Source organism: Ochotona curzoniae, unplaced genomic scaffold (assembly GCF_017591425.1).
Source record: "Ochotona curzoniae isolate NIBS_2020 unplaced genomic scaffold, NIBS_Ocur_1.0 scaffold_2453, whole genome shotgun sequence".
NCBI lineage: Eukaryota > Metazoa > Chordata > Mammalia > Lagomorpha > Ochotonidae > Ochotona > Ochotona curzoniae.
This window is the reverse complement of record NW_024467094.1, coordinates 26,214,079-26,790,794: the sequence shown is the minus strand read 5'-3', so window position 1 is coordinate 26,790,794 and position 576,716 is coordinate 26,214,079. Positions and strand designations below refer to the sequence as shown.

The following is a 576,716-nucleotide window of genomic DNA, read 5'->3' as shown; positions in this document are numbered from 1 at the left end:
TTTGTGCTAGAGTCCCATTGGTAGCTTATCAGGATGCTGCCTGTGTGTCAATGTTTTGTCCCTATAATGCAATATCCAACACAAGCAACTGATGCTGGAAATGAGGTTTATGCCTGTTTCCGGGGTGGATGCTCATGGTCCCAGACCGGCAAGCCTTGTTGGTTCAGTGTCTAGGGGTGGTGTTCCTCTGGGTAGAGGGGGTGCAGAGCATCACAACACGGGAAGACAGGTACTGCCTCTGTGTCTCTTGCCATAAAGCCTCCAGGATTTAATCATGGTGCTGCGTCTTGACAACCCATGTAACCACTTCCCAAGGGCTTCATCTCTGAGCACCAGAATTGGATTAAGCTTCCACTTTCTAGTATTCTATTTTCACCTTTCCAGCGTAAGACTTTGGGGACCAAGCCTTTGACATGTGAGTGTCTAGGGGACACCCAAGCTAATATCCACGTCACGTTCCTAGTTCTTCTGGAGTGGAGCCTCGCTCTTCTGGCTTCATTTAACTTACCTCCCTAAAGACCTAACCTCCAAATGGGGTCATGCTGGGGAATTAGGGTTTTGTTACCTGGCTCTTAGGGGAACAGGATTCAGACTTCAACACTTCCTCTTTGCATGGGCTATATATAAGCTGCCTGAGTGTCGGTATGCCATGGCAATTGGTGATCAAATTGTTCCCCAAATATGATCATCTTATGCTCAGATCTTGTCCTGTCACTTACACCCTAGTCCTGTCTTATCACCTCCTCCTCAGAACCCAGACCGTCCTGCATAAACAGTCCGGGACAGGACAGTCACAGGCTCAAGTCTTGAGGAATCTGCCAAGGGGTTTTCCAAAGCTGGCGATGCCATTTGACCCTCTTCCCAATGAGGTCAGAGTGCCTTGGTTTCTCAGCACCAACTCCATCAAGGAGTTGCCTGTCTTTTTTATTTAAGCAGTTTTAGCAAGGATACAGTGCTGTTGCATCATGGTTTTAATTTCCTTGAATATTCCTTGATATTGTTGAGTAGCTCTTCATGTGTTCTTTTTGATTTTTTTTTTTTATTAGAAAGGCAGTTTTACAGAGAAAAGGACACAAAGATCTTCCATTTGCTGGTTCACTTCCCAAATAGCCACAACAGCTGGAGCTGAGCTGAAGGTGGGAGCCAAGAGCCTTCTCTGGGTTTCCCATGTGGGTATGGAGGCCCAAAGACTTAGAACATCCTCCATTCTCCTCCCAGACCACAAGCAGGAACCGAATCAGAAGTGGAACAGCTGACACGTGAACTGACACCCATATGATATGGGATATCAGTCGAGGGATTAGCCAGTGGAGCCATCACTCCAGTCCTTTCACTTATTTCTTAATTCACTTTTATTTTTAAGATTTATTTTTAATGGAAAGTGAGATATACAGAGAGGAGGAGAGACAAAGATCTTCCATCCACTGGTTCACTCTAAGTAGCTGCAATGGCTGGATTTGAGCTGATCCAAAGCTGGGAGCCAGGAGCTGCTGCCAGGTCTCCCACGTGGGTGCAGGGTCCCAAGGAGTTGGGCCACGTTTTACTGCTTTCCCAGGCCACAGGCAGGACGCTGGATGGGAAGTGGAACAGCTGGGACACGAACTCATACCTACATGGGATCCTGGTGTGTGCAAAGCGAGTACTTCAGCCCTAGGCTACCATGCCAGACCCTCCTCTTGGTTATAATTGTGTCGATAAAATTAAATAATTTAATATGAATTTCCCCCGGAGTTAGGTTTAGCTATGTCTCATAGGGTTAAAGCCATCAATAATTTTTCACTTCGAATTATTTTTGTAAAGTTCCTAAATAGCTTGCTGGATCATTTTGAGATTTTTCCAATGCCTAAATTTTCTAGTCTTCTTAATTATTAGCGTATGAATTTATACCAGTATGATGAATGAAGATGATTTGTAAAGTATTAGCTTTTTAGAAAAAACATACAGAGGTAGCCAAGTATATGATCCTTGCTTTACAATTTTCTATTGGTATAAAAATATATTTTCCATTTTGATGTGCCTGGTTCTCTTTCTAAACATGTATGAAATCAGGATTGTACCAATGCTGCCAAAATAACTTGGACACTATCTTTTTTGTCTCTTAAAAATTTGAAGAGAGGTGTTTTAATTTCTTATTTAAAAAAAGGAGTGAATTCTCCTTGTATTTCTTTGAGCTCTTCCTTCATATTTTGTTCAGTGAATAAGTTGTCTTGAATTTAAATTTTTTCAGTGTTCATTTATCATTCAGAATATTTAAGCTAGGGTTTGATCTATATTCTACTTAGAACATTTGATATGTTTATCTTTTTGTTAGATTTATGTCTGATATGTTTGTTCCATAATTTTCTTACCTTCCATGTCATTTTGTATTAGGTTCATCTCCTATAAATAGCTTATAATTGAATTTTTGTTTTTCAAACTCACCCTAAGGGTTCTCACTTCTCCAGAGTGGCACTCAGCCCTCACACATGTATTTGGCAGCAAGGATGTTGGTTTCTTTCCTGCCATTTAATTTGGTGTGTGTCCTGTTGTTTATGCTTTCATTGGTTCTCCCCTTTTCTTCTTAATGCCTATTTGTTAAAATGATGAAGTTCCTCTGTGCCCTGTTCTTCCCCTCCAGTGAATTTGGAATTCTGAGTTCATAGTAGACTAGAGTTTTATAAACATTGAAAAATGCACTCAATACATGTATTTAAACACTTCTCCAGTGGTTACAAAAATGAAAAGGTGATATCCCTCAAGTTTTATTAAAATAATGCGAATGTTAATTTTTACGTTATATATTCTTTTAGAGTAGGCCTCATGTTTCAAGAATCCATTAACACTTATTCTGCAGCTTCAGGTCACGTTTTAGTCATTGACTTAGATTTAAATATTTATCCCATTGAGTTGTATGGGGACATTTCAAATCTTTGTTCATCTGCCTGAAGAAAGGAAGCATTGTAACAGTAAGTTTCCCATCCTCCCCCAAGTCCTTGCATACAGTGACCAATTCACTGATGGCCAACAGAGCATCTCCTAGCTTGGCCTGTGTTGGCCTCATCTCTGCCACTGGTTAGGATGGGAATTTAGCCAATATTACTGCCCATCTGCTGTGTCAACTGTGAGCTGGGAAGACCCAGCAGGTCAGTGATTAATGTCAAGAGGACGAAAGGGGCAAGAATCCCGAGAACTGCTGTGCATGACGGCTGGGTGAACACAGGGCTGGGTGGAAACTCACAAGAAATGGGCTCAATGCGTCTGGCCTCAGATGTATCCTAGAGCTGAAGACCTGTCTCTGGAACTTTCTCTGCCATCTCTTTTTAGCCATGTTTTGCATGCGCTCAGCCTAGGGGAGGCTTGTAGCTAGAGGTAGAGGTGTTGCAGAGAGGAGGGGGCGCTGGGATTCCTCTCAGGTGCAGCCAGGTAGGACCCTGTGCAAGCCCACTCTGCAAACCAGACCTTGCCGTTTGCCAGTGTTCTGCCCAACCTAATAACACCAAGGATTTCTGAAAAGGAGAAGATGGGAGGAGAGTCAAGAAGGACTACGTGATCCCAGGGAAGGGGGTGGGATATGTAGAATGGTCAGGTATAGCAGCAACTCTTGTCTTTCACAGTGTGTGTGTGCACGTGTGCCCGTCTTCATGTTGGCCAAGACTCCGCTCTCCCTGTGATTCTTGGCCTCCCCTGCACACATCTCTAGCTGGCTCTGCAGGAGAAGGGGCCCTACAGCCTGGAGCAGGTGGTTGGTCTGACTCTGCACCCTGAGGAAGTGTCCAGGCCTGACTTGAAGCTTGGAATGGGGCAAATGCCCCTGGGTAACGGGACCTCTGCAGGGCTCTAGTGGGGAAGCAGTGCATATGCTTAGCTCTGGCTGGACACTCACCAGTAGTAGGAGTTTTGGAAATTGATTATTATTATTTTTTTTGGTTGAAAATAAAAGTAATGGGTCTGGCACAGTGGCATAGTGGGTAAAGCCACTGTGGCATGCAGTATTGGCATTCCATATGGGTACCAATTCAAGTTCCCATTATTCCACTTCGTCTAGTTTCCTACTTATGACCTGGGAAATCAGCAGAGGATGGCTCAAGTCCTTGCATACTGGCACCCAAGTGGGAGATGCGGAAGAAACTCCTGGGTCTAAGCACTGGGCATATCTAGCTCTGGACATTGAGTCATTCGGGGAATGACCAAGGAGATGGAAGATTTCTCTTGTTCTTTCTTATCTCCTCCCCTTTCCTTTCTGACTATGCCATTCAAACAAACCAATCAATCAATCATTATAAAAATGGGGGAAGGAGGGAAGGTGAGAACAAATCAATGAATTAATGAATCAAGCATGAGAAATAGAGATGGGGAGCAGGGAGGAGAAAGGAAGGAGGGAGAATTTTTATCTGCTGGTTCACTTTCCAAATGCCTGCAATAGGCAGGGTGGGCCAGGCTGTAGTCCAAGGCCAAGAACTCAATCTGGGTCTCTCACATGGATGGCAGGGACACAAACACTTGAGTCATTATCTGTTTCCTCACATATTATTCATGGTTAGAAAGGCAGAATCAAAAGCAGAGCCAAAAATCAAATTCAGGCCCTGCGATACTGGACGTGGGTATCCCAAGTGGTGTCTTAATTGCTGCACCAAATGCATACCATGCTAAACTTCTTAAAGGTAAATTGTGGCAAGAATAGTTGCTTTGCAGTTTAGACATTTCCAGGAGTGCCGAGAAGTGCAGGCTATGCCACCTAGGGAGCGTCAGGTTCTGGAACAGATAGACTTGTGCCAAATTGGATGTGACGTCTAGTGGCTCTTTTGTTTACCCGTGTCCTTGGGAAACTCTAAAACACTCCTAGCTTCAGTTTCCTTTTCTATCAAATGGAGGATACTAATAACACCAGCCACATAGAATGGCTATAAAAAGCAAAGAAAAAAATGTCTAGTAAATTTTCCATAGACATTGGCCTTGGCTGTGAATGTAGTTGTGAAAGCTTGAATTACCGTTCTGTGTGGGGTTGCCTCTCTCTGGCAGTTGCAGACAACTAAGGAACGGGGCTGAAAATAATGACAATAGGGCCCGGTTATTAAGCACTTACTATTACTCCTAAGTGCTTGCTGTAGCAACTCATTTCTTCCTTACAACTGCCTTCTGTTGTTGGGGACTTGTCATGCCCCACTTGACCAATGAGGAATTGCAGCAGAGAACAGTTAAGAACTTGCTCCAGGAGCCCAGAGGGGCTGGATGTAGTGTGCACGAGAGCAGGCAGGGCAGATAGGTCAGCATGCACACTGTAGAATGTGCGTGCCTTCTCTGTGTGCCTCTCCTGTCTTGAAGGGTTTTGTCGCTGCAGTCTGGGAGGGGGGCACTTCATCAGTAGGTGTGGCCCACATCCCTATCAGTGCTCCTGGCTTTGCTCATGAACCGAGGTTTCATTGGATCTGCTACAAATAGACGGGCAGCTCTAGTTCTTACAGTTTTGGCTGCCTTCCCATTAAATACCTACACTTTGAGGACTGGGAAGGGTAAGCAGGGAAGGAGCTGGAACAGGTTAAAAGAAATCTGTCTTTAGCAAGCAATGCGTTTCCTGGTTATCTTTTCCCACTCAGGCCCACTGTGGTGATACCCCTGGAAGGTGGCACCTTCTCTTGACCTGCCCAGCCTCCAGTGGGAGAAACAGAAGGCAGTGGTTGGAGAGCAAGCACAGGGTCCCAGGGGACCGCTCAACTGAGCACCCATCACGGGGCAGGGAAGTCCATTAGCATCCTGTGCCAATTAGCACGTGCCTGGCTTGTGCCAGATGCATCATGCCTCTTCAGAGCCGAGAGCCACTCTTCCTGACTGCAGCTCTTCAGTTCTGGGAAGGGCACATGGCACCCAGTGGCTTCCCAGTGAATGCTTGTTCCCCCATGTCCCTTCCCAGCAGACAATGCAGAAGACTGGTTACAGTGGTGACTTTGGTTGTCACAGTTCCTTAAACTTGTTTGTTGTGTGACTTCAGGAAAATTAGTAAACCTCTCTGAGCTTCAGTTTCTCATTGGGAAAATAGGAGTGAACATCATGGCTAACCCACGGGGCTGCTGGGGAAGATGGAGGAAGATTGTGTGAGTTGAGCCCTTAGCACTGTGCAGGACATACAGGAACATGTCAATGTAGGCAGCTACTGTATTCATGATTATATAATCAAGGTGGAGACCCTCTGCACACGCACCAGCATGGCTGAGATCCCAGTATCTGTGGGTTTGATTGGAATGGTTAACATGTCAGTAATGTAAGGGTATGGGTTTCACTGGTTAATCAACTGTAAATGATTTTAAAAATCATTTATTTGAAAGGCAGAGGGTAAGAGAAACAACGGATCACCTGTTAATTCATTTTCCAAATGGCCACAATGGCCAAAACGACCAGGAGTGAGCTAAGCCAAAGCCAAGAGCCTGAAACTCCATCCGGGTCTTTCATCTGCATGGCAGGGCCCAAGGGCTCGAGCCATTTTCTACTGCAGGGAGCAGGATGGGAAGTAGAGCAGCCAGGAGTCAAACAGGTGCTCCAGTGTAGGATGCAGGTGCTGTAAATGGCTCCAAGCCACGACACTGACTCACGGGATGATTTACAGTTGAGTGTGAGATTACTTCTGTCATGCTAAGTGCCTTTAAAGCTCCAAAAAAGCAAAACCTGTTGCAGAGGCATGATAGAGGTGCATCTGCTTTGGTGAAGTTGGTATTTCCTGAACTTTTGTTCACAGCTTGTCTCTTCCTGGCTTGACAATTCACCTGTTACATCCATGCATGCTTCCTGCTTCTTGTGGGTGTCTTCAAGACTAAAATGCTGTTCTGAGACGTAGGAGTGATGGGGTAAAAGCAAAAAACATGGGTTTTCTTCCAGAGGAAGAAGTGATTGTAGTGAGTGAAGTTCTTTGCTTTTCTGAGGTTTCCGGTTGGTATTCCCAACCAGAGGGCTAGCTTCCTTGGTGGAGGGGTCTGGTGGCCTGTGCAGGTGCCTGCAGTCTCTCCAGCTCTGGAGCACTGACATTTCCTGCTCTTTCCTGGATCTGCCGCATTCCCTATGCTGAGCACCAGGAGACAGTTTGCCTGCTGGCCCTAATGGAAGGTTTTTGAAACTATTGCTGTTGACGGGATTCCAGATGTGAAATGGGGTGGCTTCTAGAACCGCTCTGACAGAAGTTGAGACCAATCCCACTTGCCGGGAGGTGCTGTGACGCTGCAGATTAAGCCCCAGTGTGTGATGCTAGTATCCTATATGGCTACCAGTTTGGGTCCTGGCTGCTCCACTTTCAGTCCAGTTCCCTGCTAGTGTGCCTAAGAATGCAACAGACGATGAACCAGATTCTTGGGCTCCTGAACCCATGTGGGAAACCTGGGTGGAGTTCTAGGGTCTTAGTTTCATCCTGGCCCATCATGGGCTGTACCAGCCATTTGGCGATTAAACTAGCAGATAGCAGATCTTCATCTCTTCCTTTCTCCATAGCTCTACTTTTCAAATGAATAAATGATTCTTAAATAAACAAGAGGCTTGGTCAGGCCACTGTGGGCCAGTGTAGAATCAGCTGGCTCAGAAATGCCCATCTGTCCTCCTCTATTCTTCTTGGCACCCACACATAGAGATCTTCTCTCCCTTTGCAGCTCCACAGCCGCAATGTTCGTGAGTGCTCACTTCCCTCCACATTTCCAGTTGCTTGTTGGAGTATTGTTAGGCAGTCGGCCATGGGGACCTAGGCATCTGAAGCTTTGAGGAAGCTGCCGGCTTCTGAGACAGGGCTTGGAGAGCTACTGTCAGTTTTGGTGCCTCTGCCTCAGGGCTCTGCCTGTATTGTCACAGCATCTCCTGAGCAGGTCTCACCACACGTTGCAATTACCCTCTGTAGACCTCACACTGTATTTCCCATTTCGTTAGAATTTCTTCATGCCTAGGGGCATACAGCCTCTACCAGGAAGCCCATTGTACTGCTGGGTGGCATCAGGCAGTCTCTTCAGGCTTCTGGCAGGTGGGAGCCAGGCAGGGGTTTCACTCAATGCAAACATTCTTCTAACAAAAATGCCAGCTTTTAAAGGGATCTTGTGTCTAGATGTCTACTGCCAGAGACTCCCCACGCATGCCTGACTCTGACAGTACACTTGTTCCTGCTCTCAAAAGAAGGCTCATCTCAAAGGAGGTTCAGACTGCCTTCCGATTTGTGGGAAATATGCCCAAGGGAACTTCTGAGTTATTATGAAAAAGATTTGGAAATGGGGAATGAATTTTACCTCCTAAACTCCCTGTGACAGGAAACAGAATAGAAGCCTGTTGAAACAGCTGACCCAAATTTTCTGCATAGCAGTAAAATGTCAAGGGTAGGATTAAATGTCCCTACTTTTTTTTTTTTTTAATTTGAAACTCAGATTTACAGAGAGGAGGAGACAGAAAGATCTTTTGCCTGCTGGTTCACTCCGCAAGAGGCTACATTGACCTGAGCTGAGCTGAAGCCAGGAGCTCCTTCTGGGTCTCCCATGTGAGTGCATGGTCCCAAGGCTTTTGGGCCATCCTCAGCTGCTTTCCCAGGCCACAAGCAGGGATCTGGATGGGAAGTGGAGCAGCTGGGATATGAACTGGTATCCATATGCGATCCTGGTGCATGCAAGGTGAGGACTTTAGCCTCTAGGCTGTTGCACCAGGCAATAGCCCATGTCCCTGTCTTTTAAAATATGTTATTTGTGAGGTGGAGAGGGAGAGAGAGAGCACATCAAGCTATCTATGCATGTATCTGCTGGTTCACTCGCCTAGTTCCCACAACATCCGACAGGGCTGGCATTATAGCAGGAGCCAGGAACTTGGTCCAGATCTTCAATCTGGATGGCAGATGCTTGAGCAAAGGTGAGTAACTGTGGCACAGGCATAAAGTCACCTCTTAGGATGACTACATGCTAAATTTGAGTGCCTGAGTTCAGCTCATGACTGCTTCCAACCCACCTTCCTGCTAGGACATAGCTTGACAGCCTCCAGATGATGGTTCCAGTCCCTGATACCCACATGAGAGACCCAGATGGAGTTCTGGGCTCATGGATTTGACTTGTTCCAGGGCAGGCTCTTGTGGGCATTTGAGGAGAGAACCAGAAGAGGAAAGATTCCTTTCTTTCTCTCTGCATGTGAGACAGACGTTGAAAAGGTAATAGAGCACGTCTCTCTGGAGAGATTCTCCTGTTGTATTACCCACATACATCAGTGCTCTGTGCAGAGCTGAGAGACACCACTTCAGCTTTCAGCCACCGTCTCAGCAAGGGCCTACAGGGAAGGAGGGTGAGTGTGGAGTCACACCTAATTTTGTGAATTTTGGCTTGGGTGAATGGAGATGGGAAAGGAATGCCTGGGTTGGGTTTGCTGATGCCAGGCTTTGTGAGACATTCAGAAGGAAGGGCCAAGCAGCACACTGGGAGCTTGGGAGAGGAGGTTGGGTAGGAGGGGCAACCTGAGGGACAGCATCCCAGGGCAAGGTGGGGAAGCCGGGGACGGAGGGGACCCACTGGGGAAATGCTGTGGGTGAGGAGGCTCATGAGGCTAGGGATGTGGTGCTCAGCCTTGGTTCTACTCTTGCATCACATGGAGAGTATAATTACTCCTGACGCAGGGTTAAATACCCAGAAATTTTGATTGGCTTAGAAGACAGCTTGTAGTGTGTGTGGATGCATACTTTAAAAATTCATGTATGTACCAGTATTTTTAAAGCCTGCCAGATAATCATACTGTGTAGCTGAGGTGAAGAAAACTTGATTAAGGGGGTGGAGAGTGACAGAGGAGAGTAAGAGCTGAAGCTGTTTCAGTAAAGTGGCAGGAGTCTGTTTACCCTCCTCCTGTAACACTTGCCGAGTGCCTCATAATACAGCTACTGTTCACTGAAGGCATGGCTGTGTCAGACTGCTGAGTGCTTCGCATACTGTTTCACTCTGAGGGTAGATATTCTTACCCCTTTTTGGAAAGGAGATCAGCATAGGCAAATAATTTAATAACTCATACGTTTAAAACAAAATGGCCTAGTGGGCTAGCCTACTGCTTGGGATGCCTGCATCCCATATTAGAGAGGTTTTGAGTTCTGTCTGCACTTCTGTTCCAGCTTCCAGTGCATCCAGGAAGGTAGCAGGTGATGGTTCCAAGTGCTTGGTCCCTTGTCACCCACACAGGAGACTTGGCTGGAGTTCCTGGCTCCTGACCTGTTGGCTGGAGTTCCTGGCCCGGTACTGGGTATTGTAGCCATTTGAGGAGTAAACCAGCAAGTAGTGTTCTGTTTTTCTTCTCTCTTCCTCTCTATCCCTCTGTCCCTCTCTCCCTGTCTTCCTCTGCAGACCATGGAAGGGTGAGGCAGCAGTGTTTTTTTTGTAGCAGAAACACAGGTGACAAGCTGGTGGTGGAGGATGTGTGTTGGTTTAAGTCACAGCTTATATAGGGTAGAAAGAGGGGGCGGGCAGAAGGGCAGTCCCGACAGTACTTCTATCCAGCAATGACATTGTGACCCTCCAATGAAGTTAAAGGTCAGGAAGCATGGAATGCACAGGAAGCTGTATCTCAGAGTCAACTCATTACCTTCTGAAAAGCAAGATGAATGTTAGCATTTGACTTGTAGAGTTGTTTACCAAGGCAGTCCTAGCACAGTTAAAGAGGAAGAAAAGAGAGACTGGGTGCAGTTCATCTCTGTGGCTGCTTGCCCAGTGAACAGGCCATGTTGGAGTCTATTTTAATTTTAATAATCTTTACGTAGTTGATTAGGACACAAAGGGTCAAGGGCTACAAGAAAGCGGGTAAGACCATTGTTTCCACATTATTTTTTTTTTCTGGATCTGGGGTAAGGGAAGAATAAAGGGAGAAGCCCCACCCAGCCTCCCACCCATCCCAGGTCCCCGAAGTGGGCTTGGCAGGCAGGCAGGGATCCAGGGGTGATCTCTCATTCCACCCTCCCTCCTTCCTTTTGTTCCTCCCTCTCTTTCTTCCCTCTCCTGTCTCCTCTCTCTCTCCTCTCCCTCAAACACAACTAAATGGCACAATCAGGATGTGAGCCTCACATTGACTGTCTTCAAAAGCCTTGGAGTTCAGTCACTGTGATACACTGCCCACTGGACCTGTGCTTAAAATCCCAAGGGGTTTGTGGTCTGATGGGTATAGAACAGTGACATCTAAAGCAAATGCTGTACTGGAAGAAGGCACAATGTGCCTGGAAGGCTTAAGGAAAATTTTGTTCATGTGCTAATGCACAGACAGATTCGATTTATTCCTCCACTCAGAAACAAACTCTGCATCTTCATTGGAGAGTAATGTATGTAAAGGAAGGAAGGAATGGATGGTGCCATCTTGATTGTGAACACTTTGGAGAGGCCTGAGGTCTGTTAGCTTTCTGTTTGCAACTTCAGTTTTTGTGACGATGATGCCATGCCTCTAGTGTGTGGCAACCAGACTTGCTTCCTTCTACTTTGATTTGCCTTAGATCAAGAGCCACCACTCCTGAGAAGGGGGGTATGAGGCTGTATCAGTCTGAAGGATTCTGCATGGCAGAAGAAGCAGCTGGGTCAATAATGGCACCCACGGTCTGCAACAGAAATACCTCTCGATAATGCTTGCCATCTTCTTTGGGAAGAAAGCTCATAACCCAATATGATTTTACTGTATTTGGAGGGAGAAGGGGACATTTAGGGAAGGAGAACGGTGGGCATCCAATGGTTGTCCTCACCATGTATATCATGACAGTGTGCTGATGTCATCCTGCACTACAATGAGTCCTAATAAACTTTAAAATTGTCAGACCAAAGGCTGCTTTAACATCCATGATTTATGGTGGACATCACAAGCTGCTGCATTAACCTCTCCATTTCCCATTTGTGCTTGCATGAAGTTCAAAGGCGGCGAAAGAGAAGCTTAACTCTTGGTTAGATGTGGTCGACAACACTGCCATCTGAGCAGGAACCACTTTGCTTTGTACCTTTTCTGATCTGGTCCTTGGCCTTGGCTCTTGGTCGAGAGAGACACCATTGCGTAAACCACTCTGGCTTCTAGCTCTGATGCATCTCTGGGGCTGCTCCAGGGAGACTGTTTATAAGCAGATTTAAGTTTCCTGAAAAGGAAGGTAGTTGAGAACTCTTTATCTGAGTATAGCTGTGTCAACTTGACACAATTAGTGACCAAATGTACAGCTTTTTACAAGTGGCTCTCACCAAGTTGTGGACTACTTCTATTAAAATTATTATTGGTGAAGATATTTATGGTTAAGATGAGAGATTTTTGACTCCAGGATGGGGCAAAATGGCAAGAGATGTTGATACTTGGTCTTAACCTGTTTGGACTGTGCGAGGGTGTAGATGTTGGATGTTCTCTAATTGCCTGTGTGTTGAAGGCTTGGTCCTCAAGGTGGCGCTATTTGGAGGTGGTGTGACTTTTGGGAGTTGGGGTTTTGGGGAAATCCTTAGATCCTGGGTGTCCTTGGAGGCCGAGTGTGTTGTTCTAAAGGTCTGATCTGGGGGCTCAACCATTCTCTGGTTCCTGGCTTGAGGTGGCAACCCCTTGCTACAACTCCTACTTCTGCTACCCTTACCAGATGCCAAACCAGTGGGGCTGCCCAGCCATTGACTTGAACCTTCAAAACTACGCTTTTATCCTGTTTAAGTAGTGTGTCCTGGGAATCAATTCATAGTAAGTGCAAGCTGATGAATCCAGACTGCTAGTAAATAACAAATAACAAATATTGCCTCATAGTGCGGGGGTGGGGGTGGGAAGTGTGACAGTAAAGGCTCTGCCTTCACTGCTTAATCTTCTCAAAGCCTCCACTTCCTCACGCCATGACCTTGGTGTTTGTGTGTGTGTGTGTGTGGCAGACGCCTTCTGATCATAGCATGTATTCAAGCTGATCAGATATGCACAGTTGTGAAAGTGTAAAAGAGGATAAAACTTGAATAATGTACATGTTAACTGCTTTTCACTAAGTGGTGAGATTTGAAAAAAAGCATTGCTGTTCCGAGAGAATGCCTCATCGTTGATCAGAGGCGGATGTGAGCAAGATAGGCGGTCCCTGCCTTCAGACAGCTTCACGTTTAGAGGAGGAAGGTGGTCATCAAAGGAAGCTCTGAGAGAGGTGGACGATGCCGTGATTGAGAGGTCTCCTCCAATAGTTCGAGCCACCACGGGAATGTTGAGGTTTTAAAGGAAGATAAATACTGGGGACAACTCTTAGGTGGGCCTAGCGTGGTAGCCTAGTGGCTAAAGTCCTTGCCTTGTACATGCCAGAATCCCGTATGGGCACTGCCGGTTCATGTCCCTGCAGCCCTGCTTCCCATCCAGCTGCCTGCTTGTGGCCTGGGAAAGAAGTCGAGAACAGCTCAAAGCCATGGGATCCTGCACCCACGTGGGAGACCTGGAAGAAGGTGCTCATGGGCTAGCTCTCACCCGGCAGCCAGAGACCTTTCAGTGTGTGTCATTTATGTTCTAATGGAAGAAGGCAGCCAGCTTGCCCGTCTCTCAGGCCACAGCATCGACTGCTGGCCCTCCACGGGCTGGTGGTACTTAAGCCAAGGGGTTCACTTTGGATCCAATTAGAAGAACAGACCTTCCCTCTTCCCATTTCCCTTCACTTCTGAAGCGATAACAGAAATCCACTCCTACAGATAAGCTTGAAGTCATCCGTGGTCTCCCTCACAATCTTACTCCTTTTTCCCTCCCCATTCTCTTTTCAGAGACACAGTCGCTATTCTGAACTTATGAACTGTCTCTACGTGAATTTTGAGTCTCTTTGTTCATGAATAATACTTCTTTTAGGATTTTCAATAATGTTCCATAATTTTCCCATGATGTTTTCACACATTTATTCATAAGGCGTATACAGTGTTGCTACTGCGAGTGATATTCTCCCCATTGTGCTTTGCTTCTGGTTCTTATTGATACAAAGGAACTCGACAGATACAAAAATTTTAATTTTGCAATTGGCAGTCCTCACAGGCTCTGTTATTAATTCTCTTAACATGTAGATTTCTTGCATTTTATACATGTAGACCATTTGCAGAGACATCTTTTCAGTTCTCACTATTTTATTTCTTATTTAAATAACTTTATTCAGGCCTGCTTCATAACGCTGAATAGAGTATAGTGAATCACTTGTCTCGTTAACATGGACGCTAATGTTGGTGTGGACTGTAATGAACATTGTCATGGTTTACTCAGTGACTGTAACATTTGCTCTCTTCCTGTTGCGTAGAAAGTTTTAATTGTAACAAACTCCATGAACATGGACTTTTGTACCTCTTGTTCTCAGTAACTGTTTTTTTAAGATTTAATTTTATTTGAAAGAGTTACAGAGAGAGGAGGAGAGGTAAAGAAAGATGTCTCCCTCTGCTGCTCACTCCCCCAGTGGCTGCAGGGATTAGAACTGAGCTGATCTGAAACCATGATCCTCTTCCAGGTCTTACAAATGGGTGTAGCAGTCCAAGGACTTGAGCCGTCTTTTGCTGCTTTCCCCGGCCATCAGCAGGTTGCTGGATGAGAAGTGGAGCAGGCAGAACATGAACTAGTGCCTACATGGGATGCAGGAAATACAGGTGGAGGCTTAGGCTGTTATGCCACAGTGCTGACCCGTCTGTAATTTTCAAGTTAAATAAATCTCACGAAAAAAGATGATCCCAGATTAAAGAACAAGCCAATTTCCTAATTTGTATTAATGAGCATTGCATCCATATTGCTGCAAGAGGTTGTGGATTCGATCTCATTCAATCTCCTTATTCACTGAAGAGGAAATAGAAGCTCAGCAGGCAGAAATGGCCATCTTCAAGTAAAGGAGAGGGAAAAGCCAACCCTGCCAGGACCTTGATCTCAGACTGCTGGTTTTTAAAACTGAGAAAAAATACTCCTGTTTAAGCTCCCCGGTCCGTGGTACCTTGCTGTAGAGGAGAGGTGATATACTCCAGTGAGCTGTGTCAGCCTGGAGGCTGCCAGGGGCTGCGGAGTCGAGGCTTGAATTCTCTGATCCTTTCCAGTGTTCTAACTTCCATACTACGTCTACAAAGAGTACAGTGACCTGTAATCAACCATGGACTGAAATGATCAAATGGAAAGTTTCAGAAGTAAATCATGCAAGTTAAATAGCAATGAGCAGGGCCTACTGCCATAGTGTACTGGTTAGGGTCCTCACCTTGCGTGCCAGAATCCCATATAGGCGCTGGTTCTAATCCCAGCAACCCCACTTCCCATCCAGCTCCCTGCTTGTGTCCTAGGAAGGCAGTTGAGGATGGTCCAAAGCTTTGGGACCCTGCACCCGTGTGGGAGACTGGGAAGAAGCTCCTGGCTCCTGGCTTCAGATTGGCTCAGCTCCGGCCATTGCGGCTGCTTGGGGAGTGAATCATCGGACGGAAGATCTTCCTCTCTGTCTCTCCTCCTCTCTGTATATCTGACTTTCCAATAAAAATAAATAAATCTTTTTTTAAAATAGCAATGAGCAGCATATTATAACCTTTTTATTATTCTTCAATTATTTCATTAGAATTTTTGCTTAACATGTAATACTTGCACATTTTTGTGGGGAATTATATAACATTTCAATATATGTTCATAATATATGTTCAGCACAAATTAAACCAGTCTATTTTTTTCTGGTTTTCTTTTTGTGTTTTGAGTCTACTAGCTCTTTTCTCCTAGTTTTTTTTTTCTTTCTTTTAAAAGCAGATTTACTTCCTCATTTTATAGGTGGAGTGATAGGGTGAGGGAAAGAGAGAGAAAGGTCTTTCATCTGCTGGTTCATTCCCCCAAAGGCTGCAAAGGCCAGGGCTGGGCCATTGTGAAGCCAGGAGCCTGGTCCTCCAGCTGAATCTTTCACACGGGTAGCAGGGCCCAGGTATTTGGGCTGTTTTCTGTTCTTTCCCTAGGCATAACAGCAGAGAAGCTGTATTACACAGTCAGATAGCTGGTGCTTGCTGCAGCCTTCCAACATAATGACATTATAACAACCAGCTCTGTAACATACTTCATGGGGAGCCACACGTGCTAGGGAACACTAGAGCTTGTGACCTCCTTCCACATTTGTTACCCTTTTGTCATCTTCCCTGTGTAGCTTCTGCTAATCCCCTCCCTAATCTCTGGTAATCACTATTCCGAGTTACATAGATCGTTTTGTAAAGTCTTACCCAGAGGAGGGAGAACATACGGTATTTGTCTTTCTGTGTCTGGTTTCTTTAGCTTGACAAAATAATTTCCAGTTCCTTCTATTTTGCTGCAAATGTCAATTTCATTATTCTTCCATGACTGAAGAATATTCCACCACCTATCTTTCAACTGGTCACTTTCTTTATCCATTCATCCATGCATGGACACAAATATTGGTTCTATATCTTAGCTGTTGTGAATGGCAGGACAATGAGTCCACATAATGATTCATTTTGTTTTTATTGTAAAGGCAGATTTAGAGAGAAGGAGAGACAGAGAAAGGCCTTCCATCTACTGGTTTATTCCCCAAGTGGCTGCAATGGCCGGAGCTGAGCCGATTTGAGGCCAGGAGCCAGGACTTCTTCGAGGTCTCTCACGTGGGTGCAGGGCCCAAGGCTTTGGGCCGACCTCCACTGCTTTCCCAGGCCACAAGCAGGGAGCTGGATGGGAAGTGGATCAGCAGGGACACAAATTGGTGTTCATATGGGATTCTGACGCTTACAAGGTGAGGATTTAGCCACGAAGTCATTGTGCTGGGCTCAGGAACCTCTTTCATATACCAACTTTGTTTCTTTAACATACTCAGAAGTGGGCAGCTGGGCCATATGGTAGATCTATCTTTAATTTTCTGAAGAACCTCCATATTGTTCTCCATAACGGGTATACTAATTTGCATTCCCACCAATGGTATATAAGGATTCCATTTTCCTCCATATCCTTGCTAACATTTTTTTGTTACTTTTTGTCTTTAAAAAATAGTTTTTAATTTGAGAAGAGAGGGCTCTTGTTATGTTCATTCCCCAGATCTCTGCAATGGCCCGGGTTGGGTCAGGGCTGAAGTTGGGGGCTGGAAACTGAATCGAGGTGTTCAGCAAAGGTGGTAGGAGTGCAGTTACTTGGGTCATACTTATTGACTCAGAGTCTGTGTTAGAAGTCAGGAACTGAAGTTGGGATTTGAACCCACATACTCTGATATGAGTTGTGCGTACCTTACTTGGCATCTTAACCACTGAGCTAAGTGTATGCTTCTGGTTTTTGTTTTCTTGACAATAGATACTGTGACTTGTGTGAGATGATACTTCATCAAGATTTTTATTTACGTTTCCCTGATGGCTAGTGATGCTGACTATTTCTTAAATATATATATTTTTGGCCATTTGCATTTATTCTGAGAACTGTTTCTTAATTCATTTGCCTGCTTGTAACCATGTTTGTTATTTCAATTCCTTATACAATTTGAATACTAATCCTTTGTAAGGTGCATAGGTTTCAATAGTTTTCCAATTCTGTCAGATGTCTGCTCACTCTGTTGGTTATTTCTTTGGCTATGCAGGGTTTAGTTTAACGTCACTCCATTTGTCTATGCACTTATTGCATGTGCATTTGGGGTTTTAGCCAAAAAATTCTTGCCTGGGACAAGGTCTTGAAATGTTTCCTTTAGGTTTTTTTAGTTTCAGGTTTTACATTTAGGTCTTTGATCCATTTTGAACTGATTTAAATTTTTAAAGTTATTTTTTTAATTTGAGAAGAAGGGAGGTAGGGAGAGAGATCTTCCATCCACTTGGTCATTCCCCAAACATCTGCTGTGGGTAAGAGCAGAACCCAGAGACGGGAACTCGATCCATCTCACATGTGTGGCAGGAATCCAAAGATTTGAGTCATTACCGTTATCTGTCAGGGTCTACATAAGCAGAAATCTGGAATTGGGAGCTGGAGCTAGGAACTGAAGCCAGGTGTTCTGTAGTGGAGTGTGTCTTAACGGCTCTACTAAATGCCTATTCTTCAGTTGCTTGTCCTGTAGGGGGAAAGATGGGAAGTCCAGCTTCAGTTTTCTGCATATGAATATCCAGGTTTCTCAGTACCATTTGTTGAAGAGACTATCCTTTCTGTAATATACGTTTTTGGTATCCTTGTCAGTGACCAGTTGACCACTGTTACTCTCTTACTGTGTCTAATTTGATAATTTCTCTATCATGGGTCTGTGTGTGGGCGGTGACGGGGAACCTCACTGTATACAAGGTCTACTGTTGGCAGTTTCAGACATTCATTGGAGGTCTAGGAACATGTCCGCGGTGGATAAGCTGTGGGGACTATTGTAAAAAGTTCCCAGTGTTCTGTCTACCTTCTTCTGAATCCTGCTCATGCCAAACTGGCTTCTTCCCTCTTGCTGAATACTTTACAAGTTTCTCCGCCTCTAGGCATAGTCTTTTCTTTTGAAAAGAGATTGATTTATTTATTTGAAAGGCAAAGTGATGAAGGCAGAGAGGGAGAGGGAAAAGGGGAGAAGTGGATGATGTATTTATTTGTTCACTCCCCAGACACACACAGCACATTCGAGCCTCTCTGACCTCCATGCACGGCCACATACTTCCTTTCCATACACATAATTACCAGCTCAGGTTTGAGAACTTCCTGGCCTTTTTTTCGCCTTGTTTGTTCTTGAACAAAGCTTTGTATTCTGGATTTTTGCTATCACGTGTCGGCAATGTCCCACTGAGGTATCACTTTTATATAGTGAAAAGCAAGATCTTATGGGCACTGGAGATGCAACCCTGAGATTATGGAAGATATGCCTCTTGCTGCAGGAAGCTCCTGTGGGTCCCATTTGAGGAAGTGCTGGCCCCCCTAAAAGGTGGTTTGATTTTTGCCACCATGGATTAATTGTGTCTCTTCTTCAAATGCGACTTCCCCTCTTTCTTGTCTGTCTTTGTTTACATAGTAATCATGAGATTCAGCCTTACCAGCACTCTTTTTCAGACATGGACATAAATGTATATATATTTTGAAATGGCTAGATATTATTCCCTTGCATGAATACAAGTGTAACCTGGAACTACGTATTTCTACATAGTTATGGCATCAGTGTAGGACAGTTTTCTTGGTGGCCTTTGATGCTGTGTGAGGCTCGGAACTCGTGTCTCTTACAAAACCTGAGGTGGCTGCTTTCCAGGATCCTTGAGCTGGAACCTAAGTGGGGCACCTGCGGTGAAGCTTCCATCCACCCGGGCAGCTTTCTTGCCCCCTTGAAGCAGCAGTAGCTCATGAATCCTGGGCTTCCATTGTTTCTCGGGGTAGTAAACTGGTTCTTCATGCCCGGTGTGTGTGTGCGTGCACGTGTGTCTGTGTCTTGCTTGTCTCATGCAGCGAAACGGTGAATGTTGCTGCAGTGGAAACTAGAGACAGTGGCCCTGATCTATAACCCTTACATTTCTGTTTTGAGAGGGGCGGTTGTGGGGAGAGACACACTTTTTCCTCTTTTATCAGCACAAACATCAGTTTCTCCCTCTGTCACATGATGGTGCTGAACAAAATGCTGCATGAAGGGATCATTGCCTGATTTGTTGTTTCGGAATAACCTGTAGCTGTGGTGTCTGACCTTCTGAATCCCCTGCAGGGATTAAAAGAGCAGGTGCTGGACTTCATGGAGGTTAAGAGTCAGTAGCTCTGGGGAGGAGAGCAAGTCTTTTTTTTTTTTTTCTTCAGGTTTCTTGCAGTAAAAAAAAAAAACCACTGCCTAAGATTCTCCAGCTTTCTTAAGAGCCATCATAAAATTTCAGAAAGAAATCCTCCAACCGCGAGTCTCCTTATTTTATGTTAAAACCACAGCAATGCACAACCTACAGTAAGTAGGCACATAATAACCTGTCAGGTGTTAACAAATCACTAGGAGGAAGGAATGGATCTTTTAAAATCAAACCCGCCCTCTGTGGGGGATTGGCAAAGTCTTAGGTGTGACTCCAGGAGGTGTGGGTCCTGGCTCCAGCTGCGTGCCTTTGGCCAAACTGCTTTTGTTTTCTGGGTCCCAGGTTCCCCACTGTAACTCAGTTTGGGCTGCACAGTTCCCCCGAGGGTGTCTCTCTAAGCTTTTGACTCCACGGCCTCTCCATTCCGAGAGGAAGCCTGCTAAAAGGACTGCACCCAGCGCTCTGCTCTTAATAAGGCTATCGCCCAGGCGAAGGATGTCTCCTTTCTGCTGGATTAGTTCCTTTTGTAAAAGGTCTATGAAGCGAGGGAAAGCCTGTGATTCACACGCATTCTTTGCTAGAAAGTCTCTTGCTTGGAGCTGTAGGAAATAGAAAAACACCACTAAACCCAGGGCACAGGGATTTGTGGTCTCCTCCAGCACTGGCTCAGGGCTCTGTATGTGCAAGCGGGCAGCTAATAATGTTGTCACAGGCGTCAACTGCCCATCCCTCGTAGTCAGCTCTGTGCAGAGATGTGTGCCTAGAACTGTACAGAAGCCAATGCAGTGTCAGGTACAAGGCAGGGGCTCCAGGAGTAGCTGGCAGAAGGATCCACTTGACTTTGTTTTGAGGACCGTCCTGCCTCAATTTGGGGAGAGCAGTAGCTGCCTCTGGTGCTGTCATTGTGCAGTGTATACCCGAGGAGCAGGCTCCACAGCTTGCTGCTGTCACACACAGAGGGTTCAAGGGAAAGAAAGACATGCGTGAGTATAGAGTCGGAGGCAGAATTCATACACAAAGCTCCGTGGGATCCAAACTGCCAATAACCTGAAACAGAGTGGCTACCATGAGGATCTTCTTTTGAATCCACCCCAGCCCATTAGCTTCCATTAAAAACAAATAATATGGGCAAGCTTTGTAGAAGAGCAGGTAATTGTACAGCAGTGGGTGATTTCCTGAGTTCTGACTACTGCTTCCCATCAGGGCATTAGATAATTATCAGCACAAGAGAACTTACACTGTTTTGACAAGTTATGCAAAGAAACTCCCCGGTTAGCTAGAGAGTCCCTTAGGTGGCCAGTCCCTCCTCTTCTAGTTCTTCCTGGGATTATTTGAGATCTTTCTACGTGGCTCTGTAGGAAAGACATTGGTGTTTCAGTGGGAAACAGTGCTGTTTCTTGAGAAAACCGTTTGAAATTTTAGGGATTGTGGGAGGTGGGGGATCTGTATCTGTTCTGAATTGATTGCTCCCTGTCTCCAGATTCATGTGTTGAAGTTCTGACTCTCAGGACCTTAGAATGTGATCTTGTTTGGAAGTCAGATTGCAGATATGATTTGGTAAAATGTTGAACTAAAGAAGAGTGGTCCCTAATGCAACATGACTAGTGTCCTGATAATAAGACAAAATGTAGATGGGCATACACACGAGGCCTGGGCTGCCACATGACACATCAGGGTGATGCCTCTGCCAGTTGAGAGATGCTCAAGATTGGCAGTCAAGCACCATGAACAGGTGAGAGGTACAGATCAGTGTCTCTGGGTGGCAGAAGGAAACTGCCCTGCTGATGCCCTCATTGTGGACTTGTAATCTTCAGGAGCATGAGACAATAGATTTCTGATTGTATCAAAAAGATTTATTTAAGAGAATGGGAGGGAAGGAGAGGACAAGAGAGAGAATATAAGTGTACTTTCATGCCATGGTTCCCTCCTCAAATGCCAGCAATAGCCTGGGCTGGTAGAGCCCAGGAGCCTGGAACCCCTCCTGGGTGTCTCCAGTAGGGTGGCAGCGACCTGGGGACTTGAGCCATCACTGATGCTTGTTGGAATACAGAGCAGCAACAGGAATCCACAGTGGAGTGGAGACTCTAACTCAGGCACTCTGAAATGGGATGCGAGCAGCAGCATCTCAATGGCTGCACCAGACTCTCAGGACCCTTCAGATTTCTGTGTTATCTTTTTAAGCCACATGGTTGGTGGTACTCTGTTAAGAGAATAGAGCATGTCTCATGGTCTTTGAGTGCCTTGACTTCTGTAAGTTGTGGATGAGTGACAAGTGCAGAACTCTTACCTATAGACTTAGATATCCTGTCCACACAGAAGTTTGTTCGGTTCCCTTCTCCACTTTGGCAGAAGCCAATTTTGTGCCCATTTACACACTTATTTAACCATTCTTCTGTAGAATGTGTCTGTTCTTTGAATTAGGGGTAACATCTCATTTGATAGTAAGTTCAATAAAATCTTCAGAACATATTCCTATGAGAATTGTTATTTTACATGTCTTTTAAAAATCCTTTAACTGTTCTCTTATTCTTCCAAGTGTGTGTTTTCTTTTTATATATGCTGTTGATCTAAATTGTTTTCCTGCTTTGTGACACTGCTGCTCTGGAAAGTGCGAGGCGGACAGATCTATACCAGATAGAACAAATGACAGGACAGTTTCACAAACTCCTGAACAGCGGACACCCGAGGAGGGGATGGAGTCATGTCTGTGCTTCCTCTCTGCTAGCTGTCGGCTAGAGAGAGGTTTCAGCACAACAGGAAGATGAATTTACTCATCACCAGAGCTGTCTCGGACAACATGGGCTGCTTTCGGATTGGTAGCTTCTGTGGATGGGGAGGGTGGGATGCCCCTTAGATGGGATGTTGTATCAGGGTTTAAGGATTGAAGTGAGAGCTGGAAATGTTAGGTGCCTCGTAGCATCGTATAATTAAACATGCAGAGAAAGATACTTCCCTATTTCCTTGCTTCTGTCTCTAGTCTCTTGCCTTTGCTGGAAAATCCTTCATTTTTCTAGTCCTGTCTAAACTCGTTGTCACCCTCTCATCTTCCCTTCAGTCTTGCAATGTCCCTTTTGGGGCTGAAGTCCTGCCTTTTCATCATGAGCTTGACTTCACCTGGCTGCCCACCACACTGGGGCAGGATGGAGCGTTTAGTCTTTGTTCTGTGGTCCTGATGGCTCTAGAAGCAACAGGTTGTTTGTGGAAAAAAAAAAACACTGTGGATGGGTGTTCCTGCCTGACACACTGTCTGGAGCTGCAATCTAGCAGAAACTCGGAGGATGTAATTAATGCCATGCGTGTATTGTCTCATGTCACAATAAATCTGCCAGTGATGGCTTCTCACGGACATTTCTTGACTCTTGGAGCTAAGCGTCTTGCATCCTCATCACTGCTTTTCCAGGCATGTCACCATTTTGCAGGTTCTAATTTGCAAAATGAGAGAGACATCTATTAGCATGGAGCCAGTTAAGGTTACACCAGTGACTTCATTATATATCACACCTCTTGCAGCTTTGTAATTATGTAGTTGAAAAAAATAGAGGAAAAAAAAACCTGCTAAAGGCAGTTGCTTGACATAGATATGTAGTTCTAGTCCAGAAGAATTATTGATATTACTTAGGTTGCCTTTTTTTTGAATAAAATGGATACAAATATCAGTGAGTCTTTTCATCTGTGTGCCTGGAAATCCCAATGCAGTTTCAATGCCTGAAGTTTGTAGGTGTAAATGCCACCTTAAATCTTAAAATGTGCTAATCTGGCAGGCATCAAGTCCCTCTGGCTGCAATCAAAGGGGGACCCGCATCTGCTTACGGTTGGGGATCTTTTTCTTCCAAAATGCAGTTGCTGTCAATCATGTTACAGATTCCAAAGATGGTGGTGAGGTCTGGACATGGCCAGGAGTCAGTCGGCAGCTAGTTCTGAGTCCCCACTGGGGACAAGTGTAGGAGTCCTGTTCCCTAAACCTGGCATTGAGTCAGGTGACACAGGACCCAGATCACTGCCATACCCTCAAATCAACTGGGCTGCCAGTCATCCAGCCAGTCCACAGGCGGCCAATCTTTAATTTTATTTTTGATGTCGTTTACGTAGTTAAGAATTCAGGCCCAGGAAGATCACTAAATAGGGTGGGGAGGGTTGAGGAATCAGGGAAGGTAGGTGGGATACATTATTCCAATTTTTCCTTTTCTTCGCTTTTCTCCTGTATGGGAGGATGTGAGGGACAGGGAGGGGACTGCTCCCAGCTGCCAAACTACATCATTAGCTGTGGACGGGGATGTCACTTGATGTCATCTTAGAAACGCTAATGTGGAGAAGAATGTTCCGAGGGTATTGTTTGAGTAGTTTTGACCGTTTCGGGAAGCTGTTAGTGTCGTTGCTCTAAGGTTGAGAAAATCCTTCCAAGGTCCATGGCTGACAGTCTAGCCCAGTGGATCCACTCACCCATACACTTTCTGCCAAAGCTTAGCCAGTAGAGTTGTCCAACCTGCTCTGCTCTTCATCTTCTTATAAGGCACTCAGTGTCCTCTGCAGGCCCCAAAGAGATGGTCATCATGTTCCTCTTAGGTACTTGGAAATGCTGTGTACTGCATAGGCATCAGCAATCGAGAAGGCCCAGTCCCAATACATGCAACAACCCAAGGTTGGACCACAAATCCTATGATTCTTCCTGTAGCTGGAGTTTTCAGTCAAGTGGTCCAGTTAGGGAGTTCCCAAAGAAACTTCATCTGGGATGATCCCAGATGTGACTGTTGCATGTGCCAGTCAGTGCAGGATCTAGCTCAGTGTGTCATACTCATCAGCATATGTACACACTGGTGATTGTAGTTGCCTTGTCAGTTCTGTCCCCATCCCCATGTTCCATGAAAATTGACAGGTGCTGCAGCCCAGTCCAGTGTGCCACAGACCCGGCAATTGTGCACACCAGTGGGAACTGCAGCCTAATTGGGCAAACCCCTAATATTCCCCACAAGGCTCTCTACTAGCCCCAGTTCCTGTGCATGCCAGTATGTGCAACAAACTAGTCTGGTCCATGTTGTATCTCATCAGACCCTGATATACACCTGTGGGTGTTGCAGCTTAGTTCAGCTTATCTGACCCCACGGTCCAGTCTACATACATGCCCACAAGGGCTGCTGCCGTGTACAGTCTGGCTGTATGCCCACCAGTGGGAACTATGACTTAGCAGAGTTGTACCCAGTTTCCTTAGTAGGCCCAGTTCTTGTCCTGGATCTTGCACTTTCCAGGAAGTACTGCAGTCCAGTATGACATGACTTGCACCCTGTCCCAGCACTTGCTAGAGGGAGCAGCAGCAAAGCCCAGCCATTTTGGCACTTATCCTGACTTTTGCATGCACCAGCAGATGCAGTGGCCTGGCCTAGCTTGGCCCTTCCCCAAACCCAGCTCATGTGCAGACCGATGGTTGCTGCAGCCCTGCCCAGCCTGTCTGCCCCCAGTCCCAGCTCTCACTCTCAGCAGAGGGAGCAGTGGCCCATCAGCCGGTAGCCAATTTCTTGCTTCAGCAATGGAGGAAGATCTGTTTTGATGGTGTTCCTGCCTGAGGACCCTCTTCTCTCAGCCAGGGCTCCTGAGGCCACACCAGCCCAACTGAGCTCAGTGACCAGCCTGCTGTCCTGAATCCACAGGGTCAGACTTCCGTCCGTCTCATTCCTGGAAAGCTCACATCTAGCAAGTCCTGGTCTTTGGTTATCCTCTGTTCGCTGTGCATTTCATCCTGTCTTATTGCCTCTTAGTTAAAATTAGGAAACTGTCTCATAGGTTTCCTCTAGGAGATGGATACTAAGTGCTTTTTTGAAACTCTTGGCCAGTCTATCACCTACAGAAGAAATTGCTGGCTCCAAGGGTATTCACACCTTATAACTCGTCCTTTTCTTTTCAGATGAGTCCTGAGCTTCATAAATCACACATACCAAAGAGAATAATTTTCTTACCTTGCAAATTCCACCCAAAATAAAATATTATGTCTCCTCCCCACCCCCCATTTGCAAGTTGAATCTATAATTATCTCCTCAGGAGCCATGATTCCAAAGAACTCAGGGTAAGTGGAATTCTTACCAACTATGTCTCATTTCACCACTAGTTTTATGACCATCCTCGGGCCTAAATCTTAGCTTAATTTCTCTCTGGTGGTCATTTAGTGAGTGTTCCTAAAGACTTGCTCCTAGGTTTCACTGTCAAGTAGTTAATGATCTTCGAACCAGCTCTTTAATTTACTAAATTTGATATTGTCCATGGAAAAACGTTTCAATTGCCAGGGAAGTATTCTGTAATGCAATGGATCGGACCCAATTTCTACCTGATAAATTGACACATCTCTCTTGAATGTCCTTCAATGGAAAATGGGAACAATTGGCTGTAAAGAAATCTGGTTTTAGGCTTTATATTGCTGACAAGTTGGAATAGGTGTCCATGTCCACAGATGTTTGTTGTGTGTCCCAAACTTTGCCTTGTCTGCGCTGCCCAGACTTGACCTAAGAATCCTTGTTAAGGTATCTGAGCATCCACCACTGGAATTACCAGCAATGGAGACTGTGTGCCACTCTAGGGCAAGGCAATTCTTTCATGTGTGACATTCTACTGCTATAAATGTATATGATAAATGTCTCTGTTTTTTAGAGGAAGATGAGTAACCGAGTAATAGAATTTCTATCTGAATGACTGGGTTTCCCAGGTTCAGAACTCTTACTGTGTCTTCATGCACTGCTCTGAAACCTCAGGAACTTGGATCCCAGGGAGCTGCAGGACGTCAAGACTCGATAGGAAGGAGGCTGAGGGCATCCACACAGCTGCAGTCAATGGGACTGACTGACCCTGGGTAGCTTAGGGGAGCCAAGATCAAGTGTTGAGTCGCTTGTGAAATATTTTTTTTTTCCCAGCAGTTGTGGAATTCAGGAATTTAGGTGTTGTGATTAGTGTGGTGAAGTAGGCAGGTAACTCAGTGTCATGAGCTTGGAAGCCACACCCTCCCCACCAGCTAGTTATTCCATCCCGCACACCTGTGACTCTCACCTACCATCACCTGGAACCTGAGAGGGTGGTATTGCCTTGTTGTGTAACCACTCCCCTCACAAGTCCCTATAGAGACTCATGACAAGGAGGGGCTCTCTCTTGGTCATGTATTTCCTTCACTCTAGCACTCTAACTCTTGGCCTCCCCAGTTCCTCTGAGGACAGGTGTCCCCTGAACATGGCGCCTGTGTATCTGTATTCTGCACCATCTGTTCACTGCTAGGGTGGGACAATGAAGATAACAATGCTAAGATGTTTTGTGTTTCTAATTTGTGTATTATTGGGAGTTTCAAGAGAGATGAGGCCCAGCAGTAGTGGAATGCGCAGAGACCAGGGAAAGGTGAATGCGGCTTTGTAAGTGTGCCCAGGTTATTTGTTGCATGTCTCTTAGAACTTATTTTGTTGGAAGCTGGGACATAGGTCTTTAGCTTAATGTATGGACTTGAGGATAATGACCATTTGTTCCTCTTGGGGTTATGATTGATTGGATTGCCATATGAATTTGTGATTTGCTATTTCTGGTGGGCCCTGTTATCACCAAACTTGGTTAATAAAGACTCCTTAATAAGCCTTAGACATATCTGATGTGATCTCGCGTGCACCCTGCAACAATTAGCAACTGGGCATGTAAGAGGATGATCACTATCCAAGAGGGAAAGGTGCCCACCATTTTCCCCATTCACAGCGTGTTCTCCACTAGTGAGCAAAGACACTGAGAACAGGAGATGGAGGTCTGCAAATGCAAGGCAGGCATCTGAATGCCAGTCATCAGGGTGAGGCTAGAGTGGAGATGGACAGCTAGTAAGGAAAATCTGCAATCATGAGTTAGTGCAGGAACCCAAGGCTTTCCTAAGCACACTCAACACCAGTCCTGAGCAAAGACACTCAACTTGCTGTTAGACATCGAAAGAAGAGGCCAAGGTCCAGTACGGTAGCCAGGATCCCATGTGGGCACTGATTCTAACCTTGGCTGCTCCACTTCCCATCTGGGTCCCCGCCTGTGGCCTGGGAAAGCAGTTAAGGATGGCCCAAAGCCTTGGAACCCTGCACCAGCATTGGAGACCCAGAAGGACCTCCAGGTTCCTCACTTTGGATCAGCTCGGCTCTGGCTGATGCAGCTGCTTGGGGAGTGAACCAGCAATTGGAAGATTTGTCTGTATCTCCTTCTCTCTATATGTCTGCTTCCTCCTGACCCCACCCCCCGAAAAACTTTAATAAAAGAGGGCTGGAGAACTCTGGGCTCTCACATGGCTTATCAAGGGTCTTGGTTTTACATCCTACAGTCCTGAGCATGGAGAACTGGCCTGGGAATCTGTACACACAGAATCAAGTGTCTTCTTGTCCTATTAAATGTGTTTTGCACAGGAGCTGACTCAGAGGCAGACTTAGTGTCCAGAGTTTAAATGTTTCTCTGGCCTCTTTAATATTTTTTCTTATCTATAGTTTTCAGAAGTTTAAGTATAATCTGTCTTGGAGTAGCTGCCTTTGAGTGATCCTGTTTGTGGTTTGCTCAGTTTTTTGAATCTGCAGTCCTGTGTTTCTTGTGAAATCTTGGAAGTTTTCAGCAATTATTTTTCCAAATGTTCTTTTGAGCCTGCCGCCTTTTCTCCTTTCAGGCTCCAGTGACACAAGGTGAGGTCTTTTGTTATAATGCTATAGGTTTCTAAAATGCTCTTTGATGGTTTTTTTTTTTCCAGTCTATTTTCTCTGTTGCTCACAGCGTGTAATTTATATTATTCCATCTTCCTGTTCAGGGATTCCTTTCTCTGTCCTTCCATTCTGCCATGGAGCTCATTAAGTTGCTAATTTTGTCGCTGTGTTCTTCAGTGTTGAAATTTCCATTTAGGCCTTCCTTCTAGCTCCTGTTTTCTGAGACCATTTCTTTACTAAAGACTTTACTTTTTTTCCCCTCTGTTTCAAGAATTGACAAATACTTCTTGAAGTAGTTCTAGCATGGCATGGCTGCAGTAAGAACTTTTAGGTTTTTCTGACATGTTGGCATTGGAATTTGCTATTCATTGTCTTTTTCCTCATTCAGTTTAGGATATTCCGGATTCTTACTGTGGCAGGCGATTTTCTCTTGGAATCTAGATACTTTTGTATTGTGTTTCGAAACTCTGAATCTTACGCAAGCCTTCTATTTCAGTTGGATTTTGCTTCTGATATTGTTTTGACAAGGGAAGGGGAAGAATAATTCCAGGTTCCCCAGTTAACAGTCCAGTGTGGGTGAGGGGAGTTTCCTTGTTTTGAGCAGGAGGTGGTATCTGGGCTGTGTGCACTGCTGGCGTGGTGAAGAGAGGCTCATTCCTGGCTTCCTACCTGGGCTTCGTTGCCCTGTCTACCTTGACGGAGGTATTTGTCCGTTGAGTGGCACTCTGTCTAGGTTAGCCATCTAGGCCGTCTACCTGGTCTTCTCTGATGTAGATGTGATGGGGCCACGGCGTTTGTTTTGTTAAAGGAGAACGGTTATTGCCTGTAAGTTTTATGTGTACCACGAAGTCCCTACACTCTTAATTTTTTTTTTTGCTGGGTTTTTGTTGTTAGCATCTGTATCTTTTGCATATGCTACACAGCACGTTAGTGTACTTAGCAGGAGAAACAGGGATTTGCATGACTATTCTCTATGCAAGAGGAAGTTTTGATTTTCCTTCTTTTTGAGGCATAATTTTGCTGTATACAGAATTTGACCTAATCCCTCCCTTCTTCACTTCTCCCTTTCCTTCTTTCCTTGTTCTTTGTACAATACATATTTGTTTAATTTTATTTTTTAGTATATAGAAAGTATACTTTTTTAAAGATTTACTTTTTATTGGAAAGGCAGATACTCAGAGAGGAGGAGAGACAGAGAGGAAGATCCATCGGCTGGTTCAGTCCAAGTAGCTGCTATGGTGGGAACTGAACTGATCCAAAACCAGGAGCCAGGAGCTTCTTCCAGGTCTCCCACATGCTTGTAGAGTCCCAAGGGCTTGGGCTGTCCTCAACTGCTTTCCCAGGCCACATGCAGGGAGCTGGATGGGAAGTGGAGCAGCTGGGACATGAACTGGTGCCCATATGGGATCCCAGCACATGCCAGGTGAGCACTTTAGCTACTAGGCTACCATGCCAGGCCCCTCATGGATATAATTCTCAGGAAACTATGCTTCTCTCACTCCCTCTTTCTCTCCTTCATTCCCCTTTTACATTTTTATACAACTATCATTTCAGTCTCTAAGCGCAGGCTTAGTGTACTATTATCCATGATATTCAGCAAGTAAAAACAATTGGAGAGGTCACATTTCCGCAAGAATGTAAACCAAGACAAAAAGCAACAATCCAGCCACAAGATGCCTCTCATTCCTGTACATTTAAAATATTCTATATTAACTATGGCATATTAGAGAAAACATATTTTTCTTATTGGGCATGTTTTATTTCACCAATCATTAGTTTCCAGTTGCGTCCTTTTTGGTGTTAGACACAGTTGTGGTGTTTTTCATGGCTGAGTAGTATTTCGCAATTTATGTACTTGCCACATTTTCTTTATCTGGTTATCAGTTGATGAAGAACATTTAGGGTACACATTTTATTTAGGGTATGAATAAATATGTCATGTGCTAATTTCAAATATTGTTGAGCTAATTCCCAGGAGTAGGATGGTTGAATTGTATGGTAGATAGATTTTCACATTTCTGAAGAATCTTCATATTGCCATCCATAATGGTTGTACTAATTTTCATTACCACCAAAAGTGTATTAAGGTGCTCCCAGGCCACAAGCAGGGAGCTGGATGGGAAACAGGGACTCTGGAATTAGAACCAGCAACCATATGGGATCCCGGTGCATGCAAGATGAGTTTAGCCACAGACTACCGCACTGGGGCCCAGTGAATATTTTTTAAGTGAGTTGGCAGTAAACCAATGCTACTGTTCAGGAGCAGTGATACATATGAAATAAGAGGCAGCAACAATTGTCTAAAATATACAGTACCAAAGGCTCCGATGGAAAGAACAACTAAATGATGGGCCCAGAAGCATATGTGCCCCACAAATGTTGTGTGTGGGTTTTCTGATTTGATGACCACATTCTATGCAGGCGCATATTTCAAAAGAGGTGAAACGGCAAGATAATGGCTACCACGTTAGACCTTTTACTAGCCATTAGATGTTGCTAAGAGACTTACAGTAACTAGAAACATAGACATGAATCTAAACTAATGTGGCCAAAAACCAGACAAGTTCCAGAAGAGCTGTGTTTCCATGGGGAAGTCTTGGGCACATGTTTGCTAAAATGGTTGCAAGCATGTTGACTGCTCTGGGTGGAGCCAGCAAGGCTAAGTGGGAGAAACACCGTGTGCAGCCCTGAGCTTTCCTATAACGGAGCTGAGTGTTCTCACCAGAGTGTGATATTCTGATTTTTTAACAAGGCAGTTGCTTGCCTCAGTGTTGACTGGAGCGAAAAGGTGGCAGAGGTTTGGCACCGTATTTTAAAAAAAAATTATGGGTGTGATGCTTGTGAAATTGAAGACCATGTTACAATCTCCATTTCCCCATCTACTTGTGTGGCTTGCTTTATCATTATTGCTGGAAATTCTCTTGTATGGAGGAGGGGAGCATGTTCTAAAATGATCTGTCTCGGGCGTCAATTAGGCTAAGCACATTTGCATCAGAGGCAATGGAACTGCCCAGCTTAGGAAAAAACTGAGAAGAGAGATGAGAGCTTATGTAGTTTGGTAGGTTTCTGAGAGTTTTGAGAGTTGAAGTTATGCTCATCATGTTGGAAACTTATGTTTCCCCAGATAACAGTATGTGGTGGTGGTGGTGGTGTGTGTGTGTGTACCTGGCTGGTGGCAAGGCTACAGGGAGTTGTGCGTTTTGAGGTGATAAGGAATACAGCTGTTCAGTTCTTCTTCAGGGAGGATGGGAAGGGTGGGGCGGGGGAAGACAGGCACACACACACGCATAGAGAGAGGAGTTGGGGGAGAAGAGAAAGTGTTCTCCTTCCTCTGATTCAATGCTGAAGTGCCTGCAAAGCGAGGACTGACTGGACTGGGTTGAAGCTGGGAGCCAGAAACGTAATCTGCATCTTCTATGGGGCTCAGGAACCCAGTTCCCGGAGCCACTGCTGCTGCATCCTGGGGTCTGCATTCTCAAGAAGCTGGAACTGGGTGTCACAATTAGGAACTGGACACAGACACGTGTGTGTGTATGTAGGCATCTTAACAACAGGCCAAATGTCTGCTCTTGGCTGTTTATTGTTAAAGAACTTCACATACAAGGGAATAATTAGTAGGTGAAGGGATGATTTAATGGTCATTGTTATTTCAGAGGGACTCTTAGATAAATTACCCAAGCAGTATCATCATGTACATCTTTCTCCTTCAAGAAGAAACAGTTTTTAGAGTGAATTGGCCACTAGGGGACAATCCTACTGACCACGTGGGAGTCTGGACAGTAATCTTGAGCAGGAGTGATGTGAGCAGGGTCCTTGGTGTGGAGACCCAGGGCTGCTCGTCAGATTCGACTACCACATGGCAGAGTGGATCGAGCAGTGCAAGCCTTTGGCTGCTGCCAGTTCATAAAAACCTAATGGGATGGATGGCCGAGATAATTTGGGCTCATCAAGCACAGCAAGGGTCCCTACCATTTGCAACATGTCTACTGTCCCTGTTAGCATGCCAGAAAGTTCAGAAGCTCTTACAGAACTGACTTGTTGCTTTCTCAATGAGAGACTTTTATTCTGGCTGGAAAATGTCCTGAAGCTCTCTTTCAAATTGCCTTTATGGTTTTTATGTAGAATGCATGGTAGACTCCTTCAGACTATAGAGGCTGCCAAACGTGATATCTTGTCCCGAGTGTATCCACTGTTTCTGTTCCCTAGTAAGAACCATTACTTGCTCAGATGTCTTTACTTCTTCTTCATTTCTGTCATCAGCTCTAGCAGCTGACTTCCCTTTGGGAGCTGCTTTGCACACAGATCTTGAGTCAATCCACAAAAGTTACCGTGCACATGATGGCAACGGGGGAGGGACGGCAGCCCAGCGAAATGTAGTCTCTTACTTATTCACTCGCCAAGCTGATGACTTGGCTCAGCCCATTGATGGTGCAGGATGAAAATTTATATCTCAAAGATGCTGCAAAGCAGTGTATTCTACAGTCTTTCAGCGCCATCCAAGCATGATCTACACCGTGAATGCTGAATCCCAAAGGCCTTGTGGATGCCACAGGTACTCGGGACTAAAAAAATGGCGTGGTGGGTGGCTGCACAGGCAGAGGATAAGTAAGAAGCAGCATTTGCCAGGAGCAAGATCAACAAAGGAGCTCCAGACCGATCAGAACACCCTTGAGTCTTCGGAGGTACAGATACAACTGACTCTGCACTGAGCAGGAAACGGAGGACCCTGGGTAAGAAGCCCCAACATCTCCTCTGTCGTTTGTTTTTGTGTTGACAAGTGGAGTAACACAGATGGTGCCCAACTATACAGAGAGAACCAAGGCAGTCCCAGGAATGATGCCTCTCTCACAAGATTTCAAGTTAAAGAAACCTGGTCACAGAATTTGAAGTTCCAGTTTGGTAGGAGGAATACATTTTAGTGATCTACTCTAACAGCAAGGGGACTATAGTCAGTGATGATGTACCGTATTTCCCAAAGTTGCTGACAGTAGATTTTAAGTGCTTGCACTATGGAGAAAGTAAATAGGCAAGGTGATGGGCATGTTAATATTGTGTAACTTGATTTAATCCCCCCACAATATATATGTATATCAAAGGCATGTTGCACCTGCATATATAGATACAATTATTATTCGTCAATGAAAAACATATGAGGAAAAAATCTTCATTGTTTGCAGGTAGGCTAACCACACCAAGGGAAGCTGAAACAATTTTTGTGATCTCGATTCTTATCCCCATGAGGACCAAAAGAGGGCCTCCCCTTCCCCATACAGAAGTTTCGAGAGTGAATGTTCCTCTCCCCTCTTTCCCGTCTGGGTGACGTGCTTACTCCATATACCCTGCCATAGCAGGCTGGGTGTGATAGACATGGGCAGGAATGCCCTGTATTTGTCCACTTGTTGAGGCTTGTTGGAAGGAGGTAAGACACCCAGAGATGTGAGGTCATGCCCCAGCTTAAAATTATGTACATCACAAGAAGATCTTTAAAAATCATACCACAGTATAGTAAAAAAAAATTTTTGGCTTACCCTAAATAATCATTGGTTAAACTGTATTTTGTTTATTTTAAAGGGAGGTAGATAGATCCTATATCTGTTGGTCCACTCCTCAATGCTCACAGGAGCTACAGAGGTGGGCCAGGCCAAAGTCAGAAACCAGGGATGCTAACTGAGTCTTCCATGTAGGTGACAAAGATTCAAGTATTTGGGTTATCACCTGCTGCCTCCCAGGCATGTTGTCAGAATGCTGGCTCATCTGCGTAGCTGAGACAGGAGCCTAGCACTCCAGTTCGGGGTGAGGGCATGCAAAGCTGTGACTTAACCTGCTGTGTGTGGTGACTGCCCACCACTGTCCCCCTCTCACCCGCCCAACAAGCACTACTTGGAACACTCGCTGCCTGGCTCCCAAATTGGTACTCTGGTTTGACATCCCTGTGATTTTGATGCTGTGAAGCCTAGCTCAGCCCCGATGACAGTGACTCTGGCAACCCCTCTCCAGGGACTACCCCCTCCCCCCGCCGGAGTCTGAAGCCCAGGAACCTCGGGGACCCCTTCCTCAAGAGTGAGGCTGGGGGTTCTGCAGGCATTTTCCTCCTCTGTGCCCTGGTGTCTGGGGAATGGCACCACCTTAGCCTGTTTAAGTAGAGATCTCTCACTGTGCTCCTGTGCTGGCCACTGCTTCCTGAGACCCGAGGGCTCACAAGGGTCCTTGCTCCTGGGCATCTTTGGACTTGGCACATACTAACATCTGCATGTCTTGTGGGGTGGAGGTCGGGGGACAGCAAGGAAAGGACTGGGCATAAAGAAAGACGGCGATGAGTCAGATGGTCCAAGAGGAGACAAGAAGGGTCCACTGGGTGAGGTGGGAGGTATGAGCAGAAGAGAGCATTGCTAGCACCCTCTGGGTGTGACACATGCGTCTCCTGCCAGGGAACTGATGACTGTGGGCTCTGCTTCCCAGACACACCAATGGGCAGGTAAAACCAGACTCGCAATCGCAGTAGTGCAGCTGTGCCTGTCCACCTGGTTCTGCCCTCTTCCACTCTGTCGGCCTCCCAGCCTGTGTGACAGCTGTGGGTTTTGGGGACTCTTGATGGCACCTTCAGAAGCTCATGAGTTTGGCCCTCTGAGTTGCTGTGCTTGCCTGCTCTTCTCCTCTGCTTTCTGCTGGGAGGCTTTCTCTGGACCCTGACATTCCGGAATTCTCAAATGTTCTCTTATCCCTTGTCTTGATTGCAGCTATGCTGTTCTAGTCACTTGATCCATCGAGGTTCTTGGCTTCCAAAGGAACAAAAACCTTGCTTAGCAAATTGAAGCACAAAAGGAATTTAAGATCCCTGCTAGCTTAATGAATCATGGAAGTGGCCAGCTCGTTAGGCTTCGAGCAGCACAGCCAGATACACATCCCAGCTACGTGGACTTCTCTCTTTCCCACAGGATGCCGGACCTTGTGGCTCGTGCTGGGGTGATGGCCGTGCAGGTTGACCTGAAGGCCGTTGCCTTCACTGCCTTTGAGAGCTGGTGGTCCTCCCACATGTGCTACTGCTTGGCCACAGGTCATGCTTCCTTTCACGTCAACTCTTACACCTGTGTGCTGGCCGCCAAGAGGGCAGGGAAAGTGAGGGTCTGACTTCTGCCTTGGCAAGGCAGTAGTTTTGTGGTGAAAACTTTCCCATATGCAGGAAGGTTGCTCATACAGTTCTGGGTGCCAGTCATTGGTATTCATTGTTCAGGCGGTTGGGTCTGTTCTGGGCTTCACCGATGACTTTGAAGTGGAGCTAGTGTCTCTCACTCCTCATTAGTGCCTTAGGCCCCCATCTTCTTCCCAGATTTATTGTTATAATTAAAGAAGTGACTGGATGGTAGAAAACGAGCCTACAAAGAAGTCTTCCTTTTAAAAAGAATGTTTGCATTTCTGTGAAAGTACATGCTCACAATTTTAAAAAGTGCTACAATACTTATCTAAACAAACGTTCCCAAGCTTAACAACCCTCCTCCATCTCCAGGAGCTTTGAGCTCCCAGTCTTTTTTCTTCTGATATTTATCTCTTTCTAAATAATATGGCCACACAGCTCCATCTTGATTAATTACTTTTAGACAATGTTTTCTATGGGGAGTCGAGACACTTAAATATTACCATTTCTCACATTCTGTTCTCAATATAATTCGAATAGTACAAGACTGTAGTGAAATCCATAGTTACTTTTTTTGGTGTATTTTATATTGTTCATTTGTGATTGAAAAGTACACTATTTTATTTCCTTCTCAAGCACTTTATTTTTCGTAAAAGTAAGTTACTTCTTCCTCTTTGTGGTCAGAGCATCTCATGTCTTGCCATAGTTATACAAAAGTTCACTCAATTTGGTTTTCTGTATGTACCTTTCAGATAATGTCACTTAGCAGTTCAAAATGTCAACAGTTCAAAAATTAATGTAATATTTATTTGAAAGAGATTTTCTTTCTTTTTTTTCTTTCCTTCCTCCCTCCCTTCCTTCCTTCCTAATTTTCTTCCCTCCCTCCCTCTCTCCATCCCTCCAACCCTCCATCCATCCATCCATTTGTCCACCCATCCATCCATTCATTACCACAACAGCTCAGGGTGGGCCAGACTGAAACAAGGAGCTAGGAACTTTATCCAGGTCTCCTATATGGGTGAGAGGAACTCAAGTGCTTGCACCATTATTGCCTTTCAGGTTGGACATTAGTAGGAAGCTGAGATAGGAAGCAGAGCTTGGATTCAAACCCAGGCACTTCGATAAGGGATGGGGATGCCCCAATCAGGGTCTTACCTTCTCCTCCCTCCTTTAACCTTTTTAATTACTCTCGGACTATTTGTTCTGGTGTACTCCTCTGCTTGCACCGTCATAACTGGTTGTGCTGTGGATGGCTTCCTGGGTGCCTCCTGGGCCTTTGCTTTGCCTTTCTTCTGTTTTAAATAATCTATCTTTTGATTCTTCTGTCCTTTTTTCTTAACTCCGTAACTTTTTCTTTTTTCTTTCTTTCTTTTTTTTTTGGCAAGGTAGATTTACAGAGAGAAGGAGAGACCTAGAGGAAGATCTTCCATTCACTGGTTCTGTTCCTCAGTGGCCACAAGGGCCAGAGCTGAGCTGATCCGGAGCTAGGAGCCATGAGTTTATTCTAGGTCTCCCATGTGGGTGAAGGGTCCCAAGGCTTTGGGCTATTCTCAACTGCATTGCCAGGCCAAAAGCAGGGAACTAGTTGGGAAGTGGAATAGCCAGGACATGAACTGGTGCCCATATGGGATCCTTGTATGTACAAGGCAAGGATTTAGCCACTGAGCTATCATGCCATGCCCAATTCCGTAACTTTTGGAGAGCATGGCTTTTGTGTGGTTTTTGAGGAAAGAAGAGTATAAGAGATACAGGAGGTATTTCAAAGAGTGTATAGAACATAAACATTACTGTCCCCTTTCACAGGTGTGTATTTCATTTGAAAGTATTTTATCATTAATTTTTATTTTCTTCAAAAGACAATGCGTATGTTAAATGGGGTACAGTGCAATATTTCAATACTTATACAAAGTATAAGCCAGTAAAACCAGGAAACTGTAATTCCATGCGTTATCATGATAGAAGTTAATTTGTTTCTATAAATAGGAGACGAGACCCTTAGTGTCATTTTAAAGCTGATGATAACCTTCAGTTTTTGATTGTTTTTTATGAGTGAAAATTCTAAGTGGTGTCTTATAGGTTGATATGTTGGCATTTGTTGTTTCAGATTTTGGAATATAACTTTCCAATCCCTTCTTGGTTTTTCTTAAAATCTGCTATCAGTCCAGTGAGGTTTACTTAAAACTAAGCTGGTTCCTTTCTCTTGGAGATTTTGTTCTCTTTTTATTATACTTTTGAAATTTTGTATCATGGTGAGGTTTTTTTTTCTGGAAATATCCATTTGGGGTCCTCTGGGTTTCCTGTACTTAGGTGTCCATGTCTCTTCAGATTGGGAATGTTTTTAGCTATAATATTTCATTGACTAAGTTTTCTAAATTTTCTTTTTGCCATTTCTTTAGGAATGTTCAAAGCTTGAATATTGGTTTATTTTATGGCATCCCAAAGGTCACAGAGGCTGTTCTTCAGCCTTTTCAACATTCATCCATTGATTAAAAAGGCTGAGCAATAGTGAGAGGGAGGGGGAGATTAGCAGGAGAGATGCATCAATTCTTACCTTCTCGGTACATGGCGACTCTAACTCCTGAGTCTTTGTTGGGATTTTCAGCTCTCTTCCCATCTAACTCTAAGGACACTCTAGTTTTGGTTTACTCTTCATGCTTGCTGTTTCTCTATTTCATTTTGGCATTTATCTATTGTGATTCTGGGTTACAGATGTGTCTTAGTTTCACTAAAATAGTTTGTGGGCTGGCATTTGGTGCCATCACTTGTGATGCTGACAACCCTTATTGGTTTCAACTGGAGTTATGTCTGTTCTACTTCCAATCCAGCTCCCAGATCGTGTGTGGAAAATGGGCTAATGTGCTTGGGACAGCAATGCATGATGGCTCAGGTATGTGGGTCCATGCCATGTATGTGGAGGATATGGGTGAAGTACTAGGCTCCTGGCTTTAGCCTGGTACAGGCTCAGCCCTCCATCTCTGTCGCTCTGTATTTCAAAGAAATAAATGTTCTACAAGCTTTTTAAAATGATGGAATTTGTATTCCTTTACCTTGATCTTACTGTTTTACATTAAGAGGATCTCTTTGTGAACATAGATCATTATGTGTTAGGAAAGGAGTGTGTGTTAGATTTATTTTCACAAGAGTTCCCAGAACTGGGGTGACCAGCATAATTTGTTATCTGATCTAGGACACACCAAGAGAGCTGGAAGAGGGTCACCTGCTGAGACAACAGGTATAAACCAAGACTTTTCTGGGAAAACTGGGACACATGAGTCCATTGCTTGGAATTCAAGCGTTCTTTCAACCTTGGCAGTACCAACTGAATAATACATCATTTTAAAAAAGAAAGATCTCTATTTAAAATTGTTCTATATCACAGTGTGCAATGTCCTTTATCTTGGATTCTGGCATAAATTCACAGGGATTAGATAAGGCGATGAGCTGAAACATGGCCAGCCTTCTATACTCAAAACTGTTCCTTTCCTCCTGACTCAAAATTCTGTGTGGCCCCAACATTTTCACTTCAATGCTTCCTTCCCTTGGGATGGATTATTTCCTAAGGATTCCTTAGTACCTCCTGCAAACTTACTCTTGGAAAACCTCATACCAGGGTTCTACTCATGCCCACCTGTGTTTGATAATGAACACAGTTGTGAATGAATGTTGTCCTGAATGTACCACCTCCTAGAGGTTACTGGAAAAATGGATAGAACCAGTCAAATCCAGAAGTTGTCTTTGGGGAAATTTATACCAGGCAACAGAGACAACTGCAACTTTACTTCCTCCTCCATCCAGGTCCTTATCTTGAGGAATGGAAGCTTTTCTTTTGTGTCTCACCCCCACAGTCCTCTCTTCACTGCTTAGATTCTTGTCCTTTTGCTTATTTCACCTAGCATACACTGCTGCTTACTGCATAGCAGACATCGGTAAGTTGAAGACATGATGACACATTCTTACTCTTGAGAATTTTATGGTCTAGATGTGTCTGGTCAATATTTCTGGGAGACCTTCCTTAGAGGTAGTTTGGAAGAGGAGGTAGTTTAACGTTGGGAATGAAGAATCGAGTGCAGAAAGAATCAAGAAGTGGTAGAGGCATCTAGACAAGGTTTTTGGGGAAACCTAGTGCAGGGAACTTTTCCAGAATTCTTAATCTCAGAGTTAAAGAACATTCTAAGAACTTCAGGGATGCTTCACTTTCACCATGGTGTTGGTTGAAGGAGATGCAGATTAGATATGAATGAGGGAGGTGTCCATGTCACTGAGTCTGACATTCTCCCATGTCCCCAAGGCGTGTGCATGACATGCAGGGAGTCAGAGGTTTTAGGTAGGGGTGTGCAAGTGGTGAAGGAGTGATAGGCTGAGCAGGTCTGATGTTGGGATGGGAAGACCATTGATGTAGAGATGTAACTTTGTTGGGGCCACATTCTTGACAATGGATACTTCTCTTGCTTCCTTCAGTTAAACCTCTTGGGTCCTTTTCTAACACTTGGAGGTCAACAAAATAACCTCTGTTTTCCTCTATCCCTCTCTCTTTTGAAAGATTTATGTGTTTATTTGAAAGGCAGAGTTACATGGGGATGGAAGTGGAGAAAGAGAACTTGCATCTGTAGGTTCCTGACTTCCAAATGGCTGCAATAGCCAAGGTCTTGGCCACGTTGCAGCTAGAAGGCTGGAATTTCATCTGAGTCTCACACATGTGTGTCCCAAGCACTTGAGCCATTCCTGCTGCTTTTCCAGGTGTAGTTGGCAAGAAGCTGAATTGGAAGTGGAGTATTGGGACTCAAACCAGTGCTCACAGGAGGTGCCAGAGTTGCAGGTGTTGGCTTTAATTGCTGTAGCACAGTTCTGGCCCTGATATCTGTTCTCTGTCCTACCCTTTTTAATTCACTAAAGGAAAACTGTGTCTGTATTTTCTCAACCACTTATGTAGAACTAATGGGTTATCTGGCACACCATTTGCCTCCCAAGGTATAGCAGGTGATGGTCTTAATTTTTTCCATGTAATATCACCATCTTCTCACTCTGAAGAGAGCTTGATTATCATGTGTCATGGTGAAGATTGCTTTTGGTCAACCGTTTTGAAAGTTCTGTGCCCCTCCTATATGTTTTCCACTTATTTCTCCAGTTTGGGGAAATTTTCCTTTATTTCATTGGATATATCTTTAAACCCAGCTTCTCTTTCTGTGGCTTCTGGAACTCTCATAACTCTTACATTTGGCCTTTTAATAGCATCTCTTAATTCTCGGATGCTTTTTTTTAGCTTGACCCAACTCTACTTCCAGCTTTTTTATTGTTTTTCCGTTGTGACTTGAAATTTCTTCCAATTCTGAGAGTCTCTCTTCTGCCTAATTCATTTTGTTGTTGCAGCTTTCCACTGAATTTTTAATTTGCCCCATTGAGTCCTTCATGACTAGCAATTTGGATTGGTTTTGTTTCAGTGTTGCTATTTCCTGTGTGACCTATTCCTTAAACTCCTGTATGCGCTTTCTGTTAATAAGAAGCTTTGTAGCAAGTTTTCTGAATTCTGTGTTCCCCATTTCCTTGATGTATGCCTTAGTTAACTCTGAGGTTGGCAAAAGCTTTGCAGGGGGACTCTTCAGTAATATACATTACAGTTGCTTCTTTTGCTCTTGGGCATTGTACTTCTGGTTAGCAGATTCTACTTAGGGCTGGTTCCTGAGCTGTGTTGCACTCTGGTCTACAAGTCAATTTTTACTAATTGGGTTTGTTACCTGGTTCCTTGTATGTACTCACTTGTGCCTCTCCGTCCTGCAAGTTTCAGGCCTGGGCTCTTATGTTAGGCTTCTACCATAGATTCCCTCTGTAGCTCCAGCTGCTGGCTAACCACTCACCACCCCCTGTGATTCTGTGCTGTGGCCACACAGTTGCCTATTTAGCCTTCCTCCCACTTCTGATTTGAGCAGTGGCCAGAATTAGGGAGACAATAGCTGTACTAAATAACTAGGTTGTCGCTGGTGCTGATCTAGCCAGAACCTGCTGACTGTTAAGCCTGAGGGATGACACCTAGACCTATCTTGGGTAAAACCTGAAGGATACTATGTTGGTACTCTCTTCCCTGGTGGACCAGTGCAATGGACTGAGCCTAAAGTGATATTGCTTCCAGCTTAGTGCATTCACGGTTCACTGCTATCCCTGAAGTCACACAGCCTTTGCCACACTACACAAAATGGTGCTCAATGTGGCAGTGGTGTGGGTTGGGCTGTGAAATTCTTCCTGTTACTGCACCATTGCTTGGAGTCTGCTGCTGTGTCCCTGCTTGTGTTGGATCAAACAAATCACAGAATAGGCAGTTGTTTGCCTGTGTTTGTGAGCTCTCAGTGAACTCCCTTTCCCATCTGGCTGCCGCTGGAGCTCTGGCTGCTGTTGGAGCACAGATTGCCACTTGCTAACTGCTGCTGGGTTATCTGGTCACTGCAATGCTGCTCCATTGTTTCTGCTGCTTCCCCGTGTCCAAGGGTCTTTAGGTACCCACCTGCTGTTGGCTTGTCCTCTATTTCCTGAAATCTGCCCTCTGTGCTTCACCTTGGTTAATGACTCTCTATCAGTTTAAACCTGTCTGCACCCTATACTGCCTTCTTACCTTGCCACTCTTAGATATTTTCCTTTCAGCCTGCCTCCTGTTTACTTAGCCAAGTTTAGTTTTTTTTTTTAACTGTCAGTATTTCTCTTGAAGTTACCAACTTGTATGCAAAGATAACACCTTAAATATTGGTGGCTTAATGGAACAGAGCTTTTTCTTTCTCAAAGTAAATATGTGTGTTACCAGACAGCAGACAGCTCTCTCTCTCTGGTAGAAATTCAGTGGTCCAGAGATGCTTTATTCAGGGGCCTTGGAGCCCAGAAAATGGAGAGTGTGGATGGTTGTGACTTGGAGGTGTTCACAGGCCATCCTTGGAAGTAGCACTCCTTCGGATCCCATATGAGTACCTAGAACTCAGTCGCTCCTACTTTCTGGGGAGATCAGACCTCATTGCAAAAAAAGGCTAAGACATGCGATCCAACTTTTCTCTGGAAAGCAGGGGAAATAGGTTTGGTGACAGATAAGCCACTTTTAGCAGAGCATCTCAACTTATTTGCCTTGTGCACATGCTTTAATAGCGTAAGTTAGCATAGATGTTTTTGGAAGCAGACATGTAAAACATTTTGAAAGGCACATCACTTGCCTCTTCCTCTCACATTGGAGGTGGTGAGCAGTGATGCTTCCCAGTTTGGGAAGGATTTAGCTCTCCTTCCTAGGAAGAAGGATTCTTTGCACAAAGGTTTGGTCCCATCCCGGAGGTCATGATCAGACATTGAAAATCTCCTGAGCACCTAACTGCAGGTTAGAGGTTTTCTCCACGAGCAGCCTTCTTCTGGCTCTCCCTGACTCTGTCTCTCCTTGATCCAAGGGTGAAGCTTCAGTCTGTGTCCTGTCATTTTGATGAAGCATTATTTTATCTTTGCTCCTTAGACTCACAATTTATGGACTAGCACTATCCTTCTGCCTCAACTCGCGCAGTATGGAGATTTCACAGGCTCTGGAGTTGCAGGATGACCTCTCTGGGCACTGCCCTTGGCAGACTGTGAACTCTGGGAGAGCTATGGACTGCCAGGTTCTTGTCCCTGGGCATGCTCATCCCCTTCCACATGCCCTGGTGTCCTGTCCCTTGGCCTGGCAGCCCTTGCAGAACTCGGGCTTGCCAGCTGCCTCCTGATGGGCCATCTGTGGGCACATTTGCTTTCTGGCAAACTTGTCTGCACAAGCAGCTTTGAAGCATGACATGTGTGACCCATCCAGGTTTCTGATTTTCGTATAACATTCTGAATATTTACTGTCTCTCTTTGGCTCACTAATTTTTCAATTGCAAAATTGGAGCCCCTTGCTACCTTGTCAATATACTCTTTTGAGCTTTTTACATAGCAGAAACTTGGATTTCAGCATTAATCATTGTGATTAATGTAATTTCACTAATAACCTTTTTCTACTTGGGAAGGCTCCAATTATGGCTATATTTTGTGTTTGGCCTTGGGCCAGGTTCTCTCCCAGTGTTACCGGTTTCATAATTCCTCAGCCTGGGCATTAACCTCTCCTGTATAGATTCCAGCCAAAGCTGGTCCTTCAGACCTCCTCCTGATATACTCTTGGATAAAAAGAGGCTGGCTGCCAGGGGTGGGTTAGGTCTCTTTCACTCTCCTTATGCTTAGACATATGCCTATTAAAGAATTCTTGATGGTTTTCTCGAAGGTGATGTCAAGCCATATTCAAGCTTCATAATTCTTTGGCTTGCCATTCACCCTTATAATTAATATTGGAACCTTGCCAACCACATTTTTTTTTGTAAGAATGTTCTCCAAGGAGAACACTTAGAGTTTCAGTATAAGTTCTGCACAAGCCCCAGACTTTCTTGTTGCATACACAGTAGAGGAAGCAGGCTAGCTCTTGAGAGATACAACAAGGGAGGGAACGTGTTCTTCAGTCATACAGATTTGGTTGCATGCCCTTGGGAAAGTGACTAATTCTGTGAGTCCCACTGCTCATTAATGAGGTGGGAATATGATGATCTGTGAGCAGGGTTGGAATGAGGAGTAAGTCGAACAATGTGTCAAAGCATTTGGTGATTCCATTTTTAGTAATACAGTAGTCAGAGCAGCCTAAGAACTTTGCTGCTAGGAGAGACTTAGAAATGCTAAGTAGAAGACAACAAACACCTGCAGTTTTTTATTTTTGCATCTAATTTATACATAGGTGTAGAAATAAAGACACTTCAGTGGTCTTACCATGAGAACAGATTGATTGACCACAACATCAGATGTGCCTGTAATTTGTAGCTGTAAGACAATTTGCAGCAATGAAAAATGAGGTCATTGACATTGAAATGCAGAGGGCAGTGCAAAGAGTAGACTGACAACAATGGTGAGGACATGAGTGGACTGAAGTGCTTGCGGTCAGTAGCTGCTTGGAGGGTTTTTCTGTGATCTGCTTTGGGGAAGCATTGAGCTGTTCAGGTTTTATGGGAGGAGAAAAGGACTAGAAATTTCTAAGTTCATTTTTAGGTTGGTAGAGAACTTTTTTTCTAACTAAATTTTATTTTTTAGGAAAAGTTTTAAATTCACAGGAAAATTGAGGAGAAAATATAGCCCGTTCTAATATTCCTATAGATTCCATGTGCTGCGCTCCCCAAGCCCCCGCCATTGTCACAGTGTCGCAGCCCAGGGATGTGTTTGTTGCACATCCTTGTAATCCACAGGCTCTGGTTTACATTAGAGTTTATCCCTGATGTTGTGCATTTGTTTGATGTTGCACAATTGATGTTGTACAGAATGATGTGTGTTCACCGTTGTCATACCAGTTGGTTTTATTGCCTCCCAATTCCTCTGCCCTGCCCATCTTTCCTGCCTTCCCTCTAACTCTTGGCGACCACTGCTTCTCTCTCTCTCTCTCAACTGTCTCCATAGTTTTGTATTTGTCAGGTCAAAAGGTTTGGAATCCTATGCCTTGTAGTCTCTTCAGATTGGCTTTTTTTTTCACTTAGAAATCTGACTATAACTTTCTTTTTGTGCCCCATTCCCTGAAGGGCTAGATAATCCTTTGTCTGGATGTACCACAATTTATCCATTCATCTACAAGAGTACCTTTGTTACTTTTTAGTTTTGGCCATTATAAATCAAGATGCTTTAAGTGTCTATGTACAGGGTTTCAAAATGAAGGAGCACAATTGCTGAATCATATGGTAAAAATGTTAAATTGTGTGATAAATGATGAACGTTGAAAAGTGGCTGCACCATTTTGCATTCTCACCAGCAATAAATGAGAGCGCTTGTCATTTTGTATCCTTGTCAGCATTTCATGGTGTCAGAATTTTGCAGTTTGGCCATTATTATTTTTTTTAAGTGTGTAGTATTATTTCATGGTTTAATTTCGGTGAGTCACATTTCTTGGATGTTTGGGCAGCCTGATCACTTGTGTAGTGAGACTTTTCCTGTGGTGGCTGTCTTTCCTTCACTCTGCTGTGACACCAGGAGTTCCTGGGCTTGCGTTGACAGTTCTCTCTTGCCAAAATGCCATCTACACATAGCATGCACAATCTGGAGAACTTTCTGGATTTGGAACTACAAAGTCTGGACTGGTGTAGTCTAGCACCAAAGACGTGTCTGTCAAAGTGGAGACATACTCCTCCTTCCCATTCTGCAGAGCTATAAATAAGTTCACTTAGATCCTATTGTGACAGTGGATTACAGATGATGAAACACTGCAAGTTGCGAAGTTGCTGTTATTGCTCCTTGCTGTTGTGTTATAATACTGAGGATACAACTCTGAGGCTCTTTCTCCCATGTCTGTCTGCTGTTGGTAGGGAGCTTTCTCAGCCAGGTAGCTGATTTCTAACCGTGGGAAGTGCAGGCATTGGTAGGCAACATGACAAGCATCTTACTGAGCCTTGCTTCATACACCTGTAAACACACCAAGTAGACAGTCACTGTTGTTCAATGTTGGGCTTATATTTTTCACAGGTGATTTGAGACAGGCCAAGATGAGAGGGAAATTTTCATGAGATGACGCTGTATATTGGAGTTCGTTCTCTGATGCTAAAGTTGGGCTAAGGGCAGGAGAGTGTTGGCTGCTCTTTTTGTTGCCCAGCACAGCAGAGATGCTCATATCTGAGATTTTTGCATCGGTTTCTTGCTGGGATAGTCCACCCAGGAAGCAGTCAGTGAACAACTTTTTCATCAATATCTATTCTTTGCTGCTTTTTTCCTCTCTTGGATTATTAGTGCTTTTCATATTGATTTTTGTGGGTGCTCTTTATGTATTAAAGACGTTATGTCTTTGTGATAAATTACAAATTTTCCTCTAATTTTTGTTTTTTTCTGAAAAAAAAAAAGTATTTGTTTGACAGGCAGACTGAGACAGATGTGCAGACTGAGAAAGAGAGATCCCACCCACAGGTTCACTCCCGTTGTGCTGCAGTGGCCAGGATGGGGCTGGGCTGAATTCAGAAATCTGGGGCTCCAACTGGATCTGCAATTAGTTGAGCCTTCACTGCTGTCTCCTTGGGTCTGGCATCAGCAGGAAGCTCAAATTGGGAGCCGGAATCAGGCTGTAAACCAGGCACTGTGATGTGGGGGCACAGGTAACACAACTGGCATCTTCACCTCCAGACCAGACACTCACACCTCTAATTTATCTTCCAAGTTGGATGGAACTTCAGAGACTTAAAAAATGTAGTTGATGCTAGAAGTTACAGCTCCCAGGCTTTTTGTCCTTCCTGTTTGCTCACATGCATGCTTGTGAAAAGTGAGGTTTTGTATTGATGTGCTGCATGCAGTACAGTTCCCAAGAGTGCAGCTCTCTGGATGCAGATGGAGTTTTCCATTTCCCCAGGCCTGTGACATCTTCCTCCTTGCATCAGGGACCGTGCAGAGTCTTTGATGGATCCAGCTTTTTTAAAAATATATTTTTAAAATTTATTATTGGAAAGTTAGATATACAGGGAGAAGGAGAGACAGAAGATCTTCCTTCTATTGATTTACTCCCCTAGTGGCTGCAACAGCTGGAGCTGAGCCTATCTGAAACCAGGAACCCGGAGCTTCTTCTGGATCTCCCATGCGGGTACAGAGTCCCAAGGCTTTGGACCATCCTCCACTGCTTTCCCAGGCCACAAGAGGGGAGTTGAACGGGAAGTGGGGCCACTGGGATTAGAACCGGTGCCCATATGGGATCCTGGTGCACGCAAGCTGAAGACTTTAGCTGCTAGACCACAGCGTCGGGCCCTTCATGGATCCAGTTTTAACCTATACAGTTCACACAGGAAATGGTGTATTTTGTTCTTTTATTTGCTGTACTCCTTTGTGAATTAATTCCAACAAATGCCAGGTTTCTCTTTCATTAAATATTTAAATAATTTATTGGTGAGATAAAATGATGAGTACATTCCAAAGCCCCATTTATGAGCTAACTCAAGGCAACTACTGAACTTCTGTATTCACCAGCACATTTGATGCAGAGAGAGGGTGGGATGGTGAAAGAGGGGCAGAGGGTGAATTGTCTCTGCATTGAAGAAGCTTCACCCACAATGATGTAAGTTGTAAAATATGTCCCTGGTGCAAAGTGCAATTGGTCCCTCTTGTGTGTAACTAGCAGAACACTCCTGCTTTTCCCAGGCTGCTGGGAAGTTGGCTAAGTAAGGATGACCTTGCTTCATGGAGGGAACAGGAGGCAAGTGAGTTGGTCCTCTTTGTTTGTTTAAATTTGCCGAAGAAAACACAGAGGAACCCACAGTATCTGGAGGTGGGCAAGACTACTCGAGTCACCTAAGCTTTTCTTATTGCTCCACTCTCTCACTTCCTGGCAGTTTGTGTGTCGTGGTGGTGGCAGAAGTTGGTGCTGTCTGGGGACATCTGCTGGGTGTCTTACCTTTGGCGGGCATCTCACCTCTGATTTCCACGGATGACTCCTCATGTGGGTACAGGTGTGCTGGTCTTGCGCAGCTTGTAGGTGCTGCCAAAACTGGATCATATGTTGTTGCATCTTAGTAGCGCCGTTGCTCCCAACATTCCTTGAGGGCTGAAAAGAACTGTTTTTATTTCTCCAAGTTAAGCTGCTCTGTAAGGAAGGGAGGATTCAGTAGAGACTACAGCTTGGATATTAACAAAGGCATAAAATGGAAGCACAGAGTCTGGCGTGGTAACCTAGCAGCTGAAGTCTTTGCCTTGAATGTACCGGGGTACCATATGGGTACCAGTTCTAATCCCCGCAGCCTGCTTCCCATCCAGATTGGCGCAGCTCTGGCCATTGCAGCCACTTGGGGAGTGAACCGTGAATGGAAGAGCTTCCTCTCTGTCTCTGCTCCTCTCTTCTGTATCTGCCTTTCCAGTAAAAATAAATGAATCTTTTTTTCTAAATGGAAGCAGAGAATTTCAGGGTCATTACAAGGATTGCTTGTAAACTACATTTTACTCGTTAGAAACGTAAGTAAATTACTTGTTTACTCAAGGCCATGGAGCTAATGCCAGGCCCGTAACCTGAACCCAGTTCTTTTGGCTTGACATTGTTCTAAGGATAGATAGATCTTGAAGGCCTAGCCTGTTGGAGTCCGTAAGAATGCCCAACTTCTAAATTGGGTGAAAAGATGACAATGAAGTACTCGCCATCAGATGGTGATGTGTCTGCCAGAAGGTCATGCTTCCAGATCTCTTTGCGAACAGGGATGACCATGTGACATAATTCTGGTTAGTGAAATGGCAGAGTGAGCCACTGGGGGATTTTTGAGAAGGTTCTCTTTCCCAGGGCGTGCACATCTTCTCCCTTCCTGCTTTCCTTCTCCCCCGAATGCAAATGGCAAATTGGAGGTGACACAGTCTTTCGGCTCCCATGAAGGAGACCTGCAGGGCAAGAGAAGCGCAGGGATTTCGGCTTTGGCATCTTTAAGCTACGGAACAGTGTTAACTACTGCGTGCTTTCGGACGTGATTAAACCGCTGCAAGTTGAAATTGCTTGTTTTTTTTTTTTTCCAGAATGATTAGTGTTTAACGGAAATGTATGTTTTGATCCAGGATATCTGCCTGAAGCTGCATTTGTATCTCTTTGGAAGAAAAAATTTATTTGTCTAAAAGGCAGAGATAGAGATGAACACATACACACACACACACACACACACACACACGCACACTATGCAAGGGGTCGAGGGGAGTTTGTGAAGGGGTAGAAGTAGAGAGAGAGAGACAGAGAGAGAGAGAGAACGAGAGAAACCTTCCACCATTGACTCATCTCCTAAATGGTCCCAATGGCCAGGGCAGGTGAGGCCAAAGCCAGGAGCCAGGTGTCTCATCCAGGTCTGCCACAGGGAAGTAGGTGCTCAAGTACTTGGGCCATCTTCTGATACTTCCCCAGGTGTGTTAGTAGGCAGCTGGGTTGGAAGTGGATGAGCTGACACCCATATGGGATGATATTTCTGTTCTTGGTATTCAAATATATTCTTCTGTGCTAAAAATGAAATCTGTATAAAAGAACCTTAATTATCTGGGAAATAGCTTTTTTTAAAAAAAACACTTGCCTATTTTTATTGGAAAGTGAGATATACAGAGAGGAGAGACAAAGATCTTCTATCTGCTGGTTCGCTCCCCAAGTGGCCACAATGGCCAGAGCTAAGTTGATCTGAAGCCTGGAGCCGGGAACCTCTTCGGGTCTCCCACACAGATGCAGGGTCCCTAGGCCTTGGGTCCTCCTCTACTGCTTTCCCAGGCTACAAACAGGGAGCTGGATGGGAAGTGGAGCCGCTAGGACACGAGCTGGTGCCCATATAGGGGTCTGGTGGTTGCCAGGTGAGGATTGAGCCATTAGGCTTCCACACCAGGCCCTGGGAAATAACTTACATTGTAACATAAATCTTAATATCTTAAACAGATTATTAGTGAAATTACTTGCATTACTAGAGGAGTTTTCACATTACAGAAGGATCACAGGATCCTGTTCAATTGCATCTTAGTCTTTTTAATGGATCATTTCATACTTACTGACCAACTAAAAAGGAGTTGCTCCATTCTACAGCTGATCAAGAATCAGTCAGAAACAAAGCAAAAACAAATATGAAAACATAATGATTGAAGACGTTCATATTACTGATTGATTCTTTTTAACTGGGAAGAAAACTCAAACCTGGTTTTTGCCCTCATTCAATGCCAGATACAGGTTACCTAGTAGGGTAGACTTGGACACCTTGTTTGTTTTTTTTTTTTTAGATTTGTTTACTGCAAAGTCAGAGAAAGAGAGAGGAGGAGAGACAGAGGAAGATCTTCTGTCTGTTGATGCACTCCCAGGTGGCTGTAGCGGCCATAACTGATTGGATCCGAAGCCAGGAGCCTGGAGCCTCTTTCAGTTCTCCTACGTGGGTGCAGGGTTGGACCATCCTAAACTGCTTTTCCAGACCACAAACAGGGAGCTGATGGGAAGCGGGGCTACCCAGATTAGAACCAGTGCCCATGTGGGTTCCTGGCATGTGCAAGGTGAGAATTTTAGCCACTAGGCTACTGCACTGGGCCCAGGACACCTTTCTTTTTACCGCATGTCATTTTTTCCCATGAAACTTAGTCTGAGTATTTTCTCCCCATTTCTGTTAAAAGAGCCTTCATCCTCTTGGGCATTCAACTTGAAATTTCTATCGATTTTTCTCCCCATACCCCAATGTTCATCCAGGTGTCAAACTTTGGGTTTGTGGGGGGTCATGAGAAAAGAAGCAAAAATCAGATTTATTCGCTCTCTGGAACCTCAATCATGCATGCTCTTTGGTCTGACCACTCATTAGCTACTTGCATGGGAAATGTCAACGTGCATGATGGTGACATTTGAGGCTCCTGTGATTGCTTTGATGTATTAGTTTTGGAGACCAAACATCCCAATTACGGCCAACAGAACACTTTTAATTGGGACACAGAGGTAAAAGGACTTTCTGTTGCCATAGTTTCAGAGGCACATATGTGGTCAGCTGCCTAATGCTGGATTTATTTTCAGATGTAAGCTATCGCTGACTGTGCTGATGACTCGGGGACATCTGCTGCTCAGGTCGTGAGTACAGTGAGAGCCTGAAGCTGGGCTAAAACCAGGTTTTTGGCAAAACACCTTCTGCAGTGGTGCTGCTTTTAGCGCAGTGATTTTGTTTTCAGGTTTTTAATTTGTAAGTTACTCAAGAGGAAATAGGGACTTACCCTCTAAAGGGTACTTTGCCAAAGAACCGCGGTGCTGGATGTCCAGTGTGGTCTCTGCTTCCACACTGTGCTTGGTTTAGACATCTCAATCAGCAATGCATGGACACACTGCCCAGACCCTGGAGGCCACTCTGGGATGGCAGAGAAGCATGTAAAGACAGACGAAGCCTCTGCTGAGCTATCATGTGGCTTCAGTATACTCCAGCTGCCAAATCTCTGAAATGGTTCGATCTAAACTTCATCCTTCATGTTTTAACAAAATCACACAGGTCAGATTCTACAGATAAAGTACTATTAGATGACAAGTTGTGATTTAACTAGAATAAAAAAGAGAAAATAGGTGAACATATTCACACGAGTAGTTCTTAGGTCAAGGGGGGAAATAAACAGTTGGCAAAACACTTGAAGGACGTAATGTCTAGATAATGACATTGGACACACTAAGATATTAAAACTTGAATGGTGTTGTCAGAATTGTATTCAGAAAACGCATTGTTTTAAATTCCCCCTTTAAGGTTTTTTTTTTTTAATTTATTTTTATTGGAAAGGAAGATTTACAGAGAGAAGGCGAGACAAAGCTCTTTCATCTACTGGTTCACTCCCCAGATGCCCGCAACAGTTGGAGTTGAGGCGATCTGAAGCTAGGTACCAGGAGTCATGAGCTTCTTCCAGGTCTCCCATGTGGATACAGGGTCCCAGGGCTTTGGGCCATCCTCCACTACTTTCCCAGGCCACAAGCAGGCAGCTGGAAGGGAAATGGAGCAGGTGTGACTCGAACTTGTGCTCTCATTGAATCCTGGCACTTGAAGGGGGAGGATTAGCCATCTGAGCCATTGAGCTGGCCCTTCCCCTTTAATGTGTATAATTTGTACTTTAAATTTAGTTTGACAAAAGTAATTGTACAGACGTGTGCAGTGCAATTTAATCTTCTAAATATGTTAAATGTGAGTGGAGAAAGCATCCTTGTTTTGTTACTAATTTTTGGAATTAAGTAGAATAGTAGCTTTGTAATTTGAGGAAGTTCACTGTTATTTCTAGCTCATTTAAAAAAACCATGAAAGGATGTCAAATGGCGTCAAGGGCCTTTTATAAATTGAGGTGCTCATGTGTTTTTCTACTTCATTCTATTTATGTAGCATATTTATTTTTGTATGTTGACCCATTCTTGTATTTTGATGTGTACAATCTTTTCAAAATCCTGCTGCATTCGATTTTCTAGCATTTGGTGGAGACTTTTAGTCAACATTCCTATGGAATATTGCTATCCATTTTTTTTTCTTGCAGTGCTTATGCCTGGATTTGATACCGGAGTATGCAGTCATGGTAACCTTGCAGGAAGAGTTAGGAAGTAGTTTCTCCTAAAATTTTTGGATGCATTTGACAAAGATTGGTATGAATTCTTAAATATTTGGTAGCATTCACTAAGGCCTTTTTTTTTTTGGTCAGGAGGGCTTTTATGACTGAATCTGTACATTGATGACATAGTTACTTATATTTTTGTTTCTTTATAATTCACTCCTGGTAGTCTGTGAGTGTATAGGAATTTACCCATTTCATCTAGACCATCCAACTTGTTCCTGTTAAATTGTTTTTCTATACAATTCTTTTTCTTTCTGTAAGACTGGTAGTAATGTCTCTTTAATTTCTTATTTTATTAGTTTGAACTTTTCTTTTTCTTGGCCAAATGTAGTTAAAGATTGTTTTCAGTTCTGTTATTGTTTTTGAAAGGGCCAGTTCTGTATTTCAGTGGTTTTTTTTCCTGTATTTTCATGTCATTACCTATGACTTTGTTCTCAGCTCAAGGCAAACGCACCTACTTCCTATGCAGTGGAGACTATCAAGCATTCTCTCTGATTTTATAAAGTTAACATAATTCTGCCAGAAGATGAGAAAGACAACATGGTTGTAGACGAGTACAATTTTTGAACGCAGATGTTATAATATTGACAAATAGAATTCAGCAATTTATTGGATTTTTTTTCTGCAGAGAAGTAATAGTGATGCCAAAGGCAATATTCTGCAGAGTAGTGGCCCTCTGACACGTCCCTCGCACATAGCAGAGCGCAATGTGCCAGTGAGTGTAAATCTGCAATGACATCACTAGTTAAGTGGGTATCAGTTCACAGCTTAATCGGATGCTCTCTAATTCTTTCCCTTTTCCTTCTTTTAAGTTCCATTTTAGGAGAACATTGTCTGTTTTTTGCCTTCTACAGGATCTCTATCTTCCAATCTAATAAGTGGCACATGGAAAGCATGAAGTCAATACATATTTGCTGAATGGATGAGTGGAATGTGGAGAGGATGGTGGGGGGTATAAGATGATAAATTAGCTGATAGAACTCGGTTGGAGTAATACCATACTGAGCTACTCACACGGGTCTTAAAATGACCGCTTTTCCCCGGTAAAAGCTTAGGGTTGTCACTGTTGTTGGTGGAGCAAGGGGAAGACCTTTCACTGTCCTCCTTTCTCCAGAAAAGAGCCAGCTATCACCAATGACATCTAAGAGCACAAAAGATGACGTCTAGACCTCATCCCACTAGACATGGCGGCTGAGGTTCCTCATACATTGAGACCTAGGACATGGAACACTGGGCTCCAGCTCTCTATGTAAATTTTGTAATCTCAGTCTCATGATTTTAGCTTTGGGATTTACGAGATGTTTCTTGAATTATTCCTTAAAGACATGCTTCTGTTTTCTTTCTATGTATTTCATTTGTTTCCAAAAAGACACTGCAATAGAATGGAGACAAATCTTTACCTGAAAGCCTTCTGGACTTCAAGAAACATTTCAAAAAATACTTTACTGGGAATTGATGGGCTAACTATTGTGTACCTGCACTGGCTGGACAGGTGCAACCAAGTGGATAGACAGTGGTTTTTGCTGTGTTCATTCTTCACTTACTCCCTGTTTTCCATTTATTCCAAGTTTCCTAGCTTTGGAATAGAGCTAGATATCCAGGACACACTTCATCAACAGCCTCTTAAAATGAGAGGGAATTAAATGAATATGTTTTAAGGATTTATAATGTCAGCTCCTTCTCATGTAACTTAAAGTTGCCTGGACTTTCCCAGCTCTTTGCCTCAACAAGATCTATTCTATTTTAATATTAAAACTCAAGTATTCTAAAATTTATTTTTAAATCTTTGTTTTCAGCTTTTAAAAATTTATTTACTTGCGATAGCGTATTCGCAATTTACATTATAGTCAAAGCTTAATGCTCCAATAAATAGTTTAGAAATTTAGAGGTAAAAAGACCCTAGTTCAGCAAGAATATAGTCAAGAGCTATAAACAGTAATAAAATGAAAAGATGTCAGTTTCACCCACACAGTACAAAAATAATCAGATGATTAAAATGTGATATGTCATTCTTAACAATTTATTAGATACAGATAAAAAACAAAGTTTGACAGAATGACTTGCAATAGCACTGTGGCATGCAAGCATTTATTTTTTGTTTTTGCTTTTAATTTCTTAAAAATTTCAACTCATGTAATGGAAAATATGTGGTGTTTTTTTTTTCTGTGTATAGCTTGTTTCACTATAATAAGCTAGTTGCAACTTTTTGCCACAAGTGATACAATTTCATTGTGTATAGTGGAACCATATACATAGATCATGTACACATCACATGTCATTTATTCATACAGCTAATGATTGGACATGTGGTTGACTCACATTTTGGCTATTGGAAACTATACTGCTACCAGCATGTTGGTACAGTTACCTTTCACACAATGTATTCATGTCTTTCTAGTCTATAGCCAATAGTGGGATTGCTGGATCATACGACAAATTTACTTCTGGTTTTCTTTTTAGGAAATCTCTACTGTTTTCCGCAGTGGCTGCACACTAACTTACATTCCTAGGAACAATGTACAATAGTTCCCCTTCCTCCACAAGCTTGGGAGGCTTTGTGAGTGCCTATCTTATGGATAACAACCATTCTCGGGGGTGAGGTGATGCCTCACTGTGGCTTTCATTTGCATTTTCCTGATGGCTGGTGAGGTTGAACATTTCCCCAACATATTTCTTGGCCACTTGCATTTCCTTTCTTGAACTATTGAGGCCTTCTTCACTTTTTCTTATTGTTGATTTTCTTTTTGAGTTGCTGATATTTTTGGGATATTAATCCTGTATCAGATAAGCAGCTTGCAAGTTTTTTGGGCAAGTATTTTTTCCCATTCTGTTGGCTGTCTCGTTATTGATTTCTTTTGCTGTGCAAAAGCTTCTGAGTTTGATATAATTATATATGTCTATATTTGCTTTTGTTCTCTGTGTTTTGGGGATATTATCCAAAAGTTATTACATATACCAATGTTTTCTCTGTATTTCCTTCTAACATTTTTATTGTTTGTGGTCTTAAATTGAGGTCTTTGATCCATCTTGAGTTGATTTTTATGTATGCTGAAAGTATGGGTCTCATTCTTCTAACTGTATACATCCAGTTTTGTTGAAGAGATTATTCTTTGTCCAAAGGATGATCTGGGTACTTCAGATCAGAATCTGTTTCTGGAGAATGGTGGTATTCTTTCAGAGGTGTCTCACTGCCTTGTCTCTTTGTGTCCCTGTGTTGAAATTAGTACATCAGGGTTAATAGTTCCTTCTTCATGGAATAGGTTTTCTTTGAAGTTTACAGATTCAGGAGAGTGTAGAGTATCCTATGCCTTGTTGCTTTTGCTTTGGTTCTAGGAGCATCCAGAAGTGTAACCTGAGTGATTGTCCTTAATCAGTGTCAGCTCAGACTCTAAGTGAGCCAGGGGCTGCAGCAGTGCATAGATACAGAAGTGGGACATGGTGGGCTTCCTCTTGTTTGTGTTCTTTAGTCCCCAGAGAGTTAGGTGTCAGTTGCACCAGGAATTGTGATAGCCAGGACCTTGGTTTTGGTGCTCAGGAGCGCAAAGAGCGGCCCAGCTCCTTGTCCTGCTGGCAAGTCTGCATGATGCTGGGACTTGTGCGCCAATAGCTGTGGCTGTAGGACTATGTCGTGTGGCTGTAGGATAAGTCCCAGGTCCTTAGGGGAAGGACTGGACCCGGGACTTAAACACAAAAAGCCCTAGTTTCAGGACTAGGTGTTGAACTAAATTCTGCTTCACTCCTACAGGGTGATTACAGGAGGTTCTGCATTGGGAGACGGGGGCAGAGAGAAGTGGAAATAAGGCAGATTCTTCCCTAGGTCCCGTTGGGTAGATTTCAGTGTGCTTCAGGAAATTGGTGCTGATTGTTACAGTCCTAGTATTGCAGAATACAGGGAGTTGTTCGGCAGATCTCCCAGGTGGGAATAAGGTGTTGGGATGATAAAAGTAGCCTGCTGCCTGAAGAAGAGCAATACAGAACACTCCAGATACCACAGGTGAGCATGAGTTACTCCCAGGATTGTGACAGTGACATCAATAGCCTTGGCTCCTTAAGGCACAGAAGGGACTGCTCCCAGCTCTCATGTGGTATGCCATGGTGATGCAGGGGCTTGTTCCTGGGGCCCCCAGCACCCTGGGCTGGGAAGCGCAGAGCGAGCTTCCCAGGCTTTATGGGCTGATGTTGGTACGGACTAGACCCAAGAAGCCAAGAGAACTACCTGTGGATCACCTGGGGTGAGGGAGCACAGCCTTGGGACTTCAGGCCCAGAGCTGTCACAACCATAGAATGCAGGGACCTGCTCTCTGCCCTGCACATGGCCCTGACTCGGGCTCTAGTTACTTTTGATAATTTGCTGTCTGCTACTCAGAGCACAGGTCAACCAGGACTCTGCCACACCCAACTGAGACTGGCACTTTGGGAGGGCAGGGCAAGAGATGCAGGAAATGCAGCTTCCATTTTCAGAGCGAAGTAGCTGCTCAGTGTCCAGTTAGCTCCCCAGGCGCTTCCAGTTCTTTTAAGATCTAAGATTCAGTTGATTGAAAATTCTATTCCACAAGGTATACAGGAAGTCTTAGCATACCCACAAACCTCTGCAAGAGATTTCAGCTCCCCTGGTCTGTTTTGTCAGGGAACATTTTTTCTTCTCAAACTTTTGAGTGTTTAGATCCTCCTATTCCATGTTAGGCACCATATCAACCTAGATGTAGTAGAGTTCTCTTCATGGTGTCTTTCAGTCCTGCATCAATTTATGAAAGGCCTTTGTGGAGGGGATGCAGACTTTACTGAAAATAGTCATCAGAGGCAACCGGACACATGACAGAAATAAGATATAAAGATAAGTATAAATGATTATGAGAAATGGATTCTATAGTAGTGGAGATGGGAAGTCCATGAGGTCCTATCTGTAAGCTGGAGGCCCTGGGAAGACTGGCCATCTGGGACCCCAAGGACCAGAGTGCTGTGGTTTCTAGTTGGAAGCTGGGGGTATGGGAACTGGGATCTGATGGTCCATGAACCAGATCTGCTAGAGCCAGGAGTGCTGGTGGCTCAGAGCAGGGAGAGCTGACGTCACAGCTGAAGCAGCCAATTCACTCTTCTTCCACCTATTCTGTGTGGGGCCTTAAGGGATTGACTAATGTCTACCCACATTGGTGAGGGCAGTCTTCCTTGCCAGCCTGTTGATTTAAATGTGAATGTTTTCCTGAAACACTTTTACAGACACACCCAGAAGTAACGCTTCTTACGTCATTCAAGCTGGCACGGAAAATGAATCATCACAGTTAGGGAGAGAGGAAAGAGTAACAACACATCAGTATAAGTCATCTCAAGTTTATTATTTAATCTTTCTGTTTTATGCCCCCTTTGGCGCCTTTGTTAGTGGCCAAGCTAGCTCAAATGGCGTTCATTCAGCTCACCAGTTCTTTCTGTGTGACTTTAAGTTGTTCTTAGCAATTGTATACGTGCTTGCACTTGAGGCACATCACAATTGAGGCTATTCTGGAGCTCAGAGAGCGTAAATGTTTCAGAGGTCATGCAACTGACTGAGAAACTGCATTTCAGGATAGGATCTAACTCAAGTCCAAGCTCTTGGCTCGTGTGTGTGTGTGTGTGTGTGTGTGTGTGTGTGTGTGTGTGTGTGTGTGTGTAGCTAAATTCTTTTAGATCTGACATCTGCTAATTTTTCCCCCTGCAAGGTCTGGATACAAGGATCCTGGTCTGGTCTTGGCTGGGAAGGCTGGGTGCTCTGTTGTGAGTTGGAGACACTCAGTTCCCTCTTCGGTTGGCTCTAACCTGGTCTCTTCCCTGCTGATGGATTTCTTGTCTCTCTGCTGGAATCCCCTTCCATTTATTTCCCCTTCACTTCTGCTTTCTTTTTGTCCTTCATCTGACAAATGATGGCGAAACAGGCCTGTGGTAGGAATCAGAGTGGCCTGTGGCTGAAGGAGCCCCCACTTAAACTGCGTGCCTGTGGAAGTATTGATTCTGATTTTATTTTCTCCTCTTGGTTAGGAATCTTAATTGAACTGTGGGTAGCCACGATTTCCACCGGCTCACCCCTATTAAGCCCCAAACACACTTTTCTGAAATTTCTACTCAATCAATACTACCTAGTTTCAATGAGAAGAGAAAGGTTACACATTTTATATATAAAAGTGGGTATTGAAAAATTCCTCTGGTCAGCCCTGGGTCAGCATGCAATTCACAGCACTTTATGAGAGTAATTCTTTCAGAGAAAAAAATTTTTTTCAGCCCATGAAGTGACTTTCACGAGATAGAGGAGCCAGCTGGGATGACAGCATGAAAACTCTTCCTTGTATAAAAAGCTGATAGGGATATGAAGAGATGGTCAGGCTGGGGTTGGTGGGAGGAAAAAACTGACAGTAGTGCAGCCCTCTGGACATGCAGGTAGGGATGCCGGATGCCTGGCGGGAACCTGCTCGCTGAGCCCTGCTCTGTTCTCCTTAGTAGTTAGAAGGGGGACAGCCTTCTCTAACTTCCTACTAGTGAATGGCTGCATTGCATGTCATCATCTGATGACTGTTGGTGTCCATTATGAGCCAGGTGAGGGACATCAGTGGTGATTCAGCTATGTCAGGGAGCTTAAATCTAGTTTTTTTTTTTAAACGTTTGTTTCATTTATTTGAAAGGCAGGATGAGAGAGAAAGAGATATCTTCTATCTTGTTCACTTCTAGATGGTTGAAATAGCCAGGGCTGGGTCAAGTCAAAGGTATTCGGGTGGCGGGTCCCGAGTATTTGGGTCATCTTTCTAGGCACATTAGCAGGGAGCTGGAGCAGAAGTAGAACAGCAGGTACTCAGACCTGCGCTCCGACAAGGAGTGTTGGCATTGAAGGTGACAGTTTTAATGTGCTGCACCATACTGCTGACCCTAGGGAGCTTAATTCTTGTAAAATGCCTATATACCACATAAATCTTCTCAAAGACTCGGTTTATTCTCTTACTGTAAAGCTTGCAGGAACATTACTTCTGGATTAAAATGTGCATATCTGGGTTCTTCAAGGCTCCAGGACGAGGCATTTGTGGAACAAATCAACAGGGGAAACCCTGGTGGAGAGACGCGGGAAGGGATCCAGAAAGTGCTGGGAGGACCATTGGCGTGTGCTTCAAGTCTGGCCTCGGAGAGGAGAGGTGGAAGGAAAGCAGGGAGACTGGAAGGGAAGGCAGGAAGTGGGGAGGGATGGGGGAAGGATACGATAGTATAGCTCTAAGGGCCAGTGATGGGTGGTCAGGGGCCAAGTTTACCCACAAGTGTCTTGTATTCCCCTAAACACACCTACATCAGTGTCCCGTCATGCTCAGCCAGGAATCCAGAGAAGCCCTGGGATGTGCGGCTTTGTGTGAAAGGAGTGATGGATTTCAGGGCCATCAACAGGAAGCTGAAATGGAAGTAGAGCAGCCAGGACTCAAACTGACACCTATATTGGAATTCCGGTGCTGTGGGCAGAGGTTTAGGTTGAAACGTCATGGCACCAGCTCTTATGGGGTTCTTTCATATCTTCTTTCTTTTTGAACTCTGTTTATTTTTAAATTGCAGTCATATTCCTGCTTATCAGTTACTGAAGGCAGTAGGTAGGTCAAAATTCATTTCCCTTGGACCTCTGTTGCCAGGCAGCCACCTGGTAACATCTTTGCTTTGTCAGTTTCTTGCTGTCTGGGCCCCTCCCTGGGCTCAGAGTTTCTCTCCCAGTTGTAAGAAATGGCTTTCGGATTGAATCGTGTCATTGCCTGTAGCTCAATGCACACTTAGGACTGTGGCTCACATCCCTTCCCCAGCTACTGCTACTTTGGATTCCTAAGCCACTCATTGGTAGTGTGCCCTGCTAACCATCCTGGGTAACATTTTTCTAGCATTTTAGCAACTCTAACCTCATTCTTTATTTAGCAACTTCATCACTTCAGTCCCAAGCTGTTAACCATTCATCTTCACTAATACCAACATCATTACCGACTTATATGAGTAATGAAGATACAGGCACTATTTAAAGCTACACCTGGAGTCTGAGGAAGGTGTGCCTGGGATGGGAGGCCTTCCAGTCCAGTGAGCCCCTAGGGCCTTCTACTGGAGCAACTTACAATTAGGAGCTAAAAAAATGGATGAGTATACCTAAATGAGAAGAATTGAGAGACTCAGGAGGAATAAGCGACGGCTGAGCTAAAGAACAAACGCACGAGATGGTTCCAGAATTGGAACCATATGAAATAATGAGAAATCCTCAGGGCTGGCTTCTCATGACTTCATAAGTTTTAATTTAGGATCTTTACATTTGGGAACATGCTTCAGTGATTAGGTGAGACCCAAGATGGAAATTAAAATGTTATTACTTACAGATCCTAGAGGCCACACATGAAGTAGTCAGGGAGTAAGAGAGGAGGGACTTATGGACCAAGTGCCATCATTGGGTCTGGAATGTTATTCTGATATGCTTCCTGTGGGGTTTCAATGAGCAGGCTTCAGATGGGTTCAAGGCAGTCACACCGTAACCCACAAGGGGATTCCTGTGACACATCTTCATAGTCCATGGTTGGGCTGAGGATCAATGGGGCCAGTCAAGTAAGGTTTCATGCATCTGTCCCATTGAGATATAATCACCAGGCAGTTTGAGTTAAAAACAATGAATTAGCTACTCTGCCTAGCCTCTGGAGTCCAAATGGTTGAGGTGATTAAAGTCAAGATTAAAAAGGGGAGACTGGATCCAATAGAACTGTTGTCCTTGTAAGAAGGAGAGATGCCAGGATTATGTGTGCTTAGAGAAAGGGGCCAGGTGAGAACACTGTGGGGGGAGGGGCTAGATGCCTGTGAGTCGTGAGGGGAGGCCTTAGGAGAGGCCAGTCCTGCTGGCATTTGACCTTGGGCTTCCAGTCTCCATACTGTATACTGTGAGAGAGATTTCTGTTGGAGTCACATGGTCTGTGGTATTTGTTGTGGCAGCCATAGCAAACGATTATGAAGGGTAAGACAATCTCACCTAGTTCTTGAGGAACCTGGAATATCTATCTATCTATCTATCTATCTATCTATCTATCTATCTATCTATCTCTATCTTCCTTCTTCCCTCCCTCCCTCCATCCGTCCCTCCATCCCTCCCTCTCTCCCTCCATCCATCCCTCACAGAGGGAAACAGCCAGATTTGAACCAGGCTTAAGTCAGAATTCAGTTCAATCCAGTGTATCTCGTGGGTAGCAGGGGCCTAATCACTTGGGCTGGGAGGTACGATGTACAATAGTAGCAACCTGGAATTGGCAACAGAGCTGGGAATTGAACCTGCTGCACCAAATACCTGCCTTTGTCACTTTTTAAAGGTTTTTTTTTTTTATCTATTTGAAAAGCAAGATTACAGAGAGAGGAGAGTCAGACCTATTCCATTTGCTGCTTCATTCCCCAAATGGCTGCAATGGCTACTGCCAAGCCAGGTCAAAGCCAGGAGCCAGAAGCTTTTTCTGTGTCTCCCATGTGAGTGGCAGAGACCCAAGGACTTGGACCATCCTCTGATTCTTTCCTAGAGCATTAGCAAGGAGCTGGATTGGAAGGGGATCAGTTGGGACTTGAACCCATACCTGTATGGGGTGTTGGCATGGCAGGTGGTGACTTAGCATGCTGTGCCACAGTATTAACCCTACCTTGGTCATATCTTAAGATGAAAGAAACCCCCAGAAGGAAGGCTCGAAAGCAGGAAGCCCTACTGCTGTTGAAGTGTATATAAGATGGTACTATGGGTTATCACAAGTAGAGAAAACTCCAGTGTTTTGGCTGCTTTCATAAATAATTATGGCTTCTACTAGCAAAAACACTTTAAAAAGGAGTTTGGAAAAATGCATCAAGATCCTTAAAAATATTCATGCTTTGGGACACAGCAGTTCCATTTATAACAATTTATTCTAAGAAAACAATTTGAAATGCAAAACCCTGCATGCTTAAGATGATATATTTCTTTGCAACTGTATTTATTTTGGTATAAATTTGAAAATTTTCTAAACTCCTCACATTAGAAGAATGTCTAAATAGGTTGTGGTACATTGGCTTGATGGACGATTATGTAATCATTAAAAATATGTGTACAAAATCTATCTTGTTAAAAAGGCAGAATGCAAACAAAATTGGAAGCAAACAAAGCAGAGTGATAGCAGTAGTTGGTACTAGAGTTATTTACTTTCCTTTTCTGCTTTATACTTCTGGTTTTGATAAATTTTCTATAGTGACCGTGTATTTTTGCAGTCGGGAATACAAAGAAATAAAGGTCAAGTAGGAAGATAAGGAGGACAATGTATAGACAACATTCCTCCCCCTTGACTAGCTGCTTGCCTTTATACATCCAGGAAGTGTTGTAAAGTCAAAAAACAAAACCAAAAACCTTAAAAAGCATTTATCCTCTTTGTATATTCCCTCCTCAGCCCATAAGAAAACAAACCTGCTACCCAGACATGACTGGAACGAGGCCCATGTCCCTCTCTCCATTATTCACCTTTTTTCTGGAGGAGTGAGATGCTGGCTTGGCCAGTGAAGCAAGTGAAGCCATTGATGTTCATTAGACTAGATTAGGTGAGATTCTTGGCTCTTTCTGGCCCACCAGAACCCTGGCTTCACACTAGAAACCTCATTGCTTGGTCCCACCTCCAATGATTGAGACTCAACTGGTTTGGGGGCAGGCCTGGGGAAAGTGACTCCTTTAAAGCTTTCAGATGGGGCAGACAATGTGGTCCAGCGGGTTAGGCCATCACCTGCAATGCCAGCATCCCGTATGGTAGTTGGTTTGAATCCTGACCATTCCATTGCACATCCAATTCCCTGTTAACAGCCTAGGAAAGCATCAGAAAATGGCTCAAGTCCCTAGACCTCGATCACACACATAGGAGACCCAGTTGGAGTTCCTAGTTTTGGCCTATCATAGCCCTGGTTGTTGTGACCATCTTGGGATTAAACCAGCAGATGAAAGAGCTCTTTCTCCTCTCTCTCTCTCTCTCCTTTCCCCCCCCCCCCCGCCTTTCATATAGTAAGTAAATCTTTAAGAAGAAATAAAACAACACAGTTTTTAGGTAATTTTTAGTGGGTGCTTCCTCTTTTTCTATGGGTGCTTATTTTTTTCCCCCCAAATTTATTTTTATTTGAAGGGAAGAGTTACAGAGAGGAGAGAGAGAGGTTGAAAGGAAGGAGGGAGGGATATCGTTGATCCACTGCTTCACTCCCCAAATGGCCACAATGGCCAGAGCTGAGCTGATCTGAAGCCAGGAGCCTCCTCCCTCCCTTGCTACCTTTCTTCTCACAGTTAAGGAGAAGGAGGTAGAGAGGGACAAAAGGGATGAAGAGAGAGAGGAGAGAGAGAGATCCATCCTCCTCCTGCTTGTTCATTCCCCAAATAGAAGCAGTTGGCAGGCTGAAGTCAGGAGCCTGGAACATCATTTGGGTATTCTTTGTGGGTAGGGGTTCAAGCTCTGGCCATCTCCCGCTACTTTCTCAAGTGCATCAGAAGGGACCTGGATCAGAAGTGGAACAGCCAGAATTTGAACTTATACCCGTATGTAATGTCAACATTACAGGCAGTGGTTCAACCTGCTGTGTCAGTGCCACATTCAGAAAATAGGGTGTCTGATTGGGAAGGAAAACGAAGGAGTCCCTCTGCTGGGCTTTTGATGGGGCACATGAGTCTGTGTGACAGACGAGGGAGGCTATTTGAGCCAGGGACTGAAAGAGATATGCAAAACCAAGGGCTTTCTGCTTGTTTCTCTCTCAACATTCTGACCTCCCCTCCCCCCAGATTCATGTCAGAGTTTCTACCATACCCAAGCATGTGATTCTTTCCAGGTGCCAACCGAGTGTCCTCTAGTTCTACCTGAAGACAGTCAACGCACGGGTGGAGGGTTCAGTCCCACAAGAGTGTCCCCGCTTCAGATGCCGGTGTCAAGCACCTGTTGTGATCTGTGTTTGTAACTGGTGCACTAAGTCAGGGTTTCCATAACTGTGTCTTTGAGTTTAACTTGTTAGAGTGGGGAAAACTTCTCTTATATTTTACCCATTATTATAAAGCATAGTACAAAGGTTACAGGCTAAGATGGCAGAGGTACCTAGGGTAAGGTACGTGGGAAGGGCTGTGGAGTGTTGTGCCCTCTCTGAGTGTGCCACTCTCCAGGAATGCCCTACTTCCCTACTAAGTTTCAGAAAATCTCCCTGAACCCGATTCTTTGGGTTTTTAATAGAGGCGTTGTACCTGAGAAAACTGTATTAATTCTTCGGTGACTCATGATCAACTCAGTATTCAGTCCCTCTCTGCTCGCAGGGAATTGTGAGCGTTGTGGGATGGAGTGTGGTTGGAGGTAAGGTGGGCCTGAAAGTTCGAGTCCTCTAGTCACGTGGTTGCTTCCCCTGGTAACCAGCTCTCATCCTGAGCTGGTGCAGGAACCAATCAAGAATCACCTTGTTCTTATACTGCCTGGGATCCCACAGTGAACGGATTTACTAGAGCAAGAGAGGCTTTTATTACCTGGGAAAATCAGAATATTTAAAGGCTGTGTGTCATGCATTCCCCGTCACTCAGAAAATTACAGGGGTTTGGGGAACTCTGTGTTAGAAATGAGGTCAAAGACTAAATGCTCAAATGCAGACTCAGGCTAGCATCCACTGACGAGGGTTTTAGGAGTTCTGTGTCAGGAAGCAGCGATGAAGAATGATTTTGACAGTCATTCAAAAATATTTGAGGAAAATGTAATTAAAAGATAATTTGGAATAAGCTTTTTTGACATCCACCTGTTTTCATAATACAATTTTTATGAACTTATTTTAATCAAAATATGTGTGTATATGAAAGAGAAAGAGGGAGGTAGTGAAGAGAGGGGAGAAAGGGCAGGGAGTGGGGGCAAGAACTCTTTTACAGTGTCCTGGGTTCAACAGGAAGCCTTGCAACTCAAGGCAAGATCAAATATTTGGGGGATGTCACATGAGACTGAAAGTGCCAACTGGAGTTGTGAGTGCCGTGACGATGAGTCTGAGCTCTGCCTGGTAGGAGCTTCATAGTCATTAGAACACGGTGTGCAGGGGTCATGGTTATAGTTCAATGGCCAAGGGAAGCATGGATGTCCATGTTTCATGTGAGTTTAAACCTGTTTATTGGGTGACCCCAGGCAGGTGAGAACAGGTGTTTCTCACACAGACGTTCTACTTTTCCCGACTTGAGAATTCCCTTTCATATGTCAGGCTCTCCATCCCCCACTCTTTCTACAGCAATTGAAAAAGTCCATGAGTCCTCCCAAGCAGAGTTCCTTGCAAGGCCAACTGTAGGCAGATCTGTCAAGGGGACATTTCCAGTGGCACCTTTGTTTTCTCCTGTCTTGCTACCCCTGAGAGGCTCCCCTCTCTCCTTCACGGTGTCACTCCACTAACCCCTCCATCAACACCTTCCTTCATGAGCTCCACTAACCCCTCCATCAACACCTTCCTTCATGAGCAAACCAGGTGGCATTTGACTGAGACAAAGGCTGAGTTGCAGTTGAGAGCCTTGCTGCTTCCAGTTGAATATATCTAATATTTTCTAATGACCAGAAAGTAAAAAATAAAAAATGGTTGAAAACCTTGAGTTGCTTTTGAGTGAACTGTTGACCGAGGTAACTAGCCAGAGACAAAGGTGGTAGAAGAATACCGTGGTGTTCCTCAAATCGCAATGCTGAGGCTGCTATGTACCCCATTCTCTGTGGCTGAACGTACGTTACATGAGCAAAGCTCCTACTGTCTTTCCCTCCATGGGCAAAAGCTCTATAGTCAGTCTGGTGCTTACATAGTTCTTTTGCCTCTAGTGTTACAAACAACAGTCATTTCCATAGCTTCATTGACTAGCATCTTTTCTCATACTCTCTTCCTTGAGATTATTCCACACGCTTGTCTTACAGTTCATGCTTTATATACTGAGATTTCTCAATAACCCAAATACTGAAGAATTTGTATATGTTAAAGTATACTCAGTGAAGTTCTGTGGATTTTGATAAGGCGCAATGTTATGTATCTGCCATTACAGTCGTATAGTTTCACCACCCTAACAAACCTTGTCCCTCTCTGAACCCCTGATTGGTACCAACTTTATAATCTAGCTTTTTCCCAGAATGTCACATAAATGAGTGCTTTTCTGATTATGTTTTTCACTTAACAGCGTTGGAGTGAGCTATTCACTCACTGCAGTGACTCAATAGCTAATTTTTCTTACCATTGAGGAGTTTTCCTCGGATGGATGTACCACAGGTTTCTTGCCCATCATGTGATGAAGGAAATCTTGGTTGCTTCTAAATGTTGGTGGCTTTGAAATTGTGATTATGAAATTTTTGTTGTTACTTTAAAAAATTTTTTTAATGTATTTGAAAAGCAGAGTTACAAAGGCAGTGAGGTCTTCAATTTGTTGGTTCACTCACAAAACTGCTGCAATGGATAGGGCTGGGGTGGGCTGAAGCCAGGAGCCAGGAGCTTCATCTGGGCCTCCCACATGGATGCGGGAGCCCCAGGAATTCGACCATTTCTCTGCTGCTTTCCCAGGCCATTAGCGGGAGATGAGTTGGAAATGGAGCAGCTGGGACTCAAACTGGTGCCCATATGGGATGCTGGCATTGCAGGTGGTGGCTTAGCATATTATATCTCAATAACAGCCCCTCTGTTCCTCTGTTGATACTTCTGTCTGTCACCTATTGTCTATTTACATTTGACATTTGGCATTGACCAGCATCCATGACTATGTCTTTTTGGAGAACCACACCCATGCCCTTTGTGTCTTACTCATAGGAGGCACCCTTAACCCACTCAGCTCAAGTTTAGGTATTGGATGCTTTTACTGAATGTTTATGACTCATGTAAGCTGAGGATCAAATTATACCTGTGCCAAGCTAGAAAACAAACTGCCAGTATCACAGACCTCAGGGAATCCTGGAGCTTTGGCTTCTTGGAGGAAGGCACACTGTGGCAGATGGCAGTAAAACCCCAAGAAGTGGTTTTTGACCCCTGTTGTCAGGAAGACACACAGAGTGTGTAGAATGTTCAGGAGGAGCCAGGAGGGAGAGACGAAGCCCCGTGACAGTGGCAAAGAACATTTCTAAGAGACCTCATGGATTGCTTATCTCCTGTTCCTGTTTTTCCTCCTACTTTCCACGGCAGCACTTGCAGAGGGCCTGTGTTCTGATGCTCTTAGAACAGAAACCATTTCCAGGATGAGGTCTGAGGAATAAACCAGGATTACTGATGGGAAAGGAGACACTGACTGAGAGAGCATGAATGCTAGGAACAGTGGCGAACGGCACAGGTGCAGCTCACCACAGAAGTCTTGAACTTTAAGAGCACCAAGCTCTGGTTTTATAGGATGCTGGTTGCATGGTATGCTTGTGTGGGCAGAATGCTCGGGCCAGTATGCTTGCTGTGCAGGCTCAGTGGACACGTTGGGTTTCAAGTACCCTATAAACTGGAAGACTGTATAAAAGTTAGGTGCATGGGTCCTGGCTCTGGCCGATGTGGGCATACCACCTCTCATGCGTGCTAGAGCTGCTCGGTTTTGTTCCCAGTCATAGATCCTGGCTCCCTGCTCTGACAGCCTGGCTGAGGAATCAGTGACACAACAGATAGGAACATAAGTTTTCTCTGCTCTTTCCTTCACAAACACAAGGTCCTGTGTAGTAATAGAAGCTACTATAAACATGCGGGAAATGAAAGCATTCATAATTCCATCCACCAAACAAAACACTTGTAAACTGCTCGGCATATAGCCTTACAGATACGCTCTATGGTGTTTAACTTTTTTGAAGGTAATTTTTCTTTACTGTTTTATGGATCCTGTTCCATACCAATGAATATCTCAAATGATGATTAAAAAAAACACAACTACATTATGTTCCATTGTGTGAACAAACCATAATTTCAAAAAATTTTGCTTCTTGAGTATTGCTGATAATTTGTTCTTGTAAACAATAAATAGTGCTATGATAAATGGCCTTGTTCATGCGTCTTTTAACATTTACCCAGCATATTCCATAGCATACACTGCTAGAAGTGGAGTGGGAGTTGAAGCAGCTATAAACACTTTAAACATGATTCACATTGTTGCATGACCTTCCAGAGGGATTAGTATATTCAGTTCCTCCAGCAGAAGGCCTCTTTTTGAAAACAGTCTAAGATGTTCTGCTGGAAGTAGCCCTCCCACTTCAGTTCCTTTTGACTCGTTGACATTCATGTTGAAGCCTGTTCCTCTTAAGTTTTTGGATTTTCACACTTCCTTGACCCCCACAGTTCTGATGCCCTCTGGATGTCTGTTTCCTATAGTTTGAAAATTACTTTATGGAGGCATACTTTGCATATTATATCGTTGGCCTCATGGAGATGTGCAATTGATTTGTTTTGTTAAATTTACTAGGTTGTGCAACCATCACCATAAATCAATTGTTGTATCCTCTATTCACCTCAGTAAGACGACTCCTCCAAGCGGCAAATGCCTCATTCCCCTTCCCCATCTCCCCTCAGCACAGGAAGCTATTTACCGTCTCTCTAGTTTAGCCCTCTCTGGACACTTCGCAAACATGCAATCATTCCATGTGTTGTCTCTTGTCTTTGGTTTCTTTCCAAAAGCGTAATGTTTCCGAGGTTCACCCGTGCAGTAGCAGGTACTAACAGCCCAGTCCTTTGACATGCAGTAGGAACATATTCCATTATGCGAATAAAAAACATTTTGTGACAGTTTTCCAGTTGATATTTGAGTTGCTCCCAGTTTTTTGATATTGGAAATGTTAAGAGCATTCATGGTGCAGGTCTGTGTGCACATGTGGAAGTGTTGGGTCATACGTCACATTCATATTCACTTTGTAAGATGTGGAAAAAGTGTTTTACAAAGTAATTGTATATTTGTCAGGATTCTTTAGAGAATGACACCGTAAAATTAATCCTCACATTGTGTTTCTTTATAATCTCACCACCCACAAATGTGGATTTCTAGTTTTTCACATCCTCACATTTATTATGCTATGTTATTATTTTTTAAAATATAGCCATGAATGGGTATGCAGTGGTATCTCCTTAAGTTTTTAATTTGTATTTTCCTAATGACTAACGGTGTACATATATATGTGTGTATATATATGTATGTATGTATAGCTATATTTTAAATTAAAGATATTATGGAAAATTAAACATACACAGAAGAACAAGAGGGAAAAAAGGCCGTTTGTTTACACAATCTAAATCTGAACATGGAATGCATGGTGCTGGATGGGAAGTGGAGCAGCTGGGATCGGAAATAGTGTAAATATGGGATCCCAGTGGTTGCAAGGTAAGGATTTAGTCACTAGGCTATTGAGCTGGACCTAAATAAACATATCTTAAAACACACACACACACACACACACACACACACACACACACACACACACACACACACTCTTTATTTAAAAAAAATACCCTTCCAATAAAAATAAATAAATCTTAAAAGAAAAAGAAGCTGGAGCTGGAATTTAACTCAGTACTCTAATGTGGGTCATGGGCCTTCCTAGTGGTTTCTAAACTCTGTAAACACTTGCCCCCGCCCCCACACCTCCCGACTTCGCTTGTTTTTAATGTCTCCCAAACTAGTGTTTGTAAGTTATTCCAACTCTATCACTCTGATGAGCCGAGAACTTGAATGCCTGAGCATTCTGCACTGGTTCTGTGTGCCTGAGTGGCAGATCACGCCAACCTTGAGTGTTCCAGTGCTCATTGGCTCGTGGTTTCTGTGAGTCACCCTTCTGGAAGCAGCAAAGCCGGTGATTGCGGTGCAGTTCCTCTCAAGCAGGTGCAGCTATTGTTAGAGTCTGATGGGTCTGGGGAGCAAGCAGCCTTCAAGCTCTCCCACAGGGCTGCGGGCAGCCTTGGTTTCTTGCTTCCATGGGTCTGAATGTTTTTAACCTGTAAATGCATGTGCTAGAAGATCAACGTCAGGTAGAGTGTGTAGGTCCTGAAGGCTCATGAATGGATTGATGCCGTTAGGTGAAGGGCTTGTGGTGGGGGTGGGTTTGCTCCCATCTGATCCATGGGGATGGGGCATTTCATCCCTCCTCCGAGCACAAAGGACTCAGGTTGCCAGTTGGAAGCAGAGATGAAGATGAGTTGCTAACCTGCCTGATTGGACTTCAGGTTCCTGAACCAGGAAAGATAAATGTCTTTTTGTAAATTAGTCAGTTTATGGTATTCTGCTTCATCAGCACAAAATGCATTAATGCACTTGCTATGTGAACATTTACATAGGCAGCAAGGGAGTAGAATTAAGCCTCACATCTTGAGGGAAGTATTAAAGAATTGTGGACATGTCTTTAAAAAAAATGCCATGGGGGACTGGCACAATTGCCTAGCGGCTAAAGTCCTTGCCTTGCATACCCTGGGATCCCACATGGGTGCCAGTTCAAATCCCAGCAGCCCCGCTTCCCATCCAGCTCTCTGCTTGTGGCCTGGGAAAGCTATTGAGGATGGCCCAAAGCCCTTGGTGTCGCGCCCACGTTCCTATCGACCCGCAATAAGAGGCAGACGCGAGTGAAGTCTTCCGCAGTAGTCTTTATTGTGCACACCAAGATGATGAAGAGGAAGGCCCCGACCCAGCTCGTGCTCTCGCTCTTATCGGGGGTGGCTCCGCCCAAGTGGCGGCTTATTGGTGAGCCTCTAGACCACGCGCCAATCCTGCAGTTCGGATAGGGCAAGAGGCCTGTGCACGCGCTGATCACAACGCTGTTCACGCGTCAGCCCTCAGCGCATGCGCAAGCGCCTGCGCAATACTCTCCAATGTACGTGACAGGAGCTACTCCTGCTGACGTGTTTATTTCCGCCAGGCGCCATCTTTAGGCCACCGCGTGTGGCAATCAACACCTTGGGACTCTACAAGCATGTGGGAGACCTGGAGTAGGCTCCCGGCTCCTGGCTTTGGATCAGAGCAGCTCTGGCCATTGCGGCTGCTTGGGGAGTGAATAAGCAAAGGGAAGATCTTCCTCTCCATCTCTCCTCCTCTCTATTCATCTGACTGTCCAATAAAAATAAAATAGATCTTAAAAACAATGCCACGGTTCTTTCCTATAGTGGGCTGGCAATGAATAAATATTATTAAGCTATTTTTTCTTCAGACGTCGCATGCATAGGAACGTTATTGATTTCTGTGTTTTCATTTTGTAATTAGCCAACTTACTAGACTCTTATTAGATCAAAAAGTTTTCAGTTAATTCTCTCTAGGTTTCAAGGTAGGTAATCATGTTTTTTTTCTTTTAATATTAACACCACTTTTTTTCCCTTCTCATTTTCCAATCACTGGATGAAATTACCCAAATTATAGCAATGAATAATGAAGATAAATAATGGTGGTGAGAATGGACATCCTTGTTTCATTGCTCACTTTAATGGGAATGTCTTTAGTGTTTCACTGATAAGAATGATGTTTTCTGCTCTTGTTTTTTATGTTAAAGCACTTTGTTTTTGCTTTTAAGCTGGGAAGCACCTTTATTGTACTTGTTTTCCAGAAAATTTTAACTCTTCATGAGTTTTAGAGCCTGGTTTTATTGTAAGATTTTTGGCATGTCTACTCTTGAGTTTCCTGCCTTCCAATAGTTATAAATTTACAGAGTCTCAGCACTGGCTAGGCCAGAAGGCATGCCCAAGGGGTCAGGCAAGAAGATTCTGACATTTTGCTTTAAATGTACTGCTACATCCAAGGTTCTTTCTTGTTCCTGTTCTGCCACTTTTCCTTCTTTGTCATATTCTATTTACTGGTCTTAGGAAGAAACAAGGAAAGAAAGACTAAGGCAGATTGGTGTGAACAGGGGACCCCTCTTGATCAGAACACTTAACAGTTGAATTCCATTTGCCTGTTCTCCTCTCTGCCCTGGATGCAGTTGGATAATTCTTGCTGCTATGGTTTAGATGTGTTAATCCCTCAAGAGTTTATTTATTATGGTGTACATATGATGTAGTTGTTAAAATGCCACCTGCAACAGTTGCATCCCATTTTGGAGTTACTAGATTTGAGTCTGTGCTCTTAATTCTAGCATCTCATTAACACATGCTTGGGGAGACCACAGGGGATAGCTTAAGTGGTTGGGCCCCTACCAATGAGAGCGCTAGATTGCGTTCTCAGATGCTGTCTTTGGCCTGACGTACCTATGCCAGTGATGGTGGGCACTTGGTTAGTATGCCAACAGATGGAAGATTTCTGTTTCTCATTTCACTCTCAACTAATGTAAGGAATCTATGACTTGAAATAGAGTCCTCAATATGATGATGATGTTAGTAGGTGATGAAGCCCGTAAGAGGAGGGACTCAGTGGCAGGTCACCATGTCTTAGGGAGTATGGTTTTCGGAAAGCTTTAAGGTAGTTCTCATGGCACTTTAGGTTAGTTCTTCGGAGGAGGTTGTTACCAAAAGAGGGAACACGCCCCCTCCCTTGTTTTGGGTCTCTGTCTCACATGTGATCTCTCTTGCATCATTTCCTACCATTGTGACCCCATCTGTGGTGAGGTTCTTGCCAAGGCCAGCAACACGTTCTTGAACCTCTTTACAAAGTACTCAGCCTCAGCTATTTCATTATGGTAATGGAAAATGGACAGTGCTCCTGCCATTGAGGGAGATGACACCTATTATTGTAAAATGTATGGACTTCAGAATTAGTAGTACAATATTTTGGGACCCTGCACAGGTGAATTTTGCTTCAAATCATTTTCCAAGAAGATTGAATGGGCAGAAGCCTGTTTATTATAACGCACAGCCTACTTTATAAACTGTCAGTGTGCTACCCACTCTGTCAATCTCGCTAACACATTCAACCCTTGCGTTATGGTGACCTCTTCTTTGCTTACTCAGGGAAAAACTGAATTATTATAATAGTTGGGCAAAATGACCTTCATGACTGACTCAATTAAAAGATGATCCTTAGCCTTGTCTCCTGAAGTGCTGACGAACAGTGTCGGGTGATTTTGAGGGGTTTATTGAGAATGCCGTTCTCAGGCCCTGGCCAACCTACAGAATCGAAATGTGCATTTTAATAAGAGCTACAAGTGATTCACACGCACTTAAGGCATGAAAAGTGCTAGTCTGAAGCATCTTGGATGTGTGCTTAATCATTTGGAGAACTTAAAAAATGAGTTTTCAGACCATGTCCTGGTCTGGAAGATTTCTGCTGTTTTGAATTTTTTCCCACTGCTCAATCATCAATGTTTTCCAGTGTTTGGAAACAATTTCAGTTGTCACAACTGAATCGCAGACACTATTGGTATGTAGCAGGGAGAGCCCAGGGCTGATGATAAACTATGTTTAGTGCACAGGACTGGTGCTCAAAAATTATCCTGTCCAAAAGTCAACAATCCCCAAATAGAGCAATTCTGCTCTCAAATTTCTCAGGGCAAGACACAGCCATCATTGTTTTCCTGAGGCTAAGAATTCCATACAGGTAGCTTTTGACTGTGTAGGTTCCCAGGCCCTTCCATAAATGGTTCTGAATCAGTGGGCCCAGGACAGAGTTAGACTTCACAACTTTTATGCGTAGACCTAGGAAATTTAGAAACACTAACTCTGGGCAGGGAGGGTAGGTGCCAGGCTGTGAGTTTAATTGGGAAGTCCATCCCTAATGATGTGCTAATGTTGGAATGTAACTGGGGACCTGCTATGTTCCTGAGTGTCTTTTGGGCAAGAATGGAGACGCTATAATTTTTATCACTTGGACTTCATAAATTACCACAGACTCATGTCAAAAATGAACTCAGACACATGTGGCACATATCAGAGACAAAAGTGATATTGTGCCTAAATGTTCACAACATTTAGCTCAAGGCTTTCCAAGATACTCAAATCACCTGCCTAATTCACTTCAATCCATCCTGGTTTCTGCACTTGCCAGTAGGCAATGGTTTGCTCAGCCCTGCATGGTCTGCCGCCTTCCAAAACCAACTAACACACTTACCAGTGGATGGAGCTAACAGTCCATCCTGCCCAACACCCAGGCCTGGACCATGTGCTTATCAGGAGTTATGACCCACTAGGGGAATTTCCCAGGTTCCCCTGCTCGGGCCACTCCCAGACCAAGATCTCACACATGCCAGTGGGTGCTTGATCCTTACCCAACATGGCCATTCCCATCCGCCCTGGGTTTTGTATGAGCTGGTGCAGCCTGTCCTACCCCATACCATGTTGTTGGATGCTCATGTGGGTGCTACAGCCTGGACCTGTCCTGCTTGTTCCCAGCCTCAGTACTGGGTGAGCATTGGTGAGTTCCATGGTCATGCCTAAATCAGCTTATCACCATCCCAACTCTCAAGGCAACCAGCCCGACTTGTAGTCCCATAGAGTTGGGCCCACATGTTCCCCACAAAATCCACCCCCATACCTGATTCTTGCATTCTGGTTGGTGTCATGGCCCAGTCTAATATGACCCATCCCCTGATCCAATACTGTCAGGTACTGGCATCTAGCCCTGCCAGACAGGCCCTCTACTATAGCTTATGTGCGCGTTGGTGTGTGATGGTCAGTCATGTTCCATGCTAATAAGCCCAACCAAGGACTTCCATGTGGGCTGGTGCAGGAGTCTGACCAATAAACATCTTCAGGTCTCTCCCCTCCAAACCACCAGGTCTTAGTCCTCTTGCTTACCTGTTGTGTATCCCTCAGGATTCATTCCTCATTTATATGTATGGTGTCCTTAACCATGGATGTCCCTAGATAGTAATTCCATACTTCCAAGATGCCAGAACTCACTGCTGGGCAGCCAGTGGGCAGAGCCTGGCAGGGGTTGGCGCTTTGGCCACCCACAAGCCCAGGACCCTCCCCCCTGCCTAGCAGTGATGAATGGGGGGCTAGGATACTCAGCAGAAAGCCTGGGCAGCCACAGCCATATGGCTGGGGGATCCAGACACCCATGCCACTGCTCAGACTTACCTGGACTCCAGGTTGAGACATCTTATAGGATTGCTACACTTACTTCCTGTGATTTTGTGCAGTTTCTAATTTAAGATTCACCAGTTTTCCATTTCTGAGAAAATTGAAGGTTAGAGTGGCCAGTGATAGTTGTGTAAACTACCACCTTTGCACACCAGAATCTGGACTATGGGAAGGTGTTAGTTGTTGATAGAAAAGCAAATCAAAGGGCACTTTCTATACTAGAACTTCTAGAACTTTGATGCTGTTTATATTCTAATGAGCATTCACTCCATCGATTCTCTTATGTTCAGGTTAATCTAGATTAGAAATAGAAATGAATGATTATTGGACTTTCTGATGCCTAGTGATGTTCTTTGGAACATGTCCTTGACTTTTCAATAATGATGAGTAGGAACCAGCATGGTCTTTGGGCACAGGAACTTCACTGCTTGTCTTGAGGACATCCTCAAACATATTTTGGACTTGGATTGACTGGGCTGCTGTCAGGGAAGTTATGAATGGTTCATGACAGCAGTGATCCTGATAAATCAATTTTCTGAGGCTCAGATGATAAATCTCTGGCCATATCTGTCTAGTCAAGGCAATAACGGTTCAGGAAACTTGCTTTCTCCAAGTATAAGTCCTATCTTCCCACGCACCTATACTCTTAGTTCATCTTCTATATTTCAGATTCCATAAGGGAACTCCATAAAAAGAGTAAATGTTCTGGGAGTTAAAAACCCTATTCATTTGTGCTTGTGCTTGAACCAAACCAAAGCCAACTGATTCAGCGTCCAAACTGATGTCTGTAAATTCCATTGTGGGGTAGATATCATGGAAGTCACCTCCTGGTATTAGCTCCTTCTGGGGGTGCCACTGTGGAAGAGACATCTCGTGGCAATTTGCATGTGGGGACTGACGGGGATGGGTAATGGGTAAGGATATTAAGGCCTGGGGCATTGTGGCCTGACATGGGCTTGCTCCTCACCTGCATCACAGTTTGACTGGCTCCTCTGTTCGTTTCTAATTCCACCTCCTTCCCTTTGCAGGTGCTGATCTTTAGTCAACAGTAGATCCCAAATGCATGTCAGCATTAGCTTCAAGGAGTCTTGCCTGTGATAAACTGGGCTAAACTGCTACAGGAAGATGTTTAGCTCAGGGTTTACTTTTAGAGAAAGCTGATTCTGGCACTGATGCTCACTTGCCAAGGTGGTGATGATCCGTTCTGGTGAACCAGGCTGTTTTATAAGGTGAGATATTTTCTTACTATGACAGTGTTCAATGGGAATATTTCCTTGGGTACCCAAGGCAAACCCAGACACCCTTCCTTGGTTACCAATGGGCAAAGTTGGTTTTCTCAATTATTCTTCCAGTTTTAAAAATATTCTAGAATCAAGCTGGTATGTGTTGAGGGTGTCATCATGGTGTTCTTCTATGTTTGGTCCTTTATCTGTTCTTTGAATTTCTCTGTTTCCTTTTTCTTTTGCAAGTTGTGTGTCATTTTAATTTGCAATTTCAACATGGGATAAGGAATTTTCAAGTAAATCTGGGTTTAGTGAGACAAATTAAAATCCAATTAAAGACATAGCAAATGGTGAAGTGTCTAGGAGAGGTTGTTGGAGCTTGGGGTGGGATTGGTTTGAGATAACAAAACAGCTGAAAATTACCCATGGGGGATGAACTCCACTGTGAAGGCTTAGAAGGTAAAGCTGAAAATAGGGGGTAATTGCAGATGAGAGTCTGTGACCTGCTCGATAGAGAAGATGTGAAGAACAGGTTGCAAGGGAAATGTGTTTCATTAAAAAACAGCTTAACCTCTCCAAGAAGCCTGGATTGGAAAAAAAAAAAAAAGACAACTGTAAAGCTGCTATACAACCTCATGTGAGGCATATGAGAGACTGTGAAAGTGAATCTGCTTGTTTGTATATTCTTCTAAAAATTTATTCATGTATCTGAAAGGCCAAGTTGAAGGGGGAAGGTGTTGGCAGGGAGAGACTGAGAGATAGAGACAAACAGAGACATATATTTTGTCTGCTGATTCTCTCCTCGAATGAACTCAACAGCAAGAGCTGGGCTGGTCTGAAGCCAGGAGCTTCTTCTGGGTCTCCCATGTAGGTATGAGGGCCTATGGACTTGGGCCTCTATTCACTGCCTTTTTGGGCATGGACCAGTTGGTACTTGAACCAGCGCCTATATGGGACCAGTGCCATAGACAGTTGCTTTACCTGCTATGTCATGGTGTCAGTCTCTTGTTTGTATATTCCTGCAGAGATGCTTAGTTGAATTACAGTCAGGGTGGCAACACTGCTTGGCACCCTCACCTGCTGCACATGCTGTGCTAGGGCCTGGGGATGCAGACACAAAGGACAAAAGCACAGATCCTGCCCTTACGTGCTTGCAGGCAGGTGGGAGAGATGGCTGGGAGTATGCATGGAGATGCTGTCTGCATCAGTTGCTCTTAAACCACAGTACCATGGATTGGATAGCTGCTAAACAGCAGACATGTATTTCTTGCAATTTGGGAGGCTAGAAATCTGAGATGAGAGCACCAGCACCGTCAGGGTCCAATGACGGGCCTACTCTGCTTGGTTGCTGAGGGCTGCCTTCTTGTTATATCTTGCTATGGTGGGGAACAGGGAATGAGAAGTACAAACAAGCAGCAAGCGCTTCTGACAGAGATACTAATGTCATTCATAAAGGCTCCAATATTAGGCCCTCCTCACTCTTCAAAGGTCCCACCTCCTAGTCTGATCATGCTGGGGTCTAGGATTCCAATATACACATTTGTGTGACTAGAGGCACAACCAATGTAGAAGATGTCTCCATCCCCCTTGTTCCCAAAGGGTTGAGACAGGAGTGGTTCAGGCTGTATTCTCTCATATGAGCGGGTGGTCCTAGGCTTAACTGGTGGGAGAAGTTGTTGCAGGTTTCAGAGGAGATTTGAGGAGAGAGGGAATAAGATTGAGAAACTGGACCAGGACCAGGGTAGATGACAGAGGCCTCTACCCTGGACACCAACATTAAAGGCACACCCTAAATGTTGACATTTTGTTCATTTTTATGGTATGCGTTAATTTTTGATTTGAAAAAAAATTAGATCAAAATATTATCAGCAATGGTTTTTGGAGTGTAGCAGGAGCTGCCAGCATCAAGCTTAGCTAATAAATACCTCCTTACATCCTAAAAAAATTAGTTACTGAGTTTTTGCCATCTTCCTTATGGAGAAGATAGAGGGCATTAGCTTCCTGGTTGGCCGCACACCATTGATTTCAAAGATAATCAAAATAGTTTTGAAACAAAGACCAATACAGGGAACATGAAGATGACAGAATACCAAATTTCAGACACCCGTGTGGTGTGAGCTGAACGGAGTGTGACATCATACGGACCCCAAAAGGCTCAGCAGCTGCAGAGAGCAGCCCTCTTGAAGGACAGCCTTAGATGGAGAATATGAAAAAGCTCTTCCCTCTGCTGCTTTGCTTTCCAAAGGGCTGCAATGCTCTGGGCTAGTCCAGGTCAAACCTGGGGGCTAGCAGCTACATGGATTTCCCATGTGGGTGGCAGGAGCCTAAGCACTTGGCCATTTTCTGCTGCTTCCCAGGGAGCTGGATCAGAAATGGAGCAGCTAAGACTTGAACTTGTGCTCATGTGGGATGTCAACTTTGCAGGTGAAAGCTTGACATGTTGTACCTCGATGTTGGTCCTCGTAGTAGTCATTTTAACACAGAATAGGCATTCAGTGTCCCTTGAATGAAAGAATGACTACAGTAAACTATGGTTAGACCTGCTGGGACCCAGGGAGAGATTTTGAAAAGGTCTTACTAACTGTAAAAACCTCAGATCTCCCAGGCACAAATGTGCAAAAAAATGCTCTTGTACTTAAAAAGCAATTGTGATTAAAAAAAGAAAGACCATGTCATGTAAGGCTAACCATTTTAGCCATTTAAAAATGATTCAGTAATCACCATCACCAGTGCAACCATTGCCACCACCCGTTTCCAGAAAACTTTCGTCTTCTCCGATGGAAACTCATTAAACACTAGCTCTCCGTCCCATCTTCCCCTCAGCAATGGCAATTGCCATTCTACTTTCTTTCTCTGTGAAGAGGACTCTGGAGAATGAATCACATAAACGTTGAGTGAGTGAAATCACATAAACCTTGGCATTTTGTGACAGACTTAGCATACTATCCTCGGGATACTATGGCATTTTGTAATGTACTTACTTATCATAGTTTCCTCGGGATTTGTCCAAATAGCAGTATGTGCTATATATACCTTCCTTTGAAAGGCTTTCCATGTTTGAAACACATGGGTATATGCTTATATGGTTTTTATGTAAATGTGTTTATATACCTGTCCTAGGACACTGGGTTGTTTCCACCTTGCAGCCACTGTATGTTAATGCTGCTCTGAACACACTTTACCACTTCTTGTTGACAGAAAAGGAATGAGGTTTCTGCAGGGCCATATATATGTTGATTATGGGTCATGGTAAAATTTTTACTTAAAATGCATAGTGACTAACAGGGAGGGAGGGAAGGAGGGAAGGAAGAAGGGAGGGAGGGAAGGATGGAGGGAGGGAGAGAGATTCAGAGATTGAGAAGCTTCCATTGAGAAGCTACCGGTTAATTCCAATGCCAAGACAAAGCCAGAAGGTAGAAGTTCAATCTGAGTTTCCCACCTGGCAGTTGCCCAAGTACTTGGGCTATGATCTACCACCTTTCAGGGTGGAAATAGCATGAGGGTATAAGCAGGGCCAGGACTCAGATGCAGGCGTTCCAATAAGGGGTGCAGGTGAACTAAAAGGCAACTTACCCCAGACACAAACTTACCAGCACACTCCTTTTCCATTCCATCCCATCCCATCCCATCCCATATCATCCCAATTCTAATTCTATTCTATTATAATTCTATTCTGTTTTATTCTAATTCTATTCTTTTCCTTCACTGTAGTCTGGACCTTTTTTGATGGAGCCAGTGGCTTCTTTTTAGATGCTTTTAGAACTCAGGTGTTCTAGATAACTGGGTTTAGTGGTTGTAAAAACACTTAAGACATGCCCTGTAAAAATTAAGGCATACCCTTCCTCTAAAACAAATTTGGTATGGAGAGATGGAGATTAGGAAGCTTGAAGAGGCAAAAATTAGCAACTAGGTGACTGAAGCTAGGTTTGGTCAGAGAAGTGATGGCTTCTAGTTACTGTTGTTGAAAGCCTTGAGCAAGTGGGGAGCTCCTCTAAGAGAAGGGTATTTCACTAACTATAAGAAATGTGGACTTAAAGGAGACTCTGGGTCCTTGATCAATATCCTCCTGTGAATTAACAGACTTACTCAAGTTGGGTATTTTCCATACCATGACTCAATAGCTCTTACGTTGTCACTATTGAGTTTAGCCCATTCTGTCTAGGAATTCCTGAGCTGTGGAGGCAAAGGGGCTGCCAAGGAGGGAGCCCCAAGTCTCACTCATAAACACACCTGTGTCTTGTAGGGAGCTGAGCTCCAGAAAGTCCTTGAAACCCGGAGTGTTGGCTGATTTCATGGGACTGTTTCATGGCTGAGAAAAAGCCATTGCCATCCAACCAATTAAAAGTCATATACCCTCTTTAATGTGGATGATAAAACTTTAATTAAAGTGGTGATTAGAAACAGAATAATAATGACCACTAATAAAGCAGTTTATAGGGATCGATTGCTTTACAAAGAGCAGCCCATCCAGTTGCTGGCAGGCTCTGCAGGCAGCCTCAGAGCGTGGGCTCCAGGCAGGGCAGAAGGATTAGGGGAAGGGTTTACTGGAATAGAGAGATAACATAAAAGGCAATTTATAATGTGTGACTCCAAGCGGTGCGCTAGGGAGAATGGAAAGCTGTGCTGCGGATGGAATTTGTTGTACCTTTGCATTATGAATGAGCTTTACAAGATTGCAGGCTATAGCACAGATTTGATTTCTCATGTATAAATGAATGTTATCGGCATTGTTTTTCTTTGTGTTGTGGCCCATGTATCTCAGCAGAAAGAGAGGCAGGACCAAAACAACCACATGTGAGAAAACTTTGAGCAATTGACAGTGATACCCAGACTGGTCACAGTCAGGGCCAGAGTAGCAGTACTACTACTAGGGGTAGTGGTAGCAATGATAAAAAAAAATACCTACTCGGGGCCATACACTTTCATAGTTCATTTTCCCGCTGATGCTTCCTCTAGAGAAATAGCATCACTCTTTACTAGATGATGTAGCAGAGTTAACCACAATAGAAAAGGAAGTTCAGGGAAAATTTGTCTGGAGGATGCTATTTTAATTTAGGATTACAAAGACAGAATGGAGAAGGAGTTTTATAAGGGAAACAATTTAAGGAAAATTTTCGTCACTTTTCCCCATGCTTCGTGACCCAATTCCTAATTCAAGGCAGTAATGGATGTTGGAAGGTATCTGAAAGTGGAGTCAGGTGGAAGTAAGGTCAGACATCGAAGGCACAGAAACTCTTATTATTAACAAAACAGAGCCAATATGTAACTCTCAGGGTTCTTGCGAAGATTTGACTGGAACGGAGTACCAGAATGCTGACCAGGTGACTAGCAGATGAAACGTTCTGGAGGCATATTGGTTTCCCAATCTGACACCTTGGTTGAGCACCAGGCTCATGTTTCAGAGCACCAGACACAGGACCAAGGCCGCTGAACTGTGGTGACTGACACTGTTATGGCTTGAGGAGATAGGGAGCAAGAGTTGAAAGAAGAGAACTGGAAGTGGAGGTGACACAGAGCCTAGAGCCAGTGGTTAACCGTGACAAACACTGATGGGAGTCCAATAATGTGAATGCTGGGAATTTAGTAGAAGGGTCACTGATCCACTTAAAGGGAAATTCCAAGGAGAAGCAGGGGTGGCCAACACATTGAGGAGCAATGGGAAGAAAGTGGAGACTTGGAACTTGAGATGGCATGTAAGGGTGACTGTTTTTTTTAATAAAGTGGAGCAGAGAAACCAGCTGATATTGAGAAGATGATGTGGAGGTCCAGCAGGATGTAGACCTTCTTTCACCTTGTTAAGATGAGTGATAGAATGGCATGGTTGCATGCTGGTGGACACATCCTCACAGGCAGAGCACCATGTGTCATGTAGAGAAAAGGTGATAATTGCTGGACTGAGTCCCTGAAGAAGCAGCGGAGGATGGAGGCAGGAGGAATCAGCTTTGAGTAAAGTCAAGAACATCAACTTGGCAAAACTGACAGGGTGGTTCCGAAAGCCTAATTGCAGAGAAGGGTTATACACAGGAGTTGGATATACAATACATACTTGGGTCTCCTTTGTAAATAATGCCAACTTTTCTTACTCCGGTCATTTCTGCCCCTATCATGTTACTTTGTTGCCTTGATTGCACTTAGCATTTTAGAGTATCTCATGGATTCATTTTTCAATTCCTAGACCTCCCTCCACTAAAATATACTCATTAGAGGCTGTGTCCCAGGTTTTGCCTGTAGTTAACACCTTGAACATAATTAGGGGCACTCTTGATACTGGTAGATAAGTGAAGAGCTTGTTTACCTTAAGATGGAATGTAAGGGTCTGTTCCTTCCTACCTGCTGTCCTGCACTCTCCATGACTTTCATGCCCCCTTTTTATTCACTGAACACAAATTTCATAAAGATTTGGACCACAACACACAAAGGCTTCGGAAGTAGTACTGCATAATCGAGTGATTTTTTAAGAGTCCCCAAGTCCTAATTAGCATGGTTCATGGCAGTGGTGCTAAATGAACTGTAATAGTCTTACCAGGTCAAAAAGCAGCTTTGTAGGGCAGCCCAAAATAGAGGATGTGCTCTTTTTGTCTTTAGCAGGGCAGTTCATGGAGTCTCCAAAGGTATATCAAGGTTTAATAGACAAATAATGTTCTTGGTAGAATTGGGCGATGAGAGAGAGGCTTGCAGGCTCTCTGGGGTGTGGCTTCCGGATATTGAAGCTTCCTTCAGGTGCACTTGGGGCCTGGATGAAGGGTTTCAATTAGAATTCAATTAGTATCAATCAAGACAAACTCCAGGGGCAGCCCATTCATCCCAAGTGCCCCTGCCCCAATATCCTCCCAACCCTCTCCAGTCTGACAGCATTTCTGGAACAAAGCTCTGCAGAACCACAATCATGGAAAGGAAATGCCTCTCAATTCCATGCAGTGTGAGCCAGGAGTCCTTAACCATCAAGGTCACGGCTGTCTGGGGACTCAGTGACCTTGGCCACCCACTTAGCCCTTTGCTGGTCCATTAAGGGTTGGGACTTGTTATGCAGTCAGTGGCACATGAAAGTGCACTTGAGTACTTTCTCACCAGGCACAGTCTCGGTGCTGGCCACCATTTGGAGCAACACATCTCATGGTAACTTGTTGCTGGTTCTCGTGGCTTCTGCCTGAGTTTTATTCAGAAGTTGTCTCTCACTGCCTCTGAGATTTAATATGTCCAGGTTTATCTTTACACAATCTTTCATGCAGAGCCATAGCTGTATCCGTGTGGATCACTGATCAATGTGTGTGGTTTTAAGACAGCGGTTGATCCACTTGCTTGAGTGAGAATTTTGCCTCAGTGGGACATGTTTTCAGGTATGCAGTTTACTTTGGGATTTTAAAAACACCTTACTTGATATGTGATTAATTCATATAGTTTACAATACAGATTTAGCAGCCTAGTGATACCCTAGTGATACTCTGCTCTACCTCCTGCCTGCCTTCCCCACCCACCCTCATCCATCCTTCTTCCTTTTCTTTTTTTTTTTTTTTTTGAATTTTTACAATGGCATACTTTCCATTTGTGAATCTCTTGGGATATTAGATAAATGTACTTAGAAGTCAGTGGTTGAACTGGGAAGCCTAAATCAAGTCTCCCTAGCAAAGAGAAGGGGACAAACCTGGCCTGGAGGAATTTCATGGCTGTGGTTTGACTTTCCCATGAAGTTGGGTCTCCTCTTGTCTCAAGACACAAACTGATGGTTAATAAGGAGAGACTTCAGGTGAGACGGGGTAGTGCTGTGGAGAAATCCTCCAAACAGCCTCACAGGGAAACTTGGCTTGGGTTTTTACAGTAGACACAATAAGGCCCTCTTTCTGGGGGAGTTTGTGAATTTCTCTTAACCCTGATGAGGAGAAGATTCTCTGTCTTCTCTGTGGTCCCGTGGGATTATGGGGAGAACATCTCGGGCCAGTACACTTGTCCTCAGTGGCAACTGGTTACCTTTCAGCAAAACAGAGGGGGCACCTGTAATACAAAGCAGAAGGTTTCTGTAGTCAGGAGGGGATGCTGTCTTCCCAGAACCTGGTAAATGATGACAGCTCTGGGCACCCCTCTGAACTGCATTTCGCTATTTCCTGACTGTAGGTGTCTCAAGCAGGTTTGTCCCTGTAGTTAATGATTTAAGTCCTCCTGCCATCCGTTTGGCTGGGGAAACCTTGGGTCTTCCATAATGCCTGCACAGTTGCAAGTACACAGAAAGACGGTAAACATTAAAAAACATATCAAACACAGCCCATTTAGGTGTGAAATCTACCCCTACTAAACGCTGTATAAAAAATAACGCTCAGTATATGAGAATTCTGGGGATTCTCTCTCCCCATCCCCCGCCCCTACAACTACCCCAATGCCAGTTAGATGACTTTAAAAAATGAATCAGCTCCTGAAAGAGATAAAAAGCAAGGTCTGGCAATTAAGGAGGAAATGTCAAACTGGGTAGGGCAGGCCCAAGGCATCCTGTGTGCGTAGCAGTGGTAATTGTCCAGGTCGCATCCCGCGGCCCGCGGCCCGGCCCAGCTGTTTGGTGGCAGGAAACAGTACTCTTGACCTTCTCGTTCTGCAGCAGTCCTTTACCTGAAGAGCAGGCAGACATAATTCACTCTGTGAACTGAGGCAGGGAGAGCAGCCTCAGGGACTGGCACTTCTTCCTTGAGGTTGTGTGTTTCCATCATGGAGCCATTACAGACTCCTTGTCCATTTACCCTGGGGCTCAGGGCTCAGGATGGCTCATGCCTTGTGCCTTGTACTTAGGCTCATAAACAAATCCTATCAACAGTATTGAGTTACGACTTAGATCTACTCCCTGTCCCACCTACTTCCAAAACACATCTTGGGCAGCTTTCAATAAACAGTAAAGTTGGCTCATGTAAGACAAAGATGAGCGTTGGTTTATTTTTTAATGTATCGATATAAAAAGGGAGATGAGAAGTGTGCACATATGTTTGTGAAACAAAGAAGTGGTAAGAGAGTGGCATCCATGTATGTTGGAGAGCCCAGAAGAGGTTTTGCAGAACCACAGGTTTATGAAGGCATGTGACTGAGACAGGGGAGTCAAGTGCAAGCAGAGGTGGTCAGAGAAATAAGAAGGAAAAGTCGGAGTTGAAAGACATGTGTGTCCCATGACACAGATGTAAAAATCCTGTGTTTGGGAAAGACCCAGTGTCGCAAAGTCAGTCACTGGTTGATTGGATGCTAAAACATCTGCCTGCAATATAGGAGAGTAAGCCAAGGACTGTGAAAGCAGATTGAAAGAATGGAATGGCAGGATCTAGAATGCTGTGCTTGGACATCAGATCGTTAGAGTAAGTTAGGCAGCCTCCAGTGCATGTGTCCAGAGCTTTGGCTTTTATTCTGCAGTCAAGAGGAATCCATGAAACATTTTGAGCCAGAAAGGGATTTTGTCAGTTGAATGTTGGAAAAAATTGGGAGCAAGGAATCTGAAGACCAGAGTCTGTATCTCCTACAAGAGCTGAAGAGGGAATGAGCTGGAGCAGGGGGGTGGAGGTGGAGAGGAGTGGGTAGGTACAAGAGCTGTCATTGCGTAGGATTTTCCCCTCAATTCTGTTTTTTTATGCATCCTCTCCACCTTAGCAAGCAGGAAGCAGGACAATAAAGAGACAAGGTGGGTATAGGAACCAACAAGAATGGGGTTCAAATTCTATCTTACTACTTACTGGTTATGATTTTAAACCGATCACTGCATTTCTTCAGAGTTTCATTCCTAAGATGAGGGCAAGATTATGGGCCTCACAAGGCTGTTTTTAAGATGAGAGAGGATTGTGAAAGATTTCCTGGCTTCCATGAACACACAGCTTCTTGGCTGTGTACTCAATCAGCTTTGACAGATCATCCCACCTGGGACAGGGTACAGTTCTCCAACCACTGGTAGCTGTGACAGTGCACTGATACTGGGGTGACTTGGGTGCCATGGTCAAGTGAGCCATTCTGCTTGGGCTTGTGTCACGGAGCTGCCATATTGGTGTTTTGTGATTCGCTATAAACCAATCACAGATGCACCAAAAACCCTTCGCGTCTGGGGCTCAGGGATTGCAGAGAAGACAGACGGTAATGCCACTGCCGTGGTGGGAATGGCCATCTGCTCCTACCAGCGTGGAGGTGGCTGCTCATGGAGAGGGGAATGAAAACAGCTGCTTTCCAGCTTGCATGCAGTGTGTCTGCAGGGAGCACAAGGTGGTGACAGTGACAATGGCGACAAGAAAAGCTTCATAAAGGGTCCCTCCTTCACCCCTTGGCCCACCACCATAAACTCTTAAAGAATTGCACGGTAACTGTTTAAAAAATGTTCTGCTTCGGGCAGGGTGGGGTGCTAGAGCTTGAGTCAGCTTTGCAGACACATCACACTCACTCCCATACTGTCTTTTTTGATCATCTGAGGATCCATCTTGGATACCAACTTTCCTCTCGGCTGTATTTCTGTAGGATGAATTCTTTCCCAGAATTAGGTTTTTCAGAACCTAATTTCAAAAGCCTTCAGGTCAGTCTTTACTCATTAAATGCCAATGGTAGGCACCCTGTGGGCTCCAGATTCTGACAAAGTTGTATGTAAATTCTTTGAGGTCATACCCTGCAAGGTTTCCACCTGGCATCCTGCAGCCAGTCCAGTGCCCATGGACCTAGATGTCCCCACTTATCTACAGGTCTTATCCCCTCCTAGACTTGGTGACACCCACCCAATAAGCTGAAACTGCCACATCAATGATGCCGTTTCTTCCGCCTTCTGCTTCCTTCTCACCTTTGGCATTCTTTTCCACCTGTTCACAGCCATCACCCTTCCAGGGCGCCTTGCCCTTGTACTCCCCTGCACCTGTCCCTTTTATTTCTCACCAAATAAACCTAACTCTCGCAGGTCACTTTTGTTCAGGGCCAACGTGTTGGTGGAGAAAATGAAAAAAAAAACTACTAGGAGATAAGTTTGTAGTAGCTGGAAGAAGTTACTCCTGAGAGAGAATACAGCTATAGTTCTTATCTCAATGAAATCTTAGATTTCTGCTCTTAGGCTTAGAAATTAGATTTTTAATGGACTATTGTTTATATTTTTAGAATAAGCATGCCACTATCATAATCCATTGAAATTGGTTTGTTCCTAACATTCAGCAGAACAATCAATTTTCTTGCCAATTGCACTCACTTAATTTTAGAGTTTCCTCTGTTTTTAGGAGATTTAAGCAATGGTCTTATTTTTACTCTTGCTTAGTAAAAAAGTCGTCTAGGGTTTCATTTTTGTAATGTGTCTCCAAGAATAGGAAACTTCTGTCTTTTTCCTTGGCAATAGTGGGATCTAAGTGCTTTTATCTATACAATTTTCTGAAAAATATCAATTCATCATCCAGTCCTTGTCCAATTAATATGTACTGACACCATCTATGAGTGAAAATGTGATGGTATTTTGGATAATTGGTCAAACAAATTTTAATTCACATGGACATTATAACAAGACAATGTAAAGAATTAAAACAAGGTGATCTAGTGAGTAGGTGGCTGTCACAGATCGGGTAGTCACTCTAAGAGATTGGCATTTGGGGCTAGAGTTGTGGTGCAGTGGGTTAAACTGCTGCCTGAGATGCCAGTATTGCATATCGGAGTGTCAGTTTGAATCCAGGCTGCTCTGCTTTTAATCCAGCTCCTTGCTAGTGTGCCTGGGAAGGCATTAAGAGGTGAATCAAGTACTTGAATCTCTGCACTCATGTGAGAGACCTAGATGGGGGTCCTAGCTCCTAACTTCAACCCAGCCCAGCTCCTGCTGTTGTGGCCATTTGGGGAGTGAACCACTGGACAGAAGCTGTCTGCTTCTGTCTTTATTCCTCACTCAATCTTAAAAAAAAAAAAAGAAGAAGAAGAAACAAAACCCAAAAAACCATTCATTTAAGTTTGATTGAAAGGCAGAGCTATGGCATAGGGTGGGTCTTCTATCTGCGGGTTCACTCTTGGAGAATTCCTATTTTTGAAAGTAGCTTTTCTGAGGTATAAATTACATATTGCCAAACCTACCCATTTCAAGTGAACAGTTACGTGAGTTTTGGTGATTTTGCAAATACTTGCAGCCATTGTGACATTTGGTTTTAAAGCATCGTCATGATCCCTTGGAAATTCTTCCTGCTCTCTTACTGCCATTCCCCGTTCCAGCCTCTTGACCACTCTTCAGATACGTGCCTCACCACTGAATATTCACATAAAGGAAGCATGTCATACGCTGTGGTTTGCACTTGACTTCTGTGCCTGGCTTCCATTATGGCTCTCTGAGGTTCACCCATGCTGTAGCCTGTATGAGTGTTTTGTTTCCTTTTCTATGAGTATCAGTTTGTAGTCCATATTTTCTTGACTCATTCACCAATTGACAGCTGTTGGGATTGCTTCCAGGTTTTGGTTATTCTAAATATTATATTACAAATCCTAATACTATTACATAAGGGGAATGAGTGACTTGGTCTGTTTGACATAGAAGATGGCTGGGGCTGTTGTGTTGGTGATGGAATGAAGGGAGTCAGCTGAGGCAGCGGGAAGGGAAGATCCTATCACAGGTGCCTAGAAAGTGGGACATTCCTTGGAGCAGGGTGAAGTAGTGGAGGTGATGGGCGAGTGAACCTGAGGTTTGGTTTGGAGGAGTGAGGAGGACGCAACGATGCAGCGGATATGCTGTGTGAAAGAGTTGGGGAACCAGGAAACTTGGTTTCTGTGTGTGCTTTTCTGGGCCCATTGTGAACTCACAGGAAAAAAAAAAACAAGGGTGAACTTTGCAGTCACAGATGATGATGATGATGAGTCATTTTTGTCTCTGTTCACCTCCTCCCCCAATTCTAGAAGGAATAATTTAAAAAAAAGTAAAAAATAGAACTTCATGGTGAAGCAAAAAAAAAAAAATGACTGCAACCTGAAGCTTGTGTGCCTCCAACAGTGCCGTCTAGACCAGAAGGAAAGCCGTGTAGTGGTCCTGCACTTTCCTCTCGGGTCCCCAGGGGGGAGCAGAACCTTGTGGAAGTCACGGCCATTGGAATGCTGGCTTCGTTTTCTTACTGTCCCTCTTAGCGCAGTCTTGCGGAGCTGTCAGTGATAATACTCATGTTACGCTACAAGGTATCTTAGGGGTGTTGATGGCTAGCCCTGCTGCAGGCTCGTGTGCTGATGAAAACCTCACGAGGAGGGTGAAGTTGAGTAAATTAGCAGGACTGAAGTGATTAGAGTTGACCCAACAGCTTTACCAGTGAGCCCTGGTTATCCTTTTGTGCTTAATTAGTAATAGGACTTAGAATCCAACTTCATGAGGTTACTAAGAGTCATGAGATCATAATGAGAAAGAAAAAGGACTTTGAAGACTTAGGTGGGAAAAATTATTTTTTAACCAAGAGTGATTAGAAGGTCATATGAAGCCTTCTCTATTACATCGAGAAAGAAGATAACCTGTTTTTTTTACAGTGATTAATTGCTCTGTTGGATAGCAGGGGCGCACTGGGGTGGCCCCCTTCCGATTACCTCTGACCCTGTGGCTCTGAGCTAACGATTACAGGTTCTGCTATGCTTGAAAACAGGACTGTCCCAGGTAGCATGTCGGGTTCCTTGTCCTGGTTGTTGCAGGGCTTTGAGGAGGGGGTCAGTTGATGCGTGCTACCCCCTCTGGGTGTCTCCACAATAAATAAATGCAAAGTGGTGTACAGGGCTGAATCATGTGATAGACAAGACCATGAGTGAAACAACTGGCAAAATCTGAATGAAGTCTATATATTTATCAGTGTTGTTAAACCAGTGATAATTTCTTCATTTGGATGAATGTATCAAGGATAGGGACCCGCTGGCTGTTGTGCTTCTTCAGCCAGGGTGGCCTTACCAATGCCAGGAAGGTCTGTAGCATGCTCGAGCTAAGCGTGCCATTGGGTATTACATCCGGAATTTCTCTGAAGAAGGACCCACATCTGTACCCTGCTTAGCTCCTCACCTCACCAACGCCTGGTGCTTCCGCCTCGCAGAATATTTCGATCTCAATCCCAGCCATGTTATGTTCAAGCATCTTAAAAACAGTCTGTGTGGTGGCTTCTAGAATCCATGCGTCTGTGCCTTTCTGTTCCATTTCATAAAAAATGGATTCCTCATCAAGTCACATTTGATTTTAGTGAAAACGCCGAGAAGTGATTCCTCATCAGTTCTGAGAAAACCTGCTCTGGCGTTTGTGGGTTGCATTTCCAAACTTTTCTCCTGATCCTCCATCCCACTGCTCCTAGCTTTAAGCCTTCTCTCGGCTCAATCTCCCCCTCCTTTGGTTCTGAATCTCAGCTTCCTTTACATATCTTGCTCGGCCACTAGTGTAAGGTGCTCTGGTGGCTCCGTTGTTGACAGGTTTCCGGAAAATGATCTTGTTGATCTGCCTGCCTGCTTACGAGTCTGCAGTTAAGAGCCCTCGTGTCTGTGGCCTCCACCTTTCTAGCAGTGGGACTGACCTTCCTGAAATAGCTTTAACTCAATTCCTGGCTTCCTTGCTAGAGTAAGAACCTTTATTGAATGGCCACTTTGGGGGCTGATGATTTGAGCCGCACATTCCTTTCTTTGAATATTCCAGGAGATGAGATCATTAGTTCAGGCTTATTAGACCAACAGTCTTCATAGTCTGCACTCTTCACTTGGTAGCCATTTTCCCTCTAGGTTAGAGACTAGTAGGCTGATCATTGGAGGAAATTCAAGTGTGGAGTCGTGGAGCTTTATTGTTTGTCAAATACAGCACCTACCCTTTGGTTTGCCTAATCCATAGAGGCCGGAAAAGCTAAATCCTCACTTTCTCCAATCTCTCCTGGAAGTGGCCCTTCCTCCTGCCCCACTGCTTCTCAAAGGGATGACAGCAGTTGATACTGTCTGTGCCTTTTTCCTTCCTGGAATGCATGGATCAAATCCCTATAGTAGAAGTGGCCAACTTGCAGTCACATGGGAAAGGCTAAGAAGATTACCAAGAAATTGGCTCTTCAGTTCTTCCATTGGTCATTTGCCCTCATACTTATTATGTAAAACAAACAAAACCTGCTTCTTTGTTTAAACTTGGGTTTTGTTTTACATTACCTACAGTCTAGTTTATTCCAAATTGGCAATTGGATATGCCTAATAAGAAAATTTACACAATCACTTGACCCAGAATGGACAGATAAATGCTTCTGCCCCAAGAGAGTCTATAAGAAGAAAACTAGGCATCTTTATTTAAACTTTAGTGGATAGTTTGAGTGTGATCAAGATGAACACTACAGGGCCCAGCGTGGTAGCTTAGTGGCTAAAGTCCTTGCCTTGCATGTGCCCAGATCCCATGTGGGCGCTGGTTCTAATCCTGGCAGTTTTGCTTCCTATCCAGCTCCCTGATTTTGGCCTGGAAAAGCAGTTGATAACAGCCCAAATCCTTGGGACCCTGCACCTGCATGGGAAACCTGGAAGAGGCTCCAGGCTCCTGGCTTCAGATGGGCGTAACTCTGGCCATTGTGGCTGCTTGGGGAGTGAATCAATGGACAGAAGATCTTCCCCTCTCTCTTCCTCTCTGTATATCTGACTTTCCAATTAAAAAAAAAATCTTTAAAGAAAAAAGATCAACACTATAGAGTTGAGCATTTGCTAGGTAGAGAGGGGAAATAATTTTAGACAGAAATGAGGCTGTGAGCAATATAAAGGGATTTCAAAAAGTTCACAGAATTGAAATTAATAAAACAGTTGTTTTTTTCTACAGAGACTTTGAAATACATACAAGAAGTCTTCAAAAAGTTAATGACAAGTATATCTTATAAAAAAAACCTGTAAGAATTTTTTTTTTTGCACCAAAATAAATCCACCTTTAACCCTAACTTCCTTGAGCGTTTTTGAAGTCCTCTTGGATGGCTTCTGTTCAGCTGCAATTGATGAGCTCACGATATCCTTTAATGGTGATAACATTTTGGAGTCTCATTTGACCCTGTTTTATTGATTTCTTCACTGTTCATCTTTTGCCTGATGTTAACCACACGACTCTGTGTTGATAGCTTGGTTTAGTGATTTTTAGTGGAGAAGGGTGATATTTCTTAGCCCACTCAAGGGACAGGTGACAATCTCTAGAAGCATTTTCAGTTGTCATTACTTCAAGGGATATTGTTGGTATCTAGTGGGTAGAAGACAGAGTTGGCAGCATTTACAAGAATTATACATGTCAGGTGATGAGTTGAGGAGCTATCAATTGCTTCACTTTGATTTAAAATCTTGGCCATTTGTTCTCATACATTTGACTTCTGTCTCCAGTAGCTTTTGGTCCCAAGGAATTTACTGGGTATGGTCCTGACCCCAGAGCTCTGCTTCCACCAATAGGTATGGCTTCAGATCCTGAAAACGTGACTCATGGAGAAACTGAGTATGCAGAGCAGTATTTGCCAAGGAAACCCAGAAAGAAGAGGCAAAGGCAGAAGCCATAAAGTATAGGGGAGGATTTTTTTTTTTTTTTTGAGTAGTATAAGAAAAATGAGATCTAGTCTGAGTCCTGTTACGTTGGAAGGGTTGAAAGTGGGTGAATAACTACTAAAACTGAATAATGAAGGGAGGTTCACGTTAAGTAACATGCAGAGAATCAAGGCTTTATAGCAAGTCAAATTAAATTGTGACATTGCTCAAGATGTAAAGTGTCAGTGGAACACAGGTAAGATCCAAGGAGACTGGGAGAGTACAGGTGGCCGACTTGTCCACAGAAGCAAGAGGGTCTTGTTAGTGCCAACCTCAGACAGCTTTTCACACCCTTCTAAAGCAGCAAAGAACAACGACTGGCTGTCCATGGCACAATTAGCCCATGATTTGGATACAAAAGTTCCCATACAGTAGTACCTGGCCATACTTGCAAGATCAGCTGTTTTAAGGGTAAAAGGGAGGTCGTCTTACCCGGTTTGATTTGCTTTACACCATTTTTAAGGAATTAAAAAATTTGTTCATCTATTTTAAAAGATACATTTGAAATTCAGAAATAGAGAGAGGGAGAGACAAAGACAGAAAAAATCTTCCACCTGCTAATTCACTCCCCAAAGGGACACAATGACCAGGGCTGGACCAGGCTGAAGTCAGGAGCCAAAAATTTCGTCTGGGTCTCCTCTGCCATTCCTCCCTTCCTTGCTCCTTTCCTTTCCCTTTCCTTCATTTTCAGTTTATTTTTTGTTGGAAATGCAGATTAGAGTGATGCAGAGAAGAGACAAAAATCGATGCACTGCTTCACTCCCCGAATGGCCACAAGGGCCAGAGCTAATCCAGTCTGAAGCCAGGAACAACTTCTAGGTTTCTCATGTTGGTTTAGGGTCCCAATGCTTTGAGCCATCATCTTCTGCTTGCCTAGGGCATAAGCAGGGATGGATAGTAGAGCAGTTGGGACATGAGCTGGCACCCATCTGGGATCTTGGCACTTGCAAGATGAGGATTTAGACATTGAACTATTGTATCAAACTCTCCTCTGTAGTTTTCAGGGATCCAAATACTTGTGCCATAGTCTGCTGTCCTTCACAGGTCATCAGCAGGGAGCAACTGAGACTTGAATTGGTGCTCATATGGATGCCAGCATCACAGGTGATGGTTTTACTTGCCATGCCACACTACTACCTTGTGGAATTTTAAAATTTATTTTAATTTTATTTGAATGACACTGAATCTTCTACCCATGCATGCACTTCCTAAATGTTGCAACTGTCTGGGTTAGGCCAGGAGCTTAGAACTTAATCCGGGTCTCCCATGTGGATGACAGGGCTCCAAGTACTTAATGTGGCCTCCCAGTATGCACAATGGCAGGAAGCTGGATTGGAAACAGGAGAACCAGGACTTGAATCAGGCGCTTGGTTATTGGGTGTGAATGTTTCAAGTGGTGATTTAACCATTGTGGCAAATACAATGGGAGCTCTTGAAATGGCTACTGTACTCAAACTCTGCGTGGGTAGAGAATGAAACCAAAAAACTCCGAGCACAGGATTACATCTTGCTTGATATATGTTTGGTATATATATAGTGTTGATTTTTGAGGTGAGCAAAAATATGAAATTGACACAAAGTGGAAGAGAGCATGGGATTCGATGCTTTCTTTGCTAGTGGTTCCATGGCTATTTTTTTGGCTCATCTTAAAAAAACATCTCCGTGGTCCTTGCATGTGCTGTTCAGAGTGGAAAAGTTATAGGACTGATGAAGTAGAGTCATGAAAGCACTTGTAACCTTAACTACTTCATTTTATTTAAATATAAGCAGAAAACTACAAGAGAATAGTTCAATAAGCACTATAACCTTTATCCACATTGCCCACTGTTAATGTTACTCTGTTTGTTTTACAGTTTGCTTCCACAATCATCACGTGCATACCCACATGAAGGGAAACAAACGATACATACAATTCATGTTATACAGAATAGAACGACTCTCTAATCACATAGTGTACTTTTCAGTATCACAGAGGGAAGGAAATGGCGGAGAAATGCAAGTTTAGACATTTGAAAGCTACTGTTTAGGATTCTGACACATGCATTACACATTTTGTTTCAGAATCATTTCATATCAGGTTGCATTCACTAAATTCTTTTATGGCTAAATATTTCAATGTACATTTCCTAAGAGAAATATTCCGTTATATGTCAGCCTCTGTAATTTAACATCAATATGATGCTTTTATCTACTCTGCATATTCCAATTTTGTCAAATGTTTCAGAATGTCCTTTTAACGTCTTTTTTTTTTTCCTACACCACAGGAGCAAATGTAGGATCAGGAATTTCGTTTAACTGTTTTATCTCTTTAGTCTCCTTTACTGTGGAACATTTTGCAGCTGTTCTCTGTCACTTGTGACATTGACATTTCTGAAGCTACAGTGTTGTTTTTGTGTGTTGCACAAAGTTCCTCATTTTCAGACTTTTTTTCTGATGTTTCCTCATGGTTAGGCTTAGGTCATGCTTCTTGGCTTGAATACTGTATCAAAGGTCCTATGTCCCCCGTAAGGTATTGCACCTGGAGACACCAATGCGCATTGACCCCTCGGCAATAATTTTCAGCAGCCAGATGTGTCTGATTTCTTCTCTGCAGATGCACTATTGTGATTCATATGCATACAATTTTGATTGACTCTAATTGCAAATACTAGCATCCTCAGTGATTTCAGACCTGTGTTTTCTTTGTAACCTTGGGCAGGAAGAACCATGATGTGTTTTGGTTCCTATGTGTACTACAAGAGAAAGTTTTTATGTTATTTTAATTTTATACTCCATTCCTGGAACTGAATCAACCTCTTTAGATTGCTTTGTTTCTTGAGTAAAGAAGTGGAAAATAAAACCATAACCCAAACAAAGCAAAACAAAAATCCTAGAATAAAGTAAGCCCTGTAAAATTAATATTCTGGTTGCTATATCTTGATGGAAATTGGGCTGAAAGCTCATGAAGGAAATGAAAGAAAACTGGGCTAACATCTCAGCAGTTAAGCAACATGGGAGAAGTGACATTTTGTTCTTAGGAGTTCATGTCACTTTTTCCCTATTGTTTCTGATAAGCAGAATAGTTTTAGAGGAGGGGAGTGCAGATTCCACTCTTGCTGACCATCAATTTTATCCAACACATAAGAGCAAAAATAGTTTTGGCCTGAAGTTCTTTCAAGGCCTAATCCAGAGCCAGAACATGATTGAATAGATTCAACATGATGGACTATTGCAGAAGGAATATCTTGAGCGATTAAAACAACAACAGATGTGTAAAAGTCCTCAGGATTTGGGGTCGTTGTGGTGGTGTGCTGGATGATGCTGCCTCTTGTAATACCAGCATCCCATATAGAAGCTGGTTCATGTCCTGACTCTTCCACTTCTGCTCCAACATGCTGCAAATGCACTTGGGAAGACAGTAGAAGATGGTCAAAGAGCTTGGGTCCCTGTTACCCATGTAGGAGTGTTGGAAAAAGCTCCTGGCTTCAGCCTGGGCCAGGTCTGGCTCTTAAGACCATTTGGAGAGTGAACCAACAGATAAGAGTCTCTCCCTCTTTCCCTCTTTCTCCATATCTCTGCCTTTCAAAGAAATTAATTTTTAAAAATTCCACAGAATTTCTCGTAATAATTCCTGGGCAGAGGTGGGACTCCATTGTTCCAGATGTTCCTAGGAGCTCAGATAATGTCAGCCACACTTGAGTTATTATGGCTCCAGGTTGTGCTATATGCCTTCATTTAATTGTTATAATAGTCTTAAAAAGTAGGTACCATTGTTCCCCTCTTGTAAAGATAAGGACATAGGAGACACAAAGAGGTTAAGAAATTTGTTCAAGGTTAATACAGCAAGTGGTCAAGCTGAGCCCTAAACCTGTGGCTCTTAGTTCCCTATTCTGGCTCCAGGCTTCTTGATTTATATGAGGTCATGAATTCGTTGAGCTGTTTACATAAGCTGTAGATGTACTTCCCTGGGGGAGGGGGTCCACTGATGGGCCTGGATGAGTGTATATGCATGCATGTAAAATAAGAATTTTAATAAGTGGGTTCTATGAATGGAGCCAGAGACTGCTTTCCAAATTAGACCTGAACTCTGTCCTTTTTGCCCCATAGACCCATGATCCAGGAACTGGACTTAGTTACAGTGAAGGGTGACTGGGCCTGTCCAATTTTACCCAGGGGTTAAATCAATCACTAAACTGAAAAAAAAAAAAGTTTAGAAAACACAAACTTGTGTTGACAGAGGAAAACCCTGAGCAAGCCTTTGAATTTTGTGTGGATGTGTAGATCTTGGCATCTGCTTGTAAGATTGACCTGAGTAATGTAATCAAGGCACCTCTGCTGTCCTTTAGCCCTTTGCATCCCACATTCAAAGTCGAAGAAAATTTTTTATCTTGATTGAGAAAAAGTATGAGGCAGAAGGAGACATCCATCAAAAACAACACATGTGCCAGTCTCCAATTAGCAGTGATGTTTTCAACTTGAAAACTTTATGCATTGGAAAAGCTTTAAGAAAGGCTGTTTGATACCTTGTTCTCTAGCCTTTCCTTCTGAGTTCATCTTTAGATGTTTATATTGGAACATAGTATATAGAAAAGCAAGTTTCATTGCACCTTTCCTGACTTCCCTGAACATTTGTCTGTCTTTGATGGTGAGATAATGTTACCTTTGAATGTTTACTTTCAGGCTTCCTGCCCTTCCTATTCTGTTTTTTTCATGTGTGTCCTTTGAGGGTAAAAAAAAAAAACCTGTAAAGCAATGTTTTGTTTCTAAAGAGAGTAATGCAATTATTATTTTTCTAAGCTACCCTGGGAGCTGGTCAACTGTGAATCAATTGATGTAAACTTAGTAGTGGTAGAGGGTTCCAGATCTCAAAACTATAGGTTCATTACCTGCTGTTGTGAAAGTTAAAGGAAACTGTGCAGATTATGAAGAATATGCAGAGTGTAGATACAAAGTTCCACATTAGTCTTCTTGTCCTCTGTACTAAGCCACTGTGGTGGTTAATTAGGAATATCTACCTTACTTATCCAAACTTTTTCTCTTAATTATACATGTGACCGGAAAAGAAAGTAACAACTGCAGTATTTTTGTTGAATCTTTTCCATCTCAAACCTCTGAAAGAAACATTTTAGTTTTATATTTAATGTTCCCCCTTCTTTTCATCCGCGCTCTACCCCTGTCCAGATTCTAGCCAAGATTTGCTTCAGAGAAAAAAAAGCAGGAAAGCAGGGAAGGAAAGCGTGCAAGAGATGCAGAGGTTAGCAGGACTGCTGGGGAGGCGGCTTGCAGGGGTCCTGATGAAAGTGGTCTGAGCATGGCATTTCTGTAGAACTGTCAAAATCTGTGACCTCAAGCTCTGTGTCAAGTTTTGATGTAGTCCGGGGTGTTTAGGTATAATTCCTCTGGATCCAAAGATTTTGTGGGTTGAGAAGGAAAGGAAGGTTTGGATGAGATGACTCCTCCCCATACCATGTTCATATTTTCAGGTTTTCTTTATCCAAAACACATGGGAGCAGAAATGTTTTGGATTCAACTCAGAAACCAGAGCTAGAGATCATTTGTTCATGAAAGACTCAAGATGGTGAAACCAATGCTTCTCAATTTAATTATATATGAGATGGAATCCACAAAGAAATGACCATTAAAAAAAAATTCTGACTTGATACAAAAGAACTTGGAAAGGCAAGATACTTTTGAATAATATGAGGATGGTAGCATACTTATTCAAGATTGACTTTAAAGGATTTAAAAACTCATTGTAGATCTAAATAGCAAATTCATCTGCTTTGTGATCTGGAAACTTGCCCTGGTAAACATCTCTCTTGCCAGGTGGATGAGTGTTCTTTTTTTTTTTGGTAGAAGATACTGGTGAGACACTGCAAGGCATAGCAGGACTACCTGTCTTGGCTGGCGTGCTTTTCATCTTACTCTTAAAGTGTGGCTTTCAACAGCAGATGAGCGATGGAGTGAGGCTCAGCCTCCTGTGTGTGCTGTGAGCAGCTCCCAGCTCAGCAGTCCTGGACTGAAAACTTACAGACCCATGGAGCCCTGGGGAGTCTCCCCACTATCCACAAAGTGTTGGAGCTACATGCTCCACATTGAGGTTTTAATCTCAGTTGGTTTCAAGTTTGAATCCTCCCTCAGGCCTGTGGCTAGTGGCTGCTCCTGGCATTTGCTATTTCTTTCTTTTATTAATCACCTTTTCCTAGTTATTGATTCTTTGTGTATAAAGTTTCCCCTGTGCAAATTTCTGGTGTGACTTCTGACTGAGATGGTGGAACTGACCCAAGGTCATAAAATAGAACAGAATATGGACCAGACCAATAGAACAGAATATGGACCAGTGTCATACATGGATGCCCAATGTGTGACAAAAGGAATCCTGCAGAGAAGTGAGAAATAAAAACCTTCCCAATATATGGATCTGACCTCTGACTGCATCTCTTCCTACCCTTCCCACTGGCGCTCCACTTCAGCCATACTTGCCTCTGCTGGGTTTTGGGTGCAGCAAGTGTGTTCCTGCTTTAGAACTCTGCTTGTTGCTGTTGGTCCGTTCTCTAGAAACCATCATAGGCTTACCTAGCTGTGCGTGTGAACCTCTCTTCCTAAGAAGGACTTTTCTCTAAAAACAAGAAAATAAAAAAGCACCCTTTTCTGTGTAGTCTTTAGTCTGTTGTGCCATTTTACATTTCATCATGGCACTTCTTAGTACTAATGCTGTGTATGCGCCTTTTTATTGCAAGTCTGCTTCTTACAATGTAAGATCTATCAGAAGATACATTTTGTTTTATTACTACTGTATGCCTAGCACTTAGAGTTTTAACCCAATATTTGCTGAATGGGCAAATGGATGAAAGAATTCTACTGACACTGGGCCATGTGGACCTTGGAACCTGACTGAGTTGCAGGCACATAGTCTCTAAAAGATGTTTTAATCCAGGGGAAGTTCTGTCGCTGACTGGCTGCAAATGTTTCTTCCTCTGAAACATCTGCCTTCATGGTGAATACCCAGGATATTGAAGATTTTAAAACCAGAGGTTAAAAATATGAGGATGACTTCATTTCCGTGGCGGAAGCCTAAGGCCGATGCTGTGCAGCGGGTTAAGCTACCACCTGGATTGCTGAAATCTATTGTCAGAATGCCAGTTTGTGTCCTTGTTGCCCTACCTCTGATCCATCTTCACACTAATGTGCCAGGGAAAGCACTGGAGGAGAACCAAGTGCTTGGGCTCCTGCCACCCATGTGGGAAGCCCAGATGGAGTTCCAGGTTCCTGGCTTCTGCCTGACTTAGCACTGGCCATTGTGGCTTCATCTTTTGTCATTCAGTGTGAATACACTTGCTGGAGAGCTCTTTGTTACCGGGGTAGCTCCTCTCTTCCCCACCATCCTTTCTGATTTTCCTATGGCATTCTTGTTACTTTGCAAAGGTGACCTAGAGTATTTATTTACTCTACCTTCTCTAGCAAAACCTTGTTTTATTTGCTAGTATGTTCCTAGTATTCTGTGTCCCTGCCTGATACTTAACAGGTGCTCAATAAATATTTACTGAATAAGTAATATTGTAGCAGTACCATCATTTGAAGGTTACAGTGCTAGCCCATGCTAGCCTTAAGAGGAATACAGATCCAGGTAGGAATAATGTGCACACTTTGGGGAACTTTCTGTTGGCAATAACTTATAGTAAGTTGACTTTCTTCCCACTTACTTATGCTTTCTACAAAAGCCTCTCTTTATTAAGAATGAAGACACATTCTAGTTGCTGCTTATAAAGGATGTATGTTTTGTTTGAAATTCTTCTGTAGAGGAATGTTTCATGATGATCTGTCCTTGGCTGGTTCTTGTACTTTTATAATTGAAGGAAGGCTGATATCTGCCTCCCATCTGCAAGGTCTTGGGACTTCTGGTTTGTCTGCCCCTGGTAGTCTCTACTGCTGTTAAGAGAAGTATTAATCTTTATTTATTTTATGTATAATTTATGCCACAGCTGTTTCTAAAAGCAATTCAGGGCGACTCACTTCTCTTAATTACTTTGCGTTCTTCTCCTTTGAAGTTGCCAACTCCTGTAAGGTTTCTCTGTGGTGTCACTTGGTCTTTGATTTCTTTTTGAAAAGTGCAGTGTTGACCTGGATGATCTCTGAAAACCCTTCACAAAGTAGAGGCACTTGGTGGCCAGCCATGTGGGAGGCTGCAGGCTTACTCACACACTTTGCCCTCCCAAGTGTCTGTCTTCACTGCTTCTAGTTATGTTTTATAGAAGTTTTAGGATGAAACCATGGGTTTTTTTGTTTCATTAAAGTAGGAACTTTTAAATTGTTACAAATGGAAACTACGATACTGTTCATGAAGGATCCATTTTTACCGGACATCTTAGTTACTGTATATTGAATGTATACTGGATTTCTGCAATGTAGCTATTAGCATCCCTAGTCTACAGAAGGCAGCACCCAAGAATCACAACGGGTGAATTACCTGTCAAGATTTTTATGGGACAGGGCCAGCATATGAACCTTGGTCTCTCTGGTCCCTCACCCATTGATAGATTCCCCGGGGAGAGCCTCCACTAATTTAGTCTCCTGTGGCTATAAACTAGAGAAGGGTAGAGACTCGACTCTGGATTTGGGATGGCCCTGGGAAGCTGGAACCATTATGCAGAGAAGCAATGCTTTCTTTGCTTCAGAGTGATACACATTTGCATAGCATCACACATGTGACACACTTATTAAAAGCAACAAATGGTCATTGAAGAAATGGCTAACTAGGGTTCCCTCTGACTGGGGTACCAGAGGTTGCAGTAGAGTGAGAATAGCCAATAGTTTGTGTGAATCTTCTAGGACATGTTATAGACTACAAATAGTTGGATAAAACTAGAATGTAGGATCTATCTACATGTTGAAGAAATGCTTGAAAATGAGGATGGGAAGGCCAGTGAAAGGTAGGATATGAAGAGCCTTTTGTACCTGCTGAATAGCTTGGAATGAGTCCCATAGATGACGGTGAGGCACTGCAGAGGACTGATATGATCCTGTTTTACTTTAGAAAGCTGGCTGTCCTTGTTTATTGTCTCTGACTTTTAGCACTTGACCAGCTATTGTTGGCTAGATGTATGGGAAGGACTCCCTTTGGGAGAATTGCTCCCCTTCTTGGTGAGCCAGGATGCTCCTCATGTCATCTGGTGCTGGAGTATGGAAGATGATGCCTCAAGGACGGGCACTTTCAGAGCCTGGCTAGGGGCTGTGTGGGTGGAGGACTCCATAAATCAGTCTTGAAAGGTATTTCACTATTGCTTTTGAGATAAGAACTGCCTCTGCTTCAAGTACCAAGGTGTTCTGTGGGTAAATTTTCTGCTGGAGGTAAATCAATGCCAATTTGGATTCATCCCATAAACCCTGGAAAACAAAATGAAATTATTGGTTCTATGTCTCCCAGCAGCTAACATGAACTGAAAACTTTGCCTCAGTTCAGATACCTGGAGGGAAGAATGGACAATTTTAGGGGGGTGAAAGACAAGTGAGGAGTGAACTCCTGGAGGCAGAAGACTGGTCTGTAGTTTCTCAGTGCCCAGACAGGACTCTCACACCAAGCAGAAAGACAATGCCTTTAATGTGGAAATGGAACTGACATTTGTAAACTGTAACTTGGAAGAATAGCCTCTCAACACGAAGCCTCTGGTGCCTTGAGCAGTGTTCATCAGCTATGGGAGGCTGGAAATTACCATTAAAAATGTCTTAAATGCTGTGAGTTGAGAGGTAAAAACTAAACTTTAAATTTATTTTTGATTATATAAAGTCAGACTAAAAATTGAAGTGACTGAGCAGCAAAATATTTGTGACACTCTCCCAGTTTGTACAACATGTCAAGTTTTGTTGTCAGAATCATCTGAGATGGGTTGAACCCTTGCCCAGGGCCTTAGAGTGCATAAGAATCAGTCAAACCTGACTAGGAATCCCAAACCCTATACCTGATGACTTTGGAAAGGTAACTTTAGCTTTATAATCTTTAGTCCCTCAGCTCTATCTTGTATAATGGGGTGTATCAGGGAGATTAAAGGACTCAGGATTGTAGTTGGGTTATAATAGTCCATAAAAGGTAGTTGCTGCTCTTTTTTGATATTTAAAAAAAATTTAACTTTTTCCCCAGATTTAACAATCTTAAAATTTTGCCATACTCCATGTTTAAGTATTATATCCCTCCATATACAGACTTTTTTTTTCTTGAAAACAGGATATTAATGTTGAAACCCAGATTTCCCAGAAACAGTTCTGTGTATTCCCAAGTTCTGGCTCCTACCTCTTTGGTCTTGGGTCATATCTTGGTGCTCACCGAGTCCATCTCTTCATCTCTCCTTCTGGTAGACATAATTGCAGTTCTGTGTGACACTGACCCTCTTGGCCAGAGTTCCCAGCATTTCTCTCAGGATAGTGTGTCCTGCTTTCCTGCCGTTGGGACTTGTAGCTCCTCTGGAAATGCCCTTTCCAGCTTCTATCATCTCACCTCTTACTAGATAGATCAGGTCCTGAGACCTCCCTCCTAGGTAGAGGATAATGTCCTCTTCCCACCCCACACCCCATGTCCATGTTCTAATTTCCAGAAACTATGGCTAGGTTAGCCTGTTTGGTAAGGGGAAATTGAGGTTGCCAGTTAGCTGACATTGAGTGGGCTGATTATCTTGGATTATGTAGATAGCCAAATGCAACCACAAGGGTTCATATAAGGGAAAGAGGGGAGCGGGGTCAGTGTGATGTGTGTGTGAAGGACTCAGATGACCACCGCTGCTGTTGAAGATGGAAGGGGCTGTGAGTCAAGAAATGTAGGCAGCCTGTAGAACTTGGAAAAGGCCAGAGGCCAGAATCTCCCCAAAGTCTCTAGGACAACACTATTCTGTCAAAGCTGGAGTTTTTGCCCTGTGAGACCCTTTTTCAGATTTCTGATTTCTAGGATTGTAAGATTTATGTTACTTGAAGCCACTAAATGGGTAGTGATACATAAGAAACCCAATAGACAATCGGTGTTCTTAGCATCCAAACTCAATGCCTTTCTATGGGATAAGCCAGTCTTAGAAAGTTATCATGGGTGGAGCACATGGCCAAAGACTTTTGGTACACAGGTAATTTATGAAAAACGGTATCAATTTAGTGTTCACCTCAGCTGTCCACTCCCATTCTGTATTGAAAAAGAGAAAATGTTTTGTGATTTTTCACCATCCTCCACCAAATATCTTGGTTAATTATGCATATTTTTTCCACTGCCACCTTTTGACTTAATATTAAGCACTGTGTCTTCATCTGACTGAAATGTGTTTATATGTATATAATGTCTGCATATGAAGTGTGTATGAAAAAATTTGTTGGGCCCGGCGCGGTGGCGCAAGTGGTTAAAGGTCCTCGCCTTGCACACCCGGGATCCCATATGGGCGCCGGTTCTAATCCCGGCAGCCCCGCTTCCCTTCCAGCTCCCTGCCTGTGGCCTGGGAAAGCAGTCGAGGACAGCCCAAAGCTTTGGGAACCTGCACCCGCGTGGGAGACCCGGAAGAGGCTCCTGGCTTCGGATCGGCATAGTATCGGCCCGTTGCGCTCACTTGGGGAGTGAATCATCGGACGGAAGACCTTCCTCTCTGTCTCTCCTCTCTGTATATCCGCCTTTCCAATGAAAAAATAATAAAAATAAATCTTAAAAAAAAAAGAAAAAATTTGTTAACTCTAAATATAGGAATATTAAAACATTCTCAAATTATACAGGCATAGAATGTTAATTTTTTATCTATTTTTTTTAATTGGAGAGAGGAGGAGGTACAGAGAGAAAGATCCTCTTTCTATTGGTTCACTCTCCAAGTAAATGCAACAGCTTGAACTGAGCCAATTCAAATCCAGGAGCCAAGTACTTCTGAGTCTGCTAAGACCTTGGGTCATTCTCCGTTGCTATCCCAGGCCACAAGCAGGGAGCCAGATGGGAAGTGGAGTAGCCAGGACATCAGCTAGCATATGGGATCCTGGTGATTGCAAGGCGAGGATTTTAGCTTATTAGGTCACCACACCGGGTCCTGGAATGTTAATATTTTAAATATTTTTCAGTGCCTTAAGTAATAATCTTTTAAAAAATAAATGCTATGTGACTAGGTAAAATATAAAATAGGTAGTGGAAATTGTTCAGGTGGAAATGGATCATTTTTACTTTTTCATAAGGTGATGGACATCCTCAGGTTGGGTGGGTAGCAAAATATTGATCATGCATCAGCTGTTCCCATGATGTCTTCCACTACATCCATTCTGTAGGTGAGTCAGCAGATTCAGACAGGAAAGTGTCTCTTGTTAATAGTCATGATGAAAACCCTCTTCCTTTTGCACTGCCTGGGGACTGTTGACATCAAGTTGAGCACTTTGGTTGAAGAGGGTGAGAGATTCCCATCAGTGGGAATATAAATAGGCAACAGTCTGTGCCTGCTAGACTTGGGAAGAGCACTTTCTCCCAAATCATCAATGAAAAACGACTAGATTTGAAGAATTCTCTTTAGGTCTTTGGACCTATAGGAAGCTGCCAACTTGGGAAACAGTTGACTGAAACCCATAGTTGGTTGATCCCCATATCTGAGGGGAGAAAGAACCATCTCAGACTGGCCAAGTGTTAACAGTCCCTTCTGAGAAGGAAGCATGAGCCAGTATCCAAAGCAATGCCTTCTTAAATACACATGCCCATGATAAATGGTTTATATTCCAGAGAGAAGCTCTGTCCTTCACAAGTCTACCATCAGCATTGTGGTGTCTTACATCAGGACTAACGGGCATACAACTTGGTGGCCAGCTGGTAGATGCCTCTGTTCAGTCTGATGTCAAAAACAGTCTGTAGCTGTTATGAGACATTTTAACTATCATTCCTGTTATACACACTTGTATCAGCCGAGACTCAGGTGCCTAAGGTGAGCCATGCTAGACAAGCTCAATTATTTATAAGATTTCTTCTCTGGAAAATTTATTTTGATACAGATGTACTCACATGTGCCGGGCCCAGGATTGAATTCCTTCCTAGCTGGCTTCTGCCGCTGTGCACTTTTTAGTATGTTGTGTTGCTGCGTCTCAGGTGATGAAAAGCATTTTTCAACATGATGGGTCTCATCTGCATTTTATTAGTCTATTCCTGGAAAAAATACCATTTGTTCGTCATTCTCCTTGCAATCCTGTCTTTATTATTCCTTTTCCCTCTTCACATGGTGGGTCCAGAATTTGATTTTTGTCTTGGCTTAGGTACATTTCTCATCTCTCTCAGAGCAATTTGCCCTCTGTGACAGTCCATCTGTCTCTCCTGTCCCCCTCCCCCTGGGTGCTCTGCCTCTTCCAATCTTCCTTACTTCCTCTTAAATATCATCCACCAAGTCTTTTCTGACCTTTCCCAGCTCCTTGGGCGGCCCCTTGTTGCCTGTTGATGCCATCTGATTGGTTGGGATCCTGTGAATGACCCCAGCAATATTTCTCCTTATTTCATGATTAGTTCCTCTTAACTGTCTCATGGACCTTGGTTTTGTGCTTTTCTCTCATGAAAAAAAGAGGAAAGAAAACTACAAACATGAAATGGATAGCCATCACCTGAATGCCAGCATGTGTGCTGTCCTGCCCCAGTTAGGGTTGGTGTAGGGGGTGCAGTGTGGACTCAGGGCTGCAGGTGTGCCCCTCGGGAACTTGTAGACTAAAGGTCATTGTGGATGTGTGTCCCCGGGAGGGAAGTACCCCTACTCTCAGGGCTCAATACATTTTTTTTTCTGTGCAATGTGCTAGGCGGTGGAGATTTTCAGCATCGCAGGTTACACAGTATCTGCTGCAGCAGTTCAGCTCTGCTGTTGTACTACACAGGCAGCCAGAGACAGAACGGAAAGGGATAGCCATGACTGTGTTCCAGTGAAATGCTCATGACAAAGGGAGACTAAATGTGGCTGGGGACCTTAGTTGGTTGATTTCTGTTTCAGAGTAACCGTACCACCTCCTTCCTCACCGATTTTTTTGAGTGTCTGTGCATTTATTGTTTACTTAAATGTGTGTCTTGAAATTTAGCATTCCATCCTGGAACACTGACAGGTCACCTTGGGAGGGAGGTGAACAGGGAAGGGAATTTGGTGCAGTGTGCCCATTGGCACAGGGTCCTTTGTTCATCCTTGCTAGAGGAAGTTGGCCTTGTTACAGGTTGGGGATAACCTGAGCTGGGAGATAGAGGATTTTCTCTTTGGTTCTTGGATCTCACTGTTCTACTTTTTTGAAGGTTTTTTTTTTTTTGTTATTGCACTGTTTATTATCACATTTGATATCCTATGTTTTATTTTGCTTCTCTGATTATCAGTTACCAGCTGGTTCCAGGGATTTGTGACTTGAGGACATTGTTGCATTTTAAAGAATAATGTTGAGTGGTTTATAACAAAGTCAGCGTATATTAGAAAATCCAAATATTATAGGCGTATGACCCAGGTGCTTATTTTTCTCTCAATCAGTTCAGGGCTCGTATGTAGACTTCCTAATGTCTGCAGGGACTCCAAATCCTGTCTTTCTTAGTGTATGATTTGCATCCTCCACGTTCCTGCACAGTTTCAAAGCAGTTACTGTAGCCCAGCCATCACACTAACAACCCAAATACCAGATCAGAGGGCAGGGCAAAGGCAAAAGAGAAGGCTTTTGAGTAACTTCCCTGGAAACCACACTGAGACTTCCATTCATGTGCCAGTAGATAGCCTTGTGTGTGTGCATGTGTGTGTGTGTTTTAATACAGTGTTTTAACCTGACACATGAAATCTAGGATAAAGGGGGTAGAATGGGTACTAGAAAGGAAAACAACATTTTCCATTATGTGTGCAATTACAGAATGAAATAAAATAGGACTAGATAGATATCCCATCCCATATACATGGAATAGTATTTCCATCTCACTTGGGATAGTTTATCTTCAGCAATAGAATAATTGGAACTTATATAATCCAGGCAGGTTTGTCATCAGCCCTGACCAATTAAAGCAAATGCCAGAGGCACACAAACGTGAACCCCACCTGGTTCTGCTCTGTGCTGGGATAGAGAAATGGGTAAGGGAGGCTGTGGAGAGTGATGGGAGACTCACTCTGGAATAGAGCCATACACGCGTGCTTGTTGGGAATGTCCTGGAAGGACCTCTGAATGCTGATTCTGCCCCTAGTTTCTCCTCTGGAGGGACAGCTGGGAAGTTGCAGTGCTGGCCAGGATGGCTGCTGCTTTCTCAGGTTTGGAAAAAGCCCCTTGGCTTCTCAAACTGCTTTTTTTTTTTAACTGAAAACTATACTATTACCAACTCCACAGACTCAAAGAGAAAATCTGTAAGGATTTCATCACTTTTCTTTTTTATGAGCAAGGCATCATTTTCGTACATGTAACCCAAAAATCGCAAAATGTAGGCTGTGTTCTTATCTCTGACTCTTTCTCATCAGGATGCTCAGGTGGGTGGCCACAGTCCTCACACTGTGCAAGCAGAAGAGTTTGTAACACCTTGAATAGGAAGAAATTCTTGGTGATTGAAGCCTGAGCTTAAACAAGTGGATTTGCAGTTTGGGCAATTGCATTAATAAACCTTCATGCAAAAGAAGTGACTCTGCTTTGAGCATTTAATCATGTTCAGTATTGTGTGGGTGCTATGGTGGAAAAGAGATATTTCCAAAGATTTTTGTGTGTGTGTTTGTATATATATTTGTAGATAGAAAATAAATAATGTAAGAGTACCTTCCAAAGTTCACAAAAAAGAACCCTGCAATTCTGTGTTTTCCCCTCCAATTCTTGCTTGTTTTGCTGTGTGGAGAATCGGGAAAGCAGAGTTTGGGGTTGGACATAAGTGAAGACAATGAGAATATCTGCTAGGGCAGCCCATTGAAGGGTCAGGTGTGGCCAGGAGTGGGAGGAAATGATTCTTTTTAAAATGTTTTATTTGAAAGGCAAAGCTACAGAGAGAGAGAGAGAATCTTGCATCCCCTGGTATATTCCCCAAATGACTGCAATGGTGTTGGATGGGCCAGACTAAAGTCAAGAACTAGCAGCTCTTTGTGGGTTCCCACATGAGTAACAGGGGTCCAAGCACTTTGGCCATCTTCTGATGCTTTTCTAGGTGCATCAGCAGAAAGCTGGTTTGGAAATGGAACAGCAAGGACTCAAACTGGCACTCACATGATTCTAGAGTCGTAGGCAGCAGCTTAACCAGCTGCCTCACAAAGCTGGCCCCAGAAATGATAATTTCCAGTATCTTTCTGCAGGTAGGAGTTGTGGTACAATGAGTTAAGCTTCATTTTGTGACATGGTTATCTCATATCCCATCCCTAGGATAAAGTCCCATCTCTGCTTTTGACCCTCAGCTTCCTGCTAATGCACCTGATGATGGTTCTAGTGGTGATGTTTCTGCTACCCAGGTTGGAGACCTGCATGAAGTACTGGGCTCCTGGCTTTGGCCTGGTCCAGTCCAGGCTGTTACAGACATTTTGTAAATGATGGATAGAAAATCTCTCTCTCCATTTCTCCATTTCTGTCACTTTACCTTTTAGTCAGATTGTATATTTGGACCCTATTTTTCCTTCTAGAGAAATGCAAAGTATGTTTATGACTTTCTGTTGTTCTTTTAGTCTATGATATGTCCCACAAATAAGCTCTGGGGCCCAGTGTGGTAGCCTATTGGCTAAAGTCCTCACCTTGCATATGCTGGGATTCCATATGGGCACCAGTTTGTACCCTGGCTGTTCCACTTCCCATCCAGCTCCCTGCTTGGGGCCTGGGAAAGCAGTAGAGAATGACCCAAAGTCTTGGGACTCTATACTCTATGGGAGACCTGGAGGAAGCTCCTGGCTCCTGGCTTTGGATCAGCTCAGCTCCAGCTATTGTGGTCACTTGGGGAGTGAATGAGAGGATGGAAGATCTTTCTGTCTCTCCTTCTGCCTGCAGATTTGACTTTCTAATAAGAATATTTTTTTAAAAAATATAAGCTCTGGGAGACTCATAAAATATGGGTTATATTTTAATAAAAAGTTAATCTTGCTAAAGAAGCATATCTTATAGAAAAATTCTGGAATGAGATCTCAGTGACATCTTTAAGAAGTGGCTATGTGTATATCATAGCTTCCTTGTTTGGTGAACAGAACTGGGGTAGGTCTTCCTTTAAGAAGGATACGTCAGTGGCCCTGACTTGGTGTCTACAGTCAAACAGTCTAAAATGTGCAGGAGGGCCTTTTATCACCTGAAAGCGGCTATTCCGTGTGGATATTAAATTGTGGTCTGCTTAATTGTCAATCAAAATAATGTATTTGCAGCAAATTAAGAGACCATGGAGAATGTTTTCCAAGACCATGACTCCATAAGCAGGGGAACAAGAGTATTTTATTTCAGGTGGAGGTGAATATGTAAGAGAGGAAATTCTTGACATGGCCTATAGGGTAACATGCTTCAGATACGTGTTCTAACATGGGTTGTATGTTAGGGTAATTAGCTGCTCCAGGAATGGACATGTTAGCATGAAAATGGAGTGAAGATTGACCTTTCACTACTTTTTGACTCATCTGTGCAGGCATTGTGCTGGCAGGAGGGTCTGGACCAGTACAGGATAGCTCAGACTTTCATCTCTTCCTGGAATGTGACTGAAAACCTGAGCCATCAATTTCATGGACCGTCAGGTGCTATTAACTCTAGAGGTATAAATGAGTCACAGAGAGGGCTCTTGAGCAGCTCAGGGCATCAACCAGCAAAAATGGCTGGTGTATTCGAACAGGAGCCAGGGCTCCTATGGGAGGAAAGAATCAAGGCCCAAGTATTTCACATTTGAAGTTCAACGTTACTGGCTACTTGTAGATGTCCTGCAGAGGGCCCAGGGAACTGCAGTGGTTAGGAAGTGTGAGGGCTCCAAAAGACACTCAATGCGAGAGATGGGATTTTGGCTAGTGACTGAGGTTGAAGCAAAGGCCCATTGTGTATGTGAACTAAAGACTCTTAGCTTTGATCATTCATGTGGGCAGTACCCTAGCTGAACTCCTGTGAGGGTGCAGTAAGACATGATCCTTGAGGACATCAGAAGATGCGCTTGGGGCTGGATCTAGGCCAGCAAGAAGGAAGCTTCAAGCTCATCCTTTCAGCTATTTATTTGAAGGTTGGGTGGGGTGTGCTTCGGGGAGAGTGCAAGCATGCTGGCTTTCATCTGGTTGGCTCACTCTTCAGATGCTTCCATGACCAGAATTGGGCAAGGCTGAAGTGTGGAAATTGGAATGGAGTCTAGGTCTCCGATGTGAATAGCAGGAACTTGACCATCTGAACCTAGAGCCTGCATTACCAAGAAGCTGGGACCTGGAGCCAGAGCTTGCGGTTAAGCCCAGCCTGCTGATAGAGGAGGCAGATATCTTAACCTGTGTTTTAACTGCCAGGCTAGACACCTGCCCCAGTGAGCCAGATTGATAAGTGGCAAAGATCATTAAAACAGACCAGTGCTCGTCCATGAACCAGGAGGTTTCTCTACCGTTCTGTTCACCTAGCCTTTGGAAACGGAACTAAGGCCGTTTTGGTAATTGTTGAGCCATTCAGAAAGGAGGTCAAGCCCAAGAGTAAGAAAATGAGCTTTTTGCTAATGTGATAATGTTTGAGTGATTACCTGATATGTTAAGAAGCACAAATGTTGCTTTATTTGTAACCCTAAACTGTCAGGGTATTTGATATGCAATTATGTTAGAAAATACAGATACAAAATGCAGAGAAGGATTAAGTGCTGGAGTTTTATAGCACAGCAGGGTGACTATATGATCAGCAATTTATTGCGTATTTCAAAATAGCTAGAAGAAAGGATTTTAAATGTTCCCAGTACAAAGAAATGATAAATGCTTGAGGTGATGGAATATACTAATTACCTTGATTTGATCAATGCACTTTGTATGCATGTATTGACATTGTGCTGAGTTGCACAAATATGTGCAGCCATTATGTGTCAATTGAAAATGATAGTGCAAAAGGAGAAAATACACAGGCCTTATAATTATTTTCATACTTCTGTGTGTTTTCTTCTATATTTCTTTGTGCAATTTTATGTCTGTCATGGACAAAATATTGTCTTGAAAGGTGTTTTTTTTTCAATTAATCACATTACAGTTTTATTTTTAGAAAGCTATTTGAAAGGCAGAGAGAAAGGGACAGAGAGAGAGATACATCTTTGATCTGCTGGTTTACTTTCCAAATACTTACCAATAGCTGGTGCCAGGACAAGCTGATAGCAGTGAAGGATTTCACAATTTCAGAGGTGGGTGGAGTTTGCGTCGGACCCTGTGTGTCTCTCAGACCTCAGGCCAGCCCCAGGAGAGGCGGTGTCCAGCCGGCATGTCACCAGGGCAACAGAGCCCTGGTGGACCAATGATGCGCTCTGGCTGGCATTTCCGCTCCTAATAACAACCAGAGTGGCACCCACGCCGGTTTCCGTGTCAGGAGGGGAATAAAAGCCTCCTGCATGCTTCTTTGCGTGCCTGTCGCTGCGGTTCCCCACTTTCCCTCTGCCTTTGTTGGCATGGAGAAAAGACCTGAGAATGGACTTGCCCCCAACAAAGGCCTCTTGTCAATTGGCTGAGGTTTTTTTCTTTCCCTGGTAGTCGGCGAACCTTAAAACCTGGAGATCAGATTTCCACCTGGGTCTCCACTGTGGGTGGTAAGAAACCAAGTGCCCGGCCATGACTTCCTGGCTCCCATGGTGCATGTTAACAGAAGCTGGAATTCAACCCAGGCACTCCAGTGTGGGTGTGGGCATCCCAAGTCTGTTCTAACTGTGGTTCCAAACAACTAAGCATCATTTGGAATACCTGAAATTCCTACTGTTACATACCAAAGGTTTTGTTTTTGTTTTTAAGTTTTTATTTGAAAGGCAGATTCAGAGAGAGAGATTATCCATTGGTTGAATCCCCAAAAGGCTACAGTGACAGAGCTGAACTGATCCAAAGATGAGAGCCAGGAGCTTCCTCCAGGTCTCCCGTGTGGGTGCAGGGGCGCAAGGACTTGGGCCATCCTCTGCTGCTCTCCCAGGCCCCAAGCAGGGAGCTGGATGGGAAGCAGCAGAAATGGGACATGGACCAGTGTCCATATGGGATGTCAGCACTGTGGGGTGGAGGATGTTTTATATGCTCAATGTATGGGCATGCATTTTGCACACTCAGCACACTGGCTCTATCCCGCCTACCTGTGGCCTTGGTTTCATTTGGAGGCAGTACAGAATAGAGGTTTAGTGAGGCAGGCTTCAGGTCAGCCAGACCTTAGTGTTATATCTGATCTACCATGAATAAATCATATGATTTGAGGGGATTTCGTTTGAACATTTTACTCCTATTTTACCAGCATTAAAATTTGCATAACTCCAGCTTTGTGTTAGATGATTAAATTATATGAAGTGTGTAATTTTCTTAGCACAGAGCCGAATGCGGAAACCTTATGCAGTCACTGGGAGGCACGGTAGCCGTTCATTCATTAGTGCAGTTATATTTGTTGACTAGCTAAGGAGGTTAAGTCACTATGATCAATGTTTAGGCTGACAAATTAGGATGTGGTTTCATCTCTATTCTTAATAGGCTTATGGATAAGGAAAAACGCAGCTACAGAGGAAGGCAATAAAGTCCTGCCGTATTGAGGGATGTGTATGGGATCAAGGGGGAGGAGGATTCGGCTCCCAGGGTGGTGACGTAGCCTGTAGGTTAGGAAGTACAGAAGTCTTAGACTTACTGTTGGCTTCTAAAGTTGGAGCAGTCTTGTGGCTGGAGTCTTTAACTTGTGGAATCTGTTGTGAACCCCTGGTAGATAGTATCTATAAATTGACTCGTTGGACACCCAGTTAGTGCTCAGAGAGTTGGAGAATTGCTTAATGTGGAAAAAAACCCGCACGTGTTTGATGTAAGAAGTGCTATGTGAGTAGAGAAAGTATTTTCTTAGAGAAGATGACTAGTTTTTTTTTTTTTCCAGCATCACAACTAAGCATATCTGGGCCACCTTCTCAGATATGGGACTAGCAGTGTGCTTCCTACACTCTATTTTTCTCCTGTAGATACACTGCAAGGCAAGGAGAGACTCAACCTTGTGATACCTGGGTCAGCCCACGTTGGGCAAGGGGCCATGAGTGCTCCTCAGATGTAAACTGTTAGAACAGAGCTGTAGGAAGAACCCTTGGAGTGCTTAAGTCTGGGGATGAGGTCTGTTACTCACCTGAGAAAGGCCTGACAAGGAGTGCTTGTCTTCCTTAAGCCATCTGGCTTCTGGCACCTAGGAGGGCTGCGCTATGGGATGGTTGAAGAATTGGAATAACTAGTCTTACACATATGTTGTGAGTAGCTGTGTTGAGGAAGTCTAGTTTGATTAATCCCAGTGTTATGTAAGAAGGACAGAGAAGTGGTGGCTTTATTAGGCAACCAAAGGTCATCTGACCCACCTGGATCAGGAGGGATGTGGGAGACGAGCTAGATGTCATAGGCGGGTACCTTAAAAGCCACTTAAGGAAGGGCCTCCTGACCTTTCATGCAAAGGTCAAGGGTTGGTCAAGAAGCCCGTGGTGTCCTCTCAGTCAAATGTACTGGAAGCGAAAAGCGAAATGTCCTGCCAGGATTCGCACTGTTCCGTTTGTATGCACACTTAGGAGGGGCTCTGAGATATTTATGTAGAGATTGCGATCATGTCTGTTTGGACTGAGCCTTGACTGAGCCTACCCTATGCATGCTTTTTAGCTGATGTGGCACTCAGGTTAACTCCTTTGGGTTCGTTTTGGTTTGTTCCTGTTGGCTCCCCAGAGAACTCCAATGGCATAGATAAATATCGTGTTCAAGCATGCTGGGAGAAAGGCCGTGACTGCCTAGTGAGCTACGGCAGGCACTGGAAGGGGCAGTGCTTGCGTCTTCAGGGTGGGTGCCTATATAGGGAGAGAAGTATTGATAAGTGCTCTTTATATATTAGGAATTAATCTCAGAAATGTCAGAATATTTTCCCATCCAAGCCCTCTGTTTATGAAGCAGAGGAGATGATCAATGAATACATGTAAGAGACGAAGTACTATTCATAATATATGCAGACCTCCAAATTAGTAAGAAGAGCAGTCTATTGGAAAAATGGACAAAGGGCATGAATAGATAATTTACAGAAGAGAAAAATAAAGGCTCCTAATAGAGATTTGGAACATTCTGTATCTTTTCTTGTTATCAAGGAAATAAAAATGCCACAACAAATGAAATAGCATTTAAAAAACTCAACAGAGGAACAAAAATTAATAAGTGATTGGGCCTGGCGCGGTGGCGCAAGTGGTTAAGTCCTCGCCTTGCACGCCCAGGATCCCATATGGGCGCCAGTTCTATCCCGGCAGCCCTACTTCCCTTCCAGCTCCCTGCCTGTGGCCCAGGAAAGCAGTTGAGGACTGCCCAAGGCTTTGGGACCCTGCACCGTGTGGGAGACCCGGAGGAGGCTCCTGGCTTCGTATCGGCATAGCATCGGCCGTTGCGCTCACTTGGGGAGTGAATCATTGGACGGAAGATCTTCCTCTCTGTCTCTCCTCTCTGTATATCCTCCTTTCCAATAAAAAAATAATAAAAATAAATCTTTAAAAAAAACACCATTTGTTTAAAAAAAATAAATAAAAAAATTAATAAGTGATAAAGCCCAGAATTGTGTGGGACTATGAGAAAGTAGGAACATTTTATACTGGAGGTTAAAATATGAATCAGGAGCCTTTATAGGGACAATTCTAATAGATGCTGATGCAGTGGAAAATGAGCATGCTTTTACTCAGAAATTATCATTCCAGATTACTCATGTGTACAAGGCTTGTTTGTAGTTGTGAAAAACAGCTAACAATCTAAATGCCCATCAGACAGAAATTGGTTAGATGCTTTAATTTATTCATACTGTTGAAATTAATTAAGCTATATAGGAAATTGATGCAGAGGCCCACAGATATAACAGGAAAATCTCCCAGATAAAAAGTGAGAAAGTTATTTTCCATATTATATACATGTTTTATAAAATTGAAAATACAAGCAGAATGATGGGCAAAAATGTGCTAATTTTTAAATGGAATATCTAAATTTTACATAGAATTTTTATTTTAAAAAACCCAATATTTTATATGGTGCAGTATATGTGTGTGCGTGTATGTGCTATATATAGATGTAAAGGTATTTTTTGTTTAAAGTTTGTAAAAATAGGTCCTGTATTGCTATGTGGTTGTTTCTGGGAAGGGGAAATGAAATTGAGAATCAGAGGTGGGGGGAAAAAAAGAAAAGGCTATTTTTTTACTCCATTTATTTTTTTTGCTTTTAAAAATTTTAATCCTGGGAAGATGTTCTCAAATTACACTCTAAGCCAAAGTCGGTGTTGGCGAGCATGTCTCATGGCAGAAACCACAACGGGATGGCTGGAGATGTGTTCCAGCGCTAGGTGGTGAGGGCACTGTGTGTCAGGCTCCAATTTAAAGTCACTCTGCAGGCACCGAGGAGCTGTTGAAGGGCCTTGGAAGAGAAGAAAGGGGCCGAGACCTGCATTTCTGCTGGCCGCCGTTAGAGGCTGGGGACTCAACAGGTGCTCACTATGGGTTTATTGAACGCGTGGATGAGTGAATGAATCCTTTCTTGGGGAAAAGCCCGAGTGTGCCACTTAGGAGATGATAAATCGTTTTCTCTCTCTCTTTTTCCAATTGAATTCAGAGAATATGTAAGCCACTTGAAAGTAAGCTTAAAAAATGAAGAAACAGGATTGAACACAATTTGGAGATACAAGTCATCTGCTTAGAAGTATAATTCTCAATAGCTGGATCTTGACTTCTCAGAGCAGTCAGTCACAACCAATTTGTGAACAGTAATGAAGTGGCAGTGTTTGCAAATGAGGGGAGAGGAGCAATATTAGGAGAGCCTCAAGATTAGGTCTGAAAAAGAACCACTGCCTACTCCTGGCATTCAGACTGGACTGAATATTTTGTGATCAATGGCTTATCCTCCAGGCATCCTATTCTCAGGCAGGATTCCTGACATTGACCCCTGACCCTAATGCTCTGGCCACTACTAAGTTGTTCACTGTGCCAACAATTTGCTGGGAAACCAGTTCTCCTGGGAAAAAAAAAAAATGTCTTAATTTGTAGTGCTTGTTAGTTTCCGTGCTGTGAACTCCCACGACGGTTGATTTCAAACCACTGACAACTTCTTATTTTTATTTGAAGGGCAGAATTAGCACCAGCGGGAGAATGTTCCATCTGCTGGTTCAGTACCCCAAATGGCTGCAGTGGCTGGAACTGGGTCGATCTGAAGCCAGAGGCCAGGAGTAGCTTCTAGGTCTCCCATGTGGATGCAAGGGCCCAAGGATTTAAGCCATCCTCCACTGCTCTCTCTGGCCGTAAGCAGGAAGCTGGATTGGAAGTGGAGCCAGAACATAAACCATTGCCCACACAGGATGCGTGTACTGCAGGCAGAGGCTTAACCTACAAGCCGTGGTGCTGGCCTTCCTCACTGATAGCTCAACAATCAGCCTGGGAAAACCTCTGACTTCTACAGTTAGTTTGCTATGGACTTCCAGGAGTTTCCGGGCCCAGCATTAGCCCTTAAGCTAGAAATTCATTCTGAGTGAAACCATAAACATTGAATTCTAGTTTAACCAAAAAAGTGGCTTGTATTTGGTAAATGGATGTTACTAATCCACTTTTCTCACATTTGCTAAAAAATCAGGTGTTGTTTTTTAATGAGGTAATAGCCCAAGTGGCAGTAACTCCATTTTTTGGACAAGGAAGCTATAATCTAGAAAGAAAGTAAATTGATCATGATTCTCTATGAGATAGTATATCTGAATGCAATTTCTGACCGGAAGAAAGGGCTTCCCTACAAGCCAGTGCACCTGTGCCTAGGTGACAGGTCATTGGATCAGCAGGGAAGCTCACGAAAAGACAAGCTTGAGCTAGGTGTTTACTCAGATGTAACTCGCACAACAGCACTTTCATTAAAACATTCAGTGCGTAGGGTTTGTGCAACAAATGTTGGTGCATAACTGTTAATACTGATAATAATGTCATTAATGGTTTCAGTGGCCCTGTGTGCCAGGTAATAGTATCTCCACGCTGTAAATGAAGATGCTGAGGGCATGAGAGATCGATTCAGTTACTTGGGGCCTGGTAGCCAACCAAGAAGGGTTGATCTGAAAGAACAGGTTTGCAGCCGTGTCTTCAAAAGCTCAACCTGTACTATCGCTTCTTGGCATATGGCTTTTTTTCTCTACAGGCTTGTGAGCCCTCTGGGGGCCAAGATCCCACTGCGTCCCAGATGGCTTTTGCTGAATTTTAATCTCCAGGAGGTAGCTTTCCGCGGTGTCTAGGTGAGAGTGTTGATTCCTGCGGTCATCCAACCGATTTTCATACAAACAGATGGAGTTTTGACATCAAATGAACCACTTGGAAATCACAGCCTAGTGAAAATGTGTTGTTTGCTGAGCTCTTGGGATTGGTGGTTATTGACCAGGCTGCTAGAATTTTCTGTAAAAAGCAGAATAGGGGCGTGATTTTTAGGGAGCAGGCTGCACACGGTCCTATCCTTGACAGGTGATGGCTGCCTTCATTTTGTGCTTGCATGATGAAGTGGTTCTCGGCCTCCATCCCCAGCGTCTCAGCTTGACCCGGGCACGCACATTCATTCCTCGCTGTACCCGGTTGTCTTCATTTTCTTGTTACTATTGCCAGGTCTTAGTTCCTGGCTCAGGCTGATCTTGAGCCACCTTCTGGGAACCAGGAGGAAGGCCAGAATGTACTGAGAGGTAGCAGGTAAGTCTAGAGTGTTTTCTAGTATGAATGTCTGTCTTGCAACTCTATTTTATATTCCTCAGGGACAAGAATCATTTTTTTTTTTTTTACCCTGAGAGTTTTCAGTGTAACATAAATATTCATCAAACAAAACCACTAAGATAGGAGGAGAGAGCTGGTGTAGCCTCAGACAAGTCACTTCACTTAAGTCAATGTGGATTTGGTCATCTTGAAGTCTGGACTCTAAAGCAGAATGGTGTAAGTCAGGGTTTGCTGAAGTGTTTCAGTGAAGACCAGAGAGGAACTGCTTCAGGCTTTTCAGTCTATCTGATTTCTACTGCTGTAGCATAGAGGCAGGGGCAGAGCAGTAAGTATGGCTGCGATCCAGTCAAATCTGATTTATAAGAACATGAGGCTGGGGTGGGTGTGGTGGTGTAGCAAGTTGTTCTTCCTACAGTTCCAGCATCCCATATGGGCAACTGTTCTAGTCTTGGCTGCTACTTTTTTCTGAACCAGCTCACTGCTTATAGTCTGGGAAAGTAGTAGAGGTTGAACCAAGTCTAGGGGCCCCTGTACCCACATGGAGACCTGGAAGAGACTCTTGGCTCCTGGCTTCGGATTGGCGCAGCTCTGTTGTTGTAGCTTTTTGGGGACCAGCAGAGGGGAAGCTCTTTCCCTCTTTGTCTGTAACTCTGTCTTTCCAATAAAAAAAAATTTTTTTTTTAAATAGAACATGAGGCAGACTGATGGTATCACAGGGGAAGAGGCTACGAAATTTATGGAAAGCCTTAATTGAGGTTAGATCATTGTGGGCTTATTTAATTTATTTATGTTGACTCTATTTGAAAGGTGGAGGGACAGAGAAAGATCTTCATCCTATGGTCCATTCCTAAAATGCCCACACAGCCATATCTGGGCCTGACTGAAGCCAGGAGGGCAGAGGCCGTCTGGGTTGCCTATAGGTGTCAGGGACCCAAATTCTTCAGTCCATCCTCTGTTGTCTCCCATGACATGTATTTGCGAGGAAGCTGGATTGGAAGTGGAGTAGCAGGGACTTGAGTCAGTAGCAAATTAAGTAGGCACTGTACTAAATGCCCCCCTCCCTTAGCCCCATGCCACGTGGCTCTCACAATCAGCATGGATGCTATTTAACCTTGATCCTGAGTTTGCTGTGTTATGGAAATGAGGATAATAATACCTACAACCTTCACAGAGAGGCTTGTAAGAATCAGACAAATCCATTGAAAGTATTTATTCTAGGGCCTGGTAGTGACTGCAGCTCTCCTGATTAATTTCATTATTCTAACTGTAATATTCAAGGAGCCTGTAAATCTGAGAATCCTGCCGGTATTTTTAGCTTAGGTTTCTCTAGGATTTAGGCTGACAGTTCCTAGGTGTCGTTTCCTCTGAGAAACAGGAAACCATTGGAGTGGATTCCTTAACCAGACGCAGGCCGTGCAGACAGATGAAGAGGAGCCCTGAGGACAGCATTCTAAGTCAGTTGGCGGAAAGTTTGCTGTTTGAGATGCCAGCCTGGGCCTCCTGCTCTGGCACACTTTTTCGGACAGCCTGAGCTCTAGCTGGCCTGTGGTTCCTTTCCCTCTCAGGCTGCTCCTGCCCTGAGTTTTGCAGAGGCCCCCTTAGGTCCCCTCCGTGCACCCTGAGTCAGGTCCTCCTTTCCTTGTGAGGTCCTCCAAGCTGGCCCTCTGAGTCACAGGACATACAGACTTCTTAGGTCTGGAGCATGGCATTGGTTACAAGGGCGCAGATAACGTGTAATTCAAGGCAAGGATAGGATCTGGGGTGCGATGAGGACTCATGGTGACAGGGGAGGCTTCTGTGTAGGAGTTGAGGATAGAACCCTGATGTCAAATTCCCTGCCTATGGATGTTGGCTCGACACTCATTAACCGTGGGGCCTCAGGCAAGAGCTGTTTGCCTACTGTGGAAAAAGGAGATGGCAATCATACTCAATTGCAATTGCCTAAGATGGCAGTAAGGATCAACTGTGGCTGCTGCTTCCAGAGAACCAGCAGCTTGATTCCAGTGACTGCTATGTGGCTGATCTACTCCCTCCTCCCTTCCCTCCCTCCCCCCTCCCTCCCCTCCCTCTCTGCTCCATCCCTCCTTCCCCCTCCCTCTTTCCTCCCTTTCTTCCTCTCTCTCCCTCTCTCTCCCTCCTTCCCTCCTTCCCTCCCCAGAGCAAGATTCCCCCACCACCTTTTTGTAAATCAGCTTGCATAACTCCAAGACCTCACAGCAGCTCAGGAGTCTACCTATTTTATTGAATTAATGAACACTTTGATTTTTAGGTAACTCCTTTTAGCATTCACTCAGAAACATGCATTTGTTCATTCATTTCACACGAATTCGGCCTCTGCTGTGTGCCAGGCATCAAGCTTGGGGTACAGATTACAAATGAGACATGGTGCCTGCTTCCAGAGATGTGCTTGTCCAGTTCATGACAGATAAGAAAACAGTTATAGGACAATACAAAAATGCTATGCACACGCTCCCTATGGAGAAGGGCAGGTAGCTCCAATGTTGATGTCGGGGGAAGGGGGCGAGTTCGGGAATGACATATACTTAAAATCAACTTTTAATAAAGTGAAAGTTGGACAAGTTTGGAAAAGAGATTCGAGCAGATAGAACAGCATATAGCAAATCTTGAAATATTGTGGTTTGCTCAAGTCGTTGGTGTGACTGGAACATAACGTGTAGGGGAGGGAGCCTGGGTTCCTGGATGGCGGAGGTGGGCTCCACTGAGAGCTCTCATGGAGCAGACTAGATGGCATGGAGCTCATCTTCATCCTGAGCAGTGAGGGATCTTGGGAGCCATAAGCAGGGAATGGCAGGCAAGAGTATGTGAGGGACGCAGGGGCTGCTTGCTGAGACCTGGCCAGGGAACTGCAGAGGCGCCTGCTAGAGACTCTGCAACAAGACAGCTCAGTTGCCACAGCAATCAGAAACCCAGAGTGCAAAACATTATTGTTTTGCATTATTTAAAAAAACATTTTTTTTTTTTACAAAAACACAAGAAATGTCATTTACATTCTGAAGAGTGTTTTGCCCAGGGCAGAACTGGCCGTCAGGCCCAACCTGCTGTACAGTGGCAGGTTGCTGTGTGGAGTGAGGTGCTTGATGTGAATAGGCAATTAACAGTTCCAACTGTTTCATGGAAAACTCAGAACTTCAGAACTGAACTCCTTCAGGATGCATTTTTTCCCCCCATTTTCCAGACCTAGTTAATTGCTGCCCGAACTGTGTACCTTCAGTGTTTGGTTTAGGCCTTGATTTATCAGCATCTGTTTTGGCTTCAGGTGCTAAGGATTTGACATCTCCCTTAGCAGATTCGGGGGTCTTTTGCAAGTAGGCACAGGATCTCATGTAGCACATTATAGAGTTGCTTGCAAGGGCAAATGCTTGAATAAAGTGTGTTGTTTTAAATCTGAGAAAATAAATCCTTCTGCATTTTATAGCTGAGAATTTTTTTATATATAGCTGAGAATGTAAGGAGAGAACGGGAGCGGGTGAGGGAGAAGGAAGATAGGAAGGAAGCGAGGGAAGGAGAGAGGGAGAGAGAGAAGGGAGAAAGAAAGGCAGGGAAGTTACTTGATACATACCGAAGGCTCTCGTGGGGCTGGCATGTATATAAACTGTTTAAGTCCTCATCATGGGCACTACTGTGCTTTTGTGAATAAGGAGAATGAAGCTCTGAGATCCCTTGAAACCTGCCCATATTTGTGAAATAAACTATTGGCCCAATTGGGTCTGGGATTTAGGGCTCTTTCTAGCACATTCCGTAGCCTCCTGGGCCTGAATTTGCAGTGAGAACTCCTGGTGCATGGAGTCTTTCAGCTGGGATCCAGATCTTTATTCTGCCTCTGAAGACTTGGTATGAGACAAAGGTGCTTTCCAGGGAAGGCCATCAGCTACCCAAGCAAGATGATCCCAGTCTGCATAATGGAAATGCAATAGCCAAGGAGTGTGGTGGGAGTGTGCAGCATGGCCTAGTGAAACCCATAGGGCAAACAGAGGAGCAGTTGCCCTCTGAGGCCTGTGTCTCCTGGAGAGACTGGCTGCTGGAGCTGTGGCCTTCAGCAGAGAGCCCAGACACGGGTGACCTCCTGCCTGGGAGAGAACTGTTGAGGGAATAAATACCTCTGCTTTGCTGTCCGCACATCCTCCCATCTCCTATGAGTAGCAGCATCCATGCCTGGTCCCACATGGGAGGAAGAGAGTCAGGGATTCTGCTGATGGGTTCACAGTTTAGTTCCCTGGGATGCAGAACAGGATGCAACAAGGTCTAACAGAGCAAGGAGATTCCAACTCAGTGACACCCTGGAAAGAAAGGAACTTTGTCCTGGGACTTGAGGATGGGGAGGGTCCAGGGTTAAGGTGTTGTGCTGAGTTTGTGTTCCTGCAGAGATCTTCATTTTCAGAGGCTGCCTTGGCCTTGGCCTTAGAAGTCCAGGGTGAGTCCAATGACCTTTGCCTAGGGTTGCATGGCCTAGATCTGCCTGGTTCTGAGTGTGCGTTCGGCCCAGTTTCCTTCCAGAATGGTCCTCCTTAGGACCCAGACTAGGCAGAGTTTCTCAAGAGCAGCGTTCACCCTGGCTGGGCTGGTGCTCCAGGAGGCTGGGTGGCCGATGTTTCTACAGGCAGCAGCTAGAATAGGCTAGCATCATTTCCTGGGTCTCCTTCCAGGCTGTATTGGAAGCAATATGACATGCTCATCATATTAGTTTTGTCTTCCACTTGATTATGCAGGAAAATATTTCTAAGTCTTCTGTTAGAGCAGGTTCCACAAGCCTAGATTCTGGCCAATAGACTATGACAGGGAGTGACCCGTGGTGATTCCGGGTTTGGCTATGAAAACCTGTTGTGTCATTGTTCACAAGCTCTCTACTTTTCTCATCTCCTTCAAATGTGATAGTTGTGTCTGTGTGTTTAATGGGACCATATCCTCAGTAAGAGGAACTTGATCCCCATGTTACTTACTGCTTAGAGGAGAGCTACCAAGGGGAGTTGACATTGGTGTTGAACTCTAGTGGAAGAGAGAGATAAATCTTTATTATGTTAAACCATTGTGATTTGGGGGTTGATTATTAGAGCAGCTAGCTTTAATGAAGCTCATTAATTAATGTATCCTCCTCCTCCCGGTTGCTGGCTAGATATTACCTGTCTTTGCCTATCACTGCTATTCCAAATTCATGCTTTATGTGCTGAGCCTTGAAATGAACACATTCAAGGGAAACAATTTGACTAGTGTACTGGGGGAGGTGCCACCTCTAACTTGGCATTCCATTCTGGAAGAAAGATGAAAATGACACCTAGCCTTTGCTTGGTATGCTAGGCATATTCCCGTTAGCTCATTCTGTTCTCTTGTGAGGGTTAGATATTATTTTTGACTCATTATTCCATTTTGTACAAGAGGACAGTGTGATTTAAAGACAGTAAGTGACTCCTAAAATGATTATGGCTTAACTGGGAAGCCATCAAGGTACAAGCTTGAGGAGAGGACCTTGGGATGAAAGAATGCAAGACTTTCAAAATTACATCTGAAGAAGAATTAAAAGCCAAGAAAAGTATCTGTAAGGCAGAGGGTACCCAGAAGAAGCAAGCTGTCAGGATTCAGAAAACTCCCCAAGACTGTTAGATGAGCAAAGTAAGGGGAAGTGCCATATCAAAGTTACCTGGCTGATAGGATGGAGAAGCAGGGTGCAAACTGATGTTCAAAGCCCATTCTCTTCCCATCTAATGATAATTGAAGTTCCTTTAGAAAGTGGCCAGTCTCTTTCCGGAATCATAAATACCCAGGATGTAGTCACATTTTAACCTTAGGGGTGTCAAGGCTGGCCAGCGGACCTCCACTTCTCACAGGCGGAGCCATTGGCATGGAAAAGATTCTCAGTTTAGATGAATTTCTCTGCCTGAACCAGTTCTTACCTTCACTTTGCTTCTGCTAATATTTTTCTGTGATAGGGTTAAGAACTATCAATAACAACCTGTGATCTTAATTCTTTTCCCCATCCAAAGTCATCAATTTTGTAGAATGTGCAAAAGGGGAGCTCAGCTATGTTTTTGACCACAAATGTGAGCATTTCTTAGAGAAAGAAAGATTATTTCTGGAGGTTTCGTGTGACCAAAGTCATCAGATTTCTATTCTTTCACCAATTTCTGCTATCCTCCTAAATTTTCTTTAGTGTTATCAGTTCTCCAACTCTGGCTGCATTTCTGTGAGAGATAAGCTGTCTGAAATTTCTAGACTCGGACTGTTTATACCACTTTCTCTAATCAATACCCAGTTTTTTTTTTTCTTGGAAGGATTTATTATCCACTTTGCATTCTCTGCCTGACTTGATTGTTTGACAGGTCCTCAGTTACTTCCACACTTTGGACACTGTAGGAAGGAGTTTGGGTTCCCTCTGATGTTAACATTTCTGACTGTAATTGGCTTGGTCCTTTGTAATGCAAACTTTCCTGCTGAATAACTCTGCAGCAGGAATCTAGAAGATGCCTTCAGTGGTTTGACAGTTGTCTTAATCCATTGGAAACAAAACAAATTGCACTAAGCTCCAGTGGTGACTTCCTGTTCAGCCCTGATTGGAAATGGTGTGTCTGAGCTGCCCAGTCTGTTCAGGTTCTCAGACAAGGGGCTGCAGTGCAGGCTTCTGGTAGCTGAATGAACTTGCTTTTTTGGCCCAAAGGATGATAAAATGCTGGGATGAAAGTGAATCCCAGTAGTGATTTCCTTGGTCCCAGCATAATGCTAGTGTGAGGATGGAACCTGAAGGTTGAGTGAGAGAGGGATAAATTGATTAAGCTGTGGTATTGAGTACTACAAGACATTTGGTTCCATCACTGAGAGTGGATTATCAGGGATTTTACGTAAATACTCTTAACCTTACTTTGACTCACTGTATTTGGGGACAATGAGGATTTTTAATCACTGAAGACAGAGTGTTGGACAAAATAGTGCCAGGTAGTTGCTGATCAGCAACTGTTTTTATGCTGCCTACCAAGTGATGTGAGAAAACAATTTAAGCAAATTGTGTTGCACAAGGCAGGGGCTAATTATATATTCCCTGCCTCCCTGTAATTCCTTTTTCAAACAGGTGCTTCTATTTCTAATGCATGGCTTATTTTCATCAACATCATTATTTTAAAATTTAGGTGAAATTCACATAGCAAAATTAATCAGTTTGGAGGTTGGTGTTAAGTGGATTATCCTGCTGCCTACAATGCTGACACCCCATGTCACAGTGCCAGTTATAGTTCCAGCTGCTCCTTTTATGATCCAGCTCCATTCTAACACACCTGGGAAAGGCGTGGATGATGGCCTAAACACATGGAGCCCTGCCAACCATGTGGGAGGCTCAGCCGTGAGTTCTGGGTACCTGGTTTCATATTGGCTCTGCCCAGCCCTGACTGTTGTGACTATCTGGGGAATGAAGCAGCAGATAGAAGATGTCTCTTTTTCTGTCTCTTATTCTCCATCACTCTGCCTTTCAAAGAAATAAAATAAATCTTTAAAAATTGCCATTTTAAACTGAGGAATTTGTTAATATTTAGTAAATTCACAGTGTTACACAACTGTTAGTGCTATCTGATTTCAAAATATTTTCATCATCCAAAAAAGAATATCTCATATCTGTTATGAAGTTGCTGTCCACTCCCCTCTTTTCGTAGCCGCTGGTAACCACCAATCTGTGTTGTGTGTCTATGGGTTTATCTATTTGAAATATTTCACATAAATAAAAACAGAACACATGAGATCTTTCATATGCCATTTCATTCCCCAAATGGGCACAATGGCTGAAGCTTGGCTGGTCTGAAGCCAGAATCCAGGAGTCGGGAGCTTCTTCTGGATTTCTGATGTGGGTGCAGAGTCCCAATGACTTGGACCATCCTCCATTGCTTTCCCAGGCACATTAGGAAGAAGGTGGGTAGCTGGAGCAGCCAGGAGTCAAACCAGTGCACCTGTGGGATATTGGTACCATAGGCCATGGCTATACCTGCTTTGCCATGGTGCTGGTCCCAGTTTGTATCCTTTTATGGATCAATAATAGTCCATTGTGGATAGGACATGTTTAATTAATCCATTCAGCCATGTGTGGGCATTTGGGTTGTGGCCATCTTTGACAGTTGCGGATGGTGGTGCTGTGAACACACTTGGACATACACATACTGATGTCACCTATTTTCAATTCCTTTGGAATATATCCTGGTTACTTATTATAATAACTCCATCCATTGTTTCCTTCAGCGCATTTTCTGAGAGCACCTTGACAGGGTGGTGAGACATGGGGGCTTATAGTACCAGTACCAGGCTTTCTTCTGTATCACCTACTAGTTGAACAATACTAACCAAGCGATTGATCTCTTGGTATCTTTGCTCTCCCCTCTGTAAAATGGAGCCCACATGATGGTCCCTTCCTTAAAGGTGGATTTTGATGATTAAATGGATAGCTGTGAAGCGCACACTCGGTGTCAAGAATGCTAGCTTACTGTGGGCTTAGCCTGGAATTTTCCTCTTTAACCCCCTGTTTTAGTATCTCTCAGCTATTTCTTGGAACAACTGGTGGCTCAAGTTTCTTCCTAGACAAGATGGCCGAGCTGTGATTTTTATTTAATATGAAGAGTTTTTGAACCGTAGAGAGATGGAGTCTGCCACAGGAAAGAGCCATCAACTGGTTTTAGGGAAGCTGGGCTCTAAGCATAGCCCCCTCTGGATCTTTAAGTGCCCTCATTTGTCATCCATTTCCCTTCCTCGGCCTCTCTGCTTCAGTGTCAGTGTAGTTCCAGCTCCAGATCCCATATGATGGTCATATTCCTGCTCAAAATTTATAGTGGTTTCCTGTTGTCCTTAGGCTAAGATAACACCTCTAAAACCTTTGATGGGTAGCCCTCTCCCCATTTTATTTCTGTGTACTTGTCTGCAAAAGGACAAGAAAGTTTCATCTCTTTCTAATGGATGAGCCATCTTAATGTCAAAGGTGTAAGTAAGGTCTAGTGTCATCAGCAACAAATGCGAAGCTCTGATCTGCACGTGCAGTCATGCCTAGGAGCACCTGCCTTTTCTGTTTAGCATGCTGCCATCCTCCCATGACCTCCTGGTGTCAAACCCAGCTGATTTTCTGTAGTTCATGTTCATCTGATTTGTATTAAACCAGTGACTTCTCATTATGCTCTGAGCACCTGCCAGGATTACCCTAATCCTAGCACTTAGCCCCAGCTGTTCTGGTTGTCTGCATACATTCCTGCCTCTCCCCTATCCCAGGTCTGCCACCTGGAGGGCCCAGTTCAAATCCCTTTTGCTTCACCTAAAGCTCCCCACTGAGCTTTTCAATCAAGACCTTGTCCTTCATTTCTAAATTTCTTATCATTGTGAAAGTTGCTGCTGTCTGGGCCTCAGCTAGCACAAGCAGTGTCTTTGTGTGACTTGAAGGAAGGCATTCATTTCCTCTGGCTGATGAATTGCAAGCAAATATTCCCAGCCATCCTCTCAGTGGGACAACTTTGCATAGGTGTTGATTGGGCAACTGTTCTTGGTCAGCTTGTCTATCAGCCTACTTTAAACACCATTGTTTTGCTTTGGGTGTAACAGATTGCTGAGCCATGTAGACTGCCAGGGTTCCATGTTCATTTACCGTCTTCCCAAAGTGGAATTTTAGTTTCTTGAGAGGATTGAAGCAAGGACTTTTTCTTTTAGCTTTCTCTGTTATGTCTGGTCCATAAACAGGTGCCAAATTTCTAGTGTCTATCAAATAAATAACGTAGACATTTTTGGTCAGCTATGGGTTCTAAATGGTCTCAGGAAACCTGAGATCTGAATGCCACTTATGAGGTCTCAGCTACACGCTCCTCTTCCGGGATTTGGACCCTCTACCCGCAATCGCATCCCTGAGGCTGCCTCCTCTCTGGAATGGCAGGCTCTCTACTCCTTGCCAGACCTTTCTTTGAGTTTAACAATTCAAAAGCCACTACTCAGGGAAGCCACTATTGGAACCAATTTCCCTTATTGTTTTTTTTAAAAACTTGTTTGAGATGCAGAATAACAGAGAAACACACATATGACACACACACACATACATACACATAGAGAGAAAGAGAGAGACAGACAGACAGACAGAAAAAGAAAAAATCAGCTTTCAGTTTGCTGTTTCAACCCCAGATGGTCACAATGGCCATGTCAGGTTAGGCCAAAGTCAAGAGCCAAGAGCTTCATCTGGGTCTTCCATATGTGTACAGGAGCCCAAATACCTGGCCATCTTCTGCTGCTTTCCTAGACGCATTAGTAAGGAACTGCATAGACAGTGGAGCAGCTGGGATGTGAACAGGGACCTGCGTCATCTTGTGGCAGTTTAACCGGCTATGCCACAATGCTGGCCCCTGAAACAATTCATTTCTGTTACAATTCCTTGGGTAGTTTCTCCCTTTCAATCCACAATTCTTTACCTTTCAAGCATTTCGTAAGATGCAGCTCAAGCTTTTATCTCTAAGATCTGTTGGGATGAAGGCAGTGTATGCCATGGGGGCCACATCTTCCCTTCCATTCGGTTTTTTGAAGGTGGGGCTTCTGTCACAGGCCGCGGAGCCATTGTGCACACGGTCGCTAATTGTGCACATTTTCTGCTGTGCATCTTCATTCCTGAGAGCAGAAACATTTGCATCTCTGTATGAATGTCACCCGACATTTGTTTAACACATTCCCTAAGATTCTTCTCACCTCTTTGATTTGTTTTCACAACCTGTTTACATGGAGGAAAAAGTGATTATACCATTTTACCCAGGAGGCACCTTAAGTCCAGGAGGCAGAAACCTCTTATCTCGTTTGTTGATGGAGTAGGGCTGCCAATCATGGGTGTCACTATTGGGGCACAGCCATGATTTGGCACCAGTTTCCTTCTTCATCTGTGGAATTCCATGAATCTCAGTGTTGAGGTCAAGATGCTGAGGTTGCTGGAGGACTGAGATCCTTGCGTGACTTGGAAATTCTGCTAGTGGACTGATGGCTCAGAGCTTAGCATCCTGGATTCCCAAAGGAATCATTGCTGTCTCGCATCAACTCTTCATTCTACTGCTTTGTATGCGTATCTCTTAAAGGGTCAGGAAGCCTATCAATATTTGTAACTATTTGGCAAATATCTTGGTGTAGAACCGTGAGTTCCTGCTTTGGTTGGCATTGGATTTACCTAAAGAACTTTTAGAAGGAAAATGCCAGCCAGGTAATTCAGTAATCTCCCCAGGGAAGCTCCCATTGCTTGTAGAATAGAATCGCCCTGGCTTTGTGTTTATAAAGTGACCGGAACCTCTGAAGCTGAGCCAATCTGAAGTCAGGAACCAGGTACCGCCTCCAGGTCTCCCATGTGGGTGCAGGATCCCAAAACTTTGGGCCATCTTCAACTGCTTTCCCAGACCACAAGCAAGGAGCTGGATGGGAAGTGGAGCTGCTGGGATTAGAACCAGTGCTCATATGGGATCGCAGCACATTCAAGGTGAAGAATTGAGCCACTAGACCATTGCGCCAGGTCCCTCTTTTTTTTTAAGAGTGAGAGACAGAAATATACGTATATATAAATTATGTATAAAATTACATATAAATATATGAATTCAAATATAAATTATATATTTATGAAATATATACATACACACACACATATATATACATGTAGATTTTATTGGAAAGGCAGGTTTACAGAGAAAAGAGAAAGAGAAAGGTCTTTCATCTGCTGGTTCGCTTTCAAGATAACCACAGTAGTTAGCGTAGAGCTGATCCGGAGCCAGGAGCTTCTTCCTGGTTTAACGGGTGCATGGTCCCAAGGTTTTAGGCTGTGTACTGCTGCCTTCCCAGGCCATAAGCAGGGGGCTGAAAGGGGAGTGGAGCAGCTGGAACACAAAGCAGCACCTATATGGGATCCCAGTGCTTGCAGGAGGATAACTAGCCAGTTGAGCCATCGTGTTAGACCCAAGGTGGGGTCTCTTTTACAAGGACTAAGTCTATGCATGGCAACTCTTCCCTCATAAATGGAGCAGCCCCAACTTCAAGTGTCGTCACCTTGGGAGTTAAAATTTCAGTGTATGAATTTTGAGGAGACATGCTTTCCAACCATAGTAGATATACTGCAAAGACCTGGACTTAGTGACCAAAGTCATGATGGGAGGAGCTTTTTATTCTGGTCTCTACTAACAGCATGTTCACCTGAAATTACTTAAGCATCAACTTGCCTTTACTATAAATTTCTGGCTCTGATTCTTGCCAGTCATGTGATCTTGAATAAAATCTATCTCCATTAAGTTAATTATCAATAAAATAAACCCAAAAACTAATTGACAGAATAAAATAACACATTAGGGCCTGGTGCGATGGTTCAGTGGCTAAATCCTCTCTTTGCAAGCACCAGGATCTCATGTAGGTACCAGTTCACATCCCAGCTGTTCCACTTCCCATCCAGCTCTCTGCTTGTGGCCTGGGAAAGTAAAGGGTGGTCCAAAGCCTTGGGACCCTGCACACACATGAGAGCCCTAGAAAATGCTGCTGGCTTCTGGCTTCAGATTGGCTCAGCTCTGGCCGTTTCAGCCACTTGGGAATGTAAGGGCAGATGGAAGATCCAAAGCCAGCAGATGGAAGATCTTTGTCTCTTTGTGAATCTCCCTTTCCAATAAAAAAAAAATAAATCTTTAAAATAATATATTAAAAATACTGCTTATCTACTTGGTACACAGAGGAGCTCAACAGCTGTGAAGTGAAAAGCATCAAATCCTATCTCCTGCCTCACAAGAAAATTCTATAAACAATATTTTTTAAAAGTTCTTTTATTTGTTATTTATTTAAGATGCTGAGAGAAAAAATAGATCGATCTTCCATCCACTGCTCACTCCCCAAATAACTGCAAGTCAGGGCCAGGCCAGGATCCAGGAACTCCCTCCAGGTCACCTATGTGGATGACAGAAACTCAAGGACTTGAGCCACTACTTGCTGCTTTGCAGGACATTAGCAGGGAGCTGGATTAGGAAAGAGCAGCCTGGACTCAAATCCAACACTCTGATATCTGATGTAGTTATCTTACCCTATATAAGTAGCAGCTTACTCCATTGCACCATGCACTTCCCTCATTGTTTCAGTTATCTATTATTCTTACATAATTGTCATGCGATTTCCCAAATGACATGGATGATTGGGCCCACACTTGTTTTAAAGGATGTATTTAGTTTTATGTGAAGGTCAGATTTACAAGGAGGAGAGATAGAGATCTTCCATCTGCTGTCCAGCTCCCAAACGGCCACAATGACTGGAGCTGAGCTGATCCAAAGCTGGAAGCTAGGAGCTTCTGCCAGGTTTCCACATGGGTGTTGGGGTGCTGAGGGCATCCTCTGCTGTTTTCCCAGACCATAAGCAGGGAGCTTGATGGGTAGTGGAACAGCCAGCACGTGAACTGATGCCCCTATGGGATGCTGGCACTGCAGTGGCAGATTAGCTTGCTGTGTTCTGGGGTCACACTGCGAGAACCAAAAGTTTAGAAGAGTTGCATCTGGCTTACTAGCCATGTGACCACTCATGTGACTTGGTCTGTAAGAAAGCCACTTTCTGCATTTTCACCCTGAGTCAGCTGTGAGGGTGAAATGAGATGATGTTTACCAACTTCTTGGCATAGGATTTGGGCCAGGAATCTTGGCAGATCCGTCCTGAGGTTCCCTGTGTGACCTTAAGATGAGTTCCTGTTCCTGGACGTCTCAGGCTCTAGGGAACAATGAGAAGGGTTTACCCAATTGTTAGGCTTGGTGTGTGTGGTCAGCACTGTGACTGATGGCTGTCTGCCTGCCCTCTACCAGGTCAGGCTCCCACTGTCCTATGTTACAGTCCACACACATTTAGTGCAGTGAGGTGTGGTTGTCCCAGTGTCACCATGGAAACCAAACTACTACCCAAGGAGATGGGAGCAGGTGACTGGGCTGCAGACTTCTCCTCATCCAATTTGCCCAGAACAGTCTTGTGTGTCTATTTCCCTTCCTCCTTGATTTCCCTGAGGAGGGAACTGGGGTTCCGCAGATGTTGCCCTGCAGGTTGTCTCTAGGAGGGAAGGGATCCTTGGGTGTGCCTGAGACCCTCCGGGTGAAACCAGGTGGCTGACAGGCACTGCAGCACCCAGCAGCACCACTGCCTTCATCCTGAGCACCCAAGGGCAACAAAGCACATTACTGTGATCCGGCTCTTTGCTTCTCTCACCAGGCCATGGCCTAGGGGCCATGCCTGAGACCACCAACTTCCTCCTCTTGGTCTTTGCAGAGAGACTACTGTAGTCCATCTTTACTATTGCCATGAAGTAGGAGGGTCTAGTGCCTCTGTTTCCACTTCGGGAAAGCCAGTGGGTGTGGCGAAGGGGCATGTGGGACTGGAATTAGAAGGTGTGTGCTAGGGTGCAGGAGGCTTCGTTTCAAGATTGACTTGGTTAAGGTGAAAGTGTGCCCCCTCCCAGTGACTCCAGGAGAGAGAGCCTGGCGTTGTTGCTTTGTTCTCCTTGGTCTGGAGAACTGAGAGCCACAGCTGGGAAAGGTTGGCTTGGAGAGCCCCCTGGAGGGTATCTGCTTCAACCCATTCCTAAATAAGACCTGAGACCTGCAGAGGGGAGTTGACTTGCCCAAAATGACAGGGGGTTGCAACTTGGAGAAAAGGGACTCCAGACTCAGTTCTCTGCCTGCCTTGCTTGCCTGTTAGCCTTCTTCTCTTCCTTATGCCTCAAGCATTGACCTTGGGCTCTCAGCCTGGTGTCCTCCCCTGAGGTTTGATACTAGCCCGGAGTCCCTCATGGCTGATACTAACCCAGCCCTGTCAAGAGAGGTACAGGGTGATTCAGATAGACTCCTAACGGGTAGGCCACACTCGCACTCCATGGACACTGTTGACTGAACTGTCAGTGTTAGGTATCAAATTAGTTGCTTTTAGTAACTGTGCAAGCTATACCAGGATTCTGCAAAAATGCTTTTGAAAACATGGAGTTAAAATGCAAGCTTGATTATTTGGGACAAAAACTTTTGAAATTAATGCAAAAATGGGTTCCCCAAAAGGCTCATGGGCAATGCATGTTACGTGAAAATGATACATGAATTTCAATTTTTTTTTTGTCAAACATGTCATTTGATTTTCTGTGAATTTTTGAAGTACACTTTGGAAGCACTGAACCCCCTTAAGTCATGGATGTGGTCATTAGGCATCTCCAGTGTACAGAGCGGAGAAGTCGAGCGACTTGCACAGGGTCACACCACAGGCAGGTGGCATAGGGAAGCCAAGTTGCCATCCTTGTGTTTTGGTCACTGTGCTATGCCATGCAGCAAGCCACCCAAAGATGGCCACCTGCCTGCCCTAAGCTTGTTAGTATTTGTTGTTGTTTTAAAAAAAAGCGATTATTCAGAAATCGGTTTATATATCCCATTATAGCTAAGGCTGTCACATAACATGCATTCGAGTAAAAAAGTAGAAAAGAGGGGCCTAGCATGGTAGCATAGTGGCTAAAGTCCTTGCCTTGAACACGCCAGAATCCCATATGGGCGCTGGTTCTAATCCTGGTGGTCTGGCAGCTCTGACCATGTGACTGCTTGGGGAATGAATCATTGGACAGAAGATCTTCCTCTATTTTTCCTCTTCAATGTATATCTGACTTTCCAATAAATATAAAATCTTTTAAAAAAAAATGAAAAAGAGGGGCCCGGCGCCATGGCCTAGTGGCTTAAGTCCTTGCCTTGAGCACACCAGAATCCCATATGGGTGCCAGTTCTAATCCCGGCAGCTCCAATTCCCATCCAGCTCCCTGCTTGTGGCCTGGGAAAGCAGTCGAGGACGGCCCAAAGCCTTGGGATCCTGCACTGGTGTGGGAGACCTGGAGGAAGTTTCTGGCTCCTGGTTCAGGATCGGCGCAGCACTGGCCGTTGCGGTCACTTGGGGAGTGAATCATTGGACAGATGATCTTCCTGTCTCTCCCCTCCTCTGTATATCTGACTCTGTGATAAAAATAAATTTTAAAAAGTGAAAAAGAAAAATCATTTAAATGTGTTATTTCAACTAGGAAATAGCTAGGTATTTGTTATCAGCCATTCTCACCATTTGGCTAAAATTCTCCATACGCCTACAGACATTGCATAGATTTTTTTCATGCCTGTGTTCTCCTTCTTGATGGTACTGAAAGCAGAGAAGAAAGTTATTTTTAATTTGGCCACTGAATGAACATTTAAATCTGCTCTTCCAGACACTAAGCGTCTGTTTTCCCGACAGGATATTAATGACCTGGCTCTCGGTATGAGCAGGTGGATTGTTCTAGAGGTGCTGGCTACCCCATGGACACTTTGTGATTCCTTGTGGACCCAGCAGGGCTCAGAGACTTTAGCAGGAAGCTTCTTCTCAACAAACTCAGACATGGGTCCTGGGTAACTTGTTAAACACATTTATTGATCTTTTTTTTTTTTTTTTGACAGTAACCAAACACAGTGAGTGACCATTATAAACAAGAAAAGAAAGGCATTCATTTGTACTTTGTGAGATCTGGCTGCGCCTGGAGAGAATAGACACCCTATTTCCCAGGAATTTACAAGGCAAAGTGCATTCCTTCAAGGGAGCAGCTCAGGGGGATGGCAGTTTTGAAAGCAAGAAATCTGTCGCCTGCTATCTCAGGTTGACGCTCACCTTGTATGAATGATGGAGCCATGGAATGGAATTAAAGTTAGGCTTGCTTAGCAGATGCATTCCTGGCTGCCACACATCCAGTTCAAATGGGCCGCAAATGAACAAGACATGGAGATGAGGATGCAAATGAAGTGGAAGGTTGCGGTTGCATGGTGGCACGGCTTAGCCTGTGAGGAAGGGGAACAGAGCCGAGCCAGGAAAATGAAATCCACTCGTTCAACACATTTATTGAGCTGTTAACAATAATCAAACACAATGTATGACCTTTGGAAAACAAGAAACAACAAATGGATCAATTCTGATCTTGGCAATCCTACTACAGTTATGTGACAAAGAGGGAAATAATTCCATTTCCGTAGAGTCTGCGGTGATATATACAGTGTGTAGCTCTTCAATGTCCATTTTTAAATTGTTGAGTAAACGGAAGAATCATAATCTAGAAATAAGTGTTCGTGGTCAACTTTGCCCTGGCTTACTCTGCCCCCAGCACCCGCAGAGGATCCTGGGACGCTCTCCGAGATGACTTGATGCAAAGTCCTCTTGGTGGTGTCGCAGCCACACTCTCCTCTCTTGCGTTTGGAAGAATCTTGTATATACAAAGGCTGAAAAGTCTCACTGGGTAGATTGATTAGTTCAGGAAAGCAGTATCAAAATTTTTATCAGGTTAACTGGTTATTTTCTTCTAAGTCTTCTTATGAATGAGCCTTTTGTTTCTGAAATTTCCCATCATGGAGGTTGTATGATATTTGTGTGTGTGTGTGTGTGTGTGTGTGTGTGTGTGTGTGTGATATAAGTTCTTCTGCCATGGTTTTGCAGACACTTTCATGAAGAGAGGGCCAATCTGACGAGTGAATGAGGCTCGGGGGAAGGAAGGAGAAGGAAGAGAGAAGGGGGACATTCAGGGTTACATCAATTCACAGTTGTAGCATTTTCGCTGAGGCGGCATTCCTCTTAGCTCAGTTCCTTACTTGAGGAGCCACTCATTTACTGCAAGACAGAAAGACAGACACACATACACACAAAACAAGGCAACGCTGAATTAATAAGCACTTTTGGAGGCTTTCTCCAAGGGGGAAGGGGTTGTTTCATCAACACATATTTACATGGGTCCAAGCTCCCCCTTCCCCATAACATCTAAACCTGTCCAGTGGGATAACCAATGATCATATGTTACTACTGATAAGTTAATTAAAATCATAAACATTTATTTCAATCCACACATGAGTCTCATTTTGAATGCTGAGCTACCACGTCAGTCTAGCAGCTGCAGTATTGCACAGTGAAGACGTGGAACATTTCCATCATCACAAAGTTCCAGTGGATGGCTTGCTCCTGACCAGGGATGAGGAAACTACAGACACAGGCAGAAATCTCCTACTAAAGATTCACTCATTTATTTGAAAGGCAAGGGGAGAGAGCAGGAAATATCTTGGCTGGGTTTGCACAGAGTGGTAGGACCAGGCCTGGAACTCAGGTATCCTGTCAGTTCACAGCACCCCTAAGGCATTGCCCTGCCTGCATCTTCCTTCCCACACTGAGTATTTAGCACAATGATCAATAAATATTGGCTCAGTTTGTGGAAGGAAAGAGAGGTCACAGAGGGTATAGATCTGAGGGTACAGGAGGTAGATGTTATCAAAAATGACCCTTTTATGAGGAATAATCTCTAGGGCTACATCACCGGACAAAGATCTTTTCACACATGTGACCTTAATGGGTCACGAAGGCCAGGCATCCAGAGCAGTTGCTCACCCATCAGGGGAAAATGGGTCTATCTTGTACATGAGTTAAAGCTCCAGTGCTTTTTGCTATCCTGTTCCTGGGAGAAACAGCCTTTCTGGATTCTTCCACAGAATGACAAAAATGGGTTTTGCTGGAACTGGAAGGGTTTAAAGGTTTCACATATGTGATACAGATTCCCAGAAGCACTGTGCAAATGGGGGTGGGGGGTAGTATTCTCACTGCCATTTGCAGCCATGATTCCCACAATGGGGGGACCACAGAGGACCTTCAAGAACAGGCCTACGCAGAAAGACTGTGCACTGGCCCGGGTCTTTGGCTGTCTGAACCACTGCACTCACCTCTATACTGAAGCTTCTGGGCTCGGTTGTTGGGACAGTCTTTCCCCTGTAAACTGAAGTTGATGTTGGTGCGGATGCAACGGTTATTGAGTGGCTGGACAGGCCTGAAGTTGTCACTCATGCTCAGAAAGATCTGAGATGGCTGATTCTGGCTCAGTAGACGTAAGGAATGCATCTGAAGAGGGAGAAACAGTGTGAGAGTCAAACTATCTTAAATGCACTAGGACAGTAAGACCATGTGGATCAGCTCTTTGTGGATGGGTTCCGTTGAGCCAAAGGTTCACTAATGCCTCCCTTTGTAGAGTGAGCCTAGCTTCTGGGTCCCCAGCTCATCTGTGTCTCTGAACTTGTCCTTTGCCCTCTCTCATCCTTCCATGTGCCATCTGGCAGGGGAGGAAATTGGGCTAGGTGTTCTCTGGGGTTTCCTCTGACACCTTGGGTGTCGCTCCGACCGTGACGATGGGTCCTGCAGTCAGAACTAAGCTGGAGCAATTCAGGTCCTTTGTGGTGACTATCAGGGCCAGGAGGCAGCACCGTAATATTTGCAGTCACCTTCCATCATGGGACTATGAAGTGAAACAGGACAGTCAAAGGGGAGAGGAGCAAATATGTGGTAACAAGGGGAACAAGCACAGGAAGAAAGGGCTTCAGGGTTTGGAGTTCACTGAGTTCCTTGCATGGATTTCTCATCTGCAGTTCCCTAAGCTGCCTCAGTAAATCTTGAGCAAATCCTATCTTTATACTGAATCTCTACAAGGTCATCTAAAAAGATTATCTTATACAGATAGGGCCACGGACTTCACAATATACAAATTGCTGTTGGGCTATAAACAGATATGCTGCAGGGCGACTGGATTCGGCTTGCTTTGCTCATCTTGACATTTTTATAGACTCATAATCACAGCACTTCAGAGCTGGAGTAGACTCATGGTTTCCCCCTACCCCTCATTATAAAGAAGAGGGAGAGTCACTTTACAATGTGTGTGACAGGCCTAAAATGCACAACAGGTCATTCAGCAAGGCTGGCACAAGAAGGGAGATCTGGGTCCATGTAATTCTGAGAAATGGATCACCTGTGGGATGAACTGAAGGGTATTTCACGTGCAAATGCACTTGCGGAGTACCACCTGTCAAGGGGTCCCCTTCTAGTGATGAACTCACGAATTACCACTCTAGGAGATCTCTGAGCAGTCTCTCCATAATTAAGCCAATGTAACTTTTTAAAACCCAGCTTTTTCAAACGCACTGGACCTCATCATCTATTGACCTCATTTGCATATCAAATGCTGGAGTTGCATAGCTTATGTATTGGGAACTAATCTACTGTGTTTTCTCATTCAGGCTTGCTGGGACTTTAGGATACCAAGTACATACCAAGCCTTTTCAGATGTTCAGGCTAAGGTTTGCATTGAGTACCTCCCACATTTTCATGGGTCTTTTATGGGTGTATGGTCCTGTTACCCACACCCCATACCACAGCATGTGCCCTTATTTGGAAACAAGGTCATTGCAGATGCAAATAGCTCAAGCAAGGTGATGCCATCCAGGCAGACTCTAACTCAGTAGGGTTGGTATGCTCATCAAAAGGAGGTATTTGACACTGGGAGAATGCCCCGTGAAGAAGACAAAGCTTGTGGGAGGAGGCTGATATTTCTGCCATCGAGAAAGTGAGGGGAGAAGCCTGGGACAGATTTCTCCCCTTATCATGCCTTTCTAACACCTTGGTCTTAGTCCTCTGGCTGTGAGATAATCCTTGCTGCTGTGTTAGCCACCCATTGTGCTGTATCCTTACAACAGTAGGCCCCCTGCCAACCCAGTTAGGCTTGCCATCACCTTCCCCTTCATCAAGGGCTCCAGAGAAGCTCACCTGCATCCTGGTTATATAGACAGGCTTGTTCATTATTATCCAACTTGCTGTCTCATAGCAGGGGGGGATGGTCATTGACCCATCATAAGTAATGAAACTAGAGGTCTCTGGATATAATTCCTCTATATTTAGTCCCTGTAGTAAATATGCATCGTCTGGAAAAGAAAAAAGAAAAGGTGATTTCAGAATTAGGATTCCTGAGAATTTTTTCCACCTTCTTTTTGGATTCTTCATGATTTTTTTTCTGCAGGATAAACTTGAGTAACAACTAGCTCCCCGCCCTCCTCAAAAGTTCAACGATTTTGAAACAAGAAAGGCTTGTTGCTCATAAGTGCAGCTGACGATTTGGCTCTGTGGCGCTCTTGTCAGTGCCGTGTGGACCTCTGTGAGGGGTGACAGCAGTACGAGCAGGGTAACTCTGAAAGCTCCCATGCCACACACACACCTGCCACTTGTGCTCCCATCTCGGTAGGTAAATACATTTCACAGGCAAGGGTGCCATCAGAAGTGTGATGAAGTAGATCCTCTCCCCAGGAAGGGGCACTGGATCCTGGCAAACTGCAAGGAATGTGGGCTACTGCCATGTTCTTGGTCAGGGTTCCATCAGCGTTCTCATCATCATGAGACAGAGAAGTCAAAGATTTAGGACCTTTTGAAAAGTTGCCTACTCATCGTTCTTCTCACTTAACTGATTATGTAAAGGAAAATTCACACAATATCTCCCCAAAGAAAAATCAGGCCAAATCCCACCATAAACTTCGGTGGTAAAAATTTAACAATTGATTCCATGTTCTATGGATTTCCGCCTTCTGAGGCCCATACATTCTAGGCTTTCCTCCTACAGTTAGTGTATTCATATCCTTATATTGTTTACTATGGAGCATAGTTCTTCAGTGAGAAGTATATACAGACCACTACACAGAAAAAAGAAAGAAGAAATTAAAGCAAGTGAAATCATCATTAGCATCTTAGAGCATTTCTTTATTTTTAAATCCAATGTATTGGTTATATTTTTACGAAATTGCACTGGAATTTTCAAATCGCAAATCACAACAACTCTCTTCCTCCTTTTCCCTTCTCCATATGTTCCTGCTTCACTTCCTTTTGCATAGATGGCTTCCACCTGGCCTCAGAAAGGGAATATTCTTGGTTTTCTGGTCATTTCTTCTGTTGTTGACTCCTGGTTGTCTGCCTGTTTCTCTTACTGTTGGCATTCCCTGAACACCAGCTAGGCCTCTCTTCTTTTCTCTATCTGTTCTCTCATCTTGAGGTAGCCTAACTATATCCATGGTTTGGAATGGTGAAAGTAAAACCATCATTTGCCTGCTCTAGCTGCAACTGCTCCTCCTGGTTCCCAAGTTCCCTGACAGGGAAATGGAAGCCTTTCCTCTGCCCTCCAGAGTTCTGTCCATGAAAAGGCCCCAAGGGAGAAAGCTTAGTCAAGCTGAATTTGGAGACCACCCTATAGGATGGACGTATTTTTTGTCACTTTCCATTGGAATGTTTCTGCCTTTCTATCAAAACTGTAGGGAATCACAATACGCCCAAGAGGAGGGATTGGAATATGACCAGGCTGGGTCTGCACTGGGACCTCTGTGATGTAGTGTTTCCATGAACAAAGCCCATGAGCATGAGCCCAGAGCATGAGTCATGCAAGAGTCCCTTGAAAGTGGAACAGGTGCCAACACCTCAAGTATACATGAAGTGTTCATCCTTAGTCTCTATTTCTTAGGCCCCCGATGTGAATGTGTCAGACACAGAGCCAGGGGTAGGTGAGCAGGATGCGGCAAGGAGTCCCAGAGATGGTAATGGCCATGTGCACTGGCTTGGGGACAGCTGATGATAGTGCCTGGTGAGAACAGGGCATGCGGTGGTGGTGGGATTTTGGAAAGGACGAATTGAGGGCTGACCTGAGCTGCCTCTCAAAGGATAGGATAGGTGGTAATAGACCTGTGGCACTCAACGCAGAGGAGGCAGCGGCAAGAGTGCTGCAGACAGAACCCTGCTAGGAAAACAGCTGAGGGAATGGGGAGTGCCAAGTGCTTGGGGGTGGCTGGAGTGTGGGTGAGAGGCAGGGGGATCTGTGGGCAGGGGAGACAGACTGTGGCACGTGAGGCTGTTGGGGTCAGCAGTTGCAGAAGGAAGGCCCTTTGGGGTGCTGTCGGGAGCCTTGGCTTTGTCCTGGAGGCAATGTGGGGCCCATGGAGGGTTGGAAGCTGGGAGCAGCTGCCAGAACTGAGCTGTACTTAATGAGGCTTGTTCTGACGGTGGTTTGGCCTAAAGATTAACATATTGAATGAGAGGAGGAAGCATTTGGCACATTTTTATTAAAGGTCAATGTGATTTGTTTAACCAAGCTTGCACGAAGAACGCATTGGGTACTCTAGCGTGCTGCTATTATTATATTTCATTTTATTCAGATGGTGGCAAGAGGGGATGAGGAGGCAATAGAAGGAGGGGCCTTCCAGTCAGGAGTGGAGTAAAAAGGCCACTTTTGCTCCCCAAAAGCTATAACCAGCCCCTGGGCTGCAGCCACATTGTTGGAAGCAGCTGGGGCAGGTACAGGCTCCACACTGTCTCTGGACTGAAGCTGATGCTTCCAGCAGCACCAAGAGGGACCTTCGACATGTGAGTGGTGCTGCCCTGCTGGCCTCACTTCCCACAGTCTCCCTCTGCCTTCTCTCTACCTCCCCTTGAGTCTTGCTGTTACTCTAAACACGCCCAAGTAATGTCACTGTGCTTCCGTTGTTGTTTCTCCAGCAAGGCTCTGTCTGCGATACCCTTGACAGTCCACCCTCTGCTTGTAACATCATTTGTCAGATGATGGGGAGTCTGCTCTAAGGCTTCAGCCTATGACCTTAGCTTAGACACATGCTGCTAACCACCACAGTCACAGCCCCAAGGCTTCAAAATGAGACCAGCTGTGCTATTTCTATTTCTTTTCTTTTTTTTAAGATTTATTTATTTTATTGCAAAGTCAGTTATATATAGAGAGGAGGAGAGACTGAGAGAGGAAGATCTTCTGTCCGATGATTGACTCCCCAAGTGACCACAACGGCCAGTGCTGTGCTGATCCAGAGCCAGGAGCCAGGAACTTGGTCAGGGTCTCCCACGTGGGTTCAGGGTCTCAAGGCTTTGAGCACCGGGACCTCTTTTGGGTGCCGGTTCTAATCCTGGCGGCCCTGCTTCCCATCCAGCTCCCTGCTTGTGGCCTGGGAAAGCAGTAGAGGACGACCCAAAGCCTTGGGCCCCTGTACCCGTGTGGGAATCTCGGAAGAGCTCCTGGCTTCAGATCAACACAGCTTTGTGGTCACTTGAGGTGTGAATCAGACAAAGATCTCTCTCTTCCTCTCTCTGTATATCTGACTTTACAATAAAAATAAATTTTCTTAAAAGAATATGGATGTAACCAGAAGTTTTCAGTCTCAGTATCAAGGTACTCAAAAGTATTTTTCATGGCTAATGGGCCAGGAGGTCATTATTGCCCATAGACTATTTTTTTCCATGTGGAAGTCAGTAGAAAACCATTGTCTGATGCAGGTCAGTGTCACTGCTGGCGTTGGAGACAGAAGGCAGGCTGATCATTAATGCTGTGGAAGATAGGTTCTCTTCTCCAGATTTTGAAAACACTATTCCTTAGCATGTCAAAGATCTAGAGATGGTTAGGGTTACTTGTGTATCAAGAGGTGCGAATTTGGAGGGAGGTGCAGAGGCCATAGGGGCAGTGAACGCCTCTGCCTGTTTTGATGATGTTTGTTGAGAGGAATAGATGGCAGAAGTTCAAATAGGTTTTCATGATAGTTTTATACAGAGTCCATCTACGTGTCTGTCCTAAGATTTTCTACCTATCATATGAGAAAATAGTTTTTCTATATAGTTTATATAAAGATACATTTTTAAAAAACATTTATTTTGATTGGAAAGTCAGATATACAGAGAGGAGGAGAGACAGAGAGGAAGATCTTTTGTTGATTCTGTGTCCAAGTGACCATAATGGCTGGAGCTGTGCCTGTCTGAAACCTGGGTCTCCCACGTGGGTGCAGGAACCCAAGGTTTTGAGCTGTCCTCTACTGCTTGCCCAGGCCACAAGCAGGGAGCTGAATGGGAATTGGGGCCGCCAGGATTAGAACCGGCACCTATATGGGATCATGATGTGTGCAAGGCGAGGACTTTAGCCACTGGGGTACCACAGTGGGCCATATATAAAGGTACTTCAAAAAGTTATTGGAAAAATGGATTTAAAAAGATTATTGGCTGGGCCCGGCGCAGTGGCACAAGTGGTTAAAGGTCCTCGCCTTGCACGCCCGGGATCCCATATGGGCGCCGGTTCTAATCCCGGCAGCCCCGCTTCCCTTCCAGCTCCCTGCCTGTGGCCTGGGAAAGCAGTCGAGGACAGCCCAAAGCTTTGGGAACCTGTACCCACGTGGGAGACCCAGAAGAGGCTCCTGGCTTCGGATCGGCATAGTATCGGCCCATTGCGCTCACTTGGGGAGTGAACCATCGGACGGAAGATCTTCCTCTCTGTCTCTCCTCTCTGTATATCCGCCTTTCCAATTAAAAAATAATAAAAATAAAAGATTATTGGGTACAAATATTTTTTGAGGTGCATGCATATTTTTTCATATACTACATTTCAATATACTTATTGAAAATTGCTTTTAGAGGGAAAAACCTTGGCCTTCAAATCAGGAATCTTAAATCAAGTCTAAGTTCTAATTGTGTGTTTTTTATGTTTTTTTTTTTTTCTGATCAATCATGAGGCCTCCTGGGGCATGAGACAATTCTGGGCAATTAACTAAGAGCATTTCAGATAAAAACATCCTGTGGATCCAAAAATCTCCCCCAAGATAAACAAGCCTAGGTAGCTAAATTCATCTTCTTTGGTCAAATTTTTTAGTATAGCGATGTTATAACTTTGGGTACGTACTTAATGCCAAGCAAGATTCTTTGAATGACAAATACATGCAGAATATTTGTGCAGTTCACAGCCCAGGTTTACTCTTTCAAATGACTGCAGAGGTTGACAGCAGTACCTTGCTGAATCTAGGATTTATCTTCTACTGAGTTTTTAGTCACAGTTAAGACTCCCAAGTTGACTTTCACTTTTGGTGATCAAGTGTTAGGGTCGCGCAGGGGCTGTTGCCTAATCTGAGCTCCGGGGGCAGACGCTTTTACTTCCATGGAGCCTTGGAAGAGATCCACGCCGCCTGCTGCCTGCTCCTGGAGTCCCATTTTACGTAAACTCTTCCAATGAGAAACATGCCTGGCAGTTCTGAGATCAATATCGGTCCTGATCAATATGCAGCTAGTTGGCAATTTTCTGATAGGGAATGACATTTCCCCTTGTGATTTGAGGCAAATTCAACTGAAAAGAGCAAAGGCAATTACTAAAGAAAGTAATATATATATATATATATATACACATGCATATATATGTATTTTGTTTTACACAAATAATAAAAAAAAAACCCTCTGAGAATTGGCCTCCTGGGGAAAGCTGCTCCATCCTCCCTGTTTGTTGTAGATGCAGGTGACTTCTTTAGGTGGTGTGCTGCATTTCACATTCCCTGAAAACATTCCCAAAGCTATGCCTTTGAAATGGAAGTACAAGTTCAATTAAGCATAGAGAAAGGCACCGGGAGCAATATGCTTAAACTTCTCCGTGATATTTCATCACCTTTAACGCCGTGTCCCCAGAGGAGCCATGTAGAGAACACTTTCCAAAGAACTGGGAAGTGTATGACAGTTATAACTTGGTCTGTCTTTGCCTCCACATTCATCTTTTAGCAAGGGGAGTGTGTGTGGCTGGGGCCTAAGGCAATGTTATCAACAGGGAAGGCTATTCAAAATATTTGAAGGAATCAGTACCATGTATTTAAAAGCACTGCTCCAAAGGTCTTCGGTGGCGTGCCTTTGCTGCTTCCAAGAAACAGGTTAAGGCAACAACCAGACCTTTCTGAACTTGGAATCTGTGACCCCAGGGACTCCCATGTGTTGAAGGTTAGCACTGTGTTAACTGTCAGACGACTGGGGCACATGACACTGAAGGAGAATGGAGCTGCCAAAAATAACGCATTGTGTGGGACATTGAGAGAAGGTGATCCTTGTTCTTGAGATGACTCCCTCCCACCCATTGAAGATGGCTCTGTGAACCCCATTTGTCACTCATATTGCTACACAAAAATGCCTTATGATCTCTTTAGAAAAATACTGGCTGCATGAAATCAGGTGAATACTGAAATGATAAGAATGTTGCTTTTTATCTAATTATAAATGGTAACTAATTAACACAAGGAAAACTGATATTGGCATTATTCCAATCTACTACATTAAAAAATTAAAATACTTTGAGTAATTCACCAGCATTTCCTCCAGAGAATCCATTTAGAAAATGCATTTTTCAGTGTCATGAGTTCTGTCTTGACCCTCAGCCTGTTGGAGGGGAATCTAACTTTAATAAAATGGGTTTTCTTTAGGAGACTTTCTAAATTCAGCCTGAAATTAATTCAGGTTGGTCTTTTCCATTGTCAGTCTCAGTCAGTGAGGGTATTTTCTAAGTTTTACTGAGACATATGAAATCTAAGCTTTTGAGGAAAGTGGTAGAATCTCATTAAGTCTCTACCATACCACATGGATTCAAACACAGGAACTATACTTAAAGCAAATTTAGTTGCCTTTTATAGTCTGAGGAGTTTTCCAAAAGTTCTTGAAAATATCATCTTTCCTTGAATTTTTGACGCATGTTTTTATTCACCTTTGATATTACTTCATTTGACATACAGTGACCTGTCTACTGCCCTTCAAGAAATTGATCTTGACAGCCATGCAGGTTAATGCACGTTAGCAGTACAGGTTACACGTATGCCTAGTGTACAGTAGTTGGTGTTCAGTCAACTGCATTGACTGTAACAGTCATTACCTGGCTCATTTCTCACTCTCCAACCCTCTTCATACCCTCATCTTGCTGAGGAGGTGGTTAAATTCTGAAGTCAGTTCACAAAGGAAGTGTCAAGGCCAGAATGGGAACCAGGGAGTTCTCAGCTGTGTCTCTCCTCATTTGAACTCTATCCCACGAACATGGTGGCCTTCACCAGCATGGCACCGGGGCTCCAAAATCCCTTTCAGGAGTTGTCTGCTCTTTCTCTTTGATGGATTTCCTGCTATTTTCTTAACTGGATCAAAAGAATGATTCTGCACAACCCCTCTTTTTGCCTGGTCATTCATTCCTTGCCCAGGACCCAGGAAATAAGACCAGTCTCTGTCAGTGTCTGTTTTATCTCACTAGAAGCTTTCATGCTTGCCCTTTGTGAGCCCTTATCCCCTAGGCTAGCTGTGGAACCAGCCCCATGCAAGCCTGGACCAGAGTGGAATTTAAGGACATCTTCAAGAGTGATGTTAATCCTGAGCCATGGTGGCTTGAGCTGCTCTTTGAAAACTGAGGACCTGCCCTGTTTCTCTTCTCTGTTGATCCTCACTCCCATGACTCTGCCCGAGTTTCATGCCATCTGGAGGCTGAAAGTTTCCATATTTAAAACTTCAGTTCACACTCCTGAAATCCAGATTCATCCTTCCAACAGCCTACTCCACACTTCTTCTTGGATGCCTCATGGACATCGCTAGTTCAACATGTTCAAAACTTCTGACTGTCTCCACCCACAGACATGCTCATGCTTCATTCACAGTCATCCCCATCTAAGTTCATAGATGTGTCTTCCTTCTGGTTGCTGAGCCTAAAAACCCTACAGTCTTGCTTCACTCCTGTCTTTCTTTCACATCACACATACACTTCAGAGCATCAAGAAATCATTTAGCTTTTCCCTCGAAACATACTCAATCATGTCTCGCCCTCTCTTCGTCTTCAGTGTGGTCATGGACAATGCCATTCCTCACCATTTAGATTGTTACAATCATCTCCTAAGTTCACCCTTGCTCCTGTGTAATCTATTCCCAAATATCAAATGTCCAGAGTAATACTTTCAGCAGCAGATGTTGTCACTTTGCTCAAGATACTAGATTGGTTTGTTTCATAGGGGAAAGACTTGCAAAACACTAATCCCATTTGGAACCAAACAGTCCTTCTTGGACCAATCTCTGTGCCTTCCCTGGTCACTCCGTATGGCCATAATGGCAGTGCCACTGTGTGCTGCTGCATGACATTGATGTCCCCTGCAGGTCTCATGACAAGGGAAGTCAAGAGTTGCAACCAGTTTAGGCAGAGATGAGCCTGAGTTGCAATTCTGAATAAAATATGCTATCAAGAATCATATAATGGATAAAGCATGAGCATGATAAGTAGTTTTAACATCTCAGAATTAAGTTTTTTTTTCTCCATAGAGAAGAAACATAATAGGAAGAAAAGACATTGAACAAAGTACTCGACTCTTTGCTCATCTATTACAGAGCCTTCTGGAAATGTTCATTTTGTCCCCCCCCCCACTCATCTCCATGGGAAGAGTTTGGCATTGGAGTTGGCTAGACCACTTATTGGCTTAGTAGAAAGTAGACAGAAATGTGTGTGTTTCCAGATGAAGTGTTAGGTAACATCAAGTGTTTCTGGCCTCTGACATAAGGAATCCTTACCCTGGACGTCCTCCTAAGTGCTGGAAAAAATGAATTATGCGGTGGAGCTGAGCTGCCTCAGATACCTGCAGATTTGCAGTGGGCAGCAGGTGGAGCTATCCTGACACACAGATGCAGCAAGCAGCAAGCATTAGGATTTGTTGAGTTGCTGGATTATGCAATCGATCACTTCCTACATGCGTGTTCTTGATCAGGAGACTAGACTTCTTAAAAGTCTTGCTTTTCTCTTCTGGAGACTTTTGGCTTTCTGAGGGGGCTAGCAATTTTGAAGGACCCTGTGAGGAGTCCTTGATCACACGCTGTGTATTACACAGACCTTGGAGCGTGACAAGTGTTCACTGAGCATTACTCAGCTCATTGGTGGAGTGTACGCTGCAGCTCAGTGAGCAGGGCCACCTGGAGCTACGCTGGGGTGAATTTCCTGGGGAGCAGCAACAGAGTGGGGAGCAGTGTAGATTCTACGTTCTCCAGTAGTGTAGCTGTGAGGAGGCAGACGGGGGTTGATTTCTTTTTATTTCGCTAAGAAGTATGGATACAAGTCATCCCTGATAAATGCCTCTGAGCAGGTGGCACTGACTTCATCTGGACGGGAAGTCTCTGACCAATGCCAGCACAACCTGCTGCCTTTTGTAGAGCCTCAGGAGAGGCTCAGTGACCGTACACAGGGAAATGACACCTGTTCCAGGGCCCCCTACTTGTGATACCGGACCTCTGGCAGGCTGGTCGCCTCAGGGAATTTAGCCAGAGGGAAGACTGCTATGGGTTCCTGCTGAGCAAATCAAGCCTTTTGGCGACAGTATCTAGGGCATAGTGGTACCTGGGCCATTCCCTTGTATCATTATCCCCATGGTGTTACTCTCCTCGGTTATGTGATAAAGGTCGCCATGGGAAACACCTCTTTCATCCCCTGCTAGAGGGTAAGAGTACAAAATACCTGTTATTAGGGGCTGATGGCAGTTGCTCTCTCTGCAGACCAGGGTCTCTATATCTAGCTTTGCCTGCCTGCTTGCCTTTTCTATGTCTCCGACTGGCAGAGAGGATGCAGGACACCCTTCTGTTTGCATTCCTAGAGTGTGACTTCTGAGACACAAGGGTACCTGCCTTCAGTATTCACTCCTTAAGTCAGCATGGAGATCTGGCTCCAGAGAATCTTTCCGGCCACTCCCTTGGCCTCAGTTGCTGGTACTGCAGCGGGCTGTTCATCCCCCCCATTGACCCAGGCCTTCTCCAGTACTTGGATACCTTTTGACAGGTCACTGATGGCAATGGCTGATGAAGTCAGCGCGTTTCCCTTTGGACTCTTCATGGCCCCTTTCCTGCCCTCAAGGTTTTGTGCATGCTGCTAAGGTTGTCTGTCCATCTACTTCCCCCTTCCTCCTCTCTTCCCCTCCATCCCATCCTCTCTTCCTCTCCATCTTATCCCCTCCCCTGCTTTCTTTCCCTCCCCTCACTTCTCTCCTCCTGCAGCACAGCTGCATCACTTAATATTAATCGGGCAAGTTCTGGGAACGGGGTGGGGAGGAAAGTGCCATTAATGATTGCCTCTGCAACTGGCAATCTGTCCGATTGTGTGTTGGGACATAATATGTGATTTCATGGCTCTTCACGGTCTCTAAACTGCAAATTCAAGATTATTTGAAAACATTTTATTTAATTTTCATGCTTTTTTAATCAAAAAATGAAAAGAATAATCATCTTTTATGGGCAGTTATAAATGTTCTATTTACACGCAAGACAGAAATCTCTCCCCTAGCTGAGCAATCTGCGTGTGTGCTTACAGAAGATGTTGCAAGAATACTGATGAGGAGGGAGGAGGAACGTGCATGGAGACGGCCTAATTCATTCTTCTAGGCAATGTTTGTCTGGGTGGAATGATTGTCCAGGGTCATTTGGCACCCCATCAGCCCCCAAACCCAGCCTGTTCCTGTGGGAGGGGCACGGCAGCGTACCTGCCTTGTGGGTAGGGCTGGTGTCTGGGCTATCTTTACAATCCAGGAGCCTCGCTTGGTGCCTGTCAGGGGGTATGCATGCATGAAATATTGTTCAAATGAATAATAGATGGAGGAGGAAAGCATTCTCTCTCTTCTGCCTCCAGCAATCTGAGGTGAGACCTGTCAATAGTCGCTCTGTCTTTGCCACATCACCATTGCAGAGAGGCGTCCCAGACACAGCTGAGCTCCTCGCTGGGTGAAGGACGTGCCAAAGGGGTGTTCAGGGTGTTAGAGTGCCTCACCTAGTGCTAGAAGACCTTGAGGAACCTTGGGCTCAGTGTTTGCCTTTCCAAGATGAGGAAACGGTCCAAGTGACTAACTTCTTGATGGACAAAAGGCCTGCATCCCAGTTTCCTGCTGACTGCTAATTAGGTCACAACTGTTTTTTCCCCTATACTGATACTGGTTTGTTTCAGTTTTGGTGTGGGCTGTGTCATCGAAGCTTTCACAAATCCCGGCATTCTGGGGTTTCAGTGGACACAACCATGGTTCCCTATTTTCTTCCTTTATCTTTTCACTGTTCTCTTTTCTGCGTGAGTTGTCTAGGGTAAGACAGTCTGAAAAATAAAAGAAACTGGGTAGAACCCTCTAGACCCACACACTACACATGGGAGTGAAGAAGGATGCCAGCCATTGTGCCTGTGACTGAGAGGGGAACCCAGCCATGTGAAGGAGACCTGAGCAAGCTGAAGGTTTCTGTAACAGTTGAGGGTGAAGCCAAGGTTCCTAGTGGATGTTTGTTTCAACCATGTAATTGGCAAAGCCCAGCTACGGACAGCTGACATCGCAGAGTCTGTCAGCTGGCAGAGGCCCCAGTTCATTTCCAATCTGTGTGCTAATGATGGTCACCATCACCCGGATCATCATCGTCTTAGACATGGATGACAAAGGCACACCGGGGACCTCTGTTTCAAATGAGCTGCTTCTTAGCCAACCCTGGACTCTCTAGAGCGACTTTCTACAAAATTAAAGGATTATGAAGCTGAAAGGGGCCCACGGAGATCATCAGTTCTGGCTTCTTGCCTTCTGATGGAACTTAACCCTTATAAAAATAGTTACAGTAGAGGAAATTGTGCCAAACTTACTTTTATATGTTATTCTTGTGATGGTATCTCTGTTGAGCATTCGATTAAGAAACGGGTTTGATGAATCAGCAACCTAGGGGAGAAAAGAAAGTATTTATGGAGGGGAAGCACTCTCCCAGAAAAACATCACCCTGATGCATTCACTTACTTATTTGTATTCCTTGGTTCCTTCCATGGGTCACCAAAACCAGTCTCATGACGAGAATGGTCAACGTTGTTCTAATATTGTGTGAAAAAGTCTATGACCGAGTCATAGGTGTCAGGGTATTAGAGAAAGGCCACCCAGCACCTGAGGAACCTGGGGAGGCAAGGCACAAGCTGATGGAGAGTGGTAAGGGAGGCAAGGACAGGCCAAATGTTTCATACAGAGCGTCTGTACTTGAACAAGCATGGGGTGGTGAGAACTAGACATGATCATCCAAGTATTTCAGTGTAAGTGTAGTTGGAGCTGAGGGTGTGGGGCAAGATGGGAGATGGAGCCAGAGGGGCAGGCAGGCATTAGTTCATAGGCAGCACTTAGTATCGTGTTCTATCTTTTAAATATTATTCTGTAGGACTGAGGAATCATCCCAAGGTCTTGACTTGGGGAAGAGAGTGACATGTTAGGGAGTGGATGTTTATCTAATGCAGGATAGAATGAGGAAGTGAAATGGAAGGCAGGGAGGAAGGAGGCATTTAGAATAGAGGAATTAAGACATGGAAAACACTTTAATATATAATCTTGTTGTACCACTGCTCATTATTGCAGGAATTGACTATATCACAACCGGTGTCATTTTGTCAATCAGTCTTTAATCCTTACGTCTATCCACTCACCCAACTTCTCCATCTATCGCTCCACCCATCGATCCACCCAGTAAATATTTACTGATGGCCTGTTACGGAACGAGCATTGCACTGCATGTCCAGGGCTCAGCCTCCATTTCTTGCCTACTCTGTTACATCTCTAAATTCTCCTTTTAGGCAAAGAATCCAAACCCGAAGGAACATCAACCACAAAACCACCCCTTGTGAGCCTGTAATGTGGCCCCACTTGACTATATACACTGTTTTCTTAACATCCCCCTTTTACTCAGCCTTTTCCAAGCAGCATTGTTCATCCTTGTCATTTATCTCCTACCGCGCTCCGCTCTGCTCTGTAATTTATGCCTCGCCTGCTAATCGGATGTTGTGACACATCAACATCTTGAATCTGATTTATTCTGAGGGTTGGAAAAATTGCAGCCGGTGATGATTATTATTAGGTAAGCAACAGGTAATTTTAGTTCGGGGAAAGCACACTGTTTATTTTCCCTCCATCTGTCTCTCTCTCTTCACAGTTTTTTGGGTGTGTGATGGTAAGATGCACAGCAAAGGAACTTGCTCAATGTTTGAAGGAGGCAAAAGCCCACCCCCACATGGAGAAAAGTCCCAAACTGAACACAGTTGCTGCCAATGTGAGTGCCAAATTCAACTACTATTCTGACACCTCTTCAGTTTTTAAAAGATAGCCTGAAGCCTTCTGTCTGTGCTGATAGACCTTTATGAAAGAAGGACCCAAAATATATGTATATTTTTTGCAGCTGGAAAGGCACCTCACCATGCCTCTTAATGACTGGGAACCTGGTACTTAGTGAATCGAGGCAGCACTAGCCTTAGGACCAGGGCCTTTGGGTTGATTAAAAGTAATTGGAAAATTTCCAGTTACACCCAGATGATGTGTGGGCTCTGCTGTGTCGGTTGTGTGGGTGAGAGGATAAAATATGTACTTGGCATAAGTGAGCTTAAGTGGGAAGTTAATGGTGTGTGATGGAGCAGCATTTACAGCCAAATCTCAGTTCTCTGTGATCATGGGCAGGATTAGGGCTAGGGGAGGACAGAGATAAATAAAACCTACAGATGAACAAGCTCTCATTTTAGCCAATAATTTTGATCCTTCAATGGCTTCGTTTATATTCAGAGTGACATCTCTAGAGCTAGACTGCCTGAGTATGGAACTTCTAGTCTCCTATTCTTGCCTACCCTGTAGGAAAGCTAGGATGGGGAACTAGGTCACAAGGAGAGAAGGATGTTTATCCTTAGGGACCAAGTGTTCAACTCTCTTCTGGATACCAGGGCCCAACAGAGAGCTGGCATGAATTCTATGCCCAATCTGTACTTTGAGGTGAGTGAATGAAGAAATACAACCTGGGGAAGTTGCCATAGAGTTGATTATCTGGAGCTGACTGTGTGGGACAGATAAATATGCCCTGACTTATTCTGAGAGGTAGTCAGAAAGCTTCAGGTTTGCTCAGTGAAAGAATGGGAGCATCTCCAGGGGCTAAACTGTCCTGGGAAGATGCTGGAGCCGATTGCCTCCCCTTGCTTGACTTCAGTTTTGGGACCTAAAACTGCCCACAGGGAAGCAGCCTGGACTTGCCAGATCAGACAGTTGTCATCCTGGTGGAGCGAGTGTTTCTGCAAACACCTGTGAAACCTGCCAGTGGTTTGCTGATGCTGGAAGGTGGCTTCCATCACTCCATAATGTGCCCAGGCCTTGAGGGTGAGAGGAGCTGTATGCCCAGTGATGCAGAGTGAGAGCTGAGACCAAGACACTTCCCTGGTACAGGATTGTTGACCTGAGGGAATTACTCATGGGCAAGGTGGCTACAGGAAGGATGCAGGAGGAAGGGTATGAGTGAGCTCTTGGACACATGTGACAATACTGAGATATTGGGATACTTCTTAAATATCACAGAAAATGTGGACTGCCGAACAAACTATACATTGATTTAAAATTCTTTGCATCAAAATGAACTTTGGAAAGTACTCTATCACCTGCAGATTTTACAACAATGTAGAGAAGGCAGCTCAGGCTATAAACAGCAGTTTGTTACCAGTGTCATACTTGGGACTGGGCAAGGCATCCAGTGTGTGTCCCCTGTTCTTGTGAGTAGCAAGGGAAGGTCCATGTGTAGGACAGATGGGATTAGATGCTGCTTTCTTTCAGCTGCTCTGTTAGGGAGGCACAGAATGGGAATGATATCAATATTGTTCAAGTAAGGCAAGACCTGGATTCCTCCCCTGGTGGACGTATTATGAGCTATCTGAACTTGCACAGAATGCCAAAGATTCTTGGAACCACTTTCCTCATCTCTAAAGTAAGGAATCTAATATCCAAACCTTAGGTAATTGTTAGTGTTATGTAAATGACAGTATAGATGCAAACTACAAAGCAGAGTGCCTGAAATTCTGGAATTTACTCTTTACAATTCTAAGACAATATAGAAAGGGATCTGGCAGCAATTGAGCTGGAACTGATTTCCTTTGAGGTGTCAGGCCACAAACACCTGAAAAGAGAACTTCCCTGGGTAAATGCCTTTTTCTCCCTGTGTGAATGTGTTCGGGGCAGTCATATTATGGAGATGCACCTGTCCTACACACAACTCTGCCCTGCCCTGACCCTGGAGAGTGAGGAAGCTAGCAGGAGGCATGGGTTTGGAGAGGGTGGCCAGATGGGGTGAAGTGCCTGTTGTACACCAGGTGTTCTGAGGGGAAGAAGGGGCAGTGTTCTCTGGGGTCCTAGTGCCACTTCTTCTGAATAGCAAGAGCTCTGTTAAACTGCTGTGATGAATGCTGATCCATCGTCACCAGATTCCAAGTTCAAGTCAGGTCACCTTCTCCAACGGTCTGGCCAAAATTTCCCCAGAGGCTAACATAGTGAATAACAACTTTTTGCAGCCACCACACATTATATATATATATATATATAACATATATATATATATATGTTATATAAATAAATAAATAAAATCTCCATTTGGAAAGGTAACTTTTAATTGAAAAAATTTGTCTTCATTAGACATCTGCTAACATCCTGAAGATCATACTTTAAATGACGGCAGTTTTCTTGGGTGGAGATTTTATGTTGTTGACAGCTAATGGAGAAGTGGAGCCTCTCTACAATGCCATAAAGCCAGGGTGGATGACTGATCTTTGCCTCATTTTACCCCACAATGCTTATGAGGGGGCACGAAGGTAAGGGTGGAAAATGATACTCAGAACAGTGCTAGAGCAGCTGGGAGGAGATGTTCATGTTTATTTAGAGGCAGAGAGACAGCGGGTCCTCCCAGCTGCTTGTTTGCTTTTCAAATGCCCACAGCAGCCCGGGCTGGAGCAGGCTTAAAAACAGCTTAGTACTTAATTGATATCTCCCATGTAAGCGGCTCGGTTACCTAGGTTGCCTCTCCCTTCCTCTCAAGGTTCACCTTAGCAGGAGGCTAGAGTTGAGAGCACAAGCAGGGCTTGAACCCAGCACTCAGATATGGGGTCTGGGCATCCCAAGTGGTGCCTTACCTGCTGCACTAAATGCCCACTGCAGTGACAGGTTGAGAGCAGGGCTTAAGGGGAAAGGAAAGTTGGTATTTCCCTTGCTTTTCACAGACGCTGGTGCAACTGACTGATGGAAGTTCTTTACTCCTATTGGACTTCAGTACTACCGCCATCCCTCTATTGCACCCTCTGATTGTATCATATTAGGCATGACCTGAAATGTACCCCTGCATCCAGCTGCCTGAAGCCCCAGGTTCTGGTGTTATGAAACGAATCCCCATCGCTTCTCATTGTAGGAGACCTCACTCTCCATAGTCTCGTGAACATAAAGGCCACCACCCTTCAGCTTTTGTTGGCATGGAAGTCAGAGGCCATTGCCCCTTGGAATACTTCACATTGAGAGACTATAAACTGATACGGGGGGTAGGTCGGGATGCGAGAAGCGGAGGATGAAGGCTTAAGAGAGACTTACTTTTATAAATATAGAAACTACCACCAATCCATTTGGGCTCTTTGCAGCTTCTGTGACATTTGTATATAACTCATGGTTATAGTGGATGAGCTGCACCTGGAAGGAGAGAAAAACAGGAATAAGAACAATCCAGCATTAAAATGTGAGAGACACAGCATATGCCCCTGTAGAAAGGTCAAGTGCAAAGTACAGGACACAGAAGAATCATCAACAAGACAGTCTTCTAATGGAAGAGATTTCAGAGGGGTGTGTGTGTGTGTGTGTGAGTGAAATGCATGCAGACAGATGCACACCCTTACACTAATACCTCACATATGTGCAAGGGTTTGTGATAATCAGTGTGTTTTTAATAAACTTCATGTCCATCTGGCATTGGCTATCTGCAGGGCATTTTCCCTAACATGCATAGAAAGAGAATTTTTCTCATTTGGAATGGAACTGCCATGCAGAGGCAGCCGTGCTCGCCCCACTGCACCAACAACTGACACTGGCCGTGAGTAAATCTTCCAGGCAGCCTTCAGGCAACCGGGGAGCTGTTAGGTCCTGAGTCAGCCCAGGGATGCTGAGAGGAGACTACCTAACTGTGTGTAGGGGGGTTGTGCTTCTGGCGTGCAGAGTGCTGAAGGCTCCAGCTCTCTGGGCACCAGCCTGCTCAGGACACCGGGCTGTGCCTCCACGCTTCAGCCCGGATCAGCAATCCGCTGGCAGAGTTCATGTAACACAGTGTGGGGGAACAGAAGGGGTTCTGGGTTCAGGCGCCAGTCAATTGGGTGTCCCTTCTGTTACTTAAAACATATTGTTCAAATTCCACTGATTTTTTTTTTTTCGGCTACATGATCAAGTTATTCCACATCACTGAAACCCAATTGCTTCCTCTGAAAAATGGGCAGAATATTCTCTCTCCTTGGCGATAGCTTTAAAATATCTTTTTGGAAAGCATGAAAGTATAATTTGTATACCAAATTAAAAATATAAAGTTATAGGTTTCCTCTCGCTTCTGTCTTAACACAGCCCCAGTGATAACATCTTGTATTTGAATATTTGTCTAGGTTTTTTTTTTGTGTGTGTGTGCTTAGAGATCAGATAGTTTAAAAACAAAAGCGCAATAATTTATAATAATGATTTTGTTTTTAAAAAATACAGTAGTTTGGCTGTCTTTTGAAATTAATATGTATAGTTCTCCCTGAGTTATTCTTGGAGCTGTAGAATTCTCCATGGCAAGAATGCCCCATCACATATCTGAACATTCCTTCACTGGCTTTCAAGCTATTTTCATTACATTGCACCGTAGAAACAACATCACAGCAAGTACATCATCCATATTCTGCTAATACTATCAGCATTTCCACAGGCTGATCTAAGAATTTAGTAAGCGTGTGTGTAAGAATAGTTTGTGATTCTGAAAGCATGAGAGCATTATTGCCAACATCCTGTCTTACATTAGAAAAAGAGGCGAGGTTTTATAAGTTGAGAATGTCAGTGGTCAAGTCTTGCAACCTTCACTGTCCAAGACCACCAATGCTTGTTTTGATTTAACTCACCAGACACTAGTGTTTGTTGCAGTCTGTGCTAGAGGGCGGTGGGAGTTGAGAAGTGGTGGGAACAGTCAGCATCAGCAGTCTATCCTGGCCCCTGCAGTGGATGGCATCTGGATGTGAGACTATTCATAATCTTATGAGTGAGTGGAGATTCTCATGGAGCGCATGTTGACTGCTGCTCAGGAGACATTTCATCTGGTGATTTCTTTTTGACTTGTCAGTTTTGCCAGTGGAGACAGATGTTGGACAACAGCAACTCCACCGTTGGAAGGGTGACCACAGGCAGGACACTATCAAGCCTGGACTTGTTGATGCCCCTTCCTTTGCCACTCTTCTCCACTCTCAGTAACAGGAAGGGCTCCTGGCAGGTGTCACCATGGGGAAGAAGCAGGAGCCATGGTAACCTCACTCGCCCAACATGTTTCTTTCCCTGTGTTGAATAAGCTTCTTCAAGGGGACAAGGCGCAGGTGGAAGGGACTGCAGAGATGAACACTCTTGGCTTGTGTGGTATGCCGCTCCTGTATGTTTACCTGGTGAGGAGGCACTAAGAAATTCCCTTGGCTGTCTAACCTCCAGGAGCACCTGAGGAGTAGGAGCTAGGAAGTGGCCAGGCGCCTTGCTCCCACCTGTGAGAACCTAATTCGAGCATCATAAAGTGAGACGGAAGAATAACCTGGGGCTGGCAGCAGTTAATGCACTCACAGCAAGATCTGACTTAAAGAAGAACATGGGTTCCCTTCTACCCCTTCCAGGTCTGTAGTGGCAATTACAGTTCCTGCAGTTACTGCCTTTAGTTTCTTCCTAGCCAGACAGAATGGTGTCAATCCAATATCCACTAACCACTCATAACATGCATAACTTAATTGCAGAGCAAGAGAGTGGTTATTTCCACTTGCGTGAGGCTCAGAGTGACAGGTGCCACAACCAGGGCATTTTCTGTGTCCAAGCCTTCCCAGGCCCGCTGTGACGAATACTACCTTGAGTCTTGTGTTCTCACCCCAGAAATACTGCCTCATCTTGGTCCTTTACAGGAGCCTGGAATTCATTTGTTCCAAAAATCTTGGAGGGCCAAATATGTGTCAAGAATGGTTGGAATGAAGACAAATAATGCCTCCCTTTCAGAGAGAGGCAAGCACATTAAGGAGAACAAAAGATTTTAGTTTACAAAGTGAAAGGTGGTCTTGAAGAGAATGGGTGATGGTGCAAAAGTGGGGTGAACATTTGGTGAAGGCCGCTCTGGAGAGGTGATGTGTGAGTTGTGCCAGGTGTGGGAAGACAGGAAAGAGGGACAGCTGGTGTGAAGGGCCTGAGGTGGGAAAACACAGCTGAGAATAGTTGGGGAAAGGGGGGAAATGGCTGTGGTTGGAAACAGCTACACAGGATTTCCAAAGCATGGTGAGCAGACATTTTTCTGTCCCAAGTACAACAGCCAGCAACTGGTGAAAAGGAAGAAATGGACTCATCTGATGTGCATTTTTAAGAAATCTCTGGTAGTGAGGAGGAAAAGACAGTGGAGCCTTGCCTAACCTTCATTTTGTTTTAAAAGATTTTTTTTTTGTTTCTTTTGCAAGGGTGAAAAGCACAGGCGGGGGAGGAGGAGGAGAGAAAGAAGTTTTTGCTTTTATTATGTTTTTAAATTTTTTAAAATGAAAAGATAATAGAAATTTTTGCTTTCATTGTGTTTTTAAATTTTTTAAAATGAAAAGATAATAGATTTTCATAGACAAAATTATAAGAAAATGGGTGTGCCGGGCTCTCACTCCTTGCCCTCTCTCAACACCCCTCCTTCTTACTTTTTAAAAAAATGTTTGCAAAGACATGTTTTCGATTTTTTTCAGTAACTAAAATGTAGGAAGACCACAGTTCCACAGGCCTATAAAAAGGACTAAAAATAATCATATCACAAAATGTCCCTTTCGTTCTTGTATATTTTTTTGTGTTCTATATTAATTGCCACATATCAGAAAATATACAATATTTATTCTGGGGGGGTATTTGGCTTATTTCACTAAGCATAATGGTTTCTAGATACATCCTTTTTATTGCAGAAGACAGAATTTCATTCATTTTATGGCTGAGTAACTTTCCATGGTGTGTATATACACACATATTGTGTGTATAAACACAGTTTGTTTATGCAGTCATCCAGTTGATAGAAATTTGGATGGATTCCACCAATTTCTAAGATCTTACTTGTTTTTATTTGAAAGAGATTTACAGAAAGAAGGACAGACAGACAGCTTTTCCATCCACTGATTCACTCTCCAAATGGCCACTATGGCTGGAGCTGAGCTGATCTGAAGCCAGGAGCCTCTGCAAGGTCTTTTACATGGCTTCAGAGATCCAAGAACTTAAACCATCCTCTACTGCCCTTCTAGTCCATACCTGGGAGTTGGATCAGAAGTGGAATAACGGACTTATCCCTTTGATAAAATCTCCTAGCTTTGCACACTGCAGCTTCCTCTATTCATCTCGTCAAGATGACTCCTCCTCCATGTTAGTTGCCAGGAACATTGCCCACCCCACCAACCCTTGTGCACATTGGTGCCCCCAGAGAGACTCAAAGTCATTGCAATCTTCCAGTTGTCCCTCAGGCAACATCAACAGTGTTACCAGCTTCCTTGGACTCCTCTCACCTCACTCCAAGAAGAGAACATCTACTCCAGTCCCTGGCTGTGGGAGTTGGGTGGTGTCTCTGCTTAATGCTGCTGTGTTGGCACTGTCCACATAGCTCCATGGTGTCTTTCCTCTTTCTGTAGAATTTCCAATTCTGCAAACATTTCTCCAATCTCCCGTGGGAAAATTTCCTCTCCTTTTCTTCCCATGGTTCCAAAATTAGCACATCTTTTTCCTTTTTAGCCATCTTGGATCTTAAAAACATATTTCCATTTGCTGGCTCATTGCCCAGATAGCCACAATGGCCAGTGGCCAGAGCTGGGCCATAACAAAGCCATATGTCAGTGATGCTACCCTGGTATCCTACATGGAAGACAGAATCTAAGTATTGGGACCTTCTTTTGCCTTGCAGTAGCATTGGCAGGAAGCCTGACTGTAAGAGGAGCAGCTGGCTGGGTTCAAACTCTAATACAGGATGCCAGCATGGCCTGCAGCAGCTCAACTGTTTGCAGCACAGTACCAGTTCCTGGCTTCTGTTTGGGTCTCTTGGAGAGATGGGTGTCTGTCTCAATTGGACTAAAGGCAAGCCTTCTCATATGCCCCACCATCAAAGCAAACATCATGGAAATCACTGGCTAGTAGTGACAAGTAGCTCAGCTTGGATGCTAATGGCTAAGCACTCATCTGAATGAGCAGAACTGCTGCCAGCAAGGATGTCATTGGTTAAACTGGAAGTGGTCTCTGTTGTGCAGGCATTAGAGAGCTTTTCCTTTGTGGGGTGAGGTGACTCACCAGGTATGACTGGTGTTGCCCCTTACTGGGTAAGCAATGGAGGATAACCCAAAACCTTGGGACCCTGTACCTATGTGGGAGACCCGGAAGAAGCTCCAGACTCCTGCTTTGGATCAACTCAGCCCGGCCATTTGTGGAGGTAAAATAGTGGATGGAAGATCTTTCTGTTTCTCCTCTCTGTAAATTTGACTTTCCAGTGCAAACCAAATCTAAAAAAAAAAAAAGTGTGGATTTTATTTCCCTTCCAAATTCCCCGAGGTGCCCATGTCTGTATTCCTGTGTCTGAGGAGCTCATTGGCATTACACCACTTATTCCTGACACGGAGGATGACATGAAGACGCAGGTGAAGTAACTGCTGAGGTCACCCAGCCAAACGGCGACAGGGACCGCAGCTGTCTGCACCTTTGACTGAACAAACACCTTCTTGTGCTGAGCAAGGGAGGATGTTTTGTGTTTGAGGGGCACTCACCTTTCAGCAGCAGTTGCTGGGACAACAATACGCTGGAGCATATTTATAGAAAGTCGTTAGCACGTTTGTCTTTGTGCGTGAGAGCACACACACAGGCAGAGATGGGCACAGTGGGGTGTTTACCACCAGCATATTCTCACCCTGAGTTTTGGCAGTTAACCTTGGTCTGCCTAGTGATGGTGATTACTTGAAGTTTGAGACATGGGATGCAATTATGGCTAAAAATAATTTTCAAGGAAAGTACCCATAATTTCATGGACTGAAGTGCTAATGTATTATTAGTGAATAGAGAGTATTTTCTTAAAATAATTTATTTTGACCAAGTGTGGTTTCTGCCCAAAATCAAGGGTGGGTCCACACAGAAGAAGGTTTCCAGTGTAATATGGCACATCAGTTATATATGTAGGGAAAAATGCTATGACCAGCTCCACAGAGGGGATGAATAATCAGTTACATCTATGCCAAAGAAGTACCCATTATTGATGGAATTAGTTCTCTTTAGTAGAAAAATCTGGTTTTGATAGCTGGCTCATGTGAGGTGACAATGGCAGTAAATCGATTTTGCATTTCTTAGAAACAATAAAAACTATTACTGTGTTGCTTCTGCTTCTGTGTTATTTCCCAGGCTAATGATGAGGTGAATTCTGAACCGTCCTGAAAATCAGAAAGAATCCAGTGCTTCCACCTGATGCCTTGGGTACCTTCTGCCTGAGCCCTGACAGCGAACAGGAACACAGCATTCAGGTGACCACATGATAATCCAGGCCAAGGCATGTCCATGAAGGCTGAGACAGGCTCAGAAAACCTCTGCAGGACAGTGCCATTGTGCAGTGGGAACGCCATTACAGCAGACTGCCATGTAAGGTATTATTCTCTGAGAGGTTTTTTTTTTTTTTTTTTTTTTTTTTTTTAAATACTAGGACTTCGCCATTGTAGATAGAAGTACACTACACACAAATGGGATTTGTTGACTGTCCCAGGGCATGGATGTGCATTAGAGGCACTCAAACACCAATTGTGCTCTCTCAGACCCATGCAGACACTGGATTGTCATCGTGGTTGTGTCGGAAGGTAGGGTCTTTAGGAGGCTGTTAGGTCATTAGCAAGAATTGAGGTGTTTGCTGAGACAGTGAGTCAGTTGTTGCAAGAGTGGTGTTGGGAAGTGAGGCCATCCCTTCTGACACTGGTTGGAGGCCCTTGCCATATGTGGCCACTGGATCTGACTTATCCAGGCTCCAGAACCATGAGCCAATAAATCAATCTCATTCCTTTATAAATCATCCAGCCTTAGTGAGTGTGTTACAGCAATAGAAAACGGACCAAGGTACTGCCTGAATTTCTATGAAGGTCAATTAAACTACAAAAATTGAAACCAAATGTTTAAGGTGAAGAGTCAATAGGCCATCTGTTTGGGTCCGCATAGTCCATGGGGGATGCTGGAGCCAGGCGGACTGTGTAACAGAGAAGGCAGCTGAACAGGGACCGTGGTGACAAACATATGTGTGCAGGCAAAGAACAGTTGCAGGGACACTTGGCTGCCAATTTGTGACCCCTGGTTTCTCTATTTGATAGTGTTTACAGCAAATTAGACCAAGCTACTCCTCCCTCCCCCAACCAAAGCAGCCTAAAACTTGAAAATGACCATAAAGCCTTCATGCCTTCATCTATTTCTTCTGAAGTACACTCATTTGATGTCTCCTATATGCCAGGTACTGTGGTGACATTTAGGACATGGAAAAAAAATCTGAGAGGCAGAGGGAGGCCCAAGGGCAAAGACCCTGTGATATCAAGATGACCATGTGCAAGAGGGAAAGAGAAGGCAAGGAGGAACAGGAAGGAGAGAGGCAAGCCAGGCCTAGACATGGAGACTTTGGTAAGAACATCACCTTCATCCCGAGAACAGTGGGAAGTCGTTCATTAGAAGTTTAAGGATGGAGAGAGGGCATATGTGGAGGCAAAGGGGAAAGCCATGACAATAGGAAATTGCAGACAGAAGCTAACCTTTGCTGAACTCGTATTCTCACAGTAGTGTGTGACTCTTATAGAAGCCACATCACCAACTTCCTGCTGGCTTTTCCATATTCTTGCCCTTCTAGAAACTACCTGGCCTCTTCATGAGTCATGAATTCCAAACTCTGGAATCATGTTACTGAATTCCGTTACATGTCTCGTGTCATGGCTCATGATGAGTTAAAAGTAATTTGCAGGTCTGTGTAGGTATTTTAATTCTGAAGGGTACTATAATGCGTTTTTCTTAATAAACAAAAAAGGAACAATGTATCAATATGTATTGTGGGGAATGGCAGACCCCCTCAAAGAGCTTTCTGAAAAAATACAAAAATGTATGCAAGATTATAAAAGATGAGTAATGCGAACAAAACAACTTTTGGCAATTACCAGAAAAGCATTTGCTTATTCCAAGAAATAAGATGCAGGTCATCCAATTATTGGATAATAAATGGTAAAAAAAAAAAAAAATCAGGCAACTCCCCATAGTTACAAGGAAAAGTACAAAAGCAACAGTCCAGGAGATAATTTGAGTGTGCCAAGGATTTTCATGTGGATTCCAATCCATCAGTGGAAGTTGAAAGGATGCCAGGTGTCAGAGGGCAATGAGACCTGTTTATAAGGTTTTTAAATCCCACATAGAAGGAGGGAGACACCTATACACCCCACTGGAAGAGAATGAAGGAAGTTTTAAAAAAGATTTATTTATTTGGTTTTATCACAAAGTCAGATATACAGAGGAGGAGAGACAGAGAGGAAGATCTTTTGTCCATTGATTCACTCCCAAAGTGGCTGCAATGGCTGGAGCTGTGCCGATCTGAAGCCAGGAGCCTGAAGCCTCTTCCTGGTGTCCCATGTGGGTGCAGAGTCCCAAGGCTTTCAGCTGTCCTTGACTGCTTTCTCAGGCCACAAGCAGAGAGCTGGATAGGAAGCAGGGATGCTGGGATATGAACTAGCACCCATATGGGATCCCAGCACATGTAAGGCGAGGACTTGGCCACTGAGCTACCGTGCCGGGCCCGAAAAGGAAGGGATACTGAAGAATCAATTGATGGGTCAAGTTAAGAGAATCACGGATCCACTCTTCCCATCACTCCCCAGAGTGCTTTATACCAGGGAGCTGTAAACAGGTGAGTCCGGATAACTCTTCATTGTGTGTGACTACTATGCAATGGCCTTCATGGCTTTTGTGCCTCTCTCAGCAATAGTGTGCAATTAAAGTCTCCGATTCCACCCTCATCTGGCAGTGCCAAATACCTTGTGTGTATTTTTAAGCAATGCTTGTGGGAAGTGGGGGTGGGAAAGTCTGGGTAGGTTAATGACATGGCCAAGACTAGGGGTCATGGCAAGGAAAGCCAGTTTCCTGGTGGGGAATGGTAGAATTCCTGTGCTATGCCTCCATGCTCTGGATAGTCATGAAGGTTGCTGTCTTAGAATCCAGCAAAAATGAGTTTGGGTTGCAGCTTTCTTCTCTGCACCTCGTGTGCTCTGATTATCATTCAGGGCCAATTTAGTGCAGGACATGGCTAGTTTCTGCTGGACTTGGTCTTACAGAAGCATCCTTTGGTCCTCTTACTGAGTAGTAAGTCAGGTAAAGGAGACGGGGAAGGATAGCCAAAATACTCCGACTGTACTGCAGGGGAGCCCAGATGGTGCCCTTGTCCTAGGCTCCCAAAATATATTCTGGAAGTGGAAGAGAGAGAGCATTTTGCTGACAGCATTTGGGAACAGGCATGTGGGCAGTCTATATTAAGACTTTAGCATCCATCCGAAGCATATCATGTAACAACACCATGGCTTTGCTGGGAAACCACGGGGCCCAGCCTCTCTGAGGGCAAATCATGGTTTTCATTCTTCCTTTCTTATCCCAGTCATTCAGGTTCAGCCATTCAGCAAAGGGCTTACCCCATATATCACAGCTCCTTCTGGGATCTCTGTCATTTGCCAGGAAAAAGGCTGCTTCCAACAGAATTTGGTCAGCAGGAGGGGAAGGTCTCTAGGCATGTTGAGTGGGTGACAAAGAGCAGAGGGGACAGTTGGTTTCCCTCCGCAGGAAAGCTGCACTGGGACAGACAAATGGCATCTCTAAGATGGAGAACCTCTGGTTGTCCTCAAGCAGGAAGGGAGAAACCCAGCCCAAGGCACCTTCATATCTACTTCCTCTTTGTCTCCCCAGAGATCTTCTGTGAATTAATCCAGGAAGCTTTGGACCCATTTCAGACAGGAGGAGCTGTAAGTAACACAATCTGGACTGGACTCCAGGGCTCTAGTCTATTTTTCATCACTAGACTTTGGATCAAGCTGATGCTTTCATTGATGTATCTTTCCTACTTTTATCCATTCATTCTATCTCTGCTGATCTTCAGGTTCAGATGAAAATGACGGTGGCAGGCAGATACTGAAAATTTTGCCAAGGCCATCAGTCCTGATGTCTAGGCAGGGATTGCTAACTGTACTTCACAGTGTGGAAAGAGACGCTAGAAATGCTGTTTGACTTGCTTCAAGTAACTTCTGTTTTACAAGGCAGAAGTGTCAAACCTGCACTGCCCAGTGACTGAACCAAGATCTTGAGAGCTTCGTCTTGGTCATTCTGGGCTGCACTCTCTCCCCGCTGGATGCTCAGGTTGCTGTGTGAACCCTGCGGAAATCATCTTCCCTTCTCTGGTCTGAATGAGGTCTTCAGTGAACGTTCTGTGTTCTGTCCATACCATCCCACCTCCGTTTCCACGTATCTCACATCCACACTTAGTAATAACAGCAACAACTATGACAATACAACAATCACACCTTAATGAATATTATTGAGACAGTGGTGTAATCCAGGGATAAGTGAGTCTTTCAGTCCTCAGGGATAACAGCCTGATGACGCCCAAATTACAGAGAAGGAAACTGAGGCACAGAGAAGAGATGCTCAGCCGTGTTCCTAGGTCACACAGTTACCAGTAGAACAAGGAAAGGTTTATGGTGTGCATTAAACCCAAGGTGTCAACTCCTGAGTCACACAGCCTCCAAACACATCAAATGCTTTAGTTCCTGGAGGTATCCATTGGAGCTGAGGGCTCATGGAATGCATCTCTATGGAAAGCCAGCCTTCTGCACTGGTGTTTTCCTTAGTGTCAGCTGTGGATAGAGACTGGAGCAGGGTGCTTCTCACCTCTGCTTCCAGCCTTAGCTCCGACTGCTGCCAGTCCCCTTCTTCAAGGCTGGAGGGAGCTGGCCCCATCAGGAGCTGAGGCCCAAGTTTCTGTTGATGCCTGCCCTGGGTGGAGCTACTCCAGACACCCGACTCACTCTTACTTGTGGGTGGAGGCAAGGGGGCATCCCCCTGCCTTTTTCTGACTGCTGATATTGTCTCTTTCCTGCCTCCAAACCTCTCAGCACTGGGCTGGTCCTCAAGGCCCTCCACACCTGTCTCTTGGCCAGCTTCTCAACAGCATACAACCCATCACTGAATGAACTCTTGTTGCTTCCTGTATGTGTCTCCTAATTACATATATTTTGCTCTTGTTTGTCTCCACCTGAAACCTTTTCAAATGATTTCTTAGCTGTAATTTGCACACATTGAAAATAACCTTCTTCATTCTGGTCTTCCACATTTCTTCCCTTCTCCTTCATTCTGAATTTGCTTTCTTTCTATTACTAAACTCTAGACTGCATTCTGCTTTGAATTATAACATTTCTGAGCAGGTAGCAATTTCCATAATCTGTAAGTCATAGAAGCAATTAGAAACCTGGCCCCCGTCCTGCCTCTTAATATCTCTGTGACTTAGAATGTTGAGTTAACCTCTCTGGCCTTGAGTTTCTTCCCTGGTAACATGAAGCTAATACCTCTGACTTCCACTGGTTGTTGTAAGGCTATCGTAAGTCAGTGCATATAAAGCAGCCAGCACACACCAGACGGGGGTAGCTACCCATGAACCTCAGTGTGTACTTAGTCCTACTTATTGCCTCTTTCAAATACACATACCCCCTTACATCATACCACCACTGCTGACACCACCACCAGAGGACAGACCAACGCACAGGAGATCCTAGCGCCCCAGTTGGAATGGCTCTCAGACAGCCCATCGTTTATTCATTTTACAAAACAGCAGCTTGCTCTTGGATAGGGTCCATTGCTTCAAGTTGGTGTGATGATATTGCTAATGTTTATCAGGGCCCTCCTCACTGTGAAATTTTTCTAGGAAAATATGAAATCTTATGTTCCCCTATTTTTGCCTCCTTTGGAAAGATGAGTTCCTTCTGGCCTTTTTGGCCTAAGAATAGCAGCTGGGCTGTTAGACGGAGCCCCTTTTGGAATGTGAACTGTCAAATTAAAAAGGGCCAGGAAGTCCCATTGAGGGAATGCAAAGGGCCCGCTTTCCTCATACCCTATCTGCGACCAGATCACAAAGTGTCAACCCCATCTCTGGATTTTTATCATGAAGCAGCACTGGGAAAAGTCTGAAATTTCAGCTAATCATGGGAATGGGAAGAGGAAGCTGCCAATTACACCTGCTGGTAGCTTTTTTGATCTGAGCAAGTTAGGATTAGAATTCGGGCTTTGGTTACTAACTGCTTTCTAGGATTTTATTATTATTATTTTTTAGTCCCTCTAAAAATTGTGCTTGAAAGATACTAGTTCCATTATTTTCTTGGGTCTTTCTCTCTTGAAATCTGCCTTTCTGCTGCAGCAAGAGGTTCCCATCTTTAATATAGTTGATAAATCTTGCCTGCTTATTGAATTTGTCTGCATGAGCCAAGAGTTGGAGGTCACCTTTGTCTTTTCATGTGAAATTCCTCACAACAATGTGAGGAGTCAGACAGGAAAATAGGCGGTTAGGGTCTCTGGTCCCTGGTGAAGTTACCTTATAAAATATAAAATTGTGCTTCTTCCCATTTCTTACCTTTCCAAGAGCACATTCTCCCCTTGAGGGAGAACAAGGGACAGAATCAACATACCAATTCTTATTTCTTAGAGTTGTTGTCATGATGAAAGCAAGGAGTCTTAGCCCATACTAATCCCATCTCCGGGTTACTTCATAGAGATAGTGCCTGAGTTTTCAGTTTATCATCAGAATGGGAGGAGGAAGCCATCAGTCCCACCCTTCTGTTGCCCGTTAGTTCTGGACAAGGAAATAGACATCGCTGCCTGTTGAAAATGATGTTCATTCTTTCTTCCTCTCTCTCTCCTTCTCCCTTCCTCCTCCTCTCCCTTCGTTCCTTCTTTCCTGTCTGTCTTCCCATTGAGTGACTCACTTGAACTCCCTCCTTGAGATGGTGCGTAAGACACTATTTCCTCGGGTCTTTCCTCCCTTGGAGCCCCCGTTGTCAATACGACAGGAGCCCTCTTTCTCCCTTTCCTAAGTAAATCCTGCTTTGCAAGCTAGAGTTGTCTGCATAAATTTTTTTTTTCCTGTGAGACAAGAAATGAGGTTGCTGCAGTGTTTCCCATCAAATTCCCCACAACAATGCTATATGCCAAGTGTTGCACTTGGAGCTTTATCAGCATACCCTGACTGGTACTTCCAGTGAGTCTCCTTTGAGGTTAGGTACTACTAACATGATTCCTAGTTTAGAGAGGGAGGACCAAGGCTTGAGGAAGGTAGGTCGTTTGTTCGATATCTCATTTTTTCCTCAGGTTGAAGAGCTAGAACTTGAACCCCAGGAACCTAATTCTAGAAGCTGATTCCTACTCAGAAGCCAAGATGAAAGTGAGTCCCAGGTATCCTGCATTATGTGTAGAGTCTTTTTCATTGGCTTCAGAAATTTACAAAACAGCCCATTTTTTGATTCCTTTGCCAGGACTGTTTGTCCAGGTCTATTCCGTGGAGCTGACTGGGGCAGAAATGAATTCTGCCAAGCCATACCCCTCACGTCTGCCCGTTTTCCCTCAGTAGGTCAAATAATTTCCCAAAGGCTTGGATGCTTGCTGGTGGGGAGTTCCAGCAGGTGTTGGAGGAGGGGGTATCCAGAAGGAGAACTCTGGTAAATTGGCATATTCCAAGGCATGCCCAGGAGACAGAGCCTCCTGGCTCTGTGCTGGGTTGAGATGCAGCACAAGCCCCCACCACCCTGGGTCTTTCTGAGTGAGCAGTCTGTAGCCATAAGGCCCATGGGGTTGAGTGGGTATCAGAAAGGGTTCTTTATTGCTTTCTAGATCAACGGGGGAGAGCTGAATTGAACAGGGAGAAGAAAACAAACCTCTTGGTTTTGGCCCTGGAGACTCTCTCATATTCATTCTCCTCTGGCACTTGATAGTATACCCTTGATGACCAAGATGGCAGAGATACAGGACTAGCCCAAGGCAGTCCCTCACAACTACCCCCACTGGGTGTGAAGAATCTTTGTGTATGGGCATCAAGGACTTAGTCACACTCACAGGGAAGTTTATACTCCAGATCTTTGTCTATCCCAAGCGTTGTCCATGGTCCTGTACCCCAAACTCCAGTCCTGGTCTGTTCTACCTCCTCTATTCTGACTAACACCAGCATCTTCCCAGTGAAGGTGCTCACAGGTGACTCTGTGCTGCCATCATGTCTGACACAGCTGCGAGGGCCTCATGCTTCCTGCTCCGGCGATGTGCTCCCAAGCACAGCTCCCCTGTGGGATGCGAGCTGCCTTGGGAGGACCATGGCTCACAGAAGTGGTGTCTCCGGGCCCTAGCACAGCCCTTGTGACTCCACAGACCCCTAGCACTTGGTGGTGGTGATATGGATGGTTTCCCTGATCCGATCAAGCTGCTGCTTTTCACAAAGTGCAAAGCACTACAGGGAAGAGAAATTGCTCCCTTAGGAAAAAAAGGACATGTGTTGATACTGTAAACCCCTCAGTTTATTCTTTGGCCATCCCCTTTGCTTTCTTATTATGTGGCTGTGGTCTGGATAACGTTGCCTGTTATATTCATTTCCAACTCTGATTCTTATCAAAGGGGGATGGGATGAAACTACAAACACTCCTTTGTTGCCTTTTCCTTTCTTGAGACATAGACAGAGCAACCTGGGAAGAAGTATTAATATTGGGGAAGATGCTATTATCTGCATCTTATTAATTAATCCATACATCTACCTGTCACTCTTTCGTTGCTAGAACCTTCCTCACAGCAGTGGCGCACACTTCTGTTGGTAAATTGGCACAATAAATCTGTCGGGACCACCTCTATTTCCAGCAGTTCACTTAACATTTTATCACGCGGCTGTGGTCTCAGGATTGAAGTCGGTTAAAAAGATTAATACCATTTAATACCACCCAGAAGGAAGATGCCAGACATCTGTTTAAGGTTCTGTTATTCATGTCTTCATTTCCTTTGTGCGTGCATTGTGATAAGCGTTGCCATCCTCTTAGGCCGCTGCTAATAACTACTTAAAATGATGAAGGTAACTAGTTATTTCCTGTAAGAAAATTGCTCTGCTGTCATTAACACAGAATTAACACGGCTCCAGTTTCGTCTTCAGCTCGCAGCCTTTTGCCCTCGGTTGCCTTAAATAAACCGAACGCTATCTCCTCCAGGAGGCTGTGCGCTCCTTCATAAAAGATGAGCTCTGATGGGGCTGGGAGGCAGGGAAGCAGGGCTTGCCAGGCGGAGCTGTGGGTGGGAGTGGTCACTGGGAGAGGAATCCTGGTTCTCTTCCCACCATGGCAGGCACAGCCTCCCTGTACCCTCCAGTGGAGTCAGCTCCACTGTCGTTAATCTGCATGGATTGAGCACAGGGTGAGTGGGGCCATGACTGTTGAAATTGCTTAATTTTCTCTCACCTAGTCCATATCTAGGAGTGGAATTGCTGGGTCATAGATGACTCTTCTGTCTATCACATTTCTGGGAACTGCTACACTGTTTTGTGTTTTTAAATCAGGCATTCACCTGAGCCAGGTATAAGCAGTACTCCTGAATGAGCTAGACATCTAGGGTCAGAGAAGAGCAGAGGGTCCTCCATCTTTGGGAATCTGTCACTGCTTGCCCACTCTCTTTACACAGCCTTAACCATGAGTGGCTGCACTAGCCTGGGCATCACAGAGGAGCTTGTTAATAATGCAGAAGCAAATCCCTGCACGCTCAGACCTGCTGTCTAACGAGGCCCTGGAATATGTGAGGAATCCTGCAGGTGATTCTGATGCCCACTCCCAGCTCTCAGGTGGACAGCATTGCAGCTACACTCTTCCCTCTCACGTGGGAAAACACATCTGATGCAAGGTGAGCAAGATACTGCTTTGTGCTTGGTTGGCATTTGCCTTGACTCATACCAAGCAGCCCCCTGTACGCTCCTCAGGTTCAGGATGTAGTGTGCACCCCTCTTCACTGATACAGTGCCCCACCTGTCCGGGCAGCGCTTCGCAGCAGCCACCTGAATTAGTTCAGCCCCCCGATCTCCTCCTGTCTCCACATGTTCACTGTCCATGAGCCCTGTCATGGGTACTCTTTAACTCGGTACTTGGTATAGGAATGTGCTCACTTACTGCAACATGGGGAAATGACTCGGTGAGTCCTCATAGTTAACCAGAGTTAACAGGTAGCCCAGCAATTGCACTTCAACATGGGCACCGAAGAATTGCACACGCACATTTGTAGCAGCACTAGTCACAACAGTCAGAAGGTGCCAGCAGCCTAAGTATGCTAGTGGAAAGGCTGCCGTGAGGCGCACTCGGCACTGCATGCTGTGCTCACGCAATGCAGTATTATTCTGCCACAAAAGAAAGGAGCCATCCTGCACATTGCAGTGTGGATGAACTTTAAAAACATTAAGTGAAAAAAGCTGGACACACAAGTCACCTAGTATGAGTCCATTTATATCAACTACCCATTATATGTAAATCCATAGAGAGAAAGAAGCCACTGGTTGCCGGGGGTTCAGGAGGTGGAGAGGGGCAAATGAAAAGTAACTCTTGAATGGATTAGTTTCTTTATGGAGTGAGGAGATTGTTTTTTTAAGGATTTATTATTTATTTGAAAGAGTTACACAGAGAGGGAGAGTGAGTCAGAAATCTTGCATTTATGAATTCACTCCCAGATGACTGCAACGGCCAGAGCTGGGCCTGGGAGAGGGCAGGCTGATGCCAGGAGCTCCATCTGAAGCTCCTATGTAGGCGAAGGACTTGGTCTATTCCCATTGCAGTCCCAGCCGCATGATTGGGGAGCTGGATCAGAATTGGAGCATCTGGCACTCAAACTAACACCCCTATGGGATGCCAGCATGGGGTGGTGGTGGTTAAAGTGAAATTATTTTAAACTAGAGAAAGGTCATAGTTGCATAACACTGTGACTATAGTAAGTGCAATGAGATTGCTCACTTTAAAACAGTCAATTGAATGTTATTAAAGAGCTAATTTTAAAATGTGCATGTTTTAAGAATAAAGGATGAAAGGTTGAACTTTATTGACTGGCTGTTGAGGTATTCCTAAAAAGCAAAACCCTCTAAAAAGACCTTTGATCTCTCGTACTTTCTCTCTCTCTTCCCCAGTCCCTGCAGGAACATGGAGCCTGGAGTAGGAGCAGCAGCCTTCCAGAAGGGGCATGTGGTCATCAACAGGGACTTCCCAGCCCTGGGATTTCAGGGAAGCTCAGGAACGATGCGAGGTTTGAATCACTGTGCTACTTCTGAGACAGGTGGACGTCTAAGTCTGGCTTAGTGCAGTCAGGGAGGAACATGTGAAGGAAAAGGATCCAGGCAAGTCCTCTAGAGAGACAGATTCAGAAGCATAACATTGGCAGTTCTTCTCCATTGAACAATTTAGAACCATCTCAAGTCTCCTCCAAGTTCCTGTCTCTCTCTATCTTAATTAGCAATGCAAAGTCTCTGGTGTGGTAAGCCCTCTTGTTCCCTAACATATTAGCCAGAAAATGGGAAACAAAGCTTTGGAGAAAGTCTAATAATATAGTGAAGGGAAGAGGGAGAAGGGTTGCCTGTGGACCGAGTTGCTTCTTGACAGGTGAATTAAGAAGCTTTTTTCCAATTCATTAATTCATTTCTCTGTTCCTTCACTGCCATATGTATTTGTATTCTCCTTCTGGCATGCTTTAAGGAATCAAAAGTGCATGTAACACAGTCATTCTCTACCCTCAAAGAATCGTTTGTTAAGGGGGAAAGACAAGAACACAAGTAATTTTATTTTTTTTTAAAGATTTATTTTTATTATTTTTTCATTGGAAAGGCGGATATACAGAGAGGAGAGACAGAGAGGAAGATCTTCCGTCCGATGATTCACTCCCCAAGTGAGCGCAACGGGCCGATACTATGCTGATCCGAAGCCAGGAGCCTCTTCCGGGTCTCCCACACGGGTGCAGGGTCCCAAAGCTTTGGGCCGTCCTCGACTGCTTTCCCAGGCCACAGGCAGGGAGCTGGAAGGGAAGCGGGGCTGCCGGGATTAGAACCGGCGCCCATATGGGATCCCGGGCGTGCAAGGCGAGGACCTTTAACCACTTGCGCCACCGCGCCGGGCCAAGAACACAAGTAATTTTAAAAGCTTGAGTGTCTGTATTGTACAAATCCTTTGGCAATTTAGGGAAAAGGCAGATTCAGTGTGGCTGGGGAAGATCCTGGTTTTCTGAAAGTTTGAAGATGCCCATGATGCTTGGTGTAGCGAGGACCTAGGATGCGATCATCACAATCTTGGAATGATGGGTGGGCATTGTGGCAGTTAGTTAAGCCATCGCATGAGCTGGTCACTTCCTGAATCAGGGTGCCATGTGTATCACTGCGATTCCACATCCAACCCAGCTCCTTGTTGATGTGCCTGAGAAGCAGATGACAGCCCAAGTACTCGCTCCCTGCTACCCATGTGGGAGACATGGATGGAGTTCCAGGCTCCTGACTGCAGCGTGGCCCAGCCGTGGCATTGGGGGAGAGAACCTGTAGACAGAATATGTCTGTCAGTCTCTCTCGCCCATTTCCCCCCAAGCTCCATCACTCTATCTTTGAAATAGAGTATTGCTGTTAAGCAAATCCAGTGGATAACAGCCTTCAGGCCATGTTTCTAAGTTTCTAAGTGTGAGGAAAAGCTCCAGAACTAAGCAAAAGACAAATGCTATTTAATGACAACTGAACATTATATAAACGCCAATTTCAGCGCCTGTCAACACTGTTTCCTGGGAAAAAATCATTCAGATTTGTTTGCATATTGGGCATGGCTATAAAGTCAAAGTTGTGTTGTTCCACCTGAGACCTCTTGGATTTCAAGGCCTGGTATATTTACTATATGGACCTTTATAGGACAACATGTGTTTTTTTATCCTTAGTATAAAGCAATTATGAACTTCCTGAGAGTGGGAGAGAATACTTCCTGATAAGGCAATCAGAGGAAACTTCGAGGAGGAGAGGGAACCCTGGTGTCTAGAGCAATTATTGAGATTTGAATAGCAACCTCTGAGGAGGCATGGAATCCAGCAGCTTAGTAGAGGCAGATGCAGGCGATACCACTGGATTCTGACAGGTGGGGACAAAGGGGAGTGTGTTGATGCTGAACTTGGCATTCAGGCTGAGAGACTGCTCTTCCTGTCCCACTCAATTCCAAATTCCAAGAGAGCTAAGATACCAGGGTCAGTTATAAACTTCAAGAGGGTTTATGTTTTACATGAAATTTATACAATTTTGAAGGTAGGAGTGGCATCGTGGGTGAAGGGAAGTTGCTACTATTTACTCACAACCTTTCAGCCTTGATCTGCACAGGGCCTATTTGATTGGCTTTGGAATCCCAAAGAACTGTGTATGACTTCAGCCTTTTCTCTTCCTATTTGGGTAGCCTTGGGGAAGTTACTTAGCTTTTCCTAACTCTTAACTCCCTGATAAGTAAGGGTTGATTGGATCATCAAGCAGAACTGAGATAATCTGAGGCCCACAGTAGTTCCCAGTAAATGTGCTTCTTTTTCTTGTTGTCTCAGCATAAGCTGATTTCTGCTGTCAATGCTGCTATCATAAATTGAGTTTTGGAACATTAGAGGGGAGTCCACGTTAGCCAAGCACGGCATGGACTTTTATAAGGTGGTGCGTCTCCACATTTGGACTGGATAATTCTGGGTTGGATGCTATCCCGTGCACTGTAAGTAGAATCTCTGGAATCTAACTGCCCACCATGATCCAGGATCACTGAGCCCCACTCTGGATCAGGCCAACTCAAATGATCTCTAGACATGTCCTGGGGGAGGGTAGGACCACCTTTGATTGAGAAGTCTCATTTTAAAGTAAGTTCTGGCTATTCCGGATGAAAAGAGAAATATGGGACTATTACTTTTTTCTGTCTAAGCAGAAATTCAGAGCACAAATACACAACATTTGTGGCCTAAAAATAGCACAACATATGGTTTCATGCAGTGCCAGGCACCATACTAGGTCCTGGGAATGGATAGGAAGGAGACCTGGACCATGACTTCCAGGATAACATGCTTTTTATGGCAGAATTCCACCTGGGGAAGGAGGTGCTTGAGAGTCTGGCCACCAAGCAGTCATTTGTTTTCCAGGCAGGGCTGCCATGGGGTGCCTGGGAAACATGTGGTTGGGCAGCAGACTTGATAAGATGGGAGGGTGGGGGGGATTTATGTGGTGCTTGTACTGAGGGCCGGTCAACACAAGCTGGACCCACTGGCACAGTGAAAGTTCTCTTTGCCACCACGGGGAAGCTGGATTTATCCCGGGTTGTGGTTTATTTGACAAGACTGATTATATGGGGTGTGCTGTTTATACGCGTGTACTCTGCCCAGAGCTCAGGGCAGGAAGTGGGTTTTATAAATCAATAGATAAGTAAAATAAATGCCTTGGGCCAGATATTCCTGTTCCTTGGATAGAGGTGAAAAGGGGGATGGTGAAATACTGAGTGCATGAAAATAAAGGGATTTCAATAAGCACAGTGGACTCTCCCTTAGCCAATCACTTATTACCAGCACCCAAAAATTGTTATCTCCTATTTTTACCCCTCAAGGTTTTAGCAAACTGCAGCCTATGCAATGCTCGTCTTCTTAACACCAATGATCAAAAGTAAAGAAATGGAAGGCCAGGATACTCCTTGGTGAAGCCAGGGAGAGGAAGAGAAACATCATGTCTTTTAATCCACTAAAACATTTTGTGCATTGTTCTTTCCCAATTTTGGCTGTGTCTGGGAATCAGGGGCACGCTAATGATACATCCAGGGCTCTCCCTTGCCCTGGGATCCAGTAAACCCAAGTGTCTGGGTAAATGAGAAAATTCATGTTTTTATCCATCACCTTAGGGATTTCTAGTGGCAAGTTTGGAAAACAATTCATTAGATGTTAATTCATTATGTTTAAGTTAAAGATAGGGACTCGGGACTTTGCTTGACCCCCTGATTCTAAGTTCTTTTCATGGTTTCAGGCTGCATCCTTGGACATGGCAGGTCCAATTTAAACTCAGGGCAGGCTTGATATTCATGTCTGGTTGCATGTCGTTTCCATAGAGGTTTGAGAGCCAGTGTGGCAGAGGGGATGAAACTGCTGGACTAGAGTCCAAGAACTTGAGTTATACTTGGGTTTATTACCTCTGTGACCTTGAATGAGCAGCTAACGTTTTAGACCCAATTTTCTCACCTGTGAAATGATGACTAAAATGGCATTTGCCTCCACAGATCCCAGATTTACTGTGTGGACCACATGAGCTAATGGATGTGCAAGCTGTGTGATTGGTGAAGACATCGTGAGGTTCTAATATGACTGAGTCCTGATGAAGTCGATGCCCAGTGATCTGCACTTGTTCTGCGTGGTACGTAAAGCTCTGAACTTTGCTTCTCACTTTCGAGATAGTGCTCATCGTGTAGCTTCTCTGAGAACAAGATATTCAGATTTGTCAACAGAGTCAATAAAATGCACTCACTGTAAGAAACTCTAGGGGCAAGCAGGCCACAGTCCCAACCCATCTAACTGTGTGTACTGAAATTTCTGCTATGTGACAGCAAGTGTGCCCAATTGTATTAATTTGAATGAGTATTAACCAGGTGCCCAAATCTTGTGAGGGCACCTTCCAGTGGCTGATAATGCCATTGCACTTTTAGCACCTTAAACATGTTGGATTCTAGGGTAATGATCTGAGAAGTGTCCCCATTTCAACTGCTGTTCCTGTGAATACGCCATCCTATACAGAAAAAGGAACTTTGCAGATGTGGTTAAAGATCTTCAAATGAGGAGATTATTCTGGATTGTCCCTATACATGAGAGAAGGAGAGGAGAATAGATATGTTAGAGGCAGAGTTTGGAGCTACGCACCATGAGGCCAGTCTCAGCTGACCATTCCTAACCCCTTAGGAAAGAGTGAATCTTTGCTCATGCCTTGATTTGTGGCTCAGTGAAACCCATTGTGGACTTTAGACTTCCTGAACTGCAAGATAATTTACACATGTTGCTTTTAATCAATAAGTCTGTACTAATATATTAGAACAGGTGCAGCATACCAATGTGCCCTTCTTTCTTTCTTTTTTTTTTTTCTTTAAAGATTTATTTATTTATTGGAAAGTCAGATATACAGAGAGGACGAGAGACAGAGAGGAAGATCTTCCATCCGATGATTCACTCCCCAAGTGAGCTCAATGGCTGATGCTATGCCGATTCGAAGCCATGATCCAGGAACTTCTTCCGGGTATCCCACAAGGGTGCAGGGTCCCAAGGCTTTGGGCCATCCTCAACTGCTTTCCCAGGCCACAAGCAGGGAGCTGGATGGGAAATGGAGCTGCTGGGATTAGAACTGGCGCCCTTATGGGATCCTGGTGTGTTCAAGGCAAGGACTTTAGCCGCTAGGCCATGCCGCCGGGCCCCAATGTGCCCTTCTTTCTGTGCTAGTCATGGGATGCTTTTGGCATTGTGGGGAAGGCTGACTCAGCCATATAAGCTGTGATTTTCAGTCTGGCAGTGTCACCCAAGTGGGACACTTGGGAGGATGTATGCATGCTCTGGAGGGTTACAGTGACCTGGGATGTGGGCTGGCATCCAGTGCCTGCAGGACACTAAATGAGTGTCAGAGCAGTGACAGAGCATGAAGACATGGGCTTAAGAAAGGCAGGATTAAAAAAAATTGAAGCTCAGTGGTTCTCTTTAATATTAATTTGCTCACCATGAAACTGGGAACTCATTTGTTGCCTACATGTCTCCTACACCTCAGGGTCCAGAGCCTCAACCCGGAGTTGGTACTCTTTGTAAAGAAAGCATATTGACCCTTCAATTAATTATTTCTCAGGCCTCCAAGAAGGATATGTAATGCCTTCAAATATTAAAGAGTATAAGCTGAGGCTAATGAAATGAAACCGAGAAGCAGAGAAAGAGCTATCCCGTCCCCTGACATTGACTGGTGATTATTTCTGAGTTCCAACTTTGGCTTTGAATTCCTGTTTGCAAAAGTTAGCCAAGTAACACCTGCTTAAACATTCCCTTGGGTCTCACTCATGGGTCAAAGATAAATCTTAGGGTGTTGAACCTGACAAATTGTTTACTAGATGAGGCTGCCTGGGTATTTGCGGCCTGAAGATACAAATGGATGTTTGTTCTCCAGATACGTCTCATATAATTAGGCCAAAGATGACTGGGACACATACCCAGCTTGAGTAAGGATAGCCAGAGGCATGGTATGTGAGTGGCTTATTAAATAATTGAGATTAAATTATTGAGATCGGTGAGGATGGTATGAAGACTTGGTATTGGAGTCTGCAAAGTAAGATGCTCTCAGCGTCAACGGCAGAGCAGGATGGGGAATCCCGGGTGAGGGGGAAGAGGAGTGTGCATGAGGGTGTCCCTGTCATCTGGATCAAGGAAACAAACACGACCTCCTTGGTCTGTCCCTGCCTCTGCAGAGCCACCAGGTACAGCTGTGCTATGTTGTGATGCTAATGACCCGCGTAATGGCCCTGTGAGAAGGATTTCAAATCTGCTAGTGACAGCTTTTGCAGGCACCACAAATCAGTGAGCCTTGCAGTGGAATGTACAGGGGCCCAAATCATTGAAGGACTTGGGATAATGGATGATAAAATGCAGTTTAATGTGAACAAATGTGGAATAATATGTCTTGGACCAAACAATCAGAAGGAGGAACAGCTGCTAAATGAATTGGTTTGCATTGCATCAACCAGGGAATAGAAGCAGCCCTGCATAGCAGCCAAAGAGTAGACAGAGGGAAAGTGGATGAAAAAGAGCCCCAGGAAGTGAGAGAGAAGAGAAAGCCAGTGAGCGCTTGCCTGTGGTTCCCACTGCTGTTGGTTCTATCAGTTGACCTGCATTTTGAATTCTCAGGGTCAAGATTTTCTACATGTTAGGATCACCTGTGCACACACACACACACGTGTGTATATATATATTACACACACACATACATACACGCCACAGTGGGTGGGACCAAGCATCCATATTCACCCTACTAGACATTCCAACATTGCGAATTACTGCTTGAGACTACTACACTCCAGAGCCCTAAGCTTACCTCATGGGTGTGTGATTGGCATCTCAAATGTAACCTAGGCAAAGGAACCCATTTCTTACCACCACTCCACTCCTGGTTCTCCCCAGTCTTCCCAACACACTGATCATGCAAATCTCAAATCTATGTTTGATTCTAGGCTTTTGCTCCTTTCGTTATCTACATTGAAAGCACCAGCAAATTCTTCAGCTGTAAGTTGACAACGTCCGACCCTGTCCTGCTCTCAAGTCTACCCTGGAACACTGCACACCTAATCAGTCCTTGCTCTCATTTGGTGTCTCTCTAATCTTCTCTCCCTCTGGTATCCAGAATGATTTGAAAATTAAAACCAGGTCGTGCTATTCTCATAGCTAAAAATCTCCATGGCTGTGAACCCTTGGAGAATAAAATCCAAGTTCATTATCTTGACTCCTGAAGCCCTTTATGACCCTCTCCAGCCTACCTTTTTAGCTTCAATTTTGATCACGTTCCCCTTTTCCATCAGGCCTTGCTGGAATGTTCTAGGCTTCAGGTGCATTGGGCTCCTTGATTTTATAAAATTATAATTGATAATACATAATTTGGGGGGTATTTTTAACTTCCTTGACAAAATAAAAATTGTAACAATTCAATTATGCTCCTGATTTAAAAGTGAATTGTAGGGCCCAGCACGGTAGCCTAGTGTCTAAAGTCCTTGTGTTGCATGTGCCGGCATCCCATATGGGGGCTGGTTTTAATCCCAGCAGCCCTGCTTCCCATCCAGTTCCCTGCCTGTGGCCTGGGAAGGCAGTCAAGGATGGCCCAAAGCTTTGGGGCCTAGCACCCACATGGGAGTTCTAGAAAAACCCCCTGGCTGCTGGCTTTGGATTGGCTCAGCTTTGGTGTTGTAGCCACATGGGGAGTGAATCAGTGGATGGAAGATCTTCCTCTCTGTCTCTCCTCCTCTCAGTATATCTGACTTTACAAAAAAAAATTTGTTTTAAAAAGGGAATGGTGTTTTATTCGTATTCCCAGGGTACCTTCCACGACCCTCCCTTTTTGATGCTCACACTCCTGGAGAATTCCTTCTTGTGCTAAATATGGTTGAGCTGTGAGGCAGCATGCTATTCAGTCAGTAACTGTGCTTTCCAAGGCTACATTACGAAGTATCACAACTTGTTCTTTTTGTTCTTTTGGAGACAGCATAAGGGAAGTCAGGAAGATGCTGCTGTACCTCTGTGAGCACCCTCCAGCAGCCCTGTGCAGAGGCACATGTGGGGACAACTGACAGCTCCAGCTGCCAGCCAGTTCCACCCACCATCCACGTGAGTGAGACACTTTGGAAGTGGACCTTCAACTCCGGTCAAGTCTTCAGATGCCCGTAACCTCAGGTGACATCTAACCACAGCCTCAAGCATGATCCCCAGCCGGATACTTCAGGTAAGCTGCTTTCAGATTCCTGACCCTTGGAAATGGCGTGAAATAATGAATTCTTACCGTTTGAAGTCACAAAGGTTTGTGGTAATATTGTGCAGTAGTGCTTAGCTAATGCATGCATTCATAATAGTGCAAGAGCCTACAGGCGCCTGGGTTGCTTTAATCTGTTCTGAATCACAGCTTTAAACACCTTCCAATTTATCCATGAAACCTCTCCAAGGATTCTAAGCGCCATGAAATGGGAACAATATTCATTGCTGCTTTGTGGATTTCTGCAAGGATTACATGAAGGGATACCTCCATTTGGAATTACTTTTAGTTTTAAGACATAGTTATTTTCATTGTCCTTACTTTATACCATTCTTATGGGAAGTTTCAGGACTTTGAAGAATGATTTTTTTTTTCTGAGTTGGTTTCTTTTCCTATCTTCCAGAATTGCTCCTTCTTTCAGACCTGGTACAAGGCTCTTTGCCCCATGGGTTGCCTGTCCTGATCAGCCTGGAAAAGTGGATACTTTGGCGTTGTTTCTGTAGTCTCGTCTCTATCACAGCAGTTATCTCTGTGTATTACAGTCATGAATACATCCACCCTCTGCCAGACATGGCAAAAGCCTTACGGTGAGCCCGACTCATGGACTTCCTCTCATTACCCTGGAAGATACGAGCTATCACTGTCTCTGGGAACTGTAGCAGAGAGAGTGTAATGTGGCAGAACTGGGATTGAAACCCAGATAGTGCAGCTCTGGAGACTGAGCACTTAAACCACCATTATATCCCTTCCAAGTAGAGAGAGTTCCTTGTGGACCGGGATCCTGGCTCACCTGTGTTGGCCTCTTGGGTGTACCCACCAGGGATTCTGGAATACCTAATATGCTGTATAACATAGTGTGCGGGGGATTTGCAAAGCAGGGATTCTTAAGAGTCTGATTATGTCTGAGAAACTCCATGCAAGGCCTGTGGTGGTGGCAGAGCTGCCCCAATTCTAGTCCAGGGTCATTGGTTCTAATGGCCATTCTCTTCATGGCATCATGAATGAATGAAGGAGCATGTGATGAAATATTGTCATATACATCACAGAGAAAGGTGGCTCACCATGTGAACTCACTGCTACTTTGAGATAAATATAAAATAATGGGGTTATTGAGACATGATGAGATGATGTCATAACAAAGAGTATTTTGGCTTTGTGCTGGATAACTTAATTTGTGTGACCTGCTGCTTGGCAGTCAAAGTTTCCAACAGGTTGATACCCTGTACAGTTGCACCTGTACCCTCCCTTCCGATGCTCTTTGGTGTTTAGGAAACAGGCCTGTTCTTTCCTCCCTTCTTTCTTACATTATCTTACTTGTACCTATTTTTACTTAAAAATAAAATTACATGTGCAAGTGCACATCAAAGATGTTCGTAGTACATAGAATGAGAAGAAAGTTTACTTTGGTGAAGAACTTTTGACATAAGTGCAGATTTTTCATAATTTTTTTTTCTGTGAAATGTCTGAAGGCTCCATGTATATATTGTGAAATGCCTCAAACAGATGCTAATTCAAATACTATTTTTTTTTGTGGTGAGAACTGTTCAAATCTACTTTATTAATTTTCAAGAATATAACATCTTGTTATTACTTATAGTCATCATAATGTACGATAGTTCTAAGTTATTTCTCCTTACTAAAAATCTTTATTTTTTTTTAATTGGAAAGTCAGAATTACAGAGAGAAGGTTCTTCCATCTGTAGGTTTGTTCTCCAAGAGGCTGCAACAGCCGGAGCTGAGCTGATCTGGAGCCAAGAGCTTCTTCTGGGTCGCCCACATGGATGCAGGATCCCAAAGCTTTAGGTCATCCTCTACTGCTTTTGCAGGCCACAAGCTGGGAGTTGGATGGGAAGTGCAACAGCTGGGATACAAACTGGTCCCATATGGGATCCCAGCATGTACAAAGCAAGGACTTTAGCCACAAGGCTACCACACCAGGCCCCTATCTAAAATACTGTATACAATAGCCAACATCTTTCCACTCTTCCTCCAACTTTTGGAAAGTCCACGTTTCTCTGCTTCTATGAATTTAACTTTAGTTCCACAGGTAATTAAGTGAATAAAAGTAAATTAAAGAAAGAAAAATATCAAACACTCTTAACATAATGAGCTATATATTCATCTATGTTGTTGCAATGATGGAATTTCCTTCTTTTTAAAGGTTGAACATTAGTCAGTTGTGTGTGTATGACAGTTCTTGATCTATCATCCATCCCTCAATGGACATCTAAGTTGATTTTGTATCTCAACTATTGTGAATAGTGCTATGGTGAACTTGACAATATAGGTGTCTCTTCAATATCCTTTATTTCCTTTAGATGCTTACCCACAAGTGAAATGGTTGGATCCTAAATGGTTCTATTTTTAATTTTTGAGGAATTTTCATACTGATTTCCATAATGGCTGTACTAATTTATATTCCCACTAACACTGTGTCAGGGTTTCTTTTTGTCATCACATATTTTCATATTTTTGATAATAGCCTTTCCTAACAGGTGTGGGGTGTTGTCTCGCTATGGCTTTAATTTGCATCTCTCTGATGATCAGTAATGTTGAGCTTTGATTTCATGCATTTATTGTCTGTGTACTCACATGTCGTATTCACAGACTTGAATAGATTGTTTTGAACAATCTATTCAAGTCTGTTGCCTACGTTAAAATAGAGCCCTATAGGTTCTTGCCATTGAGTTTGTTACATTACTTACATATTTTGAATATCAGTGTATAATTTGGAAATATTTTTTTTCCCCTAGGCTATCCCCTTGCAATGTGTTGCTTCCTGGTCTATACAGTAAGTTTCAAGTTTGGTATAATCCCATTGAGTTATTTTTGCTTTTACTTGCTGTGCTTCTAGGTTCATATCCAAAAACATTATTACCCTCACCAATGTCTTGGAGCTTTTTTCTACTAGAAATTTCATACTTTGAGGACTTAAAGCATAAGCCTTCAATGCACTATGAGTTGATATCTGTATATAGAAGGAGAAAAGGATCCTATTTTTCACATGTATATATCCTGTTGTCACAACACAAGTCATTGAAAAGATTGTTCTTATCCCATTGGGTCTTACTGGTTTCTTTTATCACCCTCTCATCCTGATCACATTTAGAAGTTGCTGAGGAAGTAATCACAGGCAAGAGAGGCATTTAAATGTGTTTTCAAAAACTTGTTGTAAATGTGCGTGTACTTGTGTGTGTGTGTTCATGGCAAGAGGTAAAAGTTTACTGAATGATGTGATGTTTTTAACCTATGCACATGGGTGGCCATTTGTTAGGAGCCCTGTAATGAATAATAATAATGCAGCGCAATGGAAGAAGTATCATGATTGAGATGAACTGTCCCCATACCTATGTGCTGTATTCATCTGGACAAATTACCTAACCTGTCTGCACTTCCATCTTATGTGTAAGATGAGGAGAGTATCATCTACTTCAGACTCATGGAAGGGGTTAGAGAATATCTTCTGGGGTGTGGGCCAGCCATTCTTTTCTGAATTTGTATTTGATGAAAGCCTCTCCACTGCTCATTCCTCTCTCTGGTTTCCTCACCATTCTTCAGATTCATCACCCCAGAGCCTTGCACCAGCTACACCCTTTGCTTTAAACATTTCCTCCCCACGTACCCAGTGACTCACCCCTTTGTCTTGTTGTTCATCTCCTTCATGAGGTCTGTCCTGGCTCTGCTAATTCTGTACCCTTCTCCTGAATCCCCTGCTCTGCATTGTTTTTTCTTCTTTCTAAAGCAATTATTATATCCTTGTATGCAAGACTTTCCATTTATTTGCTATCTGTTGATAGCATGTAAGCCACATGAAAGCCAGGACTTTTGTGTCTTACACACTTATAGATCCCCAGCAATCAGAGAGGATCCCATTGATATTAATTAATTAATAAATGCATGAATGGAATCAGTCAATATGATGCTTGATATATTTCCAGTACTTAGTAAATGCAGCTATGACTGTGATAACCTGGCTATCCCAAGGCGTTATCATCTTGGGGTTGAATAATTTCAGTACCCCAATTTCACCACTTGTAATCACTGACCATCTGAAGAATGACGCCCTCTTTCCTCTTCCTTCCACTGTCATGTCTTCAGTCCTTTTAAAAGCCCCACAGGGGGCCAGAGCACCTACTTTTTCTCCACCAGCTTTAGGTACCTGGTGGCATCAGGTACCCATGGTCTGCCCTCCTCTGTGATGGGCTGCTGGTTCACTGCCCTGCCACTGTTCAGCTTCCCTATCCAGCTCAGGTAACGGCCCTTCACAAACCCATGGTCCCCACAGCTCTGCTGCCCAGTGTGAACTCTTGGTCTCTCAAGGTCCCTGGCCTGAATGATCTCCCTGAGCTTTACTTAGGATCAGTGTCTGACAAAGATGCCACCTGTGTTCTATTTAAACTTCTTCCTTCCTTCTATTTATATTTTTTTTCCTTTGAGTTTTACTGTGGCATAATCTGGACATAGCAATTACAGATATTTAAGGTGCGAAACTGGATGTTTTGATACTGGCCTGCACTGTGAAATAATCACTACAATTAAGCTAACAGCAGTTTCTGTTGTAGAACGCACTATGATTTTGTCTCCCAGCACATCTCAAGTGCACAATACAATATTGTCAAGTATAAATGCATTGCTGTTTATTCAATCTCCACTACTTACTCCTAACTGAAACTTGGGATCCTGTGATCATCTCATCTGTGCCTCCCCACAGCTGCTCGTAGACAATGTGTACACTTTGCCTTCTGGAGCTTGACTACTGTGAATTCTAGATATCAATGAGATCATGCAGTATTAGTCTTTCTGATCACTTATCATCATCTTGCCCTTCAGGTTCAACTAGTTTGTTGAAAACAGCAAGATTTCCTGAAGCCTAAACACAATTTCTTCATCTTATCGACTTGGAAGACATTTAGCTATATCCATTGTGAATAATAAATAAAACTAACTTGAGAATGCAAGTATCACTTTCAGATGCTGATTTCATTCCTTTTGATTATATAACTAGAAATGGGGTTACTGAACTATAAGGTGGTCCCAATTTTAATTTTTTGAGGAGCCTCTGTTATATTTCAGCTTCTTTTAGACCAACCTTGTCCTTCTCATTTCAGTCGGGGACATGCACGGCCTCCCAGGACTACCAAGTCTGGCAAATGCCAGTAGGTGTCCTCTGGCTTTCCACACCTCATCTTTGCTGAGCTATAAGCTAAGACATCCTTTCCAAACATGGGGGAAAAAAAGCAGTCATTATTTAAAGAAAAGCAAAAGCATTGTGGAAGGAAGCAATGCCTTAATGTATGGTATGCTGATTGAATGCTGTTTCCTTTAAAGGCCTGGTTCTGCATGACAAGTTGCTTGTATTTCCCAGCAGATGGCCCATGGTAACAGGGCATAGCTTGTCTTGTTACCATAAAATCTATTAAATGAAAAATTCTCTGCAGCAGATGTATGTGCCAGTTTCATCCCCACATGGGGATCAATCTCTTCATGAGGCATTATTGTGGTGGTATTTATGGGTTCATAGTTGTAGGGTGAAGAGAGGGGTGACTGTTATTAGTATTAATTATGATCGCTTGCATTTATCAAGTACTTTAAGCTTTTCAAAACCTCTTTCACAGATGTTCCCTTATTCTGTTCTTGGCAACATTTCTCTGAGGTAGACATTAGAGTTGAGGGCAAAGAAACCCAGGATAGAATGCAAACTGCTTCCTTCTTTTTTTCAGATCAGAATAAATCTGCATCAACTCTGTGGCTAGATGCTTGCAGGCTGTGTGGTAACTGAAAATCCTAGCTCTGCCAGGTATCCGTGGAAAACTGGTGAGTGTACCTGCCCATGCTGCTTCCATCTGTCCTCAATGCAGCAGCCAAACAAAGATGCTGATCATGTCTTTGCACTGCTAAGTACTCTCACAGAGCTCCCAACCCACTCAGAGTGCCAGTGACACTCTAGAGTTGTCCCCGCCCCCTCTGGGGCTGGTTCTGTCTGATCCTATCTCCCACTTGCTCACAATCCAGACACACTGGCTTTCGTGGTGCTCTGTGGACATTACACCTGCTTTCTTTGCCTGCCCAGTTCCCTCCCCATCTCTGCTTGGCTCACTTCCCTCAGGCTTTACATATCCTACCTACTCAATGCAGCCTCTTTGTGATTCCCAGACACCTGCCATGCCTCCTCAGCATTCTCTCTCTCCTCTTGCACTGCTTTTCTCTATAGTATTTCCTGTCCTTTAACACATGACTCTCATGTGTATTAGATCCCATGAACACAAATTGGATGGTTGAGAACATCAGGAATATGTTGTTTCATAGATCTGCTGGGCAAAAGTCTAGAATCAGAGTATTAGCAGGCAATGGTTCTTCTAAGAGAGAAACTGTCCCTTGCCTTGTGTTTGCCAGCAATCCTTAGTGTTTGCTGACTGGTGACAATATCCCTCTCTGCTTCTAAATTTCTGCGCCAATGGTTGGATTAGAGCCCTCTGTTATCTAGGATGACTCCATCTTAACTTGAGTACATCTGTAAAGACATTGTTTCTAGAGAAGGCCACATTCATAGGTCCTGGAAGGTAGCACCCAAATATCTTTGTGGAGGATACAATTCTGCTGTTACTACCTAATTTATTTAAATAATTCTGGTTTTTTCATTTCCTTTTTCTGAATAAATTATGAAGTCTGGGACCTTTGTTTTATGGATCATATGGATTCTAAGCCACTCGACACATCAGCTTCTTTCCCAGTAGGTTCTTAATCCTTAAGCTATTATTTCTATCCCCAAATTAAAGTCTCCTAATAGCTATTTTTCTGTCATTTACCCATACTTGGGAATTGGCCAAGAAAGTAATTTCACAGTCATTTCTACTGTATTGCCAGAATAATTCTACTTTAACACCTTAGACATTCTAAGACTATTTCTAGCTTGCATTCAAATTCTACTGGCATAGAGACTACCCCAGCCTATGGATGTTTATGTGACCCAAGACAGAATTCTTAGGTCAGAGTTCTCTGCCCAGAACCTGTCCTTTGGGCTTTAGTCACTGCATCTTTTGTTGCCATTCCTACTGCTCTGGGTCTCACCCTCAGGTATCTTGCCAAAATGTTATAAATTGTCCCTTGGGAATCTGCCAACCACAGTAGACCTTAGAGTCAGGGGGATCCTAGAAATCTCTGATTACTAATTTTATGACGTATTTCTTGAATATCTACTATATTCCAGGCATACAAACTTTACCTTCTAATCCCAGGGCACTCTCTGAGGTAGACAGCATGGCCTCTTCATTCTAGATCAGGGCCGTGAGAGGTGTAGATTTACCCATAGTTACCCAGGCTGTAGATCGAGAGTCTTTAAATGCCGCTGCTCATCTGAGTGTAAAGAGAAGAGAAGTAACTCTACTTGGCCTCTTCCCATAGCTCATGCTCAACCTCTCTTGGTGGCACACCGAGGAGCCTGGAGAGGGCTGCTGGCCTGTAACACTTGTTTGTGGGTTAGTGGATCACTTGGGGGGACTTGAGTGATTTTCTCTGTTTACAGAGCACCATCACCTTTATGGGATCATTTTCATAAGGTCAATTTCATGCAGGGAGAGCAGGTGCCATGTGATAGTGGCTTCCACTGACTCCTCCAGACTCCCTTTCCACTCATCTCCGCTGTTTAGGGAGACTCGTTGTATGGCTTGACGGGCTGTTGTGCCCTCTGGCTCACATAGGGTTCTGCCATTGATCACCCTGGGAGGACTGGAGGAACAGGGCTTTTGTGTACCCGTCAATGTGCAGTTGTTTCAGGCTGCCTGTATTTCTAAAGTCACAAGGATACCAACTCTACAAGAATCTCACTCCATTTGGCTAGTGGTACTCTTCGCTGCTGTGTGTCCCTTCTCTGTCCCCAGGAACCAGACTGTTACTTTCTCTGGGTTAGTGCATTACCCTGATGCTCTCTTACACCCATGTCTTTGTGACTGCTTCTTGTATAATACACTCTTCTCAAATTGTCCCATTTTGAGCATTCCATATGGATCCTGTTGGTAATTTGCAATATACAAATTACTGTGCTCATCTGGCAGAGGAGGAGACTAAGGCTCAGGGGGGTCAGGTGTCTTAGAAAGGTGATGGCAAAGTGGGATGGGGCAGAGGGGGTTTGAATGAAGTCCTTAGTCTTCTAGGAACCAAGAGGAATGCGCAATTAGTCAAGATAAACCTCTGATAAGATACCCTGTGTATGGTAGGAATCAGTAAATGGTAGCTGATAACTGAACTTTCTGTGCTCACTAGTTGCAATGGTCACATTCCAAATACCTTCAACTAGGAAGTCAGCCTATTTGGAATATCATTAGCAGGGAAGGAAAACCAGGAATGTTCCCAGGATATATGAAATGAAAAAAAATGTTGGCCTTGAGATGAGTGAACTACTTAGATTATATAGCCTTATTCTCCTTATTTATAAAGCTGGAACCAGGTCTCTTTCCCCCATATTGTTATCCGGAGTAAATTAAAGGAGATCTGTCAAGGGTGAATTTTGGCAATAGTGCCCGAGCTGTTTTCCGAATTCTCTATGTTTGTTGTCATTTAAGATGATATTTCATCAGCTTCTTGTTCGTAGTCCTCCCTTAATGGGTTGTGGGATGAGCAGGAGTAGTGGGGTGGCGACAAAATGAGCTCCTGAGGAAACACTTAGGAAACTGGGCTTTCTGCCACTAAAAGAGGCAAATTTTGATGGTGACCTAATTAAAGTTTTTAAAATTCAATTTGGACAGTTAGCAGGTTAGGCTTCTTTCCAGGAGGAATGAGGGGTTGGTGCATGACCTGACTGATGCTGGGCTGCCTGCCATTCCAAACAACTGCAGTGGATTTATCAGCTTCTTTCAGGAACAGAGGCTGTCCGGGCATGGACCTGCGTAAGGAAGGCTGCTTCTGGGCTCCTGTTCCTATCGTGACATAGGGGTGGTTGCCATGACTAGAGGGCACGTTTTTTTGAGGAGAAAGATCATGGAGTCTGGGTCTCATTAAGGGAAAATGACTTTCAGTTCTTCTTTAGTGAAGACATTATATCCCCCAAATTAAGCCTAAATTTACATTAGGAGTTGGGGAGAATGGAAGAAAGAATATCCTTCAATATCTACCCACTTCTCCCTCCATCTTTCCCTGCATCTACTCATCAATGAATCCATTCCTCCAATATTCCCTCCATTCCTCATCAATCAACTCATTTTTCTATTCACGTATTCCACTTAAGTATCTATTCTTGCCAAACGTTAAAGACAATACTAAGGATTGAACAAAAGAGTTCAGTCTTCATGCAAATTCAGGTAACTGAAATAGTGGCTACAAGTACAATAATTTTAAAAGACCTGACTTTAAACATTGGCTGCATAATTTAAGTGACCAAGATTAGAGGAATGTGCTCCAAGATACCTTCCAGGTCAGACATGCTCAGGCAAAGTGAGTATGAAGTAAGATGATCTTGTGAGTGTCAAAAGTGGAATAATCGCAAGGTGGTCTCCTGTGTAGCCAGAATCCCCCTTTCAGAAGCACAACTGTCACTTTTGTTTTTACCTGGTCTCCTACTGACTTTTCTTTATGGTAAGGGTCAACGTTCTTAAAGTTCACAACCCTTCTCAACTGTCCATCTTATTTTGTATCAAGTCTTGGCTTCCTGTCTTAGTTGTTAAAATGCCTCTCCCTGTCTTCCATCCCAGCATAATTACTCATCTTTTAGATGGCAGAATGCACCCCACTTCCTTCTCTCAGTTGCCAGAAGGCCTGACTCCTTTGTCTCATACACATATACAATTATATTTCTTCCTCTTAAAAACACAACTTCTTACCTTGGCCCTAACAAAGAGGTCTCTTAGTTCAATGGCTTGCTGCCCCACCAATCTATCTACCCTGTAAGAGCAAGAATGGGCATAATTTCTTCACTACTGCATGCTCTAAAACACACTGGGTACTCTATTTTTATGAAGAAATATGGGCAATATGGTTAGTCTTATAGACTCAAGAAGGTGAATTTCTCATACCTGGAATTACAAGGTCAGGAAGTGGCTAATTCACCTGAAAAATTTCCTTCAAAAGGAAATTTTAAGCAAATTATAAGCAAAGCTCTCTAGCCCCATCAGGTGGTACAGGTGTCTCTCAAAAGGAAGGACTCTGAATGAAAATGGAATCCTCTGTGGTTTCCAGTCAGCAATCTATTCCAGCCATGAAGCCCCTGCTGTTGGCTGTCAGGGAAGTCAGGTGACAGGCCAGGGAGGATGCAAACAGGAAGGTCCAAGATCGGAATCTGAAAAAGGGGTCTCTGCCGCTCTAACACACAGGGTAATTCTCGGTCCAGGAAATTTGTTGACTAGCTTAAGAGGGGAGAATAACTAGTGAATTATTAAAGTTTTTGGTGGTGAGTTTAGGTAGTATGGTGGTTGGAAACCTAAATCTGGGGACTGGGGAGGTCTGGCTGAAGCCTGGTTCTAAGACAGAGTAACTGGGCAGCGTTGGACAAACTTCTCTACTTCAAGACCCAATTTCCTCATCTCTCAGGACAATGACTCATTGACCATTTGGCTGTGGGAAGAGGAAATGGAGTTGTGTGTGCCCATTGCTCACACTGGGCCCTGGCATGTTCTTGGTGCACCATAAAGGAAGCTCTTCCCCGGGAGATGAGTTACTGTCTTTGTGGTGACTCTGCTCATGCAAGGATCCATCTGGTCTGCATTTGCATCCTGAGTGGACCCAATTGCCAGAGCTGGATCCTTCCATCTGTGGTCCCAAATATTGACTTCTCTTTGTCTCCACAGCATACCAAGTGAGCCAGCCACTAGAGATGTTCTCCTTTCAAAAGGGATCCAGGAACTAGATCTTCTCTGCTCCTATCCTGATCGAAGCCACCACCCAATATTGCCCAGATGGCCGCAGTGACTTCCTAGCTTCCTAATTGGCCTTTGCCCTTGACAGCTTTCTTCCAGCATAGTAGTCAGAATAAGACCCTGAAAGCCTTGGTCAGATTTCCCACCCAGGGCCTCCATCACACAGAGTAAAATTCAAACACAGAGCTTTAGGATCCCCTTTGCTTTCTGATCCCACACAAGGAGATTGCAGCTGAGACAGTCTCCTTCCCATGCAGTGGGCACACTGCCACCTAAAAACCTGCATGCCAACCTCTTTACCTCCTCTAGGGCTGACTCACATGTCACGTGATGAGAGCCCTTTCCCAGCTGTCTCATCTGACACAGCAGTCCCCTTCCACATTGTACACTTTTCCCAAGAGTTCATCTGTTAAATGTGTAAACAGTTGTGAGGAAAATGTTTATCTATTATCTGTCTCTATTAAATTCTGTTAAGAAGGAGTTTTGCAAGATCCCCCACCTTTCACCTTATACAAAATCAGCTCTACATGGATCAAGGACCTAAATCTGCAACCAGACACCATCAGATTACTAGAGGAAAATATAGGGTACACTCTATAAGACTTAGGCTTAAGCAAGATTTCTTAGAAAAATATCATCAAGAGCACAGCCAGCTAAAGCCCAAATAAACAAGTGACTATACATCAAACTAGAAAACTCCTGTACAGCAAAGGACAGGGTCAGCAAACTGAAGATGCGACAAATGGAATGAGAGAAAATACTTTGCACACTACAGAGCAGTTATGAAACTAACAGTCCTATTAAGAAATGGGCAAAGGACAGAAGTAAGTGTTTCTCAAAGAAATTCAAATGGCTGATAGACACATGGAAAAAGTTCAGGCTCCCAGACTTATGACTCTTTATGAAGAACCATACTATTGTAATAATATAGTGGCACTAAGTAGGGGGGAGGGGTTTCAAGGAGGGAGCAAGGGAAATCCCAGGGCCTGGGGACTGTATCAAAGTAATAATAATAAAAAATGAAAAATCGCAACAAAATGGTCTCAACTGCAAACCATTGCTCTCAGTGAAATAAGCCAACCTCCGAAAGTCAAATATATGTTCTCTCTAATAGAAGGCAACCTTCATGTAAAATAAGATATATTATAAAATACATATACATATATTCTTATAAACTGTATAATGGAAAATAGCACACTGGGAATTGAAGATATGTTGCAGTATGAATCTCCCAAATAAAAGAACTCTTAATAAAACTGTTCAATATACTTTGACTATACTAGATTTTCTACCATTGCCTATACCTACAATGCCATGATATACTTACATAGCAGAAGGTTGGACTTGTGGCTATAGCTGAAGGAAGGACTATACTATTGTAATAATATGGGGGAACATGCAGGGGGAGAATTTAGATATTTATAAAATATCATTGGAAATAAAGGTCGTTTTAGATGGGATAGTCAGACTGCTTCTCCGGGAAGGAATATTGGAGCTGAGATCTGCATCCTGCCCAAATACAAGCGTATCTAAATTCATGAATCACAACTGTTGGAGAGCATTGTTCTAGTTTGGGTACCAATAAAAAAGTTGATCCCCAGAGTCTGTGAATGGACTAAGGATGAAACCTAATCCAGAATTTATGTGTGAGAGTATGGCCTCTGTAAAGTGATTGGCTTTGATGACGTTGCTGGGGTAATGTCCGCATGACAAAGTGGCCATAGAGGATGAGTGGATTTGTTTGTTTCTGCTCCCTGGCTAACCACAGGATCCTACCTCTGCAGGCATTCATCAGATGCCCGACCAAGAGGCCTCCAAATAGTGTATCATGTTCTTCTGTGAGCTGAAATAAACCTCTTTCTTCACAAAGTAGCTTTTCTCAGGTATTTTATAGTTGTAGTAAGGCAAAGATGATTAATAGATGCCTTGGAATCATCTGTGAGATTAAAACAAAAACACTAACAGTGAACTCTGCCCCTGGAGCTTGTAATTGAATTGATCTAACAGTGTTTAACAATGCATCTAGACAAGAAACTGGACCATACCAGCTAGAAGAGCATGAGCAAAGGCCTGCAAGTAGAGAAAAATCCCAGGGCATTCCTGAGGCAATGGGAAGGTGCGGTGTGCCTGGAGAGGAGTGACTGAGGTGGTGGGAAGACACACATTTGGGGAGGGGGTCTGGAATCCTATTGGCTGAGTTGAGCTGCCGAGATTGCCATGGATTTAGGACTAAGTCCTTGAAGTGTTTAGGACACTGCTCCTAGCTGCGTGCAGAGACGTTGTCTCCTAAGCATCCAGGGAGGAGGCGTGGGTGGTAGGGAAAAATCCCCGCAGCTTTCACTTCTTTGGTGTCATCTTATAGCAAACTAATCTCCACTGTGGAATTTCTGTAGTGATCAGCTGCCTGTTTTCCTGGGGTGATCAATCTATGAAAAGTTTCCAAATTGTGTGAAAACAGCCAGTTTCTCGGCAAACAGCAGAGTGTACTTTCCAGGGAGAGAAGTTCAATAATTAAAATGAGTCAGCACTGAAGAACTGGAGGGCGGTTTGATCTAGTTTAGCAGCTGACATTTTCTTAGCAGAAAAAATGCAATATCCATAATACATTATCTTATGCCAAATAGATGTCAACCAGTGCAGAATTTTCTCAGGAGACACCCAAAGCATCATGCCAGAAAACCCTTCTGAAGGCCACAGGGACCCTGGTCTTCAAAAGGTACACTTGGGGAGTGGTCCTGTAGCCGTGTCTCAGATGCCTCCAGGTTGGAGGCACTGCTGAGCTGTTCTGGTATGAGCTCTCAACTGCTTTCTCTTGTGGGCAGATAAATACCATGCACAGGCTGTCTAAACACCTGGTGTCCAGAGCCTGGCTTCTGCCCTCAGCACCTGCAGGAACCTCCTCCGTGCTGGGCAGCTGCTGTTCCAGGGCTTAGGTGTGCATTTGCCCAGCATATTACTAAAGGAGGTGGGAGTGGCATGACCGTTTTTCTGAGACAAGAGAAAATCACTTTCTCTGGGTGGCAAATGTCTCTAAAAAAAAAAAAAACACATTTCCCCTCCTTCCCTGAGCTCTGTGAAGAGTGAAAACTACCAAACCTGAAAGTGTCTTGGCTTGAAGTCCAAGTGCCTGCAAGAGGTTGTAAGAACCCTCCCTCTAGGAACCTCCTGCATGGGCTCCTTCCTGGGGTTGGCTCTTCAACTTCAAAGGAAACACAAATTGGCTCCATTACGGCCTCCTGAAGTTCATGCAATTATGAGCCCTACTGAATTTGTGTTAGATTATGCCAAAGACTAAACAGTATTTTGCATTTTTTTTTGAAATACATTTTTTGCTTCATTGACAATAGACCAAGAGAGGAAGCCTTCAATTAGAGTAGCACAAAATGCTGATTAGAATCAATCAACACCTCTGGAAGTTTAAACACTTAAGTTAATTAAATGGTTCAGTAAACTTCAAGCAAAACTTGCAAACAGAAATATCAATGTATAAAAGGATGCTTGGATTAAAAGAAAAAAAACAGATAATTATCCAACAGGCGCAACCTTCACCTTACCAAAGCCTCTGTACCAATGATTAGGCAGGTGGTGCATTAATTTTCAATGCAGCTCACATTTAGGTTAACATTATTCATAAGCAATAACTCATGACTTGTATTAGTGGATATGATGTTTTCATTCTCAAAAATACTCGTTTAGAGAGAATATTGAGAAACTGGCAAAGATCAAATGGTGTTTTAATAATTTTTGAATATTTTAAGAGATCACTATTTTCTTATTCTGAACACAAACAGATGTATGCAAATAAACAGCTCCTGCTGATTTTAATTTTAGGAGAAGTCCCAGTTAAAGTGAATGAAATGATAATATGCAGATTCTTTTCATAGAATTACATTTTATATCTCGTCTGTTTTAAAACAGACAAGATGCCTTCAGTTACCTAGACAAAGCCATAGATGGGGAATCTGATTCAGATGATTTAGTGAGAATGAGTTCCCCAGAGAAGCAGAGGAAGAAATCAGGAATAAATACGAGCTTCCCACACAGCTTCAGGTTGCTTTGCTCTGATTGTTTAGGCAAGGGTCAGCCTTTGAATGACACATGACAGTCACCCATGGAAGCAAGATTTGTCCTGGTGTTGCCCTTGCTTTGTACATAATAGTTGTTCAAAGGGGTTTTTATAGAGGCAGCGTCTGAGCATGGGGTAACAGATTCCAGGATCATCAATGAAGAAAAATTCCCTGGAAAAATGGGCAGTTGTGGAGTACACAATGACCTCCCCGGGGGTGGCAGCTCGCTCTGGGAATGGTTGCTGTCTGTAAAGAGAGGATGTGAGGGCAGAGAGCTGATTCCTTGTCCCCGCAGATTATGGGAAGCCTGTGACTGTGTGATGGGGAAGGGGAGTATTGCTGGGTCTTTGGGTGAGCACTGGGTGTAGCACCAATTCCTTAAGTGCTGGGGTCGCGACCGAGTGCTCTGCATCCGCAGGAAGGAGCACACATTTTACACGGTTGGTGTTCCTGAGCGGGCCAGGTGTGCAGCATCGTACATTGACCTTGGGCAGTTGGTTCCCCTTGGGAGACAGCAGCTGAAGTTGTGGACACACAAGCTGGTTCAATCGCACTCTCCCCTGCTGATGATGGAGCTCTACCACAAGAATCATGGCTGTCACCCTTGGTATTTGAACCACCCTGGAGCACTTGCCAGAGCTTGCCGGCCCTACCATGCTCACGTTTCTGAATATACACTGAAGCAATAGGTATTCTACTAAGTCACAGAGGCACGATAAAAAGAATAAAACCCCCAGAGGGAAAAGAAATGAGTGTTTCCATAAATGTCTAAAAATAAACTAGAAGTACAAGAAACATGAGAAAGGAAAAAAATACTTCAATATTAGAAATGCAAAGATAGAGATTGATGCAATGCCTGAAAAAGGAATTCGAAAGAATGATCATAAGATTACTCAGAAACACGGAGAATCAAATACACGAGTTAAAAAATTCATACATGCTATGGATGAGTGCTTCTGCCACAAGATAGACATATTAAAGACAAACAATACTGAAAATTAGAAATGAAGAATTCAAAATGCCAAATAAAAATACAGAAGAAAGCCTTAACCACAGACTCAGTGAGGCAGAAGAAAATATACCTAAACTAGAAAATCTTTGGAATGATTTCAATCAGACAAAAAAAAAATAGCTTTACTATCAAATGACCAAATATACAGTTCCTGAAGGTATGGACAGACAGAATGGCTTACAAGACCTATGTAGTGGAGTAATAGCAGAGAATTTTCCCAATTTGGAGAAAAATGTGAACATCCAAGTATAAAAACAAGATAAAAGTTGTCCTAATAAACATTATCAGAAAAGATTTCAGCACAACAGATTATAGTCAAACTTCAAAAAAATAAAGGAAAAAACCCGTAAGGTGTGCAAGAGAGAAACATCAGATTATATCTTGAAAGGCTCTCCAGTCTTACAGTTGATTTTTCATCACAAACCCTATGATAGGAGTGAATGAGATATAGTCCACATCCCTAAAAAATTGAAAAAATAAAATTGTCAACACAGATAACTGTGCCCAGTGAAGCTCTCGTTTGTAAGTGAAGTTGAAATGCTTTCTGAAACAGAAGTTGAATTTATCACCACTGTCCATCCTTATAAATGATTCTTAAGTATGCGCTAGAAACAGAGAAGGATAGCAGCATGAGAGAATGTGTAGGAAGAAATTACCCCAGTAAAAGTGCAAAGTAAATCCAAAGCAAGCAGTAGGAATTCTAGAAAAATTGCAGGACCAAGTCTATAATAACATTGAATGTAAATGCCCTAAACTGGTAGTGTGACAGAACCATAAAGACCATAGTTAGCTCAATAGATGCAGAGAAAGCATTTGATAAAATACAACATCTTTGCATGATAAAAGTCTTAAGCCAACTGGATATAGAAGGAACATACCTCAACATCATCAAGGCAATAGCTAACAGACCCACTGCCAACGTCTTACTGAGTGGGAAAAAACCAGGAGCAGCATTTAGATTAAGATCCGGATCCAGATGAGGATGCCAACTCTCACCCCTACTATTTATTATATAGTTCTTTAGATTTTAGCCAGAACCATGAGGTAAGAAAAAGAAAGGTATACACGTTGAAAAGGAGGAAGTCAAATAATCCCTGTTTGCATATGACATGATCCTTTGTGTAGAGAAACCTTACTAAGAGTTATTTTAACTGCTACAAGTTTGGAAAAGTTGTAGAATATAAAATCAACACTTAAAAATGAATAACACTTGCATATTGAAATAATGTCATGATTTAGAAGGAAGTTGTAGGGTCGGTTCCATTCACGATAGCTGTTGAAAATTTAAATACCTTGGAACAACTTTAACCAATAATTTGAAAGAGCTCTACAATCAAAATTATAAAATGCAATGTAAATAAATGGAAGAAGACACAAAACAATGGGAGAATCTCCCGTGTTCATGGATTGCAGGAAATACTACCATCCAAGTGTTCCTATTACCCAGAGCAATTTACAGATCTAACGTGATTTCTGTCAAAATATCAAGGATATTCTTCACAGAAGCAGAAAAAGACTACTCTTAAATTCACATGGAAACTCAACAGATACTGAAAAACTAAAGCAATCTCAAACAAAAATAAAACTTCAGGCATCACAATACCGTGTTTTAAGACAAGTTCTAGAAAAGTCATAGTCAAAACAGTCTAATGTGACACAAAAATAGCCAAGCAGGAAAATGGAACAGATTAGCAACTCCAGAAATTAATGCACTATTACCAACTAATTTTTGATAAATAAGCTAAAATCACTTCCTAGAGAAAGAACAATTTTTTTTCAAAAAACAGGTGATAAGAAAATTGGATCTCTGAAGGCAGTGATAAAATGAGATTCCTGTACATCCTATACCAAAATCAATGCACAATTGATCAAGGATCAAAACCTAAGACTTCGCACTATCAATTACTAGAGGAACCGACATTGGCACGGGCATGGATTTCTTGGATAAGACCCCAGAAGCACAGGCAAAGAAAGCAAAAATGGGTAAATGAAATTACATCAAGCTGAGCAGCTTTTGTATGGCAAAGGAAACACTTGACAAAGTGTACAGCTTCTGTCCAGTGAAGGAAAATCTCAACCAAAAGTGAGAAAGCACTTGAAAACTACACACCTCATAAAGTATCAATATCTACATTATAGGAGAAGCTCAAGAAACTCAGCAACAGCAAAACAACAAATCAGTTAATAAATGAGCTAAGGATTTGGATAGGGAATGTCCTAAGAATGAGTACAAGTGGCCAATAGATGTTCAGAATCATTAGTCATTGTGAAATACAAATAAAACAACAGTGCTGTTTTACCCACCCAGTTAGAATGGCTATCATCCAAATATCCAAAAATAACAAATACTAGCAATGATGTAGAGAAAAAGTTACCTTAATACACTCTTGGTGGAAATGTAAACTAGCACAGTATTATGAACAATGCTACGAAGATTGCCCAGAAATCTGAAAATTGGTCTACCATATGACTCAGCCATTTCACTGCTGGAAATTTACCCAAAATATATGAAGCTAGCCCATGATAATTTATCTTTACCCCACATTTATAGGCTGTTCAAGTCACAATAGTTAAGATATGGGATCAACCCAAATGACAGGGGTGCTGCTTTCTTGTCCTGGATCCATTATATTGGGCCATTCCTGAGTTGGACCCTTTTACAACAAAACTCTAAGTGCACAAATGAGTTTCTCTGAGTTCTTTGACTCATTTTATCCAATTACTGAATGTGAAAAAGAGTCATAGAAATCCATGATTTATAGATAGCCAGTCAAAAATATAGGAGCTTCTGATTCGTGATTGGCATCTGAAAGAAGGACAGACATGGGACCGGTCCCTGTAATTTGTCAGCTATGATCTATTTCCAGGTAGATACTGTCTGAATTAAATTGTAGGACACAAAGCTGGTGTCTACAGAATTGGAGAATTTTTGACGCTGGAAAACATTTAATGATAAGTTCCTCCTTTAGGGTATGATTTCAAAGAGTGAGATAAATTCTGGATGGATCCATAATGTCAGGGATGCGATAAGCACTATATAAGAATGCCTATTTCTACTCGTGCCCCCTTCAATCCCTTCAATGATCTGCCCTGATTCCAGTGTTCCAACTCTTGTTCCTGCATCAAGGTCCATTCCAACCTTACTACGTTATTCCCCTCATAAGTGTCTTTTTCACAGGATAGAAAAAGTTCCTCTGTTAATCCAGTAATGTGTTGTGTGCTTTGAAAAAGTTCATTAACTGAAGAAATGAGAAGGAGGATGCATTTCCATCAGTCACAGCTCACATAAGTAACTCTACTAAGCAGCAGGCTCCGTGATGGTTTCAGGGCCTCCCGTCCCCATATTCCCTTACTGAAATTAACAATGTGCCATGGACTTTTATACATTTTCCTATTTGACACTCACAATAGCCCAGGGAGAAAATTTGGACTAGACTTCGCTAATTTCCAAATGAGAAAATGGAATCTCGGCAGACTTGTAATAAAGGAATCAAAGCATATTAAACCTGGAGGGTGTTTTGGAGGTCATGTGGCACAATATTTTCATTTTATGAATGGAAAATACAATGAAATCTAGATCACAAAGTGACTTGCCCAAGGCCACATGATCATTGGTGGAGTTGGGATGGAAACCCATTTGTCTTGATTCTTAGTTTAGTGCTTTCTCTTTTGGTTAGATCATTTAGTCCTCAAATGCAGATTTGCTTTACAAAAAAAAAAACCCCAAAAATAAAAAACAAACAAAACAAAACAAAAAAAACAAACCCTAGGGTCCCTCTACCCGCCTCCATTCTAATATTGCTAACTATGAAGCAGAAACTCCTGCTACTGAGGCTAAGAGTGCCTTGTTGTTTGGAAAAAGGTAATTATTCTAATTATACCTTTAAGAATTTTATCAATGAGCCTTTGAAAAAGATGCTTGGTAACCACCTAGAGCTGTGTCGAATGGAAATGTTGCCCAGGAGATAGCCTAGAGGGAAAAGACAAAGGGATAAGACAGGAATCAAATCAAGCCAGCCTAGCACAGATATTTGGGGGAAAACCTATACTTCTCAAGGCTGTTGTTAAAAAATTAGTGATGAATGTCAGGTCCAAGAGGAGGAGGCTAGAGATGAATTTGGAAGATGAATTTAGAAGTTCAAGTACAGGATGAATTCAGAGTGAGGAACAGTAGCTTTGAATCAAAGTTGTGAACAGCCAGTAGGTGCTATAGTATCTGAGCTGTGGCATGGAGACAGGTGTAATGCTTGCAGGTGCCATGGACAACCGGATATATTATTTACTGAATGAACCTGCTGGTATCTTAGATTTTTTGGGAAGTAACATCTTACAATTTCAAAGAATTACATGCTTTTTTATAAAACTTTTATTTCTTTATAAGTCTCTGGGAAAGTTTTCTGAAACTCAGTCAGTTCATCTTTGCTTTGATGTGAGAAAAACCAAATCGCACTGAAATCTTTTTTAACCTACTTGCCATTCATATAGGGTGCTTGCTGACCCTTTTATCTTTGCCAAAATCAGAATCCTTTATGTCTGATGAGTGTGCTGGTGCAATGCTGTCTGGGCTTCAATGTGAAGCTGTTTTCTCTCTCTGCCCTCTTCCCCATCTGTCCTCTTATTTCTGAGCACAGATAAAAAGCCTGGCACTCATTAACTGGGCACCATTGCAGCCAGCCTGCCTATGTTTACTGAGTACCCACAGGGTGCATGGCATTGCCCTGGGCACCTGCAAGAGAAGCCAACGGCTCCAACACCTCCTGCCCTGAGTCCTGGCTCCCAACAGTTCTGCAGGGATGTGTGGGCCTGGGGCAGAGTGGCAGCAGACGGACAGGCTTGTGGAATAGTAATCAGGAGTATGCTGTGGTTTGGAAGCTTGGAATTTTGAGAGAGCTAGAGAAGAATGAGGTATTGGAGGCAATGAGAAAGAGATTTTGTAAATTACTCTAAATGAAAGAAAGGGTTTCCAGGAATGGCAGTGTATATTGTCCTTACACAGCATCAGATAACCTATTCTCACAAACTCTGCCATCGGTACTATGGGGAAGAACACTACATAATAATAATATGATACTCTGTATGGAAGATGTGTTGAGGTTTTTTTTCTTTTTTTGCTGCCACTTATTTTCTACATATGGAAATTGTTTTTCATATATATACTTGGATGTGGGAGGACTTAGTTCAGATGCATACATTGTTTAAAAATATTTTCATTTGACAGAGCGAGCTAGTGAGAGTGAATTCTCACATCTGCTTGTTTACTGCATAAAGGCCCTCAACAGTTGGGGCTGCATCAGGCTGAAGCCAGGACCTGGGGGCTCAACCCAGTCCTGCAAATGGATGGTAAGGATGCAACCACTTGAGCCAAAGTCAACCTGCTGCCTTCCAGGGCAGGCATGGGAGGCAGCTGGGACCAGGCTCAGAGCCAGGCCTTGAACCTAGCACTTTGACCTTGGATATGGGCATCCCAACTGGCTTCCTAACCGATATGTTAAATGCCCACCCTGGCACATGTCTTTTTAAACAGCATGATTGTTAGGACTGAGGTTTTCTCTGTAATATTGGCCCTTGCCAATACAAGTATAGCATAGGCTAGCTCTCATCTATTCTGTTTTGGATGAAATTAAAGAGGCCCAACTGTGTCTGAACTGAAATATCTTTCCTCACATCTGTCTTTGACTAATGAAACAGCATTTTGTCTGAACTTGGGAAATCAAAAACCATTTGATTTGGTAGGGTAGTGGATTGTGGACAATTTTTTTTCCCTATATTTTATCTTGCTTTCTTAGAATGTTATTCTGCTGTCTGTGTCATGCAGAAAAACTACTGCTGTTTCTCTAGAGGAATGGATGTTTGCCACTGAAAACAAAGTTAGAAACTAACTTGGGAAGAAAAGCAACTTCCCAGAAGACCCAGGAGAAATTTCAGCTCCTCCATGAGATTTTCCTAAGCATCTCTGTGCCTTTTCAAGGGTGTGAGCCTACTGGCCGCTCGCAGAATACTTGCTGAAGATAAAGGAATGGCGATAGTTGTCAATAGTGATGACATTGTCACTGGTAAGCTTCTACAGGAGTCAGCTCTGGTGGCATCCACTCAAATCAACTCTCGAACCACTATTCATCATCATCTCTTGTTCTTAAGAACAGTAAAGTGGAAATGACATCCCATTTTACAAATGGTGGGGAAGTCTAAGCCCACACAATTGCATGTGGCAGAACTGGAAACTGGCTGGTTACTTCATTTCCAAAACCCTGCTCTAGACTAAGTTCTCAGTGGTTTCTGCATAGGACAGAAGGAGCCATGCTATGCTTGGCTAGTGTGTTCTGGTCTATTCCTACATGGACAGGGCACAGATTCTCAAGCATGCCAGAGCTCCTTGGCATAACTGCACAAGAAAAGACCATGGAGTAAGGCTGGCTTCTTGGTTTTCCCATTGTTCTAGCTTTGACTTTAGTAGAAAACACAAATTCCTTGGCTTAACTTCCAGTTCTTCAAAGGTCTTCTCCTTGGTTTTGGCAAGTTTTCTTCTAGTAACAATAAGATGTGGAGTAAGAGGGGCATCCCATTCATTTTTAATGAATCAGATTAGTAAGACATCACCAACATGACTTGTGTATTTTTTAGCTTATCAATGTCTCAGTGCTTTTGATTCAGGAGATCTTTATGAGCAGAGCTGGATGCAGATCAGTGTTCCCAGGAATGACTTCCTCACATGCAGTGGCTAGTACAGGTCCTGGTTAAGGCATCACCTTTGGCAGCTAGATCTTAGGGCAGTCATTTCCCCACTTAAAGAGTCAATGTGGGAGGCCGATGCTGTGGCATAGCACATAAAACCACTGCCTATGACACCATTGCCAGCATCCCTACGGATACGTTGAAGTCCCAGCTGCTCCACTTTCCTTCTAGTTCCCTATTAATGTGCTCTGGTAAACAGCAGCAGAAGATCCGACTTTTTGCAACCCTGCTCCATTGTGGGATCCTCAAGAGGCTCTCTTGGCTCCTGGATCATGTCCAGCTCAGCCCTGGCCATTGCAGCCATCGGGGTAGTGAACCAGTAGACAGAAGATTGCTTTGTTGCTTTCTCTCTTTCTCATTCTCTCTGTAACTATGCTTTTCCAATAAATTTTGTTTTTCATTAAATGTCAAAGCAGGATAGTAAAGTCTCTTATTTTTTTTATTTACTAAGACTTATTTATTTTTATTACAAATTCGATATACAGAGAGAAGAGATAGAGAGGAAGATCTTCCATCCGATGATTCACTCCCCAAGTGACCACAATGGCTAGTGCTGCGCCGATCCGAAGCCAGGATCCAGGAACTTCCTTCCGGGTCTCCCACATGGGTGCAGGGTCCCAAAGCTTTGGGCTGTCCTCGACTACTTTCCCAGGCCACAAGCAGGGAGCTGGATGGGAAGTGGAGCTGCCCAGGATAGAACCAGCACCCATTATGGGATTCTGGCATGTTAAAGGCAAGGACCTTAGCCGCTAGGCCACGCTGCTGGGCCCAATAAAAGTCTTTTATATGATGGTACTTTAAAAAAGTTTGTGGAAAAATGAAATCCAAATGTAAGCTTATTTTGTTATAACATTTTGAATTCCATATATCTTTATGTTCTTAAAATTTGTAATCGGCATTTTCCATGAATTCTTTGAAGGCTCATTTCTATGCATAGATTTACATTTTTTTGACCAATATAAATTTATCTTTTAAATTCCATTTTTTTTACCTCAAACTTTTTACACTTGATCTTAGCCAAAAGGCTGAGAAGCATTACCACAAACCTGTTTTTTTTTTTTTTAAGATTTATTCATTTTTAATGGAAAGGCAGATATACAGAGAGGAGGAGAAACAGGAAGATCCTCCATCTGCTGATTCACTCCCCAAGTGGCAGCCATGGCTAGAGCTGTGCCTCTTGTGGGTCTCCCATGTGGGTACAGGGTCCCAAGGCTTTGGGCTGTCCTCGACTGCTTTCCCAGGTCACAAGCAGGGAGCTGATGGGAAGCAGGGTTACCAGGATTAGAACTGGTGCTCATATGGGATCCTGGCGTGTGTAAAGTGAGGACTTTAGCTGCTAGTCTACCATGCCAGGCCCCACAAACTTTTTCAAGTATTTGTAAATAATCTTATGAAAAGTACTTTGCACTTGCAAAAAATGTCTTAAGTGTTTCATTAATTTTTAAGATGTTATTATTGAGTTTACTGGGTACACATCCCATTTATTTGTGGAGTATTTATGAAGCCACAATTGCCATTGTAAATGTTAGGGGCACCATGGTGAACAAGAAAATAACAGCTCCAATAGTTCAGAGCTTGACTTAAAAATAATTACCAAAATAATTTTAGCTTTACAGAGGAGATGCTAAGATAGCATGAGTGTGGGGAATTTGAACATACCTTTCAGATATCTTTCCTAATGTTACTAATCTTGTGGTGCTTTTACTGATGCATTTATTGAATATTGCTATAACAATATTAGATTCCGCTAGAGATGCACCAACTTTCACCTCTGTTGTTTTCTGTTCAAGCATCCAACCCAGGTTTTCCCATTCATTTTGTTGTTATCTTTCCTCAGTGGCTGACTCTATGTGATGGATCTTCAGCCACTCCTTGTGTTTAATGAGCTTAACACATTTGAAGAGTACTAGGGTATTTTGTAGAAAGTCCCTGAATTTGTGTTTGCTTGATGTTCTTTCATAGTTTTGCTGCGTTTATGGGTTTTTGTACATATACCTTCAAGCCCAGGGGTCCCTATCATTACATCATTCCAGCGGCATGTGCTTAGCCACTTGGCTTTGCTGGTGGTGTTTCGCGTTATCTCTTGGTCTGCACGGTATGCCAGCCTTCTCCTCTGTAAACTTCTCATTCTCTGTTCTTTGGAAAGGAGTCACTAAACCATGCTCTCATTCAAGAGGAGGGAAATTAATGGAGCTTACATTTTCATAAGAGGTGAACAGGAAAAAATGAAATAGGTGGGCAAATAAACAAAGAAAAGCAATCAAGGAGTGACTATTGCTGAACAGAATTAAGACAGTATGACGTGAGTATGAATGATGGGGTAGTTAGGGGTGATTTCACTCGAGAACTGTGACAATAAGATGTCAGCCATGGAGAGACCAGGACATTATCAGATCGTGTCACCACTCTGTTCAGAGCCCTCTGGGGATGCTGTCCCCATTCAAGGGAAAACCCAAGCCAGAACTAGCCTGCCAGAGAACTGCTAACATCTCATCTGTCAGGTTCCACTGACCTCCTTGCTGTTACTAGCTTTCATTCTTAGGCCTTGGCATTAACTGCCCCCAGGGAATCTGTTCACTCAGCAACCTTCACAGCCAAGCTCTTTCACTCCCTTTAAGCAAGTTTTGTTCAACTGTTCCTCCCTTTTCAGTGAAAATTGTGTTGGCTGTCTTGTTAAAACTAGCAGCACACCCTGCTCCCCTGTACCTCCCAGCTCCTCACCACCACACACCTAACAAGAATAGGCAGGTGTGAAGTCACTAGGAATACTAGCACCTCAGTAAGAGGGACATCCATTGCTTGTAATACCTTGGGCACTTTCTTTAGCTAATTAGGTCTACTTGAGTATCCATAAGCAATTCCTACTGTTTAATGGGTGCCTTCTTATTTCTGCCAAGTATACAGGCGGCCAATTCCTTCTTTCCTTGCAAACATCCTATATTTCAGACATTAGTGAATTCTGTAGCTTGCTTTCTATTTGCTGGTGATGGAATGGGCTCCTACCAGTTGGCCTGTGTCCCACTGTATCAGATAATTTCTGGTGCATCTGACAAATCTCTAATGATGTGGATATTATTTCTTTTCTGAAGACAAGAGGTGAGTCAAATCACATACTCAGGTAAACAGAAGTAAAGTCCTGAGCAAAACTTTCAGGTGGTTGACAGATCAGAGAGAATTAATTTGGTGCGATTATTAGCATTTGACAGATGAGGAAACTGAGGCAGGGAGAGGTAAATAGTGTTCCTGAGGCTTTCTCCCAGCGGTAGGGCCAAGAGTTCTGTGTGCGCAGCCTGTGCTCAGAGCCCTTGCCAGAGGCTCTGGTGCAGAAAATGGCATTTCCTCTGCACTTTCACAGCAGACATTGCCTCCTCCTAGAAAGGCACTTGGCAGAAAAGGCTGTTAATGTCCCCTCCTAGTATGGAAGCTCCAGAGGACATGGATTATGAGTTATTCATGTCTGAATCTAGAAGCTGGCAAAATAACTCACACAGTATGAGCTCCAATATCTATCTGTACAGAATAAATATTCATTACACAGAGTTTTGGGGTTATTTGTTATTTTGGATTAGACGTTTTTCTGTTCTCTTGATGAGGAAGGTATTAGATACACCGCTGTGACTTTGTCAAACTCTGGGATGCAAGAATCTATTTTTCTGTGTTATATTCTTTTATGAATATCTTTGGCTACTACTTCCTGGTAGAGATGTTTTGTACATCTGGCCAGAAAATCAATAAGGACTTAAGGCAGGTTAGAAGGATTAGCATCTATTCATAATAAAGTGAATCATATATAGCTAAGTAAGTAACAGTGTTGGCAAATTTAACCATGATGTAGAGCTTTTAACTCAAGAAAGCTAGCTTACTTTCCCTTGGAAAGAAAATCAAATATATGCCAGTATTAAAAAAAATACATCTTCAATATCAAAGGTCCACTGTAACTGAACTTTTCTTTTAATTAAAATGAGCACCAAAACTAAATAATAGAACCAGCAACTTTGATTAAGTTCAGCCTCTGCCCAAGAAAGCCATGTATTTCTAACCTGTTGGCATTTGTCTAAACATTAATAATGGAAAAACTATCCCATTGGGCATATCCTGGAGTTCGGCATTTAAAATCTTTCAGAAAATGTCCTGTAGCTGGGACTCTTAAAAAGGCAAGCCAACACACGGGACGATGATAATTCCTTGGGTTGTTCCCATGTCTTAGCAGTGATAGAGGCTAGCTACAGTTACCACAGGCTGATCACCTGCTCCCAGGTAAGATGGGCCCTCACTGAGGTAGGCAACACGGGGCTGGGATACACAGAACAGCTCAACTCAACAGGCTTCATACCAGGGAAGGGAAATGAGCAGTAGTCAATGTGTAAGTGGGAACAGTACAAACAACTTTTTCTTTTTTTTGCTCTGCGTTCTAGAAACTGTCAGTGAGACCGAGGTGAGGACTCGTGTGAAGAGGCTATTTTCCCAACATGGTGTGTATCTTTTGGGTGTATACATGGCTTACAGTACTTGCCTTCTCTAGACAACTGCTCTTCCTACTCTAGGAGCAGATCGCCGAAACCTATTCATTTGTATGATCTCAGCGTACATGTGTATCTGTTTGGAACAGAGATGCTAAATTCATGTTAGGAAAATTCTACCTATTCTTGATATATTTGAAATTGGGATGAGGAGACAGTCAGTGAGTCAGTCCAGGACATTCGTGGTCCATAGGGACATAAATTTGAGAGTTGAAGTGGGGCCAATATTGTCCTGTATATATACAGATGTATAGATGGGAAGGAAAAGAATAAAGAGTTATGCAGATGGGAAATGGAATCAGAGTAGTCCTGTGGTTATAGCCTTGTTTTAGTTCAGCTCCCAGATTCTCCCTTGGCATAGTGGTCCAGAGTTCCATGGCACATCCTGGGAGCCTTCCACTGAATTCCTATGGTTTAACCTGGTTGGAATCTCGCCTACCAGCGCCTCAAAGCCCTTTCCTAAGTGCTCTAATGAATGAAGCTCTGCAAAAATGGTGACTGGGTTTGTTCACTGGCACATTCTTAGGCTGGTATGAATCTTGGCTCAGGGCCTAAATATTTATCACACCGCCATGACAGAATACAGCTTTTCTACCAAAGGGAGAGAGGTAACAGAATCTTGCTTTCCCTTGGTTGCCACATGCTCCAGAAAACTGAATGACTTGAAGCCAAGGACTTTTGGTTCCCTTGAAATACGCACCTTGGAAACCCTTGAGGTTATAGGAGCAAAATTGGCAGCTTCTTCAAAGCACAGGCAGCTTTCCATGGAAGGATTGAAGGTGATAGCATCTTCTTGCTGGTCTGGGTCCCCAAAAATGAAACAAAGTGGCTGATGATGATAATGGGTTTCTTCCTAGGGGTGCTCAGCATATCATTTACATTGTAATTAAAATATATATAATGCAACATGACCCAAGGGGGTGGGTCATAGTTTCTAATTCTTATTAACTATAGGGGACATTTTTTTTTTTCCTGAAAGGGCTGAATGATTGGGCCAAATGACTGAATGGCCCAAGGTTTGGCTTAAAGATGGTATGAGGGCTGACTGCTAAGAAAGTATATACTCATTTCTCCCATACAATAATGATCTCACCACACAGCAGTGTTTCTAACTCTCCAGCTAGCCCCAGAAATACTGCATCAATGTTTACAAGTGATGATCCAACTAAGCAAGACAGTTTTACAACCAAGAGCATGTTAGTGCTGGAAGGACCTGAATTGAGCTACTCTAGCATTTCTATTTGTGGATGAGGAAAATAGATCCGGAAGGAGAGGTGGTTTATCTAGGGTCATTGTGACTTAGAGTGATCATTTGGGTCATTACACAATGAAAATGAAAGCAGATACTATTAGAATTATACCAGAACTAACTGGCATTTACCAAGACTGAAACTAGCAAACCAGGACAAGTGATCATTCAACTAGACAGCTCAAGGCTTTGTCTCAGATTTCACAGGGAGCAGGGATGCACTCAGAATGAGAGGCCCTTTAAGTACTGGGAAGGGCACCACCCAGAGGACAGGAAGGGGAGGGTACTTTTCTTGACTGACCTCAACTAGATGAGGTTTCCCTCTAGTTCCAAGCTGGACTTAGCAAAGGCTCAACTGAGTAAATGACCTAGCCTACTTGTGCTGCTGCAGCAAAACACTCAAGGCGAGGTCATTCATAAAGGGCGATGATTTATGTTGCACAGTTCCAAAGCCTGAGAATTCCAAGGTTCAGGTGCCAGCAGGTTCACCTGCCAGCTAAGGGCAATGCTTTTGTCAGCCAGAGGGGGAATGCTGCATCCGCACATCAAAAAAGGCAGAAGGGCAGATGGGCAAAATTAAATAAGAAAAGCCTCTTTAAGTCAGTTGGGGGGTGGGAATTTGGTGTGTGTGTGTGGGGGGGGGTCGCAGACCTTACATCATTGTACCATAAAATTAAAAACAATCATCTTAGGGTCAATCAGAAAGGAATAGCCCTCATGGCTTACTATGCTCTCAATGACGGAGACCTCTCAATACCATCCCTCTGGCAATATCCACAGCTTGAAAGGGACACATTTAAACTATAGAAGTGAGTATTGGGTGAAGGGAGAGCTCAGCCAAGGGAAGGACACTTCTGTAAAGGCGGAGGTTCTTCTTCTTTTAAGCAGCCCTACTGCAGGAAACATTGACACCAGGAAGAAAATGGCAATCAGAAATGGGTCTTGGACATTCAACACAATGGTTAAGACATCACTAGGGGCACCTGCATCTCATGTCACACTGCCTGGAATCATGCTCAGCCCTGCCGCTGATGGTGGTTTCTTGCTAATGTGCACCATGGAAGACAAGTGATGGCTTCGATATTTGGGGTCCTGCAACCCATGGGGCATTTTTGCTTTGGCTTGTCTCAGTTCCAGTTGTATAATAGGCATTTGGGGAAAGAACCAACAGATGAAAGGAAAAGAAGAACAAAGGGTATTCAAGATTTTTGGAATCAATCTCCAATGACTGATGTCATTTTAAGAATTTAAGCTGGATTGCTGATAGATGGGGATAGATGGTGACAGTGTTGACCCTGCAAGATGGACTCTGAGCAAACATGCTATTGCTGATAGAAGCTACCATTTGTTAAACACTCATTGTGTGCCGAGGTCCTGTTCTGAGCACTTTATAAATCTTTGTATCTTGGTCACCCTGACGTCTTTGCATCCATCTACTTTAGGGTGACAGTATTCTGAGTCTGCCAGTGATGATAGTTGTCTGCATTAATCTATTTGTGAAAATTCAGGAAACTGTACTCCATAGGGAGAAATGTTTATTTTACTCTATGCTAACCTAAATCAGAAAGTTAAAAAAGCCAACATTACACACTGTCAGAATCCACTGATGGAACGGTGAGAGAAGTAAAACTATCATGATAGAAGATAAGCAGTGGTTAGGGGTCGGGGTGGGGGATGGAATTTCAGAAAGACACAAGGGGAATTCTGGGGAGGTGGGCGTTTTCTGGACGATTGTGGTGCTGGTGACATGACTACATATTTATGAAATGCACTATGTTGTACAGTTATTAATGCTGATTGTTTTTGTGTGTAAACTAAACTATAAAGCCAGTAGGGACCTATCCTATAAAAATGGGGCATCACTAGTTGTATCATCTTGTTAAACGGAGAAAGTGAGACAAGCCAAAATAGAGGCAGGATTCAAAGGTAAGAATAAGTAACTGTCACTCTTCACCTCTGTAATGAACAGCTGATGATGTAAGTAGGTCGCAAGGCCTGGGAGCACCTGAGCTCTTAGCAAGACAGATGAACAGGTAGGAAATGTTCAACCCAAAAGAAAACCTCATAGAAATAGCAGCTGTTCAGCAGCGGCTACTGGGTCTGCACACTGTTAGTGTCAGGACGCAACGACTTGCTTTGAAAAACCAGTTCAGGGCACTAAGTCTTGACGCAGTTATCTCTGGTCCTGGAGCCTGTCTCCTTTGCCTGGCCAGGAATGTGATTTAACACCTCCTGGCTGAGCTCATTTTGCCAAATAGCTCCTGCAGGATTCATTTTCAAGACAGATTCTGGAAATTTCTAACTCAGCAAATAGATTCGAAGCAAGAAAATATATTCACCTAAGCTACATCTGAGATGAAGGAATATGGTTTCTCAGGTTTTGAAGATGGAAATAGATGTGTTTACATACACACTTACAGTTATACAATACCTTGCTTATTTTTCACAGAAGAGAGGGAGTGGGTGCAAGAATGAGAGAGAGAATCACTGTGCATCTTTATGCAACTTTGCAGGTGCTGTCCTTCCAGCAGGGAAAGGGGAAGCCATGGTCTCAGCAGGAAGAGGATGATAATGTGTCGTATTTCTCACCACTATCATGCTGCTGGAAGAAATTGGCTCCTGTCTTATTTTATAGCCAGAGAAAACACAGACTGTTTTTTGAGGCAGCATGAGAGGAACTTAGCGATCACTTTAGGAAACAAAATGGGGCACCCATGATTAAAGAGCCTGGTCTTGACCATGACCAGAGGCAGAGAGGTGTGTGGGCAGGTCTAAAGTCACGCAGTGCCAAGCTTGAGGTAGAGCTTTGGTTTCAGACTCTAGCTCATCCCCATATCAATCATGTGACTAAAGGCAGGTTCTTTAACTTCTTACAGTTCTTTTCCTTGTATGTGCAATGGTGACCTGAGTGTTGGCTCGCAAGTTTGTGATGAAGACCGGATGTGATGAGGTAAGACCTTGACACAATGCCTGGGATAGAGTACATGTTCAGTAAGTGACAGCTGATGGTAGAAGCTCTACTACTCCATGGTGATTATGTTAACATAGCCTCGAGGGATTGGGACTGGATGACTTGTAAGGTTTAGGCTGGGTAATAACTGACTTAATAACTTGCTTTTAAAAAAAGTTTGGAAATAAGAATTTTTCTTTGTACAATTACATAATCAGCTGTAAATGCACAATTACATATAGAACTAACTATAATAGTTTGATACAATTTTGAAAGCCTCAAAAAGGTAACATGATTTATCCATTTTCCCTTAACCAGGATCACACAGCTAGTAAGTGAAAGAGCAGTATGTTGGAAAGTCAAGTGTTCTAAGCTGAAATTTTTCCCTCTGTTGATACAAGTGTTGGAGTCTTAGCCCAGTGCCATTTCCCCCTAGTATGTGTGTCTCAGCTTCCCCACAGATCATTCTCACAGGCCAAGGCAACCACTGAGTGCTCCTGGAGAGAGCCTTTAACACACAGCCCCAATGAATAATTATGAGAGTAATCCTACTGATGCCCTTTAACTGCTGAGATGAGCATGGATTTATAGAGGCTGGCTTTGGCTGGTATTTGGGAACAGGTAATTATCTTCAGTTAGGCTATTCTAGGCTGCTTCAGCTAAATATTTAGTGCCGAGAATTCTGCCCTTTCCAACCAATTCTGAACATGAGCAGGCCATGGCATCTGAGTGACATAATTCATTTGGGGGCAGCCATAAATACGAGGCTTCCACCAGAAATGCTGCAAAAAAATTAATGAAACATGAAATCAAGTAAATGGAATTGAATATAGTAATTAGTTCACATTTTAATCCTCAGGTCTGTTTATTCTCTGTCAACCGGCAAGCAATTAAACCAGCACCATTGAGATGATTAGCATTGTTTCAGCAAAAGTTTATCAATACATCAGAGCAAATGAACAGTTTTTTTTAAATTGTATAGCAGCACATCCATGGAACAGCTAGACACCTAATGATTTAATTTTGCAATATTATTATCTAGATTACATACACTTAATATTACTGGAGCTGTTTTGGAGGGTTATTGGGAAGCATTCACACTGCATGAACACACTGATTATCTTCTTAGGATTGGAATTCATTTGTTAGACTTGCCTTTTCATACCGAGACCAAGAAAGGAATGCTAAGGCATTAATCTTTCTATTTTAGTCTCCCCAGATTTAATCTGCCCATTTCTTATACTCAAGCACCACTATGACTTGCTCTCATACTTGAGGGTTTTTGTCTAGGTAGTGATTTGGTGACTTCTAGATCCATTCCCTCATGGACATTCATCAATTCCTGGGTTTGCTAGCAACTCTGCCGATGTTTCTTCCTTTTTGAGGCTGACTCTATAAATGCTCTTGTGATGACATGAAGTCTGTTCACACACACAGGAAAATTGATTCTTGAGCTGACCTGGCTTCACTAAACACTTAAACCAGATGACCTCAGAGGACCTCTCAAATCCTTGGATTTGATAAAATTTCAAATTGTATTTGCAAAATTTAAAATCCAAAATAGAACCCTTGGGCTCTGATCCCACTTCTTTGCTAAATCACAGTAAGCTTGAGCAGGTCTGTTGCCCTGCTTAGTATTCAGGTTCATTTTCGTAACTATAGTAAGTGCATTTGAAGAAATTATCTCAAAATACTATATAAATTACACTGGAAGGAAGCTTTGGGTAGATGCTGCTCTTTCCAAGTCCAGGTCTATATTTTGAAGTAGGAGAATAATCTCATAGAAGCTCCAGAAGTTTCCATGAGCTTTTGGCAGTGGTCAGAATAACAAGGTAATAGGACACCATTACTCAATACCCTTTATTGCAACTGAGTCTAGCCCTGTGAGTTTGGAAATTAGTGAGAAGAAGCCCAGCTGGGTCATGGAAACCACCTTGCTAAATATAGCATCACTGGTTAACAAAGAGATGGGGATCTCATTCAATACCTGTAAGTGATAACAGTGAAGGCCTCCACAGTGACAGGTCTGAGGACAAAGCCTATCAGCTTCCTATTAATGCCTGTCATTAGATGAAACATGGAATGGAAGGAAGATCAGAGTTCAGCATAAGGAAGATGGTGGCTGTCCATGCCATTCTGGCAGGACCAGGGTAGAGTTGTGATGCAGATAGGATGGAGTCAACAGGATGGTATGTTGACATCAACAGAGTATCTTTGCCTTATTTTCTTTCTGAGGCTGTCCAATTGTGTCTAGCAAAACTCACAATTCAGGAAGCTGTTGATTTGCCTTTTTCTGGGGGTAATTATAAACATGTCCACAGGGATTTCCTGTCCTTAGAGCAGAGTTATCTACTTGCTGGGATTATTGACACACTGAGCCCTACCATCACCTGGACTTCTTCCTTACAGCTGTTTTGCTTTCTTAAGGTCAGTCCTAACTGTGGGGACTGGCTTCTGGAGCCTGGAACTTTGGCTTCTGCCATCATCAGTGAAGACAAGCTCCCTAGTCTGATGTAGGAAGGCAGGGATTCCAGGGTTGAAGTGAGGAATTTAAATGATGTTTTTCAGAATACTAGATCACAATTGTGTTGTTGTTTCTGCCAAGTACTTTGGAGAATTCACTTACTTGGAATTTGTGAATAATATAACATGGAAATTCTGGAACTCCTAATAATATTGATGTTAAATTGATTATATTTGCAACCATGAACATATAATTTAATTCCTGATATACTGGGCATAATGTAGATAGTTTGAAAGTGATGGGTTTTTAAACTATTTTCATTTGTTCATTCAATCATTATTCAATACCCACCATGTATTATGCACAAAGGGAGCACTGAAAAGCACAGCCTACTCTGTGACTGCAGGGAGTTAACAAGCTGATCGAGAAGACAGGATTCTCTACCGAATCACAGGCAGGCCTGTAATACTTTACCAGTGTTTGAACTCCCCCCAATGGACTACAGCCAGAGAAGGAAAATAATCATTACTCTGAAGTTTATGGATTAACCTTGACACACATTCTATTGTGAATCAGAAATCTGGGTTAAGCTCAACCTTGGTCTTGCACAGTCTAGAGGATCTTAACTTTAGTTCCCACAGACAAGAGGGCAGTAACATTAAGAGAACACTCCCTGAGCCAGTGTGTATTGATTAAATGGGAAGATGTACCACAGTATGCTTTGGATTTGCTCAGGCTAAAAGCTGAAGTCCCCCTGCCGCCAGTCCCTCCAGATGCCCCATGTGATTGGCAGAGGCCCTGGACCTGCTCACTCTCTTCATGTCTCATGCCCTTTGCTTGAATGGCTGTTCATGCTGCTCCGCTCCTGTGTGCGTCCAGCTCTCCTATCGGAAGCCATGTTAGGTACCACTCTCCTGCCTCTGCCTGGAATGTCTGACATAGCCTCCCTTGGAAGTCCCTTGGCAACTCCACAAATGTTGTCCTTTCACTGAGGTCCATGCTGACTATCTTACTTAAACTTGTTCCAACCGGCAAGTCTTCCTCCTCTGCCTTTCCTTACTCTGCTGTTTCTGCCCTCGTAGCATTCATTACATTCTCCATTACTTACAAATCTACTCATTTGTTATGTTTCTCTATCTACCCACACTAGACTGTGGGCTCTTTTAGTCTACAAGTTTTCATCTTATTAGCTGTAGGATATGATAGGTGACCCATCAATATTTGAGAACTGGAAAGTGGATGAAAGTATTTTGGAAAATCTGGAAGCAGTGTCTGGGTGTTGGTGAGAGGATTCTGCAGTCACGCATGAGCATGACTGAGCAAGTTCTGGGTCGTGCTGCATGGCAATTAGTTCAAGTGTGTGCTTTGTCCATTTAGTGAGTCTGAAGTCCCTCCAGGGTACCACTTATTTGTGCAATCCTTTTATGTCCTCTGCCCACACTTAGGATAGTGCTAAGTAGGGGGCCTCATAAATACATTTTGAATTTCTCAAAGCAGACTCTTCCCAGAGACATCTGAGAACACCAGATTGGTTAACGGAAGCTGTGAATGAAACCACCTCATTTCCAGTTTGTGAGGGAATATGATGCTCTGGGTACCTTTAGTAATAAAGCATCCTGTCTTCAATTTAAAGAGGGTTGTGCATTTCTGTAGAGTCCATGAATGAAAAGCATCTTAAGAGTTCAGGAAAAGAATCCTCTCAAGTCTTGGTTTCTGGAACAGTAGTAATTGACTGAGTTGTTGATTCAGCGACTGAATAACTCATTCCACAAACCTCACGTAAGCATGTATTAGGTGCAAAGATGAACAGCTGTTGTCCTTAAGAGGTCTACCAAGATCATTTATTCCTTCTCTCAGTAAGCATTCATTGACTGCCCACATATGCCAGATAGTGCACAAGATGCTAGGAACACTGCACTGATCAAGATAAAACTCCCATCGGTAAAGAAGTATGGTCCTGACAGAAGCAAGAGTAAACAGTTGCAAACTCCACAGTGATGGGTAACATAACCCATGGCGATCAGGCCAGGGAGGAAATATTTTGACCTTGACAGGCCACATATAGCTTCTGTTCTTCCTCTTCCCCCTCCTCATCTCGTTTTTTTTTTTTTTTTTTTGCTAGAATCTTTCAAAAAGCTAACCCGTTCCCAGCACTTGGACTGGAATTGGCCCTTTGTATATGGTGCACACATTCCTGTGATGAGTGCATTACAGAATTTCCTGGCAATCAGGAGGAGACGGCACCTTACTGACTAAAAGGAGGATAGGAGGACTGGGGAGCTCTAATAAGGGGACTGAAGTGGATGTGGGGTGGGGGGGGGCTGGAGCTGGCATTCACTGCAGAGGAAGCAGCTTGACCACAGCACACAAGTAGCACTTCTGTATGTGTAGCCCACGTACCTGTTAATCTTAAGCAGCTCAATTCTCATTCCCTCTCAATCTCCAATTATGCCAATGTAACATCTCTACAAGGAGATGCTAGCCAAATTGCCCTGTGCTAATTAGGTCACCTGATACCTTCCCCCAGACCCAACAGTTTGGTGCCAATGGGCCTTTGGTTCTGCCTTACTTAATGCTTCTCAGCACTTTTCATGCCCTAGCACATTTCAGGACAACTGGGTGTTAATTGCTTATTCCTACAAATTTGTGTTGTTTTAGTGAAACCAGTCTCAAGGATGCAAATAATTGGTTTCTTGAAGAGGACAAGGCTGGCATTTTCTGAGGCTCAGTCTCAGTTCTTGGTTCTGGGATAATTGTTTTTTCTTCCTTTGGTTCAGAACGCCCTCCAAAATCGGAAAACAAATACCCACATGTTGTCTATGACTTCAATTCCTACCTTTTAATGAAACAATCTAGTCTATGTTACCATAGCAACAGCTATCTAGCTATGGACTTTCCCCTCCCTCAAATGCATTTTGAGCAGGATCGGGGACCCCAGAGGCTGAGATCTAGAAAGGTCAACATGTTTCTACTTCACCTTCAGAGGGAGAAGCAAGCAGGTCAGTCTGCACAGCTGCTCAGCCTTCTCTCCTTAATATGATGTTCAGGGCTATCTCACAGTTCCCTTCTGGAATAGACCTCAAATATCACCCACATTATATTGTATTACCAATACAAACATCCTTCAATGGACTTTATGTTTCTTTGGCCAGAAGCTGGAGTCTGGCTCGTGCCTGGCTCAGAGAAGCGCAGCTGTGTAAAAGGGGATAAAATCAGTAAGAGGCTCTGGCTACTGGTATCCTGTGCAGTATGAGGTGCAACTCTTCATGCACCTCTTTAAAAAGAAGAGTTTAAGAAAGGATGTCAAAGCAGTCCATTCTTTTCCAAAGCAGAAAGATTCTAACGCGGCCCCACTAATGCAACGAATCCACTAGCATGACTCCAAATATTATCCTTTGCCAGGATAATGTAGTTGTTTCTTTTTTGAACACCCTACTTTATATTGGATATTAATCTAAGCACTTAAACATGATTAGCAAGCTAAGGGTCTTACTTATTAAAAACAATTAATTTTCCATTCTTGAAAAAACCAAGACACTTGAGTCCCTGAATATGCTCATTTATCAACTACCCCCAACAAGGCATCCAGTAGTTGTCCATGTAGGACGTGAATAATTTTTTTTTTATAAAAACACAGTTGCTGATTGTGTTGTACATCCACACAGCTTTATAAAACAAAGAAAATTATTATCATCAATTACAATAACTGCACTAGACAAGACTGCAATTAATCTACAGCTCTTCAGATAACGACTGTTGCACTGTGCCAACAAAAATGCCTGGCATTAATTGACTTATCACAATCAGCAATGATAGATGGGGCAGATGGCAACATGATTACTCACTGTCAACAAAATAAACACATGCTTTGTTGCTAGAAAGAAGTGTGTACTTGGGTCCTTTCAAAGGATAATCAAAAGTAGAGACCAAAGGTGGCTTTGGAAGTAGCACAGGAGTAAAACAGCAAGTTAAGCCTATAGGAGGACTCAGTCAGTTTTACTGAGGCTAACCCTCAGTAGACTCTAGCTGGAGAAATATGAATTACTTTTGTGATGTTACCAAATTCTGTTCAGTGCTTAATAATTCCAAATGTGAGAATTCACTGCAAGGCATTTTATAGATGGAGAACGTCATTGCTAAGCTTGTAGCTGACTGAACTCCATCTTCCTCTAGTTTCCACCCATTGGTGCTAGGTCTCTTCCATCACACTTCATAGGAGATACTGAACTCTTCTTGTTCACTAGAGCCCTTTGAATATCCCTGATGCCAACTCCCTGTCCAACTGCCTCCTCCATGACATTACGTTAGAGCTTCCAAAATTTGAGGCTCTTTCTCTGATGCTCATACCAATTTGTCTCATGTGGGAAGGAATGTGGTACAAATAATGAAGTCTAGGGCAACGGTACTTATACTGAATTTAATGATCAAATCTGCCTTGGAGTAGTGTGTCTGTGTGCATGACTCTTTCCAAATATGCGCGCGCGCACGCGCACACACACACACACACGAGAGAGAGAGAGAGAGAGAGAGAGAGAGAGAGAGAGAGAGAGAGACCCAGTTCTGTAATCTACTGGCTCACTTTTGGAATGACTGCAACAGCTAGGTTGGGCTCAGCCTAAATCAGGAGCTAGGAACTCACTTCAGGTCTCTCGGGAGGTGATAAGAACCCAGAGCTTTGAGCTATCACTGTTGCCTGCAGGATAAACTGAAGTCAGGAATCAAAGTCAAGAGTTAAACCCAAATGCCACTCTGATTTGGCACTGGAGCATCTTAAACATTAGGCTGATTGCATGCCTCACTGCCCCAACTTCCATTTTTTTTTTTTCAAACTCAGCATGGTTTGGTTAATAAAGCTATCATTGTTTAGGAAAATGGGATAACTTAGGAAAATCTTGACCTGAAACTTTTTAGTGGTTGCTGACCACTTGGCCTAGTATTGCAAAAACATGTAACTTGATGGCACTCCCTGATCCTGATTCAATTAGTTTTAGTAAGGATTGAAAATTCAGATTTTGACAGTACTTCCCAGTTAATTCTGGTTTACAAATCTTTTTTAAACAATTTTTTCACTGAGGACACTTAATCATGTACTATCAAGAGAGAGCTCTATAAACATCATTCCCAGGCTGTCATGGGAACTTTTGAAATGCAGACTCGTTGGAGCACCTAACACCTGTAGCCTGCGATGGGTCTAGGAAATCATGAAAAAATCAAATTAGCGTATATTTTTCTTAGAGATTTTAGAAAAACTTACGTACTCGAAAAATAAGGTTTGTTTACAGGTTATTATATATGTGAGAAATAAGTGACACTAAAAAATAATGCAGAGATTTTAGCTCAGCAGTAATCTTTGTTTTTTCACTTACTTATTTAACAATATTTTTACCCTGAGGCAGTTTGTATCAGTGACTAGAATGTTAGAGTTCAGTGAGGAAGAAAACTGAAACTAACAGGAAACAAATAAATGTGCTGACATAATCACATATCTTAAATTAATCTATATTATTAAAAGGAAAAGTTTAATTTGGATATTCTTTAATTCACATGGTCTCTAGTTACTCTGAGTTTCTGTCCTGCCTTCATTACGTTCTCTACTATACTCTACTTTGGAGTCTGTAATTCCTAGGAGCTTCCCATTACAATGCCTGTGGCAGGTATCCCTAATCAGTTTTAGCATTTTTCCTCCTTCCAGATGCAAGAGGGAGACTCACACTCCTGCTCAACCTCATTGCTTATGCAGCCATTACTAATAGATCACAGACAAGTTGCTTGAGAAATCTACACACAGCTCCTCCAACACTTGGTTCCTTGACATGCCTTGGGGCCTCTGCTCACACTATCCCTTATTTCTTGCTTTATCTTTTATATATATATATTTTTATCTATCAGCCATTGGGTACTTCCAGTGCTCCCTACATTTGGGAATCCCACTTACTTTTTAAAACAACTGTGAGGGCCTTTTTAACTGTGACTTGCAAGGATGAAGCCATATCCCAAGATGGCATAGTTGGTATGTCTCATAGCTGGAGCTGTGAACTCAGGTTTTTTGACTCCAAAGCTGATGCTCTTAAAGCTGTTCTTCATTGCCTCTCTTCAGAGCACAGTTCCAAGGGCACCTCCTCTGCGAATCTTCTCCTAACTCCTTCAAGGAGAGCCTGTCGCTTCTTTGGGTTTCCCAGTGCACTTGTATCTCCCCATTACAGTGTGACATGATACCTTAATGATTTGAATACTGAACTTTTTGAGCTTTTGTGTAGTGGAAGCACTTTTGTTAAAAATGCCTCTAAATCCCTGTAAGTAGAAGGCGTGCCTAGAAAGGCTTGTAGTTACTATACTTTAAATACACATTAAAATTTGGCTAGTGGACTCATTAATGCTGTGAGTTGGTGTCTCAGTGTGTCGCCTCACCACGTTAACAACAATGTTAGGCTTCAGAATGACCTTGATTTTAAAGACATAAAAAACACCCTATCTGAGACATCCTTCTGTAATGTAAAAGTCTTCCTGCCATCAGTTAATGACTCCTGAGTGGAAAATTAGTCATAGGGTCTTTAGCCTGCAAGGACCCTCATCTCTGGTAGATAACCATACTCAAGTGAAATGGAGGCAAAAGAAGCCAAATTATCCCCTGCTTGTCAAGTGTCACCTCACAGATGTTTAACTGCAGTTAAATATTCAGACTTGCTGTTGCAGTCTGAGTTCTGTCTGGGAGGCTAGCGGCCTGTAGTGACACAATACATGGTGGTACACAAACAATGACATTTCCATCTGGCAAAAACTCAGGCAAATAATTTGGTCGTCTGAGCTTCATTTGCCACTATGTCATGGTTTTGAACAAGACTCAGTCTACCAGAAGGGAGAACTACTCTACATTGCCCAGGAGAAGCTGATGACCAAGGAAGGAAGGAATGAAAATACACATGAAGATGAGGAGTTGGAACTAGAAAAAGCTCTTGAACTATCTTAAGGAATGAGTGTTGAGAGAGCTGCCCCAATCTTAGAAGGAAATAGCTAGTTGTACGGTTGCCTTCCCTGGAAAATGCTGTATTGGCATTAGAAGTTTCATCTGCAAAAGACAGAGGGATAAAGGCACAGACCTCCTCAATCCTTAGATTCGTTGTTATCATACCATGAGCAGGCACCAAGTCTTCTATGTTGTCCTTTAGCTTTAGTACTTGAGAGACCCACATACCTCTCCAGAGAAGGCCTGTCCATTGAGGAGGTGCTCTGATCCTTGGCTGTCCTCACTTCCAAAATGTAACCGGATCTCCTCCAGCCGGTGGCTGTATGTCATGGGCCCTCCTGAAATGTTGACCAAGTGCTCCTTGTCCAGGCGAAGGGACACGTGCCTTCCAGTGTTGTACATGGTCCCGCTGACCTGCAAGACAATGGACAACAGTTCAGTCAAGCCTTTACATCCCCTAACCTGGCATGGTGTTCAGACCAGTGCTTTTTGCTTTTTTCTTTATGAGAAACTATTAGGCTAAATGCACATGTGAAGTACGTAATGGTATAACAGATTTTCACACCTATTTGTGTGTATGCATATATATATGTGTGTGTGTTTTCACATTTGCTATTTCACTCACTTATTTCCTTGTCTTATTATGTAATATCATATTGAAATAACTGCATATGCTGGGAAGATGTGATGCAGTATGCATCTCTACTCCTGGATAAAAGGAAGATACCTTGACAATCTGATGCTAGATTTTCTACCATTGCCTATACTTACAATTCCATGATGCACTTAAACAGCAGAAATGTTGGACTTGTGACTGTTGCTGAAGGATAGCCTTTTGTAATAATATGGGGGAAAATAGTTTGGAGGGGGAAGAAAGTAAAAGCAGAGGGGGAATCTCTCTACCTACAAAACTGTATCATGGAAAATATTAACAAAAAAGAAATGGGGGCCTGCTGTGATGGCTCGATTGGCTAATCTTCCCCTCCAAGTACTGAGTTCCCTAATAAGTGCCAGTTTGTGTCCCAGCTGCTCCATTTCCCATTCAGCTCTGTTCTTGTGGCCTGGGAAAGTAGCAAAAGATGGGCCAAAATATTGGGCCCCTGCTCTCACATGGGAGACCCAGAAGGAGCTCCTGGCTCCTGGCTTCAGATCAGCTGGCCGGCTATTGCAGCCACTTGGTGGGTAAACCAGAGGATGGAAGATGTTTCTGTCTCTCCTTTTTTTTTTTTTTTTAAATCTGCCTTGGAAACAAAAAATAAAATAAATCTTTTAAAAAAAGCAATGACTGAATATTTTATTATAAAAATAGGTTATAGAATGTTTAGATTTATTACTCCTTATCATCACACTAGTACTAAAAACAGTGTGATAAACATCCTTATGGCTATATCTTTTTACTAACCCAGGGATATTTTGTTAGGAAAATTTTGGATTAACTAGTGTGCTCACTGTTGCAAAATTTTCTATGCATTGTCAAATCCATCTGCTATGATGTGTGCAAGGGATAGATCCCAGAGCAGAGCTGGAGCTCTGGAACTCTCTTCAAAGGACACTAAGCACAGAGCCATGGGATTCAATATGGTGATGCCTGAGCAGTAATGGAGGAGTGATGCAGCACCAGAGCAAGAGTGGGGCAGCTCCAAAGGAGTGGGGCAGCACCAGAGGAGTGGGGCAGCTCCGGAGGAGTGATGCAGCACCGGAAGAGTGGGGCAGCACCAGAAGAGTGGGGCAGCACCAGGGAAGTGGGGCAGCACCAGAGGAGTGGGCAGCACCAGAAGAGTGGGGCAGCACCAGGGAAGTGGGGCAGCACCAGAAGAGTGGGGCAGCACCAGGGAAGTGGGGCAGCACCAGAAGAGTGGGGCAGCATCGGAAGAGTGGGGCAGCACCAGAGGAGTGGGGCAGCACCAGAGGAGTGGGGCAGTACCAGGGAAGTGGGGCAGCATCGGAAGAGTAGGGCAGCATTGGAAGAGTGGGGCAGCACCAGAGGAGTGGGGCAGCTCCGGAGGAGTGATGCAGCACCAGAGGAGTGGGGCAGCACTGGAAGAGTGGGGCAGCATCGGAAGAGTGGGGCAGCACCAGAAGAGTGGGGCAGCACCAGGGAAGTGGGGCAGCACCAGAGGAGTGAGGCAGCACCAGAAGAGTGACTCTGAGTTCTTGTATCTTGAATACTTCACACCATTGGGAAAATATCTTGGATTTCCCTGTACTTCCAGAAATTCTTTATTCTGTGTCTGCCTAATGTTCCAGAAAACAATTACAACAACAAACACCACCTGCTGCCCATTGGAGCAAAGCAGAATACATTATACTATGCTTGTCCGTGTTTCTCCTGTGCTTACAAAATATTGGCAATTAGCAGGTAGAGAGAGCAAGTTTGAAATCGGATGATTCTCCAGTCTGGAGTCAATAGCTTACTGAAGTCTTGGAGGTCTTTAACTATAATACCAAGTAAAAAAAATTCCCATGAAAATGACTGACAAAAAAGTCTAGAAGACATTTTGAAAACAAATAGTGAACTGGCAGAAATCCCTCCTTATCATTGATTAATATAAATATAAATGGAATCCCCACACATGAGATTTTGAAAGTAGTCAGAATCAGATGGACAAAACAAGAGTGACTGGCTAGGAACAGGAAGGAATGATCTGGAGTCTGGTGATAGGGATGGCTTCACCACAACAGAAACTGAAGAAAAACTCCATGAGGTAAAGTGGTGAGAACAGTAAGATATGATATGTTTGGCCCTACATACAAGAGTGAAATATTTTCTTTTTCTTCCTTCCCTTCCTTTTAGAATATTGCAAGGGTATCTGGCCAGTGTGGAAGATTTCTTCATTTATCTTCCTTCCCTACAACTTTCCTGCTTGATAGAGTTTGGTGAATCAAGTGCTTGCTAAGTGTTATAATGAAGAACTTTACCTGACTTCTGCATTAATATGATTCACTTGCTTTTCCTTTCAGATTTTAAGGCAATACTTGTGGGGAGCATCCAATATTACTTCAAAAGCCATGAAGAAAACACAAAGGAATCAGGAATAAACTAGAAGAATTAAGAATAAACCCTTGTTCCTTTGGGCTGCACTGCCCTCCCGCCCTCCCCGAGCCCGGCTGTACTTCCAGACCCCTTCTGTGTGCCCAGTTCTGTCTCCAGCCATTCCCTCATTTATTCAGTGCCTCTGATTACACGCTGGGAGCTGGGAATATCATGGTGAGAGAACAGGCTCAATCTCTTACTTATTGAAACTCACAATCCATTTTGTGGAGACCCAAATGGGGGCAGGAAGTTAATGGGGGGGTCTTAACTTTTACCATTTGTCTGTGTGTTCTTACAATTAGATGCAACACCCCCTTTCCCCACTCTTTCCCTAGACACTGAAATAACATTAATTTGTATTAATCATAAAAAGCTGTGTAGCCTGGGTATGGTTTGTTGCACTTTAATTTAAAAATAAAGGCTTGACAACATTATGTATGATATCTAAATCTAACAGTACATCTGCACTATAGTAATTAACATTGCAGCAGTGTCATTTTATCTGTAATGCTAATTGCTGTATTTCCAGTGGATTACTTTGGTGCACAGCATGCTGGAAAAAGTTGTGTTGTGCAGGCCAGAAGCAAAGCTGAATGGGGAAACTGAAGCTGTAGGTGACAGGTTGCCTCTGGCTGCCCCATGGTTCTACATTTTGTTTTATCTTAATTTACTGCAAAATGAGGTGAGGGAAGTGTGTGATGCTCACGTTGTCAATAAGGGAAAGAAGGGGGTTCTGGTGAAGAGTCAGTAACTTCTTCAGAATCGCACAGTTGTCAGGAGGTAAACCCAGGTCTTCTAAGACCAAGAGCCTCAATGTGAGCAAATCCAACTATCTTAGCATATTTCAGATGAAAAACGTGTTGAGGATTTTCCTTTGTTCTCCATTCTGCAGAGACAAGTGTTAGCTCCAAAGGCATCAAGTTTCTTTTCTAGAAACAGAAAGGCATTAAGCTGCTGAAGTGTATTCCAGGAAGATGAACAGAGAAACGTAAAGGTGAGAGAAGACTCTTGGTTGCCCTGCCTGCAAGTATTTATTGTGGATTGAGACAGACTTTAACTACAGGTATTATGGGAAGCAGGTCATAGGCTCCCCAGAGATATGCTTGTTCAGGCTCTGTGTTAGCCAGCATTATCTCAATAACTATGTTATTGAGTCTGTGTGAAAAGCAGTCTATGTGAAAGCAGCTGGTTCTTTAAACCAATGATTGCCTCCATGTATTCCTTTTGTAAAGTTCAATGTTGTCTTATAGTAAACTGCTTTTCAGTGACACTCAATGTTTCAGAGCCTCATGATAATGGGTCCATCTTCTTTTCTGCTCTGAACTACTGTGTTAGGGAGACGTAAAGCTGGCTGGTATATACTTTTTGAGATTTATTTTATTGTTTTTATTGCAAAGTCAGATATACAGAGAGGAGGAGGGAGAGAGAGGAAGATCCTCTGTCGTTTGACACACTCCCCAAGTGGCTGTAATGGCTGGAGCGGAGCTGAGCTGATCTGATCTGAAGCCAGGAGCTTAGAGCCTCCTTTGGATTCCTCACACATGTGCAGAGTCCCAAGGCTTTGAGCTGTCCTTGACTGCTTTTCCCAGGCCACAAGCAGGGAGCTGGATGGGAAGTGGGGCTGCCGGGATTAGGACCAGTGGCCATTTGAGATCCCAATGTGTGCAAGGTGTGGACTCCAGCCACTAGGCTACCATGCTGGGCCTCTGGCTGGTATATTTTTAAGGTAAAGGGAATTTGCATACTTTGAAAGCCAGCCATGATTCTGTGCACACAATACATGCATCTTAGTTTGGTGTCAGAGGAAGTGCTAACCTCTCAACCCGCACTTTCTCCATTAATCCTCATATGATGTTCCTCACCCAGCTAAGCCCTATGTGGAGTGAAGGCTGTCCACAGGAGAGGCTAGGAGGCTTCTGTGGAGCTTTTCTGCTCTGACATAAACAACATGTGCTTTTAATGACAGGAAATTTTTGGAAAACTCAACAATGCAATAGTACTCTTCCTTCTTCAAGAGGCTGCTTGATAGTGTAGGAACCCCTCAGCAGTTGGGAACTTAGGATGTTTAGGTTTATGTGTTGTATTAGGGTTCTCCAGTGACACAAAAATCAACATGGTAGTGTTAGCTCCAACACACATGTATACAAGAAAAGGATTGGTTTTAAGAAATTGGCTTGTATGACTATATAGATGCTGACAAAATTAAAAATCTGCAGGATCAGACCGAGAGAAAGGCCCTAATGAACCCTAATGAAGTTCCCAATCTGGCTGGATATCCGGGAGAGAGCCCATGTTGCAGCTCAGAGAACGTGGAGTTTTCCCTCGTCCAGAGTTGCCCACTGTGTTTGTTCCATTTAGGAACAACTGCTTGTTCAACTGCTTGGGTGAAGCCCACCAGTTGGATCCAGGGCCATCTGCTCACATTCTACTAATTTATTTATCTCATCCCAAAATACTCACAGCAAAACATCTAGAATAATGCTTAGCCAAATATATGGCCCAGCCAAGATAATACATAAAACTATTTACCTCCAAATCCATTTCCTTTCTTTATTTCATGTTTCTAAATAGTGCTTAATGAAACACTTTTGCTAATACTACATATAATAGGGTGATATATGTAATATGTTTGTACATATATACAATATATATCCACATTATATATACATACATAATATATAATGCATGCATCGACATGGAGGTATTACCTATTTTACACTTCTTTTACATAATTTAAAATTCCAGTTAAACTATTCTTTAATCCTCCATCGTGTTGAATGACAGTCAGTTCGAAATGTACGTTTGAACAATACAAGACTTGTAAACAGACAATTAAAATTTTCTTGTCAAAGGCATTGTGTATAAAAAGGTAGATTTACCCTTGAGTATCCATAGGACCCCAGACATAAATTCCTTCTAATATGGGATCTTGGATGTTATCTGATTTCATATTTCCAGGTAGAAAATGAAAAGGATGAAACATCTTTCATAAAAGACGCAATCCACAAAATAAACATGTTGAAGATCTTTTGGCTTAATGGAGATAGTACCTGTAGAAGTGATGTTTATTGCAGGAAGCTAAACTCGGGTACCCCTTGCCTTCAGAAATTTGAAAATCCAATAGTTATCTGCTTGATGTGATACAAAGCTTATGTGAGATTTTCATTAGAGTTCCTCTCAAGGCAGCCTAATGTAAGCTTCCTCTAATATACTAAAGAAGTAATTTTCTATAGCTTAAATGCGAACATAACTCCATACATGTAGGAGCTGAATGGAAATAGAATTTCAGTAGGCTAGAAGGTATGATTATCTGCCAGCATAGGAGCTGCCTGCAACCTTAATATAGTTGGTTGGGAAATGGGGATAGGACTTCTACAAAGGTAGAAGATTTAACTACGAGTCAGGTGCTGTGCCATTTTTCAGATTAAGAACCAAGTACTTTGAGGCCAAGGACTCCTCACAAAGATATAAAGGAATAGGAGAGGGGACGTGAACTCACGTCTTCATGACCCAGATCTCAGAGACCTTCCAGTGACTCAGGGAGTAGATACAAACTGCTGTGAAGAATTTCACAGCATTTCTCAATGACCTGTGTATTCGAACATTTAACAATGGTCTTTTTATTTATAGTCATGTATCACTAATGATAAGGTAGCTTCCAAGAAACATATTGTTAGATGGTTATTATCATTGCACAAACCTCATAAAGTTACACAGACTTAAAAGGAAGAAGACAATCTGAACATAATTTCTTGTTGACATCATGAGATATGGGAAATTTGAGATGTATGAGGCTACTACATAGCATGGCATGATATTGTAAAGTACATTTCTTAGGTAGAGTATGGATTCTAAGACAATGATTCAAAGTATGGTAAACAGATAACAGATTAACCAGTTGTAGCCATTTATCGTCAAGTAACAAGTACTATGTGTAATTTAGGTGCTCTATTTTTATGTGATTGGCGGTCAGTAGGCTTATGCATCCACAATTGCCACATTTGTGAGGGAGCTGTAGCACTATGAAGTTACAAAACCTGTGATATCATAAAATTAGAGGATGTTTCTGCTCCATGTAATATTAGGGTCACAGCATTGTCTGTGTGGTCTCTTGTGGACCAAAATGTGACTATGCAGCACATGGCCATTTATTCTTCTATAATGAGTCAATATATGACTCTGCTCACTGGTAACAGGAATGCTGGCTTTCCTGCCTTTAGGGCATGGTATCATTCAGCAGATTGCTCTTTTGTGTAACTATAAAAACATTTAACTGTCCACACACTGGCAGGGTTGTGTGCCACAACATGCAGCAGTGACCATGAACATAGCATATTCATTTCATCCTTACAGTGTCTTCATTAAAAAATCACTATCATCTATATTCTAGAGTGAGGAAATGGGACTCAGCATGGTCAAATGATATTCCTGTTTGATCCTGTATTCTACAATTCTCAAAACAGAAGTCAGAAGTTGGTATAAAGGGACCAGCATTGTGGTGCAGCAGGTTAAGCTACCCCTGGCATCCTGTATCAGAGGTCTGGCTCAAGTCCTGTCAGCTTTGTTACTGACCCAGATCCCTGTTCATGAGCCTGGGCAGTGGAAGGGCAGCAGCAGCAGATGATTCAAGTACCTGAGCTTCTGCAACCCACTTGAGAGACCCAGATGGAACCTCAGGTTCCTTGCCTTGGCCTGGCTCAGATTTGGCTATTGCTACCATGTAGAGAGAGAGTAAGTAGAAGGTTATGCCTCTCATTCTCTCTCTGCCTTCCAGATAAACAAATCTTTGGAAACAAACATTGTCAGAAAGAGTGTTGATGAAACCATGTAATTTATAGTTTCTGGAGTTAGTGATCAAATCCTAGTTAAAATCTGGTGTCTACCGGTTAGAGATCATTTGACCATTTTCCAAGTGTGTCTGGACCCAGAAAAGTGGGGGACAGTCCAGCCTGAGAGACTGCTATCTGCCTTTTTTTTTTTTAGTGTTGGTTTATCAACGGGGTGACTGAGCCTGTAATATGTAAGGCTTCTCAGTGCCAAGAGGGGTTAGTGAAGAAGGTCTGGCAGTTATGTCATGAACTATGTGTCTCTTATTTGCAACTCAGGTTAGGAATGCTGAAGTGTGTGATAGGTCTTCTTTGCCATGTAATTAGTGAACCTAAGAGAGTTAAGGACACTGTTTTGTCGGATTTCCTGCCGAGTCGCTCCAGATGCCAAGGGGCTGATTTGTAAAGACTGAATATAAAAAAGCCTGATCTGCTTACAAGCATCTGGATTCAGCAAAAGATCTTTTATAATTTAACATTTTTCATTACTAATAATATTACATATGCATAGGCTACATACCATTGATCATCATTACAGTATTGATTCCAAAATGCTTTTTTAACATTTTTATTACTAATAATTTTACATATGCATAGGCTATAGTGTGACATTTCAACACACATATGAAATCAGGAGCGATCAAACCAAGATCACCAAAATTTCTCCTTTCTTATTGCAGGATTGGGACTTCTTTCCTGTACTTGTTCATGTACTATCTACTAGGTTATTGTGAATATTAGTGTCTCAATATGCTGTATAACACAGGTCTTTTATAAATCCAACTCTGATTTAATACTTATTACATTATGCTTCAATATGCTTTTCATGTATACTACATATTTTGTATCAATAATCTGATTTAATACTTGTCTATAAATCAAGCTTCTATTAATCATTCTTAGCAACTCCACTCCTCCAAGCCTCTAATACTCATCATTCTTGTTCACATAGATCATTTTTGACTCTATAACTCCAACTGATTAATACTTATTATGCAAACTCCCACTCCTCCAAGCCTCTAATACTCATCATTCTTGTTCACATAGATCATTTTTGTAGCTTGTACATATGAGAGAAAACTTGTTGTATTTATTTTTGCATAAGATAAAGTTTAATTTCTGAAATAGGCATAATAAGAGATTATTAGTAGCAAAAGGGAGGTATAACAATATATTCTAATAAAATTTTGAGCAATAAATATATTATTAAGAAAAGTCTTTTGAAACAATAATGTAAAGGTGATTGCATTTACCTTTTGTTATTCTTGCTGTATGCCCAGCATCTTGAGCATGCTTGGTTTCTACTTGTGGAATAAAAATGGGCAAAATTTTGCTCTGTGCCTCATCTGGGGGCCTGGCCCAAGCCTTACTCCCACAATTCCACTATGTTCCACTTCTAGGCTTCCCCGGATGGTCATTTAAACTAAGTCTGACAGATTTTTAGTGCTGGGATGGGGTACAGCAATACAGAGCAATTTTCTTTATCCTTTCCCCATTTTCCCTGTAAACCTCAAGGAACTTCTTTGACAATTATGAAGATAGAGCACTGAAGCACTTTCTAAATATACATAGGGGGCTACGCATTGATTCATCTTCAGGCCACTGCTTTCCCTAAACTATAAAAATTCAAGGTTAGCCTGTTTTAATTAACACAGTAAAACTTGCCATAGAGAGGTTATTTCTAGCTTAATGTCATTTAATTCAATCTCTGATTCACAGAGCTGTAGGCAACTAACTCCCAACCTCCAGCTATTTCATCTCTAAAGAGGAAAACCCCTTTGAAGGGGAAGCTGAGCACTCCAGTGGCACACAGGTGGAATCAGATTGAATAGCTTACTGTCTCAGTGCAGGGCTAGTGCCATCCCATGCAGAGGTGTTAGAATCCTTGACACAGCAAATGGAGAGTGGGGGTAATTAGATAGAAGCCCCTGCTTATTCATCACTTCATGGTATACATGTTAATTATTTAACATTTATCTTCCACAGTGTCCTTGTCCCTATGGATTCATGGTCACCAAGAGCTACCAGTTCTTCCAAGTACTCAGATGCTCTCAGGGTTTACTGGGTCACATAAATAAGCTAAAAAGGACAGCTTTGTGACAACAGCAGGTGACGGAGACCTTGAGGGGTTAGGGGGCACGATCTCCCCATCTTTGGAGGTGTCTGGAGTACAGGAAATGAAGAGATGCCTACCGGGTAGGGCAAAGGAAGACCTACTTTCCGTGTTGTTCTGACTTTAAAATGAAATCGTCTTTAGAATGAAATGAGATATTCTGTAGACAATTGCATCTGATGGTAAAACCTAGACTTGGTTTAATGATTCTATCTGATAGACATAGAAGATAAACCGTAGCTGCAATTTCAAATGTTCTAGTAACCACATTTAAAAAAAAAACCTCAAAATAAATATTTTCACTTAACTGAAACATTACTTCCACCTGTAATTGATAGAGATTTTTCATGGAATAGTTCACTGTTTAAATAACTCTTAGATATCTTATTAGTATTCTACAATAAAAATAATCCAGCTGGTCAATTGGATTGACCATGTTTGAAGGGATCAACAGCCATATGTGACTACTGGCCTCCGTACTGGACAGTGCAGCCAGGTCTGTCCTTGTTTCTGATCTGTTCTCCCTCAGTTATTCCACGGAGTGGACCAGCTGGGAAGCTGCTGAGGATACAATAATTCAAGGAACATTAGACACATGTGGACAAAATTAGGAATGCATTGCCTGAAGCTTAGAGTTATTCCCAACCTACACTTTGGCCTTGTTGACATCTAACCCTCTGTTTATAATTTTCCTTTTTATGATTAATATCATACATTTTACAGGGTACGCAAATATGGGAGAAGCCAAATGACAGTACCTGGCTTCACAGTTTGAGTCTACTCATGTTGAAATCTAACAATGTATGGCCTATTACCATTGTCTAGGAAAATCATGTATCCTACTATCCAAATCATGGCCCTCTCAATATTCCTCTGGGGAATTCCGATTGGCTAAATCTGAAAATCATTAAATAAATTAAAAAAAAAAAGATCAAGCACATAAAAGTGGGAGAGAGGTATATTTGTTGGGAGATTTTGGAAGAATTCGACCCTATTATTTTCTCCTTTCCAGATTACACAGCCCCCGTTCCCACTAGAAGGTCAGTCATTTGTTTTATACTCATCAGAGCTCTTCATCTTGCCAGTTGGTGATTATTTACGTGGTAGTTCACAGTTCCGTCAAGTTTTCATGAACTTCACGTTTCTCAGTGGCTGTGCAAGTGTAATGATCATTTCCTGTGCCCTGGTAGCAGGGCTTAGAGTCTTGGCCTGATAAACAAATAGCACCTATAATCAAAATCCAAACAGGATTCTACTCTGGTGCACTGGCTCTTAGATTTATCAGTGATACCACTTACTCCTGTAGTCCCTAACGAGCGAGGTGTGATCATGGAGAAAAGACACTGATTTCTAGAAACAGCATGCGTCCTGTCTAGAAGCAACCATGAAGGAAATTGCGTGTCTGAAAGGAGGTCACATCTAGAGATACCACTACTACTAATTTGACAGCCTCACTACCATCTGCAGAACTCTGTCTACCACCGTGCATGCATTAGCAATTTGATCCTTGCCACTGCCCCAGGAAGCAGATATTTTTATTATCACCCTTTGATGAAGAGACTGAGTCTCAGCAAGGGTAAATGGGTCCTAGAGCTCTAAGATGTCAGAAATAATATATACGAGGAGCCCGTGTGGACTGCATACTGAGCTGCTATATTGGTTCTATGGACTTCTGTTCAGGGAATCAGGGGCGTGTCTCAGAGGACTGGGCATTTGAAGTGGGTCTTGGAGAATGAGTAAGATGTAGGCATCCAGAAGTACTAACAATACATAATGGCACTGATGAAGACCTGGGGATGTGAAAAACAAATAAGTGTGCAAAAGGAATGGCAGCAGCAGTCAGTTCGTCCTGCCTGGAGTAACTGGAAAATGAGCAGCTGAAGGTAGGAGAGTTTCGCACAGGTTATCTGCGATAGGAGCTGTGAGGCCGCTGCTCTCAAAGCCAGGAGGCCAGCAGTGACCTGTGGGTTACAAATACGGAAAAGCGGGCTCTAAGGGGTTAAATAATTTGCCTCAGTCACATACTCGGCAAGAAAGCAGTGTAGGTCTGAATGTAAATTTGGCCAAGCCTTCCCTCTATAATGAGAAATAAGTCACATTAGAAAAGAATACTTTTCCTAGGACATAATTTCCTACAGCTCTCTCTGCCCTATGATACTGATCCTTCAAAAAAATAATTCTACATTTCTATAACTGAACAAACTCCAGTATAACTTGTGCCTCCTCTGTAAGACCCACCCTTGTCAACCCTCTTCTCTGATTTTCTAAGTCTTTGGCTAATAAGAATATGATCTGAGAAATCAATTGAGAAAAGTGCAATGATGAGAGGAAGTTGTTGACAATTGTACCTTAGGGGTGCAAAGACACATCCTGCATTGACCACTATTGCAGAACCACATGGTTCCCTTTTATGCAATAGGTACTCATGTCATGGCTTCAAAGCAATGGTTCCTTGAGCTCATTGGCCTCTTTACCAGAGAACCATGCCTGCGAGAGAAGGATTTGACATGCGCGCTGTGGTGGGGAGGATTTGTCATTACTCTCCAGTGAGCGTCAAGTTCACTCTCTGGACATCCTGTGTGGGATGGCAAAGGGTGCCTTTCAATCTCCTCCATGAAAAAAGTACCGAGTGACTCTGAAGTTATTTGTACAGTTGGTCTGGCTGATAGCAGGGGAGCATGTTTACCAGATAAATTGGAGCCAATTAAAGGCAAAGCGATGCTCCAATTTTCTGTAAGCAAAAGATAATCATAAGCCCAGAGGGTCAGTAAGAAATCATCCAGTTCATTTTCACGTGCTGTCCCTCCTATCCACTTCCGGCCCATTGAAAACCTCCGTTTTCTACTCCAAGAGTTGATTTCAAGGCGCCTCTGTTATCATCAGGCATAAAATACACACAGCCCAGGCTTTCCTTAATGCATCCTTCCAGTTCTACAGTTGCACACAAACTGACACACACCTACACTCAGCCACACACTCACATTCAGACACATGCAAACTCACATCGTCTGCTCTTCCCCTTCACTTCGGACACATAATAATTGTACAGTTTTAAACATTCTACTTCCTGAAAACTTCTCAGCCACCACTTTTTATCCTTCTCTTCTCCCCACTCTTCCCCCAGGTATAGCCTGATTTCAGCCCTTATTTCCACAGATCTCAGATGCCACAGATGATGAAACACACCATGGTTTCATGTCCCAGAGTGAAAAGAAAAAAAATATGACAAATAAAATGATGGCATGCCATCATTCATAAGAAGCATTCCAAGAAGATATAACAACATGTGTCTTAAAAGTTGGCAACACAGCCACATCTCCACAAGCGATTCTAACTGCGCATGCCCTCATTCCTTGTCTGGCCACGTACAAGCTTCTCTCTATAGCTTCTTTTCCTGTGCTTGCAAATCGTGTCTCATCCTCCAAGACCCACCCCCCACCAAAGGCCTTCTCTGTGCTCCAGTGGCATTTGGAACTTTCCCAGGTAGATTAATACCAACACATATGCTTGGCATCACAATCATCGCTTACAGGTTTTTTTCCTGTTAAAGGACCTTGAGGAGTTGTTTACGTCACTAACCCCCATGTCTAACATCCCACAGGTCCTGAGTGAGCTTGCTTTGCATGATCCAGCTTTCGAGAACAGACACTAGAGGGCAGTGTGGAACCATCCCGTGGCCCAGACTGCAGACACCAGAATCTAGGCAGCTGTCCTCCTGTGGGCAAACCGCCTGGGGGCCAGAGAAACTGCGTGGCACCAACAGTGCAGTGCCACTCCACAGAATTAGCTTGGAGGATGCTCTGTGCATCTCCGTGTCCTTCGCTGGCCTGACCACTAGTAGGTGCTTTGGGGTGACTGCCTCAGCACATTACTTGATTAAGAGCCAAACATTCTTTCCAGGTTTTGACCATAGGCAGAAGGCCTGGAGGCCACAGACAGGCAAAGAAAGGCCTCTGAACATTCCCATTCTAGTTTCTAATAAAGGCAGGCCCACCGTGAAGGGCTTGCAATATAATTGCTCCACTTTGAAGAACAACAGGTAGCAGCATCAATATTTGATTTTTAAAAGGTTGTGTGAACAGTTTTAAATATTAAAGATAAAGGCAAAGACTCAGATCAGCTTTTCATCTCAGCAGTTGGAGCTTTTTAACCCAAAAGCTGGTGCTAATGAGCAGAGCAAGAGTGTTTGCCTAGCCAATGGTATCTGGTCGCAATGCAGCCAGATCATTTTGGGATGGGGATGCGACAAGCAAGAGCTGCACCAGAGAAGTTTTCTGTTCATTATCCCTGTAATTAGCAAAAAATAAAGCTACTCTGCCAGAACAACTTTCTTCCGTCTCATTGTGGGCTGTTTCACTCCCTCAATGAGTGGTCTGGGACAGGTTCGAAGAAACCTCATAAATTAACTATCCCACTTCCTGGCTAATGAGCCCAATATGTCAATTTCCAGTGATCAAAATGATGCAATTCAATAAAGCACAGTTCATTTTGTAAGAAAATATACTCCTAATAGGGAGGACGGCAGGGTCATGGTCCTCCTGAGATAATTGGGGGCCAGAGGTAATGCAGGCATGGGCCGTGCTCACTGTTGGGAGAGATATCCCATGGGGCTTCTGTGGCAGATATTGTCTTTCAGGGCCAATAAATTCCTTCATTATATTTCCATTACTGCCTTAATGCAGCCTTCTCAGATTTACTTGTAACCAAGAGCACTGGTTATGCTTAGAACTTGGCATTTCATGCTAATGATAGCCCGTAAGGCAGGCATGCATATGTGTGTGTGTGTGTGTGTGTGTGTGTTTGTGTGTGTGTGTTTGGGTGCGTGGGTGGGTGTAGTTTGGGAACTGATAACGTAGCAGAAAACTCAGAAACTTGGAATGGCACTAGAGTGGTAAAGTCCATAGGGATGAGGTGGCTAGGCAGATAAAGGATACCAGAGAAGTCAAGAGTAGGTTGCCTAAAAGCCAAGAGTAAATGACAGACAAAAATAAAAGCCAAGACTACCAAACAATGCATCCGGAGAGGCAAACACGACTCAGCTGAAAAACAGGAGTTTTGGACAGCACACGTTTCCGGCTCAGGAGCAAGAAAGGGACAGGAACACATATGCATTCAGGACTGGCTGTGTGGGGCGAGCCAGCACTGGGCAGGGTGGGCCAGTGGTGTAGCCCACTCTGCTCATGCAGCTGGTCCCTCCAAGAATCCCCACATGCTTTAGGAATAAGAGTTCCACAGTCACTCTTTGCTTAGTTGCTTCTTTCTGTGATCTGTACCCAAGAACAAAAACCTATTTGGTTGAATTGAATTTGAAAGAGGGGTGTGCGCTGAGAGGTAGAGAGAGGTCTTTTCATTAGTCCATCACATTAATTAGCCTGTTCACCAAATGCCCACAATAACTAGGGCTGAGCCAAGATGAAGCCAGGAGTTAGGTGCTCCACCTAGTTGTATCACATGGGTGAAGGACCTAAGTGCTTGAGCAGACACCTGCTGCTCCCCAGGGTATGCATAATCAGGGAACTGGAAATACAGAGCTGAGACTCCAACCCAGGTACTGTGATGTGGGATGCATGCATCCTAACTAACCAGGGCACCCAGCACTTGGTCCTGCCTGTTGGGCTTTAAAGACATAAATAGAGAGAAATGAATTTCACAGGCCTTTCTGTGGGAGCTGATGTGTTTCTAGTTGATGCTTAAATATGCTGGGGAGCCCGGACATGGAGTAAAACCAGGTGGGAAGGAACCTGGTTCCCCCAGTATTTTTCAACTTGACTCTGATGCAATGAGGCAGAAACAGCAGGAGGAAAGATGGCTCCTACAGTCAGAGGCAAGTTCTGCTTTCCTTTTAGCTGCATCGCGTTGAGCAGACTGCTCAGCATCTCTGAGCTGTAGTTCCTCCAACCGACATTTACATTTCTGGGTCCATCTATGTTCAGGGTGGTAGGGAGATAAAGGAATAAGTCAATTTGCTTATGTTTCCTTATTTTTAAAAAATTATTTCTCCAACACTCGAGAGAAGAGAGAAAACAAACAAGGAATAAGCACAATCAGGATTCTTCCCTTGCAGCCATTCTTATCTATGTTGGATTTCCCTAGGAAAGTAAGGTTGCTGTTAAATTGAATGGCTTGGAAATACATTTGTGGAAATGAAGTTTTTCCACGAATGAGAAGGCTAGAGATAATAATAATAGGTTAATTGGGAAGTGCTTACATAAGGTGAAAAATGGGGTTGTGCGTTTCCATCTCCTGCCTGAGACCCTTCACAGGTAGTGACTGGCAATGCTAACAGCCTGTCTCATCCTTGACATGAGATTCCTGATGCCCGGAAGTCACCAGAGGTGCAGGAATTTTCCACTTGACCAAATTCACTTTTGTGCAATGAGCATATGCGAGCAGCATGTCCATTTTAAAGTCGGCCTTGTTTTGTCTCTAGAATCATTGCCCAAGGAGGAGTTGCTTAGGTCTGCGTTAGGGCTGAGAGCGCTGATGCTCAGAGAAGTTCAGAACCTAGTCCCCAGACAGTGGACGAGCAAAGTGCGAGCTCCGTGCTCACAGTGCTCAGGATGCCACAGTGAGTGGAAGCTGCACCAACCCCTCAGTGACTTCTGGATAAAACAGACTACTTTATATTCTGGAATCCTCACAGGGTCACAGAAAAATTGCAAAGGTAGTACAGTACAGTATGTGTTGGCCTATTCTTTCCTAGCTTCCCTGACTGTTGACATTTTACATAATCATTGCACATTTGTCACGACTAAGAAATTAACACCGATACTATGCTATCAACTATACTGTAGATTTTAATTGGATTTCATCAGTTTTCCACCTTTTCTATTCCAGGATCCAAGCCAGGACACAACACTGCATTTCTGTGACTCTCACTTTTAACCTGATTAATTACTACAATTTCTTGAGAAAAGTTTGAGGAAGGGATGCTGTTCAATGGCTAGCTTTTTTTTTTTTTTTTTTTTTTTTTTGTAGTTTGGACTCAAGTAAAGATGTGCTATTTTTTGTGTGTTCATTTTTGATTTCATGCTTGGTAGAAGCAGTTCTTAAAACTCATTGCACGTGATACTTTCATTTCAGCTAGTATCCTGGCTTACTCATATGATGGCTGCGAGGGTTTGGAATTGAACTTCAGCTTTCAAAAGCAGCGCTCCATCATTGTCTTCTTTCAAGGACAGGAAATTTCAAATCAGCTTTGGGCTTTAGTGTTCATCTCGCCAAACATTCCTGAGGTTTCCACGATTGCCAATAAATAAGACATTCCATCATCTTTAAGACATCAAATCTTCTGATAAATTGAATTTCATAAAATATTGCTCTATTGATCTTAGTGCTCAATTTTCAATAAGGCATACCCACCAGAATTGCTGGCTGGGAGGTTTTTTTTCTTTTTTTTTTTTCCTGAAAGGAGGATGTCAGGCGCTTATATGGGGAGGGACAATTATGAAGTTATGGTCCCCGATTTTAAATTTCAGTTTCTGGCACTGTAATGAACTCTAACCAATCAGTGACCTTTTCTCTATTGCTACTATCTTCACTTTATAGTAAAATTTCATTGATGCTTCGTAAAGAACATGCAGAAAACCCCAGTAATCCACATGGTAAGTCATGGGTGTTAGTCGTGGGTAGATGGCAGGTGTGCAGTTGTGTTCTTGTTCCCTCTCCCCTTAGAATGAAAGGAAATGATGCTCATCTCGGAAGTCAGCTGTGAGAGTTCATCACTTTCTCAGGCAGGAAAGGGAACGGTGAGGAATCTGATGACACGGCACCACTGAAGAGGGTAAAGTCACGGTACAATATTTCCTTTCTAGACCAACTTTCCTGGGGCTCATCTCAAAATACTCTGTAGTGATGCTCAGTTCTTTTTTTTTTTAAAAAAAACTTTTAAAAACAAATAAAATTTTTACACTTTTATAATGACAACATATCTTGTATGCCATCTGTTCTTGTCATTTGTGAAGGCAACTCAATGAGAAAATAGTGTTCAGATGACTAATATTTAGTTGGCTTATAGTTTTAAAAATAGGTGGGCAGCTCTGCTTGGGATAACATGCCAGGGCCTATGAAAAGCCAGTGGGAGAGAAGAGCTAGGGTAGGCTTTTGCCACCCCTGGGCGGATTGGATCATTTGTCAATATTTCTTAAGTAACCTCAATGTGCCAGGTGGTATGCTGAAACTAGAAATAGCAAGGTGAAAGAGCTGTGGGCTGGTGGGGACTGAGTAGGAAATCGGAAATTTTATAGTAAATGTCAAGTGCTGTGACACACATTTTCCAAGAATGCAGTGGAATATATAGAGAAAGTGTGTATTTGGGGGATAGTGACAGTAGGGATTTAGGGGTGCTTGGGATAGTTTCCTAGAAGGAGATAAAACCCAAGCTCAGATGAACAGTATTAGTTGACATCATCCATATATAAAAGGTGGTGGTGGGGGGAGTGACCACTGCAAATTCGAATGGATCTGTGAAGTAAATGTGTTTCATCAAGGATATGTACTCAATCTTCCTTTGGTTACAACTGGGCCAGAGAAGAGAAATAGTGACTACGACTAATATTAAAACAAACAAACAATTTCCTGGATATTCCCTGGTGCATTCAAAAAAGTTGACCAACAAGAACTCATTGCTCAGCCCCAGACAAAGTGGGGGTACGGCATGGTCTAACTGGGGGAAGGCAGCCACAACGTGCTCACAGGTTATAACTGAATGTGAGACCATACGTGATATGTGGGTCTACTTGTGCTAAAGACATAGCTGAATCCCTATGTTAGTTTGAGATCATGAAATTCTTCAGCTATTGGTCTGGTACAAAAAGGCTCAACAACAGAGAAAATGTTTCCTTCCAAATCCAAGAATTCATATCTCCATGTTCTGTTGAGTGAGGTTGAACTCTTTAAAATAGCCCTTGTAGTTTTATGTTTTTCTCCTAGAGCTACTTGGGAGTACTTGTCTGTTTTTAATGCATATAAATGCATGAGATACTCACACTGTAAAATGCATTTCTCCCCCCAGAAATAAAAAGCTTCCAAGGCACAACTTCCATGTTATGCTCTAAATCACAGTTATCTGTGGTGACAGCAAGTTATCAAGGGCAGTTGTAACATCCTGAGTTTTCTGCCTACACTAAGGAAGGAACAAGTTTAAAAACATAAAAAGCAAAAAAGGCATAAAGACCTCAGCACTGTGCACAGCTTGGAGGGTCACAGAATCATGCAAACATTTTAACTCATTTTGTTAAACTGTAGTGAATGCTTTGGGCCACATCCTGCCCTGAAAGTACAGTGTCTTGTGACTCATCAACACAACCCTACAAGCCAGTGCTAAGGTAACATTGACTTCACAAATGCGAAAATCAAGAGTCAGAGACACTAACTGGCCTTTCCAGGATCACAGAGCTAGGAAGGGATGAGATCAGGTCACTGAACTTGCCCAGTCTTCTCTCTATGCGATCCCTGCCCAGAACCAAGTAAAGGGAATTTCTCAGCCCATACCTGGGGGTTCCTACTCTCTGGGTACCTTTGGTTTTCCATGAAACATGATAATCACTTACTTTGGAAGTTGTGGAAATGCCTCTTATTCCCCTTTTGTCATTAATGACTGTCCTACCTTGTTCCAGTCTTGTCACTTATTCTTTCCAAATTCAAGAAAGGGAATGTCAGCTGGCCCAGGCTCTATCTTGCTTCATTTAGCAAGCATGGGTTGGACATATACTGTACATTGTTTTCCTAGTTCTGGCTGTGGGGAGGGGTGAGCAGAGAAGGGTATGTCCAATACCCAGCTGGTGAACACCACCATCCAAGGAGACTGTCCAAACACCTGCTCACTTGTGCTCCTAGGATGACATCTTTGAAGCAGAAACAGGTATCTCATCTCATGAAAGATGATGATGCCTCTTAGAGTTCAAGTACTTTGTGTACAACTACATCACCTGCAGAACTAGGACATGGTACTGCCGCTGAAGTGCTACCCCTTCTCTCCCACCTTGCTTCTTTCTCAGTCTCAGACATAACTGAGCCTTCCTGTATCAGACCTGCAAAACTGGGAGAGGAGCCAGCATCTAATGTTCTGTTGTGAAAATTAACAACATTGTGCCTGATGCATAGCAATGAACGCACATTAGATATTACTAGTTACTACTGATATTTAATTGTTTTTGTTATGGTTACTACTACATTCACGGTGTCCACGTGACAAATAATAGTTATAAACAAGAACACACATGCAAATGAGTGCAAGTGCATTTTGTTACTATTTTGTAATAAATACTGAGTGATACTGGGGTAAAATGTAACACATGTCAAACTTGGTGATGTTTGATACATATCTCTAAGATGTCATGGCTTAATAATCAGGATCATGAGGAGTCCTGGGGTATAAACTATATTCTCAAGAAATTCACAAGGGGGAAAGATGGAGTCACACAGAGACAGGTGAGGAAGTTAAAATGCCACAGGATAGGGAGGAGCGCAGTGGGGAAGAATCATGTAATCTAATTCTCTTATCACGTAGATATGTAAACTTATCTCCAAATTATAAGTGAAGAAATTGAAACTAAAGTTTAAGCAATCTGAGGAAGTCACAAAATGGAACGGAATTGTAACACTGGTATCATACTCCAAAACATGCTTTCCTATTGTACTGGCAACAATAGAACAATCTGCGAACTGTCTCAGGAGGGGAGCTCGTGATTCTACCTCCCTCAGCATCCCTGTAATTTCCATATATTCACCCACAGCATGTGCTGCTTTAGCTGCCCACTGGGATGGTCTCTGTCACCAGGCAGAGATGCTTGGAAGGCAGGGTCAATGCCTGGGATTCATTTATATGTCCCACCTGTGCGATACAGCGAGCATCTTCTGGATGATTTGGTGAGGGAAGAGACCGTCTTGTTCAAAATAAAGGAGAAGGAAAGTTCTTCCACAAACAAAGGCTGCTCAGTGTGAAGAACTCTGGGAGAAAGAGTGGTGCTATCTGTTCCCTGCTCTAGTCACAGGTGATTCACTCTGCTCTGGATCCCTTACTGAGGCATGACTGTACACTTACTAACAAAGGTGTGGTTTCCTGGTTTGATGAAAGGAACATGAACATCGGTAGCTATGGGATGACAGTCTTCATCTGTTTGGGAAGCATAGAGAGTGAAACAGAGAGATGAAAACTCAATGCCTAGAAGAGAAATCACTAGATTTCCATAGCATGGAGGCTTGTGGACAGAGCCCCCATTGGTCTAAAAAGCCCAATTACTTGGGTCCAAATTGGCATGTCCATGAGAAAAATGAAGATGATATAACTTCCCTGAATTTTCCTTGCCATGTGTGTCTGTGCTGAGGAATGGATAACACACCTCAGTGGATTGTAGCTGTCATTTGAAATCTTGTGCCTCCACTTCATCCTTCTGGGTTTTTCATCTCTATGTTTTAGGTATCACGGTTATTTTTTCCTCTCACATTTTGGAATTCTTGGAGGCCCAATTGCTGCTTGCAACACAAAGCAAATCAAAGTCTGTTGGATGGCCAGTGGAGAAACCTATACTTTGAGCAGCTGCTGCCAGAACCTATTTGTCAGCTACTGGCTAGAAACACACACCTGTCTTTTAATAAGTGACACCCTAGGCTCCAGCCCAGTTCAAAACACAGACTTTCCTCTCCTATGGACAAACAGCTTCGCCGGTTTATTTGGTGTGAATCTTGGGGGCTTCTTCTTAATTGATACAGGGTCTGGGAAATAAGAATGCCTTTCCCTTGTCAAGAATATTCTCTGAAGTCATGAATAGTAAAGTTGCCATGTCTAATGACTTAAAATACAAAAGATGCAACTTAATGCAAGTTTTAAAGTTACTTTTATGAAAGAGTTCAACCAATGAAGCTGTCAGATTGTAAGAATGCAAGCACCAATTAGAACCTTAGCTGTGACTTATACGAATTTTCAATGGATTTTAGCACATTTTAAATTGGACGCCCCCTCTACACAGTCTACAGATCAATCTGTTTGATTATTACGTGCCTTGAGTAGTGTGACATAAAAATTCTGGGTTGGTGCAAGGGGTGGTTGGGAACCTTGCTTCATTCAAGGCTACCTTCTAAACTCAAGGCCATGGCCAGAGCCCAGCTCATCAGACAATGAATCATTTCATTCATTTATTTTAAGGGGAGATGAAGACAGAAAGCAGGATCATACACAGCCAAGGTATGCGTAAATGTTCATGTATCCTGCATTTTTCTATTCCTTACTCCAAGTGTTTAAATACACTTTGATTCAGTTGACCTTCCCAACAATAGTGATTAATTCCATTCTCCGACAGAAGAGCAAGCATATTTCAAAATCTTAGAAATGGGAAAGAACTTTACTGTGCTGCCTTTTCTCTCTTCTCCAAGGAGGAGGGTCTTCTATCTGTGATTGGCAATTTTGATGGCAAGGACTGGTCTGGAAAACCAGTACTCACTCTGATCAAATGACCTGACTCTTAGGGTCGGGGGCAGTGCACTATTCTTTGTTCTCCTGGTCATGCAGGGAAATCGGTGCTAAAGACCTGACCTGCCTGAGATCAGCCCTGTGTGTGGGGAGCATCGGTCTGACTGGGGGTGATAGAGCGGTCAGTGTTCTCAGATCCACTTAGTATTCCTTAGCCATATCCCCAGCATAGCTTTCATCATTAATAAAGCTGATATATTTTTTTTGCTCTTGTTGTTTCTAGTTGACTACTGGGGTTATCTTCACTTAATTTAAACTGTGTAGGTTACAAGGAAGTAGATAAGGAATATCAAACACAAATAATAAGAATTAAATCTAAGATTCCATAGTAAATAACAACTATTTATTGTGCACATATTTATTGGATATCTACTATGAGTCAGGGCACAAGTTTTAAATAAAGGTTCTACATCACCATATATTTTAATGGTGGGGAAACAAGTGCACAATTACATGATAGTAAGGATAAGCGAGAAAATACAGGCTGCAGGGTGAATGTGTAATGGGAAGCCTCACATAATCTGGTCTGGAAGCTGAAGGTTGCTTTTCTCTAAGTGTTATTTAAACTGAATTCCAGGAATAAGCAAAGCCTGAGGACGTTTCAAAAGACTAATGCAATAATGTAATTAACATGTCAGTTTCTTTTTTTGCAAAAAAAAATCTATGCATAGAAGACATCTTTAAAAAGTTTATGGAAAATATATACTATGACAAGCTTATGTGTAGATTTTGAATTTTTTTTGTACCAAAACTTATCTTACAATTCTATTGTCTCTATTTTTAAAGTATCCATGTATGCAGAGGGAGATGGGTGAAAGATGACTTCAAATCATGCTACCTGGGAATCTCAAAGGAAGCAGGTGTCATTGGAGCAAGTGGAAGGGGGAATGGATGTGTGGCATGACTGAGCTAGTAGCATAGGCCAACTGGTGGTGGTGGGGGGTGGATCGTAAAAGTCAAATTTTTGGTAGTTGAGATTTCTGTAAGGTCTATGGAAATGTACTGAAAGATTTTTAAGCAAGAATAGGGCATGGTAGTATTGGGGTTTCACAAAAGTCATTCTAGCCATTGTATACAGTTTGGATTAGAGTAAAGCAAGAACAGACTCTCCAGTTAAGAGCCCGTTACCAAAGTCAAAACAGGATATAAGAGAGAGCGAGATAGAGACTCATCTTACTGCGATGGAGATGGCTTAGTGGCCTAGGCTGGTTTGCCCTCAAACTCTGATATTCCACCACAGCAATTTATGTGACATGTAAGGAAGACAATGTGACAATGGGAAAGAAATAGGGCCAGTAAAGAGGGAATAATCAGGCTATTATAGAAAACAGGAGAATAATTTTGTTGGCACATAGGCACTGGAACAATTTTGGCCAGTGGAAATTGAATGTCAGCCATGTGTAATGATTTAAAATATTTCAGTAGCTATATTATATTAAAACAGCAAAACAAGCAGGTGGCCAGTATATCACAAAGATTATTGACTCAGCTGATAGTCAAAATAAAAATGAGTTATTACTAAAATATTGTACATTGAACATTAAATAGTGATTTAATAAAAATATGTGTATTTTATACTTATATCACACTTCAGTTTGAACACCAAATATTCTTAGAAGTATTTGGCTTCTGTTCGGATTTTATAAAATGTACAGCTAAAGAAGTAGTCAAAAAAATGAATGTTGTACTGACTGTTCAACTGTTTTCTGATGACTGAATTCAGTTTTTAAATTTAGTTAAAACTGAGTATAATGACAATTTTGGTCATTGGCACTAGTCCCATTTCAAGTGATCATTGGCTACATATGCCTAGTGACCCTGCTTGGATGAGTTAGTCTCAGAGTTTTCCACTGCAGGAGGGGGTAGGGGAGTCAGGTTATTTCTATACCAGTTGCAGTCACTGAATGAAGATGGTTTCTTGCATTGCAGGTCTGCCTGAGTTTGGGCAGAGTGGACCCTGGCAGTGAGAGGAAACCCTAGGCAACTGGAAGTTGGGTGGTGAGGTGCCCTGGGGTAAATCCTGGCGTAGGCTTCTGCTTTATGAATGTGTGGATAGCGGTAGCATTTATTGAGCTCAGGACTTAGAGGAGCAGGCCTGGGGTTGGAGAGAGCACCATTAATTTGTTTTCAAACATTTAATTTTGGAGTTCCTGTGAAGCACCTACGTGCAGATTTTGAGTTGACTTTGGGATAAATTAGCTGAGCAATTAGGAGAGATTTCAGCAGAGTGTAGAGCTTGAGTGATAAAAATAACATAGAATGGGGATGATTAGATACTTGCAAAGTTGTCTTAAATATTACAGAATAGCTCCCAGGTGGAACACAAGGCTGAACTGTGGCCAAACGGCAAATGCTAACATTCCCAAGAAAGAAATGTAGCTATCGGCAGAGTCTCAAGTGTAGTAGGGCAGAACCGGCTCATGGAAATCCTCTCTGCTAGAAAGCATCTTTTAGTGATTTTTTTTTCTGGATTCAAGCTTTTTTGTCACTTTTTCTTTAATGATGATGGTGCAGAGAGCTGTTAAGATCAAGGATATAGTCTTTGCATAGAGTACACTGGCTCTAAATGGTAACAGAAGGTTTGGGATTGCTCATCTTGGGTCACTGACTCTGAGTGTCCCACTTCGTGGAACAAACCCATCCCAGGCACACAGGAGGCTGTCCTGCTGTTCAGGTAATGGATCAGAGGAGAGCCTCCATGGCACACTCCACCTGCCTTTCAGACCTGCAGTTTTTGGAAATCAGTTTTGGTGAATTGGCTCTGTTTGTAGGCTAGTACAGGGCATATGTTGTTCCATGGGCACTCGGCACACAGCTTTTTTAAGGGCAAGACCCCTGGATCAGTGACCCAGATGATGAGGTCTTATAGGATTTCACATTTTGTTAGGAGGTTTTGTTCCATCAATTTAGATGATGCTGCAGAAAACACACCTTGACCACATAGTAATAGCTCTGATAGCTGTAAAATCACATCTAACACCTTTACATGGAGGGAATCATCTTGTGTCCATTTGTTCAACTCAAAGTTGTAAGGCAACTACATTTTCCTGGTCCTTCTAAGAGGCATGAGGAACCAGAAGAGAGCAGGGTGTTGTTTCTGAGGCTACTCAGAGCGACAGTGAGTGCCCAGAGCAGCAGAGTTGAGTGTGTTAGCATAGACAGTAGGAGACTCCCTAACTTGGGCTGCCTGGGAAGCAAGTGGTGATAGAGATTTTTCAGGAAAAGTCAGCTTTTGAGCTGAACAGTAACACTGAAGCCCCATGTCGCTGGGTTAAAGTGTTGAGTGGGGTCTCTGGAATTCATGGATTCCAGGCCCCTCTTTCCTGGAAAGCTGAGCTGTGCACCTTTCAGCCTATATAGCAAGATCAAGAGTGTGTGATAGAAATTTCAGGCAATAGACGCTGGGAGCAAGCAAAAACTAGTATTGGAACAGAGCCAGGCTGGGACAGGTGAGTGTTCTAGGGACAAATAGTGCAGGTATTTGGAGACTGTGTGGTTAAAGATACTACTTACTTATTCCAAAAATGGAAGACAAGTGAGCAGTGCCTCTCATGAGAGCTGTGTGGAGTGGCTTACATTTAGGGCTCCCAAACTCTTTGGTCAACCTGCTCTGCTCTGAATATGCACACACAAGATTCTGGCCACAAGTCCTAGGGCTGCAGATAAACAGGGAATGCTTTACCGTTGTTGGTTTCTCTATTTTCAAAAATCTAATCATTTCCCCCTTGAATGAATCATCACAAATTCTGTATCTGTGCTCTACAATAATATTGATTATGAAACAGATGTTCTTGGATTCAATTAGCAAAACTGCAATTATTCACAGCAGGTGATGCTGGAAAATCAGGGGAAAATATATAGGTGTGCCAAGGGGCCCAGCTCTGAGGTGTGCCGCAGCAGAGCGTGGCAACACCTCCCCTCTAGGAAAGGCTTCCTTGCAATGGCTCTTTGCCTTGGTGACCAATGGTGCTGTCAGGGCAGCCAGGCAGGGCTGAGCCTCTGACTTTGTAGCCAGTGGGACCTCAGATTCGGAATCAGATTCCCACTGTTGGCGATCCAGACTTGCCTGCTGAACCACAGAGGGTGATGGTGAAACAAATTCATTGGGTTTGGATGGGGAGCTCAGAACCTGCACCTTGGAAGTGATTCACATGACTTTTTTTTTCCCCAGGGAGGGCTTGGCATCTTGGCAGAGTGAATTAAGCTGGGGTTGCTGCCCATGATGCCAGCCCCTTCTATCAGAGCACTGGGTCAAATCCTGGCTGCTCTACTTTTGATCCAGTCTTTTGCTCCTGCACCTGGGGAAGCAGTGGACGATGGTGCTTGGGCTTCTGTCACCCATGCACAAGATCTGGATGGTGTTCTGAGCCCCTGGTTTTGACCATGTCCAGTCCTGGTTGGTGTGGCTATTTGGGGGTGTGAACTAGCAGAAAGAAGCACTATCTCTCTGTGTCATTCTGGTATTGAAGTAAGTAAAATAAACCTTATAAAAATTTTAAAAAATGTTTAAATTTTAGAAAGCGGTGCATAAAATTGTTTGCATTTAGGAAGCATGTATTTTATTATATATATACACCATGTAATGTTCAGATCAGGCTAAGTACATATCTTCAAACATTCATTATTTCTTCATGTGAAAATATTTAAGATCTTCTTTTTTCTTTTTACCTTATTTTTAAAAACAGATTTATTTTAGGGGCTATGTCATGGTTCAAAATGCTAACTCTCCAACTTTAAGCACCAGCATCCCTTATGGGTACTAGTTCATGCCCCAGATGCTCCACTTTTGATTCAGCTCCCTGAGAATGGCCTAAGAGAGCAGTGGAGGAGGGCCTAATCCTTTGGGACCCTGCAGCCTTGGGGGAGACCTGGAAGAAGCTCCCAGATCCTGCTTTTGTATTGGTGCAGCTCCGGCCATTGTTGCCATTTGAGGAAGTGAAACAGTAGGTGAAAGATCTTACCCTCTCTGTCTCACCTTCTCTCTGTAAGTCTGCCTTTCAAATAAAAACATTAAAAAATATTTATTATATTTATTTAAGAGGCAATTACAGAGATAAAGTATGGAGCTGGGGTAGCAGAGGGAGGAGGTAGAGAGAAAGGAAGAGAGAAAATTAAGTTGGGGAAGGAGGGAAGAAGAGGGGAAGGAGGCGAATAAAGCAAAGGCAAAGGAAGTGGGGAGTAGGTGACACGAGAGAGAGAGAGCCCTTTGATTTGATGGTTTATTCTCCAAATGAACTCAATGGTCAGAGAAGGACCAGGCTGGAGCCAGAAGTTTCAACTGTGTCTCCCAAGTGAGTGTATGGACTTAAAAACTTGAGAATATTCTGCTGTTTTTCCAGATGCGTTAGCAGAGAGATAGATGGGAAGTTGAATAGCCAGGACTCAAATTGATGCCTGTATGAGGTGCTGGTATTGTAGGCAGTAGTTTAACATGCTGTGCCACAATGTAGACCTCACTTATCCTTTTTTTTTTAAAATATGCATTGTCATTATTATCCATAGCCACCCTAGTGTATGCCACAAGCTTGCGGGGTGAGCTGCACGTGAAGGTTGGAGCTGACCTAATCTGTGAAAGTCCACCCATGCAGATGGATGACTGTGGGCTATCAGAGCAACATCTCGAAGCTCATCCTGGTTTAGCTTTGCCCAAGGGTCGTACACAAGCTGTCTTTTCTCCTGTTTATGCTCAGTGTGTAGGGCTCTCACCCAGTGGAGAAAATTAAAAGTACAGTAGAGAGTCTCCAAAATAAAATGAAGGAAGCATATATCATGCAATAGCATCATTTTCAAGAAGGTTCTTGATTTTCCTTCTCATTTCTTCAGTGACACATTAGTCATCCAATAGCATGTTATTTAACTTCATGGTGTTTTAAATTTTTGTTTCTTTCTGTTGATTTTATTTGTGGCTTTTCATTTAAGGGAATGTATAGTGACTGCGTAATGGAGACTATCGTATCTAGTAGCATGTTATTTAACTTCATGACATTGTAAATTTCTATTTTTCTTTTTATTATTGATTTTGTATTATGGCTTTTTCATTTAAGAGGATGTATAGTAACTGTATAAGGGAGACTATCGTTTCCAGATATGAGAATATAATGCAGCATGCATCTGTACTTCCAGATCAAAGATGGACTCCCAATGAAAACTGTTAACTATATCTTGACAATAGGATGCTGGACTCTTTGCCATTGCCCATGCCCACAATGATGAACATATGAGTGTTTATAAAGAACTATACTGTAGTAATAAAATGGGGAAACTCAGTATACTGGGGGAGAAGGGACTTGGAGAGGAGGTAAGAGAAACCCCAGGGCCTATCGAACAGTACCATAAAATAATAATGATAATAATAATAAAGTAAAATTTAAAAAGTTGCATATTTGAAAGGCATAAGAAAAATAGACAGAAATCTTTCACCTGCTGATTCTTCTCCAAATGACCACGACAGCCAGGGCTAGGCAGGCGGAAGCTAAGAGTTCCATCTGGAACCCCACTTAGCTTTCGAGGACTGAATGAGAACTTGAACCAGTTCCCTGAAATGGTATGTAAGTATTTCAGGCAGTGGCTTAACCCAGTATGCCACAATACCATCTGCTTTCCCACCACAACGTGCTCTTATAATTCTAACTGTTGAATGTAAGTCACAAACATTGGACTTGACTTTTAGGGCGGGAAAGGGATTTGACATCTAGACCAGCTTCTTCATGGTACAGATACAAGCAAGAAAATTCAGAGATATGAAAGATCTTGCTCAAGGTCACTCTGGGGCTGAAGCAAGAGACTGAAAAACTCGATGGTAAACCTCACATTTCCTGAGTGCAAACTGCCTACACCTAGTGCCTCTTTCTAGCACAGCATACTGCTTTCTGGGATTTTCTGATTACTCGGCTACTACATGCCAGGAGGCAGGGAGTAGAGCAAGGACTTCAATTTGCTTCCATAAATATTAACTGCAAATCCTATATGTTCAAGAAATTGAATGGCGTGATGAGATGAAAAAGCATAAAAGCCCTTGTCTTTGAGGTCACAATGACACTTAAAGGAACAACCAGAATATGATGTAACAGATGCAGTGGAAGAAGCCTGCAGAAAACAGTGGCAACTCAACAGAGGGAATGATGCACTTTGTGAGTAAATGAGAAAACTGTGAGTTAAAAGTCAAGATCATCCTGTCCTGATGAAAGATATGGCATACCTAGCAGATAGAACAGCCCAAGTAGGAGTCTGGAGGCGTGGTACTAGAGCAGGGAAAAGCAAGCATCCTCAGGCAAGAGCAAGATGTGGGAGTTTCAGGCTTTGTGGCTTCATGGTTTCAACTCTGTTGTAGCAGCAAAGCAGCCACAGGATATGAAAAGACATCGTAGGGCAGCATGTTCATTAAACTTTATTTACACATTAGGTAGCAAGCTAGATTTAGCCAGTGACACTCATTTAGTGACCCTTGCCCTGAAGGATGTATGTCACAGATCGCTCAGAATGGCCACAGAGTTCAGGGAGGAAGAACTGGGAGAAGGAAGGAGGGACACAAGATGAACCTGGACAGCCTGGGAAAGAACAGATCTACACAGTGAAGATATGCTTGCGTAAGTTACTCATCTTCTAGGCCTCAGCTTCCTCATCTGTGAAATGGGAGTAAGTTGCTCTCTAGAATGGCTATTATCTGAGACACATGGAGCATTGCCCTGGCATCCAGTGTTCTGTTGTGTCATCTGCCTCTGATAGTTTTCTCCACACACGGATGCATTCCGAGAGATAGCAAGGTGCCTAGTTTCCCACAGTGTGTTAACTATGGACAAATAATGATTTGAGCCTAAATCCAGAAAGGAAGTCTCCGATGGATCCCTTCCTGGAGGCTCTGGGTCAAATGGCCACTTGTCATCTGAACTTAATTACATCAATCCTCATAGACTCATTTTTGCTCATTTCCAGCACTGGACTGTGAAGTCCTTCAGAGTGGCCATTCACCGCTGCTACCCAAGGATCAGAGATGCACAGGACTTGGTGAATATCTATTGATGCCATCATTGTGACTGCTATTGTATCTGTGTTTGTTTTGTTTATTTCTCCACTTTTAAGCCTCAGCTTTGTTTCTAAGTCATGTAGACATTTGGCTTTATAATGGTCATAATATGTAACAGGCTTTGGATTATTTCTGTGTTTCTGGACTCATCCTCATCGACTTATGTGTAACAGTTCATTTCTTTTAATAATAAGGCAGGTATTATATAACAATACCTAATCATGGCAGAGGTACTATTAGTATACCTCTTTTGTACTTGAGGAAACCTAGCTTACAACCAAGCTTGTTCTAAATCCTAGAGCTGGTCAAGTAGGTACTGGGATTTGAAGCAAGCTTGTCTGACCTTAACCCCTGTCCTGTGCACTGTCTTCTGACATTCTTAGTTATTCCATGTTGTTAGTCTCCATTCCCACCCAGACTGTCCTTTTGAATTTACACATTTTTTTCTTTATGTATGCTCAATCACATATGCAAAGGCTGACATTTATTAAATACTTGGAGATTTAACTTGAAAAGTACTTTGTCCTGATGTCACCTAGATTATTCTAAAGAAAGGCACTTGTAACTCATTTTGGCCTTTGGGAATTACTGCTCTTTTGACATATGGCAAGAAGGGAAATATTTTTCTCTGTTTATATGCTAAGCAGTATTACAACAGCTGCCTGAAAATATAGGTCTGCCATCCATCATACACACACCTGGATGCTGTAATCATGAGTGACAGCTGGCTCCCAAGTGCAGTTTCTTGCAGAGCAGGCCTGATACTGGGGATTTCTCAGGGAAGAGAGTTTCTTAGTGTAACTGAAATCAAGACCCGATGCACTGGAGTCTCTCTTGGAAGAATAAAATGTGGTATCTAGCACTGGCTCATCCCTTTCTTACATGAAATGGGCATATTTTCTGTCTTTGTCACTCCATCTGCATGGAAACAAAAATTGGAAGAGCAGAATAATGGGCTTGTATCAGTTTTCCAGAATCCTGTCCCCTCCATACAACTAAGAAGGAATCTTAGAAAGAGTGTCTGGTCCTGGCAGGAAAGCAATCCAAACTCTGCAAGCCTGAGGCTCAGATCCTTCCAATATTCTGTGAGACAGCTGGGGAGGTCATTGCATCTAGAGAATATGTCAACCAAAGGCATCTTGGTGAAAGGCTGCCAGCTTGGCAGAGCCTCAAGGGCAGCAATGGAGGCTCCAGGTCTTTGATGACTTCCTGACAAGCAAGAGATTTGTCCCTGACGCTTGGCATCCCTTACTGCAAGTCGGGTCCTCCAGCCTCCCTCAATGTCCTTCCAGTAAATGCCTTGTTCGCTTTAACACACTAAAATTGGTTTCTGTTGTTTGAGTCCCAAGTGGCTGTGTATGTAATATGGAATTTCTCATCAGTCTTCCAACCAACTGTTGTCTAAGTATTTACATTTCTAAAAGCTGTCTTATTGTTGGGAGAGGTTGTCCCCCCTTTCCCTACTTCAGTGGTACTGAGAAGCACAGAGATGTTCCCAAAGCAGAGGAAAACCATAACTGGCACATCAGAGAGGAGCAAAGCCAAGGGCCTCTTTTGCTCACTGATGTCTTCCCACAGGATATGACGGGGCCTTACACATTCCAGACACTCCAATTACTCCATTAATGGGAAGCTAATAACAGACATTTTCACCTATGGTCTTCACCATAAATGCACGAACTACCTTCTCTCGTCTGTATTATAAAGAAACCAAACTGAAGTTGATTTCTCAAGGTCTTTTTCACTGATTCACAGTGGAACTGAAGCTTTAGTAAATATCCCATTCCATTCCCTATTGAGACAGGGGAACAGAGGAAGAGAAGGACTGAAAATTAAGAAACAGGAAAGAGAAAGTATGAGAGAAGCAAAGGAAGGGGGCAAAGATGTTCCCCTTGTTTTGGATTACAAGGGCGTCCAGGCCGAAGCACAGACAGGAGCGGGAGGGCACCTGCTGGGTGGAGCCCGTCCCTTCCTTCAGGGAGAAACCTCAGGTCACATCTATGAAATTCCAAAGGCAAGAGCAGCAGCTTTAGAAGTGAGTAAACCCAGTCTCAAGTCCTGACTTTGCTGCTAATTAGCAGTGTGATGCTGAGCAGGCCACTTCCCATCTTGGGCTTCAGGTTGTTCCTTAGAAAAACTGGGCTTCAAAAGCCAATCTCACAGACTCCTAGATAGAACAGACACCTGCAGAATGACTCAAAGTACACAATTCCTCTTCCTTCTCTTCCCCTTTCCTCTGAAGTTCAATGGCACTTCAGTGTTTCCCATATAATTATGTTTATGTGATAGTAATGAGAAAATGCTTCATTTATTCGAAAAGGGTTTTATATTCACACATTAGAGCCTACAGTGCAAAAAGACATGTTTGCTATGCCCACTGGTAGTTGCGTCTAAGGGGAACTGCGTCCAAGGGGACTTTCTGCTTCAAGGCCAACTCCAGGACTCTGCTTTTGCATGCAACGCTGGATTGCTATAGTATGCTTACAGCTCCAAAGCTTCATTACCTCTGCTTCTGAACATGTGCTTATGGTACTTCCTCAGCTTGGAAACCAGCTTTCCTGCCCACTCCCACCCACATTTCACTTGGCTAAATGTTTTCCCACTTCCCTGATGTGCAGCCTGGAATGGCTCCCCAAGTATGTTTTGCATTCTTAGTGTCCATACATGGGCAGTCATTGCCCTCACAGCAGACACATTTGCCAATTTCCATGTTAAATGCCTAGACCAGTAGGTCCATCACATCTTCTACTCTTGTAATGGGCCCATGGAGCCCAGTAAATGACAGGTTTTTAGCTTTAAGGGATATTGGAGGAATGGCTCACCAAGGCATGCAGATCAGCAATGCCTGTGATCCCACCTCTTCTCTGATTGGGCCAAAAGCTTTGCATTTTCAATATTTCCTGGACTCTCTTGAGTCCACACGTTGTATAAACAGAATACTGCCACAGCCTAGCAGTGACTGGACCGCTTAGTGGCCTCTTCAGCTGTTTGCACATCACATGTTTGGACTGACCAAAAGAGTGGAAAGCCAGGACTCTTGCTTATGATATTTTTTTTGGATCTGCACAAGTTGTAAAACTGGTTAAAGCTGCCCTAGCCACAGGCCCTGGATCCCTGTGCTGTTCTGCTGCAGCCCTAGCCTCCAATTTCCCTTGCTAGGTCCTTAAGGATCATACCTCAATGACAAGAAGAGAAAGCAGCTCAACAAGAGCATGGACAGCCCAATGCGCCTGCAGCTGCAACTCAGCTCTTGCCTGAAGCAGGATGGTGAGCCTGCTGTAACAACTGTCTCTGACTTGCAAGTAATAAATCTCTGGTTTAAGTGACAGGTGGCTGGGGTTGTGCCTTTGGATGTGGCAAACCTTCAGTGATTCATTCCTTCCCTGCCAGTTTCCTAGCCTGAGTGAGCGTTCTGTACTCTGTGTAAGGTTTCTCTGCCTTGAACACAAGTCTCTTCCGGCATTCATCAAGAAAGAACTGCGATTTATTTTCTTACAAAAAAGTCTCCCTAACCAGAGAGTGCCTTGAGGACAGACACTTCATCTAGTCATCCTGGCTTTGGGAATATAGTGGGCTCAACAAATGTTTGTGGCCTTAACTCTGCATGCGGAAGAACTCTGTTTCAGATTCTGCTGCCATGAACAGATGAGTAGGTGGATCAATTTTAAAGGTTCTACCATCTGTGCACCTCAGTCATATTAATGCTTGTTAACAATGCACTAACTGCCACTTTAAAGTAATAACCAACATCTGTAGTGTTTTTGCAACACACTGTTGCTTTAGATGTACCATTTCTACTTCAGGGGGAAGGGAATTTACTAGCAGCTAATGTATGTGGAAGAAGCATATTGGTAAAGAGGACACATTTTGAAGTAAAACAGGCAGGGGTTTTAAGTTCAGGCTCTAAAAGTTAAGTGATTTATAACTCAGGGAAATTTCTGTGATTTCTTGGAGTCTCCATTTCTGTATCTGTGACATGGAAACCATGACAGATACCTACAAGGGCTTTTGAAAGATCAGACTATGGAAGCGCCCAGAACATAATGGATCCTCACAGTGAGGTAATGGTAATAGTAATCTTGTTATTTAATTAGTAAAAGTACAGGTAGACTAAGGTCTAGGCATTCCAAGTTTCATGACCTGTCTGCTCTATTAGACTAGTATTGCCTAATAGATTGACATTAAGGTTTCGATTTCAACATGATTTGAAAAGGGACAAGATGACCATGACTTTTCATATTTCTCCTTTCATTTACAAAGGGGCACTAATATCTAACCCATATATTTATTTGGTTAAAATGCACTGTATCTAGCACATAGTAGGTGTTCAAGTAATTTTTTGAAAAAGAAAACAGAAACATTCTGTGTATTCTTTGCTCCTTGCTCTGCAGGTGCCAGATTGGAGCAGGAGGATATTGATATGACATTTTTGATTGCCTGATCCAATCTCATTTTTTTTCTGACTCAGGAACTCCTCTGATAAGGCCTATAGACACTACCATGTTCCAAAACCTGATGGAACCTTTTATCTGTGGGAATCATCAGCACATGGTACATCCAAGTCAAATGACCAGACACAAATGAATTCCTCATGATTCTATGGTAGAATCAGCTCCTCCGGGTTAGGGGCCAAAGTGAGTATTTTCCCTTATCCACTTTTCAAGATCCTGCTTGCTTTTGAACACCCCATAAAACCTTTTAAAATATTCATGATTACTGCATTTGCTCTGTGCTGGAACATTTTTAAACCTTTATTTTGGAATTTAATTTGTAGTTATAATACTAATGCATATTTCCTGCTTTTCTTCTTTCTAATAAGTTCTTGGGAGTTTACACATATTCATACCAACAAAGAGAAAAAAATCTGCATAATGGGTGGGGCTGGCTAGAGGAAGAATTAATAGGGAGGTGCCACCTTGCATTTCTTCTGATCAGGGATTATGTTAGGTGTTTTGTAAACATCACGGGTAACTCTCATGGAAAGACAACCAGATGCAGAGAGGTGAAGTAGCTGGCTCAAACTGATGAAGATAGCAGACAGTGGAGCTGGCAATAACATCCTATCCTGTTTACCATCTTCCTCCCAACCTTTTGCACAAAATGCAGGGTCAGTACTTGTTGAACTGAGACCCGATAAACCCAGTAACAAAGTATGGCTGTGGGATGATAGCTAAGCCTAATTGAATCTCATCTAACAGTCTCAGAATAGTTGAGCAACAGAAGATTGCTGACAGCATGTTTATCAGAACAACTACACTCTGAGAAGGCAATTCACTTAAACAGGGTGCAAAGATCGAACCAACGAATTAACTTCATGAGAAACCCAGCCTCAGTTTCTAGACTTATACAACACTATCATTGTATCATAGCATGTGGCTGTTATCAAAATTAAATTGACTGGAAACTATTAACTATATTATGCCCATCTAAAAAGCAAAACAAAAAACAAACAAACAAAAAACAGAAAAAATAAGCACCAAGATCAACAGAAGCAGTAGAGAGCTAGTCTGTGTTATGCAGCCAGGAGCCATAAATCATGTGTCAGTGAACTTTAATGATGATCAATATCTTGTCTAATCACTGTTTTCACAACTACAGCAACAGCTACCATATGTTTATGCAGTTCTCTGTAGTTTAAACATAATCCCAAACACTGATGGGCTTTTAATACTCAAAACAGCACTGCCTGGATAAAGGTACTTTGAAAAGTTTGTGGAAAAATTAAATTAAAAAGCTTCTTTTGGTGTAAAAAAAATGTTTGCTCCAATGTACTCATGTTATTGCTCGCCACTTTCTGGTGGGGAAGCAGAGACTTGGGGTTCAGGTAACTTGGCCAGGCTTGCCATAGATAATGGAAAAACAAAGAGGAAAATGCAGAATTCAAGGAATCATTCTCTTCTAAGATTTGGTGATGGAATTCCACGAAGAAATTCAATTCTGCTGCCATTTTATTCCTACCCTGCATGACTCCCCCAGCTTTATCCCTACCCTGTGTGACTCCTCTTACCCTTCTTCATGGACCAAGCATACTTTCATCTAATTCAGTCAACCAGAATTGTAGTATCAAGGTTTAAGACAAACTTGGGTAGAGGGGAGCAGAGAGAATGCTTGGCTAAGAACTTCTTGTATTGTCTGAATTTTCTCGATAACTTCCTTTGCATAGGTTACCAACTGGAGTTAAATAAATCAAGGGAATAATAATCAAGATGATTGTGATGGAAACCATGTGATGGGATTGGCTCTGGATTTTTTTTTTCTGCCTGATCTTAAGGATATTCACATGATACATAAAAGGCAGCCATGAAGTTTCATTGGATATGCATATTCTCTTTTAATTCTATTTTCCCACAAACTTTTTGAAGTCCGTTCATGTATATTGAATACGTAGTCTTAGTCTCCTAAAGACTACATATTCTGTAGAAGTCAGGTCTTCCTGAGTTGGAACTGACAGCAGGATAAGCCAAATGGTCTGTTTGACTACAGGTTGAGTGTAGAGAATTTTCCTGCAGCTTGGTAATAAACTTGTCTTCTGTACAATGGACAGTAGAAACACCAAACAGCTGCTGATGGGTAAATTAGGACACAGACTCACACGGTATTTGCGGAGGGAAGGCCATTTCCTTTCCCCTTGCATCTTTGAGACAGATGTTTGGTGTATCTTGTGCTTTCTTTCCTCATCATCTCATTTCCGACCTTTCTTTGTCAACCACTCATGCATTGTAGAGTTATCATTTATCTACCTGCTGTGCCTCCATCTGCTTTTGTATGCTGAAGCATGCTCAGATGCTAGACTTCCGAAGCTATCTGATGGGGAATTGCTTTTCAGAGTCCCTTTAGCTTTGTACACAGTACATCAAACAGCAAATGCTGACCATTGGATCCACCTCTGCAAAGTCAACAGATGCAGGTGCTTGTTGGGAGGAAGGCTGAACTGAAGTAGGCAGGACAGGTATTTGCAAATTAAAACAACTGCTTCTTTGCCAGGGCTTTTGTTGGGTCTCCCAAGGCCCATGGAGAGAAGTTGATTACACCCTGTCACTAAGAATTTCTTGAATATCACAGAGGAGATTTGTTCTCAGTTTATCTTTGGTTCCCCCTGTTAATGAAAATGAACATGAAGCTGCCTGAACACCCATGTGTCTTATCACAGTGTAAGAGTTGGAGGAAAAGCCACTGAAAGTGCCCTTCTTCATTTTGCCAGTAGCAAACTGCAGTCAGAGGGGTTGCATGGTTGGTTCAAGGTCACACAGCTAATTAGCGGCAGAGGTGGAAGTTTAGACTAGAGCATTTTTGCCATAGGTGGCAGGTATCCTACGATAGCATATTAATTTTGGTTTCATATTCACATATATACTAGTGTTCTTCCATAAGTTCAATTGTATCATTTTTAAGAACTGATACTAAAGTAAAATCAAATAAATATCATATATGTACACATAATAAATGTAAAAAGTGGTTTAATCAATTTCTTTCTTCTTCTGACTTATTTAGGACCTTTGTTCAAAGTACTGGAATAGTAATTACCAGAGTTTCAAGTATAAAAACCAGGAATGTTAAACAATAGAAAAGCAGAGAAAAAAGTATGAAACTAAAAAAGTAGAACGTAACCCAGTATTTGAGCTGCTTTAAAATCTCTAAAAATCTCTCTTTAAATAAAGTGTATCCATTGTAGTTATTTGTGAAAATTTGTGGTTGCTGCACAATAATTGTAAGAGGATTAGTTTTCATACATTTATACATTATGTGGTGATCAGATACCACAACCCCTTGAACAATAATGTATTTTTTTCGTGATGAGAGCATTCAAAAAAAAACCCTTCTCTTAGCTATTTTTGAATATATATTACTGTGACCTCTAGTTACCTTACCATGCAAAAGGAAACCAGCGTAAGTACAACCTGTGCCTGTTGACCTGTGTCTCCCCATGTGCTACCTACCCCCTCTTCCTTCCTTAGCCCCTGCAATCACTATGTAACTCTCCACCTCTTTTTAGACGATCACAGCTCTCCTTGCCATCATTCCACTCCCTCCTATGAAGCAGATGGTTCCAGAGAAGCTCTGAATACATAGTAAACCCAGGGATACACTCAGGAAGAGGTAAATACTGATTCTGTATACGAGTGCAATCATGCAATATCTGCCTTTTCCTGGTCCTCTGGCATCACTCATGTTGCCACAGAGGATAGGGTTGAACTTTCCTTTATGTTTAAACAGTATTCTATTTTCTGTACATATTTTATTTCCTCTATCCCTTTATTATTGGTAGGCCCATAGCTTCATTTCTTGGCTATGAAAGCAATGCAGGAATAAATGTAAGAGTGCTAATGTCTCTTCAACATGCGGATCTCCTTTTCTCTGGAAGTACAGTGAGGGCTGGACATGCTGGATCTCACAAGCAGTAGATCATCTAAGACTCTTAGATCTTACTGGTTTTGGTAGTATTGCTCTGAGAGTGGTAAATCATGAACAAACTGGTTCACAACTGGAAAAAGCCTGGGTTCACATCCAGATTTCCCAGGAGCACCATCTTCTGTATGGTTCAGTTTCTTTTCCCATAAAAAGCCAGTTCTAGATTTGAATGTGTGTGTGTGTGTGTGTGTGTGTGTGGTGGATGGTGGAATGTGTGCTGAGTTTCCAATCCAATGTCTGGAAGACAGTACAAACTTAGTAGATGCTCCTTCCCTTCTTTATTTCTCAAAATATACTTCCTGAGGAATTTCCTGGGTTTGGTCTATATCCACAGATGCCTCTGGCACCATTTACGTTGTAAGAGGTTAACAGTGAGGAGTAACATTCAGAAGGATGGCCTTAAGGCCCCACATTCGCAAATTATTCCACTGTCACCAACATGTTCTGATTATTAAAACCGAACAATGCAGTTAAACATTTTAGAACAACTCCGAGCCCAATAGAAAAAACAAAAGGCACTGCCCACATAGATGAACACACGACTTAATGAGCCAGAACTTGGCCACTATAAACATTGTGGGTGATTAAGGTTTTGTTTTATACGAATAGAATAAAGTTGCCTTTGGCACAGACCTGTGTTTCTTGGCACCTGCTTCCTCCCACTGGTAAAGGCCCCAAGTGCCCTTACTAAAAATAGTCTCTCCTGAGTCTGTCTAGTGCTGACCAAGCCCAGGGCTGATCCCAGAGAGGTGCAAGTGCATTCTGCATGGTCCTCTCCCACAGTCATGGTGGCCACAGGGCAGAGTCTTGACTCGAAAGTTGCAAGAAGGAACAGGTGAGGACATGGGCTAATGCTAATGTGTCAACCACCCCCTGCTTTCCAAAAACAGATCTTGGAAGTAGATAGAATTTGAGAGAATTCAGAGTAAAAAAAAAATCATAACATAAAAAGTCCTAGAAGCCTGCGCTATGTATCTAGAAGCTTCATTTCATAGAATGGGAACCTATAGTCTAGAAAGGGAGAGACGTTTCAAGGAAAAGGCAGCAGATGAACCAGAAATGAGAAGTGGGTTTTTTTTTTTTTTTAATTCAGTGCTATCGTCAACACTTCTGTGATGCTTTGGGTCATGACCTTCTTTCCTACGGCCATTCATGGACCAAGAGCATGTACAGTTGGATGTTACAACTGGAAGGTACCATACAGACTTCCGGTTCAGAAGAGGACACCAAGTCTCTGAAAAGAGAAAGTGACCTTTCCAGAATCTCAGAAGAATTACTGAGAGAACCTGACCAGAACCAACTTTCCATATCACAGGCCCAGCTAGCACATTGTGTAGGGACCATGGATAGCCAGGTTTCAAAGAGGACCAATGTGCTCTACTCATGCCCAGGAGATGCAAGTCTAAGTGTAATGTCTGTAGTTTCCTGGGGCTATTCTTATACCCTATGCAGATAATCCCATATCCTATGGGACAAGGAAGAGAGAAGTGATTGCATTAACAGAATAGATGAAAAGATGAACCATTCTCTAATCTCATTCTTTTCTAGGTAGCTCAAGTATAACTTTTGAATTCCAGGCCACTCCTGCTCAGGGTCAGAGCCAAGTTCACCGAGAGTTTTTCTCTCAGCTGCTATAGTCAGGGTGTGTAGAGCTCTTCAGCTCAGGAAAGCCACTGTCCTACATATAAGGTAGTATCTACAGCTTGACCCTCTTCTTTGCCAACTTCCTGAGGTTTTGGTCATTGCCAAGAGCACCATTACTTTCATAAAAGCCACCAAGTCTTGGGAAGTCATCTGCAAAGCCAGGTGACATGACAGTATCTGAATGTACATGAAAACGAAAAAAATCAGATACAGAAGAGCCACAAATACCATAATTCCATTTACATGAAATGCCCAGGAAAGGAAAACATACAGAGCTAGAAAATAATTAGTAGTTGTCTGGGGCTAGGCTAGTTTGAGTGAAATGAGAGTGACTTCTAATGAACATAATAACTTTTATGGGGTGACAAAATGTCCTAAACTTGATGGTAACAGTGTCTACAAAACTGAGAATACACAAAATGTTACATTATACACTGTAAATACATGAATTTTAGTGTATCTTAACATACATTTTGCAGCAAAAAATAATTGAATGAAGTATTTAATATAAAGGTACCCAGTTACATTACTTGGCTATGCCAGCCATATTTTATAAAATTGATGTTGCTATAGATTATAACAGGCAGCATTATTTAATGTACTACCAAGGAAAAAAATTACCAAGTAAACAATGACAGATCATCAATTACAAGCTGTATTATAATTTTAGAGATGTTAAATGTGTCTTAGAACCAATGGAGTATGGCACATGTTAAAGAACTGTCAGTAGCATCTGAAGTTAAATATGTTTAACTGAGCAGATCTTTCTGTCTTCAGATTCAATTTTCAGGCTCAGATACCTTTCCCTGATTACCTAATTTTGGGGTATCCATGCCTGACTCCCAGATGCCATTAAATTCAATCAATTCTTCCTTATTGAATGTGCCTACCTATCATGGTCCAAATTGCTGCACCATCTTCCCATGGTCCAGTTCAAGGATTGCCTGGTTCACCTGACAGTCTCCTGTGTCTTTGTAGGGACGGAGCCCTGAGCATGGACTGGCCTGCTTTTAACTCAGTGACCAGAGGTCATTGCTACCCCTGATGCCCTTCAGATGTCTTACTGTCTCCCACAGTGGGACGTGACTGGGATAAACAAGCACAGTGCTTTGTTGTGGCATGAAACATCTGGGCCCTGGTGGCAGCTTCCACTGAAGAAAGTGAAGAGCCACACACATGTTCACTTTTGTGCAGGTGACAAGCAGTCAGGACTATTGCGTGACGGACAATGGAATGGATAAAAGCACCACCAATCCATCTTTTGGTTGTCATTGAGTCTGCAGTGCCCCTTTGGAGCAGGGGAACATTCTTTTCTCCCTCTTGCAATTTACCAGTGTCATCTAGGAAAGATAGAATAGCTTCATCCTTGGCAGACTCTCAGGTGGTTTCTTAACGGCGTGAATGTGCTAAGTTTCACCCTAGAGGGAAAAAATAAGCTCTTCAGCCCAATCTTCCATATATATGAAGCTCAGGTGAGCTGTTGAATTGTTCTGGTGGAGAATGGCGATTAAGAGAGTAATCAGAAGCAAACTTTCTCAGAGTATCTAGAAAGGGAACAGTAAGAAGCACTGTGGACACTATGGTTACATTACTGCAATTCTTCAGGAGCTGACATTTTGTTCTGGATGGTTCCAGGTTTGAAGTGTAACTTCATGAAAATTACAGTGATCTTAGAAGGTAGCATTCTAATATAGGACAACCTTTATGAGAGGCATCTAACTCAGTGACACCATGAAGTCTTTGCTCATGGTGCACGAAGTGTGTGCGCTTGGAGAAGTACCTGTTATTTGAAATGTGTGAGACTGTCTTTCTGACATCTCAGTCTTAGCTCAACTAGAGATGCTGCTCAGAGAACAATTCCCAACTAATCATAACTAACGAAGCTTCATGCTAGGTGCTGTTCAAAGGCTCTGGATCCCAAACAATCTGATATAACTCAGAGAACAAACACCTTCATTTTTCATCTAGATTCCAGGTCACTTGGAGTGGCAGATTGGTATACCATATCAAGAAAGATTAAGAAACTGCTTCAGGGTTTTTTAAAAATATTTTTTTTAAAAGTCAACCTGTTCTTTCTTTTTTAAAGATTTATTTGTTTTTATTAGAAAGTCAGATTTATAGAGGGAGACAGAGAGAAGGATTTTTCCGTATTCTGGTTCACTCCCCAACTGGCTGCAACAACTGAAGCTGAGCTGATCTGAAGCCAGGAGCCAGGAGTTTCCTCCAGGTCTCCCACGTGGGGGCAGGGTCCCAAGGTTTTGGGCCATCCTCTACTGCTTTTCCAGGCCACAAGCAAGGAGCTGGAAAGGAAGTGGAGCAGCTGGGATATGAACCAGCATTCATATGGAATCCTGGCACATGCAAGGCAGGGACTTTAGCCACTAGGCTATCTGGATGGGCCCTGCTTCATGGTTTTAGTTACAAACTGAACTGATATTGTTGCCTCTATCAATAAGGCTGAGGGGGAGGTGTGAGTTCTGTGTTCTAATACTCACCTCATTTCAGGGAAACAGAATCTTAGGAGGGACATATTTGGAATCAGGTAAGCCTGGTTTCAATCCTGGTCCTGATTTTCATCATGTGACAGTGAAGCAATGTCTTTAATCTTTGAGTCGCCATTTTCTCATGTGAAACATGGCAACACAGTCACTTTATGCTATCTGCTGTTCAAAATACGCTCTGCCTATCTGATCTCATGTGATCCTTCCAAGTGCCTAGTAGAATCAGCGCCTTACATCAGAGAAGAAAGATACTTTCCACATGTGATAAGTCTCCCTTCTTACACTAGTCCATTCAGACCCAGTCTAAGGTACTCTGCAGGTTGGAAGACCTGTAGTCAAAAGCAGAAACCAAAACCAAAAACAAACAAAAACAAAAACAAAAGTCCTTCCTATGTTTGAGCCAGAAGACATCTGGGGATTAAGGTTAAACGGGGAGAAGTGTTAAGTCTTGATCCAGCATGAAGGGCAGACGGTTAGGTGGCCACCTCCAGCTGATGCACAGATCACACCAACAGCTGCAATGAGGAAAAACCTGCCCATGTCCATCCCAGGCCCTTCAGGACCTGATCTGTTAACAGTCAACACTCAGCTCTGAAACCTGTGCCTGCTTCCAAGAATCCAAATCTTCTGTGCTTCCTTGACAGCAACAAAAGAGCTAACCTCAGTGCAGAGTACCAGACAGCAAGACTCATACCCCAAATCTTAGGACACTGCCAGCTGTGCCCAGACACCCTCCTGGTTGCAGATGTAATGTGATATTCTTGGTTTCAACTGGGAAGCAGCTTCAAGCAGTACCAGCTAGTTTCCCACTTTCCTTTACATCGCTTGAAATCCTACCCTGGAACGCTCTATCCTTTATGGGCAAGTAGGAGAGTCCAGCTGAATGGTTATTCAGGAGGTGGGTTTGGGATTTGGGCTCTGAGAAACTGATGACAATAGGGGTACTTTGTTAAGCATTTCTGTGGCAGAAGTACCTGTGCTGTCTATCCTGTTGGGTTTTAACTCTTTCTCCCCAAGCCTTCACTATTCCAGTATGGCAGCCAGTATTAAGCCAACATCTACAATGCTGGCAGCCCATATGAAAGTGCCTGTTTGAGTCCTAGGTGCTATGCTTCCTCTTCAGTTCCCTGCTAATGAGCCTGGGAAAGCAGCAGGTCACAGTCCAAGTTCTTGGGTTCCTGCTACTCACATGAGATACCTGGAGGAAGTTCTGGAGTCTTGAATCCAGCTTGGTCCAGTTCTGCAACCATTTAGAGTGTAAACCAGAAGATGTAAGATATTTTCTCTCATTCTGTCTCTCTGTCAGTGTGCCTTTCAACTAGTAAAATAAACCTTTAAAAGGAAAAGAGAATAGAAACTAAAATTGTACAGAACTTCTAATTCCAGGCTGTGCATAGAGAACTGTTTAAATCATGCGAAGTATTGTTTGAACATACTTTGTCCCCAACCACACCCACATTCTGGCTAGTTCCCCAGTGTCCTGATGCTAAGAGCTCGTAGAACCTTTAAGAAGCATTGCTATTTCCTTTTTGGACACTGTGGTGGAAAAAGCAAAGAAATGACTCATTTCAGGAGAAGCAGAAATCTACTTGTTATGTGCCAGTATTTGTCAGTCTGGCACATGAAGCTGTCTTCTGTGACTGGGTTTGCTGATTAAGTGGTGATTGTTACATTAAATTTTAAAGTATAATTTAGTCAGACAATAATTATCACTGAACTAATTAAATTCACTTTCCAGTGTTTTAACTTCCACCACAAATAGAGTTGTAACTGACTTAGCTTCCAGGAATATAGTCTCTTTGTCAGAAAATTTTTAAAAAGCTAGGCAAACAACAGTAGCCAAATTTTCTTTCATATTATATTGTATTTGAATCACATGATAGTTAAGTGTGTAGTGCAGGTCCATTTGATTCAAAGCTCAACTTGGATACTTCCTGGCTGTGTGATCTTGACCAAGGTACTAACCCTATCTGTACTGTGATTTCTCCATATTTCACAGTGCCAATCTTATGGAGTTGTGGTGAGTTAGTTCTCCAGAAATTTCTAGAAGAGTGCTTGGTATGTACTACAGGCTGTATTAGACTTATCTCTGATGTTTTTAAACAATCACTGTTTTCTCTCTAATTTCCTCCAATTTTTTTTTTTTGCTTTTTCTTTTAAGTTTTATTTATTTTTATTGGAATGGCCAATTTACAGAGAGAAGGAGAGATAGAGAGATCTTCCATCTGCTAACTCCTTCCTCAAATGACCACAATGGCTGTAGACAATCCAAAACCAGGATCAGGTGTTCTTCCAGGTCTCCCCCTTTGGGTGCAGGGTCCAAGGTTTGGGCCGTCTCACTGCTTTCTCGACACACTAATGAGCTGGATGGGAAGTGGAGCAGCATGGTAAGAAGTGACACTGCAAGATGAGCTGTGTGGTTGCAGCAGAGGGGTAGCCAATTGAGCCATCATGCGCGCCCGAATTTTTTTTTTTTAATTTTTATTTTATGCCAAATTCCATAGGCTCAGGGATTTCCTTTTATCCTCCAGACTCTGGTCCCTCACCACTGTTTTCCCTTATGTCATTACAATTAGTATAATCCTTCATAAGCAATCATAAGTCCAGTGGTGTTTTTCTATAAGAAAATTTTTAGCAGATTTTAAAGAAGCTTGTACTTATTTGCCAAAGAGATAAAATCAATACCTTGTCCCTAAGTCTGTGTAGGCTTTCACACTCAGCAGCCAACAGAGTAGGGCCGACAGGCACTACAGTACTATGAGGTGGGCGATAACAAAGGACTCAAATGCTTTGCAGTTAATGAGCTCCAGATTTCAGTTGTCTGTAAGAAAAACCCAAGCAGCCATAAAGTGGTGCATATAGAAAGGAAACGAAGGCGTCCTTCCCGTTAGACCCCAGTCCCGCCCTGGCTTGGGCTTCTGCTGCAACTGATACCAACTTGTCAGGGGCATTTGAGATGAGAGTTCTTTGGAAACTTCTTAACTTAACACAGAGCACAACATGTTTTATCGATACAGCAAAATTGCACTGGAAGCTTAATTATTGTTTGCAGTCTTTGTATATGTTCTTTGAGAAAAGTCTTTTTTTATTTGATATTTATCAAATTTGTTTCCTATGATGCATATTAAGCCTGTGATTGCTGAGTGAACTGAAAAGTATGAATTGTAAAAACCAAAAAAGAAATAAGAAGAATATGGGAGGTAAATGTGAGCAGAGAGAGGCACAGGGGTGGGGTAAGTTATCACTGTGCTCTGAACTCTAGATGAAATTTCGTAAACGCTTTACATAAATAAATAAAATAAAATAAAATAAAATAAATTAAATTAAAATTAAAATAAAATAAAATATATTTATAGAAAGAAAATAGACCATTCTTGCTGAACTAACTGACATTGAGTGGGCGTGATTCCACAGGCATACTTCACGCGCAGATTCAGATTCTGACAAAAAAAAATTATATATGACACAAAATTTTACGGTTCACTTCTCTGCAATAGGTCACTAGAATGCCCCCACAAAGACATGCTCACATTTCCTTGTATTCTGTAGGTTTTCTTAAACATGAGAGAAATGGCATGTAATTATGGCAAACCCGAAAAAGGTACACTGAGGTCTGTCATTCATTTAGGCCCAAATTTGTTAAGAACAATTGTTACTGGTGTGCCATTTCTAGTTATTCAATACATATGAAATGATTTTCTAATACTATACAGCAAAATGAACTTGCACATCCAGAAATACTGCGCCGGGCCCGGGAAATGTTTTTTAAGAAACTTTTGAGGAGCTACTTAATTTCCTCCAATTTCAAAAATATTAGAAATTACACATTTCTGGAGACAACTCGAGGCATAGGAGCTTCAGTGATGATGACATCTACCACTCAAACCAATCATTCTTAAATTTTGATCTATCCCTGTCCATATTGTTGTTTCCATTATTTTTCTCTTATCTTTTTCACAATTTCTGACAAATGAAGTCTTGTAAATATCCAGAACAGATGTTTTCACTTCTTGATTTGGGTCAGACCAGGGCATTCTTAGGGACAGTTATGGAGGACATGAGGAAGGAGACACAAACATTTAACGTTTACAATGCTGGGATGACTTCCACAATAGACCAGTTTCCTTCCTATTTTCTCACATATGGAAGGATGTGTTGTTGGGAAGATGTAGCACAGTGCTGAATCCTTAGCCATCATGCCCTGGGAGGATGAGCCATGAACAGAGTCACACAACATTGCTGACTACCTAGAAGTCGTGATGCTAGTGTGTCTCCTTGCAGCCTCAGACGTGAGTATCGCTTAGTGCAGTCTAACCAATGTAGACTTCCTTCTGCCAAGGCCAAGTCCTTTGGATTAGTAGACAAGAACTTTGTCAAATCCTCATAAATACCGTGGCAATGGATTCAGGGTGTAATTTAGAGAGGTGTATTTTCACTCTCCTCAACAAATTGGTTGGCTAGCATATATTCAAAAAACTTGGCTAAGATAAACACATGTGGTTTTTTTTTTCTTAATAAACTAAATTGGGTGTTTCTGGTGCTAGTATATTTCTTGAGGAGCACTGGGTTTTATTTAGGCAAGACTATTCCTTTGATAAGCATGATACTTACTATGATTTTGTGAAAATCTTTGCAAGAATAACATGACAACTTTGCATGTTTTGTTGATTTCTTCTTGGCCTTTAATTACATCCAAGATGGGTAGAAACTACAGATTTTTATTTACAAAAACACTGGGATAATGGAATGCTCTTTTGAGATGTCAGACAGCTTTATTTAATAATAAAGGCCTATACTCGAAGTTTTTCTTTGTTACTATTTATGATTTTAAGTAGTTTTGTTGGGATCTGCAGTTATAGGCTTTCCACATGTACAAATGGAAAGAGTAACTTTCCTGATAGGAGTTGGTCCTGCTATGTAACTCAGAAGGAATGACTGCTTCAACATCAAATACACCAAAAGTTACAATCACTATTTATCATAGCTATTTTCCAAAGCCGAATTGGATTGCATTTATTCCCTTTGGTAGATCAATGTTTGTTAGCTATCCTTCTAACATTTCAGTTTCTGAATTTTCAGCCCAATTAGTATGCAGTAGTATGTACCCATGTGCGTGTGCACAGACACAACACAGACACCCCAAATGCTTTAAAGGAGGAAATGGGGAGAGACTTGTCAGATGGGAATCACACAGGCAGAAGAAAAGCAACTACTTTCTTGTTGAACTTTGGCTGTGTTCCACTAACTTGGCTTACGTATCCTTTTCCCTGGAGGTATTTTCAGCCCTAGGCTGTCATTCCCATCTACTGGGCTCTCTGTTTTGAAATGCTTCTTTGGTCAACTTTTGACCTAAGATTAGGCATTTTGCTTTCTCCTTACTGAAATAAGCATCTGCTTCTATCTTGACCCCCACGTTTTCACCCAGATGGCCTCTTTCAGTTTGCAGGGAACACAGAAGAAAAACAAATAGTCTTGCTTCTCTAGGAGAAGTGAGGTTGTACATAACTTCAAAAATGGAGACAGGAAAGCCTCAAGACTCTCTATTCTATTTTTACTAATTAAATATGCATGTGGTACTATTTCTGTTTTATTATTTAGTAACCTTTCATTGTTCTCTTAGTAAATGCAAAATCACTTATAAGCACATGCATAGGCTTTCAGAACTTTTTATAACTCTCCTTTAGCCACGAGACATCAAATTCCTTGACTGAACATTTCTCACAGGGTAGAGTGTTAGGGATGGGAGGGTCAATATTTTCCTTCAACTTTGTACTCCAAATGAGTGGCCTCTTCTGCTGAACACCTGTTTCCTGTCTCTGTTTTCCATGTTGCTTTGCAGGGTGATGTGACCATCTCCCTCCACCTGTGGACTCAGTGGTTTCTTTCACTCGTAAAAGAATGATTTTTACAGAAGCATCGTAGTTCTAGCAACATTAATTTGAGCAGGATGCCAACAAACATGCCAATGTTAGCATACCACATTCTTTCATGTTTCTGTGCCTTATTGAGGACTTTCCCTCCATCCTCTACCCTTCTATTCACGTAAAGTTATATACTAGCCAGCTAACATGTGCTAGATATTGGAGATTCAGAAATCCAATAAAAGTGTCTCCCTTAAGGCAGTTTGCACTATAATACACAAGAAGGACAGTAGCAAAATAAACAACCGATAGGACAGTTACAGTGCTAAGAGGTCAACACACATCCTGTGATAGAGTTCTCATTCTGAACCGCAGTTGCACATCAGCACCTCTAGGAAAACTTTAAAATTCATGAATATTGATGGGGCCCATCCCACCCACAGATTCATTATATCGTAACTTCTAAGAGGTAAGATCCAACTTCTAGTATTCTTTGTATTCTTCCCAGGAAATTCTTTAAAATTTATTGAAGTATGAATGACTGACACTTCACAAAATTCACCATTTATAAGTATGAGTTGATTATTTTTAATAATTACAGAGTTGTGCAACCAGGCACACCCCTCAGCTTTCAGATATTCCTAACACCTGAAAGATCCCTCACACACAACTGCAGTAACTCCTTTTTCCCACTTCCAGCCCTGGGTAACCACTGATCTGCATTCTATAAATGTCTTTTCTAAACATTCACTCCCCATGTAGTTTTAATATGTATCTTGCATTAATGACCTTTGAGACTTAGCAAATGAGGGGATGGAGTGGCTAAGTTAGAGGCAGATGATGTAGATGAACCAGCCATACAAGGAGTGTGGAGGCTAGTACTCCTGGCAGAGGAAACAGCAAAGGCAACGTTTGCAGAAGCAGGAAAATGCTTAGCAGGATCCTGCAGCAGAAAGCAGACAGCCACTGTGTATAGGAAGCAGAGAACGGGGGAAGGCTCTAGAACACTCTAGAACACTCAGGGCTTTGTGTTTTGGTGAGGAACTTAGCTTCTCCTTCTGAAGTCAATGGGAGTTCACTGAGAATGTTCCTACAGGAGGAACACATGCTTTGATCCTTACTTTATTATTTATTTAAAATACCTTTAGGAAATATTATATATTTTTCTCTATCTGAAAGGTAGAGATGCAAGAGCGAGGGAGAGATTGTTCATTAGCAGGCTCACTGCCCTTGAGATGGAGCCAGGTTGAAGACAGGATCCAGAAACTCAATTTAAGTCTCCCAATTGGGTGGTAGAGACACAGCACTTGAGCCATCCCCTGTTACCTCCCAGGGTGTACAAAGCAAGAAGCTAGAATGGAGGACACAGCTGTTGGAACTAAAACCTAGGCATCAGGACACAGACCATGCAGGTCCCAGGTAGTACAGGACAAACCCCGTGAGTTTTCTTTTAATAAGATTCCTACAAGTTTTGTAGAGACTGAACTAGAAAGAAGACCAGCAGGGAATTAAATTAGGGGGATATTTTACAGTGTGGCTGAATTCTAGTCCTGTTTTAAGGACTGATGAAAAGATCTCACTTCAAGAGTATTTCTCAGTGTTCCTGCTTTTTATCCCATAGAGCTCCATTCAGCAACCATTTGCATGGAATTGTTAATAATCTAGTTACTTGTTTGTCCTCCCTGTAGGCTATCAACTCTTTTAGTGGATTATGTGGGGAGAAAATCTCATCAAATAAATAAATTAATGGAAAACACAGCATACGAATAATGAGAAAGAAAAAAGAGTTATGTGTTTTTTTTTTTTTCTCTCATTCTTAGCATCTGGCACTATGCCTGGTGCACTAGCAGGTGTTCAGGAAAATAAATGCTTGAATTGAATGATGCATCTCTTCAAGGACCAAGACCATGCCACATATTTCAAATCCCTTCAGCAAGTAGCATGATTTAATGCACAAGATAGGCAACAGTACATAAATGAATTTTACAGTACATAAATGAATCTACCTTAAGAGTCCATTAACACATGGAATTCAATGTAGAATAGTAATGAAAATTGAAGTTTGTACAACAACGTATAGGTTCCAAGGAATTTTCATTTGCTCAGGAGAAAATTGTTGAGTATCTGCCACATACCAGGCACTGTGATGGTTGTTACTGCGTTTAATAAGACGCCAGTAGCAGTCTCCTTGAGCAGGGCTGTGGTTTTACTGGAGCAAGCCAAAGACTGAGAAGAGTCCAGCTGAAGCCTCATTATCCTCATCTTACAGATGAGGGAATGAAAGCAGATCAGGTATATGCTGGAGGTATCAGATGCAAGTCAAGCCTGAGTCTTCTACTTCCAAGTCCCTTTGCTGGATAGTGGCTCTTGAAAATGAACTGCCACATCCGGGACCCTTAGGGAAACCTGTGATTATCTCTGGGATGTATAGTCTTTAACAACAAGGCTTTTGCAGCTCGAAGATACCTTGGGAAATATTTACTTCAATTACTTTATTATACAAGTACAGGTAAGGAAACTGAGGTGCTAAGAAACAAAATTACTTTCCTTTTGGTTACACATGTATTTAATCAGAAACCCAATGGAAGACCTAGGTTGAATTGCTGTTTTTATTATGGTTCTGGCTGTGCAGGTATCTGGGGAGTGAATCAGTAGACAGAAAACTTCTCCCCGTTTCTGTTTTTTTTTTTTTTTTTTTTTGACTTTCAAACAAATCAAAGAAAGAATAAAGCAAAGACTTCACCATTTTTTTTTTTAAGATTTATTTTATTTTTACTGCAAAGGCAGATATACAGAGAGGAGAGACAGAGAGGAAGAACTTCCGTCTGATGATTCACTTCCCAAGTGGCCACAATGACTGTAGCTGAGCCAATCCGAAACCAGGAGCCTCTTTCGGGCCTCCAGAGCAGGTGCAGGGTCCCAAAGCTTTGGGCCGTCCTCGACTGCTTTCCTGGGCCACAGGCAGGGAGCTGGAAGGGAAGCGGGGCTGCCGGGATTAGAACCGGCGCCCATATGGGTTCCTGGGCATGCAAGGCGAGGACCTTAATCACTGCACCATCGTGCCGGGTCCAAAACTTCACCTTTTAAAAAAGGATTTATTTTATTTTCCTTGGAAAGTCGGATATACAGAGGGGAGGAGAAACAGAGAAGATCTTCCATCCATTGATTCACTGTGCAATTGGCCATAATGGCCAGAGCTGGCCCAAAGCCTTAGGCTCCTGTACCTGCATGGGCTCCAGGTTTTGGATTGCTACAGCTACCTTGGCTGCAGGCACAGTAGATGGAAATCTTGAGGATGCTGATGTGGGGAGCTGTCAGCTTAAGGCAGGGAATTAGAGAGCCTTTCCATGTACTGGAGAAGGTCTTTGTCTTGATCCCAGTAGAGGACACACGAGAGAAAGTGGTATCGAAGTCCCCTAGGCTGCTCTCTCAAGATTTGTCTTCTTACGACTAGTGCATACTGCTGAATGCAATTTATATCTCAGTAGATTTCATGAATGAAAAAACAAGTTCCACCTCTCAGAACAGCTCTGAAGAGCAAAGCTAAGCACAGGGAAGCTGCTGATCAACTCCTCATCTGAAGGAGCTTGTCAGCCTACATGTAAGCGGTGCTTGAAGAAGCTGGATTTCAGTCAATAGAAGGAAGGTTTTCATTTTCTTTTTTTTTTTTTGAAGATTTATTTATTTTTATTGCAAAGTCAGATATACAGAGAGGAGGAAAGACAGAGGAAGATCTTCCGTCCAATGATTCACTCCCCAAGTGAGTGCAATGGCCAATGTTAGCATACCACATTCTTTCATGTTTCTGTGCCTTATTGAGGACTTTCCCTCCATCCTCTACCCTTCTATTCACGTAAAGTTATATACTAGCCAGCTAACATGTGCTAGATATTGGAGATTCAGAAATCCAATAAAAGTGTCTCCCTTAAGGCAGTTTGCACTATAATACACAAGAAGGACAGTAGCAAAATAAACAACCGATAGGACAGTTACAGTGCTAAGAGGTCAACACACATCCTGTGATAGAGTTCTCCTTCTGAAGTCAATGGGAGTTCACTGAGAATGTTCCTACAGGAGGAACACATGCTTTGATCCTTATTTTATTATTTATTTAAAATACCTTTAGGAAATATTATATATTTTTTTCTATCTGAAAGGTAGAGATGCAAGAGCGAGGGAGAGATTGTTCATTAAATATGTTAATTACAGTCATCAAGATTTTGTATTGCAATAAATGCTTATCTAGTGATTTTAGAGTAGGCAATTTATTTAACTTGCTTGTTATTTCCCAATTAACTTCTGAAATCATCTATCTCTGACTTTCAACCTATATCAGTGGAATTTGTGGCTTCAGGAGTTTTATTGCATCATAGTGTATCATTTTCTGTAGCATCCATGAGTTCTGGGGCAATTTTTGATTTACAACTGTGTTTTTGTTTTTTGAACTCTTGATTTTGTTTGCCTTTTGCAGTTTATTTATAACACAGTGAATATGAAGTAAATAAATATTCAATAACAGAGCGTGCTTAAGTGAATAACTGTGCACCTGCTAGATGGAATTTAAGTCATCATTAAAGTCAGACAATAGCTTGGAAAGTGCTTGTGATTTGTTAAATATTAAAAGCAAACAAAACCGTATGCACAGAGTATCTCAACTAAGTGTGATTATATATGCCTGGTGCAGTAGCCTACTGACTAAAGTCCTTGCCTTGCATGCACAGGGATCCCATATGGGCTCCAGTTCTAATTCTGGCTGCTCTACTTCCCATCCAGCTCCCTGCCTGTGACCTGAGAGGGAAAGCAGTCAAGCATTTGAGGATGGCCCTAACACTTGAGACCCTGCACCCACGTGGGGTCCTGGATGAGATTTCTGGCTCCTGACTTTGGATTGGCTCAGCTCTTGCTGTTGCAGCCACTTGGGAGTGAACCAGTGGATGGAGGATCTTTCTTTCTGTGTCTCCTCTCTGTATAACTTACTGATTAAAATAAATCGATCTTAAAAAAAAAAAAGAATAAAACGTTCTCCATTCTCAACAGCAACTGCTTAGGTAAAAGAACTAGGTTATATTGTTCTTTCTGCTTTTCTGTTATTTCCTAAACTCTTTTTAACAAGTTTGTGGTGTTGATAATTTCAAAAGTCGATCTTTGAAGACAATGTCTTGCATGTTTCCAAGTTCCAAAGCTACTGAGTCCTTCATATTCCCTACATTGTATTTACAAACCAATAAACTGCAGTTTTTGGAGTTTTAACTTCCTGCTAAAGCTCAGAGCACAGTGACAGATAATGAAAGTACAGTGGTGCAAATAAAAGGGGCAAAAACAAAAAGGGGAAAATAAGTCAATGTAACAAACAAAACTAATAGTTTATTTTAGCCTATTATTCACTTTATTCTTGGAATCATACCATTAGCACTCCCTGATAAATACGGATATGTACTTCCCGTATTTTTATTTCACAGCCATTTATAAACACCTGTTGTGTGCCAGGCATCATGCTTGATGCTGGGTTCATAAAGATACATAAGGTACAATCCTTAGTAGTTGTCTGTACATGATTCCTTAGAAAAAGAAAATGCAGATCTTAATCTCAAAGAATTTTGTCCACTGAATAGATGTGAAAAATCATTCAGGAGGGTTAGATGATCTGACCAGTGTCCGCTGGAAAGATGGTGCGGCATCCAGGATTTACAGCATGCTCTTTGCATCACGTCCACCTGCTTGTCTGCAACACCCAGATGCTCATGGGCCTTGACACAGATCATGATGCTACAAGGCTTGGTGAACTCTCATGGAACCTAAAGTGAGTAGGATCTGATACACGGAGGTATTGGGAATAGTACTCCTACAGCACAAACATCAGAGGTAAGGATTTTGATGCTGGGCATGGCAAGGGAGAAGGGTATTGGGTCAAGGGTGTGGCGGTGGAAGGTTTCCACAGGTAATCTTAATCTAGCCCGTGCATTACTTCATGTTTCTGAACTATATCCAGTTAGATGGTAGGGAGGAGATGAATTCATGACAATTCAGCAACCCTTACCCTCAAATCTCACTGTTCTAAGGGAAATGAGCCCCTCCTCAGATAATGAATCCATAACATCAGGCAGGATATCCTGCCACACAGAGCTTAGTTTACAGAAAGGTTCAGCTGAGGTAACCACCAAGTCATTTCCAAAGAACCCAATCTTAAAACCAGAGTATTTATCAACACTGCCCATGTCTCTTGCTTGTAGCTTTTAAACAATGACAACAACAGAGAATGGCTGCTTATGTTCTCATTAGAATACAAAATCCAAGAGAGCAGGGACCATTCCTAGCTAAATTCTTAGAGGCCAGAAAAAAAGAAAAACCATGGAATGGAACCTCGAAAACAACAGCCACTAAATTTGTTTAATAGTTTTTTTTTTCAGAGTGTGAAGAAAGATTCCTAGCCTAGATAAGAATGGAATGGAGGGATGGTGAGGGGAAAGTCGGAGGAAGCTTCCTGCAGGAGTCAGTCATTGAAATACATCTTAAAGGATGAGCAGTTTCTCTCCATGGATAGGAGTGGGAAGGCTGAGGAAAGCAATGTTAGACATTCCAGGACATGGCAATAGCATTGGCAAAGACATGGGCATTTTGCAGAGGAGTGCCAGGTGCAAAGCAGGATATGCCCAGGACCAGGAAACTACCACTTCATGTTTCAGAAGGATTGATAGCATGGAAAGAACCATTTGGATGAAGCAAGTCAAGGATGAGGGTCCCTACTGAAAAATACAAAGTGGCTCCTCACTCCTGGGAGCTGGGCTGGACCTACTGGTCAGATCTTTGTGTTTTCTGGACCAACAAGAACAGTTCTCAGACAACATCCATCAAGGTCACTCTGCAGTTTGGATGGGTCAAATTAAAAGCAAGTGCACTTCGTAATCACAGCAGAACACAAACACTATCCAAAGCAAGAAAATAGCTTTATTTCTTGTTAGCAGGAGTGGCTGCTGTTTCTCTACTAGTTAAGACATTATCCCTGCTTCCTCTTTCCTGCCATATGGATTAGATTTACTGGGATAGGCAATCTTAGAATTGCTGGTTTCCTGACAGCATGTAGAGTTTAGCAAAGCTCATTGACCTCCAAAGTCTCTTACTCCAGGTTTAAGCCCATAAATCTTGCCAGCACCTCTTGCCAAGCTCACTCATGATATCCCTGGTGTTCTGCCCTTGTTGAGGGGAGCAATAAATTCCATTTATTCAACTGCAGGTTTATTCCTGGTGGTCTTTGGCTAGAAGGCAATAGTGCAGCTAAAAGACAACTATGTGGAGCCTACCTGTGCATTCATACTGCTGCTCACTGGTATCAGCTCGTGAGAGCCAATTGTGAAGTGTGTAGGAGTTTGGCATCCTAATTGTTTCAAATATCATTACTAAAAATTGTAGGAACTTATAATTTAAAAATTTAATGACATTAAAAACAACAGTAATATAGCCTCAAAACTCATGACTTACTAATCCTTTTACTATATCTTACTTTCACTTCTGCTCTGGAAATTGCACTTATTCTATCTGCAGGGTAGATAGAACAAAATGATGAGCCACTGTCTGTCACCATGTGCAATCTAATGTTCACTGTCATCTTGTTGGTAGCTCAAAATATGCTGCAGAGGTTGAATTTTTATCAGGGAATTGGAAAACACTATGAATGAAGACTTTGACTGGTTGGCTTGGCAAATAATTGCCAGCCCCTCGCTGGTGACACTAATCCACATATGGTGAGGCCTTATTCAAGGCACTGAGAGCTGGGATGGGCATCAGTGGATGGATTCAAGGACAAGTTAGGTTAGAGTTGATAGACTTTGAATTTAATGATCTCAACTCTCCCCCTGCTTTCTGATATGAAAAATTTGAAGCTCCCTGTTTCTTCTTCTTCTGCAAGGGACCTATCTTTATCTCTTCCTGATGCTGTTTGCACTGTTTGGGGTCCTGCCTGCTCCAAGTCTGGGAGATAAGTTATGACCTGACTATAAGGAAGCCAAGAAAAGTTCTGGGCATCTCTAACACTGTGCTTGATGTCCCAGCACTGCTGAGGGCCACGAGGATTGAAGGACCTGGTTTAGTGTCCTGCTAAAGAACTGCCTATTTCCAACTAAGGGAACAATCACAGCAGGTGTGTCTTAAATGTGTTCCAGGGTCTTTTAAGAAATAAAGATCTATAAAGTTTATTTATTTTCTCTCTGTAGTGTTTAATTGACATTAATATTCTACTTTGGACTAAATAAGATAGTAGAATGGCACAGAGTGGATAGAACAGAGAGTCAGAGATAACAGAATAAAAATTATACTCATGGGAGAGGAACAGGAGTGCTACACTCTGAAGGAAGCAACTTCCTCTAATGAAGGTGTCAGGCACATTAATAGCCCAGGTAATTAATGGTTGTAAAATACTTCAAAAGCATAAAGTACTGCATCAGTGCTGAGACATAATTGTGCCATTATATCAGGACGTGGAGCTTCATTACGCACACTCACACTGGGAATTTTTAAATGAGAGCTGTTACTACTGCAGTTTGGGCATAAATCTATCGACTTTAGCAGTCTCTGGTCTGCCCCACACCCAGACCACTGAGCCACACACCAGGGTGAGAGTCAGAGACCAGTGAGGGCCCCACCTTTGCTCACATGTGAGAAGAAATCAAGTACCTGATCCAGAAAACACATGGAACCTTTCCAAATTTCTGACTCCTGCTCAGAAGTCCTGTAACACTCAACCTCTGGGTTAACCTTGAGACAACGTTGTTTTACATGGTCATTTGCATATGCCATCTACAAGATTTGGGTCATTCCACTGCTTCTCTTGCCCTCTGGGCAAGGACCTGCCCATCCTAGGGCTGCAAGCTTAGTGATTCTTCATAAAGCTGCATGCGGTTGCAAGCAGGATTAAAGCTTCCCCTTTTGAATGGCTTTCATTCTACCTCATGGTCTCACTACACCAATCCTGACATTTCACAAGACATCCTGTTACTTCCAACTATTCCGGAAGGTGAGTTCTGGAATTTGTAGATTGCAGAACAAGAACTCAAAGTGTCAAGTTGTTTGCAGAAGGGCTTAAGCTTTGATCTGACTTTCTTATTGTTCCATAACTCTTGGGTGGCTTACCCCACTGCTGCATTTCCTGCTGCCTTGTTTTCATCTCAAGTCAAAATCACTGACATCCTCAAGACCAAAGCAACAGACACTGCACAATGTTTTCTAGTCTCAGAGTATTTGTTGTCTAAACCAATCTGTCTTATAACTCTATTTCTAGCTATGTAACCTTGAACAAGATTTTAATGTCTTGGGACCTCAGAAGCTCCAATTATCACATTTATCAACTCAACATCTAAGTGAGGCAGAAAAATTTTATTAGTAGTAAATTTTTAATAAGTATGTATTAATAATGATCTCTTAAACTTTCATAACTCTGAAGAGTTTACAAAGCACTTTTTCAAATGTTTTTGCATTTCTTCTCCCAACAGCTCTGGGAGGCTAGCAAGGCAGATACACATGCTCCAATGTGAGGACGAAGGGATGGGGGCCTACAGATGCCAGTGTCATTTCACATAAACTGTTAGTTCCTAAAAATACTCTACAGAAGAAGGATTGAGTGGGAAATGCTGCCTGCTTAGAAAAAAACAGTCATTGGTATACTAAAGGCTCTGATCAGCCATGCAATAAAGAAGCATGCTTCATCTTGTTTAAATTATATTTGCTAAAACATACAGACATGAGAGAGAACTCCCTCCTTGTCCCCTCTGGCTGCTCTTGCTGAGAATTTACTAATATCTCGTGTAACCAGGTTTCCCTGGAGCTCATGTTCTGAGGAACTGACCTTTTGCATTACCTGGATCAAGTAATTTCATCAAGTTCACGTGGCTGGAGTTGAAGAGGGGCACGTCTTCTGCTTCAGTGTCAGTGTGCAGGTGACTTTCAATTACAGCAGACACACACCTTACAGTTCATGACACATTTAACTTGTTTCATCGTTCAGTTTGCTCTCTGCTTCTGCCCAGAGCCTGGCTACCACGCCATTCCAACTGACTTCTACTTGTTCTCAATTACATTGATCAGCTTCTAGCAGTCTAACAAGCACCTGAGAGGAAGTACACAGGGAAGGAGGTTCGTTTCAGCTTGAGAGTTTTTTAGGTTTACAGACTAAAACTGGCTAGTACTGTTGCTAAGGTACCTGGTGATGCTGTGGATGGTGGAATGCCTGTAGAGGAAGGACCATGTGATCCTTTCAGAGGAAGTAGATACACAGGAGGTAGCTCCTCATTTCTCCTTAGAAGGCAACTTGGATACAATCGTTAAGAGACCCCCCCCCCCATATCAACCTAATTCAGAGCAGTCACTTGTAAATGCCCTGCTATCACACATCACAATTTGATTATGTTCTGTCCTTAATCTATTACTCCAGGACAGGAGATCAAATCCTTAACAAATAGAGCTTTGGAAGACATCCAAGGTATTATCCAAAAACCCTAACACCAATGGAACACTCAGTTGAGTACACCAAGCCAATTTCACATCAATGTCTGGACCAGACCCCTTCCAAGTCCTTCTTTAACATCCATAAGTGCAGGGTGAGACTTGAGGAAGAAGTCTCATGGTGTCTCCATGTCCTAGCATTTCCATCCTAACACACCCATGTTTCACAAACACAACTCCTGAGATCTTGTAGGCTCTTTCTTCCATACCAGAGGATTTTCTAAGCACCAACATTTCAGTACATTGACTCAGAGGATATTTCTCAACCAGGAGCAATTCCAACTACCAACACCCCCATCCTGTGGCTGCCACTGCATCTTAGGAGTCAAGGGTAGTGTTATACCTGTCCAAGAGCCAAGTGTCTGTTGGGATTCTTCTGTACTTGAAATTTGTCTCTTCTGTATACTGATGTATTCATTCAATCTTTTGCTGTGGGCTCAAGTAAGTTTCTATTACACTTTCTATTATTATCAAATTCTGTTTCCACTTTTCGTTGCTCAAGTGTTTCCCACTCTGAGAACAGGTTTTTCTGTGTGGTGCTGAGTGCATCTGTCAGTCCTCATTAGTGTGGGGGGTTTTGGTGGTTTGTTTTTTTCACAATTTATCTCCTTACTTGCTTACACAATCTTGAATCCTCATTCTATCTCACAGAGTAGTTTTGAATAAAAAGAAAAACCAAAAGGGAAAAGCTGAGTAGTTATTTAAGTCTCAGATCTATTTGAGGAATAGCACAGTTTTCCTTGAAAGACTCACAAAACAGCTACCCAAATTAACACTTGGCTCAGTTCCTCTATTTAAATATATCTTTCTTGTTTCCTTGACCTTAGCACATCGCAGATACAGCATCAGAGCATTATATGCCAGGGGATCTTTTAAATCAAATCTTCTTTATCTGTTGAGAAAACAGGGATCTAAGGCAGAAAAGTAATTTGCTTTGGTCACTTAGGAAGTGTAAGCTGAGACTCTAACTGCTCTGGTACCCTAGAAATGTGTGTCCTCCTCACTGCCTTACAGTGTCCTGACTCACATTGCCTGGTTCCTTCTCAGAGTGCCTGCTTGGGAGAGGGTGACTGAGTGTAGAAGTCACCTGTGGAGTATCCCTTCCTTCAGGAAAAGGTGTGTTACAAGATACCCCCTGCTATGGTTTCAGAAAGATCTAGGTCTCAGTAGTGCCTCTGCAACTGAGCAACACTGAGATCGTGGACTCCGAAGACATCCCAGGGTTTGATTAAGTAAGATGAAATACCTGAAGCTTATAATGAAGCCCTTGGCATACTGTAAGCCTCAATAAATGCTATTTGTTTTGCAGTTCTTGCTCTCGTGAGGCGAAAGTAAGACTCCTACATCATGTACCTCCTTACCCAATACCTGGGTAAGGAAAGTTGCTATGCTGCATCATCCTGAGGTCCACAAAGCAACTGCTAAAGAAGCAAGATGTGAGAATGCAAGACACTATGGCTATGTGGCAAGCTTTATGAATGAGAAAAACAAAGCATCCAAAAATCACTGCTGAGGTGTCTCCCCCAACAGCAGCAAATGCAAGTTTCAGGGCATAACCATTCCAGACCCTGGCATCAGTGGGATTAGGGACTGTGGGGCCACCCACCTGCACCTTAGACTTCCTGAGATAAATCGCCCATGTGTTATCTTTCCAGCCAAGAGCTGATAAGGGCCACCAGATTTAATCTTAACAGGGGACAACTTTCTTCCTGGACACAGAGCAGGTTGTTAGTTCTTGGGGATCTAGCACCAACACAAACCTTTGCTAACTATCGGATGTCTTTAAGCATCAGGCTTTAAGGAGCTAGCTGTTGGGACCCAGGTCTTTGCGGCAGGGATGGAGGTCATGTGTTCACAGGCTTACAAGCAACACAGCTCTCTGTGGAATCCTATAGAGGTGAAAATTATTTGAGGCTAATTAGCCTCATTAAGAAACTGCTGATGAACTAATGAAACTGAAATGTACCTACTGTCTGAAGTCACTTTGCAGATTAGGAAACTAAAAATAAATTTCTGACAGCTTTCGAGGTTCTACTTCTCTGTGGAGAAGTGGACTAGAAGTAGGAGGGGCCCATGGTGTCCTTGTGCACTGGGTTTTCTTGTAGATTGAAAGGCCCATCCAGTGACATTTTCTCCTCAATCATGTATCTGGATCCCACCTCCAGTGCTTTCCTCATGTCCTGGCTACCAGAAATATGCACTTTGTCTTCATCCATCTGTCTCTGCCCCCTTGTCTGAGGATTCACGCTGTATGGCACCCTCATGTGTCTTCTCGTTTAATCATTCTAAGGAGGCCATTGGCCGTCATCATTCTTGTTGTATGAATGTGGTGCAGAAAGTGATTTGTCTCAAGTCTCACAGCTTGCAAAGTAATCCTGACTTCCACTGTGAGTTCTCAGAATTTTTTAAATTTTCATTTACACAATTTTCCAACAGTGTTTATTTTTTTTGTGTGTGTGTATGCACAACAACCCTTACAGAAATTCAGTCAATATATACTGTATGACTCCATGGATTATGACCTTTTCAAAGGACTTGATTTTGCTTTCCACATGCACGGATCCCTCCCTATGCAGTTTCTTCCTTTGTAAAGTTTTAACCTATGACATTTTCCCAGAGCATTATTTTATTGGGAAAATTTCTTCTATGTAGATGAAATCTGACAGAAACACAAATTCATTTTCTTTAGAGTGAACCAAATTGGAAAGCTTAAATTTATAAATTGCTCAACGCCAAGCCACCTTAGTGGGGGAAAAAATGCAACCAGTTCTGTCACTATAGACAACTGGTTGAAAAATCCTGGGCTTTTTACTTAATTTCTTCTTCAAGGAAAATCAGTGCAACTGGACTCTCTGAATTGTTAAGGTGTTCACAGTCTTCCACCCCACAGAATGGATGCTGGTTGGTTTGGTTTGCCAACCTCTGATAGATCCAGACCCATGCCTGACACAGAGAAAGTTCTCAGTTAGTATAAGCAGAATGAATACAAAAAGGTTGTGTACCAGAGGTGCAGGGACTGAAGACTTGGTGGAGTGGAGGTCAGTTTCTTAGTTTATGAAGAAGGTACGACTTGGTCTGAGTTTTGAAGAATCAAAAGATGAGAAAAAAAAAGGCAGGGGGCGGGGAAGGGTTTCAGGGTGATCTAAATAGTTTGTGCAAAGACCCAAATGAATGAAGGATGATGATTTGTTTGGGGAACTTGACATTGTTCCAGGTGGAATGACTGCAAGACCCTTCTACTAGGTCAAAGGAGGAGATTCAACCTTATGTAGCCACCCTGGTGCCCCTTAGAATCTCAGAAGTTTTATTAGTGGATTTATATGCCTTTCCCAAAGATTTTCTTTTCTTTTTCTTTCCTTTCTTCCTACTTTCTTTCTAGAAATTATTTGAAGGGCATAGTAGTTACAAGAACGAGATGAAGAAAGGAATAGAGAGAGAGAAGAAGGGGAGGATGAAGGGAAGGATGGAGGCAAAGACAGAGAATAAATTCGTTGGTTCACTCCCTAAATGTCTGTGATTGGCAGTGCAGTCCAAGCCAAATCCAGGAACCAGGAGCTTCCTATGGGTCTCCTGACAGAAGGGAAAGGGCATGAACTTTCTGCTCATCCTCTGCTGTTTTTCTGGGGAATTAGCTGGATCAAAAGTTGTACAGTCATGATTTGAACCAGAGCCTACATGGGATGCTAACATTGAAGGGATGGCTTTATCTACTATGCAACAATGCCAGCCTCAGCCCAACTCTTTCTAACCTGGCAGTGTTTTTCTTTTATTTTCCTCTGTGTTTTGTTTCACTTCCTATTTTTTTTTAACAGGCATAAAAATTCCAGATGAAGAAGGGGAAGCTCCATCGCTTTCCTTACATGCTGCTTTGCTGGAAACCAAACACCATGAAATGAGTTGGTGAAATGCCAGGTCAGTTCCAGCAGAGACTTGGCCAAGGGCTACCAGGGCCTTGCTGGGCTGGCTCAACTGGCCCATGGGAAGCCACATGTGGATGCACACCATAATCTGCCTCAGGGCAAAATGCAGGGCAGTCCCTCCAGCTGCAGCCAGGGGCGACGGCTTTGTTTGCTGCCCATGGTTGGATGCTGCTCTGCAAAGGAGTCACGTTCACACTGAGACATGGACCACCAAGAGGCTGTTCTCTTCATGCTGCTCTTCCTTTTTGCTCTCTATTGTGTATGCTCTCTCCCTCTCTGTTCTTTCTGTGAGGAACAGGATGAGGCCTGTGTGTGATTGCTAAAGATGGAGATGAAGCTGGAAGTTTTCAGATGACTACATGATGCAGGCCTCAGAGTCAGAGATCTGCCTACTTCCAGAACTGAGCCAAGTGACAATGACTTGAACACTATAGGCACTTGGTAGAATTATCCAGAATACTGAAATTTCAGCTTCATAAATGACATTATAGCTAGGTTCACAGGCTCCAATCTGCCTTTCAAGTTTCTCTCCCCTGCTTAGAGCCACGAAACTGTTGCTCATATGTCAAGGTGTTATAACAAGGTAGGTACCAAGCTGCACACTTGATACTTTGCCTCATTTTCTTTTCTCCTTAACTTTCTTGAAGTTAAGTTAGTCCACCTCTGTCTTGCTGCTCTCACTCTATCACTCATCCTGGTTTATTTTTCCTCTAAGCATTCACCATAAACCAGCAACAGGATATTGAATTTATTTTTATTGGTCATTGGTCTTCCAAATTACAATGGAAACTTTATAAGGGCAAAGACATTTTGTCTTGTGTGCCACAGGATGTAGCCTTGAGAACATAACAGGTGCTCAGTGAATATTTACTGGTAGATGAACAACAAACAAATTGGTTTTTATAGGTCTTTCATTAAGAAGCCAGGTAGTTAAAGGGGGCTAAGGTGCTGGTGATAATGTATTCAGAATGTGGATGCATGTAGACCTGAGCCCAGAATCAAGCTCAGGACAACTGAACTCAAAGGAGTCTCTTCTACAACATCCCTCTGGCATCCTCCATTCAGCAGGGTCAGGTCCAGGGCCAAGCAAGTGAGGCACTTTTCAACACAAAAAGTGTAAACTGGCAACAAAAACACACACTTCAAAAATAAATAGATCAATGCCCTATGTTCAGCAAAGCAGAAGGTTTAATGCTAGAAGCATCCATGATGAACAAAACTTCAAAATTTGAAGTGAAGATAATATTTACTATAACTACCTTCACTTTTTGCCTCAAGCACTAATGTGAGTCACGCCAGCACAGATCTTGTCCACACTTAGAAGGCTGAAACTGTGCTGTCCCTGCCCTGAGCTCTAGGCTCACTCCAGTGTTGACTCTCTCCTTCTCCCAGTCGTTTTGTTTTTTCACCAGGCTTTTCTGCAAATGTCCCTTGAGTTAGTGATACAGGGCTCAAGAAACATTCAGACCTTTTTTGTGTTTTACCTGTATGAGTGCTCCTCCAACAGTGAGTGGATTGCAGAACACTACGTGGACTCTCTCAGGTACCACTTCTCCAGCCTCTGACTCTACCAAATCAGATGTCCTTTTGCACAAACCAAGTGTCAGAGCCACTGTCTCTGCTGCATGCATGTCACCTTTTGAACCATTCTGCTGCATTTGCCATATTATTTCGTAAACATGAGCGGAAAAGAGAAAAAGGAAAACACTGAATCTATCAAGAGGAAGTGCAAGTTTTATAACCTAATTTCTGGTATTATTTTTCTGTTAGGATACTCATTGATGTGCCTGCACAAGAATTAAAAGAAAAAGAAGAGAAAGAGAGAATGCAAAAAAAAAAAAAATGGTGCATCTGCTGATTGCCTGCATCAGCTAGGGTTAGGCTAGGTCAAAGCCAGAAGCCAGACACACAATCCAGGTCTCCCACTTAGGTGGTAGGAACCAAACTACTTGCACCGTCCCTGCTACCTCCCAGGTGTCTTAACCGATAGGCTAAATGTTCATCTCCTTGCTCAAGATTTTACATTCTTCTGAAGGCTACACAAGCAAAGGCTAACTCGGCAAGCTGCTAATCCACACTACTTTAAATCTAAAGCTCTCATTGTGTTAATTTTCTCAAAGTTAATATCGCAGAACATTGATCAAATATATACTAATGACATTAAAAATTCATGTTTAAATATTAAACAAACAACATGACAACCACTCTCATTTTCAACCTGCAGGACTCTCCAGAGCATTTAATTTTCTATTATGCATATTACATGTCACTAGCAGAGGAATACACACATAATATGATTTAAAGAGTCATTTACTTCAATATGTAATCCTATTTTTAAAATAATAACATATGTAGACTGATGGAATGATTCATTATGAAGGACTATATTATTGTAATCATATGGGGAAAATCCGTTGGGGAGGTGAGAATTTGGGGCTGTGGAGAAATCCTAGACCCTATAGAACTGCACATTAAATTTGAAATAAATAATAACATATGGACATGTTAGTTTTAAAATTCATGAAATAGGATGTCTATATATCATGCGAATTTGGTTTGAGATAGAAATTTGGTTTGGGATAGAAGTATCTTATGTAACTAGAGCTCCAGGGACACATTTCAGCAAACTAATTCCTTTTACCAGCCAGCGACATACATAACACTTGTGCATTTGTTTTATTACTGCATTGTTTAGCTGTAAGTGTATGATTAGTCTCTTGAGGTAGGTAATTGCTATTAGTTTCATCTTTAGACATAGGGATACTGCATCCTATGGGCTGCATGGATAGATCATGGCTGAGTAGATTTTGTGGCAGAATTGATTGTTGTAGATGAAGCTAGGTCCTATTTTCTCCTGTGTACACAACAGCCCTTTTTAGCATTTTATATGTGGCCATGTGAGTTTTAACTAATAGTATGAGGTCAGAAATAATATATCTTACATCACAAGCTTGAGTATAAAACTATCCTCATTCGTATTCTCTTCTTCCATTTGCTGGCAGAACAGAGGGCAACACAGAGGGCAACCTCGAACACCACAAACTGACAATGGTAATTATGGGGCTGACGTTGTGTCACAGTGGGTTCATCCACTGGCTGTGATGCCAGAATCCTGTATCAGAGCATTGGTTTGAATCCTGGTTGCTCTGTCTCAGATTGAGCTCCCTGCTATTGCAGCTAGAAAGGCAGTGCTTAGCCACCCGTCACCCCTATGGGAAACTCAGATGGAGTTCCAAATTCCTTAGTTTGTCCTGACCAGAACTATTGAGATCCGCCGAGGTAGAGAACACGCAGATGTAAGATAGCTTTCTCTCTGTCTCCTCTTCTCTCTCTGATGCTCTGCCTTTTCAATAAATAAATTGAAGCTTACAAAAAATTATAGCAGTGATTTCCTCAGTCTGCATCTCTGGCCATCAGAACTTCTTCTAGACTCACCCTCCCGTCGTTGCTTTTGGACTCTGAGCAAGAAACGCCTTTCTGCTGTACGAAATCCCTTGAGTCTGTGGGTTCATTTGGTATGATGTCTGGGTTGTAGAAACTGACACAGCCCCCTGTGACTTGGGGAGTTACTAGCCTGTGGCCTGTGACTGTACACAGTACCTAGTGATTTTCCTAGGGAATTCATAGACTGCTCTACATGCGGAGTATCTTTCGGTATTCAGCCTTTCCTCATGCTTCAGCTACTCCGGCTGTTTTCATGTCCATTCTTCAGGCTCTTTTGGACATGACATTATGGATGCTCTTGTTAAGTGTCTGTGCTCCTAATGTTTCACTCACATAGGGTTTGGCACTGGGTGGATATAAAAAAAAAAAACAAAACTGCTAGCTTGAGGAAGGTGGGGACAACGCAATGGCTTAACTGGCTAATCCTCCACTGGGAGGATCCCAAATGGGTGCTGATTCATGTCCCAGAGGTTCCACTTCCCATCTATTTCTCTGTGACCTGGAAAAGCAGTGGAGAATAACCCAAAGCCTTGGGATCCCACACCAATGTGGGAGGGCCAGGGAAAGCCCTGGCCCCAGATCAGCTCAGTTCCAACCACTGTGGCTACTTGAGAGTGAAACAGTGGATGCAAGATCTTTATGTCTCTCTCTGTAAATCTGCCTTTCCAGTGGTAATAAATATTTTTTTTAAACAAGGGAATCTAAACCTTGACTTCTCCACAGATATAGATCCTACCATGGAAATAAATGAAACATAAAACTGTAGACTATCCAAGAGAACTCAGTTTTAATAAAAATAAACACTAGAAGAAAAAAGCGTATTTTATCCTTAGACTTTCTGCAAAACCAATTTCACCATTGATTAAAAGTACATTTTGTTCATAAAATAAATATATTTCAGAGAGTTTTAGTTGGGTAAACATTTATGCTGAGTTGCTTTTTGTTGGCCTCCCTTTCCTCATCTGTAATGTGGGAATAATGCCAGGCTATTATAATGTGGGAATAATATCCACATCTAGTTATTATAATATATGCAGAGCAATCCTATCTGGTTGTTGTGAACAGTTGCCATCCATAAAGTATTTAATATAGTTACTGGCACATAATAAGTCCTCATGAAACATTACCTACTTTTTACTATTTCTTAGGTGAGGGTTTTTTTTTTTTCCTGATTTTATTATTGCTCACCTCCGTCAGCAAGCTACACTTCCTATTTTATATCCGGGCAGCCCATAGTCTGTGCTTTTATGGCTCTACAAGCTAAAAATACCTATTATTCATTTTTTAAGGGATAATCTGTAAAACAAGAACAAAACAAAATATGCAACAGGCCATATGTGTCCTGCAAGGCCTAAAATATTTACTCTCTGGTCGTTTACAAAAACGATTCACCAACATCTGCTTTAGGGTAACAGCTCAGAAACGGTGCCCCATGGATATGTTTAAAATCCTTTGAACAGCCCATTGCAGATTCTCAGCACTTTCCTTGTTTAATTTTATAGCGTTTTACTAAGTTTGGAGCTCTGATGAGTGTGAACATTCATTAAACATAGTGATTGCTGAAGCTGCTGCAGCAAACAGAGCATTGAGGAGTTGAGGCTGTGCTTGGGGTAAGATCAAAGGATTCCTCTGTGACGTTTCCCAAAGACTGCTCCGTGCAAACAGCAGCAGCAACAAGGAGCCAGGCTTGCTAGCACTGGGAGAAGGAGAGCACCAGGGAGGCATGTGACTGAAACTCAGTGTGCCCACTTAGGAGTCTATGCCATGCCAGGTGCTTTGCTCCATGGTAATGTTTTACTTCTCACGCAAGCCTGGGCTGACAGCTATCTTCCTAATTTTACAAACTAGGGAACTGGTTCATAGAGGCAAGTGGCTTGTAAAGGTCTCCCTCAGATGGGAATGGAGTTCAAATACACTAGGTTGATTTTCAAGAAATATTCTTTCCTAGGGTGTTTGGAACTCCACTGCAACATTCAGAAGTGACCTCAATCCAAAGTAACACAAAGAATGCAAGAGACATTTAAACATGGGTTGCTGACAGTGAGAAGTCTCCTAGTTTAAGAATGTCTGAGATGGATGCCTAGTATAACTGGGATGCCTGTGTCTCTCTTATTTCCACTTCAAATGCACATGATTTAGAAAAAGGATGGTGTTTTTCACAGAACCATGCCTGAGATACATTCCTGAGAATTCTAAGCCTCTGTGTCCTATAACTCCTACTATTTTATTTAGAAAGGTTTTATGATTGATTGATAATAATTGCAGCTCTTTAAAAAACTTCAGGAATTCACTTCATTAAATATCTTCCTCATAACCCTGAGCTTGTAGGGTTGGGCTCCAGACATGGTTGGGATGGAAAGTTGATTCTTCAGAAAGGAGACCAGCATATAACCTTTCTGCTTCATACATGACTGAGAGGCACAGGCCAAAAATAAAACACTATCTTATGGAATGATGATATGGGTTTGTCAAACTCTAGTATTAATGCTTGGGGCCACATTATACTATCCCCGTATTTTGGCTATGTAGCCAATCTCTATGTCCAAAGACTGTGCAGACATGAGCATCCTGAGGCCTAGGGACAATGGCTAGAACTACTATACTTTCATCAAAGCAGTTTCCATGGCATAGTTGAACACAGACCTTGTCTTTGTAATTTCAAGGCTTGGCTAAATGCACTCCTGTTCTATGAGTCCGTTAACATCCTTTCAAAAGCACTATTTTTAACTAGCCAAAGTAGATGCTGATGTTTGCAATTCAAGATTCCGGAGTAATGTTATCAAGTGATAAATAGTAGGGGTTAGAAATCAATGATTCCATGATGAAAAATCCCTTAAAAAATCTGTGAAGGTTTCACATCTATCATTCCATGTTTTGTGAGTTTACTTTTTTATATTTTAAATTGTTTTATTTACATAAAGTAAGCAGACTTCATATATGTCATAATACACTCCATTAGGTAAAGAATGAAAGAACTAGCAAGTAGAGAAAGCATAGTTCCTGAAGAGTGGAGATAAGACTGGAAACAATGATCAAATGTTAAGATATCAATCTTACTCATATGGGTTACTTTTTTGTAATCTGTAGTTGCTACAGATTAGGAAAAATATGATATTTATATTTCAGGGACTGGGTTATTTCACCAAGTGTAATAGTTTCCAGTTACATCCATTTTGTTGCAACAAATAGGATTTTATTCATTTTATGGCTAAGGAGTATTTCACAGCAATATATTTACCACATTTTCTTTACCCAGTATCCATTTATGGACATCTGGGTTGATTACCTATTTTAGCTCTTATGTATTGAGCTATCATAAACATGGGTATGCACCCTTAGTCTCATATGTTGCTTTTGTTTCTTTTGGGAAAATTCCCAGGAGTGGGATGGCTGGGACATACGATAGATCTATTTTCAGATCCTTGAGGAATCTTCATACTGTCCTCCATAATGGTTGTACTGGTTTCTATTTTCACCAACAGTGGATGAAGGTACAATTTCCCCCCCACATTTTCACAAATTTACTTTTTATCTTAAGTTTGGTTGCCTTTTGGTCATTGTCAGTGACTTAGATGACCATCAGTGGCTCTAAACATGGCTCAAAGTAGGAAATGAAGGAACAGTCAGGAATGGACCTCCCTTCCCTTTCATTTCCTTTCCAGTTCTCTGCTTGCCTGCCTTTTTTCCTCCCTCCCCCTCCCATCTGTCCTTTCTTCTTTCACTCCAGATGAAATAAGCTTTATAAGTTACCCTGCACTCATCCTAGTTTCTTATTAGCCAGACCTGGAATTGTAAGACCACAACTACTTGTAAACGAAGTATCTAACAAAGAGGAATGGAAGCATGATTTATTACCGATAAAGATAGGAGGGGTGTAGCTTTGGGATAGGCAACTCAATTACCAAAATTACAGTGTAAACCTGACTTCTCTTTGACCAGACCTGGTGATGAAGATCTGATCTTAAAGGAAGCAGCTTTCAAGAGTCCCACTGACTTACAGGTAATTCAGAGTCTTTAGCTGAGCCCATTGACAGAGACCTGGGCTAAAGTCCTGGCTCTACCACATGCCCAATATGATCTGGTTCTCACTTCTATTTTCTCTGTAATATCACTATAGAATATCATCTTGTGGGATATTGCAAAGATTGGAAGTTGTACTGGCAAACAATTCCTGGCAATATTTTGGATGGAGTAGTAGCAGTAGCTAGTGATATTTTGACACATGATCCTTCTAGGGAGGATAATTTGATCACACTTGTATACAACTAGGAGACTTCAGAAGAGAATAAGTTTGGCATGATTTTTGAGAGAAGGCATCCATCAAATATGCTCATACTTGTATTCTAGGAAAATATTATCTGCAACATTTCATTAATCTCACATAGCTCTTTTTATAATCTAGGGTGGGGAGATTGTCAAGAGGTTTAAATTTGTTCCTGATACACCTGAGACAATACATCTGTTTAGTGTAGGGAGTATCATTGTTCATACAGGTCTACCTGGGCCATTTGCATTCTACCTCAGTACCCTCAAACTAAGCATGGAGACCAGTAACAGATGGTTTGAAGATACTTGAGGATTTATCTAGAAGAGAACACGGCAAAATTGTGCTAGTTGTTGAGACTGGCTTTTGAGACAGACTGTAGATGAGGACTATTTGACTGGAAAGAATTTAACAGGAAGCACACACAGTATGACCTAGGCAGTGCTGTAATGAGTGGTCATGTGAGAGAGTAATCCAGTAGCATTGGTCTACAGTGGAGGATACTCGATCTTTAGAGGGAGGCAGGGAGAGACTCAGTGGTTCCCCCTTCATTCTGAGATCCAAGATGCTGTGAGAGACCGGAACTGGGCAGCACCAGCCTTGGGCTGATTGTGCAACAGCTGGAGTTACTCTTCTAGTAGACAGAGTTGCTGAACTGGCAGAAATGCTCTGGAGTGCAACATAAATTTCCATTTCTCTGTTCTTGCTCATGGTGTCTCTACCTTTGAGATGAGTAGAAATTCTTTTGAGAGCCCAAATTTCTCCCCTGAGCCTTGATCCTAGGAGACTGGTCCAAAGCAAAAGTCAGCTGATCATTCTCATTGGTGCATCTCACTGCCACACTAGATGCTGGGCAAAACCAATACAGCCTGTCCCCATGACACTAGATGCTGGAGAAGGCCAATGCACCATGTCCTTATGATACTAGATGCTGGAGAAGGCCAATGCAGCCTGTCCTCATGACACTAGATGCTGGAGAAGGCCAATGCATCCTCCCCATGACACTAGATGCTGGAGAAGGCCAATGCATCCTCCCCATGACACTAGATGCTGGGTGAAGCCAATACAGCCTGTCCTTATGACACTAGATGCTGGGGAAGGGCAATACAGCCTGTTCCCATGACACTAGATGCTGGACGAAGCAATGTATCCTGTCCTTATGACACTAGATGCTTGGCAATGCCAATGCAGGCTGTCCTCTTGACAGCATTCCTTCCCTCCAACATGACACAGATTAAGAGTGTACTTTCGAACAGCCTTTAATGCATTTTTAAACATTTACCCTCAGGATTATTTCTCTCTCTCTTGTTCTCACAACTTCTATCCAGCTGATTAAAATTCTACTTAGGCTGAAATACTCTTTCAAAGTAGACCATTCAGAATTAAGCAAAAAGCACTGAACTTAGTAGAGGTCTAGCACTTTTGATTAATCTTTAATTAATACTGCATTTTAATTTTCAATGCTACCTTTAAACACAGAGCTGTGTTCAAACCACAGATTCATTATCTTATCATTTTGAAAGGCAGAACAGTCTGCTAGAGGATTGAAAAAAAAAAGATGCAAGTATGTTTTGTAAAGCCTGCATTGATAGACAGTAGTTCTCAAATATGTGCATACTAAAAGACCCAGAAAGATCCAGCTCGGAGAAAGTTATTGCAATGCAGCGCAAAATAATATTGTGCCATGATCATGTTAACTTGTCTTTGTTATTTATCCAGATGATTTCCTGCTTTCATTGGTGTGTTACATTGGCTAAAAGGTGGCTTATAATTTAATTTCAATTGCCAAGTATGGAGAAGATACTAGAGGTACTGCAACAAGAAAAGGACAGCCATAGCAAGGCTGTGGAAAAGGATACAAAGATGATTTATGGAACTTTCTTTTCCTATTTGCAGTTCATTAAGTCACTGTCTTCTCATAGTGACCGAGTAAAAATTAAAGCACTGAGAGAAGAGCTTGGGGTTCAGCATCATTAGGGGAAGAGAAATGGGTGCCTTGATCAACTTGACTGTGAAAATCCGTAGAACATAACTTAATCAGCCTCCACATTGATCTTGGATGCTCAGAGGCAGGTTGAAGATTGAACAAATCTATTTTATGCATATTCTTTCTCGTTGAATGTAACATATGAAGCATGAGACTGATTTAGAGATTATCCCAGACTTCAGATCATAAAGAGAAATTGCACACAGCACACTTCCATGTTTCCCCAGATAAATGGGGAGGGAACAGAAGAGTCTTCACAGAATTGCCTCCTTCCTTGAATTCTCTGTCTGTGGTTCAAAAGAGCATCATCTGCATAGTGGTAAATGCAGAGATGGGAAAAATTGCCTGCTGTCTGTATAGCAACCATAATGAAGATGGGCTTCTGGTGTTTTGCTTTCTCTTAAACTGGAAGTTCAGATAGATGAGCAGAGTCTACACATCTAGGTTGGTGAGAGGTTGTGAGAATGAAGAACACTTCTACCACTAGTACATGATCTTCCATCTCCCTGAGGTGCAGAAGCTTCCATCAGAGACAGTTACAGAGGTAACAAGGCTTTTTATCAGGCAGGTCTGGCCTCAACTTTCATTTCTCAACTTACTGTAAGACCTTGAACAAGTTGCTTAACTTGTATGAGCTCCAGATTCCTTAGATACTAAAAAGGGGTGGGTAAAACTTACTTCATCTGGTGGTTGAGAGACTTAGAGGTACTTGTCCAGGGGTACTGGTAATGGTAACCATTACAGTATCATGAAAAATGCAAAAATTGTTTTGGAAATTTCCAAGCAGGTGGTCAGCAAGACAACCATTTCGTTCTCTTCTCTGTGGCTGAGAAGTTTACAGGGGCCACGTTGCCTGGACATGAGGTGAAGTTGCACTCTGGCTGTGATATTCAACATACTATTCTACCTTTGTAGAGAGTTCCCAAAAGAATGATACAACCAATCTGATCTTGTGCCCCAGTTTCTTAAGGCAGTTGCAGCTGACACTAGCTTCCCAGGGAATATCAGCCCCAACTTAAAGGAAGCCTAAAGCCATTCCCATTGGAAGACAACTGTCAGTCAGAGAGTCATATGGACACATGGGGGACCCTGGAGGAGGCAGCAGAGTTGGCATCTCAGCTGAGGTTGAGCCTCTGAGAATGGAGAGCGTGTTCTCTTGTACTATATGCATATTTTGTGAGTTAAGACCTACTCATGGCACCTCAGAGATAGTCACAGTCTGCAGACATGCAGTTGAACTTCTTAAATATTCTAGCTACCTATGGCAACCAGGCTTCCATTCTCTACTCTGTGAGTCCTGTATAGGCACAGAAAGCAAATGTGCATAAGGCATAAGATGAAATTATGTTCTTAAGAAAGGTGTTTGTTATCGTTCAATTCAATAGCATAAACATTTACATTATACCTTCCAAGTGCTAAGAAAATAACACTATGTACAAAAAAAGAGAGAAAAAATGAAAATAGCACTATGTGTGTGTGGTAGGGAGACGGAAACTACCCACCCTAATTTTTAAGTTACTGAGTATAGGTAGTCCTCTAAATACTTTTGCATATACACACGCATGCGTGCGCGCGCACACACACACACCTATTATGTAACACTTGGCTTTAAAATACATAAGGAATCAGTTAACAAACTGGGTGGACCATAGTGTATAATAGGTAGAATGCTATAGAAACACAGAAGGTGTAGGATGTGTGAGGTGACCTTGGTGCTAGGAGGTTCAAGCATGAGTTAGCCATATGGAAGATGAATAAAGGCACGAGTAAAGGCATTATGATCAAGTGATGATGATGATGAGTCAAGGTGGAGGGTAGAGGAAAGTGAAGCATCAAGATGGAAGAAGGTAAAGGAGCTGGTGCTGTGGTGCAGCAAGTTAGGCGACTGCCTGCAGTGCTGGCATCCCATATGGGTGCCACTCTGAGATCTGGTTTCTCTACTTCTGATCTAGATCCCTTCCAATGCACCTGGGAAAGCAGCAGAACTTAGTCCAATATTCACATGGCAGACCTGGAAGAAGCTGCTGGCTCCTGGTTTTGACCTGGCAAAGCCCTAGCTTTGGAGGCCATCTGGGGAGTGCACAAGATGGAAGTTCTCTTTTCCTCTCTGTGTAACTCTGCCCTTAATGTAAATATTAAAAAAAGAAAATAAGATGTAAGAACTCTAGACTCCCAGCTACCACCAATCCACCTGTCAGCACAGGAGGCTTATGTTTCAACAAAGAGTATTCATTCATTGACTTAGAAGAGACTATGAGAAGCAAACATAAATAGGACTACTATAGCTTTTTGACTTGGCCAAAAGCCAAGACATTGTTTCTGTAGGCTGGATGTTGGTTCTCTAGTTCTACCTGCCTTTATCACTGGCCACGTTGAACACTAAACACACTGCCAGAGACCCCATAACCCTTCTGAAAACTTAGATGCTCTATTTAGCAACATTTTGAAAAATGGACCAGGACCCAACATGGAGGAAAGGTGGTATCATGAAGGACACAGGTTGCTACTAGAGCTCACGGAATGAAGATAGTCTATGACCAAATGTCATGACAGAGATGGGTCACTGCAGTGAAAGGCTCTGGGTTATTTGTGGTCTTTTGTACTCTACCTTCCTTGGATCTGCCCACACTCATCCCCACATTCAGGCTAGAGTGAAACACATGTGTTCCTTCTTTTGCTGCCTAACATTTTTGGAGTGCTGTGCCAAGTGCTTCAGAGACCTTGATCAAGGACTTCCCTGTATATAAGGAAAAGGGACATATCAACATCACTGCATGTAATATCCACTTAGTGTTAGGACACTGCGGTGGCTAAAAGAATGGTTCCAATTGGTGGGATCAGGTTTGACAGCAAAGGGATATGTACATAAGAGCAAATGGAATTTGTTCTGTGTTTTAATGCCTGCTATAAATACTTAGCTTCTTGTATTGAAAGGTTTCACTCAAGGAGTAGTGCATTTGGCATGGCATCAAAGGGAAATGTAGTAAGGAAACAGGGTGTGAGACTGAGGGAAGGATTGAGGAGGGAAATGCTATTTACACAACACATGAACAGTGCACTTATGAGGGAGATCTAAAACCATTCATGAAAAAATTTAAAAATGGGTATTGTGATGTTGCAGCATTTGAAAACAATGTATGTGTATGCATTATATATATGTACACATATACACACATTAAACATATTATGCCATTTATATGCACTTTTCTGAAGATTTCTTATATTCATGGATTTCAAAATTTTCTATGTCAAATCTATCTTTACCTTCTAAATTTTACTTATGCAATTATTTCAAAGGGAGAGAGAGAGATTGAGATCACCAATCTGCACTTTCACTCCCCAACTGCTCACAACATCTGGTGCCCACAGCAGGTCCCACCAGAGTCAAGAGATAGACAATGTACAAACCTGGAACTCCACGACAGTGACAGAACCCAAGTAGTTGGACTGTCATCTGCTGCCTCCCAGATGTGTGAGCAGGAAGATGGATTATAAACTCTTGTGGGACTTAATCCCAGACCCTGAGCATGCAGGAGTCCCAAGTGGTAGCCACTCCCAACTGTACCTTCTGATTCCTTTTGACATACTCTCATATACCAATCTGAGTACAAACACGCACACTTTGGGGAGAAACTGAAAAGAATCAGGTTAGTGATGATGAAACCTTAAGGCTTGTGGAAGATCACATGAGGAATAAGCACAGAAAGGAGAAGAGTGGTAGGCTGTCCTTTGTAGCTTTGTAGTTGAGTTTTCAGAAAATATGATTTTCTTCTTTCAGCATTGTCACAGAAGCTGATATAAAACTATCATAAACAATAAAAATTAAAAAGTAAGACCTGTCTTAACCATTGTCAGTGACGATAAGATGAGGTCTACCCTTTGACAGACTATTTGAGAGGACTTTAGAAAGTTCATGGAAAAAATAAGATTATTCTGGTATAAAGAAATTGGGATCCATGCAAGTCTTTATAATATACATTTTCCATAAACCTTTCAAATATAATATTTATACATATAAATTGCTACATACAATTTAATTCTTATGACTACTTACTATATCAGGCATGAAAGGCCAAATTTCCTTTCACTGATTAGAAGTTTTGACTTGGAATTCTGAAACAAGTTATCCAAGGTCATATGTATGGCTGACATAAGTTAAGGTTTGAAACAGGCCTCTTTTGTTCCAAAGCATAAGTCCTTTCCATTATATAATGCCCTCTTGACACTGGCTAGTACCATTACTTTATGAAATAGTGTCTTTTATATACATAGGATTCAATGTGAAAATACTTTATTATTCAAGGATTTGACATATATTTGGATTATGAATATCTTTCTGATTTTAGTGCTATTGGAAACTTTCCATTATTTATGATTTCTAAATTTTATTTTTGAGTTTGGTTCACAGGAGGCTAAATTTTTAGTTTCTAATCAGCTAATTATCTAATAAAAATGTAATATAACACCTGTTCTTCAAGTTAATATATCTTCCCTTCTAGTCAAGGGCAAATTTGGATGATGACACAATCTGTGTGTTTTCAGACTTAGGAATCCTTAAAGTGATATTTATCAAAATAGATTTAAAAATCAGAAGTTATCTTGAAGCATTTTATCTTTGCAATGTATAATTACCTTGTCCAAACCTCTTAGGAAATAGATATTTCAAGTATCATGCTATTACATTTAACTTTTTAATTCATTTTATGAACATAAAACAAAATATATTTTTTTAAAAAATATAAGCTCTAGAGAGACAGCTGATTTATCTCCGAGTCAAGGGAAGAAGCTAATGATAAGCTAGAGTCATGCTCCTGGCTGTGGGTTCTGAATTTACAGCGTTTTCACTGAGCCATCTTGCCCAAGTCTCAGCACTAGTCTGCATCTTTTGGATATGTATTTTTGGTGACTGAGCTAATTTAATTATGCTGTAGGAGGTATCCTGATGGACTCAGGATTTCTAAATCAACCCTCACTTGCCTCCAAATCCCCCAGGAAATGTGACTCTTAGAACTGTTGTAGCTTCAGAAATCCTGAGAAGCAAATGTATGAGTTGGCTTGTGTTAACTCAATTATAGGGGCTGGTACAGCTTAATTGCTATGAGGAGCTGAATGCAGTTATTATTCACAGGGAGAGACCTGTTCTTACGTTCTTTGAAGACTGATAATTATTTACTGGAATGACTTCATACATTATCAAAACATCTATAGAAATTCAATGAGGTATTCCAGAGTGGAGCAAATACCTTCCTCCTTTACATAGCAAATAGCTCTGCACACATGCTCTGTCCTTCTCAGGCACAAAGAAATGGCTGGAAAATATGCGCTGATGTTCAACGGAGCTAGTCAATTAGCTCCCCAGCACCCTCTACAACCCTGCCCCTGCCTTCACGCCCCTTCCTCCCCCATTAGAGTATGCATTCTTCATTCTCATCTACCAACACTGTCCCTTCATAGATTTCTGTGAATAAGGTTATTTTGTTTTCATTTGTTGTTTTTCCTTCTAACTTGCTGTATGCCAATCAATATCAGAGAATTTTGCTTCCTTTACAACTGTAGTTTTGAAGTCTAACACAGGACCTGACCCACAGTAGGCACATAAAGTATTTGCTGGAGGTTACCCAGATGCAGATGCCCAAAAATAGGGCTTGGGATCTTGGTGAATTGAGCAAAAGAAGTAAAAAAAATTCTGAATATATCCAGTGTTTTTCTTCCGTGTACCTAGTACTATAGCTAGAACAGCACTACTTGGTAGAATAAGAAAGTAAACTTACCACTTACTCAGCTATTGGGTAAGCATCCTTACTTAGTTGATGACTGGTCAAATTAACGAATGATGAAACCCAGGAGAGGCTGACAGCTTGGTCGGAAGAGGTGGGCTTATGGCCAAGCAACTAAAGTTAACTAATGTATTCAAAGGATAGGAAGAGTGAAAAAGCCAAGTAGAGAGCTTTGGAAAAGATATAAATAAGACTCTGACAGCAGTTTTTACATACAAATTCTAGGAATATGCAAGAGTGTGTGACTTGGTGTCAGAGACTAGGTGTAGGTATCCTTGTTCAGTTCCAACATTTATTCCTTACAATTAGCCTAGAAATCATGCATATGCCTCCATTTAGAGAAAATCTTGGGGTCAGAGGAGATAAAGCAAATGGAACTCGGAAGTCAGAAATACAAGTTTTGAAGTTGGCCAGCTAAATTAATATGGAAACCAAAGCAGCATCAAGCAGATCTCCAGGGGAGAAAATTTGCAGTTTATCAGGACAAGAAAGTGAGAGACAGAATGCAAGGCAGAACCAAATCCACTTCCAGAGATCCCTGGGGTGGATCTGAGTAGACTTGGGTTAGTATTCTGGATGGGTAAGTGGTGTGAGTAGGGAGAGTTGGAAATCACCTTCACTTACACCAGCCAGCAATGAGGATCCTGATTTCCTGGGACAACCCAGTTCCTTACCCAGGGTTCCCTGTTCCTATCCTGAAGGACTCACTCCCTTGGTTTCTTCTCCCTTGCATAGATTAATGCTTCACCATCTCACTCCGATATGCAGTCTTCCATCCTTGCATTGTGTATGCTTGCCATCCTGTGCAACTTCATGAGTGTGTCAATACTGATAGTTTATCTTCACAGGACCCTTGTCAGGCTTCCTGAGTCTATGCATGCTGATGACACTGGCCCTGTCTCTATGTCTGTCAGCAATTCCAGTAAGACAGTGTACCAAAGGATATGATTTTGTTGATGATAGCTGTTTAATTCAGTGGTGCCTTGGCACTGTTTCTGGTGTAGATCTGACCTTCTGTAGAAGAACTTCCATTGTGAATGTGGGAGACAAACACACAATTAAGCCACAGTAAATAGGATAAATGGCAGGATATACACACAGGGTTTGTGGGAAATGGGATTAGATAGAGGTTCAGTGCATTCAGATGAAACATTGGCCAGCCTTCAAAGTCATTAAGTGCATGGGCACAAACTCCAAGCAAAGGATGCAGCACGGACGGGCTTATTATTTTGGCTACTTTGTTCAGCTGCTTTTGCTCAAGCAGCTGCAAACATGAGCTTGACTAGCTTAGGTTTAAGGAGATTTATTGTCTGACAAAGCAATCTGTCCACAGGTAGAGAAAGCTCCAGATAGGGGACATCCGTGCCCTGACCCACTTCACTATGATCCTGTCTGCCTTTGTGTGTTTTGCTTTATCAGCACTTTCAGATATCACAACCAGGAAAAGAAAAAAAGGACTGTCACTTCCTTGTGTTTTTTAAAGACGAATGAAACACTTTTATTAAATGCACTGATAGTTGTTCATCTCACTGGCCTTCTTCTAAAGCATTCACTTATACGGGGAAAAGGAGTTGTCACGAGGATATTAATCAAGCGGTGTTTGTCCCCTGAGCATCCTTGGGTTATGTTTTCTGATGTAGGAGACATCTGAACAAAATTAAAGGACAAATTTTAAGTAAATAGCCAACAGGATCTACTACAGCTATGCTCTATGTACAATACCTTTCATTAAAAAAAAATAGAAGCATCAAAAAAGATACTATTAGAATATGATTGGGTTCAAGAAGAAACAGCCTGAGGTGGGGGACTCTGGTTACAAAGAGCACAACACAATTGTAAAACACAAGCAACACTGACTGTATTTAAAGGGATGCATAATGGAAGTGGAGTGGAAATTAATATGTTCATAGGTGGAAACAGAGAGAAGTATGCCTCCATGCATGCAATACAAGGATGCACTCACAGTGAAACGGCTGATAACATCCTTACAGTTTGATGTTGGACTCTTCTACACTGAGTGTACCTACATTGTTGGGGGATGCTTCGGTGGCAGCATGATGGGCTTATGAAAATTCATGAAAGAATACCCACTGTAAAACAGGAGGGGAGAACAATGGGGAGATGATGGAACTTGGGGTGGGGGTGGGGAGACTCCAGTACCTATTAAATTGTATCATAAAACAAAATAATACGAAAAAAACCCACAAACAACAAGGTAAAACAAAACAAAAAGCCTGGAGAGCTGAAGAAATGGCTGTTGAGGCTCAGTATCTGCAGCAATGCCAGTGCCTCCTGTGTGTGAATGATGACTGACATGTCAGGTGTCTCAGAGCTCCCTACTAGAACGCTCACAGGGTTAGTGCTGCACTGTGTGTGGGTTTGAAGAGTCAGACTCACTACATTTACTTGTTGGAAACACATCCCTATGGAAGGGAAGCAATCATTTGGCATGGAACTTTCTCACACATGCACTTACACAAGGATATATATACACTCACACACATACACACACACACGCATACATAAATAGATATTAATTTTTAAGAATGTTAAATAATCTTAGTAAAAGTCATGTTAATAATAGAAATATTCTAAGACTAACGGTGAATGGAACCATTTATTTTCTGACTCATCTTCAACTTAGTTTTTACACAGGAACCTATGAGATATAAGTAAAATATTTCTGTCACAGAAAAATGATCAGAGTAGAAGTTGCAAATGAGTTGTTTTCAGAGGTTGAGCAGAGGTCATGCTTAACATAGCCTTATTACACTACCTACAAATGAGCAACCACATCCATAGCTGAAAATGCATTGTGAATGCACAGAAGTTGAAACTGATAGAGATGCTGAAGTGAGAAGGCAAAATCCATCCAGAAACAAGCCAAAATGGAGGTATAAAACACTGCAGAGAAGATGTACCATGGACACATCTGTAGTAACTGAGGTAACTGATTCTATAAAGATAGCAAGAGAACATCTAGAACATTCCAAATAGATAGAATTGGGACTGCAGTGGGATCCTATGGCAAGGGGGGCATTTTCTTAAGAAGTGGACAATTTGTTGTGGCTCAGCCCCTAATGCTTCACTCAGAAAACTCAATTGACATGTCTATAACTGCTAGCCTTTGGATAAAACATTGAATTTGTCAGGTAAGATAGTGTTTTGTTTTTGGGGATCTCTCTCTCAGATCTTTTACTCCAGGGAAGTTAGTTTAGCTGGTATATCAGACACTCAGTCTACAGAGAGACCCTAGCTTCTCAGCTTGGCTGTTGCAGGCATTTAGGGAGTGAGCCAGTAGATGGAAGATTCTCTGTCTTTCTCCACCTCCTCCCAACCCCTCCCAAACCCTTTCAAGTAAATAAACTGAAATAGCAAGTGGTTTTCCCATCCACACTGTGGAGCTCATATGACCACAGCACTCATAATACACCAACATCATCTGCTTGAGGAACCAGGCCTGCCCCAGAACCCCAACTAAGTTGCTTCCAACTTGGTAAATCATAGAAATGTGTGATAATAAATTTCCAGTTTTAAGTCACTAGGGTTTGGCATGATTCTGTAAATATCACAAGAGATTAAAAGTCAGATTTCCCCAATTCCAAAGTCCTGAATATCCAAATACATTCAAAAGGCAATGAAGACCAAAAAAAGTTCTCATCCCAAGGCTCTGAGAGTATCTCATAACTCCATTTCCATCCATATCTACATCCTTTCCTGAAAACTTGAGTCTCTTTAATAGAACCCTCTGTGCTATAGACCCATTATGTCTCAGATGGAGAGATTCTGGGACAATTCACTTAAAGGGCGATTGCCAATTTCGTGGATGATATTTATTGTTAACCTTAGGTATTAAAACAAAGGATTCAAAGCTTCCAAGATTCCTTTGGGAGATGCCCTTGGATGCAGACTCCAATATTGCATTCTACTCAATAAATGTGAGAGGATGGTCAGGGGGTGCCTCTTTATTGCTGGTTTCTGCTCTCCCTGATTCCTCTTAAAACACAATGAAGACAGTTTGCTGTTCCAACAACTTGGCCAATGAGTGCTTGGAGAAGCAGCAGTTCACCTAAGAAGGGAGCCAGAGCAGGACTTCATGGATGTGCCACAGATCTACAGGGCAGGCACTGGTTTCTGCCTGATTTAACACAAATGTTTGGAGCACCTTGGCATAAGATAAGTCCTGGATGAATAAGGAAGAATGAGTAAAAGATCCATTATTGTCTACTAGGGGACTGAAATCCATGGAAAGACTATGGTATTCCGTATAATAAGAACAATAATGGAAGGATGGACCAAGTTCCATGGGAATCCAATGAAGATGATGCCACAGATGTTCTCAGATTCTAAAATCTGGGGTTGACACATAGAGTAATGGGTAAAGCCATGAACTGCAGCACTGGCATCCCATCTGGGTACCAGTCACCAGTGGTGTCCCAGCTGCTCCACTCTCAATCCAGTTCTCTGCTAATGCTCCTGAGAATGTGTTGGAAGATAGTCCAAGTGCTGAAAATCCTACCCCCATGTAGGAAACCTGAACTAGGCTCCTGGTTACTAGCTTCAGACCAGAACATCTCTGGCCCATTCTGGTCATTTGGGGAATAAGCCAGCAAATAAAAGACCTATTTCTGTCTCTTCTGCTCTCTCTATAACTCTGCCTTTAAAATAAAATACATAAACATTTTTAAAAGTTTATAAATTCTAGAATCTATTTGCTCACTATTGGAACTTATATTGGAAGCACCTTCAAGGTGGTAACTGGTCCCATCAAATGTTCAAAGAGAAAGAAGCAGGAGCAAGACATGTGAAGCAGACAACAGCCAGTGCAGTCTCAGTCCTACAGGCTCACATTCCTTGAGGAAACCAATGAACTCCTGGGATAATCTGAATGACAAACTCCTGAGCAGGGGCTGCGTGTGGTCAGGAATGTTGACTCATCCTGTATACCTGTCACTGTGCAATGTTCTAAGTGGTCCTTAAATACCAACCCTTAAAATCCTCAAGATAAAGGTAGGATTCTTATTTCACTTTACAAGGAATAAATTGATGCAGACCGAAGATCAAACCTGGGCAGTCTGGCTCTAACCTATGTCCTTCCATATTAATCTCTCAATAGTCCTGAGCATCGGTGAAGTGTGCTTTATTTCCTACAGTTGATCTGGAATTTTGATTTAAAAAAAATGTGTGTGGGTGGGGCACAAGGTAGAATTTCAAACTTTTAAGCAAACCATACACATTTAATGCTGGTGAGCTTGCAAAATACAGTAGTTTGTGTGTGGCAGATGCATCTTTAAAAAGCAAAAGATGGGAAAGCATGAGAGCAGTTGAGCTGCTCAGTGATCATGCCCTAGTGTGGTTAGCAAGCCTGCAGCTCAACAAGAACCATGGATCACCATGCATACCATGTATATGCATTTTAATGTACCATTTTGAAATGTAATAATTAAGGGTGCTCATTGTTGCACACTTACTGAGGTAGACAGAGCATTTGGATGTGGAGTACAGGCTGTTTTAGTTACATAATAAACCTGGGGCTATCCTAGAGAACCGTGCAGGCTGGCTAGGGAATCACTGCAGTTCATGATAGACTATAGATGGAGGCTGCTACAGAATACAGTCTGAATCGCACATCTGCAGTGTTGCATTAGCCTTTCCCTCCTTAATCCACGGCTCCCACTAATTCTGTAAGTACATAAAATCCTTAGCTCATCCAAGAACAATATAATCAGACTACTAATGCTGCAACGTTTCCTCTCTTGGGGAAATCTGTCCAGAAGGCAAATGAAGCAGTTTCCTTCTTTAGTACCCTCTGCCTTTCTGGCCTTTGAGGTTTGTCTCACTGCAGGAACCACATCAGCTTTTGTTGAGCTGGGGGTGGTGAATGGACTACTGGGTAGTTAGAGCTGCATAAATGCCCCAGTGCTTTCATTTTGGAGCAGTGCCTCTTTCAGTATAGTCTTCACAGCTTCTTTGTAATATCGTGGCCACTTGAGATGGGATGATAATGTATTTCATCCCGTTCCAAAATATGCTCTTTCCTTTTGGCATTGCAGAATCTCTGAAGTTGGGCTGTATCTTGCAATTGTTAGCACCTTTCAATTGCTGTCATCTCAGTGGCAGCAGGCACAGGGTACATAAAATCATTCTGTTTCTTCTAACAGCTAGAATCTATATTCAATGGAAGATGGCATTTTTGCTACATGCTGGAGTAAATGCATGAGGCTACTTCTGGATGGAGACAGCTGTCTGGGGGTCCCCAGAGTCTCAGGTTCTGGGCAGCACCTTTTGGGGACTGAGAAACAGAGATCCCAGGTACATCTGTAATATATATGTGACATTCTGGGAGGGCAGCTTTGCCTCCTCCACTCTCGGCCACTCTGTCTGTAACACAGAGATTCCAACAACACCTTCCCCACAGGGGGTTTTTGTGGGCCTTCCATGAGTTTATGAACATCGAGTTATTTTCATATAATTTGACATCCTGGGGAAAGCAAAATAAGATATCCACCTTGGGGGTAGAATCTAAGGGTGTTCAAACCTCAGTGATCAAGATTAATAATGTTTTATGCAATATTGTGAAAACTTTGAAGCTACCGCAAAAAGGATGAAAATGTCAACATTTTAAACAAAGAGAAAAATATGGCTTTTCACCCGAATGATGCACCTCATCATCTTGTCTCTGTTGCATCCACTGTTGATTATTTAAAATATTATAGTAAAGTATTTACCTGGATTATTAAGCTTTTTGACATCCTCTTAGATTTTTCACTTAAGGCCTAAATTCAACTGGTATTAACTGTTTTTACATTCCTGAACCCCTTTAAGCATGCTTCTACTCTCTGCTATGCACTGTGCCAGCCACTGGTAGTTCTGAGAATTCCAGAACCAGTCTATAGTGGCTGTTCATTTGAATGGATTCCCTTAAGCAGGATAGAAATGCCAAGGTTACCCTGTTGTCCATCTGGAATCCCTTTATTGCCACTGGGTTTTGTGCTAAAGAGAGAATGATACTTTGTGGTTTGCAGATCTGTACTTGAAGCTTGGTTCTATGACTTAATAGCTATGTGACCTTGGTCGGCTTATTTAATCTTTTTGCTAGTCTTTCCTTTAATAAGGTCAATGCTACTGAATTGGCAAGTCTTTAGTGAGATTATGGATCTAAAAAGCACTTCACCAAGAGTCTGGCTTGTAGAAGGCACCTGATGGATGTGTTTTCTTTCCATCATACTTCAGAACCAGATACAAGCGCAAGTTAGAAAGTCTGTGTCAACCACAAGGCAAAGAAAACCATTTGGGAAAGGGGAGATGAGATTTCATGGCTGCTCTCATGCCAAGGGCTCTGACTACACAAAGAATGGGATCACTCTGTCTCTCTGCACCAATACCCCATAAGCAAGTTGAATATAGGAATTGAATAATTCAAGTCCATTTCCACATGACAGTTACAGATGGATTGGCTCCTCCAGGAAAGGTGCCAAACTGGGGTCTTTAGCAACAGCTTTCTCAAAAAAATACTCAAGGACAGGAGGAATTCAAATGCTATGAGCAAAGAAATCCTGAAGGCTACAGCAGAGATGCAAATTGGGGCTGTGTCAGGAAAACAAAAGTTAAGCCATAAGATGCCAATTCGCATGCGATTTAAGAGAGATCTATGAGAAATAAACTTTAGAAAACTGCTAACATAGATCAGTGCATTACAGGTACCTGACAAAATACTTCCATGAAAATATGCAGTACCAAGTATGCATAAATCTGTCCTGAATTTTATGATTCCATATACAGAGTCATAATATATAAAAAATGGAGGAACACAGAGAAACAGTTCACTACCTTTACCCACGCTGATCAAATGGACTGAGAGTAATCTGTCAAATGTATCCAACCAACGTCACACAACTACACTCACCACCTCAGAGGGATGCAAGCAGCAAAAGGCAGCTCTGGATGCTTTTATTCCTGTTGGATGATAGATTAATTCTTGATCATTCACAATGGATAAGATCTCTATTCAGCCTATCAGCTAAATCTCCCCCACTCCAGCCTGTTAGTAACTCCATGAGGCAGATACTACTGTCCCCATTTCACTGATCAGAGAATTGACACCCAGGGAAGTTCTGCTACATGTGGAAGACTATGAAGGCAGTTAGTCCTATACCAGAATGAAACCTCATGAACGTAAGAGTTTTGCACACTGTTGTATCTGCAGCACTTTAGGGGAAGGCCTGGCCCTTAGTCAGTGCTCGATGAATACGGAGTGGAGAGAGCAAACCCAGGTTCAGCTGGTTCTAGGTTTACTGTTCTTCCCATAGACGCTTTGCAGTGATCAGAGGAATGAAGCAGCCAGTCTGTACAGAAAAGTACAGGGGATGTAATGAGAGCTGGAATCTCTGAAAGGATGGTTATGAAGATGCTTTGGGAAATCCCACAGTTCAGGGAGTAAGCGGCCTCATTTCCCCAGTATTGGTCTCCATTGCTCCTCCAGTCAAGGAGCCACCATTGTGCATATTGCACAACAGCCTGTGAGGAGCAAGGTCAAGGCAGCACAGGAACTCAATGGAACAGGATGCAAGGCAGGGCTAGTGGGGAGAGCTGGCTCCCAGCCTGAACACTACATTTCATTAAAAATACATCTGGAGATGTCACCCAGTCTCCTAAAAGAACATATTTACACTCATCCTGCTGCCCTCCATGCTGAACAAACAACACTGTAGCTAAGACATTGAGCATTTATCAGGAGACTAGGTTCCCCTGGAACTGTGCAGCACAATAGCTCTGCTTCTGGATCGAGGAAGGAGAGACGTGCAGGAGAAAGAAGCCATAGATGAAGCCAGACAGGCCTGAGTGCAGTTTCAATGCTGGTTGTAGCCAATACTCACTTCTGAACCAGGTTTTGACAAACAAGATCTTGAATCTGCCGGACCCTGTCTCACGAAAACATTGTTCTTTTATGCACCAGTCACTGGGGAATTTGAGCCAAATGTCTCATACCTTGTTTTAGTTCAAAGATTCAGGTTTCACTAAGCCATGGATTTCACTAAACTTTTCATTCTCTCCTTTTAGTCTCATCTCAAATCCTCTTATTTTGAGAGAAATTAAAGAAAAGCTTTCTGTCTGGCTGTCAGCCAGACATTTGCACATAATAAAGGCTCCTACCACAAGGAGACTTTTACCTGCTGCTATTGTTTGGGTCACACAATCAAACAGCAGAAATGTAAAGGCAATACTGTGTAGCTACAAGCACAGTGAATGCAGCCTGGCCGTCAACCAGGGCTGGAGTAAGAATTAGGGCATGCAGCCCTTGCTTGTCACTTGCAATCTCCTTTTATCTGTGTTTGCAAGGCAGCATATGGGTGGCTGGTGCTTGTCCATGACCACGGTCCAGCTCTGTTCAGGATTGGAGTTATTTGAGTTACAGGGGAGCAGATCAGCTTTGTTGAGGGACGATGACCAATTGCTCTAAGAAGTCTGTGGACTTTGTGAATTATGCATGAATTTGGGCAAAACTTTTTAGGAAGTATATGTCATAATATTGTTCTAGCGCTAGCTACTAGTAATATATATATACATACATATATATATATATATAATTATTTCATTTAGCTGTCACAGAAATTAAGGTGGGATAAGAAACCTCCAGCTTTTCAGTTTAGAGATCCAGTTTTTCTAATGTCACAGAGCTGAAATTCAAATGCAGGTCTGACTCTCAATGCCATGTGTAGAGTCAAGCACTTGGGTGGAAGGGTCAAAAGAAATCTTCATTTACATTCTAGGCCTGTCTCTCTCCATGGAGTTGGATACCTCACTTGGTGTTCAATCAAGTTTAGTTATTCATTGCTATTCTTAAGTTTTCTCACCCTACATCATGCTAGTTACATAACTCAGATATTTTCCACTCTCTTAATTCTTAAAGAAACAATGGTTTTACATATTTTTAATTTAGAAATTCCAATCTGCCTAATCTACTTTATGTAAGTAGAAAAGCATTTTATTTAGACAAAGGGCAGAATATCACCATATGTTCTTGGAATCCTAGAAGTGTAAGTGGACAGAGAGGTTCAATCTATTTATTGTGAAGTATTCGCTGGATACTGATATACTAGTTGTTAAACAAAAAATGAAAAGCTAAAATAGCCTAATAATGATATTTAAGTATATAATGAAACCACAGAAATTGCTGGACAGGGCATAGGGCAATGAAATATCACAGTAATCAAATGATGCCGGAATCCATGGTATTGCCACTTCATCTTTAGTAAGAGATTATCTGCATTTTCTTGTTACAGATTTTCATTACCCAATCATTGGTTCATATTTGACTATTATTGGACAATCTGAATATTTAATAATTTTCATTCTCAATCCTTAATTCATGATATTTAAGACTGCTCAGTTTTCTCATGGAGAAAAAGAAATTGAGGCAGAAACCTTCACATCACACAGCTTTTGCTGCTGCGTGGGCAGACAGCAGTGAGAAGAGGCCTGCTTTGTGAGTTGAGGGTTGTGATCCTTGACCCACTGCTTGCTCCACTGCAGGATCTGACTTAGGTTTTCTTCCGGCTCTTCTGATTTATTGCTGGGCAACTCGTGCACAATTTCCTCCTTGTATGACTCCCTGGCTTCTTCATAAAGAACTTGGAAAATCTCACACTGAATGTTGTCATTTAGTTTCTTCTCACTATAACCCCTTGTTTCCAGTCTTTCGTATAACACTGGTATCTGCTCTTAACACAAAAGCTATATGAAACCAACATTTGGGGAAGAAATCACAGCAGTGGTAATCAACAATAGCTCCACCTTCTCTCATCTGATGATTTAACTCATCTATTACTCCGTCTTCATCTAAAATGGGCAATTATATTCTTCATCAAAGCCATCATGTAGCTCCCCTTCTCAAGCTAAATCACCCACATTAACGTATTTCAGTCCTGATCTCGAGGCAAGTTCTTTGCCTAGGGTAGTTTTCCCAACCCCTGAGGTACAAATGAGCAGAATGTTCGGCCATAACATAATCCTCCTGGCAGAGCCTCCGAGCACCTCCTCTCCGCATGCGCGCAGCCCACGCACCATGAGGAGGGGTATCGCCACTTCAAACTGTGGTTCCTCAGGCTGTTCAGCCTAGGAATGGGTAGGGCGGCCAGTGAGGCAAGGCTAGGAGGTCATCTACTGTCCTTCCATTGGCCAGTGGCCCCATGCCTTGTGCAGAGAACTCTGGTTTTTGCAGTGCCTTCCCCAAAGAAAGCAGATGTAGTCTGCCCGCAATACCCCCCATAACCACAATACACACAAAGAGGCACTTTCAATGACTTGGGACTTAACCTGGGCATCTCCTGGTGCTTTTACCCCGACCTGCAATGCCCTCCACTCTGGTCCTTAAGATTCTCCATGCTCATTAGCTCTCTGTTCATTTAGACTCCCCTAACCTTTGTGACCTGCCACACATCACACTTTCTCAGTCTCTGAGGTACTGACTCTATGTCCCTTGGGGTTTGGCTGTGGATGGAAGGCAGCTTTTCCCAACTAGGGAAATGCCTAGCCATCTGGGCTGCCCAATAAGGAGGATACTTCAGCCAATATCTAGAATTGGAAAATGATACTCAGGTGAATAAATGAATTCACAGAGCTGGGGAGGTAGTAGCTTTGCCTCTGCTGGGCTTGTTAGTTTTCAATGAGGTCACCCTGCTCTGCACAACCAGGAGATTAAAATCAGGCATTGGGCAGACGTAGAAAAGCTGTGGCTGGAAAACGTTCCCCAGAGAAGTGTGAAAGGCGTTTCTGTTCAGTTTTTAAGCGGGAAGCAGACAGTAAACCTCTTGGGTTTGTTAGAACTGGCATGTATAGCTTTCAAGGGCTCATCTCAGGGCATCTCTAATTTTGCCAAGGCAATCTGGCTGAACAGAGGAGATGGATGATGAGTCACCTGCTAGCAAGGGCAGCATCTGAGGAGGGCAGCTCTGCTCAAGTCATCTTTCCAAGATTGGTTAGTGGTCCTGGGAGGAAGATGCATGAGGTCTGTGGTTCCCTTCCTGCTCCTTTAGAAGTGGGGAGATGGTACAAAGGCCTTCAAAGGCTTCTAAGTGCATGGGTTATGGCCTTATAGAAGGAGATAGAGGCTACTTAGCCCTTAACAGAGTGTCCACAAGAGATTCAGCTGCCCAGGAGATAATATGTTTGCTCACATTGCCTGAGAAGTACCAGCAATTTACTGAGCTCATCTCACATAATCCTCACAACTTCCTTGTACTATGTTTATTGTCATTTTAAAGATGATAAAAGAGAAGCACATGGAGGTTGAATAACCGGCCCAAGGTCACTCAGGGTCTACGCTAGTATGTTGCCTGTCTTGCTACCTATTGAGTTCTATGGGCAACTGAGCAAAACCCAATAAAGGAAGAAGTGGCAAGATCATCAGTTTTGGTTTGAAATCACTGCTAGTACAGATGTGGCTCTGCATCTTACTGCCTTGCGATTTTGATAAAAATTATGTGAACTTGGTTTCCTCATTTGTAAATGCAGAGTAGTATTAGCATGAACAATTATCATGAAGAGGGGAGAAAAGAGTTGATGTAATCCACCAAGCTCACATTGCCTGACCCAGAGTGGGCATTTTTTATATGCTGGCTTTCATTATTATGTGGAAAGGCACTTAGTAAAAACAGAAATAAGAAGGTTTTTACAATTCACAATGGCAAGGCTGTAACACACACCATAATTTTACAAAATTGACCATTAAGTTATCACATGCCACTGACTATAAGACATTTCTGTTTCAATTTTCTCAAATGTAGAACACAGCATACCTGTGCACAAACAGTCTAAAAAGTACCTGAATCCCTACCCACCCCAACTCCAGCAAGGAAGCAAAGAAAAGTAAAGAACATTAAAGAATCAGAGCTAAATTGAAAGTGGAACATCCGGGACATGAACCAGAGCTATGTGGTGGCTTAACCCACTACATCATGATGTAAAATGCTACTTCTTGAATGCAGCAGAGACACCACATGGTTGGCCCAAAGCACAGGTTCTTTGACCATCTCTTTCATATTCACAAGTGCTCACAGGAGAACTATTTGAGGGACACAAGAGGATGGAAGTTCATCTGAGTGAGAAAGTGATATGACAATTAGAGGGAAAATAAAAACTATTGGTGTGGGGGAGGGGCCACAGGCAGTCAGCCTAACTTCATCTACATAGATTCCAGGCTACACTAACTAGGTTCCACATCTAGCTCTGCTTTCCGACTGTAGCTTCCTGCAAAGGCAGATCCTGGGAGGCAGTGGTGATAGCTCAGGTGATTGATTTCCTATCACCCACATGGGAGACCTGGACTGGGTTCCTGGCTCCCAGCTTCAGTCTGGCCCAGGTCCATCTGTGGCAAGCATTTGAGGAGTGAACCAACAGATGGGATACTCTGTCAAATACACAAATAAATACATTTAAAAACAACATAAATTAAAACTATGTTCCAGTAGGTCAAAGCTACTGCTGTTTCTGATAAAACCACACAACCCATGATTGGATTAATTATGTGTTATTTAAGGGGCATCTAGCATTTCCAAGAATCTTACGGTTAAGGATATCAGTTATTCTTCACCCAGGGCCTCTTGGGGATATAAGAAGACTCGTACCTTACGGATGAGGCCAGTGAGGCTCTGGGAAGGGATGGCATTAGCACAGCATGCAGAGCCTGGACAGAATCCAAAGCTCCTAGACTCAAAGCTGCTTTTTCTCCACCCCAGCAACACACCTTCCATTTGCCACTGATTTTATCAGTGAAGACCAGACTGCCTTATGTTGACAGGAAGAATCTGGGGCACAAAGTGTCACATTCAACTGTGCCTCTAGGTCCCTTTGTGGTTCTCCCGCACAGCACCACTCGAGGCTCTGGCTGGGCGTCTGGGTCAGGTGCAGGGGCTAGCTCAGTCCTCCTGACACACATGTTTTCTCGTTTTTTTGTCTCGTTTTTCTAATCTAGTACTGAGTGACTCACAGGTGTCGGGCAAGAGCAGCACTCATGAGCCCGTAGCCATCCTCCTGGGAAGACACTGATAGCAGAACAGAGTTTGTAGTTATGATCCGAATGATATAGGAGCAGTAGATGACAGCAGCACGATACTCTGTTTTCATAATTTTATGATTTCTCATCTACTCTGCAGTAGCACACATAACAACCTTTCTGATTCTATGATAGCGTATCCTCATAGAAAATACTCATTTTTAGCACAGTCATGGTCAGGATGGAGAAAATGCAGAAGGATTCTCGTAAGCCCAGATCAGCCAATCTCCAGAGGCTCATGTGCTGAAACTTAGAGGAAAAATAGTTCAATGCCTCTATATTGTTTTGCCCCTGAATATTCATAACCATGACCTACAACTATAGCCACGTTACTATTGTAAATTGAGGAACAGGAGGAAGAAATGACTCATGATTCATCCGTGGGTATCCCCACCAGTCATGCAAATTGTGTCAGTTTCTTAATCCTAGGGGATCCTGGCCTTGTAGTTGTCTTAGGAGAGAACTAAAAATTAAAGCAAACAACAACAAAACAAAACGAGTTCCCCTTGAGGGGGCAAGAGGGAAGAAGCTTCGCTGGCATTAGAAGCACAAGTGCAGTAGTGAGTGAGTGCATGAAGGATATGAGAGACCGAGGGCCTGAGCTACCTGCGCCCTTGCTTCGTTCTGCTGCACTCAGGCCACTTCCCCCAGGCAGGATGAGAACATGTGTGCATGCAGAGACAAGGGATTCCCACAGCCTGCCCTCTCCATCACTTCTCAATGTTTTCCTGAACAGATTTCCAACTATAAAACACTCAGCTGCTGTGTAATAGCTCCAGTTACAGCTGAAAATGCTAGTCATTTCACTGCACACCCTCCAAAAGGGGTATATAAAAGTTGTTTACAAGGCCAAAGCTGTAGTGCTGAAACCTGGCTGTTAGAGCGCTTTCTGCCCTGCTGTATTTTAATTCTTTGAACCTGCAGCAACAATTACAGTTTTCTAACTGCTAACATAGAAGTTATAAAAATGGCTCCAGTGTCTTCTGGTTCCTGCCTTTGCTGGAACAATGTAAGTTGTTATGGTTGGCCCACGTGTGCGAAGCTGGCTCAGAGAAACTACTGTATCGAAATCATATGGGTCACTGGCAGAGATCAGTTAAGGACAAAGTTCCAAGGCAGGTCATGTGACATGCTGTTTGAGGGCTGGAGTGCTAGAGTCAGAAGGGCTAAGCTTGTCTCTTACTCCCTGAGTGAGTATATTACCTAGCTTTTCAATGTCTCAGGCATCCAAATCTGCACATGGGAACATTGCTGGGACATCCACATACTGATGTGGTAGGAATTATAAGGCACATAATAATTGTATAAAGCACATAATAACTGTCCCAAATCTAGTCATTATGATTGAGCTGATAGCATTTATCTCTCTCTCTCTCAAGTATCAAAGTAGGACACTTGAAATTCAGGACCATATGCATACATGCAAGAGAATTTACTGAAAGAGAATGATGGCACACGCAACCCCTGCTCTTCCTTCAACAAGGGGTTCTGGGCTGCAAGGAGCAGCACTCCCAGCTGGCCTTGCTGGTGGAGGAGAAAGGCAAGATGCACATCCTGTGTCATCCTGTTAGCCATCCGCAGTGGCACACTGGCTGAGCTTTTCCCCATGCTGGAATTATCTAGAAAGAGAGGGTGACTGACAATGAACTCTTGGCTGGGTTTGGGGCACCAGTCACCAAGAGGAGACACAAAATTCCTCGCTTCACATTTCACACAAACTACAGAAGGGTTTAAATATCAGAGTCAAGAGCTGGGTTGAGATCTGGCTCCATCCCCTGCTGTAAAAGCGTTCTTGCATACAGCTTATGCATCTGAAAAATTAAAATAATACTTCAAACAATTTTAAAAGGTTCATTTGAATGGCAAAGGGGGGGAGAGGGAGAGAGAGAGAGAGGGAGCAGAGAGAGAGAGAGAGAGAGAGAATGAATGAGAGACAGACAAAAACTGCCCACCTCCAACTTTCGATTTGCTGCTTACTCCCTAAATGACCATCATGACCAGGCCGAAGCCAGCAGACTGGAACTCAGTTTGAGTCTCCCACACGGGCTGGAAGATCCAAGAACACGGGAAGGGACGCAAGGACTTGGCCCATCTTCACCTGATTTCTCTGGTACATTAACACGTAGCTGGATCAGGTCCTGAACTGGCATCCAAATGGGACACCAGATTTGCAGGTGGCTGCATAACCTTTTGTGCCACAGCATTGCCCCTCCCCTCACAGTTTTTGTGAAGATTAAAGCATATCACACAAAAGATCACTGTAAAGTTTGAGCCTCACAACAGTCACTGAAAACTACTTGCCAGGCCTGGCACGGTGGCCTAGAGGCTCAAGTGCTTGCCTTGAATGTGCCAGGATCCCATATGGTCGCCGGTTCTAACTCCGGCAGTCCCACTTCCCATCCAGCTCCTTGCTTGTGGCCTGGGAAAGCCGTTGAGGATGGCCCAAAGCCTTGGGGCCCTGCTCCCATGTGGGAGAGCTGGAGCAAGCTCCTGGCTCCTGGCTTCGGGTCAGCACAGCTCCAGCTGATGAATTCATTTGAGGAGTGAATCAGTAGAGGGAAGATCTACTGTGTCTCCTCTCTGTACATCTGACTTTCCAATAGAAAAATAAATACATCTTCAAAAAAGCTACTTGTCATCAGCAGTGTCATCACTGTCTGATCAATCATGTATAGTAAGAATTCTGAGAGGCCTAGCACTGTAGCCTAGTGGCTAAAATCCTTGCCTTGCACATGCCAGGATCCCATTTGGGCACCAGCTCATATCGTGGTGGCCCCACTGCCCATCAGCTCCCTGCTTGTGGCCTGAGAAAGCAGTCGAGGATGGTCCAAAGTCATGAGACCCTGTATCTGCCTGGGAGACCCAGAAGAAGCTCCTGGCTCCTGGCTTTGGATTGGCACAGCTCCAACCATCACGGCCACTTGGGGACCGAATCATCAGATGGAAGATCTTCCTCTCTGTCTCTTCTCCTCTCTGTATATCTGACTTTCCAATAAAAAAGTAAATCTTAAAAAAAAAACCACAATAATTCTGAGTGCTTCTGTGACTGAAGAATGCCATGATGCACACCACAGTAAATGCATTTCTTATTTAAGGTCAAGCAGGACTGGAAGAGGACAGTGTGAGCAGGTGAGTAGCCAACTGTACAGGACCAGGCCAGGCTCCAGGGATGCTGAAGAGGAAGCAAGCCGGACAGACAGCCAGGTTCACTTCTTCCCATTGGCCGTTCTCCCTTACAGACCTAGCCTACAGCATCCTATGTTCTTTCCCAATCCCATTTCTGGAAACCCTTTCTCTCTCCGGCCTGAGGTGGCGCTTGGGACTTGGCACTTCCTGAGCATTAACTTTCAAAGTGGAGATGCTGTTACAAGACCTGGCATGACCCTGTGAAATTAGCCCTTCCCACTTAGAGCCATCCAATTACGGAGCAGCTGGAGCACAGCCAGATTTGCAATTCTCTCTGTCTCACCCGTCCTAAGGCCTCGTTCACAGCATTCGCCTGGCATCTGTCGCTGAGACATCAGGAAAATAGAGTGGCTGGAGGTGTGATTGCTAGGAGTGGGCCTATTTCACCATGTATGCTCTGACTGTTCTTCACTGCAGAACTGCAAGGGGGGGAAAAATTCCTCTGAAACACTTGATCAGGGTGATGGTTTTCTATCATCCACTCAATTCTCCCAGAGCTAGTCTTGAGGGTGGGGGCTCCCTCTCAATGTTATCTGCCCCCCACGATTCCCCATGACCCAGAATTTGGAGGATTAGCAACAGGTAGATTTCCTCCTTCCCTTAGACTTTTGTCCATGCAACATAAACAGTTTAATGTTTCTTTAGTGATGCACTTTACATTCCAGCAAAATTAACACATTAATAGTTGACATGTTACGTGTGTATGTGTATATATGTAATATATATACACATATATACATATGTCAAGTAGCTGTTGATTTCTTCCCCAAATAAAATGCTGTTGGAAATCCTTACAACAGTCATCTTGATATACATTGTTCAGGAAAGAAAATATGCTGAGAATACAACCCAGATTAGGCATCAGATACTTAACCACTGCTCCCTACTCCTCACTACGTGTGGGCTGTTTTGTCCTGGCCTCCCATTAATCCAAGGAGAGAAACTCTGAAATGATAGCACGAAAGACCTTCCAAGCCACTTTGAAGCTACTGTGTCTTAGATTCAAATCCAGCTTTCCATTCTTTGCTTAATGAATTTGGGGGCCAGGATGCTCTGCAAGGTACATTTCTGCTTTGCCTGTTGGCGCGCCTGGCTAGGTTTGGCCGGTAGGTGGCGCCTGTGGTAGACTGTAAAGCTGGTGCAGGAGAGGCTTACTAAACTAGGAGCTGTTCCTTCCAACAGCAATTCCATCTGGCTTTCCGTTTCTGCAGAATGGCAGAATTGGCCTCATAATGACCCCGCAGAGATGTCAGCGCCGTCAGAGGCTTCTCAGACTGAATCCTCTCAGCCCAGAGACTGCAGTGTCAGCTAAATAGCACTGAACCATGGACTATGTTGTGGGCTGTGTCAGCCAGCCCTCCAGAGTTCAAGGATTTGACTCTGTTCTGATCTTCCTGTCCTAGACGTGTCACCTGCTCCCTGCAGTTGTAACCTTTGTAATTCCTTGGTGTTATCTTTTTGCTTTTTCTCATAAGCAACACCAGGATATACCTTCTATAAAATTTCTGCTATATATTCGGTACTTCTGCTTCCTAGCTGGCCTAACTTTTGCTCCTAACAAGCTAACAGTATTTCTTCTTAATCAAAGACACATATACATGCTCACCAGGTTATCAATTTGAAAGTCCACAAGAGACACATTATATTTGGGATGTATAATCTCAGAACTACAGCAGTTATTTATGTTGAATATTCTCCACTTTCCATTAGCCATGATCACCCAAAAAATTACATGTATGAACCATGGAAGTGTAGATCTCATGAAGTAACTGGGAATATCAAAGGATGTAATCATGTAACATACTTAGAAGGTTGTAAATACTGCCAGAATGCTGTCATTGTGTTTGCAAATACTTTTGTTGGAGGATATGATTTTGCTGTTTCATTTGTTGTTCTATAAAGGAAATACTATTATATTTAGTAGTTAGTATACATACTATCGGATTTAGAAGCTTGGGAAGACAAATTTGGGAGCTGTGTCCTGTTTTTGATTTTGTTATACAAAACTAAAATGGGAAAAAAAGGGGAGGGGCATTTTTCTTAGCCCAGAGATGTCTTGAGGGGAGACGGCCAGGGGATGTCACGGTAAATCGATTGAACTATCTGAACTATCTCCTTAGGTCTCAGCTAGGTGTTGATTAAGCATGTTTTCCTGGCCCACAGGGCAAATAAAATAAACAATTTAATTTCTGCTCAGAATAAATAGGAATGTCTGTAAATGAAGAGAACACAAGAGTGCTTCAAAATATTAATAGGGAAATGGAATTAGAAAATACATGTTTATTTTGTGCAAAACACTGAAATCCACACATGGGAAGATCCTTATGATGTCAGTGAAAATGCATAGTATGAAAAAATTATGCACAGAACTCAAGAATTTTTGCACCCAAATAAACTTATATTTTAATTTACCATGAGTTTTTTGAAACAACCTGGGGAAGCAATTTGTTCCCCATCTGACAAGGTAACCAACTGTACAGGAGGGTGCTGGCCTAGAGTGGAGGTACTTTGAGCAGTAAGAGACAATTGTTAGTTTCCCTGAGAGAGACAGAGACCAGGAGAGGAAAGGAGAGAATGGAAAGGATGGGAGGGGAAAGGGGGGGGAAGGGAGACACCAATCTCTCATACCACCTTCCATTATTATATTTTAAACCTGCCAAATGTTTAAAATTAAGAAGTAGGTCATGATTTCAGATGTGTAGTTTTTCATTTTTTAAATGAGATGCTTTAACTTTCTACTTACCAGTTTTACATGCTATTGTTTCAAAGGTGACTCTTGGCATAGCAAAGAGAGAACATAATCAAAAATTCATGGGGAAAAGAGCTGCAATCAGTGTGGAATAAGCCTTTGAAAATTAGCCAATTAATCTGGTTTTGCTTTGTTTCCCTCATATCAGGAGACTTGATTTACATAAAAGAAATCTAATGTGAACAATGAATGCACACACAGGGAAAAAAAAAAGAGTTGAATAAAAGATTACTTATGTATATGACTAGGCATTTGAAAGGCTCATAGTGAAAGATGAATTACCAAAGGCTACATCTAAAAAGAAACCCAGATCCATGTTTTATCTCAAGGAGCTGTAATGGACTCTGAGTGGCCAGATAACCCTTGCATTCCACCTGCCACACTTCCTATGTGGTTAGTCATATACATAAGCATCCACAATCATCTTCAATTCACAAACAAAGCCAGGATCAATGATTGAAAAACACACAGCTGCCTATTTCAGCTTCTTGGGAGAATTTTCAGGCAATCTGATCTATATGAAGGAGGCATCAGAAGAGTTGTAAATTCCATAGTATTCCTGAAGCTTCAGCTGGAGGAATGCTTAGATCCAGACTTAGAGATTCTTAGGATTATTTGGCAGTCAAATTGGTAAGCAAAAATATGTTAAAACAGATACTGTATAACTTTCATGCAGGAAACATAGATTACAGACAGAATTTGTCCAAAACAGGACTTCCACTGATTTTAACCTCAGCCCAAGCATTTTCCCCCACCTTTGGGTGTCTTGTTAAACTTTGAGAACACAGGGGCGGCATGTCCTAGCGGCTAAAGTCCTCGCCTTGGATGCGCCAGGATCCCATATGGGCACCGGTTCTAGTCCCAGCAGCTCCACTTCCCATCCAGCTCCCTGCTTGTGGCCTGGGAAAGCAGTTGAGGTCGGCCTAAAGCCTTGGGACTGTGTACCCACTTGGGATACCCGGAGGAGCTCCTGGCTCCTGGCTTTGGATCGGCATAGCATTGGCCGTTGTGCTCACTTGGGGAGTGAATCATCGGACGGAAAATCTTCCTCTCTGTCTCTCCTCCTCTCTGTATATCTGACTTTCCAATAAATAAATCTTAAAAGAAAAAAACTTTGAGAACACAGGTTGCCTTACGCTGAACTTATTTTCAAAGACTGTGGCGCTCTTTCAATACAGTAGCAATGATCACATGTGAGATTTCTTGGTTTGGAAGCCATTTCAGTTTGCTTGGGTTGCTGTACTGCAACACTGCAGGTGAAGGAAAGCTGCAGAACTGAACCAGCTCGTCCTGCTGGAGGCTGCGAGTCAGAGCGGTGGCAGGACAGAAGGAGCTATCTGATGTCTCTTTTATAAGCTCACTAAACTCATCTTGGGGATCTCATCTCTATCACCTAATACAACCCTGGAAAACTCCCCAAAGTCTCATCCTCAGATATCATCAAGATGAATGTTGGGGCTCCCATGTATGAACCTGGGGAGGATGCAGATATTGAATCCGCAACATAAGCCATAGTATGACGCAGAGACTGGCAACCTAACTGTTGGGTTACTTTGCCTAAACTTTAAATTTCTTCTACATCTCAGATTCTATGATGGAAAATAGAAATCATAGCAGTATCTTCCTGATGAGGTTTATGAGATTAAATGAGTCAAAGGACATTAAAACATTTGATGTAAAAAAACAGTCCAAGGGATTTTAGCTGCTACCAATGTTGTTATTGTAACCATCAATCAACATGGCATAACATGAAAGTTGTTCCGTATGTTACTCTGTTACCCGATCCTTATCTTGCTTTGCTAATGACTATTTGTGATTGATTTCATCTCACTTTGTTCATCAGAGGCCACCTTTGAACCTCTGCAATGAATTTGATAACATCTATCTTGATCTTCCATGATACACTCACAGACATTTTCGTGCTATCAGCTTTGTCACTGGGCCGTTTCCCTTTCCCTCCCTAGACTCTGAACTCCTTGACAGACTCCCTGGAGTTAAGCCAAATCTGACAGCTCAGGTTATCCTCCACAAGACTTCTGTCACTTCAGACACCCTTCACAGCTTCAGGACTCGTCAGGGCCATCATCACTTCTGATCAACAGGTTACAGATTCCGTGATCCCAATGGACTCCTTCATGCTTGATCATTATTTGCAACTATTCGCAGGACTCTGAAAATGTTGTACCTAAAGCAATTTGAACAGAAACCAGAACGACTCAAAGGAGGGGATACAAAAGGCGAAATCTGTAAGCGCTCCCTATGTGAAGCACCCTCACCCTGTGATGCGTATGACTCTTTTTGCATATCATTATGTGCCAACAGAGTGCTCCCAGCCAACAAAGCTCTGCTTGAATCATTTGCCATGTGGCTGAACTCATTTCCAAGTCCCTCTCTGTTCTCCAGGGTTGAAATGTTATCAACTGGCTTAAAGTTCTGGTCCTCTAATGCAAGCTTGTCTTTCTAGTGTGGCCAGCTCCAATCCTGAACTAACCTGTTACCATAAACTATCTGACGGCCCACCATGGTTATCTCATTAGCAAAGCCTGCCAGAGATACACAGCAAAAGGTCCACCATGTCCACAAGGACATTCCTATCAATTCCAAAAGCTTAGTGGGAGCCAGGGATAAGGGGTACCCGAATTATTTATTACATAGGGATGGAGATTGTGCATCTTGATTACTTTATAGAGTACCCCAATATGGTATCAATGAATATTTGTTTAACAATGAAGGAGAATTATGAATATCAAGAGAAAGCCCTTGTGCTAACTCCATGCAAGGAGAGAGCTTGCTGGTTATCTCATTTTTTGCTGCTGTTTTGTTTTCCAGATAGATTTATTTCTGGCATCCAAAGCCCTCACACCACTTACTCTATTTCCTTCCCTACTTTCTGTTATTTTCATCAAGTTTGTTCCACCATTCTTAACAACTATAAAACAGACTTTGGGTTCCTACTTAAAACTCTGTCTTTGCCTTTCACACGTCTTCGATGGGATTTTACAGTTCTGAGAGCTGAGGAAATGAAACAGAAAACATTGTGCAAGAAAATCAAATTCATCTCTCAGCAGCAGAGGTGCCTTGACGCATAAGAGCATTGCAATCCTGGTGTTCACTCCATTCCACATTATATTAATGTCACTTGAGCTACCAGTTCATTACTTATTATTAGTCAAATCAATAAGCAACCTGCAGGCTCAGAACTTACTGCCTGTCACACGGAAGCACGCAGGTGGAGCTGTGAATGCAAACTCGTATTTCAGGTGTCAAAGTGCACTGTGGCTCCCAAGAGAGACTTCAAGGACGCAGTTTGGGTCAGCAAGAAAGACACAGCATACTAATCTCAAGTCCCTTTTCTTGCTAGAAGGATTAGGTGGTTCAAAACCGAGGGTCTCACCAATGTCATATTGGTTCACAGTTGCAAAAGGGGAGTCTTTTACCAGAAGGAGTTAGGATAGGACTAAAGACAGCCAAGATGGACTTGGTGGAAAAGTCAGATAAACTCATCAGAGACGTACAAAATAATGCTTTTTGGTCCCAGCATCAGCCAGTTGCTTATGTTCTAGGTCTAGGGAAACTTACTATAACGGCTGAAGCATGATCTAGTGTTAGCGAAAGGACTACAAGAGCCAGAGGACAACGCAGGAAGTACTGGAGTAAAACCTAGTTGCCAACAGAAGCAGGATGGTGAAAGAGACAGAATGCAGTTCCATCCTTTTATCTACTGATTCTCTCTCCAGATAGCAACAATTACCAGACTGAAGCTGGCAGCCAGGAACACACACAGGTCTCCTGCATAGGTACCAGGAAACCAAATATTTGCGCCCTCATCACTGCTTTTCAAGATCTACACTGGCAGAAAGTTTGAGTTGGCAGCCGGTGTTCACTGATACGTGATACAGCAATCTGAACCACTAGGTTAAATGTCTATGCCTATGATGGTTTACATATTCAAACTCAACAGATACTCTCATACAGCCACGATAACAATTAAAGCCTCTGCCTCTGATATTATCTTGCCATACAGGTACTAGTTCAAGTCCTACTTTCTTTTTTTTTTTTAAAGATTTATTTTTATTATTTTTCATTGGAAAGGCGGATATACAGAGAGGAAAGACAGAGAGGAAGATCTTCTGTCCGATGATTCACTCGCCAAGTGAGCGCAATGGCCGATGCTATGCCAGTCCGAAACCAGGAGCCTCTCCTGGGCCTCCCACGCGGTTGCAGGGTCCCAAAGCCTTGGGCCGTCCTTGACTGCTTTCCTGGGCCACAGGCAGGGAGCTGGAAGGGAAGCGGGGCTGCCGGAATAGAACCCGTGCCCATATGGGATCCCGGGCGTGCAAGGCGAGGATCTTAACCACTGCGCCACAGCGCCGGGCCCATGGCTGCTCTACTTTCAATCCAATTCTCCGATAATGGCTTGGGTAAAGCGACAGCAGATGGCCCAAGCATTTTGGCCACAGTCATGTCAGAGACCTGAACGAAGTCTCTGGTTTCTAACTTTAGCTTTGCCAAGTCTTGGTTGTGGAGGCCGTTTGCAGAGTGAACCCTTGGAAGGAAAATTTCTGTCTCTGCCTTCTCTCTGTAACTGACTCAAACATTTAAAGCTCAATAGAAATGTACATTCATGTAATAATGTTTAAGTCATATAACAAGATGGGGGCCCAGCGGTGTGGCCTAGTGGTTAAAGTCCTCACCTTGAACTCCCGGGATCCCATATGGGCTCCGGTTCTAATCCCGGCAGCTCCACTTCCCATCCAGCTCCCTGCCTGTGGCCTGGGAAAGCAGTCGAGGACGGCCCAAAGCTTTGGGACCCTGTACCCTTGTGGGATACCCGGAAGAAGTTCCTGGCTCCTGGCTTTGGATCGGCATAGCATCAGCCGTTGCGGTCACTTGGGGAGTGAATCATTGGACGGAAGATCTTCCTCTCTGTCTCTCCTCCTCTCTATATATCTGACTTTCCAATAAATAAATAAATAAATAAATCTTTAAATAAAAAAGTCATATAACAAAATATAGGAATTTTAAAATATAAGTTGCATAGCAGTTAATAGAGAATTAGAGAAAACTGAGAAATAATGATAGAAAATCCAGCTTGTTGGAAGTAATTCCTGTGACAGAGAAGTTCGAATGGAAATGTCTGATTGCCTCGAGTTGATGAATCCTCAGTGTGAGGATTGGTGGTGATGGTTTATTTCTCTCTGAATGGCAATAAGATTGACATATTTCCTTAGCTCCTCTGTGCTACTAGAAAGGGGACCTCTAAGTTGAGACTCCTGCACATTTCAGTAAGAAATGAGGCCACATGCCAATAGACTATAGGTAACTAGACATTTATAACACCGAGCAGTGATGCAGAATTGATTAGCAAATGTAATTGCAGCAAGTAAGATTCACTCTGCTCCTGGTAATGATAGCACATTGAGAGGAAAAAGCATGACTTTCAAGAAAATAGAATTCCCAATATTAAGACTGGTTTTAAAATAGTCCAAATGGAATCGGAAATAATTCAAGCACTGAATGAAACTGTGGAGTGTAATGGTCAAGCGCACCAGTTTAGAAGGAGATAGATCTGAATCCAAATATCAGTTTTAACATTTTTGCTATGTAGTACGTTTTGAAAGTTCTCTAAGTATCAGTCTCCCTTTGTAACCAGATGGTAATGCTAACACTGTTTCCTTCACTATGTGGTTTACGGATTAAGGAGGCCATAGAGATGGGTAAAGGTTATGTCTGTCCCAGAAAATGTGTTTAAAAAAAAAATCCCGCAATGCAGAATTATCTATATTGTTTCCCAATTCTCCAGCAACTCCAGTTACTTGAGGGCAACGAGTCAGTGATCTATTGAAGGTAGCTTGGTTTCTGTATGAGTTGTGCTTCTAAAATTGATTAGATTTACAGCTCAAGACAATTAGCATTGTAGAGGGAACCCTGGATTCTGCCTCGCAAGAATCAGGGGAAATCAACCCACATCAGGTGGGTTGCAAAAGTAAAGTAGCAAAGCAGCAAAGTAGCAAAGTAGCAAAGGTGCCTAGTTGTTCCTAGTAGATGTGGAAGAGCTCTCAAAATAACTTTGCATCAAATGTAAATCTAAACAGTTTGGTGATGATGTATGGGTTCTACATTATTTAGCCTTTAAGGGAAAAAAAAAACTTGAATCTCCCTTAAATAATTATATCAGAATTCAGGTAAGACAGGTGTCACATCCTTATACAAACACACACACACACACACACACACACACACACCATGCACAATCATAGAAAGACTTTCTGTTGGTATTTTTTTTTGTATAAACATTAATCTGCACAGATGGTGAACCGTGGTAATCTCTGCTACCAGCTGCAGAGAAGAATTTTTAATGAAATGGGAATTTAAAGGTTTTTACACAAAGCACCAGAGTGCCTTCTACTCTTTCTGATAATTCACAACTTCTTTTGTGCTGCTATGAGCCGTAAATGTATGACTGTGCTGCAGCTTCTGGAAGAAGCTGACCTGTCCCGGAGAAGGCGCTCGCTGCTCTCCGCATGCTGTCTCCTTTCTTCCTGACCGTCCATCAGGAGGGGGCCATGTCCCCAGTGAAAGGCATTTGGTCATTATGAGTTACCTCTAGATGGACCTTGTTCTACATGATGAACCCCACCCCATCCCTGTCTGAGATTTGCTGATGTTTTACTGATCTCCCAGACCTCTCGCTTAATAAAGAGAGAATTAAATAGAGCTGAAGTCTTGATTTAACTGCTCCTCCAACTGAAAGGCTGTTGGTCTCCTTCATTTTTTTCCTAGCCCAGCAATTTTCATTTTGATCACCTGTATTTTTTTTTTTTAGATACTCTTCTTGGTCTTAAGAGGTTCCCTTACAAAGAATATTCATGAATGACTCTTTCAGCCATCACTCATTATTTGTACAGTCACTTGTCCTTTTCAGTTCTTGTCCCAGAGGGCTGATACTGAAAAATGTATGGTTGTTCAAAAATTTCTTTCTATAAGATTAACCTTGAAGTGTAGGGCTTTTATAAAAGTTTCATAGAAACTTACATATATCCACAAATTGGAAATTAAGATATTGTATAAATTGTGCTAATAAATTTTAATAACAATGTGTCACTTTGAAAAAGATTTCCGCATCTTCAAATATATTAAAAACATTGTAAAACAGGATGATGTTATGTTTCTAAAAGTTTTAAAACATGAAATACAAAGGAGAGGACTCAACTCTAACGGAAGAAGGAAGACTACCGTCCAGTAGTCCAGGCTAAACATGAATATTAAACTATCAGGTGTATCCCTCTGATAGCTCCAAATATTTTCAAAAACCACTGCTAATTCACTGGGAGAATGTTTGCAGATCAAGGATAAAGATTATAGTAAGTTCTATGTGGAAAATGTGCTGAGACATTTAGGGGAGGCCTGAATCCACACAGTATTGTGAACACACACACGTGCAAATTTCATGCATTTTACATCTAACCAAGTACTTACCATACACAGTCATTCTGACTTTTATAGTGTGAGATGTGAAAGGAAAACAAGTAATGCTTTTCTTTTTCCTATTCCACAATTTTAGAGCTAGAATTTCATCTTTCCCCAGAGATCTTACCAACTCAGCACACATTTCATTTCTTTCTAGATCAAGACATCTCACCTTTTCTCTTCAAAGAAGCATGCTATGGCCTCTCCATGGCATATCTGTGTGGCTAGCATCACTACACCTGTGCTTTGGGGCCACTCTCATGTAATGTGATTAATGTGGGACTCTCAATCTAATGTAAGTGATTAATGGGGGAGGGTGCATAGAGCAAGGACATGCTGGGCAAACATGATCCACATCTGGTGTTGTTTCTGGAGTTTTCCAATCATGTTGACTCCAGGTTACTGAATCCATGGTAAATGAAACCTCAGGGAAGAGGGGATGACTACAGTTGCTTAACAATCAGAGAGCTGGGGTTCAGTTTGCTTCTGCCATGAACTTGTTTTATGATTCAGGCTGAGTTACTAAGCCTCCCTCGGCCTTAGCTTCCTGAAGTGTGTATTTATTTACATGCCATCAGGTGTGAGTAATATGTGAGACCACTAGGGAACAAAAAAAATTCATCAGGAAACTGAAAAGGAGGCTTCCTCCCATATCCTTAACATCATTTGTTGAGCTCATCATCCAAAAGGCAGGATTCAGGACCCAGGACAGAGTCATTTTGCTTTGGGGAGGATGGGTCTTAGCTGAGTTTACTATTGTACCTTGTGTGATTCCACAGCACACTGCAGAGCTATCCATTTAGAACTAGATGAATATGCTTGGTAAGTTCATGTACTTCTTAATGTAAGGTTTCTTGAGATAATGTATATTTTTCACTTCTACACTGGTATGATTCTGACATGACCTGGTGTTGGGGAGATTTTAAAGGCAGAGACTCAGTCTTATTAAGAATCTTGAACCTAATAGCCTGCAAAGAGAGAATTCTAAACTAATGCCAGGGGTGGGAGAACTCATGTATTTCAGAAGCTGAAATTCCAGTGTAACTACTGATCTTTAGGGAATGAATTACTCTGGATATGAGGTAAACTTCTAGGTACTATCATCACCCAAAAGGTTGAGATTATCTGAAGTGAAATGAGAAAGTTGGGCAGTTATGTCACTCCAAATAAGTGATGTGTTCTTTCCACAGGGAACAAAGGGGAAATCTAGGCGACCAAAAGGAAAAATGTGGAAACTGTAGAGAACTAGTGCTACCCAAGACTGAGAGGGGAGTGATTAAGAGTGATCAACACCAAAAGTCAGACTTTGTTACCCAAGTCATTATTAAATTACTATTTAAGACCAGCTTACTGCTGAATGATATATTTTAAATTAAAAAATATATATATTTGTTTTTGAGAATGTGTGAAAGGTTGTTGTTCCAACTGCTGTTTTAGCCCCCAAATGGTCACAATAGCCAGGTGTGGGTTACACCAATTCCAAGGGCTAGAAAGTCCCTTCTGACTTTTCATGTGGATCCCAAGCACTTGATCTATCTTTTGTTGCCTCCCCAGGCACAAGAGCAGGGAGCTAGATTGAAAGTGGAACTCCAACTGGCTATCTGAAATGGAATGCCTACATGGCAAGAGACAGCTTAATATAATGCACCAAAATGCCAGCTCCCCTACATGATCTGTAACAATTCAAGATTCTGACTGATAATCGTGATGCTCCAAATTACACACTTTCCCCATAAGGAAGTTGTAAGTCAGCAGAACTGAAGCACATTGAATCCAAGTCAATGATATAGCTCTGGCAATGACTGATCATAGTTAAGCAGTTATCAGCTCCTTCTAGGAGATTGCCCTGCTAATCTAGGAACCACCAATTGCTTTTCTTGGGCCATGCCTTTATAGCATATGCTACATTGGTCTGCCCAGCATGAAAGAGCTGCCAGTCCACAAATCACCCGAGAGCAGGATCACACTCTGAAATGACTTGAACAAATGATTTGTGTAAGTTAATGTGCACTTCCTATGGTTGTGCTGTCATCAAAACACTGGGTCAAACCAAATAAGTGCATCAAGGTGCTATAAAATATGCATGGAAAGAAAATGAATGTGCTGTTGTTGAGAATAATAAAACAGTCCATAAAAGCTATGAAATAAATCAGCTGTTCTTTCAGGCATAGCACACCACACACCAACTACATCCAAATATATTATATATGCTGTAAGCAAACATATATTATATATGAGCACTTATTGACACACTTGAAGAAACATCAAGTGATGAAGCTGCTAGCATTATGGAAGCATCTGAGATTAAGGAGGCAGTGGCACATGAACCGAAAAAATACTTTGGCCTCAGATCAATGGCTTTGCCAGGACAGGCTCTCTAGTGAGGGCTTCATGTAGTGAACACGTGTGTCTGTAGAAAGGATGAACCATGAAGAGGAAAGGGAGGGATCATTATGTCATGTCTCAGGAAGGTAGCCCTGCAATGTTCTACACGAGTTATTGGTTCTCCTTTAAAACACTTTTAAAAATTTCACACCCTGAAGAAAGTTATCCCAATCTTCAGCTCAAATAATGCACATTTTGGGAAGTAGAGGTTCCTTCCCATGTCTGTTTTTCCTTCCCCTTCCACTTTTCCATTCCTTTCTCTCTCCTCTTTCCTGACTTCTCCCTTCTTCCCTCTCTTCATTCCTTCTCTTCTGAATCACTCCTTTACTACTTTTTAAAATACTGATTTAATTTATTTGGAGGAGTGGAAATATTTAATGTAGTCTACTTCCCCAGTGAGCCCAGGCTGTGAAGTCAGGAAGCAGGAACACAGTCCAGTTGTCTCTCATGGGAGTCGATACCACTTAGTTGAGCATCCCCTGCTTACTCTCAGAGTCTGCATTAGGAGGAAGTTTAAAAAGGGAGCAGAGTCACAACTCCAACCCAGGCACTCGGAGGTGGGTTGCAAACAGCCCAAGTGGCGTCTTATTCACTATGCCAGTTGTCAACCTCTCTTATTTTTCCTTTATTTATTTATTTTGCAAAATGCTCTCTATAACCATCTGGTCTCCCGTACCTGGGGAAGCACTGTCAATTACTTCTGTGTGACTGGCCCTTGGCTGTGGACCACAGCAGCACAGTTACAGACATCTGAGTCACTCCTCCCACCTTCACCATGTTCTGCTAGAGAATCACGTATAGGCACAAACGATTGACAATGCCATGAAAGGCAGTATGTGCCACTTGGCAATAGAATCCAAGGAAGAAGAATTTTGGAAGGGTGAAGGGTGGCATACAGATGCAATTTTGACTTGAATAGGACTTCTTATCAGAGGCTTTTTATTAGTTGGAGTTGCATGAAAAGCAACCCCAGCTAAGAAACAGCATGTTAAAGACGTCAGGAAGTTAACAATGTGATTCTACTTCTCTTCTTTATGTAGCAGCATGGCTGGCGACAATAAAAGCATCCTTCCTTCCGTCCGACTACAAAGAGCAGCGTGGCTATCCACAGAGCAATGTGGAGCCTCCCTCAGTTTTTCAGATTTATTACACTTTTACCATTGATTTTCCTTGGACAAGTGCCTTGAACCTTTAAAAATAGTTTTCTCTCCTTCCTAGAGTTGATTACTAACTTGGGGCCCAAAGCAAGATCATCCAAGCACCCCAAAACACTGTACCCTCAAACATTATCAAGTCCATCCTGCTGGATCCATGGTAGTCTGGACCCGTTTCATTTTTTAACTGCTCAGGGATCTCTTGATTTCTCCTGCGATCTGCCTTCTGTCAGGGGCTCTGTGGGGCTAGATGTTTCAACATTTCAGAAATTCCAGTGTGGAAAGGCTTTGTTTTCTTTTATAGGCACTCTGAACCCTGAACAACTAAAAGCACTATTTGTAGTACTGTCTGGAGCAGGCTAATTAATACCAGCTGTGAGAGCCACTTGGCGATTTTTCAGGGATTTTGGAAGTTGATTTGTATTGTAATAGTAGCTTGAAATTGGCCATGGTGGGAGCACTTGTACAATGGGAAATGGAAAAAGCTACAAACCAGAAATCTTATTTTCAAGAAAGTAGTCATTAGATTTTAACCCATCCACAAAGAACATTAAGCTCTTAAGAGTCTCCAGATACTCCACCTAGGTATCCCAGAGCACACAAGATGCTTAGGAAAATAACCATGTCACTCCACAAGCATGGAATGATGTCCCCGAGAGTGGTGAGAGATGCATAGCAACAGTGGTATTGATCAAACATCCACTCTCAAGACTGTAACATGGAACAGGAAAGAGAAGTTCTGGAGTTTAACGTCTCACAATGAACTCTAATCTCTAGTAATTGTGTGACTTCAGCCATTATTGAATCTACGCATCTTCCTTTGTTTTCACCTGCAAAATGAGTTGCAATACTTTTAACAGAATTACAGTGCAGATTAAACAAGACCCAATGCATCACTATTTTGAGGGCAGGGACTATGGGTCCAAATGCTGGTCCTGCTACTTTATAGCCTATACCACTTTAGTTATAGAACTTCTCTGTGCCTCAATTTAGTCACACAAACAATTAGCAAAAATGAACTGCTGGGCAGGGAGTGACACATCTGTTAGTTGACAGTGTCTATTCTATCCTTTAGTCGTCTCCATATTACAGATAAAATGAGCACTACCCAGCTCCCTTGCAGCTAAAGTTCATGAACAAAGTAGATGCAAAGTAGATGCATTCATCAATGCAATCAAATACTTGCTTAGAAATAAGCAGATGCAAAGCAGAAGCAACTTTCCATTTCTTGACTTATGTTGTACACATGGTGCACCTACAGAGACACTAAGCTTTTCAGCAGCTGAGTTCCAATGCCCGTGACTGGTTGGAGGTACACCAAGAGGCAATTGTGTTCGTTGGGGTGGACCTTAGATTCTACTCCTTTTGACTGTGGCACTAAGGGAAATCTTGCTGGTGTCTTCCATTTTCCAGGCAATAGTTCTGAACACTCAACCTAGAGTCTTAGGTAGCCCTTTCAGTGCAGGTTGCTGCCTAAAATGGCAAAAAGCTGCAATTATACTCTATAGTTGGCCCTGGGCTGATGAATAGGACTTGGGAGAATTCCTTAGGCACGCAGGATGATGAACCCAAATCACCCAGTATCATGTTTGCTGTGTAACAGGCATGTGAGTTCCCTTTTCTTTCCATATACACTGATTCTCATTTCTTTATAAAAGACAAAGAACTAATTCATCATGATATATAATCAACAAAATTTATTTTGGGACTTTTCTGGTATAGCACAAGGGAAATGTGTATTTTTTTCCCTTGGAAATCCACACCATAGTCTATTTTTAGCTATGAAAATCCTGATATGATGCTACAGTGTTGAAACACTGTGGACCTCATTGGCAAAAGTGTATGACAGCTGCCGAACTTGATAGGAAATATTTTTTTCTAGAAACTGATAAAAGAATGGCATGGATTGGAAAATTTTCCTGTAGGAGCCAAGAATCATGCTCATCCTTAGTAGAGGTGGTGTTGAACCCTAATATTATTTTACTAATTTCATTTAAATATTCTCCATCTGTGCATTATTCTTGAAGTAATTATTTAAAAAAATACAAACTCAGCTCTCTCTTCTCTGCTTTGTAATTTAAATCCCTTCAAGTTGTTTCCTAAGTAATAGTAATTGTTTCAGTGATTAAAATGTCAGGAGGTGGGCAGAGCTGATTAGAATCGCCCCTTCCATGTGCATCGAGAAAGCCATGTGAGAGCAGAGCACTAGACTGACCTCATTATTAATATGGTGCACTACGTTGTCCTTGTTTCATGTATAAAATGTGCTAAAAACATTATGCTCAGCTTTTCCTCGCTTTTTCTGGCACCTCAGGCAAAGGCTCACTATTAGAGTTAAATATTGCAAGAATATTGCAATATGAAATTCTTGAAAAATGAAATGTAGATGTGAGCTCAAAGACCAAATCCAGTGTCTGCTTCTATCACCCCCTACAGAATTTTAATGTCTACTCTACCTAAACCTAATGGGTCATGAACTGGGTCTCTCTCTCTTTGGTGACGCATCTCCATGTACCCCCTATGGGTACCCTATGGATGAGAGGCAGTCAAAACAGAGGGTAGCTTTGATCTGGATTCGTATTTGTATTCACAGACAAATGAAAGTCTCTAAAAGCGCAGTATACAGCATAAGAAAACTTAACATTTGCCACAGTCAACATGCATGAGGAACAAATACCTTGCTCTGATACATCCTAAAATCTGTACTCACAGCTCGCTGTCCTTCTAGTGCAGAGTCAGCTACCTGTATAAACCATGAAGATCTAGATTCTCTTCTTTCTACTTCATGTCAAGCTTTGTGTTATAGACAGGTCTCTCAGCTATTTTTAATTTTTGATTTTTTTCAACTTTCAGAAGTAATTTAGATACACAAAAATTAACTTCCAGGTGTTTAGTGCAATGAGTTCTAACACATGTGGATTCATGTGACTTTCACTAAAAACCAAGACACAGGACAATCCCATCTTTGCTAACATTTACTTCATGTGGTCCCCCCTTTGACTCAGACTCCTCTTTTTCTCTTGCAATTTTTTTTTTACCATCTCATACTTCATGTCAATATGATCTTAACATAACAGGTTTAATACAGTTCCCAGATACAATTCTAAGACCACAGTGATGTTCCCTTCTTCTTCCCCTTCTAGCTTCCTTTCTAATCCTTCTACCTTCCCCCTCACCTCAGGTTTTGAGATAACATCTTAATTTATAGTGAAGTTGAAGGCTTAATGCTCCACTCCTGGGAACCACTGGATTGTGGTCATCATTATAGCTTTGTCTTCTCCAGATTCTGATAGAGATGGACTCGTGCATACAGAGCTTTTATGACTACAAATTTCCTTCACGAAGCAAGGTGCCTCTTGAGAGCCTTTTTATTCACTGGCAAACAGGGTGCTCTGTTCATAGGGTCTCTCAGCTTGGGTTTTACTTTTAAAACAGTACTTTTTTTCCAGCCGTTATAATGTCCATTATATTCATTGTGAAAAAACAATAGCATTTCATAATTCCAACACCTAAAAATAACCAGTGCTAGTATTTTTGGATAATTTTTAATTTTTAAATTATTTTTAAATACTTGTGTATTTGAGAGGAAGAAGGGAAGAGAAAGGAAGAAATAGAAAAAAAGGTATGTAGGTAGACAGTAGATTTGATTCCATCGTCTGCTTTTTTATTCCAAGGGCTTCAACAGTTGGCTTTGGACCAGGCTGAGGCCAGGAAGGAGCCGCAAACCAGTTTCTCACATAGGCGGCCAACCCCAGGAACTTAGGCAATTTTCTGATGCCTTCCCAGGTGTGTAAGCAGAGAGCTGTCTTGGAAGCAAAGCAGCTGGGACTTGAAATGACACTCTGACATGGAATGCTGGCATCAGAGCGCTGGCTTAATCCCCTGCACCACAAAGCTGTGTGCCTTCATAATAGTTTTTAAAATAGATACACAATATATGCTCTGTAACCTCGTTATTTTCTATTGTACCATAAGATATTTTTCCATGATTTTTGTTATTTACAATGGAACCTAAATCATGGCATGATATTTTACTAGTCATTGTTACTCTGACGTATGATATTGTCAGATGGGCTAGGTAGTCTCTGGTTATTTTCATGAACTATCATGAATGCTTTATGTGAAGCCATGATTATTTAAGATAAGGACATACATTTTACGTGTACTTCTCATTATTTCTTCAGCATGTGCTTACTAGGGTTGAATGAATGGGGATCTATCAGAATGCCTAGTTGTATGTGGCTTCCTTTTCTCCTCAACATATCTTCCTTCTCACTTCAAGATCATATTTCGAGACCATAAGTCTACCCCTTCCCCAGTCTACTGATAAATGTTATTATGGTGTCCCTGTTCAAGGTAGTGGGACTGAACATACTTATTTGCTGCACCTTAAACTCTCAGGGGTATTACAATGAGCAAAAGCACAAGAGGATATCCACTAAAGACCTAAAATAATATTCTGGAAAATGGGAATGAGGAAGAATGTTGAGCGCTCCCTGATGATGCAAAGCTTTTCAGACAGACATGTCTGGAAGTGGAAGCCAGCGAGATGAGCATCCCAGTCAATCAACGGAAGGCTAGCTGCAGGAAATAAAGCCTTAGGTCCCAAGGGAGTCCTGAAGCAGGTCAAAGTAGGAGCGGAAGTGGAATGCAACAAAAGGAAACGCTTCAAATCCACGCCATCCCCTTCAGATGGGCATTAACAGGCTGAACAGCTCCTGGGACTGAGATTCACTGAGCGACACTCCTTGAATCAGAGTTACTGGCCACATCTTTTATTATTTTGTATTATAATGCTTTGATATCTGTATTTTAATGGTCTCCTATCTGGGCCATGGTGGATCTCCACTAAGGTCTGCAGCCATCGCCTGGAGATGACAAAATATAAACAAAACCAAAAACAAACCCTTACTGGTAAGCAAGTGTTACACAGGCACACCAGCTAGCCCATACCTCTACCACCTCTCTATCTGGTACTCCTGCTCTATTCAGGACAGAACCAGGGGCTAGGTTACAAGGCCAGGGTTTGGTCTTCAGAGACTAATACAGTAATCTGATCCAGACACTCTTAAGTCTGTATCCTCTGACTCTTCCTGAATAAAGCACAGGTGTTCTTGTCCACAGTCCCCTACTCCCTCTCTGCCCCTACCGACTCTGGTACTGTCCCCATAAATCTCTGTAATAGTGTGCTTGCCTCTCACTCTCAGCAACTGTGGGCAATAAGTTGTCCTTTTGATGACAATTTCTTGACCTATTGACTTTATCATATCTCAAAAATACTTGATACACTATGCTTTATTTTTATTTGCTTATTTTCTTTTTTGTTCATTTGGGGTGGGAGGGGCGAGAGACTCACCATCGACTCACTTCACTATTACCTTAAATGATCAGAACTGGTATAGGACTAAGCCAGGAAATGGAAACTAAAACCAGGCCTCCCAAGTGGGCAACAGAAATCCGACTACTTGAGCCACCTGTCTCCCAGGGTCTGCATTGGCAGGAATCAGAACCAGGAACCAAGCCCTGCTGTCTGAAGCAGCATCCTACCTGCTGGGCCAAATGCCTACACTTCTATAACATGTTTTAGAACAGAGGCCTTCATTTCCACGCTGCTCCTGCTAGTCTGAACTTGACGACTGATTCCTTGTCCAAGCCCCTGTAGCTCATTCAGCTTATTAGCATCAGTAATAAAAAATAATCAAATTCTGCTGTGAAAGTATGAATAAAAATAAATGTAATAAAAGTAATACAGAATGATAAAATGGCAGCAATTAAATCCTGTAGCACTGACATGTAAGTAGATGAGGAGGGAAATTTGAAAAAGGTACAGCACAGGCTCATGCACGTGAAAGACCTCCGTTGCATTTAGTGTTGAATTGGATTTGTTCAATAAATTGCACACCTAGAAAAGAGCTGTGCAGATCTGATTTGTCATATCATAGACTAAAATAATTTTGCAAAGGATTATAGATTAAATTGAAAAAAGAATATATAATATGATAATTTTTTTTACAATTTTATGCTAAAGAAGGTTTTCCTAAGCAAGGATAAAAGCCCTAAAAACAAACTGGAAAAACCTTACAGGACTCATTTTAACTTAAAATGCTACTGTTTGAGAGAAGGTGGGGAGAGAGATGAATGGGGAGATAGAGAGGAGGGAGAGCTCTCATTTGCTGCTTGTTCTCCAGATGCCCACACCAGCCTTGGCTGAGCTTTGCCAGAGCCAGGAACCGCAAAGCCAGATCTCCCCAACAGCTGACTGGAATCCAGCTTCTTGACCATCATCTGTTGCTTCCCAAGGTGTACACTCGCAGGGAGCTTGAACCTGATCAGCCACTGAGACATCTAACAGGGGAATCTTAGCTAGCATCCTACCCACAGGTTAAATGCATGTCTTGATTTCTGAATGTTCTGTCTTAAAAATGGAAAATGTTTTATATATCATAAACATACTTCAAAGATAAATGATAGACAAAAATTGAAACACCTAAATCAGATAAATGGTTAATACAATAATAAAATCTTAAAAATTACATGTAAAAGATAACCTAATATGAAAAAAAGAGAGCAGAGCATATGAGAAGACAATTATGAAAGACAAACGTAGGAAAGGTGATAAGCCTTGCTTGTAATCAGGCAAATGCAAATTCAGAGGCAATATTCACATATCAGACTGGCAAAAATGTAAAAAGCTAATTCTATACAGGGTTGGAAAATCTGTGAAGGAAAAGAAAGCAACTTAAACTGTTCATAAGGAGGAGACAGCTGTGGGGAGGATAATTTGGCCAAATCCATTAGGAATTTATGAGGTTTTGGCTTGGCAGCTCCACTTTTAGGAATATATTCTGTTGAAACGTTAGCTCAACCACATAAATGCAAGTGTGCAAAAAGAGTAGATTCAATATTATTGTGACAGTGAAATGGTGGAAACACTGTAACAGCACTTCACTAGCGAGCATTGCATGCCAGGGGAAGCATGGCCTGACTTTAAAGTAGACACTGTTACATAGTTAGCTGAAAAGACAGGGAAGATGAAAGTTGCAAAACAATAGATAGAACATACAGTATCAACTATACTGTGTATGTGTTATATACAATATGTTTATATAAACAAACAAATCCATAGAAATATAATCAACAAAAAACTGTTCTATAAGTTCAGTGTCACATCATCATATCATTTTCAATTTTTTTTCAGCTGAACCCATGAGCTCCCATATACCTTAGTACTAGAAAATCTAAAATCCCTCACTTATGGCTGCCTATCCCCCAAATTGTTCAAAATTTTCAGAGCCTCATGACAATCAATGGTGTATGTGTTTGGCAAGAAGACGTTAGCCCAATGTCCAGATGCCAAGTTGGACCTGAACAGGACTGACTTCCATGAAAACATCACGGAGAAGAATTGCCATGCTCCCGGTGCTGTCCAATCCCAATTCACTAGAGAGGATGGCTGTCTGTCCAAAGCTCTCTCAGTTCCCACACAGCCAAGTTTTAGGGCTTCAAATGTCTGGCCTCTGCCAGCTCAGAGGCCCAAACTTGCACCCTCTATTCCTTGCTAGCAGTCCATTCAGGCATCCAAACAAGATTTGTTTTTTAAAATTTTGGAGTTGAACTTTAGTCTGCTTTTTCAAAATACAGTAATAATTCGCTATTTATCATTTAAAAATAGATGAAATGCCATCCTGACTGGATACATCCAGAATAAGGGATTGATAGACTATTTGGCTGATTGATCTTACATGCACAGCGCAGGTCTGGAAGCATACTCAAGAAACTCAAGCATAGTGATGGGTTACCTCCTTGTAAGAAGGTGATCACAGAGTGAAAGAACTAGTGTTCAACATATTACTTAGTCTTCTGAACATATAAATACAACACGATTTCATTTTGGGAATGTTAGTACATATGAACACACACACTTCAACCAAGCAATTCATTTACAAGATGGGCAGAGGGTTTGGGTACACATTCTCAAAACAGCTAATGGATATATAAACAAATTTGCTCAGCATTACATCATCAGGGAAATGCAGATAAAGAACACACAAAGATGCTATCCTATTTCAGTTGAATTACTGATCTAAAAAAAAAAGAAATGAACAAATGCTAACAAGGAGGAACTTTTTACACTTCGGTAGATTTGCAAATTAGTATAGTCAATATGGATAACAGTGTGAAGGTTCTTTAAAAAACTAAAATAGGTCTACAAAATAACCCACCAATTCCACTTCTGGATGTATTGTTGAAAAAAAAATCAAATTAGTATATAAAGTATCCTTGCTTTCATGTTCATTGGAGTACTATTTACAATAGCTGAGATCTGAAACAAACCTGGACGTCTACTGAGGGATGACTGGATAAAGAAAAAGTAGTACCTACTCATCACAGTGAAATATACTATTGAATAATTAACAAAGAATGAAATTCCAACATTTACAGTAAAATGGATATCATTATATGAAATAAGTCAAATGCAGAAATATGATACTTTGATATGTAGAAGTTAAAACACAATTTATCTGAATGATACCTTGAAAGTGAGGGTGAGAAGAGAGAAAGTGAGAGGAAGGAAGATGAGAAGAAAAGGAATGTCATTATATTCTCAGAATTGTGTCTACAAATTACACTGAACATGTTAAAAACTAAAAAAGAAAAGTGCAAAGAAAACAAGTTGACCTGAGCTTAGATTAGAGGCTGGAAAGGGTAGAAAGTTGAGTGACAGAGTATAACAGGTTTGGGTAACAGGGCACCCAAACAGTCAGAGTTCTAGCATCCTAGCAGAGTGGAGTGACTGTGGTTCATAACAATACATTGTACACTGTATAAAGAGCTGGGAGACATGTGCTGCTAGACTTGAAGCACAAGGGTGTGGAAAGACCAGGTCTTGATCAGTTTATGCTGTGTGTCCATGTTTTAGCCCCTTTCATAAAAAGGCAAAAGTGCTACAGGTTGGTCCAAATTTTAAAAATAAACTGTAAAAAAAGTTTAGTATGTTTTTCTCATCTGGTCAGTTTTTCCTTTGCTATTGGATCATCCTTGTCCGTGTGTATATAAGCTATTATTCTTTCCAATTGTGAACTACTACGAAACAATCCCCAAATCCCCTGGATCACTTTTCTCTCTTCATCTATTATTACCCCATTCCTTTGCTCCTTTTCTGCAGAAAGTCACCAGGAATTGTTTATACTCCTCTGTAAATCATTTCCTCAGAAAAATTTGCTACTATTTTCTCCATTTCTGTTTCACTACCACCTCCAACATCTACCCAGTGCTCAGACTGTTCCATAGACACGCACTAAAGCCCGAATGACAGTCAAAGGAATCAAGACAGGTTAGCCCTCCTAGGCTTTGAACTAAAAGTAGTTACAATTTTGGACACAGGCCCCCAGAACATACGTACTCCAGAGTCAGTCAATGAGTAGGATGGGAGAGATGAGGATTCGAAAGCTTTTTTGAAGCTACTAAACACAAGTGCCTTCCAGGAAATTCCCCAGTTATGAATAGAGACTACAGAGCTTAGTGCAGGAACACTTAAAATAGACTGTGCAAGAGCCCGAGAGAAGGAGTTTGTCTCTGTAAGGTACCTAACAGCTTATGCCAATCCCAATAAATGGACACAATGATTGTCCTACAGCACCTGCACTGTCTCCAAAGATCTTTGTTTCACAGCCATTTCCTGAAGGATTTTGAGCATGTGAGTAAATTCAGCAGGGTTGTTTTCAACAACAATGAGACCAAGTGACTATAAAAACTTCATTTCTCAACTACGCAAACTTTCTGGCATTAAATCTTCCCTTAACGTTAACTCAAAAGTGTAATTGATTTTTGTCTCATCTTTAAGCAGTACTTCATAAAATCTTTAAGCCACTCCGTAAGAATCTCATGAGAGCTTTTAAATAAAATCTAACTCCTAGAGTTCATCTAAAATCTACTTAAATCAGATCTTTGGTATGCCCTAGAATCTGCATTTTACCAAAGGCCCCAGGAAAATGTGACACAGGATAAGTACTGCTTAAAATTAAAGGAATCCATCCCTCAGTGTTTCTGTGTGTTGTGCTATGATCAACCACCATCCTGGTTTATTTTAGGTGTCAACATTTGATGGGGCTAAGTGATGCCTGACAGGTAGTAAAACACCATTTCTGGGTAGGTTTCTGAAGGTGTTTCTAGAGATTAGTATTTGAATGAGTAGACTGAGTAAAGATTATTCCTATGCCCATTGTGGGTTGATATCATCCAAAACATTATAGGCCAAAATAGCACAAAAATGCAGAGGATTGCAAAATTTGCTCTTTGCCGGAACTGGCACATTCATTTTCTCCTGATCTCAACCTTTAATGCTCCCAAATCTTGACCCTTACACTTCAGACCTGGAATTACCCCATCAATTCCCTGATGATATTTCCAACTTCTCTACCAGCCCCTGCTTTCCATCTCTGCTCCCCATTGTGATCCCCCACCCCAAACCCCACTCTGACTCTCAGGCCTTTGAACTTGAAGTGAATCACACCAGTTCTTCAGATTCTCCAGCTTGCGGATAGCTGATCATGGAATGTCTGGACCTTAAGATCATGTGAAATAATTACCATAACAACAAAACCCCCATCTCTTTCTATCTCTGTGTATCTCTTACTGGTCCCATTTCTCTGGAGAACACTAGCAGACACGACCCACATTCTTCCGAGGACTGGAATAAGACTGAACTCGGACTTGAAATGCTAGAGTTTCTCTAACTGCCCCTTCAGCAAGTAGAAGCATCCTAAGAGGGTGAGTACCCAGGAGGAAGGCACAGGTCAAGGTAAGCAAACCCACCAAGCTGGGATACAAAAGCTGAAGTTTTTGACCAATCACATCCAAAAGGCAGAGATTTGGAAACTCTGGCTCATCATTCTTTCAGCAGTTTTAGTCATTTACTTTTTAGCAACCCACATAACTAAGTATGCATTTCAGACATGGGCAGTCTAAGAGAAACTGTGAGGGCTTTGGAATAAAAATTTAAAAAGCACAATATGTGGATCCCTGTTCTGCCAGTTACTTCTGTCTCAGGGATTTCTGGACAAATTCTTTAATTATTCTCAGTTTGTTTCCTCATCTGCACTGTGGATATAACACCACAATCATCTGACATTTGGGAGGCCTCTAAAATAGATTTGTTCTGAATTCTTTTACCTTTTCCTGAATAAGGAATAATCTTTAGTGGATGGCAATAAAAGGAGGAGTGAAGGAAGGGAGGGAAGCGAGAAAAGGGATACATAAAGAAAATATGCTGGGTCCAGTTTGGCAGAAATAATAAAGTATCTGCAAACAAAATGTTTCACTGCCCATTTTGATTTGATCATTAAGTAGTACATGATGTTATCATAGATTTCTTTAAATAGCTAGATGGTAGAATAGGGACTATTTTCTGTAGCTTACAGTAAAATGAGAGTAAACATTGGAAAGCTCTTAAAACACCCTAAATTGTTTTTTTTTCTTCTCTAAATGTCAAAATATCTCTCTCCAAGATATTTTAAAATTGCATTCCTCTTTCAGAACCTTCTACCCCCATGTCTAACTTCGGAAGGAAATAGCTGGAAACGGCACAATCTTTGGTGAGGTGGGAGGGGAATTTAAGCAAATCTCAATGTGACCAAATTCTACCTCTTTGTGGGTCTTATTAGATTTTTTTTTCACTGAGTTTTGTAGAAACTGGAAAGAAAAAATAATTTTTGAGTGGATCCTACAGTTCCCATTATCCTTTTGCCACATGAAAAATCTCTCATAATTTATTGTCTTGAGTAAGGCTTTATTATTGTGCAGGGTTCTGTGGATTGACTGAAATCGGCTGGGCTCTTTCAGTTGGAATTTTTCATGTAGTTGCAGTTCTGGATACAGCCATATAATGGCTTTCTGGGCTAGGTGCCCAAGATGGCTAACTTCCAAAATTGGCAGTAGCTTTTAGAAATTGTCTGGGAGCTCAGCAGTGGTTGCCAATAAGAACACCTCTAGCTTTGATTTGGGAGGGCAAGCTGTCTAGATTCTGAGAGGCAGCATCCTAAGACTACACATTTCAGAAGACCAAGAGGAGATCTCAATGTTTCTAATGATTTAAAAGTCGGGTAATGTCATTTCTATTATGTTCTATTGATCATGCAAGGCCAGTTAAGAATCAAGTATGCAACTGCTTGAGTAGACAAAGGGCAAATACCAGGAAGCATGGTCATTGGGAGGCAATCTTTGGAGACAAGCTGTCGATCTTCCTTACATGCTCATTAAACTCCTTCACTCATAGCAGCATTTCTACTTCTGCAAGATCAACAGTAGAGCCACTTACATTCCAAGTACAAATACACAATGTATGCATGAAAAGAAGGTTACCATCAAAGGAAAAGAAGCACAGGACCAAACATCCCTTGCTAAAGAAGCCATGAAGTAGGGGTCTCCCAGCCTCTAAGCACCTCGGGGAATTAGGATGACATAAATAAACCATTTACAGCCCCGCGCGGTGGCGCAAGTGGTTAAGGTCCTCACCTTGCACGCCCGGGATCCCATATGGCCGCCGGTTCTATCCCAGCAGCCCTGCTTCCCTTCCAGCTCCCTGCCTGTGGCCCAGGAAAGCAGTCAAGGACGGCCCAAAGCTTTGGGACCCTGCACCCGTGTGGGAGACCTGGAAGAGGCTCCTGGCTTCGGATCGGCATAGTATTGGCCCGTTGTGCTCACTTGGGGAGTGAATCATTGGACGGAAGATCTTCCTCTCTGTCTCTCCTCTCTGTATATCCGCCTTTCCAATAAAAATAAAATAAATCTTTAAAAAAAAAAGAATGTCAATAAACCATTTACAAACTGAGAGTCTTGGGTGACTCAATTCCTTTACTTTCCTCCTCTGGAAAAAGCAGGGAAGAAGTGAAACTAGACATTTTTTAGGGATACTTTCCATGAGACATGCCATTAATGTGTTGTATGAGCCAGTGGCTTAGGTTTATCAGCGAGCCTCACAAATAATGAATATATCTGTTAACTTACATGTTCCTGAATTTACATAATGTAATTTACTTAATAATCTCTCCCACATGCATTTTGGTTAATTCATCAGGACAGAATTATGTGGGTCAAGTAGAATGCTACTTCTGCCAGCGTGAAGCTCAGTGAAGAACTTCAAAGAATCACAAGATGCTGAGTTTCCGTCCTGGGCCCTGGAACTCTACAGGGTGAAATATAGTCTTATTTTCTCAGTCTTTCTGATCCTTGATTTTCTCATCTGCAAAGTATTAAGTCTATAGCTTTGTTGAGAAGAATAAATAGGTTGAACTTATGACCCTATGCTAGGACTTGCTATTACTGTGCTATTTTTGCTGTTCATCTTTTCAGGATTTGTTTTTTTGTCTTTTTTACTTTATTTGAATGATTTAATGGTTATGAAGTACCTGTAGCTTTTAGTTACCACAAATCATTCTGAGATGTTAGGGTATGAATAATACACATAAATAAAAAATGAGTGAGCAGTATTTCAAAAACAAGGCAAGTCTGTTTGAAAATCTGGACTCAAATCATAGTTTCAAACCTGAATCACAAATATTTATTGGAGCAGTTTCATTCATGAATAAGGCTCTCTGCTAGGCTCTGTAAAGGACAGGATTTATATTTTCTTCTTGCAGTCAAAGTTCTATGCACAATGCATAACCAGAGATTGGTGATTTAAAGCTGGTTGAGAATTATGCCATGAGTGCAGGCCAATCGTTTGCTGAAGGAGAGAATCACAAATTCGCTAGTGTTAGATGCACAGCACATACCTCGGCAGGCATCCAACAAAGCAAGCACTGCAAACAGTGCTATTTTACTTCCTCTCCAGGTCTTCTTCCGGACAGATCAGGAAAGATATTTTGATCAACAAGGGTGTAGGTTGCATCAGAAATAAAGAATACTACGAATTATCTTCGGTAATTAAAACCAAAGGAAAAAGGCTCAAGCAAGCGTTTCTACTTCCATCCATTCCTTGCCACATAAATACTGAAGATTCACCAGGGAAACCTGTTCAGTGGAGACTGAGATGGTGCTTGTGTGGCGGCAGGGTTTGCGATGGGCAATAATGAAGTCTATAGGAAATCATCGAGGGAGACAGGAGATGTGTATCTACATGACTGGTTTAAAGAGAGAGTCTAGTTAAGAAAGAAACGGTCCTAGCTAGGTAGCATGAGGAAGACTTGATGAAGAAGGAGGTCAACTACAAGTAGTTACAGAAAGGGTTTATGTTTGGAAGAATCACAGCGTATATGTCTGGAAAGAAAAAAGTTTCTTTAATACTGAAGAATACATTCTGCTTCTTAAGAAATCATCATTTAAGAGTGTATTCACCACTTCTATCTGTGGTGTTGGCAGAAACAAGGGTTAAAATGAACAGACTCGGGGGTTTTCACTTATTTCTCACTGATTAGAAATGTGCCATGCCATTCCTAGCTACAAGGGAGGCTGAGAGATTGAGCATTTTACATTTCCTGAGTTTGGCAAATGAAGTTAAAGAAAAAAGTAATTAAGAGCCAGTTCAGAAGGAACATCCCATAGAACCAGAGTCAATGTTTGACCAGGGGAATGATAGAAGTGAAGCTGTGCTTCACAGCAATTAATTTACCTGCAACTGGTAATTGGGCCTGGAGTGAACAGTCACAAGAGAAAGATGATAATTCTAAGGGGCAGAAAGATTAAGGGCTAGATTCATAGTCACACATTAACAAATGGTCAAATAGGGATTTGAACAAAGGCTGGTGCCTCCCAAGGCAAGTGCTTTTCACTTACCTCAAAGCAGACTCAGGCATTTAATAGAAGTCTTTCTCTCATGCAAGGCTACCCTGTAAGTACCAAAGTCAGGGAGCTTGTGATTCATATATTCCTTCAGATATGCCAATATTATCTATATAAGTTACTGCTGGAGTCAGTGAGACACAGAGAAAGTTGGATAGGTGTGTGGTTCGGGGTTAATCGCATAATTTCTTCGGTCTTCACTATCTTTAGGGGAATAACAATGACAGAAATGTGTAGATTAAGTGTTAGTATGACTAACATGTGGCTGGGCTGGTTCACCCCACGTACATTCTCAAATTTTTTCTTAGCTTATTCTTGCCAGAGAGGTTGTGAGCTACTGTTCTGTTCAATAAGATATAAGTGAGACTGGCTATAGTCTCAAGACTATAAATTACTTGCTTTTCTAATTTTCTAATTTTCTAATGTTCTCCTCTTGCTGGTGAATATGGTAGTGGGAGATGACATGCTTATTCTAACATAAAGAATACTTGGGTTTCATATGGACAATGTTGAAACTAAACCAGCAGTAGCTGTTTGTCAACTCCCCACACTCTCATTATATGATAGAAATAAGCATCATGTTTAAGAACTCATGCTTTAATTGTTTGTTGCCTTCAGTTAAAACCCTTGAATTTGATCCAGCATTAAAAAGCTCTTGATGCCTTACACCAAATAAAATGGTAATTATGGTCATCATCAATATTATTGTTTTAAGAGCTAGACATGTTAAGATTCAGGCTAACACCCAGATGAGAACATGATAATTAAAATTTATAAATAAACATGAAAAGATGAACATAAAGTCGCAGAGAAGGGTTGAGAATAACAAAACCATATTGGTTTTGCAGAGGTAGAAATCGTACAGATGTTGGAAAATCCCGGCTAAAAGCTCAAAGCTGGGATTATGATCAAGGATTGTCTGTCCAGATGCAGAAACAAAGCCTGTGTTGTAGTGGGTGGGTGAGGGAGGCCTTTCCATCAGAGGATTTTGAGTGTAGAATGCAAACTTAACGCTTCCATTCCAGAAGAAGAATTCTGTCAATCATGGAGTTCATGGAGATAGAAATCAAAGTAGCAAAGAGAGACTTTGGTTTTGGTAAAGTTTAGTAATCTGGGAAGTCATGTTTCCTGGAAAATAGTTTTCAGTTGCTCAGAATTCTTTAGCCAACTACTGAAAATTGCTAATTATTATTTATTGATCCTGTAATGTGTATGTTCAGAATGAATCTAAATGCACAATTAAACCTTGCAAACAACAGATACCATGAACAGAAAATACATCTTTTTTCAAAGGCTTAATCCCAGTGCACAGGATAGCTAAATAAGCAAAGTACTAAGATATCATTTGGGTATTTTACACAACATCGGAGATTCTATACTCAGAAAGTAAATGCATGAATCAAAATTCCATCTACGTATCCATTATCTACATAATTTATTTACACATTTTCAATTTGAGGTTCAGGGTAGTTGACTATGCATACATCACCTTTTATTAAACACAATGTATATACAAACAGGGACAACACCATATTATTACTGAGAAAGCAATAGGGAAAGTGTATATTTATATAAAGTAATAATATATCAACAAAGAATCCTAAAAAAGTGACACAATACACAATACAAAATAGGAAAAAGCAGGAACTAAAAATCTATTATTTTTCTGGGAAATTCTGGAGGAACTGCAAAATCATGGGAGGAATAACTGAACAAAGACCCCTGGAGGAGCTCTGCTATTCAAATGCTGATGCAGCATTTGGATCCTGAATAAAAACGAAGGGATGGTGCTTGAATCATATGGGAGTTTTTCCAGACTGAGGACCAAGAATGAAAACTTTCAAATGAGTTGTTTACCCAAGTAATGTAGGATATTCTGATGTATTACTTAAGGACAGATTCCCACAGCTGCTGAAGCAAAGACATCCTGGTCCACACCAAAAACCCATCCCCGAGAAAAGTCATGGCTCCTTCCATCAGAATCAGAGACACACGAATTCCACATGACACAAAACTGACTTCACACACTCTAGGTACCAGTTCTGTTTATCTAAACCCCGATCCATAATGTGGACAAGCGCCCTATCAAGAGCATGTCATGAAAATTTATGACATTGCAATAAAAATGAGTAAATCTTTTAAAAAAACGTTAAAGAAAAAAAAGAATTAACAACCAGACAGGAGGAAGGAGGTCAAAGCAAAGCAAGAAAAGAAAAAGGAGAAAAGCAAAAAAATTTTAAAAAATAATAAATTGAATAAAATTTTAAGAAAAATAATCCAAATTGTTCAATTTGATGAAAAAAAGGGAGAGAAAAAGGGAAAAATTGAATTTTGTTTCAAATATAGTAAAATTATACATTCCTTTTATAATACTCTGCATATGTTTCTATCTTCTATATACTTAAAAAAATAGATCACATGCTAAACCAAAATCTCAATCAATACAGAAAGACTCAAATCCTACAAGTATCTTTCAACCACTGTAGTAAATAAAATTGGGTATTGGAAATTATGGCATCATTACCATAAAAGTGTCCGGCTCAGCTCCAACTGTTGAGGCTGTTTGGGAAGTGAACCATTCCATGAAAGAACTTTCTCTCTGTCTCTCCTTCTCACTCTGTAAATCTGCCTTTACAATAAAAATAAGTCTTAAAAAAAAAAAAAGAAACTGCAAACTCAACCAGGAATAAATAGAAACAACCAACCTATTAGCACCTGAATTACATAGTAGTGATGAGAAAAATGTAAATTGTCTATGAAACTGAAAAATTAAGCCTTCTAAATACCTTTTGGACTATAAAGGCAATATTGTTGTTTCTGGCTTGTGTTTAAAATGGTTCAGATTTGTGGAGGACAAGTTAGCAGTACTTAAAACACTTTAAACACAGGTGCTTTAAAATAACAAGATCACTTTCAGGAATATATACTGCAAAGATATTCACTTGTGATTATTTTAAGAGAAAAATTGGAGTTCACTTCACTTCTGACAGAACAGGAAGATGAAGTACAGTCCTGCTACGCTATAAACTACGAAGCAAGTCAGTAGATCATTGTATACTGCCACGGAATAATGCCATTTACTTCTGAGGAAAGAACAGCATGTGTACACACAGGTACACCTATAAACAAACAGCATGTATGTATATGTGGACGTATAAGATGGATTGTGTTGAAAGAAACATCTAAAAGGAAATAAGGCTAAATTGTTAACAATCAGATTCCCTCTATTGCAAGCCCTGGGACCTAACTTTATAACATTATATTTTTCACTGTAAACACATACTAATGTTTTGTAATTAAACAATCTAACAAAAATGTTAACCAGGTTAGGAACAACATTCAGTTTTGTTGGTGAAAGGCTATTTGGAAAGCTTTGTTCACACAAATCCAGTTCATTTGCAAATATTATGTGAATCCAGTGTTAGGGTTCCGAGTAGTCAAAGGGCTCATAAAAAGACCACAGAAACCCGAAAAGCCTCATAAAGCAAGGGTCATATTCTCCAGGGGTTCACAGATATCTCCTAGGACTTCATTAGAACCTCAGTTGTAAGTCACTTTAACAACCCTACTTCATTATAAAGACCACGATGCTCTATGGCATTCCTTGTTAAGTGGACCACATAGTCATTTAATACATTAGCCAAATGCTTGTTTTGGAGAGAACAGTCGTGTACCCCAGTGAAGTTTTACAGACAGAAACATCCATAGTAGCTGCCTCTCTGAAGAAAATAAAAATAGGACCACCTACTAGTGGCACCTGCAGGACCCAATCCCTGCAATGAGGGAGTTGGGAAGCAACAAGTCTGCATTCCTCAAGGACCAGAGCGCTCTCTGGCATCAAAGCTGTGATGGAGCTAGAAGGAGCACAGCAATAAGTGGGGATTCCAGAGAATGCTTCCAGCTTATTCAGACCCATAGACAGATGAATGCCATTCATTCATTCTTTTTATGTTTACAAGTGACAAGTTTGTCCCTGAATATCACAGACAAAACATACTAATTTGTGACTCTGAAAAAACATCAAGCTTATACATTTCATCAAGGGGATTTGTTCATCTTATAATGTCCTGACCCTGAATAGTCAGGAAGAAGGAGGAAAAAGAAAGATACGCTTATACCATAGGGGTAGGGAATATTTGCTGTGCCTTGTTTTAGGGTGGGATGTAATTACTGCTGTCAATATCACTTTTGTTCTTTTGCTTTCCTAGCATATGAATCAAATTTGCTACTTCATGAAGCACGAAATTACCTTTTCAATACTAATTTAATAATAATGTTGAATAACCTGTGAGCAATTATCACTGAGTAAGGAAATGCTCTGCAGGCCCCTCTCTTTGCCTCTGTTACTATCTAGTGTCCAGACACATCCTCACAGGACAGAAGGGGGTAAGATGAGTGTGATGACTGTTTCCTTATCTAGCTAAGGAGGAGCATTCCAAACATCTGGATTTGCTACTCACTGTGGGCAACTGTATCCGTCAGTCTTTTGGAAGCTCATGGTCCTTTCATTTTTATTATTTAAAAAAGATGTGAGCCATCCTGCTCCCTGCTTATGACCTGGGAACTTAGTAGAGGATGGCTCAAGGATGGGACCTTGCACCCCTGTGAGAGACCAGGAAGGGACTTGTGGCTTCTGACTTCAGATGGGTTTAGCTTTGGCCACTGTGGCCACTTGGGCAGTGAATCAGCAGATGGAAGCTCTTTTTCTCTGTCTCTCCTTCTTCTAAATGTGCCTTTCCAAAAAAATTAAAAGATACATTTTTAAAAGATATGAGTAATTCCCTAGCAGTAGATGTTGCACAGCAATGTGAAAGAGAGAGTAATGGCTGCTGCCTAGTAGGAGCTTATACCTTTCATAGTCACATGACCTCTTGTCAGATCACAGAATTATAGGCAGGTAAACAAAAATAGGTGGGGTAATAGAGTGATTTGATAATCAACGTAATAGTGGGAGCACAAATAATCACTATTTTTTAATAATATATTTTTGAAAGACGCACACAAACACACTAGGGGAGAGTGTAAGATCATGCCGGTGGTTCGTGTTAGGTACAAATGTCAAAACTGAAGCTTACAGTGTGCAATGGACTGAATGCTTGTGTCCTAAAACGTAAATATTGAAATATGGACTGTTTTTATCAAACTATGACTTTCTTCTTTCTGTCTCAAATGGAGATTTTACCCATGTATTTGAATCTTAGTTGGTTCTAAGCCTGCTTAATAAGTAAGAATTTGTACTTACTGTAAATGCAAAATGAATTCTTATGAGATTTCTCCTTTGTCTTATGTTATGGATTATGGAGGGCTGAGCTCTCTCTCAAAACCCCAAATAAAACCTGAGCTTGTGTTCCCCAACCAGAAATATGACACCATTGGTGGTGGTGTATATGTAGTTCTCTTTTTCAGCCAGTCTGTGACAAAGCCTTTCATGTGGAGTCTCTCTTCATACTGGCTCATGTGTATCCTATACTGTACTATGACAGGCTGAAGTCAAATCATGTGGGAAAGAAAAACAAAAAATTACTGAACAACTACAACAAAAATTAAGCCTAACCTCTCTCTATATATCATTCAAAGATACCAATGCCTTATGTTTCATTGAAATAGCATTTGTTTTTCCAAAAAGAGAGTTATCCTAATCTATCATTAAAAAATAAACAGTACTTGGTAAGTTGTAGATCCACTGAACCAATGGATCTGCCTTTTAGCAAGGGGTAACCAGATACAAATAGACTCTCTATGCTCTCAACTTTTTCATAAACTTTACTTCCTTTTTCTGATCTGATCGACTCTATCCTATGACAGGTGTCTTTAATGATGTACTTATTTAGCTCTATTAAGATTTTGTACTTGGTACCAATTTCCAGACTACAATCGCAAGCTCCTCTAATGCAAGGAAAACCTTCAATCACACCTACACTAAGCATAGAAAAATATTAGTTCTCAAATTGAATTGCCTTCTGCTGAAAATAACAGATGGCATCAGGACCACTGTATCAGAAGAAATGCAAACTTGAATACACTCTTTCTAATTCATGAGCCGAGGCATGGAAAAAAACTAGAAGGTATCTTCTCAAGTGAAAAGGGGTCCCCCAAATACTGTAAACTCACCTGCATTTGGGAATTGTTTAAACAGACATACACAAGGAGCTCTTTCTGTATCAGTTGCCTTATTTAGCAACTGTGTGCTCAAGAGAGTCAAGCTCTCCTCCAAACCCTCCCTAAACCATCTTTGCCTGTATGGTCCCACAGCAGCCCATGGCCATGGGAGTAAGCGAACAGAATGTACATTGAATTCTCCAGCATGGTTTCACAGCTTGTTTCAGATCTTCTGCCACATTTTAGTTGGATGCTCTGACAAGTTATATGGTACTTCTGAACCTCAATTACCTCATTCTATTTTGCCAGACATTTAAAACTGCCATTTACATGGTCCTGCTCTTGGAAGGAAGCCACTTCATGTGCTCTGACATTCAGAATGACAGGTAGTCACAAGAGATGAGACTGTGAGCCTGCAAGAAAAGCATGGATGTTTCCTGCATTCTCCTCATTCTGGTAGTGATTAAATACTGCACCAAGGTTGGAAATCAAAAGGGTCAGTTACATCAGCATTCCAGAAATTTCATTTGACTTCTCACTTGAGGCATTGAGATAGCTGTGGAATTGGAAAATGGGACTTAAATGGTCCACAATGCATCTCATGTGGAGATAAATCTTTCTGACCACATGGCCATGTTGCAAGGGTCATTGAGAGCATACAATAAGGATTCAATGACTGCTGGCTAAGTTGGACTCACTTCTTTTTCCATCTTGGCACATAGAAGGCTCGCCTGACCAACATGCAGAGTTTTAGTCACTTCTTGGCTTTCCTCCTTAGCTGCCTAGAGTTCATGATCTATCACCACGATCCATCTATTCTGTACAACCTAACTCCTTTGCAGCTGTTTTGTTGCACTTAATTCACCTGTTACACAATATGACTTGCCTGGATCCAGATATATCTGTCTTCTCTGGTCCTGCCACTTAATCACTGAATGAGAATGGATAAACACATACATTTCTCATTTCAATTGTAAACCTAACTCTGAAGGGTGCCATCAGCATTCTGTTGCAATTAAACCATATAGATCTATTCAGTCTATTTACCCTTAGAGATCTCAATTTTATTATCCCCAGCACACCAAACTTCTCATTCTTCACTCTCATCTGATGATTTTAATTCTTATTTGAAAAAGAACATAAGAAAAATCACAGAGCTACTTCATTTTTCCACTAGGAAACCTACTTCTCCATGTTACATCTGCTCACCTCTCCAGCTATGAACATGAGCTGTCCATTCACCAACCCTTGGTAACGGCCAATGCAGAGAAGTACTGGAGCCCACACTCTCTTGTTCATAGGAGGAGTTGATATTCAGAGGTAAACTGTTTTTTTTTTCTTAGCATCACTACTGAATTGGATTATTCCCATCAGTAGATGAATGTACTAATCTCTCACATGAAAAAAATCCTTGTTTTGAGTTCCATTCCTCTCTAACAACCCTGCTTCCATGTTAAGCTTCCTTTTATGTAAAAAACATTTTTAGACCGTTTCTACATCCATTACTTTTACTTACTTTCTTTCCATTCTCACCTGTTCTAAGCATGTTTTTATACTCATTATTTCGTTGAAATTGTTCTTTGCAAGGACCTCCGTCTTGGTAAATCCAATGTCTGGCCAATTGCTCCCCTCAGGAATGATTTCATTCTTCATTAGACTTTCATGACACCACATCCTCTGGATTTCCCTCCTTTCTCACTGGATTTGCTGACCTAGTCCTCCACGGTAGGGACCTCACTTACTTGACAACTTATAAATATTGGGATAGCATGGGGTTCAATCTTCACCCCTCCTTTTTAACTACTTACATTCTCTAGTCTAACAAGGGATTAACATCTATTATATGCTGAAGACTTCCAAATTTATGCATCTAGTTCCAACTCCTCCAATGAATTTGAAATATATGTAGTTCTACTTGACACTCCTGCTTGCAAGTATGAAGGCACTTCACACTCAATAAATCTAAATCACATTACCGATCTTCCCATTACATTTAAGCATCCCACCCTTTCAAAACATTCAGACTTTTTTCTCATATCCAATCTATCCGCATGTGCTGCTTGCCTTACTTTTGAGACAGAACCCTCACTAAGCCACTTCCACATATCTGAATCTGTCTCGTCTTACCAGATGTTTTATAAACAATACAATGACTTTTTGTACTCTTGGTTTATGTTCTTACTCTAGGTGCTCAAGCCTGAACAGACCACCTGGAATGTTTTTCTTAAAAACATTACCAGATTCTTCTATTCCTCTAGTTTAATATAGCATTAAAACCAACCATCTTCTCATGATCTTGGGGATCGGATCCTGCACCATTTCTCTGCAGCTCAGGTTGAGTCCCTGCTCATCCCCAATAATCCTATCCCCCTGCTCACAGTGACCTTCCTCCTGTTTCTTGAATGGGCCAGCTCAGTACCATGCCATAGTGTTTGAGCAGTTGTTCCCTTGGGTCAAACACTCTGTTTCTTGGTCTTCATGTGAGTTACTTCCTTACCCTGTGTTAGATTGATTGAAATGTTATCACTTTGTCAGTGAGGCCTTCCTGGCTATGTGTCCAAAAAAAAAAAAAAAAAAGAATCCCAGGTCTTTGCATTTCATTTCACTTCACTTCTTTAGTGTTGCACATTAACACTATTTTGCAAATAATCCTTATACTTATTTTGCCTACTTAATGTCTGCAACTGGTCAGATTCCCCTTTAAGTTTCTGGATCCTGGGAATGGTACTACTAGAGTCCTCAGTTTCTAGTTTTTTCCTGGACTTTTTTTTTTTTAGCTGATAAACTTCCCAGGATCACACAGTTCTCAGGCCAGAACCAATGCCTGGCTTATGCACAAGGGCAAGGCCTTGTCACCTCAATGGAGGAAAATTCAAAGGGACCATCCTAAGTGCTGAGCCCCTCCTGGGGTCAGCTACAGTCTTTGTTGAAACTGCAATTCAACCTAGTCTGTCTTCCTTCCCTGGAGAGCAGTTAAACCCAAGAACCCTTTTCAATCAACTTCCTGTGTGCAAAGCCCATTCCAGTCTGTTTCCTAGGAGCACATTATAAAATTCCATTACAATGTCAAGCTCCATCAGTATTAGGACTTCATGTATCTGGTTTGCAGCTAGCTCTCCAGGACTTAGAAGGGCGCTTGGTGAGTGGTAGGTGTTCAGTAAGCAGTTGGTAAATGACTGAATAAAGTAGTAGCGCCAGGCACACACAATGTTGCATGATTTTAAAGCTACTGTACTCTACCCCATAAGCACTATCATCCCAGGCATTTGCAATACATAATTTGAGACCCACTTCTAGTTGAAATTCTGTCCTTGATTCTGCATACACCTGGCGCCATAAGAAGCTTGCAGTTAGCTAAGGCAGAGATTAATTGGAAGAATTCATTCCCACAAATGGTGAACCTGGGAGAGCTCATGCATGACAGTGTAATTACTTTGGAGGTATCGGCACATCAGAAAGCCCCTGGAGAGTCCAGAATCAGCCTCAGCCCAAGGCTTCCACCTGAACTTTAAATTTCCTTGGGCCTCTGTCACTTGAAGTCAAGCTACATCATTTTCACAAATTTTCAATGTATGAATAATTTCCCCTTTTCTTCTTCCCTGGTATGTAAACTGATATTATAGACTAGAATATTTATCATGTTGACAGCTTCTGCTTGCTAGATTAGATTTTGTTAGAAAGTTGAGTTTTCCTCTGGGAGCATTCAACTCCACAACTTCCTTTCCTTGAATTTCACTTCAGACTTTCAGTATTAGCTAACTCTGCATCAAAATAAAGTGGGATTGCAGGTATAGGCTGTGGTAGAAAATCTAGTGTCATCCTGTCAAGGTATATGTAACTGTTTATTGGGAGTCCCTTCACTTGAGAGTAGAGATGCATGGACTTGCGACTGTTATTGAAGGACTGAACTTTTGTAGAATAGGAAGGGAAGAAGGGGAGGTGGAGGCAGGGATCCCTATACCTACAAAATCACATTAAGGAAAACCATAGTAACAATAAATAGCTAAATAAAAAAGGCAATGCCAAAGCATAGCAAAAAACAAACAAAAAATAACGTGGGAGACAGCTGATCCAAATAGCTAGTATACAGTTCATTTTCTTTCCTGACTCCTAGGGAAACACAGTTTCATTTACTGACCAGGAAGTTCATTAATAGTGCTTTATCTTCCAAGTGAGTTTCATACACTGGACTGATACCCACAGCATCCTGGGTTAGTCAACTGGTATGTTTAGTACTCTAGTCTATCAGATCACTGGCAAAGCTATGGATTGTGACATTTATCTAAAGTAGCAAGAATCAAACTCTGAAATGTTACCTCAATATCGACACACACATGGATAAGGTAGGGCTACTTCCATTGAGAAAATGCTCATATCTTTTTTTAGGCAATTTTTTCACTCAGCTTCCTATGGTTCTCTGCCAACTCCCATCCTAGAGCTGAGTTATTTTTCAGGAAGACCATGATGTTTCAGAGCAGCCAAGTTGCCTTTTCCACTCAGTCTAAATGTGCAGGTACTGCATTTTGCTGGTGTGAGACAAGGAGGAAAGTGTCCTGAGACAGCTCATTCGTAGCCTCTGTTAGTGATAAAAACTCATTTCCCCAGTTAACAAAGCCTGGATGTCATTGCTGGCTCTACACAATGAAGCTGATGGGGAGTTCAGCTTTCTCCAGAAATGGAAGTCATGCTGCAGAGGGAGTGACTGTTTACCTCAAGATGGAGACTAGAGATTCCAGCCACAGTTTCAAGGCAATCAAAGACAGATGAAATTGAGATAAATGCGGCAAGTTTAAAGAGGAAAAACTGGGTATCTTTTGTTCTTTCAGCTGAAATTTTTCGAGATGTAGGAAGATACTGAAGAAATGGCAAATATTATTCCAAAAGCAAAATTACAGTGTTGAGGTTGAACTTGTCCATTTCCAATCATCCATTTGAGGAATAGAAACTCCACTTGAGGGAATCTTCTACAGATGTTCTTTCTTTAGCTTTTCCTTTAATAGCCAACTAGAAACTCTACTATCTATCATTTGATTTCCCAGAAAAATCCTTTTATTTTCTCAGGAGAGCAGTCAGTACCTCTGAGACATGCAGGGTTCATTCTTTTACTGTGTTCTCATCAAATCCAAGTTAAACACTGAAGATACCAAGAATGCTGATAGAGACTGTTTGGCAGCCTGCGTGCAAACCTAGAGCTCCCTTTTCTACTTTCGCTGTGCTGGCTTATTTGTTTTTATTCAATCAAAAGGAAGGAAAACAGACAGAGTTAGTTGGGTCAGACTGAAGCTAAGAGCCCAAAAATGAATCTGGGTTTTCCATGTTGGTGGAGGATACCTAGGTCCTTGAGCCATCACCTCTGCCTTCCAGGAAACCCATCGTCAGGAAGCTGGAATACTAAGTGGAGCCAGGACTCAAAGCAGGCACTGCAATAAGGCAGGTACATGTCCCATGCATCTCAACAACTGTACCAAATTCCTTCCCCATGGGCTGGACCTTTTATATTACCATGACTTCTGTGCACAACTGGAAAAGTTCCACCTCGATTTTAAAGATTGCAGGTATTTGATAAAATGTTGCTCTGTGCTATTTTCTTAATTTATTTGCTCCTGCTTATTGCTGTTGTCTTTTCTTTTCAAATACTAGTGACTGAAGCTGTCTAAGCCAGATTCGCCCTCAGGGTGGTAGGAACTAACAGCATATAAAAAAACTACTGTCCTTTTGTGAGTTCAGAAGGGAGGGTAGGGAGGGAAAGGATGGGAGAGGCAGAGTGGGGGTCTTGCAGACAATATGCGGAATCCCTTTGAATCTCCCCCTTTGGCTCTTTTAGAAAACTCAATCTCCACAGCTTTAGTTTAATTGTGATTGTAAACAAATATCTATCAAGAGTAATACATAAAACTAGAGTAGATAAACAGACCAACTGACCTCTGTATTCTTAATCAGGTGCTTTTGACGGTGCATAGCTTCATTTAATTATTTGGTTCTTCCTCCTATCCTGCTTTATTACATAAAAAAAAAAAAGCTAGCTATCACTTACAGGAAAGAAGTACCCAACATTATATAAAACAAATAATTAAGCAGGTTAGATAAATTGATGGTGGCATCCAACAAGCCAAGAGGATATAAAATACCTCTTTTCTTTATTGCAAACAAAAACGTGGCTCTGAAAATCTTGACCCACAAGGGAAACTGGCAACAGGGATAAAGCATACTTACTGTTCAGAGAATACAAGTTTTTCCTAGCATTTTAGGTTAAAGAAATTTTTCACCTGAAGCTTCCTTCAGGAAGACCCCATGACACAATGTCCTTTATAAAATGCCAACAGCAATTCCCCCAAACTGCTCATACATTTGAAAAGTTTGTAAAGTCAACAGGAATCAACGCTGCCTGGCACTGGGGGAGGGGACACATTTGGATCTGTGAGTGAAAACCTTTCAATTTGTCAATTTCCTTGACTTTGAACTTTTATGTTAAGCTCTCCCCAATAAAGCCCAATCTGTTTGTAGAAAGAATGTGAGTAGAAGTCACAAGTGAGCATGTATGTTGGTCAGTGAAATATGATAGAAAGGACAATTTTGAATGTATGATTTATGTGAAATGTATTCAAGCTTTTAGAATGAATCAAGAGCAGGGCAACCACTGCCTCAGCCTGGGCCATAGGGTACCCCCAACCTATTGAATCATACTTGTCTCCCAAAGTCCACAGATTCATCATCAAGAAATACATTCTCATTTTTATAAAGATTTATTTTTATTGTAAAGTCAGATATACAGAGAGAAGAGACAGAGAGGAAGATGTTCCGTCTGCTGATTCACTCCTCAAGTGGCTGCAACAGCTGGAACTGTGCTGATCTGAAGCCAGGAGCTTCTTTGGGGTCTCCCACATGTGTGCAGGGTCTCAAGGCTTTGGGACATCCTCTATTGCTTTCCCAGGCAACAAGCAGAGAGCAAGATGAGAAGTGGGGCCACTGGGATTAGAATTTGTGCCCATATAGGATCCTCACACATGCAAGGCAAGGATTTAAGCCACTAGGCTACTATGCTGAGTCCAACATTCCCATTTTTATACCTTTGAGATTCTCTGGCTACTTGTTAAATAGAGCTATTTATTGTAGCAATACCTTACTCATACTCTGCCTTGAAACAGCACAAAATTGTTATATAGATTGAGAAAATGAACATAGATACTATTTGCATATCCAAATCGAGCAGGTAAGTTATAACTGCTCAGGTCTCTGTTGTTCAGTCTAATATATCCATTACTGAGTTTACAGCAGACCTGCAGCCTGCTGCTGAACTGTTCCTCGGTAGTCACAGACTCAGAGAAGAACTGAACAAAACTGGAAGCAGGCAGTCAGTGGAAGCAGTTTGTTCTGTGTAGTATTACAACGTCTTTAGTTGATAAGTTTTGTGGATCCTTCCATGCTACAATAGGTATTGTCCATACATGGCTCCTCATACAGGGATGAGAGGCTGAGTCATGAGTGCTGGGCAGGAGGATGCAAAAGGGAAATCCAGAAACAGCTCAAAAGACTGAGACAAAGCAATAAGGAGTTCAAAAACTAAAAAAGTCTGGCTGGTCTACCATTAGGCACAAATTGTTTCATATGAGGGAATTCCTCTGACCTATAAAATTCTGAATTATCTACTTGTCATTTTGGGTCATCATAAGCCAAATAAATGAGACATTTGTCAAATACCTAACAACAATTTAATTTCACATCTATTGGGTACTTGCTATGTACTAAATAATTTATGGCCTCAAATATAAGCAAGACAGACCCTGGACATGGTTGAATATACACACAGTATAAATCATGTGAGTAATTAATGTGACTGTCAGATTACAAACCACAAGGGTAATCTACATGCATAACTACTTCATGAAGACTAAGGAATCCAAATGTCATAAAGCACGTATTCTGTAAACTTTCCAAATCTAACATATTTCTCCATATCTGTGTGGCATCTTTAGGTCTTTTGTGTACTTAGAAGTCCACTGATACTGGTGACACAAATAACATTGACTACAAACAACAAGAATATTATGACATGCACAACCCCTGTTACATCAGATACGTTATTTCCAGGAGCAACCATTTCTCTGTAAATTAAATTGTGGGAACATCATGTGCTGTGCTCCTCAGCATGATTCTGTAACATCAGTTCCTGCAGGAGGACCATCTGAGAGCAAGTGCATTCTTTTCCCCCTGCATCTTGCCCCATTCATAGGTTATATACTGTGTTCCATATGGTGCAGTCACTAAAAAGCAAATGGCAACTGGAAAAAAAAAAAGATTTCTCTGCCATTTTTCTTCTTCATAGCTAGATAAAGAGTTTACTAACATCAGTGTCAATGATCATAAAGTGAAAATGTCCTAAGCCTTAAATTTGCTTTTTCAAATACCAGTATTTCAGAGGCGGATTACCTGCCTCCGATAATATGCCTCAAACCTTGCACTGTGTGTGCAATGAATGGAAATATTTTCATTCACTATAAGGAGCTGTCAGAGGAAAACATTTTCCTGCTATCATGCCCAAGAGAACAGTGTACGAAGCCACATTATCATATTTTACTGAAGTTCCATACACTCTATGCAGTATAATGCATATTTTATCTTTTGAAAAGCGTTGGTAACAAAAGGATAAAATATCCATCTGAACTCCAGTACATTCTAATAATGTTGCATTCCTGTTACTAGTGGTGGTGGAAAAAAAAAATCTCACAGGCTTCTTTGAGCTGCTCACCCAACTGTGCTAAGAATGCCTCCAATAGTTACAAACAGAAAAGCTCAGCTCGGTGTCTATGCCCATTCTACAACAGGAGAAAGGGGCAGAGTGAAGGGCATCCAGCTGTGACTGTTCCCTCCCAATTGGTGGGATGGTGGGGAAAGAATTTCTTTCCTTTCCCAGGGAGTTAGGTAGGAGCTTAACTTGCATTTTCTCCTGATGTCACAAGAGTACTGATTATAGCTTCTAAGGTTCCATTCACACAGAAGGACTCTCTAAGAGAACAGCAAATTTTGGAATGGACAATGAGAATTGCAAGGAAAGCATGGAGAGAAAATGCAGACATGTTTGGTGGTTGTGGAATTGGAGGTGGATTACTCTGAGATGGATGAGATCAAAGTCTATTGCCTAGGGTGTGGTATCCTTTCCTTGCTGACTGAACAGTTTCTGAGTGTCACCTGGCAGAATCCCTTCCAAGCAAGACTTACAGAATAGGATAAGCTTTGCTTAAGAAGATGGCCTTGGAGAAGTACTGCTACCAAGATGGGAGTAATTGCCACATGTTTCAGAGTGGTGTTTGCAGAGGTAGAGTGGAGCTGTGAGTGGGATAAACAAGAGTGACCCTGCTTCCATAGTCAGGCGTTCCTGGCAGAATGTGTCTCCTAGGACCATGCAGAGGGAAGGGGTGTGGGAGGTTTGGGTAAGCTAGCAGCTATGTACTTATCAATAATTCATGAGAGACTGATTACTTGTGATCACCTTGAGATTGTTAATATCCTTCTTATTATGGTTATTATCACTACCATGGGTAACAATGATCTAGTTCTTATCGTACTATTATTTGAGCCTCATGGGTCACATGCTAGCATTGATTTCTGCAGCAAGATGTTGGACACTCTTTTGCAACATCCTAGTGTCACACTGATACCTTTGTTGTGAGTTCTATAACACCATGGAGATGAAGACTCAATATTTTACTTAATTTTAACTTTTTTCCTTCTCAACCCATGGTGGACTGTACCTAAAAGGATATATAATGGAAGCATATCAGAAATAAATATGTCCATAGGTGGAAGCACAGAGAAGTATGTCCCTGTACATGCAGTTCACGATGGACTCACAGTGAAACAATAGATAATCTCCTACATTGCTGGGAGACACCTCAATGGTAGTGTGATAGACATCTGAGGGCTCATGAGAGACATCTATTCAAAGACTGGAGGGGAGAACAACGAGGAGAGTGAGCAGGGGCAGGGGAAACCCCAATGCCTATTGAACTGTGTCATCAAATAAAGTATAATAATGAGAAAAAAAGGATACTGAGCCAAACTTGGTGTTGTCAGTCTTTGATTTTCTGATATCTGGCATCAGTTGGGATCCTGTTCTCTTTTGAGTCTTCATATAGGACTAGCAGAAAAAAAATCCACTAAAATTTCCATCCCTCAACATCATACTTTTCAGGGAGAATAGAGGACACACAGAGAAACGAATAGCATGTACGTGTAGGTCTCACTCTGTAAAATTATGCATATTGTACAAAATGACTTAAAGGATGGCTGACTAGAAGAAACCGGGACCAGCAATTTATGCCGGCCTGTGCTTTCAGTTAAGGTCTTGAAACATGATATCTTATTTGCTCTGAGCCCTGGAAATCTTGGAAATGTGTCTGCCAGGGTTTCCAAAGTGCAGTTCATGTTCTGGAGGGGGAGGTGGTATTGCAGATACAGAATCATCGACTTCATAAAGTCAAAGTGACAGGGCAAGAGAGAGGCAGAAGAGGAGAGGGAGAAAATTCTGCCTTCCTCTCTATACACAAACGTATGTTGTGTTGTACAAATTAAAACAATACATTTTCCCTAGACTCAAGTACCAGAATGGGGGAAGACACGCAATAACCATGTTGGCTATTTTATGTGGCACGTTTAGAGGGAGGATGGTAGGGAAATGAACTACCAATTCAGAAACAGCATTTGGTGTAGGTAACTTGCTGTCATGCCAGGGAAGAGTAGCAGCAAGGTAACTACACAGACCTAGCACACCACCCTAAAGTTAAGTATTCAGCTGGAGCTAACACAAACACACCACAGGGACACTGGTTACAGGCCGACACATGGGGAGATTAGAGAACATCTCCCCTTATTCTCTTAAAGCATGACAAGCAGAAGGAAATTTTCCAAGGTCAGGACACTTGCAACTCCATCACCTTGTTTCCTAGACTCATGATGCTGTCAGGAAACATTTCTCCTCAGTCTTCAGTTTTAGTGCCACATGCTAGCCAGGGACAGTCTGGGGACCAGACAACCTAAGGTTGAAACTGCCCTGCTTCTTGACATCCTTCCAACTTGGGGGTAAATTATTCAACAACCATACTTTGTGCTTTCATCTGCACACCTGATCATTTTAGGTGATTTAGAAAGGAGGTGGATCAATGAGATGAAATATGTGCGTAGTAATGGGCGAAGTAAGCACTCAATACATTTAGTTCTATCATATCTGTTCATCACTTCAAGATCTGACCTGTGTTTCTATTCATCCATTCTTTTTTTTTAATTCAATATACATGATCAAGTGCTTTCCATATGCCTTGTACCTTGTGGCTAGCTCTGACAGCCATAGTAAGCAGAAAAACTTTAGAGTGCAGGTTGAAAAAGTACAACTTTATGCAAAATCCTGTGCCTTGTAGCTGCTGATGCTTCAAACACACAATCCATGCAGAAAATGCGGTTCACAGGATAACTGGCAGGGTAATGACTCTGTCTAAACAGTTTGTTGCTCCCACTCGAATACCCCCATTGGAGGATCCTGCGTGTTATGAATTCACCTTGAGGAAGTGATCACGCGTGTCTGTACCCTTCCTTCCAGTTATGCTGGTTCCAGTTCAGTAAAAAGCAAATTAAAGGTCCTACCAAAGGTGTGATCCTGAGTGTTTGTATAACATTTACCTTCCCTGTATCTTCTAAAATCCTATAATTTTCTATTTCTAACCACAGAGGGCCATGGCATAGGACACAAAGAACACTTAGACTGCATTAATAAAGTTACTTATTCTTATATTATCTGTTACCACTTAGTTTTCCCCCATTACATTCCTCCAAGTGGATAACTTATAGTTATTAACTTTCAGGAAGCCCCTATATATCATAGCATCATACCATTAAGCCTTTTGGAAATTCATCACAAATCAGTACACAGATGACATTGATGTCTTATTGCTATTCATTCCTCCTGGGCTGTTTTTAGCAGTTCATTTTTTATATCCCTGCAGTGCTGAAATATGGCTCACTCTAGTATCTGTCCTTTTTGTAATCGCAAAAGGAAAGCTTGGCAGTTGTCGTATATTATACTCTTGAGGAAAATGCTAGTAATGCTTTGAATTGATTGAACAGCATGGACTCCAAGCTGCCTGCCTGCCACAGGGTTATTTTCTCACTTTTATTCAGATTTTTAATAATCTTACTTTTGGATACAGAAACTATGACATTATCATTAAAAAGGCAATGTGAAGAATAAGGATCACTAAGTTTGGGGAAGCCTAAGAGCTCCTGTCTTCTCATTTTGGACTTTGGAACATGCTTGCAGCATGCATTTATAGGGTCATGGACTGTGGTGCTTGAAACACAGTGCCACAGATAAGAAAATGGGGAAGAGTGGAAATAAGGCTGGAAAGAGACCAGGACTGACTAGGGCCTGGATAGTGGAAGCCTAAACTGGTAGAGAAATCAAGGACATGACCTTGGGACTGCCAAGACACTGAATACATACAAGCCATACCTATATGTCCACCTTAACATGCAAAGTGGTGTGAAGAGGAATATGGCCTTGCAGGAGGTAAGCAAGGGAAAAGATGTATTAAAAGAGAAATGAGGATGAAGGTTAAAGAAAGTCAAGTCTTGTATAATTATATCTAGGTTCTCCTGCTTTCCATTTGTAAAGCAAATGGCGATGACAAGACTTGGTGAGGATGAAATACAGGGCCAGGCAGTTCTGTTGGAATGATTCTTCAGAAGGCCAAACCACATTCACTAGAATCGTTTTCAATATGAACATTTGTAAGAACTCTAAAACTTCCTTTGGGACAGGAAGCATTTTAGCTGTGGTTGGGGTCCCTCTGGGTCCCCTTTTCTAGGCCAGTAGACAGTGGCTCGATTGTGAGTGTTGATATGAGAGCAGGAGTATGCTGGGAAGTCTGTGGAACCTGGCCCTCCAGGAAAGAAATGCCCTGATGTATAGTGTTTTCAGATTCTCCTTGCATTAAATACTACTACCATTTTGGATTTTAAGTTGCTCACTTAATGGCATCAAATTCAGAGATGGGAATAAATGTGCATGGTGGACTTTTGAAAGCCAGCATAAACTGACTTCTTTATAAGGAGCATAAGAATTCGAGTGCCATAATGTTACATCTCTTAGGATGTGCTAAATGTTGGCTTCAAAGTCTCGCAGAAGGATATGGGAGAGTGATAGCCACTATAACCCTTTGCTGCTATGCTGTGGTTGGACTCCAGTTGAACTCTTCACTTCACCAAACTTCTGCATTCCCTGGAAGCTTTTAGCTAAGATTCCTTTTTTTCAGAAAATCACTTTAATTCATTTGCTTTGAAGAAAATGAATATTTTCAAACAATCTACTTGATTCCCACCCCTGCCCCTCTGTGCCATAATGGTGAGGGAATTGCAGTTTTTAGTTCCCAAAAATGGCTGGTTTCCTCACCATGATATCCCTTCATTAGGATTCAGTGTCCCCAGTTCACAGAGGGCAGCTTTGTTGGCTTATTCAGCCAATGACCAGTTTTACTAGGAATAGGTGAATTAATTTCAGATGCACAATGGATACCAGTTTTATATATCAAATATCAAACCCTTTTCTGTGGGTACACGATTGCTTCTGTTATTCAGGTTCTCTATTAACCTAAATTTCTTAAATGAGGCAGAACTTCCTGTCTTGGATGCTTGAGAGATGAAACTCATTGCAAATAAATCTGTAAAATTAAGTCCCGGTCATACGTAGTCAGGTCCAAGACAAGTAAGGGAGGAAAGGAAGAGGAGAAGACATACAGAAAAGAGAAAAGGAGAGAGGAGAATGGAGGAATTCAGAGAGAGGAGCAAAGGATAAGCAAGTGGGTTAAAGAGATAAAGAAATGGAGAACATATAGGGAGGATAGGGATAGGAGCATGAAGAAAAGCAAGCGATGAAAAAAAAATCTTTTGAAATACTCATCAGAAGAGTAATGCATGAGGGAGAATTAAATGCACTTACAAAAGTACGAATTCTAACAAGCAGGTGTTTCCTAGAGAGAGTTGGTTAATGACTCTGCATTGATTTTCTGGATGATGTGAAGAGGTAAACATTACAAGGAAGTGCCAAGACAGAGAGTTACAGTCCTCACCTCAGATCTGTGGCTGGTGACAGCCTGAGAACCTGCTCCCCATAAGAGAAGCATGTGTCTTGAGCCTCTTCCCCGACTTAGGACACAGCCTCTTGGTCTTTTGCACTCTGCTTTATCTTTCATCACATTTCAGTGCTACACACAGAAACCTAATCCCTGCAAAAAGCTCTGCTAGGAGTACAAACACAATTACTCTGACCTCAGTTCTTTAATCAAGCAGCTTTCTTGTAACATTCATTATGCCCCAAATCCTTCATTATAGCTACTCAGAGCAAAATTTCCTAAAGGAGAAGAGTCCTGTATCTGAAACGCCAAGGAATAATTTCTAAAGAGGCTGGGAAGCCAATGCTAGTGATTTATAGTGAGTTTTCCTTGAGGAGGGTTTTTATGCTAGTTAAATCTTAATTCCAGGGTTAGCCTCAAACAAATATATTGCATGTGTCCTGTTTAACCACTGCTGATACAGAATCAAATAATTTCCAATTGGAAAAAGGGTTTGCATGTCAAGCCAAAGCTCCCACCTGTGGCTTGCACATGCTCTACCATCTTTAGCAAAGCTCAGTGCCTGTCGATGGTGTCTCAACTAAACAGAAACAGGTTGACCTGTTTTCACAAGCTTTCATTTCTGGTTTGATGAGGAGCGTGGCCCAAGCCATTTCCAAACATCATGGGTAGATGTCTGTGTCTGGTGCTGCTCTGCACAGGTCAGGGACACTTAAAAGACAGCCATGTCAACGCCTTACATCTCCCTTTCAGATATTCAGAGTGACAGACAAAACTGAATCCAGAGCATCATGATTCTTATCATCACTTGGTTTGTCCTGCCCTTCACTCTGTCAATGTCCTTTCCATTAGTTAATCTCACTGTCAGCACTGGGGGAACTAACTGTGACATCCCAGATGCTGGCTTCTCCGTGAAGGGCAGCACAGGACAATGGCCTTACACATCATGGTTATATTTTCAAGATGATACAATTAAGTTGAATTAATCTGTGCTGTTTAGTCATCCTGGGCACATTATCCATGAATTTATTTTACCTTTTCACATACAATGTGCTTATAGCCTGCTTGTGTGAGGCTTTTTAAAATATGAAATAATTAAAATTAATCCTTTGTGTTTCTGCCCCCATAATTTCAAGCTCTCAGGTTGGGGGTACCACTAAGACGGTTCTGAATTATTTTTCCGTCATCCAAAGAACTTCAATGTAAACATTAGTTTCTTTGACAAAGAAATTCAAGTGGGACTTACACTGTGTTTTTTTTTTTTTAACCAACAAAACAGCACTATCTCAGATGGTAACTAACAATTATTGCAAATGTCCTCTGTCAGTCACTTGCCCAATATCATGCATTTTTCTAGCCTAATGACAGCATTTATGGGTCATTTAATTACTACAACCCTACACAGTGGCTACTATTAAGATGTCCTTTTTTAAAACAAAGAAACTGACTTTACAGAGCTTAAAACTCTAATCTGTGGCTTGATAGGATATAACCCTAAAATGCAAACCCAGGTCATTCATCAACTCATTTAAGAGCATCTGTTTTCTAGCTTGTTCTCACTAATCGTAACTTTAAAAAGTTCTTCTTATTTTCTGGCAGACTCAGCTTGTTCTGGGTCTTATTCTCTCTGAAACCATTTTTACCAAATCATTTCTCCCTTTGTCCTCCATTTCGGCTGTAAGCGCCACTCTCACGTCTCTTACGAGCCATTTAAAAATATTATTTCTTGCAAAAACTCCCCATACAGCCCCATCCACACCTTAGCTGCTTGGAGTTTCTCTTTTCCAGGTATCATTATTTGTAATTGTATTATCATTATTTTATTTCTAAGAGCTTCCAGTTCTCTAGAGCCATCTTCCATGAGGCAATGAGATCATATCTCTATTTTAAGTACCACATTTAAAAACGTGCCTTCTGAAGCCTTCACGTCCATATCTGTCATGATCAAGTATCTTTCTTATTTTCACCTTGGCTACTTCACTTTCTAAGTATCACATCTACTTTTTCCCAGAGATATTGTCCATTCCACATCAACAATACTCCTTGTTGGTTAAAAATAGACTCAAATAAATATACCCCTGATTTCTTGTGTCTGAGATAGTTATCAATAACTATCAATAGGACAAATTAAGAAACTTATCAAGCCACGAAATACTGCTGAGAACTATATCCACTTGTCTTGATTCTCCAAAGGATCTGCTGTATCCATAAAAATACACAAAGTTATACATACAATTTTTATCATATATTTAGTATTAAAATGCCCATGGAGCTTAAAGATGACCAATGATCCAAATGTGTAAGGATATTTACCTATAAATATTTGGCATCAGTCATCTAACAGAAGTCAGCACCATAGCAGCACATTTAGAAAACAGCATAGATCTGAATTTACCTTTTATTCCCCAACATTTCACACGGACACAGATCATCTGACATTTACATACTTATTTACCTTCACATCCTAATGCCTTCACAAAGCCAGATTCAACAAACCCAACTTCTTATCCCCATTAAAAACTAGTGATAAAATGTCTGATTTTCTAACTAATCATTTAACTTGTTTTTTTAAAATATCTACTCCACAATACCTCAATAGTCATTTAAACAGTTGTCACTTAATTTTTTGTCTCTATATTTTCCTCCCAAATCATTGATTCTTTGAAGGATTATTAATGTCTCACATTTAAAGGGCTTTAGAATATAGCATTGCAAACATACAAAGAGTGACAATGATTTATTATGTCAACTGAAACTTGCTATGAGATTCATGGAGAAATTTAAAAACAGAAAATGGCTAAGATTTTAAATATGAAACCAATCTATAATCCTTTTTTCAAGTCATTTCAATATTTTATGACAACTGCAGGTGCTGAAGGGCAGTTTTAGTGGGACATTTTATTGACATCAAAGTTATTTTTCATCATGGGAGTACCCATATTTTTCCTTCCTTCTGTTCAGATATTTATTTATTTATTTGAACAAGGGAGAGTAAGAGAGTAAGACAGCAAGCATGGGAGGGACAGAGCCAGCAGTCACTTCTCTGTTGGCTTACTGCCCAAATGCCTGCAATAAGCAGCACTGTACCAAAGCCAGGGTTAGGTATTTAATTCCTTGTTGTATAGGCAGAAGAATATCTCAGGATATAATTTTCTGATAGGATTGGAGAGTTCCAACAATGATTTGTGTTGGTCAGTAAACTACTATATTCAAGTTAACATCTATTATTCATTTCCTTTGTTATATTATAGCAGGCAAATGGAGTGGCTTAAGACAATGAATGTCTGATATTCTAAATATCAAAAATCTGAAATTGGTTTTATTGAGCTAAAAGTAAGCTTTTGGTGTTTTTTTAACCCCACCTGCAGATTATAGGAAACAATCCCCCTTTTATTGCTCTTGCCAGCTCCTAGAAGCCCCAAGAGTTCATTGGCTCATGTCCTGCCTTGTACTGAGATTTGTATGCATCTTCTAACTTCGTTTTGTCCAATTATCCTGCCTCTGTCTTTTCCTCTTAAAGGCCCTGTGCACAGTGAGTCCATGTGCATAATTTCAGGTACTCTGCCCTAACAACAACAAAAGTCACAATTTTTTAAAAAGCTAGCACTGGAGCCTGGCACAATGGCTCAGTGGCTAAATCCTTGCATGCACCAGGATTTCATAAGGGCCCTGGTTTGTGGCTTGACTGCTCCACTTTCCATCCAGCTCTTTGCTTGTGGCCTGGGAAAGCAGTTGAGGATGGGCCAAAGACTTGGTACCCTACATCCTGTGGGAGATCCAGAAGAAGCTCCAGGCTCCTGGTTTCAGATTGACTCAGCTCCAGCTATTGTAGCTACTTGGGGAGTGAACCAGCAGATGAAAGATCTTTCTGTTTCTCCTTCTCTCTGCAAATGACTTTCCAGCAAAAATAAATAAATGTTTTCTTTAAAGCTAGCACTGAAAATAAGCTACTTCAAAGATAAAATAATTCTCATTTTTAGGTAAAAATGACCACCATTATTTTTTATTATATTCAAGAGTGGCATATTTTGATTTTCTTCATTATTCATTGTTATTCTTGTGTGGGGTCTGAATTTCAAACACAGCCTATGCTAACAGTCACTGTTCCATCATATGAACCTTGTATCAAGTGGGACGTGCTATCACAGAGGCGGTAACCACCACAGGGGCTGCCTCAGAGATGCTCCCTGGTTTTGTGTGATACATTTAAACACCCGAAAGAACAGTGCTGGTGGGTGAAAACCTGATGCAAAAACACATAGCTACTCAGGTATGTTTAACCCACTGACACTCAGCTGCTTGGCGTGGCTGCTTACCCAAGGTTCCCTCTCCTTGCCCACCTGCCTCACAATGTTGGAGAACAGTTTGTAAACCCTACAGGTTGAGTGTTACTTTAAGGCGAAATCCAGCTTAGAGCAGTAATTGAATCTTCAAAGTGAGTCTGCACCTCATCATCATCACCTTTAGAAGCTTACCGAGAGGATTCAGCCATTGTCTATCACGTTAAGACATTTCATTACCCCTTCATTTATCCCACTACCATCTATATTTTATTTTCTACCTTTCATAAGTGTAAAGCAAACTATCAAACAGCTCTCATTTCCTCAAACCGCTGACAACACAAATCATGCCAGATTTAAATATTGACAGAGTTAAAGAAAATGTTTCCCAAATCTCAAACTCTAATGCATTTAAAAATCGGTCTGGATCAAGCACACTGCACTGAAATGGAAAGGCGGGGGGATCACTATTAAAAGATAGAGACCACCAAGAAAAATAAACAAAAACCATAACGTCACAAAGAATTCCAACATCAGGCTAGCTCCCAGTCTCCTCCTCCTCAATACATTTCAGAAAGAAGCTGTTTATATATTTTTTCTTATCAAAATTTTAAGATGATTTAATAGATGCTGATTAGCATCTACCTACTATTTGCGACACCTTACTACTTTCCCAATCCCACTCCCAAGATTTAGTTTACTTGAACATCCTCCTAGTGCCTGCTGTAACTCTTGGAAAGATCCAGTTTGTCAACACTGCCCAAGAACTGTCCATTCCCATTTGCTCATCCACACTCTATCACCACTTCCCCTCTGCTTCAGCAACAGTGTAATTCTTGGAACTCAAGTACCAAGCCTCATTCTGTCTTAGCCTTTCATTTATAAGAATGTAACTGCTGTTTTCCCTTGCGTAGAATGTAATTATTCCCTATTGTTCTCTTTAAAATAATAAAAAAAAACTGATTGATTATTTGGTTAAAATTGCAACTTTTCTTTCTTAAATACTAAACAGAGAACTCACACTTGTTTTTGACTTTAAAGGAATGTGTCACTGTTTTAGAGAGGTATGTGTAGAAGTCACACCAAATTCCTTTTAGGATTTATAAAAAATAAAATTGCACCTGTAACAATAATTAGGGTAATTTCATTTTGGGGGGGAGATGAGAGCAATACTCCCAATGACCTTTCCATTAGAAACATATCTCAAACCGCATTCAGAACAGCACACAAATGTTGTGTCGTTATACGGTCCCAATCACGTGCAATGTTTTTTAACACTTGCATTTTAACTTTAAAGTCATTGAGAAGTTTTAAATTAGTCTTTAATCTTTGTGGGTCTGTGCAGGATAAGAGAGAGAGAGGGGAAAAAAAAACAGAGAGAGGCAGTGACATGGTAATGGGAAACACACTTAATTTTCCCCCCTGTGATTTCCTGAACAGAAACTCTAAGGCAAGTAGGCTGAGTAAATTGCATTAAAGGGACAGAGAAAAATCCAGTGAGCTCCAATACTGGCTGCCACTGGGATAAAGGTTGTGTATACTTTTCTGCACACAAATAGGTTTGCATTTCTCTTGAGTTCACAGAGCTAAATCACCTTCACGCAATGTGTGTGTGTGTGTGTGTGTGTGTGTGTGTGTGTATTTCTCACCTCCATGGTAAATGACAACCAAACAGAAATGATCTCGAAGGAAAAATGCTAGAGTCAAGTGAAACAACACTCCATGGGCACCGTGCCCTTTGACAGGTGGAGTGAGAGCTCCTTGCAGCAGGAGCAATCTGGGTGGGAGCCTCACGGAGCTCTGCTCAGCAACTCTATGCAGGAGTCGGGACTCCAGGCCAGCAAGACACCCCTAGGGACTTTCATTATGGATTTTCTTATACATCATCTAAGGTGATTCTTTCGGTTTGATTTTCCTCCCAGGATGGCTAATAACTGGTTTTAGATTCATCCATACTTTGGCTGTTGTTTTCACTGTGTTAAGATTAAAAGAAGGTCCATTCAAAAGGTTTCTGAGAGGAAGGACTTACAAATGACACATCAGTGAGGCAACTATGTTTCTGACTTTCATGGGGTACCAGGGATAGGACCTCAGACAGCCTCCTACAGTGTAATTACAAGGATGTGAGTTTCACGTGCACATGTGTGTGCTTGCACGTGTGCGCGTGCGCACATACACACACACACAAATTTAGACCTCATCATGTGTGCTGGCCACCATTGTGACTGAGGCAGGAGGATCAGCATTCAAAAGCAATGACAGCCACATCTTCAACTTCATGACAGAAGCAACATGGCAGCTTACCTTCCTTCCCCCAGTATTGATGCGAAGGGGTGTCAGAAAGGGGTCGAAGATCATGTGACTGGTCTCTATGTTGACGGGCGACTGTCGTTTCCCCACAGAGCAGAGGTTCCACGCTGAGTTCACCAATCCCCAGAAAGAAGGAACTAGAAACAAAAACAGTTTGCAAAATTAGGCTGAGGTAGCAATGCCAAAAGAACCTTGGGACAAAGGTGGACAAATCCAAAAGGGCTGCCTCATGTTCCCTGGGTGTTAATCAGATTTATCCAATTTCTATATTTGTGATTTATTAAAGTTATTTTACTTTCATTTTAGGTCCATGGTTCACTTATCCTGTGGCCTCTTTGTCAAATACAGTTAACACATTAATGCCAACGGCATCTTTTAAGCCAAATTTGAAGTACATCAAATATTTAGCAACTTTTGAGTTGATATTCTGCCTTCTTGATTCACAGGAATAACATTAGAATCATTCTTCTGGTATCTGGAAGGTATTTGAAGTTTTTCAAAACAATGTCTTTCAGCATATACAAAGTGTTTTTCTATGAGCTGTCATGATCAACCTGAAGGAATGAATTGTTTTTATGACTCTCAGGGTCTGCTCATAACTTAGCAACTTGGCTTTGTTGAGTTCATCACTGTCATTAACCTAATATTCTAGCAACTGAATAAAATACTCATTGGGTAGGTAGAAAAATGGCATTGATTCCTGTGTGTGAATATCTGAAGAGGACCTTCTAGTCATTGTCAATTCTCCATGAAAACATCTAATAACATTCGGTTTATTGGCAATTCCCAGACCCATTTTCCACTTTACACAAAGTGAACACTGCAAAGTGGAAGAGAGCAAACCTACAGGTTCCATGTCAGTGAAAATTAGAAATCATACATTTGGCCTTTTCCTGTCCCTGTTTGGCTTTTCCACTGAGGTCTTGGGTACAGGTGTCCTCCCTATTCCCTGGAGATAATATGGCTATTAATTTTTTCACCAACCCACAATGGACATAGTGAGCTCCGATCTCATGTTCTACCCTGGATTGGGACGAAATGTGAGGAAGGCAGATTATCGTAAGACAAAACAGCCTTAGTACAGAGAGGTTAAGGTAAGTGGGCTATACAAGCACAGGTGAGGAACATCTAAGTCTGCCACGGTGTTGTAGAGTCAGACAGCAGTTCCCAGAGAAGAGGAACATGACAAGCGATTCTCTACAGAGACCTTCTTTCGCAGGAACTTACACATAATGCAGAGGCCATCCTTGCCCATGAATCAGATGGAGTAAACTGAGGCAAGAAAGCAATTTCACAATAGTTGACGAAGATATTGCACTCTGTAAGATGCAGGAAACTTGGGGAATTGGGCTGACAGTGCATCTGTTCCTATCTAGATGCAAAACTCTATGATTCTCCCATTTGTTACATACAACGGTTAGGCAGGAGTAGGAGAACTACATGCATATTCCATAGATTTCTAAACAAACATTTCAGTGTCAAAATAAAAGGGAACTCACTGTGATAAACACCGAACTTGGTTTAACCCAAAAGATTCCACTCCCTTTCGCTCAAAAACCCCAAATTAGATTTCTAGCTATTCTGTTATTCAAAATGGCAGCAATGGCCAGATTTACATGAAGTGAAAGTGGGAGGGAGAAGAAAAACAGAGAGACACTTGTTAATGTCTGCATGCTTCCCTGTTACTCTTTCGCTTTTTCTTGTGTGAATCATTGCAAGTCACTTAACCTTAGATTTACGTCCCAGAGAAATTGTATCATCTCAGAAATTCTCACTCTAAGAATGTTGTTTTAACAGCGGCTGGTGTGAATGTGGGAAGAAAAGTACTCTCCTTCCCTGGTGGAGTGCAGTTTAACACAACCACTACGGAAGTTAGTACGGAGAGTGCTTGGAGAACTGCAAATAAACCTGCCATATGACCCAGCTACCCCATTTCTAGGAACACATACAAAGCCAATGAAATCTGCATGTAAGAAAGGGTTCTCTATATTTGCAGCAGCACAATCTACAATAGCAAAGATATGGAAACAACCCAGTTGCCTGTCCAAAGAGGAGTGAATAAAAAAACTGTTGTACATCTACTCCAAGGAATAATACTCAGCCATTAAAAAGAATGAAATCTATTATTTGCAACCAAATGGTCCCAACTAGAGATCATTATGTTCGGCGAAATAAGTGAATCCCAGAAGGACAAATACCATATATTCTCTCTGGTATAAGGCAAAATTTATGCAAATTATAAGATCGATAACACTGTCAATACTTTTTTAAAATATTTATTTATTTTTATTGCAAAGTCACATATATACAGAGAGGAGGAGAGACAGAGAAATATCTTCTATCCGATGATTCACTCCCCAAGTGACCACAAAGGCAGATGCTGTGCTGATCCGAAGCCAGGAGCCCTAATCCTCTTGCGGGTCTCCCACGTGGGTGCAGGGTCCCAAGGCTTTGGGCTGTCCTTGACTGCTTTCCCAAGCCACAAGCAGGGAGCTGGATGGAAAGCGGGGCAGCCAGGATTAGAACTTGCATCTATAAGGGATCCCGATTCGTTCAAGGGGAGGACTTTAGCTGCTAGGCGAAAGTGCTGGGCCCTTCAATATGTTTTATGCTGCAACTCCTGGGTTTTGATATTTTCATTTTTATTTTAATTTATTCAAAATAGTTTTTCTCTTATTAAATTCTTCACCAAGTCATAGATCATACAGTAGCATCATTTTCTCCAAGAAGACTTTTTGTTTCTTTTTCATTTCTTCATTGACACATTGGTTATTCAGCAGCATGTTATTTAATTCCATGGTGTTGTAAAATTTTTTTTTTAACTTCATTCCTGTTGTTGATATTGTTTTATGGCTTTTCATTTAAGGGGATGTATAGTAGCTGTGTAGTAGACACTATCATATCCAGATGTGATGATGCAATACAGTATGCTTCTCTACTTTCAAAACAAAGATCAACTTCTAATGAAACAGTTAAATTTTCATATTTTTCTTTGACAATGATATCCATGTGAATGTATGTAAATTCTGTATCACTGGGCCCCAGCTGGCCACTATGTGCCTGTCGTAGGCTGAAGAATAGCCTAGCTCTTCAAGATATTGGCATTCTAACTTCAGAACCTGCAGGTATGTACCTTACATATTAGCAGCTCACTGCTGATGTAGATAATTTGATGATCTTGCTTGGAGAGATTATTCTAGATTATCCAAAGTTTCCATTGTAATGATAACATTTCAAAGAGGGAAATAGGAGAGTGAGAAACACAGAGAAAAGTTGTAAGGGTAGAAATAGGTGCCAGGGAGAATAAATAGTAACCTTTTGCTGTCCTGAAGATGGAAAGAGGACACAAACCAACAAATGCAGGTATCTCCTAGTATTAAGACAGGCAGGGCAGTAAGTTCTCTAAAAAGAATGCATAGTTGCTCACACCTTGATTTTCAATCAATTTGGACTTCTAGTTCCCAGATCTGTTCTATAATTTATTATAGAATAATTTATTACAGCAGTAATAGGAGACCAATCCATCCTGTTTTACCTCTGAAACCTATTAAGACAAAATTACTGAATTTTTTTTGAAAACGAAGACCTTTCTGGTGTCTACTGGAGTAAGGGAGTGCTTTGCTGGATGGCCCTCCCACGAAAAACAGTAGTTATAGCTAGTGTATGTTGCATTTCAAACACTTCCATGGAAGTCATTAACAAAAATAATTCCAACTACATGAATGGATTGTCAAACTGATACTATGTGCAACATCGGTGGGCAGATACTCCTGTGTCTTACCAAGAAACTTCATGTCCAGTGAAATTCCCTCCACAAACACACACAGTGGAAACTTTACACAAACACCTGCCTTCCCTTTTACTGGGCAAGGACTTCTCTATGAAAAACAATTTTGGGGTTTTATATCCCCACTTCACTATCAAGGTTACCTGCTCGGCCAACTGAAGGAAATCAAGGACTCTTCCTGCTCAACTGGTGTGTGTCTGGCTCCATTACCGAAGGGAAATCCATACTAGCTCCTCACTAGGTTGCTGATTTTAAAGCAACCACAAATTAATTGCCTCTCAGAAATACAGGGCATTTTAGAGGTCATCTGGTCTAAATGCATGCATAAAATTAAGGGCAAAGAGGCAGAAGACAGAGCACTCGAAACTGGGCACAGCTAGCTGGAGGCAAAGAGGGCTGAGTCAAGAACAGAATTCTCACCTCAAGATGTGCAGTGCCTCAGAACCTCCTGTGGTCTGAACTCCTCCAGCAGGTGTAACCTAAGAGCAGATGGTTGCCGAAGAACCTCAGAGTAAATTGTTCCCATGACCCTTGCTGCCACTGCTATGCTACCTTTTACTACCATTTCCTCTTTGGTAAATCAAGATTAACATTAGTGTGAATTTTCCAGAGCACTAAAATTCAAGTGCAAAGGTTCAGCTCAAGCTTTTGAGAATATTCTAACTAAAACTAGGGTTTCAAAAGAATCGTGCAACTATAGGATGAGACAGAATGAGCTAGATTATAAAAAAAAATTAAAGATTATAGTTCAAGTGAGGAAGGGTATGTTTGAGTCCCATTTGCAGAATCCCAAGGAAACTCCAAGGACAAAATCATTCATGCAGCTGGAATCGGGGAGGGTTTAGACCAGATAAAAGAAGAAGTGCATTGCTGCTAAAAGTAGTGTAAAGTGGTGGAGCAATAGTTAAGGTGTCCAAAGAAGGCCAGGAAGGTCAAGTGCCCAATGAACCGGAAATAGGTCTGCAATGGTAGTACAGCCCAGATTCTAGGGAAGTGCTTTAGGATGAAGGTAAAGAAAACAGACATATGGTGTGCCTGTACTTACTGAGGCGTGGGCAGGAGTAAGGGCTGCTTTGATGCTGAGAGCAAGGATGGAAACGGCTTCAGGATTTACTAAGACACATCCTCCCTCTGGGTTTGGGCGGAACTCTCAGTCATCCCCAAAGTTCTTCTCCTTGAGCATCTTTTGCAATGCTGTCTTCAGTCTGACAGACATTAAGCAGCACCTTTAGAAGGTGGATGGGGTTAGAGGACACTGCTTCTATTTCTGTTGTTGAAATTCTGCAATTTGATTATTATTATTTTTATTCGTTTATTCTCCTGTGAAACCGTGATCTTTTTACTTGGTTACTTGTTAAATATTATAGTTACTGTGGCCTTAAGCCTGTAATTATAGCACGAATAAAGCTATAGTCTCACAAAATTTAAAGAAAAGGGGGGGTCTGATGGAGGGAGAAAGAAGAAACAAACTAGTGTTATCTTAGAATTGTGCCTATGCAATGCATGGACTCTGTTTAGTGTTCTGTAAGTGTAGATAACTTTAGAGACAAAAGCAAGGTTGCAAAAAACAAAGCATTGTTGATTTCTTATTCTTTTCATTTCCATGCTGTTCCAATAAATCAGATTTTTAAACTTCCTTTCACTTTTAAGGCATCAGTTATTGTGGTTTATTAGCTAATTTTGTGCTTCTCAGCTTTATTGGAAAAACTTATTTTTGAGAAAAAATGTAAGTAAGTCAAGAGTGAGAATCACTCTATTAATGTAAAACTGGTCTGAAAAATGCTTGAATTCCATCATCCTTGGCATCCTTGTCACACTGACTTCTAATTTACATACAAACTAGAATACACAACAGACTTGAATATTTTTGCAAATTAACTTTTTAGAGCCTAAACAATGGAACCTAATGGATGCATCACAACTCTGAGTTATCTTGCCAAAACATTTCCCATGGTAGCACTGCCATTCTTACCATAAGCTACAGATTCCATAAAGTTTCCTGGCTTTGGGTCTACTGAACCATAGAAGATGCTCAATGACTCAGTGATTTCATCTGCTAAAATCATAAGGCTTGGCAAACCCAAAGAAAAACCTATCAGTTATTTGTTCAAACAGCTGAAACAGAAAACACTTTAGTTTATTAACACATTTTTGGCACCTCTAGACTAAAACAACAAAGTTCTCATCAAAACAAGGAACAAGTCAAGACAGCAAGGGACCAAGGAATCAACTTGATTGTTGAAAGTAGCATTTTGATGGCATTATTCATGGCATTTTTATCCCAGAAAAGATGCTTTTACTTTAAGGCACCTGTTTAGACATCCTCCTTATTCGTTTGTTCTGAGCCTGCACAATTGTCAGTGGCATTGCCGTAGTGGAAGGGGTGTTAAGTAATACAAGTGAATTGAAGTGCTTATGTGAATTTGCTAACTAATATGGAAACAAAGCAAACTCAGTTGTTTTCATTGATTCAACGAAAGTTTGTTTTTCTTATTAACTTCCTCACTGACTCATAGGTCTCATAACAGCGTTTTTTTTGCTTCATGAAGGCCTTTGATTTTCTTTTTCATTTCTTCAGCAACATATTGATCATTCAGTAGCGTGTTATTTAACTTTATACTGTTGTTATTTTTCTCTTTATTGTTGATTTTGTTTTATGGCTTTTCATTTAAGAGGGTGTATAGTAACTTGTAGCAAAGACAATCACATATAGACATGAAGATACAATGCAGTACTCATCTCTACTTCCAAATCAAAGATGGACTCCCAACAAAACTGTTGAAGGTATCTTGACAATAGGATGCGGGACCATCTGCCATTGTCCATGCCTACAATGTCAGGATACACTTAAATAGCAGAATGACGGACTTACAATTGCCTGTGAAGGATTACACTATGATAATGATAAAGAGGGAAATCAGTGGGGGAGGGGGAGATTCTGGGGAGGAGGGGAAGGGAAATCCTGGAGTTCACAGAACTGTATCATGGAATAATAAAATAAATTAATTGAAAATAAAACAACAAAGGTATTTATGGTCAGCCTATGATATGCCAGGCATTTGTGTTTGATATTTAGAAGTCATATAAGTATTTACTGAGGACCTACTACAGGACAACAACTGTTCAGTTCTAGGAAGTCAGTAATGAGTGAAGTGAGTAGGCTCCTGCTCTCCAGAATCTTGCCCTCTGTTAGTAAATATGAGAGATAAACAAGTTTATATATATTTATAAAGGAAAACTTTTGGTAAGCATGTTGCAGAGACAATTAGGATGGTGATTCATTACAGAATAAGACATGGAAGGGATGGTCAAGGTTTGGTCTCGGAAAGGACATGTGAAAGGCCTGGGAGAGTGGCTCATGAAGACTGGCAAGGATAAGGGCATTCAAAGCAAGGAAGAGGATGGTATGTTGTTGGAGAACCTGATGTGCTTCAAGAACTGAGAAGTCAGTTGACTTGAGTCTTGTGGACCAGACAAAAAAGTGAAATGAGGGGACTTGACCAGAGTCAAAAAATGCAGGGCCCAACAGACTACATAAAGGAGTTTGCCTTGTACTCTAATGTAGTTGGAAAGTAGCATGGTCTAACTGATGAATTATAAGTGTGTTATGTGTGTCTTCTTTGGCTGGATCACAATTGAGAGCGAGTTTGATCATCCTTAGAGTATCTGAGTGGAGAAAGAATTGGCTTCCCAGCAGCAGTCAGGGACACAAGTTTTTCCATGAATTAATGAAATTGCTTTGGATGTCTTTAAATTCTACCTGAAAGGCAAAACTGATTGAATGTTTTAAAGATTATTTTCTTGAACGTATCTGCCAATATAATGGATTTTTCATGAGGTCTAACTTGTGCTTTACATGTTACCACATGAAGCAAAGAATATTTTCCTGAAAAGATTCTGCTAAGGCAACCTTTTTTCCCCTTGTATTGGAGCAATAAACTAAGTCTCTAACTTTTTTGGCCAAAGGAAAGCAAATGAAAGATGGAAAAATGAATACTGGCATAAAACATATCTATAGTGAATTCAATCCTACAAATAAAGCCTGTGGTTCAATATAGCACTTTTGACTTTGGGGTTATAAAACATATGAATACATTTTAAATAAGAACTCATATCTTTCCCTTGCTCTTTCTCTCACCAATTCTGATTTACTGTCCCTTCCTCCTTTCTCAGCTGTAATAAATCTCCACTTTGAGGCATTATTAATGAGCATGTTTAAAATACCCACTGCTGCAGGCTTTTGCCCCCTTTCTGATACCGGATTTATTTTATAGAGGAAATTGGCCTTGAAGCTAACTCCTTTGCTGCTGGATCCTCCTCCCATTGTTGGATCTCTCATCCATACCCCACGAAAGGCCTTTCACTAAGACTTCTCATTCTGTGACTTTGGGGACATACAAAAGCCACATATACCACACTTATTCCATCATTACTTTGTGCATTCATCTAACTAAACGTAATGGGCCATCTCCAGATCACCAACATGCCAGGGATACAAAGAAGAATCAAATGCCCCCACTCACACACACTCAGTATGGTGGAAGATAAAGAATCTAAAAAGTAGTTACAATAAAACGTGCTAAGTGTTCCCAGGAAGGCATGTGTACATTAAGAGTTTTAATGAAGAAAGGGGATAAAATTGATTCTTAATTTTTTCTCAAGTGCTGGCGTAAGCATTCCTAGCAGAAGGGCTTTGTTTCAATGCACAGAAGTTCTTATAAGTAGTTAAAACAGTGACATATCCCCTTACACAGTAAGTCCTACCAACTGAGATGGATTATCACTGGAATCTAAAACGAAATCATACAGGGAGAATTTAAGACACTGGAATATTTGATTTCTCCAACTTAGTTATTGCACAGAAGACAGATCCTAAGCTATCAACTATAATCATGAAGCTAAATTTCTATAGCCACAGTTTCTTCATCTTTACAATGGAGATAACCACTTCACTGGGTTCTTGAGGAGTATTAAGTGAAAACATATACAAAGTCTAGTTTAATAGATTTTAGAATAATATTGACTTACTAAGTATTGCAGAAGCGTGTTAGAGAACAGCATGATTGCCAGTGTTGGGATTCTACCTCCATAGCATTTCCAGGGTATAGGTGAAAGAGGATGAAGGACAGAGGACAGAGGCCGGTGGAAGGGATGGCAACTCTCATGCCCACACTACTCAGCTGGACTTCAGAACAGGTACCTCTGAAGTGAGTCTAGGTCACAGAATAGGCCACTTCATTTCATACGTCTAATGAGCCATGTGCAATTATTTTCAGATTTATAACTCTTAAAGGCTTGATGAATGCGGGGACTAAGCAGTGATGTAGGTCATACAAAATGACTTCAGCTTCAAAGAGAAATCATTTTCATTTTTGGAAGTTATCAAGCAGTACATTTGGAGAGGCACAGTTTGTCCTGTCTGTGACTAGTTGTATGATGACTAGCCTGCTTCCAAAAACATGTCTGTGGAGGCTGAAGAGAAAGCAAGGAGGAATTCTCATGGGCCCATCACCTGCCACTTAATCTTTGTGCTAGAAAACTCAAGTGTTTTGCATAATTCTCCCCACAATTCTATGAGATAATATTGCTATTATTTTTTCAGATTAAAAGAATAGGACTTACTACACATTGAATGACTTTCTGAGGTTACCTGGTCCATAGCTAGAAGACCTAGAGTTTAGGTCAAATCTTTCCTTTAGAACAAATAACAAAATTCTTGAATGGTAGAAGGTAAAACAGTACAGAGTGTACAGGCACACAGAGCAGAAGTAGCCATCTCTCCTTCGATTCAGCAACAGCCCTGAGGTCAGCAGTGTGAAGTGTAGATTGAGCATCATCTGCCAACTGTCATTGTGCTCACATAGAAAGACCCACGTACCTGTATTTGAGAGATAATTTCTATGAACATGCTTTCTGTTTTAAGGAGTGTCCCTCCTGGTCAATATGCATGAAGCTACCCATTCATATGTAGGGGTACAGAGTTTAAAGAGTTGGAGTGCACCATATTCTTCTCCACTAGTCCATAAAGACCTTAAAGTTATTTTCATGTAAGATTACCATTAAAATCAATGCTGCAATAAGTATCCTCAAATGCATTTTTTATGCTAGTGCTTTTGTTTCAGTAGGGAAGATTCCTACAGGTTATTTCAGACAAGGTATGAAGCTGCTTTATTTTAACAGATTTGCCCAAGTTACATAAAAGGTTCTGGCACTATCCATGAATATTTACACTCCTATCAGTTATGTGTGATGTGCTTATTTTCCCACAATCTTCATAACATTGAATGTGATTTAGTGTTTATTTTTAGCAATATGACAGGAAAATGCTATCACATTGATTTACTTTGCATTTCATAACTGCTGCTGAGGTTCTGTATAGCCCCATATGCTCATTGATTATTGGTATTCCTCTCCTGATTACATTCCTTAACATATCTTTCTCCAGGTTATTGGTTATTTCTGTCTCAACTTCAGTTGATCCCTAAAAGGTAGAGAAATGAATTCTTGATCATGTTCTAGAAATGTTTTCTCCTAACTTCTTAGCTTTTAACTTTTTTTAGTATTTTATAGGAATGCACATTTTATATGGATGGATGTACTTGCCTTTTTTATTAAAAAAAGGGATTTATTTATTGGAAAGGTAAAGTGGCCTAGTGGGAGAGGGAATGGGAGTGGAGAGGGAGAGAAGGAGTGGAGAGGAGGGAGGGAGGGTGTGTGTGGATGGAAGTGGCAGAGAGAAGAAGGGAGGGAGATATTTTTGCTCCTGTGATTTATCCCCAAATGGTTGCAGAAGTCGGGGGTGGGAAAGGCCTAGCATTCAGTCTGGGTCTCCCATAGCAATGATAGGTGCTCACCCTGAGCCAATATCTGCTGCTTTCCCAGGTTCTTATCAGAAAGCTGGATTGAAAATGCAGAGTAACTAGGACTCAAAACAGGTGCTTCAGTATGGGACACTGATGTCCCAAATGGCAGGTTAATCTGTTGCCTAACAATATCCATTCCTTATCATTAGCTCTGTAAGCATTCAAAGTTTTTTTTTTTGTCTTATTTAAGATGACCTTCTTAACTAGAGGTTATACATATTCTTTAAAGGTTTATAAAATATTCTGTTATACTCAATAGCTTGATTTTTAAAACATTGTGATTAATATTTGGGCATACTATGAGACAGTGATATCAAATTTTCCCCAGAAAAGTAGTAAATACGACTAGTATTACGTATTAAGCAAACTAGTTTCTCCATTAAATTAAATGCCTTGTTTATCACAGTCATTTTCCATTTATATTGTTCTTCCCAGCACAGAACAAAGATGCACTGAGCCCTTATCATATTTTATTAAACATTTGGCTGTTCAGAATGAAAATGAATCAGATGACTCATAGTTGATAACCCACAGCAAGGTGTAACACGCAGTCTGCTTTATGTAGACATCATGTTCTTATGTGGATCTCAGGTTGTGAGATTTAACCCAACAACTGTATTAAGCCTTATCTGATTATATTTGGGTGGCAACTTTGTTTGCCCCATATAATTACTGGCATTTCAGACAAAATCTAAAATTGAATTGAAACTGCAAAGAGAAGAATTTATCAATGTGTGTCAATAAATTAGTCCATTAATTATTTCAACCTACTCAACTTTGATGCAAATGATCAGGTTGATGCTTTTGGGTAAGAACATGACCTACTTAACATTTTTACAAAATGGAATACTCTTGACTTTAAGGATTGTGTATCAATAATGCTGAAACCAATTGGGACATGACATTAAACAAAAGGTAAAAATCACTAACCCATTGAAATTAGGTGATCTTCGACATTTGGAAATTCTGGAAGCTGCCTCAAGCAGTAACAGCCAATGATTTCCCACAAATTGGAACACCTGGACAAACACCTGGATATCCAGGAATACACTGTCCTTTATGTTAGAGTATGTAAACACGCCATTCACTCTCCTTCTCTGCATGTGCACACAAAATTACACCCTAACACAAATGCCAAAATCAGACGAATGATGAGTGATATGCTAGTGATGTAAGCTCTTAACCCAGATGGATGTGGACATCAGCTGAGCCCAGGCTTACAGCCTAATTCAGCAGTGGGTATCTGAGCATTTTGCAATTCTCTACTGTGTTTACATTTGGTAATCCTACAAAAACCACCAGCTGTTTCAGTCTATCTTGAGGTTGATGTGCGGCTAGGGCAATTATGACAATTTTCAAAATTAACAGGGTTTTTTTTTATCTTCTTCTTAAGGTATCTGGAGAAATAACCTTCACATCACCACAGTATTGCAGCTCAAAGGTGACACAATAGGTCACTAACCAGAGAACATAAATGCAAAAATACTCTGTTGGTGTTTTATCCTTGCACTGAAATCTATAGTGTGTTTTTTGTGGAGTTACTAGATTTAGTTTATGAGACATGGTGACTTCACCAACTTCACCAACCCATTCACTTGTTTTCTTCTTTTCGTTCATTCTTTCTTTTTTTCCATTCTTCTATAGAGAGAAGGAGAGACAAGGACTTTCCATCCACTGGTTCACTCTCCAAATCCCCACAGTAGCTGGAGCTAAGCAAATCCAAAGCCAGGAGCCAGGAGATTGTTCCAGCTCTGCCATGTGGGTATAGGGTACCAAGTCTTTGAGCCATGCTCTACTGTTTTCCCATGCCACAATCAGGGAGTTGGATGGGATGTGGAGCAGCCAGGACATGAAACAGCTCTTATATAGGATCTTGGTGCTTGCAAAAGGGAGGAAGATTTAGCCATTGAGCTGTTGCACCAGGCCCTTCATTTATCTTCTTAACTTTTCTATTCAAATTTTGTATAATCATGCATCCTACTAACAGTTGAAAACCTGCAGGCCTCTGTTTTAGATTCCTAATATCCCTTAGGTCTTATAAGTGATAAAAATTTCACCATATGTTTGATTTGAAATTCTCTGTGTTAATCCTGGTTCACATTACAATGCATCTGCATTCTTGTAATACTTCCTTGGATAAGTTCCCCATATCTAGGGTCAATTCCTCATCATAAAGTCTATGAGAACTGGGCAAAAAAGAACAAGGATTAAACATTTGTTCCACAATAAAATCTAACCCACAGAAATGGTTAGTCACATTATTTCAGACCACAAGTCCCCCTATATCTCAAGCTCTGATTAGATGCTACCATTAGAATTCCAGTTCTCACATGTTGGTAAAACTAAACATTCGCCAACTATTTATTGAATGTGTAGATTCATAAATGGGTGGATGAGTGGGATTTAACAGGTCCGGGTAGTATGCTTTGCTTATCTTTCTCTTACCAGTGCCTGTCACTCTATAGTGCGCCAATACAATTTATGAAATGAATGGATTATTCTGATGTATCCTAACACCCTCAACAGTACACTGCACTCATGTCCACTTTTAGGCTTTTTGATTTTATTCTTTCCACTTTCAAACTTCTAGTCAAACTCTACACATCATTCCGTTCAGTCATCCTGTTCAATTCATCATCACCCTGGATTTCTAGAGAAGCTGGTTGGATACTAGACAACCTGTACATAATGACACATGCCTATTCTGTTCATTGCTTTACTACTGCGTTAGTATAGTTTTCTAAGTAGAAGTAAGTGCTTCAAGGTCAGGGACTCCTTTTAGAGCACAGGATCTAATTACAGGACCTGGGCCTATAAAAAGCATATCATTTGGTTGATTCAGATCAAATCCCTCAAAGGGCTTCTAAGGAAAATCTTCTGTGTTGGAAGAGGGACTAACAGTGAAATAGGACTTACAAATTCTGCTTTTACACCCCTCACACTCAGTGCCTACATTCCTTCACAGTTCTGTGGTGCTCCTTACAGTTCTATTGCCTGGAAGGCCCTTCCCTACTAGGCGTCACAATATGCTATCATTTTACTTATGCCTATTCCCCAGATATATTTCTATATATAAATTACCATACCACTCTTTAGTACTCAATATGTGGGTTGGTTCACAAGTAACATTATTTGAATGACAAAGAGATTAAAAATGAGGCCAAGGGCTAGGGTGGTGGTAAAGGCTAATCCTCTACCTGCACTGCTGCCATTCCATATCGGTGCCAGTTCATGTCCTGGCTTCTCTACTTCTAATCGAGTTCCATGCCTATGACCTGGGAAAACAGTGGAGGATGGCTCAAGTCCTTGGGTCCCTGTACCCACATGGGAGACTTGGAAGAAGCTCCTGACTCCTGACTTTGGACTGGCCCAGCTGCCAGCAACTGCAACCATTTGGGAGGTGTTCTGGGAGGGAGGGGTGAAACAGTGGGTGGAAGATCTCTGTCACTCCTTCTCTGTCATTCTGACTTGCAATAACAGCAACAGTAATAATAATGTAAAAAAAACCTAATGCAAATCTGATAAAGGAGAGGACACGGTGGTGCAGCACACCAACCACGGCTCTTGGGACATCCATGTCCGGTAGCCAGGTGCATTGAAAGCTTGGCTACTCTACATCACACCCAGCTTCCTGCTAATTCAGATGGGAAGCAAAAGATACCTGCCCTTGGGAGACCTGGAGGGAGTTTCTGGCTGCACTGCACGTCAGATATAGTGAGAATTTAACAATCTAGGAGGACTCAACCTGGATCAGCCCTTGCCTTTTGTGGAGTCATTTAGCATCCGGAAGACTTCTGTGTATTTCTCCGTCACACATTCTATCCTTCAAATGAGTAAATAAAATTTTAAAACAAAACACCTCCTGCGCACTAGTGGCAGATGAGCTAAAGATGGGGCAATGAGGAGTACTGGCATTTTACTGAGAATCTGCTTTGTGACAGGCCCAGAATCATGCATTTACTCAGGCTGTCTCTACCTGATCACTATGAAATGGTGATCCAGATAAAATGATAAGCAATGTTATGTACATCAGCCACAGTGAGACCTTAACAGCCTTCTTGGCAAGGCCAAGTCTAAAATTGGGAAAACAAATGAACAGATATTCAGGATGCAAAACTAAAGGGAGAAAGGAGGTGCTCGGTGACTATGAAGAGTGAGTAGAAGTAGAGTAAAGCAGAGAAAGTTTTACTCATGTTCATGTCCATAAACACTCTCTTAAGCTTTTGGAAATATAGTCTAGGAGCAGATAATAAGCCATTCTTGAACCAGTGGAGAAAGCTTTCAACATGTATGAAATGCTCAGATTGAGTAAGGAAAAAGGCATAGCACACGAGAGATGACATTGGTCACTAAGACGTCACACCATAACACCCATCTGCTCTGAAACTTCTTTTTCACTTATTGTTCATTCCAACATAGCACTACACAAATATTCAGAAACAAGTGAATGTTGAAATGCTTTGCAAACTGTTGTACATGCTTGCTTCCTTAATTATTCATGCCATACTGTAATATATTTACAAATAACCCTCACCCTCCCGGGCAGCAGGGTCTCCCATAGTGCAATTCAATTGTGCCCTCCAGGCAGGACAATTCAAGTTGATGTGTGAAATACAAGGAATATGTTTTTGCAGGAATGCTTGCTCAAAAAGAATAGGTGTTGGCCTTTGCCTTGCGAGTTACATCCTAAAAAGAAGGTACTTGACAAGCTGTACTCCAACTCGCAGCCTTCCCAGGAGATTCTCAATAATCGAGCAAAGAAAATTCATGCTGATCTCAGCTCAGTTTTCTTTGAGATGCTGATCAAGCTTAGAAGACTCTCACATCAATGGCTCTGGACTTTAAAGTCCAACATTTTCTTTTTGAAATAGCAAGAAAATCTGAAGTGTTCTCATTACAGTTGGCAGCTTCTTGGTCTTCACTGAGAAGGGCTCAAACTGCCCTGAGGAAACACTAGTTCATGGTGACAAGAGATTAAAAGAGCATTTGAGTTGTAAAGGCCAAGATGCCGAGGAGAGAGTCAGCAAGGGCTGCTCTGAAAGGGAATCGGTGGTAAGGATTGCCTAAAAAGTTTTCCTCTGTAAGCAGTCTGTGTCCCAGCTCCTGGTTGGTCGTAAGGCTGTCTCTCCCCGCCCTTTGTCTGAGTTCACTGTTTACAAAGCATGATCTTAAAATACGTACCCTCCACCACTCCCTGACATAATAATACATGATTTCATTTAGCATTTTGATTAAAGCTCCTCGTATAAAATTTAAGTCAATAACTATGAGATTGTGTACCATCTTCTAGCACATGAAGCACCTTTAATCATTTCTTTGACCCAGAAAACAGGAAAAAAAAAAAACCTCAGGTCTAAAAGCAATAAAGGCAATGAGTTAATGATAGCTATAGACATATAAGGGAGATTCAAAAAGTCCATGGAAAGTGGAATTAGAAGACAAGTTCATGTTGATGCAGAAAATTTTTAAATTGTGGGCTGTTTTGTAGTATATTCATATTCTAGGTCCTTTTTACAGACCCCTCATATCCCAGTGGAGCCTTGGTGCAGCCACAAAACATTAGCTTTCAGGCTGTGAGTGCAGAAGGAATCCAGCCACTACTGCTCAGTGAGGACATCAGGGCCCTGGATCAACACTTGAAAAAGGAGAACTTGAAAAGGAAGAACAAAAGCCCCTGGAAAAACCTGCGAACAATCAGAGCCTTCCTCACACTGATCTCTTCCAGCACAGGCCACTTTCACTTCGTCAGAGCCCACTCTGGTCATGATGTTTAGAGACAATAAACTGTGTTTAAAAACCCAAACTGATTTGTTCATGAAGACATTCAGCAGAATGTAATTTATGGTAATGAAGCACTGAAGACAATGTAAATGTGCACCGATAATAGGGGAATGGCTTAGCAAATTAGGTATACCCCCATAAAGAATATTTGTGCAGTCATTAAGATACATTTTAATGACATAGCAAATTTTCATTTAGAATATGGTCTCAAAAACATGAAACAATGAAAACCCGAAGGAAAACTAGCCAAAAATGTGGAGAGAAGTTATCTCTGGATGGTGGAATTAGAGGTGAATATTAATTTATATGCAAATGTATTCTTTGGTTACCAGCTTTCTACAATTGTGAGAATTTTCATAATTAAAAGGTTAGCACAATAAGACTGCTTCTTTGGGCAAAATTTCAGTGCTCCAGAGAATGATACTGTGAACAGAGAATTCAGTTTCTTGTCACATCTCTTCCAATCGGCAGGGAAACGATCAAAATTGTGTACCTTCCTGTATCTGCTTTCCAAATTTCTGGGCTGACCAGGAGGATAATGTGGACAACACCAGGAACAAAACACAGGTGACCAGCCCTCTTGTAAGCAAGAAGAGAAACGGTGGTAAGATTTTTTTTTCCCTTTCATCTCTGTTCTTGGATATGAGATGTTAATGGGAGATTTGGCTAACTGGCTGGTTTTCCTCCTCACTGGCTAATGGCTCTATTACAATCTCAAAAAAGCACTAAATGAGGAAATATAGCAGAAGGGCTCAGCCACCGGTTGATGCTCACAGTACAGCGTGTTTTATGTCCCAGAAGGACCGAGATCGGAGGTTTACACTGTTGGCCTGCCAGGAGAGGTGTGGCTACATCTGGGGAGGTTGGATGTCCTTGATGAGACACCGTGGCCCTTTCCAGCACACTTTTGATGTTGTCACCTAATACTGAGAGTGTAAGCAATAAACATAACTCATTTTGGATCGAGGGTATGCAAGGCTGGGTGGGGCTGAAGCTCTAGGACCGCACAGCATCCAGGCCTTTGGAGGTGTGGATGCGTTTTGTCCTTTTGCCACACCAATCAGCTGTGCCATTGAACACAGGGATCAACCACCTAATTTCCCCAGACTGTAGTCACAAAATGCCTTAATGGAGCCAGCCATCTGTGAAATGCTGAGTAGGTTAAATGTTTCCCACAGCTTTCCTCCCATCTTTCAGTCCCTTCCCTTCAGCTCGCTTACCTCGTAGCCTGGCTTTCCCTTTATCACGTCCTCTCTCTTTCCTGCTCTACATATAAAAGCTATCTCCTTTTTTAAAATATAAGTTTTATTTATTTGAAAGGCAGAGATACAAAGAAAGCAGAAAAGAGGGAGGGAGAAGATAAGGAAGAGAGGAAGAGAAGTAGAGGAGGAAGGAGTAGAGGAAGATCAGGAGAGAAGAGACTAACCAACCATTTCATCCACTTGTTCACTCCCCAAATTGCCACAGTGGCCACGGTTGAGCCATTTTCAGCTGCTTTCCCATGCACGTTAGCAGGGAGATGGATTAGAAGTGGAGCACCTGAGACTTGAAGGACTGTCCATATGGGAATGCTGGCATTACAGTCAGTGGCATAATCTATCAGGCCACACTATGGCCCGCCAAGGTTATATGTCTTAAAAATGTGTAAATCTCAGTCGGAATGAGTAATGAACCATTAGGATCAGACTAATGCAAACCCGCTTTCAGAAGACATGGAGGAGCGCTTGCACTTAAAAGTGGGTCAGAAATTCAGGCCAAATGAAAATCACGCTCCAATTATCCTGATAGATGGTGGGATATCATGCTTTTTGTGACCACATGGATGGAATTGGAGGACGTCATGTTAAGTAAAGTGGGCCAGGCACAGCAAGCCAAACACCGTGTGATCTCAATCATATGTGCATCTCAAATGTTTGCACTTATAAAAGCAGAGAGAGAGAGAATGGTTACCAGTGTTTGGGTGGCTTGGGGAAGTGGGGAGACGTGGGACAAATAAGTTCAAGGTGTATTTCCTACAACTTGATGAACAGTTAAACACACTGTGTGGCATGCTTGAAATAGCTAAAATAGATTTTGCCACAAGTATGAATATTTAAATAAAGGTACTTGTTATATTTTTAACCCATTTTGCAATATATAGATATATCAAAGGATCATGTTATATAACAAATGTACATGCATATGAATCTTATCAATTCAGTACATAAAAAGATGTTGAGAAGGTTAAAAAAAAAGGTTACAAAACTGATAAAATAGAAGTCACCTTAGGCCTATCAGATTAAGCCACCACCTGTCATGCTGTCAGCCCCTGCTGCACTGACAATTTGATGCTCAGGGGCTTAGCTTTTGATCCAGCTCCCTGCTAAAGTACTCCAGGGAAGTAGTCAATGAAGGCCTAAATGCCTGGGTCCCTGCCACCCATGTGGAAGGCTCAGTTGGAACTCTGACCTCCTGGCTTCAGACTGGACCAGCCAGGAAAAGAAAAATATGCCAGAAGAGCTCACATGCCCCAAGCCCAGGGCTCAGGCCATCTATCACTGAGAATTCCAAGGCTGAAGTCTACAAGGGTGGGGTGGGGCAGCATCCAGGATTTACAGCAAATGAGGAACGTAGTGTGTGCCCGTCCACTCCATTCCTTGTGTATACATTATTTCCTCTGTCTAACCTGCAGTGACTATCTACTCAGAGATCTTAGACCTTGCACGCTCTCCGTTCTTCCTTCCCTCTCATGGGATGCAACTTCTTCCACCTACTCATCAGCATTTCTGGGGATCAAGATCTTTGGATGACTCTTCCTTGCCACTAGTCCACTGAGACCTCCTTTAGTCTAGCTTTTGAGATGCACCCTGCCTGGCAGCTGTGTTCCTTTGGAACTTCTCTCCTTCTGCTTTACTTCATGAGCCTTCGCTTCTGGCTGGATGCTTGCTTCTGGCGTGTGCTTGGCATTTCTGCTTGTCTATATACTGCTCCTGGCCTGCTCTGTGAAATACAACTCATGTGCCAAGGTTGAGTTCAAATATCACCTTCTTTGGGAATTTTCCTCTATGCCCCTATCAGCTTCATTGTATCCCACTCTTTTCCATGTATAATTTAGCTCTATTTAATATCTTTCTCACAACATTTTTTTAATTTCTTCTGTAGTAAGAGAAGAAAACATGATTTTAGATCTCCATAACTTAGGCTGTAGTAATGAAGTTATCAATTGTCTGTGCAAAAATGAAGAATGTAGTTGTAAGGTATCCTGAACACATACTTTTGAGTAGATAATATCACCATGCAGCAGGATGGGTCTTTCTAATTTTTGATTACTTACTCTTTTACATTTACATTACTTTCAGTGAAGGGAATTCAGCTATTTTAATTGAAAAACATAGGAATGATAAGTAGTGAGAGAAACAATAAAAATGAAAAAGCAAACGTGATTAATGCCTCTATTGCCCCAAGAGAGACAGATTTTAATCTACTTAGCCCCCAGAACACAGTTAGGTTTTTTGTGTGTCAAATTTGTCTTGTTCTGCAGAGGCTTTTGGGCACTTATTACAATGCAAATCTTGATTTTCAGATGCATCTTCTAGTGGAGAAAACAATAACAAGGACAGCCTAGATTTCCTAAGTCAGGTTTGTGTGATCATGAAAGACTGGGAGCAGCCCAAACTGCTGTAGAGTAATGAAAATCTAAGTGAGGTTCACCTGCCTCAAGTTTGTAAACAGAGCATGTGTTCTCGCTGGTGTAGACACGACCTTGCGGGTCTCTTTGCAGACTATATTAGTGCTGTGCAAATATTCCCACTCAATTGTAGAGGCACATTATACTCAGGCAAATTATTCTCCCAGCAAACAGACAGATGTTTAACTTCACTTAATATGACATTATAGTCTGAATTCATAATGTAAGACAGGGGTCCTTTTGGAGCTAGGGTAAAAGCATGCACGCCAAATTTTAACAATGCAACACTTGGTAGCATAGATTAAGTCATTACCTCTTTTTGACTAGAAAGTCTCTGCTCCTTCTATCAAGCATTTCTGGGCACAGTCATCTGCAGAGGCCACAGGGCACTTAGTACACCTGGGCAATTATGAACCAGCACAGGCGGTGGCTGCAAATTCTCAAACACTCCTGCTTACAAATCCGTATACAACAACTTGGAGTGATTTGTGTGCAATTGGAAGGTTCTGTTGACAGTAGAAAAGCATGAGACACGCCTAATTTAGAGGTATTAGAAAGACCCAAAAAAGAAAAAAAAATCAAAAAAGTGGGTTTGGGGGTCAACCAGCTGCATGTATTTTAAGACATTCTTTGGGGTGAAGTCTTACTACATTCAGATCCATTGTTCTTCTATGTACATATTTCTTAATGTATTCATTAATGTCTTTGCATAAGTATTTCATGTACATTCATGAAAAACAAAGACCCATAATTTCCTTCTCATAAATTTTCTTTCTGAAGTTTGATAAAACAGATCCATTTTTAATCTGTAGTGTCCTTAGAGACAGTTTTCCTTTAAAATATCAACTAAAGGAGACCTAGGAAGCTGAGTGCTTCTGAGTTTAGATCCAACGGAATTTTCTTTACTACTTGGACTTAGCAATGAAACTACTGCCATTGTGAGTCTCATTTTCAGTCCTCCCTTGTATGCCGTCTTAGAATGCTTGGGTGAGGGCCAGGATAGCATTTTTCTACAGGTTCTGTCTGCAGATTTATCTAAAGCAGCATCAGAAGGCTAGTTGTGAAAATCCAGTCCATTTCTGTTCACTTCCCATTTCTGTTGGCACTGCCTGGTGATGGGACATCACCTCACAGTAGCTCTTGGTTCCACTTTGGAGATTTCCGCTTCCATACTTCTAGAACCAGCCTTCAACTCCCTTGGAGACACTCACAAGATGGAAACATTGCCCAAGCACTCATTCTGTTCTGTAGGGGTCTCCTCCAAACCCTAGATTCTTCAACAGCAGACAGGCAGAGTCTCCAGCTCTGCAGTCTCTACAAAACTTCTGAATTCCTATCAGTCTCTTGTTGCACCGGCCTGCACCAAGAGCTGGTTCCTGTTAGCATGACTCCCCTCCTTCCCTATGCCCCTCTTTTTTGCTTGTTTTTGCCTTTTCAATCCTCTAATATCTGATGAACACACCATGTTGTATTATATTAACACATATGCAATGACTGCATTTCTATTTTCTCGAGTTGACCTTAATCTAGCTTATCCATGCAATAAAGCTTTACATTTGCTATACTGTTAAACATTTGGAAGATGCACTTGTTAATCTGTATATGTTAAAAAGAACTAGAGAGACACCACAATTGAAGGCTGGGTGTAATAGTACTGCAAATTAAACAGCTTCTTGGGATGCCCACAACCCATACTGCAGTGTGGGGGAACGAGCCTCAGCTTTACTTCCTCCCAGCAGACGTCTTAGGAAGCGGCAGATGACTCCTGTGCGACAGTCCCTGCCACCTATGTGAGAGACCCAGGTGCAATTCCAAGCTTCTGCCTTTTGTCTAACTCAAGCTGTTGCAGTCACTTGAGGAAGTAAAAAAAAAGGATGCTCAACAACTCTGTCACTTTCTCTTTCTTTGGCCTAGTCCCATTTATCTACCTTTCAAATAAACTTTATAACAATATTAACATAGTTGATTAGCATTCATCTGCCAAAAAGCATCCACAAGATATAGAACGATAAAAATAAGTACCTGTTTTAAGCAGTGAGCATTGGTTTTACAAGTAGAGAAAAAGGAAATGAAAAAGTACAGCAGGTTACTATGTAGTCAGTTACTGTTCATTTTACTGTAATTCCAAGTATTTTTAACAAACATAATTTGGACAACATGAATTTTCTTTGTCCAATATTTAGCTGGAACTACAAGAACTATTTGAATAAATCTATTGTTTAGCAAATATGTTAATATTTCTAAATGGTTTTACAATTAAGATCCATTTAAGTTTTTTTAACCATACTTTAAACCCCAAAACAATAGTATGTGTGATTCAAAGGCACATTTGTGTTTGCATCTAAAATTTAACTTCTTACTAAATATGGCTAAAACGAATTCACATTTTAATGTGGACTTTAGTCCACAGCTGGGCAGAAAGAAATAGAAAAAAATTATGGTTTCATGTACACTTCTATTTTCAAGCCCATTCATAAATTAATTTTAACTCTGCTTTAAATCAAGCATTAAGTACATGTCAGAAAATGACAGGGTTTGAATGTCTGCACATACATTTGAAATTCCTACCCTTTGATTTCCTTTGTCAAAATCTCTACATAGAGCTATAAGGGTGAGACTCCAAGGCACAGACAATGAGACTGGGCTCCAAATGTGGCCAAGATTCTGCATTCTCTAATGTTCGCTTATTGTGTAAGTTAAAATAGAACTCCTCATTAAAACAGTTGACCTTTAACCCCTTACATAGCAGTATTGAAGTTGGTTATAGGGAAGAAAGCACTCAGCAGGAACAACAGGCCTGAATTCCGTTGGATGTTCTGGAGAGCGGCCTTAAGCCGGTCTTCATCTGTGAAGATGGGCATTGGACTATTTTGGGCTTTGTTCCCTGTCTGCGCTTTGCCATTAAGCAAAACCATTTACCTACAATGTTTTAAAACAACTTTGTCCAAAGAAGTAGTTCCAAAAATTTTGTATAACTAACTGTATTGGGGATCAAAAGTTTTTAAAATTTTTTCCTGACACTTCCTGTATATATTTACTTTTTTCATAAATTAGATGTCAGGCATAGAGTTGCAGTACAGTAGAAAAAGCTACAATCTGTGATGCCAGCATCCCCTACATGCACCAATTCATCCTGGCTGCTTCACTTTCCATCCAGCACCCACTAATCAGCTAGGAAAAGCAGCAAAGGATGACCCAAGAGTTTGGTTTCCTGTACCTATGTGGAAGATTTCGATGCAGTTCTTGGTTCCTGGTTTTTGTCTGGCCTAGCCCTTGCATCATGTGGAAAGTAAACCAAAAGATGGAAGGTCTCTGCCTTTTCATCTCTATCTGTAACTCTGACTTTCAAATATATAAATCTTTATTATGTATTCCTTTGTACTAATTAGTACTGGATATTCTCTAGGACACCGAAGAGCAGCCAACACCCTCTTTCAGTGACAGCCATAGTGTCCTTACTAGTCCTTGACCTTGGAAGTGCCTCTCTCACTGTTTGCAATGTATGCATCTCTAATGGACAGACCTTTAGTCCATTTGTCACTTGCTCAAAAGTCATTCCAGACCCGCAAGCAGTCCCCAGCTCTGCCTCACCCTTGGTTTCTCTGTTTATCCTGCGGGTATCTCTTCCAACTTCTCTGCCATTTTCTGTGAACCTCATGAATTTTATCAACTAAGTTCCCTTGCATTCTGAATTCAGGTTTGGGGTAGCCAATAGGGGTTGGGGGGAAGTGTATAGGGGACAGGAGGATGGAAAAGCTTGGGGTTTATTTCCCTGGTATCTATCCCTACAGAAGCAGCAATGGGGAACAGGCTGCTCTGATCACCCAAAACCATTTATCTTTGTTAGATGAACTCTTAACATTCTTGATTTGGGTCATTGTTCATTCCCCTGGTGGAAGTAAACTCCCTACGACTGGGAGCCCCTGGACTGCTTTGCTCTTCTGTATTTATTTCCACTAAGCACTACTTGACGTTCCACACTTCTTGGTCTCCTCAGTGCCTTCCTTTGAGCATGCCAACCGTGTCTTAATAGAGCCCCAATTGACATAGCATCCATCACTATGTGCTATACAGACTCTCAATGCTTACATCCACACAGACGTTCTCTTTGCTGCCATGTGAATGTGAAATTCCGGAGGGCAGAGGTTTACATCTGTTTTTGTATTGTTCCCTGCTATAAGCTCAGTTTGTTGGAGGATGCACAGCCCCTGGTAGGCACTCCTAGAGTTGCCATTCAGTAGGCGACTCATGTCTTATTCCTTGGCTGCTAGGCATTGTTTTGAGCATTCCACTTTAGAAATCACTAGCTTAAGGGACAAGCTGTATTATTTTCCACCCGATTTTACTAAGTCTTGGACTAATTTAGCCTAATTCTCTCGTAATACAGAGCTCTGATTATTTTTAAATCACAGGAAATGTAATTTAGTATCAAACCCTCCTGGACCTTTCTACTTGCCTCCCACAAGATTCGTTTTAATAGCCCCAACAGATATTGAATCAATGACAGGAAAGACCTTATTAGTTCACCTTCTTATGCATTCTTTGAGTTAACAGATCTGTCGTTCTCCCTTCTGATTTCTGCTTTAACAGCTCATCTTTCTTCTAATAAGGAAGACTTAAAAAAAAAAAACTGCCTAGAGTGGCAAAGAACTTGGCTCAATCACATCCTCTCTATTTGCAAAAACAGCAAATCCATCAAAATCTTATTCCCTAGCTCAGTTACTTAATTTGCACACAATGTTCAATTATTTAATTAACTTATAGCTTCCAGGGCTTAGTCGCCTTAATCAGACTTAAAAATTGTCCTTAATAATAACATCCTTACAGCCGAAAAGCTGAGTAGAAAGAAAATTTTCTTTTTAAAAATCAGAAATGTAACTAAATCCTTTCTGCTCCTTCACGTGAACATTTGGATGAGTGCTTCTTGACTGGTTATTGTCAATTAAACATCAGTTATTTACTTGGGCATGAACCAGATCTTTTCACATGCCTAAGTCTCTCTCCTCTGCCTTAATCAGCAGTTGCAGTTGGATTCCAAGTGTGGCTACTGGACTGAACAGAATGTGATCTTCAAGACAACCTCTCAGAACCTGCTGAGGTTGCCTTGGGAGGGAGAATGTTCGAGGTGAGAAACTGCTGAATCAAACATCCAGGGGGAAGCATTTTGTAAACACAATAAGCTCCCTGAGCATGTGGCTCCATTTCTAAATGCTGTGCTCATCTCTGGCTATATATAGTGGCATGAGTAAGAGTTTTCTCATCATGGTTTTAAGTTTCTCAAGCTGTAAGTCAAAACATTGTGATGTTGAAACAGCCTTTGGAAAGAAGGGGAAACTACTGCCAATGCTATGAAAATGCAATTCTGCTTTCTATTACAACTAGAACGAATTAACTTGCACAAAAGACATATGCAAAATAAGTTTATTTTCTTTCACTTCAACAGCATCTATATTCTCCCATGGATCCCAGTGCTCTGGCCTTTCAAAGTTGTATAAGTTTGCACGAGCTGCTGTAAGGAACACTGTACGTTGATGTCAACCACAGAAATGTACCATCCCCACAGTTCTGGAGGCTGCAAGTTTGAGATGAAAGGTATTCAAAGGCAGGTTTCTTCTGAGGACTGTGAAGGAGGTTTGTCTTGTGCCTCTCTGCCAGTTTTGCAGTTTTGCTGGCTATCTGTGTTGCTTTCTCTGTTTTACTCATCTCAACCCTTCACCATAGTGCAAATATTCATTTGAAAGGAAGACAGAGGAGATGAGGCTAAGAGGGAAGGGGAGGAGAGAGGAAGGAGGAGAGGAAGACATGAGAGGAGAGAAAGGAAGAAAGAGGAGAAAGAGAAGAGAGAAAAGGGTAGAAGGATGAAGAAGAAAGATGGAAGGAAAAGGGAGAGAAAAGAAAGAAACAGGACAGAGAGGGCAGAGGGAAGATAGAATCTTCCACTGGCTTACTCCCCAAACAGTCCCAGTGGCCGAGGCTGATCCATGCAAAAGCCAGGAGCCTGAAACTCTCTCCAGGTCTCTTACATCCATGTGGGAAACCTGGAAGAAGCTTTTGCCTTCGGATTGGCCCAGGCCTGGTTGTTGTGACCATTTGGAGAGTAAACCAAGAGAGGGGAGGCATCTCCATCTTCCCTGCAACTTTGACGTTCAAATGAATAAACAAACTTTTAAAGAAAGAAGAAATTTGAAATTCATAAACTAATCTTAATGATAGAGTCATGTGTGTATAGTGCTTCTGTTGTCTAGTCTAATAGTTTCAAATCTATTATATATTTCCTACCAACTCCAGGAGACAAACATTTCTATTTGACAGAGAGACTGAAGTTTAAATAAGTGATTTAAAAACTAATGTTAAAAATGTGTGTGTGTGTGTACCATGTCAATTTTGGATGCTAATCCAAGTCTTCCTGTCCTTGTATTTATATTGTTTTGAGCAAAACTAAAAAATGTAAAAGGTTAATGTCCAGCTTAGCATTAACATCCTTCATATCTCCTTTGAAACACAAATTTGGCAAGATATCTCACTGACCAATCTTTTCTCTGCAACTTTTTCCAACTGTTTGACACATTATTGTTTTGTACTCAGCACATAATCATAAAACACAAACAAACGATGACGGTCATCTCCAGACCATAGGGAGGCAGAGTCACAGCAACTTAGACTTTGAATGGGTATAGAGAATTTCTAAATAATGCCTACTGTTTTAAGATAACAACACTAATGTGCTAGGTCCTAGCACGGGTTCCAAAACCTGGGCATGCTGCTCCCACGCGCAGGATCTGGCATCAGCTCCGTAAGACAACGAATCGCAAGAAAGAAGTCCTGCTCAGACCACTTTTATTCCCTTTTCTCTGAAGACATGCAGGACATTAAAGATACACAACAATGATATTCAAAATTATTAAATTGGGGGCCCGCTGCTGACTGAAGTCCTCACATTGCACACACTGGGATCCCATATCTGGGCTGGTTTGTGTCCCAGCTGATCCATTTACCATCCAGCTCCTTGCCACTGGCCTGGAAAAGCAGTTGAGGATGGCCCAAAGCCTTAGGACCCTACACTCATGCGGGAGATCCAGAAGAGGTTCCTGGCACCTGACTTCAGAATGGCTCTGCTCCATTGTTGTGGGCACCTGGGGAGTGAGCCAGCAGATGGAAGATCTTTCTCTGTCTCAGCTTCTCTGTAAATCTGTCTTTCCAATATAAATGAATAGATCTTTGGAAAAAAAAACATTAAATTGTAAACCCCGATGCCTTGAATATGTGCTTAGCGGCTCCTCTGTAAGAGGATAAAAAGGCCCTGTGTTGCAGGACGAAGCTTGTTTCTGTAGAGACTCCCTTACAGCCTGCAAAGAAAGAACTTCAGTTCCTTCCAGGGAGTCTGTGTAAAAGAATATGCACACTTCTGTGCCAACTGTTAAGATTCACAAAAGACAAGAAAGTTGGAGGCTCTGTTACTGATGACCTTCCACAGAATACACATCTCATTTTTAAAAATAGCCTTCACTTCGGGGTGGAGTATTTGATGGGTTTCAGAAAGGAATGGAAAGCTTGGGATAAGTCCTGAAAGGAATAAAGAGCAGGAAAAAAAAAAAAAAAGAATGAGGAAAGCCAAGGGACGAGAGGAGCAGAGAGAAGCTGGTCCGCTGCATTTCTCCTTCATCTTTCTGGACCTCAAAGTGGTTATCTCTTGGACCTCATTACCATTGAGTGGTTCCCTGAGGGTCTCAGCTCATCTCTTGCCCATCCTTTATAGAAATACACAGGCTGGATTTTTGTCAGTGCCTCAGGGGACTTTTGCAATGGTCACATTAGAAAGTCCATACCCCTCAACATGGCCTGTCCCATCTTTCTTGGGAACCCAACTTTAGCTCCAGTCTCATTTCTTGCTCTACTGCTCCAGGTAACTCATGGCTTAGCCTCAATAGCTAGTTGGCTCTCCTCCAACATGCCCCTTTGAGTCAACTCTCTCGAGCATGCTCTTGGCTCTTTCCTTCCTTAATTATTTTCTCCCCTGTGAAACTAGGAGCTACTGACCGGAGTCTTTCCCCACACCACCAGAACTCTTCAGAGGAGGGAAAAAAGGAGACACTTCTCTAGCTGAGCTTTATCCCTGGGCTCAGGCACCTCCTCCTCAATGATCTATAAATGAGAAAATCTTTAAATAGTTCATGGAAATTGTATCAAGATCAAATTTTGCAAGGATTTCAGGATTGTTTTTTGAACCCAACTAAACCATTTAAAAATTATTTTCTACAATTTTTTGAAGTATCCTCTTATGCCAACTTCTATTTTAGGAAGCATTTTTTTTTTTTTATCATTCCACTCCAGTGAATTTTTAAAAATACATCATTGCTGGTTTTAAAAGACCAGCTGGTTTTTAAAAGGGCTAGCATTGTGTTGTAGCATTTAAAGCTGCCACCTGAGATGCTGGTATATCATTTGGGTGTTGGTTTGAATCCTGGATGTTTCACTCCAAATTCAGCTCCCTCCCTACTAATGTAACTTCAAAAAGCTGAGTATGCTCCAAGTACCTGGCACCTACACATACAAACAAGAAACTTGGAATTGGCTTCTGGCTTCTGTTTGGTCCAGCCCTGGCCTTTCTGGCCATTTAGGAAGTGACCCAACAGATGGAAGATTCTCTGCTTCTCCTTCGCTCTTTGTAACTCTGTCCCTCAAGCTAACACCTCATTAAAAAAAGCAACACAGTCCTCTGTATAATTCTCCCTGATCCTTATTCTTCCTCAACAGAATTAATCACTTTCTAGATTTGATTTTTATACTTAGTTAGCATAAGTCTATATGTTCATCACACAGACATATATCCTTGAAATGGAACATGACTATTTTGGATGTTGGAAAACTTTGTATGTGTATTCTATCTCTGTCTCCACCTAGATATCGCACCATTCAGTATATATTTTGATTTTCACTTAATATTGCAATTTTGTAAATCTAGTTCTTCCATTCATTAAATCTTTGAAACAATATTTTACTGTATTAGAGCATAATAATTGATTATCCTGAAAGGTCAAGCATTCCAGTTTTTCATTTTTTTCAAAATGTGTATAGAGACAGCTAAAAATGCATACTATGTCATTGCTTATATGAGCAAAAACAGGAAGTAGCCCTGGATTGGTCTAGTAACTGTTATGCTTTGCTACTTTTAAATATCATTAAACCTTGAGGAAAAGAAAAAAAAAATCAAAGCCACATCAAAATAATATTTTGGTACTTGTGAGAGGTTTATCACCTTTCTGTTTGGTCCAGGAAAAAAAAAAGCATATTTTTTTGGACAGGAGGAGGGACCAATGTAAAGGCAGTTTATTTATTTATTTTTTTAATATTCACATCAGCAGCAGGGGGAAATCAACAACATTTCTTTGGGAAATGCATGCGTCTTAAAGACCAATTAAAGCTCTAAGCCTGTTCATATTTCAAGAACGGAGGTGGGGAATCCTGTTCATTACATTATACAAAATCATAAAAGTAAAACCAAAGTGTACCGTGGAGACAGAGAGTGAGTGTGAGTGTGTGAGTGTGTGTGTGTGTGTTCAGCACTGGCTCTGCCTGCTTTAATGTTTTCTTAAAACCCAGGATATATGAGACTACTTTTCCCCAGGCAGTTTAAAAATGTATATAAATAAAAAGGGGTTAGGACAACTTAACCACTTTGTGAGCCCATTAAAGGTGGAACTTAGACTATTTTTAAATTTTATACAAACTGAATGGAAAGCAAAACATGTCACTTAAGATGTTCAGGAATGAGAATAGAGGTCTTGTTCAACCCACCTCCACCCAGGATACTTGCATTTATCACTGTTTTCTTTCCGGTTATTATGGGGATATCTAATCTCACAGGCTTAGTAGTAAGAAACCGAGGTAGGATGATGGCCCTGATTAAGGAGTTGCTGTTCTCTAGGCGGGAGGGAGGAAAGCAGGAGGGTAGAGAGAACGGTTTGCTGAGGAAGGAGGTTGAGAAAAACAGAATAGGTGGTGTGTTCCACATAAATGGAACCAGGGAGCAAAGCAGCAAGTACGAACAAGCTGTTGTCTGTGACACCTGCAATTGCACACTTGATAAGGAATAGGCGAGCAGCTAATTGGGCCTTAGGAAATAGAAGTCACAACACACATTCCGCCGTGCCATGTACCCTCCTACATACCACTTTCCCATGATGCATCTGCTTCACCCAGGCCTAAGATGCACATGACATCAAAAGGGGTGAAAGGCCAGAGAGTATTTCCATTCCCCTTTGGACCTTGCTCAGACATACTGCATCCATCTTTTCCATTGTGAAATGAGCCTTTTCACTTTCTGCCTCCCCTATTCTTACATCTCCCAAACTATGGAAGCCATTTTTCAGTTCTTTTGTTTCTTTTTCTCCTTGTTCTATGGGAAACTGATCCACTTATGTTGTACACTTCTCTGCATAGGGTGATCATATTTTCACATAAATATATGCATTTCCCTCCACTGCCAAATAAACTTTGTATTTATTTCCACTCTGCTTACTATTTCTATCTTGGTGGGAGTCAAGATCCTGAATTGAAAATTAATAAATCCACCACCCACATCACATCTACCCAACTGAAATACTGGTTTCCATAGATTTGTTAATTCCACTAAAACACAAACCATTATATCAGAGAACTAATACAACTTGGGCTCAGGGGAACAGAAAATACACAATCTACCACACATGTAATGCTGAGCTATGTCCTACTGCCCCAGTATGGCGTGGACTTGGAACCTCCTGAGACTCACAACTCTGCTTTGAAGCACATAACCAAAGAGTTGGCTATCTTTTTCTTTGTGCTCTCTTGTTTCCTGTAAACTTATTGTAAGCACAAGCTCTTTCCTTCCAGAATGGTGAATCCTTTCTGTGCAAGCTCTCAGAGAAGGCTTTTTCTGTCCCCATAAAGTACAGCACTCAGAACGTTTTGAAAGATAGCCTGGTAAAACGCACATGTGTGTGTCCTCCGCTGTTAGAAGAGGGGAGCTTGGAGTCCATTCACTGGTGTGGTGCACACATGTTATAACCGTCCAAGTGAGGTTCATTAAATAGGGTTCTGAAGAGGAAATGGCATCGAGAACTGTAGTAATGAGCAGAACTTAGTAGTTTAATTAAACTTCATCATTTTTTTGCAATTGGCATGCATTCTTTGGGATCTGCTAAAACGCTAGGTTCCGTTTCTTAGGCAACAGATTGAGTTATGTCTGTTTCAGTGGGTGTATTGGGATTATTGTTCATCTAAATGTTTTTAAAGGGGGACAGTTTCTTTGTCATATTCTTCAATTTTCTATAAAGTGAGTTTTTCTTAATCAAAGTAAATAATTAGGCCAAACATGTGCCTAGTTCTTTTTAACTGGCAAGAAGAGGATCACTGGATCAGAAAGTTTAAAAAGCTCTAATGTCCTCAGACTTATGGTTTTTGAGCCATAAACTAAGACTTTTCCTTAGTTAGTACCTGAAATATTTCCCCTTATATTGTACAGGTAATTTATAGAAAAAGACAAGTGACCATTAGCAGTGATAATTTTAAAATCAGCGATAAGAAGCCAATACACTAAAGATGTAAAAACAAAGCAGACAAACAAGCAAAGAGAGAGAATGAAAGAAAACTGAGAGGACTAAATGAACAAAAGCACTGCATAATTTAGTTTGATTACATTCCTTACGATGATAAACACTCACTTCCTCCCATATTCCCTTAATTACAAGTAAAATGCAAAGATTCAGAAAAGTAAATAATAAAAGACAAAATGAGGAAGCAGAATCAAAAGTAAAATTGTAAGAAATATGGTAGTAAATCAACTGATATGTTCTTCTTCTTAATTTCCCCATTTGGACTTCAGGAATTCCAAATCCCAAAACTGTATTGGGCACAGACAGAGAAATCTACAAAGGAAGATACTTTGTCTTTTTTCAGTTTAGAGGTCCATGAAGAAAGTCTTTAAAATGAAGGCTAGAGAAGGCAATCTGTCTGTTTAGCTCCATCCCAGATCAGCCCCATTTCCCAAAGCCATACTCAAGTGGAAGTTATCCACATACCTTAAATTCTGAGAAATACTCTTCAAGCAGAGGAACTGCAAAAGTGGGTTCTCTGGTTTATGTACGTGTGTGACAAAATACTTGTTACTTTTCTCTGCCTCTATCACAATGAACATAAAATCCTGACTTGGAAGACAGGAGTCCCAGGAAGAAAGCTCCTGGGGACTGATGAGTGAGAGCAAGATGATGGAGAAACAGCCCTACATTGTGGCTGTGGCTGCAACCTCACAGCTGAATCACATGGAGCATAGAATAACCCCAGGCAGCACGGCCAGTGCTGCCAGAATCAAACAAGGAAAAAACGCCGGCTGACCTCTGAGTAGCATGGATGTGAAGCACATAGACAGCACTAAAAAGGACCTAGAAATTAGAATGAAATGTATTAGAATGAAAACCTACAGAAGACAAGTTAGGACCATGGTAGATTGATTACCTGTTAATATAAACAAAAATCAAAAGACAAATCAAAGGAGAACATAACCTTCAAAATATCTAGGGTATGATACAAAATAATTATTAGACATTTAAAAAGCAGAAAAAACAAAATTTCTCCAAAAAAAAAGACCATCATCTGACAGCAATTTTTGAGGTGACTCATAAGTTGATATTACTGGACAAAGCTTTTAAAGGAATGATTGGAACTATGGTCTAGGCAGTAAAAGAAAGCATCTTTCGAAATGAATGGAAAGGTATTTGATTTAAAGAAACAGAAAATATAAAAGAATCCTTGAACATCAAAATAGATCAATACATTACCCTTTCAAAAAAAGGGGGAAAAAATGAACAGAGCCTCAAAGTTTGTGGAATAGCTCTTGCATTTGTGTCATTAGAATCCTAAACAGAAAGCATAAAAAGATGGATGTACAAAAAAATAGCTAAAAATTCCTTGTCTGAAAAAAGATTAATACCCAAAACATACTAGAAACTCAGCAAAACTCGATAGCAAAAAAGATAACCAGTCAAGTAAAAAAGTGGGCAAAAGGCTGTGTTCAAAAGAATGAACACAGTCAACAAGTACTTGAATTTTCTCAATATCACTGTCAGGCAGACACATATGATTGAGGTAATTACCTCACCACAGGTAGAATGGTTATTATAAAAAGGAAAAAAATCAGCAAGAATATAGAAAAGGGGGAACTGTACACATTGCTGACATAAATGTATATTAGTACAGCTACTATGAAAAACTGTATGATGAATCTTTTAAAAGCTGAAAACAGAATTACTCTACGAGTAGCATCACCACCACTGAGTGTGTAAATATATCCAGAAGACATGAAATTATGTTATTGAAATGATAGCTGTACCACCATGTTCACTGAAGCAAGAATCACAGTAGCCAAGGTATGGGATCAACTGAAGTGTCCATAAATGCATATAAGAATAAAGATGAATAAAGATGTTTTGGAATATTATTCTGTCATAAAAATGAAATTCCATAACTTGCAGCATAAGGGATGGAACCAGAGGATTGTATATTGTATAAAATAACCTAAACACAAAAAGCCAATATATATTCTCACTCATGCGTCAATGTTGAAATAAAACAAAAAACAAAAAGCCAAAGACCTCAGTCTGATTAGACAATTAATCCCAGACTCTGACAGGCCTGGTGGGGCAGAGGGAATGGAGGGATGTTGGGTGTGGCACAACACTGGAGCTGGAGGTTAGCAGCAAGTTCCCAGTGTTCCTGGCACAGTGACTATAGTCTACAATAACCTGTGAAGTACTTTCCGAGCAGACAGAAGACTAAAATAGGCAATTGCTACTAATTAAACTTTTAATGCTTTATGAAGAAAAAAAAAATTAAGAAGTAAGAAAGAAGGAAGACCAGGGTTGGGCAAAGACATGTGAACTATTTTCTGGTCACTGTTTTGTAAGTTTATTTTGGTAGAATATAAGTTAACTTAGTTCAGCCGGGACATTGTAGATATGCAAAAGATCTTTGTTTACAGAACAAATAAGGCTTATCAAATCTAGTGAAAGGCACAATTTTACAAATGTAAGACTCCGTGGAGACCAATGTAATCAATCTGTTGAAAAATCAAAGATTTACACTTAGAACAGTGACTCAAGTGATAGACTGTTTCAAAGGAAATCACCAGTTGAGAAGAGTAGAACCAACCACCTAAAGGACTTCATGCAAAAATTTGCCAATTTAGAATTCTGCGGGTATCAAAGTATCCTTCCAAAAATCATGAAATAAGGGCATTCATAGGTGAATAAAAAAGCTAATAGAATTAATAGTAGCAAACCTAATCTAAAAGAAATGATCAAAGTCCTCCAGGAAAAAGAGAAATGGTGGGAAAGGGAAAATAGGAAACTCAAGAAGGAGACAGACAGCAAAACTACTGGAGAACATCAAGCATAGGACTACTGAAGGCAAAAATCACAGCATTTTCTGCTGCAGTTTTTATTAGTTTTTTTTATATATATATAGCTGTAATACACTTGGCAACTATAGCACTAAGAAGGGAGAGTAAAGGAACTTGCCTGATGAATTTGTGTCTACATCTTTTCATAGAGGGTAAAACACGAATTCCACAGGTTTGGGAAAGCTGGAGTAACTGTATCATTGATTTAAATGCAGTGATCTATTTCAGATATTGCCTAAGACGTCTCGTAATCCTAAACTGGCGTGCTGTCTATGCTTTCTTCCTGCAATCTGACTAGCTCTGAATGCAACACCCAGGACTCAGTGAACCAATGACAATAACGTGGCTACCAATTATTGACCAGCTTCTACGTGACAAATACTCCTCCAGATGCCATCATAACCATCACAACAGGCATTTGCAGATGAGGAAACACTGTAATTTAGGCTGAAGAACTTGTCCAAGGTCAAATACCATTTCAGTGTTCAGAGCTAGCTTGCTATGGTCCTTGGTCTAAAGGATCCATTGTTCCTATTATATCATACTCTGACCTACGTCTTCTAATTTTAATATACTTTCAAATTGATGTCTTCCAATTTCTTTCAAATTCTTACCTACAAGTCTTAGAAGATTATCTACCTGAAATATCATACCTGATCTACTGTGAGCATAATGAATCGAAGAACAGATTCACATTGTAAGGCACAGCCCAGTTCATATTTCAACTCAACTCTATTTTTCCAACCTTAGAGAAATTTACTGAGTAGCTGCTGTGTGCCAGGTATTATGTTCAACAGTAGACATGAGGTCAATATTTAAATGAATAAGTAAAGGGTTCTTAAGGAATGTAAGACCTACCAAAATGAAATAAGCATCAAAGTCCAATCAGGAGAAAAGGAAATGTAACAAAATATGTTCTGAGCAAGGATGTCCTCTGCACCTTAGGTTCTCTTTGCTTCTAATCACAGTTTTTGACAGTAAGTGTTGGCTGCACAACCTGCAGGCAGGCAGTAGAAGCACATTGCACGTCCCAGGTGGTCTGTTCACACGGTCACAGCAGTTCACAAAATGGGAGCTCAGAGAGAGAGAAGGGAAGAGATGAAATACACACTCACACCACTTTCGATTGTGTACCAAAAAGGACTTTTACAGCATCTTTAATGAAAACACTACGTAAGGCTTGGTGAAAATGTGCAATTCCAAGTTATGCAGGCTAAGCCTTGACTTCATTTAAATTGTACTGAAGTACAATATTGGCAAATATCCTTTTATGATATCTATAAAATTTAATTCTTCCATATTACAGGAGTGTGGATTAAAATATGCATGCAAAACAGAGAGTTGGCTGGAAAAATAAAAGGCATTTCTTTCAGGAAATAAAAACAAAGATTCCAACAAAGAAAGAATACATTTTTGTTTTTGATGTTACACATGAGAAATAGAGTTAGAAGTCTAATTTTGAATTAAAACCTGCAACATATTTTAACATTGCATCCTATGTGGCTTTTACAGTAAAACGTGATTCTAGGATCACCCTGTGTGTATTTTGTAGAATAAAGCACACATGCTTTACTACATCAATTTTCAAGTATCAATTTGGCTCATTCAGGATTTTTAACCTCATAGAGGGGAAGAAGTATAAGAAGTATGCATCTTTTTTTTGTGATCTAATGCTAAGACAAATTGGGACAAATTTTTCAAAAAGTCTAAATTCTATTTTTATAGGCTCACCATTCTGATTATCTTCAATTGTAAATTAAAGTCCTACATTCCAGGTCTGAGCAGAGGCTGAGAGAAGCTGAGAGGCAACCGCAATAAGAAGTGAGTTTCAGATTAGAAGTAGAAACCAAGAAATAGTGGGCCAGAAGTGATCAAATGTCGCCACCAAACAATGGACCTGCATGGGAAACTCTTCCCTGGGTATTGCTTACGGATCAGGGTGATGTAAATAGGAGTTTCACGTAACATTACAGAAGAAATTCCAGAGTGATGTTGATGTCATTGCTTGCCCTGTGTAAACTAAGTTAAAACAAGTAACCAAAAATGAAATAATTAGCATGATTTGTTACTCTTCGGCCTTTGAAGAAAATGTAAATGCAAATGTAAAAGTAAAGGCAAGAAAGAATGAATGAAATAAGCAAATTGGAAAACAAACTGAGCCATAAGTAGAACTGAAACAAGTTTCAAAGAATGGTGACCATCTTGCTTCCTTTTGTGCACTTCTGTGGCCTGTATTTAAATCAGGGAATCGTCTAAATATTACCTAAGTAAAATGGGGATAAACATCAAGCACAACCAGAGACTTTTATTTCTATTGCTTGACCAATTCTGCAACATGGACCTGTGAAGTACTGGCCAGTTGATGAGGCAGCATTGTATAGGAAGAAAACCTACCAAAACACCAGAATATCAGTCCCTGCAGCGAGTGAGTGCTGAATATTAGACGTTAATACCAATTCAACTCAGCGGAGTCATTTTCAGACTTGGCCAAGAGACAGCACAAGAATGAGATCTGAGGAGAAGGAAAACAAGAAAGAATGAGATAGCATGAGAGCCAAGTGGCTAAATCCTTGCCTTGCACCTGCTGGGATCCCATGTGGGTGCTGGTTCATATCCTGGCTGCTCCACTTCCCATCCAGCTCTTGGCCTGTGGTCTGTGAAAACAGTTGAGGATGGCCCAAAGCCTTGAGACCCTGCACCCATGTGGGAGACCCCGAAGAGGCTCCTGGCTCCTGACCTCAGGATTGACTCAGCTCCTGCCATTGCGGCCATCTGGGGAGTGAACCAGCCGATGAAAGATCTCCCTCTCTGTCTCCCCTCCTCTCTGTAAAACTGCCTTTCTAATAAAAATAAAAAAGAAACTCAAAGAAGCCTCCATATTTATCGTAAAGTTTTGCTAGAGGACACATTCTGAGCTGTGACTGGAGCCCATTCTAGCAGCAGCCTCACCTTGGTGAAGGACTGGGCCTGGGCTGCACAGACACTGTAGACAGGAGTCTTCAACAAGGGTGAAGCGATGGGACTCTGCAGACAGAAGCTACACAGATCTGTCTAGGCCCCAGCAAGACTTTGTCAGGTTATGTTTTACACAGCAGAGTGAACACAGCTAACAATGAACAACGTGCTTGCAACTAGCAGAGAGGAACCTGAATGCTCTCACAACAAAAAGTGTTATGAAGAGAAAAATAATTATTCTGGTTAGATCACATATCATAGACATATTGAAGTATTTTTTATGTCATGAATATGCACACTTGTGTTAGTAAAATTTGTAAAATGATAGTGAAGTACGACATATAATTAAGAGGAAAATGTGAACAGATGTAATTATTAGCTAAGCAATTTAATGGTTGGCATTTTAAGTGTGTTCAATGTTTTTTTCAAAAGAATAGAAACTAAACGTTGAAATGAAAGCAATGATATTTGAAGCTGGAAAAGTTGGATTCACTTTAACAATACGTGTACAATGAAATACTATTGAGAACAATGGCAGGATAAAAAGAATTACGCAAACTCAAAAAATGCTATAAAAAAGGACAAAAGAATCAAAAGAATCTCTGACCTGTGGAACAGCATCACACCACATAACATGTAACGAAAGCACCAAGACATACAATGTCTTCATTGGAAGTGAACATGAACAAATTCCTAAAACAATTGTAAAACAATTTTTACTGTTAAAAAGGAAGATAAAAAGGGAAATGTAAGTACACAGACACAAGGTGAGAAAATGATCCTCTCTAGTGTAATAGCATATTTTTGTAGGAATACTGACGTCTTCGCTTTATGAGAAAAAATGAAAGGCCTTTATTTGCCTTTAGACTTCTGTTGTATTACAGCAAAATGATTTGTAGTGCTTCATGTTATTTACATTAGGATCTGTGAATGTTTAGAAAAAACTGAGTCATCTGTTTATTATCTCTAAGGGTTTCTTTCTTCAACTTTGTGACTGACTATATTCATTGTTAACATCTTTGGACCCTTTGGTTAAATATGCAACTACTGCTTCACAGAGAAATTATTGTAAAAACAAAATAAATTAACAAACATGATCAAGACTTAAAGAAACAAAAGTTGGAAATCAAGGAAGAAACTTTTCTATTGATATTATGAAAATCATGAAGAAATTATATATCTTTATACTAATTCTACAATTTAGATAAAATGGGTAAATTTCATGGAGAAAACTTAGTAAAAGTGATTCAACAACAACAAAACCCATAGAAATCTATGGGTCCGATGCAGTGGCCTAGTGGCTAAAGTCCTCCTCACCTTGAATGCACCAGGATTCCATATGGGTGCCGGTTCTAATCCCACTGGTCCTGTTCCCATCCAGCTCCCTGCTTGTGGCCTGGGAAAGAGGTTGAGGACAACCCAAAGCCTCGGGACCCTGCACCTGCGTAGGAGACCCAGAAGAATTCCTGGCACTTGGCTTCAGATCACTTCAGCACCATCCATTGCGGTCACTTGGGGAGTGAATCATTGGATGGAGGATCTTCCTCTCTCTCCTCCTCTCTATATATCTGACTTTGCAATAAAAATAAATCTTTATAAAGAACCGTAAGTCTGGTCAAACTTGTGTACAATAAGGAAACTTAACTTTAGTGAAAAAATTTTCCATTAAGTATTGATCAGTGAAGCCATTTGTGACTAACAGATATTTAAGAAATCTGATACTGATCTTACATGCATTTTTTTTCAGAAAATTGTACAGTTCGAACAATTCTTATGAAGTTAGCATATTCTAGAATACCAACCTAGACATTATGAAAAAACAAAACAAAACAGGCAAATACTCCATATAAACCTAAACACAAATCCTTAATAACTTTTAGTGAACAAAACCTAATACATTTTTTTTCAAATGGTTATAGATTATAACTGAGGTTTAGCCATGGAATTGAAAGGTGGTTAAATATATCAAATTAATGTAATTCATTACATTAGAAGATTAAAAGTAAAACGCTTATAATAATTTCATTTCTGCCAGAGATAATCCATTTTTACAAAATTCTATGCTCAATTGTGGAAACAATTTTAGCCTGCTACTAATAGAATGTACATTTTCAACCTAATAAAATATAACTGCTAAAAATACATGCTAAAAAACAATATATACTGAGACATTCAATATTTAAAATTTTACTTTTTATTATCATTTTATGAAACAGTTCCATAGGTCCTGGGATTTCCCTTACCCACTCCCCAAATCCCTCTCCCCTCACTGATTTCCTCCTTATCATTACATTATAGTTCCCCATACACAGTCATCTGTCCATCATTGTGGGCATGGACAATGGCAGAGAGTGCAGCATCTGTGCAGATAGAGCAAACAGTTTCATTGGGAATCCATCTTTGTCTGGAAATAGAGATGCATACTGCATTGTATCTTCACATCTGGATATGATAATGTCCATTACATAGTTACTATACATCCTCTTAAATGAAAAGCCACAATAAAAAATCAACAACAGGAAGAAAAATAGAAATTTACAATGCCCTGAAGTTAAATAGCATGCTGTTAGATATAGTCTCCATTACACAGTTAATACACATCCCCCAACAAAGATTAACAGAAACTGTATCTCATGGATTTTTTGTTAGTTTCATCTCTTTAAAATACTTTCTTCTGATTAAATTCTTCAATGACTCATAGATCATAGAGAAGCATCATTTTCTGCAAGAAGGTTCTTGGTTTTCTTTTTCATTTCTTCAGCAACACATTAGTCATTTAGTAGCATGTTATTTAGCTTCATGGTTTTGTTAATTTCTTTTTTTCTTCCTGTTTATTTTGTTTTGTGGCTCTTCATTTAAGGGGATGTATAGTAACTGCAATGGAGACATTCAATACTTTTAAGATCTAGAAAAAGACACTGATGTTCACTGGCAATATTTTTAATATTTTGAATATTTAATATTCATATTTTATAATGATGTTGCTTATTTTTCCCCCTGTATCTGGGGTCAGGGGAGAAACAAAAGGAAAAGCCCCACCCAGCCTCCCACCCATCCCAGATCCCCAATGTGGGGCATGTTCTGAGGGTCCTGCTCAAGCAATTTCGGTAGTTCAACAGTTCTGAATTACTGCCAATCTCACTGTTCCAATCACAATGAAATCTTCAGAATCCACTGGCTGACAGAGTCTCTTTATGGTTGGGGTTCTGAGAGCAGCAGTTCAGTTGGAGGGATCTCCAAAGAAACTACTTCTGACGTAGGATCAGGCACCATCTGTCGCCTGAGTCAGCTTATGCACATGCTGGTCATTGCAATTGCTAGGTCAGTTCTGTTTCTAGTCTTGTCTTCCACATGAACCAATGATTGTTGCAGTCCAGCCTAATCCTGCCCAGTTCATACCCGGCCCTCACTGGCAATATTTTTTATCTAATATCTTACTGTAGGTACAAGGCAATGCAAGAAAGTAAGAGAAATAAATACCATACAGATAAAGAAATAAAGCCATCCTTATTTGCAGCTGACCTGGTTGTATACATATAAAATCCTATGATATTTACTAAGAAAATACATACCAAATCAAAAAAGAATTCAGCAACACCACAGGATGCAAGCTAATATACAGGAAGCAATTGAGTTCTTATAAACTCATAAACATAAATAAACCCAGATGTCATTTAGATCATTGAAAACATCAAATATTTAGAGAAATTTTGAAGGCAATGGAAGAAGAGCTCTCAATGACAGCCTTGAAACAATATTGAAAGAAACTGAAGAAGACCAAAGTAAATAGGAAGTTCTATCATAATCTGGAATTTATCAAGTCAAATATTATTAAGAAGTCTTTTTTAAACAAGCAGACCTAAAACTTCAGTACGATTTTTCTCAAAGGTTCAGCAGCCCTGCACTTTAAAAAGCAGCACATTGCTTCTAAAATATAGATACAAAGAACTTACAATAGCCAGAATGATCTTGAGACAGAACATAATTGGACAACTTCAAAACTATAAAGGAAAAATAGCCAATACGGTGACACGCTGGCATAAATACAATCAGTGAATCAGAATGGAGGTCCAAGAAAAAAATCCCATTCATACTTATTCACTGGATTCCACCCACTAAGGTATTAAAGTAATATAACATACAAAATAAACTATGTTCAACAAATAGTGTTGATACAAGCAGATATTCTCATGTGAGAAAAAGTAAACACACTTCTACCTGTACTTCATGCCATATGCATAGAATAAAGACAAGCCATACATATGCCAAAATGCAAAAATCACAGAGAAAAGGCACAGGAGAAAAATATTTTGGACATTAGTGTTCACATAGATTTCTTAGAACAAACTAGATACCGATAACTAAAGGTACAAAGAAAATATATCTAAGATTAAGAAAATGTTCGTCCAGGGCTGAGCACAGTGGCTCAGTGGTTAAATCCTTGCCTGGCACTGGTTCATGTCGTGGCTGCTCTACTTCCTACCCAGCGCCCTGCTTGTGTCCTGGGAAAGCTGTAGAGGACAGCCCAAAGCCTTGGGACCCCGCAAGTGTGGGGGAGACCCAGAAAAAGCTCTGGCTCCTTTCTTCAGATTAGCTTGGGTTTGGCTCTGGACTTTGTTGCTGCTTGGGGAGTGAACCAGTAAATGGTAGATCTTTCTCTTGGTCTCTACTTCGCTCTCTAAATCTGGGGTTCCAATAAAATGAAATAAATCTTTTAAAAAAATGTGCTCATTCAAAGGCCTTCACCGATTTAGTTTCTTGCTTCAATATCCCAGGTGAACTATCAGCTCCAGATGCTTGTGTTGAAAGGGTAAGTTCCATGACATCATCCTATTCCCCCTCTCTCCTTTTCAACTTGATTACAATAGAATTAGCCATAACCATGCTTTTCAGATGCCACTGCCACTCCTCTTCTCCCAAGAACCCCACCAATGGCACTTGCCCATGCGTCTTTGCGCTGCCTGTCATGAGTGAACTTGTGCCTTGTAGGGGGAGAGGGTGCATGGCCATCTGAGCACACAATGGGCAACTCCTTCTTTAGGATCTTCTATTTAATGTGATGTTCCAAGTGAAATTGTCAGTGCCATGCTGGAGTGATCCTCAAAGACCTTACAAAGAAATTCACTCCTTTTAGAAGTAGAGCCATATTGAAAAAATAAGCAAAAGACTAGAGAAATATATACAAAAACATGTATCTGATAATGGACTTGGATCCAGAATAAGCAAATAACTTTATAATACAAACATTATATTTTAAAGACACAGGCAAAGATTTCAACACTCACTTCACAAAGGTGACACACATGTGGATAAAAAGCAGATTAAAGAGTGTTCAATTTCACAAATTATCAAGGGGAATAAAAATTGAAAACAATGAATTCCCATTATACACCCAACTGGAGAGACTGAGAAAACTAACAATTCCCAAATGTTGGTGTGGAGTTGGGGTAAGCTAAGACCTAAACATTGCTAGTACACATGTAAATTGGCACAATCACTTTGGAAGTTTGTATCACATTCTTAAAAGGTTAAAAATATATACACAGGGCTGGAGTTGTGTCATAAGTATGTGCTGCTGCCTGCAGTGCCAGTATCCTATTCCTGAACTCGTTTCTGTTCTGGTTACTTTACTTCTGACTCAGTTCCCTACAGCTAGCATGGAAAAAGCAGAAGAGAATGGCCCAGGTGTTTGGGAGACCTGGATGATCCTGCTGGCTCGGCCTGGCACAGCCCTGGCAGTTATAGACAGTAGGAGGATGAACTCAGATTGATGGCCCCCCTTTGTCTCTCCATCTCTCATGTCATTCTGGCTTTCAAATAAATAAGTACATCTTTTAAAAATACACCCACTATTGGATCCAATTTTTCTACCCTTCAGTACTTAAGGAAAAATAAAACTATGTCCATTTAATTGTTTTTACATGAATGTTCATGCCTGCCTTTTTTTTTTTTTGATTATAGCCCCAATCTGAAGCACTCCAAATGAGTATGAATAAGACAATAAATCAATTGTAATCTATAATGGAACAGTCATACAATGGAATACTATTCAGGTACTAAAGACAAACAACTACAGGCAAATGCAACAGCACCAATCAATCTCAAAAACATTATATTGAACCAGAATGACAAACAGAAAATTACATTTCATAAAAGACTTGGGTGTATGAAGTCCAAGAGCTACACTGATCTGTGCATGTGATGAATGGTATCAAGACCTTGATTCCTTCTTGATCGAGTGACCGCTTGAAAAGAAACAAAAGAAAACCTTTGGGGACTACAAAAAACATTTCATACCATGATGGGATGCGTTATGTGGGTGTTTCTACTCATCAGCTAACATTACTTTGATCACTGGGAAGATATCTCTTTAACAACTTATTTAAATGTGAAGAAGGAATGGATTGGATTCAGAAAACCACCTGATTTTCTCTCACATTTTCTTTTGCTCATAGATTCCATAAACAGATAACATGAAAAGTGATTAAGAACTTAAGGTTTACTTGGGAAATTGCCAGTCAGGCTTACTACAGATTAAACAGATACCAGATGTGGAATCAGATTCCTAATCATGAATTTTAACTTAAAAGTTACTATCAGGTTACAAAAATTCTTTAGAACTTTCCATCCCTCTTCTAAATATTTAAAACAGTGGCTAGATGAAGATCAAGAAAAATTACACATAATGCATATAGACATCTATGTGTCTATCATTTAAGGGTTACAGCTACTATAATTTTCTTCCTGATGACTATATATGCATTTCTCTTTTCATTTGTTTAAGATCTTATGCAAAAGTAAAACAAAATAAGACATTGTTCATAGTTTTACATTGCTTTTGAAAATAATATTGTTATGCACAGCATATAAAATCACTGCCTGCAATGCCAGCATCCCATTTGGGTGCTGATTCAAGCCCTGGTTGCTCCATTCCCAATCCAGTACCTTGTTAATGCACTTGGGAAAACCAGTGGAGGATGATGCATGTGGAATATTTAGAGCAACCTCTTGGCTTCTGTTTTTCAACTGGTACAGCTCCAGTATTACAAAACAGCTGTTGCAAGATCTCTCTCTAATCCTGCCTTCCAAATAGGCCATTAAAATGAAAAAAAAAAAACAATAATTAAACTTTCAACAGAGGTCTAGTAGTGAGATGGCGCAGTTACTAAACCCAACACAAGAAGTGAATGTCATTTGTTAACACGTTCATGATTGACAACACCATTTTGGAGAGATTATATCAACACATCAATGGCATTTAACAGTAGTGTCACTGACTGGGTGGCAGGGAAATTTTATCACATAGTGGGGTAGAAGGAGGTCCTAAACTTCTTCAGTTAAAAAAATGACTTGACATCTGTTCCATTTAACAAATATTGCCCACACGATTCTTCACCCTGAGAGCCGATGTTGAATAGTGTAACTAAAGTAGTTATTATCTTTCAATTTGCTTTCATAAAATTACCTCTATGCTGGTATGTCTCAACGTTTAAGGGATTGTGACCTTACTGAGCTACTTGCCGAATGAAAGTACTGCACTCTTTTACAAAAAACTCCATATTTTATCACCTATACTTATATATAGTTTTATGAAATAATATTGTGGGCAAAAAGAACATACAAAGCAATAAAATGTCAGTGTTACAGTATGAAAGACAAATGAAATTAAATAATCAAAAAGCATTGAACTCAAAAGACAGAAAAGTTATGATTTTTCTGAAGTTTTAGTTAAGCTGATTGCATCACTGAATCACCCACAGGAAAATTGCAGAGAAAGGAGGGAAAACTGTAGGAAGTAAATTAAGAGAACAATGTGAAAAGGATGGTTTTATATCCTTTCCTTTTTGGCTGATATAAAGAAAAAGAAGAAAACTAAACACTTGAATATTTTTGATGCAATGGACTAGTATGTTTGTGTATGACACTTTTCTTGTTCTATTTTATCATGCATCCAGACATTCAGCCACAAATTCCTTCAATGAATTAAATAAAATTATAAAATATGAATAATGCCATTTCTCTGCCCATTTGTATCTTAAGACAATTTATAAAAAATTTAAATTGCTTATATATATATATGCTTGTGTATGTAAAACCTCTGAAATATAGGTTATGCTCTGTATAATGTTTAGAAAATTAAATGACTAACCCATAGTCTAGATACCTTGATAATATGATACCAGATTATCTACTGTTATCTAAGCCTACAATGCCTTATGCACTTAAATAGCAGAATGTTCAACTTGCTACTATTACTAAAAACCTACACTACACTAATAATATTGGGGGAAAAGTAAGAGGGGCTATGGAGAGGGACAAAGGAGAGGGACAAGAGGAAACCCCTATAGTTACAAAAGTGTACCATGGAAAATAAGATCAGAAATAAAAAAATATATTACAATGTAGAATACATGCAAATTATAAACAGTGGTTACTTTGGTGCATCAGATTTGCTGGGTGGTTTTATTTCTGTTTCTAATTTTAAAGCTGCATTGGCAATAACTGTGTAATATTAAAGGCCAGTGTTATGGTATGGCAACTTAGCAGATGCTGCCTGCAACACTAACATACCACAGGCCATCAGTGCATCTGGGGACCAGTTCAAGTCTCCCCCACTTCATGTAAAGTTCTGTTTCTTACTAATATGGCTGGCAAGGAACTTCCCCATGGCTCAAATCTTGAGTCTTTGCTCCCAATGTTAGAGACAGTGGAGTTCCAGGTTCCTGATTTTGGCATTGAACAACTCCAACTGATATACCCATTTTGGATAGTAACCCAGTATACTATTGGAATTATATGGGGGAAATCAGTGGTAGAGGGGGCAAGGGAAATCCCAGAGCCTATGGAATTGTATCATGGAATAATAAATTAATTAAAAAATAAGAATAAGAGAGCTTGAGCAACTTCTCCAATAGCATACAACTAAGTGTTTCTATATGTATATAAAGGAGGGAGGGAAGGGGAGGGAGTGAAGGAAGGGGAGGGAGGGAAGGGGAGGGAGGGAGAGAGGAAGGCAAGGAGGAGGGAAGGAGGGAGGGAGAGACAGACAGACAAACAAAGACAGAGACAGAGAAATCCCCTCATAGAGGAGCAGATTCTCTTCCAAGTTGGTGGGGTCTGCTTCTAATGGGGCAGGGGCTAGGACCTTCTATGAAGCCAGTAGTTTTTCTGACTTGGTAATATCTTTTCAAGAAAGCAGCTGAATATTGACACAAAATTAACACAGAAAATTGACTGCCTTCCATTTTTTCTGTTGAGGCATAGTTTTCAAACATATTAGGCAACCATCGTTATTAGTTTCCTAAAAGAACTTGACCAGTTAGTTCTTTATCTGCATTTATTAAAAAAAAAAACCAGAGTAATGTTAATCTCTCCATTTTCCCCCAAGAATCCTATTTACTAGTTATTTGTCCTTTGATACCTGACTCCAGATACGGACAAGACAAATCTAAGGTTCCTGTGGTTCAGAGGCGAAAGAGACAGAAATAGCCAGTTTTCTGAGTGCCTTGGAAGCCTTTCTAGATCAAAGTTATCTTTGAGAAAGTTAAACTCACTTGCTCCTTTCTATTCAATTTGAGATTCACAGATTTTTTTTAAAAAGGTGAACTTGCCATTTAAAACCATTTGCAATAAAATTTGATTTTGTTTACTTGATGTTAAACACCAAGTCAAGGCAGCAGCTACAGGCAGTCATATTCATCCCCCCCACCCCCATACCTTAATTAAGCATTTTAGTGTGGATATCAGCATAATTAAAAAAATTAGGAAACAATGAGAAGTGCTCAGGATAATTTGTAATATCAGGGCACTGATGCAGTGGGTCCAGATTCCACAATGTGATTGGCAGGACTTTATTAAGTTTTGGCAGTGCTTGGGTAAGCTGGGAGCTCCTTTATGAAGCTCCTGCACATTAATCCAGGCTCCTGTTCCCGTTAATACTGATGAGTGGAGGCAGTTAATTGAATTATGTATGAAGCACTGCTGATTAAATAATATTTCACTCCCCACCACAGAATTAGCTTGGCTGGATTAACATCCACTGCTGTCTCTGACACTGAATGTCATGGAGACCTCTTCTTAAGCACACACTTTGATTCTTTCCCATCTGTTCAACCAATGCAGCATATCCATAACCACTGGAACCAAATCTCTCTCAGCTTTGACATGAGGTCACTTTGGAGAACTGACGTGATTATTTATTAGAATCTGTGTGACTGTGAGCAAAAAAATCGTCCCCAGTGCTGCCAGTATTCTAAGAATATGATTATTTAAATCTAACCTGCAATGAGAATGAAAGTTCTAATAAATCATAATTATATTCTGCTTAAAGTATTAAGAAGAGAAAGTAACTTGGGGTTTTCCAAATCACCTTTGAAAACTGTTTTGATGCATGTATGTTGTTCTACCGCCCTTTTTTTTTTAAACCTCCGTGTTCTCATGATTCCAATCATCAATATGGAGAAAAGAGAAGTCTGTCCCAGTGGAAGATGCATTCTGGTCCCTTTATACTACCTCTGGTCCTTCCTCCAATATTCCCTTCTTCTTTTGATAGTGTTTTATTGAGAAATTAGTGAGTACCAGATGCTGTGGTAAGGGCTGGCATAGAGACAAAACCTACAGTTACTTTTTCTGAAGAAGAGCAGCCAGTTACTTTTTATTTGAAGAGTTGAGTTCTTAACAGGCAATACAAAAGTTATGTCTGGATTTAATGGCATTTGGTAAGTATATAGGAAAGGTATAGATGAATAGGAGAAGCAGTAACTAAGTTGGAGAAATGAGGAAAGTTTTGAAACTAAAAGTAACAAACAGGGTGAATTTTGGAATTGTGTAAGCCCTGATTCCATCAAAAGGAAAAGAGCACACTGTTAATTGTTAATAATAACTGTTAAAAACAATCAACATTGTTAATTTGCACACAGAACCCATTGCTCACTGAGGTTTGATGGAAGAGATCAGAAGAAGGATCCAGCAGCTGGATTCCCTCCGTGACTTTGAAGGAACTTCATCAGTGATGATCTATTGGAAGTCTCCTTGGCACAACTGAAGGAACACAGAGCTGACAAGAAGTTGAATTTGTATGGGACTCTAGTAAAGTCACCTCCTTTCTCTAGGCTCTGATTTCTTTAATTACAGTTTAAAAGTCTGGGCACGACACATGTGCTGAAGTATTGAGAAGTCCTGAGCTTCACAGGAAACAAGGCTGCCCTATTTTTAGCAGAGGTGACTAGAAGGCTTGGTGGGTGAATTTACTTAGTTCAGGATCTGGCTTCTGCTCTGTAAGAGCAGAAACTTATCAATACTACAGAGAGCTGGACTTGAGTAACCAACTCACACACACTCATCTTACAAGATCTCAAAGTATATACACTGCTTTTTGATTTATAATAAAAGTTCTTTCCAGGCTGCTCCGAAATTTTCTTCTTGCAAAACCACTACAGGGAAGCTATAGTTAATCAAATGTTACTTGAGCATGATGCAAAGCAAAAGGAACTGAATAATTTAAGTATTATACGCTACCAGGTCCTGAAATTATCGGCCTCCTTATATATATATATAGCATCAAGGTAGAATTCTGTCTGTCAAGATGACTGGCCCTTTAATAGAATGGGCCAGAAAACTTACAGCCCTTTTGTATAAACATTCATTCCTTTTCAGTTTTTCTTGAGATTCCTAGAACAACACATATTGTTCACAATGATGGGTCCCTCAGTGAGGTCTCCATTATTCATGGGAAGGTCATCTTAAGCTATTGCCTAGTTCTAATCAACCATGAGTTGATTTGATGATTTAACACAGAAAGGGCAATCTTATTTTTCCTGTAACTGAAATGTTAGAAATCCCTGGTTATTACTAATCACCTTTTATCTTTCACCTTTGGAATTCAAGATGTTTAATGAATTATTATCCCATGACTTGCTAAACTTACAGAAGTTACTTCCATAGATCTGAACGTGACAGCAACCCAGAAATCAGTACAGACATAGTCAGCTAGGAAAAGGAACAATGCTGATGTGATGTTCAGAATATGACTGTTACAAAAAGCTATTATAGAGTAAAACCATGGAGCACATTTTAATTTTCGAATATCAAATTCATAAAATGTTTAATGAAACCAAGAGAGAAGAAACTAAATTCTAATACTCAGCATTTGGATTATTAGAAAAATGTCCTTTAATTAAAGTCGTTAATTGCTTTCATGTTGTGCTTCACTTATCACAAACAAGCAAAAAATAATAATAATAATAATCAGGGAATAAAATGCCTGGAACATGAATGCTGAATTTTTAGTAAGAATTCTGTTTACTTGCCTTAGTGTTGTTCAAAAAGTATGAAAATAACAACTTATGCAAATAATTGAATTTTGATCATTAGGAGAAGATATTGTTCAACCACTGAAAAAACTGTAAAAATCTCAGCAGGCCAAATTAACATTTTCATGAAAGTTATATTAAAACTTTACACTCAGTCACACTCCCTAAGTAAAAAGAATCAAGTTTAACAAAGAGGGTATAAATGCATAAAAAATGTGGCCTAGGTTAATTTCAAAATTTCTGTAATTCCTAAGAAAGTTATGTGCGCTTTGTGCAAAAGGTTCGCTGTCTATCCAGGCCTGAGGATGAGTCAAGCGAGATGGCTCGATTTTTCAGAACTCATTTCCTGTGTTATTTTTGCTTTCAAACCTTTTCCCATAGCTGCCTTTTAGCCATGGAACCAAACTGGGTCAGCTATTGTGTCCCCTCCACATTACATTTCTTCTTCCCTTAGGAGTTGTCATTTTTCTTTTCCTTGAAATAAAGTCACCGAAAAAAGCCATTTCTGTCAGTTTCCTATCATTCTCTCTGGGGTCCTCAGAACTCCTCATTAAACTGTTGAAAGTGTGTCACCCACGCATTCTCCAAAACACAACTAATTAAACATAATAATAACAATAATTGTCACTATAGCTGAACTCCTTGAATATACCTGATAAAGTGTATTTTCCTTTGAAGAGCTCCGAGTACCACGGAAAAGCAAGAACGTAAGGTGCATGTTAAAGGAAGGTCAGTGTGCTATGAGAGCACAGCAGAAAGAACAGTTCATTTAAAGGAGTTCTCATCTGCTATCCTGTCCCCAACATCTTAAGTCATACTCCTCTCTCATGGTCAATTTCTCCCCCAGAAATATCTTGGACATCTCTTTTTATGGTCAATGAACAGAACTCTCAATATATTTTAACCTTGACAACTAATAAATTCTCTTTGTCAATAGGTTTTGACTCCTCATATATCTCCTTATCTTTAGGCATCACTGATTCAAAAATTCCAAAAGAACAAGTCCAACCCCGTTGACATAGTTCACATAATTTTTTAGTTTGGCTTCATATACATACCTGCTTTTCTCTTTTTCCAGTCTACAAATCAAACTATTCTAAATTTCTTAAACATGTCACATTCTTTACACTGCCCTTTTCTCTGATTGGTACAATTTTCTGGTTCCACCGTCCCTATAAAAATTCTTATCCATTAGTTCAAAATCATGCCCATTTGGCCTTTTCAGCATCCAACTTGCAAAGGACTTCCAAATGATCACTCATCCACAACTGCAGTCGTTTCTACTGAGGGCAAAAATGTGACTTCAAAAAGATGGTTGAGGATCATACTCCAGCTTAGCTCAAAAGCAACACATGTGGTAAAAATGTCACTGAGCAAATGTCTGTAACATGCTAAGTAAGACACGTTCCATGTGTTTAAAGATGTTAATGCATTTGCTAAAATTTTTCTATAAGGTTTCAAAACTTCTAGGCAACACAGAGTGGATTACACCTTAAACTTCTTAACTTCTAATCTCTGTATTGTCGGCACTCCCTTACCCTTCAAAATGCCTTACATTCAACCTCCTTAGGAGCTCTTTCTAAATGTGAAATTCAGACTGGAATGTGTTTTCATCTGCCTCATAAAATGTGATTACCTTCCCTCATAGGACTTATCTTAATTGATCATCATAAATGTAGTTTCCGCACTTTTATGCACAAGTTTGTAAACTTCATAATGACAACAATCAACTTTACTTATTCCTCCATATATACCCAGCACTAGCCTGGCACGCAGTGGGATTCAGTATGTGTTGAATTAATATAATCGCACGTTGAATCACTGTACAGAACGTAAAAGTGCATAAAACAGTATGCTTCCAAGAGTTAACACTGAGTTATTGAAGAAGCACCCTTATGAGGGTGGTTATGTGCTTTCCAAATGTTTTATCCCTAAAAAGAATGCATTAAAGGCCTGAGACAAAGAGAAGGGAAAGGACTTTGACATTTGCAATTGCATTTGCCAAACTTTTCCCCAGAATCTCTTGAGTGGGAATGCAAAATGGATCCTAAGGTTTACAAGATTTAAAGCTGTTCAAGATCCTTCCATTAAATGGGTTAATTTGGGTGAGGAATGAATATTTTTAGAAGTATTAAAATTTGGGAACAATGAAATATCTGACTTTGTCTGGAAGAAGTTCTTGTAGTGAAAGGGGATACTCTAAGAAACTAAAAGATTAGGACATTACTTAGGGGTGTGTCTGAACAGAACAGTCACTACCAAGGAGGCTTCTCACTATACACCCAGTCAGAAAAATACCCAGAGTCACACAGGAAGTCACCATAAGTTATAAAAAAGCCAGATCCATAAAGCAATCCCACGGTTACACTCCCAGTGGGACCCACAAGGACAGAAACATAAGAGAATGATGGCTTCCCCAAAGCAGACTGCTGAACAGCATAGTAATGATAATATTTGCCAGGGTGAATGACAGATGTTCTTGGATCCAGCCCAGTGAGGAAAGATGAGGTTGGTAGGTTGGAGGGGACCAAAATGGATGACTATGTTCACAAAGATAAGGACCACCTTTGTTTATTCATCCATAAATACTGGGCATCAGCCCAGCACACAGTAGACTCAATAAGCATGTGTTGAATAAGAAAAAAATTTTGTATTATAAAAAAAAAGTCCTAGATAACATGCTGTGCCTGCCCATGTCCTGGGTTCAACTTCCCTAGACTGCTACATCCTTTGGATTAAAAGATACACCATGTGAGAAAATGAAAGAACAATCAAAGTGGTGTAATAATTTTGTGCTCAATTACATGTTCAGACTGCAGGTACCATAGACATTTAGAGATGAGAAAAAGAGCAATGAGAAAGGGATGGGATAAAAGTATTTGCTCTCCTGCAATTCTTCACTGAGTGAGTCAGCCAAGGATAAATTTAACTTTCCTCTCATTTAATGCCTGTCCCTGGGAATTCTTTATCTCATAAAACACTAACCTCATAAAATTACAGCACCATCCCATCTTTCACTGATATATGCCTCTTCATTTCCAATTCCCTTTTATCAATTAAAAGATACTGCTCTCCAATTTGACAGTACCTTCTTTCACCAGGCACTCCTCTGGGACCACTTCCCGCACAGCAACTTTATTTATATTTATCTGTCCTGATAAATATTTCTTCAATTGGCTTCTATTATGCAACACACCACAGGAAAAGAGTCTATTATGAAAATCACACTGTGTGGTTTAATTTCACTGCAGTGCCAGGGCTTTGGCTATAATCAACCTATTTTGATCACAGAATAATTCTTAGCCATCATTTAGTGGTGTCTGATAGGCCATAAACTGAGAATCATCAACTAGATCTGTCCATCCTATTCCATTCCAGGTGGAAAAGCACATTTCTTTTACTCCTGATAAAATGGAGCTAAAGCCAGATTCTATACTGGCAATGGTAAAATTTCATCTGATTCTACATTATCTCTACCATTAATGGGAATCAATGGAGTGAATAATGTATAATAATGGATAGTTCCAAAACAATGATATAGCTCCTGAGGAGTATAATAAATGTCCCTCTCCTCATCACCAAAGACACACTTTTCTAAGTAGACATCAGAAAAAGATGACTGTACTTTTTAGGGTGTCAGGCATTGTTTGGGGTATATTAAAATCATTGCATTGTACAATCACTGTATGTATGTGAAGGCGTTCTTATTCTGGCTTACTACACTGTTGACACTGAGCAATACAAGGAAATCCTTTATTCAGATCCCTGATTCTTCATCAGAATTTGTCCACTTAGACTCTGAAGATAGTGAATAGTGACACAGAACTGTGCTAAAGCGTTTTTCTTTCTATTCACGGAGAGTTCACAACACAGGTAATTTGCATATAGATCATTATAAGTTGAAAAGGATGCTGTCAAGGTAAAAGTCACTTTTGGAAAATTGGTCCTCATGATGGAGCAGTACCTCTAGGAGACCTCAAGCCCAAGGCACTGGTGTGCACAAGCCGGCAGTGAAGATGAAGAAGAGCAAGACCCGTGGTTAACCAGCATCCTGGTTTCATACAAGGTCAGAGAGGGCAAGAAATCCACACATTTGCCCGAGACTTTGTCAAGTGATTTCACAGGTGGCTTCCATTCTTGTCAGTCATTGTAGGGTCCCTGGATACTCAAGAGCCAATAGATAACTATTATTTTATAAATCTGTGTGTTTGATTCTTTAAGCTCCTTTAGTAGAACAATGGGGTGATCTTGAAATGCTGTGAGCAACCACTTATGAACTACGTATAAGCTCTATTAATATCCTAATTGAGACTGTATAGCCAGAAAACGATAGAGTAAGGACCAATAAACTGATCCACTGAAATAATGGAGATAAAGCTGGCATTGATATCAAACTATGTATTAACACACTTGATCCTCATCATCCACTAACCAACAAGAATTCTTTGAGGGTAATAATGTCCATTTGAGGTTTCTAAGCTGAAGTTTAAACATGGAGGCGACAGAGGCTGGCACTGTGACACAGTCAATGAAGCCACCTCCTGTGGGAACATCCTACACAGACACTGGTTCATGTCCCCAGTCTCTCTACTCAGCTTTCCTGCTACCATGCCTGGGATACAACAGAAGATAGTCTAAGTACTTGGGACCCTGCCACCCACACGGGAGGCCTGGATGAAGCTCCTTTCAGATTTTCAGTTCTCATAAATCTTAAACAATATTGAGATGACAAATTGCTTTATGTTACAATAGAACTTCAAGAAGATTTTAAGTCAAACCAAAGCATGTTTCTTTGGATGCAAAATTTGAAATCCATGCAGTTTTTTTTTAATATTCATACTAGTTTGAAGACATTTCACAGACAGCAGATGAATGATAGATGGAGATTAGAATCTAGACTGTGAGATAGGGTCTTGTATTTTGGCAGAAACCCACAGGTTTGATGGTTGGAGTTCTCACCAGACAGTAAGCAGCCCCTGGAGTAGCTGGGAGGAGGGTGGAAACCGTGTTCCAAGCTTCAACAAATTAATAGTACATTAGTACTGTTGGGACTCTGGGCCTGAATCCCCAGGCCTGATAAAACTGGGTGTGGATAGTTCAGCTAAAGGTTAGTGGAATGCTTATTGCTCCAGAAAGTTCTATACACTGGGAACATCCCAAATTGCTAAAACAATGTACTGTAAATTTCACTCAGGAGTCTTGCTGCAAATCCCCCACTCACCTTATCAGGATCCCAGGGATGCTCTGCACCCCCGCAGCTGGCCCTTTAAGAAGGAACTCTGCTGCTGCTCAAGTGCAATGAAACCTAATTTCAAAACCCCTGCTGTGTGTCCAGGCAGGCTTTACTGGTATTATCTCCTTATCTGTTCACCTCCTTTCATAAAACCCTAACTAGCACAATGTCTCACAGTGCTGTTCTGAGGACTAAGGAAGCTGATCCAAGTAGGATGTGTGTGCCATCCCCAAGTGAACACTCATTCTTCTCTTAGCTGTCTTAGGCAGTAGGTTATTAGAACAAATGGAATGTCCTGTTGTTCTTTATAACCAGCTAGAACACTAGAGGCCCCAATTCAAACGATGGCCTATTTTTATATAGAAAAGATAAGAACAGTTTATATATGCATATATATATTTTTTTATATGTATTTTAAAAGTATGCAACAGAGTCCTATGTGGCTGGCCTGAAAATTCTGAAACCTGTACTATCTGGTCTTTCACAGAAAAAATAACTTTGCCAACTCATGGCCCATACCATGCCATGCTGCTTCTTTGACTTTGAGATACAGAACTTTTATGGCTTTTAAGCCATAAAGGCCACACTGGTTTACTCTGAAAAGACATAGCTCAGTCTGGAGAATGAATAGGTCTTGGAAGATAGAAGTACCAGGTGAAAGAGGGAGAAAAAAGCTATGTTTGACATTTTCCAGTGAAGAGAATGAATGAGCATATATATATATATATATGCTCAGTCTGCCACTGCTACCTCACCCTACTATAAGACATTAAAAGACAGGTAACCATAGGAAATGGGGCTATATTTAGGGGCTATTGCTACCTGCCATGCCATAGAATCTCTTACTATGTTTGAAGACATCCTATTAAAGATTCATTGAAGGTTTTGAAGATATATTTGTGTTTTCTTTGGGACATGATCGGGTATGAATGCTGGCTGTAAAGAATTCATCTGTGTTTGGGTTACCCATCTATCTTTTCAAATACTGCAAGTGGGAAGTTGTTAGTTCTTAACATTAGCATCTATGTAAAAATGTGCATTTAGGAGACTTCATTCTATATTTAAATGAGAAATACTTTGAGGCCAAGGCATCGTACTTTTTCTTCAAAGATACTTCGTATTTGCATTCTGCCACTTGGATACTCCTGAAGAAAATGAGCTATCCTCAAGCTCTAGGCAACTGGTCTGGTTTCCAGATCAAAGAGAAACAGAAGAGAAAGAAGCCCCTAAGACAGAGAATGCGATAGTAACTTTAAAATTTATGCTGATTGTATGAGATAGATATCTGTTTGGAAGAGAGAAAAGACAGGACACAAAGGTGGTCTCTTCAGAGTCTTTGATGGTGGGCATAGGGACTGCAGAAGCTTAATGGATGAAAAACACACATTAAACAAGCACACGCTTCATTTGTAAATAACATATTTCCATTGTTAAAGTAAGCTGTGTGAGAGAAAGAAAAGCAGTTATTGAGACAAGGAAGACAGCAGAGACTGGGGACTATGCCAAGCAGGCCTACAAATTCACTCAGAGCCATCTGAGATTAGAGTCTCAGGAACACACATGAGAAGTATGACTGTGAAGAACTGCACAGTCTATGGTCATGGGGAAAGCAGAGAAAAGATGGGAATAGCGGGTCCAAAGACAGAGGGCCAAGTATCTAAGCACATCTTGAAAATTCAGGCATGCTGGATAAATAAGACATATCTCACACATTTAAGTTATGTATTTACTGTTTACTGTTAGCCTTATTTTATCCTTAAGATAGTGGAGACAGAATCTTTTTAAAAATAAGGTAAAAGAAGGAAAGAGAAGATACGCACCATTCTACTGTCTAGCGTGTATAGCACTCTAAGACACTCCTATGTAGACAACCATCCTGCATGCTTTATTTTCACATATATAATTTTGTTGCTGTATTTAAACATAGACTGGGAATCTATGTAAGTCTCATAAGTAGTAAGATTTAAAGTTGGAGATTGAGCCCCATTTTTGTCTACAATGTAGGCCTTCTTTCCTCATACAGTCATTGCATCCCTGTATAAGAAAGAGGTAGACGTAGGATTTTTTTAAGATTTTTTTTATTGGAAAGTCAGATATATACAGAAAGGAGGAGAGACGGAGAGGAAGATCTCCCCTCCATGATTCACTCCCAAAGTGGCCAAAACGGCCAGAGCTGAGCCTATTTGAAACCAGAGCCTGGGGTCTCCTTCCGGGTCTCCCACGCAGGTGCAGGGTCCTAAGGCTTTGGGCTGTCCTTGACTGCTTTCCCAGGCCACAAGTAGGGAGCTGGATGGGAAGCGGGCTGCTGGGATTAGAACCAGCGCTCATATGGGATGCCGGTTAGTGAAAGGAAAGGACTTTAGCCACTAGGCTACCACTGTGCTGGACCCACCCTTCACATTTTACAAGTCAAGCTTGAGCATTATTGTGTCCTAGACGCTACTTCATGGTGTTTTTCCAAAGATGCCGTCACATTTACCTGTCTGTCCTTCCAGTTCCTGTGGCCCCTGGCCGTCTTCATACCATGCATATACACAAAATTACTTTGTGACAGCCAGTTTGCATATTTATTTCCCTCTCTTTACTGTGACCTTGAAAACAGGGGCTGTTGTGCTTACTGTGTTCCACAGGCTATTGGTAGAGCCTCTCACCTGCTGATGTCCAGATATACTGGTAAATATATAGGAGAAATATTTAGCTTTTATTTCTGTTTATTTTTAGGTTACAATTTTGAATCTTAGCAGGTGAAAGTAACACTCATACCTCCACACATGCACTCAAACTCTCATTCCACTACTTTTCCAATGATACAAGGGTAGGAGTTTAGGACAGAGGGGTTTAATGTGAACTTTACAATTTAAGAGGAAAACAAACTATCCAGCATATTCATCAGAGAAATGGCTGTGTTGAATGCAAGGAAACTGATATCCTAACAGTCCTGTTGAGTTTTATCAACCTTGAACTATGTTTCGGTACTGAGCAAATCAAATTAACATTTATTTCCATTGCCATGGGTAGGGAAGTACATTTGTAAGGGACTAAACCATTTTCTAAAATATTCAGAGTAGATTCAGAATAGGGAAAGAAAGAACACAACACAAAACATCAATAAGTTGGCTGTCTTTTACCAGGACAGTTGTTGAAAATAACATTCACATCCCAAAGGGTTGCTTCTTGGTTATATTAATAAATCAGAATGTCTACTTAGGATGATTTATTTGTAGATCTAGATGCTGAAAACTCATTTATCATTTGCAATGCAATTTGCTCATCTCTGCAGATCATAAAAATTCATTGAATTATGCTTCTTATAGTATAATTTAATACTTTGTTTTTCAGCACCAGAATAAATCCCCATGATAAGTACGCAATTTCCCTGTGATCCTTTAGCAGTCAGCCACAACCAGTACATTTTATATGCACATATGTTTTTCAAAAGTTAATGAAACAAATTTCTCACATCATAATTTTTAACTGGGAGTCAAATCAAAAGATACAGAGTAAACAACCTAATCTATTTAGGAATCAGAACAGCAAAATTTCCAGGCATTTAAAAAAGCAGGAGTAAATTTCTGGGATAAATGCAATATTTTGCTGATTCCACTAAAAAAATGGTAACTTATATCCAATACCGTGGAAAAGCCACATGTTTGTTTTTCTTGAAGCTGACAGCAGATATCTTGGTACAGTTGTTTCTGCACCTTTGATATTGACAAGAGTTAGAGCCACTGGATGATGTGGTGATCCACGATCGGCACAAACCTAGGGACTTTGCATTAATTGGTATGTTATCACCTTACACTACTTCCATACAATTTCTACAAAGCCTTTTTAAAGATGCATTTTATTTGAAAGGCGAAGTTGCAGACTAAACAGAGGCAGAGATCTTGGTCTGCTAGCTCACTTCCCACATGATCGCAGTGTCCGGAGCTGATCATATTTTAATTTTAGAAAACTGCAGGCTAGTCATGTTTCAACCTAACTTAGTAACGCTAAAGTAATGAAACTGAAGCCCTAAGTTATGCCTCCTGTTAACTATGTGGGGAGCGTTTGATTTCTATGAACAGAAAATCAAGTCAAGTTTTAATCAATTCACCACAGAGGAAGATGAGTGGCTGTGTGCTGAGCAGAATGCCACAGATGCCCAAAGCTAGGCCACAAAGACCAATGTTTCCGTCTCGGGTCAGCCTACCGCCGCCCTGGGAAGGTCACTCTAACCGTGTCTGTCTGGTGTGTGCTTTGCTTTCTGTGTCTGAAAGCTGAAGACAGTAATTCTGACCTTGTAGAGTATTTGTGACGGTTTCAGAAGAATATATTTGGCTCTTAGCACCATATTATGTACCTATTGTTAATGTATAATTTATGATCATTTATCCTGACCATTAATCATGACATTTATCATGAGGATGATGACGGTGATGATTTAGAGGAGTTTCCATAATGTCAGCAATGTCTCCTGGACTTAAAGGCCTGTAATTGGAACTAGAATTTCTGCTTCGATCAGGTGCAGGTAGTTTGTCCTCAGGGTCAGGAGTATGACAGTGTGCTTTGGTGCAAATCTCTTAGATAATTTTTAAAAATTACATTCTCAATGGCTTAGACATTAATCTTTCATAGGTGATCTTGATAAAATGGAAAAGTCCATCATAAAATGAAGATAATGCTAAATAATTTTATTCAGTCATATTAACCAATGTATAAAACATGATATGCTTTATTAAAGTAAATGAGAGAAAAGTACCAAATTTTTTAAAACTACATTGGGTTTTTTTTTTCACCCTCACTACATTTCAACTGTCTGTAATATGGGAGACTGTGTTTTCACTTTAAAATGGAACCCAATGTGAAATGAAGCAACCAAGATTACCTATATTACACACACACACACACACACACACACACACACGCAAACACTACAGTACCCATGAAAAACCATAAACAGTCATGGCAAAGAGAAGCATTCATTGATTTTTGAGAGTTGTCAATGGGTCTACAGACTACACTGATTAGAAAATGATCTTAACATCCTGATTAAAAATGGAAAATTTTTAAAAAAAGGTAGACCACTGACCCTCTAGATAACCAGTTCCAAGTGTGTGACTGTTGTCTCAGATCCTTTATGGTTCGACAGACAAAACTTGCTATGTGGGCTCTTATTATGGAAGGGTGGCCCATATTCCAGCTGAGTTAGGGGACCAGTTGTGAGCAAGAAGCCCAACATGGAAATCCTTCAACCTTTCAGCCCCAGAATGACTGGAAGTGATGAGAGCAGGCCACCATGTGATTAGCATGAGGTCAAGCAGTTGATTACCATTTCTATTATAATCCTTAGACTCATTCTGGGATGGTTGTTATCTCAGTTTACCAAGAAGGGAACTAAGGAACAGAGAAGTTCATTAACTTGCCTGGATTTTCTATAAGCCCCTAAATCTTACAATAACCCCAGAAGTTCAGCATTATTAATCTGAAGTAAGTTTCCAAATAAACTGGAGTTTGATGAGGCTGAGTAACTTAACAATGCCTTCATTACTACTCAGTAGAAAAATTGAAATTTGAATATAGATCTATGAATTCCAAGAAAAAGTGGAAAGTAATTGCACATACTTGTGGCGTACAATCAGATATTACACTGCATGTAAATACAATAGAATTATTAAACAAAGTTAATGAACATATCACCTCATGCATCTTATTTGTGGTGAGAACATTTTAAAATCTACTGTTTCTAACAAATTTAAGATGTAGATTATTAAACGTATTCACCATGCCTTGTAAATTTATTTCTCCCTCCTCTTCTGCAGTTCATATCCATATATCACTCTATTCTCCAGTCCTATAAGTTGTACATTTTTAGAATCATTATAAAAGTAAAATTTGGAAATATTTTTTAAAAGGCTTAGTTGAAAGTCATAGACACACAGACACACGGTGGATGGAGAGGGAAAAAGGGAAATATGAATCTTCTATATGCTGGTTCACCAGATGATTACAAGATCGGCCATGAGCTTCTGATCTCCCATATGAGTGACCAGGACCAGACACTGGGCCTCTTCTGCTGCTTTAGCAGGCTGTTAGCAGGGAGCTGGATCAGAAACATAGAAGCCGAGATAGAAATCTACACCCACATGGGAATGCCAGTGTTGCAGATGGTGGCTTTACCTGCTATACCATAATACCATCTGATATTGGTCTTTCTGTGTTTGCTTCAGTGTGTTATCTATTCATAAACACAGGTGCCAAGTTACCAAAAACTTTTAGAAAAAATTTGGCAAATAACTGGTACGTTCATATAATAGAAATCTAAAGATCAGATCAAATTTACAACATATATGAACATGTACAAACATACTTCAAAACAGTGTGAACTGAAAAATAAAACTTGCAGAAGGAAATATGAGGAATGTAATGTCGATGGACAGACACAAGTGTAAAGATTAGAACATTAGGCCCCAGTGTTAGTATAGGGTTATGTTCTAGTAAGCAAAAAATGCAAAGTTATTTTAATGGTGATTTTACTTGATTTGGGAAATATGTCACACTAAAGTTGGATCATAATCGTATTGATATAATATACACAGATGTTGTTAAAATCCTTTTTACTTGGCATTATAGATCTTAAGGGCTGGGGACGCATTCATGTTGGTACAAATGACAGTTTTTAATGGCTGACTCATATTCCATTGTGTGTTTATATCACAATTCCTTAATCTATTCATCAACAATGAACACATAGCTTGATCTCTTACCTGGGCTATGGTAGACACTTCTGTAATAAACACGAATGTTCAGATGTGTTTTCAACAAACTAACTTCCGTGCCTTTGGATATGTACTCAAAATTGGGATTTGTTGGATCATTTTGTTAAGTGAGCCAGGCCCAGAAAGACAACTATCATACGTTCTCATATGTGGAAGTTAAAGGGTAGTGATGTTATAGACGTAAAGAGTATAACTATATCAGAGACTGGGAAAGGGGGAGACAGGGAGAGATTGGTTAACATACCGCAATCACAATTTGTTAGCAGTAATAAGTTTTAGCATTCTACAACATAGCAGGCTAAGTATTGTTAGCAATAGCTTGCATATTTGGTAAGAGCCAGAAGAGGGTTTTAAATATTCTTAATACAAAGAAAGGATAAATGTTTGAGGTTCTAGAAATGTTGCTTACCCTGGCTTGATCATTACCCAGTACACATTTTGCAATATCACACTGCATCTCATAAGTATGTATAATTATTACGTACACTTAACATCAAAACATATATATTTGTGCATACTTGATAAAAAGAGTTTGTCTCAAGCAGCACATTTTCAGGTGATTTGGAATGGCCTTGAAATAGATGTTCAAGTGAGAGTTGGAGAAATGTGGAGTGACTATGAAGAGTATGTTGACAACACTGAAGAAACAAATTCTAAGAGATTTAATAATCTTCAAATAATTTGAAAGTAATTTAAAGTAAAAATTAGGACAACAACATAGTCAGCTACCAGAGATTGCATAAGTCGGCAGAGGTAAGGATTCTTTCAGATGCAGTTAACCAGCTATTCTCTAAGAGGTACTAAAATTTTTCATGTTGGAGATATCTTTGGGAAGTTAAAAAAGTTTAAAATCTGCCTTCTAGAAATAAGCACATATACATTAAATCTGAAAAGAAATTCTGAAGCCTAAGATTAAACATCTAGTCCAGAATGTTGTGTACTAATGATGAACCACAGAGACTGACCACAAATGGCTTAGCTTACAATCTGACCTAAAAGTTTTCTTGGTTCACAGGAATGAAAGTTCTTTTCAGACGTGCATGTGTGTTGGTGGGAGGACCACTAAAAATGGGATTTCTTCAGAGGAAGAAATTCCAGGTGGTTTGAATTAGCCCTACAGTAGTCATTCAAGTCAGAGACTGAGATGGAACAAAATGGATCAAATATCTTGGCACTGCAGTGCCAGGTCTTGGTCTGAACAGAAAGCTAAGGCTGATAAGGTGTTTCTGAAGTATCTTAGGGTATTTTCAATGCACAGAATCAAAGCACCCTATAGTTCAGGTTTCTCCAAACATAGGCACTTTTTACTTAAGAAAATTTCCCTAAAAACTCAGAGAAAACAAAGTCTTAAAACTAAGGAGGAGAGTAACTACTTTGAAAAGGGCCACCCCCACCATTTTATTAATTCTGTATTTCCAGGGCATGGCAATGTCTGGCATCTCTGTCACCACTCAGTAAATACTGCACTGATTAAAAAAAAGCCAATTCTTGCTAATTCACAAATGCCAATCCATAGGTATTTTTGTGGTTTAAAATGAGGGTCAGATACCTCACTGCCATCATTCTCTTTCCTGAAGGATGCACTTTTTCAGCTGTATGATGATAAATTCTGTAGAATTTGGTACAATCTTGTTATAATTTGGTAGCATATAAACATTTTTTCCCTGAACTGATACACATGCCCCAAAAAGGATCTCTTTCACTGCTTCAGCCATTCTAACACAGAGAGAGAAAGGCTGGTTTTATTTGATTTAGTTGATCCTCAAAAATAACTCAGTAACTTAAAGCAATTTGGAAATTTTCTTACCTTCTGAGTGTACCAATTATAATATTTTTAACCTCAGTTAAATTGAATTACAGCCTAATTTTAAAAAGTGCACAGGCACTAAGTGTAGAATCTGATGAGTTTTTGACAAGACCTAAGTGTGTTTGTGCTACCTAAAACCTAGGAACAATTGCACCAGCATTGCAGAAGATCCTAACTGAAGAAAAGATACATAACAATAAAGATACGTAAACAAACAAAAAAGATACGTAACAACTGATTTGTTTTGTGACTCTTGAGTTATTGAGAAATGTGTTGCTTAACACATTTGAGACCTTCCTGGTTATATTTGTGGTTTATTTATAGTGTAATGTAACTGAGAAGAACTTACTTTTTATGTTACATATTGCTTGGATTTTTGATGTTTGTCCTATCAGTTGAGAATTGATATTAAACTTTCACTATAATCAGACACACATTCAAAATTATCTTCCAAGTGGATTTATCCTTCTATTATAAAATATCCTATAAAAAATATTGGAGAAACTGAGGAGAGGGAAGGTACGCATACATATGAGAGAGAGAGAAAGAAAGAGAGAGAGAGAGCAAGAACCTGTCATTCACAGAATCTCCTTCCAAATGGGCTGCAACAGATGAGGCTGTGTCAGTGCCAATGCTAGAGTCTGGAAACTCAATTCACATTTCCCATATGGATGGCAGGAACACCAATACTTCCGCCACGACTGTTGTTTTCCAGGGTCACTGTAGTGGGCACATGGAACCAGGAGCTAGAGTCAGGTGTCAAATCCAGGCACCCTTCTATGAAACGGGGGCGTCTTAACTGGTGGCTTAGTTGCTAGGCCAATCATGCCACCCATGAAATGTATTCTTCAGCAGCATTCTTGCCTTGAAGTGAACATTACCTGATGGTACACAGTACCCATTCATTGTTACCATAGTCTTGCTAACAGTTCTACAATGATATCTCTGGTTATGGTTTTATTGCATTACATTCAAGGTTTAACACATGTCTGGGATCCATTAGTGGGTTTTTTTTTTATCAGAAATCACTGGCCATTTTTAAATCCAACTTTACCCCTACTTGATTCCATTCATTCGTTCTGCCTATGCTCTTGGATTATCAGCCTTGGTTATTCTTATGATCTTTTCTGAGATATTTTAAAAATATTTTATACATGCTACCATGTTGCCTAGTTCTCAGCTAAAGCATTTATGTGATACAAACTAATCCTCTCTAGCTAGCAGGAGAACATTCCTTTCTGAAGTATACTTAAACTGCAATGATCTTAAACTGATGACATACCCACTTATATTTAGCCATCAAATGTGAAATGTGAGCCAAACGGAAAGCATGCAAGAAAGTAGCAATGTCAAACCTATCCAGTCAAAAGCAGACCTTTTGATGTGTCACACCGATTCATATCAATAGTGAGGAGTAACAGTACTAATACCTGCATAAACCTTATCATAAACCATGTCTAGTGCAGGAACAGTTAATGAAGTCTAGAAAGCAGATCCCTTAACAGAAACCCATATGTGAAGTAGAAGAAGGGGATCACGATACCAGAGTGTTTCCCAGGATGCTGGGAGCCACTACGAGCCACTTCCTCATCTACAGGTGATGCCCAGGCTCTCCTCTAAACACAGGTAACTTCCTGTCTCTATGCTTCAAGCTCCTAAAAGTGATGATCATCATGAATAATTATCTTACTGGCTTGTAGTAATTAGAAATGATAGGCAAAATGCTGAGTAGTGTTTCCATTATAATTGCTTAGTAATTGCTGGTGGTGGTGATGATGACTGGGCTGACCACACTGATGATTATGATGGTGGTCATGATATAATCATAATGATTATCGTTTTCAGGAAGAACGCAGATCTCAAGAGTTCAGGGCCCAGACATGTCAAAGCCAACATTCTGTGTGTATGTGTTCATGTATGTATATTACACATACCCCTATATGTGTATATACACAAACATGCAAATGAAGTTGGGTATGTATTACCTTAAAAATATTTTTCTTCCTTGACAGTCATTTGAAGAACTGTATAATAGAGACTGTCACATTTAGATGAAGGTACACGGCATTGTGCATCTCTACTTACAAATCAAAGATGTACTCCCAATGAAATTGTTAAATATATCTTGACAACAGGATGTTGGATTCTGCCATTGTCCAAACCTAAAATGTCAGGATACACTTAACTAGCAAAATGATTGACTTATGACTGTTTTTAATGAACTATACTATTGTAATAATATAGAGGAAATCAGTGGGGGAATTAGATTTGGGGAGAAGGGGAGGTGAAATCTCAGAGCTCATGGAACTGTATTGTAAACTCACTCACTGAACCAGCAAACAAACTTATTTTTCTTTCTTTCTTTCCTTCTGAGTCTCCACCTTCCTGAACTGGCTATGTTCTGTGCTGATGGACCAGTACCCCAAATAAGCTCCTTGTCACTCAGACCACAGTTCCTCAAAACCAGACTCAGAGAGGGACTGAAGTCAGTCTATGCATTGTCATACAGTATTCAGAAGGACTCTACATTAAGCTATATGGCTTAGAATATAAGTATGATTAATAGGAAAGGTCTGCAAGGAGAAACGGCATATACCTCAGAAAGGACACATTCCTCATTGGGGCTCTTGCTGGGAAACATTGATAATAGAAAGTAATTTTCCTAAGTCTCATTCACATAGAACTAAATGATTTTGTGCTTCAAGTACATTGCATTTTTTAAAATGGATAATTTTTTAAAAATCTAACTGCTACTTAAACCAGAAAGGTAAAACATCTCAATAGGGATAGATTGAACTAGGACACTGTCATTTCTATTCATGAACACCTTTCCTGTCCTCATTTATCTTAAAATATTTGTGATTATGGAGAAGTGAAACATACATAAAATACCAGCCTTTGTAGCATGTGATGAACAACTCTGGATATGAAGATTGCTTTTCGAGCTGTGGATAAAGAGGGAAATGGTGATAACAGAAAAAGAGATGGGGCTCACACAGAAGCAGCTGCAGAAGCCATCAACAAGCAAGGGAACCCACAAACTTGACCACGGAATACATTTATGCTCTGTTATTTTCATGCATAAGAAAATATTTATGTATGGATTTTAATGATTCATGGAAAACATGTATTATAAAAAACCGTAAATGGATCTTAATAATATTCACATACACATTTCAAAATAAACACATTTTATTTCCCATGAATATTTTGAAATCCCCTTAAATGTACATAATATGGATGTGTGTGTGTGTAAAACAAAGAAAAATAATTCTGAAGAGAAAAGCAACAGATGTTCTCTAACCAGAGTAAGGTTATGATTCTGAGGTATGCAGGCTTCCTGTCATTCCAGTCCTGGTCCCAGTGAAGACAGGAAAGGGTTTTGAAAAATTCACAGGCAGTGACTGAAGGTTTCAATGGAGTGATGTAGGGAAGGGGTCCACAAGAAAGGGAGGACTTGGGGTATGCAATCAATGTGCACTTGGATCAAACTAAATCAGTCCAAGACTCCTTCAAGCCAACACTGCTGTTTTTTAAGACTTATTTATTATTATTATTATTTTTACTTTTATTGGAAAGTCAGATATATAGAGAGGAGGAGAGAGAAAGAGGAAAATCTTCCATCCAACCTGGACCAGAGCTGACCCAATCTGAAGCCAGGAGCTTCTTTCGGGTCTCCCATGTGGATGCAGGGTCCCAAGGCTTTCAGCTGTCCTCAACCTCTTTCCCAGGCCACAAGCAGTGAGCTGGATGGGAAGTGGTGTTGCCAGGATTAGAACCGGCACCCATATGAGATCCCAGCATGTTCAAGGTGAGGACTTTAGCTGCTAGGCTATTGTGCCGGGGTCTAAGCCAACACTGTTTCTAGCCTAGGGATTCTCATTCTCCTCTCACAAACCCCCTAGACCTTCTTGTTAACAAAATCTACCATCACCTTTAAGGGCAATATTTCTGTTGATATCAAATTCTCAGAAATAAAAGTAGGTGATGGTTGAAGACTACACAGTGGAATGGTAGTGAAATTGGCTGGCTTTATCTCGGGAATTCCCTCCAATTTTTAGTGTCTTCATCCATCACAGGAAGGGTTTGAAACATAATTCCCTGAAATCCAGAGATCCCTAAGTCTGGAGTCTATGGTTTTCACTCTTTCTTCCCGTTAGGTACAGGAACAGACTCTTCCCAAAGCAGCACATGATTCAGAGCCCTGTTGTCAATATGAGATCATAGGATAATTGATGTACCCACACATGGAAGCAGTTAACTAAAGAAATCCATACAGTGTGGTTGAAAGGGGTCTCTACATTGGGGCTCAGTGAACTTGCCACCTTCCTGGCAGAAACCACGTTCAGCAGGCAAAGCAAAATGATGCCCTCTTTCCTTTCTCTCTCCTGATCAACAAATGCTCATTTTCTTTAAATCTCTTCCCAGAAGGGAAGTGAATATTCTCAGATGAGAAACATATGAGTCACTGAGGCTGAGTGATTTGTCACAAGTCACACATTGTCACTAAGAAATGGTTGAGTGGGATGAGAAGAGATGGAAAGTCACGCGATACAATCTAGGTCCCAGTGGTAAGGGCTTCTTGGAGCAACTGCCCAACATGAGTGGGTAGAAATGATTTGGGGTCCACAGGAACACTTTTTGGAGTCCTCCTGGGCACCCTTGCTTTATGCTGGCTCACTTTTTAAAGTTTCCCCTCGATAAGTGTATGTAACAAAATCTTACTTCCCAGAATTGGTAAGATAAATGAGATAAGAAAGATGAGTGAGAGAGCTGAAAATGCCAGAGCTACTGGAGTGTTGCTAACAAGGTACTCGGACTGGAGATTTAAACTGAGCTCAAATCTTATATCCGCAATTTTAGGAAGGAAACAGAGTTCGCCAATTTCAGGAAACAATCAGCATTTCCTAGTCATGAAACAACTGAATCCTTACTTTTGGTTACACCCAAATCTAGCTGACACAAAATGTGTATCAGTGATTTCATAGATCTATATTTCCATATAACTTTTACAGAACCATTATGGATTATTGAAAATGATATTTCTTTCATATGTCTCATGTTTTGTAGCACTTCAGTGAAACAATGACTTACTCAAGTATTTTGCAAGGACATACTCAGGTATAAAGCTAGAACTAATGTCACTGAACTACCTGTAAGATTTTATCAGCTGCATCACATGCAGCTGTGAGAGACTGCTGTCCTGGAGAAAAAAAAAAAAACTGGAAAAAAAAATCTTTGTGTGTGGACAAAATATGAAGGAGAACCACACTGGTGTGTGAATCACTGCACTACCAAGTGGCAACAACCAACCAAGAAATACCTATCAACCAGCTGAGATTGCAGCAGAAGTATAAGGATCTAGCCTGGAACTTGAAATTCTCTTGCTCTCTGCTTTACAAATAGATAAAAATAGTAAGCAAATACAGATGTCAAGTTCTGAGTATTTTGCCACTATTTAGACTCCAACTTCTTGCTAATGCACACTCTGGGAGATAGCAGGTGATGGATATGCTATTTCGGTCCTTGTTACCCATGGGGTAACCTGGACTGAGTTCCTGGTTTCTGCCTTGAGTCTGGGCAGGCCTCAGATACTGTGGGTTTTGAGTAAGCTAGTAGATAGAAAATAGTCCATCTCTACCTCTCAGCTTTTCAAATAAATAAAACTAAAGAGTGCAAATCACAGTTTTAAGGCCTCAGCTGTTTCTCATGTGTGAAATTTCTGAAGAGTCCCGCGCTACAGTGGAAGTGAGCAGCATACAAAGGACCTTTGTGGTCTCTCGCCAACAAGGGAACTTCAGAGTCACCTTGTACCTGGTTCTCCAAATGAAAGTGAAGACATTGAGGTATACGAGCCCTTGAAGCTGGTTCACAGATATTTTAAAAATTTACAACTCTTAAGCCATTTGAAATCCAATTATGAAGCCGTGTGATTGCACTGAAAAGTGGATTGATTCTATAATTTATTATGTCATATGAGGTATTATCCTTCACGCACTATATAGGAGAGGAAGGCTTCTTGTAAGTCCATTTTTCTATCAGGTGAGGCTTGTGCTCATTTGTATAGTATGCATACTTCTCTGATGAAGAATGCAGAGGAATAATTGTACTTCACACCCTAGAGCTGAATCCACCAGCGATGAGATGCAGGCTTTTGGTGGCAGAGGCTCCTGTCCAGCTGAGCTGTAAATCCTAACTGCCCCCTGATGACCACAGCACTAGTTCCTGGTAATAATTTTGATGTCATTATCCTTTCCTGGAAACTCATGAATGATTCTGGCCTTTAAAAACAGATTGAAAAGGATGCATTTATCTTGACATTACCAGCCTCTTAAAGATCATGCAGCAAGAAGGCCTGTTGACCTTTCCATCCTAACAATGAGTTGCAAAGCAGTTGGAGAACATTAATGGAAAGAAGTGAGAAAGTGTATTCGGGAGCAGCTCCTGGGGAAGAGAGGAATGTTCAAGATGGCAGAGGAAATGAGACTTGGTTTGCAGGGCATGGACATTTACATGTAAGTGGAGTCAAAGAAGCTGGTCCATGGCACACAGCAAAGAAGAATGATAGAAATCAATAATTCAAATATTTTGTCTCTAGCTTGTGGCCATGCAAACTCTTAGTCATGGCTGCTTAATTGCACACCCTAATGTAAATTTCTACACTTTAGGAACGAACACACACACACACACACACACACACATGCGTGTGCACACACACACCGTTCCTTAGAGCACTTCATATATTGAAAACAAGACTAGATTCTGTTACTAAACATAAGGCTCATGCAGAAATCCTCTGTTCTTCAATATGTTTAAAAACAAACATCAAGAATTTATATTACTTCCAAGAGAAGAAACACAAAATTGTCAGGACTCGTAATCAGATAGCAGGGGACAGCATGGACAAGAAGCTCCATTGCAGGCTTTGTGGCAAGGCAAAACGAAGTAGAGCAAGCACTTTTAGAACAAACTAGAGGTGGTAAAAAAACAGTAGGCTCCAGAGCCTAGAGGCCATCCATAGTAGTCTGTTATCTGGTCCCAAATATTGGTATATATGAGACTCTTAAAGAGCCTTATAAAAGTAGTGGTTGGAACACAGACAAAAAATAAACAAGGATTTGTAACATTCTAAATGTTGAAGACAATAACTCCAAAGTTATTCACACAGTTCCTAGACCATATCATTTTCTCACACACTCCCAGTCGCCTTTGTGCTAACTTGCTCCAACTACAAACAAAACGCTTGAACAAATGGATGAAATTGATAAGAATTAGAAATATCTGTTCTTTGCAATCTTTGTGATATAGTTACCGTGACCACAATTTCTATGCAATACAGAGTTTTAACAGGGACAGGAATCTGAAATTAGAAACGCTGAAACATACAGGTGTCTCCACGGACACAGCAAACATCTCTAATATCATGCACACAAATAGAAATTGATTAGGTGAAAGAATTGGTTTATCTGCCTTCTAAACCCAATAGGGAGATCACAGCAATGCGCACACTAAAATTCATAAATCTATGCTTACTCACTACCACCGCAGCCAGTGACTATTGTTTAATCCAAAACATAGTTAAAAAATATAGCAAGGTATGTGATTTCTATTAAACCTTATATAGAAAAACACATCACAATACCTAATCAGAGCAGGTGAACTGCATTTCCATGGCAACCAGAAGCCATCAATATCTCTATTACTGTTACTTTCATTTTGCAAGACATCTTCCTTGTATAGCAATTCCTTCTATGTTTGAGTCTACTTGAAATCTCCCTGAACAATTCTAACCCATAAGACTTTGCACCACATTCTCATGTTAGAAAGAAATGACTTAGTATAATTATCTGACAAAACTCAAATCTTACACAAAACTTAAAGTAAAAACAGAAAGCAGCCCCTGTCATTTACTTCAGTACTGACTTGGTGGTGCCTTCCTCTTGGCAGAGTACCTCTAAGGAACTGGGGTATTCTGCTACAAATGAGCATCTTTAATCTCTCTGGTATGGAGAAGGTGGCCTTGGGCCAAGTCAGGACACGTGAAAGAAGAGAAAGTCTTTCTTTTTTTTTTTTTTTTAAAGATTTATTTTTTATTATTTTTTCATTGGAAAGGCAGATATACAGAGAGGAGAGACAGAGAGGAAGATCTTCCGTCCGATGATTCACTCCCCAAGTGAGCGCAACGGGCCGATACTATGCCGATCCGAAGCCAGGAGCCTCTTCCGGGTCTCCCACACGGGTGCAGGTTCCCAAAGCCTTGGGCCGTCCTCGACTGCCTTCCCAGGCCACAGGCAGGGAGCTGGAAGGGAAGCGGGGCTGCCGGGATCAGAACCGGCGTCCATATGGGATCCCGGGCGTGCAAGGCGAGGACCTTTAACCACTTGCGCCACCGCGCCGGGCCCGAGAAAGTCTTTCTTGATGACAAAGAAGCAACTGGCCTGAAGTGAAGACTCACTATTGGAAATTAGGTACTTTGTAGAAGGTATCAGTACTCTAGGAGATCTCAGATTTGCAAGCAGAGAGAAAACAGGCAAGCATGGGGTATGCAAAGACATCAATAACAGTCACACAGAATTAGCAGCAGAGTCAACATTGATTCATTGTCCAAATGGGGTCACTTATTTCAGAACCAAGGGGACAGTATTAATGATTATTCAAGAACACCTGCTCAGGATCTTAGTGCCTTGGAACACAAAGGAGAAATGAAGTTCACTGGAGAAAAGTGGGCCACAGAGACTTCAGAGGAATGATTTAGTTGGATCATGAAGGAAAAAATTGAGATTCCATAATGGAGAAACAGACTATTCCTTGTAAAATGTAATAACAAACACAAAGTCATGCAGTGGTAAAACTGCAGCTTGGCTCCTACCAATATGAATGTAGAGAAAACTACCAGAATATTCTATTTTAGCCCCATCACACTGAGAAAATGCAAATGGCTGATAATACTAAGTATAGATAAGGGTATGGATTCATGCCTCATTACTGGGATATAATTATTTTTGAAATGTTGAGAGCACTACAGGAGAACATATGAAATTGAAGATGTCTATACCTTAGGATAAAGAAATAAAATTCTTGATATAAACACATACGTATACAAATAAGTAAATGTTCAGTTTATTATAGTGAAAATTAGGCATCTACATGAAATACTCCTATTTTTATATATTTAAAATGTGTGTTCATTCATTCTTATTTATTTGGAAGGCAAATGAAAGAGACAAACAGACACAGTCAACCAGAGTCATTGAAGCAGAGGCCTCATCTTCTCAAATGTGTTCAACAGCTGATCTGAAACCTTCAGCTTTCTTTTTGGGCCTCCATTTGGGAAGCAGGAACCCAAACTCTTGGGCCATCAGATGCTGCCTCTCAGGTGCTTTCACAGGGAGCCAAGTTGGAAGCAGAGCAGGGATCTGGATCCTGTTTTCAGGTATCTCAAATAGGCACTTAACTAGCTGTGCCACAATGGCTGCTTCTGCATTGTATTTGTAAATGAAAGAGAGAGAGAGAGAAATAAAGAATGGGATAGAGAGACAGACCCTATCCATTAGTTCACTCCCCAAAATGCATGGCAATATCTGGAGTCAGGCCAAGTTAAAGCCAGCAGCCATGAGCTCAATGCAGGTCTTTCACATAGGTAGCAGGGACCCAAGTATCTAAACTATAACCTGCCGCCTACATGGGTGTGCACTGACAGCAAGTCAGAATCAGGAGCAGAGTCTGGACTTTAAATGATGTTTTTCATGCTGCAAATGTCCACTGACATGTTAAGGATTCTCATTATTAAAAAAATTAAATAGGGGCCCGGCGCGGTGGCGCAAGTGGCTAAGTCCTCGCCTAGCACGCCCGGGATCCCATATGGGCGCCGGTTCTAATCCCGGCAGCCCCGCTTCCCTTCCAGCTCCCTGCCTGTGGCCTGGGAAAGCAGTCGAGGACGGCCCAAAGCTTTGGGACCCTGCACCCGCGCGGGAGACCCGGAAGAGGCTCCTGGCTTCGGATCGGCATAGTATCGGCCCGTTGCGCTCACTTGGGGAGTGAATCATCGGACGGAAGATCTTCCTCTCTGTCTCTCCTCTCTGTATATCCGCCTTTCCAATGAAAAAATAATAAAAATAAATCTTTAAAAAAAAAAAAAATTAAATAAAAAAGGAAGGAAAAAGAGTTTGGAGATGGTCATATTTATGACATAGTTGCTAGTAGTGATGATTTCAGAAATGTATATGTACCTCCAAACTCATCATATATACATCTGTATATAATGTAATATATACATTATTCACACCTATATTAAATGTGGGTAATATTTTATATGTCAATTATACCTGAATAGAGCTATATGCTTTTGAAGCTTACACAGATTTAAAATACAAACATTTGAAGATGCTTGTTTTAGGCAATGAAGAGGATTAAAAATTGTACAGATGTTTTTTTAAATGTGCCTACATCTTTACTTCTTAGAAGAGAAAAATATGAAATAAATATGGCAGTATTTCCAGATCAAACAAAGCCCGGTTATGGGTTCCTGGAAGTACACCATATTTCAGTGTGGTGATTAGTGAGGGTTCAAAGCCAGGCTACCTGAGTGCAATTCCATCCTGGCTCTATCACGTCACAATGGCTGGCCTTAGGATAATGGCTTTATTTCTCCAAGACTCAATTCTTTAGCTGCAAAACATGACTAATGGCAGTGCTAGGAGGACTGAGTGAATTAGTGCTTGAAAGCTCTTAGTGGATAAAGAAAATGGTATGTAATAAAAACAAACACTAATGAAGTACACAGTTCTGTCAGGTAGAGAACAGGAGAGCTGAAATGGCTGATGATGGAACACATGGCTGGAAAAGCAGACTAGGGAAAACGCAAGGCGACTGGCTTCTAGCGGTCCTCCACTAAGATCATACTGCATTAGGATGGGTATAGATAGCGAGTAGGATTCTCTGTACTGAAATACAATACATGAGTTCACACTGTTTTGTGACGTAGCGTCTCGGTTATACTAGTCTTCAAAAACACAATTTCTCTCCCTCAAATATTCCAGGGATCAAAAGAGGTCCCTTTGGAGCTTTATAATAAAGAATTTTGACTAACTAATATTTGTAAATACTAACGCCCAGTGTTAAGTTCCTTTTATTTGAGATACCTGGCATGTTTTCTCTTCTGATTAGATCCTGACCATTTCAGTAACCTTACCTCAATTTTTTTGAAGATAAGGAAACTATGGGACAGTGGTCAGAAATGACCTGAACTACAATATGATAGCAGATAGTCTAGAATCCATGTTGCCTTTCCAGCAACTTACCAGCGATTAAGGGCACTACACTGTGCTCTTAAGAAATCACACCTATGGAAGAATACTTGATGGCACCATCCTTAATGTACAAAAACAAGCCTTGGGTAGGAATTGGTCTCAGGAAACTCAGCCCACAATTTGCCAACTCCTGGTCTGTTGGAATCACCCAGAAAGCTTCCAGATCCTGACTCCAGAATTTCTAGTTCAGGAAATATGGCATATTGTCTGAGAATTCTCATTTCTAGCAAGTTGCTAGGTGACACTAATGCTACTGACCCAAGTACCACTGCCATCATCCAATCTTCTTATTTTATACTTCAAGAGGTGAGACTAGAGATACTGGCATAAATTCTTATGTGATGTCACAGGGCAAGCAAGAGAACTGAGATGTTATTCAAATCATATTACTCTTAAAATTACATGGGAAATTCCATCTGGATCTTGGATACAGTCCTCTGGTCTAGGTATGAAAGATGATTGTGACCAGGTTCTTGCCTTCCAGGGAGGGAACTGACAACTTGCAGTAGAGATGAAACAACAGGTAATAAAATGTGCAAGAATTCTGGGAGCATCTAGATAATGGATAAGTAGAGAGCAAGTGCCTGTCTTTTTAAGGAAGATGATACCTAAAGGATTTTGAAGGATAAACAGTAGGCAGCCAGGCAAAGCAAGCAGGTGGGAGAAAGAAATGCCAGGAAGGAGGAACAGCTTGTGTAAAGCATGAGAACCAACATAGCACCATGTCTGATAGTAGGAATTCTGGCTCTCACTGCAACCGTGTGTAAGTTATGGAACCTATAATTCCCAGTCCTTCACCAAGAACAGACACTAAAGGAACCTAACACATATCACGGGCATATGAATTACATGCAACAATCAATGTTATTTAACATAGTACCGGAACACAATTAGCTCTTAATAAATGACATTGGTTGTTAGTTATTATCACAGCATAGTAGTATATTAGAGCACGACACATTCGTGGTTATCAATGGGAAGTAGTAAAAGGTATAAACTGAGTGATGAAAGCAGGCAAAGCCAGACAATGAGTGCCATGTCTATACCTCTGCGTCTTTCTACTTTAAGTCAATGAAGAACAATTGCACAATTTTAGCAGAACAGAAACTAGCCAAGGTCTGCCTGTTGTAATTAGAGGAAGGAAAAAAAATATGATGTGGGAGCCAAGGAGATGGGAGTCATATAGGATGAAGTCAATATTGGAAAGAATCGAGGGACATCCATGCTGGCTGTTGAATGGAGGAAATGGCAATAAATAATCCCGTGTTATGTGGAGGCTCTCTAAGGTGAGACTCACGAGACAATTCCTAAGGACTTAGGAGAGCCAAATTTCAAAATAAATAAATGGATCAGGTAAGCAATGCAGAATTACAGAAAACAAGAGAATAATCAGTAAGTGACATTGGACTAAGAAGCAGCTGATGCAATTTAAATCTTGCCTTTTTATTACATAGAATGCATTCTATATATTTCACAAAAAAATACCGATTTCTAATAAGGGCAAAGCAATACATACTAATTAGGTCAAAGAGCAATCCTCTTCTGCATACACACCACCACCACCACCAACAACAAAATCTCTTCACAGAAACTTAAAGAATACAGATTTGAATAGTTTTTTTTTTTGCCATTGACCTGTATGGCATTCCTGATCCCACGAAGACCACTTTAGCCATGTAGATGAACTTATCCTTCTATACTCACAGACCTTTCAAGTTTTCATGCTTTAGGTAATCTATTCACTTAGTCTAAGTTTGCCTTATTCCTCCCCCAAATGATGAAAAGGCAGAGTAGCAAAAGGCAACTCAGCCAGTAAAACTGGACTCCCTTACTTTGCTAGGGCCTCTTACCTTACACATCCACCTCTATCCTCTGAGTACTCTGCATAGCATTTTCCCATAATCCATGCTTCATTTATGCACCTTTTTAACCTCACAAGGTGAAGGACCACATTTGTATGACTCAGTCTGTAGTCTATGCAATTGTATTGTCCTACCAAAGAACTTGGAATGTAGACAGCACTCAAAAACACAGACTAAAAGAATAGAGGGGATGAGTATCATGATGGCAAAGCATTTTAAAAATAATTTAGAGCACTGTAATCAATGCATATGTACCAGAGAGTTGAATAGGACAAACAAAATGCAAGTTTATGAAAAGCACGTGGGAATAGGGAAGGCTTACCAAGTGGAGAGAAGGAATTAGGTAAATTCCAGGTGAAACGGTCATCAGAATTTGAATGACAGAATTCATGAACGACAGCACAGAGGCTTGGAGCTTGTCCAAATCACCCCACACTGAAATGTCACCTCTGAAACGGATCTGATCCTGACATGACTATGGCATTCTGTAACACCATGCTGCTTTCCTGCATTAGGATGAGTGAGTGAACTGAGATGTGAGTGAAGACTTGGCACCACTGTACTGCTCATCAAGAACAGGGAACTGTGTCCAGGAACTGAAAGGAGGGGTCAGAATTACTGTGTGGACATAATTGTGCGGTGAAAACAACGAGCCAAGACTTTGAGCAACAGTCACTTATAGCTAAGTTACCTTGTTTCAGTAGGTCAACTATGTGCAGCTTTGAAGTCCCCGTTTGACAGGAAGAGAAACCACATCTGCCCTGCCTGCTTGCCCCAGAGTTGTGATGAGAAGCAAAGAAGAGGATGTATCCTGCCAACGTTGTGAAATCCTGAAGCAGGCCAGTGTGTCGGACGGGATGATTAACGCTGCGTCTCTGGACTTCATCTCTGCACTTTGAAACATTTCTCACAATATTTTGTTGGTGCTTTTTTTTTTTTTTTTGCTTTAATCATAATCATGTGATTGCAAGTAAACCCAACTATTTTCCAACCTGTGTTTAGGATGAATGTCAAAGAGATGGTCTCTGTTCAAATGCATTCCAAGCAGTGTAGTAAAAATTTTGGGTCCAAAAGCGGAAGACCTGTTCTATCAGAAATCAACTATGTGAATTCAAATGAATCATTCTCTTGATCAGGCTTTATATATGTATAAAATCAAAGTATTAAATTAAGTGATTTCTACATGTTTTCTGTGTCATGTATTTTATGATTTTTTTCCTATTTCTCTATTCCCATGAGAAGAGTATGTGGCCTTCTTTATAATTTTCTTCTAAGCAATCCAGACACATCTTTATTTCCTAATTTCTGAAATGAGAGGATTCCAGGAATCCTCTCAGCTATTAGGCATATTAGACCACTTTTTCTGTCAACAAGTATTCATTTTATAGCACTGAGCTCCAGGATGACTAACTTCTCTATTTTTACACTGAGTACATCTCACAGCTGACTGAAATTTAAAAATACTCTGGTTCTACAGAACACCTTTTGTCTTCTGGCAGTGATAAGACATTTCAGAGGAGAAATGATTCTCTTAAACAGCAGGGTCCTGCTTTAATTCAGTCTGAAAGCCGTATTGATTTAAAAAAAAAAAGTGATCCAAAACCAGCATAAGTTTTCCACCCAAAGCCTAGATAGATGGGTGAACCAATGGCTTTTCTGATATCATCTATGCGACCCAAATATTAACATAATGGGAAACAAATGTTACCTGTACTAAAGATACACCTAGAAATTAAATCTCTCCACATTTAAAAAAAAATACTTAATTACTACCTTAACTACATACATAGTGGTTTCCTTGTCATGGGAAATAACTGACTCATTCTAATTCTAAATTAGAGTATCCATTTATGACAATGATATGTTAGATGTAAAAGCAACGCATTAGAGTTTGGACAAAAAAATAACGCACAGGATGGTAAGCCTATCTGAAGCCATGTGCCACATAAGAAGTCAAGGTATTTTAACCCACATAAAGAAGACTTAAGAGAAAACTCAGAATGGTAGGCCATTATTTGATTCAACATATCCTGCTATTCAGGAGGAAGATAAACAAAAAGGAAGATGAGGAAATTGAGATTAGATTAAGAGCGCCTACATTAGAAGGAGTTGTTGAAAGCAGTGCTGTCTAAACAAAGATCATGTGGAAGGAGAGGGTAGACGACACTGCAGAGATGATATGCCTGGCAAATGTGAAGGGCCATCAGGAAAATCAAAGTTTATTTTGGTGCAAAACTGATTGAGGTCCATGTATAGTTTTTGTTTAATATGCATTTGCTGTGAACTTTTTCACTTTTGAAATTTGTCAATTTGCCATTTTGCCACATTTATTTCAGATATAGATATTACATATGCATGTTCAATTTGTCCTTGAAAACGAGTATCACTATCACTAAGTTAGGAATTAATGACAACAATCTCAACATGGCAAAGACGGGTGTACTGTTATTTGGTATGATTTGTGAAGAAATTTTTATAAATCTACAACAGATAAAATCCACACAATTTTTATATTCTCCATATATTAAGTTACACAAACAGAAATGTGTGATATCTATATCTGGATCTGGCTATATTTAGAATAAGGATCTCCAGTTCCATATGTATTTTTGTATTCAGGGCTTTCTTTGGATGGTTGAACAATGTTGCATCATGGTGTGCATGTGTGCAAAAATATGTTCTCTTTATCAGTCAATATTGATGGTTGGTTGATTTATTATCCCAACTATTGTGAATTGAGCTGCCATAAATATGCAAGTTCAGATATCTTTTTTATGTGCTGATTTCACCTATTTTGTATATACATATATTTAAAATTACTTTGCATCAAAATAAACTTTTAATTCCATTTCCCATAATCTTTATCAAGTACCATGTGCATGTATATTTTATACATAGCTACAAATTCTTCAAGATTCCACCTTGGTAGATTGTAGTTTTTGGAGTTTACCCAGAAAAGTGGAAGTTTTTAAGAATATATAATGTAATCATCTGGGGAGGAAAACACAAATATGCGAAATGAAAATTATGCATCACAAAATTAAAAGCAGCTCAGTCATTACAGAAGACAAGACCCATCCACTATAGGAAACAGCAACAGAAACTACAAAATTATAAGAAATAAAAATTGTGCAGAAATTCAATCAATTAGGAAGAGGTATCAGGCAACCTAAGATACATGTAATTAGAATGTCAGAAAGAAGGGAGGTGGAAGTGAGGGTGTGGCAAAAACTACGAAGAGAATGAGCAGAATCTCCCCTGACTTTATGAAGATCTACACATCAAGAAGTTTAATATATCATGAGCAGCTGAACACAAAAGCATTAGATAAAAACCAGAGGCAACACAATATATTAGAAGAGGCCAGATGACAAATGTATTTGTTGTAAAGCAAAATACAGATAAGAAAATGTGAACTTGTTTTTACTGTGCAAGCCCAACAGCAGTACAACATTATTAAATCATGAAAACCAAACAAACAGACCAATATTCCAGTCTAGATTTTGTTATCCCACTGAAAATATCATTTATAAATAAAGGTTAAGTAAAGTACTTATCAGGAAAATAGTAAGAAAATAAGCACTGCCAAGAAATCAGCACTAAGAAACCAAATCTCTTCGAGCACGTGGAAATGGTCAGTTGCTGGGGACCTGCACCTATGACAAAGCAAGAATCTAAAAACAAAACAGGTGGATAAATACGGAAATGCATTTTCTCACTTTTAATTTCTTTAACAGATATTGATTTAAAGTGAAAAAAAAACAATGTGTAATAGAATTTCTGAAGTATGGACATTTGGCAGTTGTTAAATTGCCACTTGGGACAACTGCACCCCATCATGGAATATCTACAAAGGATAGCTGAGAATGAAACTGGAACAAGAGTACGTTGTTCTGTGTTCCTGCTTTCTGTAAAAGGCTTACCTGTGCAGTTAGCACCCTTGGTATTAGTGTATGTTCAGATAACAGATGTAATAAATCACTCCACAATGTGAATGCGTTTGGGAAGCACAGCAACTCCACTGCAAAGCAAGGCAAAAGGGGCAGTATTGTGCAGAACGAATCAGACAGAGGAACTGAGAGGGAATGCCTGCATCTGGTTGTGGAGTTCATAAATACTTTAAGTGCTGACTGTTGGGCAGGCATAGAACAGGCGCTTGGGAGAATTGAGGGGGAGAAAGACACAAATGATTTGCCCTCCAGGACTTGAAGTCTGTACACACAAATTCCTAGAACAATGGCTACTACAAAGCACATTGTGCGTGCACACACAGCACACACAACACATACAACACATACAACACAACACAACACACACACACACACACACACACACACACACGAGAATCTACTCATTCCCAGCTGAAAGAATCAAGACATTGTGCAATAGTAAACTAATGCTGGGTTGAGTAGAATGGATCAGACTCCAGCAGGCAGAGATGGAAATGCTTAGGGTGGGGTACAGTAAGAAAAGAAAGTAAATGTGCTGAGAAGCACATCAAAAGCTGCTGAGCTGAGAATGCCAGAGCTATATCCAGGGAATAGTTAATTAGTCCAGGTTGACAGCAGTAGCTACATGCTGGGAAATTTTGACTGATGAGCTTGGAAGTCAAGGCCAAATTAGAGATGGCTTAAGATACCAGGAGAGAAGTAAAGAAATATCCTGAAAGAAATGTGAGGTCACTGGAAGATTTTGATTGAGGATGTACACCATGCTCCTATGCTTTGATTAATCTGGCTGCAATGGATAAAAATGATAGCTTGAAGAAAGTTAAAAAAAAAAACAGTTAAAAATGTGCCACCTTATTACAAAAGTTAAATTATGGTGGTAGTGGAAGCAATATAATGAGATGCTAGACTTAATTATTTTGAGGCCTGGTACAATAGTTTCAAGCACCTGAATCTCATATAGATGACAGTTCATGTCCTAGTTGCTCCACTTCTCATCCAACTCCTTGCTTGTGGCCTGGGAAAGCAAAGCCAGGTACCACAGAGACTCCTAGCTTCAGATCAGCTCAACTCTGGCTGTTGTGGCCACTTGCGGAGTGAATCAGCAGATGGAAGAATGTTCTGTCTCTCCTCTCTGTAAATCAAATAAAATCTTGCCAATGGAAATAAAATGAACATTAAAAAACAAATTATTTTGTAGTTAAAAGCTATGACTCTGGGATCTAAATGGTAAAAGAATCAGTCTTGAAGGTCAGCCAAGAGCAGCTATGCTTTCAATTCAACCTGCTATACTGGTTTATACCTGGGTCTTTCAGAATGGCCAGAGAGGTATAGTAGCAGAGTTCTTAAAAGTGTGAATTCTGGATAAGACTGCCCAGGTTTGGGTCTGTCTCTGCCTACTTACTAAACATGTTACAACTTAAGAACTCCACATGCCTTGAGCTTTAAGACGGGGCTTTTCATTCCAACTCTCTCATGGAATAGTTAGAAGAATAAAGGAATCAACATTATAACACTGGGACTCTATCTGGTAAATGCTAATCCTTGCATGGATGCAGTCCTGTTCAAATGTGGTTTGTCCTTGTCGGTGGACCTTTCTCCAACAGAGTTTACTTCCAAAATGTTGGTACTCCTTCATTCCCCATTCTCTGCTTGTAAACTGTATTTTACTCAGTGCGAATGTTTCATGTGTGTCAAAGTTAACATGAGTAAAAGAAAATATTTGATTATTTGTACCCTAAACTTGTATCATCTGCAGTTCACTGCTTCAGACAATGGCACCCTCAACTTGAAATGCCAAACTTAAAATCCATCCTTCCTTCCATTTCTTCCCATTCACTTCATTGATATGTCCTGCAGATACTACCTCTAAAACATTTCCAAATTCAACCCACTTATATCCATCTTCTTTCCTACCCCTCTTCGTCTAACCTATTGGTATTTCCTTCTCACTACTTCTACAATATCCTTCTAACTGTTTTCCCAAAGTCATTTCTTGCCTGTTTTCCAATCTTTTCTTCCCACAATGACTGAATTGATTGTGTGCCATGAGAGCAAATCCACTGGCTAATGTTCTTTAATGGCTTATATCTAAATAATTAAATCTTTACATGGCCCTCAAACCATTCTCTCCAGTTTCTCCTTTCATCACCTTTTTAAATTCCCTTCCTTGGCTTTTTCTACCATTCTCGAACATGCCAAGTTCTTTCCTACTCAAAGACCTTCAATGTCTGTGTTCCATCTTTTCACAACTTTCTTCTCTTGCTTCTCTATTGGCTAAATGGTACTTGCTCTTAAGGCTCACTTCACCCAAGTTTATTGTCTTTCAAAGAATGCACTACCCTTGCAAAGATGTACTTTTAATTTTTTAGCTTACATAGTAAATTCACAGCTTTATAGAGTGTGGTGTGCTTCCATGCATTCTGAAACAACCAACTCAGGATTTCTATGAGTTACCCATCAGCTTAGGCATTTTATCATTTCTTGGTGATGAGAACATGAAGTGGGGGTTAGGAAAGGGGGAGATTAGGAAGGGAAGGGATAGAGATAGGGAGGGAAGAGGCTGTTGACTGGCCTATCCGGCCTTAGAAAGCATAAGGGATGCTGGAAGGAAAGAGCGGTTTTGATGTATTATCCTTTAGGGCATACATATTTATCCCATCTTTTGCCCTTAATTTCCAAATATAAACACAGATAATACAGAAGAAAGATAATCACTCTGACACAAATGAACAACTGCTATTTGTAGGATAAGGAATTTTGAGGATTCATATTGTCAAGCAGATAGCAACAAATTTTACAGAATAATAAGCATCGAGAACAGAATAAGCTCTGTGTTGTGATCACAAACGTTCTTCCGTATTTTCACAGGCTCCTTAAAGAAATCGCAAACCCACAAGAGGAGTACAGGAAGTAGGGAGCAGGGTAACCAACGGACAACAAGGAGAGCAATGCCCACAGAGGCACTGGATGCTTCTGCTTCCCCTCCTTTGCACATTAATCCTAAGGTTGGATTTGGTGTACTCTCTCACTCTACAGACACTGAAGTCTCTGCCAGTAAGATAAAAATAAACTGTGTGTGAAGGCCTGGAGTTTTTTAGTGTGTGCCTGGGACCAGGGAGTGGCAGGTCAGACCAAGAAGAGTTCAGAGTTATTCCTATTACAAGATGAAAAACAAAAAAGGCCATTCTGCAGAGGAATGAAATACAACCACCCATCCTACACCTTAAATTAATGCTCCTACTTAGAAGTCCGCAGTTCACCAGCTTGTCTCTTTAACCCCAAATCCTATATTTTGAAGGGCAGGTGGCTCATCAGTAGTCCCAATTTTCAACCCTTTTATTCTTGATGCAGCTCTATCATGGAAACATGCTTAACACATAGGAAACTACAGCAGTTCTGAATGTCAAGCAACCGAGTCCTTAGTGTCAAACAAGAATATCCAAGCATAAGCAGACATTTAAGGAAAAATCAGGAGTAAAAGGAAACAAAACAAAAAGTAACCAAGATTAACCACGAGTAGTAACATGGAAGAAAATATAATTAGTATCCTTAAACTCATGAAAATAATATGCTTATGAAACAAGAAAATTCTCGTAAGAATAAATATAAAAATGAAATTAGTTTTTATGAGCTAGGATACAATTGCTGGATTTAGAAAGTTAATAGAAACCCTATACAGAGGAATGAACATTGCTAAAAGGCAAAGAAGAAATATGAAAATTAACCAAGGGGACTCTGCTGGATTGAGCATGAAAATCTGGGAATTAAGAGAGCAAGGGAAGGATACAGAAAGGCTTAGGAAAGTAGATCTACATACTAAAGCCTACCCAGAATGAGAGAGCAGAAAGAACAGAGGATAGAAGACAATCAAACCAACAGGCAACCACTTCCCCAAGAAATGACTTGAGTATTAGTTCATTTTGTCAATAAAACGGACTGAGGGGCGGTGTATATGGAAACTTTTTGTATTACTATTCCAATTTTTTTTGGAAATCTTAAACTCTTCTGAAATAGAATGTTAAGATGACTGAGTGAGCTCTTACACTTTGCTGAGTATTGTTCTCAGCATCTATAGATCAGTGAATGAAGCAGGGAAAAAATGTTCTGACCTTTTGGATCTTGAATTTTAGCTTTCTAAGCACATGAAATCACACACAGACAGAGACACACACACACACACACACACACACACACACACTCTGAAGTTACAAGTGTAACTGAGATACACTTCAAAGTTAAAATCCCAAAGGCTGGAAAGTGCCTGGGCTGATGAGCAACATTTATTTAGAAAAACACAGACTTCTCATCTGATTCCTTGCAAGCTAACAGTAGAATGTCTAGAAGAATCAGAAGGAAGATAATTTTGAAAGTAGATTTCTATTGCAAACCAAAATGTTATTCAAGTGTGAGGACAAAAGAAAGATCCTTTATTGCATAACAAAGGACCCTGAAAAAGCGGTCACTCATATTGCTCTCCTGTAAAAGAAAAGGCCAAGCATAAAAATGAAATTAAAATCATAATGTGAAATCAAGGGGATACCACATAGGAGAATGACTGAAATAACAAGACATAAAAGAAAATCTAAAGCGCAGTGTGACACCTAAGCAGCAATCTTAGTCTACACTAGAAAAGAATGCTAGACTTGTCTGAGAAGCTGGTCTTTAAGAAAAAGTAGCTGTTATAACACAAGACATTATTAAAAACAAGAGTAGAAATAGATGTAGATACTAACACATTTTAGTGTGGCATATTACAAAAGTTTAATAATGTATTATGACTATAGTTTTATGTTGGTAAGTTAAGGCATATTTTCTTCCAGAAATAAAACTGCAGAAAAGGTCATATTTTCCTTTTAAGAAAATATTTATTTTTATTGGAAAGGCAGATCTACAGAGAGGAGGAGACAGAAAGATTCTCTGCTGGTTCACTCTGCAAGTGAATGCAGTGGACAGTGCTGAGTTGATCCAAAGCCAGGATCTGGGAGCTTCTGGGTCTCCCCTGGGGGTGCAGGATCCTGAGGCTTTGGGTCATCCTCTACCGCTTCCCCAGGCCACCAGCGAGAAGCTGTACGAGATGTGGAGCAGCAGGGACACAAACTGGCACCCATAGGAGATCCCGGCACTTGCAAAGATTTAGCTACCTAGCCACTGCACCTGGCCCTGAAAAGGACTTATTTTCTTTGGGACATCAAATACAAGAAAAGTAGATAGCCAGGTATATAACACCTTTCAGTGAAAAATGGTTAGAAGGTTCATTCTGAGGGGAAAATTCAACCGTCTCTCTAGGAGTGAGACAAAATAGCATCAAATAAAATGTAATAGAATTAATTGGTATTAACTGCACCCTTTCAAGTTCAGGTGCTCAGATGGGACGTAGAACCATCTAGACACTTGGAACATGAGCTTGTAACTGGAAAAAAAACTGGAACCGCTACTGGGGAATTTGTCATTGTTCACATAGATCAAGGGCCTCGAGGATGCAAGAAGAGCTGAGCATGACGAGTGAACCTTTGGAACGAGTTTTACCAAGCAACATGATGAACAGGTACAGGAGGTTGCTTAGATCTAAAAACTGAACTTCTGAAAATACATTATCTACTCAAAAAGAAGTATTTGGAAGGTGAGTCATGGGTGACTAGAGTCAGGTCTGAAAAGAATCAAAGGTTTGGCACTTTTCAGGAACCAGTGATCCAAGTACATTAAGTGAAGAGAGAAGACAGCCTACAGGACAGCAGGGAGTTAGACTGCAAAAACTTATCACAGTCATCACAAAGTCTGTCGGGAGGCATGGAGTGGGTTTGCGGGGAGAAAACAGATTCCTTATCCCTTGTCCTCACTTTTAAATTGTGACCCTGAAATTCAGCTTGAGATGGGGAGAAAACTGGTTTGTTAGTTGCTGTCAAATTTTCAAAGTAAGAGCATCCCATGCTATACGAAATCTTCTGCTATATAGTTTTTCTTTTTGAGGATGTTATAGAATGTTACATCTTGTAAGAATCCACAGGCACCTCCCTGTCATGTTTTCACAGGTTGAAAAAAAGCAGGATTCCTGGCTGAGGGTTATAAGTCGTGTTGTCTTTGATTATTATGCTCCTGTCACAAAAGCATAACCTGAGGTGAAAGCATCCTTCTGTGTATTTGGTAAACAATCCCATCATCACACAACCACTCAGTGAACACTATTTACTCTGGAAATATCAACTTGCTTTCCAGGAAAGCTATGGACTAGCTGGTGAAGACAATCGGGAATCATCTTTTGTACAGATTTTGTCGGGAAGAGAAAGAGGCAGAATTTTGACTATGATGATGCCAATGCCATGGGCATCAACCCTTTGGCTTATGGCTCATGGCCAAAAGGCAGCTGTGAGCTTGTTTTGGAATGACCTCCTTTGAGTGGAAATTCCCTGAGCCTAAGACATACCTAAAGTATTTAACTTTAAGAGTGGATAATTTTGTAATACACATTGCTCTTGAAAATGCGATCATTGTCTGTAATAATCACAGTAATCCCAGCATAATATTTTCCCTTCATCTTTCTTTAGTTTTAGGACAAGCAATGGTTTAAAAAGGAATGTAACTATTAAATTATTCAAATTTAAGAAATCTGTCCATGCATGAGCAAAAGCTTCAGTTAATCAAATATATTCACTTTTCAGTTTGTATTTTGCCTTAAAGTTTTAAAGACAAATAGGAATTCCAAATAGATATACAGAATGACATAATTGAAATAACTCAAGTTTTGTTTCACTGTGCTTACAATCATATTGTAAGCTAATATTGTTCATGTATAATGTCAATGAATAGCTTAAATTCAAGAATATGAAGTATATGGGTGTTAGAACTTCCTGTTATGAACTCCAAACCAAACTTGGGGGACTGTACTCTTGGGACCAACATATAGCTCAGTTGTTGCCTGTAGGAGGCTAACCAGCTATCTAGTATTCTCCAAGTTAACCTCCAAAACTTAAAGAAAAATAATACTAAATTGATCAACACACATTCAGTTTTATAAATCAATAGTAAGTACAGTGATTGTTTAGAACTTAAGGCAACCAAAGAATTTTGGAAGGACTATGTTATCAGTGACATTTCAAGAACTTGATTTACACAGGAGTAATAAAAAGCAGGATGGATTATCAATGTCTTCCATTATTACCAAAATTTCTAAAGGTAATGCACAGGCTCACAATTAGCATAGATCACTCTGTGCTTTTGTTGAAACAAATCGACTTGGCAGGTCTGGATGCTCAAGATGTGCTGTCCAAGTGGTTGATTGGCTATTACATTTGTTTTCTGGAGGTTAGCATGGACACTAGGGAATTCATGTAATTCTGAGGATGACTGATACCAAAGCTCATCCAATGAAAGTATTCAATGTTTGAGGACTCAAATGACCCAAACACTCTGTGAATGCTGATACGCATAATGTACTAGGTTAATCCTAGTATCAAGTGTTGGGATTCAGTAACTTAGCTACTGTTTCGAACACACATCCCATATCAGGGTGTCTAGTTCAAGTCCTGGCAGTTCGTTTTATTTTTCTGGTAATGCAGCTATGGAATGCAGATGATGGCCCAAGCAGGATGACTCATGAAGGGAACCTGTATGAGTTTTCTGGACCCTGGCTTCCATTTGGCTCATCCCTGGCTGTTGCATGTATTTGGTGAGGAATGAATAGTTAAAAAATCCACCACTCTACTTTTTACATAAATATCTTTTAAAGAATAAAAATTGTTAGGAACTCAGTGTAGGGATATACTGAATACACCTCTTCCATGCAATCCTAAATAACCTAATGCTAAATATTAACTGTAACAAAACAGTTAACTTTTGTGTCCTTTTATGGTCATTAAGGCACAGATTAGTTTAATATAGTTTTTTTATAAAAATATTTGAGAAATGTTTTATATTCTTATTTTACAAATGAGTAAGCTGAGGCTCTATAATGCCAGGGAACTTATTAGCATTGTAGTTGGTGCATGATGGCATGGTACTCCATTACAGAGACTGTCATAGATGAGATGATAAATGGGAGGGCTTACTGATCCACAGCAAGTTTATAGTCTGTTATTGAGCATTTTGGATTCCATTATGTTTAATGAAGTACATAGGTGATGCTTTTTCCATCTTGCCCACCTGGTAGATGCCTGCACATCTTCTCGGTCCTATTTCTAAAGAAGTCTTTGAGAAGACTTGTCTGACTCCACAGGGGGAGTTAGCCATTTCTTCCTCTATGGACTCAGTGGGTCTAATCACATTTGTTTCATATATTTATCTGTTTACATTATAAACCCCGACTTGCATGTCTGTCTCCAAACAAAACTCTAGAGCAGCTCTTTCAGAGCAGGAATTATGGCTTATTCTTATACACTCTGGTGTCTAGGTGTCTGGCACATGTCAGTTCAGAGTACATTTTAAGCCCTAATTCCATTATAAGCATGAGCTTTCTTCTTCCTAGAGATCAAAAATCTAGAGATACGTGTATCACTTCACCTCCAAATATTGATGCTGAATATTTCAAATTAACTTGCTACCAATATTCTATTTCTCCTGCTATCTAATCTATCAGCAAACGCTCAGAACATTGGCCGAAAAAAATCTTTGTAAATCATGCAGCTTCACACTCTAGTTTTGCATGTAAGGAAAAACATTCTCAGGCATGAATGACCTGCTGAAAAGTCCATGTTAGTCTCCTGAAAGAGCCATGCCAGCGGTACTTTCTAATACTCCTTGCTGTCTCCATAATCAAAAGAAGGAAGAAGGCTGAGCCATGAAATTCAAATCAAAGGGGGCAAGTACTAGCTTACTCAAGCTCAACACTTGCTTAGGGACATTGAGTAGTCAAAACAAGAATTCACACAGCAAGGACTGCCTTAGAGAGGATTATTGCCTTGACCAACACATCATTTCCTGGGGCATTTTCTCCCTGAAAAGCCAATAAAAGGTTCTCCAACAAATAGAGTTCACATACAATTTTGTAGCAAAGGAATTGATGTCATTCAGTGAGACACCCAGAGGAGTTTTAGCATATGGTATAATTTGAGAAATCCTGACTTTCAGTGCAAAATAGTACAAAATACCTCTTCCCAGTCACCTTGCTGTTTCCTTCCTTCCAATGTACTTTCAGTAGAATGACTCCACTGGTCAACAAGTTGCCCAAATTAATCCATTTTTGGAAGTTATGTACAAAGTCCATTTCTTTTCTATGTCTTATATATTTGTTATAAAGCTGACAAAATTAGCTGCAAAATCTGGGGAGTATGAAGTAGACTACTAGTTTTTATATGAAGAGATCTGTAGGGAAAAAAAGCAATATTCAATCCAAAGAATTGCATTTACTATTTCAAAACTTCAAAAGTTGGGCAAGAACAATACTTATTTCATCTTCACATGGTTTCTACGATCTATTTGATCATGTTTTATTGCATTTTACTACATGATGGGATGAGGAGCAGTATGCACAGGAATGAAGGTCAGTGTAGTTGGCCAAGTTCTAAAACAGTCATTGAATTCCTACCTTGCTGATGTACATGCCCTTTTCTACGGCTCCCATTTCTGTGTGTAATGCGATTCCTGCCCTGTGAGTGACCAGGTTGCTTGTCAAAGCAAGAAAAATAAAGGCAGGGATTTCTATAGATGTAAATTCACTTCTCTGGAGTTAACTTTGACTTAATCCTAAGGGATATGATCCCGGTTGGACCTGATCTTTAGAAGTGAGGCTGCATCTTCCCTTGCAGTGAGATGCTTCCTTGCTAGTTGTGAAGAAGCACATATTATGTTGAAAACTGCCTGTATAAAAGTGGCAACTTGTAGGAATCAAAGGCCTCAGTCTATCAAATGCAAGTAGCTGGATCATTCCAAAGACCTGCATGAGTTTGATCCTAGGTGAAAATACAGTCAGGCTTAGCATACCTTTTGCAACCCTGTGAGATCTTATGCATGAAACAAGCTAAACTAAACCCAGAGACCTGACCCTAGCAAATGGTGAAATAGTGAATGTGCAGCACTTAAAGATGCTAAATAAGTAGCAATTGTTACATAGGGAGAGCAAACCAACACGAGTATCCTTTAGTACATGAAGCAGAGAAGGGAATGCACAACCTAGGAAGACCATCCTCAAACAGGAAGCATAATAATAATACATTATGAGAAGTGCCACCTTCATACGTTGAAGCACTGAAACACAACACGTATCTTCCCTTAGGCCTGGCACTTACCCTTGAACAATACTCAGGTATAAGCTGTTTCATACTATTAGACCTAAATGTGGTGCTCTAGAATGGGTGGATGGGCTGACTAAAGCAGGATATTCCGAAAGCAAAGCAACACATGACCTGCCATTGCTATATGAGGGTACTTCAGAAACACAGTGGAAAATGTACATTATTAAAGAACTATGTGGGAATTTTAATATTTTTGCACCCAAACAAACATTTCTTAATTCCACCTTTTCCAGATTTTGGAAGTACTCTCATTTTCATTCACTGCAAAGTTTGAAGTCCTCACTTGACAGATGCTATGCCAACTGACTTATTTCCAAAAATTGTGGTGCGGAATCTATGAGACTAGAGGTTATCAAAATAGTCTAGTCATATGAAATGCTGTCCTCCTTCACATATTCATAACCTAAAATGCTCCTCAGTAGCAAAATGAAGAACACTCTTAACCTGTACTCATGTAATGATAAAAGGTAAAAGGTCCATTGTTCGCCCACACCATCGACTCAGATAAAGCAGGTCTGCTGGAGTCTGTCAGATGTGAAAGCCTAGGTTGAATGAGCTAATATACAAATGCTCAGGACTCTTATGCTTTTGCCAGTTAGTTAACCAAATTTTAGGACGAGAAACCATCATATACCATTCTTCTTCACAAGGAAGCCTAAGAACTTGGGGACTGTTAAGTTCAGATGATGATACAGTCATTTCTGAGTTGGTCACTGTGTAGAGATCTAGAAGTTCACATGCTTAAGGAACAATTTCAAGGGGAGGAAAGAACCCCCACACCTACATAGCCAAATTGTGGTAAATCATAAATATACTTGCGTAATAATAATCATAAAGGAACATTTTCTAAGCAGCCTCTGCTTTTCGGGCGTCATCAGAGACCCTACCACATTCTCACACTTTTCAGTTTTTGTTTGCTTCTCAGGCAGACACCCAGTTGCGTGTTATTGATAAAATAATGATAACCAGAGAACAAGTGATACATACTGACACTCACCAGTCACCTGACAGCACGATAATCACTTTGCCACCATCATGATGGCAAATCCTCATGACATTTATTTTATTCTTTATAACATTTTGGGGTTTGTGATTTGGAAGACAAAAATCTAGAAATACAGATATCTTTCATCTGGTTCCCTCTAAAAGTGCCTACAACATATTTGTGTGGGCCAGTCCAAAGCCTGGAACCCAGAACTCAATGTGAATTTCTCCATGGATGGCAAGGACCCAAGTGCTGCTTCTCAGAGTGCATATTACCAAAAAGCTGGAGTCAGAAATCAGAGTTGAGTTGAGTACTCAGGCACTCCAACATGGGATGTGGAAATCTCAAGTGTCATCTTAACTGCCACACCGTGATGCCAGGCCCGCTCATTTGATTATTATTGCCACAGTTTAGAGAAAGCACTGAAGAAACTGAACTTGAGTAATTTGCTAACAATCCTACCAACAGGAAACTATCAATCCCAGATTTGAGCTCAGGTTTGACTTCAAAGCCCATACTTAAACTTCTGTACATTTCTTGTGTTTGTCTTAGAGGTAACAACCACCTCAGGACTGGCACAGTGGCATGGCCATCAGACTCTGCTTGCAGCACCAGTATCCCATATAGGTACTGGTTTGAATCCCAGCTGCTCCAACTCCCTGCTAATCCAACCCCTGCTTGTGATTTGGGAAAGCAGCAGAGGATGGCTCAAGGCCTTGGGTCTCTGTACGCTTGTGGGAGAATAGGAAGCAGTTCTGGGATCCTGGCTTTAGACTGGCTCAGTTCCAACTATTGTGACCATTTTGGTAGTGACCCAGCAGATGGCAGATCTCTATCTTTCCTTTTCTCTCTGTAACTCTGCCTTTCTAAATAAACGAACCTTAAAAAAAAAAAAAGCAACAACCACCTCCAAGCTGACCTTAAACATTAATCAAGAAAACAATGTGTCAACAGGGAAGAAAACATCAAAGGAAGTATGGTTGAAAAGCAAAACTTTACAAAGACCAATTAGTGCTATCTATGTATGGGGACCCCAGCCACTAGAGTAAACATTATTTTTAGGGATGATACTAATTTCGTGACTTAATTTTAAAAGAATCACTTTGATTTTCTAATTCTATAATCCAAGAACATAAGCACAAATGTGATTTCTAAAATATCTTGAATATGAGAAACGTCCCCAAGTTTTGTATTATACATATTTCCATCTGTTGGAAAGGATATCCTTAAACATTTGTATCAAACTCCACATATCATTTAATACGAACACAGTTCATGTCAATATAATTATTATGTTATTAGAGCCTGGTTCATTTTGGAGGTGAATTAGTTCAGTTTCCTTTTTGTTTTTACTAAGTCAAACAATATATGTACCATAGCAAACGCAACAATTGAACCCTGGCTTCCCCATTCCTGTTCTCATTGGAAAACTCCAGGAATACCTATTAAGAGGACACAGATAAGCAAAGTGATCTTACAGCAGGGTGGCTAATTGCCAAGCTCAGCACAGATGATGTAATGAACTCGTCAGGACCAGAAAACGACACTGCAGCCACACAAGAGCCAGGAGAGCAGGAAGCATCGTCCCCAGCTGTAGAGACCTGAATGGACATCCTCAGATTCTGTTCTTAGTACCCGAATGAGAACTAAACACTGGCTCCTCTTGAAAGCTTTGTTCCTTTCACACTGTTGAATCTAAGCCGTTAGCATTGTTTTGAAGCACTTTACCTTCTTTCCTCGTTATCCCTCCTTTCAACATTCTCACTTTTCCTTTGCCTCTTCCCACTGCTAACTTGCAGCAGCAGAATGATGAAGATCACAATGAGAGAAAGTACTGGGAGAAGACATGGCTCACACCCCTTACTTCTCACCTAACCCTGGTATGTTTCTGGCTTTGTCTTTGGTTCTGTCTTCTGCTTGCATGCTGCAAGCATACAAGTCTCCTGTTATTTTTAGCTGTCTCTTAGCCCATCTCAGTCCCAACCACGGATGTTACTGAAGCCACATTAGTGACAGCATGCATTCCAGCAAGCATCACTGCTGTGGTCAGCATTTCCTATTTCTTTAATGTTGAGGAATGGCTTATATAACCAAATAGCAGGAGACAGAGCTTCATCTCTCAATCCACCATCTCCCTCTATCTAACAGTTTCCTGTGGATGGAAAGTCCTTGGGTTCAGAGACTCATACATAAAAACTCAAGTTGCCACTTAATAAAATCTCTTAAAGGAGTATGATGATTTTTAATAATCCATTTCAAGCCATATACAAATGTAAAATCCTGGAAACAGCATTATCTTTCATTCAAATCCTTTAAGCATAAAATAAGAACAGATGTGTATTTACCTGGAACAAAGCTTCCCTGGACCACTTCTTTGTATGCCCACCAGCCCTCATGGATTTTTGGTGAATTCTGTTGAGCTAAAGAGAAAACAAGAACAAAGATTAAAATCACCGTCCAAAAGTCCTCTGAATGGACTGGCCAAGCACGAAGGGCAACTATACATAAATTAACCCCTTTCTAATCAAGAGCCATTTAATACCAACAACTTCCTCTTTTTCAAATATGTAACACACACATAGCATCAGTTTATAAATTCAACATAACATATCCTCATGAAAAGTACTCAAATATTTTGATCGGAAGAAATGCCAATATATTAAGGACCCCTTCTCACTGGCCCCTATGGAGACATACAAAGACATAGGCACGTATACCCTAAGAGATATGGAAAGTGGAAGAAGACCTCATCCACAAACTACAAGGACTTCCTTTGTGTCAAGAGCTTTTGTATTTGAAGAAGTTGAAAATTTCCTAAAGTAACCATGCTATTATGTTGAGTGGTATAATTAGCCAGCTTTCCTTAAGTGCCAGGAAAATAGAAGTAAAAATTTGAATAACTGTTGGAATTTTTTTTTGTTTTTTGCACGAGAGAATGAATCCTTTCCTCCAGTTCACTCTCAAAATACTCAGGGCCAGGACAGGACCAAAGCTGCAATCTACATCTCCCATGTTGGCTTCAGGAGGCCAATTATTTCAGTCATCACTTGCTGTCTCCAAATGTCTGTGTTAATAGGTTTGTAGAGTCAGGAGTTGAGTTAGGCATGGAACTTAGCTACTCTGATGCACTGTTAGATGAAAAGCCATCCTAATCCATTCTTTGCATATGGCAAGAAGAAAGGCTGCAGTACTCATGCTGTGAGATCACACTGACAAAATCGCAGAATAATTCTTGACTTGGAAACAGTTGATAGGTGAATTTGGGGCCTACCTGTATGGCCCAAAGTATAGACAATATATCAACTTCTATTTAGTAGCCTACATTCAATAGAAAGTTGTTAAAAGACAATAAAATTTAAAAATATGTTAGGAAAAAAGGAGTGACATGGTTGCAAAACTTAGCCGATTCGGACTTTTTTTTCCAATTCAAAGAAGTTTGAGTTTATTCAAAATTGATCACATTTGATTTAAACAGTATTGCTGAGTATAACTGAACAGCTTAAACAATACACCCTCTGTTGTCAGAGTTGGTTTTGGGGAAGTCACATTCTTTTAAATATGTTTCATAATTCCTCTCAGAACACTCATTCTTAATTGACTTTTCACAATGTTTTTTACTATTTACACACATTTCAAAAATTCAGCATAGTGTCTTGACATTAAGACATTCTAGTATTTCATGAAAATAGGATATCTTAATGTTTTTTGGTTTACGTTAATATAAATTCTTTTGAAATTGAGATGTAAAAAGGGTCTTCAAGCATTTTTAAAAGTTTGTATTTTGACAATAAACTACATGTATTTTAAAAATGCTGTTGCAAATTTATCTTTTAATTCCACTTTTCATGAACTTTTGAAGTTCTACTGCATAAACTGAAAATAAATTTATGATACATATTTCAGTGTGCAATGTTTGACCATGACATATTAAATCACAAATTGGCACACCTGTTCCTATTAGTCAGCCATGTCCCACACTGCCTGATTTTATACTGCTTGAAAGTCAATAGCTTCAAATTGTTTTTTAAAAATGAAGACTGGCATTTGTGACAAATTAAAGCTACATTAAATTGAAATTCCAGTGTTCATAAGTGAAGTCTTGCTGGCATGCAGCCACATCCATTTCTTCACATATTGTTGATGGCGGTTTTCCCAGTCCAATGGCAGAGTAGAGTCTCTAAAACAGACTGATTGATCTGAAAAGTGCTAAATGTTTGTGTGGCTCTATACTAAAATAATTTATTGATTGCTAACTCAGAAATAATTCGAAATTGAAAGGCCAGTATACTCACTGTAATTCCTTAACTGTCTTATAAAGGAAAAAGAGTTGGTATAATTTTCAGTAGAATATGATATATTCTGACACATAAATACTTGAAAATTTTTATTTATTTGAAAGCCAGAGTTAGAGAGGGAGACAGAGAAAGGGTTCTTCCACCTGCTGTTTCACTACCCAGACAACCACAAGTGCCAGGGATAGACCAGGCCAAAGCCCAGGACTTCATCTCGATCTCCACAGCAAGTGGCCAGGGCCCAAACTCCTGGCCTATCTTGGATTGGTTTTCCAAGAATATTATCAGGGAGCTAAAATGGTGAGGGCATGAACCTATTGGAAACAGAAATCCTATTGGATGCCAGCAACACTGGCAGTGGCTTTACCCACTACACCACAATGCCTCAATACACAAATATTTGGGATGAAACACACTACAAGATAAAATTAAGCTGGATACTTGGCTAAAACAAGTGTAAATAAGTTGTTTTGGAAATAGAATCTATGAGTAGTAATGCTATCACTGGCGTGATCTTGTTCAAAACAGTTAACAATTTAGATGAGAACAAAAGTTAAACACCATCTATAATTTGTACAGTATTTATACTGGTAAAGAACAGAGTATATTATAACTTTGTAAGAGACGCTTTATCTGTCAAATAAAGTCTGAAGGCTCAGATAAAAGTTTTTCACTTGAATGTCTGTTAGCATATGGAATCATAAATTATCCTTTGGAATTGTTCACTATATTCCAGAACATACAATGTCTACACCCTCATCGGGTTGGCACTAATTGTAACCTCTTTCACTTTAACAATCTCAAGTGTCCTTCAACATCTCCAAAATACGCTGTTAGGAACTGTTACACCCATACAGATAGTTGCTGACCAAAAGAGACCATTGATTGCCTGATTTGTGTGCACTAAATGAGACAAAATAAAACATGACATTGAACACTAATTAGGCGTTAGTGTTTACTCTAAACAGATAAAAGATCCATCTGTTCTCATTTATCCAAATTGTAGAGACTTGCTTGCTATATGAGTCACCCCACTGCATATTTGAATGTATTCTCTAGGCCTTCTTGCCACTTGCTCATATCATTAAGATACCGTCATTCTATAAAGGATAGGCTGGTGAGAAAAAATATGGTAGACACTTGTCATCAAGACAGCCCAAGGGGACAGCTAATTCAATGAAATTCTCAGTAAAATGATCAGGTTTTCCACCTCATAGATACATTCTCTCTCTCTATTCCTACTCCCTCTATATACACACATTTATGAGAAAGATCTACCAGTCCTCTAAAAAAATTAAATAGAAATTCCTTTAATGGAAAGCAAAACTTGGCTCTGGGAAATTAAGAGTGTTGCCACTGCCAAGAGTTTAGTTGAAACTCTGATTCAGAAAGTTGAATACCACTTTGCTCTCTCCCCATCTCCATTTATGTTTTCTTCAGCTATTCTACCAATTAAGAAGTAGTCCGTAAGATTTTAGAAAATCACAAGAGAATCAGCCCATTTGAGTAAAGTCTACTTTAATTGCACAACTTAGGTTTTTGTAATCTTTGACATGTACTGTAAAGGAACAGATTTACCCTCTGGATAACAGTCAGCTCTAATGGAGCCCGTTTGATAGCTATCACTTATAAAACATGATAGCTGCAGATGACAGTTGGGGAAAATGAAGGTGTTTATGAAACATGTTTGGGAATGCCCATGGACACGCTCTTCCTGACCTCATTCCATTTGACAATCGAAGACAGGATGCCACATTCAAAAGGCTACCACTTAGAGTTCTGCTTCAGCACTAGAAGAAGCTACTGAAGATGGAACAACCATAGATATAAGGATTCTGAGGGTAAGCCTCCTGCCATAGTCTCAGCAGCCTCCTGCTGTTTACATCTAATTACCAATGAATGGGAGGCTGACTGGGAATTTCTCAGAGCAAACAGGTGAGCAGAGTACGGCCCTAACTGCCATGAATTGGAATTTCTTTACTTACTGTGCAACCAACCCCTGGGAAAATTCAGGTGTCTAACAACAGCAATGAAGTGTTGACAATAAGAGCTGTCACTGCTGCAAGACACAGTGAAATACACAGTAAGAGAGGAAACATTTCAACTTGATTCTTTTTTCATTGTGGCATTTTCAGGATCGAAGTTTCAAAAGAAAATTCACAATCTCAGAATGTGTGTGTGTTCTGTCCAGTACACCCATCGACCTAGTCTTATAAGAACAAAAGATTTTGGAAAACAAAGTATTCGTCCAATTGCCTTTGGTGAAGATGAGGAAATTAAAGCAAAGAAATGTCTTTACACATAGAAGTATGGGGTCTTAGAACAAGAGTCAGCATTTTTTTTTTTTCTGCAAAGGGCTCTATAGTAAATGTTCTCTGCTTTGAAGAACATAGTGTCCCACTGTTGAACTCTGCCATTGTAATATAAAAGCAGTTTTGTAAGTCCACAAGATATGAATGAACCCACGTGACTTTGTAGAAGAAAAAGAAATTATAGACACAACAGGCTGAATTTGGCCTGCAAGAAATGTTTTCCTAACTCTGCCTTTAACAGAAGTTTTAGTCATCTAGTTCTGGTATTTTGAATAGTTAAAAATGAATTTTTAAAAATCTGAAGAATTTTGTAGTACATGGTTTTAAGTATGGTACATAGTTTCAGATCAATAAGCACTTCAGAAACTACATGTAGTATAAATATTTTCCAATGTTTCTGAAATCTATCATAAGATCACCCCAAATGTACTATGTCCTTCTTTATACCCCACTCTCACTGCACTGAAACAAAACTGGAAGGTCTTATAAGGAATCACCACAATTGCAAACAGGGTTTTGCCACCCACTCACAAAGGGTCTGATCATTTCCTCAACCACTCCTTCCAGCTTTTTTTTAAAAAAGGGAGGGGGGTATTATTTGAAAGGCAAAGTTACATAGAGAAGTAGAGACAGAGAAAGATCTATCCTCAGCTAGTCAACTTCACAAACGACTTAAGAGCCAAGGTTAGGCTCAGGCAAAGCTAGAAATTACTCAGGGTCTCCCATGTGGATGGCAGGGCCCAAGATGTGGGCCATTTTTAGCTACTTTATCCAGTGTGGTAGCAGGAAGCTGGATCAGAATTGGAACAACCAGGACTCCAGCTGGTGCTCATGGAATGCCAGCATTGTGGGCAGTGTCTTAACCCACTGAGCCACAATACCAGCCCATGAGACCCTCTTTTGTCATAGGAATGACAAGTGCAGAAAAAGCGTTTTTCTGGATGACTTCTGGGAATCTCATTACTTTACATCCCAGAATGACTGTATTTCCACGTAGTAATTCTTTCATATAATTTAAATATTACCTTTTACAACTCTCGTCTGCATCTGTATGTAGTTTTAGCTGGCATCCTTAGTTGTGGGTGTATCTTAGCCATTTCAGGCTCAGGGAAAACACAACTGTAAGACAATACTCAAGACTCAAGAGCAGCACCTGAGAGCATGCTGGTGAAGCATGGAAGGAAACAGTGCAAGTGCAAACAGAGGAACTCTCAGAAAAAGGATCCAGCGAGGGAAAGCTGAGTGTCTAATACAATTCTCCTACCTGTCAAAACACATTAAACTATAATCATGTACCTTGCAAAGAAATGAGATTCTAAGCCCTGGGTCAGTACAGATACACCTGTGCTTGATGCTCCCAGGGAAAGTGGAGCTAAGCACAACACAGTTACTGTTAGAGAGCACATAGGCTGCTGTGATTATTTGGTTTTAATAAGGAAGTAGGAGCCCTGAGCAGTTGTTCCTCTAATCAACTGTTGTTCTTTGCCTGGGGAGGAAACTCAAGAAAGGAGGCACAGTCTACCTGGCTGGAAGAATACCAGATGTTGCAAGACAAAAAACACTTCCAACACTGGATGCACCATAACTTCAACATGACTATTTTCTTTTAATGGCCAATTCTATCCCCCACTCAGGAAGCAACAATGTTAAGAGTACAGATCAGCAGTGGAAATGTAAATGACTGCTATGCTGTGTGACATCCATTGGACCGACAAGGATAATACCCTACCTCGAGTGTTTGACATTCCCACCCTGTGCAGTCTTACTGTTAGGCATATTCCTACCTTTCAGCACTTAGACACACCCCCACACTACCCATTTGCCTGTGGCTCTCTCGCGCTGAAGTGACACTTTCCTGAACTCAGGCAATGTAGCTTATTTTGAAATTCTATTACTAGTACAGAATTTAGTCTGTAATAGGTGTCCAATAAAATCTGGGTGAAGGCATAACCAATACTGATGTCATCCATTACATAAAATTATAATTCAGCTTGCACAATCCTTAAGAGGTTTTATTTTAGCTCTAAAGACCCGTTGATGTGATGCCTCTATAGGTGGTCAGTGGGAATATGGAAAAAGTGTTTTCAAGTTGGTTGATGGGCTCATGCTTGCTTGACAGATGGAAGAGCACCAGGAGCTGACGCCCTGCCTGGGAAAATCAAAGCCATAACAAACAACTTGTATTTAGCTCCATGTGCTTCAGTTAAAAGCAAAGGCTGCATCTGAGACTATTTACATCTCTGCCATTCTTTACTTTTCCTGAATTCGCAATACAAGAATGAAATACATCTCTTTCCATCCTATGTGACTAATGCCCTTACCATTTAAACTGGACAGAAGACTTAAACGATTGCACAGATTAATAGGGTGACAAAGTGTTGTAAGAAGACTAGAGCGATGGAACCAAAGGCCAACTTTGTACATTGGACCAAACCAAATCAAGCTGATGCAAAAATTGTATCTGCGCTGTGATATGACAAAAGAAAAAGATTGGTAGTATCCAATCTGTGTTATGATTTAACAAACTTTGCTTGGAATCATTAGTAAGAGTTTCAAAGGCAACTGAAACCAAAAATCAACTGAAAATCTTACTCCCCGCCTCAGAATTCCCAATTTATCTACTTCTAGTCAATTTGTCTTAATTCTCATATCCTCACAAATCTCCAATCTTCTCAAAACACACAGTCTACTAATTATTTTAACTCCAATATAAGTGTTCTTATCCTGGAATTTCCAAACCTTGGTGTTTGTTCTTCATCTGCCTTTTCCTTCAATTCAATACGCATTTATTGTCTGTTTCTCAAGCAGTGTTTAAAGCACTGAGGACCTCATTGAAGTTCCTGTTTTCTGAGAACTAACATTCCACTGTAAGGAAGGAGGGGAAAAACATACAACTGAATTATAATATATAGATGATTTATGTAGAGAAAAGTATCCTGCGGTACAATTAAAGAGAATCAAGTGATCGTGACCAGAAAGAGCCATTCAGATGTGTGACAGAGCCTTTTGAAGTTGTGACACAATTACAGATTTAAATTAAAAATATATGTATCTGATACCATGAAGATCAGCAATGATAGTATTAAAATATATAAGCAGGCAGGAAAGATTTTTTGTGGAAGTGGCCATTGTGGGTGAGCCACAGATAGTACAAGGGAAGGATGGATCCAGGTAAGGCCTCAATGTGGATGGGAGCAAGACAGAGGAGACCTATAAGAGGCTGAGGTTGGTAACAATTGAATACTGCATGCTTAAGAGAGAGTGAATAAGACTGGTTCATGGACAGGAAAAAGGAACATAAGGACCAAGTGCCAAGGGAAACTCTTTTGGCCTCAGTGACTGGATGTTAACTCTTAAGAAGAGACGCTCAAAAAAAGAGTCACTTTGGGGCCCAATATGAGGTCAACAATTATTTGAGATGACTCAAGAGCATTCAGAGGAGACATACTAGGTAGGAATATAAAATGTGTTCTAAGAAGTCTAGAGACAGACAGTTCTTTGACACAAGACAGATATTCAAACTCTTGATTTAGAAGAAGTCACTAAAGAAATTGTGAAAATGTATAGAGATATCAAAAGAGACGCATTTAGTATTTACAGTATTTAGAGGTTAGATAGAGAACGGATAGGGAGACACCAAGAAGGATGGTGTAAGGAATAGAAAATAGTCTGATGCCATTTCTTCACCATCCAGATCTATATGTATATGTATATCTATATAGATATATACAGATATATAGATAGATCCATATCTATATCTGTATATATATACACATAAGAGTATTTTAGGATAGTTTTACATTTATAGAATAGTGTCTTTCCCATATGTACTCAGTGCACAGACTGCTTTGTTATGTTAGTATGGTTCATTTGTCATAATAAATGTATATACTGATACATTACTATTAATTAATATCCATTTTCTTCATATTTCCCATGGTTTTGATGGCATGTCCTTTTTCCTGTTGCTGGATTCCTTTTGGTATCAACATTACACTACGTCACTGTATTTTCTGAATCTTCTCATAGCTGCAGAAATAATTTTACTTTTGATTTGCATTTTCCTATTAGATTATCTCCTTCACTAAATCAAAACTATTACCAAATGAAATGTTATGTAATTGTCTACCATATTGGTTTTTTTTGTCCACCATATTGTCTACCATAATGCAACCATATGTAACATTCACCAGCTCAATGTGTAACCAATATTTTTTTCGTAAATCTGGAAAGGAAAAAGTATCTAATGTTGTAGTTCTAGGCAATGATTTCAGGGTCACAAACTTGAAAGACACACCTCTCCCACCTAGCTGGTCCTTTCTGCTCACCTGTGGTGTTCACTATCATCACCTGAGACCTCAGAGGCTGGTGTTGTGTTGTTGCATAACCACTCCCCTAGCAAGCTCCCATAAAGGCCCATGATAGAGAGGAGCTCACTCCCTCGGCCGTATGCTTCCATCGCTCTGGTATTCAGACTGCTGGACTCCCCAGGACCCATTTGTTTTCCGGCTTCCTATGGACAGACTCGGAAGAAAAGTAGCCCTGCCCATGGCCGCTGTATGTCCATGTTGCTCACTCTCTAGTCACTGCTTAGGTGCGTCAGTGAAGATACAAATGCTAAGATGCTTTGTATTTCTAATTAGAGTACTTATAAGAGTTCCAAAAGAGATGAGGCCTAGTAGTAATGGAATGTGGACAGAGAAACCAGGAAAAGGTGACAGTTTATAGCTTTGTAAGTGTGTCCAGGTTGTTCACTGCATGTCTTTTAGGATAATTTATATTGCCGGGCAAGCTGGAACATAGGCCTTTAGTTTAACAGATGGGTTTCACGGTAATGACCATTTGTTCCTCTCAGAGTTTCAGTTCAGACCGGATTGCCATGTTAACTTTATTTGCTAATATCTGGTGGGCATTGCCGTCACCAAGCCTGGTTAGTCAAGACTCCTTTAATACATCTAGACTTGTCTGGAGTGATTTCTCTCACACTCTGCAACAGTAATGTTCCATTTGGAAATGCTAATCATGTTGCTGAACAACATCACAAAAGGTTGGAGGCATTGTTGTAGAACCCCAGGAAGCCAATCACTGACATGGGGGTGGTGGAAGAAAGCAGGCATTTATTGTGAAGTACAGAGCAAGGAGCTGAGTGGCTATGGTTTAATTCCTGGGCTCCCTGTTTAGTCGGGAATGAAGGTTCTTCTCCACAGAAAATTGGGGCTGAGATGCCTGCATGGCAAGATCCCCATTGGCCAACAATGAGTGATCCTTAGGGAATTTATTATGCTCCGGTGGGTTCCAGCCTATAAGGGAGAGGGATGTTACTTGGATGTGGTTACAGAATCTTTCCAGAACATACTGGCCATAAAGCATTTTTATCTCTCAGAAAAGCAAATGACTCCTGGGAATGACTCCCTGAAATCAGTGAATTCCTTTTGATGAAAGGGTACAGACAAGGACACCTGAGGCTAGAAGAAAGGGCAAAGGAGTCCACCACGCTTTTAAATTCTCAGGGTTCAGCTTAAGTCACAAGTTGAATAGGAAAATGCAATCCTTCAAATCACTCTCTGTATTCTCCCTAAAATTATGTAATGCTAAATGGTCCTTACAACATTTAAGGACATTGTAACCTGAATAACAGTGAAATGCCAAATCAGGATAAAAAGATGATCTCTAATCTGTGTAATTATGAGACTGTTTCTATAATTTCACTAAACATTATTTCCTGAGTCATTGGTTCTTCCAGTAGATACACTAGAATTTATCAATTATCCTCTCCACATTGGCCATTCAGTTTTCTGAATATTCAGAAAACTGAATGGCCAATGTATTCAGTTTCAGAGCTTCTTTTGCTCTGTCTTTTCTGGAGTCATTTTTAACATATTAGGCTACTATGAGTACCAAGGGACTAAGTGTGTATATTGAGTTACTTTGTAAAAATGATGTAACAGTTCCATACTGTAATTCTGAAAGAAAAATATTTGGGGTATCCTCAAGATAATGACAGAATAATATTAATTTTAAAAATAACTTGGGTTTATGACAAGTAGGCAACTAATCAAGAAGCATCATTTCTCTAATAAATGATTCTTCTGTCACACATTCATAAGGTGAACAGTCTTAGGACACATTTCATAATTCTTTTCTTACTAATTCTTACTAATGGTTGTTCTTTGAATCAAGTTTATCTCATTTTGGTTGTAGAATCAATTCACATGTCAAAAAGTAAATGAAACGTCATACCCCAAAGTTCAAGTTCACGGAGCCTCACTCCTTACAGCAGTAACAGCCTGTGTGTGTGTGTGCGTGTGTTGTGCTCACTGTAGTAAACACAGCAAAATATTCTTAAGCTATAATGGAAAAGAATTGATAATCCCCCAAATCAATCAGTTGGTCATCTGGCATTAACTGCTTGTCACACAAAACTTTTGATTACAACTCATAGCTTTCAACCGGGCTAAAACATACTCTCTAAAACTTGAATTCAGCAAGTCCAAATAAGAAAGCAATAAAGCACAATTGTTATGGTATTGTAAAAAAAGTGAAATAATGGAAAATATATGACAACTTCAAGTTAAATTCTCTTTCCTGCTGGCTGTGTTTTTCCCATGCTCTGTGAAGAAAAACAGAACACAACATGCCTGAATGTCTATCTGAAAATGTCTTGAAACATTGTCAAAACAATCTAACATGGTAACAGATTTAAGACAACAGTTTTAGTAAGTGGCATTCCTTACGTCCACTACTTAATGCTAATAGTGCTGGTATGAAAAGGTGGTAGTTCTGATAAAGACACCAAAACCCCGAAAAGAGTTTCATTTAAATCTTTTTGAATTAAAAAAATGCATTCATGGTCCAAAGAAGCCTAAATGTGCAGCATGTGTACTCTTCATCCTGTAAATTCTGAGCCAATTCATGGGAAGAGAAAAGTAGCTCTGTCTGCCAAGAGCTTTTGAGGACAACCATAACATTTATGAGTTAAACCAAGTCACACACACACACAAACTGAGATAACAGAACACAAATTTGAAGTAGGAAAACAGCTGATCCACAGAAGTCATGCAGGGAAGCTGTGTGCTTTGCTGGGATGAAGGCCAGAAAAATCCAACCCCCAATGAGAAAGCAGACAAAATGACCTATGGAATCAATTAGCCATTATGGGAAATAAGGTTACATGCAAACCTTAGGAAAAGGGGCTATGGTAGTTGTACATTTTTTTTTTTAACAACCTCAGCTCCTGTTGGCAAAAGTACTCACTGGGATCCTATATGGGTGCTGATTCGTGTCCCAGTGGCCCTGCTTCCATCCCAGGAAAGCATCTGAGGATGGCCCAAAACCCTGGGACCCTGTACCTACACGGAAGATCAGAAAGAAGTTTGTGGCTCCTGGCTTTGCATCAGCTCAGCTCTGGCTGATACAGCCAATTAGAGATGATCTTTCATTTGCTGATTCACTTCCTGTCTCTCCTCTCTGTATTGTCTGCCTTTCCAATAAATTTTTTAGAAAAACTTTTAAAAATAAATCTTAAAAAGAAGAGCGGCCCGAGTTGTTAGTAACACCTAACTTGTCAGAATCAGTGCTGCATGTCTTTGACTTCTTTCCAATTAGATAAGACATCTGACCAAGCTGTGGCCAAAGAGGCAATACAAACTAATACTGCTATGCTGTCTAATAATTAGAATAGTAATTAGGCAGAGTAAATGTGAAGCTCAGCCTCAAGTATTCTTCTTGAGCCACGAAGCGAAAGTCTTACATTCAACAAAATGATAAAGCATTCTGGAATCCCTATACTAGAGTGAAATTAAGTAACATCTGAATGACCCTGAATATCAGACTGGTCTATATGCTTTTGTTTGTGTGTTCCAGCTATTTATGCTATTTATTTATTCTGTAGTAATATTTTCTTTGCAGTGTAATTGAAATAAGCCAATTTGTAAAGTATCAGATCAAGGACTACCTTTTGAAATCTTTCATCATCCCTCAAGTTAAAACACAAACATCCTTGCAGTTTCACACCATTGCATATATCACAAATTTCAATTCAATTCAGTATAAATTCAATATGATCCAGAAAAACTTAGATCCAAGGCTTCACATATAATGAAGATGTTCTGAGTTTTTGGAAAGCTTCATAGTTCAATGAAATAGGGATGTCATTAATATACTTGAGGTTAATTTTATAAAACATACAAATTATGATAATATTAGTGTTGCTTTTTTTAGTTCACCTACTGTAAAATCTACAGTCTCAATGACTTCTTACAACTTTTTGTTTTGTTCTTACAAATTGAAAACCCCTACTAGGTCTTCCTGATTGGCATGTAGCTCTTCAAGTTAGGTCTAGGTTCCTTCCATATGTGGTTCTATTAACTGTAAGGTCTCAAAGGTCACCATGCTGTGTGCTTACATGAAAAGCTGGAGATTTTCTCTTGAGTTATTTTCTTGGAATACATGAAGAGTTTTATTGGAGGATTAGAAGTAATACTCATGGCCATTACTCATATCTAATCAAACTTAATGTCATGAATAGGCCTTAATGTAAACAAAACCAGGGAAATGTCCAGCTGTGGTTACAGAATGGTGTTTGATTATATAGACATAAGTATTGAAGAATTCCTTCTATCCTTAATAAATAATACAAAAGAGAATTTTAAGGGTTTCACTTGCGAAAGATGAAAAGCAGTAAATATATTTTGGAAAAGGCACCACTGAAGTGAATATAACTTGTAATTTGCCTACGATATTCTTGGATTATACTTATCCCAGCATAACCATAAATAGTAGCCCCTTCACTGTCATAGGTTTCCCAATTTAGATGACAAATTACATGGTAGTTTTCTATATAACTAATCTTCATATAGAAATGCAGCCATTTTGAATTGCTCTCAGCAGGGAAGAAACTCAATTCATGCCATTCACGCCCTGACCCTTATTTTGTCCTGCATGCATGTTGCTGAAATTTTCCCAAGAACACGTACTTCCTCTCCTTCTATATCCTTTCTCTTTTTCCTGTGTTTCCCAGCATTACTTTTTAACACATAAATCAATAAAACCAATTCAACTATATAGAAAGGACACAGTAATTAGATATCTGATGACCTAGATCCTTTCTGTTATATTTAAATGTCAGAGGATATATATATATATATATATATATATATATTTATATATTTAAATGTCATGGGGATAGCATTTATGGAAGTATTTATTGACAGCTGTGTGGTGGGAGTAGAGGATCTCCCCGTTCTTTGAGTAATATTTTCTAATAAATATTCAGAACAATTCTGATGCTCACATCAACCTCTCGCTTCAGCGGTGGGGACCGTTTATAAAGAATGAGCTGTATTACAAAATCTATTGAATTAGAAATTCAACACAGAAATCTAATTATATTTAATTCTCTTCTAAATATGAGCCAGCATGTTTAGTAAAGGAAAAAATATGACAGAGCTATAGGTGTGAAGGAATTGGAATTATTTTATGAAACCTTGTTTATCACCCAGGGAAAATGACACAAAAAAAATGAAAGACTGAATCACAGAGATCAACAGTATGACTCAGGGCTTCGGGCAAACAAACTGCTGCTCCTCTACCTATCTATAAAAGGATTGTAAGTAAGTGTTGTTTAAAAAGACCAACTGTCAGTTGAACAGAACAGGTCACTAGTCAGTCCAAATAAGTCTGTGGTCAGTAAAATCCAAAGTTCCCTGACAGTATATACACCAATTCCAAGGAAAGCTGTAAACACTAGATTCTGTGTTGAAGGCATATGGGAAAAGGATAAAACGCAATGTGTACCCTAAAGGAAAATGGAGAGGAAGAACAGCATTGGCCAACTCCACAGTTCTTAGTTACAGAAAATCCCTTCTGTTTCTCCAACATCCCTCTCCAGAATTTTGCCATGCACTCCCAAGATCAACCAAACTCCTGATAAAGTAAGGGCAGAGCATTACCAATGAAAAGAGACCCAGGACAAACAGGAGCTGCTTCCCATAAGATCCAATGTAAAAGTTAATCTCTAAAGGGAACAAAGACAACTGCATTTAAACCAACTTTTCCCTCAAATATTTGGAAATGCAAATAACATCATGTTTTAATGTTATATGCAGGAATAGGATTTGAAAATAAATACCTGGTACCACAACAGGACAGAGGACAGAACAAATCGTTATCTACCCCAGCCATATGTTGGCAATGAAAATCTGGGCTAATGGAGATGCTAAGGTAGACTGTCAGCCAGTGGATTCTGGAGAGATTTCATTGGGTTTGGAACGGTGAGATTGGCAGCAATTCAGAACTGTTGGACTATCAAAACTGCTTGAGCAGGACCCTCAGAACATGTCCCACATCAGGGACTTGGGATGGGTGGGAGGCTGGGTGGGGCTTCTCCCTTTATTTTCCCCTTGCCCCAGATATAGATAAAATAATAATGTGGAAACAATGGTCTTACCCTCTTTACTGTAGCCCTTGACCCTTTGTGCCCTAATCAACTATGTAAAGATTATCAAAATAAATTAATAGAAAATAAAATAAACACAGAAACAGAAGTTTTTACAAATACTGTTTTTACCATACAAGCAAAGTGCATGCCAGAGCCACAGGCCCTTTAACTTAGGAAAAAAAACACCAAGCACAAAAAGTGGAAGAATACAAGGATTCCATGAGCTCAGTCAAAATTTCATCATCCTAACCATATTCCCCTGTACCAACTTTTGTTTAGGCAGCAACCAAATGCTCCTTCATCATTGGGTTATTATTGCTCAGTAATTCTACAAATTTGCTTCCTTTGGAGTATCCAAGGCCATTAGTCATGATTTTCAGAAGGTAGACAAAAGCAGACATGAAAAATGTTTTGTCAAATATGGCACCCTAATTTTCAAGATCAAAAAGAGAGACTTGGAAGTTCATATGAAATATACCAATTTGACTGTAACTGACTTTTTGTGCCTCTAGTATACTATGGCATTAAATGAAATGAACTTGATGAATGTATGATTTGTTAAGGAGCTATCATGAGGCTGGGCTGGGTTTCAGATTCAAAGATGTTCTTGGCACTCATGAGACAAGAGAGACAAAAGAAACAGTAGTAGACAGATTTATAGAAAGGAAAGAAAGATCTTCCATCTGCTAGCTCACTGCCCAAATGGCCACAGCAGCCAGAGCCGAGCCACTCCATAGCCAGGAGCTTCTTTCAGGTCTCCCCCTCAGTTACAGGGTCCCAAGACTCTCAGCCATCCTCTAATGCTTTCCCAGGCCATAAGCATGGAGCTGGATGGGAAGTGAAGCAGCCATGATATGAAACAGCATTTCTATGGAATGTAGGCACTGGAATGTTTAACCAGTTCAGTCAATGCATCAGCCTCTAATAACTACACTTTTAAAAAGAATCTCCACATACTAGAGAATAAAATAAAATTTAAAATGTCAGAGATAAGATGTCATCAAGACTAGAGAAAAAGAATTCTATAAATGGAAGAGGCAGCAGGTGGGAAAGAAAAGGATTCTAGGAGATAGACTCCATGACTGGACTCCAGGTGCAAAGGCAGTGGTACAGATGCACATCTAGAGAAAACATCACATTCCCCTGCCACACCACATCCTCTCTCTACCATCTAGTCTAACTACACAGATTAGAAGGACATTCTGTTGAATCAGATTTTGCTGTAGTGATTAACTCCTTGGGATATACGCTAGAAATTGAATTATTTGAACCAAAGCTGGGAAATAACTGAAATCAATGGTATATCCCATTCTAATCAGAAATACAAGAATAATGATTAAAACAAAAAAGCTAACAGTTATTGACTTTTAAAGGCCAGATACCTTTTTAGGCATTTCAAATAGACCATTTCACTTAACACACATTTGGATTTACTTTCCCTAGTTTTGTTTTCTGCCCCTTTCTTGTTCCTTTGCTCCCATATATGGTTTAGGGGCAGGCCTTCTACTATAATGGGTTAAATCACATCTTGGGACACCTGGTTCAAGTTCTGGCTGCTTCATGCTGGTGATCCAGCTCCCTGCTAGAGCACCTGAAAGGCAGTAGATGACTGAGCAAGTGCTTGGGTTCCCGCCAACAATGTGGGAGACCGTGATGGAGTTGCTTTCCGGCTTCCGTGTGGCCCAGGCCCAGCCGCTGGGATCTCTTAAACCAGCAGATCCAAGATCTCTCTGGTATGCTTGATCTCTGCCCACACCTCTAGCACTCTATCTCATTCTCTGCATCACATTGCCTTTCAAATCAACGTACTTTTTAATGATTTATTTATTTTTATCGGAAAGGCAGGTTTACAGAGAAGGAGAGAGAGAGAAAGTTCTTCCATCCACCGTTTCAATTTCCAAGCCTCCACAACAGCTGGAGTTGAGCCAATCTGTAGCCAGAGGCCAGAGGCCAGTAGCTTCTTCTGGGTCTCCCACACAGATGAAAGGCTCCAAAGCCTTGGTCATCTTCTACTGCTTTTCCAGGTCACAAGCAGAGAGCTGGATGGGAAGTGGAGCAGCCAGGACAAGAACTGGTGTCTACATGGGATCCCATGCCTACAATGGGAGGATTTATCCATTGAGTCATAACATCAGGCCCCACTGAAAGTTAACAACTTCTAGCCCCGGCCATAAAAGAAAGTTTCCCTAATATCACTATTTCATTTTCAGTCCTATGGATGGGACCAAGAAAGCCAGAAGACACAGAAAATTCCTGAGCATAATTTCTTACATATATTGGCCCATGAGCTGCTGGCTAAACATTCTTTCCATTTCTTAGCTGCACATTTTGACTCATGCATAAAAGATTCATGTTACATCAGAAAAACCTACTGAAAGGAGACTCTTAACACCAGAAGCCTACAGCATTTCTTTAAGCCCTATGCTTAGGAAACTTGGTAATATTTTGGACTTAATCTCACTTTGCTGATATAAATGACAATGGACATCAACTGGAGTGTGGGGGTTTATTGCTATCTGTCAGTATTCAATTTACCAGTCAATCTCCAATATTCCTGTTGTTAGAAAACTGAAAAACCATCTTCCTGAGGCAGGATCTTCCAGATCAGTGAAACATGCCCTAAAAGAACATGCTCTTCACATACTAATGAGGTGTTATGAGACAGATGGGGAATGGAATAAACATTGCCAGGGAAAGGTGAGTGCCCTCTCCCCTCTAAGCTCTCACACACTTTAATGCTTCCCAAACACTGTGCAAACTTCTACCTGCTTGCTCACTTTTTTTTGGCTCTGTCTCCGACTTCCTGTTTTTATTTCTTTGTTTTAGTCTGTTTCTGTGAACATAACTTTTTCCTATCGGATTTTTGTGGATTTTGCATTTGTCTCTTAGTATATTCTTTATTCAAGGCATTTACAAACAAAGGGTATGGTTGTACACTTGCTTTTTGTGGCACTGTGTTTAGACCTCTATAACCAGGTTCTAGCCATTCAACAATCCTAAACACAAGCAATGGAGGTTCACAAAAGATGTAAGATCGCTGCCTGGTAGTGTTTGTGGCAACCCACTGGATTAACACCCTTGTAATCAAGAACATAGGATTCAGGTACCAGCACGCCACAGAGAATATGAAACAATTTCCTCCAAGCTGCCTGTTTTCTGGAGGATGTTTCAAGAGAGTATTTCTTGTTACGTTATACTCAGAAGGGGCCACACCATGGCCTACAAGCTACAAGAAGCCAGTCTGTCCCACTTTGGAAGAAACTGAATGCAGCTAAGGATATCACACACAGATGCCCTAAATGAATACAGGAAGAAGCCTATAGGTAGAATAAAGAAAATATTCTTCAGCATCAGAAACCTTGGATTTAACCTAGACATGCGTGATCTTAGCCAAAGGATTTTCTTTGTAAAAGCTAACTCGAGGTAACCCGTCACCTCTATGCACCAGAAAACCCAGAATGCCTGCATTTACTTCCACGATGTCTCTCCTGGAACAACACACGAGATAAGCACATCGTTGGCTGGAAAGCACAGTGGACGATTCACCTAGCGAGTATGGTAATACAAGGTCAGTGAAGAGGCAGGTCTGAATATTTCCACCACGGCTTCAGGATCCACTCTCTCATCTCCATCTGTCACATTTCTCTCTGACCTACATTTCCTTTCTGGAACTTGGTGGGTGTTCCCACTAATGAACACAGACCTTTGGCTGCCAGGAAGGAGAACTCAACAAGAAACCCGTGAAAGTATCTTTAAAGGCTTGGTTGGCTAATGACCAGGGAATTCAAGACCTTGGCTCTCCTTTTCTCCATCCACAGTTTTTCTCTGTGGCACAAGGCCATACTGCATATCAGATCATAGAGGAAAGAGCTGGGAATTGGCTCCAGAGATAAAGCGAGTGATCTTCCATCCCTTAAACCTTCAAATTTCATGTAAATTGATTCCCTTTCAGTTTTCAAAATTATCACATATTGTCAGATATGAAAAGTTCAGGAGATGATACCAATGTCTCTACTACCCTTTTGGAAGAAAAGTTGGCATTTTGCTAAATATGTTAGAATCTTTCCTTTAAGTGAAAAATCTGTCTGTATATCTATGTATCTATATTATAGGGCTGAAGTTCCCCTCATCTTCTTTTGCCTTATCTTCCCCTTCTCTTGAGATGCCTCACTTCTTGGTGCGAATAATTTGCCTACATGCTTTTATCTACAACATTCACATACTATACTATTATTTGGTGTGTTACTGAATTATAGAAAATACATCTAGCCATACTTATCTTTGTAACCTGCTTTTCTCAGTGGTCATAAGGTATATTTAAACCACTCATTTTAATGGCTGTGTGGTTTAACATTGTAAAAATAACCATTAAGTTACTTCCTTTGTTCATGCCCTTGATTTTATCAAATTATTTGAATCATTCTATTTTCAGAGAATTTGATACCTCCTAACAAAGTTCAACCTATTTCTCATTACTTTTTCAGGTGATTCTTATTTATGGTTGAACGCAAAATCTGCATGGATATTTCCATCTAGTAGGCTGGTTTTGTACTCTAGGATGACAAGAAAATAGAACTTTTCTATGACTGCCTTACATATCCACTTCTCAATCACTTATTCAATTGTTTGTTTCTGAAAAATACCAAGAAGGAATTCATGGAAGTTAGGAGCAAGACTTGAATCATGATGTAAAGAACATATGGTTTAGTACTAGAGACAATCCTTAGGTCAACCAACATGGCATCCCAAAATAACAAAGAAGAAATGCAGGTAGGACCAGATGAACTGATTTTAAACATGTTGACTATTCACCACACCACTAATTATAATATTGGAACATTTATATAAAATGTGTTTATAATAAATAGCTATTGTCACAAGTTCTCCATACAATCTCCCCTCCATCACCAGGGCACTCTTGAAAGATTAGACCCCCAACATTTCTATATTCTATATATTAAATAGTGGTACAATATGTCCAAATCCTCCAGAACCTTACACCTATTATCACTGACCCCAGCTCTAAATAATTGTTGCCAGGACTGTTATAGTTCTTGATTTTCTCCCTGGGAAGGGATATCTTGACCAGTAACCTGATTTCAGGTGTTCTCAGCATCCCAGTTACTCATAAAACCATGGAACCGTCCCCATTTCCAAATACTTAGGCTTATGAGGGAATAGTCTAAGGACAGTGCTTTGTAAACTGTAATGAACCTATGAAACATCTAAAACTCTTGAAATGGTTCAGATTTTTATTCAGAAGGTCTGGCATAGTGTCCAAGATTCTGTGTTTCTACCATGTGCCAGATGATGCCAATGCTGCCGATCTAAGAGTCATACTGTGAATAGCAACACTGTCACTATCTTAGCCTAAAAGTTAGATAAACTCTAGCCTTATTCTGACACAACATTGCCCAATCCAGCCCAGGGTCATATCAGTTTTTTGTTTTGGCAATGGTATCACACTAAGCACATATATTGGCCTAAATACTTGAGTACTTTTAGTACAGGCTAAGGTTATAGTCAGTACCTCTTTGGCCCTCATTAATAAAAATGGCTTTGAAGCTACACTAGGGTGGAGGTTAGTGATACTGGGAAGGGCTATCATATACCTGTCATTCCACCAGTTATTTCACAGGGATGGTACATAATGATCCTGTGACATTGTACCTGGGTTTCTGTTACGTCCCTGCTGCTACAGCTAAGACTTCAAAAATATATTTCTTATAATATTTTTCATTTCTTCAACAAGGAATTTTAGGCACTCATACTTCTAGTGCTATTTCAGTTACTGGGACAAAGTGCTCACTTTTATAAAATATTCTTCTGCAGTCATAAAAATATAGATGAATAAATAAGGATTTTCTGTTATTCAATGTTACGATGAGTGTAAAAGCAAGAGTTGAGAGAGTGGCAGAAAGACTGGAATGAATTTGGTAGCCAGAGAAAGCCTTTATACCAAGACTTAAATTACTACAAGAAATCATGCATGAAGCATAATAGAAATAATAAGCTAGAAAATAGAAGATACTGAAATCCAAAGTAGGAAAAGAAACAAGTTTTAGCAAAGATGGCCAGTATGCCATCTAGAGAATAAGGCTGGGGGGATGAATACACAGACAATGAAAAGTAGGAAGCAGGGCTCGGCACAGTAGCCTAGCAGCTAAAGTCCTCCGCATGCACATCCCGGATCCCATATGGGCACCAGTTCTAACCCCAGCAGCCCTGCTTCCCATCCATCTCCTTGTGATTTGAAAAAGCAGGTGAGGATGGCCCAAGGCCATGCACCTGCATGGGAGACCTTGAGGGGGTTCTATTTTGGCTCAGCTCCAGGTGTTGCAGCCACTTGGGGAGTGAATCAATGAATGGAAGATCTTCCTCTCTTTATATATACCTTTCCAATAGAAATAGTTAAATCTTAAAAAAAAAAAAAAGTAGGGGCCCAGCACTGTAGCCTAGCTGCTAAAGTTCTTGCTTTGCCCACACAAGGATCCCATAGAGGCATCTGTATGTATCCCAGAGGCTTCACTTCCCATCCAGCTCCCTGCTTGTGGCCTGGGAAAGCAGTTGAGGATGGCCCAAAATCCTTGGAACCCTGTACCCATGTGGAAGATCTGGAAGAAGCTCCTGGCTTCGGATTGGCTCAGCTCCAGCCATTGCAACTGCTTGGGGAGTGAATCATTGGATAGAAGATCTTTCTCTGTCTCTCCTCCTCTCTGTATATCTGCTTTTCCAATAGAAATAAATAAATCTTTAAAAAAATAAGTAGGAAGGGGTTCAAGTCAAGGTTCAAAACTAACCTATACTTTAAGTGTGATGTGTGACTTGTAAGATCTTTGAATTTATTTTTGAGAAATTGGGCTTTAGATAAAATTTCCAGGCATCTATTTTTAAATCTTTGGCATCAGCCATCTGTTAGCTCTTTGGAGCCATTTACTTGGATAGGGAAGGATGTGGTGCAGGTGTTGTCTGAAGAGAGCACCCGAGTTACATTTGACCATAGTGCGTTTGAGATGACTCTTAGATCCCCTATACTGATGCCAACTTGGTTGCTGGAATTAAGAATCCTAAAGAGACAGCAAGCTGTCAGAGCTAGAGAAAAAGCACAGGAATGTAGCAGATGGCTTCTAGGGTATATCCACAGGGATTCCACACACAGAGATTGATCATAGCAAGAATGGCCAGCAAAGGAATTTAAGAAATGACACGTTAAACCAAAACAAAGAAGAAAAAGCATGGTTTTGTTAGCGCCAAGAAGTAGTTTGAGAAGCTGATGACTGACTGCATCTGATTCTACCATGGGTCATGCGGATAAGAGAAAGCCAATGCTTCAAACCTGGGAATGTCCTGGGTACTGCTGCTGATCTAGATCATAGCAGCTGTACGGGCTGGGGGAGTGACACCTGATCAGGCAGGTCTAGAAGGGACTTCTGTTGAGGACATGAGAATAGTAAGTACAGAAAAGAGCTTCAGCACAGGTTTTTCTTTATTAATTTAAGAGGCAAATAGTGAGAACAAGACTGATTTAATCTTCCCTCTTCTAGTCCACTTGCAAAAGTCCACAGCAGCCAGCTGGGAATGGCCAGGTAAGCCTGGATCCTGGAACTCAGTCTGGCTCTCCCATATGGGTGGTGCTGACCCAAGCACTTGAAGCATGACCTGTGATACCCATTATCGCGAAGCCTAGTCAGAATTGGGGGTGGGACTTAATCCAACCATTCCAACATGGGAAGGTGGGCTCTATAAATAACATCTTAACCCACTGTGCCATGATACAAACTCCAACTGAAAAAAATTTTTAAAAGACTTATTTTGTTTTTATTTGAAAGGCAGAGTTAAAGAGAAGAAGAGACTGAGAGGATTTCCAACTGCTGGTTCACTCCCCAGATAGCTACAACAACCAGAGCTGATCCAAAGCCAGTAGATAGGGATTTCCTCCAAGACACCCAAGTGAATCATCCATCATCCTCCAGTGCTTTCCCAGGCCATCAGCAGGAAGCTGGATCAGAGCTGGAGCAGCCAGGACATGAACCAGTGTCCATATGAAATGCCAGCACTGCAGGTGTTAACCTACTATGCCATGGCACCAGCTCCCTAAAAAGATTTTAGGTGAAACAATTGGTGTCCAGAGGGAAAGGAGAGATGCTACTTTAAAACAAAACATAGGTCATCCAAAAGCATATTTGTATAATGGATTACTAGAAAGGGTAACTGCGGATTCAGCATTCAGACCAAAAGGACCAGATTTTAATCAGTGCAGTGGCACTCCATCTTCACAGAATCAGACATGAAACAAGAGAGTCAGGGTCTGCATGCAAACAGATGGGTAACACAGTAAGAAGGGCAGTGGCTCCTGTCTGCTCCCACTGCCACTCTGAGATCTAGAAAACAGCCAGTTCTTAAGTGCAACAAAACTCTCAATACAGTCTAGTGGGACTCTACCAGGTTATAAGACCTCAAAATTCTACATGAAATCAGATGAGATGTATACAATGCAAGCAAAGAAATCAGCAAGAGGAAATGTGACATCCTTAGTAGCATACGAAGCCCTTACAATTCTTGAAATATGGTCCATCTAGTCCTATTTCTCCAGCACCATTCTTGGGACTTGGAATGGTCAGTGCTGGGCAATACTCTGCCTCACATCTAGGTATGCTGAGAATCCCATTCATCCCTTCAAAGCTTCTACCAAAATTATCACCTTGATCAAGCCTTTCCTGATACCCACATATTTCCCCAACACTAATACCTCTTTTCCTCCCTTTTATTCTGTTCTATTGCATTGATTGGCAAAGTTGTTTGAGTTAGTGTGTCAGGTTCTCTGAAGGAAGCATTGTTTCTATCTTGATTGCCTACAATGCTGGTTTTTTTTTTTTAAACTCTCAGTCATGATGCAGTTATCAACTGTTCTCCTGGCCATAGGGTTTACTTTTGGTCCTAATATAGTACAAAACCCAGATTTGTAGTCCTAAAATAAGCCCAATCTTCAGAAGCCTGAGACTGCTGAGGCCGATGTTGGCACTTCCAGGTGATAGAAACTTTTGGGTGATGCTAATGGCCTATAGTAACGAGATACAGGTGACAGCCACTCAGTGCAATGCTGTAATGAAAACATTTGTTACCTGTAACAACCACATACATATTTTTATGGATGCAAAAATATAAAATTCTTACGCACATGTGCAAGCTGGTGAAGCACTAGGTCTATGCCTTAAGAAATATGACACTATGTCAGCAGCAGAATTCATCTAGTCTTCCAGTTAGATTCAGCCAACAAATACCCTGCTAAGTCGTGGGACTTAGGATTTCAATAGAAACCTAAGTTGAGGACATCTTTCTAAAGGAATCTAAGGCTCTCAGTCTGTCTAGCTTTCTTTGTCTCAGTCATTCAAGGTCAATGGTACCTGTATGGCACTGCAGTCAAACAGCATGTTTGATTATCACTTCAATAAAAATGACTTACAACACCTTTAATGCTAATCAAAGTCTTCAGGTTTAGATTTCGGTATGGAGAGGTAACTCTTGCCTTGGCTGCCTTTGAACTGTTGAGTCCTAATTAGTTTCTCTTAAACAGTACCTTCTGCATTCTTTGCCATGGCACTCCAAATGCTAATTTTACGCAGACCTGGGAAAAGCTAAGTTAAAATTCATAGCGTAGGAATTAAATAGGCATGGTATAAATTATTGACATACAAATGAGTGACTTCCTGCCTTGCTTTCTTTTCCTTTCCTCGTTCTTGTGACCACCTGGACATTTTTTCTTAGATTATACAGAGACACTTTGATGGGAATGGATATTTTGGAGTATAGTTTTCAATAAACATTGAAATTCACAGCAAATTCTGTTCTCCATCCCAGAGGCATATAAGTGGACCTTCGGGCCAGTACAATGGCTCAACTGGCTAAACCCCCCAACTTTCTAAACCACAATTCAGAGTGAAACTAAGAATCAATCTGTGTTTTACAAAGCCATCTCCCCTAGAGAAATCCCTAAGCCAATGGAACTGTATCATAAAATAACTTTAAAAAATTTTTTAAAAAATAAAATCAGGAAAAAAAAAAACCACCCATCTCCCCTAGTTGTGTACTGAACGCTGGGTAAGACACCTCGTCTGGTGTGATAGAACACAGCTGTGAGATTTTCCTGCTATGGGTGCAAGTGATCTCCTGTAGTCAGTAAGAGATCTTATTTGATGACCACAAACTCTCCCAGCTGTTCCTTTACCAACTTTACTGCCAGTGACTCTCCCAGCTGACCATGGCCTGCTCCATACTGACTTCTGAGGCCAGAGGAGCAGGTTTGTGCTTGTTAATGAGTTCAGCTGTCATACACTGCATATCATCTCATCTCATCTGCATCTCTTCTACAGAAGCTAGTTCATCCATTGGGAGACCAGCTCTGCACAGAGGGACTCGATGGTTTGTGCCCCAGCAGGTGGACCCTCTTTTACTATCCTCCCTAATGGTAAATAAATGGAAGGATGCATCATGCTTTAAGTAGTCCAGTGCGACCTGCCTCAATGACAATGGTTTTAAGTTTGATATTTTTCAGCTATCATTCAGGGGCCTACTGCTTGGTGAGTGAATTCCACACAATTAGGAATGCAGCTCCTCACATTTCTTTCAAGACTGTCACATTTCCTCCACATAGAAGGGGACGACTTAAAGTTCATGAAAAAAAAAATGGAATGAAAAGATAAGTTTCTTTTGCTGGCAAAAATCCAGAGACCTGTGCATAGCTTTTTTTCCCCCATAATAAAGTTACATTTTCTGTAACTTTTTAAACGTTGTCTGCATAGATTTCAAAAGATTGTGTGCATGAAAACAAAGTTACCTCTTCAGCTCAATTTTCATGGATTATTTGAAACACCCCTACAAGGCCCAGCTTCTTCCAGCACTAGGTGATTCCCTTAGCAATTACATGATTATCTCAATGACGTGATTTCCAACCGGTGTGGGCACCACGTCAAGCCAGCTGATGGAGTGGAACAAGCTCAAGTTTTAAGGCCAAACTGATCTGGGCTCAACTCTTAGTTTTGTCATTTCAAGTTACACGGTTTTGGTTGAGCATACTTGAAGGAACAACCTAAGTTTGGGCCTTATGCGCTTAGAATAGTGAACACAGAGCCTTCCACCAAGGACTCCTTTCCACCACATTTCCAAAGACCGATCTAACCCGCCCCCACCAGAGACTGGATTTCCTTTCCCCCGAGGAGCAAGACCTACCAAGATTGAAATACCCACAAAAACCTGGCCAATCTGTGCTCACTCCAATTTTCTTGGTATTCCACTACCCCTGGGAACACCCCCAGGACCCCGAACTATTAAAAAGGGCAGCCTGCTGAGAGACTGGGCCTCATGCGCTGTCAGCCACTCTCCATGGATTTATTTTCTCTGTGATAGTAAAATTCACAGCCAGATCAGATTTGTCTTTCTCTTCTGAATCTCTTTCCTAACAATATTGAACTAAGCTGCATGCTATCCACGTGCTAAGATGAAATAAAATGTTGGCTTAACAAGCTTCTGGCTTCCAGCTTCAGATCAGCTCAGCTGTGGCTGTTACAGCCATTTCTGGATAGTGACCCAGCACATGGAAGACCTTCTCTGTCTCTCTCTAAAATATACCTTTCAAATGAAAATAAATCTTGTATGTTACAAAAGTATATATGTATGTAGTTAACTAAGGATGGGGTGAACATGGGACTTGGCAGGTGGAATCTGGTTTAAGAACGTAAGACTTCATACTGGGTTTTGTATTTGTCCCTAATTCTGAACTCGTTTCCTACTAACGTACACCCTGGGAAGTACCAAAAAAAAAAAAACCCAATAAAAAACCAAAAACAAACAACAACAAAAACACTAACAATAAAAAAAACACCCAACTAAACCTTCAAAGCATGCAGTTTTTTTTTCCTATGTGCTTTCCATGACCTTTTCAAAGAACTCTCTACATATGAACTTCAAAGGTCATACGTGGAAATGAACTTTTTCTTCGAATCTCCGTTAAAGATTTGAACCTCCCTCCCTATCCTCCCTTACCATCTCTCCCCAGCTACGTTTGTCCCTTCTTTGGTTTTACTTCCAAAGGAAGGCCGAGTCCATGTTCCATACCGTATTTTTAAATCTTTTTTTCCCCTCTACCAGTGGCAAAATAATCATTATAGGGAGACTTTTATCAGCATACCTCCATCCTCCTCCTGTCTTCTGGGAACTTCAAGAGAGGGCTCAGAAGAACAAAGTGAAGTGTCTCGCTGCCGCAGTCCTCAGAACACTGACTCCTCACTCGAGGTACACTGGGTGTCTTGCTCTAACCCTGGAAGTTTGGAGGCTTCGTTTCGCAGCCAAATTCCTCATTTACTGCACTGACCGCAGCAATTGCCTTGCTTGCAGTAGCTCATGCAATTTTTCTCACTGAACTCTTTGTAAAAAACAAACAAAACAACAACAACAACAACAAAAAAAAACCCACAGGTCTTGGAGCCCTAACCCAAACTTCTGAAAATAATTCACCAGCCTGGCTGCGCATAGCAGCTTCCCTGAAGCCCACCTCCACGTATTCTGGGCTCACGTGGTTTGGGGTGGAGCCAGTGGGTAATTTCAACACCCTTTTCAGGTGATTAGGATGAAGTCATTAGCATAGGGTCAAGCAAGCTGCAATGAAGCTCCCAGGTGATTCTTATTTACTAAGAATGAAATCCACTGGTTTCCTATTAATCTCCCCAGCCCTGCCATCCTACTCAGTTTCAAATCCATAGTCTTGCAGTTGCTACATTATTATCAGGCTAAGCGATAACCAGTTCTTCGTATCTAAATTGACAAAAAAAGAACAGGATTGACTATAAGTGTATTTGTGAAGATTAAATAAGATGGGAACCTCTTAGCAAAACGTTGGTAAATAGCAGGTCTCTTTAAATGACAGCTGTTATTGTTAGCATGTTAAAACAATTATGGAGCCCTTGCTGCAAACAAGTATTGTATGTGTATCTTCAATTAATTATGAAATTATATCCTGGGGAACTCATCACAAGTGGAATACATGATGTTGAAAATGTACTTAATATCTGTACACTTAACCTATACATCATAGCTTAGCAACACAGTGCACTGTTGAGTACGGCTTGTTTGCCCTTGTAATTGCATGGCCACAGCTCCCAGTCCATGATTGTAAATTACAAGGGAGCACCACACTGCATTTCACTAGCCTGGGAATAGAGCAGAAATCAAATTAAAAATACTGATTTTAGGGGATGCATGTAGCATTTACAACATTAAAAAATCATGGTTTGACCCATCCCGAGTCATTGATGTTCAGTGTGTATGTGTTAAAGACTCCAATCCACATCTTGTTGTGTGTATCTTGGGTTATTTACATAACTCTCCTATAAATCAGTGGAGTTTAAATAGCATAAAAGAAATAGGACACGAAGATTCAATGAATGTTGCATGTAACAAAACGAGTACAAGTCTGGAACATGATAAACACTCAATAAATGGCAGCTATTACAATGAAAGGTCTTAGTGGAGTTTCAGTAAACCTCCAGTCTCTAGTACTTTTAGGACACTGCTTTTTCAACAAAAGAACCCATTTTGACTCTCTAAAGGAACCCTAATGTCTGACTTGCCCTTGTTTCTCCAGCTTTCTGTATAGTGACTGCCATGCATTGGGGGTTTAAAGAACATTTTCCAAATGCAAAATGAAAAAACTGCACTTGATGCTCATTGTCTCTATGTCTCCAGACTATGAAAACATCTCAGACCATGGGGCCACTCTTTTTGTTCCCAAATGCTGCAAACCTGCTGGTGATTCTGATCAAGAGCAGATCTGATTTATGCTGCTTAAGTGGTGGGCCAGGGAAGTAGAATCCTCCACTACTGATTTATTTATTGCCGAGTCCTTGAAACTTGAATAGGGAGGAAGAGGGAGGTGTGAGAAATGAATTAAGAGCTATGTCCCGTCACATTTGGTATGAAGTCCTTTCATTTTAGCTCAGTATAGCTTTTTGTATTCTTAACGTGAAAATTCTATAAATGTTACAAAAACACATGGCAAGTCGCATGCCTGTCTTCTGTTTGACAGCCACACACCGCTGAAAGTGATGTAGTAGCAAGCTGCCTCCATTTCTGGGACTTCATTAACGAACTGTTACAGGCTAGGCTGTATTTGCTCCTTGGTGAATGACTACAGTATATAAAGCAAATGTGTTTCCTTCATTTAGTGGATATTGATTAAAGGGTTTGTTTTTACAGCATTTAGGTTATCTTGATGCTTTGTTTTATTTATTCATAACCGTGCATTAATTGAGAGCCCAACAGCACATACACAAAAGATTGTGCTAACTTGATTGCCCTCTGCTGGCTAGAAAATGGAGTACTTAATCTGGTTTTGACCAAGTCTTTAAATATAGGCTGGTTTGTTTGTTTGTTTGTTTTACCAAATAGTAGGTTTTTACATTGAGCCCTGCTTTTTAAAGCATGGCTTTAAGTATGGCCGATGGATCCATCCATACTAAATGCAAAGCTGCCTGCTTCATTTCTTAATATTCTGTTCCCTAAAAGGAGATCTGATTTCATACATTTGGTGATTTATGAATAACATGGCCAGGAGCCAGGACACCCCATCTTCCTGTGTGTGGATAAAAGAGGACTGGAGTGAAACAGGGATGAGGCTCCCTTTCAATCTCTCAGGCTGTTGCCACATAGGAATGGCACCCTGGGGCAGTAGTCAGGTGCCCTAAATACACCTGCTCTTTACTCTAGCTATAAATAAAGGAGGAGGTAGAATCCCCAGGGTACTATGAATGCAGATTTTCTGATTTATCTTACTAAGCCTAAGTACATATAAATAATAGTGAGAAACTTTCAACAAGGTATTTCCCATTAAGCCTTTTTGGTGTTCTTGCTTTTGTTTGTTTGTTTGTTTCTTTTTCTTTTCTACAAAAATGCACACACACCCCAATTTTTTTTTTTTAATTTTTAGATAGTTGTTCTTACTTGCAGCTGAGATGCTTTTTGCCACAGGGAGTTTGCATAACCTCTAAATGTTTTTAGTGCCTAGAACACACAAAAATTCCAATACAAGACCCCAAGGACAGATTTCTTGCAGGCTTCCATGCAGACCCATGCAGCAGGCACTTTTATTTTTTCAAACACTGACTACTCCCTCCCCAAAGTAGTCCTGCCATGTGATTAGCAAACTTTCACAACACTCCTTTTGCACTTGACTTCCTGGTCCCTGACCACAGTTCAAAGAAGACAGTTCCTCAGACATTAGCACAGTGGAGTCCTCCACTCTTGAAACGAATGTTGAAAGCATTTAATAAAGTCAGACCAAGGCAAAGCTAGAGGAACATCTTTTTCTACCAGGAGGGGAAGTTGAAAATGCCACAGAAATGAAGGTAAAACTGATTGACTTAGCCCAGGATTTGGATTAGTAAAAATTCAGACATTAAGAATAAACAGAAAATAACATTTTCTAGTATATCAACTGCCATTTAGTCAACTGGGCCTTTCAAATGTGTGCTTTCATTTTCTTCTAAAGATGGCATGGGAAAGCAGGTGACAGCAGCATGGTTAGGCTCATTCCGCAGAAAACACTGAGAAAACTGTATGTCTTTCCTGCAAGCACCAAATCACACTGACGTAAGTACAATTTTCTGATCTTTAAAATCTGGCTTTAATAGATGTTATGAGAAAACATACAAGTCATTCTATGGGCTTTAGGATTAAATGTGTATGTACCTATGTATTTCCCAAAGTGAACAAAATTCAAAGAAACCACAAATTATTGGCATAAAAATCTAAACGATGATGCTGAAAGAAGTATTTGGATTTGATCCTTCACTGATTGTTTCCAGAGCAAGAGCCCTATTTGGTGAAGATCATCCAGAACATTGTACTCTGGGGGAAACATCCTACATATATCTGCAGCTTGTTTTCTAGTTGGAGAACAACCTCTATCGCAAATTAATGCAATCACAGTCTGTTTTCCATGAGGGCCAGTTTCCATGGGGTTGGAAAACAATGGGAAAGGAGTTCAACTCAGGCCTCATGTCCTTGAAAATCTATCATATCTGGTTTCAAATTATGTCCCAAATCCATGAGTTTCTACATGTGTACTTCTACTCTCGTAGGTTAGTGATATAAGATGTGGGGTAAGTCCATCAGAGGCATGTTTCATGACTTCGAATCAGTCAGTTACAGAGAAGGAAGCAGCAAAGAAAGGCCTACCTCAAGAAGTTTGAGATTTTGTTCCTGATGTCTCCATCATCAGGAGCCAAAATATCCCAGGCCATTCAGGTGCTCATATGAAATCACTATGTGTTATATTCCCTTGATCTTATTCATTTGATTTCTCAGCAAATACTAAACATAAAAACATAAAATACACCAGAGACTTAAAAAAAAAATTCTCTGTGTCTGCATGTGATAACATCTGTAGACACAGTCGTGCTTATCGCCTGGATGTGAACTCTCCATCCTCTGAATACTCATAACGTTCTTTGTATCTTTCGGATAAGAGTTTTTCATTTGCCTTCTCTGCCCGTCCCAGTGTAAGCTCCTGTGGATAGAGAGCTTGTAGGGTCAGATGTCTCACTCTGTTAAGGCAGCAGGATAAAATGAGGCCTCTGTACTGACAAACCTGTCTCGGGAAGCTGGTTCACTAACGGAAGGACTTGGAGTACTCAATCTTCCTGAACTTCATTTACAACAGTGAAAGAGTTACTGTAAGTTACTGTAAGGATTCAGTGAGATAAGACACAGTAAATTCCTTAGGAATGCCTTTCCCCCTGGGAACAGATGCATTAAGTGCTAGCACTCTGTTTTAGCTTGGGGTCTTTGAGGCAAGACCTGGTGAGGAGGTCTGGGTGTTTTTGATTTAATTGAAGGAGAAGGCTCTGGAAAGAGGGAATGGGGGAAACAAGATAGGGCAAAGGGAGAAGCTGGAATAGTAGCTAAGTTCTGTCTGACTTCATGTGAAACCAATGGCAGCAGAGAGATGACCCCACCTTGGAGTGAGCCTTTATGACATCCCGTGAGGGAAGACCATGACGTATTTTTCATGGTCAGGTAGCTCCTGTTTGGCCAAGGAAAATTCTCTGAAGAAATCAGCTGTAAGCTACTAATAGCCAAGACCTACTGCAACCATGTAAGGGAGAAGAAACACCCATGCACTATTATGTTTTTTCATCCTATCTCCAGATTTGAATTTCTGTTTTATAAGGACTCAGCAAACAACTGTTGCATTGAACTGAATTTAGGACTCCCAGTTATGAATGCAATGCCAAACCAGTGTGAGTAGCTCTGGCTTCACCCACAGATCTAAAGGTTTTGCAGTCAGCATACACATTTCCTCCCTCCACTGACCCTCATAATTACCAAGACTACACAAGGTTGTAGTGCATCCCTAAATTTCTTGGCACACTGATTATGTCTGAAGCTGACTTAACTATTAATTTCCTTGCTTTCCTTATTTCAGAGATTTTCTGGTATTAATTACACCTACGCTTACATCCAAATATTTCATTGTGATGCAGATTATACTTATAAGTGCATGAATTATTCTTTGAAGGCAAGGGGAATTAATAATATTTCACCACTCACTGTGACATGTTGCCAAGCATGTAAGTGACAGGTGCACTTTTAAGTGATGTACTTTTTCTGTTCCTTGATGTGCAAGGACTCATATTTAAAGAGATTATAAAAGTTGTGGAGGTATTGCCTTCTGGATCTCCTGGGGCCATATTTGGTTTTCCATCTCCATTAGTAAATTCATGAATATGTAATGTGTCCAGGTCTTGGTACCTACACAGATTAGATTGCATTTGGACAAATCCCAAGCAAGGGGAGAGGATGGCTGGAATGGTCATCATTAGAAACAATCTTAAAATCGCAAGCTGTCTTGTAAAGGACTATTTTTTTAAAAAAAAGATTTATTGATTTTTTATGCATTTTTATTTGAAAGGCAGATTTCCAGATAGAATGAGAGAAATAGAGAAAGAATTTCCATCTCTTGGTTCACTGCCCAAGTGGCCACAATGGCTGAAGTTGAGTCAGTCTGAGGTCAGGATCCTCCTCCAGATCTCCCAAGTGGAAGCAGGGTCCCAAAGTTTTCGGTCATTCTCTGCTACTTTTCCAGTCCCAAAGCAGGGAGCTGGATGGGAAGTGGAGCAGCCTGGATACTAACCAGCATCTATTTGGGATCCCGGAAGAACAAAGCAACAATTAAGCCATTAGGCTATCATGCTGGACCCCACAATTTGCATTAATTCTTCAACTATCAACTTTACATTTAATGTTCCTGACTCCAAATCTTTTGAGTTACCCAGACACTTTCAGAAACCTGAGTTTTGTCCTAGTGACTGGAAATTAAAGGGTAGCCAATCAAGTTGCGGGACCAATTCTTTTTTTGTAGAAATGGTTCTAAATTTATGATGGTTGAGTTATGATTTTTGGCTGTAAGATGTTATGAAATCACAAATTTGCATGTTATCCCTGCACAGAGGCCATGCTAATCTTCTTTGTATCATTCCAATTTTAGTATATGCGCTGCTGCTAAAGCAAGCACAGATGTTATGCAATCAATATTCCTTCAGTAGAAGTCATACTTTGAATTCGAACTCTTCCTTGAGTAGAGATCTGCTGATGCGGAAGAAAGACAGTGAGCCACAGCTGCCAGTCACCCACGGAATCATGAATGCCAACAACTAATACTTATTTTTTGCTGTGCTGTTAAACTTGAGTGTTCTATAGGTTAAACTTATTAGGTGCATTTTCAATCTATGATGAGCTTACTGGTACAAAAGTTAAGGGAAGTTCAGGCTTTGAAGAGGGTACAATAGTGCTACGTGTCACTTCACAGAAAGTATTTCCTGAGCACACTCTTCAGCCAGACCTCTTGAACTAAATATGGGATCATTACTTCTCAGTTATGTTTCCTTGAGAAAATTCTTCAGTATTGGTTCTATCATTATGGCGACACTAATGTCACCTGAACTTATGATTGATGAGAAGATGGCACAGATTAAAAGTGCTCACAACAGTGTCTAGTGTGCATTTATGATTCAGCAATGACTAATTATCATGAATATAAACAGTAGGATCAAAATTTTTCCTTCCCCTCACAGATGCCATTGACTCTTGTGTCAATAGAAAACTGATAACCTTCTACCTTTCCCATAGATTATTCTGGGAAATCTTTTTCCCATAACTCCCTGTGAATCATATTTTATGTATTCCATAGCATCCATGAGATCCCCTCATGTTATTCCTTAAAGATGGTTCAGCCTAAAGCTGATGCAAAGGTTCCTAATCCTCTTCCTTTATATCTTACTGAAATATTCAATGATAGGCCTACAATCCTAATAAAAGAAAATTTGTTTTTCCATCTAATAATATATTTTCCACCTTTAAAATCAATTAGAGGCTCTGAAAATGTTGTATAGTCCAAGGGCTGTGGTTTAGAACATCAACCCTGAATTCCCAAGAAATCTTATTAGCTCACAAAGATTAGCTAGTCAGGGTGCACAGGAGCCCAGGGTCTGTAAGGTAGGAAGATAAGATATGGGGTAAACTCACTGAAAATTTTAACTCACCTGCTTGAGAAATTCATATGGATTCTCTCTCTCTCTCTCTCTCTCTCTCTCTCTCTTTCTCTCTCTGTTTGCTTCACACCATATTTTATTTATAACCAGTATTCAAAAACAAAAATAAAAATGTAGAGTTCTGACTACACACATATACACACACTCACCCATATGTTCAGGGCATTGCCAAAGAGGCTCTGGAAAAATCAATGATGTAAGAATCCCATCTTATGGAATTACTAATCCATTTGGGAAGACAAGACAAATCCATGAAAAGTTAAATAGCAATTAATGAGTTCAGGGACAGTACAAGACAACAGTGGGAAAGATACTGCCATGTAGTAAGTAATTAATTGCTAAATGCTTTCAGTGAGTTAGCATCATAGACATTCCGAGGAGAATAAGATCCATATGACATGTGAAAGTGTTAAGAAAAATAGAAAATGGCTCTTCCACTGAAAGAAGACAAAACCGCTGAAGTTAAATACACATTTATACTTCAAGCGAGTAATTTAAGGTGTTTACGCTTAAAATGAACATTCGTTAACTACTTCCCTTGTTAATAACATGTGTTGTTCAATCACTGAGAATTGTGTTCAAACATCTGCAGATATAATGCATTTAGAGGAAATCTGTAAGTCAGACCCAAGATGCGAAGGGAAATCAGGATATAGGGTTTGGTGAAGTTTTAACACGATATACTCTATAGCCACACGTGGGAATGATGTAGGGTCCTGAAGAGCATCAAAGGAAGCAAGAGTTGCCAGAACGTAATGGAATTCAGGCAACAGCAGCCCCACCATACTCCTCAACTTAGAATGAACGGGTTAAACAGTGTGAATTTTAAAATATTCTGGAAAGACCAGACTGTAACACCTGCTAGTTTGGTTCCCTGATTGAAGTTTCTTTATCACATCCCCAGGTCACGGCGAGTATCTTGGCATCGAGATTTGGGGAAAGGAGCATATCCCCAGACATGCTTGATATTCAAGAGTAAACCTACACCCAGACTTCTACTGTTTGATTACTGCAGCATTGGTAATTCAGTGATTTGCTTATATGGACTCCGTAAGACAGTGGTGAGGGATATAGCTCCAAAACCAAACTGCATGGGTTCCCATCCCTATCTCAACACTAGGATCATGTGTAAGTTGCTTATCTAGACACTGAGCACAAGTTTGCCCATCTTTTAAAGGAGGCAGGAGGAATAGTATGGAACTGATCAGTAGAGACAAGTGAGCTAATTTGTGTGGGCTCCTTAGAACTCAACTCAGTACATAGTAATTACCCAATAAATATAAACTGTGAGACCCTAACACTACATGTGTAGTCTCTTGACAAGCAAAATAGAGAGGTAGCTTTGCGCCCTTCTCTGCAATAAGCATATACATGAAATCAGAGTCCACTAATTTGATAGTCTTGTATTCTGGCTTTGTGTAGTTATTTTGCCCCACACTTGGTTTTACCATAAGGACCTAATTTTACCTGGATTCTAATCTTATCCTTCTTCCTATCAGATTTTGGGTTGAAAGTCCCCTGGTGTTTCTTTGATGGGGACACCTTGTTGATGTTTGTGTTGCTATGTTTCATTCTAAAAACTAGACTAAACTTCTGCATCCCGGCCATCCTATAATGCTGTGCTCTGCTTTCTCCTGAGACTTCCTGCAGGTGACATGTGCAGGTGTTGGGACTGTTCAGAGCGTGGTGGCATGATTCTCTGGATGCCTTCTATTTCCTATTGGCAGCTTCTCCCTTTGCATCCTATTTCCCAACACTGACTTCCTCATCCTTGCCCTTAACGGTTTTGTATCTAAAATGCTCAAGTATTAGAATTTTGCTTAAGAATGGTAGCCTAAAATGGCCGGATCACTCTCTTTCCTGCAGACATCATGGCAAATTCACCAAGTTCCTTGCAAGCATTTGCAAAGGATCCATCCACGTGAACTCTTGGGTAGTTGCTTTGACAAAATGAGATGACAAGGACAACATCCAGAATTGCTTGATTTTGCTCTTATTTGCAAAACTATCTCATCAGCATTAAAACAGGAAGTTCCAAGTGAAAGGAGATATTGCTAAAAAGAAATACAAACAAAAGACTACTGCTTAGCACACAACCAAATCTACTGCTTTAATGTGTAGTGCAGAACAAAATATACTGAATAGCTCTCAATAAATCACTCTACAGTATCTAGAAACATGGAACCATACATCAATTTCACAATTTTCACGAGAGCTAGATCTCAAATAGAAAGAAAAGAGAATGACAGCTTCTGAGTAGACATCTGCAGCAATCATCTGAAATAGAGAAAATAATCGGAGACCATTCTTGGTGCTCTCTCTCTCTCCCTTCCCCCATCTATAAAATACACCGAGGCAAAATGCTAGACATCAGCTTCCAATCACTGTTAAGAAAGCACAAGGCCAATTACAGCAACTGGCAGTTCAGAACACACAGCACAAGTTGTTCCAAAAGAAGACCCTTTTCCTATTCAATAGGCCTGTCTCAGCTGCTGCACACCTGTGCTGCCCTCCTGTCCAATGGCCTCCAGGAACCTGTAGGCAAGAGGCAGATCATTAGGAGCCTTGACCTGTTCAAGCTGCTGCAACCTCTGGAGCATCTTTCAGAATGCAGCAGCTATTATTCTAGCACTAGAAGTAGCAATTCAGCTTGTCTTCCACAAATACTCTTCTTACTGCCTTTCATTCTACAGCAAATAACCTTTTATGTACACCTCAATCAGGGCTATCAAAACAGCCATTAACACAACATGGAGAGAATGAAAAGCAAGAGAAAGCTCAAAAACCAGACAGACAAAAAAAAAATCATATTTGTGTAAGAACCCATAGATGACACAGCTGTTTAAAAATTGCTCATTAAAATGTCAGTTCTCTTTATTTCTGGGCTGCTTGTTCGGCATCAGTTTGTACCTGAGGATAGCACCTTGCTTACTTAATCTTTATTTTTTCCTGCTCTAAATCACTGATAATTTTTGTATCATTAGAAAGAGCTAGGGTGTTGTTTTCTGATTCATGCTTCCAAAATATGGCTACTCATTTTTTTTTAATGTCAGAACCCCCAGAATTAGTACAAGTGGAATATGGCAAGTTCTTACTTAAACATTGTTACACAGCTTAAAGATTTCTCTCAGTTTCAAATCTGCACCCTTTCTTCTAGAGATTGTGATTGAAAATCCACCAATAACTTCTCCATTGCTGCTTAATGCTGAGTCTTCCTTTACAAATAAAGTCCTTTAAAATCAGTGATTTCCAGTATTTGTGCCGTCAAAGAATATTTGCCTTCACCTAGCATTAGGCCTTGGGTTTTGAAAATTCTTTTTACATTCATACACATATTTGTGAATGTATCCTGTTCAGCATTTTGTTGATCAATATATGTATATTTACCAATAACATTTTCTGATCAATGAGAGATAACCTTTGATTGCTCAATTGAACTGGTACAACTGTGTCCAAAGGCAGAAACACTTGATCTTCAAGTCTGCTTCCGCTTCATCAGGGGTATTAACTTCTTGGTAGTTTGAAATCTGAGAAAGTCTCAAAAATTATAACAAAATAATAATTGCAAAGAATTTTACAAAAGAAGCAATGGGTAAACTATTTCCACCCCAAGTTTTTAGAAAAGTAAGTTTAGTATATTACATAAAAATTAAAAACTCTTTTGCTTTCATTTAAAATTCGACCAAGGACTCAAAATTCTGTTGGAGCCCAATGACCAGCAAGGTGGGAATCAACGCTTTGAGGCAAACAAATCAGTTGTGTGAGGATCTAAAAGAGAACTAGTGGAACAGGTAGGCTCTGGGCACACATTCATGCGCAGAGGTTAACAGGTATACGGTAAGCACACCAAGAGACCAAAGATCATTAATGGAAGCTTGAAATAATTTGTTAAGAAAATGATCATGCCAGATATTTTTCAAAGTTTATCTACTAGAATGTAAGCTCCCTGAGCCGCAGGAATCACCTGTGTGTACCAACAGCCTCCAAGGACAGCCTCAGTAACTATCGAACAAACAGATGTGTGAGAGTTCCTTATTCCTTCACCATTGTTTTAACATGGAATACACTTTTCAAGGTGCCAAGGCTGAAGAACTACAGTTTAAGACACACAGGACCTATCAGCAGCAGAGCCTTGGTTCCCCTTTTCAAAAAGGCAACGGGATCAGCATTGTGTCCGCTTTTGGCACCCACATCACACCGCCACTTACAAAGCCATCATTCCATATTGGAGTGGTGGTTTGCTCTGTGGCTCCTCTGCTTCCAACCCAGCTTCCTGGTAATGCACTTGGGAGTGCAGCAGATGTTCCAAATGCTTGACCTCTGCCTGCATGTGGGAGACCAAGATGGAGTTCCTGGATTTTCAGCCTGATCCAGGACAGGCTGTTGTGCCCACTTAGGGAGTGAAACAGTGAATGGAAAATCTATTACATTTCCCCACATTCCCTGTTTCCGTCCCCTCCCCCCTTTTTGTTTTTCAAATAAATAGATCTTCAAAATAAAAGAAGGTAGCTTGTCCAGAACAACTGTTACCAGATATTGTGGACAACACTCGTTTATCTTATCTAATCTTACGTTTATCCTTTTCTATTTCCTGTATGTCACATTATGCAAGCAATTTGTCCCAGCATGAGTAGTTTCCTCATACACAATTTTAGCTGGTTCTTCACAGCAATTCCATAAAGCAGGCAAGGCCAGAGTTATTGTTGGTCACATTCTATGTATGAAGAACTGATATGTATGTTATTCTTAGATCCTAATAAGTTGTAGATATTGGATTTTTCTGAAGCTGACCACTTTTTCATTACCTTTATATGTGTACAGAGTTCTCTTATATAACCAAGGACCTAAGGATAGGTCATATAGCCACTAGTTGCTTAAGATTTGAGATAAATGGCTTGCTATGCAAGATGGTTTGTATGATACTGGGGAATTCAATATTTTAATGTGTGGAATACGATTTTATTTCCCATAGTTTCAACTGCCTGCAGTTGACTATGATCTGAAAACATAAAATTGAAAATTCCAGAACTAAGCAATTCATATTTTAAATCCCATGCTGTTTTTAGCAGCATGATGAAATTTTACTGCCACTCTGCTTCATCCTATCCGGGCATGAATTGTCCCCTTTTCTAGTATATCCAAGCAGTGTATGGGTATATGCTAAAAACCCTTTAGTCACTGAGTAGCCACATTAGTTATCAGACTGACTTGGTTACAGATTCACAGTATTTGTCTCTACTTTTTACCCAATAATGCCCTCCCCAATAAAACAAGAGATGCGATGACACTAATTTTAATGTGCACAAAAAGAGCTGTAGAGTGTTTCCCTGAAGTGAAAAAGTGGACGTTTCTTAGATGTGTATGTATAGGAAGAAATCTACTGGACGTAGGATTCAGTGCCACCTACAGTTCCAAGCATCCATTGGAGAACCTGAAAGTATCTCAAGGAGTGAGGGGTACTACTACACACAAGGCTTGCTAAGTTGCTCTGTCGCTCCCCAGCTTCTTTCTCCATCCCAATGATTCACCCAGTGCCCCTAACACTACACTGACTTAGGTGGGTCTCTGGCCCTCCATTTTCCTTCCACTAAGCCTCCTCAAATATTGTTTCCTCCAGCATGCCCCTCACATCCCCTTACCTAGCAAAGTCTTTCCCATCCTACAGCCTGCTTCAACATGACTCATGACACTTTCTTACTGAGGATTCTTCTGCTATGCCCACACATTGTTACTTCTTCCTGGAACTCTCAGAATAAAGTTCAGATCTTTCTGTATGGCAGTCCAGACCCTTCACAATCTGGTTGTTATATGCATCTTCAGTTTTCCTGTTTCTTATACCTATGATCCTTTCTCACACTATTCTCCAGCTGTACTGAACAACTTCAAGTTTCCATATACACATTTTGCAATTTCTCTTTCCTTAGTTTGCTTGTTTGCTTATATACATGTTTCCCTGATCCAATTTGCTAGGAAAATTCTGACTTAGTCTTCCAGGAAGTCTCAGGTGTGACACTGCTGTCTTCCAGAGCATCCCCTGAGTCAAAAGGTGGTGCGCGTCCTCCCAGATACCTGAGTGTTTCCATCATCGTGGCACTTTTCACCTGAGTGGTAACACTTAGTGATTGACATTTCCAAGCTGACAGTTTCCTGCTTGATGGATCCCCTGTCTGTCTCTGAAGATGTTCCATGGTCATTCTCCTTGATTTGGAAATCTCTCTCCAGCTTTGCTGTCACCACTTTCTAAGGATTGGGGTCACTGATGTGACAGAAGACATTCAATACCAGGGGCTAACTCCAGCTCAGGTCTTATGCATCAGTTCATTAACTCATTCACTAGCTGTCTGAGAAATGCTTTTTACCTGCATCTGAGTATTATTTCAGCCAATGAAGACAGCAAGCAAAGTCTCTGTCTTTCAGGAGGTGGGGGAGTCAGACCAGAATGAAAATGATAAACATGCAACACCATGTGTGGCAGTAATCAACGTTATAAGGAGGAAAAAAAAAACATGGCTATGACATTGTCCATGCTATTTTGAAAAACAATTAATCGCTGTGAAATCTAATATCATAAAATGGTTCAAAGATGATCTGCTCTAAATAGATACAACTCAGATATGAAGGGATATGGAGGTATTTTGAAAACATACCATTATTATGATCATTTTAATTTGATGCAATGTGGTCTCTGTGTTTGCTTTCTCCAAAAGCCAGAATGCGAATTAAAATAGAAACCCAGCAGCCACTTAGGAATTTGCAGATGAGCACTTGTCAGCCTGACGACTTCAGTCCTCTCCTGTTGTCTGGTCAACCTGGATGTACAGTCAGAATAGTCACACTTGTACTATTGCACACTTGAGTGCATCAACTTCTAGAACTATGGTTTCCTTTATGTTATTTAGATCATGGGAATCTCCCTGGCTAAGTGTAAATTGTAAATATACATTTTCATATGCACCTTGGAAAATAAGCTAAGTAGGACTGTCTATCCAATATAAATGCTATTTTTTTCTATGTAGCTGATTTTTATTGGGAGATACAGGGATGCCAGTAATTTGTGGGAGAACATTCAATCGTTCCCATGAAATTTAGGAACCAAATTTGATTTTGCAACTGTTTGCAAATTCTTTCAAAATGACAGAATATAATTTTGTACACTGTTTATAAAGGATTAGCACATGAAATTAACAAAATTACATGTTTTCCATATTGCACTTGCAAAAGAAAGTTTCATATTCATCATTTTGAAAGATGCTAGGTCAGTTGTCAGAATAAATCAAAAAGAGATGAACACAGGCTCTTTATTTTACTTATGGATCTCTGCAACAATGTGATATGATGTGAGCATATGCTCAAATAACTCCATAGCAAGAATGTTCAAGTTCCTCTTGCTTAGTCCCCTTTTCTTTAAATGATTACTACTATCAATCTGGTGTGTGTCCTCCTAGACTTTTTAATATGTAATTACAAATATAAACATGCATGAACATTTTCTATAAGTGGCACATCATATGCATTGCCTAGCAAGTCCGTTTCATAGCGTATGTCCTGGATATTTCACTACACAGGGGGAGAAGGTTCTGTCTTTTACTGTGTTGCATAGTGTTACATGGATCCACAAGAGTTTATCTACCACATTCTTTGTAGATAGATAGACATTTGGGACATTTACTTTCTAGTACACATGCTTGAACATTTTCTCAAATACAATAAGCAGTGTAATTGTGGCTTTGAAGGCATTCACCTATTTTTGTCCATATAAAAAAATAAATGCAGACACTTAACAGACACTGCAGATTTGTTCTCCAGTAACAGTACCAATTTACATTTTCACACACAATATCCGTTCCAGTTAAGGCAATACCTATGCTATTGTAGAAATGAACTGGGTAGGAAAGCAGCCAATAATCTAGCTCTTAGGAAGTTATATTGATTCAGCAGGTAAATCCCAAGAGGGCAAAAGAGCTTATCTGGCAAAAATTTCCCCTTTTCATTTCACTAGAATTAGTTCCTCCTTTCTTTTGCTTTGTTCTTTTGTTTGTTTCTCTCACTGCTTTTCCTTGCACCTTTGGTGTCAGACATTCTCTTTCTTTGAGTTGACTCAGTCCACTGGATTTAACAGTGTGTACCATTTATTAAGTGACAACCTCCTGCATGTATCCTCTCAGTTGATCAGCGATGTTACTTTTTGAGGTAGATGCTTCTTTGATATTGCAAATGAGGTTATAGCCCAAGAGGCACAAGAATCTACTCAAGATCCAACAAGCAGTGAAGCAGAAATCTGTTCTGGACTAGGTGATTCTAAAGCCAGTTGTGGGACTGTGAGCTGCCAGCCTTCATTATCTGTGCCTCTCTCGTAGCAGGCACTGCTCTCTCCCTGCTGTTAGTTATTTGTTAATAGGATTTATCTTATCTTTTAAACTGCTAGCTTCTCCACCAAAAGATGTGTAGCTGAGTTACCTCTCCTCCACTGTTTCAAAGATATAGTACCTCAAACACAAGAGGAACTCAATAATCTTTGAAAGACAGAGTTCCATACCATCAAACCTCACCCAATTTCTCCCATGCAATGTGAGAACACTGAGTGGCCCCAAGCTGAATCTGATGATGGCCTTCCTGGATCACTCACTGCAGTATCCTTCCTGAGCTAACTTGCATGCCAGAGCCTCCAGGCATTTGCAGTTTTGAATCCCATCACCAGAAGCCATTTTTCTTATGGTCCATTCCCCTAGGAATCTAAAGTGCAACAGCAAGCTGTGCATGTGCCAAGCCAGGAGCAAACTCATTTCTGGCTCAGTGCATTGCACTGGCCCCACAGAGAAAACAGTACTGATGTGGCATTCCACAGGTTCCACCCACAATAGGTCTGGGTAGTCCCCAGACCTAAGAGCCAGCATATCCAGAGCTCCACCAATGCCACATTGGGTACCATTTTGTACAGTGTGGCAAATGCTATGGGACTGGAGGGACAACAGTGAGCTGTGCACATGCTAAGCTGGGAGTGAACTCACTTACAGCTCAGTGCATTACACTGATCCCACAGGGAACATACAACCAAGTTTGGCATCCTGAGTCCCACCCAAATAGATTCAGGTGCACTCTTATGCTCATGGTAAACAGGTTCTGGTAGTCTGAGTCCAGATGCTTTGAAGGATGAGGACCTTAGGTTCTAAGCCCAGAGATACCAAGGTGCCTCCTTAGACTTTTATAGCACAAATGTGCAGACACAGAAAGAGAGGTCCCTCAGCAGTACCAATAGTCTCAGACATAAGAAAAAATTCCTCATCCCAGCTGAGACATAGGACCACAGCAAACAGCAAGGATATACTCAAGCAAGTCCCAGTGTTTAGGGTGAGAGAGCTTAAGTCAGCCCTACCTTTGCTCAGGAGTGACTCAGAGAACCACAGCAGGTAGGAATCATGTGATACTGATGGTAAGAAAAAGCTGGAGGCAGGCTGGCCCTGATCCGTGTTGTCTACAGCTGCTTCTCTGTCCCATCCTGGCTTCACCCTGTAGGTGAGCAGGCAATCTGGTGCTGTGCCCTTTGCTGAAGGCAGGCACACAGCAGGTGACTCAGCCTGGGCAATGGAAGCCAAACTGTCATTCAGCACAGCCCACGGAGCACACCTCTGAGGGACGCCTCGGATCCTCAGGGCCCCAGCAGTGGGGCACCCGTCCTCTGAGCAGGGAGTGTAGATTCACACAGCACGAGAGCCATAACATAGCAGGGGATTCACAGAAGGCTTTTAAATGTCTATCCTTTAAAGTGGTTAGCAAAGCAGGGGGAAGACTGTCAGAGATGTGCCATGAAGAGTTCCATCCACAGAATCAGCAAGCAAACAGGCAAAAGGAGGCAGGAAAGAGACAGTGGAAGAAGATGCTTTGGGATTTTGGAAAGGAGAAGAAAAAGGTGGTAGCAAGAGAACAAAACTGTCACATATCAGAAACTGCTCAAGTCGATATTTGCGGAACACTATTTTCCATTCTGCAAGAACTTACTGCTTTTTTAGGTACATATTATTTTGTCTGCCAGAAATCCCAATGCCTCTAAGCTTTTGAAAAATTTCTACTTGTTCTTAACAAGCTTAAAGGTCGCCTGATTTAGACAAAGCTATGCCCTTTGTTGGTTTGTTTTCATTTGACACAGCCTTTATGACAGTATATTTAAAAATATAAAGCACTAAACTACCAACCACTTGTTATTAGAGCCACCATCATTCCCTTCACAATGTTCATCTCTATAACTCCAAGACTTAGTACAGGCTCAGACACATAATAGGTGCTCAATTTGCAGGTGCTATTGATTGGTTGACAATAGTCATAATGCAATCATTGAACAGTTAATGAAGAATAAATTGGGTAAAGAAGAAAAAGAAGGAGGGGAAGGAAATGTAGTAGAAGAAGGAATAATGAAGGGAGAGTAGAAAGTAGGGAAGGAAGGAAGGGAGGGAGGAAAGGTAGGTAGGATGGAGCTTAGGGTGGATGCGCAGAGTAGAGGGGAGACAGCAAGCAGAACTACAAACCTGCCTCACCAGGTCCTGCTGGTCATGTGGCCCAAGCTAAATGCTTGAGTTTAATCTCACTGGACAAGTGTAATCAAAGACTGCAAGGCAGGATGTTTCAATGAGCTACCTCCTTTGCCATCCCTCCAGGTTCCTCTTTATATGTAATTAATCGCATTGATTTGCTCCCTACTTCAAACTACTGTGCTTGCACTCAAAAACTTGGTACATACATCCTCATTCAAAACCAACAGACATTAGCTTCTCCAATAACTATTTTTAAAATAAAAATAGTTTTAAAATAAAAATAAAATCTGACCTCTCGCCAGATTCCTCGTTATCTCAGTACCTTATGCTGAACTCACATCTTTCTAAACCTGAACCTACTTATTTGTCCTTTGTGTGTGACATTGTCCCCTGAGTGTTAGAATTATATATTTGTTTGAGTCACAAAAACTTGGGGTTGAATCCTACCTTATTCCCTTGCTAACTTTCTAGCGTCAGGTAAATTATTTATCTTCGTGCTTCAGCCTGTTCCGATCTATAAGGATAATAAATGATATCTGTTCGAATGATTGTTAAGACTTGAAAGCTATTGTAAAGGTCAGTCATCTACTAAGTAATCAATAGCAGCTAGTACAAAAGTGCTGTCAACATTAGTTAAGAAAAGTAATGATAGGTTTGTTTATTTTTATGCCCTGCTATATTCTCTGGGTGAAGGGACTGCCACCTCTTTTCCTTGGTTGATGTTTGTGTCTTGCACTAACTCTTCAGCTTCCTTTCCTCTTCAAGGTGTCTTGTGATTCTCTGAGTCCAGAACATCCATGACAATCCCCATTTCCACTGTGTTCTTGCTCTGGGAATGTCACTGCCACCATACTAAGCTCATGTGCCAGAGCCTTGGACATTGTCTCCACATTCTTTTCCACTTCTGTCAACCCACCGGGCTCTGTGAACCCATGTCCTTTGACCAATGCTGCATTCTGTCCATTGCTCTCCATATGCACCACCACTTCCATCAGGTTCCCTTGTCACAGTCCCAGACTTCCTATAAAGCCTACAGACTGCCTCCCTCAGGATCACCTGCCCTCTACCCTCTACCCTCTCACTTCCTCACTCTTGTCAATTCCCCAACTCTAGAGCCAGTGGGATCCTCTTAAAATGGAAATTGGGATCCCCAATAAAAACTCCAACCCAAGGCCTTCTCATGGCTTTCTATTGCTTTTAAGATAAATATGAAACTGGTTAACATGGTTATTCTATGATAATACTTATGGCCTGTGCTATAGCCACACTGGCTTTATTTGGCTGCCTCATTGCACACATTTTTGTCTTTTCCTCCAACAAGCTCTTCAGAAAAATGAGTCCTTCAAAACTCTGCCTTAGTAGCAAAGTTATGCTCTGAACTCTAGACTAGCAAGAGCTCTTGTTGGTTCATGACATTGTATGTCACCAATACTTGCATACAATGTCCTAGGAAGACAAGTTTCAGAGAACAGGGCCAGTCTGGCCAAGTACTAGAGAAAGTGATGGATGGAGGAGCTGGGTGCCTAAGAGCACTTCACTTCACTTTTCTAAATGCACCCTGTCAAAATGAAGGGAGCAAAACCAGTAAGGCTTAAGTTAGTGGATGCACAATGAAGTAGAATATTTATCTTTATGCTCCAGAGCTGCAGACCATTCAGCATCAGGAAACATCACCAAGTCTGCCTTCTGACATGCCTGAGGCTCTGGATGTGGGGAGGATTCTGATTTAATGAGCAACTTACACCATCTGTCAACAGCGCTGCTGAGCAATAACTCAGTGAACAGCAGCAATGAAAACCAAGGAGCAGAGTGCTTGGATGCCGTTTGTTGAAGATGCAGCCCCTAGCTTGGTGGTCAGGGAATCATATACACCCTAAATGTTCAATCTGATAGCGACATGTAATGTCTGTCCATCCACAACCACAGCCTAGACAGTCTCAGCATTTTCTGAGTAAGTGCTTATTGAGCAGTTACAGAGGGAAGGCACTTAGCTTCATACAGCATGCTGTTCCTCTCTCTGACCCTTTCTGACAAGAGGCTACACCACCATGAACCCAGGCATTGACACAGTTACAGATGAAGAGAGGGAGAAGAAAGGGGAAGTGCATGAAATATGGTTCTAGAGTAAAAACATCTAAGATGAAGACGTTTGTACTTAAATCACTGAAATCAGCAGAGCAGCTGCTTCTACCACAGTCATACAATAATAGGTTCTTTGGCCTTTTAAAGTAAGTCAACTTGGAAAGCTATTGAATTCTGCAACTACAGTTCCATAGCTCAGTTTATCCACTAAATTCTGAGGTTCACTTATACAGGGATACTTATCTTATACATTTGCATGTCTATCCATCTAGCCCAAAGATTATCACACAGGCAGGTAGTATGCAAATCACCTGGACCCATGGATCAGACAATCTGAGGTTCAGTTTCCAGCCTCATTACCTGGCAATGCAAATTTGGTTATATTTTCTAACCCAAAGTTTCCTCATCTGTAAAAAACATGATGATTATTGCCCATACCTCCTGGGGTTGAGATGATAATTAAATGAGGCAAAGCACATAAAATGGAATACAGTGTGCCTTACCCTACAGGAAGCAATAAATCTTGACTATTATTAAGAAATAATCATTCATTTTAAGGCAATTCATTCCAATAAATTGCTTTTATATAACTTAGATTTTGAGGACTCCTCTTTCAAAATCTCCTAAATATCACACCTTCTATTGTTTACAACAAACTTGCTGTGAATTTTTGGCAGAATTTGATAGGTAGATATAACCTAACAGCATTAAATCTAAGCCTGGTGTTTGTGAACTTCTTGGTGTTTACCTTTAAGTCTGTTATTTTTTCTATTGTATGTAATTCCTTTTACAGTGATTAGCAATCACCTCCCCACTTGTTTAATACATCATAGGATAAATAAGATGGGTGAACATATTGATTACATCTGTTCTTCAGCCTATACATTTCGTTTGCCTCTTTCTCATAAGGGTCCTCGTGATTACCCAGATAATAAATAATACTTAAATAATAATTTAAGTACAAGTAAACCCCCACCTCTTGATTCTTAACTCAATCACATCTGCAAGTGATTTACCATATAAGGCGGACCTAGGTGTAGACTACTGTGTTTAAGACATGGCTACAAATCCTTTTTGGAAAAAGAAAACAGTAAAACCATGTACCAATTTCTTGGTCAAAATTGAAAGATAACTTATGTTCCATTAACTAATATGAGTGTATTTCTGTAAGCATAGTTACATTGAAGTAAAATTTAAAAAAAAAAAAACAAAGAAAAAAAAGATATGGACATTTTGGGGAGGACATAGCTCAGCAAACTTTCTGTGCTTAGAGTATTTCACTGTCCTTCGTGTACAACCTCACCCAGGTAGAATCCTGACCTTTACTTTGGCTAGATTACAGCATGTGGCTGAAGTCGACCAAACTGAATAGCATGAAGAAGCTGATTCGGCAGGGATTCCATTGTCTGGCAAGCTGAGTGACAGAAACGTCTAGATTTCTGGACTTCAGTAATGTCAAGTGCCCAGTTCATATCATTAACAAAATTCAGCTGTTTCTGTCCTTGCATCTCTAGAACAAAGCAAGAGCTTATCTTTGTAACTATTGCCTCTAGTTGCAATTCTTAGATTCTGCAAGCACCTCAAATGCTTGGATGAATTTCTTTTCTGTTTACACTAACCTTGAAGATCTGTTAGCTGCAACTACGGACCCCAAAGGATACCACTTACTCTCCTAGGTAGTAAGAATAACTTACAGTATGAAGGCAGATGTCTTAGAAAACCGAAACACCAGGCAATATTTGGGGGGGCACCATTATGTGCCAAGTGTTTAGTAAAAAGGTTCTGAAGAAATATAACACAATCATTCAGACAAGAGGTTTGACAAAAGAACTAGCATTTTTAACGGTAGGTAAAAATTAAGAGAGAAAGTGAATACCCCACAGAGCCCTCTTCTGACACTGGTTTTTATCCTCTTTCCAATGTAAAGAGAGCAATGCAGATCAGATGCTGTTTGTGAAGGCTAGAAAGAGATTTTGATTAGTGGTGCTAGTTGGCCTGGATGCAACCCCCAGTGTTTTTCAAAGCACTTTACTGCCATTAGTTGTTTATATCACATTAAATGGCCTTGGAATATCCGTTTAGGAAGTAAAAGTACATCTGGCAAAAGGCAGCTATTCACCCCCTGCCACAGCACCTTGGCATTAGTTAGAACTCAATCCTACTTGGCTTTTAGCTCATCCATTTCTGAGACAGGGTGATTTTTCAAAGCATTTTTTAAAGTCATTTTTGTTCTGTATGTTCTGCTGGCAGTTTGGAGAGTTTGGTTCAAATCCTGACCCCAGCAGAATTAGGATGACTTTAAATAGTTATTTAATCTTTGAGTTTCCTTCACTTAAAAAAAAAGTTTATATTGAGATATTAAGGAAACTTGGACTGAAGATGAAAGAAATGTGTGATGCAGTGGTAATCCTCAGCCTCTGATTCAAACAGATTGGAGTTCAGTACGAAAACTTACACCTTAGTGTCTGCGTGTACTTCAGTAAGTTAACTGAAGGTCTCTGTTTCCTGTCGGCAAAATGGGAGATGTATAAGAATCCACTCACAGGGTTAAGAGATTCAATGAGATAGCAAAATGAGACCTTTACACACAGGGCCTGCTACCTTCTAAAATCATGAACAGTGGAGTGGCTGTTTGGAGTATTTGGAGTGAATTAAAGACACCAACCGAAAGGATAACATCAACTTCATGTCTTTACCTGCCCTTTAAATAATAATTTAGAAGTTATTAATGATGACAGAGACCAGATCGGTGGCTACCTGAGTTCAAGCATCAGAGATGGATTGACTACAAAGGAATACAGAAAAATTGGGGCAATGATGGGAATGTTCTATAGATTCACTGTTGTGGTGATTACAGAATTGTGTTCTTTTCTAAAACTCATTGAAAAGCCTTTAAATGATTGCATCTTAGTCTGTGCATATTACTCTTTAATGCTATGAGTTTAATTAACATATTGTGGACTCCAGACAGCAAGCTTTTTTTTCTGGTAAGAGCCAGGAGTCAAAAACTCAGGTTTTGCAAGCTGTGAGCTGTGTTATAACTAGTCGGCACTGCTGATGGGGTGTGAAAGTAGTCTTGGGGAATGCATAAATACACAGGTGTGGCCATTTCAACAAAACTCCACTCAAGTACAAAAATAGTTTCCTTTCATTTGCATGTGATATTAAAAATATATATATTTTCTTTCATTTTTTTCCCAACCATTTGGTAATGTAAAAATCATTCTTAGCTCCTAGGCCTTACAGAAGGAGGCAGTGGGCTGGGCTTGCTCCATGGGCCCTGGTTTGCCAGCCCCACCTCAAGAGCTGCAGCAAACAGCTTCTGTCAAGCAGTATTACAGAATGGCTTTAGGGGCGTCTCAGTGCAAAGCTCAGGGTCCTTGTCAGGTCTCACTCTTCGAGAGCAGCCCAAGATGCTGCTTCTTGACTTTAGACATCTGCCCAGGGAGGGTAGCAATCACTTCCCAGAGCCAGGCTAATCCCATTCAGCTTGTAGTTTGGGAGAAAATGTTCTATCCCAAAGCAGAACTGGATCACAGCTGGGGTCAGGAGTTTGACCCCTCTCAACTGTCAGGAGAAAGGTTTGATTTCTAAGGCTGTCATTCCTAAAATTGCTTCTTCTCCAGGTGATGGTCTTATTGTTGAATATGGTCTGACCTTCATTCCCGCAAGAAGATGGGCAGGTGTTCAAAGAGCCGGCCCAGAACAGCACTCTCAGAAAGCTTTCCCTTCCCTGCCAAACTGCCATCCTTTGCGCAGACCATCCTTTAGCATAGAGTCCTTTCCCACCAGAATGCCGACCTGGATAGGAGCAAAGCCACCACTCAAAGCCATCCTGAGAGCAAGGGAGTCATCCTGAACTGGTTTTTGTATCTGACAGTCATAGGTGCTTGGAGGATCAACTTGAAGGATCAGCTTGGAGTGGTAAAACCTGCTAAGGTACCCAGAAAGGTAAAAATACTTTAGGCAAAGTTTCATTAGCCCTTTATCACAAAGAAGCTACAATCCAGGCACTTGCTTTCTTTGATCTGTGTGAAGCATCTGGACTCATTGTGTGTTATTAAATCAAAACTTTCTTTGTTTTTGAAAGGACCAGAGTAAATATTTTAGCCTTTACAGGCAATACAGTTCCTGTAGCAACTGCTCATTTCTGCTACTATAGAGGGAAAGCAGTGTTGGACTATGTACCAGTGAATGGGCGTAACTTTATTGAATAAAACCATTTTCTCAGAATCTGGAAATAGGTGACCAACAGCTAATTCTTGGCTGAGCCCTGGTTTAAGCTGTAGTATCAGTAGAAGGAACATAGGCTGTTTGGTTAGGAAAACACACAACTGAAATAAGCAGACTCCATTAGAGGATGTGGTAAACGTTGTCACTGAAGGTAGGAGACTGAAGCTCAATCAATTGTGTATTCTACCTGGAGTGGAGAAGAGATATGCAAACAGACTGGATGAATCCTGACTAGGGTGAATGTCATCTGATAAAGGCAGGACATTGCATGAGGAACTGCAGACAGTCGGCACGTGAGCTGAGGAGGAGGAGTGAACACTGCTGGCTGGACTGAGGGTTCCCAACAGCCCTCATGAAAAGAAACCTCCTGGATGGATAGAAGTCTCACCCATGTGAGTGAGGAGCCAACATCAACAACAACAAGACAAGAAACACAGCCTGAGCAGAGTCACAAGGAAAGTGGGGGGCAAGGTGTCTCCACACAAAAAAACAGTAAGTTAGAAAAGTTGGTCTATGGTTTATCCCTTTAAACACTGATTTTAACACTGTGAATTCTTTCTAAACGGGCTACTGAAGGTATCCAACATTCTTGTACAATGTTCTCTACAGGGAACTCAAAGAAGTCTGTATAATGAGATAGTGGCTGGTGGCTTGGTACACATGACTGTGATACTATTAACAGGCCACATTTATTAAGCTGTTATTATCTGCCTGATGTTAACATAACTCCATGCTTTACTTTCATGTTATTAAACACTTACCCAAAAATCACTGAAGTGGTTTTTAATCTATATTTTATAGATTAGAAAACTGAAATGCAGAAATTAATTTATTTATACTCAACCAGCTCATAAGAGGCAGAAGAGGGGGTTTAAACCTAGCTCTTAATCACTCTCAAAGAAGTACATATTGTTTTTCAGTGTATTTACATATAATCATTTCAAATTTTTCTAAAAAGCCTCAATTTTAGGTTGTCTTTCCCAGAGTTTCTGTTACTCAAAAATCTTTAGTATTGGGATGGCTGATTGGTACAGGGGTGTAGAGGTTGCTTAGAATGCCCATATTCAGTGTCTCAGTGCCCAAGCTCAGGGCCAATTCTGCTTCCAGTGCCAGCTTCCTGCTAAAGTGCAACCTGCGAGGCAAAGTGATGGTTCAAGCGTTCAAATCTGTGCCACTGTTTTAAGAGACCTGGACTGAGTTCTGGGTGCCTGGCTCTGGGATGGTCCAATCCCTGCAAGTGTGGACATCTGGGATGTTAAGCAGTGGATGGATGATTTCTGGGTTTTGCATCTATCTGTCTGCCTAACAAATAAATCTAAATAAACTTTAAAAGGCTAGCTATTATGAATATATTGCCCATAATCTTATCTTCCTACTAATTATTTTTAAGAACACTGTATTAATCATTAAAAATTTGTCATTCAATTTGAGTATGTTGCTTTACCTTAAAATTATAATTTTCATCAGTTCATACATATTTAGGTAAATAATTACTTTTGCATTGTTTTGCCTGCACTTAGGTGGACCATGCAAACTATATGTATGTTATATGAATTTTGGGCAGAACAGAATAATGTAAATAATGTAAAATAAGTGAAAAATATTTATACTTGTACAACAGAGAAGGAGTCCAGCCAGAAAATTACTAGCTGTATTAAACTTCTGTGATGTATTAAAATTCTGTTTTTTTCCTCTAAGTTGTTTGAGTGATACATGTCTTGCTTTAAATTGCAATCATGTAAGAATAGTTTTTCTTTTTAAAGAGATGACAAGAGAACACACTGAGATCTAATAAATAACTAATAAGAGCACCCTCAAATGTAAAAAGTGATGCTACTCCATGATTCTCGGTGTGTGTTTAAAGCAGAGCCCATTCAATCACTGGAGTCTGGTGTCAGACTAGCTGCTGTGGGTGGATCTTGGGCTTCTATAAATTCAATCAATTTAAGAGGAACAGGAGTAGGGGTTTAGTGGATTAGTTACAATAGGCCATTAATCTCTGCATTCTCAGCTGTAATCCAGACTCTGCCAATGTGATTGGGAGAAAAAAATCCCATAGAAAACTCTACACACTCTGAAAAGCTCTAAAGCAGGCTCCCTAGAGACCAAATACTCTGGTCACAGTCTACCTGTCTTTATTTAGCATCAATACAACATTTATCAAATGTTCTACGTCTCATTTTCCGTGACTTCTGCTGAAATTCTCAGATCAGGCATATTTGAAAAGGTACCATGTCACAATACCTGAAATAGCCCAGAATTTAATTATCATTTTTTAAATCCTTCCCTCAAATGACTATAAAAGATAAATCAGAATGAATTTTCATGTTGTAAATGAGCTGAACTAACACAGTTAAGCTTACCTGATGCACAAATTAGTGTTTTGGAAAGCTGGCAAGACTGAACAATGAGAAGAAAAGAGAGTGGCTAAATTCTCACAAAAATGAACAGTAGTTTCAGAACATGTAGGACAAATTTTATATTTCTAATACATGGATCAGCGTAAGATACTTTGTTTCTTATTGTGCTGACCAGTAACCTAACATTTATTAATGTTGTTGGTATGGGAAAAAGTGATGAATTCCTGAGTCAGAGTTCTGTTCACACCACTATTGTCAAGGCTGAATACTCACTGCATTACATGAGACCACATGACTACACCAGAGACCTTGATAAGTCAAAACTATGCCCATAAAATAAATAACTAAACTGCTTTAAAATGAAAAATACGGGCCAGCACCAGTAAATTCTAAGGATCATTCTTGGCAATGACATAATTGCCTTCTGTATTATTACCTTTAAAATATTCCCCAAACATCTTTGTTTCCCCTGGTGAATCAGACTCACCCAACCCTCACTGATTATACACTATGTGCAGGTCTAGTGCTAAATACTTTCACATGCATTGGCTCATTTAATCCCCTTGTTTTACATGACACTGCCAATTCCTTCTTAATTTTGCCCAATGTTTTTCTGCTCTTTTCACTTCAGCCATAATAACAGCAAGGCCTATCACTTTCAAGTGCATCCTATGTGCCAAGAACTACTACATTTTTTTTCAGCCTCCCATAACTATAAATATGCATGTTGTTTACCTCCAGTGTAGCAAGGAGGATACTGAAACATAGTCATGACATTTTTTTTCTTGTAGCAGTCAGTAGTGAATGCTACACTACTTCTCAGAGTTTTACTAGATCTAGGCTGTAATGTTATAATCTACAAATAGCTTCAGTTATCATCTTACGATGTCTTGTCAGATGCACACCCATCTAGAAAGTCATTTGCCCCTTTTCCATTGATTCATTGTTGTAAAGATCTTCTTGTACTTTAACCTTGCTGCTTCCACATTTTAAAGACAGGAAAGGCTTAGTATTAATAGCCAACTAGAATAATCATTACTCTCTTAAAGTTCTCAAGTTGTAAATAGACCTAGAAGTTACCTCGTCTAATATTCATGTTTAGAGAAAACAGGTACATAGAACAATAAATTACTCCTCTCATGCTACAGAGCTAGTAGTAGCAAAATCTATTAGAGCATTCCTGAATTCCAAGTTAATAACTCTTTTCAAAACCATCTGAATTGCTGATCCAATAATACAAAAATACATTCTAGGAATAATACTTGAAAAGTCTCGAAATTTTAGAACCAGGAGATATTTCCTTGTTCTTAGTCTTTGTGTTTTGTCTAAGATTTTCCTTGTTAAGATGATAATACCTTTAACCCCAGGACTCTTCAGGTTTTGTTTGTTTGTTTGTCTAAACATTTGTTTATTTTTATTAGAAAGTCAGATTTATAGAGATAAAGACAGACAGAAAGATCTTCCATCCACTGGTTCACTCCCCAAGTGGCCTCAACGGTTGGAGCTGAACTGATCCAAAGCCAGGAGCCAGGAGTGGGTTTCCCACAGAGCTGCAAGGTCCTAAGACTTTGGGGAACCCTCTCCTGTTTCCCCAGGCCACAAGCAGGCAACTAGAAGGGAAGTGGAGCAGCCAGGACACAAATCGGTGCCTATATGGGATCCTAGAGCATTCAAGACGAGGCTATCTTTCTGGGTTCTGTTTAGTTTTTGTTTAATACTTTGTGGGTGAACCTGTCACTGATGAAAGGATCTTTTAAAATTTTATCTCTATTCTGTATGCTTCTTCACTTAAGGAATTCAGGATTATCTATGGATTGTTACCCATTAGTAGCTAGTAGTTATGGGTATCACATAGTAAAACCATAAAAAAACTCCGTACTGCTTGATCTAGTAATCACAATATTAATTTTCTTAGATATATAATTTTTAGATTTTTTGATATAGACTTTTATAGACACAAATGCCTGTATGAATAATATATGCTAAAAATATCATACACTAGGAGTGATATAGATGTTCAAAAGCACTAAATAAGACAACCACAAAAATATTATTTTAGATGAATAAATCATTAGGAAAATACAAAAAGAAAACTATGAATGTTAGAGTGACAGATATCAAGCAATAGCTTATGAAACCACTTCTCCTTTGCTCTTTATAAGCCTAGATTTCAAGCACCTCCACAAGAACAGGTGGCCATGTGACTGGCCTGAAATGATGTTCACAGCTTTCCTTTCACAATTTTCCTCCATCCTTTTTCTTCCACCTGCTAACACTAATGCCCAGGACAACTCTGGAAATAATGCCATAAAGATAACAGAGCCTCCAGCAGCCTTACAATTCCCAAGCCACTACCCAAAGACAGGGTTTTCCTTCTTATCCCAGACCCCCCACCAATTCTCTAATTGTATGCACTGGCACCAACTGAAATATTAATGTGAGAGACAAGTTCCTGTTGTGACCCATTACTAAGACAATTCTTCATTTCTGAATGAATGCAACTAGGAAGCAACAGTGAGAAATATGTAAGATGCATTCTTTAAAACAAAAGCATAAAGTTGAAAAGTTACCATTTCAAACTTCAGTGAATAAAATATCATAAGTCTATGGTGAATCATTTTTTCTGAAAGCTTCTTTGATACCATTGTATCACATTTGTTAAATGAATCCAGTAATTCTCACATCACTCATGTTTTTGATGCTAAACTACTTTTGCATGGCTTATGTCTGTATGAAAAAGGAGCCCTGGCTAAGGAAGAGCATCTCATCTATAATTAGCTTACATGATCAAAACTTCTACACATTCATTTGCTTAAAACATTGTACCTAACATGGCATTTTACAAGACATTACGAGGCTCACTCCAACTCTAATCTCAACATATAGAGAAAAAACAAAAAGCTGTACTAACTCATGCACTTAAAATTGCATGTAGCTCTCATTTAGCCACTGCAAAGTAGCTCCAAAACAAACTATGATGCTACAAATAATCTCATCGTAGTAGACAAAAAAAGGGATGGACTTGGTCGTGACAATAAATGTAATGACTTCACCACTCTATATTCCCTTCTACAGAATGGTGAATGACTGGACACTGCTACTGTTATGGTGCATTGTGACACATGACAAGACACATAATTCTGTGTGAGGTTTTGCAATTGAAATGTAACACTCATTGACACCTTACTTTATGATTTAGTATAATCCCCAAACACTTAGGAGTTGACATTGGGACTCTTGGCTTCCATAAGGTCTTGTATTATTTTGTGATTAATGTACCGAACAAATAAACAACAGATTATCCCAAATGGCCATTCCTCACAGCTGTAAAGATGAACTAATGATTGTAGGCAAAATTTAAAAGCCAAAGCCAGCAAATCCACTCAATCTTTTGGATTCCTAGACTCCAGGCTCTTTGTTAAGAATTAACAAAAGTGCTATCTCCACACCATTATAACAGGCCATAAGGGAAGTAGGGGGGGGGTTGGTTGGTTGGTTAGATTTTTTGTTTTACTTTGGCTTGGTTTGTTCTTGGTAAAAGACTGGAACTCTATGGAGAGTACAGTTATTTTCTATACAGCTCCACAACAAGATTAAAGAGTGGAGTTATGTCTTATCCTTCAGTCTTGGTAAGGTTTACTGAGCTTTCTAAATTGCTGGAAGTATGTCAGGCATTGGGCACAGAGGTTAAATCTGTTTGTACACCTACATTCCAGATCAGAGTACTTGGTACAGTCCTGTGCCCCTAATTTCTGATCTGACTTCCTGCTAAGGAGACAACATCAGGTGGAGCTCTGGTACCCATGTGAGAGACCCAGATGGAATTCCAGGCTCCTGGTTTCGGACTAGCACAGCTCTGGCTGTTATGGGGATTTGGGGAGTGAACCGGTGGATGGGGATTATTTCTCTCTCTCTTTCTCTGTCTTTCAAATACAGTGAAAAGAAATACAAGAGTTAAAAGTTTTGATTTCTCCAAAACTGGAATCCAAAAAGAAAAAAAAGTCCACTGCTGTCTAAGCAATGTTATTCAGTAGGAATGGAGATGATATGGCCTAAGGAAGAATAATGATTCCATTGAACCCTAATTATCCTGGTTCATGTCTCTAGTATGTTATCATACAACTAAAAGGAGACAAAATGCATTATAAACAGCTGTCAGTGTCCCCAATAAAATAATTGTCAAATAGATATGCGTTAAGTAGGAGAAGGAAAAGAACACTGTCAAATATATTGCTCTTTGGGATGGGTCCCTTTTGCGATAATTCTTTGTACATTCAAAAACCTATGCCCAGGGGACTGTGCTATAGGGCAGCTGGTCAAGCCACTGTTGAATCTCTGCTTCTGTTGATACATTGTGGGATGCAGTATGAAGCCCCTAAGTACTCGAGTCCCTGTCACCAATGTGGGATATTCAGATGGATTTGTAGCTGCTGGCTGCTAGCTCCAGCCTGGTCTGTATCTGGCTCTTGTGTCATTTGGGTTGTGTTGATGGAAAAAGTCTCTCTCTCTCTCTCTCTCTCTCTCTTTATCTCTGGCTTTGTTTTTAAGACAAATTGATTTTTTTTCCTACTCTACATCAAGTAGTAGCAAGAGAGCAGCCAATACAGATGTCTTCTACATCTTCCTTCTCCTCAACCTCAGATCTCGGCTTCCAGTTTCCCATGTAGGAAGAATGAACATTCTTTTTACTCATTTACTTCTTAATTCAGTTATTCATAATTGGACATCTTCTAAATGTCATGTACAGGTTTAGACAAAGGGAAAACACACACACACACACACACACACACACACACACACACTATTTGTGCATTACTGGATATTCAATCACAAAGAAAAAGACCATGCTATTTTGCCCAGTACATTTTAAACTGTGGTTGGCCCAGTGCCTACCTCATAGGATACACTCATTAATATTTTTAGAATGAATGGATAAACACATTGAACACTGGGAATAAGCTCCCATAAATACATTATTTTAATTATTAAATTCAAGAGTCCTAAGTCAAAGAAAAGGAGACTCACACACATGCAGTAAATGCTACCATTAAAATTGTTTTCCTTGAGGGTAAAGGTAGCTGTGTTTAGTAAGGAGAGCCTGGAGCGGAAGGGGAATATGTTGACTCATATCCTTCGGCAAATGTGTTTATTCCAACTCTGGCATTGCTGCCAAGTGTGTTGCAAAGCCAGCAAGACTTGGCTCCAGAAAACACCTGAAAGTCACAGGCTTCATTTCCTACTACCAGCCCTTAACCATTGGGTATGAAATATTGGACCAAGTTAAAGATTAATTCTGCATTTGTTGTGACAAAAGTCCCACCTCTCCCAGATCAAGAGGCAAAGCTATTTATAGCCTGTCTTTTCTATAACCACAGATAATCTCCCCCTACTGCCCACCTGATAGCCCCTTAATGCAAATGTAATCAAAATCAAATACTGGCTAGCCCATTACCAGCCACATCTTGCTACTAAGGAGCAATTATGACCTTAAAAACAATTCCAGACCACTTCTCATCACTGAGTTCACCCACTGCAACAGATGCATCCTTTGTATCCTGGAATCCTTTTAAGCTGCACTTATAAGACTATCTGAGAGGAAAACTACTAAATAACCATAGGGAATATGCAACAGTCAAAGAGAATATGATGATGATCCACATACTGCAAAATCCCAGGTCAGTTGATCAGTTTTGGTCTTTTTCCCTGGGAGGTAAATACATAGCAATAAACTCAGAAAGGAGATAAACTATGTAATCTATACCTGAGTTACCTCAAAAGCTTCTGGGAAGCCACCTGGAACCAAAAACAACACTGGGAAATCACTAGTGATCTGGACCAAATGGGGCATAGCGGGACCAAGAGCCAAAAGCTTTAACCCTGACTGCTCCTAATAAACAGATGGATGTAAGCTGCACAACCGCCATGGGCCTTAAAATAGGATCTTTCTTGTACAAAGGACACAGGATAGCTTATGTTGACATTATTATAAGCAAGTTGTCACTGTTATTAAAACCATACTTCCTAAACACCTATCACACTCCACTCTTTAATTGTTGCCACTTCTACCTCTTAGCTTTTTCATAACTTTTGTGTGGTTCAATCTTCCAGCTTTTGTTTCCTTTAATCATCTCTGCCCATAATATTCCTGTCGTCAGTCCATTAGCTCCAATCCTCCAAGCCCATTTTGGCCACCTTTCAAGGCAGCCCCAGAATTCTCTGACACTACTTACTCTCTTTTCTCTGTCCTGACCACTTCCAGAATGAATCAGATGTCACTTCTCTGTTCTCAAACACTTTGATATTTCATTACAGTACCTATCAGATAGTGTTGAAATTAGGAATATTTTACAAATCAGTTTTAGGTAAACTATGAGTTTTGGAGAGAAAGTTCAGTGTATTACTTCTCAGTGTCCAATATACAATGACTAAACAACTGTGAATAAATAAAGAACAAGTGAAATAGCTTCATTCTACCTTTCTATGTTTACTCTTTAGTAACTGGAACACTGAGAGGGGAGAATGGTTATTAATTTAGTGGGCTATGGGTGCATTCTCCAAGATAAATCTGTAGAATATTGTAAATAAAAGTTGTGCAGATAATAATAAGGCTAAAATTGCTTCAAAATATTTTGTAGTACTTTATGCATCTGTTTTACAAATTGTACATCGATTGCTTGGCCCAGAATTAATTTCCACATCACAAATGAATATCCAGATCATCCTGTTTTCTTAGCCTTTTTCTAATGGTAATATGTTATTATTATTCAATCAAAATTTCATTTTCATTAGCTTAATATGCATGTACTACATCTGAAAGATCAGGCTAAATAAGGGCCATAATAGATAGTAAAATGATTTTTTATCACTAATCAGAATATTCCAAAATGGCCCAATTGATCTATTAGGACAGAAGTTTCCAAATGATGTTGTTATCAATCATAAGGATGGGGAAGAAAAAAGGCATGGAGTTGGATTTTCAAGTTTTTTCTCAGTAAAGGTCAAGTCCAAAAGTATCATATTAAATTGCAAACACACCAGTATGCATCATCTTCCCTAGAGACCCAGAACTAAAGGATGAGCTCTAAAATTCTTACCATGGTTATAGCCTCTTTGCATTGAGCCTAAGTTCGTTTTGTTGTCCCACTTCCAGTCCCTGACTCCAGCCTACACAGTCAAGTGTTCCTTTCATCATACCCTCCTTTTGTCTATTAAACATCAACCTTTCCTCAGTTTGTCTTTCTCACTACCCTGCTTTTTTTTTTCATGTATTCTTTCAGGCCCAAGTTAAATGGCTTCTGCAAACATCATTTGCTTTCCCCACTTGTACCCACCTACAAAAGAGATCATTGTTCCCCCTTTACAGTCTTGGTAAACTCTGTTTATAACTCAATCACATCCATGTACAATTTTTGTAAAGATCAATGTCAAGATGCTGCTTGCTTTTCTTATTCTAATTTTCAGCACAGTTAGCTGTTGATACTTTTTGATTAAACACAGCAGTATACATGAATGAATAACCATTTGGCATTTACAAGCACAGGGTCAAAGTATCAGAAACCATTATGATTGACATTAAATACAATGATGATGATGTTGATGATGTCAATGATGATGATGACATTTATGGGAGAAGCTTCTGATAGGAACAGCTTCTACTCACTGAGTGAATATCTCATGTCAAGCGCTACAGAAGAATTTGATGTATACTTTCAGGGACTCTCATCTTACAGATGACTAATCTGAGATATGGGAGCTTCCTTCCCCAAGACCACATAGAATGAATGTCAAAGTTAGGATTCACATGGAAGCCTGGTTTGACACCAACCCCAGGCTTATTCTCCTAGGATACATAAAACTTCGCTAGTGACTGCTACTACATTTTGGATACCCCACTAGACATTTGACAGATTGTATTTTTTTGCGATTATCCTGTAGGATCAATAACTTTTAGAGTGAGCATTATATTCATTTTTGATTAGAAATTTAAATCTTCACCAATCTCCAATATCCCCAAATCAACCCAACTGTCTGCAATACCAAGTAGAATACAAACTGCAAAATACAGTGGTAGTTGGAGACAGGCAGCATACTCTTAAAATCCAAAGAGCATTAGAATTAAAAAAAAAAACTTTAACCAACTTTAATCCAGTGAATCAATGTGAAGAACCAGTAAAAAGAGTTTTAAAAATCACAAAGAAAATAACTATTTAGAGACATTCCATTATCTCTCAGCTTAGTAGGCCCTTAAGTGGGTTTGCTCCAGCTTTCCGTGTTAGTACACAGAACATTTTAGTCCAGTGGTAATAGTCTTTACTGCACGTTTATCCATTCCTGTTCCTCCCCTTTGGTTGCCATGATCCCGCCCATCTGTCTCATCTCAAACTATAACACCAATCTCATATTCTCCTTTTCTTTCATGCTGAAGACTTCTCCTTTCTATAAAACTTACATTCTTACTGAAACAATTATGCAGTAATCTTATTTTATAGCACAGTATATTTGGCATTACGATTTAGCATTTATCATCATTTGCTAACAGGTATCATTGATTATCCTTTTATACTATCTTACATCATGCACATGAATCTCACTTTTGTTTTTATACTCATATCTTTAGCATATTTCCAGTTATCATTTAGTAAGAACATAAAAACTTTATGTTTTGCACAACACAAAGAAGGTTCAAGTTCTCTTTCTAATATTTCCCTCAATAATCCTTTTAAATAGGCAAAACAAATAATTCCCACTTTACAAATGAGGCAACCGAGATGCTGAGAGGTTATGAGAATTGGCCAGGTCAAACAGGAAATTAGTATAGAACTGGACAGCAGGGTGGGTCTTCGGATTTACATAACGGCTTGTTACCCTACACATGTATCTCTGACCTGAACCTCAGGCCCACATATATACAGCTTACTTAACAAGGTAAGATGACATGTTGGATTCTGATTTCTAGAATGTTGCTCAATCCCTCTCCCCAGCCTAGGGACCACGTGCCCAAGCTGACATTTCCTTTGCCTCTTGAAAATTTTTATGTTACTCAAAAAGAAAACACAAACAAAAACACTTAGTTCATTCACTGCCTGCAGAGGTTCATCTAGGATGATGGTTATCTGTGACTGGGCTATGTGATATCACATGAGAAATTATATTTAAGGAAACTATGCTTCAGGTGAGACAATCAGGTGAACAACCTTTGCTTGGGTGGGGTTCTTTTGTGTTTAATAAGAGTATTCCCTTTCAAGTCATATTGAAAGTACATACAGTTTGCCATTTTGGAAAAAAACTGAAGCTGGAAGTTAAAAGAGGAAAACAATGTTGGTCTACTGTGTAAGAAGCACTGCATGTTCTCCATGTAATTTATTATACTTTCCAATCTTCATTTCCCTATCAGGGTTTCAGGGACAGCAAGCTATATTCATAATTATGCACAAAAACCTAGTGCCATTGGTTTCATCTATATGAGAAGGAAAGTTTAAAAAAAAAACATTTAAACAATTCTTAGCCAAGGCATCTTTGAAAGTGGTATTCATCCCCCTGAAACAAGAAGGAGAAACAGAAAATTTGGAAACAGTGATCACACCCACTTTTCCCTAACTCTTTATCCATCCCACTCTGATCAACTATGTTAACATCATTTAAAATTAAAAATAAAAATTTTTAAAAAGTGGTATTCATGCTCAGTGTTATAGGAAGATTGCTTGGCAGGAATTATTTTCTTTTGCCTTTAAAGAAGTTTACATGAAAGAAAGTGAAAGCTCTGCCATGAACCAGGCCTATACAATATCCTATTTACAGCCTACGATCAATGCCATTAATGCAACGATAACTATGTGCCAGACACTGTGCTAAGTCATTGAACGCATTATGTCTTTTAATCCATGCAACAAACTCATGACATGAGTACTCTCTCTCCTTTGAAGCCATTTTGACTTTCAGAATAGGAAAGAATGTATTAGCTCAGAGGGAGTGCTGATTATAAAATCTTGAGGGCAACTGTTTTTATACGCAAGTCATATGCTATCTCATTTCTAGCCCTAAACCATAAGTCATTAAACTTCAGATCCCAAATTCTCTGAGACTTACTTTCTTTTAAGTGGAAACTTAAAAAAAAAAAAAACTGACACTAAACAAGAATGTTTGAAGGAAATCTTGAATCAAAGCACAAATGATACACTGCATTTTGACCTGAACCTGAGTGTGATTCCTCCAGGCCAAATCTTGTGAACTTTGGCTTTCTATCCATAAAATCATACTACAAATTCCAACAAATATATGCAACATATGCAAAGGCACCACATAATTCTAATTGTTATGTCTGTTTTTATTATGCACAAACTGACAAGTAAAGTTAAATAAGGCAAGACTAGGATGCATTGCATGAATTAAATTAGACAGCTGTCTTTTGACCAGAAAATTCTCTTCCCATAATGCTGAGCATTCATTCTCACTGCTCTGAACTGCTTTCATGAGAGGGAATGGAGCTTTTGCTAGAACAGAGAAAAATCATTCTTTTTTTCTCTCCTTCTTCTCTCCACAGATCCTGGGTGCCTTACACTTTCAGTAAAAGCAGGTCCAAGCTTAGTAGGAAGGCAGAAGGACTCCTAGACTATGGCATTCCTTCTTCAACCTTGCTGTGTTGTCATTAAGTAGCCAAAACTGATAGAATCTCTCAAATGCAAGGCATGCTTGCTGTTTATACAGCAACTGGCTCATCCTGGTCAAGAAAATTCCCAGCTCCATTTGCCAACCAAATCACAATCAGTTGTTGCAGAGCCTTCAAAGATACTATGCCCAGGAATTTGTACATTAAGCAATATATGAAAGGGCCTCAAAAAAGTTAGCAGAAAATGGGTGCAAAATAATTTGAAGTCCATACATTAAATTTTTTTTCAAAATATACACTTTGTATAATATTTTAATACCATGCATATCTAAATAGGTCCAGCGAGGAAACTATTTGGGTACACTTCCAGTTTTGGGTGGGGGAATGGAGTAGAGAAGGTTCTGGAAGCTTTGGTTAATGAAACACTAAGTTACAAAGCCCTACAGCATCTTAAAGGCAAATACTACCAAAATGAAATTCAGTCAATATACCTTCACTGGGACAAAATTAGTGCCAATATTTTCTTTCTGCAAAATGTTTATGCTGCACACTTTTGCTGGCCTTTTTCAGTCTGGGACTGCTCAGTAATGAAGCTAATTCTACCACTGTATCAGTCATTGGTGCCTCATAACTCAGTAAGGATCACCATGCATTCACTGGTTGGGGTGATTCATTCCAAGATGGTGGAAAAGGCCTTTGTTTTTAAATTGTAATTTAGTAGATTCTATAATCACAGCGTTATGATCCTTTCAGTATAGCTCAGTTGTGAGTAAATTAAAACTGCAAATCATGGAAACAGAAATGAAAGATTCACCAAACCCTCCCCAAAGCTACAATTATTCACCCTTAGTACATTGCATTCCTGCACATCTTAAGGCTGCTAATGGAAAAAGAAGTCTGAGACCTTCAGACTGTGGCTACCATGAGTCATAATTATATTAGTAGTCATAATTCTGATCTACATGGGCATGTTTGAATGGGCAGCTCTGCTTACAGAAGGAAGAGGCCATCACCTTAGCCATGGAGAACACAGATTTTTATAGTTAAGTTCATGAATGTGTAAATTCAGAATACATACAGTTGCAACTCCAGCTAAACATCTTCATAAGGTGAAAATTAATGCAGGTCCTGACCAGGCATTTGGAATGCTAACCTAGTTTTCTGTGTTTAGCTAATAGCTAGCAATTTTGCTTACACTTTTATCCTCTCATTGCATTGCAATGATGCTAATTTAGTAAACACATGTTAAAGGCCGGGTATTCCATAGCCCCTCTCCTGGGCTGGAAGTAACTCCCCCTTAATGCTTCTGTTTGAATAATTTAGCTGCTGATAAACCAAATCAAATATAGCTGTGGCAGGTATCCGACTAATTCCCCTTTTTGAAGCCAAGAACTGATCCTTTTCTGGCTTGTTCCCTTCTGTGATTGCCTGGTCAAATTCACAGTAAGGGCTAGGAACCAAGAGGATATTGGGGCAAACCAGAAACCTCAGGGCACGGTAAGCCACTCAGGTGGCTTGTCAGAATTGCAACTTATTTATGATGTTGGAGACAGGGCAGGAGAGGCTATTTAGGAGCTGGTGAAATATTCTGCAACAACAGTTTGAAGTAGACAATGGAGAAGAGGCTGGTAAAATGCAGCCTTGTGAGCTGACATCCAGTCCCTCGCTGCCTATCTGACTGATAATAAGCTTTTGCAAGTCACCTGGGATGTTCACCCTTAAGATGCAGGCTGCAGGTGGCTCCAGGGCACTCATTCTTGCCTCTGAGGTACATGTCCTATCACCCTGAAGAATGGCAGTGATAAGCTTCTTGATGGAAGTGGCCAGGCCCCAAGTGGGATGATTTTAGGTAGCACATTCCCCTTCCTAGCAGCTGCAGAGAAAACTGAAACTCAACAGTGGGATTTAGAACTGAGTCCATTTCAAACGCAGAACAAGGGTTCTTAGGTGGGAGTGGGGGTTGCGCGGAGAGAATGGCAGAGGGTTGGGAAGCTGCAGGAGTGCTGTTCTCCACCTGGTGCTGCTGAAATGTATCCGACCAAAGGGGGCAAGGTTCCTGCTCTCCTCTGCTGGTGACTTCACAGGAAGTTGGCTGAGTCCCCAATTCTGCAGAGGGAATGCAGATGGACTGGAACCTGCAGAAAGGCTTTATGCTGGGTGCTCCAACGCTAGGTGGGTGGGGAGGTGAGGTGGGGGCTGCCATGGGAGGAGCCACTGATGTGGGGGAACATTGCTGGTCCCTGGGTTTTCCTTATGGCTCCCTTCCAAGCTGAATTTCCTGCCCTCCCAAAGACACAGCTCAGAAACCAGAATTCCCTCCAACACAGAGACACCCAGGTGAGAGCATTCAAAATATCTACCTCCTTCAACCTCTCAGCCCTGGGTTCTCATTTGCTACTGAAAACACAGTCCAGCACCAGCAGACCAAGATCCTTGGTAGCCAAGACCGGTGGTGTAAAGTGGTTTGTGATATTATCTTGTCTCACATGCCTCCCCCCGCCCCTTTTCATTGGGGGAGGGTATGCGTATGTGTGTGCCAGCTGGTCTCAAGTCATCACGATCCTTGCTAAGGAGTTTGTGGGAAGGCGTGAATGTCCTGTACATTTCCAGTCTTGTATGCTCCCGCAGTCTAATCAAAGTGCCCAGACGCCAGGGCAGGGTTCTGCATCCATTTTGCCACCCAGGGATCAACGGAGTTTGGCAACTTCCAAAGCCAGGGGACTGAGGTCGGGGTGCCAGGGCTCGGATTTCGGCGCCAGAGTTCTCAGCCAAGAAAGCAGTTGAAAATCTACACCCATCTTCCTCCTCTTTATCATCCTCACTCCTCCCCCTTTCTAGGACTCCACACGTCCAAACTGATTCATTCCCTCTCTCTCTCTCTCTCTCTCTCTCCTCCCCCCCTTACACACACACACACACACACACACACACACACACACACACACACACACACACACACGGACTCACAAGGCTTCTGGTTCCCAAGGAGGCAAACCCGCAGAGCTGATATGGCCCCTACCACTCCCTCCCCTCCTGCTCCGCGTCTACACAAAATGAAATCCCACAGACTCCAAACACCACAGCAAAACGCGAACCCGCCCGCGGCTCCAACGCGTCCCATACCTGATATGCAGACGATGAAATTGGCTTGAAGAAGAAAAAGCACCTCCCACACTATTTCCATCCTCTGATTCTCATTCCAAGTGCATCACTCGACGGGAAAACAGGGGGGAAGGGGAGAGCCCGACGCGGCACACACATACACACGCGCGCACACTCCCGAGCGGGCGAGCGCACACTCGCACTCCCACCCGACAGCCGGCCAGGGACGGTCACCCCCAAGATCAATATCGCAGTTTGAATTGTTCAGGCAGAGCTCCCCTCGGGCTCGACGGATGTGCGCCCCAGATGTGCTGACACATGTCCGATGCCTCGCTGCCTACGAGGTCTCCCGGTTCCCGAGTCTCTGCTCCGCGGACCCCCGGCGGAATCAGCTCTAGTAGCCGCGGCCGCGGTGCCAGCCACCTGAAGCCGCCGGAGCTGGGCTCTTTCTGCAGAAGCGAGACCCCGATTCGCCTGGCGCCCCAAGAAGACATAGACGATAGCCCCTCCTCCAGGTCAAGCCGTGCAGCTGGCAGCTCGCTGGCTGAGCCCCGGCAGTCCGCGGCAAGTTGCCCTCGAAGTCCGCGCCCCTCACCGAAGCATGGCCAGGGGGTGACTGCTCCGCTCCGGGGCCGTTCTCCTCCTGCTTCCGGGGGGCGGGGGAAGGAGCAGACACAGAAGACAGGGAGACAGAGAAAGAGAGGCAGGGATTATTGCCCGAAACCGCCGGCCGCCGGCAGCCTCCTCAGACCCTCCCAGCTTCCGAGTCAGCGCGGAGTCGGCAGTCTCCGATCCAGGGGCGAGCCGCGCGTCCTGGGCGCGGAGCCCAACGGCCGCGGGGCGCAGCGGCGAAGGGGCGCAGGGGTCGGGCGCGGTGGGGCCCTCACGCTCCCCACTTGGCCAGCGCGCTTTTGCTCCTCCGCTATTTTCCTGGGCTCCCCGGAACTCCCAGTTGCTTCGCTCGCAGCGCCCGCAACTAGCGCCGCCACCGAGATTTTCCGCAATGCAACTGCAGGGGTCGTTATTTCCTCGCCTACGGATCCCGTTGCTTCCCGATTCTGAACGGAGGATGAGGGCTGTTGGGGGCGGGAGGAGGAGGAGGAGGAGGAGGAAAAGGAGGAGGAGGAGGAGAAAAGGCGGCTCGGCCAGGTGAGAGTCCCTGCCGCCGACTGGAGTTCCAACAGCAGCCAGGCCGGCCAGCACCCGGGGGCTGAGGCAGGAGGCCAGGCTGGGAAGCTGAGTCTCAACCCGGCCATCTGGAGGAGGAGAAATGCGGGACGCCAGAACTCCAGATCACTGTGGCCGCCTGCTCGCCTCGGGCCCCGGGAGGCCGCCTCCTCTCCGCCCCGCCCCAGCTGCCTGCGTTGCCCTCCAGGACGTTCGAGTTTGGCTTCTCGTTCAGACAGCTTCGCGCCTGCCAGTTCGGCGCGGGATACGTGGTGGGATGTACCCTGGGAGTGCTGTGCTGGGCTCTCCCTCCTCTGCGGAATACCGGGGCTTTTTTTTTTTTTTTGGCATAACTCATTCCCTGCCCTCTCCGTTTCGTCCCGCTCCTGCCCCTCCCCCTCCCTCCTTCCTCTTTTTCTGCTCCAGTGCACACCCGCACTTACCCCGCAGTTTTCCTCGCTGCAGTTTCCTGGACTCGATGCAACTCTTGCTCTCAAGTCCCTCACCTCCCTCCTCCCGAAAATAGGGGAGACTGTCTTTCTAAGTCCTTGTGCCAGCGGAGGCGGCTGCCAACTGCGCCTCTGTCCAACTTCTGGAGGATCCGAGAGTACGGAAACCTGGGCTAAAGGGGAACGGGTTTCCCCTCCTGTCTTTCCCCTTGTTTTTCTTGAGGAAGTCTCTAGTGCTTTGGAGGTATCTGCTGGGCTCCGGGATACTCTCCGCCAGCGACACCAGCTGCTACCACCAAAGGGAGATTTCCCCCAGCGCCCCCCGCCTCCACGCGCGAGCACACACACACACACACACACACACACACACACACAGCGCGCGGCTCCTGCAACGCCCTAGAATAAAGGGGTGGGGGGAGCGGCGCGAGCACTTGCCCTACGTCCAACCCAAGGCTGGAGCCAGCGGGGGCGCAGGTTTCCGGGCAAGGCTATCAGAAGGCAGGAAAGGACTTGCACTGGTTTGCAATGTGGCCGCGGGGGAACTGGAAAGGAAAACCTGGGCTTGGGACTGTTCTCTTGAGAGCAAAAGGGCAAACAAACCGCAGTAGGCTGGTGTACCTCTGTCGCTGCAGCAATGATTTGCAAAAGCCCCAGACCTACCTCTTGGTAGGGCAGGGTGCAGGAATCCCCAGAAAGATCTCGGAGTTCTCCGTGCGCTTGTCCACATTGAGAATTGTGACGTTGGGATATTTTTACACAAGCGCGGATGGACACACACGACACGCAAACGCAGACACACAAACACGTAGCCCGCGGGCAATTTTTTCTTTGCACTTTTTAAATGTTTGATGTTAGCAGACAATTTAATGTGAGCCTCTGTCTAATAACTGCAGAACGGGTGAATACGCGGAGAGTAAAAAAGTGAAAGGGCGGGCGGCTGTGCATCCGCAAGCAGTCGAGTTGCTGCCTAGTGAGTCATTCTGTAGAGATCCTAGCCCTCTGCGCGGTCTCTGAAGGTGCCCAGTGGAAGCCCCAGGAGTTACACCACATTGCTCCCAGGATTCTTGAACGGACTCCCTAGTGCCCAGAAGTCTAGGGGGTCTTTGTGCTAAGTTCCAGGGAGAGGAGAAAGGGAAGGGAGGGGTAACAACGCCTCTGGGAGCTGCGTGGGCTGGACTCCTGGTGAAAGCTTGGAGAGTTTGGTCTCATGGCCTCCGAGGATTCTGCTAAGGAACCATGGCCAGACCAGTTTACTCTTTAAGAAGGAGTTGTGGCCCAGGATTCTGTTCTCTGAGATGATGACCAAAGACTCTAGTGGTCAACACATGAACAGTCTATTGCCAGATAAAATAAATCCAGCAGGAAAGACATTGAGACTTCTAGAACATTTGAATAATCCAATACTGGGTATTAGCCTGCCCCCCTCCCCCCCTTTAAGCGTGTGGGAAAGGAGTTCGTTTGTTTCTGTGTCTTGAAAATAGATTAAATGAAAGGAATTTTTGTGTGGAGCGGGGGCGGAGGGGGGCAAGAGGCTGGGTCGAGAGCAGAAGGAAGAAGTCCTCTGCCTAATATGACCGAACACATTCTTTCTTCAGAGGTTTTAGAACCACGGACAGCGACATGCCTTCAGCAGTGGAAAGTCATTCACTATTTGAAGAGCTTTCCACTGACATTAGAAGCCTGGAGCCTGCAGTTTTACACCATGGCCCATTTGTTTATTAATGGATGCTGCAAATATTAAGTGAGTGCCTTGTATGTTACAAGCACTGTGATAAGATGCTGGAGTTTTGCCATTGAAAATGCATCATTTCGTTTCTCAACATTTTGCCTTAAGAATAAGAGCCAATAAAATAATGCCCCTCAGTTCTCTTTCATCCTGCAGTCTTGCCTTCAGGAGTCTAAAAGAATTTTTAAGCTATTCTAAATGCTAAATGCTTTTAATAAAAAAAATTAAATGGGGTTAGTAGAAAGGAAAAGAAAGAGGAAAAAAGGAAGGGAGGAAGGAAAGAAGAGAAGGAGGGAGGGAGGGTGGGAGAGAAGGAGGGAAGGAAGCAAGGGAGGGAGGGAGGAAGGAAGAAAGGAAGGAAGAAAGGAAAGAGGAGGGCAGCTTAATATGTGTCATATTCCTTACATGGGTTATCTCATTTATCTCATAATACTCATGGCATCCTGTCTTAGCAATGTGCCACGGCAACAAGATACCACTGACTGGGTAATTTACAAGCAGAGAGTAACCCTTACCATTCTGAAATCTGGGAAATCCAAGAGCGAGGTGCTAGCCTTTGGTGTTTGGTGGCTGCTTCCTGCCAGGTTCTCCTATTATTAAAGGCAAAAGGGCATAAAGGGTGCAAGCTTCTTCCTTCCAGTCTTTTCACAGGGTGTCAATCCAGTAGGAGAGTAGAGTTCTTATGGCTTAATCATTTCCCTAAAGGCCTAACTCTTAATATAGCTTCATAGGAATTAAATTTAAACATGAATTTTGGAAGTGGCACATCAAGCCATCATGCATCTACATGTGATAAATATTATTTATTCCCCATTTCACTGAAGGTAAACTCACAGTACAACACAGAATGCAGGGGATTTAGTGTTGTGTTCCCCCAAAGAGGATAATATGAAAATAGAGTATTTTTGCACTTTCTCTTTCACTAAGCCTCATAGAAGGAGTGAAACATTTAATTGCTAACATCTGTAGTAGTTTGAACTTATTAGGGGATAATTCTCTGAGGCTGGACACACTCTAACAGAAGACACTAGAGACCCATGTCTATTCCTTACTTCTTTTCTTTCTTAATAAGCTTGCATTTATTCAGTCGCAATGAGACTCCTATGTGTTTCAGGATGTATTTCTACCCTTCAAGCAATATCCAAGTCAAGAAAATACCAGTCCCAACTGGCATTGTGAAATAGCTCTTTAAGCCTTACTTTGTCTTGTCTATATCCCATTTAAAGTGCCAGTTGAAATCCCAGGCACTCTGCTTCTGATACAGCTCCTTGCTAATGTGCCCAAGAAGATAATGATGGTATTCTGGGTTCCTGCCACTCAGATGGGAGATCCTGATGGAGTTATAGACACTTGGTTTTGTCCTGCCTGTGCCCCAGCCACTGGGGTCACGTGGGAAGCGAATCAGCAGATAGAGATCTCTCTCTCCCTCCCCCACCCTCTCTCTTTCACTCTTCCCTTTAAGCAAAGAAAACTCAGTCTTGCTTTAAAAATAAAACAGAGCAGTCAACAGAATTTTCTTTTCCTGTGGTGCTGGATTTCTGAAGACAGTTCATGTGGCATGGAAAGCATTTTTAGGGGTTGCTTTGTAAACTCATTCTTACAGATCATTTCCTAATTCTGGATGGGAAAGTTGGAATAATTTGAAAGTGCCTTTAAAATACTCTTGTCCAATAATTTTGTTGAATATGGCTAAATGCTAGAGTGTTTTTGTTAAATACCAAGATTACCTAAGTGAATGTCCTATCCTCCTAGGGGAAGTATTCCTAGTTTTAATTACACAGAGGCCAGAAGGAAAGAGAAGTTAATGATTAAGCTATGGATGACTTTTAACAACAACAAAAAAAAAAAACTGAAACTATGTAGATAAAGATAAGTCACATTCATGGATGAGAAAACTCAATGCTTGTATAATACCAATTCCCCAAAAACTCATTGAGTAATACAGATCAAAATTCCAGTAACTTTTAAATGTATGCTAACAAACTAACTTTAAAATCCATATAAAGATACAAGGGCCCTAAAATAGAACACTCTTGAAAAAAAAATAAAAACAAAGTTAGGAAATTTAAACTGTCATCAAGAATTATAAAAATAATAGTCAAAACATTGTGGTAATGACATCAAACAGACAAGTAAATCAACAGAACAGGATAAAAAGTCCAGAAATAGAAGTACGCATATTGAATCAGTTGATTTTCAGCAGAACAGAAGGGCATTTCCTTGGAGGAAAAATAGTATGTTTATAAGTTGTTATTTCAAACTTGGATATTGGTTTTCAGATGGGAAAAGGAAGTGATATGGATTGTAATTCATATCTAGAATCTGATAGTTAAGTCAAAATAGATCACTAAACACAAAATAAAAGGTTATAAAACTACTATAAGGAAACACAGGAGAATATCTTTGTGCACAACAATGAGGCAATGATTTTCTAGCTATAACATCAATGCATGACTCATAAATGTGTACCCTAATATCACCAAATTTAAGAAGTTATGCTCTTCAAAAGGCACATACTTTATCAGCAATATATCTATCAGTGCCAAACAAGAATACACAAAAATGATCAATATGTTGTCAATATAGAAAATTAAAAAATTAAGACCACTGTGAGATACCAGTATGCGTAGATCAGTACGATGAAAATGAAAAAAATGACTTGCCATACCAATTTCAGTGACAATATAAGGCAATTTAAACGCATACATTGCTTTGTGTCTTTGTTTATCTCACTGATTTAATATAATACCAAGAATTTGTTTCTGCCATTGCTGCTGTCTCCACATTGGTTTTGGAACTGTAGAATAAATACTAGTGGTAGAATATTTAGCTCATATGGTTTGTATCTATTTTACCCATTAAGAATGCCAAATGTTTTTCTATCATTCTCACAAAAGGTAGATCTGTGGCGGAAAGGAGTTCTATGGTGACGACATTGATGAGGGCATCGACTACCCCTGCTCCCGGGTCCTAGGTGAGTTATTTGAATGACAGGCAGATATGAATACATATGGTGGGGAAGGTCTATCGCTTCCTACTCCTGGCCCTAATGTAGCTACCTGCCTTATCTAATCCCATGATGAAACGTCCCAATTCAAATAAAGGCAGAACAAAAGCAGAAATAAGCAAAAACACCAATCCAGCCATCCTAATTATTAACTTTTAGAAAGTCATCCCATATTCACCATTCTCTGTTACCAAGTAACAATACAATATCTAAAATACAGAAAGTGAATGGATTATCTAAAACAGCACATTTTCCTCCTGCTTGTTGAATGAGGATTCAAGTGCACCCCCACCATTTGTCTATGTGCATTGTCGTGTGGTGTGTATTTCTCTTGTATTGGACACATACTAGTGATGTTTTATGTCAGCAGGGATTTTTCCCTTCTTGTGGGAGCCTGCTTCAGAAGCATCAGGTAGTAGTGATATATTAATATGGAAGATTTTAATTTCATAATAGTTTTCAGGTTTAAAGACTCTAATTAAAGAGAGCTGTCTGCTTTCATCTCAGATTGTATAATTTTGGAGTTAGCAACTGCGGCATTAAGTTTTCAAATTACTAGGACTTATAAAAAATTGTATTCCAAGAGATATAATTAAATTACAAATACAAATTTTCCCTTGAAAGACATCTTTCAATTATCTGTTCATCAGTTTCTGTATGCTATATTACAGAGTTATTTACTAGGATAGTATACAACTAATGATTGTAGTGATAGGGCCATTTAGAAGTTTTGGAAACCTGGGTCAAAAGTTTCCTCTTTCCACAACCTATAATTGACTCCTTTGCTTTTCAGTCCTGGCTCTGTCCTACACTATCAGAGCCCTCATTTGGGGTCCCTCGTGCTTGTAGGAGGTATCTCCAGCTTAAGTGTCTGAAGACCATGTTACTTCTACACATATCTCTTTAAAGAACATTTCTTGAAGATTCCCTGAAACACGTGTCTGAATACCAGCTTCTTGTGGGAGAAAAATCTAGCCTCTTCTTCCTCCACTTAAGTTTTAAACATGAAATTGTTATGTAGAATAGCATTCTTTCTATTCAAAGTATTGGAAACGCTCAATGGGTGAACAATGTTGCGGCTGGAAGGCTCCAAAAGGAATTCCATTTCGAGATCAACATAGAAGGATGGAGCCTGCTGGAAAGGTCTAGCTTATTTTCTTGTTTTGTAAGAAATCCCATTGGACTTTCAGATTTGTCTCCAGCTTCAACAACAGAATTTTTCTCTTTGATTCTACTGTGTTGATTTAATATAGCAAGAGTTGAATTATCATGGCAGGAAGCCCTCCAAGCTCCAAGTCGGTTCTCTGATTGCTGTGAGACAGAGAAGAAAACTCATTAAAACAAAAAGAACCTCCTGCCAAGAACAGGAGAGCTATGAGTAGTCATAACCCTATGACAAAGTTAACAACAGCTGAGACCAGAGGAGGTCGGAAGACTACAACTTTTCTTACAAAAATATAAAGATTCCATTGCCAGGCCTGAAAACTATCAAGGTTATTGCAAACACAATATACACTTATAATTACGTGATGGTTTTCATCTCACTAGTTCAAGCACTTTCTCTTAATGAATCTTTCAAGATTGTTGTAACAAGGTGATACTCTCTTTGGCCAAATTTCCTCTTAGCAGGGGGAAGTACATAGATATTCCATGTGAAAATATTACTCATATCACCATAAGTTGTTATTTCATCAAGAAGTTTAATTTTAAATGAATGTTAATGAAATTGTGAACACATATATTTAAGTGACCAACTATTTAAATAAAAATTGCAACCTTTTTGTTTAAGGTCACCAACATTTCTGACAATACAATGAGAGTTCCTGGGGTTGTTTTTCATTTTCCTTCCCATGAAATGGAGAACAGATTGGCATCCTGCCCTTTTTACTTCAGGGTTTTTTTTTTTTTAAATTGGAAAGAAACGAACAGAATGAGTTCTATTTTCTCTTCTTGTATAAGTACATTTCAGAAGGAGGTGGTGGTAATTTTGGAGGCGTTGCCATAATAATTTTGGATTCTTGGATACAGCTCATCTGTATCTACTTGAATTAGTGTGTCCAATGGTCCTCAGAAACCAATGAAATACACCAGGCTTCTTATGAAGCAGAAAATTACTGCTGCTTCCAAAGAATTCTTACTTAACCCTAGGAATGTCATAAAACGTTCGAATAAGAATTCACTTTACTAATCTCTCATTACAATGACTTTTAAGGCAATTTAAGGCCAAAGCGCTACACGAAAAGTCATTCTTGGTACACGGGACTAAGGTCTACAAGTTCTGAGACTAATTTTTGTCCTGGTTGACAAAACTAGACCAGTGGGACAACATATTATCACCCTGTGTTTAGCTATCTACTTGAAACCAGCAGGGTGCAGCCTTGAGTCAGCTGGGGTATCCTTTTTTCCATGTGGAGAAAATACCTTCAAATGAAGCTATAGAGGTGAGGGAATTTACAAACCTCAATCTGACTAGTCACACTGAGGGCAGTTCTTTTCAAGCAACTCTAGTGGAAGCAGAAGCTTGATAACGCAAACAGAAAAAACCAAGCCACATTTTGTCTCGAACACAAAAGCAAGCATTCATTCATCTGAAAGGTTAATGTAGGGCACTGGTTAAATGGATCTGGGTGGACTGATAAGTCACCAAGGAACACTAAGCTAACACACAGAAAATAACCTAAACAATACCTACTGTCATTACACAGTAGAGGAAATTCAAAGATGTCATGATTTGCAGAACTTGACAGTGTGGGAGGGTTTCCTGATGATCCAGGTAGAAGTTGTGACCAAGAGAGGATGCTTCCTGCCCTTGTGGATGCTACTGAAGCTCTCAGGAGGCAGTGTTACTTGAATCTCTTAGGATGGCTTGCTGTGCAGATGACACTGACATATGCTGGAAGAAACCAGAAAGTGGAACCAGCTGTGTTTATGAACTGCCAAGCTTTTGCTGGAGAGGAGCTTATAAAAATCAGATTTTAAGCCAAGTGGATCAAGATCTTTCTCTCCCCTTCTGGATTCTAATCTCCTTCTAACATGATCTGTTGGAAAAATCCTAGCAGAGAGCGAGCAGATGAACAAGAAGGACACTTGGTGAAGGACTTTGACACCACCACAGAGCAGAGGATGGAGGAACTGGGAACTAAAAATTGAGAGGGTAATATCTGACAAATCGTGAATTCCAGTGATAACAGGACTTGCATTGAGAAAAAATTGACCTCTGGGCCCGGCGCGGTGGCGCAAGTGGTTAAAGGTCCTCGCCTTGCACCCCCGGGATCCCATATGGGCGCCGGTTCTAATCCCGGCAGCCCCGCTTCCCTTCCAGCTCCCTGCTTGTGGCCTGGGAAAGCAGTTGAGGACGGCCCAAAGCTTTGGGAACCTGCACCCGCGTGGGAGACCCGGAAGAGGCTCCTGGCTTCGGACCGGCATAGTATCGGCCCGTTGCGCTCACTTGGGGAGTGAATCATCGGACGGAAGATCTTCCTCTCTGTCTCTCCTCTCTGTATATCCGCCTTTCCAATGAAAAAAAAAAAAAAAAAAAAAAAAAAAAAAAAAAAAAAGAGAAAAAATTGACCTCAGTTGGTACAGAGCTATCAGGGATGCTGTATCCCAGAGTTTTGAAGACAAAATTTCTCCTATAACTTTATCTTTTTTTCATAGAACTTAATGAGACTGAGATAATATTTTTCTCTCATTCATAAGTAATAACTGACATCCATCCACAGTTTTGTATATGATGTTTCAAAGTCAACTTTTATAGTAAGTCTTTGCTACCCCATGAAAGTTAGCAGCTTTCTCTTTGATTTTTTTTTTTAACCTTCATATTGTGTATCTCACAACCTTGCTTTTTTTCCCACCACAGTCAACAGAGAAGATCTTCTCATAAGGACAACTGAGCTCAGTCCCTAAATGAGCAATGGCCTCAAGAATGTGTTATCAGTTCCATGTCAATAGGACCTGTCAGATAACAACGTATTTATCAAAAAGTTTCTGGTCTAGAGACTCAATCCCCAAAATACCTGAGCAATATGGCTGACCTACAGATTTAGAGATCATCACAGGAACTCAGAAGCAGAACACTCAGTTTGAACCATAAGAGTTGGTCAGAAGCTGATGACAGAGGTGAGTCAGGTTGAACTTAAGATGTGACAACCTCAGGCACTACAGAGAACACAATGCAAAGAGACTGGCTTTGTTCACTTCTGCTGTGGGGTTTCAAAAGGTATTTCACTGAGTGGTTGAGCTACAAGAGCACTTGAAAAAGATCATGAAAAAAATGGAATTGAATGATAGGTTGATTTTGGTGCAAACATTTTTGAAACACAATTCTTATTATATGCATTTTCATGAGTTTCTTGGTAATGTCGTATATCTTTCATACGTATTGTGGAAGCAACAAAATAAAATATTACAGATATTGCATATTTATTATCAAACAAAAATCTTTATGAAACTAGAACTGCAAATGCAGTAGGTAGCTGTCACAACACTCATCCCAATACCTCATTTTAGACAGATTTTAATAGTGTATAATAATATATCTATATCACATAATTGATTAGAATTTACTAACACAAAGGAAGGCCACAAAGTCAAGGGTCTGCTATGACAGTTGAGGAAAGTAATTGTAGTCTCTCATTTGCTACAAATAAACACTAATATCTTTATTCATTTCATTAATAATTAATTGCTCCAGGCTCTGATTTCTGTATAATTATACCTCATGGAAGCCCCAGTAGAGAAATACTGTGCAAAATACAAAACACCAATTTTATCATGAGTAATAAAAATTCAATTAACTTTAGAATAAATGTGTGAGTTAGTAACCCAAGCTTAACATAAAGCTCTGGAATGTAAATAGATGCTGGATAACAGAATAACAAGGGTGTGACAATTTATAAAGCATATTGGAAATCCATCATTGCCTTTCACACACTGGTAAGAAAAGACCTACATTTTAGGAGACTAAAATAATTTTTGACACATTTATTGTGCTTTATAGCCAGAACATGCCAGCCAGGAGCCTTAATAGGAAGCTTCCCATAGCATGTGGCTTGAGGAACAGTAAAAAGCAAGCCTCCTCCCAGAATGATTTCTTCCAGATACTTATTGTGGGTGCTAAATTCTGCTGTGTTGGTGAAGATCTTCACTCTAGAAGAGCAGACATGAGTAATGCGGCATTAGCCTGGGTCAGGATTTGGAATCTGGTTTGCACTTTTGTCTGCTATTTACGGACCAAGTTGCTTAACATCTTTCAAGTTGCTTACATCAATAAATTGAGTAATTATCTTTACTAACTAATAAATTATATTTATCTTTATAAAATGTGGTATGAAGGACTTAGTGTGAAATATTGGTTAAAGCACGTTTTATTAGAGAAGCTAATGAATGTTATTTGAAATGACTATAACATAATTTGATGATTTCAATGTGTTTCTTGAGGTGTTTCTTTTTTATTCACCTAAATCCAAATTTGCAAGTTCAAATAATTTGTTCCTCATTTAAAAAAAAGAACAATTCTGTAATTTCAAAAAAAAAGAGTATGAGAATTCTGATTTGGAAAAAGTATTTGATAACAGGCATGTCAAAATAAAATAACCATATTAAAGCCACAAAGATGTTTTAATGAAAAAGATATCAGGAAATTGTATTACACACCTGGTTCCATGAACTTGAAAAAGAATGAATAAAATCCAAGGAATGAAGCACAGATTCTAACAAAGTATCTCATGAATATTCTAAAAGAAGAAAACATAGGTGAAATCCCCAAGTTATAGCTCTTATGGCTGGGAGGGACCAATCAGAAACTTTTTCCTGCTCTCTAGTCAGTGTTAAAATACTTACAACTGTGCCCACCAGGGGTTGCACAACACGAGAGTTGGGAGAGCCATTATTCCACATAATAGTCTCAAATTTCCTTGGCTAGTTATGTCTATTGAAGCCCTTTCTTACAATGGAAATGGAATCTATTTTCATTTACTTTCATTCAAACACTTTCATCTGTTCTGTCTATATGCTTATTCTATTTATCTGTCTTACATTTAGCAGGTTTCTGAAGAGGTTCTTTTTATTACTCTTTCTGAATTATTCTTTCATAAAAAGGTAGACTGGTATATTCAACCTGTGAAAATATGCCCAGATTTAAATGTAATACTTCAAGCACAATCTGTAGAACAGACTCTGTGTGTGTGTGTGTGTGTGTGTGTGTGTGTAAACTATTGCCAGACAAGTAAAAAGAAAATGGTATGTTTTTTTATTATTCAGTAAACATCCATTCAGATTTCTGTATGAATTACTTATTTGAAAGGGAGGATTGCAGAGAGAGAAGCAGAGAGATCTTCCACTCACTGGCTCACTCTCCAGGGAGTGAAACAGGAACTGGAACTCTTACTCTGAATCAGATGAAAGTAGAGCAGGTGGGACTCAAACCAGCGCCCACATAGGATCAAGGTGTGGCAGGCAGCAGTGTAACACTATCCCGCAACACAAGGCACAACAATTGAGCTTTTTCAATGTGACAGGCAAATTAACAAACTTTTTTTCCCCCTCATGTGGGAATATATTTTAGTTGATAATTATATTCATATATAATTTAAATAACACATCAAAAATCACATGGAAAAAAATTAGCACAGAATATAATACAATGGTTGGGAAGGGGTAGTTTTTTTTTTTTGAGATCAGGTAATCTGAGTAAGAGGATGCCATTTCAAAGCTGTGGAAGGAACTGGCAGAATCTGGAGGAACAGCATTTCCTGAAGAGCTAAGATCGAGGGCAGAGATCTGGACCAAAGGGACTTGCTAGGGGTGGAACACAAGGGGAAACTTGTGTGGCTCTACGTGGCTGAGCAAGAGAAAGAGTGGTATGAAATTAGAGACATAGGCTCAAATCAAATATCATCCAACTTTTCAGGCAATGGTAAAGTGTTTGGGTTGTGTTACAATAGGGAATGGGAATCGATTGAATGTAATGATTAAAGGGTTCACGCATTTGAGAATATCCTTGGCATTGGCTCCAGTTAAAAAAAAAATTGACTCACTGATGGTGGTAGGAGGTTACAGAGAGAGGAGGCAGATAGATCATCTGGAAAAATCCACAGCTACAGACAAGCCAAGATGTTGGGGTCTTGGATTAGGGAAAATGGGTGGCTTTGCAAATTGTTTCAAGGTTGATGTCTGCAGGACTCCTTGATGACCACAGGAAATGGAGGAAAAAAGAGGAGCTAAGGAGTTTACTTTAGAACATGTGCAAAATGGTTTCACAAATGGGTACAGTATTAGCAGGCCCCCCAGAAAGTTCTATTAAAATGTAAAATATAATAATCTACAGACAGCATATTGGCAGGATCATTGCAGGACTTGAGCTAAGAACTCATTTTCCTAAACTTTGCTACTTATAATTTGAAGGCTTGAGTAAGAAGAGTCCCATCTTTGAGCACCTCAGTTTTCTTACACCTAAAATGAAAAAGTTTCTTAAAGGTCAATTCATTTTACTTGTAATGAGTCTTAAAGATCAAACAAGGCCCTTATTTACTACTAGAGATTATAAGCCTATTAGTGACACTGAAGGGGACTCTTATAGGGACCCATAAGACAAATATTTTTCCACAGGAAAATGTTTGAAATTCCACCAGAAATCTGCTTAATGAAATGAAATGTAAAGTTTACGTAGAGTCCCATCCTAATGACCTGACCTAATACAACAATGAATAAACAAGAATTCTTCTAAGCCCCCAATGCTTGGGCAGAGGAAAGAGGCTCTGTCTAGCCTTTTTACATGACACTATGTGCCTGACAATGTTGTTGATTCCTTCAGCCGAAAGATTAATCTAAAGAGTCAGTAAATGTTTATTCAATGGGAAAAGACCTACCCTGTGATTGAAATAAGTATTATAGCTTCATTGGCTGACAGCAAAGGTACTGAGATGTTTGGCCTGGTAAATTGAAACTCTGTTGTGTAGGAATTTAGAGGTAACCTTGATTTTGTAATCAGAATATACTGTTGTTTTAAATCTTTGTGTTATTTCTTTTGCAAAAAAGAAAAAAGAAAGGAAATCTAAAAATAAGCTTTAGTTTGTTATCCAAAGACCTTACAAGTCAAGCTACTGAAATATAAATAGGAAAGTAGCAATAACTAAAAATACAGTGCAAATATGAAGTGGGAAGCATTGAACTAAATGGGACTCCAGCCCTTGAAGGTTTAGGCTCAGTATATCCTTGTCAGAGTACTTCAGTTTCCCTTCTTGAAAAAAGAGGGAAAAAAAAATCCCTAGTGATTCAGACGCAAATGCTCAGCAGACCACACTTAAATATTTACCTCTTAAGAAGCAACAGAATGTGCCTCCTCTTCTTATATCATATTGTTCTTAAGCTGGAAAAGGTCCTTTGAAAGGTATATCCCTGCGGAAATTCTGTAGACAACGGACCAATCCCTAGAACTACATCATCAGACTTGCTGACTGCGTAAAATTCCAGCTGATGCTGATTAAGAGAAATGCATCAGCAAAATAAGGGCATAGGTGACTTCTTAAATTCACGTTCACTAGAATTCAAGATAAGACGAGTTTATGGAGGGGGGCACTGGCTGTTTATATTAGTAAAAGCATCATCTCCAATTAAAAGGTGACAGCTGTGAATATGTAAGCACAGAGTGTTAAAACATTAGGTATATGTAAACATAAAACTTTTCCAAATAGGGAATTAAAGATGTGGAGGATTTAGTGTGCCTTAAAACAATATCATTGAAATATTGTGGCAGCTAATTCCATTTATTTTCTTCTAGATTTAATTTCTATTAAAGACAACTATCAACATTTTATTGATTTTTGTGAAACAATAAAAATTACTCTATGCTTAGTTAATTTAGTATTGAAAAGCAGAGCAGAGAATGTGAGTAAAACAAAAGCAAATTAATACTTATTTGAAACAAACGTTAAAGTAAAATCCAATGAATAGCCAAAACTCAAGATTAATTAATGGGATACATTAAAGGGTAGAATTTGTCTATGCAGGCCTTTGACAACTTTGCCTTTTCCCTTCCTTCAAATATGTGTGTGTGTGTGGTGTGTGTGTGTGTGTGATAGAGAGAGACAGACAGACAGACAGACAGAGAATATTAAATGGGAGAAGACAAAACAGACATTAAGAAAGCATCATTTCTCCCTGTTCTCAGAACGTGGTAGTGAGTGGAGAAGCACTGCAATCTTTGGTAACTGCCTTGCTTTCTGACATGAGGCCATCTTACAGGCTCATCCTGTGTAGTTGTTCTCTAAAACCCGGAATCAACATTTTTTGGAAGGCCCTGGTACAAGTAGCTGTAATCTGTCTCTCATTGTGGACATGATATCTATAACTTTCTATAGATTTAATTAAAAATATACATGCATATAGGCATACGTGTGTGTCTATATACATGGCACCTATGTGTCTGCACATTATACACATTTGTTTACATATTTACATTGAAAGATTAAAAAATAAATTTATAGCAGTTTGAATTAAATCTTGCAGCTGCCAGGTTTTAACTTAGTTATGTTCAATTTATATTTGATTATTTTACAAAAGAAACTTAGTTCTCAACATCATCAATAAAATTATTGATTTTTAAAGTTACAAATCACATGACAGTTCTTCAGTCCCACTAACACTACTGTAAATGCGTGACTACCATGATTTATTTCTAAAATTAGCTTCACTGTCCTTGCAATGTATCTTACTCAAGATATTCAGAATAATAAATTTGTCCTAAAATCACTTGAAATAATTCTACATATTGCTTGGCTGTCAACCCAATACAGTCCTTTATTTCATTATTGGTTCACTTTTTAAACACTGATTTTTAACTTTCACTTTCTGTTTAAGTTAGATATTTGCTTGATCCTATGAGTAAACATATAAAGCCAGATAGATTTAAATTTCCATCTATACCCTTTCTTCCTTTCTCCCATAGGTTGTCCTTTTAATGTTTAAGGTTTATCTTTTTGTTAAGATAAGCCCTCTAAAATATACCTTCCTCTGAAATACTCTCCTACATTTACTTTACTTTTTTCCATTTAATAACACAGCAGAGATATTACTCCACCTTAAGAATATTTAGAAAAAAAATACTGCACTTTTGTGTACTGTTATCATCAATTCCTGTCTGGAGCACAAATTAACCTTAAGTCAACATATTTTTAAAGTTGGCAACTCTTGTTCTGCACTTGGCCAATGAAACTGCGTTTGAAAGGCTCAAGTCTTACACCCAAAATCCTAGCAAATAATCCAGTCTGTTGGTTCTTTTATGAACACACTGTTTTGTTTTTCATTGAAGGAGCAAATGATCATTAAGAACTTTGTGCAAGCATCAGGCATACCTTCACAGGCAAGGTACTTTCTGGTTTCAAGGTGTTAAAATGTTGACCAAGGAAAAACACCTGTCAGCACCTTGTGTAATGTGACAAGTGCCTGGCACTTGAAATGTAAGGTCTGCTTCATCCCTTTCCCTTACGGTTGGCCTGGATGACATTGGTGATAGCGAAGGGCAGGAGGGGCAAAGCGTGCCAGGGTTGGGCCTCAAAGGGCCATAAGTGTGTGTCAGCAGCTTGCTCACAAGGTAGACGGTTAATAAACGTTAGCAGGTAATTTCCTTCCTGTAGTGTTAAGTGTTATTTTATCCTCCGACTCACACCTTTGCTGTAACAGTCACACTCTACATTAAACATACTGTCTGCACTCTCTATTTCTATTAGTTTATCATTTTAAACCTCTTTTTTAAGTGCCTCCCCATCCCGCCCCTCCTTTCGCTTTCCCTATTGCTTCTGTTTTATGGCTTTTCAGTCTTCCCTGCTGTTTACTCTTTTATTCTGATGTAACCAATCCCACTCATACAAGCCCAATTCATTCCAAAGGAGACTTAATGTGCCATAAAACTAACAGGGAGATTGCTCTCAAGGTGGGCAAAGAGCTGACACAGCACACAGATAATATTTATACGGCAATACGACTTTGGAAATACCAGCTACTGCACTGCTTGCAAATCACAGGGTAATTATCCGCTTTAGGCCCTTAATCACTGGAGCAAAGCCCTTCATAAGTAAACACAAATAGTGACTATGAGCCTGATGCTAAAATGAAACAGGAAAAGACACCCTCTGCAGGGGGTGAGGTGAGGTGAAGTGGAAGGACCCCTCCCCTTTGGTCTTTACGGAGGTAATGAAGTATTGTGCTTGATGTCAACATCTCTAAACTCCAGCAGACACTGAGTTAAAATGCCATGATCTTTGGATGGCCCTTGTGGCACCGTGGGTTAAGCTGCCACACGGGACATCCACATTCCACAGCAGAATGCCAGTTTGAGATCCAGATCCTCCACTTCAATCCAGCTTTCTGCTAACACATCCTGGGAGGCAGCAGGAGATAGTTCAAGTGCTCAAGTCCCTGAGAAGCTGAAGTGGGAAACTAGAACCGGGTTCTTGGCTCCTGAGTCTTCAGCCTGACCCAGCCCTTAGTACTGCAGCCATGTGGGGAGTGAATTAGTAGAGAGAAATACAATTCTTTTTCTTTCTCTCTTCAAATAGAAATAGATATATAGGGCCTGACCATTCATGAAGGACTATATATATAGTAATAATAAAGGGAAAATCAATGGGAGGAAGGGACTTAGTGAGAGGAGAGGGGAAATCCCAGATTTATTATGGAACGGTATCATAAAATAATTTTTAAAAAGGCAAAGTTAAATTACATTTTTTGAAAAAAACGATATGACCTTGAGCCTGTTACTTAATCTTGACAAAAGAATACACACCCAATATTCCTATCTTAGGAATTTGCCATGGGGATAAAGTTAGGTAGTGTACCAATCAGCTTAAGTGCCAATATTAACAAAGATGTTTCTCTTCATTGTTATTATCAATATTATTCTTCTTATTTTCACCTGTCACTACTGAGTTTTTCTATTAAGGACTTTGCTTTGTCTCATCTGTCCCTTTCCTGTTTCGGCAGTTGGCCATGACACTGAGACTTACCCTTGAAAGAAAGGATAAGGTGATGGTGTGGACTTAGAGATGGGTGTGAAACTGATGACTGAAGGATAGAACAGTGCCTATCCAGAGGCTTCACAAACTACGGGGCTTATCTAAAAGGAAAAGACCCAGCTTAAATGTCACTAATGACTAATGTCTAAGGACCCCAAGCACATCCTAGACACGCTTAGCTCTGACCCACACTCACACCCTTTTCATTTTTAGTTATGAAATGATAGACATTAATTTTGCACCCAGACCATTTTCTTTTGACAGATTCAAATCTTGTTTAAAATCACATGCATGCTTAAGAGGCATGTGGAGGTGGGGGATTAGCACCATTATGTTCTACTACCACTTTTGTAGGGAGGGCACCTTCACGTGTGTTTTCCTTGTTTTTTTTTTTCTGATATGATTTCAGCTGAGTATCTGTCACAGGTTATAGCAGCCCAAGCATTAAGGAACATAGTCAAATCTGAAAATGAATCTTGTCACTATTTCAAGGTAGAACATGTAGTTATCAAAAGAATCTGCAACAGTCTGGCATTGTGGCATAATTGGTTAAGCTGCTACCTGCTATGCCAATGTCTCATATCTGAGAGCCTGTTCAAGTCCCAGAAGTTCCACTTCCAATCCAGCTCATTGCAGGAATCTTTGGGAAAGTAGCATGCTATGGCTCAAATGGTTGGTTCCTGTCAAACCCACATGCAGTAACTAAATAGGGTCTTAATAAAATTGGAGATTTTAATGAAAATTACAGAGAGCCCTGTATAGTAGCCTCACCTTGCATGTGCCAGGATCCCATATGGGCGCCAGTTCATGTCCCAGATGCTCCACTTCCATCCAGCTCCCTGCTTGTGGCCTGGTAAGGCTGTCAAGGATGGCCCAAAGCCTTGGGGCCCTGCACCTGCATAGGAGACCAGGAAGAAGCTCCTGGTCCTGGCTTCAGTTCAGCTCAGGTCTGGCCATTGTGGCCCCTTGGGGAGTGACCAAAGATCTCTGTCTCTTCTTCTCTCTGTAAGTCTTTTTAAAAATGACAGAGAGGTAAGGTGGGTGTTTGCGACAATGGCTATGATTCTTGGGATGTCCACCTCTAATGTTGGAGCGTTTGATTTTAGTTTCAGCTCAGATTCTGGTGTAAGTCTCTTGGGAGGCCGAAGACAATGATGGCTCAAGTATTTGATTGCCTAATACCCCATTGAGAGACTCAAGCTGAATTTTTGGCTCCTGGCCGAGACTAACCTGTTGAGAGCACTTGGGGTCACCCAGCAGGTAGGAAATCTTTTTATCTCTATCTCTGTTATTCAAATTTAAAAAAAAAGTTAAAGATAATTAAATTAAAATGAGAGATTTCATAGGACTCTTTGGATTTAGTATGTAATACAATCATACTGACTCACAGAACTGGAAATAGTCCCAGAAAATATTTTCTTCTACCTGTTTCATTTTACCAATGAGAAAATCCATGGAATGAAATGACCCTTCCTAGGACAAGTGACAATCCACAACAGAGAAACTACAGCTTGCTTCTCCCCTTCCTAGTGCTTTTCTTTTCTCTGTTCTTATTTGTTGGACAGGTTTGAATTTTAATAAATGAAGCAGGGCCCGGCGCGGTGGCGCAAGTGGTTAAAGGTCCTCGCCTTGCACGCCCGGGATCCCATATGGGCGCCGGTTCTAATCCCGGCAGCCCCACTTCCCTTCCAGCTCCCTGCTTGTGGCCTGGGAAAGCAGTCGAGGACAGCCCAAAGCTTTGGGAACCTGCACCCGCGTGGGAGACCCAGAAGAGGCTCCTGGCTTCGGATCGGCATAGTATCGGCCCGTTGCGCTCACTTGGGGAGTGAATCATCGGACGGAAGATCTTCCTCTCTGTCTCTCCTCTCTGTATATCCGCCTTTCCAATGAAAAAATAATAAAAATAAATCTAAAAAAATAAAAAAAAAAAAAAAAAAAATTTTAATAAATGAAGCAATATTTCCCTTTGCTTTGATACTGAGCAAATGAATAAAATTCATAGAAAAGGTAGTTTCTGCATTTACCTTAAGGAGCCCCATGGGAATTGCCATGGCCAGCTATAAAAATTTGGAGATGAAACAAATGATGATCTTTGAGGCAGGGGAGAATAACCCATAGTTATCCACTACAACAATCCTATGTGGAAGTCACTTATTGCCAAACTATTGTCCTTGGCCTTGATGGGGGGATAACCTTGGATTTCTCCCCTGTGTGAGCAATACTGTGCATTGTGTCACCCAGAGGTAAAGTGTTGTATGTCACACTTCAGTAGAACAGGCTAATGGGAAATGTTTTCCACTTTCTGCAAATGTTACAAACAACATGCTTAGTTGATTTTAAGATATTGGCTTGAAATTGTTCTTGTAAACATTCATTTCTGTGAAAACATTTATGCAACACATTGCATTGAAATTCTGTTAAACATTTTTAGTATCAGTGCTGTGGGGTAGGCAGAATAATGTTGTGTGCCTGCTAATGTCCAAATTCTGTAAAAGGCACTTTACAAATTGACTAAGGAATGGATTTTGAGATAGTGAAGTTATCTTGGACAATTCAGGTAGGCACAATATTCCATTTTTCTTAAAAATGGAAGAGGAAACCATCAAAGTGATTCAGGGAGACACGGGAGAAGAGAGAGGGAACAATGAACAACAGATTCCTAGTGTTGCTGGATTCAATATTAGACAAAGCGAGATGGAAACCATGGAATATGAACCCCTAGAAGCTGAGAATTGTCCTTGATTGGCAGTTGATAAGGAAATGAAGATCACAAGCGGAAAACCTCTGGCAACAGCTTGAATGAAGGAAACTGGAGTTTTGAGGCCAATGCATGACATGAGAAGCTATGCCTCTGTCTGTGACACCAGCATTCCAAATGGGTGCTGGTTAGTGTCCTGGCTGCTCCACTTTGATCCAGCTTCCAGCTATGGCCTAGAAAAGCTGCAGAGGATGGATCAAGTCCTTGGGTGGTTGTAGCCATGTGCTTTTCTGGCTTCTGATTTTCTGGCTTTGAATTGGCTCAGAGCTGATCATTGCAGCCATTTGGGTAGTGAACCAGCTGATACACAATCTGTGTGTGTGTGTGTGTGTGTGTGTGTGTAACAAACCAAGGGGTACAACAAGAAGAAAGACAACACAACTCATGACCTGCTTAGTGGGGTCAGATGGCTAACTTCTGACCTATAGAAAAATATATTTTTGCTATTTTAAGCCACTGGATGTGTGGTTATTTACTATGAAAGTACTGTAAAAAGAGCAAATCCTTACTTAAAAATCTATTTTCAGATTCTTAGTGGGTCTCAGAACTGGTAGAGAACTTATTCAGAGGAAATTAGTTTTCCTAATTTCCTTTATCCCACTGTCTGGTCATCTTCTATCTGTTTTACAGACGGGGCATATCTTCACTACTCACTAGCTGAATGTTTTGGTGCTGCAAAGAAAACCATACACAGAGCTTAATATCTGTGTTTGCCTTTTTATAGAAAATGGCCAAATTAATAGTCCTATTTTCGAGGAAAAATCCCTTTCCCAAGAGAAAGAATGCATTTATGTGTCTAATGCCTAAAAATTAATGAGGCAAAATGTTAAAATTTTTAAAACTAAAAATATTATTTTTAAAACGAACTTCCTTAAATTACATAATTATCGAACGAACAAACTGATATTCATTATGTTGTTTCTACAGACACACGTTCTTGTTTATAGAGAGATAGGGTAAAATCTCATTATTCCCCCTTCATCCCTTATGTAACAGAGTTTATGTCACTGTATCTGGCGGCATAGAATTCATTGATTGGATTGACCTATTTACAATCTATTGAGAAAGAATGGTGTTAATTCAACCAAACCCAACTGATTGAGAAAGATGAATTGGTTTACAAAGGGAATTTGTAGTCTTGCTCTCTGTAAGATAAATGGAATCCATGCTGAAAGTTACAGGTGTTTTAAAGAACACATCCTTTGCTGTTCAAAATACATCTACACATCACTTTTACAGGAGTAAGTTTCTTGATCTCAGGTTCATTGTTTTGGGGACCATATTTAAGAGGATCATTGGCTAGAATTGCTTTTCTATATGCAAGAAATACCTTATTAGCAGCTTATATGATGTAGAGTGAACTCAGGGACATGAAAATTTATTTTTAGGGGCTAAGAGATCTGGAAATAGAGCATCTTGATATTTTTCAATGCACTGATATTAATTGCTTAATGAGTTGTTTGCTGTCTGTCAGCAATGGACTACTGACTGATGGTCGTAGCCAAAGTTTATTAGTGGCACCAGGGTTTTATAGACTAAGGGCTACATAGGATAAGGGAAGCGGATTTGAGGAATTTATATATCAACAAGAGGGAGTTGACTTGAGGTTATGGGAGTTCCCATAAGCCTGCCTATGGAACCCATCAATTGTTTCCACATCCTTGCCTGGAAGTGTCTCTCTGTTTTGTATATTCAATCAATTGTCCTCCTACAATGGGGTGGCTGTTTACATTTTTAAAGTTACAGACTCTATTGACCTTTATTTTTACAGTCCAGAACTCACTATGGGAATTTTGATTTGTAGCAACTAAGCTCAAAGTTTTCTGTCTACATTTTTAGCCCTTGTGTCAATGGATTCCATATTGTACTGTGCTTGCAGATAATGAAAGTCAGTAAGTTGGGGAGGGAGAGATCACTGAATTGTTACATGTCAGAGACTTCATCCTTTTACCAGGAACTTTATTTCCTTTTTATTTGTCCTATCGTTTTAGAAATTATTTGTACACGTATGTATGTAACTTTGTTACTCTTCAAAATATAATCTTTTCTAGGCTAAGTTACAGATAATGAATGTTTTTAGCCTCCCTTTAATACAGTAACTTTAATATGCTTTAAAGTCACTTACCTTATATTATTAACTGTGACTACTAGTATTTTTATTTCTCAATAGTTTTATGCAAAGTTGAAATTATAGTAATTTGTGATACATTGGGTGCTTAATTTGTAAATATTCCTTGTTAACCACTGGCAAGACCAATCATGCTTTTCTGGGCTGTGCTGTATGTTTACTTGAGCAGGTATGGCATACACCAATGAGATGTGAAGAAAGGCTTTATATGTTTACATAGTGGTACTTGCCTCATGGCTTCTATCTTTTATTTTTGTATTATGGAGATGTACTTCATTTGTAATGAAGTTCAGTTTTAAAAGTATGCAACTTAGTGTGTTTTTAGCATGTTTATGTCTTGTGCGATTATTACCACTATCAATTCTAACATTGTGTTATCATTCCAAAGATATATCCATGAATAGTTCATTTCTTATTTCGCACTTCCACTTGCTAGTATGAGAAATGAAAACTCATTTTTGAACTCTAGGAGTTTGTCTAGTGTAGATACCTCATGTAAATTATATATATATATATATAGCATGTGACTAAAAATTATGTAATATAGTATTCTCAAGGTCCATCCACACTGTGGCATAAATGACTGTGCGTTTTGTATGAATGCATGACATTCCATTGAATGTATATGACATATTTGGTCTATTCATTCATCAGTTGATGGAAATTTGGGTTATATCTACATTTTGGCTGATATGAATAATGCTGCAAATATTTCATGGACACATGTTTCCAACTCTTCAGGTTATATACATAAAGGTAGAACTGACAAATAAAAAGGAATTTCATGTTTGACATTTTTAGGAAATTACAAAGCATTTCCAAAATGACAACACTGTTTCATTTTCCATCCAGTAATATATGAGGTTAATTATGATTATTTTCACATTCTTACCAACACTTGCTAATTTCTACTATTTTGAATCATTTTTTTTTTGCCTGGAATTTGAAGCATTGTCTAACCGTAGTTTTGATACATATTTCCCCAATTAGCCATGCTGCACTGTAATACGAATTTTAAGATCAGCTCATTAATTTAGCAAAAAAGTCAGCTGAGACTTTAGCAGGGATTTTATTGAATAGGAAGAACTGTTTAGAGCATCCTGCCATCTTACCAAAATAAAGCCTTTCTATCCGTAAACCCAGATATGTTTTTATTATTTAGTTCTTTATTTCAAGAGCATTTGATAGTTTTCATTTTGTAAGTTTTGATCTTCCTTTAAGTTCGTTCCAGAATATTTTACTATCGTTAATGCTCTTATGATGAAATTGTTTTCTAAGTTTCCTTTCAGATTATTCATTACTAGGATATAGAAATCTCATACTTCCTGGGTACTTTGTGGAAATCTTGCCCCACCAGTTTTTTTCTATTTTTTTCTGAAAGTTTTTGGTTCGTTGCAGTTTCATTTCAATATGTCTAGATGTGGGTTACTATAATTACACCTTAAATTATCATTAAAACAGAGTTTACGTATCTGAGGATTATTGTCTTTTATTGAACTAATTTCTCAGTCATTATCATTTTCATCATTGCATCCTCTCTAAAATCTTTCAGGATAGAGTGAAATTACTTCTATCTGCTTAGCCTTCGGTTCCTATTTTATGTCCTTTCCCTACTGAACGTGTGTTATTTAGCGTTCTTCAGTGTTCTCATTCTGTCTTAAAACTTTAATTGAGTTTTAATTCAAATGATGAAGTTTTTGTTTCTATAAGGGCTTTTTTACTTTTTCTCAAATATATTTGTACTGTTTTCACAGATAATTTTATGATCTAATTATTTCTTTATGTTATTACTTATTTGAAATGCAATTATCTTTAATTTCAAGTTACCCTATAGCGTACTTTTCTTAGTAGCCTAATCCTTCCACCTGCTCTCTTTCCCTCCTTTTCTTCTTCCCTCCCTCCGTTTCTCCCTCCCTCTTTTCTTTTCTCTCTCTCTCTCTCTCTCTCTCTCGCTCGCTCTCTCCAGTCCCAGGACACTGGGTCTTGTTCATGGAATGCTGTTTCTTCATGTCCTTCCCAAGCTTTAATGTCAAAGCTTTTAAGACTGGCTTTCCATACAAAATAATTGCAGGAGTACAGATTTGACTTAACAGCAAAGATTCATCATAGGAGTCTGTTTCTGTAAGATGATTTTGAATTTTCTCCTTCCATAAATTTCAAAAATTATTATATGGGATCATTGTTAACATTTTCTGTTTAGTTGGACACACATCATATATGTGTTATAAATCAATTGCAAATCTTTGGGTGATCAAGTTTCGTTATCATGAATTTTTAAAGGACATCAGTTTTCCCATTGAAAGACAAATGAGGGACACCCAAAGGTCCTTGTTATATTTTCCTAATGCAGCACTTTTACCTAGTAATGAGTTTAGTGGCCCTGTTGTCCATGGATCTGAATTTTCATCTCTCATAGTAATACAATATAATATTATAAAACACAGACCATAGAACATGGCAATATGTCCAGAGGAGTTGCAGCTTCTGTTAACCAACTTATATTTGTAGTTTTTATTTTTATACTTTCTCCCTGAGACTTTCCCTTACCTTTTCAGAATTTGACCAATGAGTTTAGAAGATATCCAGTATTTGTCTTTTTAGATGTTCTAGATGGTTTAGTGAGGATATTCCCTGGTTATCTAAACATACTATTTTGGCAGACATGGAAGTCTAAAACATCTGCTCAAGGCTGAATTTTGATTGCAGGAATATATTTAGATCAAGGCAGCTTTCTACAAATTAAGACAATAATTGAGATAAGTTGAAATGATTACTATAGAATACAGAATGCTTCTCATATTCTAATGATCATTTTGTCAGTTTTTTATGTATCTTAAACTTATGAGATGAACTGCCTGCAAATAATTGAAGATTGATTTATTGAGTCTTTTAAAGAAGGTGTGTGAAAGTTAGTTCAGCCTTATTTGCTGTTAGATCTGGAGTTCTTGTATTTGGTGATCATTACTTATATCTGGAAGTCACATACTTTCTTGAAGAGTGTCTTTTGTTATTCCTTCTCACTCTTTCTCATTCAAGAAGTTGGCATGAATTCTGCATTGTAATAGCACTATGAGAAGTTCGTTGAAACAGTTGTGCCAATGGACTTACCAGTTTCACTCCTGTCTTATGTTTAAATGATTTTTATTTATTACACACAACAAGAGAGAAGGAAAGAGATAAAAGGGAAAAAGAGAGAGAGAGAGAGATTATTCACTCACTTGTTGTCTAGGCAAAACTAAGTGATAATTCAATAAGGGTTTCTCATATAGATATCAGGAATCCAATTACTTGAACCATCACCTGTTGTCTCCTTGCATGCATATTAGCAGGAAGTTGAGACGTAAACTTAGGTATTTGATAATAAAATGTAGTTTCCCAAGTGCTATCATATTCACTGCATCAAATGCCCACTTCTGATTCTTATACAATTTTATGATTACTTAAGAATAAAAAATAATTATGCATATTCTAGTACTGTAAAAGAAAAATACTACCTCTAAAACAATAAAAGAAGACTTTTAGAGTAGACACATACATTAGTTATATATGTTATATATACACATACTGTATATATAATATATATGCCATCTCCCATAATTCAAACATATAGAAATGCTTAAACATAATGAGATTGCTACAACCATCATTGTAATGTAAATATAGCATGAAGGAAAAATGAAACAATACTTATAATTGTTTTGTTGGGATGAGAAAGGGAATGCCAGAGGTAGGTGAAACTAAGTGGTTGTAAGGGCAATTAAGCGAGATACATGCCTTACAGCCTGATGCATAAGCACCACACCTTCCCCTGGACAGGTGTAAAGGACTCAAGCCCCTCCATAGATGGCATGGAAATCGTGATTCCTTTTTAACTTTGGAATAGAGCAAAGAGGGTGATTTAGAAAACTCAGTCTATCATAAGTCATTACCCCAAAGGCACAGACATAAAGAAAATTTACTATGGGAAACTGAATCTAAAATGTTGAGCCACATATATCCATATAGCTTGGATTCACACACCGTGTCAGTTTCCTTACATGGAAATAGTGTTAAAAACTGCTCTGCAATTATGCCTCGTTAAGCCGTAGCCGGATTGATCATTCAAGTCCACATTGGGAACTTCTCTACCTCATAGGAACACTTGCAGTGACTTCAGAATTATCTTGTAAAGGACCACGGTAGAAAGTATAAAACACACGGAATGATACAATGACATACAAAATAGGCAACTGCTGGAACAAATTACAGCAATCATGGGGTTTGAGTTTCAGAAAATAGAGGACTCCAATATGAGTCAAATTAACTACCGGCAAAAGTCCACATAGACAAAGTAGAGAAACCTTCAGCAATAATAAGATTATGAAAGCAGGTATATTTTTAGAAGTACTCAGTATAAATTTATAAAAGGTAAAATCAATAGAGAAACAAATGAACAAGTAAACATGCCAGTGGTTTGAACAGATAGTAGATTAACTACAGCTAAAGAGGGAATTAGTATATTTAGAAAGAGATAAAAATAAAGAATAATAAAGACAATCTAGCTGATATTGAGGAAATTAAAAACACCTCTATATAGTTTTAATAGATATTCAGGATGATAACCTAAGTCGAAACAGTTTTAAGTGGCAGAAACAGAATGAAAATTTCAGATCTTTTTAGTTAAGTCTGTACTCTCAGAATTATATCTGTGAAGCACATAATAGCTGTTGTTTTTATATTAATTTTTAAAATGAAAATTTAGAAGAAACATAAAGTCTATTCCTTGAAATCCTAGATGATGCTTTATTTTAGGTGCTGGATAGTGATTAAATTTTAGAAAACAGAGTCTCATATCATTCATAAAAGCTCTGTGGGGCAAAAACAATTTGTGGCAGTTTTCAGAAAATGACAACTATACTAATGGCATCTCACACCCATACAAAATCTATAACTCTCAGAATTTGTCTTGTTATATGTGCACAAGAATCTGGAACATCAGTCTTATCCCATTTATTTACTTTTTATTTATCTTACGTGAGACACAATTACCAAGCTCTCATGGGTTGCCAAAGCCACAAGTGAAATTTTACATCGTTAAGTTAGCACCTTTTACATGGTATGCATGGTATTTGATAGTCATAACTTTTATTTTACAGATAAAGATTCTGCGGGTGTTGATGGTCATTTGGTTCTCCAAATGACCCTGTCTTGAATTTTCTGTCCCCTATTCTGTTAAGACCCTCCGATTTCAAGCTTTATGACATTTGCACTATGCTGCACTATACCTTTCGTCACATCATATTCCACTAGAACCTTGTTTTGGAAGTGATATCTTGAGATAGCTTCCTAAGTAGATGGAACGATGATAAACAAGGCAAGCGATTTAGCTCAGCTCTTCTATCCCTCAAGTCATCCAAGCAGCCTCCATCCTCCATAGCTGATTATCCCTTTATCAACTGACCTTGTGAGAAGCAGCGTCCCAACTGCATCTCTGCATTATTACATCATATCTCAGCTATGGCCATGAAAGAATACTCTTCAGAGTATACATTTGGCAACTAAATATCTATTCCTGCTGTGAAAAGGGAATTGATTATGTGGTTAAAAAAATGGACTCAGTTTCTGTGTCTGAAAATTTTTGGATCTGGAGCCTGACAAATCACTGCTTTTTTAGAGATGCCAAAATTCTTGCTTTAAAGAGATGTTAGGAAGATCACACAAAGATATAAACTTTGTACATTATATAATGCCTAGCAGTTTTTGTGTTCTCTATATATCAGTGCCATCTTTCTCGTGAGAATGTAAGTCTTGGAGTACATGTTTCAAAATAGATTATGTTTTAGTTTGATGGAGAGAGAGATCCTATCAGTTGGGTTACTCCTCCAAGTGACTATAATGGCTAGGGATGTACTGATCTGAAGCAAGGCTAGACATAGGCAATTCATTCTGAAGCTCTCCCTTAGATGACCATACCCAACTACCTTAATTATTACTGCTGCCTCCCAGGGTCCACATGTTCAGGAAGTTGGACCCAGGAATGGATACAAAACTCAAAACCAGGTAATCCAGTATCAAACCTGGGTGGCTGAACCAGTAGACTAAATGTTCCATTTTCTAAATATGGTTTTGGTATGCATCCCAGAATATTGCGTTAGTCAAGATTCTAGTGAAGAGTCTTACTCTACTGAAATGATAGAAATAAATATTTGTGCTTTTTAATTAGTTTAGTGCATGTACTTAGTGTCTATGTTCTCCACCAGGATATAAATTCCATGAGGACATTTTTCTTTTATTCTTTGATGAGTTAGCTAGCGCTTAGCATATTGCCTGGCACACATAATCAGCAATATTAATGTTAAGTGAATGAAAGAATACATGAGTTCTCACCAAACTAAGAGCTTTTGGTATAACGGATCCATTATTATTCTTCATGGTTTTCATGCTGAAATCTTTTTTTTTCTGGTCTTAAAAAGCCATTTGTTAATTATAACTGGGTGAATTTTAAAACCTTCCCCAAAGTATTGTCATTGTTTTACTGTCTTCTTGCTTTTTTTCATTATCTTCATGCCCTTTGTTCAATTATAAATTCTATCATACTCAAACTATTCATACGGTTTCTTATCTCCTGTTTCCAGTATGTGATTTGTTTCAGAAGTTCATGTTGTAGTGTGGTACCTGCATCCCTCCCCCCAAATCTACTGAAACACAGATTTCAACTTATGATCTGTCCTAAAAATCGTCAATGGATTCCCATCAGTAAACATTTAGTTTGACATTCAAAGCCTTCCAAAGTCAATCCTCTTTCTGACTTTGACTTCCTTATTATATGGCCCTTTGCTACATCTGCTTCCTCTCTTCTAGGTGCCTTGTCTATTCCATCACGTTTCTTTGATTTTTCTCATTCTTAATCCTTTGACTACATTAGTAACTACATTAAATGATTCTATACTGTACATCTGAACTTTTTGCTTAATTCAAATAACATTTATCCCGTTGTCTCTTGTGGTGGAACTGTTTCTTTTTCAACAACATTATGAAAGTGGGAAATTTTTTATGATTTTGTGGGAGTATTGTTTACTTACTTATAAATGCATACATTCAACAAGGAGTTGGATTTCAACCTGGGTCTTACAGAAAGCCATTGGATTGATGTAAGCAGAGGAGTGATATGATCTAACTAAAGTTTTAAAGAAGGGATGTGAACATTCAGAACGTATTGCCAAATCTCTCTTGAAGGGGAAGTGTCAGCCCCATCTCTGCTTGAGGATCATGATTTTCAAGGATAACTTTGATAACGTAGGGAAGAGAAAAGAGCAGTTACACAAATCCGTAATGTGTTTTTTCTTTCTCTGATCTTGGAAATGAGACAGGAAGGGAGGAGAAAAAAAGCATGAACTAGCTTTATGGCTCAGGATTCACTGTGATCTGCGCAGACATAAGGAACACATCAATGAATAACTCTTCTCTGGTAGATAGAGGCAAAGCATAGCAGATACAGACAGCATAATTAGGAGGTTTGTGCTATTATGTCAAATCCAATTGCATTCATGTGTAGATGGAATGCTATAATTTGAAAACAGAGTATCTATGTTTTCACAAGAACTTCTTTTCTATTTTGAGAATTAATATTTGTCCCTTGCTAGGATCAGGTTGGGGCTTGTGAAGTAGGTTTAAAAGTTTAATTGAGAATAAAGCAGGAATATCTTTCATCTAAACATGTTTAAAAAGCACCACCACCATTGCAGTGTTCAGACTTTAGAAGGTTTTACTCTTAATTGCTTTTGAGAAATACAGGTGCCTCTATCTTACTAAATAAAACGTGAACAACAAATTCTTGTTAGCGGATGATAGGAACATTTGTTCTCTCTTGCTTCCGCCTCTGAATGGAGCAAGCAGCAATCTCTAATTCTAGCCAATTGTCCAGAATACTCTGAGCTCCAAAAGCAATACTGGCCCTGGGAAGCGATTATATGAAGAGCTCTACATAATTTGTTTATTGGCTTAGCTTTAAACACATATTATTTTCTATTCCAACCCACCTCTAGAAGCAGCTTCCCAATGATATGCCTCCTAATTTGTTTTTCATCTCCATTAATGCTTGGATTTAATGTGTTGTAAATCAGTTCTTCTCACTTTGTTGAAATTGATGCCACTCTTTCTGGAACTGGTACTAGAACCAAGGTGCTATCGTAGTTTTTGTTTCTTTCTTTTGACATCACAAACTATACTGTCATATAAATTCCAAATTATTTAGTGGAATATTCATGGGAATTTGAGCATTTGTGACAGAAAAGCACAGGTATTTTTCAGGCATTGAGTGGAGAACACCTATGTGTAGGTCTAGCAATGATAAAACAACAGTGGCAGCAATATCATGGCAAGGATGTTTTTTCTTTCAAGTCTTTCTTCTCTCCATGCTTTCATTCCTTCTAGGATGAAGGATTCTCAGTAAGACAAGCATTATGAAAGAGAAAATATCGCTGAACAGGAGGAGCACATTGTGATTACTTGGGGAGAGGAAGCTGAAACACTATAGAGAAAAGTATACTTGTCTTTAGGATTGATTCTGTCAGAAGGCCCTACGGAACTACATCGAGGCAAGATACAAGAAAGAAGGAGAGACTGACAAGCAAAAGACTTATTTTGTGAACTGAATGCTTATCTGAAAAGAGGCTAATATTAATGTTACTATTAAAAGAGGTAAAGAAAATCTTACTATCCCTCAAGTCTTTGTGAGTTCATGCTTGCCTAGTGTGACTTTCATTTTTATGATAATGGACTTTCCATTTTTTCCACTAAGTAGGAGTCATTACCCCACTATCACTATGGAAACCTTTTTGGGTTTGTTTGTTTTGGACTAATTGCTTTGACTAGAACTTGTAGAATTGTGTCAGATAGAAACGGCAAGCGTACTTCCAAATGTTCATAGAAGTAAAAACCTAGTTCAAATTGGTGCAAGATAATTTTAAACACATGCAGATAAAGTGTTTCCAAAAAGTTCATAAAATGTATGTTTTAAAAATATGCATTTGTTTTAAAATTTTAAACCAAACTTATGCTTACATTCCATTTCTATGAACTTCAAAGTACCCTTGAATGTATAAAATAATTGAAAATTGGATCTCAGAGAGATAATTTCACTCTCACAATCACTATAGTTAGTCACAGGAGTCAGAATCTGGAAACAACGCAAAGGTATGCATGATGAATGGATAGAACTGAAGGGCATTATATTAAGTAAATCTAAACACAGAAAGGTAAATATCACATGTTCCACATGTATGTGGAAATTAAAAAATGGATCTGAATTTAGAATAGTTTTTACTAACGATTGGAAAAGATAGAAGGAATAATTGGATAGAGGAATAACTGAATAAGTACCAAATACAGGTAGGTAGAAAGAATAGTTTCTAATGACTGAGAGTACAATGTGGGGGGCTATATTTTATGAAGAGCTGGAAGGGAGGAGTTCAAAAGTTCTGAACATGGGGTATTTACAGGAAGACAGGGATGATATGATGGTCACTCTGCTTTGATCAGCACACATTGCATCATTATACAAGGAGGAGAGTTTTATATTCTGCCCTCAGGGCATGTGCCACTATTAGATGCTAACAAAATGGAAAAAATTTAAAAATTGTTACAAAAAGACAAATAAGAAACACCATGTTGGATCATGCTACATTGTGTCCATGTAACAAAGTACTGAACTTTACTGTGTGAATTCAAAACGTAAGAGAGTAGATCTCATGTTTTTCCACACAAATCATGTTTTTTACTGAAAAAAGCAATAGACAAAACACAAAACGGCAACAGCAAAACTCAAATAAAAAAATCACGGGACATAAAGAAATTGTTAGAGGTGTTGGGTGTGTTTATTTTGATTTTGGCAATACTATTATAGTTGTTTCAGTAAGTCAAACAGCAAACTCTGTAAGTCTGCGATGCTCTTTGTTTATCAATTGCATCTCACAAATCTTTTAAATCACACTTTAGGTATAAGTTAAATTGTGGTAAATTAAATTATACTGTCAACATTTCCCCAAGTTATGAAAAGAAAATCACATTTATATTCATTTTTTTTTTAATCCAGCTACAGTATTTTGAAGGCTTATTTATGCTATCAGCTTACTAAGGCTTGATTAGCCACCCCTTACAGCATTCACAATAACTATTTTTTTTTCAGGTTTCTTTATCAATGGATTGGAAAAGCCAAGGCCAGTTGTGACTTACAGAAATATCTTGGTGGCCCTGCTGCCAGGGAAGTTCATGAGCAGGGACCAAAATAGGGCAGGCTGTTTTTTTCCTAGAGTCTGACTACCCAGAAGGCTGTCTGTTCTACGCCAAAGCTGCTTTGTTCATTTCTCAGTGACAAGAGCCCAGTGACTGTCAGGACAAGATCTGTGGATGCCCAGAGTTGAATTAGAAAGCAGGTTTGCCTTCCAAGCACTAACAGAATCCTTGCTGTCTGAGGATTGCTCTTGAACAAGCTCAGAGGGGGGACTACTGGGCTGTGTGCTTACCCAGCCTTGTCACAAGTGCTGAATTTCCCTCTGTGTCCTACCAGGAGGCAGATTAGAAGAAAGGCTGATGACATATTGAAAACCTAAGCTGCGGATGTCTGGATGCTTTCAGCTGGCTCTGGGGAGTGTTTCTTTTCCCGGAATGGCACTGCTTGGGCTCCTCTTCCACCTCTAACTTCACCCTCTTGACCTCCCACCTTCTCTGCATTACCACTAATCACCCCCTTGAAGAGTTGGGGCTTTGTAGCTAATTTTTTTAGCTACTTGGAGATGTATTTGAGGGGAAAATAAATCCTCAGAGTGAAGGCAATTTGTCAGAGCAATATGAAACAAAGTGTGGAGAACAGATACCTTAGCAAAAGCCAAGATCACTAACCTTTCAAAAGCAACTACTTTTAACTTGAGTTGAATCAAGAAGACTGTTTGGATGATTCATGTATTTATATGATTGTGTGCAAGTTTCATTTTACTCCCAAGTCTGTGTGTGTGTGTTTGTCCTCTTTCAAATGTGCCTTCTTAGTTGTGAACTGTCTTCTGAATTCTCAACATGTGGAACTCCAACTCCTATAACTGAACTGGAGAGGAGTCACCTTATCTTCTTAAGGGCTGTCTTTTGGATAAAACCAGCTTTCTCTAACCCACACTAATTCTACTCCTTTGCCCCTTAACCAAAAGGCAGCTGTAAGATGGATATTAGAAAAACTTTTAAAAATATTAATATAAAAAGGTTTTATGAATTCCATAGGTACAGCTTCAAGAACATGACCACACTTCCCTTGTTCTCCTCTTCCCCATCAATACCTCCTCTCTGCTTCCTCTGTTCGTCAGTTGTTACAAACGTATAACTTTAATTCACTCTACATGCAAAGGCTTAATTGAACACTAATCATGATATCCAACAAGTAAAAAGTAGGAAGACCATAATTCCAGTGGCGTATAAGGACTAAAAATGACAATCACATTCCAAAGTGATCCTTTCATTCCTATACATTTTTTTGTATTCTATATTAGCTGCTGCATAACAGCAAAACATGATGTTTCTCTTCTTGACATTGGCTTATTTCACTAAGCATAATAATTTCCTGTTGCATCCATATTGTTGCAAAAGACAGGATTTCATTCTTTTTTTTAAATGGCTGAGTAGTATTCTATAGTGTATATAAATCATGTCAATATATCCACTTAAGTAGCCTTCAAATTTGCCGTTTCTACCTCTCGTGCTGAATAATATGAGCACACCTCTAAATGATCTTTCAGAAGAAGATACTCATCAAGCCTCTCTCCAGCTTGAGACTTTGATGATGACTGAGAATCACATAGAATTACTTACAATAGAATCCATGATTTTTCTCTACCTCTACCTACAGTCATTTCTGCTTCAGGATTTCCATACTGCCTATGTCTGTGACTGAATTTTTCTTCTTCTTAATCTCATGACTGGGAAAATTCTTTATGTATGATTTCACTGGATTTTTCACAACTTCATTCAACACGTACAAAAGGATATCCAATCAGTGTCTTTAGGAAACTGAAGATTTAAGAAGCAATGTGACTGGCTCAGGTTTACACAGGAAGTGACAACAAAAAGACTTAAAACTTTTTATAAGTTTAGTATTTTTGAATGTTTATATTTTAAAACTTCTAATTTATACTCTACGATGAAAATTTAGTCATTACATCATAGGAGCTCTTTATGGCATTACTTTGCCTAGAAGTTGCTTCCAACGACTAAAAATGATACAGGGTTATATTTAGCCTTTGACTATATCCTCCACTCCCATCCTAACAGTCCACAACCATCATTACCTGCAGAAGAAAAAGTCTCAAACATAGTATACTGGGCAAATAGTCTCCACAGAGATATGCTTCCAAGCACTGTACAGACACGTGCAGTACCAAAACCAAGGACAGACAGCAATTAAGAAATTCAGTTTCCCCATTAAGTCCTTGTGTTTCAATTCTATAATTAGTTCAACAATATAAGATGTATTTCAATGTTACCATACATGTTAGAGCAATTGCTCATACTAAGCCGTTATAAGTGCCCCATCTATGAGACTACGGTGAAGATGAGGATCTTGTAGTAGACACTGTCAGTGCCTGGCTCCTATTACGTAAGCTTCCTCATCACTAACACATGGAGTTTTCTATGGCTACAGAAACATTACAATCAAGACAAACCACAGATGACAAGAAGTTGACTCCTAGTCCTAAGTTGACTCCACAGATGACAAGAAGTTGACTCCAGCTCTCATCAGTGACTAAGAGTTATTGGTAGACAAACACACTTGATTCCTCAATCTTTCCATTGTAGTAGGATTAACTCTACTGCCCTAAGGTTCCCTAAGGATACGATATATACACGTTTCTAGTTCTCACTTTGTGAGAAGGTGTTGGTGATCTTCAAAATAGAAAATACTAGAAGAGAAGCAGAAGCAGAAAGATATAAAACAGGAAATAAATCCCCCATTGCATATGTTGGGATTTGGATTCTTTTCAATGAGCCAGGAAAAAAAATATTCCTCAAAGATTCAGAAATAAAAGCTGAAATTCAATAGATAATTATGGACTACAGAAGTCAATTTCTAAAGTTAAGAAAGTAAATAGAATATCACAGGGAGCATGTGTAGAGAGAGAAGATCAAAGAATAGAATTCTGGTGAATCATAAACATTTTAAAATGAGCAAAAGCATGTGATGCAGTAAATATTTTTGTTTCCTTTTCCGCCACTTCCAATCATGCCTAGGTGTCTACCATATAACCGATGGACTGTTAACTCTGAATATCTTGCCAATGTGAATGTTCCTGTACAACCCACAGACATCAGTTGTGTTTGTGATCTTGTTATATCCTGCGGGGAAGATTACCCCAAAGTCCTACTCGTCCCTTGTCTCCAGTCTTTGCTACTTTCCTACTTGCAGTTTCTTACTTGATGTCAGAGCAGTGCTCAGAAATATAATTCTCTATATAGTATGACTTATTTGAAATATTTTTTATTGCTTTTAATCACCCATATGAATATAGAACACCAAATTCTCTAAGAAGCGTTGTCAGCCGGATGTGGGCAGTATTGGAACCCCATAAATTGCCACTCATCTGCCACTACTTCGTCACAGCCACACAAAGCTGCTTAATGACACCATTTCCTTGTTTTATTTGGCTCTTTCCTTAGTTCACCTCTCAACTATGTTTCCCTCCAACTAAAAATAGGTCTTCCTATACTACAATGAGCACACACTACTAATATACTCTTCATAGCCTATGAATAACTTACTGATACGTTTGTTTCCAATAGTAGGCTCTGAAACCCATAGCACTGGAGAAATAAGGCTCTTTATCTTTAAAATCTAATAGCTTATCACAGTGCCATAGTTCATACCAGAATATGTGTTCACTAACTTTTATCCAACTTTTATCCTATCTGTAGTCTCTTAAAGATTGACTCACAAATGTTCTTCAGGGACTATTAAGAATGTATTAAGTATTCAAAGACAACAATCTGGCTTCAAGCTTAAGCAAGCTTTACACAAATGGGAATTGTCTTCAAAGCCTAACGGTTCAGGTTGTAACTTCTGGCATGTTCTCTTTCTGTGAATTTGGGTAAATAAAAAAAATTTCTTTGACTTAAATTGCCTAATCTTCAAATCTGTGATAATAATTTCTGCCTTATCATTCCCACTGTGCAGATTAAATGAATTAATATATGGCAAAGGGAAAACTTTGAATACAAAGAATTGGTAAAAAAAAAAAGAAGAAAGTGCAAGACATTATGATGAGCACAATCAGATGTTGAAGACTTGGTTTATCATCTGGAATAGTTCTAATTGCAAGACACGAAGCTAAAAGAAACCTGGCCTAAGCAAGCAAAGGTTTATGTTTCTTATTATCTGGAAATATGAAGAAAAGTAGTTGTTTTAACTGTTCCAATAATGCCATCTGGGACTCTGGATTTGTTTTATTCCATCATCTTCAGCATGTTAGCTTTTCTCATTATGCTTATTGCCTCAAAGATGGCTGCAGTGGTTACAGACATCACGTTTGCATCCAAGGTAGAAAGCATGAACCTTTTTTGCTCTTTTCATTAGAAAAGTAATACTTCTCAAGAAGCTCTCAGCTGACTGCTGCTCTAGAATTATTTTGTGGGAATGACGTGAGCACTGAAAGCTGATGAGAAGCTGCAGAAGTGTTTGACTTTCTCAGTCTTTGCATTGGAAGAAGGCAAAGAAGAGATTTGAAAAGGAATGTGAGTGTGGCAGCTGAGAGTTTCCAATTAATCATTGAACAGTAAAGTATAGTATTACATTCTCAGAACTGCCTCCAGTGGGGAAGGAATAATCATTAAGGATGTTTAAGAGTCAGCACATCTTTTCAGATGTCTAATCTTTCCTTCAGATATCAATACACTTCAAAGTTTGCAGAGGTCTGTCTTAGGTGGGAGAAAAGGATACCTTAGCTTGACTCTTTGCCCTCAAGTCCACCCTGAAATTGAAGAGCAGTGTAAGAGATAGATTCCTAGCCGTTGGTTTTCCATTTGGTTTCCAGCACAATACAAAGTCAAAAGACTGAAGAAATTAAAAAAAAAAAAGATGCCGGAAGAAAGCCAAAACTATGAACAAGTAAAATTAAAACAGTTTCATCCTTCCCTCTATTCAGCCCAAATGTAGCACTTACCATCAAAAAAGCAAAGTAATTTGACACCCTAGTTCCACCTGCTAGCTGAAATAACTATAGGGAAACCTAGGACGTCTTTACAATTACTAGTGAGTTTCTGTGATTATCTTCATGTTCTAGGTCTGATATGGTTATTCATGATTTCTGTCTTTTCATTAGGTTTTTCAAAAATGGAGGAAATTGCATACCAGCATCTAAAATAGGTTTACTGGAACAGTTGGGGCATTGCCTCTGTCTGTGGATCCCTTTGGTTGGGATACACCATCGGCTGTATCTTCAATGCTGGACTACACAGGACTGTGGAGTGAAACAACTCTGCAGCCCAGCAGATGGCTACTTTCTGTTTTTAGAAGAGCCAACTTGGGATGCCTTATGTTTTTAATCCTGTTGAAAGGCATTCTAAAAACTCAGCCTATCAATTGCTCTCCATCTTTTCCATTCAAGCTAGAACAAAAATGCATTAAAATTAATTTATTATTTAAAATGGTGTAAATGGAAGGTATTATGCTCTTCACAGAAATAAGGCAATTAATTCCAGCAGTGTATCTGAAATCAGACTGAAAAATCACCATGAACTAGTCTGTCTGCATCTATCATTATGTGAAAAATTACCTAGTTGAAGCAATCCATTACGTGTATCTTTCCTGGTCTTCCCATGCCTTCCCTCCATTCCTCCCTCATCTTTTTCCTCCCCATCTTCTACGTAATCCTTATATTAGATCACAAGAACAGTGAAATAGGTAAGGTCTGTAGGTACTTTCATCTATGGTATTTTCTATTAATATTGCAGTTGCCAAGTCTTCTAAAGCGCACGATTAAAGTCAGGCTCCATTTTTTATTTTGCACTGGAGTCATCTGATGCCATTTTCATGGTTTAAAGCTAAGATACAAGTTCATTAAATTAAATTAGGTTAAGAATACATTTGTAGTTGAAGACAAAAATTGTTTTGTTTTCTGTATCTATCTTTCCATATCTATCTTCTGCTATCATCGTCATATTCATGAAAGTTACTTTGTCAAATTGCATACAAATGAAAGAAGTTGATTTATTGGGATAGATAGAGAATTTTTCTTTAAAAACAAAAGTGAAATTATCTTTCTTTCTGCACCTCGTTTGCAAAATACAGTGATGTAAGCATCTAAAAAGAGTGAACTCGAAAGTGTAGGGAGATTGAAAGCTAGAAGAACTAGAGTTTACTTTTCCTGATTCAGCCTTCCCCATCATGCCAGTCTTTATTTTATTTTTACAAATAAGGGCATTTGCCCCAGTTATGTAGATTTTCTAAGTTCACATGTCAGACTCGCATGAGATCTCAAGTCTCCTTTTGCATAAACTGCTTGTCAATATGTCATGCATATATGTTCAAATTAAACTTAAGTTGAATGAAAGAGTTAACTTTATTTAAAAGATTTATTTATTTTGGGAAAGGCAGATTTATTTATTATGGGAAAGGCAGATTTACAGAGAGGAAGAAAGAGCTAGCATTTATTTTTATTTTGTTTTCCTAAGTTAAAAATCATTTTCATTTTATCTGTAAAGTAGGGAGAGAGAAAGAGATCTTCCGTCTGGAGGTTTGCTCCCCAAATGCCCACACCAGATAAGAACGATCTAAGATTGGGAACAGGAACTCAGTCTGGTGGTAGGGAGTCAAATAATTAAGCCATCACTTGCCACTTTCTAGAATGAACATCAGCGAGAAGCTGGAATTAGAAGCAGAGCTAGAACTTAAATTCAAGCACTCTGATAGGGGATTTGGACATCCGAGTGCCATCTTAAGCATTGTGCCAAATGTCTGCCCTAAGAACTAACATTCAATTGATAGTACCAAGGTGTAAAAATGGCGTCAGGATGAGTCATCCCTTTCAAACATTTCTCAGCTCAGTGTAGTGCAAGGTACACATGCCTAGGAATCAGACAGATCTGAGTCTGTATCTTAGCTTGAAAAAGTTGCCTCTTCTGAAAATAAAAATATTTTGCACTGTTGTGAAAATAAGTGCTGTCTGTGACATGCTTAGCACAATATCTGTAATATAACAGGTACTCTAGAAATAGCTTTTATTAGGTAACATCAAACTCAACTTTTATATAAAGGATGGTTTGGGTTATACAATGTCTTACAATACAAAGGAGAATATGTACTATGCAGATATTTGTGTTGAGTGAATAGGCTGATAAAATGAATGTAGTTAACTGATTTCACACACAAATATTAGTTTCTGCTTCTCTTGACAAAAGTTAGGTCAAATGTTGAAAGCTATTTCAACTACAGATGCACCTTGCTTAGGTCATTTGCCAAACACGAGCAAAATAAAGAGCAGTTAGAACGTCAGCCACTCCAGCTGTCAGGACCTGGAAGGAGTCTTCGCCCTCTACGCTGTATGCACCGATGTGCTCGGGAATCTCCCCCTTACTGCAAGATTTTACCACTTGCGTTTACTTTAATTTGTTTAGATTGGGGTCTCAACTTGGACCTTGGTGTTCTGATTTGCATGCTGGTTCCTCTAGGAGATCCCAGAATAAACTGACACCTTACCTAGTCTTTAACATCTATTTGATTTAAAGACAGAGACTGATTCTTGGAGCTCTGAACAACAGGTTAGGCTCCAGTTCACCACTTCCTCTGAAGATGGTGACTGGAGAGTGGGTTGCTACCATTCAGGATTAATTCTCTACTTTAGTTTATTCACTCACTTCCAATCTATTCCCATTTGTTTATCTTCTTTCTTCCACTGATGAATTCTCATAATTTCTTGTACCAAGGTTTACTGAGCTAAAAAGTGTGTAAAAGATCTGCAGAAAGGAGACAAGTTTGATTTAGACATTGTGTAAGAAGCTAATCTTTGCTGGATATGGATTAATAATTTACATTACCCTTAAGCTATGCCTATCTGTTACTTTCTGATGCAAAGAAGCAGTTAATTTTTCAAAGATTAACAGTGGGGTCCAGTGACAGAACTCTTTCCTTTCTAGAAAGTTTAAAGGGAAGGCACTCCTTTGGGTGATACAGTCATGATGGGAATTTCTCTCTTCTCATGTTTTCTGGACAGAGTTTATGTACCATCAACTATCATTTTTATTACTTTTTTGGCTATCCGAAGAGCACTGTAGATATGCCTGAACATGTCTTAACTAGCATAGATAAATGGACTATGATCTCCTCTAAGAAACTAACTACAATAATGAACAGTAATTCGAATTTCAATCTTAATTTTTACTTACACAAGTGGGAGTGTAATGTTTGGAAACTGAGACACACAGGAGTGAGAATGTGCGTTATCCAGAGGATTGTTTGATGAGCTCCAGTGCCAACCTTTAGTGATTCATTCACAGTCACCAACTATTTATTGTTCTAGAATCAGGAACTCTGGTGGGGGTGCCTGAATGGAAACTAGGTATTATCTTTTAGGATCTACTTTGAATGCTTCTCGTTAATTAGGGATCCTTACTTTTCCTTTTTTCAGGATGTTTTCTTCTACTTTTGAATCAGAAAAATTATTTTGTTAATCTGTCACGTTGTTTTTTTTTAACTGTTACTTATCCGAAAACCCTTTAATTGACTCCAAATTAATAGGATGAATTATTCTTACTTTTTTTTTCCAGGATAAGAGTTGATTTCTGCTCTAAACTCTCACTTTCCCCATGACTTCCATGATGACC

The 576,716-nt window shown here is 41.2% G+C and overlaps 1 protein-coding gene, 1 non-coding gene and 1 pseudogene across 2 annotated transcripts; all 3 read right to left on the bottom strand.

Annotated features, from left to right (window-relative positions):
- Positions 1 to 136,392: 136,392 nt before the first annotated feature.
- Positions 136,393 to 535,287, bottom strand: CA10 (carbonic anhydrase 10). Its single transcript, XM_041000962.1, has 9 exons — positions 534,661 to 535,287; positions 467,433 to 467,507; positions 373,157 to 373,299; positions 222,047 to 222,232; positions 155,795 to 155,890; positions 151,033 to 151,105; positions 139,377 to 139,531; positions 137,510 to 137,684; positions 136,393 to 136,415 (listed from the first exon to the last, which is right to left on the bottom strand). The coding sequence occupies exons 1-9, from the start codon at positions 534,719 to 534,721 to the stop codon at positions 136,393 to 136,395; spliced, it is 987 nt and encodes a 328-aa protein (XP_040856896.1). The 5' UTR covers positions 534,722 to 535,287.
- LOC121170016 lies at positions 310,955 to 311,588 on the bottom strand (annotated as a pseudogene).
- LOC121170545 lies at positions 500,585 to 500,694 on the bottom strand. Its single transcript, XR_005885977.1, has one exon. It is a non-coding gene; the product is annotated as a U6 spliceosomal RNA (small nuclear RNA).
- Positions 535,288 to 576,716: the final 41,429 nt, after the last annotated feature.

What these genes read in the sequence shown, in the direction of transcription:
- CA10 (XM_041000962.1), bottom strand. Translation starts at nt 534,721, where the DNA reads ATGGAAATAGTGTGGGAGGTGCTTTTTCTTCTTCAAGCCAATTTCATC. An exon ending in TTTCATCGTCTGCATATCAG is followed by an intron (nt 467,508 to 534,660) that starts GTATGGGACGCG and finishes TTTTCTCTTTAG; the next exon opens with CTCAACAGAATTCACCAAAA. An exon ending in CACAAGAATAACATATAAAA is followed by an intron (nt 139,532 to 151,032) that starts GTAAGTTTGGCA and finishes TTTCTTTTCCAG; the next exon opens with ACGATGCATATTTACTACAG.